Source organism: Hemicordylus capensis, chromosome 2, assembly GCF_027244095.1.
Source record: "Hemicordylus capensis ecotype Gifberg chromosome 2, rHemCap1.1.pri, whole genome shotgun sequence".
NCBI lineage: Eukaryota > Metazoa > Chordata > Lepidosauria > Squamata > Cordylidae > Hemicordylus > Hemicordylus capensis.
The window spans coordinates 154455417-155032132 of NC_069658.1; the positions used below are offsets into that span (position 1 = coordinate 154455417).

Below are 576716 nucleotides of genomic sequence, written 5' to 3' on the forward strand. Positions count from 1 at the left end.
TTTTTAGTTTAGAAAAAAGACGACTGCGGGGAGACATGATAGAGGCAGGGGCGTAACTATAATAGGGCAAGGGGAGACAGTTGTCTGGGGGCCCACTGCCTTGGGGGGCCCCCAGAGGCAAGTCACATGAACGACTCCCCCAGCCACGCACCTGCCTGGGCTTCCTTCAGTTGTATTCATCCTCCAAAATTGATGGGAGTGTTAAGACCTGGAGCTACCAGAACAGCATGTCTTTCTCTAGTACCATTAAATGACTTGCATCATCCACAATTTACAAAACCTTTAAAAAAATAATTTAAGATTTCTTTACTTCATGAGCTGAGCTTCAGTGAGTGGGGCCCCATTTTAAAATCTTGTCTCTGGGCCCACTCCAACCTTGCTACGCCCCTGGATAGAGGTCTATAAAATCATCATGCATGGTGTGGAGAAAGTGGATAGAGAGAAATTCTTCTCTCTCTCACATAACACTGGAACCAGGGGTCATCCCATGAAATTGATTGCCAGGAAATTCAGGACCAGCAAACGGAAGTACTTTTTCACACAACACATAATTAACTTGTGGAATTCTCTGCCACAAATGAGCCCCTGGTGGCGCAGTGGTAAAACTGCCGCCCTGTAACCAGAAGGTTGCAAGTTCGATCCTGACCAGGGGCTCAAGGTTGACTCAGCCTTCCATCCTTCCGAGGTCGGTAAAATGAGTACCCAGAATGTTGGGGGCAATATGCTAAATCATTGTAAACCGCTTAGAGAGCTTCCAGCTATAGAGCAGTATATAAATGTAAGTGCTATTGCTATTGCTATTGCTACAAGATGTGGTGACAGCCAACAACCTGGATGGCTTGAAGAGGGGTTTGGATAACTTCATGGAGGAGAGGTCTATCAACGGCTACTAGTTGGAGGGCTATAGGCCACCTCCAGCTTCAAAGGCAGGATGCCTCTGAGTACCAGTTGCAGGGGAATAACAGCAGGAGAGAGGGCATGCCCACAACTCCTGCCTGTGGCTTCCAGCAGCATCTGGTGAGCTACTGTGCGAAACAGGATCCTGGACTAGATGGGTCTTGGGCCTGATCCCGCCGGGCTGTTCTTATGTTCACCCCCAGACTTTGGGGACCCAATCCAGTCCTCCAAGGTCCGGGGGAGCCTCCAAATGGCCGGGGGCCTCCAGCAGCTGAGCCACCCCACACCTACCCTGCCAGTTAATGCCCTCCGCCCTGCCCTCCATTTTTGTTTTGTTTAAAAACTCTTACCACGGCCAAGGGGTGGCTGCGGGGGCGGGGGAGCGAAGCAGTCCTTCTCCCTTCTCCGCTCCTCCCCTGGTGGCGGTGGGGTGTGGAGAGGAACGCCGCTGAGCCCATCTGTTCAGGCCAGCATCTTGAAGCAAATGCGAGGCGCGCCTGCGCAGTTTAGAGATCACGGCAAGTCCATGGACTGCCCCTCCCTGGCTGCTCAGAGAGGGAGGCAGCACCTCAGGGTGCAGGGAGAGGGAAATAGCAGGGATCAGCTGCAGTTTTCAGGCAGTGCTGAATTGTGGCCTCTGTTTCCTGCGATTTCCCTGGGAACCTAACATCTCAAAGCAGACACCCGTTTACTGCTTAACTGCTGCAGAGCAGGCAGCCGCAGATGGCATTCCTTCCGTTGCAAGGAGGAAGAGAACGAGGGGTTTTTGTCAAGGTGCTGCACTCAATTGGCACAGTGTGCGGCTCCAGGCACAGTAGTAGGTCCCAGTGTCTTCAGCTCGTGAGTCAGTGATGCTCAGGATGAAGTTGCTGTCTTGAGGTCTACTTGCTGTGATGTGTTTTGGCTTCTCTTCAGAGTCCTGTATAGAGTCTTTGCTTATTGAGTAAACAAGCATCTCAAGATGCCTCCCAGGAATTTGCCTGTACCAGTAGAAATTGGGGTTGGAATGTCCTTCTAAGGAGCAAGCCAGAGAGGCGCTTTCACCTGGCAACTTTACCACTGACTGGGGGCTCTGGAAAATGGTTGGAGAACGATCACCTATGAACCACAAAGAAAGCAGAAACTGTTGCTGTTAGGAATATTTTATTTATTACATGTACATGTCAAATGCAAAAAACCAAAAACCAACCATCTGAGAAATATCACTAATCTTAGTGGTTTTTGTTTTTTTAAAAAAATATCTTGGCTTTCCTGAACATTCCTTCGATGTTTTCCTGAGAAGGAAGCCCCCAAGTGAGCTTTGAATTTCACTTCCAACAAAATTTCAGCTGTAACTCTCTAGCACAGGAGCATATCCACAAAAATACATTCCTCCCACGCCCTCTGTCTTTCGTGCTTGAGAAACTAATTAACATTTTCACATGGCAATATATTGCTAACAATTAATTGCTTGCAGACCCTCCATTTCTGCTTTGTTTAACAATTAATTGTTTGCCATTCTGTCTGCTGCTCATGTTTTATAACCCCAAAATAATTAAAATGCTTGCAGAGCTATAAAGTTTGCTATAGAACGTGTCATAAGACTTTAGCTTGCACCTAGAGGGACCAATCCACTACCCAAAAAATATCAGTTGGAACTTTTCCATTGACTTTAGTGGGAGAGGGATTGTTACCATCCTTCATTATAACTTGGTTTTGAAATTCTTATATACATAACTAACATCTTTAAAGTCAGCTGTGATTATGGGCTTTCAGCCAATTAGCAAATAAGAAAGAAAAGAATGTATTTGTAGCCTACAAGACCATCTAGAATGTCTCCCACTATATATTAGTAGGATGATATACAGAGAAAGATTCCCAGCAGAGGTGGCTCCATAGGGGTGGCAGGGGGGCATGCGTCCCCTGACAAGTAGCTTTCCTCCCACCTGCCCCCCATTTCTGTTTCATAACTCTAATATGTGGGGCACAGCTTGCCCACACATACATGCACTTTGTGCCTTCTGTGCTCCCCACCTAGGGTGGCGGTGCTTCTTTCCCCCCAACTCCTGGAGCTCCCCGACGGAGCAGCAGCTGGGCATGGGAGCACCCGACCGGAGCAACCGCTTGTCTGGGCGGCTGATCTGGCCGCCCAGCAACAAGCAACTGCTCGTGTGCTGAGCGGGCTTAACCCGCACTCCCCACCAAACCCCATCTGGCACTTCACACGGGTCGTGTGAAGTGCCTCAGAGTGTTTTTGCACCAGCCACAGCTGCCTCCGAAGTTATGCAGTGCTGGCCTGCAAACTCTGACACCTGTGGTGGAAGAATTTAAACATTACACCCTGCCATGGGGAAGAGCTTCTGGGTAGCCACCACAGGCGAGCAGCAATACTGTATATGAATTGGCCCTCGTGCTGTGACCTTATACATGTCTGCATGATTACAGAGCATTTCAAACATGTGCCACCCATATTTTATCTCAGCAATCTTTACAACTACCTGTAAGGCAGATCACTATTATTACCCCCATATTGCAGATTAAGGACCAAGGCTGAGAGAGTAGTGACTTGCCTCAGATGACCTAGTGAGTTTGTGGTGGAGGTGAAGTTTGAATCACTCGTAGCTGTTACATTACAACATCTCAAGCTGATACACACAACAGCTCTCTATGAAGATTATGGTATTATGTATTTGTACTACTTATACTATGAGGCTACTCCCACAACCAGGGGGAACCGGGCTAAAGGAGCCTAGCCCAGTTTCTCCTGGTCGTTTGTTGCCATGGGAGCCGTGTGGCTCCTGGCAGCAAACCCCACTAAGTGCGCCTGCCCTTAAATGAGGTTAGCGGAGCACGTGCTAACCCTGTTTTCAGGATTGTGTGCCACTGTGGCACGGCTCTGCACCGTGGTGACTCACAAGGAGACCCCCCGACTGGAGGGGCTCCAACAAGCCTCGTGGCCTCGGTGGTCCACCCAAAATGCCTTGTGCACTTGTGTGGGGCATGCTAGGACTTCCGGGGGCCAGCCAGCTCCCAATCCCTGCCGCCCCAACCAGCTCCGTGACGGAACTGGTAATCATGTGAACGGCCAGTCCGGCCACCCAGGGCTCACCGACAGACCACCTGCAGGGAGAGATGGTCAGCCTGCTCTCCCCGCAGAAGCCCTGCAGGCTCTCCACACTGCTCGTGTGGAGAACCTCTGAATTATGTGTGGTCTCTGTGTTGTTGGGTCAAAGACCATAATAAAGTATTCATTCATATTCACAACAGCCACTCCATGGCCCTTTCACTTGGAGCTTCCCCAGACAGCAGGCTTTACTGTGAGTTTTATGTGAGGCTTTACTGTGAGTTCAAAGTTGCCCCCCAAAACCGATGCAAAAATTGGATTTTTTAACCCCAAATCTAAAGTGGGCTACACTCTAATGCGCAATGAAAAACCTGAATTGTGTGTGAAGTGTTCCCTGATAGCTTGCAGGGATTTTGGGGTAAATTTGGCCAAGATGTAAAAATACCGCTCCATTCTGGAGGTGATGCGAACTAAAAGCTGGGTATGAAAAACATCTTGGTCATTACGTAAACTGAATGTTTTGCTACCCAAATTGGTTTGCATTCCTCTGTCCCACCAATCTCTTTTTCTTTTTGCATCATGGCTATTAGACTGTAAAGGACAGAGTCTGTGCCAGTTTTAACCTATCTACAGCATCCAGAAAATGTCATATGCTCCATTAATTAATAAACTCTCCCATCTTGCAATATGCTCAAAGCCCCACATTGCTAACCATCCCAAATTTAAATAAGAAGCACAGAGTTTATTTACTTACATGAAACAGCTACTGCAAACCAAAGCAAGGCAGAAACCAACCACATGTTTGCCATGAAACCTTCTCTTTGCCCCACTGCTAACTTTGGAAGCCTCCTTTCTTGATCTTCTTGCCTGCTGCTTTATGGACACCTCTCGAGCATTGTTGCATTCACATCCCTCTCCTACAGTGACCCCTAGTGAAAATGTCTGGGGTAGCATAAAATGTTGAGCTCTCATGCAAAACACAGTATTTGAGCATTTTAGCAGCTGTGGCTCAGACTATACATAGAAGAAATACTTCACTCATAGTTAGGGTTGCCATAAGGTAACCATAAGCCATGAAGTTCAAAACTGTTGACGCTACATCTGAAATGCCAGGCTCTAGCATTTACACCAGGCTTTGCCAATTCAGAAATTCCATAAGTCCTATTCAGAAATAGTATTGCATGTGCATGCATGCTGTAGATGCATTCATTTTAAATATGAACCTGGGTAGGAAAAAAGGAAAGGTTGTGTCGTCGAGTCAGTATTGACCGCTGGCAACCACAGAGCCATGTGGTTTTCTTGGTAGAATACAGGAAGGGGTTACCATTGCCATCTCCTGTGTAGTATGCGATGATGCCTTTCAGCACCGTCCTATATTGCTGCTGCCCGATATAGGAGTTTCCCATATTCAGGGAAACACACCAGCGGGGATTTGAACCAACAGCCTCCTGCTATCTAGGCAGGTTGCTTCCCCACTGCACCATTAGGTGGCTGAACATGGATGCAGGCCCTCTTAAAAATAGGGCATGCATAGAAAGTGAGGTGCTTCACATGATTGCTGTGAAGCGCCTCAATGAGGTCTGTGGGTAAAGCAGCGCTCACTCCATTAACCTCATTTAAGGGGAGGGTGTTTCTTACCTTGCTTCCACAGAACTGAAAATTAGGAGCACACACAGCTCCCAAACCCAGGTAGAACACGATTGTGTGAATGACCTCACTATCTGTTATACTGGTTCTCAAAACCCCCAAACTAGTTTTGGAGTCCAGGTTTTCTTAGGGTACCATGAAAGTGGCAATTTACTTACTACTACTTCAGGACATGCCTGTAACCTAATGGCGCAGTGGGGAAATGACTTGATTATCAAGCCAGAGGTTGCCAGTTCGAAACCCCGCTGGTATGTTTCCCAGACTATGGGAAACACCTATATTGGGAAGCAGCGATATAAGAAAATGATGCAAGGCTTCTTCTCATACTGCATGGGAGGAGGCAATGGCAAACCCCTCCTGTATTCTACCAAAGACAACCACAGGGCTCTGTGGTTGCCAGGAGTCGACACCAACCCAACGGCACAACTTTACCTTTACTTCAGGGCATGGCAATGATTCTAGCATGGGTGTCATTATGATCAGGCTAGGGGAGACAGTTATCTGGGGGAAGGGCCCCCCAGAGACATGCCACATGACTCCCCATTGCCTACCCACCCAGCCCCTAGGCCCCTCACTCAGCCAGTCCCCTTGCCCTGTTTGCCCTCTCTCCTGCTCGCCCTTCTGGCCCCACAACCTAAGCAGGCTGCAAGCTGCTAGAGCCTCCGCCTCTCAGCTGATCGGTGGGTGGGCGGGGCTTCCAGAGAAGCCTCCTTGCAGGCCTCCCTGAAGCCTGAACTCCAGTGCCAAAGGAAGGAAGGAAGGAAGGAAGGAGGCATGCAAAGTGGCCAGCGCTGGCTGCCCTTACCCACCACAGTTCTCTTCAGACCCTCTGCCCAGCCCAGCCTTTGCCAGTAATGGAGGTAGAATGTGAATTCCTTTTTGTGGTTACCACCCCATATATAGGGATCTGCTTGCTTGCTGTAGGGCTTTGATATGGGTGGGGGCGGGGGAGAGACTGAGAAGTCTCTAAATATTTAATTTGAAACAGATTGGAAAATTTGCTGGCTTAAAAAAAAAAAACTATCTAAAAAGTCCTATAAGTGGCTTGTTTCATGGCAGAAAATTACAAAAACTTCTGGAACAAACAATAGTATATGTATTTTATTTATTTATTTATTTATTTATTTATTTATCCATTCATAAATGCACTTATGTTCAAGTTGTTTTGCAACCCAGAAGGTCTGAGTGAGAACTGTGAAGCATGTCTTGTGCTTTTCTTTTCTTTTCTTTTTCTTTAGAAATACCAAGCTGGTTGGACATGTCCAAAAACCTCACTCACACTATTTACACTGTATGTCATCAGTCAGCATGATTCTGTAATGATATGAAATGTTAAGGAGGCCCTGCACATACTGATTTGCCCCCCAGCCCCACACCCCACTAGGGGTGACCCTGCTTCTGAGCACCTGCAGAGAGTGGTTTTATATCAGTACAGTGAGAGACCACAACCAGCCCTACTTCCACATTGGGGAGCAGGGAGAATGACTTTTAGGACAGAGGGCGTAACTTCAGGAGCTCCTTGAGCCCCGGTATGTCTCATCTAAACATTTTACCAAGAAGAGGCAGATTCCTCATTCTCCGCCCCCCACCCCCCGCTCTTTTTCTCCTGAGGAATGATGAGATTTCTTGGTCTTTTTTCCCTGTTTCTCCCCACCTATCTTCCTTGCTTCAGTGGGAATTACTGGTCTCATATAGGGAGCAAAATACACTGGGAGCACAAATTAGTTTGGTTTGGTTTACATCCCTGAGCATGTGCAATCCTATATACAATTACCAGGGAAAGATCTCAGACAGTTGAATGCAATGGAGTTTATTTGTAAGTAGATATGCTTTTCTTGCTAGTAAGTCCTTTAGGTTTCAATGAAATGTACTTCCAGCTAAATGTGGTTAGATTTGGTGCCTGAGGCTGCAATTCTCTACACACTTACCTGGGACTTTTACATACAGCAGGCTTTATTGGAAGTTTACTGGGAGGCTTTACTGCGAAATTGAAGTTGTCCCAAAGAACCAACACAAAATAGTGTGGGTTTTTTTACTCCAGATATAAATCAGGCTACACTCTAACAAGCAGTGAAAAACCTGAATTGCGTGTGAACTGCTCCCCAATAACTTGCAGGGACTTCAGGGTAAATCTGGCCAACATGTGAATGCAACACCTCCATTCCAGAGGAGATGTGTGTTAAAGGGCTTTAAAAGCCCCGTGTGAAAAACCTCCTGGAATCAAACTTTACTGAATTAGTTCAGAATTTTGAAAAAACATACATAGACTCACAATGCATGGTTAAAAGTCTCCTTTGCTAATCTACAGCGAGGAGCCCATTTAAAAAATTAGTGTTTCTAGTGTGTTCTAGGCATGGTGTAGTGGTTAGAGTGGTTAGAGTGCTGGACTGGGACCGGGGAGACCCGAGTTCAAGTCCCCACTCAGCCATGATACTAGCTGGGTGACTCTGGGCCAGTCACTTCTCTCTCAGCCAAACCTACTTCACAGGGTTGTTGTGAGGAGAAACTCAAATATGTAGTACACCGCTCTGGGCTCCTTGGAGGAAGAGCAGGATATAAATGTAATAAATAAATAAATAAAATAAAATAAAAGTAACACAAATATATAGTACTCAATGTATATCACTGTATATTGTGAAGTGTGCGTGTGTGTATTCAGTGAAATGTATTTCCAGGCAGCATACTTATTTTGAAATATCAGACTTAAATCCTTGGGGGCCTGGGGTGTGCGGAGGCCCTGGACTTTGAGGGGCTGGGGGCCCATTTTAAAATCTCAACTCTGGGCCCAATCCAACCTTGCTACGCCCCTGGATTCTAGATCAACATGTATTAATGGATAACCCAATCCTCTTCTTGTTTGTTTTATTTTAGTATGTCAAACATAGCTCATCCATTGAGCAATTAATGCAAACTTCTTGAAGACAAGGCAATAGTTGCTGCTGGCACATGTCATATGAGGTGACATAAAACTATTATTTACAGCAAGTTAAACACTGCTAAATGTGTAGTGGTGGCATTTGGTAAGATTTTACACAGCAGAGAACACACACACATAAGATGGATAGCACCACCTGTCCCTGCTTTCTCTAGAGCATTTTAGCAAGGACAAAGATACATATGATCCAATTTGCGGAATAGTTCAGCTCACTCTTACAGCTGTGCCTTTTACAGCAGCTTGATATGCAAACATTTATTAACATTATCCTCATGCTGTGAAAAGTTTTACTTAATGATTTCTGCATAGCAACCAGCCATTAAAGGCACAAGAGCAAGACAAACGTCGTTTCTAGGCATTTGGCAACCCTAGATCTAATTGTCCCGTTTACCTGGAGCAGTCCTGATTTTTGGTGCTTGTCCTTGATAAATCACTGGCCCTATTGTGTCTCTGTTCTACCATTTGGGGAAATTTGGGGGATGCTTCAAAATATTTTTTTTCTATACACAGTTAAAGATTAACGAATGTTACATCCAATAATATGCAGTATTTCTAATGTTGGCTAATCCATTAGAGGTAGAGAGATGAGAAGCCCAAGAAAAAAACTGGAAAATTGGAGAGGGTTTTTTCCTCCCTGTTCCCACCCCCTCAAAAAACGTTCTTTTTTTCCTCACCCTCCAAACATTCCAGTTTTTCTGTGTTTGGGATTTTTTTTTAAACCCTTTTAGAATGTTACATAAATGCTATACAAAGCATGGTTTTAAAATATTGTCGCTTCCTGCCTATTAATCTTTCAAAATGCTGTCTAATAACACAAAATGCTAGATAATTACAATCCTAATCCTGTCTAATATAGGGCCCTTTCTCACGAGCCGTGAGAAAGGGCAAGAGGGTTAGTGGGGAGGAAGCCTCAAAATTTAAAAGCTTACCTCCCTACAGACGAGCAGCTCCTTCCCTGGCTCCAAGGGTCAGGGTGCCGGACGCTTCGCTCCATGTTGCCCCCCCTGCCAGGAGCTCCCATAATGCAATGCACAAGTGGTATGGTTGGATGGGAACACTGGTTGGGTAGCTTGGAATCTGCTTCTTCCTGGTTCCATCCCCCATTCACACCGAAATCCACAGAAGGGAGTACATAAATCGCCTCTTTCAACTTCCCCTCCCTAATTTTCAACTGGCAAAATCTCCCAACCTGTTCAGATGCCTCAAGCTGCAGTAGCTTTCAGGTCAATGTCTAGCACTACAAATTACACAGACATGAGAGTGCCTGTGCATTATGGGTGGAGACAGAAAACAGCATTCTATCATGTTATCTCTCCCAATGTTCTGCACTTTCTCAAAGCTTTCCATATGCAGTATTCATTCTAGGACAGGCATTTTAAAGCTCAGCATTGCCTACTGAACAAGTGTGTCTGGTTTTTAACAAATCTGTGAGAAAATGGCTAAATTATAAGGAGCGGTAGTTGAAAAGCACATATGAAACCTCAACATGAAGGTCGGGTTTGTTCCCGACTATGCTTACAAAGGGAGGTTTTACTCATTAATAGTGAAGCCCAGACCGATACAGAGCCCTTTCTCACAATCGGTGAGAAAGGGCTACAGGGTCAGAGGGGAGGAAGCCTTAAAAAGCTTATCTCCCCACAGATGCTCTGTTCGTGTTTGTTGGGTAGACGGATTGCCTGCCCAGAAAAATGCTGGCTGTTGCCAATAGCTCAGAGGGTCGGGGTGCCAAGACGCATCACCCTGCATCATGTCACCCTCCCCAGGAACCCCCATAATGCACCATGCAAGTGTGCGGTGCATTATGGGGATCCCCCCTCCCCTCCCCAAAGCCGACTGGGAGCCCTGCAGTCTACCGGCCCTGGCTGACAGATGAGCAGAAAACCGGGGTTGAGAGAGTGCTCGCTCTCTTAACCCTGTTTTAGAGGGTGGCTTTGGCAGCGTTGTTTGCTGCTGAGGTGCCACCAGGATTGGGCACAATCCCGGCAGTTCTCATGTGCAGGCAAAACCAGCCTTGGCTTTGTTAGCCCAGATTTGCCTGCACGTGAGAACAGCCTCTCAGTTTCTTCGGTAAAGGTCTCTTTCAAGAGTCTGTTTTCTGTATGAGGGCCTTTCATGGGTTTGTCGAAATAAATATGTTTTGAATTTCTACACATTAAGAAAATGGTTCTCATTAGGTTTTGTTGTAATGACAAAAATGTTCCCAGTAAAAACTAGTCAAGAGTATTCTATAGCATGTTTGTGAGGAGAGAGAAAGGAGGAGGAGAAACTTCACAGCTTAGCTGACTGGAGGCAGAGACATGTACTGAGGCACATGTGTGTGTGTGTCTTTGTGTGTGTGTTTAGTACGAGGAAAGTGGAAATACTGCTTAGCACAGCAATAAAGCAGACGTGAGTGCTTGAGTTTTGAGTTTAAAACAAGTTACAATACAACTCTGTTTGACAAACATGGCAAAAATCTCAAGCTGCTAGACCAGTGTAGAGGGGAACACAAATAATTATTAAACGAGATATTCCAGATGGGCTGGGTGAAATGCCTAGGAGACATAATGGATGAGATCCTCTGTTTTAAAAAGCAAGCAAATCTAATTAAGGCAAAAACAAAACAACCCCCCCAACCCCCATCCTTTTAATCTACAGGGATAATTATATATGAGATGCTCCAATTGAATTCCTAAAAATGAGGAAATTTGGTGGCCCATGATGTTCATGCCATGGGGGCATGAGACCCGATGTCCAGTCCGAGATCTTGTACTGGCCTTGTATAACAAAATAATAACCATGGAAACACAATTTGGCTAGTTCCTCCATGCTCCACTGCACTACCTGTGTAGGTCTGGTGGCAACAACAAAATCTGGGGATTAGTGTTACAGCAATGCTTTAAAAGAATTTGGTGACGTGCCTCTGAGCATGTGGTGAATGCTGTTACTTTAGTAGGCAACAATTACAGTCAGCTCCATTAGTAAAAGAGAACCTTTTATGATTTTGTAGACCAGTACAATATCTCAGACTGGACTCATGCCCTCGTGGTGTGGGCCATCAAATTTGCTCATTTTTTTGGCACTGAGTTGGAACTGCCACACCCATAACTATCCCTGTAAAGCAAATTGTGTTTTTTGTTTTTGCTTTAATTCAATATTTGTAATGCTTGTTTAGTATATGTATGGTATTTAAAAGTGTAACCGGGTTTTTTTTAAAGCAACACTTGATGTGCCATATAAGCTTTACACAGATTGTTTTCTGCCTTTAAAACAGTAAAATGAGGTTTAAATATGAATCAGAAGTAAGTATTGTATACATTTCAATGTCCCCTCAAATTTCCATTTCCCCCGTCGAAAAAATCCTGTTTTCTTTCCATGGCTTAAAAATTGCTGGGAATTTTACATCTCTGGTTAGCAGTTGTACTGCATTACTTTATGCAAAACACTTGACCCAGATTTCCCTCCCAGCTAGCCTTTTAAACATGACAGAAAAGTAGCTGTTAATTAATTCATGTGCAGGTTTAATTTTTTAATCTTTTCCTCAGAAATGTTTATGCTGTATTAGGGGGATGTCAAAGCCTGCAGTTCTATCAGACACTTTTAACTAAACCCTTACACACATTCAAGTGCATAGAGACTTCTCAGATTTTGAGAGTCTGCTTGTGAGAAGCTCCAGGTTTATGAGGGCTCTTGGGGGCAAGATGCCCTCTGTGGGGGCCCTTAAGACAGGAGCATCCCACCCCTCTCATGGCCTGGTGCAAACAGGAGGAGGAAGAGTGAATATGCACAGTGCAGTAGCAGTGCTGTTGCTGCTGCACCACCTTCACTTCTCTACCACTTGTTCTCCCGCCGTGTGTGTGTGTGTGTGTGTGAGAGAGAGAGAGAGATGGGGTGTGTGTAAATGAGGAATAGTGTGAACTACAACAAATACTGATATACCGCTTTTCAACAAAAGTTTCCAAAGCGATTTACACAGAGAAATAATAAATAGATAGATAGATAGATAGATAAAATGGTTCCCTGTCCCCAAAGGGCTCACAATCTAAAAACAAACATAAGGTAGACACCGGCAACATCCCCTGGAGGGATGCTGTGCTGGGGCTGGGATAGGGCCAGTTACCCTCCCCATGCTAAATAAATAGAATCACTACTTTTAAAAGGTGCCTCTTTGCCCAGTTAGCAGTCCAACTTAGACTAGGTTTCTTCCAAGTTCTTTGATTAGAGAAATTGAAGGATCTTCGTAAATTCAGAATCCTTTTACTTTCAGGTTAATACAGGTATCTTCTGTATTTACCTCACAATCTTCTGTTTGGGGAAATATGGTATCAACTATTCTACAGGCTTTATTTCTATGCTAGGAGGGTTTTCAGACAGCAGGCTTTACCGTAGGCGTTCTGTGAGGTTTTACAGCGAGTTTGAAGTTGCCCTGCAAAACCACATGCAATAAAAAACCCGAATCATGTGTGAAGTGCTCCCCAACAGCTTGCAGGGACTTCGGGCAAATCTGGCTGATATGTGAACCCACACCTTCCATTCTGGAGGAGATTTGAGCTGAAAGCTCTGTGTGGAAAACGCCCTGGAGAAGTTTTACCTAGGTTACCCAGACTAAAAAAACCCCTACTTTTGTGGAATCTTATGTTGATATGACAGGCTGCACCTGCTAAAATGTCTTCTTCTATGCAGCTGTTAAAGGCACTGGAGCCCTGTTGCCTTGGCATATGGCAGTCACCCTAGTTTCACTGGATAAATTTCAGATTGGATTATTGTAATTACCCAAGAATACTATGTAGGATTTGGAAGAACTTGTAATGGTAGTAAATCATAACCAAAATTCTCTACAAGTGGACATAGGGAGGGAAGCAATCTGAGGAACATCAAGCAAGGAATTTTAACCTAGTAGGGCATTGATCCGAGTTGTCACTGTAAACATTGTACTTAAGCAGAATTCCAGTTTGTTGCTTGTTTTGTATCATTATAAAGTTCATAGTTGCAAATACTGCAGAAGTGGAAAGAGAGCTGCGACCCCCCCCAGTCCTTCTGTGCATTTATTAATGCACAGGATGTATTAATAGGGTTCCTTTCCTGTCAGTTATTCTCATATGAGGAAATGTTTCAATTGCTCTGTTGATGGACTGCAGGAGCAGGGGTGGAAAAGACAACCCAAACTTTCTTAAGAGGTCATTTAAAAGTGGGCCATGAAGAAATGGGTTTGGTTTGCACCATCTATCTTCTTCTATATATATAATTTGCTAAGACGTACCCTTGGCTAATCCCATGCGTGGCAGTTCTCGTGAGAGTTTGCGAGCGAGCTACTGGAAGTGGGAGAGGAAAGTTACAGCGGTGGTGGCGAAGATAAGGCCAATGGGCAGGGAGGAATGGGAGAGTGGGTGGGGGCAAGAACAGGTAACTGGGAAGCGAGGGGCAGGAACAGATGATCAGCAAATGGGTGGGAAGGAGGAATGGGTGACTGGTGAGTGGGGGGGAAGGGAAGAATGGGCAACTGGAGAGCAGAGCGAAGGAAGAACAGGCGATGGGGTGGGGGTAGGAATGGGCAAGCGGGCGCGGGGGGGGAGGAACATATGAACATAGGAAGCTGCCATATACTGAGTCAGGCCATTGGTCCATGTAGCTCAGTAAACAGACTGGCAGCGGCTTCTCCAAGGTTTCAGGCAGGAATCTCTCTCAGCCCTATCTTGGAGATGCCAGGGAGGGAACTTGGAACCTTCTGCTCATCCCAGAACAGCTCCATCCCCTGAAGGGACTCTCTTACAGTGCTGACACTTCTAGTCTCACAGTCATATGCAACCAGGGCAGGCCCTGCTTAACTAAGGGGACGTCATGCTTGCTACCACAAGACCAGCTCTCCTCTCATAAAGATACACGGTTCCCATACCAGGAGTTGAACCTGAGCCGCCTGGGTGAAAACCAGGTATCCTAATTGCTAGACTATGAGGCGGGTCTCACGATCGGTGAGACCCGCCTCTAGAGGGTTTACCCAGAGGGTTTGCTAAGTCCGCTCTCCCCGCAGACGATCATTAGTCCTCCCCGGGCGGCCAGATCGGCCGCCCACATGATTGCTGGCTCCATCATGGAGCTGGCGGGGGGTGGGAGTTCGGGGGCCACACGGCCCCCAGGAGTTCCAGAATGCTCTGCGCAAGTGCCAATCGTGAGAATAGCCTCCATATGGGAGCCATTTTCTTTTACAAAAACAATGACCATGATTTTATACTATGTCGTATTCCCACCCTTATCGATGGAATAAAAGAAGAAATAGGGTGAGGAAGGTGAGTTGTTCAGTGGGTGCAAAGAAACCATGGCCATGTGAGCAGGAGAGAAACTGTTCGTGTCTGGTGAGTATTCGGGACATTGTAAGCACAATGTCTGGAAGTAGCACCATCAGATGGAATAAAGGAGTATCAGTGGGGAGGGAACCCAGAAGGAGTGAAAGTTTTGCCTGTGGGCCCATAAGTAGCTATTACTGGGATGTGGATTAGTTAAGAAGAGGGAGGAAAGGAATGGGAGACAAGGGCACTTGTGGATTAATCTTTTCCTCTCCGAGTTTCTAAGGGTTTAGCAAACCTCACAGACACACATTCATGCCTCTCCATCTCTGAACTGCAGGTTTCTGTTCCTGAGCCAGGACTGCAGCGTTTAAAGGGGTTTTTTTCCTCGTCTGCAGCTGCAGCAACCCCGCAGCGTCTTCTGATTCTGGGAGCTTTGAATTAATCTGCCGCGACTGGGCATTCAGGTATGTACAGAGCCAGCAGCTGTTAATGAACACACCCAGCTGGCCTGCAGATCTTTGCACAGAATTGACTGAATACTCTCAGAGTTTCCCACTGACCCAGCAAGAATGCAAGCCTAGGGTAAAAGCTGGCATGGGTTCCATAGGCAACAGAGTCTCTCTCCCCCCCCCCCATTCCCCCGCCGATCCCACTTGCTTAGTAAGTAAATTGTTATCAACGTATGTCACAAGTCTAGATAAAAAGTTTAAGTTGCACAAAGGAAGAGATATATACTGCACACTCGCTGTAAAAAATGAACTGAGCAATGAAACAGGATGCTCTGGAAAGTCTTGTTATAAAGTTGTAGTCTTTGTCTTAATTGAGGGTTTTGAGGATAACCATCAGTCAATAGTGGTTGGTGCTAGAGGTCTAATACTTTAATGCAAGCAATGGAAACTGAGGAACCTCATACTTTGCAAAATTTATATGTATTTTTTAAAAATCACATATATATTACCTTTCTCAGCCAGTGGCTGGCTCAAAGTGAATTTTTCGCATTTCACAGATGAAAATAGGAATATTTGCGAGTACATGTAATAAATAAATAAGTAAGTAAGAGGCGGGGGGTGATAGATGTTAACTTCACACCTGCATTTCATGTCCATATTTGTACACTTGTATACATGAGCCCTAGCGTTAGAGTAACTCCCTGCCGTCAGGGGTGGCCCGCTAATGAGATGTGGTGAGGATGCCATTGTCACTGAGGCAGCCACCCGAGGCAGCAGATTGGCAGATGTGGAGGCAGATGTGTGCTGCATCCACCTCCACGGGTTGCCTACCTTGCCACTTCCTCTATTTGTGGCTGCTGGGCTTTCCTCTGTATTACCCCCCAGTGGCAGTCATGTCCTCACCTGCTTCATTTCTGTGTGATAGGCTGTTTTTAGAGGCACAGGACCAGAACGGGGTGGGGTGTGGGAAATGGTAATTTCTACGCATGGTGTTCCTGGGAATTACCATTCCCAGGAACACCAGAACACCAGGAACAGAACACCAGGAACAGTATAATGCCAGCTGATTACTGCAGTATAAGAGGATTTTTTAGCAAAAAGACCTCTCAGTGCCTCTGGCAGAGACTGGGCAAGCCTAGCTTCTATGGTTCTCTGGACACAATAAAGCAGGAACCTAACTTTTGCTGGGGCTGCCCTCTGTACTATAGTATGTTAGTCTAAGGATGTATCCAACCCCTGCTGATTGGCTTAGAGGGACATCTGCTGTCACGTTAGGGGACTAGGCAATATGCACTTGACTGATCTCTCTCTGAATCAGCAGGAAGTTTTTCAGACGGGGCTTTTGAAGCCCTTTAACTCGCATCTCCTCCGGAATGGAGGGGGTGTCTTCACATATCCTCTAGATTTACCCTGTAGCCCCTGTGAGCAGAGGCGTAACTAGGGAAAACGGCGCCCGGGGCAAGCACTGAAATTGCGCCCCCCCGTCGCCCTCCCCCCGCCGCGCCCCCAACATACATCTGACTGACACACATGTTTCAGAAAACTTTTATTTACAAAATTTAAAAAATTGCAAAAATTACCAAAAATTTCAAAATGCACTACATACTTAGGTTTTTCCTCACAACAACCCTGTGAAGTTGGCTTGTATCTCAAACATCAGAATTATGATGCAATGATGATGATTATGATTATGATGCCCCTCCCTCACACCCTGCTTCTGTTCCTGACTTTCCCTTGTAAGTGACTGTATTTTAACAAAACGAAAACCAAGGACTCCAAAGTAATTCGAGGGACTAGGGTGATAGTGCTAAAGACTCCTTATTCTCCCGCTGTTAAAGAAAGACTCCCCGTTTCCAAAACCGCGCGCTATTTACACCAGAAAAGGTTTCAAATGGAGGGGAAAGCATTTATGCATTTATGCTTTGTTTTATGTTTTGATTTCAAAGTTAGAAAAACTATAAAAGGGCCATTTTAGAGAAGATATGCACTGCCTTAGTTGCAAATCCTGCTTTTTTGAGATTCCCTGCAATTGAATAAAGCGATAATATACACCTTTGCTATTTAAATTGGTTGGAGAGTATTTATGACAATAAAAAATGAAATGGCATTTCAGATGCAACATTGGTTGCCTAAGACCACTCAGATTTAACTAATCTTCATCACATTGACAAAAAGAACAATTAAAATTAAAATCCATGACTAAAACCAAACCACTTTGGGGTTGTTTTTAATGAAAGGTGGTATATAAATTTAACAATAAATGTTTAGAAGTATATACTTTCACCCCCTGCCCAACCTACAATTAATTCCAGCTTATTTTCAAAGGGCTTCTAGTTTTATTTACAAATTGCTTGGCAGCACCAATGTTTAAGTAATAGCTAATTGCTCTAATGATAGTTTTACTTATTGTTAAATTTATATACCACCTTTCATTAAAACATTCTCTGTTCATCTGATTTTCAGTCTGGTTAATTAAATCGGTGGAGGTTTAGACTTTCCTGATGGGCTGAAACAGCTAATCCATTTTGATGATGACATACAATTAAATTAGCTTGCATTACCTAGTGAAAAAGTCCAGGAAGGGAGAGATGGGGGGATGTGGAACCCAAGGTTCCACATCCCCCCATCTCCCCCTCCCTGAACCTTTTCAGTTAAAATGCGCCGGGGAGTGAGAGTCAGAGACTTAGACTATGAAGACGCTGCGGTGCCCAGTGCTGTATGAGCAATGCCAATGGGGGGGGGTGCGCCGGGACTGGGGGAGGGGGGCTGCTCTGCAAAAAAAATCAAACAAATTTTTTTTCCGGCAAATCGGCATGGGCACTTTTTGGCACCCCCTGCCAAGTGGCGCCCAGGGCACGTGCCCCCCCTTCCCCCCCATAGTTACGCCTATGCCTGTGAGTTATCAGGGAGCAGTTCACACACAATTTGGGTTTTTACCTGTGCAGTAGAGTGTAACCCGATTTATTTCTGGAGTTAAAAAATAATCCATGACTTGTGTCATTTTTCGGGGACAACTTCAAGTTTGAAGTAAAGACTCCTCGTAAACTCATGGTAAAACCTGCTGTGCATAAAAGCCACAGGCCTGGTGTTTCTGGAAGAGCCCCGCTCTGCTCATCAGCAGAGCTTCTACCACATTCACAACAATAAACGATAGGGTTGTCAACTAGGGATGTGCACAAAATGTGATTCGGACACCGAATCGCAGCACATCCCCTACCCCTTTAACACGGAGGAGAGCAGGTCCTTACTTGCTCCTCCGCTGCTTGCTGCCATTTCCTTAATCGCGGTGCTTTATCTTGGCACGCTGGCAGAGCTCTCCACATAAGGCCAATACATTGAACAAATACAAAGGGAACTAGAACTGCCCCCGCCCCAAAACCCTAAGAATAAAAGCCATGGTGACACTAGGCTGACAGTTCCCACACGCCAGAGGGCATTTACTATGGCAAGGTTTGATGTTCTCTACAGTGTACATCACTGGGAGGGGTCGTCTCTACAGAGGGCAGGTTTTGGAAAATCCTATTTATAGAACATACTTGCCTCTGTAGGTCAGGAGCAGTTGAGACAGTGGGGCATGTCCTTCTCTACTGTGTTTTGTATTGTGATCTTTGTAACTATCATCACTCATTTTTAGTGAATTTGTTGGGGCGAGCTGATGAATTTTATGTCTCCTTCCTGATCAGAATACAGCTATTACTTTCAGAGTTGCTAAATTTTGCGCTCCAGCACATGGAATCCGGCATCAGTTAGTGTCACATTCTAATTAGCTTAGAGTGTATAATTTTAGTAATTTAGTTTTTCAACTCTGGTAATTTAAGAGGGTTTTGCCGGGTTCTGGTTTAGTGTACTTTTCAATTCTATTGTACTGTGTTTTCAACTAGTGAGAAAACCCAAAAATGTATTACTTACATATGTGAATACATGCATTGACATTGTATGTTAATAATGGTGCCTACAGATCCGTATATGTATGCACTGTACATGAGGTGTATGTGTGTTGAACGTAGTGTGTGAATAGGGCTAGAATCACCTACTAATATCTGAACATAAGAACAGCCCTGCTGGATCAGGCCCAAGGCCTATCTAGTCCAGCAGCCTGTTTCACACAGTGGCCTACTAGATGCCTCTGGGAAGCCCAAAGGCAAGAGGTGAGGGCATCCTCTCTCTCCTGGTGTTGCTCCCTTACACCTGTATTCAGAGGCATCTTGCCTCTTAGGCTGGAGGTGGCCTAGAATCCTTAGAGGTCATTGCCACAATCGATGGAAAGAGGGCTAAGGTTGCTTAGCCCGCTTTCCATCAGTCGTGGGAACCACTGGGCTCATGGCGAACCCGGTGCTCCCAAGGCGGCTAGCCCACCTAGAACATCCTCCCCTTAAATGAAGTTAATGGAGCAAGCACTCCATTAACCTCATTTCTTTGCTCGTGTGCTTACGTGGGGCATCCTGGAACTTCTGGGGGCCGTGTGGTCCCTGATCCCTGCAGCCCCTGCCAGCAACCTGATGGAGCTAGCAGCTGTGTGGGTGGCCTATCTGGCCACCCAGCTACGAGCAGCTGCTCGTCTGTGGGGAGAGCTGTTGGAGATGAACTTCCAGTGCATCGACCTTTTGCACCAACTGTCCTAATGACCACTTGGGGCATTGGGAGTAGAGACAGTGAGTCAGGGTCTCCGTATCTGCCCCTACTCTATGACCCCTGAATGGACTCTGCAGCACTTCCTGTGCTGAGTCACAATCCTTCCTTTCCTCCTAGAGAGCAGATGGAAACATCTCTCTCTCACCTATCCATTATGTAGTCCTTTAGATTAGATATAGGTCTTTCCAATCTAAGTGTATTTAACCAATAAATATTTAGTGTTTAGTCACACAAGGATCTCCATGTGTTTTCTCTAAATAGCTGCAATATCCAAACCATCCTCTGCTACCTACTCTGTAACTGGAGTGTGTACTCATTCCTTAGTGTTCTGCTGTTTTACCTATTGTGGGTAAGAATCAACAACCTCTAACAAGAGCGTGCTCAGCCCACTCTCCCCGCAGAACCCCTTCAGGCGCTTTGCGTCTGTGTCGTGTGAAGCGCCTCTTAGACTAGTAGCCATTGATAGTCCTGTTCGCCGTAAATTTATCTAAACTCTTCTTAAAGCCACCCTGCTGGCTATCATCACATCTTGTGGCAGAGAATTCCATAGGTTAATTATGCATGGTGTGGAAAAGTACTTCTTTTTTTTGATCCTAAATTTCTTGGCAGTCAGTTTCATGGCATGACCCTGGTTCTGGTGTTATGAGAGAGGGAGGAAAATTTCTCTCGGTCAACTTTCTCCACACCATGCATGATTTTACAGACCTCTATCATTACTCCCCTCAGTCATCTTTTCTCTAAACTAAAAAGCACCAGGTGTTGTAGTCTTGCCTCATAAGGAAGGTGCTCTAGGCCCCCGTTCATCTTGGTTGCCCTCTCCTGCACCTTCTCCAGTTCTATAATGTCCTTTCTGGGATATGGCAAACCCAAGCTGCTGTTAAAAGCACAGCTACAAGCACATGCTGAAAAGTGGGCAGCCTCTGCTTATAGGGAGATTGTAAAGTATCAGGGCAAGTGCTAGGTTTTTGTCTTCATTTTTGGTCTAGTGCCTTGGCAAGTTGTGAGCTTAGTGGCAAATTGCACTGCAGGAACCACAGCACTCTGGTGTACCACCATTTCATACTTGTCTTAGGGCAACCACCTTTTCCCCGGCCCTGCTCTTATGCTTTATGACACACACAGTTTATTTATTTTAAAAAAAACTACCCTCCTCTCCTCTGGAAATTCAGGGTGGCTTACGCCTATCAAGAAAACAATAATGTCATGCCAAAAAAAGCTTTACCTGCTAACTGTCAGTATTACTATGTATCAAGTTCCTGGAGCAAGGCATAGTAAAAAGGCACAGGAGCGAGCAAGGCCACTAAAAGTAGTGGCAACCCTTACTAGCTCCAGTGTGTTAATGCTAGCCAGCTATAAAACGTGCTTCTTACAGCAGGACTATACTTGGCTTAATCCAAGACTAGGTTTCCCCCCAGGTTTTTTGATATTAGAAATCAGGAGGTCGAATTAAATTCAGAGTGTTCCTTTTCAAGCAAATGCAGGTATAACCTCTATTTAACCTCCACTATTTAAGAGAGTTTCTTAAATTCGGAGTTGTCTTTGATTCGGGTAAACATGGTAGTAGTAGTGATGGGGAATGGAGGAGATTAAGGTACTGAATGCTGGGTGTTTTTCACACAGGGCTTTTAGCTCGCATCTCCTCCGGAATGGAGGTTGTGTTTTCACATATCGGCCAGATTTACCCTGAAGTCCCTGCGAGCTATCGAGGAGAACTTCACACACGATTTGATTTTTCATTGTGCATTAGAGTGTAGCCTGAATGATATCCAGGGTAAAAAAAATCCACTTTTTGCATCAGTTTTGGGGGGCAAATTTGAAGTTGCAGTAAAGGCTCACAGCAAATTCTCGGAAAAGCCTGCTGTGTGAAAAAAGCCCTGGTGTAGTGACTAGGAGACTGAGTTGTATGGAACTTCTTTGGTTTAAATCTTGCCTCTGCCATGAACTCACTGGGTAACCACAGGCAAGCCACTCCCTCTCAGCCCTCCCCCCCCACCCCCATCCCTGCAAAATGGGGACAATACTTAGTTTTTAGGGCTGCCATAAGCTTACATCAAGATAATACACGTGAAGTGTTTTGCACACTAACAAAAAAAAGATATGCAAATGATAAGTAGTGTTTTTACTGAAGGCCACTAGTATGGTGTATGCTGTAAAGGATGACTCTCAGATATACAGAATAATGCTGAGAACTTTTATCCAAACTACTTTGAGTGATTAGTTTACGCTAGAGATAACAGGCAGGTGTACATTCAGACCTTGGGAACTGCAGTGGTGTTCTAGAAAGACAAGTATGTACGTGTCAAAGTTCCATTGTCTGGAGGCCAAACATACCTGGCACCAGGCACATGAAAAGTTCATGATGGTTGCAGGATAGGAAGGGGGTGGCAGGGAGGCCAGCCCAGATCAGCAGTGGGGACAGAAGCATTTTCCCATTGCTGTTTCTTAACGGTATGGATTAAGAGCAGAATGACAGTTGAAAATCTTGTGTTCTTTAATATCATTGAAAAAAGATAAACAAAATGTGAGTAATTGAAAACTAGAGATGAACTGAGATGGTGCTTGCTGTTTTATCTTCAAGGTTATTTGATGAGTAGTCGTTTATTCTGCTGTCTCTGGAAAACAGTGTTGTTGTTTTGATTGATTGATTGATTAAGTGCCATCAAGTTGGTGTCGACTCTTAGTGACCACATAGATAGATTTTCTCCGGGATGATCTGTCTTCAACTGGCCTTTAAGGTCTCAAAGTGGTGCCTTCATTGCTGTCGTAATCGAGACCATCCACCTTGCTGCTGGGTCACCCACTTCTTCTCTTTCCTTCAACTTTCCCCAGCATTATGGACTTCTCACAGGAGCCGGATCTTCGCATAATGCGTCTGAAGTATGATAGTTTGAACCTGGTCATTTATGCCTGGAGTGAAAATTTTGGATTGATTTGGTCTATGATCTATTTGTTTGTTTTCCTGGCTGTCCATGGTATCCTTAAAAGTCTGTTGTTTTAATTGTCTGTAATTCTATATGGAGGGCTTGGAAAGACTTTTCTGACAGTCTTGACAGTCAGGTAATAGGTGAAGGTTTTATTTTATTTTATTTTATTATTTTAAACCCACAATACCCATTAGTTAGCCTATGAATACACAGTGTCAGAAGGCAGGTGCTTTAACAACAAAGTGGGGAGGCTTTTGTTGGGGGTTGTAATTTTTATCCCCCAGTTAATTAGCAGAGCACTAAAGAAGCTACCCACTCCAGTTACAGAGTAATTTGCAGAGTTTAGTTGTTGCAGTTACTTAGAGACGATACATGGAGATTCTTGTAGAACTAAATACTAAGTATTTATTGGTGAAGTACACTTTGGATAGGAAAGACCTAATCCTAATATATGGAACTACATAATGAATAGGTAGGGAGAAAGAGAGATGTTTCCATCTGCTCTCTAAAAAGAAAGGAATGGAATCTGACTCTCGCAGGAAATACCTAAAGAGTCCTATCAGTCATAGGGTAGAGATAGGTAGAACAGCTAGGGAGACCCTTACTTACTGTCTCTATTCCCAATGCCCCTAGTGGTCATTAGGATAGTTGGTGCAAAAGGTCGATGCACTGGAACTCCAACAGCTTTTTAACTCTCTCCTTCTGTTGGCCAATGACAAGTGTGGTATGTTTGATTTAAATATTTTGGATTTTGTGTGTGTGTTGTAAGTTGTCTTGAGGACCTGCTGTGTAAATAAATAATAAATAAATAAACAGGTGGGTTAGAAATTTAAAAATACCTTAAAAACAACAACCCATATTTGTTCTCCAAGAGCTTTCCCAGACAGTAGGCTTCTCCATGGGTTTTCTGCGAGGTTTTACTGCGAGTTCAAAGTCCCCCCCCCATAAACTGACACAAAAATTGGATTTTTTTCCCCCTGGATATAAATTGGGCTACGATGAAAAACCCATTGTGTGTGAAGTGCTCACTAATAGCCTGCAGGGACTTTGGGGTGAATTTGGCCAATATGTGAATGCACACCCTCTATTCCAGAGGAGATGCAAACTAAAAGTCGCCAGGTGTGAAAAACTTCTAGCTCTTTAAAGCTGTAGGGGACTTTAAAAGTATTAATAATAATAATAATAATAATAATAATAATAATAATTTGATTTGTATACCGCCCTCCCAAAATGGCTCAGGGAGGTTTACAATTAAAACAGACCACTAAAACGGTAAAGAGCTAAAACAAATTAAAAAACAACAATTAACAATTTTAAAACATTTTAAAACAACAATTAAACAATTACAGTGATTAAAAACCCCAAAATCAGGTTTTGAATTTTAAAATAAACCAGAAATTAAAACCCCCAAAATTTAGGAAACTGAGAAAGCTTGGGTGAAAATATGGGTTTTCAGGTGTTTTTTGAAAATTGCCAGAGATGGGGAGGATTGTATCTCAGCAGGGAGCACATTCCACAATCTTGGGGCAGCGACCGAGAAGGCCCGTCTCTGTGTAGCCACCAAACGAGTTGGCGGTAACTGGAGACAGACCTCCTGAGATTACCTCAATGGGCGGTGGGGCTCATAATGGAGAAGATGCTCTCTTAGATACCCAGGGCCTAAGCCGTTTAGGGCTTTGTAAGTTATAATTAGCACTTTGTATTTTGTCCGGGAACCTATTGGCAGCCAGTGTAACTCCATCAGTAAAGGAGTAACATGGTCTCTCCGAGATGACCCAGAGATCAACCTGGCTGCCGCGTTCTGAACCAACTGAAGTTTCCGGACTACGTACAAAGGCAGCCTCACGTAGAGCGCATTACAAAAGTCAAAAAGTATGATAAATACGCTTTAAATGGAGATGATTTGGTGACCATTTTTATTGCCAAAACCCAGTTTGGCAAGAAAACAAAATCTGAAACCTCATACAGGTGGACCTCCATACTCGCAGATACGTTATCCACTGTTTTGCATATCCACAATCGGGGAAATGACACCAGACCTTGGTATATGTGGGGGGAAACCATACACGTTGACCTTACATACCCATGGGTCGGGAGTGACAGGAAATGACCATGGGGATCATTTCCGGATGCCATTTTAGGACTAGGAGCCACAAAATGGCTTCTGTAAAAAAAAAGGGGGGGAAGTGGGATTTTCAGTCAATTTTTGGCTGTTTGGGGGCACAACACGACTCGGGGGAAGCAGCAGACACAGCCCCCCCCCACTTGAAAAGAGAGCTCCTCCCCTGTGAAAATCGGCTGGTTTTCAGCTGATTTCTGGCCATTTCTGGCCAATTTGGGGGCATTTTTGGCCAAAAATGGCTGACTGGGAATGGAACCCCTGCAATCCTATAGGGATCAAGGCTTCCTTATTCATGGTTTCCATATCCATGGTACAGCCGCGGAACGGAACCCCTGTGAATAAGGGAGTCCACCTGTATTAGCCTTATCAACTAGTGTTGATTATACTCTTTACAAAGGTAGCTTTGGCAACTTGTATTAGTTTAGCATTCGCCATAATAATATGGGTTGAGGAACCAGTTTTTGGCCTTCTCTTGTCCATAGGACCAAAGCCAATCCAAATGTAACGTTAATCAGATTTTTTTGGCACTGTATGTATGTTTTTTCTTAATTAAAATAAAAAGAAGTGGGGAGTTGTCCCAGAGGGGATTAGAACTCTCTTACTCTTTCTCTTCCCTGAAGTCTTGATCTGGATCAGGGCCTCTATTGCCCTAGAAGAGGGCATCGTTGGCACCAGTTCATATGGCATGTCAAGCCTAAGTTGGCTAGAGAGTATGTACAAACTGAAATTGGCGCTCACCAGTTTCTGTCCCACATTAACTACTTTCACAAGCGGTTAGGTCAGAGAACTTGCAAGAAAAAACAACAATCCTATTTTCTTCTCCTGCCTTTGGGAACAGTTTGCACAAAAATCAGCTAGTGAAGTTTTTCATGGCATAAGGATAAATATTATCACCAGTGAATGTCTGCACATCATGCTGCTCTTAAAGGCACAGCTACAGTGACCAAATGAGAAGCCAGAATCCCCATAAATGATGTATTCCAGTCTTAAACATTACTTTTGAAGATTCTGTAAGAATAATGAAATCACAATGCATTTTCAAGTGCTTCAATGATTGCTGATCCTACTTCACTTATGAATACGAATACAACAGATATTTATATACAGCTTTTCAACCAAAGTTCCCAAAGCGGTTTACATACAGAAATAAATACATTAATTAAATGGTGCGCATTGCCATCATCCAGAAGTTAACGTTACCATGCTTCTTCCAGTGAGAGGGGGAAATTATTTTATAAATTTGTGCCTCACCTTTCCACTTCCAAGTAGAACTTACGGCAGTTTACAAAATTAAAACAAAGTAAAAGAATAATACAAACATCTGCCCTCCCACTAATACAAAATACACTTGCATAACCCAGATGGTGGCTCGTGCTTAGCAGTTGCTAGATGCAGATGACAGTGTAGTAGTTCCACTTTCTTAATTATCTGGCTACACTTCTGTCTCTTTCCGTGTCCACCCCCACCCCCCTCTAGTGAGATTAGCAAACCTTTATCACTTTCATCAATGCTTGACTGGTCTCCTGTGATAAATTGCTAGGAAGTGTGTCAGTGAAATCTATGCCTAAAAAGGTGGATTCTTCTATGCCACATATAAATTATACAAATTATACATTTTGCTTATGCTGCAAAATTTATTCTTCCTCGTGGTGCATCACATGTTTGGGATTTGCGCCTGTGCAGAGAGCAGCTCCGGAGCCTTCAAAAGCCTGAGGAGAAAGGTTTTTGGCAATAACCCCACCCTTTTTGTATCCACATTGAAGCTGTCCTGCTTAATTCCTTCAGTTTTTCGCCAACCTCAGTAGAGTTAACACTACCTCAAGCCCTTGAAAGAAAGAAAGAAAGTTCTTTAGTCTCTATTCCTAAAAAGCCTGGTTCAGGTACAGGTATATGCTCAGTATCCTCTGCTGTGAAGACAGAGGATACTGAGCATATGCCTGTTCCTGAACCAGGCTTTTTAGGGATGAGACTAAAGAACTTAGTCAGATAGAAGTGACAAGAGATGATGTTCTAAACTGTCTGGAAAAACTGAAAACTAACAAATCACCAGGGCCAGATGGCATCCATCCAAGAGTCCTCAAAGAACTCAAATGTGAAATTGCCAACCTCCTTGCTAAAATATATAACTTATCCCTGCAATTAGGCTCTGTACTAGAGTACTGGAAATTAGCCAATGTAACAGCGATTTTCAAAAAGGGATCCAGGGGCGATCCAGGAAATTACAGGCCGGTTAGCTTAACTTCGGTTCCAGGCAAATTGATGGAAAGCATCCTCAAGGATAAAATTGTAAAGCACATAGAAGAACAGGCCCTGCTGGGAGGGAACCAGCATAGCTTCCGCAAAGGTAAATCTTGCCTCACAAACCTTTTGGAGTTCTTTGAGAGTGTCAACAAGTGTGTGGATCAGTGTGATCTAGTTGACATAGTCTACCTGGTCTTCCAAAAAGCTTTCAACAAAGTTCTTCATCAAAGACTCCTGAGGAAACTTAGCAGTCATGGGATAAGGGGACAAATACATGTGTGGATTGCTAACTGGTTGAAAGACAAGAAACAGAGGGTAGATATAAATGGAGAGTTTTCACAATGGAGGGAAGTAAGAAGCGGGGTCCCCCAGGGATCTGTACTGGGACCAGTGCTTTTTAATTTATTCATAAATGATCTAGAAACAGGCGTAAGCAGCGAGGTGGCCAAATCTGCAGATGATACCAAACTCTTTTGGGTAGTGAAATCCAAAACGGATTGTGAGGAGCTCCAAAAGGATCTCTCCAAACTGGGGGAGTGGGCGACAAAGTGGCATATGCGGTTCAGTGTTGCCAAGTGTAAAGTGATGCACATTGGGACGAAAAACCCCAACTTCAAGTATACGTTGCTGGGATCTGAGCTGTTGGTGACTGACCAGGAGAGGGATCTTGGGGTCGTGGTGGACAGCTTGTTGAAAGTGTCGACTCAATGTGTGGCAGCTGTGAAAAAGTCCAATTCCATGCTAGGGATCATTAGGAAGGGGCTTGAAAATAAAACTGCTAATATTATAATGCCTTTATACAAAACTATGGTGCGGCCACACCTGGAGTACTGTGTACAATTCTGGTCACCACATCTAAAAAAGGACATTGTAGAACTGGAAAAGGTGCAGAAGAAGGCAACCAAGATTATCAGGGGCCTACAGCACCTTTCTTATGAGGCAAGGCTACAACACCTGAGGCTATTTCATTTAGAAAAAAGATGACTGCGGGGAGACATTATAGAGGTCTATAAAACCATGCATGGTGTGGAGAAAGTGGATAGAGAGAAATTCTTTTCCTTCTCACATCACACTAGAACCAGGGGTCATCCCATTAAATTGATTTCCAGGAAATCTAGGACCAACAAACAGAAGTACTATTTCACACAACACATAATCAACTTGTGGAATTCTCTGCCACAAGATGTGGTGACAGCCAACAACCTTGATGGCTTTAAGAAGGGTTTGGATAGCTTCATGGAGGAGAGGTCTATCAACGGCTACTAGTCGGAGGGCTGTGAGCCACCTCCAGCTTCAAAGGCAGGATGCCTCTGAGTACCAGTTGCAGGGGAGTAACAGCAGGTGAGAAGGCATGCCCTCAACTCCTGCCTGTAGGCTTTCAGCGGCATCTAGTGGGCCACTGTGCAAAACAAGATGCTGGACTAGATGGGCCTTGAGCCTGATCCAGCAGGGCTGTTCTTATGTTCTTATCTTGAAGCAAGAGCATCACTCAAGGTCGGTGTCGGACACCCCTGCCCCCTTCACCAGTTTCCTAATCTTATCCGACACAGGAGATAGGGCCAATTTGCATCTCAGGCTTGTTGTAGCCTCCCGGTCGGGGGTATACGTGTGTGTTGCCGTGCTGCGGTGGCACACGATCAGTAAAGCGTGGTTCGCGGAATGTTTGCTCCGCTAACCTTGTTTTAGGGGAGGGGTTCCTAGGCAGTATAGCCGCTTTGGAACCACTGGGCTCGCATGGGCTCGGCTTCCTTCGTCCGGTTTCTCTCTATTGTTAGAATCGCCACTGTACCAAAACGGAACAGCGGCTTGAGGCCCATATTATATCTTAGAGGCCTGAACCATTTTATCTGGTATTGCCATTTTTGTATGGTGACCATCCAGATGATTCTCTCACTTCTGCTCATGAGTTTTTCTGCTCGTGAGTTGCCGCGGCACGGCTTCTCCAGGGTAGTTGCGAGAGAAACGTGTACAGTCATACCTCATCACTCGCGGGGATTTCGTTTCTCACCTACTACCATGAGTAATGAAACTGCAAGTAATGAGGCATTATGCCTACGAGAAATGGGGGGTCAGGTTTCAGAATGGACAAAAAAGGTTTAAAAATTGTGAAAAAGCAACAGAAAAGTTGGAAATAATTGAAATTCTTTACTATACTGCGCTCCATAGGGGTCTACACCAAGGAATGCCTCCCCAAACTGTGAAAAAACATGACAATTTTTTTAAAAAGAAATGAGCACAAAATGGCTCCTCCTTACAAAATGGTGGCCAGACGTGACCTCTGCAATCACTTCAGGCCCTTTATGAATTGTGGATACATGGGTTTTAACTCTTTCATATCGGATAATGAAAAGGGGTGTCAATTAGACACCCGCAAATATGCGAAACCGCGGATATAGAATCCACGTATAATAAGGTTTGCCTGTATAGAACATATGAAACTGCCTCCTATTGAGTCAGGCCTGGTCCATCTAGATCATAATTGTTTACATTGATTGGCGGTGGCTGTCGAAGAGATGCTAGGGATTGAACCTGGGACCTTTCAAAGCAGGTGCTCTACCAATGATGTAGAGTCCCTCCCCAGTATATATATTTGGACTGTCATACTGCCGATTACTGCAATGTGTTGAATTGGACTCGGGGGGGGGGGGGAAAGGAGCTATTTTCCATTTCGGTGTAGGGAGAATAGCTTAATTTGCCAAATTCAATTTGGAATCCCGCTGAAGGGAGGTTGCCCACCACTACCTTCAAGGCCTGTCTTTACCACCATCAGAGATAGGAAGTTGTGCTCCCTCTTGCCCCGAGGCTTATTAAAGATAGCTCTGCTTCCAAGGCTGCTAGATTCTATGTCTGTTACCAAATGATGTTTTTTGTGCTTCTGTGACATTGTGGAATATACAGAGCTCTGGTTAATTTTAGCAATATGAAGCAGGGAAGCCTGTACATTTAGACCTCAGGAATTGCAGGATTCATTCCAGTAATGTGTGTGTCTGCTGCCGAACTCCCATTTTAAGCCAAAACTGTTGGAAAACTTCGACTCCTCGTTTGTAATGTTTGGCATCCTGTTCTCTCCTCCTGCCCACCCCCACTCCCTGCCACTGACCTGCTACCTGTTTCTGCCTCCCATTCTATAGCAACACCCACCTTCTCCCTGCCTTGTCTTTTCTCACTGTGAACCCTCTTTGCCTCTCTCTTTGTGCCCATCTTGTTCATTCTTGCTTTTTGAGCTCCATTCCTCTTGTCTGGCTCACCCCCTCCTTTCCTTCACCCTCATGGGTGGTTTTGTCTCCTTGGTTTGTGTGGTCTGCCCTGCACATTCCAGGCCTTTTTCTCCTCAGGACCTGACATGTTCCCCACAGAAAAGGGGATTTATCACATGGATTATGCTTTTCATTCTGGCTTTTGTTTTCAAAAATCTCACACACACCCTCCCCCCCTTGTACTTTGTGCATTGTAAAGTTTATGTATACATATTTGAGAGGGGGTGTATGTGTGTTGATTCTGTGCATACTAGTTAGCATTTTCCAACTTGTGTTTCTTTCATTGTGTGTCTCACGTGCAGTCCTGTCTTGGCTGTCTCAAAGGTATTTCCCCCCCATTGCTTTGCTCCAGAGTAAGAGTAAGCCCATGCACTCTCATATCCTCCAACATTACACAGATGAAAGGAGAGAGAGAGAGAGAGAGAGAGAGAGAGACCCTTGTGTTTGAACACCCCTTTTCTCACGCTGCCTGAAACCCATCATCCCACTGTGCCAGGGGCATAGCAAGGTTGGAGTGGGCCCAGAGACAAGATTTTAAAATGCGCCCTCCTCACTGAACATCATCCTAAATTATTTTTTTAAAGGTTTTGTAAATTGTGGACGATGCAAGTCATTTCATGGTACTAGAGAATGCTGTTCTGGTAGCTTAAGGTCTTAACACTCACATCAATTTTGGAGGATGAAGGAAGCCCGGGCAGGTGTGTGGCTGGGGGAGTCAGTCATGTGACTTGCCTCTGGGGGGCCCCCCAAGGCACTGGGCCCCCAGACATCTGTCTCCCCTTGCCCTATTATAGTTACGCCCCTGCACTGTGCATGTTCTTCTCAATCAGTTGTATACTTTAGTCATTTGCTCTGCAATAGCCTGTTTATCACACTTTCCCCCTGAGGGTACTTTCAGACAGGGGGTCCAGTCCAGGATTGTCACACCACATATGTTCATTCTTCATGGAGGATTATCACAATGTAAATTGTTTATTTATTAATGGAGAAAAAATCTGGGTCTTTAAAAAAAAAAAAAAGCAGCACAGCAGTGCAATGAGTACATGTGTGTGATGTGTGATCAGCAGTACTGTTCTGCCTTTTCTTGTGGGGTTTTGTTGTTGTTGTTATGTTTGAGAAGTGTATGCCCAGATACAGCAGACCACAAAAGAAAAGAAGGGCCTGTATCCTGTGTCCTCCGCAAAATGCAACTTCTACTACAGTGTGGAAGTAGCAACAGAGGCGCTGTTACCCCTGGACTTCCAGGTGGAAGTCCAGGGCCTCCACACCCCCTGGGGGCCCCCAAACCTTCTTTAAGTTTAGTCTGTCCCGGGTGATGTAGTCACTGCACTGCACTGCCGGCCTGTGCTGTGCCTGGTGGTGCCCGCTGAGGTGGGGAAAGGAATATGTGGGATGCGAATATGTTAAGCTGTGTGTTGAGATGTTTCTGCTAATGCCTATTTGCGTAAATATACCTGTTGTATATTCTTACATTCTTGTGAGTTCAGTTGCTGTTTGTGCCCTCAAGAACCCACATGTCAAAAATACTGCGTGGGTCACAGTGTGTGCGTATAGGGGGAACAGTGCTTAACTTGCAGTGGGGTGAGGTGGGGTGGGGCAGGGCAGGGCAAAGGCCTTTAGGTCCAGGCTCCAAAATTATCTAGGTGCACCTCTGAGTAGCAGTGGCATTCTGCTTGCAACTCGTTGCAGAAAAGCAACAACAAGGCAGCTGGAAGTATGTCTGGAAGTGCCCTTAGTAAACTGACTGACCATAATAGTTTCTTCCTCATTCTTCAACTTTAATGCATTCAGTAACATTGGCAATCTGGATAAAGAGGTATGGGAGGGTGGGAGGACTGAAAGGTGGCAGTGTGCATCATTAGCATTTTGTGTCCATGTGCATACACTTACATCCCTGTGTGTTAGAATCAAGATGCATTTCTCGACTTCCCTTAATTCACAGAGGCCAAAGGAAGACAGCTGAAAAATGTTCAAAAACCTAGTGTATGTTTTAAAACAAAAAATTAAAGCATCTCGACCACTCCCCCAAAGGCAAAAAAGGGACATGAATCAGAAAACCAGGATTGTCCCTGGTAAATAGGGGTAATTATTAGAGCACTATGATTTAGGAAGGAACGCAATTAATCTGTGGCGGGTGGGAGGCAAGGTGGGGTGCAGAACGGAAGTTTTTGCAAGTTTTGCAGTAATTGTGAGAAAACCCTCCTTAAAAAATGCATACACAGCAAAAATGCATACTCGAGAGGCGGAATAAATGGAGACATTCAGCATTGCCTTGAAATAATCTCCAAATGAGAGAGCCCCCGCCAAATGTCTCTTGCCCTGATACAGCACAGGGATTTGTGGGAGCAGGTCTGGCTATTGGTGCTGCCTATGTGTACATCTGTGGCTACAGGAACTTTGCCCAAACTTCATTCAAAGCAGTAGGTCTTTCAGCCTTTGCTTTCACTCAGCGACGGCAGAGGAGGGGGATAAGGGGCCCGCGGGCCATTCCATTAGCACCGAAGGGGGGAAGCTTGGCTCTAGCCATTTGAGAGAACCAGCTTCATCTCCTTTCCTTACCTCTTGGCGCAGTGGTGGAGCCCATTGCTTCTCCTATGTATGGGTCAGCTGTTCCTCTTTGTAGTAAAAAGAAGGGGGGAAAGGAGCAGAAAGAGGGGGAAAGGGACGTGAAGAAATTTACTACACCAACTTGAACCAAAGGACTGATCCTGAGAAGAGCTGCCTGCCTATTTTAATCACAAAGAGCGGGTGGAATTCCCTTTCAGGATCAGACCCTATTTAATATGTGTCAGGCCATCCAGCCGTGAAGCGGAGGTGGTGGTGAAGCGGGTGTGGGGATTGGAGAGGCTTTGTAGTAAATGATTGTGACTGTGAGTCAGAATCCCACTGAGGGGGAGATTAAGAATCTGTGGCTGTGTTAAAGAAGGCCTTGGAATCTGTACAGTGCTTACATTACGGAAGCCAAGTTCAGTTGTGATTTGAAAAAGGTTTGGTCATTGGGTGGAGTTCAGGGTGTTCCATTGGGCAGTGCCAGGAGGGTACTGACTGATCATGGATGGAGCCTTGTAGTCTGAGTGGGTCAGGGAGTGCAGCCTTGTAGATTAACGTGTGAGATGAACTGGGTGTGGGGGGGAGCCCCCTCCCTGGTTCAAAATACTTGGCTGATTCAAAAAAGAAAAAGCCAAATGGACAAGTAAACATAACTGGTAGTTGACAACCTCAGATTACATTAAAGTCTGTGGAGCCGATAGGCCCACCTTCTGGGAAAGTCTATAATATGTTGTTCATTTAAAACCATATTTACACGTGACACTTTATAGCATAAGCCCCCTTCCCCTCAAAGAGTTTACAGCCTAAAGTTCTGATAGCGAAGGGGAGAGCAGAGGGAGGGTAAAGCAGAGATGATGGTGAGGAAATGCAGTTGCATATAGACAGACTTTGTTTCTGTTAGGAATGAAGGTTGGGGAGATTGTGGGTGATTATTCAGGGCTTCAAGAGAGTGAAATGTGGAGGGGGGGGCATTGCACAAGAGCCTCATGTAAAAGGTAGGCTATGTTACCAGAGTCCCCTGTGACTCAAGTTAAAACTTCTATCTGGAAGAAGAAAAATTCCATACTCAGTAAATCACCAATACTGCATGCCTTCTGTTGCCTGTTTGTCCCAGTGTCAGCATTAGCTGACATGAGACATTTCCATCAAGCAATAGATTCCAGAGGGGGTGCTGTTTTCCAGCCTCCATCTTAAATTTTAGAAATGTATATGTATGGAAGGAACTGTTGGGATCTCTTTCTGCTTTCTTGCTGCAGGTGTAAAAGGCTGTAAAGGCTGCTTTATAGGTTTGAGCAAAGACAGGCCCCTGTCCTTCTACCATGGGGGTCGGCCATCTATTTTCTATAATATTTGAAGGGCATTCACACTTCAGTTCCCAAGCACATTTTTCCTGCATTGTTTTCAGACATGCAAAATCCTCTTTTTAAAGCACTGGTTGGCCCGCAGTGGAAATATTTATTTATTTGTTTGTTTATTTGTTTATTTATTTATTTTAAATGCATAGATCCCATTCTTTTCTATAATATGGGAAGAGCTGTAAAGGCCAGCACCAGTCTGTCCACCCATCAAAACAATTCCTCACATGACATTCTAAGTTGCACACCAATAATATGGAAGGGAAATCCTGTACAGTGAAGGGAGTGGTACAACTATCTCTGGTATCTAAACTACACATTCAGAAATATGGTACACTCCAAGAGACCTGTACCATCAGAATGCATATTGGGGATTCTGTAGTGGAACACTTACCCACTGATAAAAGAAAAACATCCCAACACGCAGAAAGCTAGCATACTGGAGAGAAAGTTAGGCTAGAACCTCTTTTTCAGATATGCTGAATTTTCGTAGGAAGAGAGTTTGGTGTGTAGAATCATTCAAATATACATTCTCCACTTAAAATCTGATGTGGCCCAATCCAGGAAGGGCTGTACCATGTGATGTTTCTGAACATGCAGACTGACTCTCGGCTCTATCCTTGTGATCCCAAGAATGAGTTCATCAGTTGTGTGAATGCAGGACTCAACTGTACACCTGTTGTGCAAGCCAAATATGGCATGTGTAACAAACTAATAGTGTGCCTCTGAACATATGGGGAGTGTATTTCTCCAAGTGTGTTTACCCTTCTACATAGACAAATTCTGGCAGCTTTCTTTGTAAATTGGATGAATTGGGTTTTTATCCTGGGAAACAACTTTGTTGTAGACAGATGCCAAGCAGCCAGATACCAGGTTCACCCGTTATTTCAGTCCTCTCTGCCAGTTTTTCTACTGTTTGCCGATACCACAAAGTGCTCTTGCATTCATTTCTATGAAACTTGTGCAGGAGAAGGACCTGGTAGATTGTGCCCCATGCCAATTAAGGGCAGCTGAGGAGTGAGGATGCGCTTTAATTTTTTCCTACCTCAGGCCCTCCAAATCTTGAGCTGATTCTGCTGAAATGGAATCCTCTAAGCAAACAGATTTTGAATTTGGCCTCAGGTTCTCACAGTGACATCTCACATCCTGGTTATTCTGAAGGAGTTTCAGATGCCAGGACTGAAGGGAGCTGCTGACATATTCCTCTTTATCATCCTGCCTCACCATTTTATGTTTAGATAGTCCCACCTTCTGCCATGCTGTACGTCTTTTGCCTCTGTTATGTAAATATCAAAATATCCAATGGTAAAAGTCAGAAATTAATTCAAGCTGAAGCATGACATGGTTCTCCCAGAAGGACAGAAGCTAGCAAACCTCAGTTTGAGGGCTTATCAAAGGAATACTTTATTGGGATTTGACAGCCATTTATTTTAATAAACTTCCACCAGATACACAAACCAGTTGCCCTTGGAGACAATGGATTTTAAAATGGCCTTTGACCAGTTGAAATCTGTAGGATCCAAAACAGCCATAATCCAGGTATCCTGGCCTCAGTGAGTTGTGGATTCAGCTGCTAGTTCCTTGTTATACAGGCCTTTCTGGCATGGTGCACTTTGATCCCTTTAAATTCTGTTTCTGGCACTGCAATCCAGATGAACTGTTAGGGCACTTCCAGATGTGCTCCTCATAGCACTACCTTGTCAGTTTGTCCCCACTAGGAGTAACATCATGGGAGTACTTCTGGATCCACACTTCTCCCTGGTTTCTCAAGTTAAGGTGGTGGCCAGGGGTGCTTTCTATCAGCTTCAGCTGATACGTCAGCTGCATCCATTTCTCGAGATCAATGACCTCAAAACAGTGGTAGATCTGTTGGTAACCTCCAGACTGGACTTCTGTAATGCGCTGTACGTGGGGCTGCCTTTGTACGTAGTCCGGGAACTTCAGTTGGTTCACAATGCGGCAGCCAGGTTGGTCTCCGGGTCATCTTGGAGAGACCACATTACTCCCTTGCTGAGGGAGCTACACTGGCTGCCAATTGGTTTCTGGGCAGAATACAAAGTGCTAGTTATAACTTAATAAAGCCCTAAATGGCTTAGGCTCTGGGTATTTAAAAGAACGCCTTCTTCATTATGTGCCCCACCGCCCATTGAGGTCACTTGAGGAGGTCCGTCTCCAGTTACCGCCAGCTTGTCTGGTGGCCACACGGAGATGGGCCTTCTCGATTGCTGCCCCGAGATTGTGGAATGTGCTCCCTGCTGAGATGCGATCCTACCCATCCCTGACTATTAAAAAAAACAACATCTGAAGACCCACCTCTTCAACCAAGCTTTTTTAGCTTTTTAAATTTGTAGTTTTTAATTTTATACTGTTTTAAAATTGTTTAAACTTTTTATGTTTGTTTTAATTGTTTTAATGTTGTTGTTAACTGCCCAGAGACGAAAGTTTGGGTGGTATACAAGTTAAATAAATAAATGAATGAATAAATAAATAAATACTTCTACACTGAAGTAGATAGGATGTGTTTTGCGGACACAGTAAACTGATTCCTTTTTACCTGTCCTGCTTCTGTTGTATTTGGGTCTGTACCTCTTAAAAATAAACAAAACAGAACTACAGTCCAGATGTGCAGTCAGTGCACAGCTGTACTGCTGTTCTAATGATAAATAAAGCAGAAGTTATTTGTTTAATAAATGTGATGATTAAGCACCAGGAAAGTACAGGTTGGCAAAGGATGGAGGAAACATCATGTAAGCCCTCTGTAAAGAGTAAGCAAACAAGGTGTAAGAATCCCAGACTAAGCATCCTATTTGGAAGGATCCATAACTTGCTAGGGGCATTGTGTTTGAAGGATGCAGCTGCCTTCACAGAGAGATGAACCTCGAGCTCCTTTAGGTTATCTGCTTCTGTTCACAGAATTGTGGAAGAAGGCTTCCTTCTTCTTAGCAAGTGGTTGAATTTTGTTTGAATTCTTTGTCAGGGAACCTCTGTATGTCCCATTGTGTGGCAAAGGATTCTGGGGCATGTTCTAGGGAGGATTGTGTGTAATTCATGGCCACTGGCAAGTTGCTTCACCTTAACGGAGCATGACTTAGAACTCATGGGATCCTACAACATCCTCTTCTTGAAGGCTTTCGAAGGACACTCTGAAACAGCATGGGCCTGCCTGCCTTTCTGGGCAAGTGTGCCACAAGCCAAATCCACAGTATGAGTGCTGCCCGGTGTCTTGAGGAGAGAGTGCCTTTGAGTGAGTCTAGTTGGCTGAGCTGGGGGGCAGTCAGGAGGGCTTCACTGGAGGGGCAAGTGTGGGTCTGACTCTCTCCCATAGTCAGGCTCCTGGATCCTCCCCCTTCTGTCCAGGCTTGCTATACTCACCTCCTGTCTGTAGCTTGCCCACTACTGTTGCCCACTACTGCCTGTCTGGTGTTTTTATTCCATTGTTGAACGTGTTTTATGGAGGAACCCCGAGCCCCAGCCCACACCGCAATGCTTATTTAATGAGTTCATTGCCTGTTTTCTCACTATGTGTAACTCCTTGCTGCAGTGCAATGAATTTGCACCTAGTTCTGAAGTGCATTCTTTAAAGACCAAACTGTACATTACATGCAAACGGCCACATGTAACCAAATCCAGATGGCTGCTTTTGTTAGAGAAAAGCCACTTCAGGAGGGATGACTTTGAGCCGAGAAGGTGTAGCGTACATGTGTGTGTAGTTCTTTCTCTATCCTCCATTTCCCCCCTACCGACTCTATCCCTCACGGGCCACATTTTCCCCTGCAGAATTCCAGATGTGTATTTACCTTTTAGTACACCTTTTAAACCTGCAGAATATCAACTTTCTTGGTTTTGAATAGGAGGAAGCAATGTTTCCAGTATATGCTGTGTTTTGAAAGTCTGGGAAAAGTTAAGCAATGTGGGGGTTATATGTATATGACACAATGGACAGATGTGTGAGTAAATGGAAAACCCTGCATCTTCTAAGTAGTATTGCATATTATCTTTTTAGGAAGTTAAGGTTTCAAGAATGCATGAATGAGGCATACCAGCCGCAGGGTAGTCCTACAGCCAGACAAGGGGGCTATTCTGATGATCGGCTAAAAGCGGGCTAGGAGAGCCTAGCTCGATTTTTGCCAATCGTCAGAACCACCGGGCTTGGCTGCAAGCCCGGTGGTTCTAGAGTGGGTAACCCGCTCAAGAACCCCTGCCCCAAAACCAGGTTTGCGGAGCAAGTGCTCCGCAAACCTGGTTTTCTAAGTAGCCGCGCTGCAGCTTCACGCTGCGGCTACTCGCGAGTAGACCCCCAGAGGGGAGGCGAAAAGTAGACCCTCTCCCGGCTCCGGGGGTCTCCCCAGTATGCCCTGTGCACTCGCGCAGGGCATACTGGAGCTTCCGGGGGCTGCACGGCCCCCGCTCCCTCCAGCCCCCGCCGGCTCCGTCACGGAGCCGGCAATCGTGTAGACGGCCGATCCGGCCTCCCAGGGCTCCCTCCCCACTCACCGCCCCAAACCGGATCTCACAGATCGTGAGACCCGGCTCAAGGTGTAGTGGTGGCACCTAAGGCAATACCTTTGGTGCTTCAACAGAATGTGAACAGCAATCCCTCCTCCCCATACAGCCTCTAATCAACTAAAGCTTTCCTTAAGTCATTAGTGGGAGCCCACTGGACTTGGTGAGGGCAATAGTTAATCAGTGAGGCTGCAAGTTGAGGCCACTCTTTTTCTTTTGAGGCTGTTTTGCTGCTGGTGTGTAGTGTGGTTAAATAGGAAATGAGAAAGGCAATAGTAATGACGGCCATTAAGAAAATATTAATGATGGGTCAAAGCCACTACCTGAAGAAAGAGTGGTTATGTTTCAATGTTTGTTATTTTTATGTACTTATTACCTTTGTATACTGCCCCCTCCTAGTGGCTCTGGCCAGTTCAAAATTAAATTTTAAGCTACCTTGCACTTTTACCAATATTTCAAAGTTGAATTCTACATCGAGGCTTTGGAAATATGCCAGCCCACTCCCTGATGCTTGTCCATTATTTGGTTAAAAAGCAAACGATTAATTGCCCCAAAACTCTCTTATCGGTTGGCAGCCTTAATAATAGGAGCCAGCTGCCCCAGGGCGCAGGCAGAATTGTTTTGATTCTCCAGTAACATTGGAGTAACGTTTTACATACAGCAGGCTTTACTGTGAGTTTACTGGGAGGCTTTACTACGAACTTGGAGTTGTCCCAAAAAACCGAGGCAAATAGTGGACTTTTCTTAACCCCGATATAAATCAGTCTATAATCTAACACATAGTGAAAAATCTGAATTATGCTCCCTGATAACTCGCAGGGACTTCAGGGTAAATCTGGCCAATATGTGGGGCTGATACAACCTATCTCTGCAGGGGTGAAGGACCTATTAGATTGGTCTGCCCAAGGAGGTTATTGGATCCACTAGGATTCCAAGAAGCCTTGGAAGTATTTAGGGTTGGCTCTGCTAATAATTATGTTGATGCTCTGGTACAAAGATGGAATAATGACCTCACTAGAGCAGTAGATACAATAGCTCCTAAGTATCCTCTCCAACTTGCTGTAAAGACAGCCCCATGGTATTCAGATGAATTGCGGGAGCTGAAGCAGCAAGGTAGACGATTAGAGCGCAAGTGGAGGAAGACTCAGCATGAGCTTGATCGGGCACAACACAGAGCACATTTGAAAACCTATGCTCTGGCAGTGTGGGTGGCAAAGAGGCAGTTCCTTTCTGCCCACATTGCTTCTGCAAATTCATGTCCAACTGAGTTGTCTAGGGTTATGAGGGGGCTAGTATGTACCCCCTCCCCCTTGAATTTTACTTGGAACCATCGGTCACTTGCTGTGACATTTTTAATGACTTTTTAAATGGACAAAATATCTCATATTCAGGCTGAGCTGGATTCCACAGTTACTGCAGAGCCTACTGTGGAGGTGTCCAGCAACTCCTCTTGTGGGATTAGATTGGATCATTTTCAGTTTGACACTCTTTAGAAAGTAGAAAGACTTCTTTGTACTGTGCATCCTACAACCAGTTCTCTTGTCCCTTGGCCAACTTGGCTTATCTCATCTGATAATTATATTATCAGAGAGGGTCTGGTAAATATTATAAATGCTTCTCTGAGGGAGAACAGGAGGCCTCCTTTTCTTAAGGAGGCTATTATTAGACACGTCTGAAGAAAGCTACACTGGGTCCCTCAGAGTTAGCTATTTACAGACCTGTTTCTAATCTTTCATGTTTGGACAAGTTTAGTTTAGTTTAGTTTATGAGCCGGGCCTCACGATACGTGAGACCCGGTTCTGCAGGGTGAGCGGGGATCGCTAAGCCCGCTCTCCCCGCTCATGAGCGGAGAGGGAGCCCTGGGTGGCCGGATCGGCCACCTACACAATTGCTGGCTCCGTGATGGAGCCGGCAGGGGCTGGGGAGCTCGGGGGCCGCGTGGCCCCCGCAAGCCCCAGTATGCCCTGCGCGAGCGCACAGGGCATACTGGGGAGACCCCTGAGCCGGGAGGCTGCTTCTAAGCCTCCCGGCCGGGGGTCTACTCATGAGTAGGCGCAAAGCCGCACTGCAGCTACTCACGATTCTAAAAACCAGGTTTGTGGAGCACTCGCTCCGTAAACCTGGTTTTTTACCAGGGGTTCCCGAGCGAGTTACCCGCTCTGGAACCACCGGGCTTGTAGCCGAGCCCGGTGGTTCTCACGTATAGCAAAAATCGGGCTAGGCTCTCCTAGCCCGATTTTTGCTAATCTTGTGAATGGCCCCTATTACTATCAACGATGGTTGGGCAAGGTGATTGAACAGAGGTGAGCTGGTTTTGTGGTAGCAAGCATGAATTGTCCCCTTAGCTAAGCAGGGTCTTTCCTGGTTGCATATGAATGGGAGACTTGATGTGTGAGCACTGTAAGATAATCCCCTCAGGGAATGGAGCCGCTCTGGGAATAGGAGAAGGTTTCAAGTTCCCTCCCTGGCTTCTCCAAGATAGGGCTGAGATAGATTCCTGCCTGCAACCTTGGAGAAGCCGCTGCCAGTCTGTGAAGACAATACTGAGCTAGATGGACCAATGGTCTGACTCAGTATATGGCAGCTTCCTATGTTTCTGTGTTCCAGATGGTGGTCTCTCAGCTCCAGGCAGTTTTGGATGATGCAGATTATCTAGACCCATTTCAAACTGGCTTTCGTGTAGGCTATGGGGTTGAGACTGCCTTGGTTGGCCTGATGGATGATCTCCAATTGGCTATCGACAGAGGGAGTGTGACTCTGCTGATCCTTTTGGATCTCTCTGCGGCTTTTGATACCATTGACCATGGTATCCTTCTGGACTGCCTGAGGGAGGTGGGATTGGGTGGCACTTTTTTACACTCCTACCTCTCCACTCCTACCTCTCTGGCAGATTCCAGATAGTGTTGTTTGTAGACTGTTGTTCAGCTAAGCGAGAACTGAAGTGTGGAGTTCTACAAGGCTCCATACTGTCTCCAATGCTCTTTAACAGCTACATGAAACCGCTGGGAGAGATCATCTGGAGATATGGTGCAGGGTGTTATCAATATACTGATGACACCCAGATCTACTTCTCCATGCAGATATCATCAGGAAATGGCATATCTTCCCTAAACGCCTGCCTGGAGGCAGTAATGGGCTGGATGAGGGATAACCCTGAAGTTATTTATTTGTTTGTTTGTTTGTTTGTTTGTTCGATTTTTAGACCGCCCTTACAGAATAGCTCAGGGCGGTTCACAAATATTATAAATCAGCCAGGCTGAACAGGTAGGTCTTTAGGGCTCTCCTAAATGCCAATAAAGAATTCAAATTACAGATTTCTGCAGGGAGCTCATTCCACAATCTAGGAGTGGCTACAGAGAAGCCCGCCTCTGGGTTGTCACCAGATGAGCTGGTGGCAACTGGAGCCGGACCTCCTCAGATGATCTTAGCGTGCGGTGGGGATCAGACCGAAGAAGGCGCTCTCTATGGTAACCTGGACCTAAGCCGTTCAGGGCTTTAAAGGTAATAACCAGCACTTTGTATTTTGCCCAGAAACATATCGGCAGCCAGTGCAACTGTTTCAAAACAGGCATAATATGGTCTCTTTGGGTTGCCCCGGAGACCAGCCTGGCTGCCGCATTTTGAACTAACTGAAGTTTCTGAACTATGTATAAAGGCAGCCCCACGTAGAGCGCATTACAGTAGTCAATCCTGGAGGTTACCAGCTGATGCACCACTGTTCTGAGGTCATCCTTCTCAAGGAATGGACGCAGCTGTCGAATCAGCCTAAGCTGTTAAAAAGCACTCCTGGCCACAGCCTCCACCTGAGATACCAAGGTGAGGTCCGGATCCAGGAGTACCACCAAGCTGCGTACCTGCTCCTTCCGGGAGAGTGTAACCCCATCCAGCACAGGGAGATCTAACTTATCCTTCAGATTCTGAGCCCCTACAATGAGCACCTCCGTCTTGCTTGGATTCAGCTTCAATTTGTTATCCCTCATCCAGCCCATAACTGCCTGCAGGCAGGCATTTAGGGAATGAACACCATTTCCTGATGAAGCAGATGAAAGAGAGAAGTAGATTTGGGTGTTATCAGCATACTTATAACACCCAGCACCAAATCTCCTGATGCTCTCATTTAGAAGAGCAACTGTCACCAAGCTCCACCATCTGGATTCTGCCCAAGAGATAGGAGCGGAACCACTGCAGAGCAATGCTTCCTATCCCCAACTCCTCCAGGCGACCCAGAAGGACACCATGGTCGATGGTATCGAACGCCGCCGAGAGATCCAAGAGAACCAACAGAGTCACACTCCCTCTGTCGATTCCCCGGTATAGGTCATCCATCAGGACGATCAAGGCTGACTCAACCCCATAGCCCGCTCTAAAGCCAGTTTGAAATGGCTTTATCTTTGAAAGATAATCAGATTCCTCCAAAACTGCCTGGAGCTGGTCAGCCACCACCCTCTCTATCACCTTGCCCAACCAAGAGAGATTAGAGATTATCCTATAACGATCCATCGCCGAGGGATCCAGGGAAGGCTTCTTAAGAAAAAGTCTAATTATTGCCTCCTTCAAGCATGGAGGCACCTTACCCTCCCTCAGCGATGCATTTATGATATTCACCAGGCCTCCTCAAATAATCTCCCTGCTAGATCTAAGCAGCGAAGTCAGGCAAGGGTCCAGAAAACAAGTGGTGGACCGCACTGTTCCAAGCAGCTTGTCCACATCCTCAGGAATCACAGATTGAAACTGATCCAACCTAACACTGCAAGAAGGATTGCTGGACACTTCCTCTGTAGACCCTGCAGAAAAAGTGGAATCCAAGTTGGCCCGAATACAGGAGATTTTATCTGCAAATAACCCACTGAGGGCATCACAGCAGAGCGCCTCAGGGAGCTGATTAGAAACAGAAGGCGTAGAAATTAGACTCCTCACTACCCGGGATAACTCTGCTGAACATGAACCCGCGGAAGCAATGCGAGCCAACCAAAACTTCTTTTTTGCTGTATGCACTGCCTCCGCATAAGTCCTCAAGTGGGTCACATGCTACATTCTGTCAAATTCGAGCTGAGTTCTCCTCCACCTGTGCTCCAGTTGCCTCACAACAAGGGTTTCACAACCCTCACAACTCCTCGGTATACCAGGGAGCCAATTTTGAAGCGGGTCTGGAGGGATGCTTAGGAGCAATCATGTCTACTACTCTGGCAAGTTCCTTGTTCCAGGTTCCCACAAGGGTATCAACAGGATCGCCGGCAGCACCAGCTTCGAAACCCTCCAAGGCCTTTTGAAACCCAACTGGGTCCAGCAGCCTTTTTGGGTCGACCATCCTAATTGGCCCATCACCCCTGCAGGAGTGGATTGTGGCCGTGATACCAACCTTAACCTGGTAGTGGTCCGTCCATGACAATGGGGAAACCACTGGATCCCCCATCCATGGAACACCCCCCTGATCCGAACAAAAGACCAAATCGAGTGCATGGCCGGCAACATGAGTTGGTTCAGAAACTAATTGGGATAGGCCCATAGTTGTCATGGCCGCTATGAACTCTTGAGCCGCACCAGACAACCCAGCCCCCAAGTGGATATTGAAGTCCCCCAGGACCAAAAGCCTGGGACACTCCAACACCAACTCTGCGACCATCTCCGTCAGCTCAGTTAGGGAGTCAGTTGGGCAGCGGAGTGATCGGTACACCAACAGAATCCCCAATCTATCCCTAGTTGCCAGCTTCAAAATTACACACTCAGTATAAGTCAGCTGCCCCACAGGGCCCCTGGTAAGGGAAATCGTATTCTTATGGACCACAGCCACTCCACCCCACCGCCCACTTCCCCTAACCTGCTCCACCACAGAATAAGTTGGAGGGAGAAGCTGAGCCCACACAGGACCACTCGCCTCCCCCAATCAGGTCTCAGTTATACAGGCCAGGTCAGCTCCCTCATCCATGATCATGTCATGGACAATTTTGATCTTATTCTGAACTGACCTGGCATTACAGAAGAGCAAGCAAGGCCAGGCTCTCTGGGAAACTGGAGCTGCTCCCCAAGGCCTGAGAATTGACAGAGCAGCTGGAAGTGGAAACAGTCACTAAATTACTAGTTTCCTTTCCCAGCTGTTTTGCCTACACCAGTTCTTCTATTCCCCACCACTACAGCAATAGCCGCCCCAGAACTACTGGTTGAATCCAAGTTGAACTACAAGTTGAATCCAAATAAGACGGAGGTACTGAATGTGGGGGGCCAGGACCCGAGAGATGATTTAGATCGGTCTGTTCTGGAGGGAGTTACACTCCCCCTGAAAGATCAGGTACGTAGCTTGGGAATGCTCTTGGACCCCCAACTCTACCTGGTTTCTCAGGTTGAGGTAGTGGCCAGGAGCGCTTTTTATCAGCTTAGGCTGATATGTCAGCTAAGTCCATTTCTAGAGGTGAATCACCTTAAAACAGTGTAGATATTATTATTATTATTATTATTATTTACATTTCTATCCCGCTCTTCCTCCAAGGAGTCAAGAGCGGTGTTAAGTTTCTCTTTCACAACAACCCTGTGAAGTAGGTTAGGCTGAGAGAGAAGTGACTGGCCCAGAGTCACCCAGCTCATTTTATGGCTGAATGGGGATTTGAACTCGGGTCTCCCCGGTCCTAGTCCGGCACTCTAGCCACTACACCACGCTGGCTCGACTACTGTAATGCGCTCTATGTGGGGCTGCTTTTGTACATAGTCCAGAAACTACAATTGTTACACAATGTGGCAGCCAGACTGGTCTCTGGGACAACACGAAGGGACCACATAACACTGGTTTTAAAAGAACTGCACTGGCTGCCAATATGTTTCCGGGTGAAATGCAAAGTGCTGGTTATTACCTATAAAGCCCTCAATGGCTTGGGTCCAGGGTATTTAAGAGAGTGCCTCCTTTGTCATGAACACTGCTGACTGCTAAGATCTTATGGAGAGGTCTGGTTACGGTTGTCACCAGCTCGTTTGGTGGCAACTCAGGACCGGGCTTTCTCTGTGGCTCCCCCAGGGCTTTGGAATATGCTCCCTGCTGAAATAAGAGCACCTCCTTCTCTGTTTGTTTTCAGGAAGACCCTCAAGACTCTCCTGTTTCTGCAGGCTTTTAATTAGAATTAATTTTGCTAATCTTAATGGTTTGTTTTAATAACTGTATTATGCTGTTGTGTTCATTGTGTCATGTATTTCAATCGGTGACTTCTAAATATTTTAAATTTTGTACACCGCCTAGAGATGTACATATCAGGCGGTATAAAAATATGACTGACAAACAAACAAACTAACTAACTAACTGTGAAAGCGCCCCCCCCCCAATTCCGGAGGAGATGCGAGTTAAAGGGCTTTAAAAGCTCCCTGTGAAAAACTTCGCGTTCAAAGCGCTGTATTCATCAACTGTCTGTGTCTAAGCAATCTTTCCATCAGCTTCCCTGTCAGGTGGGCCGGCCAGTATGAGTGCCCTTTCCCAAACTGCAGGTTAGGGTTGGACCCCCGAGTGCATGGACGGTTGAGGAGGAGCCGGGTAGGGTGGCATGGTAGCTCCCGAGCAGCTTTGAGTCCCCGCATCTCTTGGCTGCGGAATGAGAAGGCGTTGCTGCTGCGCTTAGGCTGCGGGAGCCCTTCTCCAGGGGTGGGCTGGGCGATCTTTGGGTGCCCTTCCATGCCTGCCGCTGGCAGGGAGAGAGGGAGGGAGGGAGGGTGGAAGAAGGCAGGGCAGGGCCTCCGCCGCGTGGAGCTCCGCCTCCAGAACGCTGGGCTGCTCGGCTTGGGGCTGCTGCTGCTGCCGCCGGTGCAAAGCGGGGAGTGGGGGGGAAAGAATACAGCAGCTGCCCTCGCCGGTGTCTGCTAGGAGGGGGATCAAATACCGGAGTCCGCCGCAGCTCCCCTCCAGCAGTTCGTGGAGGAGAACGGAAACACCACCACCCCCCTGCCCCCCATCCGAGCTGAGCGGGGGCCCTTGGCAAGGGAGCGGAGCAGCGAGAGAAGTCCCAAGAAGAAGCGCAAAAGAGACCTCCACCCCCGCGCCACAGCCGGAGCTTTTGCAGAAAGCGGTCTCGCACACACAAAAGAGCTTTTGCAGGGGGAAAGATCGTAGCCGGAAGGCATCTCCCAAGCAAAAGATCCTGGGGAGGAGAAAGAGGAGGAAGATCCCAGCGAGGAAAGGCCAGCGAAGAAAGGGAGAGAACCCAGAATCCCAGGGTGGTCTATGACAAGTCTCCCCCAAGGTCCGCCTCACAACAGGCAGGCTGGCCCGCCGGTTGGCACGTTCCCGTCTGGAGCAGTCCTTGCAGAAAGGCGGCTAGCAAGATCCCGGTGAGTGGAGAGGGATCCCTAGTTCCTGGCGATCCAGCAGGAGATGAGATGAGTGAGAGAGATCTCGGCATTAAGAAGAGGAGAGCAATCGGAGGGAAGCCTTCTCGGGATCTTATCAGCCTCACAATATCGGCACGTCCTCCCCTCTTCCCCTTCTGTGAGATCCCGTGCAAGAGGCAAGGAGCGGAGAGGGCAATGTAAGAGCATCAGCCACCCAGGTTGGTACTTTCTCCCCCTTCTCTTTCCCCCAGCAGAGTTGAATTGCAAACTGCTTGATTTCCCTGCCTCTCCTCACTTGGGGAAAGAGGGCTGGGTGCACACTGGAGAAACTGGAACTGTGTCACTGGGGCTTGGGCCCATCGAGGGTTCCTGCCCCCCTTCTCTTGCTAATCCCCCCTTCTTGTGTCAGATGGTTTGTATAAAGGGGGAGGGAAGTGGGGAGGGGAGGAGAAGCATAATTGAAAAATCAGGTCATGATTTCAAACTGCTGTACAGCTGGGCTCGTGGCTGTTCCACACACAGCACAGAAGCAGTCTTTTTCCTCTGGGGTTGGTTTATTGTTGCAGGATACATTTCTGCAGCAATGCCCCTTAGTCTCATCCAAAACCTTTTTGGAAGGATTATGATGAAGAGCATCTGTTGAGCTATGCCTTGCCTTGTCCCCCTCACCCAGGGACACGGAATCTCGGGGTGGGTTTGCATCTTTTTAGCTGAAGATTGGATGATCTAGCATGCATCTCCCTTTGTGTGGAAGGCAGAAGCTTCATTCCTTCCCCTGTGGCATGGGCCCTGAGAACAGACTGGGGTGCAGTGGAGGTTTAGAGGTACAGTAAGGGGAACAGAAAAAGACTGCTCTTCCTATATTAGGGCTGCAGAAAGAGGGAGGGTTTGTGACAAGTCCGCCTCTCCTTGGCTCATGGTGGTCCTGCTTCATCTGAAAAGTCGAGTGAGCTCTGCTGTTTAAGGATTGTTTTATCTTTAACTCCCCGAGGAGATGTGTAATTTACATGTACACATGCTCCCTCTCTTTCCTATTCATGTGCATGCCAGTCAACCTATACTGTGAAGATGAAGCTCCCTTTAGCTCTCAAATAATGACCCTAGTCCAATAACATTAGTCCGATTCTTCTTTGCAGCCCAAAGTAGAGAGAAGAAAAGCAGATGGATCTAGGAAACTGGGTTACTTAAGAATGCTGCTCCGTCTGCTGGGATTTCTCCTCTTCCTTTGCCCTGGCAAGTCTGCCCTCCCCAGCCTGGAGAAAAAACTCTTTTGGAACCCTAAGTCAAAACATAAAACTTGTCAAAAGCCCTTAAATCACAGTCAATTTATTCCCCTTGCTAGATTGGTCCAGTGATGGCTCCTTGCTTGCTCTCTCTCATGTGGGTCTCTTAATGTAAATTGATTAATTCTCCTGTCATGCAGCAATGCACTGCATTTTGCCATACGGTGGACAATGGATATGGAGCTATTTGAGGGTCCGACAAGCAGTTGGTTGCTAGTGTGCTCGTGGCCAACCAGACAGAGCGGGGATGGCCACTGGACTCCTTCAAACCACTCGGTTCTGAGAGGCCCCACGAGGCAAGAAGAAATAAAGCCATTGCACGCCAATTGACTGTCTGTATACACTCTTTGTCTGGGCCCTGAGCATAGTTCTCAGTGTTGGGGCTGCATGTTGCAGACATTTATCTTCTGGATTAATTGCCCTTGCTGTGAATGGTTTGCTGTACTCCCGTTTTGCTGCATTCATTTTATTTATTAATACTTTTATATCCTGCCATACTACCATAGCAGAATTCAGGGTGGTAGACAGTGGGGTTTCCAGGCTGTCTACTGTTCAGGCACTGACCCACTTAGCTTCAGTAAGGTGGTTGTATCCTGTGCCCTCAGACCATGGCCTGGAACTAGAAGAGTTTTCATCCTCTACTGCTGAAGCTTAAAGGATCAGGATATGGCCCTGGCAGCTGCCTGGATGAGCGACCACTGGAAACCATATGTGAGCTATTCTGAGCTCTTTGAAGGAAGTGCAGGGTATAAAGCTTGGGAAAATGGATGATAGTACAAAAAAAGATAGTTGCAGGTGGTTTGACAGAGGGAATCGCTGCTTGTGATGTGTACACTTATTCCACTTTCAGTTTGTATGAGCAGGGCTTGTATGGTTTCTAAAACCTGCCAGACCTGTTTGACCAGAGGTAAGAGTGGGACAAAAGAAACTTTGTGTATTCCGTGGAAAGTAATGCATCCCTCAAACAATTTTCAGTTCTCTATTTGTATAATTTATACATCCAGGGAACAGCTTTGCCACCTTATCTGCTGATTGTGTGAGCTAGGCCTGCATGTATAAGATTCCAGCCTTAAGTGTGCTAGTGGAGAACATACAGTTCCATGCTCTGCTCTGTCCCTCATTTCTTTCTGTGGAAAAAGAACCAACTGCATTTCACCTTTTGAAGTACAATTCCATCTGCCCAGGCCAGATCTTGCCTTTGAGTCTTAATGGGATAGAATTGGGAAATTTACAGAGTTGGGATGGATTGTCAAGATTCATTTAACTTGGCTCCCTGTGATTGATGACTTTAAACCATCTCTGAGATTTTCATTTCTATTTCTTATGAAAATTCTCCACCAAAGCAAACGTACTGAAACTTTCTGCAGCAGTTTAAGTGCCCAGTTATTTATTACAGCCAGGTAGTATTTCTTGCTGTTACCCAGCTTTAATCTGACTGCAGTTTGAACAAGTTGCTTCTTGCTCTTCTGTCAGTGGGCCTTGGAGGCAATTGTTCTCCTCCTTTCTGGCACCATCTTTAGAAATTTAAAAACTGCCAGCATGTGCCCTCTTAGTTTTCTTTTTCTTTCTGTTTCTTTATTCCCAGAATATAGTGTTTTATCATATTCCCCCTGTCTTTGTTTAAATTAATTCACTTTGCTTCTATCTTAAAACTGTGGTCATCAAAGCCAAAAACACCAGGGCCAGCAGAAGACATTGTAGTGACGGAGGCAGAAAATCAAAATGGCACCCCTGCCCTCCTCCATATATGCACAAATTAACCTGGAGCGCAAGTCAACAAATTCCGTTGCATACGCCTCACTGAAATGAATGTCACTCCTCTGGCCCCACTAATTAACATGGGGCACCATTGGGTAAATGGAATGAGCCTACCCCTTGTTTATTGGGGCTTGTGCAGGAGAACTTCCCCAGTTGCTTGTACCACATGGGTCAGACCTGTCTCTTTTTAACATTCTGCCTTTAACAGCACCCAAAATCCATTGCCTGAGGTAGTTGCCAAACACATTCCACCACCTGGGACCTAACCTTGCTGCCAAGCTGGAGAGAGATTGTTGCTGCCTGTCTTGTATTTAGGCCTTCTGTTAATTCATCCTCCAATAACACAGGCTGTTTCTTTGCAACAGGATTATATTTCTGTCTAGATTGTGAGCAAGTGTAACTCCTATAGATCCTTCATCATTCGTTGGGCCTAGCCATGCCCGCCATTTTGTCTTTCTGCATGTAAGTTTTCCTTCTAATATTTTGCATTGGCTGAATGTCTTTGAGGTCATTTACGTAATCAAAAACTGTGTTCTACCCAGGTTTGGGTGCTCCCAATTTTCAGTTGTGTGGAAGTAAGGTCGGAGGAAAACCTGGGTAGCTTTTCCTCCTACCTTGCTTCCACACAATCACTTCTACCCAAGTTTCCCCCTTATCTTGCTTCCAGACAACCAGAAATTAGGAATACACACAGCTCCCAAACCAGGGTAGAACACAGTTTTTGATTGTGTGAATAACCTCATAATATTATTTAGATATGGCCAGGCTAAGACCGTAAGAAGAGCCCTTCTAGGACAGCTCAAATATCCATTTGGTCCAACACAGTGAGGCTGTTCTCACACATGGCTAAAATCAGGCTAAGGAAGCCCAGCCCAATTTTAGCCATGCGTGTGAACCAACGGAAGCTGTGCGGCTCCCGGTGGTGGCTCGGTGGCAAATCCTCCTGGGTAGCCCGCCTCTTAACCCGGGTTTTGGGCGCAAGGGTGCCCAAAAAGTGGCGTAAGTGGTCGTGTGTCATTGTAGAGTGGCTTCACGCCGCACCGACTCACGCGTAGCCACCTGATGAGGAGGCTACAACAAACCTTCCGGTGTCAGGAGGCTCCCCAGAAGGCACCACACACTTGTGCGGTGCTTTCAGAGACTTCTGGGGGCCACGAGGCCCCCAAACCCAGGCTTGCACCAGCTCCATGATGGAGCTGGTAATCGTCTGGGTGGCCGATCCAGCTGCCCAGGGATGACTGAGCTGTTGTCTGCAGGGAGAGTGAGTCAAACCTGCTCTCCCTGCAAGCCCCCTTTAGGCTCTTCACACTGCTCGTGTGGAGAGCCTCAGTGTCAATGCAGATGCTTCTAGGAAGCCCACAGAGGTTGTGTAATATTGGAGGCCTCTTTGTTCTCTAGACACCGGGCCAGAAATATATATTTTGCTACAAAATCTATCATGCTCCACACATAATCTGGATAGATTCTGGCTAGGATACTACATATGGAATCTAAAGGAAAATATAACATTGAAGAATGGAATTTCTCCCTCTCTGTCTCTTATAACATTTGAAACCCATTCTTCCTTATGAAAGTGTGGGTGGAATTTCAACCATAATTGACTCCCCTCCCCTTCAAAATGAATTGGGCATTGGGAGCCTGGGAAAGTTGCCTTGTGAACAAGATCTGGGCCAATAGTCACCTGTTGGCCATTCCTATTTAGCTATTCAGCTCAGTACTTCAGTTTCTCAAAATTGATTGCGATGTTAATCCTACTCTCCACAGCAGGTGGCCACCCTGAGACTCTGCAGCTGCTGTTGGACTACAGCTCCCATCATCCCCCCAGCTGCAATGAATTGCAGCTGGGGATGATGGGAGTTGTTGGATCATAGCAGCGGAAAAGCCTCAGGTTGGCCACCGGTACTTCACAGTATGTAGTGCCTTCTAAAAGAGAGCAACTTTCCACTCAAACCTTCAAGTTAATGAATTGTACAAAATTCAGGACAGATTTCTGTGAAGCATTGCAGGCCAGTTCTCATCGTGTCACCCCATATGCAAATTGCTATAAACACATCTTGTGGTGGCTCTACTTGGTGGCCTTGATGTGCAAAAGCCACTATTTGTTTGTTTGTTTGTTTGTTTGATTTCTATACCGCCCTTCCAAAAATGGCTCAGGGCAGTTTACACAGAGAAATAACAAATAAATAAGATGGACCCCTGTCCCCAAAGGGCTCACAGTCTAAAAAGAAACATAAGATAGACATCAGCAACAGTCACTGGAGGCACTGTGCTGGGGGTGGAGAGGGCCAGTTACTCTCCCCCTGCTAAATAAAGAGAATCACCACGTTAAAAGGTGCCTCTTTGCCAAGTTAGCCGGGGTAGCACTTGTGGTTGGATTGCCTGTGTCACATAGACAAGCTTCGTGCCACTGATGCACAGCACTGGCATGGAGACCCTTCATGTGGCAGCGGTGGTCTACTTGGAGAAGAGTTTCCATATATTACGATCAAGGCAGTGTATACACTGCTTTAAAAAGAAAATTCTGCATCCAGATTGTGTGCCAATAGAAGCTGAATTCTTTGGCCATATAAGTTATGTGAATGTACATAATTCCTCTTGGCATAATTTATTCTGCAGTCTTTGGAGGACTTCTCACGATCCATGGAGGTCTGTGGGGAGAGTGGGTTTGACTCACAGATGACTGAGCTCTCTTCCCTGGGTACGCGGATTGCCTGCCCAGACGATCAGCAGCGCTCCCAGCAGCTCTGGGGATCGAGGTGCCAGGACGCACTGCTGCGCATCACCTGCCCCCTCGGAGCTCCGATAATGCACTGCGCGAGTGTGTGGCACATTATGGGGATCCCTCCCTGAGTGTGCCAGCCGTGACTGCAAGCAGCCGTGGCTGACACACAATTAGGAAAATGAGGTTAAGGGAGCACTTGCTTTAAGAGGTGGCTGCTTAAGCCGGTTTGCTTCTGTGTAGCCGCCGGGATTGGGCCCAATCCTGGCGGTTCACACAAGCGTGCAAAACCGGTTTTGCATGCTCGTGTGAATAGCCTCTTTGTATAACATATTTTGCTTCTGCAAGTCCTGGAAAGGGGCAACTCTCACTTAAGTCCTCCGGCCACTCATTTTTGGCCACTCATATTTGTAAGCTACCTCATGAGGTCTTGGTTAGTTGAAAGGTGGAACAGAAATCTTTTAAATAAATAGTTAAGAATAAAGGCTAGAAGTGTGTTGGTGTGTGTTCGTTCCCAAAGGAAGTTGAATTCTACGCCAGTGTTCCCTCTAACAGTGTTCCCTCTAACAGTGTTCCCTCTAACATGGCCTTTGGCAGGGGATTATGGGAGTTGTATTCAGCATCATGTGGGAAATCCTGTTAGAGGGAATGCTGTTCTGCTCCCAATCCCACATTCTGCATTCCTACAATATGCACAACCTTGATTATGATCACCATATGGAGCTCCTGCCACATTGTAGCATTTTTAGCAGCTGCCACATGGGGGTGTAATGTAAGAATTGGACCTGAAATCCACTATTTCCTGATCTCTTAATGCTGCTTTCCAGCCAGCTACCAAAGGGCAAATAAATTGGTTCCTCAATGTGTGTTGACTCCTAGTAATTATGCTGTGTAAATGATCATATAATCTTCCCACTCAGTTGTTTTACCATTTGTTATAATAATGAGAAATTAAGCTACTAGTTCTTTGTGTGTGTGTGTGTGCTCTGATTTTCCTGCATCACTATTTATTTACCTTCTTTTGTTATGAACACCTAAGCAATGTAGACATTGAGCTATCCCTCTTTGTGTCTTTTGTGGGGTGGGGGTGGGGGGGGTTTGGATCCTTCTAAAACTTGACATCCTGTGCTCCTCTCTTGATCTGCGGACTGACAGGTCCCTAAGGGCTGGCTCAGACATGCATACACAAGCCTTGATTACTCAGCACCTGATAACTTGCAGCTGAGTGCCATTGCAGAGCATTGTGCGACGTGCAGATTCTGTCCGTGGCATTTGATCAGTAGTGACTCTTGTGCATGTGTGAAGATCTGCAAGAGTATGTGTGAATATGAACATACAAAGCCACCTTACTCCGGGACAGAGCATTGGTCCATCTTGCGAAGTACAGTAGTCCCTCGACCTACGAACTACTCGACAACCAACGTTTTCGACTTACGAACGACAAAAAAGACCGGAAGTAGTTGGCGGTTTAGATTTGGCTTCCTCGACTTACGAATTTTTAGATGCGGTTTCCTCGACTTACGAATGTTTCCAAACCTCCGTGGGTGCGCTTTTCGACCTACGAAAATTTCGACTTACGAACGTCCGTTCGGAACGGATTAACTACGTAAGTCGAGGGACCACTGTACTGTCTACACTAACTGGCAGTGATTCTCTAAGGTTGCAGGCAGGAGTCTTTCCCAGCCCTAGCTAGAGGTGCCCGGGATTGAACCTGGGCCCTTCTGCCTGCAAAACAGTTGTTATACCACTGAGCTTCTTCTTCTTTTGCGTTACTTGGCATAACTTATTCCAGACAAGGGAGAGCTGGTCTTGTGGTAGCAAGCATGACTTGTCCCCTTAGCTAAGCAGGGTCCACTCTGGTTGCATATGAATGGGAGGCTAGAAGTGTCAGCACTGTAAGAGATTCCCCTCAGGGGATGGAGCCACTCTGGGAATAGGAGAAGGTTTCAAGTTCCCTCCCTGGCTTCTCCAAGATAGGGCTGAGAGAGATTCCTGCCTGCAACCTTGGAGAAGCTGCTGCCAGTCTGTGAAGGCAATACTAAGCTAGACCGACCAATGGTCTGACTCAGTATATGGCCGCTTCCTATGTTCCTATGACCTACACTCAAGGTTGACTCAGCCTTCCATCCTTCCAAGGTCGGTAAAATGAGTACCCAGAATGTTGGGGGCAATATGCTAAAATCATTGTAAACCGCTTAGAGAGCTCCAGCTATAGAGCGGTATATAAATGTAAGTGCTATTGCTATTGCTATTGCTACACAACTTATGACCCAGTGCAGCCCAGCATATGGTATGGCCAGAAGGATAGGAACATAGGAAACTGCCATATACTGAGTCAGACCACTGGTCTATGTAGCTCAGTATTGCCTTCACAGACTGGCAGTGGCTTCTGCAAGGTTGCAGGCAGGAATCTCTCTCAGCCCTATCTTGGAGATGCCAGGGAGGGAACTTGGAACCTTATGTGGAAGGATCTGGATAAACCTTCTGAGGAAACTTATGAGGAAGGATCTGGATAAACCTTCTGTATTTGCTGCCTGCCTGAGGCTACAAAAAAAAGGAAGGCTGTTGAGCACGTGGCTGGCCACAATAGATGGCTTGTATGAGCTGTGTCTGTTTTAGTGGAGGCCACATGATGTGCAGGTGTACATCTACAGACCATTTGATCCCTCCTGTTCTTCTTAGGGACCTGCTCGTCTAGATATATTTGACCTACTAGGGCTGCCACAAAATGGGGTGCTCTGTCACCCTTTGGCATTCAGCAAGATTAGTTCTCACTGAGGTGGTCAGCTTGTGTCTGGGCTTCAGACTACAGGTAGGGGCCAACATGATTGAATGCTCCTTAATATAAGACTATTCCCTACATACAGAGTACTAAATGTTGGGAAAGAAAAGTTCTAGCCTAGCTTCCTCTTACATGCTAGTTTCCTATATGCAGGGCATTTGTTATTGCTTTATAGAGGAATGCTCCAGACAGAAATTCAGACCAAACTTTCCCAGAAAAGATGGACCTTGCTTATTATGTTTTGGAAATTGCATGGACTGACTTAGTGTTTCGAAACTGCAAAAGAAGATGTAGAGAGATATTCCAAATGTAATTCCAAATGTATAATTATTATGTCAAACCTTTTTTTAACAATAATTTTTTTTAAAAATGGATGTGCTAGATCTTCTCTTAGGAATGTAATAGCATGCTTTATGCAATGCCCTTAAGTGGAAAAACTGTTCATGGTTTGTTGATTTGCTTTCATACCGCCTGTAGGCAACCTCCTTCCTTCTAGCCTAGTCAAGCTGTTAGGAGGTTCCATTTCTGTGCTGCCAAAAGGCAGTTCTGGGATATTCCTTGTTGCAGGAATAGGCTGGAAGTTTGCTTTTTTGCCAATCTAATAAGGCAGGGGTGGCCAACCTCTGTAATCTTGGAACCACTGTGGCGAGTCTCACGATTGGTGAGACCTGCCTTCAGAGGATTTGTGGAGAGAGTGGGCTTCGCCACAGACGATCCCCAGACAGCCCAGGGCGGCCGGATCGGCTGCCCACACGACTGCCGGCTCTATCACGGAGCCGGCGGGGGCTTTGGGGAGAGGGGGCCACGTGCCCCCCGGAAGTTCCAGGATGCCCCGCACGAGTGCCGGGGCATCCTGGAGAGACCCCCAGGGTCGAGAGGCTTGTTTCAGTCTTCCGCCAGGGGTCTCCTCATGTGTTGCCGTGGTGCTAAGCTGCGCCGTGGCAATACACAATCAAATAGATGGGGTTAGCGGAGCACTCGCTCCGCTAACCTTGGCTAAGGGGAGGGGGAATTAGGAGAGTTTGTGGCTGGGAGCCGTGTGGCTCCCGTGGCAGCCGACGGTCCGCAAAAAGTGGACTAGGCTCTCTTAACCCGCTTTTTGTTGATCGTGAGAATCTCCTCATTCTGTTCTCCACACAGTGGCCTAGGAGGCCAAGAGCAGTCCAACTCCATGCATAAAATTAGAGCCATCTAGCAGTTATACAGCATTACATACAACTATGTTGTAAACAAAATCGAAAAGAGAGGCATGACATTGAGGTGTGGGATCTCTATGTCTTGTAATTTATATATATATATTTTGGTAAAGCTACTGTCACCTTAAGTGGCGCAGCGGGGAAATGCTTGACTAACAAGCAGAAGGTTGCCTGTTTGAATCCCCACTGGTCTTTTATCGGGCAGTAGTGACATAGGAAGATGCTGAAAGGCATCACCTTATACTGTGCGGGAGGAGGCAATGATAAACCCCTCCTGTATTCAACCAAAGAAAACCACAGGAGTCAAAATCAACTCGATGACACTATTTGCCTTTACCAGAGTACAGATTAAATTGATACGAGGATCCCATATGGCCCTTGGACAGCTGGTGCAATGATGGTTAATGATGGTAGGGGTATCTTCCATGTTGCTTCTGCTTTGACAAAAAGTAGTTTTGGGGACTCATTCGTACAGGTGTGTGTGCTATATTTTTTCCAGGGATAACATTTTCTAAATGTCCCCCCTCTGCAATTGGATCCCAGTTTTACTGTGCACGATTCCCCACTGAAAAGCACAGAGATTAGGGTTTAATGGTACAGGAGGCCCTCTTTAATAGCAGGGGATCCGTTCTTGTTTGCAATAGGGATGTGCACGGAACTGCAGCAGGGCGGTTCGAAGGCGGCGGGGGTCTCCCTTTAAGAGTGGGGGAGGGTGCACTTACTTCTCCCGCCGCTTTCCCCCCGCCGGTGTCGGTTTTTGTAGCAGCCCATTGGGGCAGCAGCATACCTCCCTGCTGCCCCGTTGCCTTCCTCTTCCAGATATGACCGGAAGTTGCTGATGCGCTTGCGCATGCAGGCACGGGCACGCACACATCACGTGCGCAGGTGCGTCAGCAACTTGCGGTCATATTTATTTGTTTGTTTGTTTGTTTGACATATTTTATACCGTCCAAAACTAAAAAGTAAAATATTAGTTAAAACAAAAAGTTTTAAACATTGCAACAATTTAAAATTGATAAAGCAATATTATAAATCAGCATTAAAACCATTAAAACAATATTAATTCAGAGCCTGGGTGAACAGATGGATCTTTAAAGACTTTTAAAAAGTTGTCAGAGATTGAGAGGCTCTTATTTCAGCAGGGAGTGGATTTCAAAGCCTCGGGGCAGCAGCAGAGAAGGCCCATCCCTGAGTAGCCACCAGACGAGCTGGTGGCAACTGCAGATAGACCTCTCCTGATGATCTCAATGGACAGTGGGGTTCATGACAAAGAAGATGTTCTCTTAAATACCCAGAGCCCGAGCTGCTTTAGGGCCTTATAGGTTATAACCAACACCTTGTATTTTGCCTGAAAACATATCGGCAGCCAATGTAGCTCCTTCAATATGGGAGTAATATGGTCTCCAAGATGACTCAGAGACCAACCTGGCTGCCATTTTCTGGACCAACTGTATTTTCTGGGCTACATACAAGGGCAGCCCCACATAGAGTACATTGCAGTAATCCAGTCTGGAGGTTACCAGCAGATGTACTACTGTTTTGAGGTCGTTCACCTCAAGAAATGGACACAGCTGGTGTATCAGCCGAAGCTGATAGAAGGCACTTCTGGCCACTGCCTCAACCTGGGACACCAGGGAGAGACTTGGATCCAGAAGCACCCCTAGACTGTGTACCTGTTCCTCCTGGGGAAGTGTGACCCCATCCAGAAGAAGCAGATCAAAATTGTCTCTCAAGTTTTGACCCCGCACAATGTCTTATCTGGATTCAGTCTCAGTTTGCTATCCCCCATCCAGGCCATTACTGACTCCAGGCAGGCATTTAGGGAGGTTATGCCTTCTCCCGATGATGTTGACATGGAGAAATAGATTTGGGTGTCATCAGCTTACTGATAGCACCCTGCACCAAATCTCCTGATGATCTCTCCCAGCAGTTTCATGTAGATGTTAAACAATATCAGAGACAATATGGAGCCCTGAGGCACACCATACAAAAGTTCAGATTTTGAAGAAGAGCAGTCTCCAAGGGACACCATCTGGAATCTGCCCAAGAGGTAGGAGTGGAACCACTGCAAAGCAGTGGCCCGCACTCCCAACTCCCTCAGGCGCTCCAGAAGGATACTATAGTCGATAGTATCAAAAGCTGCCGAGAGGTCCAAAAGGACCAACAGAGTCATACTTCTTCTGTCAATTCCCAATTGGAGATCATCCATCAGGCCGACCAAGGCAGTCTCCACCCCATAGCCAGCTCGAAAGCCAGTTTGAAATGGGTCAAGATAATCAGTTTCCTCCAAGACTGTCTGGAGGTGGGGAGCCACCACTAGGGGTGTGTCCGAACCAGTCCGGAGGCCATTGTAAGGCCTCCGAACTGTCCGGACCGGTTCGGACCTGGCCGGTCCGGGTCCGGGTGGGGGTCTTCCTTTAAGGGCGGGGAGGGCTTACTTACCCCTCCTGCTGCTTTGCCCCCTCCAGCGCCCATATTTTACTGAGTAATTGGGGCGCTGGAAACCAGCCGCCCCCCGCGAGCGGATTAGGGGCCAAAACTGCTGCCGCCCGCCCTCCCTCCCTCCCAGCCGCCCGCCCGAGTCCTCACCAGATGTTCAAAAAAAGAGAGGAGCTCGCGAACAGAGCTCCTCTCTTTGCAAAGTCTCGGCCCCAACTGGGGCCTTGGGCCTCCGGTGGAACTCCCAGGCGTCCTTTGTGGCGTGCCCAAGGCCCCACTTGGGGCCGAGACTTTGCAGCGAGAGGAGCTCTGTTCGTGAGCTCCTCTCTTTTTTTGAACAACATCTGGTGAGGACTCGGGCGGGCAGCTGGGAGGGAGGGAGGGCGGGCGGCTGGGAGGGAGGGCGGGTGGGCGGCGGCAGTAGTTTTGGCCCCTAGTCCGCTCGCGGGGGGGGGGCGGTGGGGGCGGCTGGTTTCCAGCACCCCAATTACTCAGTAAAATACGGGCGCTGGAGGGGGCAAAGCGGCGGGAGGGGTAAGTAAGCCCTCCCCGCCCTTAAAGGAAGACCCCCCTTCGGTGCCGGTCCGGACTGCTCCGGACCATGCACATCCCTAGCCACCACCCTCTCAGTTACCTTCCCCAGCCATGAAAGGTTGGAGACGGGCCTGTAGTTGCTCAACTCTGAGGGATCCAAGGTATGCTTCTTCAGAAACAGTCTAATAATTGCCTCCTTAAGACAAGGAGGCACCCTACCTTCCCTCATTTATAATCTCTAGCAGGCCTTCTACAACAACCCCCCTGCCAGTTAGTATAAGCCATGTCGAGCAAGGGTCAGGATAACAGGTGGTAGGCCGCACCATTCCAGTCAGCTTGTCCACATCCTCAGGAGTCACAAACTGGAACTGATCCAACCTAATCACACAAGAGGAGTCGCTGGACACCTCCACATCAGACACTGAAGTGATTGTGGAGATGGAGTCTAAGTCGGCCCGAATATGAGATATTTTTTCCACAAAGAATTCATTAAACACATCACAATGGGTAATCAATGGTTCCAGATTCTGATTCAAGAGAGGAGGGGCACATACTAGCCCTCTCACAACCCTGAACAACTCTGCCGGACATGAACTTGTGGTTGCATTACATGCAGAAAAGACTCGCTTCTTTGCTGCATGCGCCTGAGCACAGGTTTTCAAATGAGCTCTATGTTGCAGTCTGTTGGATTCAAGCCGAGTCTTTAGCCACTTGCGCTCCAGCCACTTGCGCTCCAGCCTCGCCGCTTCAGCCCCCATAGTTCTTCCGTATACCAAGGGGCCAGTTTTGAAGCGGGTCGGAGAGGATGCTTAGGAGCAATCATGTCTACTGCCCCAGTGAGTTTGCTGTTCCAATTCTCCACCAGGGCATCAACAGGATCACCGGCAGAGCCAACGCTAAATCCCTCCAAGGCTGCCTGAAATCCTATTGGATCCAATAACCTTCTCGGCAGACCACCCTAATAGGTCCCTCACCCCTGCGAAGGTGGGAAGTGATTGTGAGTCCAACCTTAACCAGATGGTGGTCCGTCCATGACAATGGGGAAATCACAGGAGTCCCCACCCACGGAACACCACCCTGATCAGAGTGAAAGACCAAATCAATCATGTGACCAGCAGTGTGCGTCGGTCCCGAGACCACTTGAGGCAGGCCCATTGTTGTCATGGCCACTATGAACTCCTGAGCTGCCCCAGACAAATTGGTCCCAAAGTGAACATTGAAGTCCCCCAGCACCACAAGCCTGGGGGACTCCAACACTAAACCCGAGACCAAGTCTGTCAGCTCAGTTAGGGACTCAGTTGAGCAGCAGGGCGAGCGGTACACCAACAGAAGTCCCAGTCGAGAGGTATGCTGCCACCCCGATGGGCTGCTAAAACAAACCGATGCCAGTGGGGAGAAAGCAACAGGAGGGGTAAGTGCACCCTCTCTCCCCCCGCTCTTAAAGGGAGACCCCTGCCGCTTTCAAACCTGCAGAACCGCTGGTTCCATGCACATCCCTAGGTTGCAACCATGACTATGGAAATCAAGAATTAAAAAAATCTTACCCTTATGGGAATCCAGGGATTAGGTTCCTGACCCCAAAAAAGTGAAGGGGGGGGGGGAGAAATAAAAATAAAAATTGTACCCAGCCTTCCAGCAATGCCCCTCCCCCCAACCCGAAATCCTCCAGCTTTTCGTGAAAAATCATGGATTTTTTTTTTAAAAGAGCGACAAAATGACTCTGCGCTGCTTCCAGATTGAAAATGACACTGGAAGTCACTTCCAGTGGCCCAGAGACCACGGAGAGGCAAATATTGCCTATTTTACTACCTTTGGATTAGGAAACTGGCTCTCTAAGACCTGACAGTGGATATGCGAAACTGCAATCCACAGATAACAAGGGCCTCCTGTACTTAATTTTAAAAAACACATCAATTTGCATCCTTTCCCGTGTAAGAAAGCAACAAATTGTCTGGCTTCCTATTGCACTGTTGCTCACTCTTGCTCTTGACTGTTTATCATAATTTCTTGTTGCTTTTGAACATAGTGCTGGGGCTCTTGCTCATTGTTTCCTTTTGTGTGCTTGTACGAGTCAGTTGCTTAATAGACCCTTTCCTGTTCTGTGAAGAAGGTCTAGTTGTGGATGATACATCTCACCCAAGTCATTGGTTCTTTTTTCTGGAGGCCTGCAATAACTGTTTGGAAATCTGTTGTTATATTTGAGACACTGCTCTAGCTCTGCTATTATGAATGTGCGATTTTTCATTTGGGAAACAACGCTAGCAGATATGTGTTTGCATCCCTAGGAAGAATAGGGATTGGAACTAGGTTTTAATAGGACAAGGGAATGCTGGAGCGAGATTCATTTGAGACAGGCTAGACTTTGCATGAATGACTTTCTCTAGGAACGCTGTTTTCCTCGGCAAAGATAATTTCAGCTGTAGACGTCTTGACTTGGACTACTCTTCTCGGAGTGAATTAGCATTTTGAGATGAGATTTCTCAGTTTATAGTTACTGCACAGGCCTAGGAATTGTACCCAAGCCAAAACAATAACCTTTCTTTAAAAAATGTCTGTTGCCGGGTTATGCCATATTGACGTGTGCGTTGTTTTGCGGTTTTCAGCAATTACAAATGAGTCCTCCTCAAGTCTAAGACAAGTTCTTATTTTTTTAAAAAAACTGATCTCTTAAACCAATTCCTGTTCCCAGGGCTTTGTCAGGGACTGCAGGGACAAAATTCCATGCATTTAGAAAAACACAGCCAACCAGGGAGGTGGCCCCTTCCCCGCCTGCAGCCTGACAACGTGCAACCCAGCAAAAGCTCTGCCTCTTGAACCTGCAGATTGTCTAGACTGGCCCTTGGGCAGCTGGACTCCTCTCTTGCATGGGGTCGTGAATGAAGTCCTGCTAATTGACAAGGTGTAAATAATTTTGCCCAGGGCTGATTGCGATTCCAAAGGGACACCTGCTTACTCTTTGCACACCTCAGTGCTGAGTTTTGTTCCCTCTCTTCTTGCGCACACACACTGCTGCCATGTACTGCCCCTCTTCCAGCAAGACATGCAGCTCTTTGTCTGAGGAACTCGGCTGTCTGTAGCTTGTTAACCTCCTATGGCTTCTCACATCCTCTCCCTTTTCCCCTCCTTCTCTGTATGCTCCCCATCTGGGGAGGTCACTCAGAAATTGATTCAGGAGACGATTGCGCCGACATGTTCTTTATGCAGCACCTGCTCATTACACCTTCCCCACCATCCTCCTGGCCTTCTCTTGTTCTCTCTGAATGACACTTTGCTTCTGAACATGCGCTGCCCTTGATACAATACCCCCTTCACCTCTTTCCTACCTCTCTCGGAGCCGAAATGTGTCCTGTGGCAATTCATTAATGCACAGCTAAGACTGCCTGGTTAACCCTGTGCCTTAAGACTGTTATTTAAAGGACTTCACCATCTAATTAAGTGGGCACAGTTTTACATATTCTTATTAGGACTGGCTAGCTTTAATTAGCAGCTTAATCAACTACTGCTTTGGTTGGTTAATTGCTGGGGTTGTATGAGTACATGTTTATCTTTTCAGACTACTTTGGTTCTGGTGTGTAATGGGCGAGGGCACCATTTTAATCTGTGATGGCAAATTTAATTGATGGGACTGCAGATGAGGGGCACACCTTGAGGTCATTCACACAATCAAAAGCTCTGTTCTTCCCAGGTTTGGGAGCTGTATGTGCTCCCAATTTTCAGTTGTGTGGAAGGAAGCAAGGTAAGAGGAAAATCTGGGTAGAAGTGACTGTGTGGAAGCAAGGTAGGAGGAAAAGCTACCCAGGTTTTTCTCCTGCCTTCCTTCTACACAATCACTTCTGCTCAGGTATTCCTCTTACCTTGCTTCCACACAACCGAAAATTGGGAGCTCCCAAACCGGGTAGAACAAGGCTTTTGATTGTGTTTGAATGTCCTTGTTTATCTTGTGATGTGCTATTCCATTTAGAAATGAGAGAAGTAAATATTAGTATGGACAGAGAGAACTTGCAGCCTGGGGACAGGCTGCTGGCAGTGGCCCTGCCCATGCTGGCCAGCCTCCCGGTGTCAACATCAGATGGAAGGTTCATAGCCAGCACCAGGAAGGGGACCGCCCAGCCCTTTTCCCACTGCTTCCCAGTCGGTTCTTTGTTCACCAGCTGGGTGTGGGAGGAGGACAAGAGGGTGCCCTGGTGGAGGGGCAAAGGGGTGCCATGGCGGCTCAGGAACATTTGTCTCCCCTTGCCCGGTAGTGGCTACTCCACTGAGAGGTGGTTTTCTTGGTTAAATTATTTGACATACTGTTCAAATTCCTTATGTTCTTTCTATCTTATCTGTGTGCCTCATTCTTATAGTGGCTTCAGTGACGCTCCAAGTAGTCTCTCATCCAGGCATCTATTTAAGTTTACACCTATTTGGCTGTAACAGTGCTATAGAATTGGGTACTCCCAGACCATTCAGAAAAGGCACCTATATTGAGGCTTGGAACTATTTAAGTATATCAAAATTTCACTGATCCATCAACTAAACATTCTTTAACCAGTTGATTGCCCAGTTCTTATTATCTGTATTCTTAACTTATCTAATTGAAGGTGTAGTGGGGAAAGTAGAACAGAGGCAATGGGTTAAAATGCAGTGCTTGTTTTATTTAAAAATGTAGAAGCAGAACATATTTGGAAACAAACTTTTATGCAGAGAATAAGCAGAACCCCTGACCCTGAGTTCCCACAGCAAAAATGCGAGCCTCTGCAGCCCTCCTTCCATGGCTGCTTCCTGTCCATCTAAATCTGCAGCTTTAAACTCTCACCACTGTCTGTCTCCAAACTTCAACTTCAACGAACTGTTGCTCTGGCTGTTACCTTCCCAAGATTAGAGAGATTCCAGGCCATTAAGGAGAACTTCCCCAATCATTAGTCTCCACCAAGGAAAGATCACTTTGTCTCTGACTATTATTAAGCAATTCTAAGGATGGTTCATGTAGCAGCATGGTAGTGAGACTGCATTCACATGTTTTGCTAGTGAAATGGGAGCCTCTGTCATATGGGTGCTTTCCAGACTAGCTGCTCAACAGCAGCAAGATACCTCCGTTCAGGCGAGTAGTATTTGAAATGTAAACAGCAGGTGGAGCAGTCTCGTGGAAACTAACAACTTGAAAAAACAGCAACTTTCTTACGCTGGATATACGATGTCCTAACTCTATATCACAGCGATTAAATTCAAAACAAGGCATTGGAAATGTGAACGGCACCCTGCTGTCTGTGTAGGAAATGCGGTGTCACATCACAGGAAGTGTGGAAGCACACTTCTGAGATACGACCTGACCCCGCTACAGGGTCTGATCTGGAAAGCGCCATGGTGAGATGTCACACTTGCAGAGTTGGGGTTGATGGGTACATGGGACAGGAAGGTTCTGTTGTGGTGCTCAGGCTCTGGAACTCTTTGCCACTATCCGTGGAAGATCCTATCCGTGGAAGATAGGGGAAGATGCCCCTATCCGTGGAAAATGAGAAACAGTATGGCATCTCCTAAATTTTAGTGCCTGTGATCACTAGCTGATCCCTGGGTCCAGTAGGAAGCCTACATTAACAAATACAGAACATGACTTACGATAACTTTTATAATACTTAATCCTATTCTTTTTTTTAACCATGGTTCTCTTTTACATGGAAAAACGCCTTTTAACTCAGTGTTGGATGGATGGTTGTGACTCACTTTTAAGAGATTAGAAGTGCAGGCTTTGACATGTTTGTATCAAGTTTAGATCACCTTTTGAACCAATTTACTTAATACTCTTAATAATTTAAAAAAATCTTTTAAATTCAATGTTTAACTTTTAAAAGAGTCTTTTATCCACTTTGCCCATGCAAGGGGCCAAGATAGTCTCTGTCCGCCCACCCGAGTTGGTGGGAAGAGCTGGTGTGATTGGTCATGCCCACATGGTTCTTGTCTTTAGGTACTTAATGGCTAGTGGTGTGGGCTCTTGCTCCAGGGAAGCAGCTACCATCTTGCCAGTGGTAAGTTTGAATGGAGTGGTGGTTCACTTCAGACATATCTGATGGCATCTGAATCCACCCTCCTATACCTGGATTTGTGACTGATCCATATTTCATAGCAGCACATCAAAAATTCTATTGAGAGTTCCTCACGTTGAGCTACTGCTGGCCAAGCGTTGTGCATGCTCTGGAAATGGGCATTCTGAGTGCTTGTTTGTGTTTCCAGAATCCACCTCTAAGTGAATAAAATTAGCACAGCCAAGTGAGGTTGCTTGAGGGGACGTTTCTTTCCGCCTCTTTGTGACTTTGGATACATCTGTGCCTTGTGCATTTTACTCTGAACGGTGCTGACAGGAGAGCCATATTCTGTTAAAAGATTTCTCTGAGAGAGACAAGACAAAAAAAAGGATGCTGTAAACTGAATAGCCCCTTCCAGAGGAAGGCAAAGGGGGAGGTAATTTAGGTTGTTCTCTGTTACTTGTCATTCTCTTTCCATTCCTTACCTGATTCACTGTTCCAGCCGTATTTATAGTGGCTCTGAACTGATTGCCAAACCATGGTTTGGTGACTGGGGGTACTCCTAAGGCTTGTGCATCTTCCTCGTTAGAAAGAAGCGTGTTTTACCATGACATATGAATCGGGCAAACAATGAGGCCATTCATACAATCAAAAACTGCCTTCTACCTGGCTTCGGAAGCTGTGTGTGCTCCCAATTTCCAGTAGTGTAGAAGCAAGTTAAGAGGAAAACCTGGGTAGCTTTTCCTCCTACCTTGCTTCCACACAATCACTTCAACCCAGATTTTCCTCTTATCTTGCTCCCACACAGCTGAAAATTGGGAGCACACACAGCTCCTACATCCAGGTAGAACACAGTTTTTGATGGTGTGAATGACCTCAGTGGTTTCTACTAACAATTATCTACCTCCAATCCAGGAGCAAAAACCCACTAAAAAGGCTTTAGTCATTGGAGGCAAGCCATGGTTAGCAGTAACAGTACTTTGCCTGATTTGGATGTTGCGGCAAACTCCTGTTATCTTAATTTAAGTATTCACATCAGGGTGTACTAGTACTCCTAAGGGTCCTTGAATGGAATACTCAGAGCCTTCCTGCCTCCCTGTGCTGCAGCTGTACTATTTGTCTCCCATCTGAGGATCGTCAGCTTAAAGCCGACACATCCTCAGCAATATGCCTATTGCAGAAGGGGAGGGAGGAGGACGAAGGCTCCTCCTCAGTTCCTGATTGGCTAGCTACATGATGGAGCTCAGTGTACCCCTCCCCTCAGACTGACTGAGGCTTCAGAAAATTAGCACTGAGCCATCCCATTAAAACTAATAGGATTATAATCGGAAGTAAATTAGTCCCATTGATTTCCATAAGACTGCTTATGAGTGACTTAGTGTAGATGTGAGCCGGTGACTGGAGTAGCCTGTCACCCTAATTATAACACTTATGTTTGTGTTTTATGTATATAAATACGCACACACACACACACACATCCACACACACACTTCCATGTTACAGTTATGAGACAGGCTACTCTATTCATTGGCTTACATCCAGACTCAGTTACTCATAAGCGGTTTTGTCAAAATCAATGGGACTAGTATACTGTAATGTAAGCCAGTGACTGGAGTAGCCTGTCTCATAACTGTAACATTTAAATTTGTGTGTGTTTAAATGTCACACACCCACCCACAGAGGCTCACACAGGCACACAAACAGTGTGTACACTGTGTGTCACACAGGCACACACACACACAAAGAGACTTTATGGGGTTTGCGATGGAAAGGGTACATTTATTTGAAAAGATTGGAACCCTTACTTTGGTGGCAGATCGATAACTGAACAAGCACATGTAGAACACCCGGACCACCAAAATGTGTATTGTTGAAGCTTTAAAAAGTGGGGCCAGTGGGGAGCCGTGCCACACACCTCCTGGTGTTCAGGGGCCCACCGCTTGCCTCTTCAGCCCCCTGCCGATCCACTGCTTGCCTCTGTGTCCTCTGCTGCGCTGCTCACCTACCGCCACCATTGCCACCGGTTTGCCAATCCCTGCTGGACGTCACTTCCCCAGTGCCCTGTTATTGCTGAGATGGTCTTGTGACAGGGTGATGACATCATTAGACTGCGTCACGACTGGCAAAGGAGTGGGGGCGGGCTGGTGGCAATGGCGGCAGTGGGAGCAGCTGAGGAGGCAAGCAGCAGGAAAGTGGTAGGCGGAGGCAGCAAAAGAAATCTAGCCAGGGGCTGCCACTAGTGAAGCTACACCACTGCCTTTAATTTGTAGAAGAGAGACGAAGGGTGTGCATGAACCTGGGGGAAGGAAGGGGTCTGCAAACACCATGGAATGATGGTTTCAGTCGCCAAACCATGGTTTGGTGCTGGACTCACTTTCAACATGAGAAAGTTGGTGTCTTTTTTATTTTTTATTTTTTTTTAAGTAGAAGGCATTTGTTGGGCTTTGTTGGTTTCAAAGTAGGCTGTGTGTGTGTGTGTGTGTGTGTGTATGAAAGTTTCAACAATAAATCCCGCCCCCTCATCTAACAAAGTAATGTGGTTATCATTGTTTAAAAATGGGACTGCAATTCCATGCACTCAAGTATTTATGTGCAAGTTCTATTCTTGAAGCCAGTTGGACCAAGGAAACTGTGTGCAAACAGTTGCAGAGTCCATGGAAGCATAGCTGGTTGGCACCTATATAGCTCCATGGCCTTAATATGCTCTTTGTGTGAGACTTAAGCAATTTGTGGGACCAGGGTAGGATAATGGTTAAAAGATTCAGCTGTGAGCCAGGAAATCTCTGCTTTAAATCTCATGTTAGCCATAGACTAACCAAGTTGTTTTGTGTCAGCTACTATTATTTAAGTCACCTTAGGTGAAATGCAGCGGGGAAATGCTTGACTAACAAGCAGAAGGTTGACGGTTTGAATCCTCGCTGGTACTATATCGGGCAGCAGCGATATAGGAAGATGCTGAAAGGCATCACCTCATACCTTGCGGGAGGAGGCAATGGTAAACCCCTCTTGTATTCTACCAAAGACAACCACAGGGCTCTGTGGGCTCCAGGAGTCAAAACTGACACACTTTACCTTTACATCACTATTATTTAAATTTCTGTCTGTAATATGGACATAAGCATCCTAGGCTAATTTAATAGCCAGAGAGTGTTCTGAAGGCCCATGGTGTAGCTGTACTCCTAAAACCCGGCTTGTCTGGTCCTGTGAGCTGCCAGCAAATAGCAACCAGGGAGGGCTGATCTAGAATGGGAACATAGGATTTAAAAGGGCTTAAAGGCACCTCTCGGCCTCCATGGCCGCTATTCACCACAGATAAATGTTGCCCTCGTGGGAAATATAAGCAAGTTGCTCTAAGCACCTTGGCGGAAGAGGAGGACATGTGTAAATAGTTTAATAATGATACTAAGTTCTAAAATGTTAAAAGTCCTCCAAAGTGCTTTGTATGCATTAATGTATAATCCTTACACCTGCTCTCTAAGGGAGGTCATTATTATGGCCTTGTCCCTTGTTGTCTTCTGCTTGGGTCCTCAGCCTTTAGATGCATTTGACTTGGGAATGAGATTACTTTTATTTCAGTTGGAGTTTAGTAACAGGGCCATGTAAAGTCATGTGCTTAACCCTGGAACATGAAGTGGTGATGTTAATAAGAGTGCCCTTGAGCATGGGCAGAGTAGCTTTCCATCACCATTAAGGTAACTTTGCAAATAGGTCTGCACACATTTCCAGCCCTTCAAAACTTTTCCTAGTCTGCCTGTTCATGCACACATAATTTGTGGTCCCAAAAGGATAAGACCCATTTTTTGTTATGCTTCCTTCTCTTGTTGTCTAGAAAGGTTCATTCTTGCCATGGCAACCAGGCAAGTGACTGTTTTACAGGCCTGTGCTTAGTAGTTACTATAATAATAATGCAGTAATAATAATGAAATAACTATGACTGGAGATTCAGGGTAAGAGCCCTATCCTCCCCCAGCACAGTACCTCCAGTGACTGTTGCAGGTGTGTATCTTATGTTTCTTTTTAGACTGTGAGCTCTTTGGGGACAGGGAGCCATTTTATTTATTTATTATTATTTCTCTGTGTAAACCACCTTGAGCCATTTTTGGAAGGGCGGTATAGAAATCGAATAAATAAATACATAAATAAAGAGCCTGCAGGGCAAAGAGTGTGATTGCTAGTCAGGCTTTAGTCATAAGTGCCTTCATTAAAAAAAAAAAAAAAGCACCAAGACTACAAGGTTAATTTAAAAATATAAGTAAAAACTCATTGCCCTTGCTAGGGAGTTGGCTATTCCCTGCCGCTTTCTGGGCTGTGCTGCTGTGATGTCATGCCATGTTCACCAATGCTGTATAGCTGCTGGAGAAAAGCCATTGTATAATCTATCACATCTGCTGTTGACAAACAGTGCAGCTTTAGAGGAAGACGGAGAAAAGAATTGGGTTGGGAGAAAAACCTCACGCAGACGGCTGTTTTCAGTCTTTTGAAGAAAGGAGATAGAGTGCTGAGGTGGCAAGGAAGCGGAGAAGCTGAATGGGGGAAAGGGTTCGATGGTGGAGGAGGACACAGAATGGCTGTGGAAAGGGGCAGAGTTAGCAGTGGATTGGAAAGCTGGGACTCCTGGGGAAGATGGGTGGAAAAGGCAGATTTCTGAGAGAGAGTTGGGTGGAGGAAGACCTAGAGTCGGTCTGAGTAAATGCAGGGCCCAACTGGAGAGCAGGTCTCTAGAAAAATCTCTTGGAAGGACTAGGGAATTACACCGCCTGTGTTTCTGAGAAGGAGACCAAATTAATGATTTGAAAAACAAAACCTGCAAACGTTTTGACTGCTGGTCTCTTGTATCTATGTTTAATTGTGCATGCTTCAGTCTCCAGAAATGTTGTTGATAAATTAGGAGTTTAGAGAAGAGCAACAGAAGCTATTAATGGGCTGTAGAAGATTGATGGGGCATGCTATTGAAGGAATGGCAGATACTGGCTAAATGATGACAAAAGAGATGGCTTATAAGTGTCTGGAGAGTGTAAAATGGTGAAGAAGGGGCTGTGCCCCAACCCTCTAGATGCGCAAGTCAGAGTTTTCCCAAACATTTTTGATAGCTCAGACATGCTATAAGAAAAAACAACACCTTTTTCAGAATTAAACATGGAGGCACGCACCACTCTTTTATCTGGAAAAAGGATTCTTTTAGCATTTCTAAATTACCACTCCACACCCCCTTTTGTATACATCAATGATGTGCCCAAAACAGTGACGTGTTCAGAGACCCAATGGGTAATTCTGAAGCTGGGTTATTCTGCTGCTTCTCTGCATTGAGAATGACTAGATCATTCAGTCACATCTGGCAGAATTACCTACTCCAGTGAAGGCTGCTGAGAAGGAGGCAAGTCCAGAACGTGACGACTCATGCAGAGGCACAGCAGGTGGCCTCCTCTGTGGGTGAGCACTTTGGTTTCACGGGAGCCTTTAATTTCCCACCACACGGCTTGGAAATTCCTGTCATAAGCAGTCTAGGAGTAAAAATCAACAACAAAATAATTAAGAAATGGCATTACTGAGACAAGTGACATTCTGTTATGAAGCGATTGATGAGAGTCTCCTTGCTTGGTTTCTTTCAAACTTAGCTGCACATTGTACCAAGATTTTGTCTGCATTTGGCTTGAGGGTATGTATGGAAAAGATGTCAACTAAATAAATTCTCTGTGCTCCCCCACCTATGATTCTAATAAAGAGCTCATCAGCATCTGTGGAGGGAGAGGTTTCCATCCCCGCAGATAATTTGTCTGGACTCGTCCCAGATCTTGCTGTGAATTAACGCAGACTTTTGCCTGGGGGTGGAAGGGGGGCTTAGCTATGTGCCATGCTTTCTTATTTTAGGTGCAATTTCTTGGTTTTAAATCCAATTGGGGCTGCTGACAGGACAAATGGGTCCCCAACAACTCCCATGAAATATAGATGCACTTGCAATTGTACAGGAAGCAAGATGGGGCTCTGAGATTGATGACTTATTACTTCCAACTCTCAAACTAAAAATAACCCAAACACATCAGAAAGTGAAGCTATGAGGCTTAAATATTTATTTGACATTCTTTCCACTAGCCTCAGTTGCCTTGTCTTCAAAACATTGGTTGCATATAGCATTAGCCTAGCCTGAGCATGGAGGTAACTGGCTGGGAAGAGAAGGACTGTGGTCTTTCAGTGCCCCTCTGTGACCCAAAGACTGACCTGCAGGATCCTTACTTGTTGCTCCTCAAGGGAGAAAACTCGAGTTAAGCCTTCTTGATCAGATGTTCTTTCCTTCCCAACAATCAGGGCTACATGGACTCAAGAAAGACATTGAAATTCTGTTCCAAAAAGATTCAAAATCTGTAGTCAGTACGGTGGCCTGTACAGATTATGCAAATAGAAGAACTTTGTAATTTCTCTTGTTCTGCATAGAAACTTGCTCTGTTTAAAAGAAAAGCTGTGATTCTTAAGTAGTTGCTTTTGGTATCCTATCCTGTGTGTGTTTTATGTTCTGGCAGAATAATAGCATCTGCACAGCCCTGTCAACAGTCTTTTTTCTCAGCTCCATACAGTTTCCCCTCCATATTCCTGGTCGTTATAACGATCTTTGGACAGATGGTCATAGGATGCAAACAGATTTAACATTTTGACAGTGTCACAGTGGATCCCTCACATACTATGTGATCTTGACCAGTGCATACATACCAGCAAGTTGAACAGTTCAGCAATCAGTCCTGCTCCTGTCTTCTCACTTTAGACAGGCTGTCTGCTCCTGTCTGTCCTATCTGTATCTCAAAGTTAAAGGTACATATTTATTTGTGTTTCTGTTCATATTTAAACACACACACACAATCTCCTTCTCCCTCCCTCCCCGCTCTCTTAAAAAGGAGTTATAAAGGATTGAAAACTTGAAGTTGTGTTTTCTAAAAACGGAAAATTCTAAAAGCGTTGTCTCAAGACAATAAAAGGGCTTTGTCTTGTATTTGATGAGGATGCTTTCAGACCCTCCCATTGCTCTTGAAATGTTACCTATCTTCATCCAAAGCCAATGATTATCTACTTGTTTCTTGACTTCTTCCACCTCCCCCTGCTAACTGGGCATAGGGGCACCTTTCAAAGTGGCGAATCTCTGTATATTTAATAGAGGGAGAGCAACTGTCCCTATTCACTCCCAGCCTAGTGTTCCTCCAGGAGCTATTGAGGCGCTTCACACGATTGGTGTGAAGCGCCTGAGGGGGTTCTGTGGGGAGAGTGGGCTTAGAGCGCGCAGGGCACCCTGGAGAGACCTCTGAACCTGGGAGGCTGCTTGCAGCCTCCTGGCCGGTGGTCTCTTTGCGTGTCGCCATGGCAAACCTCTTTGAGAACTTTTCCATTGAAAAGTGATATATAAGTTATTATGATTATTATTGGCCCACATGCTGCAGAGCATGTGGGGATGTAGCCATAGCTCAGTGGCAGAGAACTTGCTTTGCATGCAGAAGGTCCCCGGTTCAATCCCTGGCATCCCCAGATAGGGCTGGAAAAGACTCTTCCGCAAAACCTTGGAGAGCCTCTGACTGGCTGGGCAGACAGTACAGAGCTAGATGGACCAATGGTCTGACTTGGTATAAGGGCAGCTTCCTATGGCCGAAGAAGGGCTGTAAGGTGCGCCTTCAGCATACTTGTGGTGATGGCTTTTCCTGTAGCCAAGGGGGAGAAGGGAGTCTTGGTCACTTCTTTCCCCTCACTCCAAAAGTCCACTTTCAGGAATATGTCCCTGAGTGCTGCATGAACAGAGGTGTCCTGAAGCCTCCATGTGAATGTGCAGCCCTTCTTCTGCCCACTTACTGCTGTGCAGCATGTGGACTATTATTATAATATAATTAATCAATCTTTATCCCAGGCAACTTAAAAGTCCTTAGTGAACAAAATTATTAAAGAAGAGTGGTGTGTCCCGCTCTCTGTGAATCAAAGCACTGGGTAGCATCCACAGTTGTCCTTAGTCTGGAGCAAAGGCTCCTGCTCGAGACTGTGGATAGTAGTTCCACTGACCAGAACTAGGTCATACCCCCCATCTATAGTGGCACCACCATCATTTTATTTCTTTATGATACTTTTTTTTTTTTCAAGGAGGAGCTGGGAGGGAGATAGAGAAGGGAAATAATGAGCATACACCATTTAAAAAATATGCTAAATAAATAAATAAATATGCTAAATAAATAAATAATAAAAAACAACACTAGTTGATCTTGTGCTGCAGTGAAAGGTGGTTCTGAGTTTGTAAAAATTACTGGTCCAGACACAACTGGTTCAGTGCATCTTAGTCTGGAAGAAAAAGTTCACTAAGCAGTGTTTCTCTTTGACTTTATTTACTGGCAAGGAGTAGTGTGAATAAAGCCATCAATTCCAGCTTATTGTTTCAAGGCAGAATCATGGCTGTTTCCAGGATGTGATAATCTGTGGCATTACCATGTAAGGATGCTTTTATAAACACTATTTTACTGTGAAATTTTAAATTGAGAAACGTTTGTATTTCCTGTTGAACCACCAAAATGGACACATGAAACACATTCAATCTAAAGTGAAATCCTTTTAATAAAGACATAACCTTTAAAAAAAAATTGCAGTTGCGCATAGTCACAGTTAATTAAATACAACATCAAATAGCAGCAGAAGCTCAGATATCATAGTCAGAATGGCTGTCACCATTAAAAGCCTTCTTCAACAAATGTGTGTTTAGTGCCTGTTTAAATGTGGGAAGGGAAGGCGCCCCGTGGATCTCTCTCAGGAGAGCGATCTATAGTTTTGGTGCCATCATTAAAAATGCTCTGCCTCTCATGCTGTCCTGTTTATTCTCTAATTGTGCTAATCTTGGCATGGGCAGGTTCATATGGGAGAAAACAGTTCTAGGTATCTAATGCTAACAATACTGGTGTTAAAAGTTGGACCCGTAATGAAATTGGTAGCTAGTCGAGTAGGGATAAGATTTGAGTTGGTTTATTTTTCAGATTTCTATTCTACCGTTCTACATAGTACTCAGGGTGACTTACCTAACAAAAATAATGAAACAAAATAAAAAATAATGTAACAACAAATTACAACAGAATCTTAAACTAAAATCAACAGAAAAGGCAGTAACAATGATCAAATCCCTGTTTGTCATAGTATTCTGAAAAAGCCCACTGAAAAACATTTACCGCTTGTCTAAAGTATTATTTCTTTTACAAAGGTTATTCCAGATTTTGGACACTACAACCAAAAAGGCACTTCCTCAAGTACACACCCACTGTATGTTCAGCAGGGGTACCCAAAGCAGAGCCTTAGAAGAGAATGACATTATTAGGCAGGCTCACATGGGCAGAGGTGACTGCTAAAGTATTCTGATCCTAGGCTGTTTAGGAGTTAAAGATTAAGTAATTTCAGTAAACTGAAGATGATGAGAGTACACCTGGATCTGGCCCTTGTGAAGGATAGCCCATCTCCCACCAATGGTTATTGCTATCATTATTATAATTATTTATTCAATTTCTATACCCCACTTCCAAAATAGCTCAGGGCAGTTTATGAAGGATGCTTAGACAGAAACTGAATCTCACATTGACACCATCTGTATAATCAGTCAATCACCTCAAGTATTTTCTCTCTTTGTAGTCCTCTACTTTTACAGGAAGAATTGACATCTGAGCCCCAAGGCTCTTCACCTTCTTTCCAAAAGCTTCATAGTCAGATGCTGTATAAATGTAATTCATGTTTTGTACCTAGAATTCAGAATGAGCTACAAAAAGCCAACTGGAAAACTATCCATCCTACATTCAAACAACTTATCTGTATCTATATCTATATCTAGCCATCATAATTTTATACTGCCCTATATAAAATCCCAGGCTGTTTACAATTGAATCAAACAACTACAACCTTAAAATAATGTACAAAAACATTAACATTACCATAAAGAAAACTTTAAATCTTTAAAACATCGTAAACTAAAAGCCTGATAAAACAGGTGACTCCCTGGCCCCCACCCAAAGCCATTTTAAAACAGCCAGAGATTGGGAGATTCTGATTTCATTTGGAAGTGTGTTCAAGAGCCCCAGGGCAGAGAAGGCCCAGTTTGGGGTTACCACCAAACAAACCGTGGCAACCATGACCAGACCTCCCTCTATGATCTGAATAGGCAGTGGGGTTCATGAAGAAGAAGGCTCTTTTAAATACCCTGGGCCCAAGCTGTTCAGAGCTTTATAGGTAACAAGTATTTTTAAGCCCGTTTTAATAACGGGCTCTAGTGGGGGGGGGGTTTCTGCTCTTGCTCCGAAGCCCAATCCTCTTCTTGGGCCGCCAGCGGGCCCAGTCCCCTGTTGCGGCCACCGCCGCCAGCGGGCTCAGTCCCCACGCTGCGGCTGCCGCCAGCGGGGCCAGTCTTCTCGCCGTGGCGCCCACCGCCAGCGGGGCCAGTCCTTCCTGCCGCCGCCGCACCAAGAGTCAACATGGGCGCCATTATGTTTCCACCGCGGTGGACGGGCCGGTCTCTTCTCCCCGCTCTCATCTCCCTGCCGCTGCAGTTTAGTATTCCCGCCGTTGCCGTCTCTGCCCTCCCGGTCCCCCCACGGGCCTGTTTCCCCCCCTTCTCTTTTCTTCCCGGCTTTTTTTTCCTCCCCCGCTGCCGCCTCTGCCCTCCTGGTTCCCCCGCTGCCGCCTCTGTCCTCCCGGTCCCCCTGCTGCTGCTTTTGCCCTCTCCGTAGGCAACATGTTCTCAACATGGCCGCCCGTGTCTGGGCGGCCGTATCTTTCTTGGCTGTTCTGGGCATGCGCAGAGCGCATGCCCAGAACAGCCGAGAAGACACGGGCTGGAAAAGGACACGGGATCACGCTCAAGGCTTTTATTATAGAGGATAACCAGCACTTTGCGTTTTGCCCGGAAACTAATTGGCAACCTGTGTCATTCTTTTAGAATAGGAGTAATGTGGTCTCTATGGGTATCTCTGGAGAACAGCCTGGCTGCCACACTCTATACCATTTGCAGTTTTCAACTTTGTATATCAAATACATGTATTTGATAACCCCCTTCCCCCACTAAATTTATTCTTTTCTTTCTCCCTCTATCTGTGTTAATTAGAGTGATTGTTTGACTTTTCTATAATTATTTGTTAGAATGTGTACATACCAGAGAGGTAGGTTTTCTGGAAAATTTTGAATTTTTCTCATTTGCATAAAATTCGCATTACGGTTTTATTTTGCAAAATTTCCTGATGCCCGAAATAGGTTATGATCTGGTTTGGCATGTTATTTGACCTATATATTTAGACACACACACACACACACACACACACACACAGAGTCTCCAGGTCTCAAAGTTATGTAAGTAATCAAGTGAAAATCTATAAATACATTGAATATGGTTTAAATGTTATACTAAAACACATTCAAAGCTTTATGTGGAAAGAAATTATTTTTATTGGCAATTTCATCAAATTGATAGAACATAAATGTACAGGAAAATCTTGTTAGGTTTTCAGTTCGATTCCTTGCCTACTACCATGAGTAATGAGGCACTGTGTCTATGGGGAAAGGGGGGTTATTTCCAGGGTGGAGGGGGGAAAATTTAAAAGCTCCCTCAAATAGGCCAGAACTTACTGTGGCATGCTCTGCTGGTCCCTCATGTGCTAAGGACCCCGCCCAACTTCAAAAAATCATGGAAATCCATGGATTAGTATCCATGAATTAGGATACTGGAAATGGGTGTCAATAAGACACCCCGTGGACACGCTGAACCACAAATAACGTGGTTCTCTTGTACTTTCTCATAGTCTTCCTAGAGATAATTACCTGAAAATCAATTCATTGTTACTAGCTAATTTTGTGAAATAAGGCATTTTTAGAAATGGGGAAAATTTCATGGAAACAATGTATGGGGAAAACCTTTGTTTTGGCAAATGTTCTATATAACATTTTAAATCCCACATCTCTGGTATATGTTGCTTTCCAAAGAAGTATTCAACATGTGGGTAGAATTGGCTGAAATTCGCAACCTTGCAAAATATCAATGGCAAGTTGCCATTCACAATCAAGCATCTATTGCTGTGTTGCGTCAATCCAAGATAGTTCCCGCCTTCCCTCTTGCCATTCTTGTTCATTCTTGCGTATTTTGATTATGTTTCCGCTTTCATCTTTCCAGCTAAAGTCATCTTTCCAGCTAAAGTTGCTGTCCGGCTTTTGGGAAGAGGAATTCTCCGAAGCGACCTTTCTGCTCTCTTGCAGTGAATTATAGGTGCCTCAGAGTTGGCTCAGAGTTGGTTGAGGAAGGAAGGAAGTTTATTCACTCCCCTCCTCCCTCTATCAGTGGGAGCCAAAAACCTGAGCTCCTCTCTGGGAGACTATTAGGCTCACAAACCCCGTCCCGAATGATCTGCTCATCCTCGGCAGCATCTGCCTTAAATAAATCCCTGCATCTCAGACACTCCTCCCTGCTTTCAGCAAGCTCCATCTTCCCTGGCCAGGCACGTGCCCTGGACACCCAATCCCTGGCCTCCATAGGGGGCTCATTCCCCAACTCCACCCCCTTCCTTATCATCCCTCCAGCTGTTTGCAGCTGTGGAGCTGCTAACCTGGCTATTCCCTCTCCACCAATCTGCTGCCTCTTGGGTGACACCTGCCCATCCCCCAGCAGTTGTTGCAGGTCTCTCTGAATCCCCTCTGACTTCTGAGAGGTAATTGCCGGGGCTGTCCTGGTGTCTGGAGCCCCCAGCTTCTCTCGGCACTCTACCAGCTGGCTAGGCACACCTCCCTGTCTCAGGGAGAAGGGGAGGAAACCCAGCAGTTGCTGTTGCCTCTGTCCATGAGCCCAGATCAATATCACATGAGCTGGAAGGCTATTGGGATGTAATAGGCAGTCCTAGTATCAACCTGAAGCCAGACTGGATAAACATTTCTGCAGAAGTGGAAGGAGAGAAAACAAAAGCATGCTTTATTGTCAGTGTCACTAGCCATGGGTGAGCTTGAGCTGCGGGCCTTCTTGAAGCTGGGATTGACGAGTGTTCATCAAATATGATGGGCTGCCATATTTCTGTGAAGGGCATGGGCCTCCAGGAGTCCAAATACCTTTATAGCCCTTTCCTTTGCTGCACTGAATCCCACCATGATTGATCTTTATTCTTCCCAATTATTGGATGTAAGGATTTCCCCCCACTCCTGTCAGCAGACCACCTGGTCCACGCAGCAACATACTGTTTCTAGCCTGTGGACCTGTTGCTTCTGACAATTCCTGTTTTGTTTCCTGGCCCTGCAAACCCCTCTGCGATATCCCCACCAGCCCAACAGCTTGTTTTTCTCCCTCCATAGATTGCCTTTTTAAAGTATTAGCCCTTAGCTTGCCTTTCTGGGCTACAATTTCATCTTGCCTCACTCTGTGTCACTGGAAAAATACCCCACCCTGCAAACGTTATGATCTTAAATACCCCACCCTGCAAACATTATGAACTGTTTTTTTTTTTTTTTAATCTTCTGCATTCCCACTCCCCCCACACACCCTGCAATAGAAAAGCCCTTTTGGAAATACAATAAGAATCTATAATCCTGCATCCATAAGGGCTGGCTGATACCATCATGCCTGCAGTTCTATATACATGCCTAATCAGGTACAAGTGAGACACATGGATTTCCCCAGTAATTATCACTTTTTTTCTTTTGTCTGGGAATCACTTATTTGAAGAGGCTTGTAAAATACAAAAGACTGTCCATAGCCAAAGCATGTACCCTTCCCTTAACTTAATGCTCCATCTATCCCTTTGAAGGGATAAACACTGGCAGTCTAGACGCTTTCATATTATAAGGAGCCACAGTTAGAGAATCTTTTCAGCAAACCATCTAGCTTAAAAGGAAGCACTGTCAAGACACCTTACTGCAGGAGTTTCTTCACATTGGCATGTTAAATTAGTTCAGCCCCTTTAAAGCTGATTGGAGCAGCACAAACAAGGCTGTGAAAGTGGGGTGTGTGTGTTTTGACTCAGCCCTAGACATCTTACTCTAGCAACTCTCATATTTTAGAATGAGTCTGCATAATACTGCCAATGTAAAATTAATTTTCAAAAAAAGTCTCTCTCATCTTTCTGTTTCCTGGAGTTTCTGGTTCTCTTTGATGTTTCCTTCTCTCTGTGTGAAATTTTTTACTTTATCAATAGAAATAATTTTTCTATTGAACCCCTGCTAACTTGGCAAAGAGGCGCCTTTTAACATGGTGATTCTCTTTATTTAGCAGGAGGAGAGTGATTGGCCCTATCCACCCCCAGCACAGTATCTCCTGTGACTGTTGCTGGTGTCTATCTGATGTTTCTTTTTAGATTGTGAGCCCTCTGGGGACAGGGATCCATCTTATCTCATTTATTTATTATTTCTCTTTGTAAACCGCCCTGAGCCATTTTTGGAAGGGCAGTACAGAAATCGAATGAATGAATGAATGAATGAAATGCTTTACCCATCTCGAAACTGCACGTTCCAAAACCCCTCTTTTGCATATAGCTTTGCAAAATATTACTGATCAGATAGGAGTAAGTATAAGTGAAGATTGGAAAGTGCAGAGAGAGAGAGAGAGAGAGCGCTACTTTGCCCAATAATGCATCTTTCTGCGGGTGGTTTTGAAGTGGGAGTGGATGATTAGAGTATAAAAATTGCTGTGGCATGGCCGAAGGGGAAAACATGTATTACAGAGCCTCTTCTCACGATCCATGAGAAGGGCTCCAGAGCAGGCTGCGGGGAAGGCGGGTTAAACCGACCTTCCCCGCAGACAACCGGAGCACGCAAATGACCCTCAACACCCAGACGGTTACCCATGCACTGAGGCAGTGGTGAGGGTTAGGGGGCGGAATGTGTCGTCCCAGCCCCCAGAAGTACCATGATGCACCACACAAGTGCATGGTGCATCATGGGGATCCCCCCTCCCCAGGCTCCCTGCAGGGGCCACTACTGTCAGACGAGCAAAAAAATGAGAGTAAGGGAGCACTCACTCACTTAACCTCTTTTTACTGGGTGGCTATTTAGGTGGGTTTGCCCCCGCGTTGCCGCCCGGGTTTCACTCACATGTGCAAAACTGGGCTGGACTCTCTTAGCCCAGTTTTGCATGTGCGTGTGAATAGCCTCCACTTGGAACGTTTCATTTTCGTTTCGTTGAAACAGCCGGTTTGGCTGCTGTTTTGACAAAATGTTTCGGCCATTTGGCATTTCATTTTGAGCTTGAAACAATGCAAGCAGGGCCATGTGTCCCAACAAAACCCCACCCACTTATGGTAACAAGCTCAAACAAACCTACACTCTGGCTGTGAAATCTGTCAATAGCAAAGGTGACTTCTCCTGATTTGTTGTTTTGCTTATGAGACAAATAATGGGGGGGAAATCCTGGGAATTGCATTTCCCCCCTTTCAGTAGTTAAGGAGGTGAGTCTCACGATCAGTGAGATTCACCGTAAGAGGGTTTGCGGGGCTTAGCCTGCTCACCCTCCAGACGATCAAGCCGTCACGGAGCCGGCGGGGGCTGCGTGGCCCCCAGAAGTTCCAGGATGTGGCGTGTGAGCGTGCGGGGCATTCTGGAGAGACCCCCGAGCCCGAGAGGCCGCTTGCAGCCTCCCGATTGGGGGTCTACTCGTGTGTTGTCGTGCGCCATGGCAACACACAAGCAAAAAGAGGAGGTTAACTGAGTGCTCGCTCCGTTAACCTCGGCTTAGGGGAGGGGTATTTAGGGCAGTTAGCTGCCAGTAGGATTGTGCCCGGACCGGTTCGGAGGCCATGCTGGAGGCCTCCGAACCGGTCCGGTTCCGAGCCGGTCCGGCGGCTCGGCACGGAGGGGGGTTGTAGCTTTAAGGGCGGGGGGGTAGTACTTCCCCCCCCCACCGCTCTTCCCCCTCTGGCGCTGTAGTTTTTGTAAAAGTTTCTGGGGCGGCAGCGTTCCTCCCTGCCGCCCCTGGCCCCGTCGTTAGCCTTCCATAGCTCAAATACGCCACACGCATGCGCCCGTTCTGGCGCAAGTGTGCACTTGTTGCCGCTGCGCGCACGCGCGCTCCATACACGTCACACGTCGACGTGTGACGTGTACAGAGCGCACGGCGGCTGCGAGTGCGCACGCGTGCCAGAACAGGCGCATGTGTGTGTTGTATTTGAGCTATGGAAAACTAACGACGGGGCCAGGGGCGGCAGGGAGGAACGCTGCCGCCCCAGAAACTTTTATGAAAACTACAGCGCCGGAGGGGGAAGAGCGGCGGGGAGGGGGTAAGTACTACCCCCCCGCCCTTAAAGCTACAACCCTCCCCCCCCGTGCCCATCCGGACCGGTTCGGAGGGATGCACATCCCTAGCTGCCAGGAGCCGCATGGTAGCTCCCGTTGCAGCACATAATCGCCCCAAAGCAGGCTAGGCTCCCTTAGCCCGTTTGCGGGCCATCGTGAGAATCACCTCAAGATTTAACTGTAGATGCAGCTAGGAAGTAAAACAACAAAATTGTTGAAGATTTTTTATCATTTATTTGTATTTCAGGTCTGGATTCTGATTTGTTTTGTGCCTCTCTTAATGCAGATGGATTTGAGACCCACTAAGTTGTTTTCATGAACTTTTATATATTTTCCTTCCAGTTTAGAATAAAGATAAAGATGTTCACTTCGTTATAAAATGGCCTTTGGATGTGAGTGAGAAGGTGTAGACTACAATCATGTTCCCACTATACCAAAAGTGGGTTTTGGAGGAGGCCTTCCAAAAGAGCTTGGAGCTTAACCCTCTGCTCTTCCACCATGGCATTTCTGCTACAGTCCGGCAGCAGTTTACTTCCAGCTGAGGTCCTCCCATGCTTCACCATGCAGCAAGAGGCAGTGCAAAGAATATCCCTGGTTTTACTGAGAGTAGTCTGCGTCTTGTGGTTTTGGTGGAAGGGTGATTCGAGTGCATAAAGAATACATTTCCCAGGAGGGGAAAGAGGTTTAAAAAAAATAAAAATAAGACTTATGCAATGTGCCTCTGAACATATGCAGAATGCCTTCCTTTTGTGTAGGGGCTGCTCACAGTGGGAATTGTCACCATGTGACTTGCTCCTAGGATGCTTATTTTGGGTGGCAGTGGGGCCCAGAGATGCTGTGTTTTATGATCACTGGCCTGGGGATGAGCTGTCAGGCAGCTCTCTGCTGGGAGGGACATGCATACAATGAGACAGCAAGCACATGAATACTAAGAATGGCTCAGCTGGAATCTCAGTCTCTCTCTTTCTTCTTTCTTTCGGTTTGCATCCCTCTATTCTGGCAACAGGCCAAGCTGATAAAATTCGAGTCGGACCAGTAAAATTCTGACAACTGCAGGAACGACAGAAGCCTCAAAAAGTTCAAGCCAGGCCCACTCGTCGTCTTTGCCAGTCACCTGGGGGTATCTACATTTTTTTACAAAGACTGCAGGAAACCTCCCATAAATTAATATAGAGAAGGAGAAGCTCTTTATTGCTCAGCCATGCAATTATGTTTTGGGTTCGGCGCCTGAGAAGTATTATACAGTGAGATAGGATCTCCCCATCCCAAGTAATTAAAGAACAGTACTCCAATCGCCAAAGCACCCATCAGGTCATATCTTGCCAAATGAAAGTATCGAGGCAACACTTCTGAAAGTCCCAGGCATTTAAAATAACTCATGATGATGGGGGTGATGTAGTAATTAATGATGAGAAGATAAAGGGATATCGACTCTCTGAGCAATTTATTCAAAATAATTAAAAGCTCCTTATCAGCTGCCATGTGTCTGGAATATGTCTTCCAGTCACCATTTGTGGTGTATACACAGAATGATTGAGATGAGCCTGAATTCCAGCGTGCAGTCTGTGTGTGTGTGTGTGTGTGTGTGTGTGTGTGTGTGTGTGAAATGGGAAGCTCTGAGAAGAATGGCATTTGGAGGGCAGAGTCTGAATCCTTGGAAAGGGAGATGAAATTGCTGGATGATTTTGGGGAAATTATTCTCTGATTTGCTTCCAACTGTTTTTAAAATTAGGTTTAGCATGTTGTCAGGGTTTTTTTTCTTTTTAAAGTTGTCAGTGAACCAGTAAAACAATAATCAAATATTTAAATCCAGTGTTTGTTTAGAAGAGTAACAAAGAACAGAGATTTTTATGTTAATTAAAACAATGACATCACCGCTACCTCCCAGCAACTGTATGGGAGCATCAGGCCTGATCTCATTGAGGCCCCTTCTCCCTCCACCAAATGCCGTTTACTCTGCCAGTCCTGGCTGCAGGGCTCTTGTGACCTGTTCCACAGTGGGAACTGCCTGTGTGTGGGCTTCCTTTCCTCCTGCCCCCTGACTCCTGTTCAGAGGTGCCTGCCGGAGGAGGTGACCGGTCCTGTGGCCTAGCTGAGAAGAGGGGAACTCCGTAGGACAAATACATCACAGGACAAATGTCATCTGCTTCTGCAGATGTGGTCTGAAGAAGCAGGTTGCAGCCACTTGACTCAAGCTAAACAAGCCTGGGACTGGTTGGTGCCTGGATGGAAGAATGCCTGGCACTCCTGAGTGCAATGCTTTGGGTCTTGTCATGGAAGAAAGATAGGATGTAAATGAAACGAGTATCCTTGGGTGTGGGTGTGACCTTAATGCCTACAGGGCAAGGGGGTCCTCCAGTGCTATCAGATGACCCCGGAGGCTGCCTCTTGCACACAAGGACACGGAAGAGACTAGAGCCTCCTTTGTCAGATGCATGGAGTGCCTCTCAGCTGGCAGATATATGTATGTGAGAAAAAGAGAGATGGGTTTTTAATGAACCGCGGGACTAAAAGGCCATGAAATTTAAGAGGTACAGTAGATCTGTGAGAGAGAGCCCAAATGTATTCAAGATATGCACATAGTAATCCACTCGCAATAGCAGTCCTAGGTGATAATATGATCTTTCTAGCTGTGCTGTGCTAATTTAGCAGCTGCAACACCTAATGGCGCAGCGGGGAAATGACTTGACTAGCAAGCCAGAAGTTGCTGGTTCGAATCCCTGCTGGTATGTTCCCCAAACTATGGGAAAACTCCTATATCGGGCAGCAGCGATATAGGAAGATGCTGAAAGGCATCATTTCATACTGACTGCGCGGGAGGAGGCAATGGTAAACCCCTCCTGTCTTCTACCAAAGTCAACCACAGGGCTTTGTGGGCACCAGGAGTTGACATGACCCAATGGCACAACTTTACCTTTACTGGGAAGGACACCTGCAGTTCTGATTTAAGCCTTACTTGAATGAAATCAAATCTACTGATAAGTTCTCATTCAGCAATTTCACGCTGCAGGTAGTGGTGGTGGTAGAGGGTCCTAGGAGTCTGAAATGGTCTTCCACTTGTTTATGACTGTTGAATTTGTGTACATTTATTGAGAATGTCCTCTTGTCCTGTGTAGATTGCAGTAGGTCATCCTTGGCAAGGAGAATGCCAGCATGCACAAAGATGTTCTTGATGTCATTATTTGACTGCAGTCAAAAGACAGGGTCTTGGCTGGTCAGTTGACTGGAATCCCAACCCCACTTAAAATATTTATTTATTATTTATTTACATTTCTGTGTCACCCTATTCAAAAGCTCTGGATGGTGTACAACAACAAAAAACTAAAATGACAAGCAACCATTTAAAATGGCTTAAAACAATATAAAAACAAAATTAAAAACAATTTAAAGCCATTTAAAACTGGTTAAAAACATTTAAGAACCATTTTAAAACCTTGGAAAGCCAGACCAAACAAATAAGGCTTTAGGGCTCTCTAAAATGATATGACTACTATGAGGCTATTCCCACGATCACTGGAAAGCGGGCTAAGGGAGATTAGCCCTCTTCCCAGTGATCGTGGGAAACACCGGGCTTGCAGGTGAGCCCGCTTCTCCCAAGGCGGCTAGCCCGCTTAATTCCCCCTCCCCTTAAATGAGGTTAATGGAGCGAGTGCTCCGTTAGTCTCTCTTTTTTTTGCTTGTGTGCCGCCATGGTGTGTAGCGACACACGAGTAGACCCATGACCAGGAGGCTGCAGCCAGCCTCCTGGGCACAGGAGTCTCTCCAGGATGCCCCTTGCACTTGCGCAGGGTATCCTGGAACTTCCGAGGGCCATTCCGCAGCCCCCACCGGCTCCGTGACGGAGCTGGCAGTCGTGTGGGCGGCCAATTCGGCTGCCCAGGGGTGCACTTTGTCTGCAGGGAGAGTGGGCTAAGCCCGCTTCCCCGCAGACCTGACAGAAGCTCTTCTCACGGATCGTGTCACTTGTGTCACAACACACTTGGCATGCGTGTAGGAAAGCATAGTCAGGCCATTGGTTTGGTTTTTCTAGCTCAGGGTTGTCTCCCTTGACCAGACGTAGTCTTTGGTGTCTGAAAGCAAGGACTTTTTCTTCTACCCACCAGCACTGCATCTGGCCAGTGTTGGCTGGCAGAGCTTTACGGAGCAGTGAAGAGCCTCTTGCAATCTGGCTGAGCAGCAAGAGGGATACTCTGTAACCCACTGTGACCAAATTGCATTGCATTTTGGAGATAAAATTGTATTTAGAGCAGGGCTGCTCAACTTCAGCCCTCCTGCAGATGTTGACCTACAACTCCCATAATCCTTGGCTATTGGCCACTGTGGCTGGGAATTATGGGAGTTGTAGTCCAAAAACAGCTGGAGGGCCTAGGTTGAGCAGGCCTGATTTAGAGAGAACCTTTCCTAAGGCTTTAGCATGATCCATGTCTCTGGGAGTCTTTATACATTCTCTACAGAATTATACATTCTCTCTCCTCTCTGTAGAAACACAAGATGAATTTACCAACATATACAGCTAACACTTGCCCCAGCACAGCCAATACATAGGCACTGCCATAACCGTAACAACTGAGGAACACTTCTGGCAAACTGACTAGCTATGCAGGGTGTCCAGTCGAAGTGTCCAGGCAGCTCTTGCTAGTGCAGATCTCCACAAAGTTAATCTTCATGAAAGAGAGCGAGGCCCAAGAGGCAGGACTGAGTCATGAAAGGAAAGCAAAGGAAGACTGTGTTTCGCTCTCAAGAGAGCCCAAGAGGAGGCTCGTCGGCAACAACTTTAGCAGTCCGGGCGGCAGACTTGAGACTTGCTCTGCAACATGCAGAACAACAAATGGGTAGAAAGGAGGATTATTTCCATCAGAAAACTGGTGAACTACAACAGTTAGGCTGACTGAATGAAGATCTTATTGGCCAGATGGAGCAAATACGTGCCACTGCTGCCACAGGCCAACTGCCCGCTAGGATCCCAGTCTTCCGTTCCCTGCCAACTGCCCCTGGTTCACCCCCTCCCCTGCCACCGCCATATGCCAACTGTCTCCAGTTCCTGCCATTGCTTCCTCTCCGGCCGGGGATCCTCCAGCTCCTCCAGCTCCTCCCCCTCCCACCTCCAGCTCCAACTGCAGTTCTTGTCCGGAGGTTCGCAAGAGGGGATTTCGTATTCTCGTGAGACTTCCAATGAGATCTGCAGGGTCCAGACGGAGCTGGAGATGGGAGCATATGGAGATGGCCTGGGGAGGAGTGGGGTGGGTGGGTGGGAGACTAGGACCTTGGTGGGCAGCTCATATGCAGCAGTGGCAGGGGGAAAGGCGGCAGCAGCAGCAGCAGCATGGCGAGACTGCGCAGCTGCTAAAAATAGGTGCGCGGGGGGGGGCTGGAATTTTCTGTGTGGGCGTGTAGCCGCGCACCTTAGAGTGAACACAGGATATGGTCAGGAAAGCTTGCATCCACCTTCAGCTGAAACCAATTGCAGCTCTATCTATACAAGGATAGACCTAGTCCCAGTGACCCATGGTCTAGTTACATCCAGACTAGACTACTGTAGTGCTGTCTATGTGGGGCTGCCCTTGAAGACAGTTTGTAAATTGCAACTGCTGCAAAATGCAGCCACCAGAATGTTGACGGCAGCAAGCCAGATGATCTATCAACTGCACTGACTGCCAATTTGTTTCCAGGTTCGATTTAAAGTGCTTGCTTTTGCCTTTACAGCCCTAAACATTTAAAGTGGTGATTCATTTGTATTTAGCAGGGAGAGAGCAGCTGTCCCTCTCCAGCCCCATCAGGACATCCTTTCAGTGGTTGTTGCTGGTGTTTACCTTGAGTTTCTTTTTGGACCGTGAGCCCTTTGGGGACAAGGAACCATCTTGTTTGTTTAATTATTTGTCTATGTAAATTGCTTTGAGAACTTCTTTTTTTTTAAACGGTGTATAAATATTTGTAGTGGTAAACAGACTGATCCCGGTTTACCTTGGGGACTGCCTGCTCACATAGGAACCTCCCAGGATCTTGATTGGATTCAGGAGCAATGTTCACAGGCCTGCCTCTGGGAGAGATCTGGCCGGTGAGTACTAGGAACAGTTTTTGGTGGCCCTTCTACCACTTCAGCTCTCCCTCCACAGGGAGATTTGCCTTACTTGTTCTTTCTCTGTTTTTAAACAGGTTGACAGCCTCCCCCCCCCCCAATTTGGCCTCTTAAAAAATGTTCTATGAGCTAAACTGTGATTGATTTTTATCTGAGGATTTTGTAATTTTAGTAATTGTTAGCTATTTCTGATTTTTAAAGTAGATTGATATATTATGATGTATTTTGTATGGACTGTAAGACCTTGGGGCAACTTTGGTCAGGAAAGGGAGGGCCAGATAAATGCACTTTTCCAGCACCTGGATCCTTTAGGAGGAGATGCCAGGGATTGAACCTGGAGACCTCCTGCATGCAAAGTGTGTGCTGCTTTACCCTTCGTATTTACAGGGTGATTCAGGGACACATACTGATTCAAAGACACAGCCGGTGAGTCTAAACAGATTTAGTTTTACTGAAATAGCTGTTTTTCAGAGGGAAAGGCAGCTTAGCTGTGAAGGATTCTTGCTTGCCTCTCTGCTTTCCCAAGTCCACCCTCTGGTGTGGGTTGAATGAGAAATAACTAAGCCCTAGGCTGGAAATCCTTCAGATTCTGGCATTTTGAAGCTGTTAAAAACAGGGTATTGGGGTCCTTGGAGCATTACAATATCAAAAGATGCTGGTTTCAGGGTTCTGAGCCATAAAATGTGATGAATCCCTGTATAATACCACATGCATGATTCATTTAGGAATGCTACACCAAGTCCACTTTTTGTAGCATAGCAATTAGGGCAAACCTTCCCCCACCCTGGAAACTGCAGTTGTGTTGAGGCTGGCAACATCCAATCCAGCATTGAACGTTGGACATTGGAGGATTTCCAGGCAGCACCCTCCTTAAATTATAATTTCCAATATTCTTTGGGGGAAAGAGAGGCATATATTTTATCCCCGCCCCCCACTCACTTATATAATACTAGAACTTTGAATTAGGCTTTGAGATTTGTAGGCTTGGATCACTGGTAGATGCAGGACAAATGAAAGAAAATGCTTCATACAAATTAATGACTACAGCTCATAGAATTGGCTTCTACTAGATGCGGTGAGGTCCATTAGTTTAGTTGTGTGTTTTTAAGGCACTTTTTTAAAAAGTAAAGGTATGTGAGGCTTTTGTATTAATACCTCAGAACTGATCCATACCTTATAGGTGTCATTAGGTGCATATAGCTCTCCTGTGGATGTAGGTCTTGTGGGCCACTGATGGAAAAGGGAGTTTGGTAGGAAGGAACTCCTGTGTGTGGAAGGGCATGGGAAGAATATGATAGAAGTGTCAGATAGACACATTTAATAAATACAGTAGTCATGCAGTCCGTAGATCTAGGAATGGCCAGAGAGGTAGAAACTTCTGAATAGTTGGTGGTTTTTAAAAAAGTTCTTGTTAAAATATTTGTAATCCACGCCTCCAGTGCAATCCTGCCTGCGGCAGCTTACAAAAATGACAAAACAGTACATTTAGTCCGTCAGAGACATAGATTTCTAGGATTCATTGGAGTGGTTTGAAAGAAACCGCTCTGAGTGTAGACATGCAGGGTATGTGAATAAGATCTGCTTTGTGTTATGAAATTTGTGGGTATACCTGCTAACAGGCAAAGAGACACCTTTAAATGGTGGTTCTTCTATATTTAGCAGGTGGGATGGCAAATCAGCCCAAAATCACAGTTTTTGGTTTTTGTTTATTTTTTAAAGGAGCCATTTTGAAGCTCGAACACAAAATGGCAGCCAGAAATGACCTCCAAAGTAATTTTTGGCCACTGCTGACCCACAGATACACGAAACCTATAACCCCTTAGTTCCTAGTTTTTTCTGCATATACCAAGGTTGGGTACCAATTCCCCAACCACGGATATGCGAAACCACGGATAAGGAATCTGCGAATACAGAGTACTTCAAACTGCAATAAAAGTTGATCCAAAAACAGGACTTCCTCTGCAAAGAATCATTTTGGATAAATCTGACCAAATTTTATTTGAACCACCAGGATGCTTTGTATGCCTGACTTTATGTTTGCCTTTCATGAAGCTGTGGCTTTGCGTTGGGCCATTTGAAAGGCACTGAATAATGAGAATGTGCCACAGTGTACACACACTGGTTTTCGTAGTGCATGCACTAATACTATGCTACAACTGCAGCTGTTGCTCCTGTAGGATATCTTAGTGCGTAGGTATGTGCTATGACAGCTCATCTGTTCTCACAAACAAAAACTGCTGTGCACATGCAGGATTGAGATCAGTCAAAGCTCTCACCATAAAAACTATTTTAAATCAATTGTGTTTATTATTTGCACATTTCTGAAAGAAAAATGTTTTCTAACTATTAAACATGTTGATTTATAACTAAGTAGTGTCTTTATACTATCCTAGATGCTACACTGCAACAATGTATTAATTTTTCTAATAAATATATAAGAATGTATCATCCAGCCAAAACTGAGTGTATTTTTTTTTTAAGGTTAACTGATTTTCAGTGGGAATGTTAAGCACGTGATTCAGTCTTTCCCATTGAAATTGATGGAACTTTTCAAAGAGCTTAATTTTGGCTGGATTGTGTGCCATTATGTTCTTATGTTAGAAAATTGTACATGATGAATTACTTATTTAGTAAATAACTTGCTCTTTGTTCGTGATTTTTGTCAAGCTCCATGGGGACAGTAAGTAAAACTGACACATACACACGATGGCTGACATCCGGACGACAGCGCTCTTGTGCTCTTAACAAAGGCGTTGATGCCAGCACTCACCTCGTTGCTTCCAAAGTTCAGGCACTCTTGCGCAAGAGCATGGTGCTTTTCACCGCTCTCTCTTACTCCAGAAAGACTCTTTGACAGCTGAAACATGTCCCTGAGGGCCATGTAACCATCAGGAACATGTTTATGCTGTCAAAGAGTGCTTCTGGAATAAGGGGAAAGCAGTGAAAATCACCACACTCTTGTGCAAGAGCACTGGTGCTATGGAAGCAGGGAGGCTAGTGCTACATGTGTTTGTTTGTTTTAGAACACATGCACCATTAGCCAGGAGGTTGGCCACTGTAAACTGTCTCCTTAGTTGATTGCCCTGGTGAGGTACAGGATCATGTCGATGTGCAACAGTTGATTAAAAAAAAAATCACCTTGTTTGTGATGGACCATTTCCTGGTTTTTCGTTCTTCAATTCTGGCAGCAAGCCAAGTGAGTCAAATCCAAGAATGGAGAGATGCCACCTAATGAGTTCATGGCAGAGTTGAGATTTTAGCCAGGGACCTGTTAATTTAGTTCTCAGTCTCCTGGCTGGTTCTCCATTTCAGAGGGTCCTCGGCAAACTGCTCCCTTGAATTCCCTCCTTCCTGAGACAGCCTCTCTCCCACCACCTGTGGCTGTGGGCACTGAGGTCGTCTTGGGATCAACAGTGGACCTTTCATAGATTTCAGCAGCTGCCTGATCTTTCTAGCCCTGACAACGGTACACTTTACTTATATAGGCCAAACTATATAGCCAGTCAGCGTTTTTCTTTACCTTTAGAAGAAAAAGCTGTAAAAAATTTGCTGCTTGTCAGGTTGTCTGGTCTGGCCATTCCCACTGAAAAATCTGTCTCTTGATTCGAAGTACCCCAGTTCTAGGGCTGCTTATAGGGCCACCCGGTCTTCTGACGTTCAGACCCAGATACTCAGGGGGAGGAAACCTGGAGTGAAGAGGTGGTCAGGGGATGAAGCCTGAGGATGAGGGATGGCACATGGTGGGTCACTAGAAGAGCTGTGCCATGTTGGGTGCCTCTCAGTGGAGCCTGATGGACATGGGGGTGAAGCAAACAGTGACACCTCTGAAGCTGAGAAGGAAATAACTCCCTCCCTTTTATTCTAGCCCCTCCTCCTAAATTTCACTCCTGGAAACTCTGAGATCTGGCAACCCTGGCTGCCTAAGTCAGCTGTTAGAGATTTGGGGGCAAAGATATAAAAAAGGCTGGGAGGAACATGTCGTAGAGAAGCAAGGACTGAGATTAGTCTTCTCCCATGATTAGTGGAGATCATAAAAGGCAGTTGAGGATGCTGTGAGCCCTACTACTTCCCTGAGTCCCTGGCTTGCTTAGTTGTCCTGTAGCAAAACGAGGGAGTATCTAAGTGTGTGAATGGGGGGCTCCTGACCTCTTTGTGAGCCCGCAGAGACAGAAACACCAGTTGCTTGCCCACTTGGGATTCTTAGTGGTTCTTGATGAAACTTGTAGCTCCTAGTTCATAGATGGCAGATGATTGGGTGACCCTGTTGAACTCTCTTGCTTTGGTTTGTGGACATTTTCAGAATTATCTGATAGAGACCAGTGAAAATAAGACTGGGATTTCCAAGTTGCCCACGGGAACTCCACTTAGGGGTTGTACTTGCTTCTCTCCCTTCCTCTGTTCAGATTCTCTCTGCACAACAGAGTCATATGATACATCCCAGTTGCAAGGTACAAATTAAGTGGCTTTTTGGTTTCTGGAGGGAAATTTTTGCATTTTGGTTTCCGCTCTGCTGTTGTTTTCAAGTGACTACCCACAAGTCCAAGCTAGAGATGATATGTGGACAAAGCAATCCCCACTGTTTTGTGGGGGGTGGGTGGGCTTTGAGGGCACTCCCTTTCTCATTTTGCCAGCTTTGTTGCCTTTGAAACATTGCTTGTCACACACAGTTCCTTGGGACAAGAAGTTGCAGGTGATGGAGGGTGAGGGGCAGAGCAGTAACGTCAGATCATTATATAGAAAACATTTTACTCAGCGTCAGCACCCGCAAACAAATCCCAGGCTGGCACAGAGTTCCAGGGAATGCAAACACACCCTTCAACATTGGGAACTGCCAGAAAATATGTCTAGTTGTGGGTATGTACTGTGTGTGTGTGTGTGTGTGTGTGTGTGTGTGTGTTTTATGCCAAAAGTTGTCTTCTGCTGAAAGGAAAGCGCAAACCAAGAGCACATCAGGATGGTGGCTCTAAAGGAATCTGAAGAACATAGGGTTTGCTAATCTAATGCAGCCTATCAGTCCTGTAGTGTGGTCTTCAGGATACTTGATGGCCAACCTGTTTGTGTAGTCCCAGACAGGCAGCAAACACAGGCTGATGATCTTAGTTTTTTTATTTATTATTGGCATTTTTGGCTATCACACAATAATTCTATAGCAGTAAAACCGATAACAGTCAAATGGGCAGCAATAACAGCAGCAGTGAAATCAAAGAAACAAATATACATGGCCAGGAGCTTTTCCAGACAGCAGGCTTTACGGCGGGTTTTCTGCAAAGCTTTACTACGAGTTTGAAGTTGCCCCCCCAAAACCAATGCCAAAAGTGAATGTTTTTACCCTGGTTATAAATTGGTCTACAATCTAACGTGTGATGAAAAATCCAAAATGTGTGTGAAGTGCTCCCTGATAGCTCGCAGGGATTTCGGGGCAAATTTAGCTGATATGTGAACTACACCTCCATTCCAGAAGAATTGCGAGCTAAAAGGTGGCTGTGAAAAACTTCCAGGCTGCAGAACAATTAACTTAGGCCAGATGTGTGGTGAAATACACAGGCCTTTTGGAAAATCTGTAATGTAGGGGCCATACAAGTCTCTGGTAGGAGGGAGTACTACAGTCTGGGTGTCACTATTAAGAAGACCCTGTCAGGGGCGTAGCTATAATTGAGCGGATGGGTTCAAAGAACCCAGGCCCCCAAGCTCCAGAGGGCCTTCCAGCTCCACCCCTCCCTATTTTCTTCACTATCTCCTTCACTCTGAGGGGCCACTGGAGAGAGGGGTGAACACGGACTCCCTCTCCCCTAGCTACGCCCCTGGACCCTGTCATATGCTGCGGCCACCTGAACATGAAGCAGAGCCCACAACAATGATCTCAAAAAGTGGGCAGGTCTATCTGGAAAGAGGTGGTTCTTTAAATGTTGTGGGTCCAAGCTGTGTAGGATTCTCAAGGTAATAACCAGCACCAATTGTGCTTTAAAACAAATTGGAAGCCAGTGAGAATTAAGCAGCAGGGGAGTAATGTGATTCCTGTATTGAGCACTCAACTTCAGCCTAGCAGCAGCATTTGTTACCAGCTGCAGTTTCCAAGCACCCTTCAAAGGTAACCCCGCATAGAGCATACCGTAACAGTAATGTTTATATGGGACTGACACATGCATAACTGTGGCCAGATCTGTCCGAGAACTTAGCTTGTGTGGTTACAAGTTATGCACACCCTGATCTATATTTAAAAAGAGATTAACATGTTGAAGATATTGGTATAGGTCTGTATCTTAACATCCTTAAATTGATAGCCATCTTGGGAGGACGTTGTCTTAGAAGGTGGGATAGAAATATATAAAATAAAGTCTCCTTGATTCAGAAATGAGTAATGGTGCTCTCTGGAATGTGGAACATTAAAGGACATTGAACAAAAACACAGGGCAGGTTCAGACAATACCAGTCCAGCACACACAGAGAAAGTGCGGGCATACTTTTGTCCTCCACAGACATCCCAGTGTCCTCTTGACATGTCCCTTGGTCACATGTGGTGGTGGGGGGCTGTTCGGCCCCTAAATATACACTACAATTGCTTGTTTAAAGGTCAAGGGACATGTAGGTGGGCATGCTCTCGACGCATCCCCTCTTTCCTCATGTGTTCTGGTGCCAATGTTGCTTGAACAGGCCTAACATTTTTCTGTCCAATTGTATTTTAGAATTAATTGCAAGAGGGTGGGGGAAATGTACAAATGGGAAGCTAAGCTATTCAGTGTCCTGACCTGTTCCAATTTTTGGCAGTTCTGACCTTGAATTCTCTTTCAAGATAACTGGGGTAGAAATGTTTAAAACATTTAGTTTGGGGAATAGGGATGTGCAGAACTGGTTTGAGCTCAATTAGGGAATGTGGGTGACATCCACATATGTGTGGAGGCCCGAACTGGGCCCCGGCCGGCCCTCGTTGATTTGGGGTGAGGCGCTGGCAGGGCCTAGAGGAGCTGCTGCCAGCCCACCACTGCTGCAGTGGAGTCTTTGAACCCAACTGCTGCTGGCGGTTCCGTGCCTACCCCAGTTGGGGAAGGCAGAGGTGAAGTAGGCCTATAGCCAGCAGGAAGAGCAGAGTCCCCTGTTTGCTCGGACCCATTAGCACGTCTGTTCTGGAAGCTTGGTGATGGCGCACAGACTGAATCCCTGCCCAACACCCCTCAGTTCCAAGTTCAGGAGTTGCTGTGGCTTCAAATGCGGACATACCCTTATTTATTTATCTGAAAGTTATTTTGGGGAACCAGATTTCATATATGGAGGGAGAGCTGTCTCTTATGTCCCTTGGGAAACGAATTGCACCACTCTTACCATGGACTACTTTCCCAACCTTGAAGGGCCAGTGTGGGTAGCTGTTCCTAATATTCTGACAACTTTTCTCTGGATTAGAAAAGTGCCACTTCTTCAAACCTGAAGAAGACTCCGACAGTGGCCATGATTAGAACTGTTGCGTGTACCTCTGCTCTAAAATACGTCCTTGCTTGTCGTCATCTGTGGCTTTCGTTGTGGGAAAGCAAAGAATCTGAAATCAGCAGATACTTGCATTTCCCCCCTGCTGTCTAAATCAAAACCAGCTTTTTGGATTAGTCATAAATTATTTAAGAAAGAAGGGGTGGCGGGAAAAGTAATTTTCCAGTCTAATCCAGCCTGACAAAAGCACACATGCTGTGGAAGAAAGAACAATTCAGATCTGCCTGGGGTTGGAATTGTTATGCAAGCGGGATGGCGATAGTGATGCACACATCACTATGTGTGATAGGGGGTATAAGGCAATAAGGAGGGGGACATAAGGCAATGACTCTCTTTCCCAGGACTCTCTTGTTTCAAGCTCTACCTCATTCCTGGACAGTAGAAGATGTATGTAACAGTATGTATAAGGATAGCAAGCATTAATTGGTAGACCAAGGGGGAAACAGCAGCCGCTGGTGAAGGAGCTCTTCTGCCAGCTCCTTCTATTATTCAAACTGTGGGGAAAGCAGGCAGGGCGGGGGGGGGGGGGGAGCCCGCTGCAGCAGCAGCAGCACTCCCAAGGAAAGCCTCACCTTAACAGAAACAAATGGAATTCAGAATGAAACCTCTATCTATCTATCTATCTATCTATCTATCTATTTATTATACATTTTATATCCTACTCTCCCCCAAGGAGCCCAGAGCGGTGTACTCCATACTTAAGTTTCTCCTCACAACAACCCTGTGAAGTAGGTTCGCCTGAGAGAGAAGTGACTGGCCCAGAGTCACCCAGCTAGTCTCATGGCTGCATGGGGATTGGAACTCAGGTCTCTCCGGTCCTAGTCCAGCACTCTAACCACTACACCACGCTGGCTCACTATGAATGAACTTCATTCATTGTGGTAGGCATTTGAATGAAATAAAACACAAACCAAACAGGCTCTTCCTCGCCGCTGTGAGAAACAGGATGTTGTGCTGAATGGGTCTTTGGCATGATCCAGCAGGGCCCTTCTGAAGTATATGTCTATAGAGGTTTTTGCGTGAGTTTTGTAAAATGTTTTGGGACCTTAGTATTAAAGGCTATTCAAAATGGCAGGTATTTCATTATTTACAGCTCTCTTCATAATATCCTCTGTGACTTTGCTCAGAAGGTCTGTAAATTGTTCAAACAGTGGATCTTTTATCACTTCCCTTGGGGAGACTTCCTGACAGTCTAATGGTTCTTAAAATGTCCTCCTTTGCTCAATTTACTCCTGCAGATCCTCTTATTCAACCTTTTTTTAACCTCTGCAGTGCACACATCTGTAAAGAGCAACATACTTTAAATTTGCTTGGTGATACTTTATATATTACTTTTTTATGTTTCCTCCTGCATAGATGCTTTTAGCAGCCTTGGAATCCAAGGGCATATCCACACTATAGGGTAAAACTGGTTTAATAATAATTTTCTCTCCCCAGTTCTTCTCCCTTGGGACCAGTTATGCAGATAGATCTCTAACGTAAGAATTTCAGCACCCTTACCAAACTATATATCCCAAATTTGGGGGTGGGGGGAGTGGTGGGGAGGGGAAGACATGGCAGTTAAATTAAAACTGTCATAGACTGTAATAAACCTTGAACTGAACTGAATTAAAACTGATATATTTTATGTGTATCCATAAAATAAGAATAAATACATGGAACAAAAAGATTATTTCCCTCCTGTGTCTTGGAGGTGTACACATGTCAAGAAACTAGGATTGGCTGCGGGTCCAGTCTTTGACCACCTAGAGCTTTGGAGTCAGGCAGTATATTAATTAATTAGCAAATGCATATTTTTGATATATGTAGCAATTTTGGGCAACCCTATGCCTGGAGGTGTCATAAAGCAGCATACCAGTTACACTGCCAAATCAATAGATGTCTTATTTAGACAATCTAAAAGTCAAAACAGATTAAAATTTTAAAAATTAAAAAGCTGAAAAAGCTTGGGTGAAGAGGTGGGTTTTCAAGTGCTTTTAAAAAATTGTCAGAGATGGGGAGGATCGTATTTTAGTAGGGATTTTAGACATTCCACAGTCTCAGGGCAGCAAATGAGAAGGCCCATTCTTGTGTGGCCACTGGCTGAGCTGGCAGAAACTGGAGACGGACCTCTCCAGATGATCTCAATGGGTGGTGGGGCTCATAATGAAGAAGATGTTCTCTTAAATACCCAGGGCCTAAGCCTTTCGGGGCTTTTATTTCACAGATAAAAATCACCAGTAACTGAAATGCACTTTTGTACCTTTCCCACTAGGGAGAACAAAGCACACATTCCCAAAGTGGAGATGGTGAGTGCATCTCTCCTCCTGGGGAAGCCTTGTAAGAGGGCAAGGCCTCCAAGATGGAGATGTTTTCTAGGATTCAGCTATGTATTTCCTCCTTCAGGATACTGCCTTCTAGATTTTGCTCTGGGAGGTCACAGTCTGACAGGCATCAAATTGGCAAACACAAATTCAGTTTCCGGCTCTGGGTGAGGATCTAGGGGTCATACTCAGTGGGTGCGAAGGAGCCAGCTGATTGCCAATTTGAGAAGGTTCAGAAGGGTCAGGTTTGCAAGGTCAACAAAGTTTGTGCAAAGTGAGTCAACATGGCTGCTTGAAAGGGCTGCTTGATAAGCTTTTAACAAGATGATAGAAGGACTTCCAAGTTGTTCAGCGAGGATACCTCCTCCTCTTTTCTTAACGAGGGTAAACTATGAGCAGATTATTAATAGAACTGACAGAGCCAAAGGGAAAAACCCATGGGAAAATAACCACACACACACACACACACCTGCTTTAAAAATATATGAAGAACTGTGCTGGATCAGACCAAGGATTTCAGCCCTCTGTTTCCAACATTGGCCAGCCAGATTCTTCTGGGAAGCATAGAAGCAGGGCATGAAGTTAGCAGCCCTCCTCTATTACTTCTTCTCCAGCAACTGATATTCATTGGTCAATGGAAAAGCAATCTGTTATTATTCTGTCCTCTGTGAATGTGTCTAATCCTTTGAGAACTAGGGAAATTTTAGATTCCCTAAACTTGATCCTTGAGAAGTTATTAGAAAAAGCAGAATAGAAGTTGGGATTTATTTATTTTTTAGATAGAGCAAATAATAAAACAATAAAGTTGTTAAATTCATGAACTTAACATGATGAATTCATGATGAATTACCAGGAGATGATGCTGTTGTTTATTACTAGGAGGCAATGTTGTTTTTTGAAAGAACAAATTATCTAGCACTCTCTCTCTTGGACTATATGGCTCTTCTACACCAACAAGTTTCTAAGTGGGAGTTACTGCTACTGATGGTGCACTGGGTTGGTACCCCAGAGCAACCTGTTGAGGAGGGCTTGGTGTACTTCAAACAATGGTTTCTTTCAGTCTTTTCCTTTTGCTTCATTGCAGTTCCTCCTTTCATGTGGAATTGGCTGTGCTTTGGTGCATGTAGACCCCTGACCCTTCTTGTCTGCTGGAACACCTGCTGGGACAATTGCAACTTATGGAAGATGCTGAGAACTCTGCAGAGGTTACATGGATCCTAACACCACTGTAAGAATGAAGAGAAGAGCCATTATAATGGTTGGGCTGTGGGTGGCCTGCCTCCTTGGTCTGGCAGCTTCTCTGGAAGGTAATGCAATTCTGATTAGTTATGTAGCAAAAAATACCATTGTGTTGTGACTAGTGAAAGGATGACTATCTTTTGTCCATTTGATTGCTTGATAACGGTCACTGATGTGATGGTCAGTGTTTCCAGAGCTAGCTAAAGATGTGTGCTTAATGGTTAGAAGATGTTTCTTTAATGAGCAGTGATAGTTACTGGCTGCTATCTAGGAAGTAATAACTTTACAGCTAGTAACTAGTAACTATAAGTATAGTTATTAGAGATTAGCAAGCTTTCCAAAATCATCTCAAATAGAGTCAAAAGTGAATAGAGTTATCTCCCCTAAATTCAGAAATCCAGTTAATCCAGGCCACTAAGTCCAACAATTTGACTATGTTTGGGTGGATCATAGCAAGAGGGCTTCAGTGGGATACTGCTACGCCAGATTGTTGTGTTCCAGCTGATACCTGGGAGTCATATTTTCGATCATTGTATACAGAAGAATCCGCTCAGGGCTCCCACCCGGATCCCTGTTTGTCGGACCTTCTTGTATGGCCCCCAGTCACTACTACAGAAATTTAAAAAGCTGGTGGCCCAGATGAATCCTGGAAAAGCTCTGGGAGGCAATTATATCCCACAGGAATTGATTAAAAACAACATTGAATGGTAGGTCCCAGTGTTGGCCATGCTCTTCACCTACATGGACAAATCTATGCAGATCCCCAAAGATTGGGGCCTTGCAATTATTATCCCCATATATAAAAAGGGTATAAAATCAGATACTGCCAACTATTGGCAAACAAGGTTCATGCCAGCGTGGTGTAGTGGTTAGAGTGCTGGACTAGGACCGGGAAGACCCAAGTTTAAATCCCCATTCAGCCATGATACTAGCTGGGTGACTCTGGACCAGTCATGTCTCTCTCAGCCTAACCTACTTCACAGGGTTGTTGTGAGGAAAAAACGCAAGTATGTAGTACACTGCTCGGGGCCCCTTGAAGGAAGAGCGGGATATACATGTAATAATAACAACAACAACAAATAGCTGACCCCGCACAGAGCATCTGTGCAGTTGTGTACTGAGCCTGTGACATCCCCCGCAGCTCGCTCTCCCCCCCGCAGCTCGCTCACTCGCTCTCCCCCCTGCAGCTCGCTCGCTCGCTCTCCCCCCCGCAGCTCTCTCTCTCGCTCTCCCCCCCGCAGCTCGCTCGCTCGCTCTCCCCCCCGCAGCTCGCTCTCTCGCTCTCCCCTCCGCAGCTCGCTCGCTCGCTCTCCCCCCCGCAGCTCGCTCGCTCGCTCTCCCCCCCGCAGCTCGCTCGCTCACTCTCCCCCCGCAGCTTGCTCGCTCACTCGCTCTCCCCCTGCAGCTCGCTTTTCCACCCCGCAGCTCGCTTGCTCGCTCGCTCTCCCCCCAGCTCGCTCGCTCACTCTCCCCCCCGCAGCTCGCTCGCTTACTCGCTCTCTCCCCGCAGCTCGCTCACTCGCTCGCTCTCCCCCCCCGCAGCTCGCTCGCTCGCCCCCCCAGCTCTCCCCATTTGGCGGGCCAGGGCCAGGCCATCCCACCACCGCCTCCCACCTTCTCCTCCCAGCTGGTAGGGCTTCGCCTACCGTCCACCCACCTCTTCTGGCTGGAGGGGCTTTGCCTGCCGGCCCTCCACCTCTGCATCCTGGCCGCCAATATTTCTCTCCGCTTCAATGCTGGAACTCTTGCACGCTCTAGAGCATCTGCACGTTAGTACTTGATTGCTCCCCTCACCTCAGAGATCTTCCCACCCTCACCTGGGCTGCACTCCTGCTCCTCCTCCATCCAGTTGCTTCCATCCTCCTCACCCTTCTTGGTTGTGGCTGCAGCATTGCTACTGCCTATTGGCCAAGCTGCAGCCCCCTATCCCCAGAGACCTCCCCACCCTCACCTGAACCCCGCTCCTGCTCCTCCCTCCAGGAGCAGTAGCAGTGGTTGACCGGGCCATTCCTCGCTGCTGCCACCACCATGGCTGCTTGTTCCCCTCAGGCCACTGACAGGCCCAGGCCCATCCCTTGCCTGCCTGCCTCCCTCTCACAATGGCCTCAGTAGCCCCAAACAGCAGCAGTGGTTGCCTGGACCCTTCCTTGGTACCAGTGCCGCCATGGCCACTCATTCCCCTCAGGCTGCTGACAGGCTAAGGCCCTTCCCTTGCCCTTCCTTCTCTCTCTCTTCCCCCTCCCTTCTTTTTCTCTTTCTTTCTCTCTCCTCCACTCGCTCTTCTCCACTCTTTCTTCCCCCTCCCTTCATGTTTTTTCTTCCTCCCTCCCTGAGTTAACAGATTTTGTTCATTTACACAACGGCATCCTCCTTCTCCTGAAGCGGCTCTTTCCTCTCTCATGACCTGTCTTTTTGCAGACCCCTGCCTGCTATCCTCTTATATCAAGAACATCAGCTGCATTCCAACTGACCCTAACCATCACAGGCCCCTCCTCTTTATCTGCATAGGGAATCCCCACTGCCCAGTCACCATGGTGCTTCTGCTCTCACAGGCTCCTTCTCCCTATCTGCATATGGAATCCCCACTGCCCAATGAGGTGCTTCTGCTTACAAACTCTGCATATGGAATGCCCACTGCCCAATCAGGTGCTTCTGCTTGCAAACTCAGCCAGTCACTTCCTTCCTACCACGTTGCCGCGCATGGCCCGTCTACAAGAAATAAGTATATAGATGATGATGATGATGATGATGATGATAATAATTAATACCACCAATAGCAGCCACAGGAGGGATTCTGTGCTGGGGTTGGATAGACCAGTTGCTCTCCCCCGGCTAAATATAAGAGAATCACCACTTTTAAGATATCCAAATTAGCAAAAGTAAACCACTGTCTTTCATAGAGGCTTCCAGCTTCTCCCACCATTTGTCCCTGTGTAAGGAACCATCACTGATTTGAATACGATAAATGCAGTATATAAAGTTCCTCAGGGCTTAGAAATATATTTCTTGTCCAAGTGCTGTAATATTAGACATTGGTCTGCAGTGGACCTACCCAGGGCTATCCTTAGAGAGCACTGGTGGGGTGTGGGGCTTGGGGCAAATCAGCCAGTGTGGGGGCCCCTTCCAGTTAATTCTAATGGGGGTTAAAAGAATGGGACCCAGGGCGGTTGCCCTGCTTGCCATGCCCTAAGGACAGCCCTGGACCTACCCATCCTAAAACCTGCCTGTTCTTCGACCAAGATGTTCTCATGATCCAGCCAATCCCACACCTTCCAACAAAGGTGTCTTGCATAAAGCTTGCCAACTATACTTAACAAGCTAATTGGCCAATAGTTGATAGGATCTGGTTTTATTCCCTTTTTATATATGGGGATAATAACTGTGAGGCCCCATCTTTGGGGATCTGCATAGATTGGACAATATAGGTGAAAAGCATGGCCAACGCTTGGGTTCCTAATTCAGTGTTGTTGTTTTTATCTGTTCTAGGGGGATATACTCAACCTCCAGGAGCTTTTCCAAGCTTCTTCTGCTTTTTAGTTTCTGTAGTAGTGACTAGGGGCCATACAGGGAGGTCCGACAAACAGGGATCTGGGAGAGAGCCCTGAGCAGATTCTTCTGTATAGAATGATGAAAAATATGACTCCCAGGTATCAGCTGGAACACAACAATCTGGCGTAGCAGTATCCCACTGAAGCCCTCTTGCTGTGATCCACCCAAACATAGTCAAATCGTTGGACTTAGTGGCCTGGATTAACTGGATTTCTGAATTTAGGGGAGATAACTCTATTCACTTTGGACTCTATTCAAAATGATAAGAGAGATGATAGAGTTGCAAGAAGTCATACAGCTCCACAACTCAGGAGTTTCTCCTCTAAAACTCTCTTTCAACCTGAATGGAAGCTGACGGGGTTAAAGGGGCCAGTCTCATAGGGAAAAACGTTAGTTTGAGCCAGAAATTGATCTTATTTAACCAGGCTCATGCCTCTAATGAGACTGACCCCAACTCTGTATATACAGAGAGTAGCATTGAGGCCACAACGTGATACTTCAAGGATAGCTTTCAAAAACTTTGACTGGATCACCTCTAGTGGGCGAAAATCCTTATAAACACAGGACTGTAATCCATACAAAAGTTGAGCCACTACCCTACCCTGGAACACTAATTGAGGAAGGAATAAATGACCCTCCATTTGAAAAATAGAATCCGAGGATTGCTGCTACACTTCTTTGGGCAGTCTTTGTGACATGGGCAATCTGGGTCCTCCAGAAGCCTAAAGCCTGGAAGACAACGCCCAGATATTTTATACAGCCTAAACTGTTCTATGTCATGGCTGTTTATCTGACATCTGTGTTTAGTTAGACTCTTAGGTCATGACTTTTGTTTTAGAATAATTGATGGTCAACTTTTCCTCTGAGCAATAGGTGGCAAAAGCCCAGAGGGATCTCCTCAGCCCTTTTGGTGAAAAAGAGAGAATAGCAGTATGGTATGCATATAACATTGAAGTAGCAAAGAACTTGTGCTTTAGTTCAGCTTGATGTGCTGCCATCAGCTGTACTGGAGGGGAGATACCTCCAAATTCCTTATGCAGATCGGATTTGTCCCTGCCAGATGGGAGAGGTTAAAACTGCAGACCATGTGATAGACTGCCAGTTTTATAGAGACATTCATTTTATTTTTATAACCTGAATTATAAAGTATTTTCCAGGCAGGTCAGATAAATTTTATACCTCTCTTCTTCTTTCAGAATCTTTCAGAATGTTTTAAGAACACGGACATTACTCTTAATGTTGCAAAAGTTTGCTCCAGGGGCTGCTCCATTAGGTGTCAGATGGTTAAATCTGTAATCTGAGGAAGTGCTGGTCTCTGAGCATTGATTTATGGTATCCATAATATTGTAAATGGATGTGATGTATGCTATAAGCTGTATTGGTTTTTCTGTAACTCTGCATTTCTCCCTTGTTTCTGTTTGTTTTCTTGTCTTGGACTGTAATAAACTTAATCTGAATCTAAATTTAGAAATACCCCTGTTCCTCATCTGAGCCAATCCAAGGCTTGAAAATATAGCTTTCTGGCAAGATGAGGGAGAAACTCCTCCCTTGCTTAGCTAAAAAACCTTTCTGAAAGGGGTATGTCCTGGAAATTGGTGGTGGAGGAGGGAAGACAATCTCAAGGGGATCCACTGACTATGAATGTCTCCAGTGGGGAGGTAAGTTTTTCCTCTCCCCCAGCCGCCCCAGTTTTCCAGGGCAGAGCTCTTTCAGACAGGCAACTGTGGGGCATCTTTGTGTATGCAGCAGAGATGATAACAAAGTTCAATGTCTTATTGGCACAAGGCTTAGAGACAATCACTGCTCAAGTTTTTTGAAGTGTAGGTTATGAACTCAATAGGATAATTTGAGTTGAAGCATAAAGGGAGAGAGTATGCATGCAGTAGCCTGCAAGAGAAGTCGCTCAAGTGTGTGTACATGTGTGTCAGGTGTGCGTGTGTGTGGTAGCAGCTGAAAATATAAGAAAAGTGTATAAGCTTGGCAATTTCCCTGGTGACATTTCTGAACGAAAAATTATAGTAAGACGATAAATAATAATTAGATATATTATTATTGCTATGATAAAGGATTATGGTAGGTAGGGCTGTTTTTCTTATGAATATAGTGCCATCAGTGTACTCTATGTGTCAATTAATGAAGGAACCTAACAAACGTGGTGTGTCCCTGCCCCAAGAAATGTATAGAGCCCGTTCTCCTGACACGAAGCTACCTGGGTAATCCAAGCAGTTTGTGTTGCCTGGGAACACTGGGAGGCCTCCGGACCCAGCTGCTCCAGAACTGGGTAGCCCAGATCTGCTACCTGGGTGAAAGGTGAGGTAGGAGGAAAACCAAGTCTGTCTTACCTCACTTTCTGGTCGTCTGTGCTGCCACCACTTGCAAAGCTGTTGCTGGGCAGCCAGTGGCCATTTTGAAAACACATAGTGCTGAGGGCAGCAGCTTCGCTACTCATTCAGTGCACTGTGGGATGCCAGATGACCCAGTGCGAGTTCTGTGGAATCCCATTGAGAAGCTTGCCACCATGATGGTTGTGTGGGCACATGAGCATCAGAGCCCAAAGGAGAGCTGGTCTTGTGGTAGCAAGCATGAATTGTCCCCTTAGCTAAGCAGGGTCCACCCTGGTTGCATACAAATGGGAGACTAGAAGTGTCTCCACTGTAAGATATTCCCCTCAGGAGATGGAGCTGCTCTGGGAAGAGCAGAAGGTTTCCCTCCCTGACTTCTCCAAAATAGGGCTGAGAGAGATTCCTGCCTGCAACCTTGGAGAAGCTGCTGCCAGTCTGTGTGAAGACAATACTGAGCTAGATAGACCAATGGTCTGACTCAGTATATGGCAGCGTCCTGTGTTCCTATGTTCATCTGAGGGAAGGCAGGTAGGATCCTGCCTTCCCCCAGCCCACCCCATTTTGGTTGTGAGGACAACCTTATAGTCTCGTCTGTGTGGGAGAGGATATCCTGCCTCTGACACCGAAGATGCTATTTAGACATTGTAGCTAAATAGGAGGGGAGAAGCAACAATAACTAGATATAGATGTGGGCAAACACACCAATCTGTTGGACTTTATCTTAGTTGGGGATGACGACTAAAGGGTTTAGTGAAAAGGCTCACAGAAAAGGTGGGCTCCATGAAGGTGTCCTTGGTAGGAGTTTCAGGCATAAGAGGCAGCAAAGGAGAGAGAGCAGAGTGTTTAAAGAGAACAGGAGCCCTTTGGACCGTGGAAGGTTTAGAAACAGAGTGATTCCATTATGTTTGATAGAAGCTGGTTTCTAAAATAAAATGCTTTTGGGAGGGATTTTAAAAGTCTGTCACACTTTTGTCTGAGAAGACCAGGCTTACCTTTGGGTTGCTATTGTGGTATCTAATTCCTGATATTAGCATGAAAGGAAATTGCTGTATTACTGCTTTACAGGGGGCTTGATTATGTTGAATCACCAGGATAGGGAGTAGAATAAAGCTGATGGGGATGGAACGATGGCGGGGAAGGGGAGAAGAGGAATAAACCCAGGAAAGAGAGCTGGAGATGGAAGAGCAAAGGTGTCATGAGCAGTCCTGTTGCTGGGCCAAGCAAACTCCCTGCAGCCACATGTGCTCACTGACCTGAACTGTTCCATGATGAATGCTCATCTTTTTCTCACACATGACAGCCTCTGGAAAAGGCAGGTTGGAAACCAGGCATAAAATGGGGGGAAATAATCAAGGAAGGAGGCAAGGAGAAAATTGGAAGGAGGCAAGGAGAGAATCTATGATGAGTGAAAATGAGATCTGTGGTTGTGAGGGACAAAGGGAGAGGCAAAAGGGAGGAGGATCAACAAGGAGGATGGAAAGTGGTTGACTGGAAGAAAATGAAGAGATATTTTGTGATGGAAGAACTTCTTAACAGAGAAAAGACTAAGGACTGGCAAAGTGGTTCAGCTCAGGTACAAGAGGTATCTCAGTACCAATCCAAGAGTACACATATGGTGCCATCAGTTGTAGAAACACAACATGGTGTGTCTGGATTTAGGTTGCTACAATTCCCTGCCAATAATATGAAGCAGCATTGAGGAAAGGATCTGGCCCCTGCTTCTGCATTTATGGCAGGGAAACTCAATTTCTGCCATTTGCCACAACCCAAATGGGTGTCTTGCTATTTCAACTTTCATATTTTTATAATTTGAGTTAAATAGCAGGGGTGTAATGGAGGGGGGACGTGCAGGGATGGAGTGCCGGTACTTCTCAGCTTCTCTGGCTGTTGGGGTGGGCATGGCCTTGGGGCCTGTCGTGAAGAGCGTCCTCTGCACAACTGAATTGGCAACTACATCACTCTTAATGGTGTGAGCTGGCCCTTAGTGGGTCATCAGTTGGTCCTTTGCTATCCTTAACAGAGTGCAGTGGGGTGGACTAGAGGGCCCACTGTGACTTATAGCGTACAGCGGAGCATGAATTTTTAAAAAAGTTCTTGAACAGTAGCAACATTAGATAGAATCACTCATTTTAATCTCTGATAGTTGAAGCTGGCAAGGAAACCTCCCCTTCCCCACTTAACACTATGTATATTTATTTCTATCTCTTTCTGGCTATATAGCCATATTTCCAAATTTTAACTCCATTAAAAATGGTAAAAATGACTTTCAGTAGTTGACTGAAGAAAAAACAACAACCCCAAAACAACTGAACACTTTAAAAAATCCTAACCAGCAGCATTCCTGAAATATTAACTTTCTTGTCCTGTTCAGAATCGCACATGGCTAGAAAGAGCAGGTTTCTGCTGTCTTTCTCTGCCCTCATCACTAACGTGCTGGTGCCCTTTCGTTGAATCAATTGTAGTTCCATGCTAAACCCTTCCTAGCTTGTGCACCATGCCATCTGTTGCAGGGCACAGGGCTTGCATTTGCCCACTTCACTCCACAACCCTTAGTTCCGTCTCTGGTTTGGAACTGGCACCACAACAGGGGCCTAGGGGCTGGCAGAAGGCTGTCTGTTACATTTATATCTCACCTTTTCTTCAAGAACTTCAGGGCAGTGTACATGACAGGTATCCCATTTTATCCTCACAACAGCCCTGTGAGGTGGACTGAGAAAAAGCGAGTCGCCCAAAGATGCCCAGAAACTTCACCGCTGAGAGAGGCTTTGAAACCAGTCCAAATGTAACACTCTGCCCTCTACGTCACATTGACTCTTCTAAGACTTCTACTTTACATTGCTCAGACCATGCAGAATTCATTATTATTAGATATTGGGAACAGATGTTTGCACAGGTTTATTGTTGCAGCAGTTGAAATATGTTGGGTATATTGTAATGTACTGTGGGATTTTGTGACGGCGGCTGTAAAGCCTCTGGCAGTGATTGGCAGGGCTGCCTTAATGCCAGAGATAGGTGAGGCTCGCAGAAGAGTCTCCATCTGCCATTGGCTGACCTGACGTGACTCTAAGGGTCCCTGACTGCCATTGGATAGGAGCCATTACCCAAGGAGTCTGCCCTGGTTATTGATATTTCATCAACAATGGGAGTCTGAGCTACATAGCAGTGGTGGCAGGAACATGAGAAAGACCTTTGTCCCTACTAACTAGACAATAGAGGCACATAGTGGTTTCTGGTTTTCTTCTATTTACCAGGGAGGAGAGGAATTACCCCGGTTCATCCCAGTGGTTGTTTGCTGGTGTCATTTCCCCCCTTAGATTATGAACACCTTTGGGACAGGGAACCATTTTTGTTTCACATTCCTTTACTGTGTAAACCATTTTTGATAACTTTTGTTGTTGTTGAAAAGTAGACTATATAAGTAGTAGTAGTAGTAGTAGTAGTAGTAGTAGTAGTAGTAAATAATGTATCTCAGTAATGCCCATATATCTTCCTTTTACATGTAGTTTAAGCCTTATTCTTTAAAGAAATGACAACTTTTTCTTATTGATAGTCTTTACTCACTAAAGAATAATTTTTAAAGTTAATTGAACAGATCAGATGAAAACCATTATTCAGATCCACTTCTTGATGAAATATGTAAAATGAAATTCAGGGTGGGTGAGAGGGGAGCTAATGCCTTTTATGTATTACATTTTTCTAATGAACAATTTGTGGCAGACACATAAATCAGGTATATCAAATTTTTAGGCACCAGAACAGTGTAAAATATTGGGATCTAGAAAAAAAAAGAAACAAACAGGTGGAGGCATGAAATGCATAAATGTCTGGTATTTTTTTTTTTTTTGCAGCCTTACATTGTAACATACCAACCCTTGTGTACACATTTTAATTTTCAAGGGCAGCATCCAGACTAATTGGTCATCATGACTAAGAACTATTGCAATCAATGAGACAAGTAAACCATGGATAACTAAAGTCCCATTAATTTCAATGGAAATTAGTCATAACTAACTTAATCTGGGTGCTGCCCAAAGTTATAACTTTTAGAAAGAGAACTGTGTTTTATTTATAATTTCTATATACTCTTCTGTATCACAGCTAGGTTTTGAGGTGTCCCCCCGCCCCATTTAATTTTTATTTCATTACTTCCCCTGCCCCTTCACCACTGCTTGTCTTCTCTCTGTTTATCATTTTCCATCCATTTTTTCCAGTCTTTGATCTAGAGAGGCCAAATAGTGCATGAAAATTGGTATCCATATGCAGATTATGGATACATATTGGGGGAGAGGTGGAGGACCCCCTTTGGTGGGGTTGGGGGAGAGGAGAGATTAGGAAAGATACCCACTCATCCTCTGTTGTTTCCCACTCTCCTGGTTGGGAATAACATATTACCAGCTAAGCCAAGTACAGCCCACAACTGGGTCTTGTGATCCGTTGGGTGCCTGCCCCTCTAGTGGTCGGAGGCAGAAAGCAGAAACAAAAGCTTTGTGGAGCCACTGTTGTGCCAGATACATACCTGGCAGGCTCTAGTGATGTGCCCGGACTGTTCCGGAGGCCATTCTACAGGCCTCCGACCAGTCCAGACATGGGCGGTTCGGATTGGGGTGGATTGGGGTGGGGGTGGGTTTACTTTACCCTTTAAGGGCGGGGGTGGGTTTACTTACCCCTCCTGCCGCTTTCCCCTGTCCGGCGTCCATATTTTCTTTCGTAATTGGGGCAGCAGGATACCTCCCTGCTGCCCCTTCTCCTGGTGCTTGGCTGCACTGCAGTGCAAAAGGCTTTTAGAAGCCTTTTGTGTCTGTGCGCGCGTGCACACAATTTCTTCAGTAATCGCTTAGTGCAAAAGGCTTCCCCTGCTGCAGTCAGTGCAAAAGGCTTTTAGAAGCCTTTTGCACCCACCCATACTTTCTTCAGTAATCGGGGCGGCAGGATACCTCCCTGCTGCCCCTTCTCCTGCTTCGCTGCAAAAGGCAGGGGCTCCTCCAACACCCCCACTCCCGGCCTCCCGAAGATCAACCTTGGCCACCTGTGGCCCAGATTGGGCCTCCGCCCATGTGTAGAGGCCATTTAACTGACTTTCACATATGTATGGAGGCCATTTTCATGACCTCTGTGCATGTGTGGAAGCTATTTGTATGGCCAATTTGCCTGGTGATGCAAATGGCCTCCTGAGGGCATGAAAATGGCCTCTGGGCATGTGTGGAGGCCCAAACTGCGGCGCTGCTGGCCTGTGCTGATCTTCGGGAGGCCAGCAGGGGTTTTTGAGGAGCCCCTGCTGCTGCCATCTCTGCCACTGCTACCGCCTGGAAATATAAGGTATCATCTACCTTTTCTTTCACCCCTCCCCGCACATCCTTTGGCTAAGGATTGCCCCTTTACTTGTAAAGGGGAACCCTCACCGGTTTTCCCTTTACAAGTATATACTCGAATCGGTTCTGAGCAGTTCTTTTAGAACCGGGGCTGGTCCAAATCAAACTTGGAGTTGCTGAACAAGGACGGTTCAATTCGAACTGTGGTTAATATCAAGCCGGGATGCACATTCCTAATGGATACATGTCCATCTGCGGCCTGTATTGGTCAAACAAAGCTTAAGGAAATGCATGGCATGTGGTTATATATATATCCTGCCATATTATATCAAATGTCTACCCCACCCCCTTCTCACAAAATACAATACCATTGAGTGATCATGTCTTCTACCTTAGATGCTCTGTAAGAGACATCAGAGTGGCCATCCTCAAGAAAGGTAATACTTGTAGGCACATTGAGCAGGCAGTGGTAGAACAGGAATTTGTAAAATGTGATTGGACCAGGGCCTAATAAAGGAATGATGGAGTTCTCCCATTATAAAGACAGAGGATGAAGACAGGCAGGCAGACTTTCTAAAGTGCAGCTTAGAACACATTCTCTCCCTGGAACCAAATGTCTTGGAATGAAATGAATGTGTATTCAAGCCACTTCCATCACACTTAGAATGATTGACTGTCTTCTCCCTAAGTGAACTATTGGCCATATACATCCTCCTGAGTATATTGTTATGTTCTTGTAACATTCTACTTTTCGCACCAAGGATCATTTCCTAAGATCTCCTGCTCCACCCCAATTATGTGCATATTGCTGAAGGCTCTGTTCACCTTGTTCTCCCATGTAGTTGAACACAAAATTTCTATTTTCTGCTAACCTTTTGTGCCTGAAGACGTAGGTTGTAACATGCTCCAGTTTATGTTGTATTAAAAATTAGTTTGAAAAGTGGCTACTGGAACCATACCTTAAATACATGTAGCCTATGGTTATCCAAATGTCTTTTAAAATGCTGACATAACTACACACTTGCCTCGTATGTGTTCGCTGGCTGTGCTGATTAGGCTTCTTCGGTACATTTGTTTTCCTCTTTTAAAAATTGAAATTATGTAATCTGACCCCTCTCTTTAGCTTGATTTCATTTTGAGCCCTGATGATGGAGGACCTATACTACTTCCCAGATATATGCTGTGCAGATATTGCACCAAAATACACAGTCAGGTCATGCAGTAGTGTAAGTGCAGGGATTTCTGTAGACAGGATGATGACCTTGCCTATTCTCAGTGCGTTGGATCCACCGAATCAAGGCATTTGGCTAAGTTCCCGCTATATTTGGATGACTGAGTAACAAACACACATCATTTGATTTGAAGCAGTTGCCAGATAAGGCAGATCAATATAGCAGTGCTTAATACAGCCATGGTACGGGTTGCTGAGGTTAATGCCACTATGGTGATGTAAAGGAGAAGGGGATCCATATATAGATAAAAACCAAGTTCCTAGGGTTATATCACACCAACAAATGATACTTAGGGCATGGTCCAAGGGCACATGATACAGCCATTTTGGTGAAGCTAAACAGTCTGAGGCCTGGTCTGTGTTCAGGTAGAAAACTGTCTGGGAATCCTGTAAGAAATGCCTTGAATATCACCATGGGAAAAGGCGAAATAGGAATAGGAATGAAAATAAAAATAGAAGCTATTCACATGAGCAGAAAACAGGGTGACCCCATGCATACAACCTTAACCCTATTTCAAGCCTCACAGCAAACACACGTGCATTTGGTGAAGCCTCGGCAGTGAATACGAGAGACTGACGATCAACTTTCACAAGGTTATCTTCAAGCAGTCAGCCACAGCTTGCAATGTCGGTCTTCCAGTGCCCTGAGTGGCTAGGGGGGATCACATGACCCAAGGAGACCACTCAGAGGGCTCCAAGCTGCAGTCCTGCTTTGTAGCTCTCTGATTGGTAGCCTCAGTTAACCCTTTCTTGGCAATTGCAACACTGTCGAAGGAACTGAACTCCATCCTGATGCCCAAAAGGAGAGAGAAGTGAGCAGCTGCAGCTGCCAACCAGCCCCAAAGGAAGAGTCACACACACCCCCAATGCACTCCCCAGATCCAGGAGGGACATAGCAGATGCCCCCTGGAGCAATTGCTAGATGCCGATGAGAGCAATTGCAAGATGCCCCCATAAGTAGCCCAGGCACAAGGCACACTCCGTACACCGCAGCATGGTTTGGGAAGGCAGAAGGAGGAACCTTCCCCTCGCCCGCTCACCCTCCCCGCAGCTGTGGCTGTGGCCTCCTTGGCACCCCCCACCCCACTGTATAGTGTGTGTAGAAGGTAAAAGAGAGACACCCCCTACTGCCGCTGTAGCCAAGTGGAGACTCTGCCTCCCATCAATCCGTCACTGCCACCCCTTGCTAGCATCTCTGGGCGTAGGAGGGTGGGCATGTGGGGGAGGGTGTCCCCATCACCCACCTGCCCTGATGTTGCCACTTACCACTCTTGCAGTGCCAGCAGGGTGGGAGAGTGAGTGGCAAAGTGTCGACCACACCTGCCCACCCTCATTGGCCCTGCTACCCTCTGCATCTTGATGATGGTGCAAGGGTGGGCGGGTGGGTGCATGTCACACCCAGGCCAGGACTGCTCCCACCGTGAGGTCCTCCACCGCTGCTGTGAGCCCCCTGCTGCCACCGCGAGGCCCCCCCCCCACTGCCATTGCCGCCATGAGGCCGAACCAGTGACCCTTGCACAGACAGTCATTCCAGTGGTCGCTCCCACTGCACCCGCCGCCACCACAGGGGCCTGCCCCAACCCCACCTCTAGAAGATTTCTAACAATCAGTAATTTGGCCTCGTGAAGGCAGGCAGCAAGCAACCCCGCAGCAGCCGTTCAATGCCTCCCCCACACCTTGGGGGCCATGGGCAAGGGCCCCATTGTCCGGGGCTAAGAGCACCTCCGGGTGGGCGGGTGGTGCTGAACATCTGCCCACTCACCCCGTCCACTGGCCTTGTGCTACGGGCCCCGCATTTTCGAGGGCCCAGCACTCTCCCCGTATGGAGCACATCCTTCCATCCCCTCGCAGGGTGCGAAGGGCTCCCTCTTGTGCAGCTGTGAGGTGGGGGGGGGAGTGTGCCCAGGAAGGAGAGCCCCATCCTCCAGTGGCCAGGGGTGCCACAGAACAGCCCTGGTCAGCACCGCGGTTCTGTTGCCACCGCCGTGGTCTACCGGCCCAGCCTGGAAGTGAGCGCAACAGCGGGTCGAACCGCTGGGAGCCTCTGGAGGTGGGATGCGCAGCGGGGCCCATTGCGCTTCGGGAAGGGGCTCACCTGCCTGCAAGAAGGTCGGCCGGCTGGCCCACCCGCTCCCTGCCTGTTGGAGACCTTGTCAGACCCACCTGGAGCAGCTGCCGTCTGCTCGGGAAGGAGGAGAGCGATGGCAAAACTCCTGCTGCTCCCTGCCCTTCCTTTCCCTGGATTCTGAGCGGGGCACGGGCTTGATTCATGGGCTGCTCTTTCAGCACCTTTGCTGAGCGCATCTCTAGCCCGATTCCTTTTGAACTGGCTCTCAACAGCAGCAGCTACAGCAGCAGCACTCCCTCCCCCCACCACTGGCACCAGGAAGGGGAGAGCAGCAGCCACATCACCTGTGCCGTTTCCATCTGGAAAGGGCAAGGGTGCTGTTCCCATGAGACTTGCTGGGTGACTCTGGGCCAGTCACTTCACTCTCAGCCTGACCTACTTCACAGGGTTGTTGTGAGGAGGAACTTGAGTATGTAGTACACTGCTCTGGGCTCCTTGGAGGAAGAGCGGGATATTCTATATTATTAATTCTTCTAGATGGGCCATGAGCCTTGCGGGGTGGCTGGAAAGCAGTTTGAAAGCTGGATCGGGGGCGCTGTGAAGCAGCAGGGGGCTTGGAGGCTGGGGGCAGCTTTGGGAGCTGGACAGTTGGCTCTAAGGGCTGCGGGCAGCAGACGGTTGGCTGAGCTGCGCCATGAAGCGGCAAGGAGCAGGGAGCTCGGAGGCTGTCAGGCGAGCAGGCGACAGTCCCTGGCACTGCCAGGGGGAAGCAAGGACTGCGAGGTAGAAAGATGGAGGACAGAGAGCATGAGCATGAGCCTTGTGGGGGAGGGAGACTGTGGGGGGCGAGCGGGGGTGGTGAGAGCATTGCGGGGGTGGCAAGAGCGAGCGAGAGCATTGCAGGGGGCGGGGAAAGCAAGCGAGAGTTGCGGGGGTGGTGAGCAAGAGCGTTGCGGGGCGGCGAGAGCATTGCGGGGGCAGCGAGAGTGAGCGAGAGTGTTGCGGGGCAGCGGGAGCGTTGTAGGGTGGTGAGAGCGAGCAAGAGCATTGCAGGGGGTGGCAAGAGCGAGCGAGAGTGTTGGAGGGGGCGGCGAGAGCAAGCGAGAGCGTTGCGGTGGCGGCAAGAGCGTTGCGGGGGTGTGATGCCACAGGTGAGCTCCCTGTCTGGCATCCCCAGGTCAGGCTGAGTGGGAATCCTGCCTGAGAGCCTCAGGAAGCCACTGCTAGTCTGTGTAGAGTAGACAGTACTAAGCTGGATGGACTAATGGTCTGACTCGGTGGAAGGCAGCTTCCTATGTTCATATTTTCCCTTGGGCTCATTTGCAAGGTGCCTGCCACTTTAAGGAAGCTCAGTGCTGTTTGCTGGACAGGCTTTCCCCGAGCAAACTTCTGCTTGCTTTGCAGCCCACTCTGGTATCCAGGCTCTATGGTATCCCCGGGGAGGGAGCCTCAAGCAGTGTCCCACAGCGTCCCGTGGCTCCACACGAGCAGTGGGAGAGGGTAGGCAACCTCCCCTGCTTGCTGAACCTGGTTTTAGAGGAGGGGCTGGGAACTGGGTGACCCTCTTTTGACAGAGCCCTGTTTGAGAGCTTGCCGAGGTTTCACACGGGAGTGCTAACCCTGCCTTCAGACCTCAAGCCCTGTTTTTGCTTGTCGTGAGAATAGCTTCATAAACATATAAGTAGTTGGGCTATGCAGAGAGGGGTTGGTTCAGTCCTCAGTGGCTCCTATTGAAATTGGGTTAGTTAGTGGACTGCGGCCTGGAAGGCAGCTGAGAGGGGGCACAACATGCTTCTTATTTCAGACAGTGAGACTACCAGAGGTGCGGACATATTAATCATCCGCCCCCCCCCCCCCAGCATGGTCTCCCAGATGGATCCTTTTACTTCTTTTCCATATGGCTGCCAGCCAATTATGCCTCTGGAGAAATCTGAAGCACAGCACTTATGAGCAAAATTTCAGAGGAGTGGGGGAGCTGCACACCACCAGTTGCCGTGAATGAGATGTTCTCCATAAATAGGGACCTCACAGGAGAGACAATGAAGCTATTCCCATATCAGTAGAAAGCGGGCTAAGCTAGAATAGAAAGCTATTCTACAATCAGTAGAAAGCAGGCTAAGCTCGCTTTCTACTGATCGTGGGAACCACCGGGCTCTCATCCTGGTTCCTGGAGAGACCCCTGAGCCTGGGAGGCTGTTTGCAGCCTCCCAGTCGGGGGTCTACTCGTGTGTCGCTGCGCGCTGCGGCAACACACGAGCAAAAAGATGAGGTTAATGGAGCGCTCGCTCCGTTAACCTCATCTAAGTGGAGGGTCAATTAGGTGGGCTAGCTTCCTTGGGAGCTCCGGGCTCGCCTGCGAGCCCGGTGGTTCCCACGATCCCTGGAAAGTGGGCTAAGCAAACTTAGCCCGCTTTTCAGTGGTTGTGAGTAAGGGTGTGCATGGAACCATCTGGCCTGGTTCGGTTCGAGGCTGGAGTGGCCTCAAACGGAACCGGGCCAGTTTGGTCCAGCCCCCCATCGAACCCCCCCGGTCCGTTCCAGTCTCGGACCGGTCCACGAATTTTTTGGTTTTTTGTTTTTAAAAAAAATTTAAGTAGGTTTTAAGTACCTTTAGCCCCTTCGGGGGGCTTGCTGAAGCCGTGGGGTGTGTGTGTCCTCACAGGTTCCCTCTACCCCCGCCAGCCTTCCTCATTACCACTGCGGCCCGCCGTTTTCAGGCAGTTTTCTGCCAGTTTTTTCAATACCCCTCAGAGGGCATTGGCGCATGCACGGTGGCCACCAAAATGGTGGTCGCGCGCTTGTACAGAGGCCTGAAAGGGCCGAAAATGCTCAGTTACCTGGCCATGGCGGGCCGCAGCGGTGATGAGGAAGGCCGGCAGGGGGAGAGGGAACCCGCATGTACCCCCCACACACACACGGCTTCAGCAAGCCCCCCGAAGGGGCTAAAGGTACTTAAAACCTACTTTAATTTAAAAAAACAAAAAAACCCCAAAAAGTTTGTGGACTGGTCGGACCAGACCTGGCAGTCCGGTTCTGGTCTGACAGAACCAGGGGGTGGTTTGGTTTGACCCCAGACCGGACCGCTGGACCGGTCCGCACATCACTAGTCGTGAGAATGGCTTCATTGTTTGCCAAACCTCTGTTCTTGCTTTGCCATTGACTGAAATAAGAGCCTCCCCATCTCTGGCAACTTTTAAAAAGGCACTGAAGACACGTTTATTTACCCGGGCTTTTAATTAGATTTATAGTTTTAAAATTTTTATACTGGGTTTTAAATGTTTTAAATTGTTTTTTTTAAAAAATGTTTTAAATGGTTTTAATTGTTAATTGATTTGATGTTTTAAATGATTTTCATTGTAAACCACCCAGAGAAGCAAGTTTTTGGTGGTATAGAAATATTTTAAATAAATAAATGAATGAATGAATAAAGCATGAGGTTTCTTGGAAGACCAGCATACATGGCTGACAGGGAGGCTCTTCACACAAGCAGTGTGGAGAGCCTGCAGGGCTTGTGCAGAGGGAGTGGGCTTGTCCTGTTCTCCCTGCACATGAGCATTTTGCCCTCCCTGTATGGCCGGATCAGCCACCCACACAATTACCAGCTCCATCACAGAGCCGGTAGGGGCGGTGGGGATCAGGAGCCAGTTAGGGTTCAATCGATCAAGTGTGTGGGGCATTCTGTGGAGACCCCTGATACTAGGAGGCTTGTTGTAGCCTCGTGAGCCTCCTCGCCGGGGGGGGTGGCTCCTCGTGAGGTGCAGCAGCGTAGCACAATCGAGAAAACGAGGTTAGTGGGGCGTTCACTCTGCTAACCTCATTTTAGGGGAGGGCTACTTTGGCAGGCTAGCCGCCGTTGAACCACCGGGCTTACCCACGAGCCCAGTGGTTCTCATGATGGGGGAAAACCCAGCTGGGCTCCCTTAGCCTGGTTTTCCCTCATCATGAGAAAAGCCACAGGGTGTGCTTGCCTTAGTGCATCGTAAGTCAGTACGGTGTAGAAGTTAAAGTGTGAGACTAGGGAGGTCATTCACACAATCAAAAACTACCTGGGTTTGGGATCTGTGTTTTACCTGGGTTTGGGAGGGGAGGGGGTCTACTGGGACCCCCTCTCAGTTGGGGGTCTACTCATGTGTTGCTGCATGCTGCGGCAACACACGAGCAAAAAGATGAGGTTGACGGAGCGCTTGCTCCGTTAAGCTCGTCTAAGGGGAAGGGTAATTAGGTGGGATCACACAGCTCCGAGACCCAGGTAGAACACAGTTTTTGATTGTGTGAATGACCTCTAGGATTTGGAAGACCTGGGTTCAAATCCCCACTCAGCCATGAAACTCTCTGAGCACCTTGGTCTAGTCACTCTGTCTGAAAGAACCAGTTGCTCTCTTACAGAGTTGTGAGGATAAAATATAGGGGGAATCATAGATAAAAGAAAACAAAGAACCCTAAAAATATTAAAATGCCCAACTCAGTCTGATGGGCATAGGAGTGGAACTAATAGCAAAAAATGTCATCAAATCAAGTGCAAAATGGTCTCTCCCTTGGTTTTGGCTTCTCACCATGAGGCAGGCAATGCTGTAAGTTATTCAAGCCTGAGGTACCACACAGAGATCTTTCCTCCGCACACGTACCTCACTAATCTAAATGGTTGGGCATTTTGTTTACCTTCTGTAGCTCAGTCCTCTCTAACAGGAATAGCGTGTTTGAGGGCCATGTTCCTTTGTAGCAGCTGTGTATTCTCATCCTTTCCCCTCCTGTGATATGCTTTGGCTGTTTAAATATTCCCCATCGGAAGGAGAGCCCTGTCAGCTGCAGGCCGTGTGTATTTGCTAGTCCGTGAAATATTCATGCTCTTGGAAAAAAATTACCTGGGTCACCGGAGAGAAACCATCTGGGGAGTATCCTGCTTGCCAGCAGCACAGAGCACAGGCCGCCAAAGAGAGTTTTTCTATTTTCCTTTCCTTTTCCACTTTCCTTCTCTCCCTCTTTCTCTCAGAAATCTTGCCCCCCCCCAAAAAAAACCCAAAAAACTTTGCGTGGTTGCATTGGTTGGTTGGTCAAAAGTATCTTTCACTTTTGAAAGAGAAAACTTACTTTGTTGCCTGGATAGTAAACTTGTGGATTGTTTTGTTTAAAATAACCTGGGCACCAAAATGCCATGGTGTAGCCTTTAGGCCAGATCACGCTATTTAGCACAGAAAAGATGCATTGGTTTAGAGATGAATTGCTGCCTACTGGGTTGCCCAGGGTTCTGTTACGCTCAAAAAGACACAGCACTCTAAAAGCAGGCCTAAATAAGAGCTCCTCTTGCTCTTGGTTCAGCACTGTAGCACTAAATTGGACATGTGTTGGTAACCAGCATTGGGCCTCCATTTTGGAGCTTTGGGCCTCCACATAGCCTACACCCGTTCCCTCTCTAGACTACTTCACACACAAGAAATCATTTGCAAAGCTAACAAACTCACAGTTTCTTGATTATAATGGAGTTGTCTCCTGCCTAATTGTGGGTGCTCACCTGAAACTAAAAAGTGCGGATGCAACAAACACATCAAAAGACAATTCATATAGTGCCTTTTGAATGTTATATACAACATTCAAGATATCATATACAACAGTCTTGCAAGCAGTGTTCTTTCTAAAAGTTTTTACATGTGTGTGTTATGAATTTTGTTCTGGGAGGCAGTATCAAGGCATGCGTGTGCACATGCATTCAGAGTGGGACCTTCCTAATTCAACCTGTGTGGGATCTAAAATTCACAGAGTGGACATAAAAAACATGTGAGCACGCACATGCCTTAGAGGGAACACTGCTTGCAAGGTTGTATCACTATCCCTAAATTGTCGATGTGAATGGAGGTTGAGAGTAGCTTGTCTACGGCAGTCTATAACAGGAGCATGATTAGGGATGAGCAGAACGTTTTGAGCTCAAAAGGTTCTGACTTGAAATGGGCCACTTGGAATGTTTCGAGCTAGAAATAGAACGCCCTTCAAATGAAGGGCCTGTTTCGAGATCCGAACAGAATGACCCATGTTTGGTTTTTTTGGTGTTCCAAGCTTCATTTTGAAGGGTTGTTTTCCCCTTGCTTACTAGTTTTGGCACTGGCTTCTGATTGCTTTGCAATCTCCTTGCTTCTTGGTTGGCTTGTTAACATACAGATCAAGTTCAAATCGGCTCTCTTCAGTTACAACCTGAAGCAGAAGAAGACCAAAATAATCTAAGTAGTAATTGGCACCCTAGGTGCAATTCCAAAACACCTTGAAGAGCACCTCAACACCATAGGGGCCACAGAAATCACCATCAGCCAATTACAAAAAGCAACTTTACTGGGAACAGCCTATACTCTGCAACAATATCTATAATAATAACAGCAACAATACTGATAATAAAATTCAGCCATCCCAGTTTTTTCAGAAGGACTCGATGTCTGGATAAAACAAACCAGTCAATAACACCTATCTGTGTAAACAACATTATTATTATTATTATTTGTGCTGTCCCGAGTAGTGCGGCCTTCTGTAGCAGATGTGTTGTAATTTTATCGATGCTCAAGGTGTCAAGATGGTGTTCAAGTTCTTTTGGTACTGAAGCAAGAGCACCAACAACTATTGGCACCACTACTATTTTCTTTTTCCAGAGCAGCTCAATTTCAATCTGAAGATCCTTGTATTTGGTTATTTTCTCCAGTTGTTTTTCACCAACTCATCTATCCCCTGGGATTGCAATATCAATTATCAGAACCTGATTCTTTTTGATGACTGTTAGATCTGGCATATTGTGCGTTAAATGCCTATCAATTTGTATTCTAAAATCCCAAAGGATTTTTGCCTCTTCATTTTCTGTGACCTTCTCAATTGGATGATTCCACCAATTCTTGTTTGCTGGCAATTTGTAATTCTTACAAAGGTTCCAGTGGATCATCGCAGCAACTTTATTGTGTCTTTCCTTATAAGCAGTCTGCGTTGTTGTTGTTGTTGTTATTTACATTTATAGACCACCCCATCCAAAGGCTCTGGGTGGTGGGAATAATGTTCTGTCTGTGGGAGTGAAGTTGTAATAGCTGTGTCTCACAAGCAAACTCTTATATGGAAGTTGGAGTTAGACTTGTGATAAACACGGTACATATGACTCATCCCCAGGCTATGAGGTGTCTGTATGCATTGGGTGAAAATGCATAGTTAAGAATAATGCTTAAATGCTTTATTCTCTCTGCAAGAAATCACTTGCAGAGCCGACAGATGCATTCACAGTTTCTTGATCATAATGGAGTTCCCCCCTTCCTAGGTTTGACATTTGTAGCAAGCAAGGTTTGAGGCTAGCAGTCGTATTGGTCCCCTTTGCAAGAAATGACATACGGATGAGGAAACATGTTAGATAAGAATTACCGTTGTATGGAAAGCCATTCCAAGGTCATCACTCTTTGGTCTCATTTCTTTTTCTTTCTTATTTTTATTTCTAACAGAAATTCTTTTGGATACGACTGGAGAGACCTCTGAGATTGGCTGGACTGCCCATCCTCATGATGGGGTATGTGCTCTCCGTTATTCTCTACTGCTTGCAAAAATTCCCACACACAGAGATCTTGCCGCAAATTACACTCCTCATGTCACCTTTGCAAGACAAGCTCAGGACTGTTGAGAATTCTGATGGCTCCTTTGGAGATAGGCGGAGAAGTCTGGAGGGCATTGCAGAACTACTGGCCACCTTATCTATTATTTGTTTCTGTTTATTCTGTGTCTCTTTTAGCAGCTAATTGTCCTTAAGTTTTGAGAGAGGAGGAGCAGTGCTAATTAGCCACTAAAAAGGACTCAAGATTAACAGGAATAAGAATGAAGAGATGGAGAAAAGTTGACACTAGCTATATGATCGCTTCTAGCTTTCTCTGTCCATCTCTGGGGGAGCCTTTCTGAATTCCCAACAGTCAGAGCCTGCTTATGTGTGGTTACTTTTCTCATGATGAGTGTAACATTCAGCCAGGCTTTTAGAAATATTTCTAGAGTTTGGTAGATTTCTCCTATAACCAGAAGCTCCAGAATCCTTTGCCCATACTGATTTTCAGTGCTTTAGATCTGGACCAGGCCTTCAAATGTGGACTGGGTTGGCTACTTTTTGTTAGTTTTTCATTTTGGCACAATTTGAGTGCCAAATTTCAACTTTCTGTTGAAATGCCATTGTTTGAAGTCATTTTCCAACACATTTTGGAAGCACAATTAAGTACATCAAATAGATGTATTCCTTCCAGCCAGCTGTAATTAAAAAAGAGGGTTTTAGACTATAAAACCTCACACTACAATATATTTGCTAATTTCTATGGTTCTATGGGACCTTTGGTTGCTTTTGCCACTATACATTATAGACCACTACAGCTATACCCCTGCAACTTCCAGGCCTGAATTGTCAAGGTCTACAGGTGAAACTCGGAAAATTAGAATATTGTGAAAAATTCCATTAATTTCAGTAATGCAAATTAAAAGGTGAAACTGATATATGAGACAGACACATTACATGCAAAGCGAGATAAGTCAAGCCTTAATTTGTTATAGTTGTGATGATCATGGCGTACAGCTCATGAAAACCCCAAATCCACAATCCCAGAAAATTAGAATATTACATGGAACCAAGAAGACAAGGATTGAAGAATAGAACAATATTGGACCTCTGAAAAGTATAAGCATGCATATGTATTCAGTACTTGGTTTGGGCCCCTTTTGCAGCAATTACTGCCTCAATGCAGCGTGGCATGGATGCTATCAGCCTGTGGCACTGATGAGGTGTTATGGAAGACCAGGATGCTTCAGTAGCGGCCTTCAGCAATTCTGCATTGTTTGGTCTCATGTCTCTCATCCTTCTCTTGGCAATGCCCCATAGATTCTCTATGGGGTCAGGTCAGGCGAGTTTGCTGGCCAATCAAGCACAGTACACTGTATACTTTTCAGAGGTTTGATATTGTTCTATTCTTCCATCCTTGTCTTCTTGGTTCCATGTAATATTCTAATTTTCTGAGATTGTGGATTTGGGGTTTTCATGAGCTGTACGCCATGATCATCACAATTATAACAAATTAAGTCTTGACTTATCTCGCTTTGCATGTAATGCGTCTGTCTCATATATCAGTTTCACCTTTTAATTTGCATTACTGAAATTAATGGAATTTTGCACGATATTCTTATTTTCCGAGTTTCACCTGTAGAGTTGGTGAGTGCCTAATCAGGCCCCTATCGGCGTTGTCCCTGGATTCTGGGAATTGGTACTGATCAGTTTAGAAGCTACAAAGGGCTCCAACCATTGAGAGCCAACTCAGTGTGAGGTACCCTACCTAAGCTGACTGTAATAGCTCTAGACTCCTGATTCCAACTTCTCCAAAGTCTAGAAAACATTCAGGGCCTTGAGTTCGGCTATGGAATTCAAATACATTATCACATATTCGGATATGGACTTCAGTGAATTGTCACACATGTATCCTGCTTTTTCTCCAAGGATATCAGGATGGCATTTCTGGGGTTACCTCATTCTACTCTAACAATAAGGTAGGTTAGGCTGAGGGAGCGACTTGTCTTTGGCCACCAAGGAAACAATGTTTGAGCAAGAGTTTGAACCCAAGTCTTCCTGGTCTAAGTCCAACACACCATACTTGTTCTCAGTTTTAGCAAACTGAACGGACTTCCTCCTTTAAATCCACTCTAAGCAATATCCTTGAGAGAGATTATTGAAGATGGCATATTGTGATCAGCTTGCTTCTTCCTTTCAGAGGCTTGCCTTATTCCCCACCCCACATCAAGTTCCATCTAAGGGTACATTTGCACATGGTTGAGAATGGGACTTTGGGGCAGGGAAAAAGGGAATGGAATGAAACTTGAGGATATATATTAAGAATCACATTAAAATGCATAGAATCTAAAGTGAGCCAAATTTTTGTGATTTAATTTTTGAATTAAAATGTGTGCACTTGATGTGAGAGAACCTTTTGTCTATAAGCTAAGCAGTTTACACAAAAGTCCTTAGTCGAAAGTGTTTCCTCTGCTTTTCGTTGAGAGTCTTGGACACCAATCATAGGCCAGACAGAGCTGCGCAAGAGCCTTCAAAGACTGGTTTTTAGGTCTCCATGGGATTCTGCAGCCCCTGAGTGAGTTCAGAGATACTCCCAAGCCTTGGGAACAAGGGAGCTGTGTAATTCCTCATCTTGTCTGAACAAGCTCTAGTACAAAGTTCTCTGACCCAACTGAGCTTAGGCAGAATGCTTTTTATGCATCTGCAGTTAGTTCTCCCCCAGCCTCTGGGAGCCTAGGATGCGGCTGTTCCTAAAAGCATATTTACCACTTGTTTGTCTCTTCTCTCCCCTCACCCCCTTCAACTCCATGCAGTGGGATGAGGTGAGCGTCTTGGATGACCGGAAGCATCTGATCCGAACCTTTGAGGTGTGCAATGTTGCTGAGCCAGGCCAGAATAACTGGCTGCGTACTCATTTCATAGAGCGGCGCGGAGCTCGCCGGGTCCACATCCGCCTCCGCTTTTCCGTCCGCGACTGTGCTAGCATGAGGACTGTGGCCTCTTCCTGCAAAGAGACCTTCACCCTTTACTATCATGAAGCGGAGACAGATGTGGCCACTCCGGAGCATCCCGAGTGGCATGAAGGACCATGGACCAAGGTGGATACCATTGCAGCTGATGAGAGTTTCTCGCAGGTCGACAGCACTGGCAAGGTGGTGAAGATGAACGTGAAGGTGCGCAGCTTTGGGCCCCTCTCCAAGAGAGGCTTCTATTTGGCCTTTCAAGACTCGGGGGCCTGCATGTCCCTGGTGGCTGTCCAGGTGTTCTTTTACAAGTGCCCAGCGGTGGTGAAGGGTTTTGCCTCTTTCCCAGAGACGTTTGCTGGAGGCGAAAGGACTTCGCTTGTGGAGGCGCCAGGGACTTGTGTGGCCGATGCAGAGGAAGCAAGCACCACAGGCTCCTCTGGAGTGAGGTTGCATTGCAATGGGGAAGGCGAGTGGATGGTGGCCATCGGGAGGTGTGCCTGCCGTGCTGGTTACGAGCCTGTGGATGATGAGAGAATCTGCAAAGGTGAGAAACGTTCTTGATGCTTCCAGGTATCCTTGGCACTTTTCAGACCCAGCCTCTTTGGAGCAGTTTAATACAGAGCTGCAATTTCCAGATTTTATTTAACAGGGCACACTAATCCAGGTACAAGTGCTATAGTTTCTGGTGAGCTCAAAATAGTCACAAACAGAAAAAGGAGGCTGCCGTCTGTATGTCCACATGATTTACTTCTGACCTTTCCTTCTTCCAGTGAGCTTCTGCTGGGGGTGGATAGTTTTTGCCACATTTCTGCATCAGGTGTGTTTGTATAATTCAGTTGCTCCCAGTGTAGGGATGTGGCCATTGTCAATGTCACTAGTCCACAGAAGGTTCTTACTAGCCTGCCTGTCAACAAATGACTATGTTAGTCACTTGTGGCCCACTAGTAGCCTGAGAAGAAAAGTAATACTTTTTTCCTCATAGTCTACACAATTCTTCCGTACTGCAGGCAACTGGGTGTAGTGGCTGTTTACCAATGAATTGGTCTGAGCTAATGTGGAACACACAACTAGGCTGCTTCACCTAAGGATAGTTGCACCAGTGGTGCTACATCCACCTTTTGAAGAGAGAAGAAGAAAGATAGTGGGAGAGGAAAAGGTAGTGAACAAGACAGAAGAAAATACCTAGATAGATAAAAGCCTGGTTCACACGGTGGTTTGAATCTAGGTTTAATGTGGGTTAACAACATTAGTGTGATTGTGTGAACCCACACCAAAGTGGGAGTCTCAGATTCATCTCAAGCCATAAACCTCCTTGCCTTCGATTCACACAATCATGCTAATGTCGGTAACCCACCTTAAACCCAGGTTCATACCATTGTGTGAACTAGGCCAAGGTTTGTGTGTTGGGCGGGAGGGTATGTTTATATTCAAGGCAGGCTCTGGTCCAGGAATGGTTAAAGGCAACTGATTTAATTGCGGGTGCTTCTGTTTTGCTTTAAAATTGAATTCTTTTCACTTGCCTAGAATTCCCTCCATCTAGAGCAGTTCTCAAACTGACCTTTGGCTGCAAGTATGGTAACAGCATAAGCCATGCCAGGGAACAGCCTAATATTTCATGAGATGCATTGGAAGTCTGACGGCCAATGAGAAAACAACATATTTCAGAGCTAGCCCTCTAATTTTGTGGCAGTTGGGGGGAGGAGGAAGGTAGGTCGGATCCTGCCTTCCCTCTAGCCCTCCCCAATGTCAGGCAAATGGTCATGTGAATGACCATTGTGCATGCCAGTGGACCCTGGGGACAGAAGCTGTTTTGACAGCAACCACAAATAATGCCTGCTGTGTAGCCAAGCCAAATCTTGTGGACTTGAGTGTCCCTGGTGACCAGAACGCTTTCTAATTTGCACTTAACATTTATAGGGGCCCTTCTGGTCTTCATTACCATTGCAATACCTCCGCTTTTATCCCCCTGTGTTTCCTTTCTCCTGAACTTGCAAACAACTGCATCTGAGATGATGGTGAGAGACTATTGCATTGTGAGCCAAATTACCAGGAGAGGGGCCTTTGCTCAGCTATTTCCTCACTGTAAATCCAATAGAGATCAGCAGGTGTTGAAAAAAACTGTATTTGTAGTAACTGCATCTAGAGTGTAGGAGAAACCCATTACTGGTTCTCACTTTGTTATGGTGGAGCCAGCCACCTCTTTTCCCAGTATTGCAGCTGTAATGTTGAATTTTTAAAAAAAGCTTCTGTTCTTTCCACTTGCACTCCACAAACCTTCAAAACATCTAGATTCTTTTGTTCTTTCTTGAAGTTGCATATTTGATAAGAAATTATATAATCTTAATTGTATGTAAGTGTGTATTGATGATATTTGTAAAGTTGGTAATGTTGTGCCATCAAGTCGGTGTTGACTCCTGGCGACCACCGAGTCCTGTGGTTGTCTTTGGTAGAATACAGGAGGGGTTTACCATTGCCATCTCCCGTTTAGTATGAGATTATGCCTTTCAGCACCTTCCTATATTGCTGCTGCCTGATACAGGTGTTTCCCATAGTCTGGGAAACACCTATATAGGAGTTCCCATATTCTGGGAAACATACCAGTGGGGATTCGAACCAGCAACTTCTTGCTCCCTAGGCAAGTTACTTCCCCTCTGTGCCATTAGGTGGCCGCCCCAGACCTCCATCTCTGGGTGGTTTACAGCAACATACGCAAATTAAAACAGAAATAAAAACCTCAAAACAAATTATAACCACAAGTCCAGTTAAAAAGTTTGGATGAAAAATCCAAAATAAATATAAATAAATAAATTGAATAAATGTATATTTAAAGCCTTTTTAAAAGCTGTCAGAGATAGGGAGGCTCTTATTTCAGCAGGGAGCACATTCCAGAGTCTCGGGGCAGCAACAGAGAAGGCCCGTCCCTGTGTAGCCACCAGACGAGCTGGTGGCAACTACAGGCGAACCTCTCCAGATGATCTCAATGGGTGGTGGGGCTCATAGTGAAGAAGATGTTTTCTTAAATATCCTGGGCCTGAGCTGTTTAGGGCTTTCTAGGTTATAACCATCACCTTGTATTTTGTCCAGAAACTTCTTGGTAACCAGGGTAGTTCTTTAATATAGGAGTAATATGGTCTCTTCGAGATGACCATAATTTCAAAACTTTGTATTCTATAATGTAGTACTTACTACATTTGTATTCTGCACTTCCTTCAGGAAGCTAGAACAACTTACATAGGTCTGGCTGTCCGTATCGCACCCGTACTCACTGTTGAATGGGGAGGGGATTTATGTTCTCCAGTCTGAGGTCCTCAAGATCAGTCAATGGAAGCAGATTCATCCAATCCAGACGCAGGGCTGCATTTTAGCTCCAATTTTGTTTAATTTATATATCAACACTGTAGTCCCTCATCTAACTGTTCTTTCCACACACCCTCCTAAATTAGCGTAGAAGCATGTTTCCATTCTGCTATATGCAAATGATATGGCAATCACGTCCCAGACCAGTATTGGTTTGAAGTGTACAGGTGAAACTCGGAAAATTAGAATATCATGCAAAAGTCCATTAATTTCAGTAATGCAAATTAAAAGGTGAAACTGATATATGAGACAGACGCATTACATGCAAAGCGAGATAAGTCAAGCCTTAATTTGTTATAATTGTGATGATCATGGCATACAGCTCATAAAAACCCCAAATCCACAATCTCAGAAAATTAGAATATTACATGGAACCAAGAAGACAAGGATTGAAGAATAGAACAATATTGGACCTCTGAAAAGTATAAACATGCATATGTATTCAGTACTTGGTTTGGGCCCCTTTTGCAGCAATTACTGCCTCAATGCGGCGTGGCATGGATGCTATCAGCCTGTGGCACTGATGAGGTATTATGGAAGACCAGGATGCTTCATTAGCGGCCTTCAGCAATTCTGCATTGTTTGGTCTCATGTCTCTCATCCTTCTCTTGGCAATGCCCCATAGATTCTCTATGGGGTCAGGTCAGGCGAGTTTGCTGGCCAATCAAGCACAGTACACTGTATACTTTTTAGAGGTCCGATATTGTTCTATTCTTCAATCCTTGTCTTATTGGCTCCATGTAATATTCAAATTTTCTGAGATTGTGGATTTGGGGTTTTCATGAGCTGTACGCCATGATCATCACAATTATAACAAATTAAGGCTTGACTTATCTCGCTTTGCATGTAATGCGTCTGTCTCATATATCAGTTTCACCTTTTAATTTGCATTACTGAAATTAATGGACTTTTGCATGATATTCTAATTTTCCAAGTTTCACCTGTACACTGGGACTTCTTTCAAACTTCTGCACGCAAGAGTTTATTGAAATTAACTATCAAAAAACCAAAGTTCTTGTTTTTGCAAAATGTCCCAGGCAATATAACTGGACTATCAATGGACATAAGATTGCTCAAGTTAATTCTTTCAAATATTTAGGTGTGGTTTTTCATTCTTCAGGTTCTTGTAAGGTCCATCTGACATCTACTTTGCCGAACGCTCAGTCATCAATAAATCTTATTAAATCCCATCATTTCACGCATTGGGCTTCGTATATACCTGCTGCAATCAAGCTATTTTTAGCCAAGGATTATCCACAACTGTTTTATGGTGCCCAACTTGGGCTACACAGTCTAAATTTTTAAGATCTATTCTGCTGGTTCCACAATGTGTTCCTAATACAGTGGTGAGACGAGAGGTGGGTTTAATCAGGCTAGAAACCTGTTACTGGAGATCTTTTATTTTATTTTGGCTGAAATTGGTGTTTACTCAAGTGGGACTGGCTTCTCTCATAATGACTGACTGTTTTAATTTCAAATGGAAGATTTTGGTTAAAAACAAACTAGCCCAATATGGTTTCCCCCAAGATGAGATTATTAAGCTGGGGTTTGATCAGGCCAGGAGAGTTATTAAGAAACATATGCTAGATATGGAACTTCAAGAGGAAGTTGCAAGTTTGCCAAAAACAAAAACCCCCAACTTCTTAGGGAATCAATTGATTAACATCAAACCGGCAGAGTATTTAAGTATCATCATAACTCCTAAGTTCAGATATGCTTTGACTCTTGTACGCATGCAATATTATACTGTGACTTCTATAGGGAGGCTCGATTAAGAGTAGTTTCGCTCCTCCTGCAAAACGTTCCGGGCTATTCAGATGAATTTTATCTAAACTTTTTACTTTCAAATTCTGATTGTGAGATTATTAATAAAATGGCTAGGTTTTGTTATATTATCTGTAAAATTGGTTTAGAACTTCGGAAATGTTGTTATATGTATGCTGGTCAATGACTGTAATAATGTTTGATTTGACTTGACTTGACTGCCAGTCACGATTGCCGATGTTGCAAATGCCGATTGCCGATGTTGCAATGGTAAACCACTCCTGTATTCTACCAAGAAAACCATATGGCTCTGTGGGCACCAGGAGTCGACACCTACTCGACAGCACAACCTTTCCTTTCCCCTTCAATCCTTGCATAAGAGGGGCCTCTGGTTCACCGAACTCCCCCACCAAATAATGAAGTTTTTGGAGAGGAGGGAGGGATGATTTTTTTGTAGTCCACTTGTGATTCATGCAAATGAATGTTCAACTCGGATGCTGAGGTTAAGACTCTAAAACACTGGGGGCTGTTTAATGACTGTACAAATTTTACTTTTAATATTTTATGTATGTATGTATGTATTTCTTTATTTATTTGATTTCCATACTGCCCTTCCAAAAATGGCTCAGGGACAGAGAAATAACAAACAAATAAGATGGATAATATGTATTATGTGTATTGAGAAAGGGATGTTTGTAGTTCCTTTCTAGCAAATTTAAAGGTGAGTCAAGGCATCTCCCTCCATCCTGTTTGCTTTTGGAACTGGGAAAAGTATGGATGTTTGTTGCCAACTTCTTTTGAACTTTAATCATGTCAAGAATGCCGTATCTCATCCCTGTCTTGCATTTTAGCTGGAGGGCTTCCTGTGTGGCTGAGGTGCTTGAGAGATTTTTCAGCCTCTAAGGAGGGGTTGGGAATATTGTATCTTTATGGAAGAGGGCTCTCTGTGCCAAGTGGCTGTTAAATAGGTGCTAACAAAGAGGAACTCTTTGAGTGTTCCAGGAAAAATAAAGCCCAAAATGTATATTTCCCCTTAGCTCATATACAGGTATACAGGTATAACCCAGGGGAGTAGACAGATATAACCCCAGGGGAGTAGACAGTGTTAGATATATGTAGTATTTGCATTTGTTGGGTGTGTTGCCGTAGAAATATTACATGACACAGGTCTTCTTTTGCCTATGGCTGGCTGTAGTGACAGCTAGTCACGTATGGTTAATTGTCTATTATTTAAACACAGACACATATCCTATGAAGCCAAGTCAGTCCTTGTGTATGAGATGGCAGATCCCACTTTCCTCATTGCATCATGATGTTAGATGATGGCAAAAGCAGGAGTGAGAGCACTTGTCCTGACTCTGTGTTGAATAGAGTGGGTTGCAGGCAGTGATAGATAGCGTCTATCGGGGCTGAACTGAAACTGATCAGCATTTTAATTGATGAAAGCCACTTCCCTTCTTTGATGTTTTTTCAGCAACCTTGCAAAAAAAGCCTTCCCCTCCTCAAGATCTCTCTTATTTTCATTCTCAATTGACTGAATTTGACTCAGTGATGAAATCAAGTAGCACAGACTGCAGTTTGGGCCGCGGTCTGAATTCGGAATGGTCTAATGAACTACAGACCGGTCTGACAGTCCGAGGCAATACCAAGTGTGTGTGTGTGCCAGCAAGCGGCACCTTTAAAAGAACAGCCACAGGTCCTTACCAGCATGATTACCACCCCAGGCAGCTTCCTGCTGCCCCAGTGCTCCCCCTGGTAGCCCTTGTGTGGCAGCTGCATGGCTCCGTCATTCACCTGGCTTCCACGCATCCACAGAGGACATTTGTATGGTCAACAACACCATGCTGACCATGGTCAGCAAACTGGGCTGAGCCTTGGTCAGCAAACTGATCCAAACCGGTTCACCAGACCACAGACTGGTCTGAAATCGGATTACAGTCTGAACCACGGTCCATACGCACCCTTAGTGTGGTGGAGGGCATCATTCACATCTCATTCACTATGTCAGGCCTGCACAACTTTGGCCCTCCAGCTGTTGTTGGACCACAACTCCCAGCATCCCAAGCCTCAGTGACCAATACTCAGGGACGATGGGAATTGTAGTCCAACATCTGCAGGAGGGCTGAAGTTGTGTGGCCCTATATGATGTGATCCTTGATTAACTGGGATCATCCATGTGACTATTCCAGGAAGAAGAACGGCAGCGGCGGCGGCAAATATTTATATACCACTCTTCAACAAAATTCTCAGAGCAGTTTACATAGGAAAATACATAAATAAATAAAGAAGCAGGCAAGCAGCAACCAGGGGAGATGAGGACAACAAACAGACTTATAGAGAAGTGATTTTTTGCACAGCCTCAGTAAGTGGTTTTTTGCGGAAATGAGTCTTTCCCCCCACTTTTGACCTGGAAATTGAGAATAAGGGCCATACATCCTAGATTAGTCACATAAGTGGTCCCATTCAATCATGCATCAAACAGGGGACATCTGTACACTGCATAGCCAATCTGATCTTGTTATATGATGATGATATTGAGGGCAAATTAAGTCAATTGAGAGAGAAAGAGCAACAGAGGGCAATGAAAATGAACATTCTATGCCAAAATATTCTTGAAAAGGGGAGTCTGTTTTTGACACTGCTGCAGACTGTTTCAGGAAAATGGCGCATTGCTTCAGCTCAGCCAGAATTATAAGCTTAGAATTCAATGTCATTGTTATAAAACAACTGAGTGATTATGATTAGTCGAACTCTCTCTTTTGATACACAGAATAAGGCTATTCACATGTGCAGCCTAGCCCAGGCTAGGGCAGCACAGCCTGGGTTAGGCTATGTGTGTGTGTGAAGAGCTGGGATTTGCATGGATCCTGGTGCTGCCTGCCCACCTAACCTGACTTTTGTACCCAGCCTTTAGCCAGGGTTTAGGGTACAGTGTGTCCTTAAGCCCACGGCCAGAGTTGTGTGTTTGCTTGGGCTGCAGGCAGATGGGTGTCTAGAGTAATCACCCGTCTCATGGGGCTCATCATGTGGTGCATTGTGGGATATCCGCATTGTCCCAGCCTCCAGAGATCCGCACTGCTTGAAGTAGCGTGGATCATCTGGGACTGTGAGCCACAATTCCAGCAGACGTCTCTTGATCATCTGGGGAGAAGTTGGCTGGACCCTGCATTGCCCCCCACCTGTGTGACTGTGAGCATAGCTTCATTGATTTAGTCAATGCGTTAGATACTTGGTCAATATCTGACTCATCAATGAACTGAAGTCTTTTTTTGAATGGTCAGCTGAGCAACCTAGAAACATTTACTCTGTTGCAGAAATGTGGCATGCCCCCACCCCAGATGTCTGGTATGTTGGGGATGCCAATCAACGGTGAATTAACTGCATCCATTGTATTCTTAATAACTTGTGACCTCAGTTTATGCACTTAGTATAAAATGATACTTAGTGGTTTCATTCGGCCAAATGCTACCAGTGTTGCTCCTTTCCCCACAAGGGGTATTTAGTCTGTGTCCAAGTGCACATGGAAATAATTGAAATGCTTGCACCAGAGCAGGGACTGTTTCCCAGCCACAGCACAGAAGGAACATTGGCTGCCACTTGCTTCCGCCTTGGCTTGAGTTGGGAGTGCCTCTTCTTCAATCATCCTTCCTGCCCTTTAAGGGAATCTCTGGTCCAAGTGACAAAGCCCATGAAGTAATGCCAGGGAGGTGAAAAGCAGTATCAAATTTTTGGCATCAATATTTTCTGTGAATATGGCATATTTCCTGTTGCAGATAAATATCCTGACCAGGTAGTTAGCTAGATAATATTACTGTTAGATTTATTTACACACACCAGCAGGGGCAGCAGCAGCAACCCGAAGCAGAAAGTGAATGTGCAATTGGTTGAACAATTAACAAACTGTAGATAATCTGCATACGATGCCAAGTAATGATTCAGATCTGCATTATATTATTTAAAGCCATATCTGTGCTTCTGAATGGGGAGTATGATAGGCAGTTAGTAGATGACAATATGCATGAGATGCATAACAGTGATTTGAATCTGCATTGCAAAAATTCTGTTTATGGATTAATATCCCAAGAAGCAATGTAGCAGGCAGGAAGGTGGGCATATTCCTATGGGACAAGATTCATTCGCACAATTGCTGCTGGTGAATCTTGTTCTGGGAATTCCCTTACCAGAAAGTTCCTCATTGCGCGCCCTTGCTTGTTTTTTTTGGAGACAACCCAAAACATGTTTGTTTTAGCAAGCTTTTAATCTCCCCGTAGGAGTTGAACATGATCTGGCATTGATTTCATAAACTGTATCTTTTATTCTCATTTTTATTGCATTATTTTAATTTATTCATTTATATTAAAATGTATAGTCTGCCTTTTAAAAAAATGTTCCTATTCAAGGAAATGCACAAACATAAATCAGATCTTGGTAAAAGGACACATGCTACCATTGTAAGAACTTGAAAAGATCTTGGTTTGATGTAACAATGGAATTTGCATTTAATAATGTTTTAATTGTTGGGAGTGTCCCTGATTTTATGGAGAATTCTGGGATACAACTGTTTTAAAATAAAAGCATGCAATGTTGAACAAGGAGGTTTGTTGCCACTAGCAAGGCTGGGGAGGAGGCAAGTTGAAAAATAAATAATGAATAAAGATGGATCCCTGTCCCAAAAGGGGACAGTTCAAAAGGGGACAGTTCAATCTCAAAAGAAACATAAGGCAGACATCAACAGCAACCCCTGGAGGGATGCTGTGCTGGGGTTGGATAGGGACAGGGGCTCTCCCCCTGCTGAATATAAGAGGATCACCACTTTAAAAGGTGCCTCTTTGCTCAGTTAGCAGCAGGGTCCTCCAGTCATCTTGGGTGGCATCCTTTGGACCTTTTTAGTCCTTGTCAATTGGTGAGGATTGAGCAGGGCAGGGGGAGATTTGCCTAGGGAAGTAGGGCAGGAACTGAAAGAATGTTGCTTTTTACACTGCTCTGTTTGCATTGCTGAATCTAAAGTGAATTAATAGGATTGAGTTGCATGCAATTTGCAGCACAAATGATTGCAGAGCCAGTTTTGCAATAGTGAGCATGAATTCTCCCTTTTGCTAAGAAGGGTTTGCCTTCCTTTTAGATGGGTGACTACACATGTAATGTCATGTGAGCACTCTGCTGTAAGCTATTCTCTCATCAGGGTGGGGTTGAAGCTCAGTGGTAGAGCATCTGTTTTGCATGCAGAAGGTCCTGGGTTCAATCGCTGGCCTCTCCAGGTAGGGCTGGGAAAGACCTCTACCAGAAATCTTGGAGAGTTGCTGCCAGTCTGTGTAGACAATACTGAGCTAGATGGACCAATGGTCTGACTCAATAAAGCAGCTTCTTGTGTTCCTATGTTTGAGCAAGCTGTCAGAAAACCAATTTGCAGGTTTAAAAAAAATTCCTTTTATTCCTTTCCACCTCTTTGCTTTTCCATTTCAGACCATGTCATGCCCATACCCTTGCAATTCCATTTGGGACATCATTTGACTTTGGGCAAAGCAATGTCGGATGTCTCTACCACTGCTTTTGTCTCTTCCCCCCCCCCCCCCCGCCCCCTCCAAGATCTGTCTTGGATCCTTGAAGTTGATTTCTTTTCCCCTTGGTATGCTCAGCTGTATTATTTTTTGACAGCAGTTTCTGCTCATTTGATATATGGCAGTCTCGGCTTGAAAGTGAATCCACGTTTCCCTCCTTTCATATAAATAAAAGAATAGTCTCTGTCATCTTGGCAGCTGCCCCTGAAAAGGCTAACAATTTGTTTCCCTCTTTTCTCCTTTATTAAAAAATGTTCAATCTCTTAGTGAGATTTTCAAGGGCAACGAGAACAATGTGAAATCTTGAGTTGTGTTGTTTTCTGAATTCTTTTTTCTTTCTTTTAATCAAGCAAACTAGAAAGACTCTGTAGTTAAAGACTTGCCGAAATGGGCTAAAAGCCCTTGCTTTCCCTCTGTGTGCTGTGAAATCTTTTTTTCACCCACAAGCCTGTTGCTTAGCTTGGTGATTCCTTGTAGTTACAGATGAACCAGTTAGCGCTCACATTATCAGACGCTTGGTGCTATTTCATCATTGCATTCTAAACATGATTTTTAACTCCAGATCAGAAAGAAAGCATATGTTCAAAGTGGTTATTTATCCTTGGCCATGATCCTTGGAAACAGTCTGGAGCTGGTGCCAAATTGTACATGGGTATTCCTTGGGTATTCCATGGGTACATGGAGGTACTCCTCAAATGGCAGTTCTGTTTGGGTCTTCTCTTTCTTCCCCTCCTCCTTAGCATTTAGGCCAACCTACCAGTGTTCCCTTTAACAAGGATTCCCAGATGTTGTTGACTGCAGCTCCCATAATCCCCAAGCAAAAGCCATTGCAGCTGGGGATTCTGGGAGTGGTAGTCAACAACATCTGGGAATCCCTGTTAGAGGGAACACTGCAACCTCCTATTTCATGACGCTATTACACTGTGTATGTTTCTACTCCCATTCTGTGTCATTGGTTGTCACTGACACGTAAAAATGGACACCATAATGACATCAGTGTTGGATGAGATTACGTTTAAGAGTCCATTTAGGCTGTTTGACCTAGCCCTAGAATTCCCTCCTTATGAAAGGCAGAAACACAGAGGTGCATACAGACAAAACTTCAGATGGTGCAAAGAAACCTCCAACCCGATCCTATGTATGTTTACTTGGCAATAAGTACCATTTTACTCAAGCCTGCTTATTCTTAAGCAGTTGGGCATATGTTCAAAGTCTGATTTTATCTGCTTTCCAGAGAAAGCCTACACATTCCTATGTTTCTGACACCAGCTTATTCCTGGAATATATCAATCAACTGATTAAAAGGCAAAGTGTGCCATCGAGTCGATGTCTACTCCTGGTGACCACAGAGCCCTATGGTTGTTTTTGGTAGAATACAGGAGGGGTTTACCATTGCCATCTTCTGTGCAGTTTGAGATGATGCTTTTCAGCATCTTCCTATATTGCTGCTGCCCGATATAGGTATTTCCCATAGTCTGGGAAACATAACAGCGGGGATTCGAACCAGCAACCTCTGGCTTGCTATTCAAGTCATTTCCCTGCTGTGCCATTTGGTGGCTGTCAGCCAAACTGATTAAACCATCTTTAAAACACAGTTCAAAAGTTGAGAAGCATCTTTTTAAAAACAGTTCTGATCAATTTTATCAGAAGCAACTTTTAAGTTGCTTTATTGGTTTTCTAGGAAATGACCCATAAGAAAACAAGAAGAGTCCTGTTGGATCAGATGAAAGTTCTTGTCTAGCATCCAGAGGTGCACCTAGGTAATTTTGGAGCCCGGGACCTAAAGGTCTATGGGCCCCTCCCACTTGCTGGAGCCCCACTGCACCCCGCCCTGCAAGTTAAGCATCATCTCCCTCCACACACACAAACACTGTATCACACACAGTATTTTAAACATGTGGTTTCTTGAGGGCACAACTGAATTCACAGCAACTGAATTCACAAGACTATGAGAATATTAAACAGGTATACTTATGCAAATATGGATTAGCAGAAACATTTCAACACATAACCTAACATATTCCCATCCCACATATTTCTTTCCCCGCTCCCCACCCCCTCCGTTTCTAAAGCACCTGGCTCAGGTCACAATCACACTCTGCTGCCTGGCGCAGTGTGGGCCAGCAGCGACCACACCACCCAGGACTGACTAAAGAGGATTTGGGGGCCCCTAGGGGGTGTGGAGGCCCTGGATTTGGGCCCCCAAGTCCAGGGGTAGAAGAGCCACTGCTAGCATCCAGTTTCCCACTGTGGCCAACTATATGCCTATAAGAAGCCTGGGAGCAGAACATGCAGGAAAATAGCCTTCTTCAACTGCTATCTCTAGCCGACTGGTATTCACCACCATGACTAGTAGCCATAGATAGACATGCCCTCTGTTAATTTGGCTAGTCCCCTTTTAAAGCCTCCTCCGCTAATGGCCATCACCAGGTCTTTCCAGTCTGTCAACCAATAATTCCACCAGGGTGGCCAGGACAATAATGTTCCTGAAAGCGGTAGGGAATTTGCTGAACCTCTTGTTCAGCAAACTGTGTCAAGGGAAATTTTGATTATTATGCACAATGGCCTTTGGGAGCTTGACAGAAACTTCCAGCATCCTGTAAGCCTTTTTAGCAGGCAACACTAAAAACTTCTGGCTTTAGTTCAGACTAAGTTCAGTGACATATATACAGATTCACACTTCTATTGCCAGGAAACAGAGTAAGTACTGTATACTGGAGGGGAGGAGGAACTGACTGTCATTTTTTATGGCCTTTCCCCTAGGATTTCTTGTAACCTGACTGGGAATTAAGAAATATGTTTGGCTCAAAACCTTGAATAAGCAACGGCACTAGGAAACTGCACTAGAAATATTTGTTGTTGTTATTTTATTAGGCCCATTGCATGATGAGTAGATATACTTCTTACGAGGAACTGATAAAGCAGCCTACTTTTTTTTTAAGTGCACCTTTGCAGCTTCCTTTGCTGCTGTTTCTGCATTGGTGTCCTCCCTCTTTTTCTTTCAAAACTTTGGATGTCATTAAATCGATCCCTCCTAAGCACGCATGGGCATAGCGTTCATTGGATAAGCAGGGACAAATGTCCCTGGGCCCCCAAGCAGACCACCCTGCACCCCTGCCCTGCTGCTGCTTCTTATCTTGGCCTCCAGGGGGTGGGGGTGAGATGTGGGGCAGGCCACTCCCCATGGCAGCAGTGGGCGCTTTGGCTGTCGGGCCTCTCCAGCCGGACTGCACGTCTGCGCAGTTCAACTATGGACAGGGCATGCCTGTGACGTCACAGGCATGCAATGTCCATAGTCAAACCTCGCAGGTGTGCAGGCCAGCCACAAAGACCCAACAGCCACAGTGTGTGCCGTTGCCACCACGGGGGCCAAGCTAAGAAGCGGTGGTGGGGCAGAGGCAGCAGTGGCATCGGGGGCGGTCAACAGGAGATAGGAACAGCAGCTTCCTTCCTCTTGAGAGACAGAAATTGTGCTGCAGCAGTGGTGGTGCTGCAGAGGCCTCCTTCAGTTTGTTACTGTGAAGTGCCTTTTTTTGACTGCTTAAGGCAAGACAGGCAATTATTCCAGGAGAGCATCAGGAGCAATTGTCAGCCATGTGGGGGTTGTAGGTGACCAAACCCAAATCTAAAGCACCTTGCTCGGGAACTCTGAGGCCAATGATTCATGCCGAAGAGACTGGGGCTTAAAGTGCAGGAAACAGAAGATGCTGCTCCTTTGACCAAAGGTGCAAAGCCTTTATTTATTCAAGGTCTGGGGAATTCAGAAGCTTCATGCTGAGGCTGTTCTTACGATCAGCCACAACTGGGCTAGAAAAGCCAAGCCCAGTCATTGCTGATCATAATCCACCCACCCAGCAAATACAGAGGGATTGTCTGTGGGGAGGTAAGTGCTAGAAGCCTTCCTCCTCGCTCTCCCTCGAGCCCTCTCTGTATGATCATGAGAAAGGGCTTGGTGACTGCCAATTGCAATCCCTTGTTCTCTTCCTTGCCTGAAAACAGCTTGGAGGCATGGGTGTACATGGTCGATCTCTAGCCTGGGCTGTAACTTCAGGCCCAGAAGTTTCTGCTTCAAGCCCTGATAGTGATTTCCCCCTTACCACCATCATGGCATTTAGTCCCCATTTCCATCCAGTAGATTGGTAACTGTACAAGTGCAATAAATAAGAGCAAGGAGTCCTGCTGCAACTGGACTGAGGAAAAGCCTGATTGCAGAGCGGGGCGGGGGGAGCCTTTACTCATCGCAGCTAAAAAGGTGGACTCACTACACAAATGTGGGCCTCTGTATGAACACACTAAGGCTCTCCACACGAGCAGTGTAGAGAGCCTAAATGGGATTTGTGGGGAGAGCGGGCTTGTACCCAGGGTCAAGTACGCAGGGGTCAAGTTAATGAGTACTTAACGAGCTGCGTTAAGTACGTAGCTTGTCCTGGCGGCCAGATCAGCCACCCACACAATTACCGGCTCCGTCACAGAGCTGGTAGGGGCGGCGGGGATCAGGGGCACGACGCCAGAAGGCTTGTTGTAGCCTCCCGGTTGGCGATCTCCTTGTGAGTCACCATGGTGCGGAGCCACATTGCGACGTCACACAGCCAGGTAAATGGGGTTAGTGGAGCATTCGCTCTGCTAACCTCGTTTAAGGTGGGGGGAATTAAGAGGGCTTGCCACCGGGAGCTGCACAGCTCCCGGCGGTTCACATGTGCGGTGGAAACCGGGCTCCCTTAGCCCGGTTTCCATCGTGTGTGAGAATAGCCTCAATAGTTCATATAACAATTATTTAGGACATCATGTCAGTGCAGGGACCAGGGCTGCCCTGCAAATGAAGCAAGGTGGTTGCCTCCAGTGTCGGGTTGGTAGATGTGGCTGATTGGCTGCTTCTAGCAGCCTTGCCTCTCTTGCCCCTGTCGCTGCCTTCCAAAACCTTTTTTTTTGGCAATAAACCAGCTATGCTGCTGTCCATCACTCCTCCTCCCTTCCTGCTGCATCCCATCCTCTGCCTATTCCAAAGGGAGAAAATGTGGAAGCTGGAGCACCAGGAAGTGATTAAATACACTTCCTGCAGCTTCTCTTTTCCTGCCCTCTGCTTTTGGAACAAGTTTTTGGGGGCATTCACAAGACCTACCAGGCTGGCGGGTGGAAGGTTTCCCAAAGCTCGCCTTCCCCAAAGACGATAGTTGGTTACTTGGTGGGAGCGTGGAGTGTGCTCCCACATGGTCAGTCCTGCTCTGCGCAGCGCAGAGCAGAGCAGATTGATTGGAGGCTGGGACTTGTTTTCCTGGCCACTGTGAATCCCACAATGCACCACACGGCACACGCCATGCATTGGGGGATTCCCCCAGGAGACAGGCACTCTAGGAGCCTGTTTGGGTGTCTGCTGGGGCTAAACATAGCCCCAGCGAACACATGAGCAGTTAGCTTGGGGTAAGGGAGTGCTTGCTCACCTTAACCTCGGCTAACAGCTGGGTTTGAAAGTGAGTCTAGGCAGCGTTGCCCCGCCAGGATTGGGCCCGATCCCGGCGGTTCTCATGCACAGCCCAACCAGGTTGAGTATCACTAGCCTGGGTTAGGCTGCACGTGAGAAGAGCCTCAATGAGAAGCAGTAAGGAGGAAGAGAAGCAGCTGGGCTGGTTGCCAGTGCAACCACCCGGTAAGAAGGGCTCATTTTTGCATCCAAGGGCTTGCAAGTGGTGAATGGGAAGCTCCTGATCTGGCCATTATGAGCCTTTGCATGGGCACTGCCCTCTATCCCCGCTCCCTCCCTGCACTTCTGGTGCGCTGCAAATGGTGGCTTTCCACCCTGGTTCTGGCTCCAGTGGCAGGCCCCAGGAGGTGTTCAGTGCAGTCAGCAGCATGCAAGGTAAGGGAGAGAGGGGGAAGGACAGAAGAATGGAGAGACAGCTCTGGAATGCAGTTGAAGGAGAAGAAGCTTCTTCTTGTCACTTCAGCCCCCTTGTCAGCTTTGAAAGGTGACAAGAAGAGACTGCCAGCATGCAGCTTCTCCCCAGCCCTGCCCCCTTTAAATGTTTCGCGGGGCAGGGCTGGGGGAGTGCAAGGAAAGGCAGCATTTTGCACATGGCCCAAATAACCTTGGAGGACTCCAGGCTGAGATGTATCATGGAATAATATTCACCTAGCCAAGAAAGAGCACTTTTATGTTCTGGAGGCACAGTTGCTGCCTCCTATTTCTCAGTGCTAAGAGAAGGCTCTACATACTCAAGTTTGGGTGAGTTTTATGACTCACTTTGGTTTGAGTAAATTCAGAAAATAAAGGCTGGTTTTTTTTCTTCCTGTGAGAACTTGTCAGATACCATATTGCCTGAAACCATTGCTTTATTTCCATTTGACAGAGACAGGGAAATCTGCTAATGTACTTCCATGCCCAACTGATGCCTGCGTTCCCTGTTCTCTTAAGATAATATATCCTCCCTTGGGAGTAGAAGCTATATTTGACAGGGTGCACATCAGGTCAACAGCAATCTGTGAGTTTGCTTATGTTCTCAAAGGCCACGACCAAGAACCAACACAAAGACTGGTGATGATGGCAGTGTGGAGATGTCGTGGAGGTGCTTATCACCTTTGTAGTGTATGGACAATACTATTCACCTAGCCTTCTCTTTAATGGAAGGGTTGCATCAACCGCCGTAGCCCTCTTTTGGATTCATTCATTCACATTCTCTCTCTCACTCTCAGAAGCGATTCCCACGATTGGCAAAAATCAGGCTAGGGAAGGCTAGCCCGATTTCTTCTGATCGTGGGAAGCAATGGGAGCTGTGTGGCTCCCAGCAGCAAGCCCGCTTAAATGCCCCCCCCATGAGTTTAGCGGAGTGCACGCTTCTCTAAACCAATTTTTCAAGTTGTGTGTTGCTGCGGCGCGTCTTTGTGCCACGGTGACTCGTGAGTAGCCTCCCGAGTGGGAGGCTACATCAACAACAACAACAAATATTTATATACTGCTTTTCAACAAATGTTTCCAAAGTGGTTTACATAGAGAAACAACAAATAAATAAATAAGATGACTCCCTGTCCCCAAAGGGCTCACAATCTAAAAAGAAACATAAGATAGACATCAGCGACAGTCACTGGAGATCCTGTGCTGGGGGTGGATAGGGCCAGTTACTCTCCCCCTGCTAAATAAAGGGAATCACCACATTAAAAAGGTGCCTTTTTAGAGAATAGAAAGGAACACAAACTCAGAAAGAGAACAGAAAGGAACACAAACTCTGGCAAAAGAAATGCAAGGTGACAATAAGGGAGGCAAAAAGAGAGTTTGAGGAACATAGCCAAAAGTATCAAGGGGAATAACAAAAACTTCTTTAAGTACATCAGAAGCAGGAAACCTGCCAGGGAGGCAGTTGGACCATTAGACAATGAGGGAGTGAAAGGGATTATTAAGGAGGATATGGAGGTTGCAGAGAAGCTGAATAAGTTCTTTGCATCTGTCTTCACGGCAGAGGATACTGAGCATATACCTGTTCCTGAACCAGGCTTTTTAGTGATGGAGGCTAGAGAGCTGAGTCAGATAGAAGTGACAAGGGATGATGTTCTAAACTGTCTGGAAAAACTGAAAGCTAACGAATCACCAGGGCCGGATGGCATCCATCCAAGAGTCCTCAAAGAACTCAAATGTGAAATTGCCGACCTCCTTGCTAAAATATTTAACTTATCCCTGAAATCGGGCTCTGTACAGGAGGACTGGAGAGTAGCAAATGTAACACCGATTTTCAAGAAGGGATCCAGGGGCGATCCGGGAAATTACAGGCCGGTTAGCCTAACGTCCGTTCCAGGCAAATTGATGGAAAGCATCCTCAAGGATAAAATTGTAAAGCACCCTAGAAGAACAGGCCCTGCTGGGAGTGAGCCAGCATGGCTTCTGCAAAAGTAAATCTTGCCTCACCAACCTTTTGGGCTTCTTTGAGAGTGTCAACGAGTGTGTGGATCAAGGTGATCCAGTTGACATAGTCTACCTGGACTTCCAAAAAGCTTTTGACAAAGTTCCTCATCAAAGACTCCTGAGGAAACTTAGTGGTCATGGGATAAGGGGACAAATACATGTGTGGATTGCTAACTGGTTGAAAGACAGGAAACAGAGGGTAGGTATAAATGGAGAGTTTTCACAATGGAGGGAAGTAAGAAGTGGGGTCCCTCAGGGATCTGTAGTGGGACCGGTGCTTTTTAATTTATTCATAAATGATCTAGAAGCAGGGGTGAGCAGCGATGTGGCCAAATTTGCAGATGATACCAAACTCTTCCGGGTAGTGAAATCCAAAACGAATTGTGAGGAGCTCCAAAAGGATCTCTCCAAACTGGGGGAGTGGGCGACAAAGTGGCAAATGCGGTTCAGTGTTAGCAAGTGTAAAGTGATGCACATTGGGGCGAAAAATCCCAACTTCAAGTATATGCTGATGGGATCCGAGCTGTTGGTGACAGACCAGGAGAGGGATCTTGGGGTCGTGGTGGACAGCTCGTCGAAAGTGTTGACTCAATGTGTGGCAGCTGTTAAAAAGGACAATTCCATGCTAGAGATCATTAGGAAGGGGATTGAAAATAAAACGGCTAACATTATCATGCCCTTATACAAAACTATGGTGTGACCACACTTGGAGTACTACGTATAGTTTTGGTCACCACATCTTAAAAAGGACATTGTTGAACTGGAGAAGGTACAGAAGAGAGCAACCAAGATGATCAGGGGCCTAGAGCACCTTTCTTATGAGGCAAGACTACAACACCTGGGGCTTTTTAGTTTAGAAAAAAGATGACTGCGGGGAGAAATGATAGAGGTCTATAAAATCATGCATGGTGTGGAGAAAGTGGAGAGAGAGAGATTCTTTTCCCTCTCACACAACACTAGAACCAGGGGTCACTCCATGAAATTGATTGCCAGGAGGTCTAGGACCAACAAACGGAAGTACTTTTTCACACAACACATGATCCAATTGTGGAACTCTCTGCCACAGGATGTGGTGACAGCCAACAACCTGGATGGCTTTAAGAGGGGTTTGGATGACTTCATGGAGGAGAGGTCTATCAATGGCTACTAGTCGGAGGGCTGTGGGCCACCTCCAGCACGCCCTCAACTCCTGTTTGTGGCTTCCAGCGGCATCTGGTGGGCCACTGTGTGAAACAGGATACTGGACTAGATGGGCCTTGGGCCTGATCCAGCAGGGCTGTTCTTATGTTCTTATGTGCCTCTTTGCCCAGTTAGCAGGGGCAAAGACTTCTGGGGGCCAGGAGGCACCTGAACTCTGCCGCCCCAACCGGCACCGTCACGGAGCCAGTAATCGTCTGGGCGGCCAATCTGGCCACCCAGGGAGGGCTAGGCGATTGTCTGCGGGGAGAGTGGGTCAAGCCTGCTCTCCCCGCAAACCCCGTTTTGGCACTTCACACTGCTTGTGTGAAGTGCCTCTCACTCTCACTCTCTCATTCACACTCACACCCCTCTCTTTTCAAACAGTGTTCCATCTTTAGATTCACTGGGTGGGCAATGGGGGGGAAAGACATCCCAGGAGTGGTTTCTTACACACTGAGCAGCCAAGGTCAAACTTGGCTGCCTGTGAGAATCGGCAGGAGCCAAGTAGCTCCACCTAGGGAGCCTCGGTAGCAAACCCACCTAGGGAGCCTGCCTCTTGGTTAAGGGAATGAGTGCTCCCTTAACCCCGTTTACCAGGTTGTGTGCCAGAACAGCCGGCATTGAAGTGCTGAGGGGATCTGTACAATGAATGTGCAGTGCATTGTGGGATCTCCGGAGGCTGGAACAAAATGTCCCGGCCCTGGATCCCTCTGCCCTGCTCTGTGCTTCACCACCAATCCTCCAATCGTTTGTGGGGAAGGTCAGCTCTTTGGAGCCTCCACCCACCCACCTGCTCTTGGCAATATGGAAATCACCCCACGGAGTTGCAGGAAAATCATGGCTTTTAAAGCACAAACACCTAGACCGTTGTGGAGAACGTTAGCTGGAGAGAACAGCATGCCGGCTTTAAACCATAGTTGACAGGCAGGCTAAATGTGGGCGCTCTTCAGTTCCCACCCTCCCACAATCAGATCCAGGTAAATGAAATGCATATTCAGAGATGCATTTTAGTGCAAATACAGTTTTCCATGTTCTGATTCCATTTAAACAAAGGCTGTGAAGTTACAGGTGAAACTCGGAAAATTAGAATATCGTGCAAAAGTCCATTAATTTCAGTAATGCAAATTAAAAGGTGAAACTGATATATGAGACAGACGCATTACATGCAAAGCGAGATAAGTCAAGCCTTAATTTGTTATAATTGTGATGATCATGGCGTACAGCTCATGAAAACCCCCAAATCCACAATCTCAGAAAATTAGAATATTACATGGAACCAAGAAGACAAGGATTGTAGAATAGAACAATATCGGACCTCTGAAAAGTATAAGCATGCATACGTATTCAGTACTTGGTTTGGGCCCCTTTTGCAGCAATTACTGCCTCAATGCGGCGTGGCATGGATGCTATCAGCCTGTGGCACTGATGAGGTGTTATGGAAGACCAGGATGCTTCATTAGCGGCCTTCAGCAATTCTGCATTGTTTGGTCTCATGTCTCTCATCCTTCTCTTGGCAATGCCCCATAGATTCTCTATGGGGTCAGGTCGGGCGAGTTTGCTGGCCAATCAAGCACAGTACACTGTATACTTTTCAGAGGTCCGATATTGTTCTATTCTGCAATCCTTGTCTTCTTGGTTCCATGTAATATTCTAATTTTCTGGGATTGTGGATTTGGGGTTTTCATGAGCTGTACGCCATGATCATCACAATTATAACGAATTAAGGCTTGACTTATCTTGCTTTGCATGTAATGCGTCTGTCTCATATATCAGTTTCACCTTTTAATTTGCATTACTGAAATTAATGGACTTTTGCACAATATTCTAATTTTCCGAGTTTCACCTGTAGTCTGTTTCTTACTTAGATGCACATTTCAATGTGTACTCCTCTGCATTTTTCTTTCTTTCTTTCTTTTTCTTTTTCTTTTTTGAAGTACTCTTGTATTGCTCTCTACTTCAATTAGAAATAACTGGAAATATTTCAGGATACAGAAAAAATATCTTATGGTTGAAGGAATGGATAAACTAAGTAGCCAGTTTCCAGTATTCCAGCACCGGTGCACATGGTTGCTCTAAGGGCAAAACCTGCTCCTCCACTTTGATGCGGAGTGTCCCTTATGAACAGGAACCCCACCTTGGGGACTTCTGACTGCCAGACTCCTGTGCCACTTGAGCCAACACGTGCTGGAGAAGTTGCAGGCTGAGCTGTTTGACTCCAAGGTGTCACCTTGACGGCATTACAAGTTCTACCAGCCATGTCAGCACTTGGCCAGGTGAGCCCTGGAGCCATTACAACTCCCCCAGCCCTTTTAAACCTTAGCCTTGAGGTCTGCCCTTCAGTTGGAGCAACTTTTCTTCTGGTCTTGTCAGACCGAAACCCTGCTCTCCACCATTCTTGGTACCAGCTGCCACTTTTGAGACCTGCTTTGTGCTTCTTTCTGGCCATTCTACTTTCTTCTGGCCAGAGGTGCACCTTGGTAATTTTGGAACCTGGACCTAAAGGCCTTTGGAGCACCCCCCCCCCCATTGCAAATTCAGCATCATTTTTTAACATGTAGGTTCTTGAAGGCGCAAACCACACCACCCAGGACAGACTAAAGAGGATTTGGGGGCGGGGGCGGGATGTGTGGAGGCCCTGGACTTTGGCCCTGAAGTCCTGTGGTAAGAGCGCCTCTGCTCTTGGCCCGCTTGCCTATTAGTTGGTACTTCAGGAAGCCATCCTTTTGTCTGTCTTCGATCTTTCCATCTGCTTCTAGTCCCCCATCAGAATAATGGTTTGCTCCCTTCTGACTGTGGGGCACTGATCCGGCTATCACTTGGGATGCTGACACCCAATGCACCTGACAATGCACAGATGGAGTGCCAACAAGATTTTCTGGACTGGACCCCATCCATAGTTTACTAGCTAGAACTTCTGCATGGCACAAATTCCTTGCTATTACTTCCGTTCACAGATCTTACGTATTCCCTTGCTGCCTGAGACAAAAGGAACAAACGAGAAGAAAAGCCACTGACCTCAGAGGCAGTTCATATGTGGGTGGAATACCAACAGACATGGACCATGCATGGAACCGATGCATGCTAATTTTTTAATAGACACTATAGATTTACAAAAATGGGTTTAAGACAGAGCCTGGAGGGCTTCCGTGTTGTTAATCCTTCCATGTTTTTGCCTGCATGCCTACTTCTAAACAGTGTGGGAGATGCAGGGGCGGTTCGCTAATGAGCACAGGGAGCGAAGGGAGGTTGCCAGCAGCCCTCCCTCTTCTCCCCATGCTCTAGCAAGGGCCAGATTTGGGCCTTGCAGCACTCTGCAAGGAGCACGGGAAGGGGAAAGTGCCTGCAGCCTCCCATCCTGGCCTCACACCCCTTACAAAGCTTTGCAAGGAGTGGAGAGGAGCCATCCTTTGAGCCCTGGAGATCTCCAGGAGAGCAGGGCCAGGATGGGCAGTTGCCAGGCAGCCTTGCCTTCCTAGATCCTGCACTCCAGCTCTTGCAAGCCTGTGAAAAGGTGCGCAGGACAAGGAGAGGAGGGTGTGGCAAGCAGGCCCCTCTCTTCAAACTCTGCCCCCTTTAAATGCTACAGGATGGGGCAAGGGAGATTCCCAATATCTCAGACCTCCTATGGGGAGATATCTATCTATCTATCTATCTATCTATCTATCTATCTATCTATCTATTGTTAAATTTATATACCGCCTTTCATAAAAGCAATCCAGAGGCGGTTTACAGCAAAAAATTTAAACACAAGATGGTAAAAAAGACACAATTAAAAGATGGAAGCAAGGTAGGAGGAAAAGCTATTGGCCACTGTGGCTGGGGATTATGGTAGTCCAAAAACAGGTGGGGGGCCAACATTGAGCAGGCCTCATCTATAGGCATGTAAGAGACTGCTGCTGAGTCTGCCATTCATTCAAGGGGTCCATGGTTTTCTGCACCTGGCTGCTTCGCTCTTTCCCCTCCCCTCCGGTCACACATGCACACACAAATGGTGTGAGAGGCATCCCAACCTTGTGCATGTTTACACAAGAGGTGCTGGTTTTGACCTTTAAACGGTTGGGGCCCGGGCTACCTGAGGGACCACCTACTTCCAAGGGTTTCTGGCCACTTGGTGAGATCATCCGGGGGCGGGGCTCAGTGTGCCGACAATGAGGGAGGCTCGCCTGTCGTGCACATCAGTCATTGTCCCAGACTTTGGAATCCTCTTCCGGTGGGCATCCGCTCCTCAGTCTCCATCACAGTATTTAGGAAGCAAATAAAATCTTGGCTTTTTACCTAGGCTTTTAAATGAGTGTTTTGTTTGCTGCTTCTTTGTATCTTATGGTTATTGTACTTAAATATATATATATTTTAATTAGATTTGTATTTTTAAATTCGATTTTGATCCTTATTGTATAATTTTTAGGGTTTCATATTTTAAATATTTTGTGAACCACCTTGAGATTATTTTAATGAAAGGCAGCATAGAAATTTAAAAATGAATAAATAAAATAAAGAGTAAGTGCTATTAATTTCAATGGGATTGTTCCTTTGTAAGTCTGCATAGGGTTGCAGCCTTTCCCACTCTCTGCTCCTGCTGGCCCTGGGGGCTGGCACAAAAGCTTCTCTTATACATCTCTGTACACAGAGAAGCGCAGTCTGTTTCTACGTAAGCGGCCATAAAGATGGATCACATGCCCCAGGGATCCTGGCAGTATCCTCTGTAGGGATGAAGATTTTACAAGTCAAGCCAGTTCTCAACTTCTCCTTTTTTGGTATGTTTTGGTCACACTTGACATGCAGCATTTAGAGCCCAGCTGTGACAGGGCAGGCTATGGTAGCAGATAGAGCAGGGGAGTGAGCAGGGGAGGTGCCAGCCAGCTTACCTCTGCTCTGGACTAATCACAGGGAGGGGCAACAGAGGAAAGAAGGATGCCTGAGCTCAGGGCACTGGGCCACCACCTGCCATGAACCATCATCTTTCCCCTCTAAGTGTTGAACTGATGCGGTGGAAGTGGCCAAACCACTGCTTCCCCAGCCATAGAAGCTAAACCTAGGGGGCAAGTGGAGGAGTGAGAACTCACATGTCAAGTGAAAGAAGAGCTGGTACGCAAAGCCTGTGCCATCAAACTGGACGGGGACTAAGTCAGTATTTCCACATGCTCAACATTGGTTCCAAAGGTGTTGGGGAAGTTGGGAACCAGGCGGAAGCTGGGCATTACAGTCCGATGGAGCCATTGTGGTTGCCCTGCCCAAAGACAGTTGTGATTCCAGATGGACTCTAGGCCAGGCATCCCCAAACTGCGGCCCTCCAGATGTTGTTGAACTACAACTTCCAGCATACCCAGCCACAAAAAATGTGTCTAGGGATGCTGGGAGTTGTAGTTCAGCAACATCTGGAGGGCCGCAGTTTGGGGATGCCTGCTCTAGGCATCCAGTGACCGTGTACAGTGTGCATGTTTACAGCCCCAACTGGCAAGCCCCATGCCGATGCACTCTGAAGAGCTCCCCGCTGCTGACCCTGAGTACAGCATTTGTCTTCAGAAACAAATGATGTACTCGAGGAGACACAACCCACCCCCCACCCATGGAGAGACTGGGATGCCCAGCATTTTTAATCATGGGGAGGATTGTTGCAGACAAGCACCATACATGTGGTTGGCGGTTGGGGGAAAAGAGCTATGGCAAGTATTGGCTTGTGGGGGCAGGATTTGCCCATTGGCATTGTAACCACAGTCACTGTACACAGTTACTGAACGCCTGAATAGGGCTAGACTTGAATGTAACATCCCGTCCCTCCCCACCCAAACCAGGCTTGAAACATGCCTCCTCAGATTTTTCTCCCCAGCCTTCCTTTGAGCCATAGAAGATTGCACTCCTCTCTTTTGATCGTCCTACCTTTCCTTAGTAAACAAAGCAGATGTTGTGCCTAGAAGCTTCAACAGCATTACCACTGCATTCATAGTTTATACGCTTGGCATGTTTGTAGGGAAGAGGAGAGAAGGATGAAGCTGCAGGGGGAGGGCAGAGATACATTTTGCAGGTGAAATCAGATGTACATTCTGTGAGATGAAAGTAGTTTGAACCAAACCTGAACACAGACACAGACACACACACACAGAAGTTCAGAGAGCCCCCCCCCACCAGTGAACTGGAACTGAACCTGAACCTAAAATCTCTTGATTGCCTTGAACATGAATTGAAACTCAACTTGAGGGACGTGAAAATGACCGGGGGAAGGCCAGCAGGGGAAGGGGGACACCAGGAGACCGTCCCTTGTGGCTGCGGCAACACCCCCATGAAGCCCCGCAATGGCAGTAAGTCTGCCATTTTGTTGTTGTTGTTAACCAAAACCCCGAACTGGCCCCAGACCAGCCTGGTGGGTTTGGCTTGACCTTGAGCCAAACCTGGCCTGGTCCAGCTCGAGGCCCGTTCAAGTGCAAGCCAGCTCGACCTTGAGCCGGCTCGCACATCCCTATTGGGGAAAAGTGACCATAGTGTGATCCAATTCAGCCTATATGTGAGTGGAGAATTGTCGAGGAAGTCCAAAACAGATGCACTGGACTTCAGACGAAGAAACTTCTCAAAAATGAGGGGACTGGTTAAAAGGAAGCTGAAAGGGAAAGTCAGGAGGGTCAAATCACTCCAGAAAGCATGGAACTTATTTAAAACCACAGTACTAGAAGCTCAGTTGGAAAGTATACCAAGAAGGAGGAAAGATACACCAAGTTTAGGAGGATGCCAGCATGGCTAACAAGCAGAATCAGCTAAGCTATAAAAGGGAAGTTCCTTTAGAGCATGGCAATCCTGCAGAAATGAAGAAAACAGGAAGGAACATAACCTCTGGCAAAAGAAATGCAAGGAAACAATAAGGGATGCAAAAAGAGAGTTTGAGGAGCATATAGCTAGAATTGTCAAGGGGAATAACAAAAGCAGAAGCAGAAAACCTGCAAGGAAGTGGTTTGCCCCTTAGATGATGAGAGCATGAAAGGAAATATTAAGGATGTCACAGGGGCATAGCTAGGCAAGAGGAGGCCTATGTTCATCCCTCTCTCTGGCGGCCCCCCCAAAGTGAGGGAGATAATGAAGAAAATAGAGAGGGAGGGAGCTGGAGGGCCCTCAGGAGCTGGGGGCCCATGTTCTTTGAACCCTTTCACTCAATTATAGCTGTGCCCTTAAAGGAGGATAAGGAGATTGCAGAGAAGCTGAATGAGTTCTTTGCATCTGTCTTCATGGCAGAGGATACTGACCATATACCCTTTCCAGAATTGAGCTTTTCAGGTTTAGCGGCTGAAAAATTGGGCCAATTTGAGGTGACAAGGGAAGATTTTTCTAAACTGTCTTGAAAAACTAAAAGTGAACAAATTGCCAGGGCCAGATGGCATCCACCCAAGAGTTCTGAAGGAACTCAAATGTGAAATTGCTGATCGCCTAGCAAAAATATGTAACTTGTCCCTACAATCAGGCTCTGTATCAGAGGACTGGAAAGTAGCCAATGTAACTCTGATTTTCAAAAAGTGATTGAGGGGGGATCTGGGAAATTACAGGCCAGCTAGCTTAACTTTGATGCCGGGTAAATTGATGGAAAGCATACTTAAGGACAAAATTGTTAAACATATAGAAGAAGAGGCCTTGCTGAAGGATAACCAGCATAGCTTCTTCTATGGCCATGGATGTGGTGATGCCATGGCATTCTTTGCCATGGATATGGTGATAGCCACCAGCTTGGATGGCTTTCAAAGGGGCTTAAGACAAATTCATGGAGGACCGATCTATCAATGGCTACCAGTCTGGTGGCTGTGAGCCAACTCCAGCCTCAGAGACATGATGCCTCTCAATACCAGTTGCAGGAAAGTAACAGCCGGAAAGAGGGCATACCCTCACCTCTTGCCTGTGGGCTTCCCAGAGGCATCTGGTGGACCACGGTGTGAAGCAGGATGCTGGACTAGATAGGCCTCAGGCCTGATCTAGCAGAGCTGTTCTTATGACTTGGGAGCAAGAGGAAGGGAAATTTCCTCAGAAAATAACTGCAATTTCAACTTTTAATCTGATTATGAAAAAAAATGGGAGGTGGGGGCAAAGAATAGACACCAGAGATAGGACTGGGCTTAACCTTTCCCCCTGATGAGCATTCAACAATATCCATCCCTGCCTGCTTTCTGAGGTGGCACAATGCAGAAATCTACCTTTTTGTTAGACCTGTTACAGGGGAGCAACAGCAAGAGAGAGGTCATGCCCTCACCTCTTGCTGTGGGCTTTTTTGAGGTATCTGGTGGGCCACTGTGTGAAACAGGATGCTGGATTGGATAGACCTTGGGCTTGATCCAGCAGGGCTGTTCTTTTGGTCTACAACCTCACTGTATTGATTGAAACAGATATTTCTGTTTTGAACTACGATATGTTGAACTACGATATGTTGAATATCAGGAGGCCTCTGAGTACCAGATGCAGGGGAGTAACAGCAGGAGAGGGGGCATGCCCTCAACTCCTGCCGTAGGCTTCCAGTGGCATCTGGTGGGCCACTGTGCGAAACAGGATGCTGGACTAGATGGGCCTTGGGCCTGATCCAGCAGGGCTGCTCTTATGAATGAAAAGTCAACTGTACATGGATTAATATACTAAGCTTTTTGGGTTTATTAGGCTAGTTTAGTTTGTTTACAGTTGCAGCCTCCCCTGCCCCCGGGCTTTAAGGGAACTGGGAGCTGCAGCCAAGGAGCATGTTTAAAATGTCCAGTCAGGTTTCAGCATGCATAGATCCTTTTATCTATGGAAGCCTCTGTTATGAAGCAGTTGCTAATGTGCAACTTTGGGCTGCATGTATAAATGGCCCAGGCATTCCATGTTACAATGGTGGAAGTTTTATAATGCTAAATCACCATAGCATTAGTAATTTCAAACCAGTATGTGAGGAAAATCACTCTCTGTAAGTAATGACTATGAGCATCTCTTCTGTCTTAGTTCTCTTTCCCCATCTTGCTTCCCTTTCACATGTGTGAACAACTCCCCTTGTGGCGGGGGTGGGTGGGACAAATCTGCAGATGGAAAACTAACATCTCAGGAAGAAGGTAAACTTAATCCCCCTCTCCTTGGCACCCTGATTTTCAATTTCTTGAGATAAATTACTTCAGAACAGGCGTGCATATGTTGGCAATCTCCAGACGACTACTGCAAAACATTCGATGTGGGGCTGCCTTTTTACATAGTCTGGAAACTGCAGTTGGTGAAAATGTGGCAGCTAGGTTGGTCTCCAGGTCACCTTGAAGACACCATATTACTTGTATTTCAAAAGAACTACAATGGCTGCCAAGTTATTTCTGGACAAACTACAAAGTGCTGGCTATAACCTATACCGCCCTAAACAGCTTAGGCCTATGGTATTTAAGGGAATGCCTTTTTCGTTATGAGCCCACTGCCTATCTTGATCATCTGGAGAGGCCCTTCTGCAGTTGCCACCAGCTCTTCTACTGGCTACGCACTTCTCTGTTGCCACCCCAAGGTTTGGAATGCACTCCTTGCAGAAATAAGAGCCTCTCCATCTCTGACAGCTTCAGCTTTCCAAAGGGCTCTCAAGACACATTTATTCACCCAGGCTGAGTTTTGGGCAGTATATAAATCAGATAGATAGATAGATAGATAGATAGATAGATAGATAGATAGATAGATAGATTCAAGCATCGCTAGGGGCTCTAATCAGCTAAAGGCGCTGCTTGTTGAGAGCCAGTGCTGCCATCTTGCTTCTCACGTGACATAGAGCCTGCCCTGGCCAGAAGCAGGCATACTGTCTTTCACCTTGCAGAGCCCCATGTCCCAGCACCCCATGTGATAGTGTAAAGGCCCCTGAGGTATTCTTTTGGATCACATGCACATCCACTCCCCTCTTCCCTGCCATGCCTCCATCACTCCCAGACAATTAGCGGCCCTCTTAGGTGAGGTTGTGTGAAAACGCCACAAGACGGGAGCTGCCCCTGGATGCAAGACCAAAAATGACAGCCACAGAGGCTGCTTTAACAGACACCCTAAATCATGCTAGGGAAGCCCAGCTTCAGTTAAGCTGCATGTGAGAACTGCCAGGATCGGGCCCAGTCCTGGTGGGACAGTTCCACCTAGCCCAGCTTTGAAACCCAAATCTTAGCTGGGATCAAGGGCTTGAGGGAGCCCTTAACCCAGGCTCCGGGATCATGTGACCCTAGCAGACAAGAGACAGGCACTTAGAGGAATCTCCCAATGCATTGCACATGTCACATGGTGCATTGTGGGATATCCAGAGGCTGGGATGCTCTGTCCGGATCTCTGGAGCTCCACACTGCGCCACGCAGCGCAGATCGTCTGGGAGCATGGTCCGCACTCCTGGGAGCATGATCCGCAGCAACAGTTAGGCGCTTGTCTGGGGGGGGGAGGTGAGTTGCACCAGACAGCCCTCCCATCTACCGCCCTGCCCACCCTCTAGCCTGCCCGCCTAGTTGTGTGAATGGCCCCAGGGTGTTTTAAAGCTTCTATGAGTTATAAAATAACTCATTGGGGCTATTCCCATGATCAGCCAAAATCGGGCTAGGGGAGCCTAGCCCGATTTTGGCTGATCGTGGGAACCACCGGGCTCGCAAGTGAGCCCAGTGGATCCCAGGCAGTTAACCCGCCTAAATACCCCTCCCCTAAAACCAGGTTTGGGTTTTTTGATCGTGAGTAACTGTGGCGCGGCTCCACGCCATGGCTACTCACGAGGAGACCCCGGGGGGAGGTGAAAAGCCACCTCCCGGCTCTAGGGGTCTCACCAGCATGCCCTGCGCACTCGCACAGGGCATGCTGGAGCTTCCGGCAGCCCCTGCCAGCTCCGTCACGGAGCCGGCAATCGTGTGGGCGGCCGAATTGGCCGCCCAGGGTTCCCTCCCTGATCGTGAGTGAGGATAGCCCGCTCTCCCCGTTCAGCTCACCAAACCGGATCTCACCGATCGTGAGACCCGGCTTATTGTATTCTTATCATCATTATTAACACAATGGTGGATAATTTGCCTCTACACGAGTAATGTCATACCCAGTGACCCGAATCCGATGCAGGCTAATTTTTCAAAACTACCAAAGGCAATTCAACACCTCAAATTGACTTTTAAAATTCAACTGCTGTGCAGAAATGCCATGCTATCTCTTTTCTTCATTATTTAGTGCTCCTTTTACTAAAGTAATAGTAGTCAACATGTTTTGCCCTTGCCTCAGCCTCTGAGTAGCTTGAGCCACTGATGTCCTATCCTTGCACTATGCTCCCCGGCTCCCACAAATTTGCACATGCGGAACAGAGCAGAGCTGGAGACCACATTCCCACCACCAAAAAAAAGTTGTATTTCCTAATACATTCTCCTACCTTCAGCCCCTACTGGGTGTCCTTCCTGCTACAGATAGCAAAGAAGGGGAATCTCCACATCTGCAAGTTCATGTTGTATGATCCTCTCTGAGAAATTTGGTGAATCCTCTTGAAGTCTTTTTATCTTCCCTTTAAATCCCTACTGATGTTTTGCAGAACCCTCCACATAAACCTTGGAGTTTGCTTTAGGTGACAATTGAATGGTAAACTGTGCTTGTAAGAAATGAATGGCTGTTGCTTAGATGCATGAAAGCCATAGAAGGTTGCCTTGTTAATTTTGTGCATTCAGTAGAAAGTGCTATTCATGCTGCCAGATATTCCTCATCCTGCAAAACTGCTCATCAGGGCTTGCAGATCCAGGGCTAATTGATACTTGCAGGATTGTGGCAGGGGCGTATCTAGGGTAGGGCAGGCAGGGCACGTGCCCTGGGTGCCACTTGAAGGGGGGCGCCATTTGTTTAAATTATTATTATTTTTTTAAAAAAAATGGCCACAGAAAACAAAATGGCCACTGTGCATGCTCAAGTGGCCTCTGTGAGGCCCTAGGCCATGCCAGGCCTCACAGAGGCCATTTGAGCTTGCATGGCAGCCATTTGGTTTTCAGCAGCCATTTTAAAATAAATAAATATATATTTAAAAATGGCCACCGCACATGCTCAAATGGTCCCTGCAAAGCCCTAGAGGCCAGTGAGGGGAGGGGGAACATTGCAGACCCACCCTACAGCCTTTAGGAAGCCCCCGAAGGGGCTATAGGTATTTTTTTAAATTTAATATAATATGAGTCATTGTACACATATTCAGTTTGGCACTATGTACAGAGAATTAGGGCTTGTGAATAATAAGCTGAAGCTTATGAGCTAGGATTGTATTCATTTGCTCTTACTTTGCTTCTTGTGACAAGTGAGTTAAATGTGATGTCTTAATAATATGGCTATTAATGGTGAGTTTGTCTTTGAATCAGTATGAAATCCTTAGTATTAAGGCCCACTGGGAGTTTCTTGCTCTCTTTCTCTCATTTTAACTGTCTTTCTGAAATACTAGAATATATTCCAAGCAGTGACACAGTTTACTCTGCATATCCTTTAATTATTTTCAGAGTATCTGGGAAAAGCCAAATTCTCCATTTATTTTTAAAACTTATGTAATAGTGATGCTACAATGCATAGTAGAGAATTAGACAGGCATTTCTGTTTAGTTTTCCAAGTATACCTCCACATAGTATTTGGGTATTTCATGAGCCCCCACATACTGAAATTCGTAGTTTTCCAGCACTTTTTGGTCTGGCTACAACCACAGCGAAATAGTTTTTGAAATATTAAAAGATTAACAAGCTTGACTTGTATTTTTGAGCTGATATTATGGTAAAGTTATCTGAAAGATGGGTGTCGGATGTTTGGACAGGGGGCGCAATTCCAGTGCTTGCCCTAGGCGCTATTGTCCCTAGATACACCTCTGGATTGTGGCCAAGCAGAATGGAGGTTTTTCAAGTCCAGAAGATGAAGCAGAACACAATACTGGGTGTTGAGTGTAAATTGGAATAACCTAGTAAGGAATAACAACATGAAACCAACTGACTGGTAGGGATGTGCAGAATGTTTCAAAGCTGAAATGTTTCAACTAGAAATGAGATGTTTCGAGTGTTTCAATCTTTAAAAAAAACACTCTCTAAATAAAAGGCCTGTTTCAAACTCGAAACAGAACAACCCCGTTTTGACTGAAACATTTTGATGTTTTGACACCATTTTGGACCCCGTTTCCTCTTGATGATTAGTTTTCTGGCACTGGCTTCCGACTGGCTTGCAATCTCCTTGCTTCTTGTTTAGCTTGTCATACAAATCAAGTATTGTCATGGGCAACTGTGTCCCCATTGGCTGGGGGTTGGGAGGAGGGAGGGGGAACACAAAAGGAGGGAATTTCAAAATATATTCAAAGGGACTGGGAGATAAAGAGAACCCTTATGCCTCTCATAGAGGATACATCAGTTGTGTAAGTTTGATTTTGTAGTTTTCTTTTCTCAGCACTGAATATAATATGCTGTAATATTGCTGCTATAACTATCTGGCTTTGCTGGATCTCAGAATGACAAAGGCAGAACCTGGGTGCCTGCCTTCCTTGAGTTGTAGTTTGATTGGTTTGTGAGATAGTGTTGGTCAAGAAATGGACAGTGGCAGCTCTCTCTCTCTTTCTCCCTCCCTCTCTCTCTCTCCCTCTCTAATATTTCTTGGTGATTGTTTTGATGAGTTCCATGTCTGACCTTGAGACTTGCTTATGCTTCACTCACTGCTCTGCTCTGCTCTGCAATCTGCATTGCAAGGTGTACTGTAAAGTTTGCCGTCAAGTTGGTGTTGACTCCTGGCGACCACAGAGCCCTGTCGTTGTCTTTGGTACTGTACTCAGTCAAAATGTGGCTGAAGAGCTTATGGCTATGCTTGCTGTTAAGGGTGCTGCTGTGACAGCTGTTGCGATGCCAGGAAGTAAGGAATCATAATTGTGTGTGAGAGAGCAACTTGTGCCAATGATGCTACTGCAGCAAAGGCACTCTGGTTGCCAGTGGATTCTGGGTCAGTTATTCTTTTTTGGCCATTTGGACGATGTTTGAAATGTCTGTTCTGTGTTGGGAGGGACAGATTCCCTTTTACTGTATGCTTCTGCTGTGTTTTTTCAAGGCAGGGTTGCAAAATGAATTGCAAATTGCAATGCAAAACTTGTGTGCATTCTGTGAGTGCAGCTTGTTCCAGTAACAATGGGGGAACTCACAACACCCCATTTTTCCCCATGGGTAACTCCTATGGACACTAAGCGGGTTGTGTTGTAGAGCATGATGGGAGTTACCTATCACCCAACCCACAAAAGAATGGGCAAGCAGGCAATTTTAAACAAATGTTTAACCTTTCCCTAGTCAGCAAGGGAATCCTAGGATCTTATGGGGGTTTGGGGAAGAGGTTAGAAATTTGTTAAAAATCACCCGCTTGCCCATTTCTTTTGTGGGTTGGCTGGTAGATAGCACCCATCATGGCTTACCAACGAACCTGCTTTGGTGTCCTTAGGAGCTACCCATGGGGAACAATGGGGTGTTTAGAGTTTCCTTATTGTTTCCTATGGCTGGAACACTCAAAACGTTTCGAGTTGTTTCATCAAAGCAGCCGGTTCAACCATTGTTTTGATGAAATGTTTTGGCCATTTTGTGTTTTGTTTCGCGCTCCAAACAATATGCAAAATCCGATTCGTGGACATCCCTGCTGACTGAGGAGCAAAAGGAAGAAACAAGGAGGAAGGGATGGTTGATTTAGAAGAAGGCTGGGTCTTCTACCAGTAGGCAAAAGGCAAGTTCAGAGAGTCTAGTTCAGTAATTTCCAAAGTGTGTGGTGTGGCACACTAGTATGTCACAAGTGAACTGCTAATAGGTGATGAGAAATAATTAAAGGCTCCTGAGCACTAAGGCGCTTTCCAGATTGCACGCTATCACAGTGTTGCAACGGGTCCCTTAAGTATGCTTCTCTATTGCCTATGTTTTGACATTGCAGCCACTGCATTGTAAGGAAGGTGCCGTTCATATTTCTGACGCCTTCTTTCAGTTTTTATTGCTCCACCACAGTCATATAACATCGCTTCTGCATTGCAAAAAAATAGCTGTATTTACTGGTTGTAGGAGGCTTGCCCCCTTAAAATGGATCTCTAATGCGGTTTGAATTCAGCACCACTAAACTTTGCAGTTTACATCACTTTTTGAGGTGTAAGGCTTGCAATCTGGAAAGTGCCCAGCGAGTGCTCACCTACAGAGGACGCTGTCTGCAGCATCTCTATGTGTTTTATTGTTTGGGTCTTGCCACCAGTCTGCTTCTGTTGTGGGCAAGGATAATTCTGCCCTATCTTTCTACTGGGTATGTTTGGATCATTCAATCCCTCCCCTGTGTAGTGACACAGCAGAATCACCTGCTCTGGGCTTGGCTCCATCCAATCAGGAGGCTTGCCGGGATCAATGGCTCCTGGGCGCTTTCCATTTTACCCCCTATGACAGTGTCACATTTTATCTGCTAAGTGTGCTTCCCTACTTCCTGTGTTGTGACACCGCAGTCCCTATGCTGTCAGCAGGGTGTCGTTCACATTTTGGATGACTTGTTTCAGATTTTATCGCTGCAATTTAGTACTGCAACATTCTATGTCCTTTGCAAAAAAAAGTAGCTGTGTTTTCCTGTTGTAGGGAAATTTTCCCATTGTAGATTCTGGGGATCATTTTTAATTCAATCCTGCCAAGCCGAAGCAGTTTACCACAGTTGTAGCGGATAATCTGGAAAGTGCCCTGCAGAAACACAGAGGATTGGCTCCTGATGAGCAAATAATTCCTACCCTTGCACACTATAAACACAAATCCATTTTGGCGTAGAGTGAAGTGTGCCTCCAACTGTAATTCAGGGGAAATAAAGGTACTTCTGTTCTGATAGTGCCTCAGCTATCAGAAGTCAGGGGAACAAGGGGCTATGTACAATAGCGCACAGCAAAACGAAGCTGTCAGAGTTGCAAATCCTTTGTTCAGCTGCTATTTTTTGTTTGTTTGTTTCAAATGGAACACAGACCAGATGCAAGGCACAGAATTACTGGTTAGAGTTCCAGGCTCTGGATTTGTTGCAATCATGCCGACATTGTAGTGGCAGATTGGACGTGGGTACTTCAACCAACACAGGCTTTATGTCAGTTGGTAAAAATTGATCGATGGGGGGAAAAGCCCCAGATTAATGGGGAATTCATGAGTCCCAGATCCTGGGGTCAAATGGCAAGGAATGGCCATCATCTTGAAGCCTGGTTGCTGGCTGTTGGAAACAACATGCTGGAAGTGATGGGTTTTGTTTTGATTCAGCAAGACAGTTCTTATATTCCTGTTATACTTCTGAAAAGGTGGACTGCAGGAGGGTGATTTGTCCCCAACTATTCTATGTGAGCAGAATAGTGCTGCTGGATCAGAACTTGCAAGTTTACCTTTACAGTAGGTAAACTATCATTAGGACACAGTTTGTCTGAAGAACTCTCCATTTTTAGGTACCACAGAGCTCAAACTGGGAACCAAATAGGTTAGATGCCTATTCTCTGTTGCCTGAGCCACCAGGGCTGCTGATTGGAGGAGGGAACTGCAGAAGAATTCAAACTGAGACCAAGACATCACAGATCAGAATTTTTTTGAGCTTGGGAGTTAAGTAATCCGAGGGAGGCCATCTTGTGTCACTGGCTCCTGTGTAGTAGGGACGTGCACAAAAACGGTTTTGCCAGTTTGGTTCTAACCTGAACTGGATTAGAACTGCCGTTGCCTGGTTCCAGTCAAACCGGACCTGGTCCAGTTCAACTGCTGCACCAGTTCAAACTGGTAAAGGGGAATCCAGTGAGGATTCCCCTTTACCAGTAAAAGGGCAGGGGGGCTTCTCTAAGCCTAGAGGGGGTGGGACGTAATGTAAAAGTGTGCCATCAAGTTGATTTCGACTCCTGGCACCCACAGAGCCCTGTGGTTTTCTTTGGTAGAATACAGGAAGGGATTACCATTGCCTCCTCCCGCACAGTGTCAGAAGATGCCTTTCAGCATCTTCCTATATTGCTGCTGCCTGATATAGTACCAGTGGGGATTCAAACCGGCCACTTTCTGCTTGTTAGCCAAGCATTTCCCTGCTGCGCCATTAGGTGGCTAGAGGGGGTGGGAGGGGAGTCATTTAGTACTTGGAAGTATTAGCAGCAGTGGCAGCCGGAGTGGGGGCAGCGGCCCAGGTCAGGCCTCCGCACATGCATGTGTGAAGGCCCAAACTGGGCCAGAGAAAGTCCGGATACTCTGGGGGAGGCCTCAGGGTTGGGGGGAGAGTTTCCGCAGCCACCACCACACTCCGTGGCTGCCCCACAAAGTAGCCAAGGCTGGCAACTCAGTAGTTCGGCCTTCTCTGGAGTAGTTTGGACCTCCACGCATGCACAGAGCTCACTAAAATGGCTTCTGCATGTGGACGGAGACCCAAGCTAGGCCAGAGAAGTCCCTGCTACTCTAGGAGAGGCTGGCAGGGGTGGGGGGAGCCTCTACAGCCACCCCACCAGCGACCACCACAGCTAGTGCTTGTAAATACTACATGACTCCCCTCCCACCCCCTCTAAGCTTAGGGAAGCCTCCCTCCCCCTTTACTGGCAAAGGGGAATTCTCACTGGATTCTCCTTTACCAGTTGAGCTCTGAAACAGTTTGGTTTGAACTTGGACCACCAAGGCCAGTCCAGTTTGACCCCGAAGTTGCCGAGCCAGGCCAGTTTGATGTCGAGCCTAGCTTGAATCGAGCCGGCTTGCACATCTCTACTATGTAGTTCCCAGATCTGCTGCACTACTTTAGTATGGGATGTTTGCGAGCCAGTGAGGTGTAGTGATTAAAGTGTTAGACTAGAACCAAGGAGATCTGGGTCCAAATCCACACTGAGCCAGAAGCTTATTGGGTGACCCTGGACCAGTTACCGTCTTTCAGCCTAATCTACCTCTGGGTTGTTGTAGGGGTAAAAGGGGAAGGGAGAAGAGTCACTCTGAACACCTTGAAGGAAGGAAGAGCTAAAAATGTAATGAATACTATCTCTCCCTGTTGGCCTCTCTGCTCCAGGTAGAACTGGAGTTGTCTGACAGACTCCTAAGTAAGTTCCAGCTTCCACCATTCTCTCATGAGCTGGGAATATCCTCGATACGGAAGCTTGATAAGGAGTTCCTCAGTGATCTGACCGAAAGCACTTACTGGCATCTTCAGCCAGACAGTTTCTGCTTTGCCATTTGAAAGCTAAACTCTCCAAAGCCTTTGAGATCTTAATGGGTTTCTACCGCCTTCACCTGTTTCTTGAATGTTCCAAAGGATCTGTCTGGGCAGATGTAGAACATGCCCTCGAGGCAACCATATGCTCTTTAACGACACTATTGCAAAACACAGCTGTTAGCATAATAACTTATTAAGTTCCCAAACATGTGTAACGCAATGTTCATGGGAGTGAGTAAAGCACTTGCAAACGGCACAGCTGGTGTGGATTACCTGGCTGATCTCCTCCTGCAGCGTCTGTAGGCTGCCAGACAGAGCGAGAAGGTGGATCATTCAGCCCCACTCAGCATGCTTGTGGCAGAAGTTGGATCAGGTGCCATTCAGAACTCCTTTGAAAGCTCTGTGCAGATGTGGCTTTAGTGGGAAACAAAAGCAATCCTGTGCTGTATTGAAGTGCCATCATCTCAAGCCTCTCATCCCAAGATGAAGACCTTTCATCTTGGGGCTGATTGCATTTCAGTAGTGGCCAAAGGCTGCAGTCCCATAGGGCAATAGGATTTGGCAGGGCTATATGCACTATATGGGACCAGGTTGTCTGAAGCGGCTCAGGGATTCATAGTGACCATGACAACTATGGGCCTATCCCAAGTGGTCTCTGAACCAACACATGATGCTGGTCATATGCTCAATTTGGTCTTGTTTGATTTGATCAGGGTAGTGTTCCGTGGGTAGAGACTGCTGTTATTTCCCCATTGTCATAGACGGATCACCATCTGGTTAAGGTAGGATTTGCAGCCGCAACCCATCTCTGCAGGGCTGAAAGACCTACTAGGCTCTTCCACCCGAGGAGGTTATTGTATCCAATAAGATTCCAAGAAGGCTTGGAAGGGTTTTGAGTTGGCTCTGCCAGTTATTCTGTTGATGATCAAGTATAAGAACTGCATTTAAAATATGCAAAATACACATCAGTATGCAAGTGTGCTAAATCTGCATAATTTATAAACATCACAGCTTTTATTGACATAGAATGTGGATTGCCTGGGTGTGGAATTGCATTTCATTAATATTTATTTATTTATTTGTATTTCTATGCCACCTGGTATGTGCATCCCTAGGTGGTATGCATAAGGTTAAAATAAAACAAATATAAAAACAGGATAAAATGAATAAAACAATTATGATAGAAAACCCATTAAAATTAATTAATTAAAAGCTCGAGAAAACAGGTGTGTGTTAAGGGTCTTTTTAAAAGCAGCCAGAGATGGAGAAACTCTTATTTTAACAGGGAGTGCATTCCAGAGCCCTAGGGCAGCCACAGAGAAGGCCCAATCCTGAGTAGCCACCAAATATGCTGGTGGTAGCTGTAATCGGACCTCCTCTGATGGTCTTAATAGGCAGGATGGTTCATGACAAAGGAGGTGCTCTCTCAAATTCCTTGGACCCAAGCCGTTCAGGGCTTTATAGGTAATAACCAACATTTTGTATTTCGCTCGGAAACATGTCGGCAGCCAGTGCAGTTCTTTTAAGATTGGTGTTATAGGGTCTCTTCGCATTATCCCGGAGACCAGTCTGGCTGGTGCATTCTGTACCAATTGTAGTTTCCAGACTGTGTACAAAAGCAGCCCCACATAGAGTGCATTGTGGTACTCAAGCTTGGAGGTTACCAGCATATGTACCACTGTTTTAAGGTCATTTATTTATCTATCCAACAACACATTTATATACCGCCCGAAATGCAAAGACCCCAGAGTAGGTTGGTGTACCCCATAAATACTCTCCCATATATTCTTAGTTGCTCTGTTTTCCCACTGTCCCCTTTGAACCCTTGAGACACCCTTAATTCAATCTCTTCTCATTACCTCTTCTCTTGAGTGGCTTTTCTTCTTTCATCAACCATCCCCCTGTCTCTCTCCTCTCAGCTTTATGTTCTCTGTAAATCCACTCAGCTTTCTCCCCAAATCCTGTTTTGTGTTCATTTTAACGGCTCTTCCCTTCATTTGCTCAGTGCTCTATACCCTTTCCTCAGGACACCAAACCAATTTTGAGGTGGGGATATTGCAGAATGGAACAGAAAACACACATTGCCTCACAGAGGCTTATTCCTCTGCAGTTTTTTAAGCTTTGCCCAAAATCGAACTTTTATAACTCACCCCCCCTACCGCCAATAGTCAGCAACAGAGGGCTTGTTTGGACAATAATGTATGATAAGCCCCATTCCCACGCCATTAGGGATGTGACGCATATGTCCTGCCTGCCCCCCTGATGTGCTCGGATACCATTGTCTAATCACGTGAAGGGGTGTTTGTCTAAAGATTTAAATGTAAAAGTCATATTTAAATTACTTGTGGAGGAGGGATTAGGCAACAGCATGATGGAAGGGGGGTGCGACACACGCTCTCACAGGATGCTCTTCTCCCTAATCAGATGGAAATGGGGCTGGCCATGTAGTATTTTCAGAACTAGCCCAGAGAGAGACAATGAGGCTATTCACACGATTGAAGAAAATTGGGGTAGCCTCCGCTAGCCCGATTTTCTTCAATCATGAGAACCACCGGGCTTGGCTGCAAGCCCGGTGGTTCTTGAGCGCCTAACCTGCTCAAGTAGCCCGCCCCTTAGCCCGGGTTTGTGGAGCAAGCGCTCCGCAAACCTGGGCTATCAGATCGTGAGTAGCCGTGGCTCCGCACCGCGGCTACTCATGAGGAAACCCCCGGAGGGGAGGTGAAAAGCCGCCTCCCGGCTCCGGGGGTCTTGCGAACATGCCCTGAGTGCTCGCGCAGGGCATGCTGGAGCTTACAGGGGCCACTCAGCCCCCGCTCCCCCCAGCCCCCACCGGCTCCGTCACAGAGCCGGCAATCATGTGGGTGGCCGATCCGGCCACCCAGGGCTCCCTCTCCGCTCATGTGCAGGGAGAGCGGGCTTAGCCCACTTTCCCCACTCACCACCCCAAACCGGGTCTCATGGATCGTGAGACCCGGCTCTTTGCCTGCTTCAGACATAATGCTAAACCATGGCTTAGTGTCCGGGTGGCCAAGCTGAGGTTCTCCAACTGTTGCTGGATTGCAACTCCTTTCATCCCCAGCTGCAGTTCATTGTGGCTAAGGCTGATGGGAGTTGTAGTTCAGCAACCACTGGAGAAGCACAGGCTGGCCATTCCCGGCTTAATGCTGCAAGAACAAGCTGTGACAACCCTCAGGGTCACACACTCTTTTCCCTCTTTTCCATGTGCAAGAGGAAGAGTGTAAAAGCTTCCGCTAATACTCCCGACTAAGCCACAGTTTCCCATTGTGTATAAATTTGGTCTGATTCTTATTTGTTTGAACTAGCTAAAGTTAGAATAACCCACGTTTCCCCAAGGTGGTACATAACAGAGAACTGGCTTAATCCAAAGTGGGCATGGAAACTCTCGCTCTTCTCTCACATGTGAAAGTGGAGGACAAGGAAGGGGAGGTGTGGCAGAACTGAAGCTCACTGAGACTCATTCATTGCAATCTCATCTGAATCAGGCTTTCCTTTCAAAGGCTACTGTCCTTATATGCCCATTCAAGGCAATGGTTGATGCTGATTGCATATCCTACTGAAGAAATCTATTTAGAAATATCCAGATGGATATATATTGAATGAAAGATAGAGACCCTGAAATATATGCAGTGAAGCAGAACAGGATTTGTGCTACCTGCACAGACTCCAGGTTTCAAGGCACAAGTGCTGGTGTTTTCAGGAAATAATGCCAAAAGCCCTTGGTGACGCCTGAGGTGTGGAAACAGGAACAAGATTTGCTTCAATCAATGCCTCACGTTGGGCTCTGCGGCCTTTCCCCAGAAGCCGCCATTCACCCGTACAACTTTGCAGCTGTGATGGGAAAGTTCCTCCTGCTCAGTTTGCTTGCTGATGCACAGCTGTCAGTGTTTGCAAGCCTCAGCATTTGCTTTGGAAAGCATCTTATGAGCCATGAATTACAGCAGCATGAATAGCCACCAGCGTGCGTCTGGCTGGTGTGAGGATGACAAGAGCAGGGCGGTTGTTCAGTTACGGGGAGGCCAACTGGGCGGGTTACAACTGGGGCTGAGCAGCAATGCCTGTGTGCCAAGGAGCAGCACTTGGACCTCCGTATCGGAGCCCCCATCATTGTCCTGGAAACGTTTATGCTTTCTGTACATCCATTCTGGATTGAATCTGTTTAGATTTAGCTAGAAGCGATGGCTGGTAAATATAAATTTTTGTAGACTCATGCTCCACTTAGGGTAATTGTCCTTCGCCTAGTCTTTCTCTTTCTCCTCCAAGTGAGAAAAAGAAAGCCCCACTCTGAGTTCGTGATCGTTTCTCCTTCTTTTCAAAAGCTACTGTCACTTGTGTGCCCATTTAAGGAGTAGTTTATACTTCTCAAATACCCAGTTGGAGAAATACATTTAGGGCTGGTTTAGATGGTAATTTGACTACTTTAGAATACACAATAAGGAGGTGTGCACTTCATAAGCATTCCTCCTCCTCCCCTCCCCCCTCCATTATACATTCTGCTTTTGCTGCTGCTGCTGCTGCTACTACTACTACTACTTCTCAGGGGCATAGCTACGGGAGAGAGGGCCCGTGTTCACCCCTCTCCCTCAGAGTGAGGGAGATCATGAAGAAAATAAGGAGGGGTGGAGCTGGGCCCCCCGGGTTCTTTGGACCCATCCATTCAATAACAGCGACACCCCTGCTACTTCTATAACAAATATTTATATACTGCTTTTCCACAGCAACAACAAATCACAAAGTGGTTTACATAGAAAAAGACATAAAAATAAGGCGATTCCCTGTCCCAGTGTTCTTCCCCTCTACCAGGGTGCAGGTCATTAATCAAGTTTGGCGGTGGGGCATGCGTGTCCAAACGGCTCTCTACACACACGATACGTACTAGTTTAAGCTAGTACTTTAGCACATGTAGAGAAGTTTCTCAGACAAGGCATCTTCCCAAATGTTTAAGGAAAGGGATGTCAGGAAGGAGTAAGGACGGGAGTGCCCACAGTGCACACTCTTCTTTTTTATGTGTGGTCAAGCCAGTGGATGAAGAATCATCCAAATCGCCCCTTGGAACTAGAGAAACCAATATAATCAATATAAATGGAATAAATGAAAACTTTTTGGGGTGGGCAATTCCCTTTATATTCATCTCATCTTCAGAGTGAGAACTGCATGTTACGATAAGCATGGAAACTGCAGCTCCGTCTCGGGTTCTGCCTCCCCATCCTTTGTGTGTAGTTCAGCCTACCTTGTCTGCTGACATTATGGCTGAGCGTTTCCCTGGCCTTGTCCGTATTGTTGGCTGATTCAGAGATGATTATGCACCATAATCATACCAGTAGAGTATAAGGCAAATTGAACTCTGTAATGGACGTGGGGAATTGAACTCTGTTATGGACGTGGGTAATTTGACATGAGGCTGTCATCTTTGATGATTGCCTCATGGTTATTGTAACATGTAGTTCTGCCGTGAGAGTTCTCACTCCTTACAGTGGATCTTGTTGTTGTATTTTACTGGTGTGTATGTGTGATTTATTTTTAAGTCAAGTAGTTACTGGGAGGAAGCAGTGTGTATCCTCTCAACTTCACTCTGCACACATATACAACAGACATTAATCTTCGGTGAATTTGCCCCATCACCTGTATTAGAATGTGCCTAAAGAGAGAGCACAAGTCAACAGAGTGCACCCCACCAGAACAGCCTTTAAACATAGAAGAGTTTACTTAAGTTAAGGCAGGGTTTCTTAACCTTGGGCCCCCAGATGTTGTTGGACTACAACTTCCAGAATCCCCAGCCACAAAGCCCATGTCTGGGGATTCTTGGAGTTGTAATCCAGCAACATCAGGGGGCCCAAGGTTAAGAAACCCTGAGTTAAGGGATGTTTCACCATGTGCTGCATTTTGCGTCCATTGTCTTCTGTGTGTAGGAACATAAGAACAAGCTTGCTAGATCAGTCCAAAAGTCCATCAGATCCAATACTCTGTCTCCAGCCAGATACCACGGGAAGCTCACTCCAGGCTGTGAAGGAGATGACTTGTTGTTACAGCATCTTGCAATTAGAAATAAACAGTTTCTGAATATGGAGATGCCATTTTGAACTATCATGGCTATTTGTGATTGATAGGCTTTTGTTCTATGAATTGAAACTAGTGGCCATCACCACATCTGATGCCATAAAAACTTCTTAACCTTATCCCCATATTCCCTTATTCCCATATAACCCTTGTTCAACACACACACACACACACACACACACACACACACACACACACACACACAGACAGTATACTATGTGCACATGGTTGTTGAACTGCACATGCATACAGTTATTTACACATGATGTTCAACATGCATACAACAGTATGTCTGCACTCTACACTTTCAAGTAGACCATTCTGGTATGTCAAACTTAAAGGGAACTAGCACATTGTATTATGTTGAACATTTTTCCTTGGAAATGGTTATGGGATTCAAGAAGTGGTATTTCAGACCCCAAATGTTGCCCTTAAAGTGCTTACTGTATGGAGCACCTTTTCATAGAGCTGAGATTTGGACTAAGACAAACCTCCAAGCAAATTCCTCTGGGATTGAATACACTGTGGTTTACTGGTGCTCATATGTGTGTACTTGATTTGCAGCATCTTCATACTTGACTTTTAAGTGCTACTGACTGATAAACCAACCCAGCATTTATACAGCAGAGAACTATCTTGTGACAAAAAGGCTGTCTGTCCCCAGGCATGGTACAGATTGTTCCCTTCCCCACTTCATTGGTTGGGTTTTGGCTTGTCTGCGAGGTTCATGAATTGTGCTTATAACATTATTTGTTATTTTAACTTTCACAGACAATTGCACATGCCCCGTGTTACAGACAGCATGTCTGTCTCTCAAACAACAAAACGTGCACACCATCTTATCTCAGTCCCCAGCGGTGTGGCAGCACGGAATGCCTGCAACCTCATTTGGGCTGCCGGCAGCCTGGCCTACCATAGAGTCCGGGGGGAGGGAAGGAGTGTAATGGCCTCCAGCATATCCCTAATGTAGCATGATGCTTGTGCAGTGCACTATGGGATACCCAGAGGCCAAGCATCCTTCCCCTGGGCTGGGAATTGGTGTGCTGCTCACTAAAGTGCCTATCATGTGGTAGCGTGAGCAGCGGCACCTGTGGACGACCAGCAGTCATGTGGGGGAAAGTTAGGTAGGTAGGATTCCTGGGGGAGGTAGGATCCTGCCTTCCCTCCAGCCCCCACCCTGGTATTATGGCTGTCGTTTCTTTTCTACATAAACTTGTGAGTATTATTAGTACTTCTTGACATCCAGGAGCTTTCCCAGACTTCAGCTTTACCGTGACTTTACTTTGGGAGGGTGCTGTGCGTTTACATATTGGCTAGATTTACCCCAAAGTCAGTGCAATATTTCAGAGAGCACTTCACACACAATTTGGGTTTTTCCTTCCATTTTGGAACCTAGCCCGATTTATGTCCAGGGTTTTTAAAAAATCCTCTTTTTGTGTGGGAGTATCTGTTATGCCCCAAACCTGCAGTAAAGCCTCGCGGTAAACCTGCTGTCTGAAAAAGCTCCTGATGAATGCTCCATTGACGTGCCAGGGTTTTCTGTTGCATGAAGAGGGAAAGGTGACTTTGGCTGTTCTCCCTGTCTCTCTGTGTAGCTGCCTGTGCCTCTGAAAACAGTGCCCCTGAGGGTTAGGGGACCCCCAGGAAGATATTTTTGGGAGGCATACAGGCAGCGACAGAGGAAAGGGCAGATCACTAAAAACTGAACCTTGTGCAAGGGCACCTCTTCCTTGAGGCATACTTAGGTCATGGCTTCAGGTATGAATGCACCGTGGGTGGCAAGTGGAGGGCACCCCACCCTGCTCTCCTGCTGCAGCCATCGCTTTGCCTGCCTGCTCCTGGCCTGCTGCTCCTTTTCCTTTCTCTTTCCCCTTCCCTCCTCCTCCCACCAGCCTCACCACAGCCCTGCCTCCTGCTGGCTGGACCCTGCTGCCACTGCCCCCATTTCCTCTTACCTTCCCCTCCCAGATGTGTCCTGCCAGCCTGTCTGCCCCTCCCTTGCTATTGCTCGAGCATCACGTCTCTTTGCCCGCCTATCCACTATTCTCTGGTTGCCGCTCACTACCCATCAGCTCTGTCCTGGTCCACTTTGTGCCTGTGCTGTGGAGCCAGCAGCAGCCAGAGAACAATGAACGTGGGCAGGCGGGCCAGCCAGCCGCACTCTGGCTAAAGCCGGCAAGTGTGAGGCTTCTGGGAAGAAAGCTAGAGAGCTGCCGGTGAGCGAGCAAGGTTGGAGCAGCCGCATGAGAGCAGTGAGAGAGCCCAGGGACAAAGCAGGGTGCCTGATGCTGCTACAGCGGCCGCAAGCGACAAAGAGGCAGGTCGACAGAGCGTGCCCAGCCAGGAGGGGGTGGAAAGAGGGGAGGGGGGCAGCCCAGGGGCCCAAGCGGTGGCCAGGGGAAGGGCGGGGCTGCCGAGCGGAAGTGTGGGAGCAAGTTGCTCCTTGCCTCAGGCCGAGGCTTTCTTGGAGCAACAGAAAACCCTGGCCCGGAGGTGGAGGATTAGTCTGGATGTCAGCCACTGTTTTCTATACAGCACACCAGCCGTGTGTATTAGCAAAATTAGGATGAGTGGCAGGTAAGCTCCACTATTAAATACAAATTCAGTACCATATGAGCGGTGAGCACTCACACAGAAATAGGTGATGTGGTTAGATACAGTTAGAGACTACGCTAACCCCTTGTATTTTCAAGGCGGTTCTTCGTTTTTTAAAAACGCTCTTTTGCAGTCTCTTAGAGATTTGTAGGTCATGTTTATGAGGTGTTTATCTTACATTCCAGTTTTCCTTCAGTGTCGGCTGTCGTAGCATCTGCTGTGAAGGCTACTGTAACTACATTCAGTAGTCTACTTAATCAGGCAAAATTTTGCATTCCTGCTTTTCCATTGTGCATAGTTCAAGCAATGTGCAGATATCTTCAGTTTTTGGCTTGCCAAATGGCATTGTAAGCAAAGCCTCACAATTTCTCGATTTTAAAATATTTATATCCCACTTCTTAAGCCCAAAGGGCTCCCAGAACGGCTTACAATAATAACACATTAAAAACGACATGGTTTTAATGTAAAAACACAGCAGAGCAGCAGTTAACAGTTATGTTAGATATAGAAATGTTATAAATCTTTAAAAGCCTGGACAACTAAGGAAATATTTATCTGGAGCCAAAGAGACATTAAACTGCACTTGACAAGCGTGTGTGTGTATGTTCCAAAGCTGGAGTGCCACCACCTTGGTATCTCCGGTCCCAACCTGTCTCCTCTCCCAAGTTAGGGGGACCTAAGGAAGGGCCTCTGAAGGTGGTTCTAATATTCAGGCAGGTTGATGTGACAGCAGGTTGTCTTTTAAGATATTTTTATCTCAAACTGCTTAGGCCATTAGTTTTTGCCCATCCCAAGCGAGTTTCACAGGCTGTAAATCCAGTACCAAAACATCATTGGGGAGGGAGAAGTAAAATACATGCAAGCAATAGCGGCTGGTGGGCATTGGAGTAAGGTGGGGCAGGGGAGGACCTGGTCACAGAGGCAAAAGCCTACCACCCGCCACTTCCTCCTTGCCAGCAGGCTTAGGTTTTTACTCAAGCCTGCCAGCACTGAGGGAAACAGAAAGAGGGGGCAAAGCAGAAAAGCAGGGGCAAAAGTAGAAAATAGAAACATTTGGTGGGGTGGGGAGAAGGGGGAAGAAGGCAGAAAGCAAAAAAAAAAAAAAAAAAACCAGGGCAAAAAGGAGGGAGAAAGGCATAAGGAGGGACAGAAGGGAGGAAGCAGGGATTGCATCCCACCTCCCACCAAACAAACAAGCTACTAAAAGATCAGACTGACCAGCAGCCAGGGATGGAATCCTCCAGCGCAGGGACCTTCCTCCAGCCCCGCCTTCCCTGCCTTCAACTTCCTCTTTGGTCTTACTGTCTGGAATAGCTGCTACTCAAGCTGCTCCAGCCAATCTGATTCCTAAGGGGCTCCTCCTGGCACTGCCCTCTGGAACAAGGAAAAAAAATATTAAAAATACACTCCCTAAAGCAACCAGGAAGTACATTTTAACCCATTATTTAAGTTCTTCCTGGGGGCAGTGCCATGCTGTATCAAAACCTGCTTCTGAAACCCCCTTGTTTTCAAGAGCAGTTTGCCCTTATAGCGTGGAGCGGGTGGAGCTAGTATTTGAGAAACGTAAACCAGAATCCCTTGGTTTGCTGTATGGATCTCATATGTGGTTTCTTTGGATTCTGGCTCGAGTACATTTGTCCTGGCTGTTGCCTGTGCTAATCAACCACAACCCAAAAATTGTGGGTTTATTTTTAAGCGGCTTGTTATTATTACAATTATGACTTACTATTTACAAACACAAACCTTGCCTGCAGGCTTGCAGTCTTACACTTGTGTAAGTGCTTGATGCTAGCACAGTGACACGGAGTCTTGTAGAAATTGCTGTCATGTTCTAGATCCTGGAGCTGAGTGTTCTTTAGTGACTACAGGATTTTGCATTCCTGTCTCCAGCGCTGGCTTGATGCCTGGAGGTGAATGGAATGTGCCGTCCTGCACCCTCCCTGGCCCTGACACCACCCCTCTTCCCCATTGCCAGCCTCACTTTCTGGAGTGCACTCTGCCCTCTGGTCCATGCCACTGCTTGCCGTTGCAGGTCTCTCCTCATCGCAGTCATTCCAGCACCGACTTCCTCACTCCCCCCGCCCCACTGCTGCCTCTTGAGCAGCAAACCTGCCTGCAGCATCCTCCTGTTGAAATGGTGCTGGTGCAGTGGCAATGAGGCGAGGCCAGTGGCTGAAGCTGCCTCTGGATGCCAGTTGCCTGCCCTGAAAGATTAGGCTGGCGAGGGGGAAGAGAGGCAGCATCAAGGCGGGAAGCCAGAGCCGGTGAAGGGGGCGGGGAGGGGCTAGTGAGGAGGGGGGAAGCCCAGAGATGGGGAGTGGTGCTAGTAGTAGGCAAGTGGAGTGACACCTGCGGTAGGGGGCTCACACACTTTGCCCGTTGGCACACTTGCTGCCTGAGGCCATCACCTTACTTTGCCTCATGGGAGAGCTGCCTTTGCCTGTCTCTTTTATGCCAGTCTTTGGGTTTCTCTTACTTTTAGTCTGCTTCATTTAACATTGATTTTAGTCCTTTCCGTGGCCTATACTTATCTGGTCTCAATTCCATCTTCTGTTATTCCTACCTCAACCTCCTGCCTCCCTTATCACTGCCTCTCTCTGTTGCCTTGTCGGTACGATAAAGACTAAATTAGAGCCCTGTTCATATGTTATTGCTCGTGTGTTCAATGAATGTGTGCAGGGGGCCAGTATCCTGGTGGCTTACTCCATTCACAGTCCTTGCACATTCATTGAATGCCTGATCAGAACACTCCACAGGTACCCTTGCTCACTGAATGCGTAGATAGCATCTGCACTGGGCTTAGGTGATGCTGGGTGCATGTGTGTGTGTGTGTGTGTGTGTGTGTGTCTGTGCACCCAGGAAATTGGGATGAATGAGGTTTGGCCCTGCCCTTTACCCTTGGCTCCCTACCATATTCCCATTTCTAAAGTTAGTATTTTTATTTAAATCTCTTGCATGGTGAATTGAGGGTTTTCTGCTGAAGGGTGTGAGGAGGAACATTAAAAACCTCACACATTGGTGGTAAAGAAGTTCCGCCCAATAGTTCATCTGGAGACGTTAGGTTGAGTTCAAAAAAACAAAGATTTATTAAGAAACTAAAAAATCACATACTGAGAGAGAGAGAGAGAGAGAGAGAGAGAGAGCGCTGTTGAACAACATACTCAAACAGGGAGCCTTTTCTCAGTGTCAGGGAGAAAGGGCTCCACATGGCAGGGGAGAAAGCCTAAAAACACTTCCCTCTCCTGCAGACGATCCTTGTCTTTTGTCTGGGCAGAGGGATTGTTCGCCCAGATGTTCGCTGGCTGCTACTGGCAGCTGGGAGGTTTGGGTGCCAGGAGGCCCCCATAACTCCCATAACGAACCATGCGAGTGCACTGTGCATTATGGGGAGCTTCCTAACCTAGGTGCCGGGCGACACAAAGCAGTTAGCCAGGCGTAAGAGTGCATTCTCACCCTTAACCATGGCTAACAGCAGGGGCTCCCCACAGGGTTTGCCTCTGTGCCGCTGCTGGGAGCCATGTGGCTCCCAATGATTCTCACGTGCAGACAAAACCAGGTTGGGCTTCCTTAGCCTGGTTTTGCTTGAGTGTGTGAATAGCCCCAGGCACTAGCCTTCAACAACAGAACAATTCTAACTGACCAAGGCAGACCTATCAACATCTTATCATGCCTCTAGTGGCCAGAAGAGGTTACTGCGGAGCTAAGAACAATGCTTTAGAATTCTCACGGTTTCTGCTCATATGTGCTAGAATATCCTCCTAGTCACTTTCTTTTCTTTGCATTTGGCCTTCATATTATCACAACAGCAGGAAGTGGACTGAAGAATGGGAAGAAAGTGTCTGATTAAGAGCACCTAATCTTATTCAAGGGTCCTCTGCTCCTTTCCCCCTTGTCCTTTCACTCAAGCCTTCTAAGGTTTTTTGGATGGTGAGGGGATGGGAGGGAAATCTTTGCAGGAAAGCAAAGAACAGGCAGATAGTTGTGGGGTGGACAGAGAAACAGAAAGTACATGAGAAAATAAGAGCAGTGCATCTGTATTTACATATGGCATCCCAGTGAGGCACAGATCATCCAGATGCTCCACCCCCTTACCCTGCCTCAGCAATCTTCTCACATCGATTAGACGCCGTCTGTAACCTCATCTGTCACTCGTACTGACAGTTCAGTTGCTACTAATTTATTCCCATCAGGACTACTAGGGATGTGTAAACCCCCACCAAAATTCAACTGGTCTTATCAACCTGTATTTGGCTCTGCTTAGAATTACGTCCTTAAATGTTAAGACCAGGGAAGAACTTCTCTATTCACTTTGAATGTCACTTCAGGCAAATTCCTGGTGACAGTCTAAAGATGTGCTGAGAGACTTCCACCCCACTCCTGAAATCTCCCTAGACTCATCCAAATGTTTTGTTTTTACCTGAAATTCCTCCAGAGTTTTGACCCAGAAAAAAGGTCTGAATTTACCTCAGATTTTACTTTAGGTGAAATCTGGTGACAACCTAGGGATGTGTGAAATCCTTTTCATCTCCCCCACCAATCTACACATATTTCCCCTGAGGAGGAATCTCCAAAGACATATTTCAATGGCAACTCTTAACTACCTCTCTGAATTGTACCTCTTGTGATTGCTCTGGCTGCCAACTCTTATAACACGTTATTAGAAGAGAATCACTCAAGCTTAGATCTCTTTTTAGGTACGCAAGAAAAACCCATCCCATCAATCAAGGTCATTTTTCCCCATAACCCACATCAGCAAATACCAACCATAGGCCACAGAAGATGCCACTTGGCTGACAAACAGGGAGAACTGATCTTCAAACCTGATTTTTCCATCTTTTCTTTTGCTGTCTTATTTACTGAGGCGATTCTCACGATCAGTGAGACCCGCCTTAAGAGGGTTTGCAGAGAGAGTGGACTTAGCCCGCTCTCCTCACAGACAATCCCCAGACAGTCCTGGGCAGCCGGATGGCCGCCCACATGACTGCCGGCTCCATCATGGAGCCGGCGGGGGCTGCGGGGCTCGGGGGTCGTGCAGCCCTCGGAAGTTCCAGGATGCCCCGCGCCAGGGTGGCTGCTTGAAGCCTCCCGGTCGGGGGTCTCCTCGTGTGTTGCCACGGTGTGGACCCGTGCCACGGCAATACATGATCAAAACACTGTGGTTAACCGAGCGCTCACTCTGTTAACCTCGGCTAAGGGGAGGGGGAATTAGGAGGGTTTGCTGCTAGGAGCCGCGCAGCCCCCGTGGCAGCACACAATCTTCCAAAAGCAGGCTAGGCTCCCTTAGCCCGCTTTTGCTGGACCGTGAGAATCTCCTCAGTATCTTTCTCTCAGCTTTGCTTTCTCCTTCCTTTAGCTATATATCTCATTCTGCAGTTCTCCTTCCCGCTGTTTGTTCCCCTTCTGTTCACATTTCTCTCTTCTACTTGCCGCCGCCTCCCTCCCCATCTTGGTGCCCCCTTTTGTTTTGGTCCCCTCCTTTCCCCCATCCACCCCATTTTGCTCCTCCCCTTGTAATGCACTCTGGGAGCTGGCAGAGATTTCCGCTTGATGGACACAACAAGCTGAGTGGAGGAGGAGGAGGAGGAGGCCTAGGAGAAAGTGGGTCACTGCTTCCGAGCATGAGCCGTGCCCAGCTGAATGGTAGTGGCAGTCTGACACTGTGCCAAGCAGTGGGAGAAAAAAGACCCAGACGGGCCAGAAGGGATGAACTACTGGCCTTGACTTAATGGGAAGAGGCAGTCCTTTGTGCCCCTGGAGGTAACACAGCTTCAGTCTCAGTTTTGCAAGGGCTCAGCTTCTACTTACGTCTAGCCTTGTGATACACATGGTCAAACTGTCTATGCTTCTTCAGTGGTCAGTGCTACCAGCTGACATCTGTTCAGAATACCAAGGAATGCCTTGCTGGGTCAGTCCATCTAGTTCACCCTTCGGTTCCCAACAACAGCCTGTCAGATGCCTTTGGAAGCTCATAGGCTGAGCATGAAAGAGCAAGCATCCCCTGAAGTCCTACCCTTTGACTACTGGGTATGTTAGTTTGCTGCTTCTCTGGCCTCTGAGACTTCACCAGGCATTGCTTGCAGACTTCCAAGCATATCCTTGTGGAAACTTGTTTTTTAAAAGAAATGAGAGAGCTCACATCCATCTTCTGCAGAATCACAGTCTATATGCAGCTCTGACTGAAGCCTCTTTCTCCTCTTTGCTTAAGTGTGGACTCCAAGACTTAACTGCGGGGAGATCCAGGAGACACCTTCACCTTGACGAGACCCCCAGACAGAAGAGTAGGATCTCTGTCTGTAGGGAGGAAAATGAAGGTGAAGGGCTGGGCAGAGACATTGGGAAGCAGCAACCCTGGTGGTGGGTAGCGATTTCTCCTTGTCAGACAGCCCTGAAGCGGAAAGAAAGTCACATCTGAGCCAAAACTATTCCCTTGATCCAGAGTGATACCACCTCGTGAGTAATGGTTGTTCATGAGGAAAGACCTGCTTGTAATTAAGGGCCTGCTTGTGCAAAAGAACCAGGAACTGGGTGTGGCTGGAAAGCAATATATAGGAGGCAAAGGAGAGGAAGAAGTTTTGTGATCAGAGAGGGAGCCAGATGAACTGGGTGGCAGTCACTTTCTTCATTCTGGATGAGGTCAAAGAGAGTGGCCCTGCTCCATCCTGCCCTCTGGCACCAGTCTAAATGAAGGTTGCTCACAGCCACTCTGAGAGATACAAAGACCAGAGGGCTTTGTCATGTTGTGGGCTTGGAGAAGGGGAATCCACAGTTATGGGGGAGCCAACAGAAATTTGAGCATGAACTTGGCCCAGTGAGGGGATAATTGAGGATAATCTCTTAAACTTCAAGTTGAAATGTAGGGCGAGAAACTGCCTTTACAGTACACAGGGCACAGACAGTTTAGCACTTTAAATTCACAACTAGCATCTTGAGCTCTACCCAGAAATGTAAAGGAAGCTAGTGTGACGCAGCACTACATAAAGATGGGTTTGTTTGTTTTTAAAGCCGTGTTTATATGTTCCTGTAGCAGAAATTATCAGCAAGGATGAGATTTTTAGAGGACATCTTCCTCTTCGTTGTTCTGTCACATTGGTCCTTAAATGTGTAGGCCAAAAGAGGTGAGATATCATTATGTGCGGTGATGGAGATTTCAGGGTGGTTGCATTTCTCATGCTTCTTGGTCCACACTGGGCACACACAGGCCACTTGCCTCTAGTGCTGCCAATCCGGTTCCTTTTGACCGAGGTGGGAAATGAAAAATGCAAGTTGTTTGAAATTTTAGGTCACGGTGATTTTTCTCCAATTATCTTTTCATTAGGAAGGTGGGGGAAGCAAACATCTGTGGAACACATTTAATCTCTGCAAATCGGCTTTGCATGCACTATGATTTCATTTTGCTATTTTCCTTCTTGCCATGCTAGCAGGAATTGAAGCCTGGAGGAATAGAAATAGAGATTTCTACCCAGTAAGATCTGTTCTTCAATACTATATCTGGGGCTGTTGTATCCCCTTGAAATCCCTACAGAAAGCACTGATTGATTGTTTTTTGCATCATTGACAAGAGGTCAGCATCCTCATTTGACCAGGTCTTCCTAATTTAATTAGGAGGAACATCTGGATAAAAGCAGTTGGGTATGCAAAGGTACTGCTCCTAGAAATCAGTAAACAGGTCGCTGCTCTAAGGTTCACACAAAACAGAAGGGAAGGGGGAAGACACAACATTGCACTTTCTCAGTGGAATAAAAGGTGCTGCTAACTGGGCAAAGAGGCACTTCTTAATGTGGTGATTCTCTTTATTTAGTAGGGGAAGAGTAACTGGCCCTATCCACCCCCAGCACAGTATCTCCAGTAACTGTTGCTGGTGTCTATCTTATGTTTCTTTTTAGGTTATGAGCCCGTTGAGGAGAGGGATCCTTTCCTTCCTTCCTTCCTTCCTTCCTTCCTTCCTTCCTTCCTTCCTTCCTTCCTTCCTTTCTTTCTTATTCATTCTCTCTCTCTCTCTTTCTCTCTCTCGTTCCCCCCACCCCCCACCACTTTGAAAACATTTATTGAAAAGTGGTATATAAATATTTGTTGGTGCTAAATTCTGCCTCAGACATCTGGGCAAAAGTCCTGGGATGGAAGCATTTTTAAAATGGAACCAGGACCCATTCCAAAAATAACCAGAGGTGTCCAGTGTGCATACAGTTCAGTATTTTTGTGGACTACTCGCTGTGTCTGAGGCTTGGAGTGTGTGAAGTAGGGACCTAGTGTGACCTCGCCTGCCCACTGCCATCCAGTGAAGCTGGGGGTTGGTGCTTTTACCCAATTAGCAGACTCACCAAATGCCATGAGTACTCAAGGCAGCATCCTAGCTTGTCCTGGGAACATATGTAGGAGTGCTGTGTGTCACCTTACATGCTCTAAGGCAGGGATTCTCAACGTTGGGTTCCCAGATGTTATTGGACTTCAACTCCCATAATCCCCAGGCTTAGTGGCCTTTGGCTGGGGATTATGGGAGTTGAAATCCAATAACATTTGGGGACCCAACCTTGAGAATCCCTGCTCTAAGGCTTCCATGCAGCTGGAGATTGGTGGCAACATTGACACCTACCATTGGCAAATGCAACAGGCATACAATGCACTACTGAATTTGGTTTAGGTGCTTGCTAAATACAACATATTATTATTGTTTCCATTAGGGAAAAATAATTCCTGTTCTGGTTTTTAAAATAGTTTTATACAAGTTTATGCTGATGTATATGTTGGCTTCAGATAAGAAACAATTGTGCCTCGTTTCAAATGATAGATAATTTCTATGGTTGTCACTAAAACATCTCAAATTCATCTGAAAGATCACAAAAGAAATTTCAGATGATTTATTGTATGCTTTAACTGATTTAATCTGTATAAAGGTGTACAGTAAGAAAAGCCGTCATTTTGAATCAAAAGGCACATTGGCTCAAACTTTAGATGATGCTTGCATGTGGATCATAGCAGGTTCCATCTTAGGACAAGCATGCTCTCCGGTGACAGAGAATGGGATGCCTACTCTAAGATGGCACCAGCTGTCTTTGTTTTTGCATCAAGACGTCTATTAGGAATAACATACATCTTTTAAAAGGCCTGTCTAGTGCATTGGTGGCACCCTGTAATTAAAAGGTTACTCATCATGTAATCTAAACAGTTAATCAATAAAAGATTTCAGCCCTAATAATGGTTAAAGCAGCTGCAGTCTCCAAATACTCTCAGGACATGCACTTTTTTGCTCTGTCTATCAGGGCAGAACGAAATATTATAGGTAACATGGAGCTACCTGTGAAAATGGTAGCCCTGTGTTGAACTCCCTCCACTCCCTCTTTGTAATGTGCATAGAACTCACTTTGTATCCCAACATCGTAATGCTATGTGTGTGTGTCCCCGTCCCACTCATCATCATTGGCCACTACTAGTGAGATGGAGGGACCCGTAGTGTAGTAATGCCATCAGTGCTCAAGGTGACTTGTACTACACATTGCAGAGTGAGAGAGGGAGTTTGGCATGGGAATGTGACATTTTGGGTGGCGAGCCTGAACTACTTGTAACAACATCTAGTTCTTCCCTCGTTGTTAGCAATAGCTGTTCTCTTTCTTTCTCCCTCCGTATTGCGCTCTTTCATCTTTCTCCTCGCTTCTGTGCTAGATTTCCCCCCTTCCAAGCACAACCACAGAGCCACCAGCGCACAGATTTGCCCTACTTTGTTTCCATTCCTACTGACGTCTGGTAGACTCTGAGTACTGTGTCTGAATATTAGAAGAGGGAGACGGAGCTGGGGGCAGGGCAGAGGGATTTCCATCAGCCAAGCATGTCAACTCTGGCCTCAGCTTCAGCCACCTTGAGGCAGGTCTCCTCATGCATAGCGGCTGTTCAGAGCAGAAATGATCAGGAGACCGGCAGCTTGAAGACAGGGCTGTGTCTGCTCTGAGTGAAGACAAATTGAAATTTTATTTCAGTTTATTGTCAGGTAAAACATTTGTTAGCCACTTCCCACTAATGTTCTCCATGCCATGCACGATAAAGACAAACACTGCAATCTAAGTAGAAACTTTGGACAGATTTTACAAAAACAGTGCAAAACAGCAGGAAACGGGTCAATAAAAGCTGAAGCTGCTCCAAGGCCAGAGGGGCCTAGACCAAGAAGGTTTCGAAAAACTCAGAAAATCTTACAATACAGTATACGTTAGCCCACATTATGTGACAAGAGAAGCTACATTCTGAGACTTGTATATCTTATGCAAATTAAGCACGCCTCCATATTTAAATATTAAATTAGCACAATTTATTTTGCTAATTGTGGGGAGGGGCAAGGAGCTGTGGGGGCACTGAAGGCCACTCACCTCCAGAAATTCTAGTCAGTCGGGCCCTTGTTATTTCTGGAGATTTCAGCAGTCATTGCCCACAGAAATGTCCTTTGATATCCGATCTACACGTGACATATAAACTATTATTAGTTGTGAGGGGCTTCATTTTAGCAAATAGCAGTTGGATTAGGACTATGGGAGAGAGTCTTTAACCTTATTCTGCCAAGGTCCCAGTCTGGAGGGGATCCAATCTGGCTGCAGTTTTACCCCAGCAAAAAGCTACCATTGGCATCAATGGGAATTTATTTCCAGGGAAAAGAGCCAGATCAGGACCTCAGCAGGGGGAAAGGGTTAAAGCCGCCCTCCCCACCCCCCGCCATGGTTCTGAACTGCAAGGGCCGCAATCCAGCTGCTATTTACTAACAAAAAAGTAGGCCCACCAGAGCTAATAACGCAGTAAAGCATCATGGATAATTTGGCTCTGAGGAGAATGTAGGAGTAACTATGCCCATCTACTCCTAAGAGCGTTTCTAAGCTCATATAAACCGCACACCAAGTGCTTACCTTTAAATTCTCGGACATGCATGAGACAAGGCAGCCAAAACTCCTCTGGCCTGAGAGGGATCAGGTAGGAAAAGCCACCTGTGCCTCATCTTCTGTAGCATCAGGAAGTTTTTCACAAGGGGCTTTTAACTCGCATCTCCTCCGGAATTGAGGGGGTGTGTTCACATATCGGCCAAATTTACCCCCAAGTCCCTGCTAGTTATCGGGGAGCACGTCACACACAATTTGGGTTTTTCACTACGCATTAGAGTGTAGCCTGATTTATACTCGGGGTGGGGGGAAAATCCACTATTTGTTTTGGTTTTTTGGAACAACTTCAAGTTTGCAGTGGAGCCTCCCCGTAAACTTGTGGTAAAGCATGCTGTGTGTAAAGGTCCCTGGAGATTTAAACGTATGCATATGATTTCCAGGTTGCAAGGTAACAACCCTACATGTGTGTTTTCTCTTTGTGGGAGAAGCGAGGAGGAGAGTCCCTCTTCCCTAGGAGATGTCAAACCGGCAGCATTATATGAGTATACTGCCTGAGAAATGTTGAGAGACAGAAGGGGTGGGCAGTCCTCGGAGGCCAGACACTCCTCCAGGCAAGAGAGCGTTTCTTGCATGATGCAGGAAGGCAGGCAAGGGGAAACCACAGACGACCAATTCAAGAGGAAAGATTATCTGCTCACCTATTTGTCTGCAAGGCTACAGGAAAACTCCTGAGAGTGGAAAGTGGATTGCTACACAGCAATCCGTTGTGTATGGTGGCTGCTGTGTCATGAACTGGGTGGGAATTCCACTCAGCCCACTTGTAAGTCTGTGAAGTAGAAGCACAGTTACAATTAATATAGGACCAGGCATGCACATAAAGTTCTGGTGGCAAAAACATGAAGTTTTTGCAGGGGGAGTTTCGTCCACAGAGATGATTACTCTTCTGGAAATGTCATACGCAGCGGCGTATGGACAACAGGGCTTTGCTTTCATCTCATGCATAATTCTTCATCTGCTAGTGAGCGCCTAGAGGTAAAGACAGCTGCTCTCTCCTCATCGTTCCCCATCACATGTAACATTGCCACTGTCTCTCTCTACCTCACTTTCATACATCATTGTTTTCTCAGCAACAGTACACACCAGCACAGCCCTACTTAAAACCTTCTGGGTTATTTTTTGTTTCCAGATATAAAACGCCTCCTGTACTCTGATCAGTCCAGGGGCTTACAACTACATATACACTCATCAAAAAGTACTGGCATCGTTCCAAAGAGTTTCTCCTGTATGGTTGTCAGATCCATGTAGAAACAGGCCTAAACATGGTTGAAACCAGAGATTACCAGCTGGCGACCTGTAGGCAATTTTATCTGGCCCTTAATGTCACTATCAAACATATTTGCAGATTTTAAAAGATGTAAATCCCAGACTTTAACATGTATGGATAATATAGAAAGGTATGTTAGGCATTGCCTAACTTGTCCTTTTAATTTCAAATTTCCCCCATCATGTCAGCTACCATATCCAGATTTCCTTTTTGCAAAATACAACTAAGACATGCGTATTTTTAAATTTCACTAGTATTCCAAATAATAATCACAAATATATCTAGTGCTAAAGAGGGACCTGCAAGCTCTGCAACCTGAGATATCTGAAGCTATCTGAGACTTTGCAGTTGAAAATTAGGGAGAGGAAATTGAGAATAAGACACATTAACATTGCAGTAAATAAAGGGTAACTCATATTATCTGGATTTAGGAACAGTGGTCCTACAGTCAGCATTACCTCAGCTGGAAACAAAAGAAACTTGTTATCTTCATCTGATAACAATAATATCCCTATAAGGTGAAGTAAAGTTTAAGTAAAGGAAGGATGGAGACCAGTATTTCTTGTAAGAAGGATTCGCAGATGTTGTTGACTACAACTCCCAAAATCCCCTGCCAAGGACCATTGCTGGGGATTCTGGGAGCTGTAGTCAACAACATCTGAGAATCCCTCTTACAGGGAACACTGATGGAGACCCTCATGTTTAAGTTGAAAGCCATTTCAGGCATTGCATTGCTTCTTATCGTACACACATTTTAGCCCTTTTCAGGTATTCAGGCAATAATGAACACTGTGTCCTAATACAGCATCCATGAGAGTGCACTTGTAAGCCCAGTCCCTATGCTGACGTGCTGTGAGTCTCTGCAGTCATATCCTCCCTGCTACTCACTGTATGAACCGTGTTTGTCTGAGGAGACAGATGCTGCCCTTAGGGAGATGTTATCTCCATGACTGCAAATGCGGGAGCACCAGCATTTGTAATCAGAGGGAATTCCTCCTCCCCCCCCCCCAAGCCCAGCATTGGTCTCTTCAGACAAATGCTGTCCTTGTCATGGGGTAGAGGCATGCACCATGGTTTCAAAGCACATCAGCAGACATGTGGTGGTTACAGATGTGCTCGCATGGATGCCTAAATGCCTGAACATGGCTTTAGTATCAATTGCTTCTGATCAAATAGATTTAGAAGCCTTTTGAAACAATACAAAAACGTGTACAGCTTATCAAAGGCAAAAGTGTGTGGGTGGGTGGGGGGATGTACCATAGCAGCAACCTTTATTTCAAACTGCCTTGAGTTCTCCGGAAAAAACTGCCAGCCTAACAAATCATAGTGTTAACTGGTAGTAAGTGTGGATATTGAATTATGTTTTAAAAAGTGGGCTGAGGTATCTCTGAGATGAACAGGGCCCATCTCAGGAGGACTGTATCTCCACCATCAAAGATGAAGGCAAGCATCAGCTCACATGCAAAGAAGGGCCCTGGCCTGTGTGTTCCTCTCGTAAAGATAAATATGTGCCCTCTGAGGGCAGGTGAGGGCAGAAATATAGCTAGGGTTTAAGCGTTATCTAGGGAATATAGTATTGGAATTGTAAATATCAACTATTGTTCAGTGTCTAACATAAAACATATTACTGTATCACATAGTTAATAAAAGATTTCGAGAGAATAATAGGCGAGTAGTTATAACAGTATTTCAAAGCCTTGTCTTGCAAAGTATTGAGGCTATTCTCATGCACAGTGGAAACTGGACTAAGGGAGCCCAGCCTGGTTTCCACTGCACGTGTGAGCTGCACGGCTCCCGGCAGCAAGCCCACTTAATTGCCCCACCCCCCAACTCCCCAGAATGCCCCACACACTCGTGCGGGGCATGCTGGGACTTCTGGGAGCCAAGACGCCCCTGATCCCCACCGCCCCAACCGGCTCCGTGATAGAGCCAGTAATTGTGTGGGCGGCCGATTCGGCCACCGAGGGCGAGCTGCCTGGTCATCTGTGGTGAGTGCGGGCCAAGCTCTCTCGTGTGGAGAGCCTTAGTTTGTGCATCATTCTAACAGGGAAAATATTTCACAAGAGAGTGTCCCATTTCCCCTGCCCCACCGCAGTGTTTCAAGGATTCCCAGTTTCCCCATTTCTGGGGGTTTTTTTGGGGGGGGGGATTCCTGATTTTCCCCGGTGTTCTTTCTAGGCCTTCATATCTCTAGGGTCTGGAACCTTTGTGTTACAGGCATGTATTTATGAAAGAGAAACAACTAGCTTGCAGCTGAAATTGAGATAGAATGAGACAAAAAGAGTGAGAGGTGGAAACTTCTGAGCTGAGTTAGCTGAACCTAGGGTGCGTTCTTGGGGGTCTGCAGTAGTGGCTCTCTGGCAGTGTTGGCACTTGGCAGGTTTTCTCCTTGTTGTAGGAGTGCATAATTTGCCTTCACTGTGATCTGATTGTATATTTATAAATAAAACAAAATATAAGAGAATTAAAGGTTGCATGATGGAAGAATTATTTCCTGTGTATACACACTGAATTATTTGATTCCACAGCTCAAAAAGAACTCTGATTTTGGAAAAACCTCAAAATCCTCCAGAACATACTGTATGCACACTGCACACCCATGAAGTACCGTAATGTTGGAAACTCTGCATTGATGTAAAAGCCTCAGTAAAGAAAAAAGGTTGGAAAATGGTAGAAACCCAGCAGAAATGCCGCATCGGCATAAACGCTACCGTTAGAGGGGGACATCATTATTTTTTCAATTGTAGAACACTTAAACATTTACTACAGCTTGATCCTGAATTCTAGTGTAAATGCCGCAGGTGGCAATAAACAACTTTTAATGACGTACCCGCCACAGCCTTTCCACCCAAAATTACCACACAATATTTCTGCCAAACTACCTTTAAAAAAAATTGCAAGTCTGCAACCTAAAGCCCCATTTATATTGAGGCAACCCGACAAAGAGGTCGTTCACATGACTGGGCGGGCCTTCCACCCGGGTGATTGACAGAATGTTTCTGGGAGCGCTGTCTGCGCTCCTACATGAAGCATCTCCGGAGAGCCGGGATGATGCATGCTGGCCTCCGGGTATCCCCCAGTGCACCAAGCACAGTTCATTGGGGGATTCCTCTGGGGACGGGCACTCTTGGTGCTCGTGTCTGGGTCTCTTCGAGCTGAATGCAGTCCGAGGAGACACATGATCAGAAAGCCTAGGTTAAGGGACTGCTTCCTCCCTTAACCCCAACTAGGAGCCAAGCCAAAAAGCTGGTCTAGACAGCGCTGGCCTGATCCTGGTGGTCCTCACACACAGCCTAACCCAAGCTGGGCTTCCTTAGCCTGTGTTAGGCTGCGTGTGACAATAGCCTCAATGAAGATTTGCAAAAGTTGGCTCTTTTGCAAAAATCTTTTGCAAAAAGTCACAAATGGCTAAAATAGGTATGCTTTGCCAAGTAGAGTAGTAAAACTTGTTGTGGGCTACTAACCTGTGTGGACTTATACACAAGGCTGTGAGCAGCATGAGAAGGAACTACAAAATGACAACAAGCCTGTATGAGTGTTTCTAAAAATAAAATTCAAGGCACCCAGCTTGTTCCCATCTCAAGAGAGTAAAAAACACTATGAGCTGGGTCTCACAATCAGTGAAACCCGGTTTTGGAGGGTGCGCGAGGAGAGCGGGCTAAGCCCGCTCTCCCCGCACACGAGCAGGGAGGGAGCCCTGGGCAGCCAGATCGGCCACCCACATGATTGCCGGCTCCGTGAAAGAGCTGGTGGGGGCTGGGAGGATCGGGGGCCACGTAGCCCCCGGAAGCTGCAGTATGCCCTGCGCAAGTGCGCAGGGCATACTGGGGAGACCCCTGGAGCCGGGAGGCGGCTTTTTGCCTCCCCTCTGGGGGTCTACTCATGAGTAACCACGTTGTGGAGCCGCACCGCTCTACTCACGATCTGTGAAACCAGGTTTGCGGAGCGCTCTCTCCACAAATCTAGTTTTAAGGGAGGGGTACTTAGGTGGGTTACCCGCCTAGGAACCACCGAGCTCGCAGCTGAGCCTAGTGGTTCACACGATGGGGCAAAATCGGGCTAGCCTCTGCTAGCCCAATTTCGCCCCATCCTGTGAATAGCCTCAATGTCTTTCTTCAAAAGAAGAAGTCTCTTACTTTGAAATACATTGAGAATACATTGAGATTTAAGAACACCCAGAAATGTATGATATCATTTTGCATATCAAGTTATTGCCCTCTTGTTGTGTGAAAGATTCACATCATTTGACCAACATCACTCAAAACCGGGACTTAAGCAAGAGTTGCCCATTGTTTCTGCTTATCACTCCTGCTTGGATCAGTTTCAGTTATTCTTGGCTATGGATGTAAATAGGATTCTTGGAAAGGTAGGGCCTATTCCATGCCACTTGATCCTTGCCCTTCTTGGTTGATTGCATCCTGTTAGGGGAGTTGGAGACTAACCTTCTGTGTACAGCTCACTGTAAATTCTTTACATGTGAGTGTTGCCAGCTTGTCTGAAAGTAGCAAGAGTTTGTTTGTTTATTTACCATATTTATATCCTGCCCCTTCAGTGCACTACTGTTCGGGGTGGCTTACAACATTAATAAAATAGATACAGATGGGATTTCCAAGTTGCAACTTGTCAGCACTACTGTCAAGTAGCAAAAGACCAGCGCATTTCTGACCAACAAATTGACCTGTCTCTAGCTGATGATCAAATTCTTGACTCTTTCCCTGGCATTCAAAAGAAGCATGATATTTGAAATGAAGCGTTCTTGATCTGGAAACAGTGCAGGTGAATAGTGCTTACTGAGTACTATTTATAGGATCAACTTTCCCAGTAGAGCTGCTCTTTAATACCCTTCATGGACCTAAAACAGTCCATGAATTGAAGTCTAGAGACTGAGGAGTTTCATTCCTGGCCTGAAAAAATGTAGATAGCCATATTTGTCTCGGCGGGGCGGGGTGTGTGTGTCCATCCCAAGCAGCAACAGCACAATATATTTTATTGATTGATTGATTAAGTGCCATCAAGTTGGTGTCGACTCTTAGCGACCACATAGATAGATTCTCTCCAGAATGATCTGTCTTCAATTTGGCCTTAAAGGTCTTTCAGTGGTGCATTCATTGCTGTTGTAATCGAGTCCATCCACCTTGCTGCTGGTCATCCTCTTGTCTTTCCTTTGAATTCTACTAAATATTACTAAATATTGGGATATTTTATTAGGATCTACTAAAAGTCACAAGGTAGAGAGATAACTAGCTTCTATGAAACTTGAAAGCTAATCTGTGACTTGTAGTTTGATGCTGTTGCTATCGTTTGGATTATCCTTGACCCTTCCTGTTATATGCTCCTAGAAAATAATTTTAATTTAGATTAATTTTAACACGTATCCTCGAACCAGTTGAGAAGGCTTTTCATCTCAGCTGTCCTGTGTATAGACCAGCAACATACACCATGTTTGGGTCAATTGGCTTTGAGGAGACACACACTGCACGTGGTTCATACCAGATGGGATTGTGGTTTCCTTACAACTTCCTTGATGCTGGAGAGACATCCGGTTTTATCATAGTTGAAGATGACATGACAGAATCATCATTTCCCATTGTCTACCATTCATCTAATCACCTTTAGTGCTGCAGCAGGGAAAAGCATGACTAACAAGCCGGAGGTTACCGATTCCAATCCCCGCTGGTATGTTTCCCAGACTATGGGAAACATGACCTATATCGGGCAGCAGCGATATAGGAAGATGCTGAAAGGCATCATCTCATACTGCGTGGGAGGAGACAATGGTCAACCCCTCCTGTATTCTATCAAAGAAAACCACAGGGCTCTGAGGGTGCTAGGATTCGAAATCGACTTGACGGCACACTTTACTTTACCATTCATCTAAGCCACCTAATGGTGCATCAGGGAAATGTTGACTAACAAGCAATCTTCTGCTCTGTGAAAAACTTATTTTTCTCCAGTCTCAAGAAAGTTTTAGATGATCCATGATCACATCTGATTTGAAATGTGTGTGGGGGGGGCGTATTTTAATGTAGTGGCTATTCATTGCCACTTGACCCAGAGAAGGTGCTTGTTGCTGAATCTGGCACAGCCATTTATATGTGATTTCCTACATTCCTGTCTGCTTAGTGGAGTGACACCAGTGTAAATGACTTCCCTTTGGGAAGATTTCTCAGTGACTCTAATGACTGGTTTTGACCTATTAAGTGCCAAGTATGTGGAGGAGCTCTTGTTCCCTCATGTCTGGATCTGAAGATGAAGCCCTTCACAAATGAAGGCCTGGATAGTGGTGCTTCTTTTCTATTGTAGCTCTCCATGTTTGGAAATTGAATGTATGGACTATTGAAGCTGCCTTATTTCTAATCAGACAGTGGGTTCTTTGGTCCCAGTATTGTCTGCTCTGCCTAGAAGCAGCTCTGCAAGGACCTCTATAAAGGTCTTTCCTGACCCTGCTACCTCAGACCCTTTCAAATAAATGTCAAATATTGAAATGAGGAGCGTCTGCCTTCAAAATATGTGTTCAGCTACTAATGATAGATGCTTCCTAAGGAAGCCGGGCTGGCTGATGCTTTCTCAACTTTTAGAAAATGGGTTGACCTTCCTGTTTAGCATGGGTCTCTAGAACATGGCCTCTAGAGTTTTTCATCTCATGACCCAGGAACCAGTGGTGTCTCCCATCAACCCTAAGTGTGACAAATTACCTATTAGGTCGATACAGAGTTTTCTTATATACCACCCCCTCCAAAGACTCTAGGTGGTGGACAACAACAGTACCGTGTGTGTGTGTGTGTGTGTGTGTGTGTGTGTGTGTGTGTGTGTGTGTAAAAAATAAATTAAAGGGCAAACACCTGGTGAAACAGGTAAGTCTTAAGAAGGGCCTTAACAGCAGCTAGGGATGGAGCTGAACAAATCTGGGGGGGGGGGCTGGGGAAGAGTGTTCCAAAGAAGAGGGGAGGCCACAGAGAAGGCCCTCCTGCTGGCCCAGGCACCACGCACGACACCAGGGCCCAGGACACTAAGGAGGGCCAGCTGAGAAGACCTCACAGGACGAGATACAACTGGCCAAGTTGGGATACAACCAGTCACACTCCCCCCCCCGCACACACTCACCACACTATGCTGAGGTGACTGTTCCCACCATGCACAGTGCTGTGCTTTTCCTCGTGCTGGGGTCAGGGTTGGTTCTTTAAGCGAAACAGAGCCTTGTCAAGCCCCAGTGACATCTTGAAGGTGCACACAGCGCACTGTGAAGCGTAGTAGTCCTTTCCGACACTTCCCCTAGAGCTGTCTGGCTGGGGCTCGACAGGGCTCTGTTTCTCTTCAAGGCCCCTCATCCCAGCACTGGGGGAAGCACAGCATTGCGCAGAGGGCCGCGGGAAATGGCTTTCACATTAAAGTTTGTTGTTGTTTTGTTTTGCCAAAGTAGCTCTCGCTTGAAAAATAATGAAGATCGCAGCTCTAGAGAGAGAAATAAGAATGGCTTTAGAGTACTGTTTGTTTGGTCTTGTTCTGCTGGTTCCAAACTATTCAAGTGCTTTCCAGATGGTTTTTAAACTTCTGTTTGTACTAAGGCTGCAACATTTCATTGATAAATTCTGTAGATTAATCAATGAAAACTATTTTTGTCTAAAAAGGTGCCCTTGAGCAATCAGTCAGAGACTCTGAATTTTAATACTGCTTTTAATATGAGTGCTTACAAAAACTGCAGATGGCAAGGGCCAACTTTAAAGAGGCATTCTTGTGTTGAGAAAAGGGGGGTGCCTCTTCTAAGATGATGCTTGCTGCAATACATGAGCACATCATCTGAAAGCAAAATATGCCTCTTTTCTAGTTAGAACAGTTTTTTCTCATATACAGATGTAATCAGTTAATTGACTTTTATATGACTAATCCACTAAGGTTTCTTTGATCATATGAGGGTTTTTATTGTACTGACGGCTAGTTGTTGAAAGCTGCCTTGAGAGCTTGAATGGGCTAGTTACATATAAATTGTCAAACAAATGGTCGAGCACCCCAACAAATCCTTCCCTTCCTCTTCCATGTCCCCCCCCCACACTACATGCTGAATTATCTCCTGATTTCCTTAGGATTGCCAGGTCTCCAGAAGTTTGAGCCCTGGGAACTAAAGAGCAGTACTTGGTATATTAGTCTGGTGAAGGCAAGACATAACATAGAACCTAAGAACAGCCCTGCTGGATCAGGCCCAAGGCCCATCTGCATCCTGTTCCACACAGTGGCCCACCAGAAGCCGCTGGAAGCCTACAGGAAGGAGTTGAGGGCATACCCTCAATTCCCTGCAACTGGTACTCAGAGTCATCCTGCCTTTGAGGCTGGAGGTGGCCCTCCGACTAGTAGCTGTTGATAGTTCTCTCCTCCATGAAGTTATCCAAACCCTTCTTAAAGCCATCCAGGTTGTTGGCTGTCACCACATCTTTTGGCAGAGAATTCCACAAGTGGATTATGCGTTGTATTAAAAAAATACTTCGGTTTGTTGGTCCTAGATTTCCCAGCAATCAATTTCATGGGATGACCCCTGGTTCTAGTGTTATGTGAGAGGGAGAAGAATTTCTCCCAATCCACTTTCTCCACACCATACATGATTTTATAGACCTCTATCATGTCTCCCTGCAGTCGTCTTTTTTCTAAACTAAATAGCCCCAGGTGTTGTAGCCTTGCCTCATAAGAAAGGTGCTCCAGGCCCCTGATCATCTTGGTTGCCTTCTTCTGCACCTTCCAGGTCAGAGAGCAGAGGCCGAAAGTGGCTGATGTGCCAATTGTGGAGCCCTCATGGACATCAGCCATGTCCATTAGGGCTCCATTTCATATATCAGCCAATAACAAAAGCAGCCATGAAGTCAAGCAGAAAGTAGCCTGTCCCCTTGGTTCTGGCCCCTCATCAGAGATCCTGAGAAGGAGGTTCAAACCCTGAAGCTTCAGGTCACATTCGGAGACCAGGCAATGCAATCCAACACCCCTTCACTCATCAGCCATCTACACCAGAAGCACAGAGAGGATCATGCCCTTAGTAAAGGGGCACACCATTGGGTGGTGCTGTTTTGTCACTTCCCATCCCCTGCAGCCTAGATCTTGGAGATCTTTCAGTCCGCACTGATCCCAATTCCAAAACAGCTGAATGGAATGGTGCACCACTCAGCTCCAGTGATTCCAGCAGAGAAAGCCTCTCCCTGCCCCAACTGCCACCACAGGGCTGCTTCAGAACTCTCTTGCCCTGTGAGAAGGAGGAAGAAGATAGAACAGCCTGCCAGATGATGTGATTGCAAAGAGCAGCATGGAAAAGAGCATTAGAGAGGAGCACAGACTAATCTTTCAGCAACCAGTTAGCCTGTGGCAAGCATGGTAGAATGTCTTGCAAAGTTTTGAAACTTCAGCATTCTTACTGCACATTGCCTGGGGCACTTTTTTAGTGGAGCAATGATTCATAAATTCAATAAATAATAACAACTCTCTGTGTGTATGAGGGGAGGCATATCTGGAGAAAATGATACCTGACTCGTCCTGGGACTCTTTCTTCATTTGCGTTTGGTTGCCATCTGGAAGTAAGGGAGGTTACTGTTTGGTTGCACCCTAAATTGCCAACTTTATAGGGCACCTAATTACTCCACAGCCTGTGTGAAACATTGCTAGCTGCTTAGTCTAGAAAAATGTTTTCCTTTTTCTGTTTCAATCTTGTTTTTCCGGTCTCTCTCTGTACACACACACACACACACACACACGCACCATGCCTCAGCTATGATTTTTTTTAAAATGTATGCAGCATTTGAGGAGAAAACCCCCCAAAATGAAGGTTTGAGTCTTTGCCAGAAGCAACGTCTGCAAAAGTTGTTGTTAAAATATCACATGAGCATTCAGGCCCCATACTGAAAGTGTAGGATGTGAAGAATCATGTTTACAGATTTGATTCTTGCCCAACATAAAACGTTTTCTTTCTTTTATAAATCCTTCTGAGCTTCTGAACTCCAGTGCATGATCTTGCCTCTTTACAATCAATGTTGTTTTCTGGCAGCATAATGAATATTTCTTACTAGAGCTTGCTAATGCTGGATGCTGAAAACCCTTTTTGGAATTTCAGACTGTTGGTGACATAACCATATTCAGGAATGGCTAGGTTTGGTTTTCTTATTTCACCCCCAAATATTGGCTGGCATGTTGTGCCATGGCAACACGGCTGGTTCTGAACAGCCCGTGCCACGCGATGTTATCCAAGAGGGCTCGCCCACTACTATTGGAAATTGCACAATAGCACTTCCATGGCACTACATCCATTGGCAATAATTGACATAGTGCCACAGAAGAGGGATTGCACAATTTTAAGTAATAGTGGATGAGCCCTGTTGCACAATCCTGTAAAGCGTTCCTGCCTGCAGCAACATGGGAGGTTCCAAACTGCCTTGCCTTGCCTTGCACGACATGTCAGCCATTGAGTTTAGTAAAACAAAGTGTACAAAATAAAATACAAACTAAAAAAAAAATGCACAAAGAAAATCCTCTGTTTGCAAAGGAAATAAAATCTAAGATTTTTAGTCCCCTAAAAATCTAAGATTACATTTTGTTCCCAGTACGCAGAGGGTTAGATCCAGAAGCAAGAATGATAGATGTAGCTGGGGGATATAACTACGGGATGGAGAATGTGTTGCATGTCTAGACACAGCACGGTACATTATTAAGCCCTGGTCTAAGTCTTATTTTAGATGTATGTGGCAATGTACATGGCAGTCTCGTGCATGTGTGGCATATGCAGATGTGAACAGCGGATGGGCACACAGTTCCCAAGGATAGATGGAAAGCAGGAGTAGGTTTATTTTTACAGTCTAGTGTTCTTTAGGCTGCCTGTCTCAAAATCGCCAGACTTGCGTCTTATGGGAGGACATATAGACACACACATATACAGGAAGAGATTATTGGTGGCCTAGTTAAAGCTCAATTGGCTTTATGCAAGGCATTAAATTTACAAATAATACAATGTACTGTTTCCCATGTTTCTGGCAGGGATTCATATCCTGATTTGGAAGGCGCGAGTCAGGTTTCATCAAACAAAATTACCTATGAGTGCTTGTAGGAAACAAACAAGAGGCTTAAAGGACAAGACAGTAATTCACCGATGATGAAGAAGGATGTTCTTGAGCAAGAAGCCTTAATGATGTTTTACATATTAAATTAATCTGAACCCTCAATTATTTCACTAACAAGAGTCCTCAACTATTTAGCTAACTGAAAGACTAGTTTTATAGGAGGAGCCCAGTTTCACAATGAGGTCGTGCACACCACTTCTTTTCTTGGAGCGGGGGAGGGACGCTCCTGCCTCCCCCCACATGATCCAGGCTGAAGCCCTGCTCACCATGCTACACTTGCAGATGAGCGCTGCTGTGGCGAGCAGCACAGTGGCAGGGAGGCTGGGGGAAGGATGCCCGGCCTCTGGATATCTCACAGTGCACTGCACAATGAGCGTGGTGCATTGGGGGACTCCTCTCTGAGTCGGGGGCTCTAGGTACCCGACTCTGTGTGTGCGCAGGCTACATGCAGCCTGAGCGCACACATGGCCCCCTACCTGGGGTGAAGGGTGTACTCATGCCTTTTAATCCAGGGTAAAGCCTGAAGTAGTCACCTGATGGCGCAGTGGGGAAATAACTTGCCTAGTGAGTAAGAGGTTGCCAGTTCGAATCCCCGCTGATATGTTTCCCAGACTATAGGAAACACCTATATCGGGCAGCAGCAATATAGGAAGATGCTGAAAGGCATCATCTCATACTGTGCAGGTGATGGCAATGGTCAACCCCTCCTGTATTTTACCAAAGAAAACCACAGGGCTCTGTGGGTGCCAGGAGTCGACACCGACTAGGTATGTGCGGATTGGTTCGGAGGTTCGGGTTGCAATTTGCACCCGAACCGAACTGGGCCAGCCGGTTCCGTGCACACCCCTAACACCGACTTGACAGCACAAATTTAAAGCCTGAAGATCCGGTAAATTCCAAGGCTTATCGGGCAGGCAGTGCTGGGATTGGTGTCGATCCTGGTGCTTCACACAGGCAGCCAAACCTAGGCAGGGCTGCCCAAGCCTGGGTTTGGCTGCTTGTCTATACAGCCTCATAGTATCTCCCCAAATCTACTCTTGATTGGTGCATGACCTAAGCAAAGAAACCTTTTTCATTTCTTCAGAAGAGGAGCCTTGCTGGACCAGACCCAAAGCCTTTCTAGTCCAGTATCCTGTTTCCCACAGTGATCCACTAGATGTCTCTGGGAAGCCCACAAGCAGGAGATGAAGGCAGGCCCCCTCTCCTGCCACTGCTCCCCTGCAACTGTCTCGGATCCTGGTTACTGAGCCCAGTCGTAAGCTGGTTAACCGCAGTGAATTAAACAGGATTGCCCAGAAATTCCAGGTTCTCACAACATGCTCCGTGGGCTCACTGATCATGGTTAACTCTTTAACCGCAATTGTTCTGGTTGTGAGAATGCGGCCATAGTAAATCTAGGTAATGTTGCCTTCTAAATTTGAATGTCACACATTTTACATAGTTGCCCTTTTTTGGCCACTGCCCACAAGACCAAGAGCCAGCGTGGTGTAGTGGCTAGAGTGCCGGACTGGGGCTGGGGAGACCCGAGTTCAAATCCGCATTCAGCCATGAAACTAGCTGGGTGACTCTGGGCCAGTCACTCTCTCTCAGCCTAACCTACTTCACAGGGTTGTTGTTGTGAGGAGAAACATAAGTATGTAGTACACCACTCTGGGCTCCTTGGAGGAAGAGCGGGATATAAAATGTTTAAAAAAAAAAAATTAAGGCAGACCTTTGCCCTGTCTAGGCCACCCTTCACTCTCCCCTTTCTCTCTGTGCCAGTCTTTCTGATTTCCTTTTTGCCTACCTTATATCAGGTCGTGATTTGAAGTTTGATCACAACCCACCAGCTGAAGATGGAATGGACTAGAGATTTTGTTGGTCTTTTCCAGCCAATGGGGTCATTTTGTTTGCTAGTAGGCCAATAAACAGAACTTACACATAAAATGATATAATGAGTGTCTTTCTTTGTCTCCCTCCTTTTTTATCTGTAGCTTGCACAATTGGCACCTTCAAGGCTTCGGTGGGAGATGCCCCCTGCAGTCTTTGCCCTGCCCACAGCTATTCTTCTACGCCAGGCTCCAGCGAATGTGCCTGCTTGAGTCGATACTACCGTTCATCGTCTGATACCTCTGATGCTCCTTGTACCAGTAAGTTCTTGGGAGCGAGTGGGGTTGAATCAGCCATCTACAACTGGAGAAGCACAGACTGGATTATGACCTTAGTAAAGGGACACTTTACTAAGTTGTGTGGTGCTGTTTTGGCACTTTCCATCCCCTGCAGAAAAGAAGGATTGCCCTCCCTTCCTTTCCCTTGACCCTGCTGCCTACAGTCCATGCGTAAGGCCCTCTGCATGCGCCTGCCCTGGCCTAGTTTAGCTTCCTTTCCCTCCGTGGCCACTTCTTCTGTAACTACTTCACTTGGCCCCCTTGCCCCTGTTTATGGCCTCTGGTTCTTCCCTCCTCTTGCCTACTCCCACTCAGCTGTAGCCTGTCCTTGAGGGTGTTTCCATACACATTGCTTAAGGAACTTACCTCTTTGCAGACATGTGGGACACTGTTAGAGAAATGCAATTGTGTGACAAAGGGGAATGTATGATTCATCCTCTAAAAGCTGCTGTTTTTTCCACGGCTGGTTGTTCAAAATTCCCTCCTCTATTAGAACGATATCTGGGGAGCAAACAATGTTTGGTACGTAGAATGCTTTTATAGAATTTTACCCTTTTGATGCCTTTATGTTTATTGGTGGCAGACAGTATTGTGGGCGGTGCCTGATGTTCAGATTGTACTTCAAAAAGCAAATCAGCTAGAATAGCAGAGTGAAACACGAATGCTCTAACAGAAATGAGTATGGCTGGATGGTGCATGTAAGCATTGCCTGGCTGGGTCAGACCAATTTCCATCTAGCCCAAGTATTTTGTTTCCAGCAGTGCCTGCCAGATGCCTCTAGAAAGTTCACACACAGGGCATGAAGATGACACCTTTCCCCAGGTGTTTGTTCTCAACATCTGTCAGTCAGAAGCATATAATATTTCTGTCCTTGGGGTTTTCATTTGAGTATCATGGCCAATAGCCCTTGAATGATCTCTTCGTGAAGTTTTCTAAGCTCTTTCTTAAAGTCACCTAGGTGGGTAAGCTGCACATCGTTTGGCAGTGAATTCCATTATTATGTACTGTATGAGAAAGTACTTCCACTTGTCTATCCTGAATCTGTTGTCAGGAGCTTTCTCAGATGGCGACATTAGCATGACTTTACTTTGGGAGGTTGGGTGTCCGTTCACATATCATCTAGATTTACTCCGAAGTCCTTGCGATATTTCAGAGAGCACTTCACACACGATTCGGGTTTTCCTCTCGGTAATGGAACCTAGCCCAATTTAAGTTTGGGGTAAAAAAATCCTCTTTTTGCGTCAGAGTATCATTATGCCCTGAACTCGCAGGAAAGCCTGCTGTCTGAAAAGCCTCCAGTCAGTTTCACTGGGTGATCTCAAATTCTGGTAAAATGAGAGGGGGAGGAGAAAAGTCCTCCTCTTTACATTGCTCATGAACTATTATTGTTATTACTCCATTACCTCTTTCTGCTGTATTCAGGGTGATTTTCAACACTCTCTTTCTTTCTTTCTTTCTTTCTTTCTTTCTTTCTTTCTTTCTTTCTTTCTTTCTTTCTTTCTTTGCTATTGCAAAAAGACACGAACAGAATAAAAAGCAGGACAATATTCCAAAAGGGTGGAATTATGCATTACTACAGACACAGGGTTGCTGCTGACAAATAATCTCTGTGTCTCCTTTTCACCTGCTTCCCCCACACGTAACAGCGAAATATGCTCACCATGATGCACCATAATCACTGTGAGCTTCCATGTCCCCACACCACATCATTAGCTGTTAACTGGCAAGGAAATTCAGATGGTCTCATGTCACCTGATGAGTACGATTCCTAGACTTTTCAGGAGAGAGGAGAATAACTGGATGCTGTTTCTAGCAACAGCCACAATCTCTAGACCATTCCTAGAATGAGTTCAGATGCAAAACAAGGAAGAAAGAAAACAGCAAATCCGAACCAGAACAGTAACGGTAATGCAAATTCAAGTCAACCAGCTTGCTGGAAAAGATGGTTCTTTTCTATTGATGAGAATAAATCAAATATCTTGCTGTAGCTTTCTGGCAGGGCATTCCACAAGGTGAGTGCCATCAGAAACAAAGGCTCTGGACCACCCTCTCTTAAATCCTCTGCCAAGTTTTCTTCTAAACTAAAATGCTCTTTGTGCTTAAGACATAAAGAAGGCCAGACAGTGACACAGTGTAGCATATTCTCCACCATTTTCTCCTATCTACCTATTTCCCTCCCTCCCCATCCCCTCTGCTCTCAATTTTTCACCTTCTGCTTTTTTATAGGCACCCCATCAGCCCCCCGTGACCTCAGCTATGAAATTATTGGTTCCAATGTGCTCCTGACCTGGCGCCTCCCAAAGGATCTGGGAGGCCGAAAAGATGTTTTCTTCAATGTCATCTGCAAGGTGTGCCCAACAGGATCGCCAGGGCCTTGTGTGCGTTGTGGGGACAGCGTCCAGTTTGAGCCGCGTCAGGTGGGGTTGACGGAGAGCCGGGTGCAAGTCTCCAACCTCCTGGCCCGTGTGCAGTATACCTTCGAGATCCAGGCAGTCAACCTTGTGACTGAGCTGAGCCCAGATGCCCCACAATATGCTGCCATCAATGTTAGCACTAGCCAATCAGGTAAGGAGTGCTTCCAGTTGATTCCTGATCTTACTTTTGCCTTCTCTTCTTTTTCTGTTTCTCTTCCCAGACTAATTCCTCTTCTTCTTTATAACCCCTTCCCCTTTTCCGCTGACATTCAGATGCGAAGTTGTGCCTCAGGTGGTGGATCTGGAGTATCATTAAGTAGGGCTGCAGAAATCCACTAGTCTACTAGTCTGTGATGAGTGAAAAATGATGCCTGACGAGTAAAAAAAGGCCTGATGAGCGATGTACCAACATAGCTTTATAAGTAAAAGATTTTATCTGGCTGATAAACTGAGCCAACATTTCTTCACCCCTGCCATTAAGAGTGACAGTGGGGGAGACAGACTGATTTGATCCATGGAGCACAACCCACTGGGAAGTTCTTCCGCACAGGCCCCACTGAAAAGAATGAGAGCTGCACAAGAGCATCATTCTGCACTTGCACAGTTGCTGTTCGTTTTAGTGCAGCTTGTGCAGGAGAACTTCCCAGTGGATTGTGCCCAGTGTTAATGAGAGTGAAGGGAGGGTTGGTGTAACTGACGAAGAGACTGAACTATGAATTGGGAAGCCCCCGTTTTGAATCGCATCACTCACGAGGTTTTAATAGGTTGCATTGGACAAATCTCTCTCTCAGCCACAGCCTTACATTTGTAATATGGGGATAACATCTCTTGGCTACCTTACAAGGCTTTTGTAAAAATGGCAGCAAAATAATGCATTTGAAACACTTTGAACATTCTGAAACATCCTATCAATACTAAGAGTTGATTCAGACATTACAGAGAACCTCAGTTTATTCCATGCCACCTACGTTGCTTTTATCATCTGGATCCATGCCAAGGCACTAACCCCTTGGTTTATTTCCCAGAATGTGAATCCTAGGTTTGAAGTTGGCTTGTGTACCTAAGTGAAGCATGGCCTTAGTTCCACATCCAAATGCACTTGCAGCATAAACTGACTCCTCCCTCCTAGGGCTGCTGCTCACAGACACTAGCCCAGAGCAGCAGCCATGATACACAACCGCTCGAAGCTGCAAGCATCTCTCACTCTGGCTGGCTTGAAACGTCCCCTTGTCTGCTTAGTAACTTCTTACACCATCTCTAATTTTTCCCTAGAAACAAGTCACTTACAGGATTCACCTTTCCTTTTAAATCTGGAGGTTTTTCGTGGAGAGAATTAAGGACCACTCTGCCCTCCCACTACTCACCTCCCTGCCAGAGCTGAAATCCAGCTCCTGCCCGCTCTCATCGCAGCAGTCTGGACACTACAGACTGCGCCGAAATCTCTTTCCCCACACAGTTGTCCTCTCCATTCTAACTGGTATTCTCTTCTTTACAAACTTCAGCAGAGCTAAAAAGTTCCTCTTGTTTTTGCTGCCCAAAGACCCTTTGTACATCTCTGCAGCATCACTGTTGACAAAGGAACATGAAGAATGAGCGTTCTTGAATGAGTGTTCTTCAGGTTCATGGGCTACCATGTAGAACTGCTCTCCACATGTGCTTCTCCTTTCCCTCCTGTAGTTCTCACACTCCATGGTAGTCTTTCCCTAACCATCACCACCCCCAACCCAAGCAACACTGCACCTACAGGACACTTTCCTGTTTCCCCTTCCACCCCTGCAAGTTCCCCTTCTCCGTGTGCCCTGCCAGTCTGCCTTCCCTTTGCTCAGGTATGCCGTTACCTTCAGTTGCCTTTCTTCCACATTCTTCCAGCGCTCCCTTTTGCCATTTAAACCCAGATCACTGATGCGTAGCTAATTCTGTCCTCCCGTTAATTCACTCCCCCTTTGGGCTCCTTTCACTGTCTCTCAGCTTCCTTAATTGCCATTAGCGTTGCTTTCTGCTCGTGCTGGAGTGGGTAGGAACTGTTTCACAGTGCTTGCTGCGAGACGACAGCTGGGAGTTAGGAAGATTCATGCTTTAGCAGCTCGTTTTACCTTCTGCGAGGAGCTGAGAGCATCCAGAGAACTTTGAAAATGGGAGAAAGAGCCAGGGAGCTCATTCAAGGCGAGCCTGTTCTCTTTCTAACCAATGGTTGAAAAGTGGGTGATAAATAAGGCGAGAGTTTGCCAGGAGCAGGGCAGATCAGGTCAGCCTGGGATTGCATATGGCCCCTTCATTGGAAGCTAAGACAGGGCAGGCCACAAACAAACCCAGGTTAAGGGAAACAAGCAGTTTGGTGATAGTCCTCAGTGCTGTGCTTGGTGTAGCTCATAAACCTTAGTTAAATTTTACCGAGCGTCACTGTGACGTCTGAAACAACCCCGAGTATAATTAAAGAAGTGCCTGAGCCACCAGAATCTCTTGGGACAACCTTGTTGGCATTCTCCTTTTAAGTTCTCGTGTCACTATTTGATCTCACTGTGGCTTTTTCTATTGTATTCTTGTTCTCTTCAGTTGAGGAAGCCCTTCAAGTCACGGCTGTCCCCTCCCTCCCTCCCTCCCATTCCAACACCATCTGCCAGTCAGGTGGGCCTTTCCCCCGTGTTTTCCTTTTATCAAAGATGTTGCTCTGTGTAGGCAAGGAGGAAATGTTATCAAGCACAGGGGTTGGTCTGGCAGGAAGGAAGAAATAGCCAGCAGTGTGGGTCAGAGAAGCAAGTGCTTCACTGTGAGAGACAGAATTCCTTGTTGGGCTTGGAGAAAGGGCTTCTGAGCATCAGGCTTGATGTCATCTGTGCACCTTAGTGGATTCTATGGCTGCATCCCGGCATCAGCATTTGCACACCTGATATAATAGTGCATTGCTAAGGCATGTGTGCGGGGGGCAGGGGAGGAAATAGGGGTGCCACAAATATCCACGATTCCCATTCCTAAGGCAAAAATGTCAAAACTTGCTTTTGTGGATAACGCAAATACTTTTGTAGGAACTGCAAAAAATCCACACGGTGGCTTAACTATGTGAACTGTTGTATAATTAAGCCACTTGTACATGCAATGTTCAACAGTGATTTCGATCTACATTATACTGCTGTCTGTGCTTTTTAAATGGGGAACATGATGCAAAATTTAGCCATGTGTGCCAGAAGTGAAAGCACCCCCTTATTTTAGCTCCCACGCAGCACCTATATTTCTGACCAGCTCAATATTTCTATAGACTGACTGTTGTTGGTTTGTTTGTTTATCAAATTTGTATACCGCCACAAATTTACATCTCTAGGCCGTTTACAACAACATAGAACAAGTTAAAACACAAAAAGAAAAACCTTAAAACAATTTAAAACATGGTCAAATTAAGAAGCTTGGGTGAAAGGATAAGTCTTTAGGGACTCTTTAAAAGTTGTCAGAGATGGGGAGGCTTTTATCTCAACAGGGAGTGCAGATGAGCTGGTGGCAACTGCAGACAAACCTTTGCAGATGATCTCAATGGGCGATGGGGATCATGGCGAAGAAGAGGTTCTTTTAAATACCTGGGGCCTACACTGTTTAGGCCTTTATAGTTTATCACGAGCACCTTGTATTTTGCCCGGAAACATATCGGCAGCCAGTGTAGTTCTTTCAACACAGGAGTAATATGGTCTCTCCGAGATGTCCCAGAGACCAACCTGGCTGCCGCATTCTGAACCAACTACAGTTTCTGGACTACATATAAAGGCAGCCCCACATAGAGCACATTGCAGTAGTCCATTCTGGAGGTTACCAGCACTGTTCTGAGGTTGTTCACCTCAAGAAACGGGCACAGCTGGCATTTCAACCGAAGCTGATAGAAAGCACCTCTGGCCACTCCCTCAACCTGGGACACCAGAGAGAGGTGTGGCTCCAGATGCACTCCCAGACTGCGTACCTGTTCCTTCTGGGAAAGTGTGACCCTGTCCAGAACAGGCAGATCAAAATAGTCTCCTGAGTACTGACCCCACACAATATATATTTTTTAATCTGTTAAAAAAAACACCAGTGTATGTGTGTGTGTGTGGAGAGAGAGAGAGATCTGTGTTTATAACACTGCCACAATTATGAGATATTGGGAGTGGGGGACAGCTTTTTTGGCTATTTATTTTTAACTATATTGAATAGTGGGCTTTCAACCCTAATCCAAGAATCTGTAGGTGATGCCTCTGAAATTGCACATACAGTGTGCAATAATGATTTGGATTGGTGCTATATTTCTCTCTGTGCTTTTAAATGGGGAATAAAATGCATAGTTGTGTCTATTTCAGATACTGTTGCTCATGCAATCTACAGCAGTTGTTTAGATCTATGTCACAAAAATCACACATCTGCTTCCTTGGATAAGTGTTCCAAACATAAATATCTGCAAAAAAATTAAAGTAGCACAAGAAAAAGGTATCCTCTGAAAGTGGTTATGTCTGGAAGTGCCCTCCGTCTCTGCTTCTGGCTGTTGTTTCTTCTCATCCTATGCTACCTTTCAGTTCCTCTCCTTTCTCAACTTTCTCATTTACATTTTTTGTTGTCACACGTCCTCTCCTTCTACTCCCCGCTGCCTTTTGTCTTGTCTCTTCCTTTCCCTGCATCTTTTCAGTTCCCATCAACTTCTATCCTTGGCAACCCGTATTTCGCAGCATTTTAAAACAAATGTTACAGCGATGCACCCGCCTGTCTGTCTCCAAAGTGGAAGCCTATGAGAAGTTGACAAAATGTAAACTATGTGAATAACTAGTCTGAAATGCAAAAAACCAGGCAACTTCTAGGGCTGGACAAAGCCAGAAACCTTTCTCAAATGTCAGAAAGCAAAACACAGTTTCAGGTACAGCGGGCACTTGCAGATGCTGTGCTCAGCCTGGGATTGTCACTTTTTGTTCACTCACTCTTTATGGGGTTCATGCAATGTCACCATCCATCCTCTGTCCACCTCCATTGTTCCTGCACTTAAATAGTCACTCTTATTAAAAAAGAAAATCTGATTTCTTTTCGAACAGTGCTACAGCCATTCAGTGACTATAGGTGCAGACTGTTGTTAGTGCTACTCTTCTGTCTGTTTTTGCTAGGCACATGCCCAGATACAACAGTCCACAGCAGAAACAAGGTAAAAGGGGGAGAGATCAGGCTGCTGTGTCCCCAAGACACACAATATCTACTGCTGTGGAATGAATGTTGCAGTTCCTCATAGAGGCAAAGGGGTGTGGTTCTTGGCAAAGTTTAAAGATCCTCTCTTGGATATAGACAAGATCTATTTCTTACGAACGACAATATATTTTATGAGCAGTTGTTTTGATTACTCTTTTAATATCTGCTGTTATCAACATGGGTCAAACAGCTACCCTTGCCTTTAGGTCTATTCAGACATTGCATTGTGCAGACATACAGTCTTTTGGCGGTGTACACAGGTCGTCAGTCTATGAGTATAGTTGTTCATGTGTTGAATGTGCGTATAGTGGTATATACAAGTTGTACTTTGCATTTTTGAGTGGTTTATCCTTGGATTTACATCTAAAATGGACATGTACAATCATTCACACAAAAACATATACATCATGTGTACAGATACCTAACATATCATGTGGATTGTCCCTTTCCAGGCAAGGGATTTGTGCCTTTGACATGCATACTTTGTATGTAGGCCCATTTAATATTGTATAAAAATAGTCATGCAGTGAGTAGAACCAGTGAATGATATCCTAGTCAAAGTAGGGTTGAACTCCTGATTGAAGTCCTCAAACTCCTGTCAAGCTCCTGATTGTCAAACTCCTGATTGAAGTCCTCAAGAGAACAATTGGAATCCCCATTGCCTGAACTGTGCAGAATCTGGTTTGGATAGAGACTGACATGCCACTAGGACCAATTCTGCCCTTGGTGCATCAATAGCTGGGGACAGGGGTGGAGTCACCACTGATTGGTAGGGTTCAAAGAACCCAGGCCACCAATGAAAAGGGCCGCCAGAGGAACCCTCTTTGTGCATGCTGTCATGCACAAAGGGGGTGTGGCCCAATCACCAGAGGGCCCGCTCCAGCCCCCCAGTCACATTTCCAATTTACCAGCCAGCTAGCAAGCGCTGGCAGGAAATGAGTTTTGAAGAGCGCACTTGGGTGCTCCGGAGCCCAGGCCATGCCCACGTACGTGTGACATCACATGCAAAGGGAGCATGTCCCAGGCTCAGAGAGCCAGAACCTGCTCTTTGCTGGCTGGCTGCATTTATTTCCCTCTCCAGGGAGGGAGAGGAAGATAAATAAATGTAAATTGGAAATGTCTCCGTAGGGCTTGGGCGGGCCCTCCGACAATTGGGCCCCTTTGTGTGAGATGGCTGGTGGGTCTGCCAGTGGGGTGGAACACAGGCTGCCATTCTGCTGGCTATGCCACTGCTGGGGCATCTAGAATTTCACAGTATCCACATTCTGCATTTGGGAGAAATATTGGTTTTGGAAAGTGGCATTAAGTCACTGAATTTGCTTTGCATATAATAATGCTGCAGATGCCTAAAAGTATGCATGTGTGTATAAGGGTCTGCCCACTTTATCATCCTGAATGGCTTCAAATATGTGGACAGGAAAGGTGATAAGAAAGCACGTTCTCCTCTCCTTTCCCCTGCCACCTGAACATTAGAATTCAGACACAGACCATTGCTATTTTCACCAGCCGCTGTCAAACTCATGTTCCGATATTTTTTTTCTGCAGCCATGAGAGGTATTTAAAAAAGAAAACCAGGGAGGGAAGGAGGGAGGGAGAGAGAGAGAGAGAAAGGGAGGGAGGAGGAGGAGAGAGAATTTTCAGCAAGCTTTAGAGGCCACGCTATGTACTCTGTACATAGCTGCTACTAATATTTCATTCCACCGTTTGGTATTCCATGAAGCACAAGTCTCTGAGAAGGGCAAGAAGTTGAAAGTTGCTCGTGACTTGTGTGATTGCAACATCAGCGACACCCTCTCTGTTTGTGAGAAGCGGGGGAAGAAGAAACCAGCTAAAAGCTTGTCTCCAGTTTCCATTGTTTCATTTTCCCAAAGCCATTCTGTCACAACCATGATGACAATAGCGTACTCGCATTCATGTACATTTATGCATATTTAAGATACCCTTACTCTTGGGCTGGAGAAAGTCATGTTTGAAAAGCAAACCAGAAAATGAAAGAAATGTAATTGGCCAAGTGAAGTGAGGCCTTTGGTTTAACTCTTGCATTTGACATTCCATTTGTGTGTAAGGTTACTTGTAACACAGTGATACCATTGAACTAGAACTGTGCCAGATGTTTGCTTGTTTTGATTTCCAGGTTGAAAGTAGTGCTTTCAAGGGGCAAACATATTTCCTAAAAACCCGTTAAATGTATGCATGTTTGCTTTCTAAAGAAAGCTTTTAGTTGCCATTGCTTTCTCAGCTGTTGCTGCTTTGATACTATTTCCACCTCTAGTTAGGGCTTCTTTCTCCTCTTTAGAATGATCCCAGCCAATAAGGGATCATATAACTAATGTGGTTACATCATAATGCTCATAGCCAAGCATATTTGTTTACATGCTGATGTCACTGAGAGCAAACGAAACCAAACTGGAGCAAACGAAACCAAACCCCTGCTAACTGGGCAAAGAGGCACCTTTTAATATGGTGATTCTCTTTATTTAGCAGGGGGAGAGTAACTGGCCCTATCCACCCCCAGCACAGTACCTCCAGTGACTGTTGTTGGTGTCTGACTTGTGTTTCTTTTTAGATTTTGAGCCCTTCGGGGACAGGGAACCATCTCATTTATTTATTTTTTATTTCTCTATGTAAACTGCCCTGAGCCATTTTTGGAAGGGCAGTATAGAAATTGAATTATTAATAATTAATATTAATTAATTAATTAATTAATTAATTAATTAATAATGTTCTCCAACCCAATGTCCCTGCAGTCAGGAGCTGGAAATAAAGGTGGATCTGGAGTTCAAGTTGAGGACTGGCTTTAAGAACTGAGCCTGAAGTGCAGCATGTGTGAGGTGCTGCCAATAGCAGGCCCATAACTCTGTTCCTTGTATCTGTTCTAAAATGTGGGAAATAACACAGTTCCTCAAGGGGGCATCCTAGGCTGTATGAGAGAGTCAAATCGCTCATGTCACTGTGGAGTCTCGAGAGACCAGGAGCACTGACAATCTTCTCTCCAGATCAACAGTGCCTATTGGGCGGTTGTTGTGGTCCGGTTCTTCTTTGTGTGCTGTTTTCCTCCCCGCCCCTCCATTCTCTTCCCCGAGATCATTAAGAGTGAGCTTGAGATGAGCTGTCCTCGATTCATAGTGACAGCTCACGCTAACAAGGCCTCTGTTCCTCCATCACGTGGCCCTAACTCACCCCCGCCTCCATCTATTCGTCCCCCTTGGCAGCTTTTCATTTTAGCTTAGCTTTTTTTCCCCCTGATTACACACACATTTGGGAGGACTTGCCTGGGCTCAAAGAAAGACAAGATAAAGAGAGCAGGCGGGGCGAATGTGGGGAGACAGGAAGAGGAGAATCTTTCTGAATGAATGCCTGTGTCAGTCATAAGCACATAGGAAGAGCCCTGCTGGATCAGACCAAAAGATCCACCTCATCCCACATTCTCTTTCCAGCAGTTGCCTTCCAGATGCTTCTGGGAAGCTTGCAAGCAAAGCACAAAGGACGCAGCCCTCTCCTTTGGTTTGTCTCCAGTATCTGGAATTTAGAGGAATATTACCTCTGAACACAGAGGTTTAATATAGCTATGGTGGATACATTACTACAGGTAGACCTGTCCTCTGTAAGTTTATCTTGTTTTTAAAGTCATCTAAACTAGTGGACATTATAGCATATTGTAGCTGTGCATTCCATAAAGTCAATTATGAATTCGTTGTGTGAAGAATTACTCTTGTTTATCTGTTTTGAAGTCGGTTACCAGTCAGCTTTCTGGTGTGACCCCCCAAGCTCTGGTATTATTAGAGATGAGGAAATAGCCCTCTCTCTTTTTCCTCTTTCTGCACCATTAATGATTGTATACGCCTCTATTTTCTGTACCGCCACCCTCTCTTTTTTCCTGAAATAATCTTCAGAAATGCTTGTAGGGAAGGTGTTCCTTAATTATTCTGGTTTCTCTCTTCTGTATCTTTCCTATATTCTTTTTGGGAAAGGATGTGGCCATATCATACATTAGGGCAGTTCATACAATCATAATTAAGGTAGAAGAAGCCGCTCCTACCCTAATTTGGGAACTGTGCGTGTTCCTGTTTTCCAGTTGCCTGCCAATTTAATAGGGATGTGCACGAAGTGATTTGGCGCGGCCCCCCGAATCGTTTTGGCGGGGAGTGGTACCTTTTGGCATGAGTAAGGCCGGTCCTTACCTGCTCCTCTGCAGCCCCACCACATTTCCTGCTGCATTGCTGCACTCCTCAGAAGTCTGTGCACTACTGCAGCACTTCACTCAGCAGCCTGCACGCAGCCGCCATGTGCATGGCCTACCACACCATGCTGACCACGCATATGGCTGCTGTGCATGCGCGGTGGCCTTGTGCATCCCGCCGCATTCTCACACGGGGCACATATGGATGCAGCCGCACACGAACACCTGAGTGGCGCAGAGGATATGCATTGGGGAGGCAGAGGAACTGGTAAGGAGCAGCTTTACTTGTGCTTAAAGATAGTGTTCCCCGCCCCGGCAAAACGATCAGTGCACATCCCTACCAGTTAAACGTCAGAAGGTTGTTTTCCTGCCACAGTCAGTAGCTGGGTACAGCTGCTGGGTTGGAGGGAGCCCTCTGACCCAGCTGCTGCTTAGCACGTGAGTACGGACAATACCTCTGACTTTGGTTTTACTGACAGATGTTTGCCAAAGGGGAGCGAAAATAGCTCCCAGATTAAGGAAGGAGGCTTCTCCTGTCCTGATTATAATCATGTGCCCTATTTTTTATCAGTGTGTGGTGATCTGATCCTTTGGAAGATCAAGGGAAGACTCTTCAGCCATCCCTGAGGCTCCTTTTACTGTGTCACTTTCAGTTGTATCCTTCAGCACTCACTACTTTGTGTTGATTCCAGTTAAGTTAAAGGTTAAAGTAGCTTCTTTTGGTAGATTGCTAACATTCGGGATAGAAGGAAGGCATCAAGGCCTGAGCCCGAATAATGTCAAATGTGTAGATTAAAGTTAAAAAACCTTTTACCAAATTTCAATAAAATAAAATCCAGTCTGGTAAAATCTGTCGTCATCCAGTGCCTTTGCCCATTTGCCAGAATACACAGCATGAGCAAGGATGCTGCTTCTGAGCAACTGGCCACCAGAAGTTTCTCTTATATTTCTGTAAGTCAGACGCTGGACACCCAGAGCATATTCCAGCCCCCCCACACACACACACCTGTAGTCCAAAATGGCACACCCAAACATCACACGATTGCTCGGACTGTATACTTGGCTTCTAAAGGCCAGAACTCAATATTGTTAAAAACAGGAGGAGGAGGAGGCGGGCAACCCTGTGGCCTGGCATCATGACGCTGTGTTTTTCTCTGCCCCCACCAATGGCAGCTAGTGATGTGGAGCAGAGGTAGCAAAACTTACAGCACAGTGACATCGGGACACGGATGAAGCTAAACAAAATGATGCTGAAATGGATGGGTATGTTTGCAGGTAGGGCGACTCTACCTGGGCTTGCCCTTTTTTCCATTAGGCCTTGTAACATCTAGTTCATCCCTTAGGCTAGACACAATAAATAATATATTACATATTATTAAGAAAACATTAGGGAAAGCACCCTTGTTGTAGAAGTAGTTCAGCACAGAAACCACCTGCCTGGGAAATGTGGAATCTGATGATTTCTTTAAAAGCTGCACTCAACTCTAGAGGCACAGGGGCCCTCTTAATTTAAATCTACTAGGTTGTATTACCTTTTCCATATATTTGCGTGAATATGCATTTGGAACTCGCTTGTGCACTAAGTCTGTGTATTTCCCATTCCCTGCACTGTATTTACCTTGCTGGGCTGCAGGAGAGACGAGATGCTCCTGGCCACAAGGAACCAGCTGCTATGATGCATAGCTTTTATTTCAGAGCAGACCTGGAGGCTCTTCTCACGATCGCAGAGAAGATTTCAGAGCAGACCTGGAGGCTCTTCTCACGATCGCAAAGAAGACCCTCTATGGGGTTTGTGAGGTGAGTGGGCTAAGCCTGCTCTCCTCGCAGACAACCAGCCAGTCTGCTCTGGGCGGCCACCCAAAAAACTGCCGGCTCCGTGATGGAGCCAGCGGGGGCTGGGAGGATCGAGGGCCGCGCGGCCCCTGGAAGCTCCAGTATGCCCCACGCAAGCATGCAGGGCATACTGGAGAGACCCCCGGAGCCGGGAGGCAGCTTTTCGCCTCCCCTCCGGGGGTCTACTCGTGAGTAGCTGTGCCACGGAGCCGCGCCGTGGCTACTCGCAATTTTAAAAAACTGGGTTTGTGGAGCACTCGCTCCGCAAACCCAGTTTAGAGGGAGGGGTTGCTTGGTGGGTTAACCGCCGGGAGGCAACCAGGCTCGCCTGCGAGCTCAGTGGCTCCTGCGATCAGCCAAAATCGGGCTAGGCTCCCCTAGCCCAATTTCGGCTGATCATGGGAATAGCCTCCTGGTCTAAGGGATGAGAGCTGGTCTTGTGGTAGCAAGCATGAATTGTCCCCTTTGCTAAGCAGGGTCCACCCTGGTTTGTATTTGGATGGGAGACTACATGTGTGAGCACTGGAAGAGATTCCCCTCGGGGTGGGGCTGCTCTGGGAAGAGCACCTGCCTGCTTGCATGCAGAAAGTTCCAAGTTCCCTTCCTGGCATCTCCAAGATAGGGCTGAGAGAGACTTCTGCCTGCAGCCTTGGAGAAGCTGCTGCCTGTCTGTGTAGACAATACTGAACTAGACGGATCAATGGTCTGACTCAGTATAAAGGAGCTTCCTATGTTCTTATGTATGTTCCTAGGGCTGTGTGACATTTTGGAGGCCAAACCAGTTCCAGATCAAATCAACCTTATTCATCTCAAACCAACTTGTCCACCAGTTTGGGTCAAATCAGGGCTGAATTGAGGCTGGATGCAGCTAAATTAATTTTGAACCAGTTCCACCTCTGTAGCTTCCTTCCCATCTCCTTCACTGTATTTACCTTACTGGGCTACAGGAGAGACAAGATGCTGCTAGCGACAAGGAACCAGCAGCTGTGATGTACAGTTTGTATTTCAAAAACCCAGAAAGGGTTTTTTGTTTTTAAGCCTTGCCGTTCTGGGAAAGGTATAGGGGTTCTTGGGAATTGTAGTCTTTTCAGAGGCTTCGGCCATTACAAAAAACTGCTCCGTTTTTGCTGGCAGCATCTTGTCTCTCCTGTAGCCCAGTAAGGTAAGTATTAGAGTCAGGGAGGAGGGTATGAAATCGTATAGTACAAAGTGACTTCTTTGAACTGGGTTAAGTTGAAGCGGCCTGTTCCTCTGATGCACCTATTCAGATCTGACCCACAAAGAGCCCCAAGACAGGCTTCAAACTTAATCCTATCAACGTCGTGCACCCTTATTTGCACAGAGGTTCCGATATCACAGGGCAGCAAACATAGTATTGTCTCTTTGAAGCCTCTCCTGGTGAGTGTACCTGTATGATGCATATGTTTACGTATGTGCAAGAATTGAGCATAGAAAAGCTGGTAACATTTATCCTGTCCATTTTCTTAAAATTTTCATACTAGTTGAGGGAGTAATGTGGTGTGGGAGGAAAAAGCATCCTGTAAGGTTGCTAGAGAATGCGGAGAGATTTGAGCAAGCAGAGAGTCTCTTTCAGACAGAAAACAGCGATCACAGGTGTCAATACATGTGCGTGTATGGCCAAGCTGCCTCATACCTGCCAGGATTTAGAAAGCAATCCCTGCACATGCTTGAGTTGGAGCAGTGGGATTTGAAGAGGCCAGAAGTACAAGAATTGCTAAGGTGTGATGAGGATTTCAGCTGGAGGCAGTGACATTCACAGGCAATCGTGCAGAAGGGTCACTAGGCAGACTTTTCAAGGCTGAGGAGATACAATCAGAGGGGAGATTTTTAGGACCAAGCGTGACTCTGAAATTATTGACTGTGAACGCAAATGGAAGCTTTGGCTCAGGAGGGAAATTGATTTAGGCTGTTCCTCTTGCCATAGGAAGTGTGTTGGTTATGTCTGACTGAAAGAAGCAACCGAGTGTGTGCCAGGAAAGGGCATAAAGTCTTCATAAGATCATGCTCAGTCGAAAACCCTGAATATATAACTTCTAGAACAAACCTGACATAATGTGTGAGCCATCAAGCCAAATGTAGGCCACCCACCATGTATTGGGGCCTGGCACCTGCTGGACCAGCATCAGCCTTCCCTCTGACTGCCTCAGTGCCATGGCTGATCTGGATTCCACTCTATCCCCATGGCTGCCATTTCCTGAGTAAAACAAACAAACAAAAAACTAGGCTTGATATAATGTGCCGTTTAGTCCCGAACTACAGGTCAGGAAGCCCCCAGGTTGCATCGGACTCTGTCATGACCTCATTAGGTGACCTCAGCCAAGTCACTCTCCCTCAGCCTCAACCTCCATCTATAACAGAGTGATAATAATACAGGCCTACCTTACAGGGTTGTTGTAAGGATTATAAGAAGGTAATGTATGTGAAGCACTTTGAACTTTCAAAAATGCTGTATAAATATTAAAATTATATTATGATAAACATTAGAGTACAGCTAATGCTATATATTTTCCCTCAAGATACAAATGCATTGAGGGCAGAATTTCATGTTATGTTGAAAATGGGATCCTTGTCCAAAGTTCTCTCCCATAATGAATAGGAACACTAATCATAGGAACATAGGAAGCTTCCATATATACTGAGTCAGACCATTGCTTTATCTTTTTCACGTTTTCCATTTTTATTGGCTTTTGCAATAGCTTTACAAGACCATTGGTTTATCTAGCTCAGTTTTGTCTTCACAGACTGGCAGTGGCTTCTCCAAGGTTGCAGGCAGGAATCTCTCTCAGCCCTATCTTGGAGATGCTGCCATGGAGGGAACTTCGGATCTAGATGCTCTTCCCAGAGCGGCTCCATCCCCTGAGGGGAATATCTTACAGTGCTCACATGTGGCCTCCCATTCAAATGCAATCAGGGCAGACCCTGCTTAGCTAAGGGGACAAGTCATGCTTTCTACCACAAAACCTGCTCTCCTCTCCACATCTTGCAATGTGACATCATCATGTGCATTTCCTCAGACTGCCAACAACAGCTAATAAAAAAGATCAGGGGTGGGGAAATGCAATGGCGTCATGAGAAGTGTTCCTGCATGTGACAGGTGAGAGAAGAGAATTCAGACAGGAATCCCATTGTCAGCAACAGTCCCATGCACTTTGTTTTGATAGCCTAAAAACAAAAATAAGCAAGTAAGACATACACAGTTTACATTTAAAAACCAGCAACCAAGTGTAGACCCCTACTGTGAGCCAAGAAAGGATCGGGCAGCAATGAAAGGCAGACTAAGTTCATAGTAATAAACAATAATCATATGCTCTTAATTGTTTTGAGTTGCTGCCATCTGGCTCCCTTGGCTGTCACACAGGGTACATGTGTACGAGTGCTCCATATCCCTAATGCGACAACCAGCAGACTGAAGGCAAGCGCTGAACTCTTAATGAAGAGCCTGCTCTCTCTGCTATCTTTGAGGACACGCAGATCCTCGTAGATAGTTTGTGGCAGCAAATTATCTGTGTTATTAGACGCAGAGCTAGTGTGTCTTCACATATCAACCTCATTAGGAGAGAGCAAAAGTTAGAGCAATGACAAATTGTCATGCTTGGTATTTAAAAAGAAGTGTGGTGTGCAGAAAATAAATATTGCAGCCAGGGCCCTGGAGTGCACAGAGCTGATCCCGAGGTTGTGAAACGAGGGAAGCTGATGGGGGTGCAGGCTGAGGGTGTGTCTGCCCGTCTGAGTCTCTAGACTGCTTGCATGGCAAGTGTGAACTCAAGTGCAACTGGCCTGCAGATCTCCATTCATACATCAGATGTTCGAGTGATCCACACATTCGTACAAAATCCGTACATATTCGTTTTGCTTTTGCTGCATCAGGAGTTGCGTTAGTGCTGCATTATTATAAGCCACATTATATACTTCTTTAAACATGCATTGCTCGAGGAATGCTCATTCAGTCCAAGACCAGACATGAATGTTTCCCCTAAACTGCTTACATTGTACTAACATGAATATTTAAAAGAAATCCTGTGCGGTACAGTTGTTTTTCCTGGCTTCTGTTGCTTGATCATTATTTTTTCCTTTGGCTGCTGGTTCTTCCTCCTTCCTAAATTAGTCAAATGAATGATCCCACCCATTCAGGAATCATGCAGCAAATGGGATTGTTACCTGTGGCTTCATTGTCACCTATACAACCATTTCTGCTAAATGCAGCATGACGGAAACATTCTGCAGAGAAATGCTAACTGACTTCTTTCCCCCTCCCTGCCCCAATACAACTGTTTTCCTTGACATCATAGACTAGGAATGCTGTGTGAAAGAGTTTGGGTTTCAGTGTCTGGAAGACCTAGACAGGTAGTGCTATAGGTTCTGAGCAATTGTCTAGTGAATGCCATCAGTATAGATCACAGTTTACAGGCCATAGCAGAAGGATGAAGATTTTGATCTCTGACACAGCAGTGTTTGGATCAGGATATGGCTTGATCCCTTCCAAGTTTCACCTCCAGAGTTATACCTCTCTATCATGTATATGTTTTTTGGAGACAAGGAATATGCGCATTTAGTTTGCACATATTGGCTGACATCCTGACTAAATTTCATCAAGGAAATTAAATTGAAATTAAAAGGACATGTTAAGTATGCCCAACTTGTCCTTTTAATTCAGTGGGACTTCCTTGATGAAATTTAGTCAGGATGTCAACCATTTTCTTCAGAAGCTGAAAGTAAGTAATTACCTGGAATTCAAAATGTAGATATGTTGAGGTAATCTTTCTGAGACATAAATGTACACCCCAAAGAGGGTTCATCATTTCACTTATCTGCTGGTGATGAATCTTTCTCAGTCTTCCCAGTTCTGTGTGGATGAAATTTTCTCTCATTCTCTATCTTTTCTTTTTAAAGAATTAAGATGTATGTAGACTTGCATTTGGTCTTGTAGGGAGCTATTTCAAACTTATATCTATATTTTTAGTTATTCTGACTTGTATCTGTTTCTTCTTTTCAGTATAACAACTGTAATCTTATGTCTAATATATAATCATATAATTTTTCTATAGTTCCATTTTCTGCTTTTATTCATAAATGGTTAAATTTCTTGGGTTTGTGTCTTTTGTAACAAGAGAGCACAGTATTGGCAACATAATATTAGCTGTCCTGAGCATGAGATATTACCATTGTTTCTTTGCTGCCTACAGCATGTCATTTCAACACAGCGTAGCCAATTCGATTTAGCTTCATGATGACATCGTGGAGATGTCATCATGAAAGTGAAGGTAGTGTAAATGAATAAGCAAAGGTTTTCTAAGGAGTCACACAAAAGAGGAAGCATTTTTCAGTGTTGCCAAAAAGAAAGTTATTTAAATAAGTAGTTTTTCCTTCTTTAGCCAAAACTGCTAATGATGCAGATGTACAAAACACTGATATTCTCTGGTACTGAACCAGCCTCTGTGAATGGTGGACAAAAGGAGAGAAGCACAAAAAATTGAGCAGATATGGAGGCTCTACACACGATCCATGTGTAGAGCCTAACCGGGCTCTCCTTGCAGACAAGCAGGGAGCTCGCCCTGAGCGGCTGGATCGGCTGCCCACACGATTACTGGCTGTGTCACAGAGCCAGTAGGGGTGGCAGGGATCGAAGGCTACCCAGCCACTGGAAGTCCCAGGATGCCCCGCACAAGTGCACTGAAGGGGTGCTGTGCTGGGGATGGATAGGGCCAGTTGCTCTCCCACTGCTAAAAAGGTGCCTCTTTGCTCAGTTAGCAAAGATATATAGTTTATTAATTTATGCCCTGCCTTTCTGCACAGAAGTGCACACAAAGTGGCTTACATTATAATGTAAACGGGCAGTATTATGTGGGCATTGTATTTCCTATATAGTTAAGGTGAGGAATTAAAAAAAAAAATCTACCACAGGGCTCTCAAACTTGAGTCCCCAGATGTTGGGCTGCAACTCCTATCATCTCCAGCCACAATGGTCTTGTAGCAAGGAATGTTGTCATCCAACAACATCTGGAAACCCAGGTTTGAGAACCCCTGTACCATGTTAAGCTCTGAACATTATTTTGGTCATAGAATCAAACCATCCATCCTCTTCGCCTGAAATTTGGCACAAAATAACCAGGTGACAAGTACCATCACCTGACCAAATTTGGTTCAAATCAGTTGAAAAATGACTAACATACAGCCATTTCAACATTTACCCCTAAGAAGCTGGTTTTCACATGTTAGCTACCATTTGTGGGGTGGGGCAAAGGAAATATGTCTTTCCTTCATCTTCTTACCATCTAAAATGTGTTCAAAAATTCAAGCATGGCTTCTTCTCACACAAGTTCCTCTCCTTCCAAGATGGTAGACAACACTGGTGTGGGAAGGAGCCACATTGTAGACTTTTCTTGTCTGGTCCCAGATGTTATGGGAATATTGCAATAAGAACATGCTGCAGAATTTCACTCAATACTGAGGCACCATCATAAGGGGCACTTAAAGGAGATTTGAATGCAGTGACCTGTAGTTGGTTGGGAATGGTTGGGTAATTGATACATTGGGTCTTGAAACCCAGTTCTCATGCTGAGCCACTTTTGGAGTTGCCCCCATATTCTGGGATGAGCTTCTAGGGGAGACTATCCCTCCTTGTTGAAATTCACAACGCTCTGCACAACACGTGATTAAACTAGGTAAAGTAAAGTGTGCCGTCAAGTCAATTTCAACTCCTGGCCCCCACAGAGCCCTGTGGTTTTCTTTGGTAATATACAGGAGGGATGTACCATTGCCTCCTCAGCCTTTCAGCATCTTCCTATATCACTGCTGCCCAATATAATACCAGCAGGGATTTGAACCGGCAACCTTCTGCTTGCTAGTCAAGCATTTCCCCGCTGCGCCACTTAAAGTGGTGATTAAACTAGAACTGATCTGAAAATTCTCCTAGATGCAATTTCAACAAGATGCAAGGGTTCAAGGCAGGGGTGGGGAGAAATGAAACAGGAGAAATTTCAGGAGTGAACACGAAATCCTATAAAGTTTCAAGGAGGCAGCTTAATGGCAGCAACAGGGGGTGGAGTGTTGTTGTAGTAGTTGTCCTGTTTATGCTATGTTTTATGCAGGTGGTAGCAGAAGCAGTGCTGGGAGTGCTGTGCCTCTTCCTAGCGGCTGGCTCCACCTGGCTGGCCTTTTTGTTTCCAGAATGCTCCTGGAATGATACTACAACATAATATAGCATCATTCTGAGTGGACTTCTGCGTGGGAAGGCAGTGGCTGGACGGAGCCAATCACCAAGAAGTGGTCTAATGCTTCTAGTACCACTTCAGCTGCTGCCAGCAAAGGCACAGCAAAAATTAAAATTAAAAAAGAGACATGGATGCAACATAAAAATAGTTTTTGTGCTGCCATCACTAATCAGTAATAAACTGCCTATCAGAAGACATTGAAATTGTTGCATGCCTACGCCCTGAAAATGCCAAGTGAATACTGCCCGTTTTTGCCACCTCAGAATGTGGTCTCTTCAGATCAGCACTAGTCATGACAGCTTCAGACAATGTGGACAGTGCGAGAATGGGCCTATTTGGACATTCTAGCCTCACAAACCTATGCAAGGCCAGAGACAACACACTGGGGAGTGGGGCCAGAGGCACCTGCTCTCACCTCTCCACATGCGATGACAACGGCATGGACAGTTCATCTGAACCAATCCATAGAGTAATTCCTAGGGGCCTTCTGCGGGGGTGTGTATGTGTGTGTGTGTGTGGTTCCCAGTAGTTGAGAAATTTCCAATGAATCCTCCCCACCACAATTTCTCCACCTGAGAATTTGGTGGAGAATACAGGAGGGGCTTCTTGAGTCAGCTCTAGATTAAGCAGTTGTTTAGTAAATAGAAGCTGTGCTGGCACATTTTAAAAAACGCTTTCCTGTCATCTGTTGCTTTACTGCTGAAACAAATCCAGTTTGGTCTGAAGGGTTGCGATTTTAACTTGTTTTTAATGAATTATTTGTTCATTTGGAATATGACATAAGCCACCTTGTGCTTTTGTGCAAAGCTGGGTAGCAATGCTTTTAAAGAAGGTTAGTGAATAAACTATCGGATGTGGGCAAAATCAGCAGAATGTTTCTGGAACAAGGCAAGGAGAAGACAGACGAGTTGGCATGATAATCCGCAGGAAACTTTTGTGCTCATACCAAATTAATCATCAAGAAGCAGAGGAGTGTATGCATTTCTTGAGGGCATTGTTTGGTGATAGAGCTCAAGCACATTCATTTGGCAGGCCCCATTTCTCATCTGCCTATGTCACTTGTGTGCCAATTGCTGATCCTTTTCACAACTACTTCCATTTTATGCCCAATAGGTTTCTCTGCACAACTAGAAGGCCTTCAGGTGGGCACTCAATTGAGGCATTTTGCCCCCCCCCCCCATGTTGTTAAGGGAGGAAAACTGGTCTTGTGGTAGTGAGCATGAATTGTCCCCTTTCCTAAGCAGGGCCTGCCCTGGTTTGCATTTGAATGGGAAACATGTGTGAGCACTGTAAGATATCACCCTCAGGGGCTGGGGCTGCTCTGGGAAGAGCACCTGCCTGCTTGCATGCAGAAGATTCTGAGGTCTGTCCCTGGCTTCTCCAAGATGGGGCTGAGAGAGACTCCTGCTTGGAACATTGGAGAAGCTGCTGCCAGTCTGGGTAGACAATACTGAGCAAGATGGACCTATGGTCTGACTCAGTATATGGCAGCTTCCTATGTCCCTATGTTACATTGCACTAACTGAGGGATGCACTCCTAAGGATGGTGAAAGCAAGCAGGGATATGCTCGGGCACCGGCATACAATGTAAAGGTGGTACCATTCTAAGCTATACATTTTAAAAGTTGGCTATGGGGAGTGGATTATGGAGGTGCTGGCTGACGTGGTGTGATGATAATTACTCAAAGTAGTCCCATTGAAATTAAAAGGAAAAGTTAAGCATGTCATTTCAATGGGACGACTCTAAGTGATTTTCTTCCTCATGCCAGCCACCATTTTTCAATCTGCTCTTTGCAGGAATTGCTTGCTCTGCTTCCCTTCCTTTGGACTCCCTGCCCCCTCCATTCCTGCCATCACTGCTCCTCCACTGTTCCCTGCAGCTTGTCTGCCACTACCGTCACTTGCATACCAGTCTCTCAAACAAAGTGCCGTGAGACCCTTTAAAAAAACTTGCTTATAATAAAATAAATAATATGAGAATCGTTCTATAATTATACAGAATGAGGGAGCAGAATTCTGGATTGCAGCATTTCAGAATCCATGTCTGCTGCCCTAAACCTTCTCTTGATATGTTCCTTTCTGAATCCGATAAGCTTTTTAGATGGGGTTGCATTCAAAACTATGAACCTCCCCTGGCACACTGTACACATAGCTAAATTTGTAATGGAAATGAGTATTCCAGCCAATGTAGGTTTTACATTTGCATTGCAGTTGATTGGAGGAAGAGAGGTTTTCAGCCTTGTATGTGAAAATGCCTTCAGCATGCTCACATCCAACCATAACAAAGGCATCGTTCAGACATACGTTGTATGAATGAACCTGAAACTCTCCCAGACAGCAGACTTTACTACAGGTTTTCTGCGAGGCTTTATTGCGGGTTCGAAGGAGAGGCATTCCGGAGGAGATGCAAACTAAAAAGCTGGGTGTGAAAAACTTCCTGGGCTCACCTGCTCTTTATTATTTTATTTATTTATCATTATTTTATTTATTTGATTTCTTTCTTATTTGATTCTCTTTCTTGCTTCTCCTTCCCTCATCCCCTCAAATCCTTTGACGCATTCTCTTTTACAGCAAACCATATTTTGCCCATATATTTTAATCGTACAGATAGTAGTTTTTCTGCAACTGTCTGCAACAGTTCATTTATGGCTTTTAGTATTAGAAAGGGAGTCTGCAAGCCCAGGATTCATTCATGTATTGCCTTATCTGAACAGAGTCAGTCTAAGGTGTATTTGTGCAGATGCATCCTATTGTGTGCATCCACCCTGTACATTTTGGACTGCAAGTTGCTTGGGCCGGGGACCTCAGTTTTTGTTGGTTTGTGCAGTAAAATCCATGCACACAGGGTGGAAAATCATAGTAATAGATGCAGTAGTTTCTGTCTCAGCCAAGGTGAGTTTCCTCTGGGGTTGTGAGGAATAGAGGGAACAAGGAGCACAGTATATAAACCATCATTCTCTCATATTTGTGTTGGATTTACATTTTGAAACTGGTTCCTGCTTGCCTAATCTGGTTAAAGCCTCTTTGATTTGCCTCTCCCTGAATAATTTCCTCTTGTTTGATATGAAAAGGTGGGGGGGAAGCCCAATCCTTTGATGTTTCTCGGTGCTGAGAAGAAAGCTGGAGCCATTTGCTGATGTTACGGCATTGCCAGGTGTTTGCCAACTGGTCCAGGTGTTCACATGGGTTGACTGGCCCTAGTTTACTAGTTAGTCCAGCCTTCATTTGAATCATACAAGCTGTGCCATTGATTGCAGTCTGCAGATTGTAGTTGCAGATGCAGTAAAAGCATGGGGAGATGATATAATTTCATTTTCCCTCATTTATTCCATCTCGGATGTCCTCATTCCCCATCAATATGAGTTTGGTTGTGCAACATGCTTAATCAGCTGTTTAAAAAACTATATTCCTTGAAACCCTGGGGATCCACAGAAATTTATCTGATTTTGTGCTGCTTCCCACTACATGGCAGCCAGATTCCACCCAATTCCTCCACAGGTGATTCTGATGGCAATCCCATGGTATATGGGCATGCTCCAGAGAGCTGTGGTCCAGTGTTCCCTCTAACTGGGATTCTGAGATATTGTTGACTACAATTCCCAGAATCCCCAAGCAAAAGCCATTGCAACTGGGGGTTCTGGGAGTTGTAGTCAACAACATCTGGGAATCCCCGTTAGAGGGAACACTGCTGTGATCAGTTGGAGCCCTCCAGCAAGACTCCAAGAGTCTAGGGAGAGGCATATCTCCTTCATCCTATTTATGTTTACCACAAGAAACACTAAGTTGAACAGTACTAATAGAAGTTGGCTGCCATGTAAGTTGTGACGCAGCCTGTTCCTGAACCATCGCCAGTAACCTGGGCCCTTGAGTGGTCTATCCCAGTCTGCACGAGCCCTTCCCCACCTGAAATGCCTCCAAATGAAGTGGGCTTAATTGTCATTCTGCTCCTCCTTTGTCAGGTTCACACAGCACGCTCATCAGGAGTGCACACTTCCTGGGAATCAGACTCCACACCGATCATGTGAACACCCTTACTGAACCCAGGAAGTATTTCTTGAGAATTGGACTGATTTTTCTAGTGTTTGTGTATTCAGCACAGCCACCACTGTGCCTCTGCTTGCGCTGACATGATGGGGGCATTAAAATGCCGCCACCCCCTCATGCTCGCCGCTTTGAAACAGCCAGAAGCCCCTCTCCTCTCAGGCTACTACCAGCCTTGCCTCAGTTTATTTCTGAGCTATCAGACACATGCACGTTTTGTGGACTCCCTGGGGAAATAAAAACCCCTGTGGAGTGTGAAAATCAGCTAGGCAACACATAGCAGGAAACAGTAAATATAGCATGAGGAAACGATACATGGAAATATTGGAAGACAGCCTAAATATTGTGTGTTTATTCCATGAACATTGCACCTGTTCCACTGATAGAATGCTAGGTGTGGCCTAGGAAGACTAGGTTCAGTCGGACATAGAAGTCCCGGAATAGCTCTGGGCCAGTCGCTACCTCAGCCTAAAATCTACCTCACAAGTTTGTGGTGACTATAAATTTGGAGTGGGGACCCTATAGGTTGCCCAGAGCCCCTCAGAGGGATGGTGAGATTTAAATGTGATTGTGTAAACTAGTCTGCTAACAGTAAAATATTAATTAAATCAATTAAAGGTATTACACACACACACACACACACACACACACACACACACACACATGTTAAATAGGTTCAAATTATAGATAATGGGGCTCTTCACACAGGTGGGGGTGGGGAGAAGGCAGGGTTCAAGCTGTCTTCCCCCAGATGACCGCTCTTAGTCCTGCTACATGCAAGCCGCATATCCACACAACCTGAGCTTACAGGAGCAGCACAAATTCCTCTCCGCGTTCTTCCCAGCAGCACAGAGCAAGAGAACACAGGCACATAGGAAGCTGCCATATACTGAGACAGACCATTGGTCTATCTAGCTCAGTTTTGTCTACACAGACTGGCAGCGGCTTCTGCAAGGTTGCAGGCAGGAATCTCTCTCAGCCCTATCTTGGAGATGCTGCCAGGGAGGGAACTTGGAACCTAGGTGCTCTTCCCAGAGTGGCTCCATCCCCTGAGGGGAATATCTTAAAGTGTTCACACAGAAGCTGGGCCTCATTATCCCGGCCTCCAAGTATCCCACAATACACTGTGCCCCGAGCAGCTTGCGCTGACACACGATCCTGGCTGCTGTGTTCAGTGCACGTTTGCGCCTTAACCTGGACTAAGAGCCGGGCTTCAGCTTTGGGTGTGGTGCTTCGGGGCCACCGGGATCTGCATGGATCTTGGCGTTTCTCACGGGCAGCCAATTCCAGGCTTGGCTGACTAAGTCTGGGCTTGCCTGCTCGCGAGAACAGCCTCAATTAGTCATCTCACCCCAACTGAGCCATTGATAATATAACGTGTGTTTCTTGTATTTTCAATGTACAAAGTCTTTCACATACATTCAGTTATTTCAGTCATCTTTTCAATCGCCCATTAGGAGCGGCCTACATTATTATCCCTGTTTTTCAGAGGGGGCTGAGGCTGAAAGCATAGTGGTTTGTGTGTGACTGAGATAAGATTTGAATTGGAGGTATTTCAACTCATACCTCAGCCTCTTGGTCATCATGCTCCACCAGCCCTCAAAACCAAATGTAAAAAATATACAGTAATGTGAGGAAAGAGAACAATTCATATCAACCACCTTAATCTCACAAAGCCTCTTGAAGTTAAACAAAGGATGTATTTGTACATGAGGCTTAAAGCGTTGTGGTTTTTTTAATATAGCGTCCATGTGAAGCCTTTATCAGGCAGAATGTATATCTGGATTACAAATGCCCATTTTCTGGTTTAAATATTCTACAAAAACAGATAGTCACATAAATAGCAGGAATAAGGATGAAAGGATAAAAAGCATTGTGAGTGTCATGTGTGAAGATTCCTGAAGTCTTGCATTTTCCCCAGAAACCTTGCAAGTTTGGACTGATTCATACTTAAAGAGCCCTGCAAAAAGTAAGTGCAACACCTGAGAGCAGCGTCGGACATCACAGGAAGAGTCAAGAAGCAAATGCATGAGGGAGGAGAGCTGGTCTTGTGGTAGCAAGCATGATTTGTCCCCTTAGCTAAGCAGGGTCTGTTCTGGTTGCATATGAATGGGAGACTAGAAGTGTCAGCACTGTAAGATATTCCCCTCAGGGGATGGAGCCACTCTGGGAAGAGCAGAAGGTTCCAAGTTCCCTCCCTGGCATCTTCAAGATAGGGCTGAGAGAGATTCCTGCCTGCAACCTTGGGGAAGCTGCTGCCAGTCTGTGAAGACAATACTGAGCTAGATAGACCAATGGTCTGACTCAGCATATGGCAGCTTCCTATGTTCTTGTGTTCCTAAGTTGTGCACCTACTTTCCATGCTTGCAGTATAGCATCCTGAGGGGAGCTTGTACATCTTCCCCTGAGGAGCAAATCATGAGTTGTCGCCACACCTGGAGATTACACATCTCTCCAATATGAGATGTGAAAACATGAGAATTTGGTCTGTCCCAAAATAGAAAATATGAGAGTTCCTAATTTCAGCGTACACTGGAAGTGCAAGAAACAGCTCTTGTCCCAACTGCCTTCACTTCTTGTTGTTTCCTGTAACATACAAACCAGTCACTGTGTCTCTAAAACCAAGAACAATGTGGGGCAAAACATTGGGCCAGTATATCATATACTGATCTGTGGCATGGCACAAATCCCATGGGCCAGCTGTATAAGTGCACAGCTAGTGCTGAATTCACCTGCAGATCTTCACCTTTGTGGCTATGTTCCAATGTGCTGTCAGATATCTATGAGATTCTCTGTGGGCTTGCCTGCTCTGAAGGTTTGATGACCTGAAGCTTCTGAAGTTTAGCCGTCTTTCAAGGGTCTCCAAGGGAAAGGGTAAATTTGGAGGAGCCAGAATCAAGGTGATCAAGGCTATTTTGTGCTTAGTTTGAGAACTTCTGTTCTTTGCTCCTCATAGGAAGCTGCCATATACTGAATCAGACCATTGGTCCATCTAGCTCAGTATTGTCTACACAGACTGGCAGTGACTTCTCCAAGGTTGCAGGCAGGAATCTCTCTCAGCCCTATCTTGGAGAAGCCAGGGAGGGAACTTGGAACCTTCTGCTCTTCCCAGAGCAGCTCCACCCCATGAGGGGAATATCTTACAGTGCTGACACTTCTAGTCTCCCATTCATATGCAACCAGAACAGACCCTGCTTAGCTAAGGGGACAAGTCATGCTTGCTACCAGAAGACCAGCTCTCCTCCTCCTCCCATGCCCATCAGCTCAACTGTGAGACATCAGGCATAGGCCAGGCTGCCCCTGACCTAGCTCCACTAGGCTCCAGCCCAATCCTTCCAGGGTCCACCACACTCTGCCAGAAAACATCCCATGCCCCATCCCTTGTCTGAGGATCCCTAGTGGAGCACAACTCTGAGCAGTTACTGGGTGCTGTTAAATAGTTACTGCCTACCAACCCAGGCATGGCAGCATTTGTTTTGGAAATTGCATTATCATTCTTTCTGACCGGACTGTTAACAAAAAGGTTTAAAAATACAAATTGGCACATTACTCTATATTTTCCTTCTCTAATAATTGTTCTCTTGTCTTTCCTTGCTCCCTCTTTCATTGCAGTCCCTTCTGCTGTCCCCATGATGCACCAGGTGAGTCGCACAACTGGCAGCATCACCTTGTCCTGGCCACAGCCAGACCAACCTAATGGGATCATCTTGGACTATCAACTGCGCTATTTTGACAAGGTAAATTGTGGGAAGTGGAAGAAGATCTATTTTGGGAATGTTGTGTGAGAGGCTCAGATCAAGCATGTTGGGGTGAGGACAAACTGGTGGACAAGCGAGGCCATTGGAGTGATTAATTTGTGAGACGAGGCCAGAGTTAGAAAACTCTGGATCTAAAATTTGTGTTTTACTTGGCATTTTTCTGGACAAGTCTACACCAAATGTTTAGAACAAATTAACTGCCATCTTCCCATCAAGAAACCTCATGGAACTGCTGTTACATATTTCTGGAGGAGAATGCTCAACACCAGGCCTGATCAAATTAGCCTTCCCCCCAGCTGTTTTTGAACTACAACTCCCATAATCCCCAGCCATAGTGGCCAATAGCCAGGGGTTATGGGAACTGTAGGCCAACATTTGCAGAAGGGCTGAAGTAGAGCAGTCCTGCTCAACACCCTCAGCAAACTACAATTCCCAGGGTTCCTAGGAGAAAGGATGAGGATTTGAAACTGCTTCAGGTTTGGTGTGTAAACTGGCCACACCTTTCTTATTCTGCTTGAAACAGATAGCACAGCTTGCCACTCAAGCAATAGCAATAGCACTTACATTTATATACCGCTCTATAGCTGGAAGCTCTCTAAGCGGTTTACAATGATTTTAGCATATTGCCCCCCAACATTCTGGGTACTCATTTTACCGACCTCGGAAGGATGGAAGGCTGAGTCAACCTTGAGCCCCTGGTCAGGATCGAACTTGTAACCTTTTGGTTACAGGGCGGCAGTTTTACCACTGCGCCACCAGGGGCTCTGGGTTTAGGTTTGGTTTGTTCCTATGCTATGGAAACCTGCTTTCCTCCCCCCACACACGACTGTATCTCTTTGACCACCCATCTTCTTTAGGTTAGGATAGAAAGGCATTGGTGGAGGCATTTGACGGATGCAGAGATTAGAACTGAAGGCTGATGGGTGCAAGCCTGCTTATCTGGACTGTATAGGGAAACCATTGGTGGGTCTGGGAGGGGAGCAATCCTGAGAAGAAGGAAGTGGAACTTTGTCAGCTTATCTTGGTTGTTGATTCTTAGTCAGAAGACGAGGACAACTCATTCACTGTCACCAGTGAGACTAACATGGCTACTATCTCCAGTCTGAGTCCAGGGAAGATATATGCCTTCCAGGTACGAGCCCGAACAGCAGTCGGTTATGGGCCATACAGTGGGAAGATGTATTTCCAGACCCTGGTGGGAGGTAAGTGACTTATCTTCATGAGACCTGGACTTGCCCACCAACTTCTCTCTTGCTCATACTCACCAGCACAATCTGATTGCGTTCTTTCTTTATCATCCTCTTGCTTATGCACCATAAACTTTTACGACCCTCACATACCTCACAGGTGAACACATACTTTGACCCCATGGTTGTTTATAACCACATATTGCATACATGCATACATCGTTTTAGTATGTGTAGCTCCTTGTTCTCCTAAGCCCCATTCATTTCATTGGGGCTTGCACAGGAGAATGCTCTGTTGGATTGTGCCCTATACTCAATAGTGGGGGACTAGATTTTCCACGTCCGGCACCAAAATATCTTCAGTCTGTGTGGGGAGGAATGGGCTGGAGGAAGGGAGGGAGGAAGGATTGATCTCTGAGAAGGAGGAAGACCAGAATAAACCTGATAAGGAAACAGGATTCTGTGGGCAGCCTTAGGGGTCAAGGCATAGTGCTAGTTGTGTGTATGAGTCAGGGCCAGTTAACACAGAGCCAGGTAAGTACAGCCTGACCTGCAAGCTTTCATAACCTTACTAGGTATGGAGAAGCCAGGTATGGAGAAACCATTCCAGAGTCCTTCCAGAGCCTGAGAGCACAGCATAACCAGGAAACCTTCTGCCCCATAGTCCCACCACATGGGGCAGATCCAGCGATTCCTGATTCTAGCCTTGGTTGTCTCCTGACAAGTTGGAAGTGGGTAGAGATGCAAATGTTCCTTTGGGAGGCATGGTGGTGTCAAAAGGAGGAGATCTGTGGATGAGAAAATAATGTACACTGTCCCTTTTGACAGGAGAGCGCTCCGAGATGGTACAAGACCGGCTGCCACTCATTGTTGGTTCGGCGCTTGGTGGTCTCGCCTTCCTGGTCATTGCTGCCATTGCCATCCTTGCCATCGTCTTCAAGAGGTGAATCCCCATCCTTGCCCCACACCTCAGCTGAGAAAGAAAGGTTGCCATCTATGAACATGGCACAAGGGAGACCTAACGCTGCCTTTAACTGGATAAACACAGCAGGGAGAAATGGGGAAGCCCTGGCTCCTCAGATTTTGGGGTCCTCTGCCACCAAAGGGAGAGGATTTAGTGGGATCCAACTGATCGACATAAAAGCATCCCAAAGTATAGCAACATTGCTAAATAGCACAAGCAAGTTAGGCAAGTTTGGAGGGCAGAGCCAGAGCCTTGATATCTCATTTCTGACTAAAGTGGTAACATATTATTTTTCTTCTAGTCCAAATTCCCTAAATCTACAAGTTCAGGGGCTTTCTAAGTACTAAGGAGCTCCAAGCAGATGCTTTGGAGCTTTGGGTTTTGGAATGCATGATACTTTGCCCAGTACATACAAAGCCATGTCCAGAAGGCAACTTTCAGAAACATAATGAGATCGTTCACACAACTAGCCCAACAGGGGTAGAACAGGGCTCCCACAGGTAGGGCTGGTCGTGTGCAGCACTGGGATCACTCCCGAGCCCGGGGCTGCACCCTGGGGTAGCCTTGGTTTTAAACCCGAGCTAAAAGAGAGGGAGGAGGACACTGTGCACCTCCAACTCATTGCCTGGTCATGTGGTTGCTTGGGCTGCCAGCAGCTCCTCCCAGGTTGTCGGCAGCCATCTTGGCCATAGAGGTTGGGGGAAGGAGGGGCCCAGCAGCAGATTGATATGCCAATGCATGGTGCTGCTCATGTGGTGCATTGTGGGATATCTGGAGGCTCGGCTGTCTTTCCCCTGCCTCCTGCTCACTGCACCAGTCAAAGCTGCACCGCTTGTCTGGGCATGCAAGTGGTGGAGCCCTCTTCGGCCTTGGATTGTGTGGAAGATGGCAGGTTTGCTCCTGCCTTCCCCTCAGCTCCAGCCAGTTTGGTCATGAGAACGACCTTAATGTGTCAATGAAAAGGGAACCATGGGCTAGTCTATGAGGCTATTCTGACAATCAGCCGAAATCGGGCTAGGGGAGCCTAGCCCAATTTCGGCTGACCGTGTGAGCCACTGGGCTCGCAGGCAGGCAGGCAGTGGCTCACAGGCGGTTAACCCACCTAAATACCCCTCCCCTTAAACCGGTTTTGTGGAGTGAGTGCTCCGCAAACCCGGTTTTCGAAATTATGAGTAGCCGCGGCGCAGCTCCACGCTGTGGCTACTCATGAGGAGACCCCCCGGAGGAGAGGCAAAAAGCCACCTCCCAGCTCCGGGGGTCTCTCCAGTATGCCCTGCGCACTCGTGCAGGGCATACTGGAGCTTCTGGGGGCCGCACGGCCCTCGAACTCCCGAGCCCCTGCCAGCTCTGTCATGGAGCCGGCAGTTGTGTGGGCAGCTGATCCGGCCGCCCAGGGCTCCCGTTCTGCTCGTCCACTGGGTGAGCGGGCTTAGCTGATTGTGAGACCCAGCTCTATGTGTGGCATGTTTTCATGAGCACTGCTAGAAATTGCCTTCCAGAAACTCCATGAGGTATATGATGCTGAGCTTCGTGCGCATATTACAAGCCTAAATCTTTGGCAGTGCAACCACATACAGGTTAAACTCGGAAAATTAGAATATCGTGCAAAAGTCCATTAATTTCAGTAATGCAAATTAAAAGGTGAAACTGATTTATGAGACAGACGCATTACATGCAAAGCGAGATAAGTCAAGCCTTAATTGGTTATAATTGTGATGATCATGGCGTACAGCTCATGAAAACCCCAAATCCACAATCCCAGAAAATTAGAATATTACATGGAACCAAGAAGACAAGGATTGTAGAATAGAACAATATCGGACCTCTAAAAAGTATACAGTGTACTGTGCTTGACTGGCCAGCAAACTCGCCTGACCTGACCCCATAGAGAATCTATGGGGCATTGCCAAGAGAAGGATGAGAGACATGAGACCAAACAATGCAGAATTGCTGAAGGCCGCTAATGAAGCATCCTGGTCTTCCATAACACCTCATCAGTGCCACAAGCTGATAGCATCCATGCCACGCCACATTGAGGCAGTAATTGCTGCAAAAGGGGCCCAAACCAAGTACTGAATACATATGCATGCTTATACTTTTCAGAGGTCCGATATTGTTCTATTCTACAATCCTTGTCTTCTTGGTTCCATGTAATATTCTAATTTTCTGGGATTGTGGATTTGGGGTTTTCATGAGCTGTACGCCATGATCATCACAATTATAACAAATTAAGACTTGACTTATCTTGCTTTGCATGTAATGCGTCTGTCTCATATATCAGTTTCACCTTTTAATTTGCATTACTGAAATTAATGGACTTTTGCACGATATTCTAATTTTCCGAGTTTCACCTGTATCAGAGCAGCCCTAAGTTAATGTCACTGTGGAATAAACTCTCAATGGACTTGGCAACTGTTGTTCTGCTTTCCACAAATCTATTTATCCAGTTCTGTGGAACAGCAGGAGAACAACCCTCATGCTTGTTTTCAGGTGGTGCAGTGGGCTTCTTGTGGAAGTGGAAGGCATCCAAGATTGCTACTTCTCCACTGTCCTGGCACAGTTAGTTGGGAAGTTCTGTTCAGCTGCTCTCTCTCTGCATTGGCACACCCTTGCTTTGTATGTCAGCCATCATGTCCTCCCTTAGTCATCTGTTTCTAAAGCAAAAAGCCCCCTATACTTTTCCGTGTAGTTACTTGATAATTTTGGTTACATTTTTCTGTACCATCTTTTTTTTAAAAAAGTGGTTATGAGGACATTGTCCTGTTTGGACGTTCATCCCCCCCACCCTTTGCTTCCTCCACAGCAAGAGGCGGGAGACTCCCTACACAGACCGCCTGCAACAGTACATCAGCACCCGGGGTAAGTGACAGAGTAGCTCCACTCTCTTTGATTCCCTTTCCCTTAAAGGCCAGCTATATGACTGACTGGGCAGCCTTTTCCCTCACAGGTCTCGGGGTCAAGTATTACATTGACCCCTCCACCTATGAAGACCCCAATGAAGCCATCCGGGAATTTGCCAAGGAAATTGATGTGTCTTTTGTCAAGATTGAAGAGGTCATTGGATCAGGTAACGAAGGAAGGGGCTGCTTCCCATTTCATCTGCCTCATCATGTTGCAGTCCCATGGCGCACTGTGCCTGGTCTGCTATAGAGTGTCAAGCACCATTGAGACTTCCACTGTGGCTCTCAAGCTTCAACCTGCTTTTTGGATCACATTACAATTTGCTCACTTTGACAAGAGTCCACTTAAGTGTTCTGTGGCCCTCCTGTGGAGCTGCATCTTGACCCAAAGCTTTCTTTGTATCAGCACATCACTAACGCTTCCTTTCAACGTCTTCTTCATTGTGTAGACTTGGATGTTGGAGGGATTAGAGAAGAGCGCATGCTGGGGAGGGGGTTACAAAGCCCCTAACTCTTCAAGTGCTTTGAAACAACAAAGAGGATACACCTGGTGTCTGTCCCTCCCACCTTGTTTCAACAACAAACAACAAATATTTATATACCACTTTTCAACAAGGTTTCCAAGCATTTGCCACCCCCACCAGCCCCAGAGAGGGGCGACCAGATTTGGGGAGTGGCAAAATTTCCCACTCCCCAAATGTTGTCGCTGTAGGTAAGTGCCTGCTTGGCCTCTCCTTAAATCCACCACTGGTTACTCCCGAAGAGAAACCGAAATTCAAAGAGAATATCAGGATTCCTCTTGAGGAGAAACTTCCCAGAGAATTCTCTCAGACAGTTTCTCCACATCTCTACAAGCACCAAATTTACATGGGACTGAAACTCAGAGCTGGGCCCAGCTCCCCACTCTCTAGCTCTCCTCGGGGCTAGCAGCAGTCCTGCCATCTGCAGCTTTGCTTCCTCTCAGATGGCATCAGCAGGCTCTCTAGCTATTACAGGCTCAACTTCCTCCCGTCCCCACCGCCTTGTAAATCTGTTGCCTGAGGCCTTCAGATAGAGCTTCCTGGTTCGGCCCGTGACATAGTGATTAGAGAAGTGACCAGGGTGACCCAGGTTCAAATCCTGCTCTTGTGCCAGGCGCCATCTCTTAGCCTGACCCACTTTGCAGGGTAGTTGGGCGGGGGGCGGGGGGAAGCAGGAGGGATTCATGCATGCTGTCCTGAGATCCTTAGAGGAAAACTAGAGGAAAACTAATAATCTTTATAAGCAAAATGATTTCCAGCACTAAAGAGAACAAAGCCCTGGGTCCCAAGACGTGAGGGGCAGCAATGCCCTTGTCCGGGTTCTGCCTCATCATGATTTAAACTGGAGCAAGTCGTCGCTCCTGCTCCATCTGACGTGGTGTCTTCTCCATCCCTTACCCCTGGCAGGAGAGTTTGGCGAGGTATGCTTTGGGCGCCTGAAGCCTCCAGGGAAGCGAGAATACACAGTGGCTATTAAGACTCTGAAGGCAGGCTACACAGACGAGCAGCGTCGGGAATTCCTGAGCGAGGCCAGCATCATGGGACAGTTTGAGCACCCGAATGTCATCCGCCTGGAGGGCGTGGTCACCAAGAGCCGCCCCGTCATGATTGTCACAGAGTTCATGGAGAATGGCTCTCTGGATTCCTTCCTCCGGGTACAGCAAAGCTCAGCTCTCCAAACTGCCTCCACCTCTGTTGTCTTCATCAGCCCCTGTCATTTTGCATGTCCATCTACCTCTTCTCTGCCCTCCCTATCTCAAGGTCAGGTCTCTGGAGATGTGGTAAAGAGCATGGAAAGGGTGGCTGCACTGCAGCCCAACATGGGCTAGTCCACATAAGAGAAAATCACAGGGATGAAATTGCTTGTAGACTGTGCTACTTCATATTGGGGCTGGGGATTATTAGTATTATTCATTATGTACTGTATAAGCACCATGTCCGTAACATAAATGTGAAGTAAAATACAGGTCCTTGCCCAAAAGAGTTTACAACTTAACTTTTTACAATAGAGGAGAAGGGAGGGAGGGAGCGAGAGAGAGAGAGGGTGGGAAGAGGCAAGGATTAAGGGTGTGAGAAATTCATTTACACAAATGTAGGATTCATTTAAGTTGAGGGCAAGGACTAAGGGGCCAAGCCATATTAAAAATAGGTTTTGAGAAGGAATTTGAAGGGAACGAGACGGAGAGAGAGAGACCAGATGGGAGTTCTGTGAGAGAGTTCCAAGCCTAGGGAACAGCGGATGAGAATGAGTGGGGTTGTGTAAGGAAGCAGAAGACTTTGGGGTGGCGGGGATGGAGCTGGAAGAGCAAAGGTCACATTCGTGGATGTAATGGGAAATAATGGCAGAAAGGAAGGGTGGGGCAATGCCATGGAGAACCTTGAAGGTAAGGGCAAGGCTTTTTTTGCTGTGGAAAGAGGATGGGAAGTGAGGGTAGGGATTTGAGCATGTGAGCGATGGGAGAGGGGGTGGTTTTGACAGTGCAAGGGGACCGAGAAAGGCCAGAAAGAAGAACTGGTCATGACGGTGGGCGTGAACCAGGGTTTTAGCTGAGGCCACAGAGAGAAAAGGATGGATTTCAAAATTCTATATGGGGAGAAGTGACATGATTTGTCGACGGAGTAAACATGGGGAGCAAAGTGAGGGGAGAGGAGTTAAGGACTGCATGATTGAATGCACCCCCCATTTAAAAAAAATCCTTGCACTTAGAAAACTAGGGCTCTAGTTTAGCCTTTTCCCTGTCATGCTAGTTCTCTTTCTCATGAGAGAACATTCAATCATGTCTCCCTGCCCTAGTCTGAAGTGTTTCAGTCCAGGAACAGTTTTGCGATTTGCTAATTCTATAAACCAGCCCTTATTTCTGGGCAGTCGTGTGAGGTTTTGTGCATGAAGACACTGGCTCCATTTCCCAGAATCCCTTCATCAGTTGGGATGTACCAAAAAAAAAAAGATTCTTCTGGAATCATCCCAAACAAATCAGGGGAATTTTTCTTCAGGGCTTCCCTATTGATCAGCTAACCGCAGCATTTTGTCTTTGGTCTCAAAAATCCCTGTGCAGAGGATGCTGATTAAGCAACTCAGTAGGAAGGTTGATCAGTGGCGCTGATGGGAGGTGACACAAAGGATGCTGTGGGAGTGATTAGAGAGGGGATGCAAAGAGCTGAGGCTGAGATGCGAGCTCGGGGGTGTGGGGTGGGGTGGAGAGTCAGATCTGCAGAAGCTAGTGTGCATCAAAAACAGGACCACAGATGTGAAATTGTTTTTAAAGCATTGCCTCATGACCATATGATCATATAGCCATATGCTTTCTTCTCTGGCTGTTAGTACATTGCTTGGGATTTAGGTAAGGGGTCTTTTACCAGCCCCTCTACTCAGTGTCCTTTAACTGGAGAGTGATCTTATGCATATTAAGCCTGTGTTCTGCTACTGACCAGTTCTCCGCTCCAGCTTGCCATTTTCCATCTCCTGTAAGGGCTAAAAGGTCCCTGCTGCCTCTTTCCTTGAGAGGGGGTGGGGCACAGGGGAACACAGTGAGCAAAGGGGGTGCAGTTTGCTGTTGTGGGTAAGTTCACCAGGGTGCTTTCCAGATTGCACCCTACAAACAGTGTCAATACATGTCTGCTAAATGTGCTTCCGTACTGCCTGTGTTTCAACATTGCAGTCCCTGCGCTATCAGCAAGGTGCCGTTCACATTTCCGATGTCACCTTTCGGACTTTATCTTTGTGTTATAATGCTACAACATTGCATGTGCATCGCAGAAAAGTAGCTGTATTTTCCCGTGTGAGATTCTGGGGGTCATTTTCAATATGATCCTGCCAAGCCAGAGCATTTTACCCCGTTGCAGGTGTAATCTGGAAAGCACCCTGGAGCCAAGAGGAGCGACTTCCCTTTGGAGCCTTTGTGCTGTCCTTGACAAAGGTTATGCCCCTTGCCTGTCTGACTGCATTCAGCTATCAGAAGTGGGAGCCTTGAATTCTTCTTTTTTTTTTCTTCTGCATAATTAACAGAAGCAATATAAATTTTACCAAAACGAGTGAAGTGTTTGAGCTGCAATTTCACGTTTTATTACCTTTAAAAAAGAAAGGCTTTCCTGTGGATTATACAAAACAAAACTAACTTGCCAGTCAAATTCATAGTAAGTAATAACAACATGATTGGTGTTACGTCAGTAATTCCAAAACCAAATAAAAGAAGATCATTCTTAGCAGTAGGGGCATGATATAAGATCTCCCTTCCCCTTTGGGGTGGTAGGGATGTGCTTGACACAGATTTTTGCATTCTGTTTCGAACTCAAAATGAAACGCAAATGAACAAAACATTCCATCGTAACAACCGGTTGTTTCGACGGAACAAATTTTAAACGTTTCAAGCCATAGTGAACAATGGGGAAACTAAAAACACCCCATTGTTCCCCATGGGTAACGCCTAGGAACACCAAAGTGCATTGTGTGGTAGGGCATGATGGGCGCTACCTACTACCCAACCCACAAAATAAATAGCTAGGCAGGTGGTTTTACATGCATTTTTAACCTTTCCCCATAGGAGCTTTCCTTTGATGTATCCTCTTCAAGAGGGACACACTATAAGGGCTCGCTCTGCCTCTCAGTCCCCATAAATACATTTTGAAACTCCCTCCTTTGGTGACCCCGCCTCCCTACTCCCAACCAATGTGGGCACAATTACACTTGATTTGGAGGATGATGATGATGATGATGATGATGATGATGATAAGTAATAATAATAATAATTAGTAGTAGTAGTAGTAGTAGTAGTTGTTGTTCTTGTAGTAGTAGTCAACCAAAAAGCAAGGAGATTGCAAGCCAATCAGAAGCCAGTGCCAGAAAACTAATCAGCAAGGGGAAAAAAGGCATCCAAAATGGTGCTCAGAACATCAAAATGTTTTGATTGAAATGGGGTTGTTCTGCTCCAAGCTCAAAATAGGCCCTTTATTAGATGGGTGTTCTGTTTCAAGCTTGATACACTCGAAATGCCCTGTTTAGAGTTGGAACCTTTCACCGATGAAACGTTGTGCACATCCCTATGGGATGGTATAGTAAGACCCCTCTCCCTCCACTGTACTCTATAAAAGGACGAACAGACATATCGGTCTCCAGTAGTATTTATATTATCCTCCCAACATGAATAAATAATGTAAATCACGATACATTCCCAAACCATGTGCATGATAATTATGATTTCAGTTCACATCACAACAGAAATGAGAAAATTGTTCACTGGGGCTCACAATACAAAACACCTGCAGAAGCTACTGGAAAGCAAGGATGTGCAAGCTGGCTCAAGGTCGAGCCGGCTCACATTCAAACTGGCCAGGTTTGAGGACCCACTCTTGAGCCAGACCTGGCCGGGTTTGGTTTGAGATCGAGCTGAGCCTGCCGGGCCAGGGCCAGTCCAAGCCTTTTGTTTTTACCCCCCAAAAAAGGTGAACTTACTGCCATTGCAGGGCTTGGGGGGGGGTGCTGCTGCTGCTGCCATGTGAGGGTGTCTCCTGAAGTTCCCCCTCCCCTCCTGGCTTCCCCCTGGTTTCAGATGGCCCATTCCAGACCTCTCTGTGTTGGCGGTGGCCATTTTGGAGGCCTCCGGTCATGCGCACTGGCCACCTGCATGGCCAGGTGACCCAGCCGTGCAAATGGCCAGTGCATGTGCGTGGCGACTTCCGACATGGCTGCTGCCCACGCAGAGAGGCCCAGAATGGCACAAAATGGACCATTTGAGACCGGGGGAGACCAGGGAGGGACCTCAAGAGACCCCACACACACACACACAGCCGCAGCAGCACCCCCCAAAGCCCTGCAATGGTGGTCAGTCTGCCATTTTTTCATTTAAAAAAACAAACGAACCGGCCCTGCACCAGCCCGGCGGGTTTGGATCAACCTTGAGCTGAACTGGGCCAGGTCTGGCTCAAGGGTGAGCCCTTGAGTGCGAGCCCGCTCAACCTCGAGCAGGCTCACACACCCCTACTTACCAGTGGCTGCTGCAGGTGTTCCTTTTTTATTGCGAGTCCCTTTGGGACAGTGAACCATCTTCTCCTCTCCGTTGCTATGTAAACTGCAATCATCATTAGCATGCACATGGTTTGGGAAAGTACAGTGATTTACATTATTTATTCATGTTGGAAGGATAATATAAATCATACCTGCGACTGATACGTCTGTCTTTTCACTGAGCACAGTGGAGGGAGAGGGTTTTCTATACCATCCCATAGGGCAGTGCAGAATGTTTTGTTGGCAAAACTTTCTAACTCTAAATGGGCCATTTCGAGTGGCCACCATTTTTTTTGTTTAAATTTTTTTCATTCCCCACCCCCTAAGCCGGGCCCAAACCGGTTCAGACTTGAGCCGGACCTGGTCCAGCTCTACTGTGCATAGAACCAGACTGGACCCAGCTCAGTTCAGGTCTGGTTCTACTCGAACCAAACCAGGTTTCCCAATTTTGTGCACACCCCTACTGGGAAGAATGGTATGCTGTGTTAAATAGGGACAGTTGCTTTCCCCTGCTAAACAGGACCGGACTGGGGGCACTGAGAGGGTGGTGGAATGTATGTGGGGAGGGTGCCGGGTTTTGAGCAGAATGGGTGCTTAAGGGTGGGAGTATTCACTGCTGTTGAGTGCGGCGGGGCAAAGGGGCGTCCCGCGGATGGGGCACAGGGGCACCCTGCAGGTGGGGCACACCGGGAATATGCCCTGTTGCCCTGTGAGCCAGTCCGCGCCTGCTGCTAAATGTAAGAGAGCCACCACTTTTAAAAGTACCTCTCTTCCCAGTTAGCAGGGACAGAGGAATTCTTCTTTGCACTTTGTCTGATCCCCACCACCACTGCTGCACAGCACAGATTTCTGTCTTCTCTGTGAGGCGGGGAGCTGTCCAGACCATGGTTTCCAAAACAGCATAGAAGGTCTCCCGCTGAGGAGCTGTGCAGGATGCTATGTTGCATGAGCAACTGATAGGCACCAGCCAAGCTGGTTTAAAGCCCCTTCCTAGAGCACCAGCAGAGCCCTGAACCAGGGCACACCTTGTTTTTCGCTTCTGTGTGGGGCTCAGGGCTAGGTAGCATTGTGTCCATTGGCTACCGTGAGACAGATCCCAACTTACCAACCTGTGTGGTACCTGCATCTGCATGGATGCATTGAGCACTCCTGCATTGCTCTGTGGTGTCCAGCTCTCTGGTTGTTTTGAAAACATTTAATTCCTGAGGTAATTGTTGCATTGAACTGTCATCATGTAGTATATTATTATTCAGTCACCACAGTGAGATCTTCTCACTGTAATCTCTTCCTTCTGCTCTGCTTTTCTACTTTTATCTGTGAGTGACTGGGGAATTGGATTCTTGTGATGGTTTCACTGAGGCCCATCTCTCTTGTGTGTGCCACCCACAGCAAAAAGAAGGGCAGTTCAGCGTCCTGCAGCTCGTGGGCATGCTGCGGGGCATAGCGGCCGGCATGCGCTACCTCTCAGACATGAATTACGTTCACCGGGATTTGGCTGCCCGCAACATCCTGGTCAACAGTAACCTGGTTTGCAAAGTGTCGGACTTTGGCTTGTCGCGGTTCTTGGAAGACGATGCTTCGAATCCAACTTACACGGGAGCCTTGGTGAGTCCTTGCTCAGGAAACAATCTTTTTCAAAGCCCTGCAAAATTCAGGCAGGGAGCTCTCATAGTGTCAGTATGTGCTCTGCCATGCCTAAATGTTACCAAACCATTCTACCGTTGCCACAAACATTTCACCTAAAGCAGGGCTGCTCAGCTTTGGCCCTACTGCAGATGTTGGCCTACAATTCCCATAATCCCTGGCTATTGGCCACTGTGGCTGGGGATTATGGGAGCTGTGGTCCAAAAACAGCTGGGGTGGCGGGGGGAGTTGAGCAGGCCTGAACTAAAGCAAAGTTGAAAGCTGATTTTGGAATTCCTCCTTAGGTGAAACTTCTGAAGAATTTTGACAGAAGCCAGAGGTCATCCAGTATCACAAAGTTTAGAGAGAGAGAGAGAGAGAGAGAGAGAGAGAGTGTGGGTGTGTGTGTGTGTGTGTGTATTAGTATGTCCCTAAGTTGTCATCAGAGTTTGCAAAATCACAAGTCAAACACTGGATTGATGAGTGAGTTAAGCTCTATTCAGATATTATGCTGTATTGACATTCAGATGTCTGTACACATGTACATGTTTTTGTCTGAGTGATTGTACCTGCATTCATTTTAAAAGAGGACTTGAATACAGGTGCAGTTAGGAATTGTACTGCTGTACATATGTTGAATCTGTACACGCATACAGATTTGGACACAGGTTGAACATAACACATGAATAGCCAGCAGGTGCCCATCTCTATCAGAACACAGTCAGTGTCCGAGGAAGACTTCGTGATCCTCGGTTCACCTGCAAACAAGCAACACCATCTTTTTCAGCCTAGATCTTTCTTAAAAAATGAGGATGGATTTTGAGGTCAGGGAGATCACTATTAAGCTGCTTCTGCCACTCTGAAAATGTTACCTGTCTTTATCTAGCAATGGCGAGGCCTTAATGTGACTTCAGCACACTAGTTTTGAGTTAGTCAATAGTCAATCTCTTTATTACAGTCACTGACCAGAACACTAGTTTTGAGTTTGTTCTGTGTGTCCTGGATTCTGGTCCCAGCTATTCACTGATGCCCCCTGCTCACTACTTTTCTGTCTCTTTATTCTCTAGGGTGGCAAGATCCCTATTCGCTGGACTGCCCCAGAGGCCATCCAGTATCGCAAATTCACATCCTCAAGTGATGTCTGGAGCTATGGCATTGTGATGTGGGAGGTCATGTCCTATGGCGAGAGGCCCTATTGGGACATGTCCAATCAAGATGTAAGTTCTAACATGGGACAAAGCTCATACATCCATACATAGGAGACATTCATACTGCAGAGTATGTGTATGATAGAGCAGGACTCTAGCCAGACCCATTTTTAATTCATTGCAGGTCATCAATGCTATCGACCAGGACTATCGCCTGCCACCTCCCCCAGACTGCCCCACTGCCTTGCACCTACTAATGCTGGACTGCTGGCTGAAAGAACGAGTCCAAAGGCCCAAATTTGAGCAGATTGTCAATAGCCTGGACAAGATGATCCGCAAGCCTTCCGCCCTCAAAGCCACTGGCACAGGGAACAGCAGGTGGGTTGGGGCTCTGGGGAAGCATGTGGGAAGGGAGTGGAGTCTGGGGTTAGTTTCAGAAAGAGAAAGGCATGAGGGAAGAGCTGCGATCTAGAGGAACTGAGGCACAACTCATTCCTGCCTCGTGGATTGACCTGCAGTCTGTTGCCCATTCGAGACAGCAACATTTTTTCGTGAGAAACTCAGAATATGTATGCCTGCCCCAATCCGACAAGTTCACCTTGCATCACAATTTGTGCTTGCTGGAGCCCATTTTCAAATGCTTTGAGATGTCCTGGATTAAATTAAGGAGGAAAGAAGAGAATAAAGTGCACTACCTGGAGGTCGGAGGACAAGTAACAAGCAGAAAGTTGCCAGTTCAAATCCCCGCTGGTACTATATTGGGCAGCAGTGATATAGGAAGATGCTGAAAGGCATCATCTCACAGTGCGCAGGAGATGACAATGGTGACTCCTCCTCCTGTATTCTACCAAAGAAAACCACAGGGCTCTGTGGGTGCCAGGAGTCGAGATCGACTTGACGGCACACTTTACCTTTACCTTTAGAACATAAGGCTAAGAGGCTGAGCTATGAATCAGGACTTCCGTGCTTCGAATCTGCCATGAATTCTAGGTGGCCTTAGGCAAATCTCAGCGTTTCATCTGTCTTTTATGGAACATAATGCTCACTACCCTTGCAGCCTTGTTGTAAGGATTGCAGCAAAATAATTGATCTGAAGCACTTGGACTGCTCAAAAACACTATTAAAATGCTCATTATTGTTATGTCAGGTTCTGTGCTTGTTCAGTGAGCCAGTTGTGCTCAGATGTGGGGTGGGTGTTAAGCAAGCCGATTCTCTGAGGGTATCAATTCTAGAATGAGCAAGGTTTGGCTGTTGGGCCAGATGCCAGCATGTAAAGAATGGAACTCAAGGGCGAAATGAACAGAGAAGGGCCTGTCTCCGGCGGTGGTGGTGGAAAGAGACTCCTAGTAAAAGCTGGCAAGGCTATATTTGGAAACTCCTGTGTTTCCATCTGCCTTTCCCAGATTCACAGAGCCAGATGTTTGGTGTCAGCAAAGAGGAGGTCCCTTGAGGAGAGATTCGGCCAGGATTAGAAGGCTCTAGAGCCGGGGACAGAAATGCATCCTGTTAACATGGAGGGGATTTCCCATGGGGTATAGCAAGCCTTCCTCTTGAGACTGAGGATCGGAAAAGAGCACACAGTCATGTATTGGTTGTTAAACATTGATCCAGTGTAGGAAGAAGCATTTTTCAACAGTCTAAAGGAGGAAAATCAGGAAATGTTGGCTGTCGGGAACAGTGTGGAAACCAGCAAGGCTTCTGTGAACATGTGGCATGAGTTCCTTTTAAGGCAGATTCACCGTAATTGTTGCAGGCACACAAACATGCAAACAGAAGGCATGCAGAATGCTCTGGAACACTTGGAAAACATGCACTGCAGAGCTGCAATAGTTTGCAGCTCCCTGCTGCACCTTTGAAGATGAATCTCCTCCTCCTCCCCTCCCCTCCACCCCCATATTCTGAGGGGCTGGCATTGATCAGGGGACTAAAAAGGTACTCACATGCTCAACTTGCATGTGCTTTTTCCTTAACAGACTGTCCCAGCACCTGCTGAGCAACTCACCCCCAGATTTCCCTTCACTCACCAATGCTCACGAGTGGCTGGATGCCATTAAAATGGGCCGCTACAAGGAGAACTTTGACCAGGCCGGGCTGACTACCTTTGACGTTATCTCACGTATGACTCTAGAGTAAGTTCTATTCCACACATTATGCAGCAGTCAACCTGGGTTTGCAACCAATACATGTGCTTACAAACATGTTGTCTCACACATTGGCCTTGTAGCTGTACAGCTAGAAAATGTAATGTGTGAAGAGGTTGTATGCGTAGGGAGGGCTTGGGGCAGAACATGTGAGCCCCAAGTGGCATGTGAGCACAGTGGCAAAAGACCCCCACACGCAAAGTCTTGTTACAACCGCACATTAGGGATGTGCGCGAATGGCTTGTTCAGCTGTGGGTGGGGCGAAGGTCGATTCCTTGAAAAAGCAGGTGCTCCTCCACCACCCCACCACTTTTCCGGGTGCAGTGCTCGCTGTTCAAAAATCCATGCACGGCTGCAGCACTGCTCCCAGCAGTCTGCGCACGGTGTCGGCACATACATGGATGCCGTGCGCAGGCTATGTGGCCTTTTGAACAGTGAGTGCCGCACCCGGAAAAGCGGCGGGGGAGCCAGTAAGGTCCTGCATACCTGCTTTTTAAAGGAACTGACCCTCACCCTGCCGAACCACTTTGAATGCCGGCGCCCAAACTGGTTCGGCACTTTCCTAAGGATGCTCCGAACCACTTTGGGCACATCCTTACCATACATACATGGAGGTTACTTTCTTGTAGTGTTTTATCAGTACACACCAGTGCATCTGACTTGAAGGAACTGAAAGCTTCCTAATATTTAAAAAACAATAAAAATGGAACTGTTGAGAACTCCAAATGCAACAGTTCCATTTCGGAATTAAGACTCAGTAATTTGAAACACCAAAAATCCAGGACAAATGTGGATGAATGTTGGAAGCATGCCTGTCCTTGGCATCATTTGTTCCCTAGCCCAGGGCACAAGAGTACTCCTTTGGCTCCAAAGCCACGTGGCTTCTTCTTCTTCTTCTTCTTCCATTAAAGGAACCTTCTAGTTTTCAGCACTGATTTTCAATATTAGACAATAGGCGCTTCTAGCTTCAGCACTTAGTGTGCCCTTATGTATAAAGTGAACAGGTAGAGCAGGGATTCTCAACGTGTGGGTCCCCAGATGTTCTTGGACTTCAACTCCCATAATCCCCACCCCCAGTGGCCTTTGGTTGGGAATTATGGGAGTTGAAGTCCAATTACATCTGGGGACCCACACGTTCAGAATCTCTGAGTTAGAGAATATAGATGTAGGCTAGAGATGTGCACAAAACCACGGAGGTGAGGCTCAGAGGCGGCGGGGGTGCTGCTTTAAGAGCTGGGGAGGGTGCACCTACCCCCTACCCCCCACTTTCCCCCAGCTGGATATGACTGGAAGTCTCCGATGTGCCTAAAGTCTCCGGGCAACGGGGCTGGACTATCTGGGCTAGACTCTCTGGGCAATGGGGTGGCAGGGAGGTACGCTGCCACCCCAATGGGCTTGGGGGGAAGTGTACGCCGGCAGGGGGGGAGTAGTGGAGGGGAGTAAGTGCACCCTCCCCAACTCTTAAAGTTAGACACCCCCCCACCATCGAACTGGCGGAACTGTTCATAAAGGGCCTCTGAACTGGTTCCATGCACATCCCTACATTAGGCAGGACACAGAGGTGAGCAACAAGTACCCCATTTAAGCGCTCTCGCTCTCTCTCTCTCTCTCTCTCTCTCTCTCTCTCTCTCTCTCTCTCTCACTTGCAGAGACATCCAGCGCATTGGCATCAGCCTGGTGGGTCATCAGAAGAAGATTCTCAACAGCATCCAACTCATGCGGGTTCACCTCAATCAGCTTGAACCTGTTGAGGTCTGACACAGAGAGCACACCTCCAACCCCCTTTAAAGGACCTGGAGATTTAAATGAACCTTTTGTTGTAAAAGGGAAAACAGAGCAGTAATTGCCAGAAATTTCAGGCGTCAATGGAGGGTGCATGGAATGTTGCACTCTGCTTCACAGACCAGAGCCCTCGAGGGTTTGTGGGGCTTTTTGTTTGTTTGTTTCATAACTTGAGACGTTACAAGACCTTGGCATTTAGAAATGGGTGAAATTGTACATTGGGGTGGGGAATTATTACATGGAGTAGAACTGGAAAGATAGCTTTGGAGTTGGAAACGGACCCACAGCCCTCTCAGTGGCAATGTGTGGGCTTTAACCCATTGCTGACATGTCAGTGGATTGGTAGCTAGAGCTGGGAACCTCTCAGAGCCATCAAAATAGGATTAAATGGAGGGCTGAAAGACTGCTTTGTTCGGCCAGGAGAGTGTGGTTCTTAGAAGAGCAACAAGTGCCAGACAGCTATATGATAAAGCAAGATGATGTGGATGCTGCCTCAGGCCATGAATTTCAGGCAGTGTTAAGAGGGGCAAAGTAGGCAGCAGAGAGATCTGGGAACTGGGTCCCCTTTATTTCAGTGGGACTTGCTTTGGACAACTTCATGATGGATTGGACCCAATGCTAATTAGGGAGAGATGACTGAAGAGTGTTGTTTGGCTTTTTCACTTCAGGACCAAAACATCTTGGACCATCCATGGGTTCTGGTGTATATTCTAACTTGGTCTCCCTGAGAGGGAACAGAGGTGGTGGTAGACAAGAGACACAGAAAGCCTCAATTTTTGTCACAGAGAATGGCCACCACATTTGTTTAGACAGCAGAGGGTTCTTTCTTTGCAGTTTCCAACTGGCTATTCAGACCACAGGAAATGAAATAAAACATTTGACTGAGAAACGTCTGTGCACAAGGCTTTATTAGGAAGACATGTGGATCTCTGGGGCGGCATGGACCTTCTCAAGGCTAAAAAAGAACAACAGGCTGTTTAATCAAGACAGGTTTACAGAGTTGAGCTGCCCTTCAAATCTGATCTACACAGAACATAGTCACTGTTGATGTAGAAACTCATTAAAAAAAATGGCTAAACAGATCTTATTCAGAGGGGAAGGGGTGGGGTGGGGTCCACTATGAGAGTGAGCCCCTTATGTGTATCACCATAAAGTGCATATCTGTGGCAGTAAATGTCACTCCTTCAGGAAAGTGCCTTGAGACTGTCCTTTTTCATGGCATACTGAATGTCCAAAGTGTAGTGAAATTCAACATCTACATGCTGAAAACTAGGTATCTATTTCCCCCACCTTTCAGATATGCACTAGGCTAGGGAATATTGACAATCATGTTTAGTGGCTGTCAACATTTGTGATGCAGGTTAAGTTTTTGCACATTCACAAAAGATTGTCAATATTCACCAAGTTTTGGATGTTCACTGTGCATATAGCTAAACCAAGGTGATCTCATCAGCACATCTCTTGATTGCTGATTGACTTAATTACTTTTGTTAACTGCACTGCTCCATGCTAACCTCCATGCAAGGTGGGTGAATCACCTTGCATGCTATACCTGGTATATATGAGCAACGACTGAGCTATTATGGCTATTTTTGGAATTGCCTTCGTGTCAGTTATTTTTGAAACTGCATCAGATCTGTACCCAGCCATACATGCAAGCTCTTTATATTATATAAAGAGTGTGTGTGTGTGTGTGTGTGTGTGTGTACACACCCACCGGGGGCAGGAAATGATTGAAAAGAGATCGATCTGATACGGTGTAGTTGGCTGGATGCGCATAAACGTGTCTGGTCAGACTTGTTAAAATACAATTTTAAAAATGCTTGTCAACTTTCAAAATGCAGCAGAGAGCCAGGATGCAGAGGAGTTCACTATTGTTGGTCATAGAACCTTTGCTACCACTGAGGTTATTTCTTCACAGTTTAAGCTTCCCTGTTTTTCTGAGGTGCCAATTTGTATTCCAATTAGGCCACAACCCAACACAGCAAAGGGACGTGTACGTCCACTGAAACCAGTGGGGTCCCAGCACTAGAATATGTGCACACTTAAGAGTAGGGATGTGCATGAACCTATTCGGAGGCCATTTTACAGGCCTCCAAACAGGTTCGACCATTGGCCGGTTCGAACGTTTGATGTGGGCGGTGTCGGACTTTAAAGGTGGGGGAGATGTTCCATGGACATCCCTACTTAAGAGCACCAGTCACAACAGAACATGGACACTGCAGTGTAAGGTGTGGATTCAGGAAACCACTAGCAATGTAGAATGAATGGATACTCGAAAACAGACTCGTGCTGACATAGCTTGTGAGTCCATCTCCCTATCCCCTTTTCAAGCTCCGTTCTGCCATCACCCGATAAAGAGAGCTTGGGGTGGGCATGCAGAAGCGGCTGTTAGATGACCCTTTCAACAGTTTGTTCTCCAGAGCAGTATTGGACTGCCCATTCTGTATACACAGCCTAGAGACAGAGTCCTTTCCACCTCCACTTCCGGCCCTAAATTAACCTGGACAACCCCACCCAGATGAATTAAGAGGCTATCTGTTGCGAGTCATCCGAGGAGCCAAGGTCAGCAGGGAAGACTTGACCTTGCCCCTCCACTCTCGGCCTCTTTGCGTCCTGATATCAAGCATGTGAAGTGACCGAGTGGCCCCAGGGAAGGCCTGAGCTATTGGACCCATTTCAAAGCAGGGGGCGTTTGGTCTGAGCACTGATAAAATTGCTCCCCTCTCCAGTACAATAGCTAGACCAAACCAGTAGCAAAGGTTCATGACCCGTGGTCAGGCCACAGCAGGGAAAGGATTGCCATGGTGCACACGGCAAGACCAGGCCAAGCAGACGGGTAGGGGGAAGCTGCTGAAGGTTGGAACGCTTTGTCCCAAGGACCGTTTTGGATTCAGTTTTGAAATGGTGGGAAAGATCTAGCTCAAGTTTTAGAAAAAGAATACGAGGCAGCATCTTGGGAAATAAATAATTCTAAAATAGGATTCACATTTGTTCCAGCTCAGACCCTTCAAGCCACCAAAAATATATTACACATTATCTTTGTTGAAGAGGGAAGGACGGAATAAAAGGAATGGCTTGTGCACACATTTAAATACAAAAATAATTAAGACCATCTCAAATAGGTCAGAACAGGAAATGATAGGTATGGAGGAAGTGCACAGGATGCTCATGGCAACATTAAGGAGCAGGTGGAAAAAATCCATTGGAGCACAGCTCACTAACTAAATAGATAAATTCTAGAGTCCCATTTTTGGGGGGAAGTCAGAATGGCATTAAGCTTCTAGCATAGATCCAATGAATGCTCTTGGAAGTGAGCTCTTTCAGGAATATTGGGATACAGGTATTGCTCAGAATGAAGTATTCTAGCTGAGTTCACAAGTGCTACATAGTCATTGTCATGTTTTCAAATGGAGTTCATCCAAATCATATGGTTTGCTTCCAGCTCTAGCAACCCAAATATCCTGTTGGTGAGATCTTTCGTGCATTTCCACTGCACTGCGGATACGGACTGTGGCTGACATACCACACAAGGGAATGCGGGCCACTTAAGCATTGCATGTAAATACCACTGATGGGGCTCCACTGTAAGCACTCCATGCAGTTACGCAATGCCCATTATGTCCAGTAGGCATCGCATCGCACAACTGTGTGCACAGAGCACTTGTTGGTGATACCTGCATGCACACAGGAGCATAAGAGGTGCTCAAGCTGCCCACGTTCCCTTGTGCAGTATGTTAGCCAGTAGCATTTGTCCTACAGAGAGTAATTCCCAAATCGGGTGTTCGAATACTTTTGCAGGACTTAGCTGCAGAGTTTTGATTTGAATGTACAAATGTGATTAATGTGGCTTGCGATGCAAGAAATAGCTTTTCGCAAATTTGAGTGGCAACCCTTAGGAATGCAGCTGCTTATTGCAAATAACCTAGTGAATGCACATTTTTGTTTTCTTGTCAGCACACATGCTCCCGCTTCCAGAGATAATCACATGCAACAATGCCTTTCATATAACTAATAGCCCGCTGGTAATAATTACACACTGGGTGAATACAGACAATCATTTACTACATGGTCACTTACCACAGTGTACGTCTGTATGGTCCTGCCCGAAGGCAAGGAGAATTTTACCATCCCTCCCATTGCTTTCCTGCATTGCCCATCAAGGGTAGAAGGTAAAATGTTCCTCAACAGTTTAGGTGGTTCACAAAGATAGTTGGCAGGACAACACAGATGACCTTACCAAGTGTTGTCTTGCACACGAAGGTGAATTCCCACTTGTCCAAAGGTCATCTGTATTTATTCACCCACTGTGCTGCCAGACAAGAGATGGGGATGTACATTCACAGCAGCATCACATGGGACGCTACACAACACTGTGAAGGGCGTGGTAGGGATTACAAGTGTTAGAAGTGCATCCAAGGAGAGCGATGCATTGCGTGTGTAATTTATAATCCAGGGTCAGATGCTGCTGCTGGATTTGTGCATCCACACAGAAATTCTGTGGATTCACACTTCATCTTCCATGAGCAATTGTACACTGCTGGCTCATGATGACATGCTACAATGCAATTTTGGAAATTGATTTCAGTGCATAGATCACCCTGCTATATAGTCATTGACTCCCAGGAGCACTTCTGCTAAATGATGGGCATAAAGGTGTATATCACCAGTTGCCATTTTTACCATAGGAAAACCTGGCATCTGGGCTTTGGTGCATTAGCAAATGGTAGCTATAGTATTCCCAAAACAATCAAATGTCATTTGAATAAGCCCTAGTGCTTATGGAGACCTAGCATTTAAGAAAGATCAAATGAACAAAAGTGGCCAACATGATCCACAGCCCCTTGGCAATAGGAAGAGGGCTATGGGTGTACAAGAAACCTTCCGCATCCCTGCACAGCCCTCCTCACGCCACTACCGGATTGCAGGTCATGTCAGCCTGTGTCTTGTAGAGCAGCCTTAGAGAAAGTGTTCAGTAATGGAGCCATGTGAATTTAGGGCCAATATTCCCCTGGGTTCCATACTTGACCCAATGTTGGCTTAACATAATAATTACTTGAAGGAGGAGAGTACAAACGCCACATTTGCCCACAACACAACAGAAATGGACTTCAAACTCTTCCAAAGTTACCCTATAAAACTAAAATCACACTGAAGGTATTCAAGGACCGGGCAGAAAAAAAAAGTTGAATTCAACCACGGCCAAGGGAGGCAAAGCCAAATGCACAAGCACAGCAGGACAGGACAACGGGGGCCCCACCGCCTCCACCTGAACACAGCTGAGAAGGATCGCCCCAGTGCAGAAGTGTCAGGGCTGGGTTTTAATCTCTCCAAGTTCCTTTTGTCACCCAGCCTTTTTCATAAGCCATAGTCTCCATGACAGGCAATAGTGGGTTTTTTTTTAATGCATATATTTAATTAAATTAGTATATGTAAACGAGCAATGACCCATTTTCTTCCCCCAGAGTGGTAGCAATGCCAGCTCCAGAGCTGCATTTTATGAAAAACTAGAACATGAATTAAGCAAGCAGTTGCGATTGGAGTGGGGGAAATAGGAAACAACATTTTGGGAAAACATAAGACAAGCAGCACATTTTAGAACGGGAGAATGGAACATAACAACTGTCACAGGGACCAGTTAAGGACAAGAAGCATCTGGTTTTAAGTATCATGCAGTGAAACAAGCTGGTACAAAGATTGCATGCGGTGCCACCCAAAGCAACAGTCCTGCATAATATCCGTTCTTGCCCCTGCTAATGTCTAGTACACGAAAACGTGTGACACGTTACAGGTTTCCCCACCTTCAGAGCATTTCACAGGCTGCTATTTGCTGCCAAATCACAATGAATGCTACAATCCTGTATGCTCTGGTTTAGCTTACTGGACATTTCTAGGAGAAGATGGATTGAGACGGAGCTATAGTTCTGGGCAGCAGCCATGCAACCTCTTGTCATGTCAAGTTTCAGCCACAGTCAAAACAAGAAATATGGGCATGGGAGGAAATATTGAAGAGGGCAGTAGAGGTGACAAATAGATTCAAAAGAGGGTTGCATGAGGAACAGTCTGAAGGAAGTAGGTTTTTGACCTTAAGAAAACAACACTTTTCTTGTAAAAATGCCTCTCACATTAGAAAGTGGCCATAAAACTTTATGGCAAACAAACAAACAAACAAACTCCACACAATCACACACACGCAAACACACACACAGCCATCCAGGCGTAGGGCAGGAAGGATGAGATTTAATTTGAATTGAATGCATGTAGATTCGAATTATGTATTAGGAAACAATTCCTTACTGTTTAGCTTAATTGGGGCAGTGGAATATATTTTCCAAGATTGTCCTTCACTGAAGGGTTTTAAGAGATTGGGAGACAGAAGTCGATGCCACAGGAAACAGCGCGGTTCTGTGGGGCTGTTTTGTGTTTCTTTTACCCTCTCCCATTAACAGGCTGTAGAGCACAACACGTGATGTGACATCATTGGAGGGCAAAGCAATGCACAGCATCATGTCTCAATGCCACATGTTGTGTTCTACTACAGACTGCCCGGAAGAGCGGAGAAAGGAACCCGGGGCGGGAGCAGCAGCTCCAGGTTCCTTATACACGGCGGTTCCGCCATGACGTATCCCAGTGTGTGTGGTAGGATGAGACAATTCGTCTGAATCTCTGCCTGCTTTTTACAGGGATATATACAGTGTTATGAGTGTTGACAGCTCTTGCCTTCTGTTAAGCAAACAGGAGCCTTTGGTGGCTAAACTGGAACCCTGTTACCTAGCACCACCAGCAGAAGCAGACTGGTCTTCTCTAGGCCCCTAGCCAAAGACTAAGATGTGCAAACACTTACGAAGGCTCTGGATAAGAGTCTTTGTCCCTTAAGCCTTCCACAGTCCTGGTCATTTCCCAAAAAGTTCTCCTAGACTTGTGGCAGCACATTGACACTGCTGTACCTGCTGATGCATCCACGGCAGAAGAAGACTTTTCTGAGGAGCAGTCCTTCACAGCAACCTGGGACCCACACTATCAACTCCGTTAGCCATCATCAGTGCCAGATAACTTAAGTTAGTGTGGTCAGTATAAAAGCACTGGAGGATCTACCCAATCATTTGGAGTGATGCCTTTACCAGGGAGGCTCTTCCATGGGCCTCCATGGGGCAATAGTTCTGGTGGTTCACACATGATAGACTTCCTCCTCTTCCATGGCATGGTTGGTGTATCCCTGCAGCTGGCCCAGTGTGTTGCGCCTTAAGATGTCCCAGCCGCACCTGGAGCTCCTTCGCGATGAGTTTGGTGTTTCATTAGGGGTGCTCAAGGGCGTCTGCTTCTTTGAGTAAACCTGTCCACCCCCATCCAGCGCCGGCGTCAGTTTGCCCTTCAAGTACTTCTCAAAGCCATCCCTTCGGTGCGGCTCGTACATTTTAGCACAGAGCTGTTTTTGCTGCCAGTTCTCAGATCGATCTTCAACCCTGCAGCAAGAAGTTAACAAAAGCAGTCAAGAGCGCTGTCGCTGCCCAGGTTGATGCTTTCCAACTTGAAGGAAGAGCAGCAACTTCATGGCTCACAATGTTACAACTTCTTAGAAATCTGAGTTAAGGTGTTTGGGAGAAAATTGGGTGCAATGTTACATTTATGCTGCCAGGCTCATAGCAAGAAATATGTGGGGGGTGGCGGGGTGGGGGGAGGATGAGCTTTATACATCAACATGACATAGAGAACAATATCAGTAGTCTAATATAGGGGTTCTGAACCCTCTTGCAATTATGGATCCCCTTACCCAGGAACTCCACTCCACTTATATTTTCAATAGGCTCCAGTAAAAGTTAGAGGAAAAATAAGTACTCGCAATAGTTATTTTCAATAATTCTGTTCTGGTTCACCAGGAAGCAAATTCAATTGAGAGCAGGTTTTTACAGCTGAAGACTCCAGCTGAAGAACCCTTGCTCTAGTATGTCTGCAGTTTTATAAAATGTATGTTGTACATTACATACAATTTATAAATATTTCATTTATTAAATTTATATATGAAATACTTTATACAATGAGCAATTTAGTTCCCTGTGTCCGTGAGCACCTTGGGACCGCACCAAAACCCTCACCCTTGCTTCATGTTCATTTTAATAAGTATCAAAGGCATCTTCCATTTTCGGTGATTTGTGAGCACATGTTGAAATCAGATTGTTTCGGTGCTATTCATCATGGTGCCATTTCCCTCCTCCATCGCCCTCACAACCTTCAGCCTCGTTTGCCCACAGGGCTCCTTAATCTTATTGGCTGTGACAACCCACATGAATTGCTGCAGACCTCCTTGATGGACAACTTTGCAGAACAACACAGATACAGAACTGACAATATCCAGGATCTTCCTGTGTTGAGAGTCGACCACTCTCCCCCGCTCCTCTCCTCACCCTCCCTCCACCGTTTCCGCCATACTCGGGGGAGACCCAATGCTTCCAGAGCAAAGCTGTTCTGCTTCAATGCAGTTTTAATTGCCACATAAAGATGATGTGCAGTTTTTACACCCAGTTGCACAAACCGCCTCTGTGGTGGGTGTACAGAATGAAATACTTCCCCCTTGTGTTCTGCTAGGGAAAGTGCAGAGAATAAAGGGAGGTGGGGCGGGGGTATTTTCCAGGCAAGAAAACCCGGACAAAATAACATTGGCTGTGTCAAATCCTTCGCTGTAGCCAACAGTGGATGCCAAGAAGGTAGGGATACCCTCCCCCCCGCCCAATGCAACTAATTGAATTACATGGCACCGTTGGAGCAACAGCCTCCTGACTTCACCAGCTGTTGGCACGCTTATGCCTTGAACAATTGCAGATGGTTAGTGAATGGGAACACTTCCCTAACTCAGCCTAGCAGCCGACAGGGATGCTGTGCTGGGAGCTACTGTGTGTATGGGCAGAGGAGGAAGGGCACCAGAAGCCAATCAGCACAGAGATCTCCTGCTTTGCAGCACAGTTCTAGAATGCAGAGAGACCTGGTGAGCACCGCAAGCAATGCGGTGCCTCGGAGCAGCGCCAGCCGGTCTCCCTTGCTCGGTTCCTAAACAGAAAGTTGGGGTTCCCTCTCCTGCCCTGCAATATCCAGCACTTGTCAGCGTTCCGTTCTTGGGCGGTGAAACGTCACAACTTGCAGGAGAAACAATATCCTCCACAAACATGTTGTACGAAAACGTGGCATTCAATGGGGACACCTGAGGCTCCGGCAATGAAGTTAGCCTGTCTGCACCTGCCTTTGGGGGGGGGGGTCAGACACCGTTGGGTCCATCTAGCCCAATATCATCAATGGGCAGCAGCCTTGCAATGCCTCAGCTGGAGTCTTTGCCAGCCTTGCTACCTGGAATCCCTTTAACTGCAGCTGTCCGAGATTAAGCCTGAACACTGATGCATGCAAAGCATGTACTCTACTACTGAGCATTGGACCCGAACATATTATACCATATTTACCTGAATCCAAGACTAGTTCCCCCCCCCCACACTCAAGTTTTTTAAAGTTAGAAATTGGGGAGTTGTCTTAAATTCAGACTCCTGTTCCTTTCAGGTAAATATGAGTATTACCTGTTTGACAAAATTCAGAGTCATCTTCTATTTGGGTTAATATGGTAATAGCAATTATAATTGATCAAAGTGGTCAAGTGCTTGTCAGTTTGGAAGCAAAACAAGACCATCCAAAAATAAGGTAGTGGTTTTTACATACTGGGGTGTGAAAACCAGGGCGCTTTCCAGATTGCATGCTATCACAGTGCAACGTGGAAAGCAACGGGTCCCTTAAGCGGGCTTCTGTATTGACTGTGTTTTGATATCGCAACCCCTGGATTGTAAGAAAGGTGCTATTCATATTTCCAATGCCTTCTTTCAGTTTTCATTGCTCCACCACATCCCTATAACGTTGCATCTGTGTTGCAACCCCGCCCCCCCCCAAAACCCTCTCTGTATTTGCCCATTGTAGGAGGCTTGCCTCCTTACAACAGATCTCTAATGCAGTTTGAATTCAGCACCACAAAACACTGAAGTTTACACCACTTTTTGCGGTATAAGGCTCACAATCTGGAAAGCGCCCAGCTGTGCAATAGTAAATGGGATAAAGCTAAAGTTAACAGGAAAAGGTTTAAAATACAAAACCAAACCAAAACGGCCCTGAGAGCTTCCAAGACCTTACAGAATGTTGAGAGCACAGAGATAAAAAAAAATACTATAACTCGTCTCATTGGCTGACATACTGCACAACAGTTCAGTCTAGTTGCACTTGTGCCATGTATTACACAAGAGTAAGTCGATTATTTCCAAAGGGTTTACTCTTGTGCAACAAACACCAATTTTGTGTTTGTGTTACTTAAACAAATGGCACAGACACAACATTAACTAGGCCGACATGCTGTTGTGTAGTATATCAGCCATCGTATGGAGAGGAGAAACTCCTGCCATTACTGCTACCTTTTCTCTGGTGGGAGAGGAGGAGGGGTCATACTGCTGATGCCCAAGTACAGCTATACTAAAATCCTGGATTTCTCCATTGTTATATATGGGCAGTTGTCAATTCTGACCTGGGGAGCGGGGCAGAGGCACGAGAAGGGAATCTGCAGGACCAAGACATGGGGCAGGTTGCGTGAGGCTTTCAATTAAGTCTATGGTGGACAACTGTTAAGATACATGTTGATTTGTCAGCTACAAAGAAATGGAGGGGGAAGCAGAAAGATGGAATTGGCCTGCTCAAGCCCCTAAAAGCTTATAGTAAGAGAGGGGGTTATAGCTGAGAGGATACATGCTATGAGGTTAAAAAAAACTCCCCTCTCTATCACAATTTCCCGTACCCACTCTCTAGAACCACCACACCTCTTCAGCTGTAAAACAATTGTTTTTTTAAAAACTGTGGTTCAGATTGGCACCAAACTGCAAGCCAGATCTTCTCCCACTGTACACTAGAGCAGGGAAAGGTCTAAAGGCAGTCCTTTCCCTGCCTTACCCTTTCTTGAAATTCCTCCACCACACTGCTATTGATGCCTGAACAGCACTACAAGGCTTCTGTTCCAGGCTGGTTGAAACCCCGTACCCGAAGGGATGCTTCTGTATGGGGTAAGGATACACAAGTACATTTTGTTGCAGGCCCCACTTCTAGATGTATCTAGAATCAAATAAATATACTAAGTTGCCATATACTGAGTAAGGCAGCCATTCTTGCTGGCTTATAGTGACTGACCCAGAGAAGGCTTTGAGACTCTCCAAGGTCTTTACGTAGAGGACTTTCTCAGCCTTCGTGTCCAAGACCCTCTAACTAGAAATGTATGCAGGCAAACTAGGGATATTCACACAGTTCACAAAATGAAGGTAGGAGGCAAGCAGCCCAGGTTTGGAGGCTTGTGAGAACCCACACAATTCCTTCCAACCCAGCCCACTCAAATCTGGGTAGCCCAACTTTTGAACCTTGGTCATTACCAAGGCAGGATGAAAATAGCAGCTGTCCTACTTAGGGGCTCTAGTCATGTGGGTGCATTCACTGTTCCTAGCAGTCCGCAGGAGCTAGTAGGGGCCATATTTGTAAGAGAGTACTGTGCCTAGAAGGGCTGCCATCTGTGAATGTGCCACTCTAAGTACACTCTATGGTCCTTTTTTAAGCAATGGTTTAATAGGGAAGGGCCCGCCTCCAGTCCCTTCATGACCAGAGAACAAGTGATGCTGTAATGGGGATTTTCAGTCTCTTTCAGTGCAATGCATGCTGGGATAGCTCTTTTGATCCTTGGTGGATCCAGCTCCTGAATTCAAAAATGGAGACTGTGGCTGTGTTACTTGTGTCTGGCTGCACTGTGTGTGTGCACATTGGGTTTGGAGAGCCAAATGGAGGTTCTGCTTGTCTGTGGAGAAATAGGGTAGGAATTCTGATTGATTGATTGACTGATTGATTGATTAAGTGCCATCAGATAGGTATCGAATCTTAGCGACTACATAGATAGATTCTCTCCAGGATGATCTGTCTTCAACTTGGCCTTTAAGGGCTCTCAGTGGTGCATTCATTGCTGTCGCAATCAAGTCCATCCACCTTGCTACTGGTCACCCACTTCTCTTTCCTTCAACTTTCTCCAGCATTATGGACTTCTCAAGGGAGCTGGACTTTGCATAATGTGTCCGAAGTATGATAGTTTGAGCTGGGTCATTTGTGCTTCAAGTGAAAATTCTGGATTGATTTGTTCTGGTGACAGGACAGTTGCGTCCTGGTCAACTGCGTCTCAGTCAATTGCGTCCCGGTCACTGGCGTCCCTGGATGTCTGCATCTGGGTTTTTTTTGCATCCCAGACATTTGCGTCCTTAACCCACAGTATAACTAATATTTCCATATTAGATTTCATAACCCCTTGTAAGAAACTTATTTTGTCCTGAGGATTGAAACGTGCAAGTAATGATTGAAGGCACTTATTTATATTCTTATTTCTGGGTTGGACAATAATCCCTCTTTGGTAGTCAACTTTCTTCTTTTTGGCCATAGCTTCCTCTTTCTTCAACGCATCAATTAATTTACGAACAGAGGGATGTTGACAAGTAATTGAATTTTGGATAGCGTTATGCCACCCCTCTAAACTATTGTTAGATCTAGGCAAGTCGTTCAATGCAGAGAAACATCTAATTTTTATACTGAATTCTTGATCTTTGTTATACCGTCTTAAACAGAGGTTGCATATTTTCTTAAAGATGTATTTTGACAAATGGAAAATACATGAGCTTATTGCTGTATTAGGAAATGTTCCGCTATACACTTTCTTGCTCCTAGTTCAAAATCTGTCAGCACTGATTTGGGATTAATCTGCAACAAAAGAGTGAATAGGCGGTCATATGTTTCTTTAGTCTTATTGGGTAGAAGAGCAAACACACGAGGACTACTGAATACACCATCTTGGACATGGATGCAATACACTTGATAGTAGATTCATGAGCAAATTTTGAAAGTGCCATCTGCTGCCCAATTCTGAAATCGTGACAAGTCATCCAAACCCCCTTCTGAAGCAAAGATGAGCATTCTATTTTCATCATTTATGCCAGTATCAATTGCAAGAACCCTTTATCCTTTGGGGAGAATACAATATTTTTCTGGTATTTCATAATTACATCTTTGGTTTGGTATAGGCAGAGCATTTTGTGCTTTCTGTCGCCAACAACCAACATTTCTCCCCGTTGCTGAGACAGAGGGCATTTCTGCCATTGAAAATTCATCATGTTTTGACAAAGTTGTTCCAATAAGATGTCTGGTTGGTTCTCGTGAGGATATCGCAGTTTCTTTCAACTCTGAAATCGATTCTTTTGCTCTAATTGTAGCAGCAGAAGAACCATGGTTATGCTCATTAATTCGTTTTGTTACTACATCACTCTCGGTATGAACTCTTGCTTTGCAGGATCATACCACACATCTCCAGTAAGTTTTGGTGCCCGCAGCATTTTTTTATTATACTGATAGCTATAATTTCCGTTATCAACAAGTATGTTTGATTTCACCTATGCTTGATTTCACAAGCTGTGACACAGCTTAGTTTCTTTAAAAAAAATTACACAATAGGGAATGTTTAACATATATAAATCTTGACTGATCAGAACAGTGCTGAACTCACAAGGATAATGAATTTGGTCAGTCAAGACAGCCCCCACCTTTTGTTTTCTAATCATACCAAACACTTGTGGGGATTTGTTTATAAGTAGCTCAGTCACAAACGAGACGCCCATCATGTGACTACAATTACGCTAATCGATTAGACGGGATAAGAGGCTTAACATATATAACAAGGGGTTTACTTATAGTTGGGTTAAGGACGCAAATGTACAGGGCACAAAAAGAAAAAAGAAAAAGGACGCAAACGTCCAGGGATGCCAATGACCGGGACACAATTTACAGGGATGCAACTGACCAGGATGCAAATGCCCTAGTACCATTTGTTCTATGATCCATTTGTTTGTTTTCTTGGCTGCCCATGGTATCCTCAAATGTCTTCTCTAGCACCAAAGTTCAAAAGCATCAATACTTATTCTTTCTTGCTTCTTCAAAGTCCAACTTTTGCATCCATAGAGTGTTATGGGGAAAACCATTGTCTGATTCTAATCTCTGTAGGTATAGACAGGTCACAACACCTAAATGTCCTTTCCAAGGCCTTCATTGCAACCCACCAAGAGCTAGTCTGCAGCATATTTCTTGACTGCTGGATCCTTTACTGTTGATGGTCAATCCTAAAAAGGCAGAAGCTATCCACCACTTCAGTGTCTTCATTATCAATCCTGAGGCTGGTTGCTGTACCCATTGCCATTACTTTAGTCTTCTTGACATTTAGTCATAGTCCCATTTTATCACTGTGCTCCTTGACTTTCATTACTAGAGCTTGCAGATCATCCACATTCTCAGCTATCAGAGTGCTGTCATCAGTGTAGCACAGGTTATTGATGTTTCTTCCTCCAACTTTAAAATCACGCTCATCTTCTTCCAATCCAGCTTCTCTCAGCTATATGCTAAAGTATATGTTCGGCATATAAGTTGAATAAATACAGAGAAAGTATACAGCCTTTTCTTACTCATTTGCTGATCTGGAACCAGTCTGTTTCACCATGTTCTGTCTGGACTGTGGCTTCCTGTACTGTGTATAAGTTTCTCATGAGAACAATGAGATGTTCTGGGACCCCCATTTTCCTTAGGATATTCCACAGCTTCACACGGACAACGCAATTGAAGGCTTTTCTGTAGTTAATAATGCAAATATTGAAATCTTTTGGGTATTCTTTGGCTTTCTCAATTATCCAGTGTGCATCGGCAATGATGTCTCTTGTTCCTCTGCCTTTTCTGAAACCAACTTGAACATCCGGCATTTCCCTTTCCACATAAGGCTCTAATCTGCGTTGGATGATCCTGAGCATTATTTTGTTATAATGTGAAATTAAAGATATTGTGTGATGATTTGCACAGTAAGTTAAGTCTCCTTTCTTTGGTATGGCTATGTAAGCTGAACTCTTCCAATCTGTTGGCCACTGTGTCATTCTCTAAATTTACTGGCATAATTTGGTTAGAGCCTTGACTGATTCTTCTTCTGTTGCTTGCCATATTTCTGTAGCTATTCCATCAACTCCTGTAGCCTTCTGACTTGGTATTGACCGGAGTGCTGATCTAACTTCATCTTCCTGTACTAGAGGTTCTTGCAAGTAGGGAATATCATCTAGAGTATCTTGGATGTTGACGTCCCTGCTGTTCAGATTTTCAGTGTACTCCTTCCATCTCTGTTTGATCTTCTCTGAATCAGTTACTACCTGGCATCCCTTAACATACCAATTCGAGGTTGGAACCTCCTTCTGAGTTCAGAGATTTTTTTGGAAAACTTTCCTTGTTTTTCCATATCTATTTCCATCCTCAAGATCTTTACAGACGTCATTGTAGTACTGTTCTTTGTCTCTTCTAACAGCTTTCTGAAATTCCCTATTAAGTTCCTTCCTGAGGTCTTTATCCTTCTTGACTTTGGCTTCGCTCCTCTTCACCGTCTGTTCTGACATCCATTTTGCTTTCTTCTGTTTCTTGGTCTTTGGCAGTCTCTTTTCACATTGGTCCTTAACAACTTCTTTGATTTCATTTCACAGTTCCTCTGGTTCCCTATCAATGAGGTTCAGAACTTCAAAGCGGTTCCTGATGTTCTCCTTGAAGATGGTGGGTACATTCTCAAGATTATATCGTGGAAGCTGGATAGCCTTGTTTTTCCCACTTTAGCTTGACTTGGAACTTGTACTTGAGCAGTTCGTGATTGGTTCCACAACTGGCTCGTGGCCATGTCTTTGCTGTTATAACTGAGCTCTTCCACCTTCTTGCACCAAAAATGTAATCAATTTGATTTCTGTGTACTCCATCTGATGATGTTCATGTGTATAGGTGCCGCTTTGGTTGTTTGAAGAATGTGTTAGCAATGAATAGGTCATTGGCTTGGCAGAAACTAATAAGTCATTCTCCTGCTTCATTTGTTTTCCAGGCCATACAGTCCAACTGGGTTTTCCTCCTTACCATTTCCAGCTCTGGCATTCCAGTCTCCAACCATCACCAGCACATCTTGCTTGCATGTTCTGTCAATTTCAGACTGAACTGGAGCATACAGCTCATCAGCTTCCTCTTCTTCTGCATCAGTCATTGGGGCATAGACTTGAAAAACTGTCATGTTAAATGGTTGCCCATGAAATCTAATTGATATTAGTTGGTCACTGACCATATTGTAAACAAGTACTGTCATTGCTATATCCTTCCTGACTATGAAAGCAACACATTGTTCCTTCTTTGTTTTCCATGTCCTGAGTAGTAAACGGTATGATTTTCTGACTGAAAGTGTCCAATTCCAGTTCATTTTAATTTACTGATGCCCAAAATGTCAATCTGTAGTCAATTCATTTCATTTTTCACTGTGTCGAGCTTTCCCATATTCATGTTTCTTACGTTCCACGTTCCCACTGTAATTCTGTCTTTGCAGCTTTGGATTTCCTTTTCCTGCATGGCAACATCAGCCACTAGATGTCCAAAAGGCTTTAATCTGTGTCATAAACACCATTGGGATTTGAGAGACCCTCAGTTCTTCCTCAGTAGCATGTTGAGTACCATCTGACCTGAGGGGCCCATCATCTGGCACTACATCAACAGTCATTCTATCTTGTCTATCCATGTGGTTTTTAAGGTAAAATACAGGAGTGGTTTACCATTGCCTTCTCCCGTGCAGTGTGAAATAATGCCTTTGTCATTGTCCCGGAAGTGATCATCCGCCTCCAGCACCTTCCTATATTGCTACTGCCCAATATAGGGGCCTGCTTGCTTTAGCTGGGCAGCTGGGATGACCTTTGCGCTTTGGGTGACCCTACTGGGAGTATACCTCCCAACATACTTTGCTCATTCTTCCCAGGAACACCTCATTGTAGGAACCTGGAATTTTTTGCAGGTGTCATATTGGCATTACACCATCCCAACATTTAACTAAGATCATGTAATGACACGGTAGGGAAGGATCCCCTTTGTAGAAGACCACTGTGTCATGAGGAGGGAAAGTTTAGTGTCTGTGTCAGGATCTCAGCCAAGAAATGTAGTGTAATGCATGTGCCAGTCCCTGTCTAGAAGACACAGGACAGCCATCTTGCTTGAGATCTAGTGGCTTCTATAAAGCATTCTGTCTCCTCTCTGCTGGGCCTTGTTTTAGTTAGTTATAGAATTCGCTGCATCATCTTATCAGTGTTCTGTTGGAGAATCTTGCTCATTATACTGTCTCTCTGTACACCCATGTTGGCCATGCTTGGCTCATGTGTGTCTATTCACCAGCAAGTCAAGCCTGTTTGTATTCAACTATAAAAGGCAACCCATTTAGTGTGTCAATTGGATCCCAACAATGGATTAGCATGCAAGTGCCTTGGACCAATGCCAGAGCCCATCCCCTACTGAAATGAGATCCCCAGTGGTGTGTGTTTTGAGGGATGTAAGCATTTTACCCCTTTATCTTTCTCCGATTAAAAAGACATCTATTCACCTTCTATCGTGTGTGTATTACTCTGTGTCTCCGACCCAAGAAAAGAACTGTGCCTGCCTGACACAACAGATCATCAACTATAGATCAAACCCAGATTACTGATCCTGGCTAAATGTCAGTTCTGTGCAGTGCCAACCCAATGTCAGTGAAAATTTCTGGGTTCTTACTATTGCAAATTGGGAACACACACAGCCCGCTCATCTGAGCAAAAGGGTGCTCTGCTGCCAAAGATACCAAGCACACTTGGTGCATGAAGGGCAGAGCTATAGAGCACCTCGGGGAGCTTGAAAACCCTTCTGCAGGGGCTACTGCACAGGTGCATAACCTACATTGTAAATGATTCCAGATCAACAGATCGCCTGTTTCCGGCAAGCAACCTGTTTTTACATGAACCACCAGATGACTGATGCTTGCATGTAGATGTTAAAGTCAGTTTGGTAGTTCCTTTGTCCAACTTCCCTATTTGTCACTTCCCTATTCCCCCCCCCCCGCCAGAAAAGACTCCCTCAGAACAACTTTATGTTTTCCCAAATGCTGTGTAAATAGTCACTAGGGAATCTTCACAGCTTTTTCTTTTTCTTTACATTGCCATAAGTAACACATATAACAGCATTAAAATATGAAAATTTTTACATGGTTCAGCATGTTTAATTTTGCCTGCTGTGAGATGGTTGCCATGATCCCTACAATGGCATGGAATTGAGAGATGCGCATACTGTGTGCATTCCCAACTTGCAATAGTAAGAACCAGTAGGAATTCTACCCCCCCCCCCAAAAAAAACCCACCCCAAGATTTGTTATTTATTCGATTTCTATACCGCCCTTCCAAAAGTGGCTCAGGGCGGTTTACACAGAGATGCTCGTGTGAAAGACCTTTCTATGTTATATCAAATGCGCAATGGTGATTGCTACATCTATATGTAGTATACAGTAAACGTTGTGTGGTTCAACCCAAATTGTGCAGCAACATCCCACACCAGCATCATCCACATTGATGATGGAGGATGCCAGTGTGGAAGGTCCCCATGTGATCTGATGTCTCATATAATCTAGAAGTGTGAATGATGAATATGTCATACAGAAACTCTTGTCAGGGAGCCAGGATTGGCTGTGGCTCCCTGTTGAGTGCCAGTGGCAAAACCAACAAAAATGGCTGTGTGATGTGTGAAATGGACCTTGGAGAGAAAATAAATTGATGCTTATCAAGTCCAACAGCTTCTACAACTAAAAAGGTATAAAAAGCAATGAAGACCCAATGAAAATAATTAAGCAGTTTGCTGCATGGGAATTTCCATTTCTCCAGAGCCAATTTTGGAGAGAAGCACTTTAATATTGCTCTAAGCAGGAAGGGTGTTCAGTAGCTAATGCTCTAATTCAGGATTGCAAAATTACAGCCATTATATCTTAGTGTTTACATGAATTATTAACCTTTGTTGCTCATGGAATTTTCCAAGCTACTGAAGGGGATTCTTCTTGATTTGGAAAGTTTGAACAAAACATATAGAAGCATGTACAGAACTGAAGTCTGAGGATAAAAAGCCCTGCATTTCCCACCTGCCATGGTAGTAAAGTTTTACCATTAATTTACTTTGGAAAGAGCTGCGGGGATTACGATGGCCTGAAACTTGACATTGATAGTCACATGCTGCCTCTGAAACTAGTATTGGCAAAGCTATCCAGTTTAAGGACACACAAAGGTTAAGACTGTATCAGATGTGCACAACCCATACAATAGCGAACTCAGTGCCAGCACAAGGCGTCTGGGAAGAATTCAACTGCATATGTCCCTAGATGTGCGGAAATATGGCAACCCCACCCCATTTCTGGTCCTGAGGCTTGGCTGAACCTGGTTCTGAACCTTAGCACGAAAAGAGGAAATCCCTACCTGGTCCTTTCCCATCCCTGGAAATTCCTTGGGTGTTTTGGCCTCCAAACTCTACCTTAAGCAACATTTGTTGACAACTACAGTACTGTCCTGGCATTGCAGGGACTTTGCCGTTGTGTTGTGGGACTAAGAGGTTGCAAGTGCTTTAAGGTATGGGTGCCAATGTGCTTTTTTGCCTGATGCACTGAGGATCCACAGGATCTAAAAAAAGTCTTCTTTGTAGATAATTGGAGTGAAAGTTAATCCTCTTGCCTCCCTAATCTTACCTAGAGTGGAGACAACCATTCTAGAACCATTCCATTATGTCAGATGGAGACAACCTAGAATGGAGATGCTCTAGCCAAGCACTCTAATGTTCATTTCCACACCTCATTCCACTCCTTTCCCCTCTTTGGCTTTGAAAATGCTGGAGGCAGGAGGAGAGCGGCAGCAGTGGCTCCTCGATTGTCACCACCAGAATGAAGGCCGTGATCTTAGGTTTGGAGACCAAAGCGTGGTCTTAAAGAAAAGATCCTGGAGAAAAACATGGAACTTGGACGCTGAAGGATGCAACCTCTTAGCACAGCATACAAAGTTTCCAAATGATAGTGTGTCTGTGTGGCAGAGTGGGGTTCATACGCAGAAGAGCTCTTTTCTCTCCTATCACCCCGCCTCCCATCCAATCTAGCAAGGCAAAATAAACACATACTGTAGAAATCATTTTTCACAGGTGGACTTTCCTCATGGGTAATTTACTGATGGCAAAAACTGTAAGTGGAGCAGGGGCGTAACTACCGTTAGGCAAGGGGAGGCAGTCATCTTGGGGCCCCACTGCCTCGAGGGGCCCCCCAGAGGCACATCACATGACTCCCCACCTGCCCATGTTGCACCCCCCATGAATTATGTTGAGTCTCTTGGAGATTGGCAGAAGCAGAGAGTAAAAAAACTAGATTCAATGTGAACTAGATATTCACCGTATTCATAATGGGGATGTGAGTGTGAGTGCACGATATATTGTGAACTGTGTTTGTGTGTGTATATCAGCGAGGGGCCCATTTTAAAATCTTGTCTCTGGGTCCCCTCCAACCTTGCTACGCCCCTGAAGTGGAGGAAGGAAATGTCACAACAGTACTGGAATGGGGGGCAGACGGCGGAGAGTGCTCCTGTATCGTCACCACCCCAACACGTATCAGAGTGAACAGTGCTCATGGTTTGCTTGGCAGAGGAAGAACCTGCTAAGTGAGCAAAAGAAGCACCTTTCAAAGTGGCGCTTCCCTTATATTTAGCAAGGGGAGAGCAACTGGCCCTATCCAACCCTTACACAGCATCCCTCCAGTAGGGATGAGCACAAAGCCAATTTTTCCGGTTCAGGCTCAAATCCGAACTGGATTCAAGCCATCCCAACCCAGCCTGGTTTTGTGCACTGTCAAACTGGACTCGGGTTGAGTTTGAACCAAGCCGGCTTGAAAAGACGCAGAGCTCTACTGGTAAAGGGGAGTGTGGCGAGGAATCCTGCAAGGTAGGCACAGGGGTCCCTAAAGAACAGGTTACACAGAGGCCCACTGGGCATGCTCAGCAGCCTCCAAAATGGCCGCCGCCACGGGAGGTAAGGCCTGAACCAGGCCATAGACCACCCGAACCAGGCTATTTGTGAATAAATGGAGGCTGGAGGGGGAAGGGGAACCTCTGCAGACACCCACCCCCACGGCCTCAGAGAATCCCCCAGCGCTGGAGACAGTGAGTTTTGGGGGGTGTTTGGGGGGCAACCTGGTTTTGTGCACATCCCTAGTTCCCACCAGAATACTCCAAATGTTACAGTCAGAAATACATTAAATAAATATGTGCTGATGTCATATAGCACCAACATCTCACATGCCATTGCCTTTGACAAAGGAGGTCTGCAGCAAAGACTATGTTAACAAACTAACTTACCGGAGATACCACCGGTCACCCAGCCCATACTCCTGCCCACAGATCCCAGAGCGAGGCCAGAGGCATCGTGGGAGTTTACGTTCCAGCATGACGGTAGTGGCAACAACCTGGAACATACAATTTGAGAAGAATGAGTGGTCAAAACACAAAGCAGTGAAAAATAGGTGGTGGCTGCAGGCTATGACATTCTGCCTCTATATGATGGAAAGGAGTCCTAGTCAATTTAAAAATTGGTTAAATAAAGATGAACAGGACAGCAAGATTGCAACAGAAAACTGTGTGTTATCTCTTCATGACACAGAACTGTTTTGAAAATGCTATTCATCCAATCTTGCTGCTTAAACAACCTGTGGCTGAAAAATATATACTAGTTACACATTCCTTCATGGTTAAATTCACCTCTTCCAACATGTGTCTATCAGTCTGCTCCAGTATAGGGGATTCCCTAACAACCCCCAGCCTTAAATGTAACCATAAAACACACTTAAAATCCGTATGAATTTAGGAATCTTGATTCTGTGGCAAACATATGGAAGTTTCAAAACAGTTGGGGATCCAATCCATGGTGGGTTCTGGGAGATACAGAATCCTTGCATCCTCCCAACAGGAGGCTAATCCAAGAACCCAGTTATTTTGTAAACTAATCTCTAGTGATTATCCTATCTAATAAAAGGCTTGGTGTCCGTCCGTGGACGGACACCAAGCATGTGTCCATGCCTCCCTGGCCTCTTCTGGGCATGCGCGAAGCGCATGGCCAGAAGGAGCCAGGGAGGCAGGACCGCCAGCACCCGGCGGCCATCTTGGGCGGCCAGAAGCGGCCGCCCCGAAGAAGCCGGGTAAGCGGCGGCGGGGGACACTGGCCGAGGCGGCGGCAAAGCCGCGGCCTCGGCCAGAGGAGGCGGCGCGGCCGAGGAGGCGGCAGAGCCATGGCCGAGGCCTGGCCGTGCCGCCGCTTACCCGGCTTCTTCGGGGCGGCCGCTTCTGGCCGCCCAGGATGGCCGCTGGACGAGGCGGCAAACAAAATAATGCGGCGGTGGGCCCGGGCAGCGGTGGGCCAGGCCGGAGCCGCGGGCGGTGGTGAGTGGCGGGCCCGGCCGGAGCCCCGGGCACCGGGGGGTGGCGGGAGAGGGAATGGCGGCGAACGTCTGGAGCGCAGAGCTCCACTAGCGCCCGTTAACCAACGGGCTACAAAACCACTAGTTAGTATATAATTTTGTTAAGTAGCTGTCAACACTCAGTTTATCAAGATTTTCTTCAGCTCACAATCAAGAGGTAGCTGTCTATTTGAAAGGAGTTCACATAAACAGAATCACCTCTACTCCGAAAAATCTCTCCCTCCATAGACATTGTCACTAACAGGACAAAGCTTCGCTCACTCACCTGTGCTCTCCAAAGCTCATCCCGTTCATGGGCCACACGCCAGTGTGTATCACCCATCATGGCAATAAGCAGGTTGAGCATGAGGAGGGTGGCAATGACAGCAAAGGCAGAGTAGGTGATTCCATACATGAAGGGCAAATCCACTTCATAATTGGCAGGTCCATCGATGATGGTGAGGAAGAGCTCAAAAGTGCTGAAGAGTGCCATGGGGTAGTTGTAAAAATGGCCTAGTTCATCAGGATTTTCAGTTTGGAAGATGACATAAAAAGCTAGCAAAAAGCAAGGAGGGGGAGAGAGATCGAGATCAGTTTATTGTATCAAGATTTACCAGTGTAGAAAATGTGCAGAGGGGGCCTCCACATATTTAGGACCATTTTGGACTCCCTCTTCCTTAAAGTCTGCTCCTGTTCTCTTAGTGGTAGCTGTCCATTCTGCCTTGCTCCCCATTTATATATGGAACTCCCTTCCAGAACACAGCTCTTTTTCCTTCAAACTCTCCTCAAAACTCACCTTTTCTGTGAAGCTTTTTACCTAACCCTTCCATCCCAATGCACTTTCACCAAGAAGTAGGTTCCAATGACTTCAATGGATCTCTCTTCTCAGCAACTAGTTTTCCCTAGGAACTGTGGGGGAGAGGAGTAGGGAAGACTAGCTGCTAAGACAGGTCTTAGCCTGTCTTAGGCCCCGCCAGCTGTTTTTGGACTATAACTCCCCCAATCCCTAGCTACAGTGGCCAATAGCCAGGGATTATGGGAGTTGTAGGCCAACATTTGCAGGAGGGCCAAAGTTGAGCAGCCCTGTGCTAAGAGATGAGGGGAAATAATAAAGGACAGACAGAGAGGGGCAGCCAAGGTTCTTCAGGGTATGTGCAATTTCTGTTTCTTCCAGGTTTCTCTAGCTGAAGGTGGATGACACTGGGTAGTGGCTTAACAATTCCCAATAGGCAAAGCTCTCACATTCTGAGTGTATTTATTTTAATAAAATAAATAAATAAATAAATGTGCTCAAATTCACCCTTGTTACCCTTTCCTCTCGTCTCCCTCACTGCTGAAATTTTAGCTTCTCAGGACAAAGACTGACCTTTTTTTTAATGTACTCCTGTAAAATGCCATCTACACTGACAATAGTGTATACATAATAGTGATCTTGGAGAGGTTTCAAAAGCATGGTAGATTACATTGCGGTGTGTCATGCGAGGATGACAGGCAAGATGGCCAAAACATCACAGCCAGATGCCAAGAAAAATTAAGAGGCTAGCCTTGGTAGTCTGCAGCACTGCAAACAACAAAGCATCTCATAGAAGCTTAAACACTAACATGCTTAATGTGGCATGAGCTTTTATGGATCAGACACACACAGCATTTCATTAGGTACATGAAATGGTCACTGAGTGGGTGGATAACGTACAAAGAGAAGAAGCAAACATTCTTTTAAACCCCCATAGATCTGGCAGTACAAGAGATAGCACTAGGTATGTCACAGTACTATGCAGAGAATACATGAATACAGAACCTGATCAAAACCAAATCAAAACGTTGCTGCAACTAAGATCACCTTATGCCCCGACAGGATGAATTTGCATTCACATGGGAATGAAAAAGCAAGAAAGATCACTTTCCCGTCTCGCTTGCATTGAAGTGATGGTGGGTTTCTTCCCTCTGTGGGCTTGCGTGATCATCCTTCACTCCTTCAGAACTAGATTAATTTCCCAACACCCCATCATACCCTCCTCCGTGCTTTGTATCCCTTTTTGGCAATACTTCCAAATACAAAGTTAATTAAAATACCACAGTAAAATGTATTTCTCAGCATCCAATATTTTATGGGAAATGGAAGGGAAACATCATGAGACGTGGAACCAGAAAGAGAAAGAAAGAGAAGGGTCATAGCTGAATGGCAGAAGACACACTTTGCAGGCAGAAGGGTTCACCTTCAGTGTCTGGCAACTCCAAATAAAAGAAGCTCAAGTAGGAGGGCTCAGAAAGACAAGAGAGCCCCATCTAGTCAGTGTTGGGCTAGATACACCAGTGGTCTGACTCCACATAAGGGAGCTAATGGATTCAACATAGGTAGAGACAGGAAGAGATGGAAAGTTTCTGCTTAGAACTGTCAAGGGAAGCATGCAAAAAACAAAACAAAAAACTTCATTTATGCGGGGATTGGAAAGAACTGGGCACTCATATTCATTTCTATACTGCCTTTCATTGCACGACATCGTGTGCACTTCAATTACCAAAAGCTCTATGTAAGCCACATCATATGCAATAGGTCTGGGATTGAGAAACACACAAGTCCACACCATCACCCCTCCTGCTAAGCAGCTCCTCTAGATCTGACCATCCATCTTGGCCTTTTCTGGCTTTGACCCAGATGATATCGTGCATCATTCAGCTGTTTCCCATGAATACAAACAGATGTCAGTGATTGGAGCAAAAGTTTTCACAGAAGCCAGAAATGTGTGTCACCTACCAGATGCAAAGCCAAGTATCACCACTGCCATTAGCCAGCAGAACCGCATGAGGTCTCCAAAGATCATCTGCACATCCACACACAAACAAAAAAATAAAAAAACATAGTACGGATAAGTAGCTTCTGTCATCCACAATCCTTAATTCAGATTGCTGAATCTGACTAATGGTCTACCTTGTCCAGCATCCTGTTTGCAGATGACAATCAATCAATCAATCAATCAATCAATCAATCAATCAATAATAGGCTGATGGTGCTTTCTGTGGCCCCTATGGTGTTGAGGTGTTCTTCAAGGTGTTTTGGGACTGCACCTAGGGCGTCAATTACTACTGGGATTATTTTGGTCTTCTTCTGCCACAGCCTCTCAATTTCAATTTGTAGATCTTTGTATTTTGTTATTTTTTTTTCCTATTTCTTTTTCTTCTATTCTGCTATCCCCTGGTATTGCTATGTTTATTATTTTCACTTGTTTTTCTTTCTTCTCAACTATAGTTATATCTGGTGTATTGTGTGGTAGATGTTTGTCTGTTTGTAGTTGGAAGTCCCATAATATTTTTGCATCTTCATTTTCTACAGCTTTTTCAATTGTATGGTCCCACCAATCTTTGGCTACAGGTAGCTTGTATTTTTTGCAGATGTTCCAGTGTTTCATCCCTGCTACCTTGTCATGCCTTTGTTTGTAGTCAGTCTGTGCAATCTTTTTACAACAGCTGATTAGGTGGTCCACTGTTTCATCTGTTTCTTTACAAAGGCAGCACTTGCTGTTTGTTGTTGATTTTTTGACTTTTGCTCTTATTGCATTTGTTCTTAGTGCCTGTTCTTGTATAGCCAGTATTAAACCCTCTGTTTCTTTCTTCAAGTTGCCATAGGGGCCACAGAAATCACCATCAGCCAATTACAAAAAGCAGCTTTACTGGGAACAGCCTATATTTTGCGATGATATCTATAATAATAACAACAATATTGATAATAAAATTCAGCCATCCCAGGTCTTTGGGAAGGACTCGATGTCTGGATAAAACAAACCAGTTAATAACACCTGTCTGACTGTGTAAACAAGAAATAATAATAATAATAAATTTTATTTTATTTTATTTATTGTTAAATTTGTATACCGCCTTTCATTAAAACAATCCCAAGGCGTTTCATACAAAAATTAAAAACAAGATTATAAAAATAATAAAAAATAATAAAAACAATTAGGATTGGGATTATGAAAACCATGTACATCCATGGAAATAAAGGGGCAGGCTTCAAACACCCTTGGGCAGAGCTGCCTGGAAGGCCTGAAATAGGATCCAGGCAATTGTTGATGACAAAGACACCTCTATTACTATGGTTTGTTTCCCAGTAAACCCCTTATTACTTACTTTTTGGATCATAATGGTGAAGGGTCCTAGCATCTGAAATCCTCGGGCGAAGTACATGACATTGCACCAGCCAAGCACCAAGGCAAAAGACATGGGGACCACCTCTCCATTGGTGCTGGTGAGACGCATCACCATGGTGACCAGGATCATAAAGGCGTATGTGATGCTGTGCAGGCAGAAAGAACAATGAGGAAGAGAACTGCACATCAGTCCCGTGTCCTTCCAGGTTCACAGTTCTCTATGGTTTGGTTCATGCCCTCACAACCACAAATCCACCAGAAATAAATCTTACATGATGACATGGAAAGGTCCTCCGAGGATGGTCTGCCCAAAGTACTTGGTGACACCCACTCTCAAGATATCTGGAATCTGAGAAAGATCAATTGATCAGATTTGTACTGTTTAAAAATAATTGTTTTATATAGCTATCTATTAAAAAACAAACAAAACCCAAACCCACTCACCCAACTTCAGAGCTTTTACCAATACTAGAGCTAATCTCTGGAAGATATAAAGTAATTATAATAAGCAAACAGGCTGTAAGGCAAAATGTGCTGTCGAGTTGGTGTCAACTCCTGGCGCCCACAGAGCCCTGTGGTTGTCTTTGGTAGAATACAGGAGAGGTTTACCATTGCCATCTCCCACACAGTGTAAGATGATGCCTTTCAACATCTTCCTATATCGCTGTTGCCTGATATAGGTGTTTCTGGGAAACATACCAGAAGGGATTCGAACTGGCAACCTCTGGCTTGCTAGTTAAGTCATTTCCTCGCTGTGCCATTAGGTGTACATTAGTGTACACATATGCAAAATGAGTCTCTCTCTCTCTCTCTCATCACAGACAACCAGCAATCACCCACTGGAGAAAGGGTGCCCAGGTCAAAAGGGATGCATTTTAGATATTAAATTGTTCCTTCAAAGTTCATACATCACTTTACAAAATGGGGTTGGTGGGTGGAGCTCATTATTCATTTCAAAAGATGAGGGTCCTGATCCAAATAAAGCTCATCAGACTTGTTTGACTTGTCCTTTTTACATTAATGGGGTTTAGATTAGTGGCAACCAACTTGTCCCATTGATTTCAATAGGACTTAAAGCACTTGTACAGTCCAAGCACTACTAACCTTCTCTGCACTGGAGTAAGTATGTCAGTTAACATTCTGGTTAAATCTAACATTCCATTACCAAACAATAAGGGTTCTAAGGAGAGTATTAACTCCTTTCCTTGGTTTTGTGAACCTTGTAAAATGAACAAGTTTGATCATTCTCAGCATACTCCATTTGTTTCAACCAGCTATCAATCAGAAACCCTTTCTTCCTTTTAAATTTGCAAGCTTATTCAGCTCTATGGGTAATCGTTGTTACAATTAACTCCTGGTGTTTCTTCCGTCTACTTATTTTATAATTCCCAATAAGAATATCAGTGAGTTTAGAGACAGTTTGTATGAAGCAATAAATCAAAAAGCTTATGAATAATATATTTCCAATACTCTGCAGTATTGACAAGGTGTTCTCTGAATTAACACATTGGATTAGAGAGTAGTTCCTCCTACCTCTAGAATCAATATTACGATGGCTCCAATCACAGTGATAAGCTCACCCACCAGTCGGAGTTTATCTTCAGAAGCGAGATACGATTCCTGAAAAGAACGCATGAAATATATTGTTAGAAATATCGTGCAGCCAAGAGGTAAACCTTCAATGAAGCAACCCTTGGGCCTTCTAGGTTCAATTCAGGGTGCTGGTTGTTGGGATTTGCTACAGACATTGAGGTTGTGCACACACACGCTCGCCAGGGCGCTTTCCAGATTACACACTGTTCAGCAGTCGTTTACTTCGGCTTGGCAAAATCCCCTTGAAACTGTAAATTAAGGGATGTTGCGCAAAGCCACCAGCAGGGGGGAGCAGTCTTTTCTAGCTACAATGGGAATGTCGAAACACAGTACAATGTTGAAACACAGTACAGAGGCACACTTAACAGACACGTAGTGGCACCGTTGTAGGGTGTAATCTGGAAAGCGCCCAGGGAGGGCAGGCGGGCTGCGGGGGAGGCAGGAGCTTGCCTGCCTTCCCCAGCCAATGAGCGGCTGCCATCCTTCCCTCCGCTGCGCCACGCACCTATACAAGCGGTGGCGCAGTGAAGGGAAATGCTGGCAGTGGGAGGACTTCCCCCTCCTGCATCCTGCGACGGCTGCTCTTGTTAGAGCAGCCGCCACTTTCGGTGTGGCCGGCCCTTCCCTTCCCTTCCCGGCTTGCTGCCAGAAACAGAAAATTTGACAGACAGCAAACAAATATTCTAGAGTTGACTGAAAGCTTTGTGGTAGCAGAGGGTGATAGGTACGTTATGCACTTTGGACGAGGAACCGGAACATTCACCTGTTAGTGGACTCCTCAAATTCCATAAGGAAATAAAAACAAAAAAACCAAAACTGAAACACTCACACTAGGAAGGAATACAGAACAGGGGCATCTTGTGAGGGAGTTAGTAGAATCTCAAGGAAATCTCATGACGGAGCCCTTCACACGATGGGGTGAGGGGGTCAGGACGGGGGGACTTCCCCCAGATGATCCTTTGCTGGAAGTGTGCCCCCACACTCCCACACAATCAGCCCTGCTCCACGCAACATGGAGTGTGGCAGATTGCTCTGAGACCGGGGCTTGTTGTCCCGCAGTGCACCATGCACTGAGTGCAGTGCATTGGGAGATTCCCCCAGGGGGTGGGGGGATTCCCCCAGGGGACACACGATCCTGTAGCCAAGGTTAAGGCATGTGTGCCCTTAACCTTGGCTACAAGCTGGGCTGCAGTGCTGAGTTTAGTGCCACAGCACCACCAGGATGCACCTGGATCTCAGCAGTTCTCATGGGCTTGGCTGCTTGTGAGAACAGCCTCAACATCTGGCATAAGATGACAGCAGAGACCCTGTACCATTACCGGCTCTGTCAAAGAGGAAAATTTCAGTGCTCACACTTCTAGTCTCCCTTTCATATGCAACCAGGGCAGACCCTGCTTAGCTAAGGGGACAAGTCATGCTTGCTACCACCAGACCAGCTCCCCTCTCCTGAGACCAGCTCTCCTCTCCTGTCATAGAGGTACAAGAGACTTGCTGCCATCATTTACATCTGGTCTCTCTAATCTAGGGTGGAGGAAGAGGCGGTCTGTGAAGGCAAACAGCACGTGAAGTTCCCAAGTCTAAGAGTTGCTTCACAAGTAATGCAGCAGGGGCATTACTGGCTTGTCCCCCATGCGGCTTATACGGTGAATATACCACCACACATTTGAAGGGGAGATGCGTCTCTGGAAACAAGCGCCGGATAAACACCAGAGAGCCATCGCCAACCACAGCAACCAGAAGAGGGTCCACAATGTCCATTTGCTTCAAATGGCCACAAACAGTGGACACATGGAGGATACATATTGATTCTAACATGTATTTATATCCATGAGAAGATTTCACAGTGGTTTACACAAGATCACATCATGTGTAGGGATGAGAGAAACCTTTATTCTTATTTTCATGGATATTTCCACTTTGCCAAAAAGTTACACCTTATATTTGGGACCCCACAATATCTGACAAGTGGTTTTCACAAGGGCAGGATTTTCGATACTGCTGTTTCCCATGTCTGAATGACATTATTGCAATAGCATTAATTATGAATTGCTCCCACTTAAGGTGCACAAACCTGGCTCTATTGAACAGCACAGAAGTAAGATAACTATTAGGTATCCACCTTGTTTATAATTAGTGCTGATCATAGTTCCCCACTTAAACTACTTATAGACTACCCAGTATACTCAATATCTAGCCGGACAAGTGTTCAACATGTTCCTCATTCAAACCAATGGCTAGTTAACTATTATGAATCTATCTGGTCTAACTAATGCTCATGATGAGCACTAGCTCTTCACATAACTGCTTTGCTATTGTACATCCTTCCATACAATGAGTTCAACAGTGCAACCAGCCACCCGTGATAACTATTCAGAAGCCTTTTGCTATATTTGGAGAGATCTACCTGCAACTGCATGTGATCTCCCCCTTCCCCTAGAAATGGAAGCCGCGTGTACTTGCTGTCTCTCGGGGGACTGAACAAAAATCAGGATTTAGAGAGAGCTTACCTGCACCAGTTTCTGAATGTAGATTGTGTTGTCCCTTTCATTCGTTTTGTTACAGCTTCGTGCTTTAAGAGGACGGTAGACGCAACACATTGTGAAGCAAATCATATACAGGACATAGAATAAGGCCAACACAGAGAAATATGGCCTGCCATACTTATTCCACTTCAGGCTTACTAGTTCGTTAATGGGGGTGAGGTCTAAGATTCGCCGAGCCTGGAGGATGTAAAATCATCATTGTTTTACTTCCACCTACAATCAAATAACTCCCAAGAACAAGAAGAGGCGAAGGATTGGAAATTATGGGGGTACTTGGATCAAATTTATGAAGTGAATTCATATTCGAGATGTTGAGGCTGTTTTCAGAGGCGTATCTAGGGAAAATAGCACCTAGGGCAAACACTGAAATTGCGCCCCCTGTCCAAGCATCTGACACCCATCTTTCAGATAACTTTACCATAATAACAGCTGAAAAATACAAGTCAGGCTCGTTAATATTTTAATATTTCAAAAACTATTTTAGCAGTGGACTTAGCCAGATCAAAAAATGCTGGAAAACTACAAATTTCAGTCAGTATGCTGGGGCTCATGAAATACCCAAATACTATGTGGAGGTATACTTGGAAAACTAAACAGAAGTGCCTGTCTAATTCTCTACTATGTATTGTAGCATCACCATTACATAAGTTTTTTAAATCAATGGAGAATTTGACTTTTCCCAGATACTCTGTAAATAATTAAAGGATATGCAAAGTAAACTGTGTCACTGCTTGGAATATATTCTAGTCTTTCCGAAAGACAGTGAAAATGAGAGAAAGAGAGCAAGAAACTCCCAGTGGGCCTTAATATTAAGGATTTCACACTGATTCAAAGACAAATTCACCATTAATAGCCATATTAGCAAGACATCACATTTAACTCACTTATCACAAGAAGCAAAGTAAGAGCAAATGAATACAATCCTAGCTCATAAGCATCAGCTCAGTATTCACAATCCCTGATTCTCTGTACATAGTGTGTACAGTGACTTATATTATATATTATTATTTTTTTACCTGTAGCCCCTTCGGGGGGCTTCCTAAAGGCTGGGGGGTTTGCAAAGGTTCCTCCTCCCCCCACTGGCCTCTAGGGCCTCGCAGGGACCATTTGAGCATGTGCAGTGGCCATTTTTAAAAATCTTTTTTTAAAAAATGGCCACTGAAAACAAAATGGCCACCGTGCATGCTCAAATGGCCTCTGCAAGGCCTGGCATGACCTAGGGCCTCACAGAGATCATTTCAGCATGCACGGTAGCCATTTTGTTTTTGGCAGCCATTTTTTTTTAAAAAAAATTACAAAATGGCGCCCCCCTTCAAGTGGCGCCCAGGGCACGTGCCCTGCCTGCCCTACCCCTAGATACGCCCCTGGCTGTTCTCACGAGCAGCCAAGAGACCGGCTAGGGCAGCTAAGCCTGGGCTTGGCTGCCTGTGGGGACTGCCGGGAGATGTGGGACTCCCAGCAGGGCTCCTGGTGGTGATTCAGATGCAAACCTGATCAGAAGCCAGGCAGTTACATGAGGTTAAGGGAACGAGCATTCCCTGAACCCCATTTACTTGACTGTGTGTCAGCACCGGGTGCTTTCAGCAGGTGCTGAAACATTGACAGGAGCCTGCCCATCACTGGGGGGATCCCCACAATGCACTGCATACTTACACAATGCACTGTGGGATTTCCAGGGGCCGGGACAACACATTCCAGTCCCTGCAGCTCCATGCTGCCTGGGGTAACAGTGGATCATCTGGCCGCACAATTTGCGTGCCCAGCAACAACGTAAGGATTGGCTGCAGGGAAGGCAAGCTTCTGCTGCCTTACCCACTGCCCGCCCTCAAGCCCTCTCATGCAATCATGAGAAAGGGCTCATGAACAAACTCACTGCTGCTCATCATTCTCAGGTTTGCTGCTTTTGATTATGTAAAAAGGGAATATTTGATCATCATGATGATGGTCATAGTGGTGGTGGTGGTGATATTAACAGTAGTACCATAACTTGAGATCTTGGAGCAGGCTCCATGCAGTGAGATTGTTGGGTGAAACTGGGTAAAATAAATTTGACATTTCAAGACCAATTCACATGTTACGTCAGCAGCATTTGTGTTTCAACTCCCTCCCCTGTGACCCAACCAATAGTTTTCGATTTTGCTCTGGTCTTGGACAATGTGGTCTGGCCTACCATAATATTTCAGTACACATTGAAATACATACAATACATATTGAAATAACACGTTTTGTGCTTTGAAGACTCATATATCCCTGAGCAGCTTTGCATTGTACAATAATATAGTGTTACAGAACAATTCTGTCTTCTATAACAATGGCCATGTTCACACACTCATTCAAATCTAGGTTTAAAACTGGTAACCAACATTAGCATGATTATGTGAATCCATGCCAAGATTACAATGGGCAGTTTGTGTCCCCAGAAGGATCTGAGATTCTCTCATTGGTGTAGTTTTACATGACCACACTAATGTTGGTTATCAAATTTAATCCTAGATTTGAACAATTATGTGAACCAGGCCAGTAATTTTCAAGCTTTTAGGTATTGGGGAGCACTGTGTAGAATAAATCATTAGCTGCAGAATCTCCACATGTCAGTCATGGAACTTCAAACCATGCTGAAGATTTTTGACATCTTCTAGAATGCACACTCAGGTTTCTGTGGCTGTAGGAGAAGTAATGGAAGATAATCTGCCTGTAGGAAAGCTTGTCTATCTTAAAGAATCTAGATATGCTTCCAAGAAAACCCAGATCCACCAGAAGACAACCGCTGCAGAAGAATGTAGTATAAATGCTCCAAAATACCTCTCTTTTTTTTGAAGTTACGATGAGTTCTAGGAGAGATTGATCATCACCCCATGAGTCAATTTCTGTGAGGTCATACAAAGTGGATGTTAAAGGCCCAAAGGTCCATTGTATGTGCTTTCTTCTTTGCATTAGGTGCTGGAACACCTGATTATTGGAAAGCAAAATCTCAGTTAGACTACTCCCATGAGCAGGCAGTTGCTATGGATGGGTGCAGTCACCTCCATGACCAAGAGTATTATAAATAATACTATATTATTTATATAATAATTTGTTTCAACAATAAATTACTATATAAATTGTTCACAATACAAAATGCGTCTGGATGGGTATCCAGATGCAATTTGTATTGTGACCAGTTCATATAGTAATTTATTGTTGAAATTGCTCAGATTTGCTCCAACCTGGGTAACCTGCCCTGTGTCTCCTACTGCCTCCTCCTAAGCACTGTATGGTAGGTTACACATCTATTGCTGGATGAGGTTGCACTCTCACTGAAGATGGAGGTTCACAGCTTGGGGGTGATTGACATTGGTGGCTGGGAGCACCTTTAACAGCTCCTGCTGATTTACTAACTCCTACCCTATCTAGAGAGACCTAGCTATGATAATCTATGTATTGGTCATGTCCAGATTCAACAACTGCAATGGGCTCTATGTGAAGCTGCCTTTCAAAATGGTCGGGAAACTTTAGCTAGTACAAAACGTGGTTGCTAGAGAACACTGATATAATAAGCAAGAGTCATTGTGATCATGTGTCTTGAGCCAATCTCCTGTCTTGAGCCAATTATGTTGGCCCAATTCAAAGTGCTGGTTATCGCCTCTAAAGCCCCATGTGGTCTGGAACCATGTTATCTCAAGGGCTGTCTTCCCCCATATATGACGGATATTTATATATTGCTTTTCAACAAAAAGTTCCCAAAGCAGTATGCAGTATAAATATTTGTAGCAATAGTGGTAGCAATGGTAGCCCTGGCAGGAGCCAAATCATGGTGGGGGGTGGGGTGTCCACCACACTGGCAGAATAGGATTTGCTACTCAGTGAGCAGAGCAGAGCAGCTTAGCTCTCAGGGGTTGTGCCAGCCATACTAAAGAGAGAGCAACCAGCATTTTTCACCTTTGTGCCACCCATGGCCAGGCCTACAACATATTCACCTGCAGCTTCGCGAGATATTTTATAGCTCCTACTGAGGAGGTATGCACTGGGTTATCCACCCGGGAGGCAGGGAGGGGAGTGCTAAAGCCAGTCATGTAGACTGGAGGAAGCTATATAAAGAGACTGTGTGAGCCCTTTCTCGCGTGCAATGAGAAAGGGCTACCCGTTTTTGTGGGGAGAGAGCCTGAAAGTGCTCACCTCCCTAAAGACGATCCTCATGACGTCCTTGGGTGTGCGGATCACCCACCCAGACGAACACCAGCTCCTGCCAGCAGCTCCAAGGGTCAGGGTACCGGGATGTGCCACCCCACTTTGCCCCACCCATTGGAGCTCCAATAATGCATCGCACGAGTGCACAGTGCATTATGGCGATCTCCCCTCCCTGAGTCTGCCAGCTGCAGCTGCTCAATCGCTCAAACAGGGTTAGGAGAGCACTCACTCTCCTAACCCCATTTCGAGGGGAGGCTCTGTAAAACCAGGCTGGGCTCCCTTAGCCCGGTTTTCCACACCCGTGTGAATAATCTCTGTGCCTATGCTGTAGCTCTCTCAGACTGGGGAGCTTCCCAGAGCTTAGGGTAGGCAAGTTCAGGGGATGTACAGGCTCCTTTGCAGATAGGGCCAAAAGTTGGGACTAGGAGGACGACAAGGTGTGCAAGGATGGCGCATAGCTGGTATACACACATTTACAAATGTGAGGATAAAACCCTCAGGTGTCTAAGACATCTCTGAGTTGTAGAATACCATTCATTAGTGGTTCATTTTGCTTCCTTATATTTTAATGCTCATTGTAGTTTTCCTTTAATGTATAAACACAGTTCATTTCCCCCCCTGTTTTGGTTTGGTTTTGATTAATCTCTGTATGTGATTTTGTTTCCCCACCCCCACCCCCCAACTATAATTTCAAATGCATCATGTCAACTAAAATAAAGTTAGCAACAAGTGTAGCAAAACGTGACCATGTAGGCATGGACCCATTTACTCACCACCGTGTTGCCCTCAACACCAGCCATCTTAAAGGGAGTAAGTCCCTGTTTGTTGGGGATTAGATCCAGGGCCCCGAGCTCTTTGTCTTCCTGGTTGTAACAGAGAATGAGATTGTACATTTGACATGCAGATGCCTTGTTAGGCTGGAGAACCAAGACATGGAGTACAGAGTTGCCTGCAAAAGCAGAAAGGGAAATCCAGAAACATTTCTTACATCCTGAGAAGGGCCTGACAGACAAGAGATGGTCTCTACTCAGTCTCATTAAAACTCTTTCTAGGTTTTATGAAATATTAGCTCAGCATGGGAAAAAAAAAGAATGCAGTTTTCCTAAATGAACTATATTCATCAATAAGATGAATCAGTTTGTTGCTGGCCTAGGTTTTGCTTAGTCTTTTTATTTTAAATTTTAATCAAGGAGGCTGAGGGCCAAGCTGCATGAACAAGAGAATCAAGCAGTTCTAACTGGGCTACATTCTCTGCATATTGAAAACCGGCATATCATGGAGTAGGATTCTAACTTATTTCTTTCCTTGACATTAGTTTTCTTATCTGCAGAGAGGTGGGTTTTTAAAAAAAAATGTAATATGGTGAAGCATTCAAATACATACTCCCCATCATGCAATCACAGAATATTAGCCTGTGGTGCTCAGGATCCCAACTTTGACATCCTGCCGCCTCCTCCTCCTGTCTCAGGAATGCCTGTCTACTCCAGTAGCCTGACCGTGACAGCAGGAAGCAGGCCTAGAATCCCAAGGCTAGGAGTGCGTGAGACCACGTTATCCTCCTCAAAAGAGCCCCCAAAGTGTAACTCCTTTGAAAATGCCCTACCCAAGGAGTCTTGTACTCGGATGTTGGCGCCATTTTCAATGAGCAGCTGCACAATTGCTTCACTCCCCGCACAGGCTGCGAAAGATAAAACATGTTCCCCTGAGGAGGCAGGGAAAAGAAAAGGAAGGTTGAAAAGTGTGAACAGCATCCAGGACACTATTTCCTATGGATAAAATTCACAAGCATGTTTCAAAGGTCCCTTCTTGGATAGGTTGTTGTTGGTTATGCCGTCGAGTCGGTCTCGACTCCTAGCGACCACAGAGCCCTGTGGTTTTCTTGGCAGAATACAGGAGGGGTTTACCATTGCCTTCTCCTGCACAGTATGAGATGATGCCTTTCAGCACCTTCCTATATCACTGCTGCCCGATATAGGAGTTCCCATATTCTGGGAAACATACCAGCGGGAAAGCAACCTGCCTAGAGAGCAGGAGAGCATTTATTGCGGTTTTATTTTTATTAGCATCAACTCAGGCCAATGGCCACCATTGTACATCCCTCCTTTTATAAGCAAAAATAGCTGTGCACTTGGTGTGATATAAACAATTAAATGGACAGAAGTCAATTTAATTGTTTATTTTACTAACCATTTACCCATTTTGGGACACCATCCTCCCCCCACCCTCATTCTGGGAATTTTAAGTTTGGTGAAGGTCCCAAGAATTCTCTGTGTGAGGTCCCCAGCCTATTCTTCCCCAGAATTACAGCTCCCAGGAATCTCTGGGGTGCAGATATACTCTATTGACTGTTGCTAAATGGAAGAGACAGTCTGATGACATCACTACACAGTTATCGGTGCCTAAATGCTTTGAAGGGAACTCCACACAGGCTGCGGTTTTCAGTGTTCTGTGTAACATGCATTTCCAACCCGTGTATCTACAATTTCAGCAAACCTGAAATGTGAACCATCTTTATCTTGTTCCAATATGTCAAAATTCACTCATTCTTCCCAGAGATTACAAAATCAATTGCAGTGAGATAAATGCCCTTTACTCTTCACTCTAATCAAACCATGACCTACAAGATTTAAAACAAAGTCTGAATACCCTTGGAGGTTACACATTTTCAACCAATAACGCTAGAACTCAATTTGAGCAAGAGAAGTTAGACGAGGGAGGCAAGATTCAGAGACATTCACCTCTTCACGCGCTCTCTCTGGAGTGTTACAATTTATTCTGAGTGAAAATTAATGAAGGTTCATTACCAAAATGCTTGAAAATTGATCTACTAAGCATGGTTTAATTACAGCTTGAAACAAGGAACGGGGGAATCTATCTACACACAGCATGTGAAATTCTCAGCTCCAGTGAAATCAGCTGGGAAATTCCAATCTACACTGGCTGCAGATTTGGCTCTTGAAGGAAACACAACCCTTTGAATGAAAATGCTGCAGCAGTAGGCTAGGGAATCTGAAAAATGAAAGAGCTGGAGAAAAGCCTGGAACAGCAACCTCTGAGCTGAAACTGCAGATGAAATCTGAAGAAAAGAATGGCATTCTGGTGGAGTATAAGAACAGAACAAAAAAAGCTGGGGGTGGGGGGAAGAGAAAAATGACTCAGCACCAGCAAACAGAAAATAGAAAAAGGAGGGAAAGACTCCCAAAGGTGCTGACAGATTACAACATATCTTGTTGCTAATTCAATGTCTTGTTGAGAAACATAAGTCACAAACATAAGTCATTGTGAACAGCTTTTATTTATTTAAGAATTGCCTGAAGAACATTTTTGCATAAGGCAATATTGAATGCATAAGGCAATACTGAATGAACCTATTGAAACTTATTAGCAACAAGACATATTGAATAAACCAATTGTAATTTATCAGCACTTTGGGAATCCTTCTCTCCTTTTTTCTATTTCAGAGGAGTATAGAAACCGAGGCGTTATCGATACTGGAAATCCATATCAGTTTTATACCAGCTTAACTGCTATGGTTTCCCCCAAATCCAAATTTATTCTAACATGCAGCTGCACACATTTTATGCAGTACTAAAAAAAAAATGTGCAGTGGAAACTAAGTTTTTGTCCCATGGGGGCTATGGAGTTTAATGTTAGGTTTTACCTAACTTATTAAATAGAATAAGATATAGAAGAGAAAAAGAAACAGAAAATAAGGATGAATGCTATTTCATTTCCATCTTTATAACTGTTGTATTTTGTTCAGTAATTGTTTATGTTTTGTTGTCCCAGCAGAGATCCTGTGTGTGTGGCGGGGGGCGGGAGCTGGTGGGATGGGGGTGGAATCAGAAAGGAAAGGGGAGGAAAAGGAGAAGGAGAAAATGGTGTTGTTCCTGAATACACTTTTAGTTAAGTCTATATGAGATTACTTTGTCTAATCTATATGAGATTACTGTGTCTTTGAGAGAGAAGTAGCTATAAAACACAACCTTATACAAAAAGTATATTAGAGCCTTCCCTTAATTCTTTGCAAGCCATGCCTTTTTATTGCTTCCTCTATGAGAGTGTGTCTCATTTCCTTCCTTCTACGGCTACTAGTCGGAGGGCTATAGGCCACCTCTAGCCTCAAAGGCAGGATGCCTCTGAGTACCAGTCGCAGGGAAGTAACAGCAGGAGAGAGGGCATGCCCTCAACTCCTGCCTGTATGCTTCCAGCAGCATCTGGTGGGCCACTGTGTGAAACAGGATGCTGGACTGGATGGGCCTTGGGCCTGATCCAGCAGGGCGGTTCTCATGTTTCTTCCTTCCTTCTATTGTTATTTCCCCTTGTCTCTTGTTTCTTTCTTTTTCTATTCATTTTCTCTCTCTCTTTCTTAATGGGATTCTTGTGGATGGGGTGGACTGCACCCACCACTTTGTGCAATAGGAAACAAAGCTTAGAATAAACCTTGTCCTGAATAATCCTCGAGATTGTTTGGTGAGGGTACAGAGAATTCTTTGCTAAGAGACTCCTAGTCCATTCTTCTCCTGACAACTACGGTTCCCACCGGAGCCAAGGAACAAAAGAAATACCAATTTAAGTCTGCAGTGTAGGTAGTGGTGTTGGAGCCCAAGAGTGAGCTTGAAATTCTCTCGCTCATATCTGCCTCAACCATGAGATCATCAAGTGGCAAACTGCTATGTTCTCAAACTCCCACCCAACTGCAATTTTGGTATTATAATGCTGACCTAGCCACCTATTGGCGCAGCGGGGGAAAGAGTTGACTAGCAAGCCAGAGGTTGCCGGTTTGAATCCCTGCTGGTATGTTTCCCAGACTATGGGGAGCAGCTATATCGAGCAGCTGAGATTTAGGAAGGTGCTGAAAGGCATCATCTCATACTGTACGGGAAATGGCAATGGTAAACCCCTCCTGTATTCTACCAAAGACAACCACATGGCTCTGTGGTCACCAGGAGTCGACACCGATTCGATAGCACAACTTTACCTTTACCTTAGTAACATTAGGATTAATGAGATAATATTTGTGAAGCATTTGGAAGCCTTCAGATATACTATATAAATGCTCATCATTCTGATCCAGCAGCTCTAGCTGCATTGTAAAGAAGTACTTATGTGATGCAATTAGTTGTGCCCAAATCTGGAAGCACACTCATTCACACACCCGTTCAAATGTGACCCCTCTGAAAGCAATTTATTTATTTATTTATTTATTTATTATTTACATTTATATCCTGCTCTTCCTCCATGGCGCCCAGAGCGGTGTACTACATACTTGAGTTTCTCCTCACAACAACCCTGTGAAGTAGGTTAGGCTGAGAGAGAAGTGACTGGCCCAGAGTCACCCAGCTAGTATCATGGCTGAATGGGGATTTGGACTCGGGTCTCCCCGGTCCTAGTCCAGCACTCTAACCACTACACCTCACTGGCTCTCAGTACAATGCATTGAATGCAACTGCACTTGGATATGTGGCCCAATGTGAATTTGGATGTGCCTCTGTTTTGCACCTGTAGTTCTTGATCCAGCACCAATTATAAACATGGACTTCCCTTTCTAGATTGTTTAAAAAAAATGTTGGGGGTAGTGGTGGAACCTTCTGCATGCAAGCTGCTCTTCCCAGAATGGCTCCATCTCCTGAGGGAAATATCTTACAGTACTCACACATCAAATCTCCCATTCATATGTAACCAGGGCAGACCCTGCTTAGCTAAGGGGACAGTTCATGCTTGCTACCACAAGACCAGCTCTCCTGCAATGTCTTGAAATTCCCTGATGAAGCAAGAGGCATAGCAGCCACAGTTTCTCCTGCATCTCACTCCCCTGGTCATGTTATCCCAACTCCTCTTCCCTCCTTCAGTAATGAGAGTTCCTATATTTTCAGAATGGGACTCCTATATTTCAATAGCTGTGAAGAAAAGAGGTGGCAGCCACTTGTTACGCAGGAGTGAGAAACGCGACACCTGCTGAAATTCCATTTCTGTGTGATATTTAGAAAAGTAAATAAGAATTCTGAACTCCTTTGCCTCTGCTTACCCTAGAAGTGGTTTTGGTCTTCATGAGCATCACTTGGTGATGACTGCACAGCATCAAGTGAAGACTTGCACATGTGAATCATCCACCAGAGACAGGACATTCATGCTTTTCATATAAGATTTTTCAAAGAGGCCCCCCTGCAAAGCTATTTGCTAGCGAGGAACATGGGCTAACAGCAGAGGCATAAGAACAAAGGACTGCAGCCTAATTTATATATTTAATTATCCTGGGTGTGCCTTTAGAATGCGCATCCCAGCGCCCAGCTGATTGGCTGGGCGGTGGAGGCGCCTGATAGGCTGAGGCGCACCCAGGAGGATTGGTCGCCATGGCAGTGGTGGCAGGCCTGGCCGCGGAGGCCAAGCCCAGGAGTGGGGAAAGATGGGGGGGGCAGAAGTGACGGTATGGAGGAGAGGCAGCTGGGCCCGGCATGGGCTGGCCATGGTCAGGAAGTGGAGACTGGGGCAGAAGGTGGGGGGAAGAGGTAACCGCCGGCCCCAAAGAGCACACAGATGCTCTGTGCAGGGTCAGCTAGTTGTTACTAATTTCTGTCTGGAAAGCACTGCTTCCGACTGCAGGGCGCTTTCTGCATTACACGCTGCAACAGTTTCCACAAAGTGTGCTTCTGTACTGCACTGAACAACCCTTTACTCATGGTTTGAAACCTTTGCACCATTCCATTGCACCTTGCAACACTTCTACCAGCACAAAGCTCGTAATCTGGAAGATGCCCAAGTGGAGGCTCTCATAGTGGAATGTCTCTCCATACAAAACATCCTCTGCAGAGAGAAAAGTAGACTGTGAAGGAAAGACCTTCTAGAAAGCAGATCATATCCAGGACTGCAGACATACCAAAATAGATGAGGTTGTCACTTCTGCACCTGAAGACATACCCAGTGGCCCGTGGGCTGTTAATATCTGCTCCCTTCTCAAGCAAAGCTTTCACCAGGTTTAGGTTTCTGCTCACCACAGCTATATGAAGAGCTGTCTGTCCTGGAAAACACATACAAACAACCCTTACCTGAGGCTCTTAGGAAGACAGCATTAACAAACACTCTCACACTCACTGCATTATTAGCACGTGAACGACTAACAAACAGTACTGAGATCTACTCTTAAATCAGTTGTCAGCCTCATGTACAATATTCTCAAGGAAACTCATCTGGGTTAAGAGCAGAAAAAAGGGATGTGGCACTTGGTGCAGCATCGACACGGATGCCGATTTTAATTACCAATACAATTGCGAAATTAATTGCCATTCAAATGAAAAGCTCCTGTTCTCTCTCTGACTTTCAGGTTTTAGTGTTTTGTTGACTCTGATCTGAGAAACTGAAGATGGAATATTAGGCAGCAGAAACAGAAGCCTCGGTGACCTGGTATAATGCAGGGACTATGAGTTTGAGCAGGGACATCCTTAATTTAAAATTTGCCATGGACTCGGTGGGTGGCTCTCAGCTTCATCCCCTGACAATATTGCCATAATAATACTGACCTGCTCTGATTACATAGCCCTGCAGAATGTTCAAAGCCGGACTTCATATATTATTATTGCACCATCTGTGCACACAACACTTTACACTGAGTGCGAAGCTCTCAGTAAGCATTGCAACAGGTTGTTGAAAGGATTATAAAGATTATAGTACATGTGAAGCACTTTCAGCACAGTAGATAAATACAAATGATTATACATGTGATTAGATACATGCCAGTGAAGTGCATGGACAGAGAACTTGGACCTGGGAATCCAGATTCAGATCCCTACTCAGTCGTGGAATTCACCAGGTGACTCTCGCAGCCTAGCCCACCCCACAGGGTTATTGTTCAGGTAAAATCAGACAACCCCACAACACCACCCAGAGCTCTTTGGAGGAAGGGTGGGAGTCAAATGTAAGCAAAAACTGGGATGGTTTTATTGAAAGGCAGTATATAAATCTAACAATAAATAAAATATAAAATAAAATCAATCTGGGCATTTTGAAATATATCACAAACATTATGTAGTACAAGCTCTTGATGGGGGAAAGGAATGGAGGGCAGCATCTCCAGACAATTATCCCCCTCTTCTAGAAATATGATATTTTCTGACCGCTCCCTTTCGGTTTTATTCTAAACTTTTCTAAAAGCGGGGAGGGGTGGATTTCAGCAGTTTTCAAATCTTCTTCTTTGCACTTGATCTATCTGCAGAGGAACCACGCTTCAGTGCAGTTGATTCTAGGGTGCACTCTCCGTTCATACAGGCCACCCCCATTGGGCCCCACCACTGGCCTCAGTGTGCACTGGAGGGCAACATTAGATGTTACCAACATCTCAGAATGCTCTTCCAATCTCTTATTTAGCTGATCCATCGAGCTGTTGCACTCCGTAAAGTCTGACTCACCTGTGAGCACCTTTGCATCCTTACCTCTGTACAGCTCTGATGTCATCACCTCGTCCACCAGATCTGGAGCTGTGTCCATCAGGAGCTGGGCGGCTTCCAAGCTACTGTACAAGGCAGCTACATGCAGTGCTGTCTCCCCCGCAGCACCTAGAGAGAGCATCAGAGGCATAGAACATGCCACGTGTCATTCCAGGGGTCTGGGGATGGTCCCACAGCAATTAGGAAATGTAGCAATGTGGCATCTCCTCTCAGCATACAGAATTTTGCCTCTCTTGTTCATGCGCATATTATTATTATTTACTTATTATTTATTCGATTTCTATACTGCCCCTCCAGAAATGGCTCAGGGTGGTTTACACAGAGAAATAACAAATAAATAAGATGGATCCCTGTCCCCAAAGGGCTCACAATCATTTTATCAATGCACAGCAGCTTATGCACCTTCCAGGTAAAGGTAAAGCTGTGCTGGTGAGTCGGTGTCGACTAGGGGTGTGCGTTTCGTTTCGGATACAAAACGTTTTATGCACAAAACAGGCCATATCGGCTATTTTGTAGCCATAACAAAACACCCAATGCTCAAAACAGAAAATTTTGTAGCCAAAACAGAACTTCCCTGTTTCGGATACAAAATGTTTTGTTGTTTCGGCTGTTTTGGAATTCTATTTTGCAATCGCAGAAAGTCTTTCTCCTTTAGTATCTATTTTGAGTTTTGACATCTGTTTGAATTTCCAGCCCTTCCAGCCCACAGATTGGCCAGCGAAAGCATGGGCTGATCTGCTGGCAATTGCCTCCTTATTCCTTTTAAGCAAATTTAAGGGTAAATTTTACCCTCATTGGCTAGTGGGGCAGTGCGCATTTCACTGTTGTTGTTTCACACTGTTGTGTGTAGATCAATTGCATTTCGGGCGGGGGGGATGTGGATATGCATGACCTTTGGAAATCTGCCTGATTTTTTCCAAAGCTCTGCTGTTGTTGATGTGTGATGTTGATGTTATTTGGGGTGGATTGGGGGCCGAAAGGGGTCTTTAGGGGAAGAAGAGTGATTCAGGTGGTAGTGCCCCAATGGGTGCCTGCTGCCACACAGATTCCAAAGGAATTGGGAAAAGGGCTGATTTTTAAAGAATTTCTGAAGTTCACATGTCTTTGGGGCAGATTCGGGGCAGAAAGGGGGCCTGAGGGGCAAAACAGTGGGTTGGGTGGCAGTGCCCCAAGGGGTGCCTGCCACAACCCAGATTCCAAAGGAATAGGCCAAAGGGCTGATTTCTTAGGAATTGTTGGACGTTTACGCTTCTTTAAGGTTCCCCCCCCCGGAATAATGGAGGTTTCAGCAGACCCATAACTCCACCTGGGGGGCACTGGGGTGGCTGGGAGTGAGTGGTGGTGTAGTGCACATAGGGTGCCAACCGCCCCCATGGGTTGCTGACCCATGAGGTGCTGGGTTCTGTTGTTTCTGAGGTGTTCTGAGTGTAGATTATCTGGTAGGATATGAGATTTTCAACGACAAACCATGAATCCACTCTCATATGCTACCAGAGAATCTGAATCTACACTCAAAACATCTCAGAAACAACAGAACCCAGTACCCCATGGGTTAGCAACCCATGGGGGTGGTTGGCACCCTATGTGCTCTACACCACCACTCACTCTGGGCCACCCTGGTGCCCCCCAAGTGAAGTTATGGGGCAGGAATTATGGAGGTCCATCATTCCCTATGGGGAAGAACTTTACAGACACGCAAATTCCATTACATCTTTAAAAATCAGCCTTCTGCCCAATTCCTTTGAATTAATTCTGGCAGCTTCCTTTCCCCCACTGGGCACTACCACCCACCCTACTCTGCTCTGGGCCACCCCTTTCCCCCCAACATGAAGCTATACTTTTGCTAAAACCTCAATTCTTCCCTAAGAGAAAAATCCTATACTTCAAAAATTCACCAAAACCCAGCCCTTCGCCCAATTCCTCTGAAATTTGGGTGGTAGTTTCCACCCATTGGGCACTACCACACACACACACACACACACACACACACACACACACACACACACACCAGTTTTTCCCTGGGGCCATTTTTTAAAATCCAAAACATTTCGGATTTGGATTTTGCAATTTCGAACAAAGAACAAAATTGGGGTGTTTTGGATTGTCTGGTTTCGAACAAAGAACAAAACAGGGCTATTTCGGATTCGGGCCAAAAACAAAACAGAAAAAGAAAAAAGACGTACAACCCTAGTGTCGACTCCTAGCAACCACAGAGCCCTGTGGTTGTCTTTGGTAGAATACAGGAGGGGTTTACCATTGCCTCCTCCCACACAGTATGAGATGATGCCTTTCATCATCTTCCTATATTGCTTCTGCCCAATATAGGCGTTTCCCATAGTCTGGGAAACATACCAGCGGGGATTCGAACCAGCAACCTCTGGCTTGCTAGTCAAGTCATTTTCGCACTGCCAGGTACAAAAGATGAAACTGTTCTGTTTGGGATTAGGAGGGCCAAGAAGCATAGGACACTTATACTGTCTGGTCCATCTGCCACATCTGAAGCTGCTCTTAAGAGACCTCCAGTTTAAAAAATCCACTCTGCACACATTTCTAGTATTGTCACTTCTTCTTCCTCTCCTCAGAATGTTTGTGCCTTCTCATGCCAAGCACCATGGGGTCAGAATGAGCAGGATGGAGCAGGACAGAGCCAAGGATCAGTACCTCTCTCATGAATGTCACAGTTGTTGCTGGCAAGCAGCTTCTGGATGGCTGGGACATCGTTTTCCTTTGCAGCCAAGAGGAGAGGAGAGTCCCAGATCCTGAAACAAGCAGAAACCAAGCAAAACAACACTTCAGAATACTGTAAACTACAATCAACATAATGTTCATTGGAAGATATTTCTTCCCACATCAGCAACATGGTCTTTCATAACTAGGACAAGTGCTTTTATCAGTATGACAACCCAAAAATGCCCAAGAGACAGACAGAGTTTCCTACTTCCATCACCCTTGACTGGAGGCCTGCAGGCTTTCATTAAAATACATTACTTCAAAAGAAAAACGGCAGTTCTTTTGTATGGGTAAACATTGCACAGAGAGAGGACAGAAAATGCTAACTCAGCTAATACGCAAGGATGTCTTTATTCCTGCAGTATCTCCTAGTAGCAAGAACTACAAGCAGTACAAGCATAATTTCAGCGATATTATTCAGTGACAAACGTTTCAGTTATGTTTTGTTGTACTTGGTTTTTTAAAAAAAGTTAAACTTTATCAGTATGATCTTTTTCAAACTATGACTAAGGCAATATAATAAAAATAATATGAGACCTATCATTTACAACTACTACTATAATATTTATATTCCACTTGTCAACCAAAGTTCTCAAAGCGGTTTACATAGAAAAATGAATAATACATACCTAAGATGGTCCCCTGTCCCCAAAGGGCTCACAATCTAAAAAGAAACACAAGGCAACACACCAGCAACAGCCACTGGAGGGGTGCTATGCTGGGGAGGGATAGGGCCAGTTGCTCTCCCCCTGCTAAATAGAAGAGAACCACCACTTTGAAAGATGCCTCTTTGCTTCGTTAGAGCCAAGCTACACAGTTATTTCACCACATGAAAAACATAAGCCTAGACTTTGACAGCTGAGAATTCTAGTGGCTTCCCTGGAGACTAGAGAGGACCGGGCACTTCATTCAACCTTATCTGTGATTTACTGTCTTTGTCCTTTAGCGGCTGTGGGCCAAACTAGATGCAACTTCAAACACACACTTAGGCCCTGCACACTTGGGTTTTATTTTTTTGTAAAGAGCTGCAGGGGCAAAAGCTCAAGATCAGGAGTGTGGTACAATAGTTAACGAATTTAACCTTTGGCCTCAACATGGTCCCAATCCAGATTGCTCGCCCATGGCTGCTGAGTGTGCTGCAGGGGAAGCTGCCATTGGTGCCAAAGGTAGCTTCCATCCTAATGCAAATAGCAGACACGTGGCCCCAATTCAGAGCAGGACTGCAGCAGAGGCAAAGGATTAAATACCTCCACTGTCATGCCATGATCCAAATCTGGATTCCTCCACCCAACTGCAGGTGCTATTGACAAAAGGGGTGGGTGAGATTCAGGGCCAAAGAATGTAATGCATAAAGGTAGAGTGTGCTGTCGGGTTGGTGTCAGCTCCTGGCGCCCACAGAGCCCTGAGCTTGTCTTTGGTAGAATACGGGAGGGGTTCACCATTGTCTCTTCCCGCGCAGTCAGTATGAGATGATGCCTTTCAGCTTCTTCCTGTATTGCTGCTGCCCGATATAGGTGTTTCCCATAGTCTGGGAAACATACCGGCAGGGATTCGAACTGGCAACCTCTGGCTTGCTAGTCAAGTCATCTCCCCGCTGCGCCATTAGGTGGCTGATAATGTAATGCATAGTCACCCCTTTACTTGTCCCTAGCCACTGAGAGAAGTGAGGAGCAGGGGAAACTGGCCACTCAAAACAGAGGGAAGAAGAGATCATCAGTAAAAGGGAGATCATCATCATTATCAGGGAGAAAGATGGGTAATTCTACAACTGCATTCTACAACTGCATTCTACAATCTCCTCCAACTTTCTCTCTTCAGAATTCCCACAGGCAGAGTTTGGCTTAACACGGCTCCTTTCCACGTGATGTGTTTAACCGGCAATTAGGCTCCAAATATGATTTCTGATGTCAAGATCTTTAGAGGGGTATCAATTATATTCAAGCATTTGGGAACACACTATGATAGTTTCGTGGGGTCATTATAGAGGCCTTCCTTCCACCTCCAAGTCCGGTATCCCTGCATTGACAGGATGCCTAAAGCAAACAAAAGCATGGCTGTTTTGTACTTCATTAAAGCTGGTATTCATATACATTCTCCCTCTGAAACAAGGTGCAGAAAGTTACTAGCAATATCTAAGAGAGTCATCTTTGGTAGTCATCCCAACAATGCACTTGGGAAAGGATGCTGTGCTAACACAAGGTTCCAAGTTCCCTCCCTGGCAGCATCTCCAAGACAGGGCTAAGAGAGACTCCTGCCTGCAACCATGGAGAAGCTGCTGCCAGTCTGTGTAGACAATGCTGAGCTAGATGGACCAAGGGTCTGACTCCGTATAAGGCAATTACCTATATTAAGGCTATTGCGCAAGCTAGTGGCACTAAGCCTGGAGCTTGCATCTCAGATTCGCGTTGTGCTCGCACAAACATATTGGCCCTTGCGCAGCAGAGTGCACAACCTGGGCCACATAAAGTTTTCAGGGAGCTTTTGTGCCATAGCACAGTTGCAGCATCCTTATGTGGCTGTGCAGCTATGCAGTCTCCTTGCACTAGTGCAGCTTTGTTCACTGAGCATGCACTTTATCAGTCTGGATGCCAGCCACTCAGTACTGAGCTGTTTTAAACGTCTATCCACCTTTTTGAAGGAATAACTACTGCTCAGCCTAACCCGCCTCACAGGGTCGTTGAGAAGATAAGTTCCCTGCACACAGAAAAGCTAAGCTAGAACCCTTCCCCATGACATCTAGTTGTCAATGTGCAGGGGCTATTTTTTCATGGAAGAGGCTTCAGTCCCATGAGCCTCCACCTGCATTCTAAAGTGGTGCAATTCAGACACAGGTTGACCCCCTCATCGGATGTTTGTTAGAACCAGGCCTTAGGGATGGCTCACACAAGCATGTTACATGCTTAATGAATGCACTAGCAAGCTATGAGTTGCATATCATAACATACACATGCTGCGTCCACCAGCTGCACCCATTTCTTGAAATGAACAACAACCTCATAACGGTGGTACATATGCTGGTAACCTCCAGACTGGACTTCTGCAATGCGCTCTTTGTGGAGCTGCCTTTGTATGTAGTCCAGAAATTGCAGTTTGTACAGAATGTGGCGGCCAGGTTGGTCTTTGGGTCATCTTGGAGAGACTATATTACTCCTCTGTTGAAAGAGATACACTGACTGCCGATAAATTTCCAGGCAAAATACAAGGTGCTGGTTATTACCTATAAAGCCCTAAACAGCTTAGGTCCTGGGTTTTTAAGAGAACGTCTTCTTCACCATGAGCTCCATCGCCCATTGAGAACTTCTAGAGAAGTACGTCTACGGTTGCCACTGGCTTGTCTGGTGGCTACTCGGGGATAGGCCTCCTCCATTGCTGCCCCTGGGCTTTGGAAGGTGCTCCCTGTTGAGATAAGAGCCTCCCCATCTCTGGCAACTTTTTAAAAGGCACTGAAGACACTTTTGTTCACCCAGGCTTTTAAATAGATTTATAGTTTTAATAATGGTTGCTTTTAAATGATTGTAATGTTTATATGATTTTAATTGGAAATTGCCCAGGGATGCAAGTTCTGGGCAAGATAGAAATCTGTTACACAAATAAAAATAAATAAATAAAAATATGCAAAACGAACCATTCTAGACAAACCCCTCAAAACAGAAAAGAGACATGTCACATATTCAGTTGCCAGTGACCAAGTGTTAAGAAACTGGATCTGGTTTGAGCACACAGCTGGGCTAAAGATCCCATTTCCGTGGTGAAGGAGTGAGCAAACACATACAGCAACCACCTTTCTTTTGGCTCAGTGCACACTTAGTGCTGACAAGAACCTCCTCCCACCTCGGCTTCCTAGCAGCGTGCATTGTCCAGTGGGAAGTCAGAGGGGAAGAACTTCCAGCGCCCAGTCTGCAGATCCAGGTCGTTTAGTCATCGGCTTCCCCACAGTAATAAGTTACATTGATTCTCAATCATCTTATTTTTTTTAATCAAAATATGCGCATGATGCCAATTAATATATGCAAATTTTATGCAAAGTGCCATCTTGGGGGAAACTATTTGGCAAAAAGTGCCCTCTATTTCCACTTCTTTGGCAACGGATGTCCTCTTTTTGGGCCATGGGGACCTACACGTAGACCACCCTATGTGTCTCTCCCACCCTATGCCTGTGCATGGGGGTGGTAGGGGGCAGTTTGCCAAAGTGCAGAATTTTGCATTTATCACTGTTGAATTTCATTTTGTTAGAATAGAATAGAAAACTGAACTGAAACTATCAGGGTGATTCTGAATTTCATGTTCATCTTCTCAGATGTTAGCTGTCCCTTCCAGTTATAGCATCCTTTCATCTAAAAAACTGATCAAAATCTAGCACCAAAACATCCCAAGTTATCTGATTCCAGGAAATGAAGAAGAAAATCAGTGTCTTCCCACATCATAGCCTAAATTCAGACCATTCTTTTATTGTGGTGCTTTTATAGGACTGCTAGCTACAGAGACCACTAACTCTAGATGCCTCTTTTATTTATTTCCATCATTTATATCCCACTTATCTGCCAAAGCGTTTGCTACAGCATATGCTTTTAAAACAATATAAACATCAGATTCACTTAGCAATGGCAGCTGCGGGGTGTGTGGGCAAAATACTTTATGCTAAAGCACTTCTATGGAAATATCTCCATTATGTTATCTGTTGCAGCAATGTTTCGGAATAAGGGTATTTTAAAGTAGGGGGAAACCCTCAACTCAAGGGACATCTGGCAAATTTAAACTAGGTGCCAATCAAACCTTCCAGGAAGAATTAAAAGTGGGAGAGTGATTTAATTTCACCCTTTTCAATAAGGCATGGAAATATTATCTCATCTTGGCTCATTCCCACAGAGTTTTCCGCTGGCAAAATGCCAACACACAATCTCTTGGAGTGTGGGAACAGCAGAAGAAATGTCAAGACCCAGAACCGAGCTGGAATCGGCTCCTATGTTCACCCTCAGTCAGGGATTACCACAATTAAGGGAAACAGAACCAAGCAGAGGGGAGCAAGTCTGCCAGGAGAAAGAGGACATTGCCTCCAGGGCCACACCCAGGCCCTTTTTAATTAAAAAGGCTGGGCTGGGCTCCAGCAAGTGCCCCCAAACAAGGAAGTGAGGTTGGCATCAGCCTCAAGGCAGGACCATTGGACTAACCAGAGACAGCCTGGCACAGATCCTTGGCATCCCTCTTGCTCCTTTTTGGAACTACCAGGGCGTTTAACCCTTGTTGTGCCCACTGAATTTTTATTTTTGATGTTTTAGTGGGGCAAGCAGAGAAAAGTAGTGAAAAGGAAGTATTGAAGAGGAGAAATGGTGAGCATGGGAAGTGTTAAGGGCCAATATTGTCTCACCCTTGCCCTCAGATCACTTTGCATGTTGGCAGTAAACCAAAGTGTAGCTATAAATTGAGCAGATGGCTTCAAAGGACCCAGGGGCCCCAGCTCCTGAGGGCCCCTAAGCTCCAACCCTCCCTTTCTTCTTCATTATCTCTCTCACTCTGAGGGGCCGCCAGGGAGGGGGGCAAACACAGGCCCCCCTCCCCTAGCTACACCCCTGCAGTAAACACAGAGTTGGGAATGCCATGTTTGCTGGCCAAGAAGTCATCTCCAGCCCAGTGCCAATGAGGTGAGGCCCACAGGCTGCTCACCACACCACCTACATCGATGGCATCCTTGGAAGGGCCAGCGCTAGTTCCCCTGTGCATACCCACCCTTTCCCATCCAAATGGGGCTGCACTTTAAGCTTCAGTTTGGGCAGGGAGCTTTCTTTTTGCCACCCAACCTGAGGCTTAAAATGCACCCTCCCAGGATGGGGAAGAATGGGGAATGCGTGAGAAGGCAGCACTACCCTTTGCCCTTCCCCACCACTTCTGGGATGCACTTTATGTTTCCATTTGGGTGGCAAAAGGAGAGCTTGCTGCCCGACCTGAAGCGTAAAGTGCATCCCAACACAATGGGGAGGGGGTGTGTGCAAGGGGGGTGGCACCACTCACTCACACAACCTTCCCCTTCCCCATCACAGCACGGATGCATCTTAGGCTTCAGGTTGGACCGTGAGCTCTCTTTTCGCCACCCAGCCTAAAACTTAAAACACAACTCGCCAGGATAGAGAAGGGCGGGGCTGCATGAGAGAGTGGTGCCCCTCCCTTACATAGCCGCCTGCCCTACCCTCTACATCTGAGCAGCTCTTTGCTGAGTGGTGGCACAGTCACTTTTCTCCACCTGACCTCCTCCACCTTTTTGCTGCTGCGGCCTCCTCCCTCACCAAGAGACTGGGGATAAGAAAGGGAGGAAGCAAAAGAGGATTTGAGGAAAGGGCATCTCCAGAGCATCTCCAGTACTCTAGTCCTCTTTCCTTACTTCCTCTTCTGCTTCTTCCCCTTCTCATTATCAGCTCAGCAGCAAGGAAGGAGGTGGAGGAGGACACATGTCGCATAGTGAGAGCTAGTGGGACTGCCAAGGGAAAAAATGACAACAATCAGCAGAGATGAGTATGTGCCTGCAAGCACACACAGAAAGCCAGTGGGTAGCAGCTATTGCCATTGCCCCTTGAAAAAAATGGAGAGGCTGGCATTTGGTGTATTGTCTCAGGCACAAAGAAGTCTTGGGCACCTTCCCAATTATTATTAAAGAAAACAAGCTCCCAAAATATGACCAGGGCAACCCCATTTGATAGGCAGGGAAGTGGTTGCAGCAGCAGCAGCAGCAGCCCTGTATTTTTTGACATGCAATCTAAAAGCACACCCACGTGGTTACACATGTTGTTTAAAATGAAGTTAAATGAATAAAACTAGGGAGCAAGTCTTTTTAATGTGGATATTGTTACATAGCAGCTAAGGGGATGTCCACTGCTGTGTGTGTGTGTGTGTGTGTGTGTGTGTGTGTGTGTGTGTGTGTGTGTACACACACACCCAGACTCCTGCATGTCTGCAGAGCAAAGAATCCCTCATTCCTGCCTTTGCAGACAGATGACACCATGATACAATTCAATAAGTAGGTTGTTACCGATAGAAGAGCATCTTTGACTTCCTGAACTACTTGGCCAGGGTCAAATGGATGACCAGTTGGCAATATTACGTTTGTATGCTCCTTCAAGAGCTGTTTATAAAGTTATACCCTAGAAATCAACTATCACAAAACTAAAATCATGGCCTTCGCCAGGAGGCCCAAGATCCACTCTTGGCGGATTGAGGGGCATAAGATCGAGCAAGTTTCATGCTTCAAATACTTGGGGGTAGTTTTTCTACCCTCTAGGTAAAGCGGCTCTAGGGAAGCTCATGGGGAACACGTGGCTCTAAATGATCAGAGAAGCTCCTCTGCCATTCTCAAATTCCTGCATTCGAGAGGTGGCCATTATGTACCAGCGGGTCTTGAACTGTTCACAGCCAAGCCACTAGCTTAGCTCCTCTATGGTGCCAAACTGGGCCCCTTCCCCAATTTTGTGACTCTGGAACTTGTACAATCTAAATTCCTGCGGGCAGTGCTCCAAGTACCAAGATGTGTCTCCAATGCCACTCTGCGCTTGGAGACAGGCCCGATCAAGCTGGAGGCTAGGGTGTGGATGGCCATCCTCTGCTAATGGCTCAGGCGATCCTTTTGCCCAGTTGATCTTGCCCCCTTAACCCTACACAATGATTACAAATCTAGCTGGATTCGGACATTTGAGATAAAAATAGCCACCCTGGGTCTGTCCCCCTTGACCTTGTTTAGTATGGGTTACGACCAGGAGAAAGCCACCACCAAGCAGCACATTTTAGACACTGAACGCCAAATCTCAGCAGGGATTTTCATATCAAGGATGGGCTTAGATATTCAACCTCTCCAGCAGCAGACCTCACCCAACTGGAGGTTCCAAAGCACAGAAGGGTATTCACTCTGGCTCACTGTCATGACCTTCCTTCAGTAGTGCTAGAAAGCTGCTATAGAGGGACTCTATTTGCAGAGTGACTATGCCGCTTTGGCTCAGAGCAGATCAAAATTACCAAGCATGTCCTCCTGCACTGTTTGTTCTATAGAGACCTTCGCGCCTCCCTCATCCTTCCAGTGCTATGCAAGTATCCAGTACATTCGAGACAATTCTACAGCTCCTTGCTGCTTTCTGACTTTAAACCGGCCATCACATATAGCATTGCCAGGTCCTGTGCAGCAGCAGCCTGCATTCGCCGGTGGATGGTAGGCATGGAGTCTTGGCCATTTCAGCTTTCGTCTCTCTTGTAGGCAGTCATTTAAAGAAGACACTTTCCTAAAAGACTACCTTTGGACAGGGATTATTATGTTTGTAAAATGATGTCTTGCAATCGATTTTTCCAAACAGCTGTGGGGGAGCTTCACAAGCTTTCTTTACAAGTAGATAGGCTGAGTGCAAAGATATTTTTAGATCAGGAGGTGTCTCCGACTGATTTAGGGACTTAAACCCAGACGGTGTTGGACAAGGAAATACAATCTGAACAATGTAACGCCTCTCCGCAAGTTAACTGTATTGATATTCAAGTTTGTGTACCCGATTTTGGAAAAGAGCACATGGTTGGATTACAGGTGGCAAAGACTATGCGTTCAATACTGCTTACAGCTGAATTTTTTCCTCTAACAGAACCAAACATAGTTGGGCATTGACCATCTTTTGTCACCCACCCTTTCGTGTAATTAGAAGAAGGTGGTTATTCTTGTTTTCAGAATCAAAATAGGTTTGGGTTGTATGGTTTTTCTTTTCTTGAATTTCTAGAAGGCGCTGATTATTGGACTGGATGACTGACAAAGTTTCTTTTTTATTTTTTTGGTCTACATTGCAGTTGATCTTTGAGTGTTTCTGGCAGTTTCTTGGTTATATACCTTTTTATGATGTACAGTTTTATCTTTTTATGTTAATCTTTCCTAAGATTTTAATGAGGTTTTTTTCCTTCTTTTTCTTTCTTTTCTCCACCCCCCCCACCTTTTTTAGAATGTACTAATTAGAGAAAAGCTGCATTGAAGCAATTATTTAATGTTTGTTGGTTGAAAACCAGTTTGATATTTGAAAGAACACAAACCAGTCCTAAATCTGATTGTTATTACAGGATAAATTCTTATGCGATCTTCTTGTTCTATTTTTTCTTCTTTTCTTTTTTTCCCTAATAAGACAGTTAATTTGTATGTCATCAATTGTATTTTACCTTAGTATACAGAAGTTTAGAGATGCCGTTTATCTTCTTGATTCAATTTTTGATTTTTTTTCTTGCCTTTTGTATTCTTTGTATTAGAAATTAATAAAATCTTAATCAATAACAACAACAACAACAACATGAGGTAAGCATGGAGTCTTAACAGCCCATCTGACCCTCGGTGATTCAGGATGGGCTCTACATTTAGCTCATTCAATAATGATTCAATAGAAAGACTTACACTCCCTCCGCCACCTTTTTTACTGCTCCTTAAAGCCTTATATTCTGGCCTTTATCCAGTTTTATTACTGAGGCCTTTATATATTTCTGTCTTCTCATGTCTTTTAATCTTTTTACATCCATTTTTATGCCCCCCTTTTTATGCCTTGTATGCACTTTTATGATTTTTCAGGCTTGTATGCCCTCATGCTTCTGGTGTACTTTCTACTGTTTTTAGTATTATTATGTACCTTAAGGACCGTTCCATTGGTAATCACTTTTATCTACTCTCACTTTTAACATGTAATCTCCCTTATATTGTAAAGTATAAATATACTTTACTTCAAGACTGAGTGATTGATAGATATAGTTATACTTCAGAACTGCTAAAATAAACAACTAAATGGAAGGGTCAAAGGACCAGCATCCCAGCTTTATGCATACTATAGCCAGATGTAAGCTTTACCTACAGATTCCTGCCCCCCCCCCACCCCAGGTTTTCACAAAAATAACCCCAAGGGTAATTTAGAGCAGTTGTGAGAAAGCTGGCCTAGCAGCACTGTCTGGACAAACCTGCAATCTATTTTTCCTACTAAGCGACCAGAGCAGTGGCTGAGTTGTCGTGGGTCAGCTACGGCTGCATCACTTTTTGTTTGTTGCAGTGAGAAGTGCCATTTCAGGGAGCCCAAAGTATCCTTTGAAAGAGAAGTGATTCTCTAGAGAAAATAAAACCTGCCTTTTGCTTAAAAAGTGTAATTCAAATTCACCTGTTTCCACAACCCTACAGGCATTTGGGGTTGCCAAGAAGTTCGTATTTGACTCGACTCAGGTGCATAGCTATAACTGAATAGGGGTGTGGGTGGGAACAAATGTCCCAGGGTCCATGTTGTATTCTATCTTTTGTATTTAGTGGTTTGGACATTTGGCCCAGTTTGGATCCTTTAGAGAGTACGGGGGAGGAGTCAGACAGGGAAAGGAAGGGAAAGGAGAAGGAGAAAGTGGGGTTGTGCAGAATAAACCTTTAGTTAAATCCACATAAGATTTCTTTGTGTGCATGAGGGAAGCAGCTATAAAAAAGATTCGGTGACGGGATTTCGAATCTGCTAAGCATGTGAGCCTGCAAAGCTAGTTAATGTTCCTGTCACCTCATTTAACTGCATTAGTGGGCCTACATTCTTGAGCTGCTTTCTACTATTGCTGCAGCTGATTGTTTATCCGTCTTCCTGACCTGCACAACCCCTGAAGGTACTTTTTCCTTCTCAATCCTGAAGCTATATTGCTTCACTGCCTGGGCCCTGAAAGCCAGAGGATATATCATCATTTGCCCTTTCCTGTCAACTTGGAAGGGGATGCCAATTTGTAGGGTCCCCAGATATTACTGGACTTCAACTCCCATAATCCCCAGCCCCAGTGGCCTTTGGTTGGGGATTATGGGAGTTGAAGTCCAATAACTTCTGGGGACCTAATGTTGAGAATCCCTGCACTAGAGTGCTCTGGCTCCTCCTCTTACCCTCCAGATTCCATCTTGTCCCTGACCTGCCAAACTCTGCTCCCCCTCCCCCCGCCCCCAATGTTTGCCATAATTCAGCCTGGCAATCCTAGAAGTATTATCCCCCCAAAACCTTCCAAAAAAGCTGCTTACCTCTTACCTGTTTCTTTTAGAATCTGCTTAATGTCTTGAGGGTTAAAACAACAAACCAACCAAGTGCATTCAACGTCTATTTTATATAGTTTTAATTAATATTTAATAAAGACAGGGAAATGCATGGTGCTTGCTTTTAATTAGAGGATTGGATTAGCATCCTGGCAGCAGGAGGATCACTACATTTTATGTTGCAGCAATGATTTAAAAAAAACAAAAAAACGGGCGGGGGAGACTTACAATTGGCCCCCAAGGAGAGTGGTAGGAGGAGGGAGGCTGCATTAAAGCTATAATGATGATGATGATTCTCGTGGTTAATATTGCTCTGTTATCTACTGCCAAAGATTCTCTCCCAAATTCCTGGCGCATAATGCAAGATTGGAACAAGTAAATCTAGGCCTTTAAAAAAAGATTACGCATTTCATTTCCAGCCTGCCTCATTACCAATTCCCCTGCATTTTAAAATATTCTTTCTATATAAAATAACACAGAGAAAGACTCAGCCGTATCACTCTAACAGCTCAAGACTATGCATTTGGAACTGGACGCAAATGCTGTTGACTTCAGTGGCTTACACCCCAGTAAGAGTGCATAGCATTGCAGTCTTACTGTATACTGTGTTGTGAATCATTTATCTTTCCTGTTGGGACTGAAATTAAGCTCCCATATCAGCCAGATAGATTTCCCCAACAGTTTTGTGGGGGAGGGTGGGGATTGCCTAGTTTTAACTTGTACTTCTGGTTTTTAATGGCCTCTGGCTAGAATAAGTCAACATATAATGGGTTATATTAAATATGTAAATATCAAATCAAAAGCAAACTAAAACAGATTAAAACAAATGCCATAACTCCAGTTCTTATTGTCTTTAGTCCTGGGCATTAAAAACCAGCACACCCAGAAAGGATGTGCAATACTTCTGGTCACAATTTCCTGAGATATTCATATGAGTTTGTTTTCCCCTTTTTAAATAGGAGGCAGCGGGGAAATGACTTGATGAGCAAGCCAGATGTTGCCAGTTCGAATCCCCACTGGTATGTTTCCCAGACTATGGGAAACACCTATATTGGGCAGCAGCAATAATAGGAAGATGCTGAAAGGCATCCTCTCATACTGTGCAGGAGGAGGCAATGGTAAACCCTTCCTGTATTCTACTAAAGACAACCACAGAGCTGTGGTCGCCAGGAGTCAACACCGACTCGATGGCACACTCTACCTTTTATAGTCTAAAACTGTCAAGAACCAGCCCTGAGCAGTAGCACAGAACTTGACCCTGGGAAGAGGGGGTGGGGGGAAAGCAGTCAGACTCCTTCGGTCTGAAGGAGCCAGGCCCAGTGCCAAATCCTGACCCCAGTCTGAAGCCTGAGCCTGCCAGTTGGGAGACCCCAGAACCAGCACTCCCTGAGCCTGATCCCTGCCCAAGCCCCGCAATCAACTGGCCTTTCCGCACCATGTAACTTGTGCTTCCTCAAGCCCACAGACCAATACCACAAGTAGACCAGGTAGGACTTAATGAAGTGGAGGAGAAATGAGATTTCTATATCAGGTTGTATATAAATATGATAGATTAGATTAGACTGATACATGCTAAGCTCCAGGCCAGAGGGCTGTCTCTTTAAATATCTCTACTTTCCATGCAGGGAAGTGAAATCTGGGAGGAATGCTCTGAACCTGGAAGAAATTAAGAGCTTTTCAGGGTTCTGAAACTCTGATTGCATTTTGGGGTGTGTGTGTGTGTGTGTGTGTGTGGGTGTGGGTGTGGGTGTGTGTGTGTGTGTTGCAGGCAGGACAAAAACCCAGAGCTTATGAATCCATCTTGCAAATAAGTCCACTTAAGTTACTATCCTGCCAAAGCTTTAACTTGCTTGTTCACTAATATAAATCTGTGTCAGTCCCTTGAAATAAAAAGAAGCAACTTTTAAAACACTTATCTACCTGGTCACCTGGAGACGATTCTTGCCATAAGTGACCAGGCAAGTGACAAGTCTAGCTTAAGCTGCCATTTATTTGGTTAAAAGTTGTTGAAACAGTTTGCATAGCAAAAGGAACGAGAAGAGAGCTCCCTGTCCCAAATCTAGAAACACACACACAAAAGGGAGACACAGCAGCAGCCAGCATGGTGTAGTGGTTAGAGTGCTGGACTAGGACTGGGGAGAGCCGAGTTCAAATCCCCATTCAGACATGAAACTAGCTGGGTGACTCTGGGCCAGTCACTTCTCTCTCAGCCTAACCTACTTTACAGGGTTGTTGTGAAAGAGAAACCTAAGTATGTAGTACACCGCTCTGGGCTCTGAGGAAGAGCAGGATATAAAAGTAACAACAACAACAACAATAATAATAATAATTGGGAGAGATGCTATGAATAAGGAAGGACAGTGGTTCTCATGCTGCTAAACTTTAAAAGGTCCTTCTTTGCCTAGCTAAGAGGGATATGCCCAGAAATGTGATTTATTTATTTTTTTGGTAAAAGCAAGAATTTATGTGATTGCTGTCACAAATAAGATCTCTGCCCAACCTCAAACATTTTCAAAAATTTAATGGTCCCCCCCAAAAAAAAATTTGGCAGGGCTCCCTGATAAAAGCCAAAGATATACTGAGTTAACTTTTTTAGGTCGGTCCTAGTTGAGAAACCCAGGCAGCCAAAACCTTCATGTCAAAGTGGTCTCAAAACAGTCTTTAGTGAGAAGGATATCACTGCCTTCATTAGAGCCACAATGGATGGTATAAGCTCCCTGGTTTGGAACTCTTCCCTTCTTGATTTTCCATTCAGACAGACAGTTGCAGAAGCACTGATTAGTGCCACTGTAGCTGAAATGCAATCCTATGCATGGGTGGAAGGACAGAGCCAGCCCCTCTCAAAGAAACATTTAAAAACACACACTCACACACACTCAGAAAAGAAATCTTTCTGGTAGGGAGAAGTTTGTACATTTCATTTTATGCAAACCATTTATTGTTCCCTGAGTGCACTATAAAATTCAGCTGTAATAAAACATCTTGACAAACCAGAAGATAACCAGCATGTATGGCGTGTAGAAAAGTAACTCATAGAGCTAGAAGAGTCTATGCAATATCTTTGTGTGTCAGTGTGATGTTTAATTTTGAAGATGGATTCTGACAAGATGCTTATGCTGGATTTAAAATATAGAACTTAAAAATGTATTTGCAAAATCTTTTCCTCCCAGAGTCTTTCAACGGAGCAATACGAATAATACAAAACAGCAAGAAACTTGCTTGGGGGAGGCATATTGTGTTTCCAGAAAACATGTATCCATGAAAGGATGGGAAAGGATTCACCGAGACTAATACCAAGGACAATAAGTGAAGCCACGGTGGAGATCTCAAATGCATACAGAGCAACGTGACTTAAGGAAGGAAGTAAAGCTACAGATCCTGGTCCCTTCTTGAGAATTGCAACACAGACGATGAGGCTGTTCTCACGACCAGCCTAACCAAGGCTGGAGCAGCCAAGCCTGGAGGAGCAGTGGAGGGGGAACACGCAGAGATGGCGTGCCGGTACTTCTTGGCTTCTCTGGCTGGTGGGGTGGGCATGGCCATGGGGGCTGTCATGGAGAGCTTCTGCACTTCTGAACTGGCAACTACATTACTCATGGATCCCTCCGCTCCCCGCCCGTCTAACCCTCCTAGACAACCCAGCTGTTAGCTAATGTCTATTTATTTATGTATTATTAATCATATCTTTATACCACCTGATATGTACATTCCTCACACCCTTAACCCACTGCCGGGTATCATGTGTCCCCTCGGGCTGAGTTCAGCCTGAGGAGACACAGAGACTGGCACACAGAGTGACCGTCTGATGGAGGAATCCCCCAATGCAACACGTGTGCTGCACATTGCATTGTGGGATACCTGGAGGCCAGAACAAGTTCTGACCCCGGATCCCTACACCCCGCTGTCCAGAGCTTCATGGAGCAGGGCTGCCAGCTCTAGGGCCGAAGACAAAAATGGCCTAAACTGGGCTGAATGGGGACCGGGGGGGCGGCCGGCCAGCAGGGGGAGAGGGAACTGCCGAAGACTCCCCTCGGTTAGGTAACATTTACAAAGCACTTTGCATACTTAAAATCTATTCTAGATGCAGATCTTCTGGGCCAGTGAGCCAAAAACTGCCCCACCCGCCATAAACGGGAGCCCACCAGGAGCGCTATAGGCCTGGTATGTTAGCTACCTGTCAAGGACTTCAAACTGAGGGCTGCGGCATGGCTAGTGGGGTGTGTCTAATTTGGATTTCAGGTTGTGCATGCCTCACATAAATACTAAGCATTAAGGATGACTATAGCTTCGTTAGTAAGGAGTAAGATCCACTGAAGTCAGAGGGACAGGGCACACATGCATGGAATCAGGCCCCCAATTCTTAGACACCATTTGAGACACATGGTCTTTTTCTACTCCAATGTGTTATTACTTTTATATTATTGTACTTTATTTTAAGGTGTTTTTATTTCCTCTTATTTACTTCCCGTTAAAGCTGTTTTGTTTAGGTTCCACTTCAAAATAATCTCAGACACGGATAAACACAGGCCAGGCATGGCTAGGATTCTTGGCGGCAATTGATGCATTTTCATGCAGTGGCACTATTAGGCCTAATGGTGGCAGCAGAGACCTGAAGTAACTGTAGAATTTCAGAACTGAAGCCAAGAAATCTCAAGTGAGTTCTTCAAAAACTTCTTCAGAGCGACTCCACACTTCTCAGTAGCAAACATGTTTATATGGGTGTTATACCTGTTTTTCCCACAGGAATCACATAAAATGTGAAAGCCAGACACAAACTTTGAGATATATATTTCTATATATAAAATTGATGGATGGTTCTAGTGCTATGCTGAAACTGTGTGCCCCATTTTGAAAAACCTTTCACTCTTCATGTTGGTGACCATGTGTGAACAGAGATTAAAATGCCCACCTTCTTTAAAGTGACAATTGCTCCATGGGAAGTAATCCACGGTGGGATCCACACCATTCCCCGCACTTGACAAGTACTTTTCCACAAGAAGGGGAAGGATACAGAAAATCCCTGAAAAATGAACTCCATGAAAATCCAGCATACCAGGGCACCTGACCTGTGACCTACTGGATTGACTCAAGGAATTAAGATGTCCCTGAGTAACACTCCATCAATGGACCCCTTTAATCAGTGAGGGGCGAAGGAATGTGAACATCTCCACCCTATGGTCCTTTGATCAGCTAGCTCAGGCAAGTAAGCCAAATCACATGCCTTTTTCTTGTTATGTCACCACCCAGTTATTCATGATGGAAATGAAGACTGGTAGCTTCATTATTTTTCATACCACTACTGGCTGCTGGGAATATTATTATATTAATTATAATTATTATTATTATTGCATTTATATCCCGCTCTTCCTCCAAGGAGCCCAGAGCAGTGTACTACATACTTGAGTTTCTCTTTCACAACAACCCTGTGAAGTAGGTTAGGCTGAGAGAGAAGTGACTGGCCCAGAGTCACCCAGCAAGTCTCATGGCTAAACGGGGATTTGAACTCGGGTCTCCCTGGTCCTAGTCCAGCACTCTGACCACTATACCACGCAATCACGAATGAAATTAGGGCCCCCAAACCACTCACAGGAGTGCCTTAAAAGTAAATTTAAAAAAACACCATTTTGCCCCCCTAAGCACAAGATGACTAATAAGAAAGCCTAGGTATTTAAGAGAATGCCTTCTTTGCTATGAACCACACCGTCCATTGAGATAGGAAACATAGGAAGCTGCCATAAGTACTGAGTCAGACCATTGGTCTATCTAGCTCAGTTTTGACTTCACAGACTGGCAGCGGCTTCTCCAAGGTTGCAGGCAAGAATCTCTCTCAGCCCTATCTTGGAGATGCCAGGGAGAGAACTTGAAACCTTCTGCTCTTCCCAGAGCGGCTTCATCCCCTAAGGGGAATATCTTACAGTGCTCACACATCAAGTCTCCCATTCAGATGCAAGCAGGGAAGACCCTGCTTAGCTATGGGGACAAGTCATGCTTGCTACCACAAGAGCAGCTCTCCTCTCCAAAAAAGTGTGCCTTCAAGTCGATTTCGACCCCTGGCACCCATAGAGCCCTGTGGTTTTCTTTGGTAGTATACAGGAGGGGTTTTACCATTGCCTCCTCCAGCACAGTATGAGATGATGCCTTTCAGCATCTTCCTATATTGCTGCTGCCCAATATAGTACCAGCGGGGATTTGAACTGGCAACCTTCTGCTTGTTAGCAATAGCAATAGCAATAGCACTTACATTTATATACCGCTCTATAGCCGAAGCTCTCTAAGCGGTTTACAATGATTTAGCATATTGCCCCCAACATTCTGGGTACTCATTTTACCGACCTCGGAAGGATGGAAGGCTGAGTCAACCTTGAGCCCCTGGTCAGGATCGAACTTGTAACCTTCTGGTGACAGGGCGGCAGTTTTACCACTGCGCCATCAGGGACTAACAGGGGCTGTTAGTCACGCATTTCCCCACTGCGCCACTAGGAACTTGAGTCATCTGGAGAGGTTCATCTGCAGTAGCCACCGGCTCGTCTGGTGGCTACTCAGGAACAGGCCTTCTCTATTGCTGCCCCAAGGCTTTGAAACACACTTCCTACTGAAATAAGAGCCTCCCCATCTCTTAAAAGGGCAGTCAAGACGCACCCAGGCTTTTAATTAGATATGTTTTAATTGTGTTTTAATAGTTTTAACTTTTAAAATTTTTAATTGTTGTTAATCTTTTTATTGGTTGTTTTATTGTTTTGTAAACCGCCCAGAGAACTTGTGTTTTGGGCGGTATAAAAATATGCTAAATAGATAGATAGATAGATAGATAGATAGATAGATAGATAGATAGATAGAATAGTTAAGGCTAAGAAGAAGGCAAGGGCTACATGGTACCTTTGGCCTTGTTCTCAAAGTGGTGGTAAACCTGGGTCTGAATTGAGCTGGGCCAAGCCCCCCCTCCCCAAAGATGGTTTGAAGATGTCCTCCCCACAGAAAAATCCACCACCGTAACTTTTTTCACATCTCTTTTGTGACTGCTTAAGTGAACATAAACCATTTTGCTTCCACTACAGGATGTTTGTCAAACTTTCCACAGTATCACAGCCTCACAGCACATCACTAAAACGAAAGCCAGGTAAGTGTCCTCGCACTGCCCAGATCTCTGGGCAAGTCTCAATCTTGCTGGAAAGGTATCAGCCTATGCAACATGGGGACATCATTTTCTTTGTGCAGGGTGGTGTGGTGTTTTTAGGTGGCTTTTTTGTGGGGGGGGGTTAAATGGAGGGACACTCAGTCACAGGCGCGTAACAATGATAGGGCAAGGGGAGACAGTTGTCTGGGGGCCCCACTGCCTGGAGGGGCACCCCAGGGGCACCTCATGTGACTCCCCATTGCCCCCTGCCCAGCCCCATAGCCCCTCAGCCACTTGCCCTCTTCGCCCTCTCTCCTGCTTGTTCTGCTGGCCCGGAATCCAAGCAGCAGACAAGCTGCAAGGAGCTCCTTTTCTCCCGCCTCTCAGCTGATCGGCGGGTGGGCGGGGCTTCCACGGAGGCCTCCGTGTAGGCCGCAGTGAAGCCTGAACTCCAGTAGGGCCCAAGCCAGCCGGGAAGGAGGAGGCAGCCAGAGTGTTCTCTGCAGCAGAAGACCCCTTGCTGCCCTGCTGAACCCAGACCAGCATTTGCCAGGTAGAGTGTGAACTCCTTTTTGTGGTTACCTTTCCCACCCCCCCCCCATATATAGGGATCTGCTTGCCATAGGGCTTGGATGGTGGGGGGAGGGACTGAGAAGTCTCTGAATATTTATTTTGAAACATCTTGGAAAATTTGCTGACTTAAAAAAAACTATCTAAAAAGTCCTATAAGTGGCTTGTTTCATGGCAGAAAATTGCAAAAACTTCTGGAACAGTATTTTATTAATTTTATTTATTCATTCATTCATTTATAAATGCACTTATGTTCAAGTTGTTTTGCAACCCAGGTCTGAGTGAGAACTGTGAAGCATGTGTGGTGCTTTTATTTTATTTTTCTTGTGTGTAAACTGCTCCCCAATAACTTGCAGGGACTTCAGGGTAAATCTGGCCAACATGTGAATGCTGCACCTCCATTCCAGAGGAGATGTGTCTTAAAGGGCTTTAAAAGCCTCCTGTGAAAAACCTCCTGCAATCAAACTTGACTGAATTTGTTCAGAATTCTGAGAAAACAAACCTAGGCTCACCCTGCATGGTTGAAAGTCTCCTTTGCTAATCTGCAGCGAGGGGCCCATTTTAATAATTCATCTTTCTAGTGTGTTCTAGGCATTAAAAGTAATACAAATGTATAGTACTCAATGTATATCACTATATATTGTGACGTGTGTGTGTGTGTTCAGTGAAATGTATTTGCAGGCAGCATACTTATTTTGGAATATCAGACTTAAATCCTTGGGGGCCTGGGGTGTGCGGAGGCCCTGGACTTTGGGGGGGGGCCCCATTTTAAAATCCTGTCTCTGGGCCCACTCCAACCTTGCTACGCCCCTGCTCAGTCATAAGCTTGTACAGATACAGATTTTCAACAACAGTGACAACAAACGCTGCTTAGAAGCTTCGTCCAACTTCTCCAATCCATTCAATGGCCTTCTGTCAGCTTTCAGTCCCTGTCATTCTTCTTGCTTTGCCACCCTCTGAAGCCATGAGCCAGCCAGGGCTCCTAGGTGTGTACAGATGTGTGTTTAAGAACACACATCTGGATTTAGATTTTTGCTGTGAGAAACAATGATCTAATATCCATGTACCTGTGGCAAATACAATCATAATGTAGTATTCCTCTTAATCTCTAAGTAAAATACATGCCTTTAAACGATTACATACCACCCATATGTAGGAAATTGTACTTAAACTCAGATTTGGTGAACAAGAAATCTTTAGAAATTTGGATAGAAGTTAATATTTCAGCGATAACACCCTCCATGAGACAATTTCGTCAAAATGAGCACAATCTGTCTGGAAAGGTTTCATTTCTCTCTAATTGTACCAACACTGACTCAGATTCCTGGCCAAATGTATACATCACAGCATGCCCATATCCAACAAGTTATGCAAGAGCAAAGTCCTTATGGGAAGATGCAAGTGATGGCTTCTGTAGCTGGAACACTACCTAAAATGCTTCTGTAAAAAGGATTGGCATTTACTTTCAAATGGCCACCAGCCATTTTAATGTGTCCCATCATCTGGTAATTCACCTTAAAATTACTGCAGCAAGAAACTCGGCAGTTGCGCAAAGACTTGACAAGAAAAGATGCCTTTGTTCACCATGAAGAAGCAGAGATGATCCAGCCCAAACTCCCATGGATTTAATTATACCCTGCAGAGCACACACTCCCAAGAGTAGCTTCTGCTGCTGAAGGTGTCTCTTCAACTCCTGACCTTCTGTTCCTTTTCAGTGCATGCCAAGATCCAAATTCCCATGCACTACATTTTTTTTCGCTGCCGTTCCTTTTCTTTGGCTGCTTCCTACATATACCCCTTGTCAAGACAAAAGGCTAAGAGTATTTTTACCTTTCAGGTAGAGATTTGCAAAACCTTCCTTCTTATTTCCACTGATAGTTCTGTTTCACTGAAATATGACGCCAGATGTTTGGAGCCTCAAAAATGGATTTTCACAAGGCTAGGACTTTACAGATGGTTAGTTTGTGTCTTAGCACGTGTGCTTCATTCCCCTTCTAAAGAGGATTTCCAGATGAAGGTGGTTTCTTTTGAGGGAGCGTCAGTTCAAAAAGTGCCCCCCACAGTCATTCTTGGGCAGTTCTTGCAATAGTTCTTCCACATTGAAATGGATGTTGCGGCTGTGGTCCTCCCCCCCCGCCCGCCCCCCACGCTGCAGGTGGCAGTTCCTTCCACAGTCACTGCCTCCTAAAGTGCTTTCTGTGCACATGTGTAGGAAACCTATTGTTCATTCAGGACACTTATCCATAATGACAAATCTGTAATTTTCATTTTGAGAATTAAAATCCAAGAAAGGATGTTCACTGCAATCCTGGGCTGCCTTCAGATGAAATACAAAACCAGAGGTTCCTTGACCTCTGGTCTTGCTAATCAAACGTCCGAACCCAGGGAACTACAGTTAAAGGGTGGAAATGGACCCACAGTTTCACTCCCCAAAATCCATTTTTCACCTTCAGTTATATTTAGGTTTCGTTCTCCCAACCTCTGGTTTGCCTGTGGCAGCAGTACGTTCAGCACCCTGTACTCCCAAGCCAGAGTTGAGACAGGAAGCTCCTCCCTTGCTCCAGCTGCTATTGGCTCTGCAGGTTATCCTGCAGAGAGCCAGCGTGGTGTAGTGGTTAGAGTGCTGGACTAGGACCGGGGAGACCCGGGTTCAAATCCCCATTCAGCCATAAAACTAGCTGGGTGATTCTGGGCCAGTCACTCCTCTCTCAGCCTAACCCACTTCACAGGGTTGTTGTGAGGAGAAACTTAAGTATGTAGTACACCGCTCTGGGCTCCTTGGAGGAAGAGCGGGATATAAAATGTTAATTAATTAATTAATTAATTAATTATTAATTATCCTTCCAGGAAAAAGGAAGCCTGCACAGCCAGCTCCCCCGCCTCTCTGCAGTCTCGCTGACTGCAGAGAAGCCCCTCTCCCCAATGTCCAAACATGGACAGGAGATCAGGGGGAGGGGAGCGCAGAACCGCAGGACCATTGAACCCGCAATTCCATATTGCATCTGAACTGGGCCCTATTTTGAAGCATAATTAACGAGCCCACTTCTATGTTCGTATTCAAGGGAGCAAAGCACTAAAGGGTAGTCAGTTTACTTGGCAGGATGATACTTCCATTGTGTACCTGAACAAAAACGTCTCAGTAATGTATTTCATACACAATTGACCCTATACTGAATATAATTGTTCTTGGCACTGGCTGGTAGCCTAGCCACTGTTTCTGGATAGTTACCACAGGTCTACCAAAAAGCAGAAGCAGAAGACTTGTTGCCTGACTTAACGTCATTGCACAGAATGAGGAGGAAGTGAAATAGCCAGATCTTCTGAGCAACTGCCTTTTACTAATGTCATACCAAGCTGACCATTCCTTTGGCAGTGTCCAGATCTTGATTTATTTTGAGGCAAGTCTCACAATCAGTGAGACTCGCCATAAGGGGACGCAGAACCTCTCCGCAGACAATCACCAGGCACCCCTGGGTGGTTGGATCAGCTGCCTACAACTGCTGGCTCTGTCACGGAGCCAGTGGGGGCTGCAGGGATCGGGGCCGCCTTCCCGTGTGCAGCCTTCCGGTCGGGGGTCTACTTGTGTGTCGCCGCACTCCACGGCAACACATGAGCAAAATGCCAAGGTTAACGGAGCGGCTAAGCGGTGGGGGAATTAGTGAGGTTTGCTGCTGGGAGCCGTTGCAGCACACGATCACCAAAAAGCGGGCTAGGCTCCCTTAGCCCGCTTTTTGGAGACCGTGAGAATCGCCTCTTCATCTTCCTCATGGATTCCTACAAACTATGTTGTTGGGTGGCCAGGCAATGAATAGCCCTTTCTGGATTTTTTTGTCCACAGATAGCCTCCAACCCAAGACTACTTTTTTTAAAAAAAAACCAACCTGAATGCCTAGGGCAAAATATTGCATATATTGCAATATTGCACAAGGGGAAACAGTGTATGGACTATTCTAGCACTATATTGCTCTTCCTTGTCCCCCATTCTCCCACGCCCATTGATGCTGTTTCCTTGCTTGCTTGCTTTTTTTAAGCACTGGCAGCAGAGATGATGATGAAGATCACGATGATTTATCTCTGGGGTGTAGGTTCCCACATAAGCTCCTCATTTGCAATGTGTTTCTTTGCTCTTCTGGGAGACTGGGAGAACGACACAGGGAGATTTCAATGGCCCAAGTCAAGTCTCAAAAACAAGGAAGAAATTGTGCTCTCAACAGGAGAATAGGTGCATGTTTACTCAGAAGTACGTCTCACTACCTCCAGTGGGATTTACTTCCAGGAAACTGTGCACTTTTTACTTATTTATTTATTTATTTATTTGATTTCTATACCGCCCTTCCAAAAATGGCTCAGGGTGGCTTACACAGAGAAATAATAAATAAATGAATGGTTTACTTATGAGCAGTAAATGTGTTGAGTGTCTACCATATTAAAGAAATACTGGAGAGGGTCTCCAGAATTTGAGTGCAGTGCAAGAGTGAACAGAAATGCATGAGGGGAGGGTGGATCTCAGGAAGTTCAGTGTACTGGAAGAGCGCTATTGGGTAGCAGTCAGAGCAGCAACAAAATAATGTCCTGGTTCATTCCCTGAAATTCTGGGTATACCAATTTATTTTGAGTAAATGTACTAACTCCATGTCCAGCAGCCCTATTCCGAAACTGGGCTCCTCTATAATTGTGTTTTTTAGGTATTCTACCTTCAGGGAACCCTTTCCACATTCTTCACCTCTCTGATGAGGGAAATTGACATGTCTGCCATGGAACCCCTGCACATTGCTTAGGATTCTGGGGCACAAGATCAAGAGACACCAGCCACTGCCTAAACCTTTTGGGCCCGGGTAGTGCATTGCATTGACTACGTGCGCTCTAGAAATTACCGAACACTCCTGTGCATTGCAGGGCAGAAGTGGCCACGGTGGGCAAACTGACCCGCAAGGAGGTCAAGTGAAATTCTTCTCTTTGTAAGCCCCCAATAAGCTTCTAGCTTCCCCAACTGGAACACGATTTGAAAACAGTTGCCCTACTTATTTGTTGAGCATATATCTTTCTTACGTACATTAATAAACCACCCTTCATCCTGAAACCCCAGGGTGGTGAACAGCAAATTAAAAACAAAGAAAATAGTTGTAAGTTTCCATGGAAAATACACTCACAAACGCAGCTACAAGTAACTAAAAGAAAACCAGAGGAGAACTACTAATTGGTCAAAGGCCTGAATACAAAGGACAGTCTTCAGTCACCTCTGAAAGACTGGGAGTGAGGGAGTCATGAAGCTCTTATCCGAGAGCAGGTTCCTCAGCCTGGGGTCAATCACCAAGAAGGCCCTATGCCACGTGTTTGACAAATTAACCTCAGCAGGTTCTGGCACACAGAGAGGCTATTCACACGACGGCAGAAAATCGGGCTAGCCTCCACTAGCCCGATTTCCTACCATTGTGAGAACCACCAGGCTCGGCTGCGAGCCCGGTGGCTCTTAAGCGGGTCACCCACTTAAGTAGCCCAGTGCTTAAACCGGGTTTGCGGAGCAAGCGATTTATGCACCACTTAAATAGACCCCTGACAAGGAGGCTCAAAAGCAGCCTCTCGGCTCGGGGTCTCTCCAGCATGCCCTGTGCACTCGCACAGGGCATGCTGGAGCTTCTGGGGCCCACGCGGCCCCCCCAACTCTCCAGCCCCAAGCTGTTTAGGGCGATGAAAAGGTAATAACCATGTATATTCTTTAAAGGTAATAATATACATGTTAAAGCATAGTGTACTATACTCAACTAGTGGTCAATGCTTCCATATTCTCAAACCCATCTTACTCAAGGGAATAAAAGACAAAAGAAATGAAGTGTGGTGGTGGTTCAACAGCTTCTGCGGCCTGGAGCTTTCTTCTCACTTTCTAGGAAGGAAGAAGAAGAAATGTCCCACACACGCAGTCCGGTTCCCTCCCCCGGCTGACCTGGAGGAATTCCATCTGCATAATCAGGCATTCCTCCAGCCAGGTTATAAAAACTGGGTTGGTGGGCAGGAAAGGCCTGCTTTCCCCTCTATATCTTATTTATTTGAAAATCTGGCCAGAATTCACACCACTTTCTCCACCCCGCAAATCAGAATAATGCAACAGCAGGCTGCTCTGCACCAGTCACATTGGCCACATTCAGACACCACACAAAACCAGAGTTTCATGTAACTGCATGTCTGGATGCATGAAACTACAGTTTGGACCCTAACTCAAACTGAGGTTTCAGTCACCAAACACCAATTTGAGCCCTCAGTGTGAAGTGAGGTTCACTGCTTGGACCTCTGGTTTGTGGCTGCCTCCATAATGTCTGACTGCAGAGATGGAGGCAGCCTTCCCTGGAACCGGAGTTGAGGAAAGGAAGCTCCTCCCTCTTTATGTCCTGATTAGCTGCCATGGCTGTCCATCAAAGGAGGAAGCCCAGCAGACAGCTACCCCTCCTCTCTGCAGTCTCTCAGACTGCAGAGAGGAGGCCAGCACTTATGTCTGAGTTCAGACAAGTAAGCACGTGCGTCCGTTCTGTGTTATGTCTGAATGCAAGCATTGTTACAATCACATTCCTTGCAGAAGCCTGTGGTTTCCACTCTCAAGCATCCAGTGAGCTGTGCCAATTTTACCCTTTACAAGTTGACAAGGAATAGCACGCACCACTGCTTGCTTTTGCAATATGTTCATAAATTGTATTGCTGATGTGAATCTGTGTTGACTGTATATTTCTCTAGATTTCAAGTGCCAGAAATTCGGCTTGACTGGAGAAACAAAACCACATACTTCACAGGTCAAGCCAAATCAACCCACCGGCCATGTATGGCATCACACCAGACATTTAGTAAACCAACTGTGCTTTGCTGAGATTGCCAAAGATCTGGCAGACACCATAGTGGTCTGCATTCCGTTTTGAGGGCTGAAAGCTGTATAGGCCTGGGCTAGTGACTGAACGCACTCTCACACCTGCTTGGTATATGACGGAGCTGACCCTCAGGGAAGCAAAGAACCATTTGGCATTGATCCCATCTCAGCTCTGGGTCAAGTTAACCAAGATCACATCCATGAGACTTATGGAATGTGACTTCCTCATACCACAGAGCAGCTGTGTGGGATGGGTGGTACAGGCAGCAAGCATGAACACGCTGCAGATCATTCTCTTCCCCCGGCCACATACATTGATTTTGACCATTGGATTGTGCTTATCTTGGATCAAAGGAAGTGATGTTCATTTTATGCTGTATGGAGAAAGATATACATATGTCCAACACAAGTGAACTGTATTCTTATTTACTTCAACATACAAACTGTGTAACATCAAAGGGGGGTGATGGGGAAGTAAAGTGGTGGGGGTGGGGTGGGCAGGGAGAATCAGCTTTTTTCCTTGGAATCCTACCAAGTTTTGAAAGACAAAATCCTGGCATCTGCACTGGGCTGGGGACAGAGCCTGCCTATGTCCAGGGATGGAGCCCACACAAAATGTCCTGTTCATCTAGAGTGCACAGTGACTGCTGGTGCTTACAAGTCCCTTGCCACCAAGCAATACCATTCACACCAAATATCAAGCTCCCGCCCCTGCTACAGATCACAACACCACCCCAAATGCACCTGTCCAAGCAGGCAGTAACTCCTGCCAACTGGGCAAAGAGGCACCTTCTGAAGTGCCTTGTACCTTCTGAGGTAGAGGCACCTTCTGAAGTGCCTCTTATACTCAGCAGGGTGGAGCAACTGGGTAGCAGCCTACGCAACCTAGCATAACATTCCTTCCTCCCAGTGGCTGCTGCTGATGGATGCCTCGTTCCTATTAAGATCATGAGTCTCTCTGGGGCAGGGAACCAGCTTCTTATTTCTTCTGCTATGCAAACGGCTTTGAGGACTATTTTGTTGAAAAGTGGTAGGCAAATATTCTTAATAATAATGCGTGCAGAGCAGATAACTCAAAAAGATTCAGCTCTCAGTCTGTTATCACACAATGGGGCCATGCACGCGACCCACCGTATGGCAGCCGTTTGAATATCAGGTCAGTGGATTGGCACCATATGCACATACCCACTTCCAGAACTCCTGACTCCCCATCTCTACTATATATGTATATGCAATACACAGATTCATATTGTATTTGGATAACGCCATCCATGCGCATGGAGAATGAGAGGACAAGTCCCTACAATCTAGATACTGACGCAGAAGGGAAGAGACAGAGGGAAATGGGGGCAGGGGAAGAATATGCAAATGTTTCAGTCACATGTACTATAGGAACATAGGAAGCTGCCTTGTACCAAGTCAGACCATTTGGTCCATCTAGTTCAGCACTGTGCACACAGACTGGCAGCGGCTTCTCCAAGGCTGCAGGCAGGAGTCTCTCTCAGCCCTATCTTGGAGATGCCAGGGAGGGAAGCTGGAACCTTCTGCATGCAAGCAGGCAGGTGCTCTTCCCAGAACAGCCCCATCCCATAAGGGAAACATCTTACGGTGCTCGCCACATGTAGTCTCCCATTCAAATGCAAAGCAGGGCATACCTTGCTTAGCAAAGGGGACAATTCATGCTTGCTACCACAAGACCAGCTCAGTACAGCAGGGGAGGAAGTAATACAAGAGGCGTCACTCAAATGTCCCAGGACTAGAGGCAACTCGGAGCATAAGGGGCAGCAAGGGAGAAGGGGGCAGCAGAGACATTTGAGGGATCAAGATCGAGGGCGCTGAAGCTAAAGAAGACATAGTGTTTATTCTAAGCTTTTTTCCTACTGCACAAGCAGCCAGAGGCGGATTAACGTAGTAGCAAGTGTAGCATTTGCTACAGGCCCCGCATTTGTTAGGGCCCCACATGCCCAGCTTCCAACTGGGAATTAAAGTTAAAACTTTACCTGTTTTGTTTGGTCCATGTTAGATAAAATATCCCTTTCCTGCTAAATGTGCCTTGTAAGAGAAGGCCCAGCACAGCATCTGTGCAGTGGCTGTTGCTGGTACCTACCACATTTTTCTTTTTAGAGTGTGAGCCCTTTGGAGACAGAGAATCATCTCTCCACTCTTTATTTTTCTATGTAAACCACTTTGAGAATTTTGATTGGAAAATGGTATATAAATGTTCACTGTTGTTGTAGCAAGTGTGAGTTTGTGGCTTGGTCTCCCATACTCCAAAATATAGCGAAGGAAAAAATTAAATCACTTTACTATGCAAGTAAATAGTTTATGTTTTAATATTTATGTGCATTTTTTAAAATGTAGGGCCCCTTTATAACATATGCTACAGGCCCCGCACTAGCTTAAACCGGCCCTGCAAGCAGCTGCCAACACACCACCCACTCTCTCTGTCCCATCCTTTTTGGGAGAGAGAAGAGAAAGAGAACAGGAAAAGAGGAAGGGAAAACGAAGAATTTCTCTTTTCTGTGTTTGTTTTAAAAACTATGTAATGGTTGTATAACCATATAGACTAAGTCGATTTCAAGATGAGCCAATAAATGCCTTTGACTAATCTAGTCATTAGTCCCATAATATACTATTCATTTGAAGGGAAACAAGTTCATCTTCACTTGCTATTTCTTTTTATCTCTCCCCCTTTCCTCACCTATTTCTTTTTCAGAAACAACCTAGTTCCTCTTAAACCCCATATACCAACCTGCACAAAAAGTTACTTCACACTGCAAAACAGTAGCTGGAGGACTTGGGAGGAAAGATTGGAAGACGGGCCTGGGACGTCAGGAGACTGAGGTGATGATGAAAGCATCCAAGCTGAAATGTAATTGAGAGGGATAACTGGGCCAGAAAATTGGCTTTGCCTTCGCTTTCCTGACAATTGGAGGGGGTGGGTGACACATGCCCCCAAAGCAGCTGTGTCCTGTTTTTTTTCTGGCACTTGGCAATCCTAGGACCTATGCTCCAATAAGTATTATGAATAATTTCTATACCACTTCCAGTACGCAAAGCCTTAGAGTTCTTATCTTCAAAGCAAGTCATTCAGGGGTATTAGCGGGAGAGAGAATGATTATTCCAGGGCCATCTATCAGCTACACAGTTAAGCAGACATGTTTCCTGTGCTTCTCTGTTGCATTTCACTGGATCCTCCCCAGAGAAATTCATTAATCTGATACAGGTTTCTTCTGAAAAACATTCAAATGCTAAATCAACAAAACGTCCAAATAATTTGCTTAACACACGACTTCACAAGCTACTTCCATACGGGAATTTAAGCAACAAGTGCAACAGCAGCACACACCCATATGGTAATGAAATACCATTTACATACAGGTCAAATGGTGAACAACAAGCCATGACAAATTCACACCTGCTCAACACAGCAAGTTATCGCCATCATAGAAAGTTTCAACATATTGTCACATTCACAGTTTTGAGCCGATCAAGAAAGTTTCAAGTCACACTTCGTAACTTGTGAAATTAATCCCGATTTCAAGATTGCCTGTTTCAGATATTAGCCTCAGATCTGGCTGGGTAAAAGTCTTAACATCTCCAGACTGGGAGACTCACATGAAGACCTGCATATTAAGACAGATCATTAAGCTGTGCAATATATGTTAGGAAAGTATCAGCTCTTGCTTGAACCTAAAAGCTCTGACAGCTTTTAAAATGTCTTCAAAAACACATTTCTTCACCCAGGCTTTTAATTAATGTTTTAATGGTTTTAATGCTATTTTAAAAATTTTAAATTGTTGTAATGTGCATGCCCCCCCCCCCATTTTGTCTTAACGAATGTTTTATTTTGTTTTTATTCTGTTGTAAACCGCCCAGAGACGTACGTTTTGGGCGGTATAAAAATGTTTTAATAAATAAATAAATAAATAAATAAATAAAATACAAATAAAATGTTTTACAATGATTCCAAGCTTTTGCTTCCAGAGCATACAAAACTGATGCAGACATATTTTGTTTATTTATTTATTACATTTATATACCACCCAATACAAAAGGTCCCTGGGTAGTTCACAATATAAAACCATTAAAAGGAAAAAGAAAGGAAAGGTTGTGCCGTCGAGTCAATGTCAATTCCTGGTGACCACAGAGCCATGTGGTTTTCTTTGGTAGAAGACAGGAAAGGTTTCCCATTGCCATCTCCCTCACAGTACGAGATGATGCCTTTTAGCACCTTCCTATATCACTCTGCCCGATACAGGTGTTTCCCATAGTCTGGAAAACACACCAGCAGGGATTTGAACTAACAGCCTCTTGTTCCCTAGGCAAGTTGCTTCCCCACTGTGCCATTAGGTGGCAAAACCATTAAAACATTAAAACAATTAAAACAATTTAAAACACAATAAAAACTCTAAAACTGAAGCTTTAAAACTATACACTAGAAGTCTGACTACACAGGTATGTTTTTAGGTCCTTCTTAAAAACATTCAGAGAAGGAGAAACTGTAATTTCATTAGGAAACACATTCCAGAGTCCCAGGGCAACTCTAGAAAAGATCCAGTTTCGAATTGTTACCAACCGAGCTGGTGACAACCTCAACCGGACCTCCCCAGATTATCTTAACAGGTGGTGGGGTTGATGAATAAGAAGGCGTTCTCTTCAATACCTCTGACTCTAGCTATTTAGTTCTTTATAGGTAACTAGTGTTTTCAAGCCCGTTTTAAAAACGGGCGCTAGTAGGGGAGAGTTCCACCGCTCGCCTTCCTTTTCCGCACACCCGGCGGGCTCCCCCCTCCGTCTTTTTCCTCTCTGTGGCCCCCCTGCCGCCATTCCCCCTCCCGCCGACGCCAGCCTCCATGCCGCGGCCGGTCTCCCCGGCCGGGCATGGGCCCCAAGGTCTCCCAGCCGCCCGGCTTTTGTGGCGCCGCCAGGCCTCGGCGGCAGCTCCGCCACCACCTCAGCCGGCTTCCCCCGCCGCCTCCTTCCCCCGCCCGGCTTCCTTCTCTCTCCTATCCCATCCTTCCTCCTGCCTCCCTCCCTTCTGCCCCACACTCTTTTCTCCCTTCCCCCTCCTCCCTTCCCCACTCCATCTCACCCTTCCCCCTGCCCGACTCCCTCTTGCCTTTCCCCCTCCCCCCTGATGGAATCCCTCTTGCCCTTCCACCTCCCCCTCCCCCCACTCTCTCTTGCCCCTCCCCCTCCTCCTCTTGCTCGGTTGTTCCCTATCCCATCCTTCCTCCTGCCCCACACTCTTGCCTCTCTTCCTCTCCCTCCCACCCCATTCTCTTGCCCTCCCTCCCCCTCTCTCACCCTCCCGTTCCTGGCAGCCTCCTGCCCCAGCCCCTCCTGCCCTCCCCACTCCTTCTTGCCCTTCCCTTCCCCCTCCCCCTGCCCACTCCCTCTTGCCCTGGCCCCTCCCCCTGCTCTCCTCCCTCTTGCCCTCCTCCCTCTTCCCCTCCCCCCTCCTCCACTCCCTCTTGCCCTTCCCCCTCCCCCCTGCCCAGAAGAGTCGTGCGCTCCACCAACCACCGCCCCTAGGCAACTTCACTTACTGGATGTAAATTCTGCTGCACGAACGCTCATGCTGGCGGTGGCTGAGAGGGGAGCGACTGAGAGGCGAGTGCTGAGTGCCGAGAGGCGAGAACATGGGGGCCAGTTGACCCGGATCCACCCGGGGCCCAGCGCTCGTTTTGCTTTTTCCCGACGCCGCCTCCTCCAGATCGGCGCTGGGTGAGTTGTTTGGGCCAGCCTTCCCCCGCCTCTGCCACGCTGCCGGGCCGCTCCTGCCCCTGCCAGCGGGCTCAGTCTGCCTGCCGCAGCCGCCAGCGGGGCCAGTTGTCCCACTGTGGCCGCTGCCGCCAGCAGGGCCACCTCGATGGCCACGCTGCCGGTCCGGGCCGCTCCCGCCCCCGCCTCACATCTGCGGCCGGGCTGCCTTGGTTGGCCAGGCCCGGCCGCCGCCTCACAGCCTGGCACGCCGCTGGCACGCCTCCGCCTCACATTTGCGGCCCAGTCTCTCTTCTCGGCCGGGCCGGACCCACCACCGCCGTCTCTGGCCTTCACGGGCCAGCTATCCAGGCTATCTCTCTTCCTTGCAGCCAGTCCCTTTGTCGCCGCCTCTGCTGTCTTTGGCGGGCGGGCCAGACCCGGCCCGCCTCTCAGTTGTCCGTGGCTGGCCTGGAGCCGCCACCTCTGCCTCCCTGCGGCCGTCTCTGCCCTTTCCGCGGCCTGGCAAGGAACCAACATGGCCGCCTGTTCCCTTTGACGGTTTCTGACTCAGCTGTTCTGCGCATGCGCTCTGCACATGCGCAGAACGGCCGAGGGAGGCACGGACACACGCTTGGTTGTCCACGGACGGACACCAAGCCTTTTATTAGAGAGGATAACCGGCACTTTGTATTTCACCCAGAAACTTATTGGCAGGCAGTGTAGTTCTTTTAAAATGGGTGTGATATGATCTCTTTGGGCAACGCCACAAACCAACCTGGCTGCTGCATTCTGTACTAACTGCAGTTTCCAAAATACATACAAAGGCAGCCCAACGTAGTGCACATTGCACTAGTCAAGCCTGGATGTAACTAGCATATGCACGACTGTTTTAAGGTTGTTTGTCTCCAGAAATGGATGTAGGTGGTGAATCAGCTGAAGCTGATAGAAAGCACTCCTGGCAAGTGCCTCAAGCTGAGAAACCAGGAAGCGGTTTGGGTCCAGAAGTACCCTCAGACTATGTACCTGCTCTTTCTGGGGGAGTGCAACCCCATCCAGAACAGGCGGATCTAGACTACTTCCCGAGTCTCAATCTCCCAAAATGAATACCTCTGTCTTGCTTGGATTCAACCACAGTTTGTTCTCCCTCATCCAGCCCATTACCGCACCCAGGCGGGCATTTAGGGAAGTTAGGCCATTTCCTGATGAAGTTGACATGGAGAAATAGATTTGGGCATCATCAGCATACTGATAACACCCTGCACCAAATCCTGATTATCTCTCCCAGCGGTTTCATGTAGATGTTTAAAAGCATTGGAGATAGTATGGCACCTTGTTGGACTCTTCACTGGAGCTCTTGTTTTGAAGAGCAACAGTCTTCAAGTGACACCATCTGGAACCTACCAGAGAGGTAGGAGCAGAAGCACTGCAAAGCCATGCCTCCCACTCGCAACCCATTCAGTCACCCCTGAAGGATATTATGATTGATGATATCAAAAGCCGCCAAAAGGATTAACAGAATCACATTCCGCACATCAAATCCTAATTGGAGATCATGCAAGAGGTCAACGATGGCCATCTCAACCTCATAGCCTGTCTGAAAGCCAGTTTGAAATAATTCCAGATAATCTGCTTCCTCCAAGACACCCTGGAACTGTGATGCCACCACCCTATCAATCACCTTGCTCAACTATGGGATGTTGGAGACAGGCCTATTCAGGCCCAATTCTGAGGCATCCAATGTAGACCTCTTCAAGAGTGGTCTAATAATTGCCTCCTTGAGACAAGGAGGCATCCTGCCTTCCCATCCATGTGACTGGAACCTCTCACATCCATCCATGTGAATGGAGTTTGCTGGCTCTATGTCCCATCTCCACGGCCTCATGGTCCCACCAGCACATTTTATACCTGCTGCAAAAATATTTATTCAAAAGGGTTTCAATAATATATCTTTTTCAAGGAATATTTTCACTGGATTGCCTGGGAGAGATGTGTTCTTGCTAAAACCCTAAACAGTCCACTTTAATTAATTAATGTAGAAACCAGCAGTGTAGGGAGGCTGACGGTAGCCTGTGTGTGGCCACCACAGCAACCCCTAGCCCCGTCCCCACATCTGACATCAGATGAAGGGGCCTGGCTAGCCACGCCCCCGCATCTGATGTCAGACGCGGGGGACGTGGTCTCCCTCCCAAAACGGGGCCACGTGGCCCCTTTTGGAAGGGAGATCGGCCCGCACTGTGTTGGGCAGTGTGGGCCGGAGCAATTCTCCCTGCCACGCTGCCAATGTAACACAGGCCGATCTCTCTCCTAAACAGGGCCGTGTGGCCCCATCTGGGAGGGAGATCAATTGGTCCGGCTGCATTAGCAGCGAGACCAGGAGCAGCTCTCCCTGCCTTTAAGGCAGGGAGAGTCATTCTGGCTATGCTGCCCATGCAGTGCGGGCCGGTTTCAGCTCCAGTCGGGGCCACACAGCCCCGTTTGGAACCGATATAATGCCCCCCATGTCTGATATCAGACATGGTATGTGTCTGGGGCTGCGCTCATAGCCCCAGATTGGTGGCGGCCCTGGTTCTTTGAACCCGTTTGCCCAATGGTGGCTCCGCCCCTGGTAGAAACATCTTGTAAACTGGTCACAGCTGGCAACCAAGGGATCTTTCATTACACCGCAAAGGTCAGAATGTAAAAGGCTCCTCATAACTCAGAGCAGCTCCACTGCTTGACACCACACAGATGCAATGGTGATAGAAAAACAAAATTTCTAGCCTCCCATTGCTGCCAAAGTCCGGACTCTGAAATGAGCTCTAGCTCATGTTCATCTGGAAGCGTAACACTGAGAAACAATCAATCCTCCATTGTCACTTGACTTTAGCCATTACTCCTAGGGCTTCTTGCCCCTAGTTCCTCAAAAAACAATGCTGGACGAACTCTTACATGTGGAAGAGGACATTTAGGAGCAATTCTGTCAACCACCTGGACCATCTCCCCATTCCAGAGGTCAACTGGGACGTCAACAGAATTGCCAGACATGGCAACAGGAACTGTCTTCATAATGGACAGGAATCCAGAGTGGCCACACTTCCCTAGTTATACAGAAGAGGAAATTGTGGCAGGTGCAACTCCTTATGTATGGAGGAACATCCCTACACCTGTTGAAATGCTAAACAGCTATTAGAAGACACAGTAGCTCTTTCCTCCTTGGCATCTGGTCACCCAAGCCACCTCTCTTCATTAGGGTGGGGACCACCTTTGGACCCCAGTACTTCAAAATGGTTTTGAACACTCCAACTCTTCATTAAATCAGCCCCAACAGCACAATCATTCAAGAGTATTTCACACTGTTCCACTATCTCTGTGAATAAGTTGTCACTAGGATTGCCAATTTTTAATTCAGAAAGTTCTCCTACACATTTAACAAGTATTTGAGAGGCAACAATTTAGGTTGCTTTTTCCCAGCATGAAGATGAAGTAATGGGCAAAGCTCAACCTGCTGGATTTTTCCCCCAAGAGGCAACTGTTAAAAGCACATGACCACGGTGGGATGAGTAGAAAAGAGTTGGCAACTGTAGCTGTAACCGGGAGATGTATTAAGATGTGTGGAGCACTTCATGTGAACACGTTGTCCTTTCTGTCCCTCTTGTCAGATCTGGTACAAAGCATCTACAATTAAATTAGAGCTCTTTGCCTTGGTCAAGGGCACTTCAGACACTCCTACAAATGCCTTCAAAAAATCTGGAAAATACATGGTGAGAAGTAAAAAAAATTCAGCCATCTCAGAGTCACCTCTTGAACAGCTTTTTCACATCAACTTGCTTACCTAGAAAAAGTTTTATCCAAAGGCGAATCTAACAAGTTTACTCAGAAGAGAAGAAAGCACTTCTAGTGAATTCGTTCAATGGGACTTTTTCACAAGTGAATGTGCATAAGATTATAACGCCAATTAATTTTAACCAGACCCTGCTTCTAATCATATTCTACCAACTCCTCAGCTTTTAGGGACTACAATTTATCTTCCCAACAATGAAATAATAAAAAATAGCAATAGGTTTTATATAAGCAGCTCTGTAAACATGGCTTAAAATTGGAGATTAGGTGAATAAATGGTGGGGGCCAATTTTCATTGGCAAAGGTTAGTTTTCATTGGTGTGGCTGATATTTAAGAACACTTAGAAGCTCTTCTCATGAGCAGCCAAAACTGGGCTAGGGCATCTAAGCCTGGGCTTGGCTGCCCGTGGGAACTGCTGGGAGCCGACTGGCTGCTGGCGGTGCCTTGGTGGCAAACTGCCTAGGGAGCCTACCTCTTAAACGAGGTCAAGAGAGAGAGCACCTCCTTAACCTCATTGAGCTGATCGTCTGTCAGTGCCATCTGCTTTTAGCCGGTGCTGAAAAACTGACAGGTGCCCTCCTGCCGCACAGGGGAGGGGATGCCCACAATGCCCCACTCACTCACACAGTGCATTGTGGGATTTCCAGGGGCTGGAACAACGTGTCTGGGCCCACCACATCTCCGCACTGCCCATGGCAGCTACAGACTGCCTGGGTGTGCAATCAGCACACCCAGCAACTCCCCGCTGCTCATCTGCGGGGAAGGCAAGCTTCAGTTGTGAGAATGGGTTCATATTTTATGGCTGTTTTGGTCGTCATGTGTGACTGTAAATGATAATGAAAAAGAAATTACAATATAAGCCTTTCCTTCTAAAACGAATGGTAGCTTTTGCTTTTTAACTTAAATCCTCTCACACTAGCTTCAAGAACTCAAATATACAAATTTAAATTGAATCAAATAATTGAATAATTGGTGTCCATACATGATGTCCATACACGAACTTTATGAATCTATACCCTGCCTTTTTACCCTTCCTCCTAACTTCTCCAGCTCTCATTTCTCCCTTTAAATATTTGAATAAATAATTTGACTAATCCCCAATTTTGGTTGATTACTCAGCTGACAGTCCTATAAATTATTTCTGATTTTTTTTTTTTTTTTGCAAATATTTCATAAAAAGAAGAAATTGCTGTGGCCTTTGGTAAAATGTTACTTTGGTAGCACAGAGCTCCTTTTTCCTTCCTGTGGCTAAGAAAAGCTTGTGGAATTCAGCATTTCATGATCCGGCAAACACTTTTCACATGGGAACTTACTAAGTCATGAGCAGGATTTACACAGTGGGAATGCCAATTCCAGTGCTCGGCATAACTTCAAGACCAGTTCTCAGACACTGAGCCCTTTCTCAAAATCTGTGAGAAAGAGCTTGGGACACGCAGGGAGGAAGGCTGTCAAACCTTACCTCCTCCGCAGATGATTGCCCCATCCATGCTGGGTGGCAGGTTTGCCGCTGGGCCGCACATATCACATATCCAAGCAAAAGTCACCAAATGCCAAGAAATCAAGTTATTGATGTCCATACATGAACTCTGTGAACCTATACTCTGTTTTTTTACCCTTCATCCTAACTTCTCCAGTTCTCATTTCTCCCTCTTCCCAGTATCCTACATTGTTATCTGTGCCAGCACAACTCATGGACTCCCATGTTTTAAACAAGATCTTGGTTCCTCTTGCTGAAAGCCTCTGCATCGTAAATATTTATTTTTATTTATTAGTTTTTTATCTTACCTTTTGGAGAGGAGAGCCGGTCTTATGGTAGCAAGCATGACTTGTCCCCTTAGCTAAGCAGGGTCCACCCTGGTTGCATATGAAAGGGAGACTTGATGTGTGAGCACTGTAAGATATTCCCCTCAGGGGATGGAGCCGCTCTGGGAAGAGCATCTAGGTTCCAAGTTCCCTCCCTGGCTTCTCCAAAGATAGGCCTGAGAGAGATTCCTGCCTGCAACCTTGGAGAAGTCACTGACAGTCTGTGTAGACAATATTGAGCTAGATAGACCAATGGGCTGACTCAGTATACGGCAGCTTCCTATGTTCACTGAGTCATCACAAATGCCCTCTAGGCAGCTTATGAAGTACATAGATAATAATTACAGGTGAAAGTCAGAAAATTAGAATATCGTGCAAAAGTCCATTAATATCAGTAATGCAAATTAAAAGGTGAAACTGATATATGAGACAGACGCATTACATGCAAAGCGAGATAAGTCAAGCCTTAATTTGTTATAATTGTGATGATCATGGCGTACAGCTCATGAAAACCCCAAATCCACAATCCCAGAAAATTAGAATATTACATGGAACCAAGAAGACAAGGATTGTAGAATAGAACAATATCGGACCTCTGAAAAGTATAAGCATGCATATGTATTCAGTACTTGGTTTGGGCCCCTTTTGCAGCAATTACTGCCTCAATGCGGCGTGGCATGGATGCTATCAGCCTGTGGCACTGATGAGGTATTATGGAAGACCAGGATGCTTCATTAGCGGCCTTCAGCAATTCTGCATTGTTTGGTCTCATGTCTCTCATCCTTCTCTTGGAAATGCCCCACAGATTCTCTGTGGGGTCAGGTCAGGCGAGTTTGCTGGCCAATCAAGCACAGTACACTGTATACTTTTCAGAGGTCCGATATTGTTCTATTCTTCAATCTTTGTCTTATTGGTTCCATGTAATATTCTAATTTTCTGGGATTGTGGATTTGGGGTTTTCATGAGCTGTACGCCATGATCATCACAATTATAACAAATTAAGGCTTGACTTATCTCGCTTTGCATGTAATGCGTCTGTCTCATATATCAGTTTCACCTTTAATTTGCATTACTGAAATTAATGGACTTTTGCACGATATTCTAATTTTCCGAGTTTCACCTGTATATCAGTCCCACAGTCACTTGCTAAAATATAAAAATAGGATTGAAACAGTATTCAGCTAACACCTCCAAATGCCTTCCAAAAATAACAATAGCAACAACATTTTTAGCTAGCCATTTGAATATGTGGTGGGCCTCTTTGGGCAGGGAGTTCCACAACTTGGCCACTGTCACTAAAATACCCTACTTCTTGTCACCATCTTTCTAGCTATGGCACCCAAAGCAAGGCCTCAGTAACTGGCTTCAGTGTACAAGTGAGGGGAACTCATATGGGGAAAAGCACTCAGAACAACACCATCCAAGCAAATATTTCAAAATACACACTAGGCAGCTTTATATTTACAGTTCGTCAAACTTTAAAATTTGCATTATAAATGAGAAATTTTATGTCAAAATATGACATTTCAATGCTTTCAATTGTTGGCATCTATTAATAGTTTTGATTATACCTGGCATGAAGTATCAGATACCATAAGCTGCCAGTGGACAACTGCTAAATATCATTGCATCTTATCTCTCCATATTAAATGCCATTGTATGCTGAGCTGACTATCAGTCAAATGTGAAAAGTCATTACATGTCAGCTGTCAAATTCTGAAATCAAATATCAAAGCCAAATATCAGACAACATTGGATGTCAACTGCAAGTAATAAATATTCAACAAATGTTCAAATTATTCAGAGAGTAACCAGTGAATGTTCAGCATCTATTTGCAGAGGAGCATATTGAGGATCAAGTTCATTTTAGCTCTAGTTTCGGATGTTCTGTCAGTTTGTGCCATAATTCACATGTGCAATAGTGCATCTGCACCAACGAGACACCAAACACTGTATGGATCCTTATCCTAAAGACAAAAGCTAATCTCAGCAGTGATCTAATCTCAGTCTATCCAGCAGCAATCTAATACCTCTTGCAACAATCAGGTTACAAGCTTTCCGCTTCTTCCATTAGGAGCACTGCCACAGACATTTCACAGCCCCGTCTCCATTGTGAGAGCCAAACTGATACTGACCTTCTCTCTGTGTCAGTTAGTCTGAGATGCTGCTCTGCTTACCTAAAGCAGGATGTAGTTTGCATGTAATATTGCAATCACATCTCAGATGAGCTGTGTTTGGAGGAAATCTGATCTTCTTGGTGCATCAACCTTGCCGAGTTCAGCTTTACCCTGGTGGTAGAAGTTTTCCATCAGGCTATGCAGAAGAGCTGTTTACAGAAAGTGTATTGTGATATACTAGATGTCATTGTAAACCCACAGAGAAAGCAAACAGAGAGGTCCATGTTTGTTTCACATGCCCCTGGAGGAGCAGGAAGTTTGGGAGGGGCAGCTTTTAATAGGATTAGTTCGGGAGTCTTATGGAATCTTTGTGATATTTCTTTATTTATAAGTGTACGAAATAAGCAGGGGTGGGGGCAGTGCTTATAACAGCAAGACTTCCTCCAGAAGCAAATAATACAGCTTTGGATGTCCCAAGCCAGCTGCAAGAACTCAAACTTCCGTCTGCTTCACCAGCTACGTACCTAGGCATAGAGGTCATTGACACAATCAAAAACTGTGTTCTACCCGGATATGGGAGCTGTGTATGCTCTCAATTTTCGGTTGTGTGGAAGCAAGGTAAGAGGAAAACCTGGCTAGACGGGATTGAGTGGAAGCAAGGTTGGAGGAAAAGCTACCCAGATTTTCTTTCAACCTTGCTCCCACACAATCACTTCTACCCAGGTTTTCCTCATACCTTGCTCCCACACAACCAAAAATTAAGAGCACACGCAGCTTCCAGACCCGGGTAGAACACAGTTCTTGATTGTGTGAATGAGCACATAAATTGATTCTTTCAAGCTCCTCACTCAAGCAGGCAGGCACACAGTCCTGTAGCTTGTGCATTTACAGAGTACTGACAGGGCTGCCAATACCTCCGCATCACCTCACAGTGTTGCTGGTAAGAACTCGAGCTCCCCTTTCCCCTCACTGATTTTCCCATAATGGAAGCCAAAGAGTCCCACTACTGAACCATGCCACTCGCTGCAACACTGCTAACCGTGAATGAAACCGAGCCCCACCCCCAGCAAGGGACGGCGCTGTATTGACCTTAGGGTAAGTTTCCCAAGAACTGACTTCAATGTTAAGCACTTTTAAACTGAGCTCTTCTGCAAGATAATTGAAATAAGCCTTGAAGAAGCTGCAAGTGGAACTGTATTGCCTGAATGCTAGAAGGACATTTCAAATACAACATATTTATAGACTAATATTTATAGGAATATTTTACTAACACACACACACACACACACACACACACACACACACACACACACAGAGTTCTTTTCAAAGCTGGTGAAGCCCTGATACAGATTGCTCAAAGCAAACCTGGTAGTGAAAATTGCAGTCTGAATTTCATCTTTCTTTACAACTGTCCTTTCTCTATCCCAGTTTTCTTCCCCTCACTTCTCTTTCTAGAATTCATCTGGAGTACTCCCTCTGGGCCACCTAATGGTGCAGCAGGAAAGTAACTTGCCTAAGGAAAAAGAGGTTGCTGGTTTGAATCCCCGCTGGAAACACCTATATCGGGTAGCAGCAATATAGGAAGATGTTGAAAGGCATCATCTCATACTGTGCAGGAGAAGGCAATGATAAACCCCTCCTGTATTCTACCAAAAGAAAACCACCACAACAACTCCCTCTTCCAGTCCTTATATCCACCACCCCCAGGCCCAGCTTAAGGAGCACTCAGTTGATGCATTCACATGGACCCTGCATTTGCATTTACACCCTAGGTGCTGCTAATCGTTTACTTGTCAAATGTAAATAGAAAAACAAAAGACCCTCCATCTTTCCGAACAGCAATCTCTCAGCAAGAAGAGCCATGGCTGGAAACAGTTACTATCTAAGTTTCTTGTAAGGAGTCCTTCCCCCGCATAACTGTATCTTGCCAATGCCATATCAGATTTAAGAGCATCTATCTATCTGTCTATCTATCTGTCTGTCTGTCTATAAAATCTCTCTCTATATATAATGCTTAGATCATATATGGCAAGCCCCGCCCACGCAGTGTTACACACATGCGTGGTGAGAGAGCTGGGGCAGCATGATGCTGATCATTTACAGATGCTTTTCGGTTTTATTATATTTTTAGTTAGTGTTTTTTGATGCTTTGAAATAAATGTGGGAATTAGTTGAGCCACTTGCTCTGCCCCAGAGGAGAGAGAGTACGGGTGAGGGGAGGCGACTGGGTTACTGGGCAGCGGCACGAATGCCCGGTGCACCCTGTCGCCATTGGAGTGTGATGGGACGCACCAGGAATTCCCGCCGCTGCCCAGTAACCCAGTCCGAGATTTTACCAGATGATATAAAGGTCACTGTTCCTCCTACATGGCAGCAGCACTTCGTTGTTGTTTAACTTCAAACAGAGAAGCCTCTTCTTGCATATAATATTTCTCAGTGTCTCTGCAGGACTGAAATCTCACTAAGGTGCTGTGGTAAAAGACAAGCAATTGTATTCTAGAGAGAGCATTAAACTACATCTAGCGTCCATTACATGCTAATGTAGCTGCTGCTTCACCAGCTCATCTCACATTCTGCCACGTTTGTCCTTGAATTATGATTTTAATATCTTTGTCTCTGGCCTGATTTGGAACTAGGGTTGTGTATGGGTTTTGTTTTGGGGGGTTTGGGGGAGGAGAAGTTGGAGAAAAAGTAGTGTCTTTGCCCATCAGGGATTATTTCTCAGTCGATACTTAAAGTGAGTTTGCCATGGTGCAGAGTTGGAAGTCAGGGTTTGGTTATCAAGAGAAACAGAGTTGGTGTGAGAGACTCAGGGATTTGACTCCTGGGATGTGGTTATTTTGACCATATTGTGGTGTTAGATTTACACAGCTTTTAGGTGGAACAGCTTTGTCTCTTTAACCCACTGTATGCAATGTTGTATGTTCTGGGTACTGAGTCTATCTGTCCACAAAATATATATCTACATAGTAATGATTTGCAGGCTAGAGTCTAATTTGGAAAGTTTGGGGGAAATGGTAAAAGACAAGTTTTCTGAAGATGCGTGTCAGATGTTTGGATGGGGGGCGCAATTTCAGTGCTTGCCCTAGGCGCCATTTTCCCTAGTTACGCCCCTGTTTGGACTACAATGTCTATCATTCCCAGCCACAGTGGCCAACAGTAAGGGATGATGGGAGCAGTAGTTCTCCTGCAGATGTTGGATTACAAGTTAAGAACCTAAGAACAGCCCTGCTGGATCAGGCCCAAGGCCCATCTAGTCCAGCATCCTGTTTCACACAGTGGCCCACCAGATGCCTCTGGAAGCCTACAGGCAAGAGTTGCAGGCATGCTCTCTCTCCTGCTGTTACTCCCCTGCAACTGGTACTCAGAGGCATCCTGCCTTTGAGGCTGGAGGTGGCCTATAGCCCTCCAACAAGTAGCCGTTGATAGACCTCTCCTCCATGAAGTTATCCAAACTCCTCTTAAAACTATCCAGGTTGTTGGCTGTCACCACATCTCATGGCAGAGAATTCCACAAGTTGATTATGCGTTGTGTGAAAAAAGTACTTCTGTTTGTTGGTCCTAAATTTCCTGGCAATCAATTTCGTGGGATGACCCCTCGTTCTAGTGTTATATGAGAGGAAGAAGAACTTCTCTCTCTCCACTTTCTCCACACCATGCATGATTTTTTAGACCTCTATGTCTCCCCGCAGTCGTCTTTTTCTAAAGTAAATAGCCCCAGGTGTTGTAGCCTTGCTTCGTAATAAAGGTGTTCTAGGCTCCTGATAATCTTGGTTGCCCTCTTCTGCACCTTTTCCAGTTCTACAATGTCCTTTTTTAGATGTGGTGACCAGAATTGTAGCTAGCACTCCAGGTGTGGCTGCACCATAGTTCTGGGCATAACATTGTTCTGGGCAGGGAGGAGTTGAGACTTTTATAAACTTGCAGTGGAATAAAACACCTACCAAATTTCACTCTTTGCAAAGGCCACCTCTAGCCTAAGAGACAAGATGCCTCTAAATACCAGTTGCAGGGGAGAGGGAATTGTGTGGAAATTTTATTGTAATATGTCCAGCCAGTAGGTGGCTCTAGCATTTGTTAGTAGTGATCCTAACTGGAGGCAGAGTCTTTTCCTGCTCCCTGCCTGTACTTGTTGAACTTGTTTCTTCCTGTAACACCATAAAGAAGTCTTACCCTCTAATGGCTGCCTTCCTGTGAACTCCCATGCCAGGCATGCCCTTAGCTCTTGCCTGTGGGCTTGCCAGAGGCATCTGGTGGGCCTAGTCCGGGATGATGGACTAGGTAGGACTTGGGCCCGATCCAGCAGGGCTGTCCTTAGGTTCTTATGTAAAGAGTTGCAGACTGAAAAGCTGAAAATTAAACATTTCCCCCCTGTGGCACCTAAAAGACATGGAAACTTTTCTCATGATTGGCGAGAAAAGCTTCTTCTGGGTCTGCGGGGAGAGCGGGCTTAGCCTGCTCTCCCCACGGACAATCAAAAGGCAGGGTGGCCAGATCGGCTGCCCACACGATTGCCGGCTCCGTCACGGAGCCGGTGGGGGCTACAAGTATCGGGGGCAGTGCAGCCCCCAGATGTTCCAGGATGACCTGCGTGAGTGCATGGGGCATCCTGGAGAGACCCCCGAGCCCGGTCAGGGGTCTACTCATGTGTCGCTACACACGATGACGGCACACAAACAAAAAAATGAGACTAACGGAGCACTCCTTCCATTAACCTCATTTAAGGGGAGGGGGAATTAGGTGGGCTAGCTGCCTTGGAAGCACTGGGCTCACCTGTGAGTCCGGTGGTTCCCACGATCCCTGGAAAGCGGGCTAAGCTCCCTTAGCCCGCTTTCCAGTGATCGTGGGAATAGCCTCATGATTTTGTGGTTTGATCTTATACTTGCAACAAAACAAGATTTTACAAAATGGATCCCAGGGAATTGTTTTAAAACCTGCCCCCTCCTCAGTGGGAGAACATTTTCATGCAGACGGTCCCAGGTTCACTCCCTGGCAGCATTTGCAGGGTAGGGTAGGGTAGGGAACATTTGTTTGAAAAACCCTAGAGAGTTGCTGCCGGTCAGAGCAGACACTACTGAGCTAGAGGGACCAATGATCTGACTCAGTATAAGGCAGCTTATCCAAACCTCACTTTGCAGTAGGCCCCAAAATGTGTTTGTCCGTGCCCCCCCCCACTTCCCCCCCACTCAGCTTGCTGCGTTCTCAGGCCCCAAACTGTTCTTTTCTAGGCCCTTCTCTCTGCCTTCCCTTTAGAACTGAATCAGAAGCAGTGGGGTGGGGTGGTACCACAGGCATTCAGAGGTTTCACCACCACAGGTCAGCAGTTAAGACTAGTTAAATCAGCATTATAATCTTCACAGGGTGTATCTATACTTGCACCATGGGTAAAATAACGGGATGGAGACTAGGGCCGAATTCAGATGTAGCACGAAACCAGAGTTAAACAGGGCAGAGGCTGGAATGCCATTACATCTTAATTTGAGCAACCGTGGTTTCGAGTCATAAACGACCTGCAGTTTGCCTCACCAAACTTCAATTTGAATCTTTGGTTTGCACAAAGGTTCACCACCAAGACCTCAAGTTTGATCACCAATGCGCTACATCTGATCCCGGACGCCACCATAACTGAAGTTTCATGCCAGTTTTCAAGAGGCAGTCATAGAGATGGCAGTGTAGACCCACCTGGGAATGCAGCCACTCCATGGCTGCAGCACTCCTCTCTGGTGGCCCCTCCGAGCAGAAGCCCTGCCCCTTCTGTCACCTATCGAACTATGGAGTTGCCCGGTAACAGGGACACCGCCGCGTCCCATCCCAAGCTTGTCAGCCTGTTGAGCGGTACAGCCACACAGGGGCATGCCCTCTTCCCACTCTATCCCTTGCTCCTCTCACCTGGAAAGCAGGAGGGAAAGGGGATGGGATGACAGGATGGGCATTAAGTGCTTTGCTCCCCAAGAATGATGTATGTTCACACGCACAAACACTCCAGGTGGCAACAAGCAGGGCACCCCGTCACAGTGCCCAGAGAGGGAAAAACTGCTGGGTGGGGGGGTACCCAAGTTTAAAAGACAGCCCCAAACAGGTATTCTTGAACAGTCAAGTTCTATTTTTTATTTCCATAGAAAGGTTGAGGGTTTGCGGTCCCTAGGCTTACTCATGAGCAGGGCCGGTCACCAGGATCAGCACTGCTCCAGTCAGAGGAGTGATCTGACACATGCAATGACGAAGGATGATGACCCGAGGCGGACCACACTCACTCAAAGCAGTGCCAGGCCATGGGGACACCACCTCGCAACTCATGAGAAGAACTGTCAGAGAGGAGGGGAGGGAATTGCCAAGCAAAATCACTAATAATGCGAGATGATAAAACAACCCCTTCTCCCTTGGAGCACTCTCTCACAAGAGTGTCAGTACATTGGGGCTCTATATCGAGCCAGGTTGCTGTATGGAGGAAAGCCATGGGGATGGGTACCCAAGTGACTGCTCTCCCTGTCTTGGTGATTGGCACCAAGTATCTGTTAAAACTTGCACCCTGCCAGCCTGTCTGACCCATGTGGGCAGGTGTACCCTTGCTTGTGCGCTGAAATGGTGACCCTGCACTCCTGGGGCTGCTAAAAAATGGGGCTCCCTTGCCCCATAATTCCCCACACCGGCAGATCGCAGACGGCACAACACCAGACCGAACCCAGGAATTTTGAACGGGTTTAAAAATCCCACTCTTTAGGGATTGTGTTCCCCCTGTCTGCGCACAAGGCAAGGCTATGACACACAGAGCATCAAATCTCTTTTGGGTGCATGCAAGGCTTCACAGGTAAGGGGGGACGGGTTGCAGCACTTCTGTTCTACAGACTGGCCCTCTCATGAGAGGGATAGCCCACTGGCATCAAGCTGCCAGTGGAGCAGGAATGTAGTTTGGTCTGCATGGGATGCTTTGACAGGGTGATCCCTCCCAACAGCATCCTAGGTCATGGCAGGACAGACCCCCCCATTCTAGGATCCTTTGCCCTTCCTCATATACATATCCCCTCCTAGAAAGTCTTCATGTTCCCTTCCCTTTCCTGAGTAACAGGGAAATAGTGCCCACCGATATCCCCACCCACCCTAAAACTGTGCTTGTGGGGGACTATTTACATTCAAGGCTCTTAGGAGGGTGGCGATGCCATTGTTGTCTGAAGAATGCTGGCATGGCATTTAAAGGGATTTAAACGCCCTTTCCATGCCAAGGGCGGACAGACAGCTGTGAAAATGCACAGTTGCGCTTGGCACCCCCCTTCCAGATCGTGGCTGCTCTGTTGGCATGCTGGCACTTTGCCATAGTCTGGTCATGGAGCTTGCTGGGATCAGCCTCGGTGGCTGAGCAAGAGGGAGGGGCTCCCCTCTCCCGGAACTGGAGGTTGGTGGACTGCAGATGGGCAAACATTTGCCATGTGTTTCAAATTGAAACCACGGGTTTGCCACCCTCCGGTTTCATGCTACGTCCGATTGTAGCCTAGGGGTGTGCACGGACCAAAAATTGCGGTTCGGCTCAGAATTTGAGCTGAAATGTATGCTGCTGAACTGGTTCAGTCCATCCAACTGAGCAGGCTGGTCCGTTTGACCAAACCAGTTTGGTGGTTCAGACAGTTAATACTTGTAAAGGGGAATCCAGTGAGGATTCCCCTTTACAAGTAAAGGGCAGGGGATCCTGCTGGAAACGCTAAGGGGCGGCTGGATGGGGATGGCGAGAGAAGTAGTCAAGTTCTTATCCTGCCAGCACGGCTGCCGGCACCACCGCAACTCACCCCCGTCACCCCAGGCACGTGTGATGCCTTGTTTATGAAGCTGCTCGTGTGGTGGCAGCAGCATGGTTCTGGCCTCCGTGCATCCACAGAAGGCAGAACTGCACCACCATGCAGGCAGCTTCTTAAACAAGGAATCACACGCACTTGGGGCCACACCAGTGTGGGGGGGGGAGTGGCAGCACCGGCAGCTATTCTGGCCAGGTACCTCTCTTACCACCCCCGCCCAACCACCTGTTTGCTGCAAAATTGGTTTGCTCAAACCGGGCTTAGTTCAGTTCAATCGCAGACCAAACTGCCACTGGTTCAGTTCAAGATCAACCCACTGAACCGGACTGGTTCGAGGTGAACAGATTCAGAAGTGAACAGTTCGTGCACACAGTTCGTGCACACCCCCAATGGAGTTCGTGCACACCCCCAATGGAGGCTTCAAGGTCAGGGAAGAGAGGCCAGATGGTTCGTGCACACCTAGCGGTGCACACCTAGCAGCCAGATGGTTCGTGCACACCCCCAATGGAGTTCGTGCACACCCCCAATGGAGGCTTCAAGGTCAGGGAAGAGAGGCCAAATCTCCCTCTTCTAGGGTTGTTTTTTAAATGATCTATGTGTTGACTTAAGGTTGCCTAACCACCAATTTTACTCGTACATAGAAATCTTAGCCATTTCTCTAAGTACATGAAAAGTGTCATTAAAGTCATCCAGTATTTTTCCTGTGAAAGTCAAAGACTACAGGAGGCATGTCAGGGTGGATTTGATTTAAATCAAACTGATTTAAATCATGATTTAAATCACTAGCAGGGTGGATAAAAATCAAAAAAATCTGATTTAAATCAAAAAAATCCTATTTAAATCAAAAAAATCGGATTTTTTTAATTTAAATCAGTTTTTTGATTTAAATCGGATTTTTTTGATTTTTATCCACCCTGCTAGTGATTTAAATCGTGATTTAAATCATGATTTAAATCGTGATTTAAATCGTGATTTAAATCAGTTTGATTTAAATAAAATCCACCGTGAGGCATGTGCATCAGAAACAGTCACCTGCACATGTACACTTCTGTACTGCTTCGCCTTCTGTTCTGCTGAATCATGCTGATAAGGGTTGTTAATGCTTTGCCAAGAAGCTTGGCCACACCTAGAGCCCTGTTTCCTCTCTTTTGTTTGTTAATTAACAAATGATTTGTATCAAATTTTATTACTATTTCTCAGCTGACGCAAAATTTAGTACAGTGTTTCAAGAAGGGGGGTGGCGGCATGGGGAGGGGTGAGAAGATCCATCCACTGCAACACCATGGCAGAGAAGCAGCCATTTTCAGCACTTGCCATGAAATGTCTCAGTGGCGTATGTAAGATTATTTTTAAAGGCCATTTTAAACCCCATTTAAAAGATGGAGAAAGTGAGCTAGGACTGAAAGAAGAGCTGCATGGCTGCCACCAAGAGCATCAGCAGCTCCCCAATCTCCTCCCATCCCCAGTTACTTCTAGCAATACAAATACATGATGCATCATCTTTGACTGAGCTTCTCCACCTATTCAAACTGCAGCCAATTAAATGGAGTAGAGGCAAGAGTCTCTGAGTAGGTGTGTGCACGATTTGTGGTTCGAACCTCAGTCTGAACCACGGCTCAGACACACATGGTGTCCGTGCATGTGCGGGTGCCATTTGCATAAGGACCTGCTCTCCTTTTTCTTAAAATTTGTGGTCCCCCAGCCCAAAAAGTGCTAGAACTGCAGTTTGAACTGCGGTTCATGCACATCCCTATCTCTGACGGTGAAGATTTTATTTAATATGGCTCACCACAGAAAACAAGATGTGGGGCTGCTTGCTTTTCGTGTCACCATGCATACCACCAGGAACTTTCTGCCCTAAGACCATAGCATATGAAAGGTGACAGTAGCATATGACAACAGTATTCAGGTGCTCCTTTTCACTGTCCCTGGTCAGTGGGCAGGGTGGATTTGATTTAAATCACTAGCAGGGTGAATAAAAATAAAAAAAATCCGATCTTTTTTATTTAAATCGGATTTTTTTGATTTAAATCGGATTTTTTTTATTTTTATCCACCCTGCTAGTGATTTAAATCGTGATTTAAATCGTGATTTAAATCAGTTTGATTTAAATCAAATCCACCCTGTCAGTGGGTCAAAAAAATGTTCCATTTTAATTTGAACATAAGGCCATATTTTTAAAAAGAAGTTCAGTTTTGAATGTAAAACAGCTCACCCATTAATATAAACAATGAAAAATAACTGCCATTTTGGTATCAGCAAGCTTCAAATACTAACACAGAGTTTTGTTGCTGTCAAAGCAGCTGAGTTTCTTTCCCATGTTTAGTGCTTATAAACTTGAGTTCTGCAGTCTCAAAACATGGGCCTTGCAGTTATTCAGGACTGAGTGCAGCAACTGTAAATAATGGAGATTAAATTTCAAATGTTTATAATTTATTTCAGTAGTAGTATACAATAGAATGTGGCAATTGCAAGGGGTGTTGAGAGGCAAATGACTACTTTTATTATTTTTTCCCCCAACAAGTTGATCATTACAAAGGAGACCTGGGATCACAGGTGGTTTTCTGCAGCCCTACTGCCAGTATTCCCTCGAAGACGTGCACATCTTTTTTGATGTCTGCTCAGTTAATTTTAGATCCCACTCAGGTGCCCCACTCTGAACGCACATGCGCACACATTGCCTTGAGACTTTACATAACTGGTTCCCTTCACAGCTAGAACTGCGATGTGAGTCATTTATAAAAACTATCCATGTGGTGAGAGGTTTCACACTTAAGTTTCAAAGCATGAAAATGTTTCTCATTCCCCTTTCAGAGGAAAATCTCATTTTCTATATTAAGACAACATGTTAGGAAGTTGCTCTGCTTACCGTTTTTGCACCCAAGGGAGCCTGGCTTATGGCAAGAGAAACAGAGCAAAACATCCAGAACAAAACACATTCCACAAATTAATCGAAAAAATTAGAGCAAACAATGCCTAGCACTCTCCTGCTCTGGTTTGGCACATGCCCCTCACTCAGTCCAGCATGTGCCTTGATCCAGCTCCGGTAAGCCGGCATATCCTATCAGTTGTTCCACTCCTAGTGCTTAGATGGCCTCCACGAATGCATGGACTTAGATGCCACCCGCGCATGTGGAGGTGATCTAAGCCCTAGGGGCAGAGTAGCCAGCAGGGAATGCCAGCTGGCCAGGTGCCAGGGTGAGGCAGGGGTATATGTGTGTGTGTGTGTGTCTGTGTCTGTGTGTGTGTGAGAGAGAGAGGGAAATGGAAGGCCAAATACACAAAGGTTAGGAAATTACAAAGTAGGACTGCCAGTTTTTGTACTGTTAAAGGGATCATGCTTATCTTCATGTGCTTAAAAATTTCACCGGCTAATTTCTGCAGATCAAATTGCTGTTAAAGACAAGAGCAGGCCAGTGGAGGAGAACTGGTCTTGATGTAGCAAGGATGAATTGTCCCCTTTGCTAAGCAGGGTCCAACCTGGTATGCATTTGAATGGGAGACTACATGTGAGCACTGTAAGATACCTTTTAAAAATACTTGGAAATTCAGTCCTGAAAAAACCTTCAGTTTAAGATGAGACTTAAGATGCTTTAGATTTTCACTCATGCTCTAAAAAGAATGGAAATTGCAAGTTAAGGTGCCCATCATGACTTCCGGCGGCGGGGCGGGGGAGCCATCATTGGGCGAGCGGGTTCAAAGAACCTGTCACCCCCAGGGGCCGGCCCAGGATAAACACCCCATATCTGATGTCTGATGCAAAGGGGGTTATTTCGCTCCCAGATTGAGCCATGAGGACCCATTTGGGACTCAAATGGGCCCACACTGCATTGGCAGTGCAGCCGGAGTTACTCTCCCTGCCTTTTAAAGGCAGAGAGAGCCGCTCCTGGCCTCGCTGCCAACGCAGCAGGGCCAGTCTCCCTCCAAAATGCGGCCCCGCAGCCCCGTATGGAAGGGAGACCACACCACCGTCCATGGCATCAGATGTGGGGGCTTGGCTAGCCACCCCCATGTGGCTCATGTCAGATGCAGGGGCAGGGTCCAGGGGCCAAGGTGGCAGCCAAACATGGGCCACCCTCAGCCTCCCTCCGCTCCTGGTAACTTCCATGCCATATAAGCTGTAAAGACTTCGAACAATCTAGTATATAATGGCTTTAGAAATGAGGCACCATGTACCCACACTTTGCCTTGATCTTTCAGTTGGACATTGGGCTAAGGAGGGATTCATCTTGGCAGAAATTTAGCAAGCACAGTTTCCCTAATCACTTCCTAGAAATGCCTTTGACGAATTTCTGCCCGATGCATCTCCGATCAAGGCAAAGTGTGAGTGCATGGAGCTTCATTGCACCTTAACTTGCAATTTCCATTCGTTTTAGAGCACAAGTGAAAATATATAACATTTTAACTCCTCATAAACTGAAGGTTTTTGAACAAGGTATATGCACAAGTGGTTTAAGTAGCAAAATAAATAGATAATTTGTAAAGATGAAGGCCCATTCTTTTATTAAGGGACTTGTATCACACTGGCCCACTGAAAAGAGTGGTGGCACCACACACAAGAACTGCCATGCTGCAGCAAGCAAAGGTTCCATTAGGGATGTGCAGAACATTTTGACAGCGAAATGTTTCACTTTGAAACAGGCTGTTTTGAATGTTTTGAGCTAGGAACAGAATACCCTTTAAATAAAGGGCCTGTTTTGAGCTCGGAGCAGAAAACCCCATGTTGATCGAAACATTTTGATGTCACAAGCACTATTTTGGATGCCTGTTTTCCCCCTTGCTGATTGGCTTGCAATCTCATCTCCTCTCTTGTTGATTGGCCCATAATCATACAAAGCAAGTGTTGTCATGGGCAACTGTGCCTCCATTGGCTGGGGGGAAGGGAGAGGGGAACACTTTTTGAGAGAATTTCAAAATGTATTCAAAGGGACTGGGGGCAGAGAGCGCCCTTATAGTGTGCCTCTCTTGAAGAGGATACATCAGGAGAGAAGGAAAGTAGGTTTGATTTTGTGGTTTACTTTTCTCAGCACTTAGTATAAATATGCTGTGCTATTGCTGCTATAACTATCTGGTTTTGCTAGATCTCTGTCAATCTGAAGGCAGAACTTGGGTGCCTGCCTGCCTTCCTTGAGTTGTGGTTTGTTTTGTTTGTGAGATAGTGTTGTGGTGAGAAATTGACAGTGGCAGAGGTGTGTGAGAGAGAGAGAGGAAGAGATTTCTTGACGATTGCTGTAATGAGTTCCATGTCTGGCCTTGAGACTAATTTGTGTGTCTGCTCTGCAATCTGCATCAAAAGGCTTACTCAGTCAAAATGTGGCTGAAGTTGGAACTAGTTACTCTAGTTGAGCTTATGGCTATGCTTACTGCTAAGTAAGGGTGCTGTTGTGGCAGCTGTTGCAATGCTAGGAAGTAACGTAAGGAGTCATAATTGTGTGAGAGATAACAACTTGTGCCAGTGATGTTACTGCAGCGCAGGCATTGTGGCTGGCAGTGGATTCTGGATCAGTGATTCTTTTTTGGTCATTTTTGGACTGTGTTTGCAATGTGTGTTCTGTGTTGGAGGGACAGATTCCCTTTTACTGTGTGCTTCTGCAGTGTTTTCTTCAAGGCAGGGTTGCAAGATGCATTTCAAACTGCAATGCAAGACTTGTGTGTAGTGCACTCTGTGAGTACAGCTTGTTTCAGCCATAGGGAACAATGGGGAACTTTAAACACCCCATTGTTTCCTATGGGTAGTTCCTAGGGACACCAATGTGGGTTGTGTGGTAGGGCATGATGGGTGCTACCTTACACCCAACCCACAAAAGAAAGGATGTGGGCGATTTTAAAATAATTTTTTAACCTTTTCCCCATAGGACCCATGGAAAACAATGGGGTGTTTCAACTTCCCCATTATTCCCTATCACCAAAACACAAAATGTTGTGCCCAAACGCTAAAGCAGCTACGATATTTCTTCCAGAAAGCTGTCCCCCTGACCTTGTATAAATCAATCTGTATCAAATCCATTTTCCATACCAGTGTTGTATTTTCTACTGCCTGTAATATTAACTACTTCAGGGCATTACTAGACATGACTGTTTAAGTTGAAGAGAGATTTGACCAGAACTGAGCTGCTGGGATGCTTTCTTAAGTCTTTGCTCCCCAATGCTGTTTCACAATGAACCCTCAGCACTAGGCATGTGCATGTGCAGCAGCCATGTGCATGCTAACACCATGCGCAGGCTGCTGGGAGTAGCATTTGCAGCTGTACATGGCATTTTGGAAAGCAGGTGCCATGCCTGAAAAAGTGGTGGGGCAGAAGGAGGGGTGGTGGGGTGGTGGAGGTAGTAAGTGGTAAGGACCTACTTTTCAAAGGAACCAATCCCTGCCCTGCTGAACCGGTTTGGATGTAGGCACCCAAACCGATTTGACACTTTCCTAAGGAGGTGCTGAACTGGTTCGGGCACACCCCTAGTCCCCACCCAAGCTATTTGTGCTATGAGGAAAAGCATACAGGTACCATATAGTTCCAGTCTCCATTGTATTGACAGCATAGTCTTAACTATCCATGTCTGATTAGGGCAGGATTATGCAATGGGCCAGGCTGAATTCCACTAAGGACCAAACGAGGTGAATCTACATGTGCAACTGCGCTTCTGCCTTGGTACCGATTGCTTGTTGCCAATAGCAGGGAATTGGAGAGACATTGCTGGAGGACAATAAAAGATAAAGGAATTGAAAAGGGAGCTATTGTATATGAATCAAAGCAATGGATGTAAGCTGCTGGGTATAACCAATGGATGGTAAAGAGATTCAGTGGATGCTGATAGGCTCAGGCACACCCAACCTTTGCAGGTCAGTGCTGAATCACAAAATACCACATGTGGGATAATCACTGTTTGTGCATTAGCCACTTATTAACTCAGTCCTGGATACGGTCTGAAGACACAGTATCAAATCTCTCAATGAACTCCATCTCAGCAGTTTCATGCTCTATCTGCTGCCAAAAGTGGGGCTTTCCCAGAAGGCAGCATAACACACTATGAAGAGAGCTTGCAAAGAAGTTTAGGGCGAGAGCTTGCAGATAATCCGGAGGTCACATGGGAAGAGGTCTCCTGGTGTGATTTCTGCTCCATGATTAACCTCCAACTTTTCAAACTAGTTTTCTGGTGAACAGGAATTAACCACAGAAAGCAAGAGCTGTCCAGCTGGTGGTACAGCAGAAATTGTACCAGGAACCTTCCTCCCATGTGAGCTCCCCAGAATAAAAGACTACAAGAATCTGTACGAGTGTCTGAATTATCTGTAAACTCTCACTTTAAAGTTATTCAAGCTCTTTTCAGGTGCAATTTCAAGGAAGGGGGTTGATGATGAGAGGGAACCTGTGGAGCTGAGTGGCTAGGAAGGAGGCTGAACCTTTTCAACTGCTTTGCCTGCCTCTGAAGCCCAATGCAGAGGCCACAGGGATGACAGGGTCATAGATGCAGGAACCTGCCCCACTCCACCTATTCGGAGTCCATTCAAGGAGTAGCACAAGGCCTTCCCAGTGGGATCAAGAGCTCAGCTCTACACAAGCCATAATCCAGGATCAACATTTCATACCTGAATCCCTTCCTTTCTGCACTCCAGCCTTTGTTCCAACTTCCTATATACACTGCACACTTTTCTGTCTAGTATGTTTCACCAATGAGCAGTGAGCACTGATATTAGGGTACAATGTCATAACGAATATAACCTTCTTTATTGTATATACAAACTATCATCATAATGCAAAGGATATTCAAATTATCCTCATGTGAAATGGAATCAAACCAAAACATAACAGCTTGAATCATCAAGCCGGTATCAAACTGGAATCAAATCAAAACATGTTAAAGGGTTGGCTCCCTGTGTATAAAGCCAGATATATTGTAGAGTAACAAGCAATTTCCAAATGGCAAAGATACTTAAAAACAAACATACACTCCTCAATGAAAATATTTTATCCACAAATTTCCTCCTTCAATAAAGACTGTTAAATCCTAGATGCATATCCTTGTTTGTAAATTATAGTTAAAGCACAGTTTATTTATTTGATTTATATACCGCCTTTCCGAAAGTGGCTCAAGGCAGTTCCCATGGTTGGATGACATGCAGAGCTTTGATTCCATTAACCAGGATTCCTCCTTTGCAGTCAGGTTCACAAAGGGTAGGAGGAAAGGGGAGCAGGAGGAGAAAGTGCACAGGCTGCTATGACAACATCCTGGTTTGCAAACCATTATTAAGCCACAATCTGAAACGGTGGTGCTGTTCCTTAAGTGTGCAAGCTGAGGTGCTAAGGGGGGTGAGAGGAGGGAATGTGTGGGCTCAGGAGGGTTAATGATGCCATCCATGGCCATATATACCATGGTTTGTTCAGTCTTCTGAACTGACCTGCTATGTCTGACCCACACAAAAATTACTCAATAATTCATCAACTTAATTCAAACTTAATCAACAATTCTTCGACATTAAAAGCTCCTTGCAATTAGTATTGGTTGTGTCACATTCATGAGGAAAATACTGTTCTATTTTCTAGCTTTATTTGTGATACTTGTTCTCCAAAACAAACCATTTTCTCCTCTGGGGTGTTCAGACTTGGGCCATCTTTTCTGAAGTCCTTTTTCTTATTTGAAAGTCAGCCAAAGGGAAAGTCATAAAGAATTTTAATTCTTTATTTCCTGATTGTGTGCAATGCTCTGTACCCTTAGGCATGCACCCTTCCCTTCACTACAAGAGGAGAATGAGTCTACTTCTTATGCTGGCTTAGAACAAGCCAGGATCTATCATAATATTTGAACCAGGTGATCCTAACATATATACTAGCCAGAGGCATTATATTCACATGTAATGCGGAACTGTGGGTCCAATGGACCTGCAGATCCTCTCCTGCTCCCGCTGCTCTCCCATCCAAATGTGGAAGTAACGGAGAGCGATCTCTCTGCAGTCAGCGAGACTGCAGAGATAAGAGAGAATTGGCTGTGTGTGCTTCCTTCTTGGCCAAAAACACAAACAATTATTTTCATTGGTATAAACACACAAGAGAGACAATGTTCTCATTGTCTGTTGATATACCAGTTCATCCAATTAAACTGTAAGGATCCATAAAAAGAGTTGCCATGTTTTGACTGAAAACTAAGAAAGGCTGTCTAGCGTGGGGGTAGGCATAAAAGTAGATTGGGATCTACTGGTAAATCTGAGTGATTTGCAAAAGCTCAGCAATGTTCCCAGTGATTTAACAAATAAGTGTAGGGGTACCAACAGTTTTTTTGGGTAGTCAGTACAGGCAGTCTATGCTTAGCAGGTATGAAAATGAAAACTCGGGACATAATCCACTGTGTCCCCATGCAAGCACAGCTATCTGAATATGATAGGAGGGTCAAGGGGTAGGTGAACAGTAGGGGAATCCTGCATGCTGACAGAACACCACAAGTAACAAAGGACACCATAATCTCCCATGGTCTAAAGACCTCTTAGTTTCTAGGCCAACTACACAGAAGAGTCATTTATTTATTTATTTATTTATAAACCACCCCATCCAAAGGCTCTGGGCAGTGTACAACAAGTTTAAAAAGACACAAAAACGCACACCATTTAAAGCAGTGCTCAAAACCATTCAAAACCATTTAAAACCAATTAAAATACTTTTTTAAAAAAACAATTTAAAAACCTTGGGAGGCCAGGCCAAATAAGTACGTTTCTAGGGCTCTCTTAAAGGCCAACAGTGAACCTCAACTGTGGTTATCTGCCAGAAGTGTGTTCCATAGGCCAGGAGCAGCTACAGAAGTTCCAGGTCACACCAGAGATACTGGTGGTAACTGGAGACGGACCTCTCCAGATGGTGCGACACACTATGAATTAGGAACATAGGAAGCTGCCATATACTGAGTCAGACCATTGGTCTATCTAGCTCAGTATTGTCTTCACAGACTGGCAGAGGTGTCTCTAAGGTTGCAGGCAGGAATCTCTCTCAGCTCTATCTTGGAGAAGCCAGAGAGGGAACTTGGAACCTTCTGCTCTCCCCAGAGCGGCTCCATCCCCTGAGGGGAATATCTTGCAGTGCTCACACATCAAGTCTCCCATTCATATGCAACCAGGGTGGACCCTGCTTAGCTAAGGGGACAAGTCATGCTTGCTACCACAAGACTAGCTCTCATCTCACTGGCATCTGGTGGGCTACTGTATGAAACAGGATGCTGGACTAGATGGGCCTTGGGCCATAGGAGGAGCCAACAAAATTCTGTATCTGAATGGCAGAAAAAAGAAGAGCAGCCACCAAAATAAGTACACAAGAACAGCCCTGCTGGATCAGGCCCATGGCTGTTCCTATGTACTCACCCCGGTGGCTGCGCCTCTCCCTTCGCCACTCAACAAAATTTTGTTGGCTCCTCCAACCCATGCCAGCAAAATGCCACTCTATTCTAAAGAAGGGCCTAGGCCAGCCAAATCTTACTAGAGTGGGTCCAGCAAGGACCGTTGCCGGGGACGTATCTTTTGATATGGTCCCTGGGCCTACTGAGCCTGCTTTAGGCCCACAGCTGCCCCCTCCCTTTCATAATTAAATTTTTCAAGCTCTCTAAAGTAGCATGGTGATGTTGTATAGTGTGCATGGCAAGGGACTGCTTAGAGTAACTGTGCAACCAGCTTCTCAGGTAGTGTGTAGGACATTTGGGGAACTAAAGAAATGATCCAGGGCACCAGGTGGCCATTGCCAACACACGCCTGGATCCAGCAAATCTCACAGATTCTTAAAAGATCTGGACTGCATATTATAGATACAGAGATATACATTCTCAAGTATGTTCTACAATTTCCCCATGGTAATGGGCTTAAAGTCAGGACCCCATGGACCTCCAGGCCCAGGTGAAGTACTCTTTTTCCCTACCCTTCCATCCTTGGGCCCTGCTCTGGAATGAACTTAATCCTCACTTACCTTCATACTTCTATCTTGCGGCATGTTTACAGAATAAACATGATTTAAACACACACACACACAGGTTTGGACTTGATTTCAGGTGTGTGAATTAACTTGGGCACCCTGTTTCAAAGTTCAATGGAACTGCGATGGTTCAGATGGCTGGAACCAAAAAACTTCAGCAGCACCCAACAGGAGCAGGGCTCTTCTGATTGCTAATTTGCCAAGGATGGCATGAAATACTTCTTACTGGACAGCATCCAGGTTAGGTTAGCCATAACCAAGTCCCACTGAAATTAATAAGACTCCGGTTAATCATAACTAACTTGTATCATTGACTTCAATGGTGTTTAGTCATAGTATTGTGGTTGGAGTGTTGGACTAGGACCAGTGAGACCCAATGTTCACATTCCCATTCAGCCATGAAACCCGCTGGGTGACTCTGGGTCAGTCACGTATCTCTCAGCCTAACCTACCACACATAGTTGTTGTGAGAATAAAAATAACCATGTACACTGCTCTGGGCTCCTTGGAGGAAGAGCAGGATAGAAATGTAAAAATAAATAAATCACTAACTAATCTGGATGTTGCTCATTGCTTGCAGATGGGACAACATGTAATTGCTGGGACAACATCCCAGTGAAGCTTCTTACAGCACAGCAGTCCTTACTTCCTTCTACCTACCCTCTTCTCTGCCAGGACAACAGCTAAAGCAACCAAACTATATGTCAACATGCATTTCAATTACTGCAACATATTTCACTGGAAGACTTTACAGAAAGTTCCAAGAACCTTAGGCGATGACTCTTGATTTACTTTCTCCTGAGAACTATAAAATATTTTAAAGAACCATACATTGCCTCTGCCTGTATTAAAATGCCTGGGGTTTGAAGCAGACCTGTTCTCACTCTTCATACACATAAAGCTTAAATCAAAGCAAATGTACTTCTGGGCCTTGTCTCCATGCACCCAAAGCAGGAGGTCAATAGAGGCAATAGGTCTCTTACTATCTGACCTTCTTGACACACTAAGGAGTAAATATACTCTTTCTCCCTTTACACACAGGGGAATAAATCTATCCGATCTCCCTTTTCATCCAATCTCTCTTTTCATCCACTCAACATTCAAAATAGTGCCAGGTCACTGAGTTTGAGCCGTTTCACCAAAGGCAATGAAGGACCCTAAAATACACTGGCTTTGGGCACTGGAGCTCTATAATTAAGCCTTAGATTTTTATCAAAGGTTTAAAAAAAAAAAAAAAGACGACAGAGAGAGATAACAGCAATTCATAAGACCATGTCTGAGCCATTCACAGCTGTATAACTGTTGTGTCAATACCCTAAAAACATTGCTGAGAAGCAGACAGTATTGCATTGCACAATCAGCAATTCAGTCTAAGACAGCAACAGCCACATGAAATACAGCTAAGCCCCGAGACGGGTCCTGCCACTTTTCAAGTTTCCAGTTAGTACAGCCACACTTAATCAGGCCTCAAACAGAAGATGGCATCAAAGGTCTGGAGACTATAACAAGAAGAGTATACAGACAAACGGTATCCGAGCTCACAGGATATATAGAGCCTCTTCCCATGATCATTTAGCAGGGCCAGATGGTGGTCTGCGGGGAAGGCTGGTTAGACTTACCTTTCCTGCAGACGATTGAGCCGACCTTGCAAGGCAGCGGGGAGGGGGCCGGGATGTGTCATTCCAGCCCCAAAATAGAATGATGCACTGTTTACTCACGCGGTAGGATCCCCTCTCCCCTCCCAGGGCTCCCTGCAGTGTGGCAGACACGGCTGCAAGCAGCTGCAGCTGCCACATGATCAAGAAAAAGGGGATAAGGGAACGCTCGCTCCCTTAACCTCATTTTCAATGGTGGCTACATAGGCGAGTTTGCCACCGTGTTGCCACCGGGATTGGGCCAAATCCCGGTGGTTCACACGGACGTGCAAAACCGGGCTGGGCTCCCTCCACCTGGTTTTACACACGTGTGTTAATAACCTCATCCTGAGTTAAACAGCAAAGATGATCAGAGGTAATATGGCTAGTGTTAAGGGGTTGGTGAAGTAACAACGCCCTAATACACAGAGACAAAGAGGCTATTCTCATGCATAGCCTAACCCAGGTGAAGAACGCCCAGTTTGGGTTAGGTTGCACATGAGAACCGCTGGGATCGAGCACCACCTAGTCCAGCTTTTAGCTTGGAGGCTAGCTGAGGTTAAGGGAACAGGCACTCGCTTAAGCTGGGCTACTTGCTCAGCGAGCTGGGCTGCTTCCAGCCTGGCTGCAGACAGAGATGGGAGACTAGAGCACCTGTCTGTTGGGGGAATCCCCCGATGCATCACACGTGCCACATGAGGCATTGTGGGATCTCTGGAGGCTGGGAGAAGAAGTCCCAGCCTCCATTTACCCATGCTCCCAGGAGCAGCTCAGAGATTTGGGGCTGTGAGCATCTGGGTAGGCTGAAGCCTGCCTCCCCCCCCCCACACACACACATTGCATACATGTGTGGTCATGTGAATAACCCCAGTATATAAATGCTAAATATAATTATTGCCCACCCCACTTATGCCAACTTTTGTCTGGTGTTGGCTCCAAAACAAAAGGTTCATTCTCCTACCAGGTACTACTCCACCTCTGCAGTCCTTTTTCATATAGGGTAAAGGTAAAGTGTGCCTTCAAGTTGGCGTCGACTCCTGGCAACTACAGAACCCTGTGGTTGTCTTTGGTAGGATACAGGAGGGGTTTACCATTGCCATCTCCCACACAGTACTAGATTATGTCTTTCAGCATCTTCCTATATCCCTGCCGCTCTATATAATTGTTTCCCATAATAGTCTGGGAAACAAACCAGTGGGGTTTCGAACTGGGAACCTCTAGCTTGCTAGTCAAGTCATTTCCCCACCAATAGATTCTGCAACTCCACACTGGACTGCTGCTCTCCTGCAAATCTCGGTTTTGAAGGGGCTAATTCACACGATGCTACTGAAGAGCAGTTTAAGGTATGGGCATCGCAGCAGGCTGAGATTGGAGCTTAAGTTAAAATGCAAACAGTAAGAGTTGCATAATACCTATATGAGAACCACTTTACTCACAAACTCTGCAGAACCTGAATGGGATGTTAACCAAACCAAAAGGTGGTGCTGGAAGACGGGAGAGGGAAGATAACCCAGGGCACAATGAAAAGCCCAAGTCTACCCTTTGTAAGAGTCTCAAAGCAGAAAGCGGGAGGTGTTCTTTATATAAGACAATTGTTATGGAGACAGTTATGCTGCTGTGCCTGCTGCAAAATGATCTGGGGCTGCAGCAAGACATGATGGGAGGCAGTTAGGAACAATGGTTGCTTTCCCTTTGAAAATATGGAAGCCAGCAGTTATTTGGGCCTTAAGTTACACACAGTTTTGCCCTTTTTATTTCAGAATGCTCACCTGCATTGACACAGTTCGTACATCACCTGGAGCTAGGAATAAATCCCCTAGTCTTGGATGCACACACTCTTCCCAGCACATGTGAGGGGAAGAAGAATTCTACTTGCTGTCCTGACTAGGATCTATCATGAGTTCTCACCTGGGCAATACTGGCTTATTCTAGCCAAAGTTTGCAAATGTCAGGATCGGAACCTGGAATAGTTGGAAATTATGGCCACATTCGCACATAACGCGGAACCAGAGTTGAATGAGCCAGAGGTTCCCAGAGCATTACATGCAAATGCAGATTGGCGCAGCGATGTACCCGAGGTTTCAGGTTTCCGACTCCAATCAGAACTCTTGGGTTGTAGTGAGTTTTGTCACTGCAACTCAAGGTTGGATGCAGCCTGTGCTGCATCTGAATGAGGAGCTGCAGGTTGTGTACCCCTCAACAGGAATTGAGGGTGTAAGCTCTTCCCTCACTCTGGCTGTGATTGGCTGTGCGGGCTGTCCCTCAAGCAAGAAGGAAGCCCGCACAGCCAGTTCCCCCTCCTTTCTGCAGTCTTGCTGACTGCAGAGAGATCATACTCCATTATGTCCAAATTCGGATGGGAGAGCAAGGGGAGCGGGGGAGTGGAACAAAAGGTCAATTGGACCCATTACATGCATTACGTGCGAATGTGGCTTCTGGCTAGTATATAAGTTAGGAACACCTGGTTCAAATATCATGACAGATCCTAGCTTGTTCTAAGCCAGCATAAGAAGTAGACTCATTCTCCTCGTGTGTGAAGGGAAGGGTATATGCCCAAGGGTACGGGTTATTGCACAAAATCAGGATTCAATCCTGGTTCTTCATGATGTCTGAATCAGCCCACTGTCTTATAGCTGACAAGACTTGATAACATTCCCAAGATAAATGGTGTTAGGATATAACCTTATTTGGGAGTAAGTCCAACGTAGGCCCATTTCTGAAAAAAGACACATACAAATGGACTGCAAGGGATGAATCCAGTTTAAAAGGGCCTTTAAGGTACATTCCTCTGTTAGCATTCTAAGATAAGCTACATTCATTCTTGCAAAGGCATTTGTTGTTATTTTTACACCTGGAATGTGCAAACTATGTTTTAAAGAAATATAATACAAAGAATCTTAGGATGCCCCATAACCAATGATAAATTACCTCTAGAAAATTGAGCAACTCATCTATAAATGTCTCAGATTTTTAGAAGGTGAATCATACTCAGTACTACCTTTTGCAAAATTCTCCTCATCTGGTTTGATAATTACAAATGGAAGAAGCAAGGGTGTCTTTCCACTGTGCAGAAGAAGAAAGCTAAGCAAATGACACACACAAAAGCAATGTTTATTTTATTGATTATATATTTTAAAAGTCTAGGCCACTTTTTGTGGCTTACAAATAATCAAAACAATTGGAATATGTTCCATAAAACATAAAAACAAACAGTAAGTATGAAGTGCACTCATGAATTTGTGAAGTGTTTAGTTTCAGGAAGGAAACCTAGCCCCATAAATGCTACACATACATACACATGGGGCATGATCCTTCCTAACCAAAATTAAGTATTTCCATTTAAGTACTTCCAAAACTAAATTTCCTCCAGTGAAATCAATAGGACTCTGATTGTTGCTTGTCCAAAAAGAAATGAAAATTAAGGCAAGTATTGCAATTAAGATCCTTATGTTACTATTGTAGCGTCCCAGACCCAGCCTCTGATAATTGCTCAGGCCAAAATATGCCATTAGAGTTCCCATTATGTTTTATGAAGTTATATAATAATGTGGAACTGGAGTGAGCTGACTACAGTCTCGCATGGTCTATCTTTAAATGAAAAGCAAAAAATAAAATATCTCTCACACACACACCCCCAATAGTCCACTATGGTGTTTCAAATTTATAAAGCAAGAGTGCATAATCAGGATTCCCGATAGAAGAAATGCCTTAAGAAATGTCTTTCTGGATCAGACCAAAGTCCACATAGACCATACTTTGCAAGAATCTCGGCAACCAACAAATGCTAAGTGAACCACTGGAAACTGCCGAGTCTGTCAGTGAACTTCAGTTTACAGTCTATCCATTTCTGATGTAGGACACCTCTTTTTGTCCTTAGATGATTCTAAAATGCCCCATTTTGATGTAAAGATATTCTATTTTCTCTCAGTAAAACTGAGATTCATAGGGGGATTCATAGTAGACAATGCAGAAAGGCACCAGTTTTCTTACTTGTGCACCATATATGCATTTGCAGAGAGAAGGAAATCTCTGCAGTGCACACAACCTCTACTATTCTCCAATTTCTGTCTTTGGAAGGCACTAGGGCACTCTAAGGTTCTGATGACTTTTACAAGCAATGACTGTAGATTTATAGTACGACCATGATTAGGGTCAATTCACAACATACAAACTGATTTCTTGAGACTGTGGGTTAAGCATATCTGTCCAGAACTCAATTTCCTCAGTAGTTCTTAAAGAGCTATTACAATAAATGCTGATGTAGTGGCTGGAATGATGGACTTGGATCAGGTAGACCTTGGTTCAATCTCTGCTCAGCTATGAAGGTCACTTGGTGACCTTGGGACCGCCACTCCCAGCCTCACCTACCCAAAAGGGCTACTGTGAGGACAGAATAGGGGAAAAATTAGGAACCGTCTACCAGCTGCCCTGAGCAGCTTGGAAGAAAACTGGAGTCCAATTGTCTTAAGTGTGTATTTTAAAATCAACACTAGAAATGACAAACAAACTTGTATCCATTTTATACCACTCATTGTGGCTTCCCCTAAAGAATCCTTGCATTTTAGTCAGGGTGTTGAAAAAATTGAGTCAGATTTCCCTTGCTCTCCTCACAGAAGTACAATTCCCAGGATTCCCTGGGGAAAGGGAATGATAACTAAAGCAGTTTAAGTATTCAGTGTAAATAATGCCCTAAGAATGGGAAAGGGTTGTAGAAGACTTCTCTAATTATTCTTGGATTATTTATTTATTTGATTTGTATACCGCCCTTCCAAAATGGCTCAGGGCGGTTTACAATTAAAACAGAAACCATTAAACCCCAATAACAAACAGAAATATAAATATAAACACCAATTAACAATTAAAACACCTTAAAAAACAATTAAACTATCAGAACAATTAAAACCCTGAAAACCAGGTTAGCATTAAAACAATTAAAACCCTGAAAGGCCAGGCCAAACAGATGGGTTTTAAGGGCTCTCCTGAAGGTCAGTAAGGAATTAAGATTGCAAATTTCTGCTGGGATTTGGCATTTTTGTAAAGACAAGAGGTCTAAATCATTACCCCAGTTTTTGCTCTGATTCAAGACTAAACTAAAATGTGATGGCAAATGTGTTCATTACTGAAACTGCACGTCTCGTTCCCTCCAGCTCCACCTACATAGTGATGTCTATCAGACCTTACCAGCTGTCAATATGCCTTGATGTTGTCCGCCCTCCACTACCACCAACCACCACCATCAGTGGATAGTTCTGTGGACTGGAGGCAGGGAAATGCAGAACATCATAACTTCACAAGATACGAATTTATACTGGGATGTAATGGTGATGGGCAGGCAGGTGGGCAGAAGGGAACTAGATGCTCCATTTCAGTAGCAGCTGCATATTTAACAGAGGCAGGATGTGTGGCTGGAGCTGGGTACAATTTCTTGGCTCGCCACTGCTGCCTGCCTTCCTACCCATCTGACAGATTATCATTTCCCCCTCCTCCTACCTTGCTTGCAGAAGTCTCGCTATGGCCAATCAGGAGCTGGTGTGGCTCCCGAATTAGGGTAGAAGGCTTCTCCTATCCTAATGCCAATCGTGAAGACAAACCTAATATGTTAGATTATAGCAAACACTGGACATAAAGCATCTTTTGGGGCAATATTATTTCCTTTGCTGCCTAATATCTAATTGAGTGGACCAAGCATTCAGGGGCCAGACTCAGTGTGATGACTGTGAAACAGGCAAATGTATGATGTGGGTATGTCACATGGAAGCTCATGCACATGATGGCCTGATTCACAAGATGCTGTTCCCTCCAAAAACGTGTGTGTGTGTGTGTGTGTGTGTGTGTGTGTGATATTCACAGGTCGTTTCAAGTCTATAATGCTTCTGTTTTTCCTTATTCAGGCATTTATTAGCTTGCACTTGCAGATCTTTGAACACAAGCAACTCTTCTGCCTTGAATGCAAGCACATACTCATCATATCTCATTCGTTTGTCTCCCTTCCTAGATGAAATAATTGCAATCATTTCTTATCTTGTGGATGCCAATCTTGTATTGCACTCTTTCCACCTGCTACATTACTCAATTTTTTTAAAAAATGCCTCAAATACACAAAATCTGGCCAAAACCCCCCCCCACCCCAAACCCATCTTATTCTATACTGCGAATGAAACGTTAATAAGTACAATAGGATGTGTGTGTAGGAAAGGCCTGCATGCTGTGAAAATGGGACATTTGTAGACCTCTCTCTCAGAATATGGGATAAAAATGAACACACACACTGCAATAAACCAGATATATCTAGGCTACTGAGAAGGCTGAAATTTGGCGCACACACACACACAAAAACACACACACTTTCTCTTTGCAAGCTCTGAAGGAGGTAGGTTTAAAAAAAAATCACTGTAGAAAGGACTACAATAAATGTACACTACAAATGGTCAAGATACTTTCAGGCCACCCGGAAGGCAGATTTGGTACAACCACAGTTCCAAGAAACCGTGGCCACTAAGAAAGTCAGAACACTAAACACGCGGCGTGTCCATCCCTGGACACTGGAGCACTGGACAGTGTGATGGCCATGTGCGTCCTGTGGCCGCACATAGGCTGCTGGGTGAAGCCCCGCGGCCACATGTGGACTTCTGAGTGGCACGGCACAGCGCCACGCCAGAAAGTGGTGGGGCAGCGGAGAGGCAGGTAAGGACCTGCTTTACTCAAATTAAAGGCACCACTCCCTGGGCCTTTAATTTCAAATAATGTAAAGGCACCACTCCTCGTGCCAAATTGATTCATGCACATCCCTACTACATATGGATGGAATGCTGGAGGGGTGAGGATTCTACTGACTCTTAGTTAGTTACCCCTGCTCACTGGGCAAAGAGGCACCTTTTAACGTGGTAATTCTCTTTACTGAGCAGAGGGAGAGTAACTGGCCCTGTCCAAGCACAGCACAGGACCTCCAGTGACTGCTGCTGGTGTCTCTCTTATGTCTCTTTTTAGATTGTGAGCCCTTCGAGAATAGAGTGCACTCTTATTTATTTATTTGTTTTCTCTCTATGTAAACCACTTTGAAAACTTTTTTTCAAAAGCGGTATATAAATATTTGTTGTTGTTCAGGCTTGAATTTGGCAGAGGCACCTCCGGTAGCAACCAGAAATGTAGGTCTGTATTTGCAGAACGCAGGCTTCATTTCCCCCCGCTACCATTAGGCTATTTCATGTGTACTGGAACTGTTTTCCTATTTTTCATAGACATCCAGTGTTTTTCAACCAGTTTTTATTTAATTCAAAATCTGATTTATATCCCCTTAATTCTGCATCAAAAGTCAGCAGCAAAACACACCGTTTTATTGTATTTTTTTATTTATTTGATTTCTATACTGCGCTTCAACAAATGGCTTAGGGCAGTTTATATCAAAATAAACACAAAACAATTAAAATCAAAACTAAACCAATTAAACAATTAAAATAATGTAAACATTAAAAATTATTTAAAACCAACATTAAAAATTTAAAACCATAAATCGCATTAAAAGCCCAGGTGGATAAATGGGTCTCCAGTGCCTTTTAAAAAGTTGCCAGAGATGGAGAGGCTCTTATTTCAACAGGGAACACATTCCAAAGTCCAGGGGCAGCAACAGAGGAGACCCTTTCCCAAGTAGCTGCCAAAGAGCCCCTGGAGGCGCAGTGGTAAAACTGCCGCCCTGTAACCAGAAGGTTACACGTTCGATCCTGACCAGGGGCTCAAGGTTGACTCAGCCTTCCATCCTTCCAAGGTCAGTAAAATGAGTACCCAGAATGATGGGGAGCAATATGCTAAATCATTGTAAACCGCTTAGAGAGCTTCCAGCTATAGAGCGGTATATAAATGTAAGTGCTATTGCTATTGCTATTGCTAAATGAGTTGGCAGCAACCACAGAGGAACCTCTCCTGATTATCTCAGTAGGTGGTGGGGTTCATAACAAAGAAGACGTTCTCTTAAATACCCAGGGTCTAAGCTATTTAGGGCTTTATAGGTAATAACCAGCACCTTGTATTTTGCCTGGAAACTGATCGGCAGCCAATGTAGTTCTTTCAACACAGGAGTAATATGGTCTCTCCTAGATGACCCAGAGAACAATCTGGCTCAAAATCGTCTCCTAAGTTCTGACCCAGCACAATAAGTACCTCTGTCTTATCTAGATTCAGCCTCAGTTTGTTATCCCTCATCCAGCCCATTAGTAAGCCAGCATGGTATAGTGGTTAGAGTGCTGGTCTAGGATTGGGAAGACCCGAATTCAAATCTCCATTCAGCCACGAAACTAGCTAGGTGACTCTGGGCCAGTCACTTCTCTCTCAGCCTAACCTACTTCACAGGGTTTGTTGTGAAGAGAAACTTAAGTATGTAGTACACCACTCTGGGCTCCTTGGAGGAAGAGCAGGATATAAATGTAAAAAATAAAATAAAATAAATAATAATAATAATAATAATAATAATAAAATAAATAAATAAATAAATAAATAAAAATAAAATATAAAATATAAAATATAAAAAAATAAAAATAATAAATAAAATAATAAAATAAATAAAATAAAAAATAAAATCTGCCTCCAGGCAGGCACTGAGAGAGGTTATGCCTTCTCCTGATGATGCTGACATGGAGAAACCTGTGCCAGATCTCCTGATCTCTCCCAGTGGTTTCACGTAGATGTTAAACATCAGAGACAATTTGGAACCCTGAGGGACACCATAGGGAAGTTCAGATTTGGAAGAACAACAGTCTCCAAGGAACACCATCTGGAATCTGCCTATGAAGTAGGAGCAGAATCACTGCAAAGTGGTGCCTCCCACCCCCAATCCTCTCCGATGTTCCAGAAGGATACTATGGTCAATAGTATCAAAAGGAGCCAAGAGATCCAAAAGGACCAACCGAGTTACACTCCCTCTGTCAGTTCCCAATAGGAGACTATCCATCAGGCTGACCAAGGCAGTCTCCACCCCATAGCCCATCCGAAAACCAGTTTGAAATGGGTCTAGATAATCTAGATTAGCAATAGTCTAGATTAGCAAAAGGAAAAAAAGACACAAAGACCCAGGACATGTGAGGAATGTTCACAATTCTCCTTTCAACTTTCTTAATATGCAATAAGGAGATAATGACAGATACTCCTAGGGTGTCAATGAAACTTTTCATTATTCCTGAGTAGGAGTATTATTATTGCTATTGTTATTAAAGCTGCCAAACAAGACAACAGAAATAACCTCTCTAATCCAACATCTCGGCTACAAGGCCAACAACAGAAGACAACACCCTGTCAGTGTGAAATACACTCATCTCTTTGCCTGTATACTTTACCCCATTATCCCTGATGAAATGAAGTGCTTCACAGAGGAACTCAGGGATGAAGGAAAGCAGTTGCACCCAAATCACCACTTTAAAAGCTGTCTTTGGAGGATCAAGTACTAGTGACATATAGTACAGTACAGTCCTTTCAGTACTGTAGGCCAGTCTGTTGCAGTGGATGAACTTGGACTGAGGAAACTAGCTTCAGATCCCTGCTCAACAATGATGTCGTGCACGCATCCATAAATGCCAGCGGGGTTGGGGGGGGGGAGAGAAGGCTGGCAGAGAGACAGACTCCTGTTTGCTTCTTCGCACATGATCTCCCTCCACGTTTCACTCTGCCGCTCACCACAGCACACAAGCGAGCGGCAGAGCAGGGAGCCAGAGGAGGAGGTCCTCAGGCATCCCTCAGTGCACTGATTGGGGGAATCCTCCCTCAGCCGGGCATTCTTGCCACCCAGCTCGGTGTATGTTTGGGCTGCATGCATACACACGATCCTGGCACCAGGGTTAAGGGCACACTTATACACCCGATACATTATATTAATGTATTATATTAATATTATATTAATACAATACATTAATATAATGTATCGGGTGAACAGATTGACAAGAGATTTAGGACAGACAAAAAGTACTTTTTATAAAACTTTACTTTTTATTTTTATGGACTTTTTCATAGTCCATAATTAATCTCTGAAATTCACTGTCCCACGATGTGATGAAAGCCTCTAGTTTAGTTGGGCTTTGAAAGGGGATCCAACAAATTAATGGAGAACAAGACTACCAATGGCTACTAATCACAATAGTAGGAGAGCTGGTCTTGTAGTAGCAAGCATGACTTGTCCCCTTTGCTAAGCAGGGTCCACCCTGGTTGCATATGAATGGGAGATTATATGCCTTAGCACTGTAAGGCATTCCCCTTAGGGGATGGAGCTGCTCTGGAGAGGGAAGACAGGGCTGAGAGAGATTCCTGCCTGCAACCTTGGAGAAGCTGCTGCCAGTCTATGTAGACAATACTGAGCTGGATGGACCAATGGTCTGACTCAGTAAATGGCAGCTTCCTATGTTCCTAATACTACAATATCACAGCAGGGTTTTTCTTATAACTTTGTGCTAATCACTCTCAGCCAAATCTATTCCACACAGTTAGGATGATAAAATAAAATTGGATAGCCACTTTAAACTCTTTGGAAGAAGGGTAGGATATAAATGTGTTGTACGAGTTTCAAATAACTGGAAATCTCAAGTTGACTGAAGAAGATTCAAGGTGAAAATGAGTACTCCATGGTCTCCCAAGTGAAGGGGAGGTACATAACATAAACATGAGAATACAGGAACTGCCTCCTAAAGGGGGTTCAGTGCTATTCCAGAAGTATTGTTCTCTAATACCACCAAGGCACTCATGTAGCACGAGATTTTGCATAACATTTTTCCTTGATGTTTCCCCTTTTTTCCCTGAACAGCTGATGCAGAAGATCTCCCTGGATGCCAGGGTGAGGTTCAGACAAGCTGAACGAGTATATCTGATCCTCAACTAAACCTGTGTGTGCTCATGATTCTAGAGTTCCTTGGACCTTAGAGTCAAATGTATGTGTGTCAGTTGTTTATGGGAACCTGGAAAGAATTTGAACTATATCATGTGTGCACAGCAAGCATATATTTCTGGACATCACATATGTCTTGTTTAGGGAGGTAGGACTGTCTCTGGCTCCTTGCATGTAGCAAACATATTTGCCACTGCAAAATTCACTACGCAGTCCTCAGAATGAATGCAAACAAGGTGATCTGCTGTAACTGCTTCTGAACACAAACTCTGCAACAATACCAATATCACCAAGACACCCATTTTCAGCTTTGCACACTGTGCTCCCCCCACAAGAGGAGGCACGGAGGCAAGTTTTGCTATAAAACTGCTCTCAGGATCACCTTAAGTCATTTCACTGAATAATCCAAGAAACATGCTCAATGATCCAGAGGAACATCATATCACAGCAGATACTGGGAGTTCAGCTCTTGGATTGTGCACAGATGTCTCAGATGGCTTGCTGCTTCACTGCTGCTACCCCTTCCTCATGTCACCCCAAATGTTCATTCAAGCTGGCCCTGACTGCAGTGTGTAACTACTCCTCAGCAGGCTTGAAACCATATCAGAATGACTTGAGACATCACAAGCTATTGTAGATTCGTGATCAATTATTGAAGGATGTTCCTATTATTATTTAATGAAAGGTATTTTGTGTCCAGATGTAGTGGTATGGACACTTAACGTGAGGCCACAATTCAAAGGATATTTCGACTGCAAATCCGTGAATATGAGATAAGCAGTGTCTAGACAGATATCGCACAAGATAAAGAGAGATGAATAAGCAGGAGGTAATCAGAAACATCTAACTTGTGTCCATTTTTGCTACACCTGCATATTTTCTAGAAGCAAGCAACAAGAATCCTCTTCTAATTCTTTTATCCTTGTTATTTTGTGTGCCTCACCTCATCAATAAGGTATCCATAAGTCTTACACTGAACCTCTTGAACAAGTCCTCCTGTCCTGACTTCTCCATATGTCTCCCATCACAACTGCTCACAGATCTCTACCTATTGCTTACAGAAACACAACAGCAGGAATTAAGGTGCTGACCATCACTGTGAGCAACAGATGAGTGGGACATGTCACAGTCATGAGGATGGCAGGTTAAACGAGTGTCCTGGTTTGCCCATAATTTCATGCCATGGTGTTACTAAAAAACAGGGCAAGGCCTAACGTACTATATGCAATCACAAAAAAATATGTCCACCTCTATCAGTGCTGTGGATTCTTGAAATCTTTGCCATGCATTTGTGTTTATTGAGCTGTTTATTGACATTATGCAGGCCGCAGGGGCATAGCTAGGGGAAAGGGGGCCCACGTTCATCCCTCTCTCTGGCAGCCCCCCAGAGTGAAGAAGATAATGAAGAAAATAGGGAGGGGTGGAGTTGGAGGGCCCTCAGGAGCCGGAGGCCCGTGTTCTTTGAACCCTTTCGCTCAATTATAGCTACGCCCTGGCTGGGACCAGTGTGCAAGTGGATGTGTGGAATATGGAGCTCCTAAAGTTTTCTGATTTATTTATAAATAATGTTGGCCACAGTCTTTGCCACCACCCAAAGCAATTTAAAACATAAAATCATGCAAATAATACAACCCCCTCTCCCCAAATGCTAACAACATTAACACAGCTCAAACCCCAGGAACCCTCTTATTACAGAATGAGGTCATTCACACGACAAGACCTACAGGGGTATGACAGGTTTACCCCAGATAGGGATGGTTGTGTGCAGCAGCGGGATAACTCCCGATCCTACCACTCCTCCCGCAGGTAGTCCTGTTTCGAAATCCAGGACATCCCGGCAGTAGGCAGATTTCCCAATGCACAGCACTGCTCATGCAGTGCATTGTGGGCTAACTGGCAGCACAACTTTCTTCCCCTGCCTCCTGCTCACTGTGCCTTCATCGGGGTGTGCAGGCAGCATTGCCCTATTGGGGACTGCCCTATTTGGATTGTGGGGGGGAAGGCAAGTCGGTTCCGGTTCGGTTCAAACCTGGATCACTCAGACTGCCCCGGTTCGAGTTGAACTAGGATTAAACCAAACCAGTTTGCACACCCCTAATTACATAGGAGTGGGCATAAGGGAAGTGAAGACCACAAGGTTAGTATTAGAGCAGGTTTTATTAACCTAAATATCCTCACTTCCCCCACCCCCAAAATTGCCTTCTTCTATGGCATGCCAGTAGAGGGGGAAATATTTTTATTTTATCTCCCCACCCTTTTTTTTTTTTTAAGGAGAGACTGTGTGAAGGGAGGGGGAATGAAGAGTGGCTGCTCAGCGTCCCCTGGGCCTGTTGTCTTCAGTTGGCTTCAGTCAAGGCTAGTAAAATCTGCCCCCGCCACCAGGGAAGGATTGATGGCTTGAAAATAAAGGGCATCTGAATGGTCTGATCCATGTCTAGGGTAGATTGGACTATATCACATATCCTATATCGCATGCCCCTTGGCTCTTTAGATGTGACTGCTTCTATCTGACAGTGGTCCCCTCCATTTTGATTGATTTTACCTCAGAACTTATATAGCTCTTGTTTGTCTCTGCCCACCCTCCAACCTTGTACCCTCATAAGCAGAAGGGGCTGCTGAGTTTCTTGTAATGGCCAGAGAGCCCAGGACGTTGAACAGTTGCATGGCAGGCAGACATTCAACAGGTGCAACCTTGTCTACCAGATACTGCAAGGATGGAAGCGGCACCTGTTGCTATTCTGTGTGCACTTCAGTTCCCCGTCATTTTGCCTGGCTTCAGCTGGAACTTAATAAGAAGCCGCAGCACTGAGTGGGGGAGGGGAGACTTTCTGGATCCATTTTGGACGCCCTACAGAATTCAGTAAGTTCTTCTGCTCCCTAGATTCAAGAGAGCAGACTAAAAAAAGAAAAAGAAAAAGTGACCACTAAAACCCTATTCAGACATCATAAAATACAAGCATCCCACATAGGCTCAGGACAGAAGTCCCACCCAAGTGTGTCACTCACCCCTGTGATGCCAGCCCTGTGATGGCTGGCACAGCCGTAACTGTGCCAGCCGTAACGGTGATGGCTGGCACTTTTGTAATTGGCAGCCTCGGGCAATCCAGGTTGCCAGTCAGGAAAGCCCTGGCCATTTCCCTCTTCACACAAAAGCTGATTTCACACAAATGTTGATATTTGAGTGGGCAAGCTGGAGAGGGTGAGTGGCACACCAGGGTAGGACTCCCAACCTGCTAAAACCGTGTGGGACACATAGTTTATCATGTCTGAATGGGGTTTAGAGATCTCTGCAGCAACTCTTCTAAAAATATAAATATGACATGCTAAAGCAATACCTAATACATTAGAGTGCACACAAGCAAAATCAATACAAGTTGTGCAGTGGGGAAATGACTTGAATAGCAAGCTAGAGGTTGCCGGTTTGAATCCCTGCTTGTATGTTTCCCAGACTATGGGAAACACCTATATCCGGCAGCAGCAATATAGGAAGATGCTGAACAGCATCATCTCATACTGACTGTGTGGGAGGAGGCAATGGTAAACCCCTCCTGTATTCTACCAAAGACAACCATAGGGCTGTAGACGCCAGGAGTCAAAACCGACTCGACAGTACACTTTACCTTTACAGCTACAGTGCATTGCACTCATCTACAAGTCACTCTACACTTGCTTTTCCCTAATTAACTTTCTTGCTTCCACAAGGAGCGCAGTAGCATAATATCCAACACCACAAGCCATAATCTGCACCACCATCAGCTACTGCCAGTCAGTAGACCAAGGGTTCCCAATAAATTGTAGCTGATGATGATGGGAGTTGTATTGCATCTCTGAAATCTGGAGTACCACAGGTTGGGAACCCCTGGTGTAGACAATACTGAACTAGATGGACCAATGGCCTGACTCAGTATAAGGCAGTGTCCTATGCTCCTATATCTTCCTTGAGACTTGGAGTTGCACAACCTAGCAGTAATGGATCTAAACCATTCCTGACCCAATAGAAGTATTTAGAAGGCAACAGTACATAGCCCAAGATAAAGAATTTGCAAAATGTCAGAATGCTACAGTTGTCAGAGAACCAGCCATTTCAAAAGGTGTCAGAGTTCATCCCTGCCTAGGTCATGCCTTCTAAGCTAAATACATTTCTCTCCTTCATCTCTCATGTGTAGAAGCTGCTGTTGATTAGGGACATGCACCCTGCACATGCTCAGAAATACTATTTTGATTATTAATTCATATGTGCCAGCTTTGAACACTTGGCAGCTAAACCAGGTTCAAAGACTTAATCACTTCAGGGAACTCTGACTAAATCTATAGAAGCCAAATGCTGCCAAGGTGTTTTTTAATCAAAGTTAAGTAAACTGGTTGTCAAGATTTCTAATAACACACCATGCATATTAGAAAATCCAAACACAATTCAGTTCTTACACAGTGTGGATTTCTAGACAAAAAGACCAAGGAATACCCCATATCTTTAAGGTTCTTGGGGTCTAGTTGCCTTGTGCCTTGAGTGGTAGAGAATACAGTATTGCCTACATATAGTGCACATAGGCAAGCTGCATTTCCCCTGGAGATAGTTGCAGCTGCCAGCTACTGATCAGTGGAGGCATTCACTCTGCTAAAGAGAAAAAAGTTGTAGAACTTGCATCTCTAGGCCAACACAGATGAATAACAGAGTCCCTTCCAATCCCCACTAAACTGAAGAGGGCTAGGAGGAAGCAGCTAGAATATATAATTTGCAAACTGAGAACATGTAAATTGCTCTAGTGGATTATACCAGAGACCAGCCTCTTCCCCAGCATTTTATCTTCAATAGAGTTGGGCAAGCAATGATGCTTGTCCTCAGCATCTATAGTATGGATGTAACAGAAAGACACTTTGTGCATGCTCAGAGGCACCCACATACATGTTCAATATCACAGCACGGCTTTCAAAAAGTGCTTCCCCTGGCTGCCTTGCCCAGTCCATACCTCTTCTGTTGCAACAGGCTGATTTCGTCAAGCTTCCTGGCCCAGGACTTCTCACCATGCAGCGTGTTCAAGAGAGCAGTCCAGAAGCCCAGAAGGAAGCTGTGATCTCCGGGCAACAACATCCCCATCGCTTCGCCCTGGTCTCAACAGCACATTACTGAAGGGGTCCTTCGGCTTCTCCACCACCTCCTCTCCTCCCCTGGCTTCGGGAGGCCAGCTCCGGTCTGGGCTGGAGACGGATGAGCCCGCGGACAGCGCCAGGAATGGGGGGTGGCAGTTGCAACATCTGGCCGCTGAGCAAAGCCGGTGCCTGGAAGTCCCAGAAACCAGATCGGACAACCTGCCAGGGAGTAACTGAGGAGAGAAGGAGGAGGAGGAAGGGACAAGAAGATCCGCCCCAGCCACTCCAAGTTACCTTGTTATTTAAAGAGACACCGCCGGGATGCGAAAGCCTCCCACGTGGCTTTGTTTAGAGGCGGAAGGAAGAAAGTGTTGGAATAACCAAATGCCGCACAGGGATGCCGACAGGAAGCGGGCGGGAAGGAGGCGGGGTCTTTCTTCCCAGGCTCTCCGTAGCAACTTCTGCCTCCTCCTTTAAAAGGAAAGCACAGGGCAGAATACGAGGGAAACATAGTGATGATGAGGGAGAAACAAAAACCAACAGCACGCTGCTGCAGGTGGCGGGGGAGCGGCCGCTTGGGGGACAGAGAGGGAGAAAGCGCCCCAGGTGGCTGTGGGAAGGAGTCTCCGTCCCAGGGCCGGCCCAAGGGTCGGAGTGCCCCAGGCAAAGCCCATCTGCGTGTGCTCCCCGCCACGCACGCCTCTGCCGCCTGCTCCTCGCACCCTCCTGGCCCCACAGCAGGTGGCAGGCAGAGGGTTCGGTGCGGGCGACAGGTACTACTGTGCGCCTCTGCCCTCCTCCCCACCTCCCCTATCTGCCACTTTGTGGCAGAGCTGGTGGTGAGGGGAGGAGGGCGAGTGGATGAGGGGGAACACTGACTCCCTACTTCCCCTCTTGCCCTCCTGGCTACAGCAGGTGGCAGGCTGGGGAACAGTGCCGGGGGTCACCACTGCCTCTACCTGCCACTTTGCAGCAAGTGGTGGTGAGGAAGGTGGGTGGGTGATGGGGAAATACTTGCCAAATTGCTCACCCTCCTTGTCACTGTCTCCTCCACTCACTGTGTGGAAGCAACAGGTAGAGGTTGTGGCGAGGAGGGTGAGCGAGCAGGCAACCCCTACGCACACACCGCTACTGCCTGGAGGAAGTGGCAAGGAGACCATAAGAACCGCCCTGCTGGATCAGGCCCATCTAGTCCAGCATCCTGTTTCACACAGTGGCCCACCAGATGCCTCTGGAAGCCTACAGGCAAGAGTTGCAGGCATGCCCTCTCTCCTGCTGTTACTCCCCTGCAACTGGTACTCAGAGGCATCCTGCCTTTGAGACTGGAGGTGGCTTCTAGCCCTCTGACTAGTAGCCATTGATGGTCCTTTCCTCCATGAAGTTATCCAAACCCCGCTTAAAGCAATCCAGGTTGTTGGCTGTCACCACATCTTGTGGCAGAGAATTCCATAAGTGGATTATGCGTTGTGTGAAAAAAATACTTGTTTGCTGGTCCTAAATTTCCTGGCAATCAATTTCATGGGATGACCCCTGGTTCTAGTGTTATGTGAGAGGGACAAGTATTTCTCTCTATCCACTTTCTCCACATCATGCATGATTTTATAGACCTCTATCATATCTTCCCGCAGTCATCTTTTTTCTAAACTAAATAGCCCCAGGTGTTGTAGCCTTGCCTCATAAGAAAGGTGCTCTAGGCTCCTGATCATCTTGGTTGCCCCCTTTTGCACGTTTTCCAGTTCTACAATGTCCTTTTGGAGGAGGGCAGGTACATGGGCCCTACTACCTACTGAGGCGCTTTCCAGGTTACACACTGCAACAAGGGGGAAATGCTTCAGCTTGGGCAGGATCATATTGAAAATGATTCCCAGAATCTCAAACTCCTACAGCGGGAAAATACAGCTATTTTTCTGCAACAGACTTGCAATGTTGTTGCACTATAACGCAAAGATAAAATCCAAAATAAGGCATCAGAAATGTGAACAGTACATTGCTGTCAGTGCAGGGACTACGGTGTCACAACACAGGAAGTATGGAAGCACACTTAGCAGATCCATAGTGACACTGTTGTTGAGTTTAATCTGGGCACTTTCCAGATTACCCGCTCAACAGTGACAAAATGCTTCGGTTGGGGTAAATCACATTCAAATGTGATTCAAATGTAAATAGCAAAGTGCCCAGCAGGGGGAGCAGCCTCACGAAAACTAACAACCAGAAAATACAGCAACCTTTTTACACTGGACATACAACTTTATATCAATACATCGCAGCGATTAAATCCTAAACAAGGCATCAGAAATGAGAACGGCACTCTGCTGTCAGCATAGGGACTGTGGTGTCACAACACAGGAAGTGCAGAAGCTAACTTAGCAGATACATTGTGACCCCATTGCAGAGTCTAATCTGGAAAGTGCCCTGAAAAGCACCCCAGTGCCCACCCTCCTGCTCACCACCTGCTGTGGCCAGGAAGGCAGACAGGCATGCAGAGGGCCATGGGGAAGGAGCAGAGGGTAGCTACTCTGGGTCCCATGTGACCCAGGCTGTTGCCACCCAGGCAAGCTTTGCATCGTAAGCAGAGGCTTAGCTGTTTAATGGGCAGGCTGGCCCTGAAAATACTGGATATGTCTTCAGAGTACAGCAGCTGGATACCATCGTGCAAAGCTGTCTCTATGGGGGCAATGGGCTAAGGGTGAATCAGCATGTGTGGGGCCTCAGGGGAGGTGGTTGGAGATTCATGAACTGTCTCCTTGGCTAAGCAGGGTCTGCCCTGGTTGCATTTGAATGTGAGACTACATGTGATCACTGTAAGATATTCCTCTTAGGGGATGGAGCCACTCTTGGAAGAGCACCTGTCTGCTTGCATACAGAATGTTCCGAGTTCCCTCAGCCTTGGCATCTCCATGACAGGGCTGAGAGAGACTCCTGTCTGCAACCTTGGAGAAGCCACTGCCAGTCTGTGAATTAGATGGACCTATGGTCTGACCAGTGGTGGAGCCACCATTGGGCGAATGGGTTCAAAGGACCCAGGCCGCCACCAATCAGGGGCGTGAGTGGGGCCCCAGATGTGGGGGGCATTATTTCAGTCCCAAATGGGGTCGCTAACCCTAACCCTTTAAGGCAGGGAGAGTCGCTCTGGCTTGTGCTGCTCAATACAACATGGGCCAATCTCCCTTCCAAAAGAGGCCACATGGCCCCGTTTGGGAGGGAGATCATGCCCCCAATTCTGATATCAGATGCAGGGCGTGGCTAGCCGGGCCCCTGCATCTGATGTCAGACTGGGCGTGGGGCCGTGGTGGCCACACACAGGACCCCGCCAGCCTCCCTACGCTCCTGGGTCTGACTCAGTATATGGCAGCTTCCTATGTTCCTATGCTTGCATACTATGCGAAAAGAGAGAAGGGAGTCTCGTCTCCAGGGAGGAACTGGAGAGGACTTTGATCTTGCTTCCAGACTCCAGTTTTGACCGCATAGAGGAGGCTGATGAAAGTGATGGACAGTCCTCTTTACCAGAAAGAACATCACTAGCAGTTCCTATACCAGGGAACCCAAGATTTAGGAGACATGTGTGTGACAGGAGACCACCTAAAAGACTTCAAGACTTTGTCACTAATTTTAAAATAATTTCAATTCTGGTTGTTATCAAAGGAAGGGATGTGTGGTATTCTGTGCAGTATCTTTTATGTGTTCATATTCGTAGTCTATTCATATTTGTTTTGTTGTTTATAAGTTTGTCCCAGTGGGGATCCTGTAGAGAGGGGTGGGTGGGAGTGGAGTCAGAAAGGAAAAGAGAGGGAAAGGAGGAGTAAATGGAGATTACTTTGTGCTTGTAAAGGGAAGCAGCTATAAAATGTGGTTGTGGGGGAGAGTGCGCATCCAACCTCAGAAGGTTGGGGGAAGTCTCCCCCAGGGTTCCTCCCCACGGTCAGTCCAAGGGTCAGGGGTGTCCCAGGTGAAGCCCACCTGGGTACCTCCCACCCACCCCTTTGCCTGCCTGTTGCCCTCCCCTGGGAACCCTCCAGTCCTCAGCAGGTGGCAGGTAGGAGGGTAGTTTCAGGGCGGGTGCCACAGAGTGTGTGCGCCTGTCCTTGCCTTTGCTGCCTCTATGGGCAGCCTCTTGGCCTGGTGCCGAGAATTCCTCCAGGTTCTGAACAGAGACTCAGAGAAACATTTAGAACCCTTCTCCAGGAGGAAAAGTTGCCCAGAGAACCCCTGAGTCCTGGGCCCAATCCCCACACACGTTCTCCAAGCAGCAGCTGCTCAGGGAACAGAGTCAAGGGAGAAAGCGTGTGCAGCTGCAGATGGGAGGAGATAATTCATGTGCAGTCCACACGAGGCCTGCTGGCTGCATACCTCCTCCAAACAGCAGATGCACTGCTAGGCTGCAGGAAGGGGGGGGGTTGGGGCAGGTGAGAGAGTGTTCATGTGACCAGTGTTCCCGCTAACAGAAAATCCCAGATGTTGTTGACTACAATTGCCAGCATCCTCAGTCAAATCCCTGCAGCTAGGGATTCTGGGAGCTGTCATCAACAACATCTGGTATTCCCTCTTACAGGGAGCACTGCATGTGACTGAGAGCAACCCACCCAATGGACAGTCCTGATTGCATCCAAGAATGCATTGCACTCATAGATGAAACTGCATCCATCATACTATCCAATGCTGCACATTAAAATGAACAACTGAATCCAAATAAGACAGAGGTACTTATTGTGTGGGGTCGGAACCCAGGACAAAATTTTGATCTGCCAGTACTGGATGGGGTCACACTTCCCCAGAAGGAACAGGTACGCAGTCCGGGAGTGCTTTTGGACCCAAACCTCTCCCTGGTGTCTCAGGTTGAGTAAGTGGCCGGAGGTGCTTTCTATCAACTTCAGCTGGTACACCAGCTGCATGTGTTTCTTGACATAAATGACCTCAGAACCGTAGCACATATGCTGATAATTTCCAGACTTGACTACTGCAATGCACTCTATATGCTACCTTTGTATGTAGTCTGGAAACTACATTTCGTACAGAATGCAACAGCCAGGTTGGTCTCTGGGTCATCTCGAAGAGACCATATTACTCTGAAGAGCTACACCGGCTACCCATACATTTCCGGGCAAAATAAAGGATGCTGGTTATAACCTATAAAGCCCTAAGCAGCCTAGGCCCCGGGTATTTAAGAGAACGTTTTCTTTGCCATGAGTCACACCGTCCATTGAGACCATCCGGAGAGGTTTGTCTGCTCATTTGGTGGTATACACAGGGACGGCCCTTCTCTGTTGCCGCCCCGAGACTCTGGAATGCGCACCCTGTTGAAATAAGAGCCTCTCCATCTCTGACAACTTTTAAAAGGCTTTAAAGACACATTGATTCACCCAAGCATTTTAACTAGACTTCTGGTTTTAATTCCTTTTAAGTTTTTAATTTCTCTTTTATTTTGTTTTATTTTGCTGTAATACCGCTGAGAGACAGAAGTTAAAATACTGGATTAGGACTAGAGAGGTCTGGATTCAAATCTACTGTCAGCCATGAAGCTCACTGGGTAACCTTGGGTTGTGTTGCGTCCAAATCCCTGCTGCTGCTTGCACTTTCTAACAACGTATATGCAAAGATGTGTGATTTTCATCAGTGCCTCTCCTGCACCCGCCTGAAAATCTGCTCCTGAGGGTCCCCCAGCCCTCAAGAACAGGGGTTTTGGGGGGTGCAGGGGCCTAGAGGAAGAATCTAGTCATCAAAAAGCATGCCTTTTGCTTGCACAAGCACCAGATAGCCTGAGCAGAAGGAGGGCTAGCAGTTATACAAGGCAGGATTGGGGCACAATCTCTCAGCCTAAACTATCACACAAAGATATATTTATTTATTTTTATTATTTATTTATTTATTTATTTATTTATTACATTTTATATCCTGCTTTTCCTCCAAGGAGCCCAGAGCGGTGTACTACATACTTAAGTTTCTCTTCACAACAACCCTGTGAAGTAGGTTAGGCTGAGAGAGGAGTGACTGGCCCAGCAAGTCTCATGGCTGAATGGGGATTTGAAAGCAAGTCTCCCCAGTCCTAGTCCAGCACTCTAACCACCACACCAAGCTGGCAAGGCATGAGGCAAGAGCCATGTACACTGCTCTGAGCTGCTTGGAGGAAGAGTAGTATATAAATACATCCCAGCTAACTGAACAAAGAGGCACTTGTTAAAGTGGTAGCTCTTATAATTAGCAAGGGGCGAACAACAGGCTGAATCCAGCTCCAGTTCAGCATCCTCCCAGTGGTTGTTGCTGGTGTCTACTGTATGTTTCTTTTGAGATCGTGAGCCCTTTGGGGATAGGGGTCCATCTTTGTTTATATATTATTATTTTTCTATCTAAACTACTTGGAGAACTTTTGCTGAAAAGCAGTATATAAATAATTGTAATAATAGTAACTAGCCGACCGCACACAGAGCATCTGTGCGCAATTTGGGGCCAGCGGTTACCTCTTCCCCCCCACCTTCTGCCCCAGTCTCCGCTTCCTAACCACAGCCGGCCCGTGGCAGGCCCAGCCGCCTCTCCTCCCCACTGCCACTTATGCCCCCCTTTCTTCCCCCCCTCCTGGGCCTTGCCTCCATGGCCGGGCTGGGCCTTCTGCCGCCTCTGGCCTCCGTGGCTGGCCCGCCGCTGTCACGGCGACCAATCGTCCTGGGTGCGCCTCAGCCAATCAGGTGCCTCCACCGCCCAGCCAATCAGCTGGGCACTGGGACGCACATTCCAAGGCACACCCAGGATAATTAAATATATAGATAATACATGTAAATAATGATACCATTATACATTATCTGTCAGGCACTGAGGCTGTTCACATGCACAGCCAAGACCAGGCTAAGGCAGCAAAGCCCGCTCTTGGCTGCATGTGTGCACCTGTGGGAGCTGACCAGCTGCCAGTGCCACTGCTGTGGCAAACTCACCTGTGGAGCCAGCCTCTTAAATGGGCTTAAGCGAGTGAGCGCTCCCTTGACCCTGTTTTCCCCCCACTGTGTGCAGCACCGGCTGCTTTTAGCCTGTCGCTGCCGGGATCCCCACAAGGCACTGCACACTTGCGTTGTGCATAATGAGATTTCCAGGGGCCGGGACAACACATCCCGGGCCCCAACTCTCCAAGCTGCCTGGGCCAGCAGAGGATCATCTAGGTGTGAGGGAAGCCACAGGTAAGCAACAGAGGAGCAGTCGTCTGCAGGGAAGGTAAGTTCAAGGAGCCTTCCCCTCTGCCTGCCCTCAAGCCCTTATGTACCATTGCATGTCAACTATCAAATTCTGTCAAAAATCAAATATAATTGTATCAAACACTGATATTTAATACTGGCAAATAATCAAGTATTCAGAGAATATTTGGACAAAATTCAGTATCAAAGAGCAGGGTCCAGACTAAGTTCGTCACAACTAAGTCCCATATAAATTAATGAGTCTTAAGCAAGTCATGACTGGTTTGTCTTATTGATTTCACTGACATTTACTCGTGACTAACTTAGTCACCCTGCCCAAAGTATGCAGAGGATAATCTGGGGGAGCAAAATTAGCTTTAGCTCCACTTACCTTTTTACTGGATGGAAGTCTTTTGGTGAAAAAGCATTCATGCTTTCAAGGTAAAAACTACAAATTGTGTGTAAATGGAGGCGGCTCTTCCATGAGGCGAAATGAGGGGATGGCCTCAGTCAGCAAACAGGCTGCAGTGTGGCAAGGATCAGGCCCTTGCTTTGTCCTCCACTCCACCCTACTCTGCTAGTGTCTCCCCACCTGCCTTGTGCTGGCCCCTCCCCTGTCACTACCCCTCCTCTTCTCTGCTTCCACCCCTCTTCCAGGCTCTTTTGCTTTGCTGGCCCCACCTCCCAATCCTCACTCCCTGGGCTAAACCCCACTGATGCTGCCCTCTTCTCTTATTCCCTTGCTTTCCCTCTCTGCCTACCTGCCACATACAGCTTTGCTGCATGGACAGTTCTTCTGTCCATGATGCCACCGTCCGTGCTCCAGGAACAGGGATGTGCTCGCTCACTCACTCACCTGTCCATTGCTCACTGTCTCCCCAACACTGCATTTGTCCACTGCTGACAGTGAGCAATGCCTGGGCAAACAAGCGAGTCTACCTCTCTTGCTAGAGCAGCCGTGGCAGTGCCATTGGCAGGTAGAGTAGCAGGCAAAGCTGGATGTGATGAGCTGGCAGACTGCATCTTGGCAGGGAGACACCAGTGAGGGGAAACGGAGCTGTGAAGGGGCTGGTGGAGAGAGGCAAGCCGACTGCTCTGGGAGGGGGAAGCGAGTGAGATGAAGGGTGGCCTCAGTGGGTTCCAGCCCAGGGAAGTGACTCTCCACGTAAGCCTCCAACTCCTCTCCTGTCACAAAGAAACAAACCCTATGAAAAATGGTCTTCGAATTTCCAGACATGCCTCTCCCCTTCAATGATTTTACTTCATTTTACATTTTGCTTCACTCTTTGGACTGCCTAACTCTTACAGGCCATCACCTGCTGGACTGGCTTGGCTTTTTGTCAATACTGCAGAGAGGAGGGAGGTTTTCAGATTTGCATCCAAATTGACAAAGTAAGGAAAACTCAAAATACATACCAAATATTCTCCTTCAGCTTTTATGATCTCATTAGGCTTGGACAAGTCAGTTTGGGGGTGGATGTGGAGATTTAAAGATGTGGAAATAGTGGAGACACACAAAGCAGAAGAGAAATTGTGTCAAAGATACTAATTGTAAACTTCCTGAAAAGGTTCCATGCACTTGATTGTGATGAAAGAATAAGGTTCTTTGATTTATCGTTTTCCTATTACTTGTAAGCTGCTCCAAGGGTCCAAATTAGGTGAAGGGGTTTGTGTTCAAACAAACAAACAAACAAACAAATTTCTATATACCTTGGGAAGCACACAGTGCTAAAACCAAGTTGCTCCAAGCTGCTATCTTCTCACCTGAAGCCAATTCTGAAAGATAGATCAGATATCACCTTAGACACTTTTCTTCTGTCTTCTTTGTACAGCAGAACTTGGCTCATCAGTGTAATGAAGTTGATGGCGGCTACTTCTAAAAAGAAACAAGTTATTCTAGTAACAACTAATCTGCCTACTTTCCTTTCACTGTCCCTACCACTGGACTAAATTTAGTGAAAATAGGTTAGGCAGTTCACAAGTCAGCCCACTTGTGCCTCAAATGTTCATGCATCCGCCATCTTGAACTGGGGTGGATAGCATCATCACAAACTATGCATTTGATGTGTCCATATGTGTCCCTACAATTGTATCAAATTTGGTCCAAATTGGTTTCCATCCAATTGCACCTCCACATGTCTGCCATTTATATCGTGAATCAGGGTGAATGACATCATTACAAACGATGCCCTTGAGCTATCTTTATGTGTCCCTTCAGCGGTAGCAAATTTGGTTCAAATCAGTTAAGCGGTTCACAAGTTAACCCAATTGCGTCTCAAATGTTCACATGTCCGCCATCTTGAAGTAGGATGGATGGCATCATCACAAACCATGCCATTGAGGTGTCCCTGTGTGTCACTCACTACAACTGTACCAAATGTGGTTCTAATAGGTTAGGCTGTCCACAGGTTAGCCCACTTGTGCCTTAAACATTTACACTTCCGCCATTGTGAATCAGGGTGGATGACATCATCACAATCCATGCCCTTGAGTCACTCACTACAACTGTACCAGATCAGTTACCAGATTTGTACCAGATCAGTTTGTCACTCACTACAACAGTACTGAATGGGGGTGGATGACATCATCACAAACTATGCCGTTGAGGTGTCCCTGTGTGTCCCTACAACTGTTCCCAATTTGGTTCACATTGGTCCCGACACTGAAAGGTCGACAGGAGGGGACACACACACGGACAGACAGAATGCTGGGCAATCTCATAAGCCTACTGGAAAGTAGGCTAAAAAGGAATATGTGCTTGTGCAATGCATAATTAATCTTTGGAATTCATTGCCACAGGATGTTGTGAAATGGCTGCACACTATACTTTGTAGCCTGGGTAACCACAGAGGTTGCCACAATTAGGGTGCATGGACTCCCAAGCTCTTTAAATGGCAGTGGCTTGCTTGTTCTTCTGGAACTCCCATAGCATTATAATGTAAGTCAAACCTCAGAGATGAATGCAGATGGACTGGTTTTTAGAAACTTCATCATATTCTCCCTGCTTATCTGTTTTTCACTACTTTTATAATTGTCATTGCTAGGATTGCTATCTTTTCTACTGGAACTGCTCCTGTTTCCAAGAACAATCTGACATGCAGACATTTAGCAGCGTCCCTAGTGTCTGACTCATACATGGCACACGTGAGTAGGCAGTGAAGGAAAAAGAACAGAGTGAAGTGGGTTAGAGATGTGGGTATATAACTGGATAGGCCTCTTTATAGAAAGTTAGGGCCTTGGGGAAGATAATCTTTCTAGACTGGTCTCCCTGCTTGGAGAGTTCCAGACCCCCATCTGTTACTTCATCCTAGTGTAAAACCCCTCCTGTTTTCAGTATTCTTAATAAGAAACTCTGCTAATTGGACAAGAAGTACCTTTTACAGTGATGGCTCTCCTATCTTTAGCAGGGGGAGATCCATTGTCTTACTCATCTCACACTGTGCTCTTCCCAGTGGCTGCTGGCTGCTGCTAGTGTTGTCGTCTCCGTCTCCTCCTCCTCCTCCTCCTCTATAGATAGATAGATAGATAGATAGATAGATAGATAGATAGATAGATAGATAGATAGATAGATAAATTCTCTAAGACATACCCGTCACTAATCCCATGTGTGGCAGCTCTCGCAAGAGTTCGTGAGTGAGCTGCCAGGAGGGGAAGAGGAAAGCGGAAGCGGACAGAGAAAACAGCGGTGGCAGGGGGAGAAAGAAAACGGCAGTGGGGGGTGGAGAAAATGGCAGAGGTGAATGGTGGCAATAGCAGGGGGAGAGCGCAGCAATTGAGGAGAAAATGGCAGGTGGAGAAAATGGCACGAGGGGATGCTGAGAACAGGGGGAGAGTTGAGAAGGAGGCGGGAGAACTAGAGGCACAGATGCTCTGTGCCTGGGCCAGCTAGTTGTTATTTCATTAAATATTGTGAGCCATTTTGTGAGCCGCAAGGAACTATTTTCTCATATCTTTTGCTATGTAAACACTTTGAGAAATTTTTTGTTGTTGAAAAGTGATATATAAATATTTTCAATGACTAGTATTGATGCTACTACTAATATTTCTTCCCGCTTTCTTGAATATTCACTGAGCAAAACCATCCAAATTTCACTTTGGGCAGCTTTCAATGGAAACATAGCCCTATTCAGACATCATGTTGTATGAGCATTCAGATGTGTTATATTCTATCCAGTATCTTTCACCGTTTAGAAGTTTGATCCTGTAGAGAGTGTGGGGGATGGAGTCGGAAAGGAAAGGAGAGGGAAAGGAGAAGGAGAAAATGGAGTTTCTGAATAAACTATTAGTTACATCTGTATAAAATTACTTTGTGTTTGTGTGGGAAGCAGCTATAAAACAAGATGTCTGAACACATATCTGTTTTTGTCTATGACTGTACATGTAACATTTGTCTATGACTGTAAATCTTGAAAGGTCCCCTCAAATGCAGGGTACAAACAGGAAGTGTACTGCTGTATGTGCATTTGATATAACATGTGTATAACCATACGTGTGTACAGATCTGTATGGCTGTACACTGTATATAGACTGTACAAGCATTGACCATAACATGTGAATAAGTCTATAGATATGTGGGGAAACGGCCTGAAAAATTCTTACTTAAATATTTGTAGCTTCTCAACCCATCTAACAGAATATTCCAATTCTCCTTCAGTGGGGACGTGTGTTGATTGATCCTCCCACCTCCTCAGAGACTGCGCCAATCAGAATCAAATTTGATGAGTCGTGGGAGGAGCCACCCCCTTTTTGACTCCAGTCTTTCTTGCTCGGAGCAGGAGCCTTTTTTCTCATGCAGCTCAGTGCAAGTTTTGTCAGTTGAAAAAATCTAAATCGCTCCCTTTGACTACCCTAACATAGCCCAGCTGTGAGTCAGGGGGATACAAGGAGATAGTTTCTTGGAGGCGGATTGAGGCTCCAATTGAGGCCAGTTCGACCCGCTCAGTCAGGCAGCACTGAGAGAGAAGTGTCTCCCTCTCTCTCTAGGGATCAGCCTGCAGATGTGAGTGGGACCAGGCAGTAGCAGCTGCCTCTAATCTCCCTAATGAGTGCCTGGCGGGGCCTGCTCCCTCCACAAGGCATTGGCCAAAGAAAAACTACCCAAGAAGTGGCCGCGACTAAGTATATACCCCACTAGCGCAGGCCCAGTCGGCTCTCTTCCCACTTGGCCTGCATGGCCCTTGCTGCCCTCCATGTCCAGAGCTTCCAGCAGCCCACAGTCAGCTGCATCAGGGATGAGTTTAGGTGGCATCAGTTCCCGTGGCCAGACCAGTGCAGGAAGGGGCAGCAGGAGGGGGACTTGGAGGAGGAGATTCCCAAGCACATGCAAGTGCTTTTGAGGTGCATGGTGGCTGAGGAGCTTGGCAAATGACGGGCCCCAAAGGTTCCTGCTAATTCTGTAGGTGGGCTGCAGAATCCACAGGGCCCATGCCCATAAGGCAGATAAGAGTAAGAGCACTCCTGGTGCGGGGGGGGGGGCGCTCAAAAGGTAAAACTAAAAGATCACAAATGCAGCCCAACCGTTCCTCTAGCAGGTCAGACCATGGGCCCCACTCAACCAATGCTGGAGCTAAATGGCCTATCCTGAGGCAACAGTCACCGGGGTTCCCTGCCCCATTAGTCAGTCCGATGAATCCAGCAGGGGGCCAGATACAGAGGACTTTGTCTCTTACAGAGAAGAGGGAGAACTATCTGAGGAGGAGGCACATTTTCCTCAATCCGTGTCATACTGATTATTTTGAGGCAGGGCTTCCCAGTTCTTATGCACAAGGCCCAACAAGTCCTGAAGTTGGAGGGCACACTCTCTACAGCCCCTAATGAAGCTGAAGGGGATGCTGTGGACTTTCCCCTAACCCACATGCAGGAGGTGGTGATCCCATATCAAAAAATAATTTGAGGAGGAGTTGTAGCACTATTGAGGCTGACTGGGATAAGCTCGTGGAGGGCAAAGTTCCTTCCCCAACCCCTCACCCCCATCCGGAGCTGCCACACGGCTCCCAGGGGGATTATAGATAAATGAAAAGTTCCTCTGGTTGACACAGAGGTAACCATCTTGTCACTGGCACCATCCTACCTAAAGATGGGGAAAATACTCTGAAAAACCAGGAGGACAAGAAATGTGATGCGGCCCTCTAAAGATCGCATGAAGCGATTGCCCTCTCCATGAGTGGATCTATGGCAAACTCAATTTTCATGCATGCCTTCATGCTATGGTTCAAGGAGCTCCTTCCCCAGTTCCCCAGGATTTGCCCAAGTTAAGGCAAGGTCTTAAGAAGCTGGGAAAGGCTGCAGCCTTCATGGCTGGTTCATCTCTGGACACTACCCAGTTGTTTACCTGAGCCTCAGCGTCTGACATTTCAGTAAGCCGGATGCTATGGTAGAAAAATTGGAGGGTAGATCAAAAGTCCTTCCTCAACTTAGCCAACTTGGCCTTTAAAGGAGGAAAGCTATGTGAAGGTATTGGAGCCTGTTCTCTTGGACACGAAGGACAAAAAGAAAGCGATGCCTTTATCTTTTTTCAAAGGAGGATCGCAGACCCATCAGGCCTACTACTTCTCAGTTCAAGGGCCCTAAGGCTTCCTTTTGCTTTCAGCAATTCAGGCAAGTTTGCATGGCCCAAACCTCAACCTACCTTTGTCCCTCAGCAAGGATGTCATCTCCTCCTTCACGTGGTGGACATCTCCCGCCACTCCCAATGGGGTCTATTTCCTTCTGGTAACACAGATTCAGGTTCCCACAGATTGCCAGCCTGATGGGGTGGGGGGTGCTCATTGCCAGCTTCTCCGGGCTCAGGGAACCTGGTCAGAAGCTGAAGGGGAACATAGCGTAAACTGGCTAGGGCTCAGGGTGATTTAACTCATCCTGCAGAAGTTTCTCCCCCAGATAAAGCATCAACACATCCTGGTCAGAACAGACAACGTGACAGCAAAAGCCAACCTAAACCGACCAGGGTGGTGGTGAAGTCTTAATGCAAGAGGTCTCCCTTCTCCAAAACTGGGCAGAGACCAACCTGGCCTCTCTGTCAGTGGATCACATAAAATGGAAGTTGAACATAGTGGTGGATTGGCAAAGTCGGTCCCTGATCAAATGGTGGAGTGGTCTTTGAGTCCCCAAGCATTTCATCAGATTGTAATGAGGTTCAGAAATCCACTCATAGATCTCTTTGCCTCTCTGACAAATGCCAGACTTCCACGCTTCATATCCAGCCCATATCCAGATACCACGCTTCATATCCAGATACCATGCTCAAGGTGTGGAGAACATAGACGCCCTCACAGCATCCTGGCTGGTTGGGCAGCTGTATGCCTTTCCCCACAATGGCCATAATTCCTCAGACAATTTGCAAGTTAGTTAGTTAGTTAGTTATTCGACTTCTATACCGCCCTTCCAAAAATGGCTCAGGGCGGTTCACACAGAGAAATAATAAATAAAAATAAGATGGAACCCTGTCCCCAAGGGGCTCACAATCTAAAAGAAACATAAGACAGACACCAGCAACAGTCACTGGAAGTACTGTGCTGGGGGTCAATAGGGCCAGTTACTCTCCCCCTGCTAAATAAAGAGAATCACCATGGTAAAAGGTGCCTCTTAGCCAAGTTAGCAGGGGTTAGCAAGGTTTGTGCCCTTTTGGCAGACATCATCGTAGTAGCTCCTCACTGGCCCCGCCAACCCTGCTTTTTGGACATGGTAGAATTTTCACTAGAAGCCCCTATGAACCTGGGAGCAGACCCTCATCTCCTCAGCCAGGGCCAAGGGTTTCATCCAGATTCGGGGTGGATGAACCTCTATGCCTGGAGGTTGAGTGGAGCGCCTTAACATCCCGTGGCTACTCCCAGGGTGCCCTAGACACCATTATGGCCTCCCACAAACCTTCCACTAAAGAGATCAGGCCACCTGGAAAGCCTTTGTAATGTGGTACAAGACACAGGGGGTCCTTCTGTTAGCCGCTTCTGTGCCTGACATGTTATCCTTTTTGCAGTCTGGATTAGATAAGGGGCTCCACCCCAATACCTTGAAGTGGCAGGTGGCAGCAATCACATCTGCCCTACATACGGGGGTTACTTCGGGGCTCTCCACTCATCTCCATGTCAAGAGCTTTCTAAGCAGCACCTCTAATTTTAATCCTTCTACAGTACACAGATTCGGGATCTCAATATTGTCCTCACAGCACCAACTAAAGTTCATTTCGGACCAATCAGGTCAATTTCCCTAAGATTTCTTTCCTACAAGATACTGTTTTCAATTGCCATCAACTCTGCTCACAGTGTGTCTGAGCTGGGGGCTCTTTCAGTGTGTAAGGAGCTCTGTCTAATCTTTCCAAACTATGTTCTTTTGAGGACAGACCCCACTTTTGTCCCCAAAGTGAATTAGCTTTTTCACAGAGCACAGGAGCTCATGTTGCCCTCCTTCTGCCCTCACCCTTTATCACTCAAGGAAAAGGCATGGCATTCCTTGGACGTGTGTAGAGCAGTTACTGTTTATTCAAAATGCACAGGGGCCTTCAGATGATCTCAGTCCTTTTTTGTGTCATTCTACGATTGTTTCTTGGGACCGAAAGCAGAGATGCACCCAGGTATTTTGGAGCCTGGGTGCCTGGACTTAATTTTGGAGCCTGGACTTAAAAGCCTTTGGAGGTCCCCCTCCACTGCAAATTAAGCATCATCATGCTCCACTGGGTGACCACACCACCCAGGACAGACTAAAGAGGATGTGGGGGCCCTGGACTTCAGTCCCGAAGTCCAGGGGTAATAGCGCTTCTGACAGAAAGTATCCAACCCCACCTTATTCAGGTGGATCTGCCAATGTATCAATCTGGCTTATTCTTCCCAGGTCCCAGGTCATGGCCCATTCCACCAGGAGTGCAGCAGCCTTGGCAGCCTTTTCTACTCTGGCCCCTCTGGTCGATCTATGTAGGGTGGGTGACTACCTAGTCATCTGTGTCCCCTTTTATAAAGCACCACAAGATCCAGATGTTGGCATCTGTGGGTGCCTCTTTGGTCAATGAGTGCTGCAGTAGGTAGTGCTTATCTGAGGACCAGCCTCCTCTCCCACCCAATGAGGGTCAGGGGCTTTGGCAGGTCCCAACACAGGATACACTCCCCCACTGAGGGAGAATGATATATTGGCACTTACCTGAAAAGGTCATTCTCCTCAGTGGTAGGGTGCGTATCCTCCCCTCTCTTGTGTTGTCTGGTCCCTTTTCCTTGCTATTCTTTCCTGTCGGGCAGTTTCCTTTCTGGGTGGTCCTTCTCTCTGGGGCAATGTGATAGTGATAAGGCAGATCCCTTGGGGTTTTCCCCTCCCTTCAGGTTGTTTTTGTTGTTTGAAGTTCATGTGTAATGTTAACCTGTTGAGCTTGTTCTACCTTTTTTGCACCAGAGCACAATTTGTTCAGGGCGTTGAAACCTAGAGGCCAAGGTTCCTCCCACTGGGGCTCAAGTTTGCTTCTGATTGGCCCTGTCTCTGAGCAGGTGAAAGGATCAACCAACACAGGATACACTTCCTACCAATGAAGAGAATGGCCTTTCAAGTAAGTGCCACTGTATCAATTTCCCTCAAATTTCACATAAGGTAACATTTGACGGCAGGTCTATTCATCACAGATGGCCTGGTTCTTATGAGGAAGTAAACCTGTGGGTGGGCTATACGGCTTCGCACTGCAGGTGGGAGTCAGTCTAAGCAAACAAGGCTGGAACCCTTCTCCCTGGCCATCTTGTTTTCTGACTGGCAGGGATTTTTCTTGTAATGGAAATTGTACCAACTAAAAATCTCATCACATTCCAACCTAATGCTATTGCCCAATAGCTGCTGAGCATGCCCAGTAGCAGCAACTGAAGCCTTGTGCCCCCCTTGTAACCAAACAAATTCTGACAAGCTGGCATTTTCAATAGCTTGGCCATTGGGAAACAATCCCTTGTGTTGGGAAATGTAGGCAAATTTATATTTTGGATAGCTTGGAAGTTAGAAATCCGACTAGCTGAGAAAACACATTGCAGCCCCGGGGTGCAATGGACACCCTTACAAAAGAAAATCCCCAGCATTTTCTGCCAGCTTTTCTGCCTTCTCCTCAGCGCTTTTACTCAGGATAAACCCTGTGAACTTCCAGGGACAATTAAATGTTTGTTTTACTGTTCAACGTTTGGGAGCAGCTTCTTGTTTTCATTACACAGAAACAATTTTGGCCCTTGTTAACTAAAGTAGGCGCAAGAGTGAGGGGTGAAGGGGGTGGGAGGGGTCATAAACCATGTTTTCTCCCAAACAAAGCCAATAAGACAGCAAGAGCTGCACTTGTGTAAACATATAAAGTGGGGTTATGATTGGAAAAGTACCTCCTTCTGTGTGCCTGTCGGGTGTTAGTGCCACTCATATCTGCTTATATGACAGGGTGAACGGGTGCAGGTTAGATGGGAAGCCACCCATGCTGACGAATGAGTTCTTTGTTATGTTTCCTTATGCACAGTATCTATTTTTTCCAGAGATATCAGGTGGGGGGGGGGAACAGCAGCTATTCTGTGGGTGCCAGGATATTTTAAAAAAATCTTACTTAAGATAAGAGATGGAAAATATTTCTCAGTTTTACATGGATGTATATAAACAGTGTTTATCACTGAAAGTCTATGTCCATAATATCATGAAACTAACATTAAAATAACTAGTAAATCATGATGTTTGAGAAGCCATGATTTAGGTAGCACATTACAGTATATCACCTATTTTCCTTCCCTCCACACCCACTTCAAAACAAGTACAGGGACTGAGCTGGTTTTCAAACTTCACTTACTTAATAAATATGCAGACTTTGATTTCTCAGCGCTCAGGACAGGACACAGAAGAATGTGTTTCACATTATACCTGGCCTGATTCAAAATGGATGGAGGAGCTGAACTGGGGTGGAGGGGAGGTTTCAAATATGAAAAGTATAATAGTGTCCTGAATGTGCATGCCAATTTGCATTCTGGCATCTTACCCTAAAAGAAAAATATACCCTACAACATAATGCCATCTTTCCTCTGCCATCCCCCTAGCAGTTGGAGTCAAGCCATTGTTGAAATACAGAATTGTGTCATGAACATGCCTATTTTGATATCTCAGTGCTCAAGGAAGAGCACAGAGTCTGGAGACATGGCAGTTATTCACATAGGATACATATATATAAAATACCTTGGCCACATGGTGTAGTGGTTAGAGTGCTGGACTAGGACCGGGGAGACCCAAGTTCAAATCCCCATTCAGCCATGAGACTTGCTGGGTGACTCTGGGCCAGTCGCTTCTCTCTCAGCCTAACCTACTTCACAGGGTTGTTGTGAGGAGAAACCTAAGTAAGTAGTACACGGCTCTGGGCTCCTTGGAGGAAGAGCGGGATATAAAATGTAAAAAATAAATAAAATAAATAATAGTCAACCAGATTTTGCAGGTTTATGCTTACCGGTGGTAAATGTGCTGAGCATAAACCTTTTAACTGTGTTTTTAAAGTGGTATATATGCATCATGAGCAGCAATCCCTCTTTCAAACAATGTTTAGTTCTTGGGGGGGGGGTGCTTAGGGTCTCCTGACAGACCACAAAATTAAACCAAAGGCTTCATGTAGCTTGGCCAATACGGTTAAAACCACAGAGATACAACCCATACACACTGGCATGGACAATCACAAAAATATATCTGGTAAATCTAGCCCCTTTGTCTGTACAGCACTCAAAAAAGGGTGGGGGCTGCAATAAAGTTCATGCAGCCTTAAATCAATTTCATAACCCTCCCCCCAACACACACACAGTCTTTTCTTCATAGGAACATAGGAAGCTGCCATATACTGAGTCAGACCATTGGTCCATCTAGCTCAGTTTTGTCTTCACAGACTGGCAGCGGCTTCTCCAAGGTTGCAGGCAGGAATCTCTCTCAGCCCTATCTTGGAGAAGCCAGGGAGGGAACTTGAAACCTTCTGCTCTTCCCAGAGCGGCTCCATCTCCTGAGTGGAATATCTTACAATGCTCACACTTCTAGTCTCCCATTCATATGCAACCAGGGCGGACCCTGCTTAGCTAAGGGGACAAGTCATGCTTGCTACCACAAGACCAGCTCTCCACTCCTCCATGTTAATTACCTGTTTAAGGCTGCAGTTCTAAGTACTGTGAGAAGCAAGAGGCATTGTGAAACCTACAGGCCAGGGCTTGCTTCTAAGTAAATATTATTAGGATCAGGCAGTAAAACTCAAACTCTCTCAAAATGAACTTCTTCTGAGGACATATTGTCATGACTTCTGCACCTTTTTAAGTGATTCTCTTTATTGAGCAGGGGGAGAGTAACTGGCCCTATCCACCCCCAGCACAGTACCTCCAGTGACTGTTACTGGTGTCTATCTGATGTTTCTTTTTAGATTGTGAGCCCTTTGGGGAGAGGGATCAATCTTATTTCTTTGTAATTCCTCTGTGTAAACCGCCCTGAGCCATTTTTGGAAGGGCGGTATAGAAATCAAATTATTGATGATGATGATGATGATGATGATGATGATGATGATGTATCATAACTGGCATTGATTCACAAAATACAAAGATCTACAAATTGAAATTGAAAGGCTGTGGCAGAAGAAGACCAAAATAATCCCAGTAGTAATTGGCGCCCTGGGTGCAGTTCCAAAACACCTTGAAGAGCACCTCAACACCACAGGGGCCAGGGGCGTAGCTAGGGGAGAAGGGGCCCGTGTTCATCCCTCTCTCTGGCGGCCCCCCAGAGTGAGGGAGATAATGAAGAAAATAGGGAGGGAGGGAGCAGGAGGGCCCGCAGGAGCTGGGGGCCCATGATCTTTGAACCCTTTCACTCAATTATAGCTATGCCCCTGATAGGGGCCACAGAAATCACCATCAGCCAGTTACAAACAGTAGCTTTACTGGGAACAGCTTATATTCTGGGACGATATCTATAATAACAGCAACAACACTGACAATAAAATTCTGGCATCCCAGGTCCTTGGGAAGGACTCGATGTCTGGATAAAACAAACCAGTCAATAACACCTGTCTGACTGTGTAAACAAAAATAATGTGTCATAATTGACATTGATTCATAGTAGGTTCAGACTGGGGAGAGAAACGTTCAATGTGTTCCATACTTAACATGTTGAATTCATCACCACAGAAAGGGATGATGGTCTTTAGCTTAGTAGATTGTAACAGACAGACCTGAAAGATTCATCTTTCAATGACTATTAATTATGGCCATCTTCGGACTTAATGGCATTGGGGTCCAATGGAACCGCAGTTTGCCTAAATTCCCCCGGTGCATTCCCAGACAATCGTCCTTTGCAGCCTGGGAGACTCCAACTGCAGAGTAACTGGCTGCCCAGGCTTCCTTCAATGCAAGAAGGACAGCCACGCCAGCCAACTGCACTTGAGACGGGGAGGAGCTTACTTACCTTAACTCTGGTTTGTGCAAGCTGCAGAAAATGGATGGCAGGCTGAAGGCAACAGACCTTCACTTGGGCGAGTGTAACTCACTACAATCCAAGGGTTCCTTCCTAGGTTTGGGGGCAAAATCGGAACTGCGGTTGGGTCCAGGAACCGCGATTCCAGTCATTCAGACGTCACGGGGGGCGTACCTGAGGTGACTTTGCCTCAGATTCCCAGTGACATCTGAAGGCGGTGTATGACTGCTAAATGGAACTTTCATTATCAGAGGCACTAGACCTCTGGTGCTGGGGGCAAGCAACAGGTGACTGCGTATCTCTCTGGCCCTACTCGTGAGCTTCCAAGAGGTAGACCTAACTGATCACTCTTGGAGATGGAGAGGATGGATCCTTGACCTGATGGCTGATGAACAGGCTGTTCTTATGTAGTCAAATGCATTCCAGCACATTCCAGTAGGAGGCCCCAAAGCTACAGGAAGCAGATGCTGCCGCCAGAGCTTGGAAGGGTCTTTTCGCAATGGACAAAACACTAGAATGCCAAGTACTGTGACTTTATCAGGTCACAGAGGACACTGTGTAATTAAGGGCCATACTTGTAATCTAGTCTCCCCACCCCCAACACACACTGCCACCCCACCATAGAACAGCAGCCTCTGCACACGGCTATAGTGTCAGAACCCAAATAGCCATCTGATTCAGAAATGTTCAACAAATCAGCAGCACTTGCACTACAGCTCAGAGAACACTCTGGCACCCCCAGTACTACTAATAAATCATGCTTGGCATTCATGCGGTGTGCTTTCAAGTGTTGCAAAAGCTGTGCATTTATTATCTCAGAGATTAGTTACATGTTAAGCATGTGAAACAGTCTGAATGCTAGCATCTCCCTACTGTCCCCAGTGATTATTTCTGGTGACAGCTTTGGGTGTGTGTGTTAAATTTTGAACCCTTTTGGGACAGAAAAAAACATCTTGTTAAAGCCATTGCTGTGTAAACAGTTTGAGAACTTTTTTGTTGTTGTTGAAAAGCAGTATATAATAATAAAGCTCTTTCTCTCTCTCTTAAAGAAAAAACAACTTCCAAAGGAGAAAGGCTGCATGAGATGATGCTTATTAGCCCTTTCCTCACCCACTTTTTGAACCTTGTGGGGGAGACCCATTTAGGGAGCAATTTGGGCAGAGAAACTGTGGGCAGGGGAAAACCTAAACACCCCTGTCTCTTTCTGTTGCTTCTCTGCTCAAAATAACCCCCAAAAGCTTCCCCCTCTTCACAAAGAAAAGAAGACACATATTTGTGTGTAACATATAGTAGCCCCTCTGTAACCTTTACAACAACCCTATGAAGTAGGTCTATTATTATCATGTTGTAGATACAATGGGGAGCTGAAAGAATAGTGAATTGCCTAAGGCAACCTTAGGAGTTCATGATTGAGACACTGCTTGGAACTGGCACACAGCTTACACTTTCAGACTGTACCAGCATTCATGTTTGCTTGCTTGCATGGTTTATTCTAACATGTAACTAGGTACATTTTGTGCAGTGTCAAAGAAAATATTGGGCAGTGTGAGGGAGGTTTTTGAGTAGCTGGGTGTATGGGGTTTGATAGAACTAGGTTGTTCTTTAAAAAGAAATAGATGATTAAAAGGGGGAAGAGATAAAAAGAAAATGAAGATGAACACTGTTTACTTTCAATCTCCATAACCTTCTACAAACAGTATATTACAAGACTAATTGCTTTACTGTTCATTCAAAAGCATTTATTCGACTCATATTAAACAGTATATAAGAACAAAAGAACATTAGAACAGCCCTACTGGATCAAGCACAAGGCCCATCTAGTCAGGCATCCTGTTTCACACAGTGACCCACCAGATGCCTCTGGGGAGTCCACAGGAAAGAGCTATATGCATGCCCTCTCTCCTGCTGTTGCTCCTCTGCAACTGGTATTGAGAGGCATCGTGCCTCTGAGGCTGGAGATGGCCCACAGCCATCAGACTAGTAGCTGTTGATAGACCTGTCCACCATGAATATGTCTAAGCCCCTTTTAAAGCCATCCAAGCTGGTGGCCATCACTACATCCCATGGCAAGGAATTCCATAGATTAATTATGTGCTGTGTGAAAAAGTACTTCCGCTTGTCGGCCCTGAATTTCCCAACCTTCAGTTTCATGGGGCGACCCCTGGTTCTAGTGTTGTGAGAGAGGAAGAAAAATTTCTCTCTGTCTACTCTCCCCACTCCATGCATAATTTTATACACTTCAATCATGTCTCCCCTTAGTCGCCTCTTTTCCAAGGTAAAGAGCCCCAGATGCTGTAGCCTAGCCTCATAAGGAAGGTGCTCCAGGCCCCTGATCATTTTGGTTGCCCTCTTCTGCACCTTTTCCATTTCTACACTGTCCAAATATACGGTGACCAAAGCTGTACGCAGTACTCCAGATGTGGCCACACCATAGATTTGTATAAGGGTATTATAATATTAGCATTTTTATTTCTAATCCCCCTCCTAATGATTCCTTGCATGGAATTAGCTTTTTTCACAGCTGCCACACACTGAGATGACACTTTCAGTGAGCTGTCCACCATGACCCCAAGATCTCTCTCCTGGTCAGACACCGACAGCTCAGATCCCATCAGCGTACAGTATATGTGAAGTTGGTGTTTTTTGCCCCAATGTGTATCACTTTACACTTGCTTACATTGAACCACATTTGCCATTTTGTCACCCAGTCCCCCAGTCCCCCAGTTTGGAGATCTTTTTGGAGTTCCTCACAATTCATTGTGGATTTCACTACCCTAAATAGTTTAGTGTCATCTGCAAATATGGCCACTTCACTGGTCACCCCAACTTCTAGATTGTTTATGAACAAGTAAAAGAGCACTGGTCCCAGTACCAATCCCTGGGGGACCCCACTTCCTACCTGCCTCCATTGTGAAAACTGTCCATTTATTCCTACTCTCTGTTTCCTATCCTTCAACCAGTTACTGATCCACATATGAACCTGTCCCCTTATTCCATGACTGCTAAGTTTACTCAAGAGCCTTTGGTGGGGAACTTTATCAAAAGCTTTTTGGAAGTCCAAGTATACTGTGTCAACTGGATCACCTTTATCCACATGCCTGTTGACACTCTCAAAGAACTCCGAGTCCAAAAGGTTTGTGAGGCAAGACTTTCACTTGCAGAAGCCATGCTGGTTCTCCTTCAACAAGACCTGTTCTTCTATATGCTTAACAATTTTGTCCTTAAATATGCTTTCCATCAATTTACCTGGCACTGAAGTTAAGCTGACCGGCTTGTAATTTCCTGGATCCCCCCTGGATCCCTTCTTGAAAATTGGAGTCATATTGGCTACTTTCCAGTCCTCTGGTACAGAACCTGATTGTAGGGACCAGGGGCGTAACTATAATAGGGCAAGGGGAGACAGTTATCTGGCCCCCCCCCAGAGGCAAGTCACATGACTGACTCCCCCAGCCGCGCACCCACCTGGGCTTCCTTCAGTTGTATTCATCCTCCGAAATTGATGTGAGTGTTAAGACCTGGAGCTACCAGAACAGCATGTCTTTCTCTAGTACCATTAAATGACTTGCATCGTCCACAATTTACAAAACCTTAAAAAAACTAATTTAGGATGATATTTTACTTGTCTCTGGGCCCACTACAACTTTGCTATGCCCCTGATAGGGACACGTTATATATATTTTGCTAGGAGATTGGCAATTTCACATTTTAGTTCCTTCAGAACTCTTGGGTGGATGCCATCTGGCCCTGGCGATTTGTTAATTTTTAGCTTTTCAAGACAGTCAAGAACATATTCCCTTGTCACCTCAAATTCACCCAGTTACTCAGCTGCTAAACCTGAAAAACTCAATTCTGGAGAGGGTATATGGTCAGTGTTCTCCACTGTAAAGACAGATGCAAAGAACTCATTCAGCTTCTCTGCACTCTCCTTATCCTCCTTAATAATCTCTTTCACACCTCATCCTCTAAGGGTCCAACTGCCTCCCTGGAAGGTTTTCCACTTCTGATATATTTAAAGAAGTTTTTGTTATTCCCCTTGACACTTCTAGCTATATGCTCCTCATACTCTCTCTTTGCATCCCTTACTGTGTCCTTACATTTCTTTTGCCAGAGTTTATGTCCCTTCCTGTTCTATTCATTTGGGCAGGACTTCTGTTTTCTGAAGGAAGTCTTCTTCCCTTTTATATCTTCCCTGACTCTACTTGTTAGCCACGCTGGCATCCTCCTGAACTTGGTGGTACTTTTCCTCCTTCTTGGTATATATTCCATCTGTGTTTCTAGTACTGTGGTTTTAAATAAGTTCCATACTTTCTGGAGTGATTTGACCTTCCTGACTTTCCCTTTCAACTTCCTTCTTACCAGTCCTCACATTTTTGAGAAGTTTCCTCTTCTGAAGTCCATCGCATCTCTGTTGGACTTCCTTGACAATTCTCCACTTGCATATATGCTGAATTGGATCACACTATGGTCACTGCTACCCAGTGTTTCTGCAACTCTAACATCTCACACCAGGTCCTGGGCACCTCACAGGATTAAATCCAAAGTCGCCATCTCTGATTGGTCCCGTGACTAACTGTTCTAAGGCACAGTCATTTAGCACATCTAGAAATGTCGACTCTCTCTCATTACCTGAATGTTAATGTACCCAGTCTATATGTGGGTGGTTGAAGTCACCCATTATTACTGCCCTGTCTCTCTCTGATGCATCTCTTATTTGTTTCTCCAACTCCAGGTCACTCTCAGCACTTTGATCTGGAGGGCGATAGCACGTCCCTAGTAACACATTTCCTTTCAGTCCTCGTAATGTTACCCATAATGATTCTGTGGAGGACTCTGGTCCACCTAGGTTTTCTAGCTTATTGGAATCTACCCCTTCTTTGATATACAGCACCACTCCTCCCCCAACCCTACCCTCTCTGTCCCTTCTATAGAATTTATATCCTGGAATAATCGTGTCCCACTGGTTCTCACTATTCCACCAGGTTTCTGTTACACCCACTATATCTATGTTCTCACTAGTAACCAAGTACTCTAGCTCACCCATCTTGGCTCTGAGGCTTCTGGCATTGGTATATAGAGACCTATACTCTGGGTCCCTGTCGGGGTGTTGGTGTGTGCTATCCCCCTTACCATCATTTGACCTATTTGGCAAGTTGTCCTGTGTTTCCTTCTGCTCAACTCCTGGCTCTACTCTGTCCCTTTCTGGTTTATCCAAAACATGTTCACCCTCACACCTTAGGGGATTTTGCCGGCCAAAGGAGATACTACCCTGCTCCTGCCGGCAATCCCCCAGGCGTCATTTTAAAAGCTGCTCTACAACCTTCTGGATTTTTAGCGCCAGCAGTCTGGTTCCATTTTGGTTCAAATGGAGCCCATCCCTTTTGTACAGGCTTTGCTTCCCCCAAAATGTATCCCAGTGCCTAATTAATCTAAACCCCTCCTCCCAGTACCACCATCTCATCCATGCATTGAGACCCCTCAGCTGTCCCTGTCTTGCTGTCCCTCCATGTGGAACAGGTAGCACTTCAGAGAAAACTACCCTGGGGGTCCTGGACTTCAGTATGCTACCTAGCAGCCTGAATTTGGCTTTCAGGACCTCCCGACTGCATTTCCCAACATCGCTGGTGCCAACGTGCACCACGACAGCTGACTCCTCCCCAGCACTGACCAAAAGCCTACCTAGACACAGCGTGATGTTCACAACCTTCGCAGCAGGCAGGCAAGTAACCATGCGGTCTACACGTGGGTCACAGTTCCATCTCTCTATGCCCCTAATGATCCAATCACCCACTACTAAGAGGCCCCCACCCCCTGGAGGAGTATCCTCCGTGCGAGAGGATATGGGCACATCACCCATGGAAGAGGTCCCTGCTAAGTTAGTGTTTCCTTCTTCCTCATACTGATGCCCTTCTTCCCTGAGACCCTAATTCTCCATGACAGCAGAAGTGCCATCAGCCTAGGAGTAGGATGTCTCTACCACATCCCTGAGGGTCTCATCCACACACTTCTCTGCCTCCCTGAGCTTCCCCAGGTCAGCCATCTTGGCTTCAAGGGAACAAACTTGTTCCCTGAGAGCCAAGAGCTCTTTGCACCGAGTGCACACCCACGACCTCTGGCCCTCCAGCAGATAGTCATACATGCAACATTCTGTGCAATACACTGGGAAGCAGCACCTCCCCTGCTGGCATTATACCTCGTAACCAGTTTTATTGGCTATTTAGAGTATATGGGGTTTGAAGCTAGGTACTGGGTACAGTTGTAGCTAATTAATGGTTTTTAGTTTTGTCCTCCAAGAAAATTACTTAGGTTGGGTAGTATTCACCTTAGTGATGTGCACAGACTGGTCCGGAGGCCATTCTACAGGCCTCCGGACCAGTCCGAGCATGGGCGGTTTGCGGTTCAAGCGGACTGGGGTGGGGGTTCCTTTAAGGGTGGGGGGAGGGTGTACTTACCCCTCCCGCCCCTTTTCCCCCTCTAGCGTGCCTTTTTTGTTCGCAATTGGGGCGGCAGGATACCTCCCTGCCGCCCTTTCCCCTCTCGGCTGCAAAAGGCTTCAGGAACCCTTTTGTGAGTGCGCACGTTGGACAGTAATTGGGTAGGACTGGGCAGTAGGATTGGGCAATAAGACTTCCTGAATCTGAGTCATGAGGGTAAGTTCATGTGTGCACTGAAAACATCTCCTACTCTACATTTTTCTGCCCATTGATGGTGACACACTGCATTCTCTCCGGTAGGGGTGTGCACGGATCGGTTTGGAGGCCATTCTACTGGCCTCCGAACCGGTCTGGAGAAGGGGTGGTTTTGGTTCGGGAGGGTTAGGATGGGGGGTTCCATTAAGGGCGGGGGGGGCTTTACTTACCCCTCCCGCCCTTTGCTGCTTTGGCGCCGTAAATATTGCAAGAAATCCGGGCGGCAGGATCTCTCGCCGCCCGCTTCTATTACTAATTATGGCTCTGCTCCTCCTCATTTTAAAAATCGGGGGAGCGGCAGGGTGCTTCCCTGCCACCCCCTCGAAGCCCCCTGCTGCCGCTGAAGCCCACTTAAATCTCGCCCAGACCGGAGGAGAAACCGCGCTCGGGCGGGCGGCAGCGAGACATCCATCCACCCGCCCGCTCCCTGCCTTGCCGAGTGCGAAGTGCAGGGAGCCTTCTGCGTACGCGCGAAGAAGGAACTAGGAAGCCTTCTTCGCGCGTGCGCAGAAGGCTCCCTGCACTTCGCACTCGGCAAGGCAGGGAGCAGGCGGGCGGACAGACGGACGTCTCGCTGCCGCCCGCCCGAGCACGGTTTCTCCTCCGGTCCGGGAGAGATTTAAGTGGGCTTCAGCGGCAGCAGGGGGCTTCGAGGTGTGTCTGGTGCACACCACTACTCTCCGGTGAAAGTGATTGACTGGCACCTTTCCTGGGTAAAACCCTACACAGTATAGGTGCTGCCTTTCAGAAGCAGATGGGCTGAGCCTGCACACCACCACACAAGCCCAAAAGTACGGCCCCAGGATTTTCTGCAATATACCGAGGCATCAACAGAAACAGTGGTTAATACACAGATTCTCTTGTAAGCTATAGAACTGGTTCAGATGTAACCTGGAGACTCAGTTAAAGCCAGGCTCTGTGAAATATTTCCGAGCCTCAAGCACATAGTTTCCCCTGCCATCCCTGCACAAGAGTCAATTTCCCATCTAGGTAAAAAAATAAGCTGAGCTTGGTCATGACTTCTGGACTGGCCACTCTCAGTTTATTCTAGCCTACTTGCATCAAATATGCTGAGATCTGAACCCAAGGTTTGAAGAAAGTTACAGATCTTGGCATATTTGAAGCAAGTAGGCTAGAATAAACCAAGATTGATTGTGACATCCGAACTTGTCTTGTTTTAACAGAGACAAGAAGTGGATACTATTATGGGGATGAGAGGGGCAAGTGCATGAGGCTCAGATGTGTCACACGGAGCCTGACTTTAACCAAGGTTCTGTGTGATGTTTGAACCAGTCCATTGTTGGCAAACCATTGAGGGAACCATGGTTTACATTAAGGGCTGGTTCACATAATCAAAAGTAATGTCAGGTTACTGGGAATCTGAGATTACTGGCAGGCACATGCTCCCATGGAACGTGTCGTGTGGGAAGCAAAAAACCTCCTAATCTTGGATTGGCAGCATGCCAACCCAACCTTTAACCGACCTTGGTAATGTAGGATTTGAATTTTGGCTGTCGGTGTTAAATGTCATTTGGCACGCTGCCAGTCCAAGGTGGGGAAATCTTTTGCTTCCCATATGACACACTCCATGGAAACATGTGATATACCGAAAATCCGGTTCTTTGTCTGGGTGGTATTGACGCCAATAATAAATACCACACAGGGAAACGTGTATAGGATTTTTTACTGCTGCAGATTCAGTAAGGCAATAGGAGCTACAGCGCTCAGCTCAAATTGCAAAGGATACAAAGTTTCAAACAACTATTTATACATTTCTAAGTTCTTTGTTCTACATATCTATGACATAGCAATACATTGAAAGAGGACACTTTAGCAATTACATACGTAGATCAATCTTCAGTTGACTTCAAACAACAAACTATTGACATGTTAATTGGCATTTGGTGGTCTCAGATGTTGATCAACCCTTTTGGTCACAGTTTGTTTTCACTCTTATTGCCTTTGGTTATGCTTTTGTAACAATTGTTTTACTGTATGGCTAGCACTTCCTTATCTTCAAGGCTAAGATATGCGCAGAGGAGGGGGAGTGTGAAGTGGGCAGTTAAGGAATGTTCTCTACCCTAAAGGCTAGGGAACTGTCATGGGAAAGGAACTGGCTAAGGTTTCTAAGAACTGCTGAGGATTTTCTAAGATGGCTACACTTTGGTTTCTTAGCTAGTTTGGGAGAGGTATATCACAAGCTTCTGCTGATAATCTCAAATTACCAAGTACTGGGCATTATTTTTGTGAACTACCTGTAAGGATGGTTTCGACATGTGATACAAAATCAGGTTTAATGCTGGGCCTGGAAAGGACAGCAAATGTTCTAGAGCAGGGAGGAGGAGGAAGGGGAAAGAGTGCATGCTTCTGAGGCTAACTCCTAATTTGCAAACCATGGTTTTCAGGGAGTCAGAGTTATGCCTGCACTGAGCTGACATTCAGATGCACACTGATATGGCTTTCACAGTTGCCTCTCTCCACCAATTCTCCTTGGTCTGATGGGAACCTAAGAGAGGAAAGATGAGGAAGAAGGGCTGTATTGGTAGTACCTGAAGATTGCTGTTAAACTTTCTAACCTGGTTTACTAATGTTATTCTGGGAAATGTTGACAGCTAGGTATGACACCATACTTTTAATTCGGCAATCTGATCCTTTGGTATGGTGGGTGTCAAATCGATTGTTCATGCTTCACAGCAAGTGATTAAGTTACATGGCGTCTTGGCCTCTTCCAGCTTTTTGGGACAGGGACTGTTAATGTATTTGCTAAATGAAATTCCTCTATACAGAAAATCACAACTATTAAATACAGCTCTATCTCCAGATCATTGCCTTCCTGCCATTACAAAGCACATAGTCAGAAAGTGACTCACCTTTTCACCTAGCAGACACTGAAAAAGAAAATGCCTCCTGTTGAGTTACAACTTAACAGTCATCACAATTGTGAAAAATAGTTTTGCAACACTAAGTAACTAATTATCAATGCTTCCTTCTTAGTACAGTGATTATCTTTTTAGTGATAATGATTGTATTGCCATTGTTTGCTTTGGGATGGCAGCCAATTAACAGTTGTCAAGTTTCTCGAGGATATAACTTGTTTGTGTTAAAATATGAAGCAAGCCAAACAGTGTTTCCGATATTCCATATTGCCTTTGCAGTTCTGAACGCAAATGATACCAATTTGCTTTAGAAGACAGATGGCTGCCTGCTTGAGTCATGTGGGGTGTGGGCAGGAAGCAATTCTTCTCAGCCAAACTGCTTGAGGGCTGGAACACCTTGTCAGTGGCATAATCAGAAACCGGGCTTTCCAGGCTGAAGATCTGGCAGACACCTCTCCCAGCACACACACAAAAGACCCTGCAGAGCCCACCTAGCCCCTCATATTTTGCACGAGGAGAGACAAAGTTGACAGATAATCGGATTAGGGGAGTTTACAAAACTCTCCCCATTTGAATTCATTCTAAATGGTGTCATAATGTCAAAATTCCAGATTACTTGGTCTTGTTTGCAAACTGGAACCCATGCGTTCCATCATTTTGTTTTTCATTTCTGAATGTTTTACAGTACACACACGTTGCGGCAACTTTCAATTTCTTCATGTCTTTCCTCCCATTCTGCAGCACCAATGTGCGTGCATGCATTGATAAAACACTGCAAAAAAGCAACGTGAGTTCATGCACACACTCTTGTATCAATTTTATTTATGTATGATGTTTTATCAATGCACAGGAGTGGATGTGTCTATCATTAGTAAAACACCACACAAAAAGGAATCTCAGTGGAATCATATGTGCAAGCATGTCAAGGTTGCTTGTTTGGAGGCGGGGGCGGGGAGCATGTGTGCATTTGTAATACAGAGGGTAAAATAGAGAGAGAGTACTGAAAACTGTGACAAACCAGACATGCTCCAGTTCTAGACTTAATGTTTTTTTGACATTCTCCAGGCTAAACTACAGCTCAGGAGAAGTGGAGGACACTGTACAGGGCAGATCAAACTCAAGGAACAATGATGGACATTCAGAGCAAAGAAGCACCAGTGTAGCAAGATTGCAGCCTGGAGGAACTTTCCAACTAACTGCACTGGTGGAGTAGGAAAGTGTCCATTTTTGACACCCTTCTCTTCCCCAGGAAGCCTTCTGTGCTGCCCAAAACATGTCCCAGAGAGTTGTGCAGCATCAAAAACTGCTGCTTCCAGTTCCTCGCTGCACCAGTGTATTTGGGAAATCCTGCCAGGCAGCTCTCTTGCTACACCGGTGCTTCCTTCCTCTGAATATCAGCCAATAAAGGAACAACATCCAGGACATTTATTCAATCCTATACAGTGGGAAATGACTTGATTAGCAAGCCAGAGGTTGCCAGGATCAAATCCCTGCTGGTATGTTTCCCAGACTATGGGAAACACCTATATTGGGCAGCAGTAATATAGGGAGATGCTGAAAGACATCATCTCATACTGTGTGGGAGGAGGCAATGGTAAACCCCTCCTGTATTCTACCAAAGAAAAACCACAGGGCTCTGTGGTTGCCAGGAGTCAACACCAATGCGATGGCACACTTTACCTTTACCTTTAAGAAAGGCATGGAGGAGTTCTTCTACTTCTACTTCTACTTCTACGGATATTTCTATACCGCTCTTCAACCAAAGTTCTCAAAGCGGTTTACAGAGAAAAATAGTTCTGCACTGAAGGAGCTCCAGCTTGGGCATAACTGATGTCTGATGTTTTGTGATTACTTTTAGATGGCTATCCTCAAATGCTGCTTTTAGAGGGAAGCGGTGGATTGCTGAAAACAGAGGATAAGTGGTGGATTGCTAGGTTTTCTGACATTTGCCTGCATATGATTTTAGAACAATGACCAAGCAGGAAGAGCCAAATCCACACATTGCAAAACTGAACTGGCAGAATTTGCTGCCACAAGCTTGGAGATGGCTTTGAAGGCGGATTAGGCCAGCTCACGTTCACTTGCAGAGGCAGAGAGAGTACCCTGCCCTGAGGGCCAGTTGCCAGGGGGACAAACAATTAGTGAGAGGTGTTGCTTTCATGGCCTTCCTGGAAGCATCTGGCTATGACTTGGGAAAGGATGTGAGACTAGGTGGGAGCTTGGTCTGATCCAGCAAAGCTTTTAGCAATAGCAATAGCAATAGCACTTACATTTATATACCGCTCTATAGCCGAAGCTCTCTAAGCGGTTTACAATGATTTTAGCATATTGCCCCCAACATTCTGGGTACTCATTTTACCGACCTCGGAAGGATGGAAGGCTGAGTCAACCTTGAGCCCCTGGTCAGGATCGAACTTGTAACCTTCTGGTTACAGGGCGGCAGTTTTACCACTGCGCCTCCAGGGTCATGTTCTTAACGTAGCCAGAGTTCAATCTGTATTGCTTTGCATCAATAAAAAGTGTGGAAAATTCAGTACGATTACAGTTTCCCCTCATATTAACTTTGTGCGTAAGTTAGCTTGATTATCAGTTTCTCACTGAAGGCTATCCAGTGAACTTCATGACCCAGCAGAGAGCTGAACCTGAGTCTCTCTCTCTCTCTCTCTCCCACCTCCAAGCCCAGCCCCAGTATATGTGGTATACCACTCTGTCCCAAATACATTTTACACATGAGAAACAAATGGCGTTTCTTCCATCAAGTATGCACACCCAGTAATAAAAAATTTGCAGGCCACTGTTATGCCACCTCAGTTTGCTCAAACCATTTATAGGCCAGTTCCTATGCTTGTAGCTCACGACAAATAGATTAAAAGTGTTCCTATGCATGTGATGTTTGCAATTCACTTATCAAGCCAGAATGAAAAAGAAAACCAAAAGTCATTTCAGACCACATATGATTTTATTTGAAGTCAGTGGTCAGAATTAGGGATCCCACAAATGTCCTGATGTGGAAATGGCATATTCACGCTTGCAAACAGGCAGTAGGTTTGAGATTATATTGTTGGATCTACAGGGAAGAACAGCTGGTTGCTGGGCTGTTGCACTATTAAGCCAATTTCACTTGCAACGCCCAATAATGATTCAGATCTGCATTGTAGCATTGTATGTGTTTTTGGACACAATGCACAATTGAGCCTATTGTGAAAAAACAAACAAGACTTATGCAATGAAACAACAATCATTTGGATCTGCTATGCAACAATTGCAATTCAGCCTTATATGCTGAACATGCGCCTAGGTGTCCTGACCATAAGACCAGCTCCTGGGGAAGCAGAAATAAAGGGTTTCCCCAGCATTTGTACATGCCCCATGGGAGTTATCATTTTCTTCAAATAATAGACTTCCCACTCACACCGTGCTTCTCTTGAAACTCCATTCCAAAAGCAGCTTGCCATTCAGTTTGGAAAGCGGTTGCCTGAGAAAGCTTCATCATCAAGCACCTAGAGCTAATGGGGAGCTAATGGTGTGATGTTTCGGACTCAATGAAAACTTATGCCCCTATGTGCCAGCTCTACCACTTCCTCATTCAGTAAACCTATGAGAAATGGGAGATTCAGCCAGCCAGTAAGGTTGATCTATATGATCACCGTTCTAGATCAAATTAATCTGCCCAGGAACTGAGAGACTGATCAGATAAGACTGGCTCTCTGGTATCAACTGGTTCTCAACAAGCCCAGGGCGCTTTCCAGATTGCTGCTCAACAGCAGCAAAATGCCTCCTTTCAGGCAAGTGACATTCAAAACGTAAACAGCAGGGGGAGCAGTCTCACGGAAACTAACAACCCCCCAAAACAGCAACCTTTTTACGCCAGATATATGATGTCCTAGCTCTATATTACAGTGATTAAATCTGAAATAAGGCATTGGATGTGAACAGCACCCTGCTATCAGAACCAAGAGAGCCAGTATGGTGTAGTGGTTAGAGTGCTGGACTAGGACCAGGGAGACCCAAGTTCAAATCCCCATTCAGCCATGATACTTGCTGGGTGACTCTGGGCCAGTCACTTCTCGCTCAGCCTAACCTACTTCACAGGGTTGTTGTGAAAGAGAAACTTAAGTATGTAATACACCACTCTGGGCTCGTTGGAGGAAGAGCAGGATATAAAATGTAATAATAGTAGTAATAATAGTAATATCGGAACACCAGAATTCGGGGGAATTTTTACAGCAGGGAAACTTTAGCCCCTTCCTTCATGCACACTATGGTCTCAATAAACTGCTGTCTTTTCTGAAAACACTAGGTAGAACTAGTGGAGTCTGCTTTTAACTTCTTTCAGCACTCTAGTCACATTAAAGGTTTAGAATGAAATCCATTCAATTGTATCAGATTACTGTTCTTGGAAATCAGGCTTGCCTCCCCCGCCCCTTCTAGTACCATTTTAAAGGGGAGGTGATTATAATGTGCATGTCCATCACCTCTTTTCAAGATGGCAGGTTGTAACAAGAAGACCTGCCAGGATACCCTAGGACCCTCTCCCATCTGCTGTGCATTTGGTTTGTATCAGAAAGGAAACATCAGTTCTAAAGGAATAGTGACTATCCTTTGAGTGGCCACCATCTTGAACCAAGATGGTGGGTGGGGGGAAATACCCCATCAAAGTTACTTAGGACCTCACCCATGAGCTGTAAATTTGGTTTGTATCATACTATAAACACAAAGGTTATTAGAAAGACATACACATAGAGAGAGATGGTGATCTCATAAGCCTTCTTTTCTTCAGAAATTAGGCTAAAAAGAGATACTCCCAGTTTCAAGCCTATCTCTTAATGACAGGCTAAAGATAACATATAGTTAACATGTAGTGCCTGTTGGGAATTCTCTCTGGTAAGAGAAACCCTTTTCATTAGAGCAGAGTGCACAGAGAGGCACAACACCGCAGAATTTAGTTAGGCATGTGTGTATGCTGAGAGTAAAGTAACTTGGAGCCAGTTCATAGTTCCAAATCAATATAAGTAGTATTTATTAGAGAACTCCATTCTAGATAAGAAAGTGAGAAGGTAGAATCTCTAATCTATCTATCTAGCTGGATGCAGATGGATTCTGCATCTCTGCACACATGGTTCAGAGGAAAGGAGCTTGCATGTTGCAAGGTAGAAGGAAGAGAAGAAGAAGGGAAGAGGAAGTGGCAGGAAGGAAGGAAGTCCCTGAGATTAGCAATCTACATATCAAAGGGATAGTGTCAGAGTAGTAGAGTGTCAGAGTAGTAGAGAAGGGATGACCAATATCTTGACGCTCTAGCCCTCTGACTCACTAGTCTGTCCTCCTATGTCACTGAGACAAGAGACAGTGCATAGTCCTTCACTTCCAACAGTGCCCACCCAGACTATTACCAGCTGCAACAGGTAGCTTGGGGGCTTGGGGTGGCAGAACGTGTTGCCCCACATTGCCCCACCCCCAGAGCACCCATAATGCACCCCACGGGGGCGCGGTGCATTATGGGGATTCCCCCCTCCCCTCCCTGGAGCTGGCCGGAATCTCTCCTGTCTGCCAGCCATGGCAGCAAGCAGCCATAGCTGGCAGACAATCACAGAAATGTGGTTAGGAGATTGTTTTAGAGGGTGGCTGCATAGGCGGGTTTGCTGCCGAGGCCCCTCCAGGGTCGGGCCCGATCCCACACACACACAGGCAGAACCAAGCTGGGCTTCCTCAGCCTGGTTATGCCTGAGCGTGTGACTAGCGTCACGCTGTTGTAAGTATTACAGGATAGCAGGCTGGTTCACGCGACTCTTAAAATCAGGGTAGGAGGTGAGCTACCCAGATTTCCATGATTGTGAGAATCCATGCATTTCCCTCCAGCCCAGGTTGCTCCTGGTAGGCTTACTCCAATTTTGTACCCAGCTTTTAACCAAGGATGGAGGAGAGAAGAACCCTCCTGCCTTGACTGTCTATTTTTTATTTGTTTGTTTGTTTGAGTTATATCCCGCCCTACCAAAAATGGCTCAGGGTGGTTTACAACAAAATAAAAACAATTAAAACCAGTTAACAATTAAAATCAAAACTATAAAAACAGAATAAAACCAATCAAACACTGAAACAGTTAAAAACTCTGGAAAACCAGGGCAAACATTTAAAACAGTTTACAACAATTTAAAAACCCTGGAAGGCCAGGCCAAACAGGTAGGTTTTAAGGGCTCTCCAGAAAGACTTTATGATCCTGAGGCTGTAGAACTTTGGCAGGGTTCCACCTTCTGCTCTTTCATGGCCAATGAGAGGACAACTGCAGATTTCATGAAGCTTTTCCAGTCTGCTGGCAGTGCAAAGCATGCTGGGAAGACATAAGTGCCCTTGGAGGACTATCTGTGGCGGAGTGAGGCTCGCTGCTGCCAGGTTCAGTATCGGGGCACTCGGCAGCTGTGCTTGTGTGTTTGCTGGGTTTGCAGAGCCAAGCTGAGGTGATGCCCCATGTGTTGCATACAGGGTAACATCTCACCTGGGCTCCTACCCACCTCAAAATGGCCACGTGGATGAGCCTAAAGTGTGTAAAGTGTTCTTTGCTCTGAACACTTTAAAGCACTGTAAAAACGCTTAGCATTCTATTTATTAGTGGGCAGCATTCTGCACAGTAGGGGTGTGCACGGAACCGCAGAGCTGCGGTCCAGCACTGTGGGGTGGGTTCCTTTAAGGGTGGGGAGGGTTTACTTACCCCTCCCGCCGCTTTCCCCCCTCCAGAGCTCGTATTTACTGTAGTAATTGGGGCGGCAGGATACCTTTTAAAAGGTAACTGCTGGTGTCAATGGTAAACCCGAAGGAGAAGCCGGCACAGCACCGAGCCGGCCTCCGGCACCTCTCCGCCCGGCATCTCCCCCATCCTGAGCCGCCGCCAGCAGCCACTGAGAGGAGCTCCGCCAGGGAGGGCGCGCCGACGCGCCCAGCCCACCCTCACTTCCGGCTCCCAGGCGACGTCCCCCCACATACAGCGTGGCTGCCTTCCTTCTCCTCCTCCCATCGGGCCACGCTGTATGTGGGGGGAAGTCGCCTGGGAGCCGGAAGTGAGGGTGGGCTGGGCGCGTCGGCGCGCCCTCCCTGGCGGAGCTCCTCTCAGTGGCTGCTGGCAGCGGCTCAGGATGGGGGAGATGCCGGGCGGAGAGGCGCCGGAGGCCGGCTCGGTGCTGTGCCGGCTTCTCCTTCGGGTTTACCATTGCCACCAGCAGTTACCTTTTAAAATGTGAGTTGAGTCCCTCGGCAACAGGATCTTCCCTTCGCAGAGCCACGGGCACGCCCACCCCATCCTGGAGGCGGCTGTGTACATATATGCACATTTTCTATATTCCAAATGTTTTTTTAGAGATCTTAAATCTTGGGGAAATGTACAAAAGTAAGTTTGATTAGATTAGTGTTGCTCTGGGGAGTGGAAAGGGGCAGAATGAAATGAAATTGCAGAGGGACAAGGGGCGGCAGGGAGGTATCCTGCCACCCCAATTACTACAGTAAATACGAGCTCTGGAGGGGGGAAAGCGGCGGGAGGGGTAAGTAACCCCCCCCGCCCATAAAGAAACCCCCTCCACCCGAACCGAACCGGCCAGGTCCGGACCGGTCTGGACGCCTTTACAATGGCCTCCGGACCGGTCCGGACCCATCCCTACTGCACAGTCTCCTGTTGATGCTAAGGATCTGCCCAGGGCTGCTGTGCTGTTTCAAAGGCAGCCCCTATGGCAGGGGTAGGGAAACCTGGCCCTCCAGCTGCCGTGGAACTACAACTCCCATCCCAATAAATTGTGGCTAGGAATGATGGGAGTTGTAGTTCACCAACAGCTGGAGGGCCAGGTTTGCCCACCCCTGCCCTATGGTGTAGCAACAGGGCTGCTGCAGAATGCCTTTGCTGCCGAAGAAGCGCTTCTGGGTAGCAGCAGAGTGCTCCTCCGCATTGTTTTCCGTCGAAACAATTACAGCAACTTTCACTTATCTCCTCTGTCTCCGTAAGTGCTCTTTGCCTTTAAAATAATAATAATAATAATAATAATAATAATAATAATCACCAGATTTGGCTTTTTTAAAGCCAAATTTTGGTTTACGGCCCATTTGACTCATGAGTATACCCCTTAGGTTCTGGCAACACTCATAGTGTGACCCTCAGGGACACGTTTTTTGGAAGAAAGGGTTTTTTTGAAAAACATGTTTTTGGGGGGACAGTTATGGAGTCAGGGAAGAGCACCAAGAATCACCCCCCTCCCCCTGCACACTTTGCTGCTGCTCAGGAAGATGCTGGCTGAGTTCAGAGCAGTCTCCCTGGGCAGGGATGCAGCTGTGCAGTGTCTGCAGATTCCTGCTCTGGATATCAGCCAGTGCTATTAGCAAGGATAAATAAATTTAGATTGTCTTTGATGGCAAAGTTCCTCCTCATTGACTTGAGCATCGATGCTTGTCAAATCTGATATTTTGAGCAGAGCAAACACAGTCGATTAAGGCAATGGTAACTTGTCTGCTTCTTCTTGACTCCCTGCTGAGAATAATGTTTCTGCCTCCACAGTGAGTGCTAGGGATGTGCAAACAGGTTCGAATTTGAACCCATTTGGTCAAAGGTTCACACTCGGACCAAACAGGGCATTGAATTGGTAATGCCGGTCCGAGTTCGAAACCAAACAGAGCCTGGTTCTATTTGAACCCGTTTGAAGAGGCTCTAAGGCTCGAGCCTCCATTTTAGATTCTGGTGGCCATTTGTGACACTTGAGTCATTGGCCAGATGTGTCTGGCTCTCTGATAGGCTTTTAAGTGCTGCCAGTCCTGGAGGCTTTACAGTTAGGGCTTCTTCCCCAAATCTCCTTCTGAAGAGAGTGTGTGCGTCTACACACCAGCCAAACTTACCCCAAAGTCCCTTTGAGATCCTTGGACTCACTCCACATACAAATCAGGCTTCGTCTTGCAAATTCTAGCTTATCTCAATGTATTTCCGGGTTTTTAAAATGCTGATGTTAAGCTACTTTTTCTGAAAGCACTGGAGCAAATAGGGAGAGGCACTGACATAGAATCATTAGCATGATAAGAGGGATATTCTCTGTAGAAATGCAGATATAGCTCTTTAGTAATCTCTCCCCCGCCGCATTGGCTAGAAGGAAAACATGGATGCATGTCATGTGAACTTGCAAAAACAAAAACCAAGAGCGGGGCGGGGCTGCTTCCCTCAATGCTGTGAGTATGATTCGAAGTGGCTTCGCTCAACATTTACCCCACAGCATGAAGCCATGTGCGAATAACTCCCTGGAAAACTGGCACCCTTTTGGCTGTGGGGGAGGGCAAGGGTGGTGGGGGGCTCCAAAGAGGGAGATTCAACTTCAATTTAAAGGCAAGCTCATGGACTTGTAAAATCATTCTCTGCTGAGGTGTGAGAGAGAGCTGCCTGGCTGCTGCTGCTTTTTTGGCTGTGGAGATTTATTTATTTACTTACTTACGAAATTTCTGCACTGCCCCAAACTTTCGTCTCTGGGCGGTTAACAATAGCATAAAACAAGTTAAAAACATATACAAAAACTAAAAACAATTTAACAATTTAAAAATAAACCAGAAATTAAAACCTAAAAATTTTGGAAGCTGAGAAAGCTTGGGCGAAAAGATGGGTTTTCAAGTGTTTTTTGAAAATTGCCAGAGATGGGGAGGATCGTATCTCAGCAGGGAGCGCATTCCACAATCTTGGGGCAGCAACCGAGAAGGCTCTGTGTAGCCACCAAATGAGTTGGTGGTATCTGGAGACGGATCTCCTCCGATGATCTCAATGGGCGGTGAGGCTTGTAATGAAAAAGACGCTCTCTTAAATACCCAGGGCCTAAGCCGTTTAAGGCTTGGTAAGTTGTAACTAGCACTTTGTATTTTGTCCGGTAACCTATTGGCAGCCAGTGTAGCTCCATCAGTAAAGGAGTAACGTGGTCTCTCCAAGATGACCCAGAGACCAACCTGGCTGCCGCATTCAGAACCAGCTGAAGTTTCCGGACTACGTACAAAGGCAGCCCCACGTAGAGCACATTGCAGAAGTCAAGTCTGGAGGTTACCAACAGAGGTACCACTGTTTTGAGGTCATTGATCTCGAGAAATGGGCACAGCTGGCATATCAGCTGGAGCTGATAGAAAGCACCCCTGGCCACCGCCTCAACCTGAGAAACCAGGGAGAAGTGTGAATCCAGAAGTACTCCCAGACTGCGAACCTGTTCCTTTTGGGGAAGTGTGACCCCATCTAGAACAGGTAGATTGAAATCACATCTATAGTTCTGACCCCACACAATGAGTACCTCCATCTTATCTGGATTCAGCTTCAGTTTATTCTCCCTCATCCAGCCCATTACTGCTTCCAGGCAGGCATTTAGGGAGGATATGCCAGCTGCTGAAGAAGTTGACATGGAGAAGTAGATCTGGGAATCATCAGCGTACTGGTAACACCCAGCTCCAAATCCCCTGATGATCTCTCCCAGCAGTTTCATGTAGATGTTACAAAGCACTGGAGAAAATACGGAGCCTTGAGGGACACCATACTTAAGCTCAGATTTTGAAGAGCAACAATCTCCAATTGACACCATCTGGAATCTATCCAAGACGTAGGAGCGGAACCACTGTAAAACAGTGCCTCCCAACCCCAACACCCACAGACGTTCCAGAAGGATACTAGGGTAGATAGTATCGAAAGTCGCCGAGAGATCCAAAAGGACCAACAGAGTCACACTTCCTCTGTCAATTCCCAATTGTAGATCATCCATCAGGCTGACCAAGGCAATCTCCACCCCATAGCCCGCCTGAAAACCAGTTTGGTCCGATACCCTAACAGGGACCCTGGGAAGGGAGATGTTATCCTTATAGACCACAGCCACTCCACCTCCCTGCCCACGTCCCCTCTGCCTTTCTGTCTCTCTGGTCTCATCTTACTACTGCTGTGTTGGTGAGGTCTTTCCTGCCTGCCCTGCTTGGTTTTTTTTGGTGTTTGTTTGTTTGTTTGCTTGCTTCGCTCCCTCACCTCCCCTTCTTTTTAAAAGTAATTTTTCCTGGCTGTGTGCGGCTGCTGTGCTTTCCCTTTTGGATTTTTGAGTGTGTGAGTATCTCCTCCTGCTTTGCCCAGCTAGCCCCTTCCAGGGGGAAAACAGGACTCTGGCCCATTTATTATCATCCCCACCCCACCCCACCCCAACCCCACCCTTCCTTTTTGCTGACTGACTGGCTGGTTTTGTTTTTCTGGGCTGGGTTGGCTCTCTGTCCCCAGGCTCTGTCCCACTCCCTTCCCTTCATTCTAATTTGGAGTTGGGGTGGGCGGGCTTGATGTTTCTCTCTGGAGGAGGCACTCTCCGCCCCTGCACTAACCCTATTGCTTGCTCCAGCAGCAGCCAGTGACCGCCTCTGCCTGTCTCGCAGGCCTAGCCCCAAGCCCACCCCCCATTTCTCACCTTTCCCCCAGCAATTCTCCTAATTTGGGAAATAAAATCAGCACTTTGTTTTATTTCACTCAGTGTTTTATTTTAATTTGTTTGGCCTGTGTTTGTGTGCTGCATCTGGGGCAGAAGACTTCTGGACAACGAGGGGGTAAGTGATCGCTTTTTGGTGCCCCCTTTGACCTTAGTTTTTATTAAATAGGGCCTCCTTGGTTGAGTTTGGGGGGGAGGTATTTTTTTTCTGTGCTTTTAAAACATATTTCTTGTTTTTGCAGGTTCCCCTTACAGTAGTCCCCCCCCCCCAATTTTATTAAGGTGTTGTTGTTGTAGGTAGAGTGGGTGAGTAGGTGTTTTGGTTATGGGGTTTTTTTTGCTTAGGGTTTTTTAGGTCCCCACCCCAATAAAAAAAAAATCTACAAGCCCTTGGGGATTTGGGAAGATGTGAGAGCCGTGTTGGGAGCAAGGCTCACAGCAAGATGGCAGTCAGAGGAAGGAGGGGTGTCCCAGCTGGTGTGGGAGTGCAGAGAAGATGGCATAGGGTCCCACAAGTCACCACTGGCAAATTCTTTGCCCTTGGCGAGGTGGTGGCACGAAGGCTCTGGAGGAGCCTGCTGCCGCTGTGCCAGATCCGGGTCCAGGTGCACCTCCAGTGCTGCCGCCCCATGCAGAGCCTGGCAGAGCGGAGGGCTCTCCTGCCAGGGAAACGGCTTCCATGGCGGGGGGGGGGGGAGGGCAGAAGTGTGACAGCCGGGATTGCAGCCAGACTGTCCCTCTCTCTTGTGTCTCCCCCCCACCCCCCGCACGGTTCCTCTCACCACTCTGTGCCCCCCCCCATGATGCAAGTTGTGGCACCTTTGGGGCTGCCTCTAGCTCCAGCACATTTCACACTGTATTTCAGCTCAGGTGGGCCAACTTGCACGTGGAGACCTTGGATGTCAAGCACACCAAGGAGGAGGTGGCAGCCTAAATTTTTTAGCCTGTTTGACACAGCTCTCTCTTCTATGAATGAATGTCCCATTGAGATAAAATCTACATATGGTGAACCTGCTGGGATCTCTGAACTGTGTGTGGATGCTTGCTTTCTCTCAATGGGACGTTCTTTCATAGAAGAGAGAACTGGCTAATAACTTTTAAAAATTCTATTAAAAATCCATGAACCCCACTGGTCTGGGGCTTCCGGAGGGAGTTGTGGCCCAACGTGCCTTGTCCCCAAACCCACTTTAGACTGCCCAGGCATCCCCCAAGGGGGCAGATGGAGCCACTTCAAATCCCCATTATTCTCTATGGGGAAAATGCAAATCTTCCAAAAATTATTAAAAACTGCAGGAGTGTCCAATTGCTTTGGGGTTTGAGTAGGAATCTGCCCATTCATTAAGTTCCATCAGAGGGAGTCCCTGGCACATCTCTCCACTTTGGAAGGTTCAGTTGGTAGTGATGTGGAGAAGGTGGCCTTCTCTAAGGTGGCCTCCAAGATGTGGAACTCCCTACCCCAAGAGATTCTTTTGGCACCTAGTCTGTTTCTCTTCCAATGTTTATTGAAGACCTATTTTTTCAAGTAGGCCCTTAATCAACATTGGAACATAGGAAGCTGCCTTATACTGAGTCAGACCATTGGTCCATCTAGCTCAGTATTGTCTACACCATCAGCGGCTTCTCCAAGGTTGCAGGCAGGAGTCTCTCTCAGCCCTATCTGGAGATAACAGTGAGAGATCTTGGAACCTTCTGCATGCAAGCATGCAGATGCTCTTCCTAGAGTGGCCCCATCCCCTAAGGGGAATATCTTGGTGTTCTCATCAGTCATTTGAGGGCTCTTTTTAATTTATTTGCTGCTTTTTATTTTTGTTTCCATCTGTTGTTGAATTTATTTATAATGGTTTTTAATTCTGTTTGTAGCTGTCTTGAACTTTTGTATCATTGGGAAAGTGGGATATGCATTTTCTTAAATAAACAAATAATTTTTGAAAAATAGATGGGGTGAAGACACACAACTCATCAAAAACCAGTAAGAGGTCTAGGGGAGAAACCAGAGGTTTCCATGGCATGTGCACTCTCATGCAGTGTGTGGTCCAAATCCACCAGTCATCCAAACTGGTTGGCAACTAGTCAATCTGATGTTACCAACCTTGTCAAGCCAAGCTCAGACCTTGGTTGCGAACCTTAAGTTGGAGCTAGTAACAATTTGGGTTTGTTCGAACAACACACTACATGGGTGCATGCACGCTGTGGGAACCTCTCATTCCCTCTCACAGACTTCTTACTGATTTTTGGCGGGGCTGGGTGGGTTATGCAAACCCACCCGTAAAGTTAGGGCAGAGCACCAAAGCATAAGATATCAAAACTGAGAGAACAGGACTGATTACTGTAAAACTATAGCTAACTGAAAAAAGGGAAGCCAACAAAACAATGAAAGGAGGAAAACAGGAAAGGAAATGGGAAGGACAGTGAGAAAGTGACCTTGGGTGATAGTCTATGGACTCACTACCCTGAACGCGCCCAATCTCGTCTGATCTCGGAAGCTAAGTAGGGTGGTACGCTAAGTAACTTGTCATTTGTATTTTATAGGTGGCATGTTTATACAATATTTTGAACCTATGACTTGGTGATATCTTCATGGTTTTTAGTAAACATCATGACACACAATGTGGATATTGCTTCGTTTTAGAAGAGTCTGTGCACATGCCCTCTGCAAACCTGCTCCTGCTCCTATAGATCCACAATCAGTTTCTTTTTAGCAAAGTTAGTATGCACAACACTCTACACCAACTCATTTTAAACATTACCATTGCAGAGACCATTAAGACCCATCTTTTTAGCCTCATTTTTAATGCTATCCAGTTTTAACGTTATCTAGTTTTAATTGTAATTCTAATCTGCTTTTAATTGGTTTTTTATTTTAATTGTTATGTATTTTTTATTTTAATGTAAACTGCCCTGAGTCACGTTTGGAAGGGCGGTATGTAAATCAAATAAATGAATAAGACCACAGAAGTCAGTCCTTCATCTGAGAAATGTGGCCACATTAAAGGGTGAGCATTCCTTGGTGATTAATTGCCTCATAAAATTTAAATATTAAAAAATAGAAATAAATGTACACACAGATATATGTAGTATAAATGCAAAATGATATCAGAGCAAGCCAGGGTATCCTTGAATTGAACAAACAATGTATGACTTGATTATCAAGCCAGAGGTTGCTGGTTCGAATCCCCACTGGTATGTTTCCCAGACTATGGGGGTAATGCCTATATCAGGCAGCAGCGATATAGGAAGATGCTGAAAAGCATCATCTCATACTGCATGGGAGGAGGCAATGGTAAACCCCTCCTGTATTCTACCAAAGACAACCACAGGGCTCTATGGGTGTCAAGAGTCAACACTGACTCAACAGCACACTTTACCATTGCATTAAATAATTTGGGCTACAATCCTATTGGGAATAAACCCCACTGAATGGAGTGGAACAAACCTCTTAGTAGACGTGGAAAAGATCAGGCTGGTGGCACTTTAAGTGGAACATCTTGAACATGTTAGTCAGCTCATTTTCCCCCACAGCTGAAGGGCCAGCAGCACCATGGCTCTGCCCATTGATTCACTCCCACACAAGCTGTGCAAAGAGCTCCTTAATCTTCTCCTCCCAAGTGTGAACAGCAGTAAAGGTGTTCCCCTTATTACGCACCTTGGCTGTTTACTCCCATTAGTCTTCTCTTGGCTTGTGCATGGCATGGGAGTGAGCAGCCGAAGGAACCTAATCAGAGGGGAGTTTTGCTAAAGACTTTTTCACTAGTCACATTGCAGGAGAGAGGGTTAAAGAGCCCTTTGTGCCCCAGCTTGAGAAAAAGGGGCATCATAATGCATGTGTGAGGAGGGTGTCCCTTGGGATTAGGGGCTACAATGGGGACCAGCCTTCAAGGACTGGATTTGGCCCCAGACCCTTAGTTGTTTATTCCTATGAGGGAAGAATACATGAATTCTGAATTCTTCTCTACCTATTGTTTTAATCTGACCCTGAGAAAAATTCCCAACCCCGCCTCCCTCCCTCCCTCCCTCCCACCTAGTCACTCACCTAGACTGCCTCCAAGCCCCCTTCCTTTCACCATCCTCTGATCCACCAACCCCCTTTAGAGGGTGCAGTGGCTGCAGTGTTCTGGCAGCAAGCCACAGCAGAAAAGGGAGAAAGAGATTGAGATCCCCACCCCACCCCCTTCAAACATGTGCTGCACTATGTAGCAGCATGCCAGGCTGGAGAAAAATTCCCAGGAAACTACATTTCTCAGAGCAGAGGCTTTGCTAAGTAGTCAGAAGATTTGAGCCCTGGATCCACAACCCCTTCCCTGGAAGCGGTGATGGGCTGGATGAGGGATAACAAACTGAGACTGAATCCTGGTAAGATGGAGGTATTTATTGTTTGGGGTTGGAACTTGGGAGATAGTTTTGATCTGCCACTTCTGGATAGAGGTCACACTTCCCCAGAAGGAACACATACACAATCTGGAGATGCTTCTGGATCCAAACCTCTCCCTAGTGTCCCAGGTTGAGGCAGTGGCCATAGGTACTTTCAATCAGCTTTGACTGATATGCCAGCTGTTTCTGTTACTTGAGATAAATTACCTCAGAACAGTGTGCTGGTATCCTCCAGACCTGACTACTACAATGTGCTCTATGTGGGGCTGCCTTTGTACGTAGTCTGGAAACTGCAGTTGATACAGAATGTGGCAACCAGGTTGGTCTCTGGATTATCTTGGAAAGACCATATTACTCCTATACTAAAAGAGTTACACTAGCTCCCAATAAGTTTCCAGGCAAAATACAAGGTGTTGGTTAAACTTTTAAAACTCTAAACAGCTTAGGTCCTGAGTATTTAAGAGAACATCTTCTTCACCATGAGCCCCAGTACCCATTGAAATCATCTGGAGAAGTGTATCTACAGTTGCCACTGGCTCATCTGGTGGCTACGTAGGGACTGGCCTTCTCTGTTGCTGCTCTGAGATTCTGGAATGCACTCCCTGAAATAAGAGCCTCCCCATCTCTGTCTTGACAACTTTTTAAAAGTCTCCAAAGAAAGACTTTTTTTCACCAAAGCTTTTTAACTGGTTTTAAATTGTTTTAACATTTTCATTTTTAGTTTGTTTTACATTGTTGTAAACTGCCCATAAACTGAAATTTAAGGCAGTCTACAGATTTGGAAAATTAAATACATACATACATGCACTTGAGTCACAGCACACAGTGATGAAACTGATGGGAGTAGTTTCAGCACAGGCAAAAGAAAGTACTTCTTCACGTAACACATAATTGGTTTATGGAATTCACTGTCACAGGATGTGGTGCTGGCTAGTAGCTTAGATGGCTTTTGAAAGGATTAAATAAATGGAGGATAGGTCCACCAACAGCTATTAGATATGACAGCTAAATGAAAGCTCCATGGTCACTCCTGTGGTTTTATACATCAGCAAGCAGGGGGGATGTAGTTTCACTTCAGGACAATGCTGGAGATGCAATATTCCACAATCAGGATTAATACATATTTGGAGAGGACATAGGTTTATATAGGGGATGGCCCGATAATCAGGGGATAATTAGAAGGGGGGAAATATAATAACAAGAAGGAGGAGGAGGAGGAGGAGGAGGAGGAGGAGGCACTACCTTGGCGTGGTTGTGGGGCCTGCGTGTTCTGAGGAAGGTGAGAGCTATGCCAGAGGTCCAACCATACTGGACAGGTCTCATCAGAGAAGCCAGACAAAGAGTGCCTTTCCCATTAACAATATGGTGAGACGTAACTTTAATACATCTATACTGTATCGGTTGTTGCCTGGGTCAACAAAGACCGTGCCAGGTGTTGGAGTCCCTGGACATCTGGTGGCAAGTGGGCTACAGGACTCAGGATCTTCAGTTGAGCAACCAGGGCTGGAGACTGCAGGGTTACTGTAAGAAACATCGCTTAACCGGAAAAAATATACCAAAAATGCCAACAAGGAAATAATGATCTGCTATTACAAGTCTGGTCCAACTAGAAGAGGTTATTTAAAAAGAATGTACCAGATTTGGAAAGAGAAGCATCCAGATACAGAAATAACAGAACAAAGGCTAGCAGACCAGAGAAGATTCATAATAAGAAATAAAGTATTCACAGGAGTTGAGCTGGAAGAACTGCAAAGAGCAACACAGGCTCAAGAGATGGAAGAAGAATTACCACCAACTGAAGAAGTTGCTCAGGCGCAGGTAGAGGAGGTGTTGGAAAAAGAGGATGCCACTGTTGCTGTACTGCTTCAAAATCAAAACCAGGCAACCTCCCTTTTGCCTTCACCTCAAAAACCCAAATGCCGTTTAACAGAAAAGCAACAAGAACTAAAGCAAAAAATAACTGTGCACATGAACCAAACAACCACCAGGGTTCGACTTCCAGCTCTAAAAAACAGTTGCCAAAAAACAATTTGCTCAGGCATTAAAAGATATAAATGCTGCACTTGCAGAAATAACAACCAATAAGTTGCAAGAAACAAACCAACTAATGTACTGTGCAGCAACAATAACAACACAAGCGCTCAGATATAAGATCAGTGGACCTGTAAAAAAAGAAAGTAGTACATCACCTAAATGGAAGATCAGATTAGAAAATAAAATCACCAGGCTTAGATCAGATGCTAGTAAATTGAAAGATATGAAAGACAAGAAGCTGAAGAATGAAAACACCAAACAGTATCTGATCCAAAAATACCACCTAGATTCAAGGAAAATTAGAGAAGTCCTGGAAATAATAAAGCAGCAAATAACAGCAGTGTCAAAGAAGATTAGCAGATAAGAAGCCAGAATTACACAACACAGGCAGAACCTCCAATTCCAGTCGAATCAGAGACGTTTCTACCAAAGCATAGAAGGAGAAATTGCAAGAAACATAGAAACACCAAATAAAGAAGAAACAGTGCAATTCTGGGGGAAATTATGGGACAATCCAATAGATTATAATACAAAAGCAGGCTGGGTGAAAGAGGTTGAAAAATGTAACCAACAAATGTAAGCTCTAATAATAACACCAGAATTAATAAGTGAAAGAGCAAAGAAAATTAAAACTTGGACTGCACTGGCGATGATGAACTGCATGGCTTTTAGCTTAAACACCTAACAAGCCTTCATAAACAACTATCAAAACAGTTCAATTACATTTTGCAAGGAGGTGATATTGAACAATGATTAACAACTGGGAAAACTCATCTCATCATGAAAGACCCAGCAAAAGGCGCAGTTCCAAGTAATTATAGACCGATAACCTGCCTGCCAACCATGTTCAAATTATTAACTGGAATAAGAGCAGATGAAGTGATGCAACACTTATTAACTAACAAACAGCTTCCAGCTGAACAGAAAGGAAATTGCCCGAACACCAGAGTCACAAAAGACCAGCTGCTGATTGACAAAATGATTTTAGAAAATTCCAAGAGAAGAAAAACAAATCTAAGTGTTGCATGGATTGACTACAAGAAAGCCTTCGATTCATTGCCTCATACATAAATACCAAAATGTTTAGAAACAACTGGTGTCAGTGAAAGCATTCAGATATTTATTTTAAAAAGCAGTGAGTACACAGTTAACAATCAATGGCGAGACACTTGGACAGGTTAGCATCAGAAGAGGAATTTCCAAGGGGACTCACTATCTCCTCTGTTGTTTGTAATCGCCATGACTCCACTTTCACAAATACTAAGCAAAACAGGCCTCGGATACCAAACATCTAAAACATCAAGTCAAATCAACCATCTGCTGTACATGGATGATCTGAAGTTGTATGGAAAGTCCCAGTCAGAAATTGAATCACTGCTAAACACTGTCCGTATATTCAGTAGCGATATAGCAATGGAGTTTGGACTAGACAAGTGTGCTGCATTAATAATGAACAGAGGGAAAATAAGAAAAACAGAAGGAATAGAACTGCCCAATGGAAGCAAGATCAAGAACCTGGAAGAGAAAGAACATTACAAATACCTGGGCATTCTCCAGGCTGATAACATCGCACACACTGAAGTTAAAAGAAAAATTGGAAGTGAATACATCAGGAGAGTTAGAAAAATCCTCAAGTCCAAACTCAATGGCGGGAACACCATACAAGCCATAAACACCTGGGCTATACCTGTTATCAGATACACTGCAGGAATAATCGACTGGACCCACGCAGAGCTAGAGACGCTAGATCGTAAGACCAGGAAAATCATGACCATCAATCATGCTCTGCACCCCCGCAGTGATGTAGATAGGCTCTACCTCCCTCGCAGCTCAGATGGAAGAGGAATTCTGCAAGTCCATCAAACAGTAGAGGAAGAGAAAAGAGGCCTTGAAGAATATATAAAGGACAATGAAGAAGATGCACTTAAAATGGTCAATAACGAGAAACTATTTGACACCAATGAAACAAACCAGGCCTACAAGAAAGAACAAGTAATGAACAATCGAGCAGAAAAATGGAGAAATGAGTCAGTGCATGGTCAATATTTGCACAATATAAGTGGAAAATCAAACATCACCAAGACCTGGCAATCACCAAGACCTGGCTTAAGAATGGCAACTTGAAGAAAGAACCAAGGGGTTAATACTGTCTGCACAAGAACAGTCACTAAGAACAAATGCAATAAGAGCAAAAGTCAAAAAATCAACAAACAGCAAGTGCCGCCTTTGTAAAGAATCAGATGAAACAGCGGACGAACTGTTGGAAGTGAAGGACTGTGCACTGTCTCTTGTCTCAATGACAGTGGAGGGCTAGTGAGTCAGAGGGCTAGAGGGTCAAGACATTGGTCATCCCTTTTCTTCTGCTCTGACACTATCCCTTTGGAATGTAGATTGCTAATCTTAAGGAGTTCCTTCCTTCCAGCCACTTCCTTCCTCTCTTCCCTTCTCTTCCTGTTCCTCTCCCTTGCAACATGCAAGCTCCTCTCCCTGCACCATGTGTGCAGAGATGCAGAATCCATCTGCATCCAGCTAGCTAGGTAGATCAGAGATCCTAACTCCTCACTTTCCTATCTAGAATGGAGTTCTTTAATAAATGCCATATATATTGATTTGAAACTGTGAACTGGCTCCAAGTTACTTTACTCTCAGCATACACGCATGCCTAACTAAATTCCACTGTGTTGTGCCTCTGTGCACTCTGCTATAATGAAAAATGGTCTCTCCTACCAGAGAGAATTCCCAACACCAACTAATCAGCTGTTGTAAAAAGATCACACAGACTGACTACAAACAAAGGCATGACAAGGTAGCAGGGATGATACACTGGAATATCTGCAAAAAATACAAGCTACCTCAGGCCAAATATTGGTAGGACCATACAATTGAAAAAGTTGTAGAAAATGAAGATGCAAAAATATTATGGGACTTCCGACTACAAACAAATAAACATTTGCCACACAATACACCAGATATAACTGTAGTCGAGAAGAAAGAAAAACAAGTTAAAATAATCGACATAGCAATACCAGGGGATAGCAGAATAGAAGAAAAAGAAATAGAAAAAATCACCAAATACAAAGATCTACAAGTTGAAATGTAGTTGCTGCTCCTACTTCCTTCTGCTTTCAGCTTCTCCTCTTTCTCTAAGCCAGACCCCTAGCTGAGTCCTCATGCAATCCTCCTCCTCAAGTCTAGCCATGGTTGATTTTTCTCATCCATACTGGAGGTTCTGAAATGGCCTTGAGGGCAGTCCCTCCATATTGGTGAGCAATATGACAAACTAAGGGTTGGGTTAAAGGGGGAAAATTAAAAACTGTCCTTGGACATTTTTAAGCTACTTCTTTGCATGCATCTAAAGAATGTGTACACGTAATTTGAGAATTGGCCCTTCTTGTGCATTCCTTCTAGGGGGTGGGGGCCGGAATTAGGCAATAGCAGAAAATACCAAGTTGCAAGAGAAAGACGGTGCCTACAAAATAAAGGCATCCTTTACCTCCCCTTGTGTATCTTTCTCAGGCAGAAGCTGGGAGCCCACTTACTGGGTCAATTTGGGAAATGGCATTCTGTTTACAACAGTTGCCAGAAACAGGGCATGAAGGCGTTGGCTAATGCTTGTTGGCTTCCAGCATCTGGTGTCCAGAGGTATCTGGTGTCCACAGGTCATAGGGTTTTTAAAATATACATATACACAAAACCAAACACAATTATTTAAAAGAGTTATGCAAAACAAAAAACAAAATAGGTACAAATATCAAGCCCCAGAACTGGAGTAACAAGGTGTACACACCCATTAAAGTTCATTGGTTGGGTCAGACTAAGGCTGGGTTCATACAGAACGTGAAACCGGAGGTTGGCGAAGCCGCAGTTTCAATTTATAACTCCAAATTGTGCTGCAGACGTTTGGCAAGCCATGGACTGCCAAACTCCAGTTCCAGAAGAGGAGAGCCCACCCTGCTGCTTGGCTTCCGAGGCAGATCCCAGCAAGCTACATAGCCAGAGTGTGGCCTTACCAGCCACAATTGGTCACGATCTCGAAAGGGGTGTGCAGAGCACAGTCATGCATTTTCGGAGAGCTCCGCCCACACTTGGCTTGGAAAGGGCATTTAAATCCATTTAAATGGCCTGCAATGCCCTTCCGTGCCATGCCACAGCAGCACTTATTTTGCAAGCGATGACACACACACACACCCGGAGCCCCACACTCTTAATACTCCTGCACAAGCACAAATTCTGGGGATTTGGGGGGGGATATGGGGTTGGCATTCTGCTTTTACTGAGGGAGGGAAACATGGAGACATCCTAGGAGGAGATATGTAGATGAAGGAGGGCAAAGGATGCTGGGGAGGGGTCTGTCCCACTGTAAGCTGGGAAGATGTCTCAGGGGGTGACCCCAGCAAAGCAGTCCATGCAGACTGAACCAAAATTCTTCTGTCTGGCAGCTTGCTGCCGAGCGGGCTTGCCCTTCCATCAGAGGGCCGGTCTTTTGGGGAAGGCTATGCCCAAGTAAGGGCGCTGCCCCACCCACAGACTGCGAGCTCACAGATTAGGTCAGCCCACCCACACACACACCCAAGAGGGCCCCGCTTGTGTGGGGTCCCCAACTCTCACTGGTAAAAGATAAAACAGATTCCCCTAAACCTCCCCACCCTCATTCCTCATGGAGACGTTCATGAACCCAAAGGACATCGAGATGCTCCATGTGCCATGGGCAAGGGTGCACATGTTCACATGGGCGAATGGGCTGGCAGCGGGCATCTTCCGACAGCTACTTGGTGGAAGCTGCCAATACAGGGAAAGGAGTCTCCGGTGTATCCCTCCCCACGGTTTTCCTCCACATAGCAACTTTGCTTGATATAGAGCAGGCATCCCCAAACTGCGGCCCTCCAGATCTTGCTGAACTACAACTTCCAGCATACCTAGCAACAAAAAATTGTGTCTAGGGATGCTGGGAGTTGTAGTTCAGCAACATCTGGAGGGCCACAGTTTGGGGATGCCTGATATAGAGCCCCAGTGGCCTGTCACGCCTGTGAGGGAGTGATTGATGAGAGAAGGGGATGTTTTGCCATCAGGCATCATGACTGAATTTGCTCAGCAATTCTCTCTCCTCCTTTCTGGTGGTTCTTCTCATGAGCTTGTAGGGGGTGTCTCCATGGCCTTTCACTCTCATTAATGAGCAGTGTGCCCCTTGTCGGTTGCAGCAGGAGTCCACTTGCCATGTACTGGGGCACTACTAACCTTGGTGACCAGCCCTGCTCATCGGAGGCGTATCTAGGGAAAATAGCGCCTAGGGCAAACACTGAAATTGCACCCCTTGTCCAAGCATCTGACACCCATCTTTCAGATAACTTTACCATAATATCAGATGAAAAATACAAGTCAAGCTTGTTAATCTTTTAATATTTCAAAAACTATTTAGCAGTGGACTTAACCAGACCAAAAAATGCTGGAAAACTACAAATTTCAGTATGCGGAGGCTCATGAAATACCCAAATACTATGTGGAGGTGTACTTGGAAAACTAAACAGAAGTGCCTGTCTAATTCTCTACTATGCATTGTAGCATCACCATTACATAAGTTTTAAAAATCAATGGAGAATTTGACTTTTCCCAGATACTCTGTAAATAATTAAAGGATATACAGAGTAAACTGTGTCACTGCTTGGAATATATTCTAGTCTTTCCGAAAGACAGTTAAAATGAGAGAAAGAGAGCAAGAAACTCCCAGTGGGCCTTAATATTAAGGATTTCACACTGATTCAAAGACAAACTCACCATTAATAGCCATATTAGCAAGACATCACATTTAACTCACTTATCACAAGAAGCAAAGTAAGAGCAAATGAATACAATCCTAGCTCATAAGCGTCAGCTCAGTATTCACAATCCCTGATTCTCTGTACATAGTGCCAATCTGAATATGTGTACAGTGTCTTATATTATATTTTTATTATTATTATTTTTACCCGTAGCCCCTTTGTGGGGCTTCTTAAAGGCTGGGGGGGTCACAAAGATTCCCCCTCACCCCGCTGGCCTCTAGGGCCTCGCAGGGACCATTTGAGCATGTGTAGTGGCTGTTTTTAAAAATAATCTTTTTTTAAAAAAGGCCACTGAAAACAAAATGGCCACCGCGCATGCTCAAATGGCCTCTGCAAAGCCTGGCATGGCCTAGGGCCTCACAGAGGCCATTTGAGCATGCACGGTGGCCATTTTGTTTTTGGCAGCCATTTTTTTTAAAATTAATTTTACAAAATGGTGCCCCCCTTCAAGTGGTGCCCGGGGCACATGCCCTGCCTGCCCTACCCTAGATACGCCCCGGCTGCTCATGAGTTAGCTTAGGGAGCACAAACCTTCAAAGGGGAAGGAGCTGGGGCCCACTTCCCCAACCTTCCAGTATGAAAAATAGAACTTGGCAGCTCCACAATCTCTGCATGTGGCTGCCCTTTACACCTGGCCATGAGCATCCATCCCACAAAGTAGTTGTGCTGGCTGGGGAGGCAATGGGTTCAGGGACAGACCTTTAAACCCGTTCAGATTTCCTGGGCTCCGTCTGCCGTGCCCCCATATTCAGATCTGTGGGTGCATGAATTTCCAGGAGAGGGGATTCCTGGTTTCCTGCTGCCCCAGGACAGCAGTATGCCCTTTGGGAGCAGAGGCAAGGGTGCACATGTCCACATTGGCATATGGGCTTATATGGGACTTGTTCTGACAGCTACTTGGTTGCAGTCACAAAGACTTGGAAATCAGTCTCTGGGGTACCCCTCCCCATGGCTTCCCTCCACACAGCAACCTGGCTCTATTTAGAGCCCCAATGGCCTGACACTCTCATGAGGGAACTCTCAATGTGAGAAGGGAATGTCTTGCCATCACAGATGATTAGAGATTGTGCCCGACAATTCTTTCTCCTCCCCTCTGATGGTTCTTCTCATGAGCTCTCTGTGTGTGGAGGGGGGGTGTCCCCATGGCCTAGTACTCTCATGAGCAAGCGGTCTGTCCAGGGTTAGTCAGTCAGTCTTTAGTATGGTCTTTGACCAATATCAAAACATTTAAAACAAATGTAAAATTTAAACATAACCATATTAATAACATATCTGTACACTGGATCTAACTATTAGCAAGCAGAGTGCATCAAACTTGTATTGCAGAACAACAGAATTTTGCAATTGTGTGTATGATAGACTGATTTTCATCTGTTAACAAATATTTGACATAGAATTCATCAAATCGCACTGGCAGGTTATGTAAATCAGGGTCAATTAACCTTCACCTAAGACCTAGATATAAGACACATTGCAGGAGCACATGTTCAACTGACACAATCTCAGAGTTACAGGGGCAATATCTCTGCTCAATTAGAATTCTGCTATATCTGCCAGCCAGTAGTTCCGAAAGGAGGGCATTCACAGAGGCCCTCGAGAAGGCCCATCTGTGTTTAGGGAAGTTGGGGAGGTATAGATAATCTGCTGGGTGAGTTCTCATCCCACCACTGAGCAGCTGGAATGGCGTAGATGTCTTCGACAGGTCTTTTTGAAACTCAATATCCCAGATCCTTCATTTAATAAGTTCTTTGGCCTTGACCAATCCCACAGAGAGAATTGCCTCAGGCGAAAGACTGTAGGTACAGAATTTCCTAACACAGTTTTCCTACCAGCTTGAGCAGTGCCTATCCAATAATAACAAGGGAAGGAGACCAGAGGGCAATAAGTTGATTCTTGCACAGTTTACTAGTATTAGATACCAAGCTCTTGCCTATATCGAGATAACACCCGCTTCCAGTCTCAGAGTGGCATTAGAAATACATTTGGGGGTCAGAAATAATGTTCTTAAGAGCCTGGCTTGGACCCGCTTCAGGAGGGAATAGTTAAAATAGGGTCTCAACTGTGCCCCATATAACATTTGAGCCATCGACTTTGCCTTGTATAAGTTAATGGCAGCTGGAATGAACATCCTTCCTTGCCACCTGTGGAAGTTGAGAGTTGTTGATGCACTTCTCTGTGCCTGAGCAGCAGCATATCTAATTTGGGCAGTCTTCCTCCCAGAATCCTGAAATACGACTCCCAAATACTAAAAAAATTAACCTGCTCTATATCATGATTGTCAATCCTCCATTTTTTTTAATTGGAGAAGGACAAGATTTTAGCTTTCTGATAATTAATGTCCAATTGCTCTTCCTTGCAATAGAGGGCTAAGGCCTTAAGAGCTCTTCTCATCTCCACTGGTGACTGGGACAAAATGACCACACCATCTGCATATAAAAGAACAGGAAGCCATCTGTCTGCCAACTTCGGGGCATGTATATCTAAGTCCTGCAGGCATTTGATTAAAGAGTTAACATAGATATTGAACAATGAAGGGGCCAGAATGCACCCCTCTTTGACCCAGCTGGATGTCCTAATAGGCCTAGATAACTGGCACTCCTGGTTGCATCTCACTCTAAGACTCGTATTGTCATACAGTTTTGATCTGCAGCAACAAGAGCCTCTTATCAATCAAGGTGCTATGGAGCCTGTACTACAGGCGTACTCTAGAAATTGAACTGAATGCAGCTTTAAAGTCTATGAATGAAGCAAATAAGGTAGATTTGGAAGATCTTGTGTATTTCTTAACTAAATGTTGTATGACCAGACAATGGTCAATTGTAGAATGCCCTGGTTTGAAACCTGCCTGCTCATCTTCAAGGAATTGCTCCTGTTCCAACCAGTTCATAAGTTTCTGCTTTAATAGCCTAACATACAATTTACTAATATTAATTAGGCTTACGGGTCTGTAAATAGATGGAACATTTCTATTACCCTTTTTGAAGATAGGTACCACAGTTGCCAGACCCCAGTCTTCTGGTATGCGGGCTGAGTCATTTATATGGGTAAATAAGGCTGTTGGCAGTTTTTGTTTTTCATTAGAGACAGACTGCTGTTGCTCCAATGCCGCAAATCTATTACTAATAAGAAATACATCCATAATTCTCTCAAGACCTTTTACCCTTAAAAATTCGTCCAGATGTAACTACTTACCAGCTTTGCTCCCTGAGGCTACAGAGGCTCGCAGTGATGTACGCAGGCATTTCTTTGAGCCCGTCCTCCTCAGAAGATAAACTCTTTATATCCACTGATTTGTTAATTATCATTAGAACAGCCAGATAGCAGAGAGCGAGCTAGAAACAAAATACTTAAGATGTCTAAAATCTAGTGGTCCTTCTTGCGATAAATGAGCAAAAACAAAACAAAACAAAAACCAGCTGAGAGCACTGTAAGAGGGATGTTACCTCACCACCATCTTATCATAAATCCCGTTGAAAACAGAACTGGCAATAAACATGGATGAGGGCCATGTTCACCCTGTCCAGGGTCGGACAAATCTGTCTTCACAGTAGTAATGCTCTCTCCTAATACTGGTGCACTACTGACCCTGGTGACTGACGTTGCTCATGAGCTAGCCTAGGATGCAAACCCCTCCTCCTGGGGAGCAAACATCCCTCCTAGGGAAGGGGCTGGTCACCCTTTCCCCAAACTTTTTTTTGGGGGGGGGACTTGTCAGATCCACAACCCCTGCTATTTGCTCCCCACCCAGAAAGGGGATGCCCTGCTCATGTTGGCTATCCCTGTCACGGGGTGGGGTGGGGGGGCAGGTGTCAGGGCATGCCCGCATGCACAGACAGTGGAGAGACCAGGTTCCTTGATGTTCCTTTATACCCATTCAAAATTCCCAGGTCTGGCCCAGCGCTGTGCTTTATGCGGATCTGTCAGTGCAATGATTCACAGGAGAGGGGATCCCTAGTTCCCTGCTGCCCCTGAACAGTGGGGTCACCCTTGAGGGGCATGGGCAAAGGTGCACATTTCCACATGAGTGGACAGGCTGGCAGGGGATACGCTCAGACAACTAGTTTGCAGCAGTTGCCAAGACAAGGAAAGCAGTCTGCGGAGTACCCATTCTGTGGCTTTCCTCCATGGAACATGCTTGCTCTGTCTCGAGCACCTGGTGGCCTAGCACTCTGGTGAGAGAGCACTCCATGGGATAACGGGAGGCAAGCACTGGAATGCCATCTTGTAAATTTGAAATTAGTCCTCAACAAGAGCACTTCAGAGTGCCCCCACATATTCGTCACTGATGGTTCTTCTTCTGAGTAAGCCTAGGGACTGATAGCCCCCAAGGGAAAGGGGCTAGGCCCCCTGTCCCTAACTCTTCTGTTATAAAGATAGAACTCAGCTGCTCAAGAATCCCTTCCTGCTGCTGCCTTTTGGAGCTGTCACTGGGCATCCCCCCTGCCCTATGCTCCCCTCCCGGCGTTGTGATGGGGTGCCCTGCTTATTTTGCCACCTGGAGTGTTTGTGCTTGTGAACATACATCACTGTCACTTGCTTCTCAGTGAGCAAAGCACTTAGTGCTCATCCTGTCATCCCGTGCCCTTTCCCTACTGCTTGCCGGGGGGGGGGGGGAAGCAAGGGAAGGAGTTGGCACAAGGCACTCCCATTGAGAGGATGGCAAGGCTACAATGGGGGCATTGCAGCGTCCCTGCTGCCTGGCAACTCCATAGCTGGATAGCTGACAGGAGAGGTGGGGATGGTTCTCTGAAAGGCAGCCAGCGAGAAGTGCCAATGGCAGGGAGCAGCCACGTGCTTGGGTGGGTCTGCAATGCTGCCTCTGTGATTGCGGTTTGGAAACCTGCACGGAACTGTGGTTATGGCACCGCCCAGAGTTGGACCTAATGTGTCAGCAGCCAAACCTCAGGTCTCAATGGTGAATCTTTGTGCAAACTAAAGGTTCAAATTGTAGTTTGCCAAGGCAAATCAGAGGTCACATTTGGCCCGGAACCATGGTTTCACACATTCAAACATACTGCAATTACAACCTCTGTCACTTTTAACTCAGCTTTGGCGTTACATGTGAACCTGGCCTATGGGTCAGTTTGGGAAATGGCATTCTGTTTACAACAGTTGCCAGAAACAGGGCGTGAAGGTGATGGCTAACCATTGTTGGCTTCCAGCATCTGGTGTCCATAAGTCACTGAGTTTTAATATATACATATCCACGTACACATACACAAAAACAATTATTTAAAAGTGTTATGCAAAACAAAAAACAAAGTAGATACAAATATCAAACCATATCATTTAAAAAAAAATCAAATTACCACAAACAACCACAAACTGGCATAACAAGCAATAAAGTAAAATTAATTGGACACAACCATTAAAGTTCATTGGTTGGTGCTGTGACTAAATTATTCAGGAGTTACTGTGAAGGACTACTAAATTTGAATAGGACTTCTTTTTCGCAAATTTAGTCAGGATGTCGGCCATTATTAATTTTCCATTTGAATTACTGCTAGAACCTGTGAATGCAGGTTTCCTTCAGCATGTTTCTGGTTACAATAGTATGATTTTTTACCCAATATTGTAAAATAAATGAAAAAGCACACAATTTATACCATATTGCCTTAATTATTGCAGTGATCTTGGTTATCTACCAAGTTTTCCTCAGCCATTATTCTACTGAAAGGGTATTAATACTACCAGTTTTTAGCGAAGAACATTTTGGCAGGTGCCAATAAGTTACTGGCTACCAACCTATTTTCCTTCTTAACAGATTGCTGCCCTCAAATCATTAAGCAAACAGCCTTATGTACTCAAAATTAAACCACCATTCGTTACTTCTGCTTTTTTTATTATTTATGATTATGATGATGATGCTATTTACACACAGTCTACTAGATGTTATTGACTGCATTTGGTACTTTAATTATCAGGCCATCCCCTTCCATTATTGTTGTTGTTGTTGTTTACACAGTCAGACAGGTGTTATTGACTGGTTTGTTTTATCCAGACATTGAGTCCTTCCCAAGGACCTGGGACGGCTGCATTTTATTATCAATATTGTTGCTGTTATTATTATAGATATCGTTGCAGAATATAGGCTGTTCCCAGTAAAGTTGCTTTTTGAAATTGGCTGGTGGTGATTTCTGTGGCCCCTATGGTGTTGAGGTGCTCTTCAAGGTCTTTTGGAATTGCACCCAGGGCGCCAGTTACTACTGGTGCCACACGGCCCCATTTAGGAGAAAGATTAGCCCGTACTGCATTGGCAGCATGGCCAGAATGGCTCCCTCTGTCTTTAAGACAGGGCGAGTCGTTCCGGCCCGCGCTGCTCAAAGCAGTGCGGACCGATCTCCTTTCCAAATGGGGCTGCATGACCCCATTTGAAAGAGAGACCAACCCCCCTTGACTGACGTCAGACGCGGAGGTATGGCTAGCTGGGCACGTCTGACATCAAACACGAATGGTGGGCCAGGGGGCTGTGGCAGTGGCTGCACAGGGGCCGCCGCCAGCCTGGCTCCGCTCCTGCCCGATTCTCTACTGAATCTCATAATTTATCCTTTCCAAGGAGCTGCTGGCCAGTGTTCCCTCTAACAGGGATCCCCAGTTCTTGTTGACTACAACTCTCATAACTCCCAGCCAAAGGCTACTGCAGCTGGGGATGCTGGGAGTTGTAGTGAACAACATCTGCAGCCAGCATGTTGTAGTGATTAGAGTGCTGGGCTAGGACCGAGGAGACCCGAGTTCAAATCCCCATTCAGCCATGAGACTTGCTGGGTGACTCTGGGCCAGTCACTTCTCTCTCAGCCTAACCTACTTCACAGGGTTGTTGTGAAAGAGAAACTTAAGTATGTAGTACACTGCTCTGAATTCCTTGGAGAAAGAGCAGGATATAAATATAATCATCATCATCATCATCATCATCATCATCATCATCATCCCCCAATGAGGCACTACCTTGGCGTGGTTGTGGGGCTTGCGTGCTCTGAGGAAGGTGAGAGCTATGCCAGAGGTCCAACCATACTGGACAGGTCTCACCAGAGGAGCCGGACAAAGAGTGCCTTTCCCATCAACAAAATGGTGAGACGTAACTTTAATAAATCTATACCGGATCGGTCGTCACCCGGGTCAACAAGGACGGCACCAGGTGCTGGAGTCCCTGGACAGCTGGTGGCAAGTGGGCTACAGGATCTTCAGTTCAGCAACCAGGGCTGAAGACAGCAAAGTTACTGGAAGAAACGACGCTTAACCGAAAAAAATATACGAAAAATGCCAACAAGGAAATAATGATCTGCTATTACAAGTCTGGTCCAACTAGTAGAGGTTATTTAAAAAGAATGTACCAGATTTGGAAAGAGAAGCATCCAGATACAGAAATAACAGAACAAAGGCTAGCAGACCAGAGAAGATTCATAATAAGAAATAAAGTATTCACAGGAGTTGAGCTGGAAGAACTGCAAAGAGCAACACAGGCTCAAGAGATGGAAGAAGAATTACCACCAACTGAAGAAGTTGCTCAGGCGCAGGTGGAGGAGGTGTTGGAAAAAGAGGATGCCACTGTTGCTGAACTGTTTCAAAATCAAAACCAGGCAACCTCCCTTTTGCCTTCACCTCAAAAACCCAAATGCCGTTTAACAGAAAAGCAACAAGAACTAAAGTAAAAAATAACTGAGCACATGAACCAAACAACCACCAGGGTTCGACTTCCAGTTCTAAAAACAGTTTCCAAAAAACAACTTGCTCAGGCATTAAAAGATGTCAATGCTGCACTTGCAGAAATAACAACCAATAATTTGCAAGAAACAAACCAACTAATGTACAGTGCAGCAACAATAACAACACAAGAGCTCAGATATAAGATCAGTGGACCTGTAAAAAAAGAAAATAGTACATCACCTAAATGGAAGATCAGATTAGAAAATAAAATCTCCAGGCTTAGATCAGATGCTAGTAAATTGAAAGATATGAAAGACAAGAAGCTGAAGAATGAAAACACCAAACAGTATCTGATCCAAAAATACCACCTAGATTCAAGGAAAATTAGAGAAGTCCTGGAAATAATACAGCAGCAAATAACAGCAGTGTCAAAGAAGATTAGCAGATATGAAGCCAGAACTACACAACACAGGCAGAATCTCCAATTCCAGTCGAATCAGAGACGTTTCTACCAAAGCATAGAAGGAGAAACGGCAAGAAATGTAGAAACACCAAATAAAGAAGAAACAGTGCAATTCTGGGGGAAATTATGGGACAATCCAATAGATTATAATAAAAAAGCAGGCTGGATGAAAGAGGTCAAAAAATGTAACCAACAAATGCAAGATCTAATAATAACACCAGAATTAATAAGTGAAAGAGCAAAGAAAATGAAAAATTGGACTGCTCCAGGCGACGATGAACTGCATGGCTTTTGGCTTAAACACCTAACAAGCCTTCATAAACAACTATCAAAACAGTTCAATTACATTTTGCAAGGAGGTGATATTGAACAATGGCTAACAACTGGGAAAACTCATCTCATCATGAAAGACCCAGCAAAAGGTGCAGTTCCAAGTAATTATAGACCTATAACCTGCCTGCCAACCATGTTCAAATTATTAACTGGAATAATAGCAGATGAAGTGATGCAACACTTATTAACTAACAAACAGCTTCCAGTTGAACAGAAAGGAAATTGCCCAAACACCAGGGGCACAGAAGACCAGCTGCTGATTGACAAAATGATTTTAGAAAATTGCAAGAGAAGAAAAACCAATCTAAGTGTTGCATGGATTGACAACAAGAAAGCCTTCAACTCATTCCCTCACACATGGATACTAAAATGTTTAGAAACAACTGGTGTCAGCAAAAACATTCAGATATTTATTTAAAAAGCAATGAGCATGTGGAGTACACAGTTAACAATCAATGGCGAGACACTTGGACAGGTTAGAATTAGAAGAAGTATTTTCCAAGGGGACTCACTACCCCTCTGTTGTTAGTAATAGCCATGACCCCACTTTCACAAATACTAAACAAAACAGGCCTCGGATACCAAACATCTAAAACATCAAGTCAAATCAACCATCTGCTGTACATGGACGATCTGAAGTTGTATGGAAAGTCCCAGTCAGAAATTGAATCACTGCTAAACACTGTCTATATATTCAGTAGCAATATAGCAATGGAGTTTGGACTAGACAAGTGTCCTGCATTAATAATGAACAGAGGAAAAATAAGAAAAACAGAAGGAATAGAACTGCCCAATGGAAGCAAGATCAAGAACCTGGAAGAGAAAGAACATTACAAATACCTGGGCATTCTCCAGGCTGATAACATCGCACACACTGAAGTTAAAAGAAGAATTGGAAGTGAATACATCAGAAGAGTTAGAAAAATCCTCAAGTCCAAACTCAATGGCGGGAACACCATACAAGCCATAAACACCTGGGCTATACCTGTTATCAGATACCTGTTATCAGACTGGACCCAGGCAGAGCTAGAGATGCTGGATCGTAAGACCAGGAAAATAATGACCATCCATCATGCTCTGCACCCCCGCAGTGATGTAGATAGGCTATACCTCCCTCACAGCTCAGGCGGAAGAGGAATGTTGCAAGTCCATCAAACAGTAGAGGAGGAGAAAAGAGGCCTTGAAGAATATATCAAGGACAGTGAAGAAGATGCACTTCAAATGGTCAATAACGCGAAACTATTCGACACCAATGAAACAAACCAGGCCTACAAGAAAGAACAAGTAAAGAACAACCGAGCAGAAAAATGGAAAAATAAGCCCCTGCATGGTCAATATTTGCACAATATAAGTGGAAAATCAAACATCACCAAGACCTGTCAATGGCTTAAGAATGGTTGCTTGAAGAAAGAAACAGAGGGTTTAATACTGGCTGCACAAGAACAGGCACTAAGAATAAATGCAATAAGAGCAAAAGTCGAAAAATCCACCACAAACAGCAAGTGCCGCCTTTGTAAAGAAGCAGATGAAACAGTGGACCACCTAATCAGCTGTTGTAAAAAGATCGCACAGACTGACTACAAACAAAGGCATGACAAGGTAGCAGGGATGATACACTGGAACATCTGCAAAAAATACAAGCTACCTGTAGGCAAAAATTGGTGGGACCATCAAATTGAAAAAGTGGTAGAAAATGAAGATGTAAAAATATTATGGTACTTCTGACTACAAACAGACAAACATCTGCCACACAATACACCAGATACAACTGTAGTCGAGAAGAAAGAAAAACAAGTGAAAATAATCAACATAGCAATACCAGGGGATAGCAGAATAGAAGAAAAAGAAATAGAAAAAACCACAAAATACAAAGTTCTACAAACTGAAATTGAAAGGCTGTGGCAGAAAAAGACCAAAATAATCCCAGTGGTCATTGGCGCCCTGGGTGCAATTCCAAAACACCTTGAAGAGCACCTCAACACCATAGGGGCCACAGAAATCACCACCAGCCAATTACAAAAAGCAGCTTTACTGGGAACAGCCTATATTCTGCGACAATATCTATAACAATTGACAATAAAATTCTGGCATCCCAGGTCCTTGGGAAGGACTCGATGTCTGGATAAAACAAACCAGTCAATAACACCTGTCTGACTGTGTAAACAAGAAATAATAATTAATCTGGGAATCCCTATTAGAGGGTACAGTGCTGCTGGCTCACTTGCACCGCAGAGTTGTCACAGGATAATCTAAACCCAGCAGAGCCAGTTCCAGTCCTGCATAGCTCTACATGTAGACACTTGAGAACAGAATGTTTCCAAAGTGTGAGAAAACCTGTGATGTGTTTGAGGAGGAATGAGAGCATGATTTGCAAAAGAAGAAGGTCTCCCACAATGGACAGTCAGCAAACACTCCCCAAGGCTGCAAGAGAACATTCACAAGCTGCAGGTGCAATTAAAGAACAGCAGGTGAGGAGAAGGCAAAGCATGGCTGATGCCAGCATCTCTCAAGGCTGGGCAGCTGCCCAGGAACCACTAATACAGTAGCCAAGGCCTCCAAGTTTGACCCTGGATTCAGGATTCAAGCTTCCTTCTCAAGGTCTTATGCCCCATAATTAAAAGTTCCACACAGAACAGCTTAAAACACAATTGGACACGATTTTAAGAACAATTTACTTGGCAACAGCACCAAACTGACAAGATTTTAAGAGGCTTTTAGCTCATTTGTGAGCACAATATTACTATATATACTTTGGGACACTTTTACAATATTTTATTGGTATACGTATGAGGATGTTTAATATTTTATTATTTTTAATATAATGGTCTTAATTGTGTTTTAAGCTGTTCTATGTTGAACTTTTAATTTTTATTATTAAAATACGCATTCTTATCCATATTCAGTTTTTAGAGACATATATTACAACCTAGTATTATATTAGTCTTTTTTCCTGATCTTTTGAATTGTTCTAGTTTATCTTTTGGATCAGGGACATACCCTGTTTTGTGTTGTGATTGAGCTGGAGTGCATGGCCAGTTTCACACTATGTATTCTGGATTTGCTATCCTTTGTTCATTCACTTTTTACAAGGAGGCCACAAAATGTTGTTGCTGACCTGTTGTACTCCAGGGCTTCTGTGCTCCGCTCCCATCTTTCCCCATAGACTTGATTTGTGGCAACATGTGGAGAGTTCTGAGGAACAAGGGGCAAATGCCCACCATGGCTGAAACTCTGTTGGGCAAACAAAGAAATACAGATAGGTTAGAAACAAGGATATGCAGACCTCTTCACCCTCACAATCACCTCACTCAACCAGAACGCTTTTTATTTCCTGCATTTTTCTTTGGAAGTTCCTTCCAAGCTGGAGACTCCAGCCCTGCCACTGAAATGATCCCAGGCCACTTTCCAGATTCACCCTGACCACAGTGTCACTACGGATCTCCTAAGTGTGCTTCCGTTCTTCCTGTGTTGTCCCTGTCCCTGTGCTGACAGCAAGGTGCTGTTCACATTTCTGATGCCTTCTTTTGGATTTTATCTTTGTGTTTTAGCGCTACAATATTGCAAGTCAGTCGCAAAAAAATAGCTGTATTTTCCCATTTGAGATTCTGGGGATTGTTTTCAATACGATCCTGCCAAGTCAAATCATTTCACCCCTGTTTAGCGTGTTATCTGGATAGTGCCCAGGAGCTTTCTCAGACAGCAGGCTTTACAGCTTTACTACGAGGCTTTACTGCGAGTTTGAAGCTGTCCCCCAAAACCGATCCAAGAAGTGGGGGGGGTTACCCCCGATATAACACACTCTTAATGCACAATGACAACCTTGAGTTCCAGAGGAGATGCAAAGTAAAAGGTGGGTGTGAAAAAATTGCTGGTAATGGAAAGAGCTCTACAGACAACATTGGAGAACCACTGCCAGCCAGCCAGGCAGTACTGGGCTGGATGGCCCAGTGGTTGGAGACAGTTTCACGTGTTCAGCAGACGGCATTGTTATTTCTTGTGGGTACCATATGAGGATGTGCAGAATGCGACCCCTGAGACTATTCTTTTTGCATTTTTGAAAAACCTTAGATGTTTGGAACCTCCCAATTCACCTCAATATTCCCATTCTGATTTAATGCAGCGGCAATTCCTGGCCAAGAAATGAGAAATGTAGACAAGGAATGATAACTGTTCCTGTCCCTCAGACTTCAAGGAGGTGAAAATGAACTGTTAACTTTCAACTGTCTTCTACAAGCATCTTTCTGACTGGCAAAGCACCATCACCCCATGTGAACACTGAGGAATCCGAAAGGTCTGGAACGGTCTGACTTTCTTATTGTTTGTTGGCTTCTCTATACACATGTATTACTTTTCATGTATGTGAAATGTGTTAAATAGATTTGTTTGACACGGTTATTCTATCATTCAGCTTATAGTCTTGCCTTTTTGATCCGTGTTTCCTCAGCTTCTGTACAGTTTATCCTCATTCGATTTACCTAGATGGCTTCTAAGGCGGATACTTTTATGTTTTCGGATGAGGAGAGGAGTAGCATTCTAAATAAGTCTTTTGGGACCATGGTACATACAGCACGTAATTCTGTGCATAATGAATGGAACCAATTAGGTTATCTTAAACGTAAGCAAGTTAAGTTACAACATCATGCCACGACACTAAAAGAGTATTGTGAAGCCTTTAGGATTCCTAGAGGCTTAAGGATGAATAAGGCTCCTGCTATGTTTTCCTCGGATGTACGTTTTTTGACCACTTGGACCTCTATACTAAATAAATGTTCTTTTGACCTCATGCTCCTTATAATTAAGAAATCTTTTCAGGAACATGAGGAAACTCATAATACCATTACTGAATTAGAGACAAAGTTGCAGGATTCTGTTCCAAGGAGTGATTTTGACTTAAGGATACAGGACATTGAACGTTCCCTGCATAGATATCAGGAAAAATTGACTGATTTTAAAGAACGTAAATGGGAAAGAGACCGTAAGGATTATGAATCTAATCAAGTTTATGCTTGGGCAGATCGAAAAACTCCCATTAGAAAATCTGTGAAATGGAGTGAACCCATAAGTTTTTCAGAATCAGATTTTTCAGAATTGGAAGGTTCATCAGGTGTTCCTTTTGAGAATGAAGTTCTTGTTGGCAGTAGACCACGTTTGGAACGGGCTTCCAAACGCTCATTTAGAGGGGAAAATTTTTTTCAACCGCAACCATGCCCGCAAACCAGACGGAAAGCATAGTGGTGAACATTAGCAGTCGGGTACTTTCTCCAATAGAAAACAAGGTCCTAAATTTGGGACTATCTTTTGTCCCATTGTCCTCTCATGATGAATTCAGATTAGAAGTAGACCTTTTTAAACTGGAGACACTTATTAAATTACGGATTATGTTCGGAGATACCAATGAACTGATTGATAAATTTAGACCCAAATCCTATTTTGTTCCGTATCTTGAATATCCAGCTGTTACGGTTTTCATGAATGAAATTAAAAAAGATTTACATAAATTGGAAAAACAACATAAAAGAAAAAAATTTAAATATGGTAATCTAACCAAGGCAGAATGGGAGTCTATTAAGGACTTGTCGAATGATGACAGTATAGTTATAAAACCTGCAGATAAAGGTGGGGCTCTGGTTATTCAAGATCGAGATAAATATGACTTAGAAATTCATACCCAGTTAGCGGATTGTAATACATATGTTCCCATTGACCATGATCCTACTTTAAAAGTACAAAAACTTATTAACATTGTGGTTCAGGAAGCTTTAATGATGGGGGTGATTTCTGAGAAATTAGCAGACTTTTTGGTTAATAAACATCCCAGAGTCCCGATTTTTTATACCCTCCCTAAGATTCACAAAAATTTATATCATCCACCAGGCCGACCTATAGTTTCTGGCTCTAACTCTGTTTTTGAACCTATATCATCATATATTGAACATTTTTTAAAACCTGCGGTCCTTCAAATACAAACCTATATCAAGGACACTCGAGATTTCATTATTAAGACAGAAGACATGCTGATTCCTAAGAACTCTGTACTAGTCACTTTGGATGTGAATTCGTTATATACCAATATTCCTTTGGAAGAGGCTCATTTGGTTATTCAAGAAGTTTTGGAAAATAGATTAGATCGGGATCCCCCCGCTTATTTCCTTATGGAATTTGTGGATATTATTTTTGAACACAGTTATTTTCGTTTTAAATCTCAATTTTTTTCACAAATAAAGGGTATAGCCATGGGTAATAAAATTGCCCCGAACTTGGCTAACTTATTTATGTCCAAATTGGAGGATAACATTATATTAAATCCCCTTCTTAATCTATTTTTTGAAGAAATTTTCTCTTTTAAGAGATATTTGGATGATTTTTTTTAATTTTCAGAAATGTGGATAAATTTCAAAAGTTTGATGAATGGTTAAATACCATACACCCTACAATAAAATTTACTAGTTTAGTACATGACAAAACTATTCCCTTTCTTGACACCAGGGTGAATATTAGTGACGATAATAAAATCTTTTTCACATTATACACTAAACCTACAGATAGAAATGTTTTTCTACATTATTCTTCTTTTCATCCTTTTCAATTAAAGAACTCTTTACCATATAGCCAATTTTTACGCCTTAAAAGAAATTCTTCACATTCCAAAGATTTTGAATCAGCGGCTGAGAAATTGAGCTCTCAATTAACAGTAAGGGGTTACCCTATCCAAGTTATTCATAAAGCCAGACGTAGGACACAATCCTGCGATACGTCTTCCTTATTATGGACTGCTTCACACATTGATAGAAAACAATCCCGTATCACATGGTCTATGCAGTACTCCTCCTTAAGCTATAAAATTAAGAACATCATTCGACGCCATTGGAGATTGTTATCAGACTTGCCAGGCTGTGCTAATTTTCCATTAATAGCATTTCGAAAAAGATCTAGCTTTAAAGATCTTCTGGTCAGAGCAGATTGCCTGACTCGGAGGAAGACCATTGAATCTAAGGGTTTCTTTAAGTGTGGTCACTGTGTGGCATGCCCCATGGCATTGCAAACTACTGAATACAGGGATGACAATGGTAAGAAATATAGATTAAATTTTTTTGCCAATTGCTCCACTAAAAATATCATATACATAATACAGTGCCCATGTTCTTTGAGATATGTTGGCATGTCAACTAGAACAGTTCGTTCTCGGATCTTAGAACATTGTTCCCGTATCAGGAACCATAACTTGGAATGCCCTATGGTGGAACATTTTTTGCAGGCAGGACATTCGCCTAATGATCTTCAATTTTTTGTGATTTACAAATATATACAGAAAGAGTTTTCTTATGATAACATTAAAAACCATTCTCTTACAGAAGGAGGCATTTTTCATACACCAGCTCCGGACTCTGGAGCCCCTGGTCCTTAACCAGATGAATGATTTCTCTTGTTATCTATAGTTACCCATATGTCATTTCATAGCAGATCCCTCCCCTTTTGAGAGACTGTATACTTTAAAACTGGAGGTCATGGCTCTTGACTCTTTATATATTTCATTGGTGCATTTCTCCTTTAAATAAGTGAGGTCTCTCCCTGCCAATGTGATATAGTTTACTACATTGTTATAATCTTGAAACATTTTATTTGTACCTGTACCTTGGTCCTATACTACATCCACAGCATAGAGCACTTATTGTGACTATACTGTTTAATGCCACATTCTGAGAAGCGTTTTAGTAGTGTCTCCCTTCCACACGTATAATTGGCCATTAAGATACAATTAGATAATGGAGCACTACACCCTTTTTGATTAGAGGGTGAAAACATCTGTTGGATGTTGTAAGATATATAAAGACTCTGTCAGCACCACAGTGTTTGTACTAATTGGTATCCGGTAGGATATCTGAATTCAGAAGCCACCAGGTAGTGCAGGGGCACTATTGGAAGAGTATAAATGTGAGTAAATATTGGTGTTATTGAACTTCAACTCCCATAATCCCCAGCCTCAGTGGCCTTTGCTTGAGGATTATGGGAGTTGAAGTCCAATAACACCTGAGGACCCAAGTTTGAGAATCACTGCTATAAAATGATCCAAAATAACCTGGCAGACATTAAACAAAGATTGGCAGAGACAAACTACTCTGAGGCCACATCTTCCTCCACTGGGATCATGTCAGCTGCTGTTACTACCAAAATCCACAATCACTGAACTTGCTTTAAAGGTGTAAACAAGTCTCTGTTGTGGAATCTAGTAATTCATAGGACGAGGCCTGCTGCTGCATCTTGTCATTATACAAATTGCTCAGGTGTCTGGTTCTTCTTGATGCAGGAGTGAGACACAATGGCCTCTTTACCTTTCCAGGACCTGTCTCCTCACATGCCCACAGCCAGACTAATGCAGCGCCTGCGCCACAAGCGGAGCTGTGATAGAGCAAGACAACTGTGCAGAAAGATAGTGTACAAAGCCCCGGGGACGCTACCAGTGGCGCTCTTGCTCCCTTGCGCCCTGCAAAACATATGAGGAAGCGGTTTGACGGCCAGAAGTGCCCCACTTTGATATGCAAGATCAAACAGGTTTGCACGATTGTGACACTAATCGGGAACACAACAGCTAATCTCACCAGCAGCTACAGCAAGATTAGGAGCATAGGAAGCTGCCATATACTGAGTCAGGCCATTGGTCTATCTAGCTCAGTATTGTCTTCACAGACTGGCAGAGGCTTCTCCAAGGTTGCAGGCAGGAGTCTCTCTCAGCCCTATCTTGGAGATGCGAGGGAGGGAACTTGGAATCTAGATGCTCTTCCTGGAAGGGATCCATCCCCTTAAGGGAATATCTTACAGTTCTCACACATCAAGTCTCCTATTCATATGCAACCAGGGCAGACCCTGCTTAGTTATGGGGATAAGTCATGCTTGCTACCACAAAACCAGCTCTCCTCTCCTTCTACCTTCACCCCAGACTCCTGCTTCCCCTGTTCCACCACTGCCTGCCTGCTCACCCGGTCGTCTGGTCATGAAAATAGCCTTATAGTCTCCATGCTTAGTGCATCTGGCTAGCACAACATCCTTGCACTGGTGCAACATGCTTGTGCAGGCGCTGCATAAGGCTGGATGTCAGCCAGCGTGTTGTTCACACATCTAAAATGAAACAAGAGCTAAGAAGAGTCCTGCTGGACCAGACCAAAGTGCTTTACTCTAGTGTCCTGCTTTCCACAGGGGTTGACCAGATGGAAACCCAGAAAAAAGAAATGAAGATGGCAATCTTTCCCCACTAATTATTGCTCTCCTTCACCCTAATTCCACACAGGCAGCACTTAAGGGAGGAGAGCTGGTCTTGGGAATTGCATTGTCCCCTTTGCTAAGCAGGGTCCACCCTGGTTTGCCTTTGAATGGGAGACTACCTGTGTGAGCCCTGTTAGAAATTTCCCACAGGGGCTTGGGCCACTCTGGGAAGGGCACCTGCATGCATTCTTGCATGCAGAAGGTTCCAAGCTCCCTCCCTGGCACCTCCAAGATAGGGCTGAGAGAGACTCATGACTGCAACCTTGGAGAAGCCGCTGCCAGTCTGTGTAGACAATCCTGAGCTAGACGGACCAAGGGTCTGACTCAGTATATGGCAGCTTCCTATGTTCCTACCTTCCATTGTTCTCCCCTTCCTTCTCTGTCCTTTGATGATGAAGCAGAGATAATGTACCTGCCAGAAATCATAGAGATGACTAGTTCTAATTGAGCCTGTACTATTTCCATATTCAACATTGCAATATGTAAAGAATGCTTTTCATAATTGCAGGGCTAGCATATGGCATCCTTACAGTAAAGATGAAGTTAACACCCCTTACTGTAACATTACGCTGTAGATGTTTAGATCCTTATTTTGCTGCCCTGGAATTTCCTTATGGATCCATGTGTCCTAGCAATGACAGAATGCTTCCAGCTATGGTTGCGCAGCTTTCACATTTGCATGCTCACATTCCTGGATTGCATGAAATCTGCATCTTGTGGTGTTCTTTGACAATCCATTCCTTGATCCAGACCAGCTTTTGAATGGGGCTTTAGTTACATGCATTCCAGTCCTGGAATAGAGGCGGGGCTAACAAGCAGCAGCAGCAAGAGCACTGAAAAGCAGTCTGCGCTTGCCTCTCTGTATATATCTATTTCATTAAAGTATTACTACTCCTGATTCCAGTCCACTGCCTTGTCCTTGCATACCACAACTCTTTCCCTTGAATTCTACACATCTCTTGTGGAATTTCCCCATCCATGTAGCCGGAAAGATAAACAACCTCCCCCTCTTCCTTGGTTCACATGTGCATGTTCACCCTTCATAAGAACATAAGAACTGCCCTGCTGGATCAGGCCCAAGGCCCATCTAGTCCAGCATCCTGTTTCACGCAGTGGCCCACCAGATGCCTCCAAAAAGCCCACAGGCAAGAGGTGAGGCTATGCCCTCTCTCCTGCTGTTGCTCCCCTGCAACTGTTATTGAGAGGTATGGGGGAGGGGACCCTCATTTCATTTGGAAGGCTTGCAATGTCCTCTTTTTTGTTTTTAAAAAATGAAATGATGAGATTTGTAATCAGATGGGAATGGGATGATACACAATAGGGTGGTTCACACAGTGAAGCTATTCTCACTAGCCGCAAGACTGGGCTCAGGCAGCTAAGTGATCATAAGAAAGGGCTCAGTGATTACTAAGGTAAGAGATACCTCCTAGTCTAGTCTGGGAGCTGTGTGCGCTCCTGATAATTGATAGTCTGCAAGGAGGTTCCTTCCTTCCGTGACCATGTGCTAACAGCGGCAGCATGCAGAAGTCCTGTGGATCCCCCTTTTTTTTTTTTTGGCACAACTACTCTAACTTCTTGTGCTAGTGCAAATTTGCTCGCTCCACCAGCAGTTTGTTGCTCAGCCATTATTTTAAGAGCTCATTACTTCAATGTTCAAGACTTTGTTAAATAGTCATGCTTGCAAATTCTTGAAAAAAATATTAAAAAGACAAAAGCTGATATCCATCAGAGACGGTAGATTTAATCCTGATAACATGAACAGGTAAGCTATGAGGAAGAAACTCAACGAACTCCAGTGCTAGAAGTGTTGCAATGAAGGACGGGAAAGGCGATACTGGTATAATGCAAAACAATGAACTTACTGAGGCTTCTCCCACGACCAGGAGAGATTGGGCTAAGGGAGCCTAGCCCGATCTCTCCTGGTCGTTGGCTGCCATGGGAGCAACATGGCTCCCAGAAGCAAACTACCCAAACCACCCTTCACCTTAAACGAGGTCAGCAGAGCGAGCGCTCCGCTAATCCCATTTACTCAACTGTGTGCTGCCGCACCGTGGCTCCGTGCCACAGCAACACACGAGGAGACCCCCACCAGGAGGCTAAAACAGGCCTCCCAGCCCCGAGGGTCCCTCCAGAATGCCCCGCGCACTCACGTGGGGCATCCTGGAACTTCTGGGGGCTGGGCAGCCCCCGATCCCTGCAGCCCCGGCTGGCTCCGTGACGGAGCCAGTAGTCATGTGGGCGGCTGGCATGATCATCTGCAGTGGCAGTGGGCTAAGCCCATTCTTCCCGCACAGCCCAGTAGGGCGCTTCACATGGGTTGTGTGAAGTGCCTCACTGTATACCACATAGAGCAGGGATTCTCAACGTGTGGGTCCCCAGATGTAATTGGACTTCAACTCCCATAATTCCCAGCCAAAGGCCACTGGGGCTGGGGATTATGGGAGTTGAAGTCCAATAACATCTGGGGACCCACACGTTGAGAATCCCTGACATAGAGGTTCCCTAGTGGGTTTAAATGAATATTATTTAAAATAGCATTACCTACCATACAAACCAAGCCTAACGTCCTTTTAATTTCCATGGGGCATCCTCCAGTAAATTTAGTCAGGACGTCGTCCATTATATTGTCATTTCAAGACAGTGCTTCCTGGTCATCCTGGTGCCTTCACACAAATCGGCCAGGAGCAGGAAGACTTCTCAGTGAGCACGGCTTCCTTATATATCTGTAAGGAAAGGAGCTAAGAGACTTCACGTTTTAAGATGAAAGCTGCACATTGAGGGAAGAGGTCCAGATTATCCTGAGGGGGTGGGCAGGGCTGCAAATCCCCAGCCTCACCCTGTGCCTACGTCTCTGAAACGCGATGGAGATCAATCCACTGCCATGAAATCAAATTCCATTTGCATTCTCCCACGTTTATATTACATCACTAAGCTGTTGTAATATCCACTTTGTGAGACATTTCCAAGGATGGAGCCTATGTGTGGAGAAGTACAAGTGGATATTCCCAAGATACACTTGAGCTTCTCCCATTTTACCAGCAATAAGATATATTTGGAATGAACTAGTGATCCAGCAGCAAGGTGGATGGACTCGATTATGACAGCAATTAATGCACCACTGAGAGACCTCAAAGGCCAAGATGAAGACAGATCATCCTGGAGAGACTCTATCTATGTGGTCACTAAGAGTCGACACCGACTTGATGGCACTTAATTAATATATAAATCAATTGGATCCAATCTTTTCAGTTGGACATAGAGACTATTTGAATGATTATTTTGTATAAATTTTATTGAAATACACAGATCTATTTTTATTGATCCAGCATTATTTCAACTTATGCAATTGCATAGTCTTTTAATCACATGGCTTTATTGTGATTATATTAAAATATCACTATATGATATTTGGATTCTCTTTTAATGTTCACTCCTCTAAGACGATGACCTTATGCAACGGTTGGTCTCAAATGCTTCTTTATACACTCTTTATACAATCATCTCTGGCAAAATTGGTAAAGATCTAAGGAGAGGTTTGTTATCAAGTCTTTCATGTTCAAACTCCCTCTGCTGGTTCATAATTGTACTAATGACCTTAGTATTGCTGCCACCACCTCACTGAGAAATTAGTAAATGTGAAATACTTTTATTCAAGGATGCCAACATGCCAACCAATCCAGTTGGCAAGGATATCAATATGCCAGCTTCAGACAGCAGCTTAAAGCCATGAGGATTCTATACCAGCTCAACCCAAGAAAGGAAAAGAGCTGCTAAGCAAAACACCAGAGGCACAACCCCAGTGGTCCCTCCACCAGCAGCCATGACAACATCACCAGCAAGCATGCACCAACATAGAATGCTGACAGCACCCTCCTGTGGGCCAGGCATGGAAGGAACCAATCACCTGGCATCAACACTCCAGACCACACACAACCACCAGACACAAGGATGACACAGCACCTTCTGCTGCATGAGTCACTGTCATGCAGGCAGTGCCTGTTGCCTTACTGGTCAGCAATATCCATGTCAGAAGCAAAAGAGAAGCAGGCAGGCCCCAAATTCATACTCCTCAGTCCACAGAGCAGCTTGCAAACCACCCGCCACAGCACATGAACTAGAAAAAAGACATTTAATGGGTCCTCATTCCTCTGCAAGCCCCTTTTTCCTTCGGTCATGGATACAGTTGTTAGCTGTGGATGTGATCCCCATTGGGAGGGGTCCCCACAAACAGGCTTCCCTGTCTCTCTCTGCACTGTTACCTAAAAGTCAGTTTGAGAAGAAATGCTGTAATACTGTAAGACTGTATGCCACACAGTCATCTTTTTGTACCCAGGTCCAGCCTAACAGCAGCCTCCTTCTCACTGAAGTGGAAAGCTACTGTGTGGGCTGGTGAGGGCTCACATGGTGAGCCCTCACCACAAAATATCATTTCTACACATTAAACAGCTAGCAAATCAGGGAGAAAAGTACATCATTCTTTCTGACATGATAGATATTGCAGGGACTATGAAGAATTGACTCCCAAAAATAAACGTTTAGTTAAAAATTGTTTACATTTCTATATGTTGCTTGGTCTAGGACAGGCCTGCTCAATTTAGGCCCTCCAGCTGGTTTTGGACCACAACTCCCATAATCCCTAGCCCCAGTGGCCAATATCCAGGGATTATGGGAGTTGTAGGCCAACATCTGCAGGAGGGCCAGAGTTGAGCAGCCCTGGTCGAGGAGTTTAGTGAGTTAAGCAGGGCAACTGCTGCTAGGTACTTGGATTGACAGGAGAAGTTCTATAGATGTATGCAGCAGAGTCAGTTGGAAGTTATCTGCCAAGGAAGAAGCTGAGAGAATGAGACTCATACTGATACAATACATCCTCTTGATTTTTAAAAAATATTTGGACTTTATCTATTGATGTAACACACCATGCCTATAGCATTTCCCTGCTATCAAGGGTGTGATATTAGGGGTGTGCAATTTGGATTTTTGGTGTTTCGATTTGGATCCAACTGAGCCCCTGGTGGCGCAGTGGTAAAAAACTGCCGCACTGTAACCAGAAGGTTACAAGTTCGATCCTGACCAAGGGGCTCAAGGTTGACTCAGCCTTCCATCCTTCCGAGGTCGGTAAAATGAGTACCCAGAATGTTGGGGGGCAATATGCTAAAATCATTGTAAACCGCTTAGAGAGCTTCCAGCTATAGAGCAGTATATAAATGTAAGTGCTATTGCTATTGCTATCCAGATCGAAACACCCCCAGGTCGTTTTTGGATCCAAATCTGACCCATCTGAATCAACCCTGATTCGATTCGGATCTGAATTAATCTGAATCTGAGTCGATTCGGATCAAGAAAACAGGTCCAAGGGCAAAAAGAGTGGGATGGGGTGGTAGTGCCTAATGGGTGGAGGCTACCACCCAAATTGCAGAGTGATTAGGCAAAGGGCTGATTTTTGGTGAATTGTTGAAGTTTTAGTGACTTTGGGGCAGATTTGGGGCATAAAGTGGGATCTGGGGCAGAAAAGTGGGGTGGGGTGGTAGTGCCTAATGGGTGGAGGCTACCACCCAAATTGCAGAGGGATTGGGCAAAGGGCTGTTTTTTTTTTTGTGAATCGTTGACGTTTACGCGTCTTTAAGGTTTTCCCCCATAAGGTTTCTGAGGTGCTCTGAGTGTGGATTCTATGATAGCAAATGAGAGTGGATTCATGGTATCTCATTTAAAATCTCATTTGCTATCATAGAATCCACACTCAGAACACCTCAGAAAAAAACAGAACCCTGTACCCCCATGGGTTAGAAACCCATGGGGGTGGTTGGCACCCTGTGTACACTACACTACCACTCACTCTGGGCCACACCAGAACCCCCCAAGTGCAGTTATGGGGCTGCTGAAACCTCCATTATACCTTATGAGGAAAAACCTTAAAGATGCGTAAACTTCAATAATTCACCAAAAATCAGCCCTTTGCCCAATCCCTCTGTAATTTGGGTGGTAGCCTCCACCCATTATGCACTACCACCCCATCCCACTCTTCCTCCCCAGATCCCACTTTATGCCCCAAATCTGCCCCAAAGACACTAAAAATTCAACAATTCACCAAAAACCAGCCCTTTGCCCAATCCCTCTGCAATTTGGGTGGTAGCCTCCACCCATAAGGCACTACCACACCACACCACTCTTTTGTCCCTGGGACCCAAAATTCAAGTAGAAGTCAGATTGGACCTTTTTGCATTGAAGTCAATGGGAGGCAAAAAGGCGGGAAATGCAAATAGACGTCAGAACACAAAATGGAGGAGGAAGAAGAAGCACTTTATTGGCCACAAAATGGAGGGCCGAAACTCCATATAATTTGGAGCTGAAACAGGGGTGATTCATTTCGGCTCCAAAACATTTCGGGAGGGCAAAAGGGTGATTCGTTTCGGCAACAAATCACCCAAAACGGGCAGTTTCGGGTACAGATCATTCTGTACCCGAAACGTTTTGCACATCCCTAATAGATATTATAGGAGAGGACTATTGAAGATAAATTGTGGCAACAGATACAGAAACTATCACAGGGACTTGTTTCCCTTCAAATTCATAACCATCATAATTCTCCCAGATACAACTAGCCTTGCAACTTTAGGAGTGGAATCACTTTACACAAACTTCTCACATGAACATGGATTAATGGCTATCACTGATATCATTCCAGACACACTGACAACAAAAACAGATGTAACCTTGTCCCACTTTCTGTCACTCACAACTGTTTTACTTTCTTGGACAAATTTTACCTTCAGATCCATGGTACTGCAATGGGCACACACATGGCCCCACATGCTAATCTGTTTATGCCTGATTTGGAACAATGGTTTCTAGCTTCATGTCCAACATTTCTCATGACAGAGCCAGTGGTTGTGTGGGTGCCCGATCCGGCCGCCCAGGGCAAGCTCCCTGCTCGTCTGTGGGGAGACCGGGCTAAGCCCGTTCTCCCCACAGAGCCTGGTTAGGCTCTCCACACTGCTCATGTGGAGAGCCTCTCTGTGCTACCTATTCTTTACAAGTATTTCATAACATCTGACAATGGCTAATAAAATATAAGCGCAATTTTTATCACAGAGACTGGTTTTAGCCTATTTTCTTTAAGGAAAGTATTTATTTTATTTATTTATTTCACACATTTTTATACCACCCAAAACTTACATCTCTGGGCAGTTCACAAGTAAGCATATGAGATCACCCAGCAGTGTGTGTGTGTGTGTGTGTGTGTGTGTGTGTGTGTGTGCACATGCATGTCCATGTGTCTGTGTCTGTGTGTCCCCCACCCCCACCAACTTCGCAATGCCTGGACCAATATGAACCAAATCGGGTACAGTTGTAGGGACACATAGGGACACCTCAATGGCGCCATTTGTGATTATGTCATCCACTCCAGTTCAAGATGTCGGATGTGTAAATGTTTGAGGTGCACGTGGGCTAATAGTGAGCCGCCTAACCGATTTGAACCAAATTTGCTACAGCTGGAGGGACACATAGGGACACCTCAATGGCGTAGTTTCTGATAATGTCATCCACCCCAGTTCAAAGCGCGTGAACATTTGAGGCACAAGTGAGCTAACTTGTGAACTGCCTAAGGGATTTGGACCAAATTTAGTCCAGTTGTAGGGACAGTGAAAGGCAAGTAGGCAGATTAGTTCTTACTAGAACAACTTGTGCGAAGGAATCAGGGCCAGCCCTAGGATAAATAAGGCCCTAAGTGAAGAGTGCCTTCACTGCCCTCACCCCCCTGGTTATTTAACTGTGTTGCCAAATTGTGGGACTTGTAAAACCTAGTCATGTAGCAAACCCTGCTGTTCTCAGGCTTTCCCAACAATGCCCATGAAAATTGGTCAGAGCTACCCCTCAGTAATTTGCTGCTTTGTTGCCAGTGCTCTCCTGCTCCAGTCCAGGGATCCTACTGAAGTCTTACAGAACTCCTGCAGCTTCTTTTTCTGTCTTTCTCCTTCGCTCCAGGTGTTTCCTTCTAACCTTTTTCCAACTTAGCTTCTCCCTTCCCAGAGAAAGAGCACTTAACTTTTCAGGTCAGGCTGAGGAAGCAGGGACTGTTGAGAGATGTAGGACCAAGTCTAATGACAGCAGAAAATCAGCAGCACTTCGCTGTGAGATATGTAGGCCTTGAAGATCCCTCCATTTAGGAGCTGGGTTTGGTGGATTTTCTCTTCCCAGGCCCCAAACCTATATTTACTCTCTCTTTCACAACCTCTTCACTTACAGCTCATTCCAGCTCTCCCTCCAGTTTTCACTTTGCCTTAACCGTAGCCTGCTCACCCACCCCTAAGACCGGCTCCAGAAGGAACATTCAGTCACGCAACTCCAGCCTGTAGTCTGAGGGCCAAACTGCATTTCACATTAAGCCTGTTATCAGGGCTGACATGCTTATTTTTCCCTCAGATGAGGACAAGATTTGGATTGGGACCATGTCATTGGGGGAGGGAGGGCTTTAACCTTCTGCCTATGCCATCATCTTGATACAGGTCACATCCACATGCACACACAGATCTCCTATTTGTCCTAGAAGGAAAGCTACCATTGGTGCCAATGGTAGTTTCTTTCCTAGAGCAGCTGCAGAGGGGCTTGAACCACACTGGGACCATGGTGGGAGGAGCTGAAACCCACTGTCCCTACATCAAGACTCCAATCAGGACTGGGCCCCTATACCTGCTGTTAGTGAGGAAAAACCTAGCACATCAGTCCTCCAGTTTTGCACTAAAATGGTGTGGTCCAGAAACAGATGTACCACCCCAGTATGAACTTGGCCCGAGACTAGGGTTGCCAACATTCCATTATTAATATCTATATATTTAATCCTCGTAGATGTGCCTGATGTGTGGAGAGTGCATTCCGGCACTCAGCTGATTGGCTGAGCCACGGTGGTGCTGGATTGGCTGGGCACCAGGAGTCGGCACCACTTGCGAAGTTGGCGGCAAGGTGGCTGGCTGCTTAGGCAAGCGTGCAGCTGGCGGTGGCCCACTTGGGGAAGCGGGCGGGCGGCTGGAGGTAGAGACCTTGTTGGGAGTGGAAGGGGTGAAGCCCCGGAGCCTGTTGAAGAAGGCCAGGTCGGGAGGGGAACAAGGAGGGAGGGCAAGAAGTGAGACTGGGGTAGGAGGTGAAGGGAGGGAGGGCAGGAAGAGAATGGGGAAGGAGGCAGGAGGAGTGTAGAAGAAACAACCAACCAATTGAATTCTCCCAAATAAACCACTAAAAATAAGTAAACTACCGCACAGATGCTCTGTGCGGGTTCAGCTAGTTGTTGGTGTTGTTGTTGTTGTTAATAATAATAATAATAATAATAATAATAATAATAATAATTGGAAAGGACTCGATGTCTGGATAAAACAAACCAGTCAATAACAGCTGCCTGACTGTGTAAACAAGAAAATAATAATAATAATAATAATAATAATAATAATAATAATAATACAGATGAAACAGTGGACAACCTAATCAGCTGCTGTAAAAAGATTGCACAGACTGACTACAAACAAAGGCATGACAAGGTAGCAGGGATGATACACTGGAACATCTGCAAAAAATACAAGCTACCTGTAGCCAAACATTGGTGGGACCATCAAATTGAAAAAGTTGAAGGAAATGAAGATGTAAAAATATTATGGGACTTCCGACTACAAACAGACAAACATCTGCCACACAATACACCAGATATAACTAGTAGAGAAGAAAGAAAAACAAGTTAAAATAATCAACATAGCAATACCAGGGGATAGCAGAATAGAAGAAAAAGAAATAGGGAAAAAAAACACCCAATACAAAGATCTACAAATTGAAATTGAAAGGCTGTGGCAGAAAAAGACCAAAATAATCCCAGTGGTAATTGGCGCCCTGGGTGCAGTTCCAAAAGACCTTGAAGAGCACCTCAGCACCATAGGGGCCACAGAAATAACCATCAGCCAATTACAAAAAGCAGCTTTACTGGGAACAGCCTATATTCTGCGACGATATCTATAACAATTGACAATAAAATTCTGGCATCCCAGGTCCTTGGGAAGGACTCGATGTCTTGATAAAACAAACCAGTCAATAACACCTGTCTGACTTTGTAAACAAATAATAATAATAAATAATAATAATTCAATTTCTATACCACCCTTCCAAAAATGGCTCAGGGTGGTTATAATAAATAAATAAGATATTTGAATAAGGGGCACAAGTCGGTGGTGGGGTCATCCCATGGGTAATCAAAAGCCTGAGTAGCAATGGCTTTGTAACACAACAAAACAGCACAAGCCCCATGATTTCACAAAGCTTTTTCACACAGACCATCCCACTTAGACATGGAACAAGTGTCAGGTGAAAAATTAAGAGAATCCCCCCAGTTTTCCACACACTACATCTCCCCACCCCACCTTGCCATGGCTGTCACTTAAAGCCACACTGAAAGGCTGCTTTTCTACCAGAAGTGGTGAGTCAGCGGGAGTCTGTAGGTCTATTTACATTTGACAAGTGAACGATTAGCAAGATGTAAATAAACCCAGTCAATGTTTGCAGAGCAATTGGGGCTTCTTTTGTGAACGGTTGTTGTTTCTGTCGCATTATAATATAGACGTCACCCAGACCTCAAAGGGCTCAATGCATTGAGGGATGAAGGAGAGCCCCAGGCTCTGCCAATAAAATGGGGAAAACAGCCTCCAGAAAGGGACAAGAAATTTTTGATTCAGATACAGTACTTCCCGTTTAATACAGGACTGTTGGCAATGCTAACTGAGTCCCATTTAAACCAACAAGACTTCAAGTCACAAACGTGTGGTGTAGTGGTTAGAGTGTTGGACTGGGACCAGGGAGACCTGAGTTCAAATGCCCATTCAGCCATGAAACTCACTAGGTGGCTCTGGGCCAGTCACATATTGAGCTGCACAGGGGCGTATCTGGGGTAGGGCAGGCAGGGCACGTGCCCCGGGCGCCACTTGAAGGGGGCGCCATTTTGTTAAAAAAAAAAAAAATTAAAATGGCTGCCAAAAACAAAATGGCCACTGTGCATGCTCAAATGCCTTCTGTGAGGCCCTAGGTCATGCCAGGCATTGCAGAGGCCATTTGAGCATGCACGGTGGACATTTTGTTTTCAGTGGCCTTTTAAAAAAAATATTTTTAAAAATGGCCACCGCACATGCTCAAATGGTACCTGCGAGGCCCTAGAGGCCAGTGGTGGGAGGGGGAACCTTTGCAACTGCCCCCCACAGCCTTTAGGAAGCCCCCCAAAGGGAATACAGTTAAAAAGATTAAAAAATTAATATAATATAAGACACTGTACACATATTCAGATTGGCACTATGTACAGAGAATCAGGGCTTGTGAATACTGAGCTGACACTTATGACCTAGGATTGTATTCATTTGCTCTTACTTTGCTTCTTGTGATAAGTGAGTTAAATGTGATGTCTTGCTAATATGGCTATTAATGGTGAGTTTGTCTTTGAATCAGTGTGAAATCCTTAATATTAAGGCCCACTGGGAGTTTCTTGCTCTCTTTCTCTCATTTTAACTGTCTTTCTGAAAGACTAGAATATATTCCAAGCAGTGACACAGTTTACTCTGCATATCCTTTAATTATTTACAGAGTATCTGGGAAAAGTCAAATTCTCCAGTGATTTTTAAAACTTATGTAATGGTGATGCTACAATGCATAGCAGAGCATTAGACAGACACTTCTGTTTAGTTTTCCAAGTACACCTCCACATAGTATTTGGGTATTTCATGAGCCCCCGCATACTGAAATTTGTAGTTTCCCAGCATTTTTTGGTCTGGCTAAGTCCATTGCTAAATAGTTTTTGAAATATTAAAAGATTAACGAGCCTGACTTGTATTTTTCAGCTGATATTATGATAAAGTTATCTGAAAGATGGGTGTCAGATGCTTGGACAGGGGCGCAATTTCAGTGTTTGCGCTAGGCGCTATTTTCCCTAGATACACCTCTGGAGCTGCAGTTAGTACAGACAATATTGAACTAGATGGACCAAGGGGCTGACTCAGTATACGGCTGCTGTACATATTCATAAATTGTATGTTCAGAATCCTGCTCTGTTATTAATCTGGTCTTAAATCTGTGTTTGGTTGCTGCTTTTAATCATGTTAACATTTTAATGGGATGTTGTTGTTTGTTGTTTTGATTTGTTGTAAGTTTTGTGGGGGTGGGGGAGACAAGACTTTCCCCTGTGCTGTTTTCCCATCAAAGATGCAAATAGCAAATAGCAGTTTTTGGAACTGATTTTGCACTGATTAAGATCAGACCTCCATCATGGCTACTTTTTGTGAAAGAAGAGGCACCTCTGGTTTTAAGCATGCCTCTTAAAAATTCATTTGGACAAACATGTAGTTGTACGGATTTATCAATTTTGTTTCATATACTCTCCTTATGACACTTTTTAAAAAAAATGCTAGCTGCAGCAAATGTTATAGCTACAGCACTAGACCAGGAACCTGCCCCTTCTTTGCCCCTTCTAGCACATTCTCCCAGTCAGTGCTTGCTCAACTAACCAGGCTCTCTGTCCTCCCCAGATCAGAAGAGCACCTGCTGGATCAGACCCAATGTCCATCTAGTAGTCCACCATCCTGTTTCCCACAATGGCCAACTAGATGCCTGCAGGAAGCTCCGTAGTAGCTGTTCTGAACAGAGCAAGCCTTCCTTCTCATATATTTGCATGAAAGTGTGTGTCTTCTATAATGAGCCTTCTTTCTCATGCATATCAGAATGATCTCACGTGCAGCAACACTTTCACCAGCCCTGTAGCAGGATAGGGCTCTTTAACCAAGGATTCTCATCACCAAACTGGCTTGCTTGGAGGTCTGCTCAAAGCCATGCCTGAAACTGCTCTAAAATGAATGCAAGCATATAGTCTCAATAGACTCATAAGCATAACAAGGCAGAGTAAAAGACCTAAAAATTAGTCGGGATCAGGGGCATAGCCACTATTGGGTTACCAGGATCAAAGAACCTGGGCCACCACCACTCAGGGGCCGTGCCTCGTGGCCCCGACATGCCCCCCGTATCTGACGTCAGACGCGGGGGGTGCTGGTTTAGCTCCCGAGTGGGGCCACGCAGCCCCATTCGGGAGTTAGATGGCCAGCACTGCGTTCACAGCGCAGCCAGAAGCAGTTCTCCCTGCCTTTAAGGAAACGAAGCACCTGCAAATGAAGCGCCAGCCTCCCGGCCATGCTGCAAACAAAGTGCCAGCCGTGCGGCCCCATTTGGGAGCCAGACCACACCCCCTGCATCTGATGTCAGATGCAGGGGCATGGCTAATTCCTGCATCTGACATCAGACGTAGGGAGCGGGGTGAGCAGGGTCTGGCTCCACTAGTGGTCGGGATGGAAGCCTCTAGCAGGTGTGTTCCTCCAGATCATAGCAAACAGTTGCTTCCTGATTATTATTTTTTTAAGTGTTTTGAATAATATGAAATGGCATTTCCTATGTATGTGTATATGTATACACACACACACGTGTCTCCTACTGGGGTAGGGCTGCTTGTGTGAAGTGCCGGAATCGATGTCGACCCTGGTGCTTCCCCTCCAGGTAGCTTGGGAGGTTTCCCCAGGATTTTTTTACCCAGGTAAATGGGCATGAGTGCACCCTTCTCCCTGGGTTCCCAGTTGTGTGTCCGCACTGCAGGCAGCCTGAGCAGACACAGAGCGCTGGACGCCTACAGCCCGGCTTGCAGGGGAATCCCCCCATGCACTACACCCCATCCGGCCCCCAATGCTCCGTGTTCACCCGGCCTCCAGAACGCCAGAAGCAGTGCAGCTCATGTGGGTGTGCGATCCGCCCATGCCACCAAAGACCAAAGACCGTCCGGCGTGAAGGTAGGGCTGATCGTGCCTTCCCCGCAATGCCCTCACAGGTCATGAGAACGACCTTCACGTTTCATTGTTACATACCTGATTTTTTACGACTGCAAACTGGATTGACATAACAGTATTGTAAAGGTCTGTCTACAACTGGGAAATGTGGCATCTGCCTCTTAACGCGTAATGGGACACATTAGAAGGTTTGGATCTTTTGTTTACTCTTTAACGCACATGGTGAAGTCAAGCAATAAAGTTAATCACTTTGTGTGTGTTTGTGCTACAGTTTCCATGCTGATTCTAGAGAATGACACAAAGAAATATGCTTTATTGGTAACATGCATAATTTACCTCTATAAAAAAATGCATCACTGTTCTTAGAACACTTAAGTGTTTTAAAACTGGCCCTGCTTGATTTCAGGATCAGAAATTGAAGACGATGTCTGTCCTAGTGCACCTCCATTATACTTAGGGTTGCCTCCTTTTAATTTTAAAATATAACAGCCCTCCCTGGGTGGAGAGCTGGTCTTGTGGTAGCAAGCATAGATTTTCCCTTTGCTAAGCAGGGTCCACTCTGGTTATATTTGAATGGGAGGCTACATACATGTGAGCATTGTAAGATATACCCCTTAGGGGATGGGGCTGCTCTGGGAAGAGCATCTGCATGCTTACACTTGGGAAGGCTCTAAGTTCCCTCCCTGGCATCTCCAAGATACGGCTGAAAGAGACTCCTGCCTGTAACCTTGGAGAAGCCGCTGCCAATTTGTGTGGACATAGGAAGCTGCCATATACTGAGTATTGGTCTATCTAGCTCAGTATTGTCTACACCAGAGTTTCTCAACCTTTTTGGAATCAAGGACTGGTAAATTCTTTGTGTGGACTTTCAAGGACCACTGCATTCTTCCTGCACAGTTTCCCAGACCAGCAGTTAGTAAAGGAGTTTCAGGTTTATCTATTAGTACTATACTACAGACGTGCACAACTCAAATGACCTGGTGGGCCAAAACTGACTGCGTTGGCTGATGGGGGCCGAGGTCAATTTTTAGGACGCTGATTATTAAAGTAACACTGAATAGCAATCAATTAATTAAATCAAATTAAAGTGAAATTAATTAAAATGAATTTAATCAAAATGTAACTTTTGAAGTTCTGGCAGGCCAAGATTAATAAACTAAAATAAAATAAATTGAACTAAAAATTCTAATAAAATAAAATACAATCTGTACAAAATGCATCATAATAAAATGCTTCGTTCTTCTTTCCCACCTCTGCCAAATCATCACATTTAACACGGAGCACTTCCAAGGAAAAATATTAGAGAAGTTTTTCTCTTCATTTTTGATAAGATTATACTTTGATCCTTCACCACACAGGCTTTTATAAGAAGGAAAGAGAGAAGTGAGATGGGGAAAGAAAGAGGGAAAGGCTTGGCTTGAGAAAGAGAGACAGAGGCATAGAAAAAGGAAAAAGGCATGGGGCAGGCTTGAAGGGAGAGAAAGAAAGAGAAAAGGCAAGAAAAGAAAGGTGGAAAAAGAATAGATAGGTTTGGCTTGAGGGAGAGAGAGAAAGCTGAAAACCAAACTGATGGAAAGAACCACCCCACTGCGCAGCACCTCGCTCTGCTTGTTGCTTGCCTTCCCATGCCGAAAACCTCATGTATTTAAAAATTCCAGTGCATGGCTGGGGATGGCTGCTGGGAGTGGGGTGAGCCAGTAGTCCTTTTACCTCCTCCCCCCGCCGCGCACGCTGCAAACCTTCGTGTTTTTAATATATATCTATATCGATATTGATATCGATATTGATATCGATATCGATATATATATATAGATATAGATATATATCCGTTCCAACTGCCGTGCGGCTGAGGAGATGGCTGTGGGGAGGTGTGAGCCAGTAGTCCTCCTTCTACCCCCCTAGCCCCCAGTCCGGCGGCAGCAGCAGATACTGATAACAGAGCGACGCCGAGGCCTGCCGTCTGGCCCAGCGTCACTTCCCAACTGCGAGGTGCGCCTACGTAGTTAGGAAGCGACGCTGGGCCAGACGGCAGGCCTCGGCATCGCTCTGTTATCAGTATCTGCTGCTGCCGCCGGACTGGGGGCTGGGGGGTAGAAGGAGGACTACTGGCTCACACCTCCCCCACAGCCATCCCCTCAGCCACGCAGCAGTTGGAACGGAAATATATATATATTTAAAACACGAAGGTTTGCAGCACGGGGGGGGGGGGAGGGAGGCGTAATTGCCCAAGGCGTGGACCAGCACTCAACTTATCACAGACCGGCACCGGTCTGCGGACCAGCGGTTGAGAAACCGTGGTCTACACAGACTGGCAACAGCTTCTCCAAGGTTGCAGGCAGGAATCTCTCTCAGCCCTATCTTGGAGATAGAAGCCAGGGAGGGAACTTGGAACCTTCTGCTCTTCCCAGAGCGGCTTCATCCCCTGAGGGGAATATCTTGCAGTGCTCACACTTCTAGGAGTCCTTTCATATGCCACCAGGGCAGACCCTGCTTAGCTAAGGGGATGAGTCATGCTTGCTACCACAAGACCAGCTCTCCTCTCCTGGGCTAGATGGACCAATGGTCTGACTCGGTATATGAGAGCTTCCTATGTTCCTGTGAGACAAGGGTTAGAAATAGAGATGTGAAGGCCTGGGGAGAAACCAGAAAAATAGGCAGCGGGGTGGGGGAAGAGATTTCCCCCATGTTTTCCAAAGGAGTTTTTGTCCCCCCACACACACAAAATGGAAAAATTGGTGGGGGGGGTATGAAAAAATTTCTTTTGGAATTATAAATGAATAATATTTAAGAAGGAGTGTTCAAATTTATTCATATATAGAAAGGTGTTCTGACCTTTACTCTCCCAAGCTTCTTGCTTGCTTTAGATTCCTCCCAAACATCAAAAGTTGATGTTGAAAATAGAAAAAAACTGGCTTACAGAGATGCTGGATTCCTTGGAGTTCAGCAGATTGTAGTCCATTTGTAACACTTAAGAGTAAATTATTGCATTTGAAATTATTGTCTGAATAAACTATACTTCTAAATGTAATATACCAAACATGATCAATGTTATGAGCAAAGCAGATAATACATAATAAATGCTCCTAAAGAAACAATGTGACTTTAGAGTTATAAAGGGTGCTATAAAAATGTATTTCCTATATTTCAATCTCCCCCAAAATATTGGTTTCCCCCTCAAAAGGGGGGGAAGCTTTTTTTCATGACACCAACATTTCCAGAAATTTTAAATCCCTAGGTAGAAACAAGGGCCGGAAACCATTTGAGTCAGGCAGAATCTGTCAGGGCATGGATGGAGCCTAGGTGGGAGCCATTTAATTCAGGGAAGATCCATGGCGGAATCTGATGGAATGGGGCAAATCCTGGTAGAATCTTGTGAGTCATAAATGGCTTGCTTTGGGGGTGGGACCAAGAGCAAAATATCTTCCTTTAGCTGCCTCTTCAATATAGTGGTTTATCAGACCCCAATATTTGCCAGAGACTGTCATGATGTGAAGCTGCAGCCCTCCACCCATCCTAGAGGACTCGTCAGATGAGGAGGAAGTTGGGTTGCAGGAACCCAAAATTCACAGCCAGGAACCTGCTGCAGAGGACTCCTTGGAAGACAGGGCACAGGAACCCGCACCCCAGCCCTCTGTGCCTGAGGACACTGCACAGCCCTCTAACTCTGACTTGGAAGAATCTGCCAGACAGTGACACTGAAGGCCCTTAAGTCTTGGTAGGATCAGAGACATAACTGAGATCCCTTTAAGCAGGGGCGATCTCTCTTTTTTCTCTTTTTGCAGAATAAGAAGACTGGCTGAAAATCAGAGCTGTCTTGTAAAAGCATTTTTAGAACTGTAGAAAGGTTCAATACAGGGAGCAAGAGAAGCAATAATATTGAGTCTGCTTTGCATGCATATTCAGTCTCCAGCATCTCTAATGAAAAGCATCTCAGGCATTTGGCAGCAGGGATGGGAAAGACCACTATTTGAGAGCCAGGAAAGTTTGGCAGCCAGAGTAGACCTACTGCACCAGCTACAGCTACTACATCAAGAAGGAAAGATTTACACTGTGGAAACGCATGTCAGAAACAGTCAGAAACCACCAGGCTGGTATCTTGGAAACTCCACCCACATGAATACCAAACAAATGATACAGTAATTATTAGTTCCATTTCTAGCCCATACTTCCTTTAAGGAGCTCAGGGTAGTGTACAAGGTTGTTCCTCCTTGCCCCCTTTACCTTCACAACCCTGTGAAGTAGCTTAGGCTGAGAGATAGTGACCAGCATTAGGTCACCTAGTGAGCTTCAGGGAGGGAGATTTGAACGCGGCATTCCTGCTTCTGCTAGAAGAGGGTGTGTGTGAGCAGGATCGGGCTGTTCCTGAAGCACATTCTCTCTCACACATGCAAATGCTTATAACTGCCAAAAGAATGCACCAATAGACACAATCATGCACTTAGGATGCAAAGCACAATTTGTCAGGCTTTGTGTGTGAGGAGCCAGTGGTGTCCTTTAGGGGTGTGCATGGAAGCAGGTATGTTCAGTCCCCGCCCCCAAACAGGCCCCTCCCAGTTCAAGCCGGTCCAGGGGTTCTAATGAGGGGGGGAGTGGTTTTTTTTTAAAAAAAAGAAACTCCCTGCTTCCAGGGTGCAAGGCCACGAGAGGGTCTCCAGTGGTTCCCTCCCCCACCCCGCTGGTCTCCCCCCAGTCTCAGTTCGGGCCATTTTGAAGGCTGCCACATATGTGTACTCACCTTCATGCAGATGGCCAGTCTCCAAAATGGCCACCACTAGTGCAAAAAGGCCCAGAATGGACTGAAGCACTTGCACTGTGCACCTTTTCTGCTGCTACTGCCCTTTTCCCCACCCTGGGTAGCTGTGGTGAGGTGGAAGGATGGTCCAGAGATGGAAGCCATCTGGGGAAGTGTAGTGCTGGAGGTGGTGACTGGCAGGCTGGGGAGTAGGCGTGTGCACGAGTCAAATTCTGTGATTCAATTCAAGGTCAAATCAAATAGCAGAACCATTGAATTGATTCATCAAGAGCAGCCACCTTGGCCAGCTGTCCCAATGAATCATGCAAATCAAATTTGGTGATTCAAGCACCATTTTGAGGCCTGTTTTGCTGGGGAAACGGGCTTCAAAATGTTGCTTTTCCCCAGGGAAAGGTGGTCTACTAATTGGGGTCAGTGGGTAGACCAGTCCTCTGAGGCAGGCAGATGTTCCATCCAGAGCAGTGGGCTGGTCTACCTGCAAATTCCAATTGGTAGACCAACTCTCCCTAGAAAAACAGGAGAGCTGGTTTACCGATTGGGATCGGTGGGTAGATCAGCCTTCCACTCCAGACAGCACTCCAGCCCGTCTTGGAGAACTGGTCTACCTGGGTAGACACATCCTCCGAGGTGGGCAAGCACACTAAGTCCAGAAGGGCAGGCTGGTCTACCCGCTGACCCCAAATCGGTAAACCCCAATTGGTAGGTAGGTTTTATTCCTTCACAGGAGGTGTCGGACCATCCTGGTACAGTCTACTGGATCTGTCCCTACTATGACTGACCCTGCCCAGTGAGGTTTTCTTTTTCTTTGCCCCCACCCCCACCCCGTACTCTAGCCGCCGTTTTTCCATTCTGCTCAGTGGTATTTTTGTTTGTTTGTTTGTTTGTTTGTTTGTTTCCCCCCTTTCTGTTACCCAGTGGGGTTTTCTTCTTCTTTCATCTCCCCCCACCCTTTCCCTTCTTTTGCCCAATGAGGTTTTCATGCTTTCATGCATTCCCTGCACCTCACCCCTTTTCCTTCTCTTACCTGGCTGCTAGTATTTCTGTGTGGAGATTTTATTTCTCTCACTACTGCTGAGGCCAGAGCCAAGAAAGGAAGTGAAGAATAAAGGAGTCCACAGTTTGATTTGGGAAGCCTTCTGTTGTTGAAAATGGCTGCACTTTTAAAGATTAAGCATTTGTTATTAGTGAAGATGGTTAATATGCTCAGTTAGTCATTCAAGACCGTAATCCAAAATTGGGATGTGCAAATGGATTCAACCACAAATCGATTGGGTCAATTTTGAATCACCCTGGAAAAAAGGGCCAGATTGGGGGTAGAACAGAATCATCCCCAATTCAACCCCGATCGCTTTGGGCACCATTTTGAGGCCTATTTTGCTGGGGAAAAACAAGCCTCAAAATGGTGCTTCTTTCCAGGGAGAGCTGGATTAGCGGGCAGACCAGCTCTCTGAGGTGGGCTGATGTGCCGAGACTGGAGTGGATGGCTGGTCTACCTATCAACCCCAATTGGTAGACCAGCTCTCCCTAGAAAAATTGGCCTAAAGGGCAGGCAGTCCATATTCCAATCTATTCACGGGGGTGCCAGACCACCCTGGAACCCTCTACTGGATCTGCCCCATGACTGACCCTGCCCAGTGAGATTTTCTGTTCTTTTTTCCTTTGAACACCGCTCCTAGTCACACTCTAGCCATCTCTTTCCATTTCCATTTCATTTAGTGGTGTTTTCTGTCCTCCACCCACTTGCGTCCCCTGCCCCACTCCAGACTAGTTCTTGCACTTGCTGTCTCAAATAGAAGTGTGCAGAATTGCATGAAGGTCCAGAGGGCAATGGTTGCTGAGAAGATCATGGCATGTTTCCAGTGTTTATTGATGGTTGCACCCCCCAGGAGCAGGGGAAAGGGTAAGTTGGCCACACCTTATCCCCAATGCCCTTTAGGATCTAGATGCTGAAGCAGGTGGAGTTTGCACTCACTCACCTTGGAGGGACTGGAGTCTCATTCAGTTTAATATAGAGCTAAACTGGCTTGGGCAGGTTTGTGTTAATTTATTGCATTTACTATGTTTATTGGTTGTCTTGTAAAGGACAAAGCATTCCAGGAAAACAAGGCCATTTAAGTGGGAACAGAAGTGGAGGAAGACCCAATCCAGTTCCACTTTGTCCTTCCTGAATGGTTAGTGAACCTCAGATGCCATCCAATGTTAGTATCACATTGCATTTACTGATGTAAATCTTCTTATCTCAAAGACAGAGATGCTGTTGGGCATGGACCTGGGGGTCCAGGTCTGTATGTCTGAGTGGACACACAGACCACTAGAGGCCCCAATGATGTTTCCCAAAGGGAAAGAGGGCCACTTCTTTATTTCTGGCATGGATTGGCCTATAGTTCTGAACTTTGGCACAGATGTAGAGCAGGTTATCAAGACTCTGTGTGTTGATTTTGAAGAAGATAGGGCAATTGCTTGATTTTTAATGGTTTTTTGAATTTTAAAAGAAATTTAAAAAGTCATGTAAGTTGCTTGTTTAATGGTAGAAAATTTCAAAAACTTCTGGAACTTAACCCCCCCCCCTTTGTATTTTTAAAAATTTATTTCAAGAAAATTGGTAATTCTGTAATTTTAATGAATTTTTTCTCTACAGCAGTAAAGCAACCAGAAAGAGTTATCTTTATCCATAGAGTACTTCATACCTAGTGAAAGTGGAACTGACATCGGAATAAATGAACAATAATTTTTTTTTTTTTTAACAAATGCACTATGCCCAAGTTGGTTTGTGATCCAAAAGGTCAGCATGAGAACTGTGAAGCAAGGGGCATGTGCTGTGGTTTTAACTTTCCTTACGAATGCACTATAAGTCCAAGTTGGTTTTGTGATTTGAACTGTGGAGCAAGGGACACATGTTGTGACCCAGTTACTTTGTGAATAGTCCATTGGTGCTTGCATAGTCTTTCCCCCCCCTTTTGCGGGTGTGTGTGTGTGTGTGTGTGTGCAAATCTGTGAGTTTGTGGTGAATAGTCAAAAAGATATATGGATCCTTTGCGGTTTGGTTAATCCCACCCACAAATGCACTCTGGCCCAGGCCTGTCGGTTTTTGGTGAAATGTGTATATATACAGAGAGGATGCTTATTTTGCAGGGCCTACCCCACTGTAAGCTCATTAGATCCAAGGTCCAACATTACCTAGCTGCACCTCTGTAAGTAGAATGTAATCCCTCTGGGCAGAAACTGAGTTGGCTTTCTTTTCTGCAGTGTTTAACAAACTGTTGATACTAAATAAATGTTGTTCAATAGTATTATACAACAGTGAGTTGTATAACAGGAGTGCAGTGAGCCTGGCCTACTTGATGTAATAACTGTTATTTTAAGGAGGATAAAACTCGATTTTTGGAGTCAGCAAAATGAGCCCATCTAACTTTTCACATGCATGTTTTTGTCACCTAAATGAAATGTACGATAGAAAGTCTGTCTTTCCTGGATGAATTAGTGGTTGAAGAATGCTCGGTTCCAAATAACCTTCATTGCATGACATTTCTATCTTTCTCTGAATGCGCTTTCTCAGGCTTCACACAAGCCCTGCCTCTTGGTAGGATGTATAAAATCACTTTACAAAGAGTTGGTGGTCCTGATGCTTTTTAACTTAAGGTGTGGACTCTAGTTTCCTGAGAGATTTAGACCTAGTTTTCAGTGAGGTGGTAAACCTCTCTCTGGCTCACTTTATCACTTCAGACTGCAGGTGGAGGTTCACATATCTGAACACTCCTATACACACACACACACACACACACACACACACACACACACACACACCTCTTACCAGTGATGTAGTAAAAAATTCAGAAGTGCAAGCACTCTCCATGAAAGCCCCCATGGCCATGCCCACCCCAACAGCCAGAGAGGCCGAGAAGTACTGGTTCTCTGACCCTACGCATCCCACCTCCACTACACCCCTGTCTCTTGCCTATAGAAAAGTAGCATGTTAGGGGAAAGGCTAGGCTACAACCATTTTCCCTCGCAGTTGGTTATCTATATAAGGAAATATATTCCTGATTTAATTCCTGTCATTTCTGACACAGACAACTCTTTTAACTTAATGACTTATAGAAAAAATATATTAACTTCCTCCAGTGCAGTCATCAGGGATATGCATGTGTAAACTGCTTTGTAGCTGCCTTGTAGCCAACTTGAGATTTTCTTCATGAAAGGCGGGGTAGAATTTTAGCAATAAATAAATAATAAATAAACAAGTAGTCAAGTAATTAAGTGATGCGTTTATGTGCAGGCGTCTGTGAACTGACTGTGAAATCCAAGCACAACCATAGAATCATGAAGCTGAAAAGGACCCCAATGACTGTCAAATCCCACATAATTCAAATTGTGTTATGTCAAAAGCAAATTATCCAGAGCAACATGGAGGATGACCTTAGTGGTGCCAAGATGCCTACAGAATAAAGGGTTTCAAATCAGATAAATCAGTCAAGCCCTCAATTATAGAAATTCTCCAAATGTTATACATGGGTGACTGCCAGCTAAGCCATCTTTTTCAGGATGGAGGATAACAAAATATGTAGGTTGGACCAATCCTAGGTGGAGGTTAGGTTGGTACTACAACAATTAGGTGTTGAAAAACAGTGCAGCAATCTTGATCGCAGCACCAGCCAGGTAAACCCAAAGCAGCTCTGCAGGGGCATGGCTAGGGGAGAGGGGGCCCATGTTCAGCCATCTCCTAGGCAAACTCTAGGGGAGCCCTCAGGAACTAGATGGTTTGGGTTCTTTGAACCCATCCATTCAATTATAGCTACATCCCTGCAGCTCTGGAAGAATGACTACCCCCTCCTTTGTCCATCACCTGCTTCCTCCTGAGCTCAAGCAAACTACAATGTCAATGTACAACATCCATTTATTTTCAAGTAGTGGCAAATGTTTGTGGGATCCAGTTTGAGATTTTCAGTAGAACTAGCAGATATACTTCACCTTACCCGGCCTGTCCTCAAAGGAGGAAGGTGTCAAGGCCAGGCTGTTGGGACCACTTTTGCCAGTGCAGTCCCAAAGTCAATGGTACAGGCCTGAAGTATGATGGGCCAGGGCAGGTTAAGAGTGGCCCACATATCCAATAGCAAAACATGGATGCTGTGTATCCACCTGCAGTGCTAGTGGTGTTGCAGAACAGAGTGATTCTGCTCGGACTTAAAGCTGTGCAAATGCAGTTGTGTGACATGATGCCTATTATGCACTTGCGCAACTCTAAGTTGGACCCGAACTGCCCTGTTCCACAAAACTGCTGGCAGAGTTTACACACATATGGCAGCATGGGCAGGTGCTCAAATGCCCGTGCTTCACTGCATGGCCAACCTAGAGGCTTCACATTGCCTACTAACTGGAGCAGCTGATACTGCAGACTGCTCCTCGCTTCATGAACCTCCTGGATATGGTTCTGAAGCTGAACAAATCTACAGTGGCCTACCAGGTGAGGTCGCTCAATTCCTGAATTGAGCTGGTCTGGAGCCCTGCAGCTAAGAGCAGGCACTGGGCATTCAAAGCACTTCACATATCTCCACAGTCCTTTAAATGGTCCAGTAGGGTAGACCAATATGATCTCCATACTGCAGATTGAGGGAGGTGAGGTTGAGAGCCACCTCCCAATGAGCATGGCTGAGGTGAAGTTTCATTCATGGATTTTTGGGTTCAAATGTTTGATCACTATGTTGATCCAGCTCTCACAGGTACACCTGTGACATCAGAGACTATTTGGAAAGTAGTGTTATTGCCATGGCCCAGAGACCTGCTCATTTTTATCCTTGCTAAAATAATGAATCAGATCAGTCTCTAAGATTATAAACTTCATCTGTTAATTCATAAGACTTAACCATGTTAAAATGCTTATGGTGTGTGTACTAGATTTACAGGTGAAACTCGGAAAATTAGAATATCGTGCAAAAGTCCATTAATTTCAGTAATGCAAATTAAAAGGTGAAACTGATATATGAGACAGACGCATTACATGCAAAGCGAGATAAGTCAAGCCTTAATTTGTTATAATTGTGATGATCATGGCGTACAGCTCATGAAAACCCCAAATCCACAATCCCAGAAAATTAGAATATTACATGGAACCAAGAAGACAAGGATTGTAGAATAGAACAATATCGGACCTCTGAAAAGTATAAGCATGCATATGTATTCAGTACTTGGTTTGGGCCCCTTTTGCAGCAATTACTGCCTCAATGCGGCATGGCATGGATGCTATCAGCCTGTGGCACTGATGAGGTATTATGGAAGACCAGGATGCTTCAATAGCGGCCTTCAGCTCTTCTGCATTGTTTGGTCTCATGTCTCTCATCCTTCTCTTGGCAATGCCACATAGATTCTCTATAGGGTCAGGTCAGGCGAGTTTGCTGGCCAATCAAGCACAGTACACTGTATACTTTTCAGAGGTCCGATATTGTTCTATTCTACAATCCTTGTCTTCTTGGTTCCATGTAATATTCTAATTTTCTGGGATTGTGGATTTGGGGTTTTCATGAGCTGTACGCCATGATCATCACAATTATAACAAATTAAGGCTTGACTTATCTCGCTTTGCATGTAATGCGTCTGTTTCATATATCAGTTTCACCTTTTAATTTGCATTACTGAAATTAATGGACGTTTGCACGATATTCTAATTTTCCAAGTTTCACCTGTAAACTGTAAATCTAAATTGCCCTTAAAAGGATACCTGTGTTGTTGGCAGTAGGTGTGCAAACAGGAGCGTAGCTAGGGGAGAGGGGGTCTGTGTTCGCTCCTCTCCCCAGCAGCCCCTCAGAGTGAGGGAGATAATGAAGAAAATAGGGAGGGTGGAGCCAGGGGGCTCGGGTTCTTTGAATCCATCCGCTCAATTATAGCTACGCCCCTGTGTGCAAAAGATATGTGCATTCCTTGACTTGGGTAATATATTTAAGAGGATTTGTCAAATGAATATTATTCATAAAGATTGCAAGAACTTCACCAGAGATGCTGTTATATTCCTTATCAGAGATCTTCCACTGGAGGTTTTCCAATGGAGGGTGTGCATTCACATGTTGGCCAAATTTACCCCGAAATCCCTGTGAGTTATCTGGGAGCACTTCACACACAATTCAGGTTTTTTGTCGCACGTTAGCATGTAGCCTGATTTATATCTGGGGTAAATAAAATCCACTGTTTGCGTCTGTCTTTTGTGGCAACTTTGAACTCACAGTAAAGCTTCACAATAAACCCGTGGTAAAGCCTGGTACTTGGGAAACCTCCTGGTAGTGGCTGGTGCTTCTTGGTGGCTGCCCCTCCCCACCCCATGAAATTCTTCTTTGCATTATACACACACTGCATCTTGATGGACTTTCCAAGAGGTTTGGTTTCTCCAGGGCACTGCTTCCCCAACCGTGTTCTTCCAGAGGCACACTTAAAATGTACTGGGGCACAAGAAAGGATGTGTCCCTCCTGGTGCATAAAGGAATGAGCTGACTAAAACAGTGGTGCATTTAAACACCTCACTTTTGGAGGCAGCTTGCTTTCTTATGCACTAAGAGGAACATGTCATCCTTCTCAGTGTATTATGGGGCAAGTCGACTCCAAAAGCAGGGAATTGAAACTCGCTGCTTTTGAAGCTGACTTGAAGCGAGTCAGAGCAGCACACCAGGCAGTATCTCTCTTGTTGTTGTTGTTGTTGTTGTTATTATTATTATTATTATTTCGATTTCTATACTGCCCTTCCAAAAATGGCTCAGGGTGGTTTACACAGAGAAATAACAAACAAATAAGATGGCTCCCTGTCCCCAAAGGGCTCACATTCTAAAAAGAAACATAAGACACACACCAACAACAGTCACTGGAGGTACTGTGCTGGGGGTGGATGGGGCCAGTTACTCTCCCCCTGCTAAATAAAGAGAGTAACCACGGTAAAAGGTGCCTCTTTGCCAAGTTAGCAGGGGTAGTTGGGAAACACTAGTTGGGAAACACTGACGTAGGAAACTCAGCAAGAGCTGTGCAGATAGAGATTTGCATAAAATAAGCATTAGAGGCTATTATGCCGAGAGACGTAAGTTATGGGCAGTATAAAAATATGTTAAATAAATAAATAAAATAAAAATAAAATAAAAGGAATTTGTGTTGATTTACTATGGGAGATTTGTATCTCTGTTCAGCTTTAGTGGAGCCAACTGAAATAGAATCACAGCCCCACAGCCTCTGTTGCTTTCCTCATGAAGTTGCAAAGTGTCAATCTCGGATCCTGCCTATTACTTTCAAAGTTCTGAAGCAACACAAGTGGGTGGAGCGATGATGTATCCCATCTAATAATCTGTTACGTTCTGTTGTTTAGAAGTTTGTCCCAGTGGGGATCCTGTAGAGTGGGCGGTGGTGGGGTGGGGGAGTCAGAAAGGAAAGGAGAAGGAGGGGAAGGAGTTGGTTCTGAACAAACACAAAGTAATCTTATGTAGATTTAACTAGTCTATATAAGATTACTTTGTGTTTATGAGAGAAGCAGCTATAAAAGAAGTGGCCATTGTGCTCCGCTGTTCCATTTCTTCAACCTCAGAGGGGCTTACATCTGGTTCTGAGGTGATTGTTCACCCAGCTGATAGAGCCAGATCTGCTTAGCATCAGGACTGCGTGTGGGTTTCCCTCAGAGCCCTCTCCCAATTGATGTCCAGGGTTAAAAACGCCCTATATTTCAGCCACCTTTTCTGGATGAAGTGGGAGCTGCCTGCTGCCAGTCAACCTTTTGAGATGCAAATAGCGCCCCTAGATGTGCCCTAAGCAGAAAGCACTGTTTGAAAAAGATCCAGACCAGATATACGTAGCAGGACTGTGGCTGTCTGTCCTTGCCTCATCAACAGAGCTCAGTCACCCTGCCTGCTAAACCTTAGGAATCCGCGGCTGGAGCCCCAGAGCCAAGTCCAACAGCAGACTGACTCAGGGGCGTAGCTATAATTGAACGAAAGGGTTCAAAGAACACGGGCCCCCAGCTCCTGAGGGCCCTCCAGTTCCATCCCTCCCTATTTTCTTCATTGTCTCCCTCATTCTGGGGGGCCGCCCTAGAGAGGGATGAACACGGGCCCCCTCTCCCCTAGCTATGCCCCTGGCTGGCTTTTTATGTCAGCAGCCTTGTGAGCCTTTGTACCTAAGAAAATGGAGTAAAATGAGTTAAAATTAACAGACTGTATTCTGCAGAATCGATCTATATATTTATTTCTCCTAGGCGTACCCACTGCTAATCCTGCTAACTTGGCATACCCCTGCTAACTTGGCAAAGAGGCACCTTTTAATGTGGTGATTCTCTTTATTTAATGGGGAGAGTAACTGGCCCTCTCCACCCCTAGCACAGGACCTCCAGTGACTGTTCTTGGTGTCTATCTTATGTTTCCTTTTAGATTGTGAGCCCTTTGGGGAGAGGGATCAATCTTATTTCTTTGTAATTCCTCTGTGTAAACCACCCTGAGCCATTTTTCGAAGGGTGGTATAGAAATTGAATAGATAAATAAATAAATAAATAAAATAATAGTTTCATGCATGGCAGCTCTCACGAGAGTTCGCAAGCAGCTGCTGGACTAGTGATGGGGATAGGGAGAAAATGGCCGCTGGGATGAGGAGGCAGTGGCAGGCCACCCCAGCCCAGCTGCCGGGATAAGGAGATGGTGGCAGGCCACCCTGGCCCAGCTGCCAGGATGAGGAGGAGGCAGGCCGGCCCGGCTGCTGGGAGCAGGCAGCAGGCAGGCAGAGGGGATGGGCCGGCTTGAAAGCTGGCCAGAAACTGCAGCCAGGCAGTGTGGGGGGGAGAAGTGGGCCCGGCCAGCCCACAGAGGCGCAGATGCTTTGCGCCCGGCCCAGCTTCTACATATATATTACACTAAGGTTGTATGTGGCAAGCCCCGCCCTTGCTGCAGCTGCGACCAATGAAAATGTGGGGGCAGAGCTTTCACATACAACCGGGTGGGACCATGAAAGGAGCTTTTGCTACTATCACAGCCACCAGTGCCCCATTGTCGCCTGTCCCCTCTGCCGCCATGGGGTGGCTTAAGTGAGGGGAGGCAGGGCGGGGAGCCTCATTGGCCGGGAGGGAGGAAGAAGGTTTTGACACCTCCACTGCCATCTCAAATGGCAGGGGATGGCTGGGGCAGGGGAAGGTGGTGCAAGAAGCTGAATGGTGGGTAGAGAGATAGGGAAAATGAGGAGAAGGGAGGGCCAAGGAGGTGGTGGTGCTGCGGCAACAAGTAAGAAAGGAGAAGAGACATTGAGCAGCGGCCTCTGTCATGCTGCCAAGTCTCCTCATGAGGAGGTTGGCCGGGGCAGAAGAGCACACCGATGGCCATCTGTGTAGGCCAGAAAGGAAGCCCTGGCTTGACTATTCTCCTCATGGGGAAACTCGGCAGGGAGACAGAGGCCAGTCCTGGGCGCACTTTCCCACCCAAATCAGCCATCCTCCTTGCAATGAGACTTGGCAGGACGACACAACGGAGGCCGGTGGTAGGAGCTGACCTAGACTGCCACGATGCCGCTCTTGCTAAGTAAATGAAGGGGAGGGGGAGGCTGAGTGAGAGGGGGAGTGGAGACTGAGTGGGGAGAGAGTAGGAGACTGAATGAGGGGGAGAGGGAGGCTGTGTAGGGGAGGTTTTGCCACCTCCACTGCCATCCAGGATGGCAGGGGCGCCTTAAGGTGAGGGGGGGGTCAGGCAGGGCAGGGAGCCAGGTTGTCTGGGGAGGGGTGAGAGACCTAGAACTAGGGTGCAGATGTTCTGCGCCTGGCCAGCTAGTATATATTAATATATAGGCTCTCCACTGGGGTCTTTTAACATTCTGCAGAGTTTGGCATGTGTAACTGTTCCCTTGTAATCCTCCGGCACCAGAGCGCTTTCCAGATTGCACACTATGACAGTGTCACGACGTATCTCTTAAGTGTCCTTCTGTAATTTCGGTGTCTTGACATCGCAGTCCCTGTGCTGTAAGCAAGGTGCTGTTCTCATTTCTGATGCCTTCTTTCGTGTTTTATTGCTATACAAGTATTTTTCAGCCCGTTAATTTAACGGGCGCTAGTCTGCGCCCTCAACCGCCGCCTCCTCCCACCCGGGCCCACCACCTCCTTCGGCCGGGGCCATCCGGGGCCGCCGCTGGCCTCCCCGGCCAGGCCAGGCCCCCCACCACCTCAGGCCTCCCACCTCAGGCCCACCACCACCTCAGGGCTTCCTTACCCTCCCCACGGCAGGTCTGGTTCCGCGGCCGCCGCCTCTGGGCTTCCCGCGGCGGCCGCCACTGCCAGAAGACCCAGTCCTCCCGCCGCGGCCAACGCCGCCAGCGGGCCCAGTCTCCCGCCGTGGCGGCTGCTGCCAGTGGGCCCAGTCTCCTTGCGACCACTGCCGCCACCATCGGGGCCAGTCGCCCCGCCGCAGCGGCTGCCGCCAGTGGGGCCAGCCGGCCCACCGCAGCCACCACCGCCTTGCCCGCACTCCCGCCGCGGCCGCGGCCGCCATCAGGGCCAGTCACCCCGGCGCGGCCACCGCCGCCTCACCCGCACTGCCGCCACCATCGGGGTCAGTCGCCCCGCCGCGGCCACCGCCTCCGGCCTTCCTTCCAACATGGCCGCCCGTGTCCCTGCGGCTGTATCTTTCTTGGATGTTCTGGGCAAGCGCTCTGCGCATGCCCAGAACGGCCAAGAAAGACAGGGGCAGGGACACGGGATTACACTCTAGGGCTTTATTATAGAGGATTATACAGGCCTATAATGTCTATGTGTATTTGCCCATTGTAGAAGGCTTCAGGTTTCAACCGTGGTTTCAAATCGGCACCTCAAAACATCGCAGTTTATACCACTTTTTACGATGTAAAACTCACTGTCTAAGAAACCCACCAAGAGCAGGTGTGGCAAAATGATTGATGACCTGGCTTTCTATATCATGATGACCTGGCTTTCTATATCAGCACAAAAACTGAGTTGTGGGAGAGTGGGAAACTGGTTTTCTGACAATTTAATTATTTTAGCCTACTTTCCATTAGGCTTATGAGATCACACAGCATATTGTGTGTGTGTATGTGTCCACCCCTATCAACTTTGCCATTCCTGGACCAATATGAACGAAATCGAGTATAGTTGTAGGGACTTACAGGGACACCTCAATAGCATAGTTTGATGTTGTTCACCCCAATTCAATACAGTTGTAGTGAGTGACAAACTGTACTGATTTGGTACAGTTGTAGCGAGTGACTCAATGGCGGGTTTTGTGATTATGTCTCCACCCTGATTCAAAATGGCCGACACGTGAACATTTGAGGCACAAGAGATCTAACTTGTGGACCACCTAACCGATTTGAGCCAAATTTAGTCCAGTTGTAGGGATAGGGAAAGGAAAGTAGTCAGATTAGTTCTTACTAGAACAATTTGTTCTGATTTAATTTGTGCAAAAGAAGGGCTGGAAGTGTGGTGCATGTACCCCACTGAAGCACACAGAACAAAATCAGCTTAAGTTAAGTGCAGATTTAGCTGAAAAATGTTACTCTTTTCTCCCTTCTGCCCTGTTCCCAACTATTAAAATTTAGGCTGTAATACTTTGCTGCATGGACCTGTCTTTCTTTCTTTCCTGACATTTATCCTTAAAGCATAAGAGCTATAGAGCTTGATATAAAGAGAGCTATATATAGCTTGACAGAGCTATAACACCAGTACCACATTCGTAAAACTGTACAGACACTGTTACAAATCCAGGAGGGAATAAAGATTTATTTTGAATAAAATACTTCTGCTTTCATTTTGTGCAATACAAACAACACAACACGTTTATGTCCTATAGATTTTCAAAAACAAATTCACAAATTTTCAAAGATACTTCCAACATGATTTGAGGTCACTCGTTGATGAGATGAGTTTTTGATACAAAATACAAAAGAGTGCAGTAAATGATGGCCTTCTCATTCAGTCATCACCAGCTCTCAGGTTCCTCATGCCAAACACACAATGAGGTCTTTCACACGACCTCGCTGGGGCGGGGGGAGGGAGGGAGGGCTGCAGGGAAGGCAGGAGGTCATCTGCCTTCCCCGGCAGATGAACAGCCACTGTCCTCCCCTCTGCTGCACCACACAGCCACTGCCACACGAACAGTGGTGCTGTGGAGGGAGTAGCTGGGAGAGGGAGGACTGCCCCACACACCATGTTCCAGGGTGCCCTAGGGCAGAAGCGTGGGGGCTTCTCTAATTAAAGCAGCTACCACACTCAGCACAGCTGCTTCCCCACCCCCCACCCTGGTGGGCTGGGGGAAAGCCGTTTAACCTGGTGGCAATTGCCCAGACAATCACTGGCCGAGATTCGCTTAACCTCAGCTCAACGCCGGATTAAAAAGTGGGGCTTGGCACAGGGGCAGCACTGGGAGCTACCTCGCTCTCGGCGGTTCACAAGCGCAGCCTAACCCAGGCTGGGCTGCCCTAGCCTGGGTTAGGCTGCCTGTATGAATACCCTTTATAGTTACTGCAATGGGATACTTCTGAAATAATTTAACTGGAACAGTTTCACAACACTCATGAGTGGTGAGGAATAGAAATGCTGTTCTTAGAACAAATTTCATTATCAAAAAGATACCGCATCACCCACTGTGGATCGCCCGAGCAGATTGCTACAGCACAGCTACTGATTCTCCTAAGGAGAGCTCTTTACATTCTTATACCTCGTCAACAAAGACATGAGAGAGTCATGTCTGTGGCATTTTTATTAAAGAGAAACAAAGCTGGCTTTTCAGATTCCACAGGTGGTGAGAGCAAGCTTGCTCTGCAAGTTATAGCACAGAAGTTTGTGTAGTTGCCATAAAAATGCACCATAAAGCACTGAATGAAGAACAGATTTACATGTAAAATTCATGTAAATTCCCTGCTTAAGATTCATGCTGGTTTCAAAAAGTGGCGTAACGCGCATCGATAGCTAAATATCTGTGAGATTGCTTCGGAGGAGCTCAGAATCACTGGGGATTTTCCATCTCCATCAGTGGCATTCAGAGCATGCCCTTACTTAATTGCAGAGCACAATTAATTGAAGGTTCTGAAACAGTTCAGTGTTTTTGGCAACAGAGCAAAGACTGAAAAATAGCTAGTACATTTTGAGTCATATTCTAAATATATCTAGCCACTGATTGGAATCTGACATGTTCATTGATTTCCCAGTAGGATAAATTTTAACTCCTAACTTGCTAATTCAGACAGCAAAGTATTTTTCATGTCATTAAAAAAATTGGCATTTGATTTTTATGTGTCACTTACCATTACCACAATGAAAACAAACAGTTACATTAACATGATACAAGATAATTGGAAAGTGCAAAACAAACAAAATCCAAACCTGCAAGTGAAAACAAGTTCAGACTCACATTAGCTGAATACACTTGAATATATGCCTGCATGGCAACCTGCACATGAAATAGATCAAGTGATGTGAACTGTGTAAGGAGTGTCTGCACCACAGTCTTAAACAGGTAGTCAATACTTCTTGCCAGGGAATCCTGGAAATTATTGTTCTGAAAGCAAGCCCAGCATTGCTGGGCAAGTATGGAGGACCCTCTGAAGGGAACACCTCTATGCTCATAGCCTTCATGTGGTAGTGATGGAGTGATTCTCATGGGCCCAGGGTAGTTTGCCAAGGGTCCTCTGAAACCTAGAGCCAGCCCTGCCTGTAAGGAAGGGTAGCTATCACTAACATACAATTTTCAGCTCCTCATCAAACTACAGTTCCCAAAATCTCTAGGGAAAGCCATGACACTTAAATTGATATAAAACTAATAGATGTTTGCATTGTAGAGATACCCTTACATTTTTCCCCATCCTTCAATGATATATTATTGCCCCTTCCCTGTTTAAAAAAACATGGAAATATGGATAATATGGAACATAGAATGAAGGGAAATGTGATAGGAATGCTGGTCTAGACTGTGCTGGTGAATTTTATCCTGATTTCTAGCCCAGTGACTCCCAATGGCTAGTCAAAGGTGGTGGTAAATGCCCTGGGCCTCTATAATCATTCAGGCCAGTCATTTTGGTGATCTGAAAGCAGAGTTGAGCCAACAGGAGAAGTTGCTACATTCAATTGGTCTCAATGACATTTCTTATAAAATAAAGAGGAACATAAATAAATAAATGGAAGTGAACGCACAGCCTCCTCCTGCCACTTATTGAGAACTGAAATGAAATTACCATTGACAATCTGAAACCCAGTTTTTATGTGTGTGCAAATCACATTTCTTATTTCTACAAGACTTACAGTGCAAATCCCCCCAGCGTAACAAGGGAATCTGGAAACCGACTTTTGATCAGGATGAACCAAAGCTAACTCCATTCATCAACTTGAATGAATGGAGGGGTGGTTTTGAAACCAGTTTTCCTTCAGCAATTGTTTCTGTATCTTTGAGCTACAGCCCAATCCAACATATAACAGAAATAGACATAGAGGCTGTTCTTACACACAGCCAAGACTGGGCTAAGCCAGCCAAGACCAGGTTTGCCTGCACATGAGAACATCCGGGATTGCACCCAATCCTGAAGGAGCTTTGATGGCAAACCTGCCTGCGGAGCCAGCCTCTAAAATGAGGTTGAGGGAGCACTCCACCCCACTTTTTTGATCACGTGCAGCATCGGCTGCTTTCAGCCAATGCACTGGTGTGTGGTGCATTGTGAGAGTTCTGGGAGTCAGGACAACGAGTCCTGACCCTCGCACATCCATGCTGCCAGGAGAGCAGTGGAGCGTCTGGGCGGGTGGGACTGCACACCCTGACCCTCCCAGAGCCGGAAGCCAGATTGTCTGTGGGGAAAGCAAGCTTCTGCTGCCTTCCCAGCCGCTCACCCTGAAGCCCTCTCATGCGACTGTGAGAAAGGGCTCATAGTATAAAACAGGAATAACTCTGTTAACCCTTTCCATCTCATCACTACCTGATTCTGGGTGTGGTATAAATCTATATTTACAATACAAATGCAAGTATGTTTCCTTTCACCAGCTGAGACTTCCTTTCATTGTCCTTACTACAGAGGAATACATAAGTAACTTTCCACTGAGTTCTGTTGTTGGAGTGGCATCTTAAGTCATTGCTTTTTCTTTAGTAATGACCTGGGTTCCCCCCCCCTTATGTAACCAAGTTTAAAGTGATAATAAAGCTAGAGGGAGACTGCAGAAGCATCAGACTCACTCTGCTTGTTATTGTTGAAAGACAAGTCTTCCTTTCAAGTTGCACCTTCAGAAAAAAACCACCCTAGGACCACGGAAAGGAGAGGTGAGCAACCCCTCCACAAGTCCCCTAGTCTTAACTGCCCATGAAACCCCACAGATCTTTTTGCTGAGCAAGAACCTCCAACTTCACCTTGGATTTTGCTTTAAGCAAAGCTTAGTGGCCTTTTAGGTCCTTCTGAAGATTTTTGCTAGTCTTAGTGGAATTCTTTAAACCTTTCCTCAATATTCATTGGCTGTTCTACTCCACATTTGCTTTCAGTGAAATTATGTGACCATCTTAATTAGAAGAGACCAAGAGGTGATCCACTGAAGATGGGGACATCCAGCCTCAGCTACCCAATCTGGATTTTCAAACCAGACCTTGGCATCTTGCCTCATAGTTGCTCTTCCACAGCAACAGGGCAGTTTCCAGTCCTATTGTGGATTAGCATGAAGATGATGGGAAGCTGCAGAGCCTCCCCGCAGCAAATCTGCACAGGAACTGGCAATAGAGGATGAGATGGGCAAGACAGGCCACAATCCAGCAAAGCAAGGAGAAATCGTGGCACTTGAACATTAACCCCAGTAAGTGTCTAGACCCCTTTCTCCTCATAGCAAAACTTTACCAGAGTTCAGTTCAGCCGAGTAAAACCAGCCTCGGTCCTTCCATTTCAAGAAGAAATGAGTCATATGACAGAGCCCTAGAAAACGTCTAGCTGGGATAAAACCCACAGACCCATACGTGACTTAGTGCACTGGCTTTCAGGACTCCAGCAGCATCACCCACTCTGTTGCTCCCAGGGAAGCCAAGTGTCGAAAATACACTCAGTGATACCTGCAGTCTTACAGAGCCTCTGGAATGCTAGCTGTCTGCTGATAGGCTGCTTCATTGCCATGTCAGCTTTAGCTAGGTTTTAAAGAATGTTTTTGTTCATATTCAATCTAAGATTTCCATAGAGTCGGCTCTTCAGAGAGCAGGGAGGTTCTTGTGGAATGTTGCCTGAGAACAGGTTGAGATAGGAACTATTGATCAGGTCGTAACTGAACTCCTACGAGAATCCCTTTGATGTTGATAAACTCCAGTGCTCTCCTTAGTATAGTTTGTCCAAGAAGGAGATGCATGTCTCAGTAAAAACCCGACAACGGTGCATGTTCCCATTCTGTTGCCCTGAAGTGCAGGGGCAAGCACATTTGCCAGGGAGCATCCACGCAGGAGTGAGATGAACCTAGAATGAGTGTAGCTAGCACAGAACCCGATCACACTGCCCCAACTTCTTGCCAGCTTCAGGAGGAATTAGTGCCACAGTGCAAAGCACTTTTGGTTGTACACAATCAGAAGCAGCATCTCAGACATTGTAGACCTCTTCTTCCAAGGCGCGGTTGACTTCCCCACGGAGATGGCTGAAGGTGTTGTTCCGCAGGATCTGCCAACCACGGTGGGAACTACACTGGGATGTGTTCCGTGAGACTGAGGGAGACGGTCCCTTCTTGAATGAGACATTCTCATCCACTGAAAACTTATCAAGATCCTCCTTGTCCTGATTCTTAAAAGCCTCTGCATAGCGACGCATCTTCTGTTTGTTGGCGTCCAGACGTTCTTCCACCCTGTGTGGATTAGAAACAACAAAGTTAATGCCTTTTCTAAGCTTATACTGCCAATATGGCTATAATGTGCAGGGCCTTTGATTGTGGCCTGGCACAACAAGGCTATTAGAACAAGGCTCAAGTCCCAGTGCTGGAGTCAGTAGTCTTTTCAGCTGGTGCTGGGACTGTAGTGTCGTGCTCCATGCTCTGCTACTAGGATTAAAGGACTTATACAGTCAGGAGCTCCAGGGGCTCCTTGAACCAAGGACCTTATGGTGCCAGGCTTGCTTACTGAGCTACCTGGGACTGAGCTGGCTCAGGCCTCAGGGAACAAGGGTATGCAAATTTGGCCCCATGGCTGACAGGCAGTATGGAGCCTCTGGACTTGACAGGCCTGCATAAATTCTAGGAACCTGTCTTTCTTTTCCTGGCCACCACAGCAGTTTCTACTGTATACCACAACTCCTATAGTATCTACTGTATACTATAGCTAGAGAATGCATCCATTTATGCATGGCTCAAGCCTGAAAAACACACACACACACACACGCACACGCACGCACACACACACACACACGCACGCACGCACGCACACACACGCATGCACGCACACAGCTCCTGAACTGGTTGCAGTTGCTGCACACCACACTCATACATGCCAACATAGATCTAAGTGAAAGGGACTCACCTGAGATACCACTTGTCCCCCAGCCCATACTCTCGTCCACATATACCAGAGCGAGGCCAGAGGCATCGTGGGAGTTTCCGCTCAAGCATTATTGTAGTGGCAACAACCTAAATGAAAAGGCCAGACAATATTAGCCATAATCTACTTGATGTAATCATATTCATAAAACCAAATTGAAAGGTTTGTTTCCCTTTTACTTTTTATATTTGTTTTATCCAAATGTATACATTGAATGTACTGAGCCATAGATAGAAATCAAATCTGCCTGTCTGCCTATCTGTGCCATATTACGTAGCATCCCACCCTTCCTCCAAAGAGCTCAAAGCAGTGTTGGTAGCAGTTATCCCTTTTTATCTGATCTGCTGGTGAGGTCCGTCTGCAGTTGCCACCAGCTCATCTGGTGGCCACTCAGGGACAGGCCTTCTCCGCTACTGCCCCGAGGCTTTGGAATGCGCTCCCTAGTGAAAGAAGAGCCTCCCCATCTCTGACAGCTTTTAAAAAGTATTTAAAGAAGTATCTGTTCACCCAGGCTTTTAACTAATATTGTTTTAATGGTTTTAATGCTGTTTTAAAATATTTTTAAAAAATTTAAATTGTTGTAATGTGTTAAATTTTTTATTTTTGTCTTAACTAATGTTTTATTTTATTTTCAATCTGTTGTAAACCGCCCAGAGATGTAAGTTTTGGTCGGTATAAAAATGTTTAAATAAATAAATAAATAAATAAATAAATAAATAAATAAATAAATAAATAAATCCTCCTAACAATCCTGTGAGCTAGGTTAAACTGAGAGATAGTGACTTGGCCCAAGATCCATTGATGAGCTTCATGGCCAAACATGGGATTAGAGTTCCACACTCACTCCACGGCACCAATCTTAAAACATTATACTAATTTATCTCAACTTCCAAAATGTTATGATCAGTTTTGTTTGAAACTTATTTGAAATCTGAACTAGATGAAGTTTTCTTATGTAGTCAGTCATCATGCTCTACATTGTGCATATAGCCACAATTAACCAATCTGAACTGGAGTTCATAAATGTTCATTCAAAAACCAACAGCTAATGAGCCAATGTAATGGGTTGCCCAATGTGTTAATAATGGTCTGGGGGATCTGTGTTAAAATCCCTGTCCAGTCATGAAACTCACTGGACAACTTTGTACTAGGCACTATCCTGCTGTCCAGCCTACCTCACAGGGTTGTTGTGAGGATAATGTGAAACACCCACCCATACAGGTCACACTGAGCTCCTTGGAGGAAGGACAGAATAAAGAACAAACGGGTGCAATGCAACAGTTTCGTATTACATTGATTTCAATGGGAAAGTAAGCACATAAGCTGTCTGGATGAGTCCCACTTCTTAAGACCCAGAGGATGGTTTGGTGAAGGGACATGGCACAATTCTATTTCTAAAACTCAGCTAAGCTGGCCTGGCCCTATAAGCTGCTCCTGGGAGCCACATGGAAGCTGTTCTCAGCAGTGTTCTCACTAATTGTTTCCATCTGTGTGCAGAATGAGTTTTGTTCTGGGCGGCAGTATCATAGAAGTGTGCATGCACATGCAGTCAGAGTGGGGCCTTCCTGATTCAGCCTGAGCGGGATCTAAAATTAACTGAGCTGACATCAAAAAAATTATGAGTGCACGGACATGCACACGCCTTAGAGGGAACACTGGTTCTGAGCTACACTGAGGAAGAGCAGTATACAATTTAAAGAAGGCAACGCCTATTTACCCATGACTAAATTATGTGAGAAGCTCCAAGAGCAGTCCGGAATGCATGAGATGGCAGGGCAGAGAGAGAGAGAGAGAGAGAGAGAGAGAGAGAGAGAGAGAGAGAGAGAGAAACTGAGTCTGAAGCATATATTTTAGAGGAAATAAAATATTTTACACAAGTACAACAAAACTTTGAATTGTCACACTGGGAATGTTATTACCAAGCACTAACATACAAGTTCCCACTTTGCATCAACTGCCATGGGATACAGAAGTTCCTGGGATGATTCTAATGCTACCTCACTGGTATAGTTGTGAGAAATCAGAACTGCGGGTGGCATGCTGGCAGACTTGAGAGCCAACACCTTTCGTTTCTATCTACAAGGCTGCACATGCAAGGGCGTGTGTATTCACGGAATGAGCTGGGACTAATCAGAAGGGCAGCCTGTATGTGTTCCTGCCCCTAATTGATGATGGTGGGGTAGCCTACAGCAAACCTGCAGAACATCACTCCTATAAGAAGAGGTAGCATTAAGCTAATGGAGCCTTGGGAGATATGAGCAACGCTTGCAGTTCTTGCAATATAAGAACACATCTGCATAGCACAATTAACATCATTACACATTTAACATTGTTTAAATGTGTAATGTGGGGTCATGGTTTCCTGCAAATAATTCTGGAAACTGTAATATGTGACGCTGCTGAGGACTCTTGCTTACAAAGCCTTAGTCCCTTTACAGAACTACCGTTCCCAGAGTTCTTTGACCAGGCACCATGAAGTACACCTGAAGTAAACAACAGGCTTGAAACTGTGTAGACATGTAGAGTAGAGTAGACATGTTCTAAGCAAGCACAGATGACTGCAATAACCCCTTTCTCCATGAAACTCCTTATTCGCTTGCCACAGGAATCTCTGCACTGCAGAGTTATGTTCTCACCTGTGCCCGCCAAAGTTCATCCCGTTCGTTGGCCACACGCCAGTGGGTGTCACCCATCATAGCAATGAGCAGGTTGAGCATGAGCAAAGCGGCAATGATGGCAAAAGCAAAGTACACCACACTGTACATGAACGGCAGGTCCACATCATAGTTGGCAGGTCCATCAATGATCGTGAGGAACAGCTCAAAGGTACTGAAGAGAGACATGGGGTAGCTGTAGAAATGGCCCAGATTTTGGGGGTCCTCTGTTTGGAAGATGATATAAAAGGCTGGAGGTGGAAGAAGAGAAATGAGAACTGGTCAGCTAGAGTCTCTACCGTCTCAGAAACCATATTGGGACTTGAAGACACTTCAGTACCATCATTTTGCTTTCCTCCTTGTTTGCTGATTGATTGATCAATAGCATACAGAAACTGATATTCAAAGGGCTCTTGCCACTGAAGATGTAGTAGGATGCACCCTCAGTTCATACAAGGCGTCACCAGATCTGTTCAGCTTAGCTTTCACCCCATGTGAACTGAAAGTGTGTCCAGCACATCCCTACGGCTATATGTGGCAGGGGGAAGACAATAATTAATGTGGATAGTGTCTTTTTCAAGTCGCATTGTCAGCAATGATTGATCCTCTGGTTGTTGTAGAACCGGGTTCACCAGAACACTGAAAGCCACTGCCAGAAAGTAAATTCAGAAATAGTAAAAGGATGGAGATACATGCTTTGGTTTCACACAAAATAGAGACATGTGGATAGAGGTCATACATCTCATTCTATAGGATGAAACACAAGAAGAATGAATATACATAAGAGAGTATGATGGAGGCTGGAGAAAAATATCTGATGTTTTACCCTAGAGAAGGAAAACTTCTATGTGAACATAATATGAGCAATTACTCCATGCCATAATGTTTAGATTGCATTGCGCCATGTCCAAAGAATGATGGATAACCAAAATTATTCTAGAAATGAACATTTGTTTCTGTCTCACCTGATGCAAAGCCAAGTATCACAACAGCCATTAGCCCACAGAAGCGAATAAGATCTCCAAATAACATCTGTAGGGGAAAAAGAAAGGAGGTCATGACCTCTAGCTTTTCCATACTAGATTATTTCCCATCCAATAATTTATGGACATGTGCAGTCAGCAAAAAGGTAGACCAATCAGTATAACAGGGCTGCAAATATCCTCAGAACAGCCAATTCCAAAACAGTTTTATTGTCTTCCATAGGCCTACTCTGGTGTAGGCAATTTATGATTAAGGCTTAAATGAAATTTGCAGAAGTGCTTTCAGCTCCTTGAGCTGAGGGTACAATGCTGTTATCCCTTGCTCTTGTGGCCCTTAAGCCAATATTCCATGAAATTGATCAAGCTGTAAATGTCATCAACATTTCATGGGACTTCTAGTATGTTTTAATCCTAGGTCGTTTTAAAAAATCAGGTCATGAGCACTGTACTCCTTTGGGAGCTTCATGTTATGGGGACAGTAAATTGAGAGGAATTTTTCTCCTCCTTTAATTTTACTAGAACTTGGAGTCCCCAAGTGAAGTTGATTGGATGTAGGTTGGTTAGAAAAATTGGTTGGCTGGCAGGAGGTCCAGGATGGGGTTGGGGGGTGGGGAGGCTACAGACAATAAACCAATAACTAATAGCATTCTTATAGTGGGCTTTACTGTGTAAAGCAGGATGCTGGACTAGATGGGCCTTGGGCCTGATCCAGCAGGGCTGTTCTTATGTCTACACACTTCAACAAGATGGTAGCAAAGAGATGGCCTTAAAAGAGGATTAGACCAATGTATAGAAGATGGGTCCATCAATTTCTGTTTGCCCTTAGGTTTGCAGTCTAGGAGTAACCCTTGGCCCATTTTTGCTCCAGGAAGGCCCAGATTGCAGCTTTGACCAGAAGTACTTTTGCAGTTTTGAGCCAGCTGTGGCCCTTCCTAGAGAAGATGGATCTGGTTACAGTCACATGTGCATTGGTCACATCTAAGTTGGACTGTTGCCACATGCTCTACATGGGACCGCCCTTGACAAATGTTCAGAAACTAGAGCTGGTGCAGAATGCTGCTACCAGGTGCCCATTGAGTGCTTGCTATTTGGAGCATATTACTCCAGGTTTGTTTGATCTACACTGGCTCTGTGTACATTTCCAAGCCCAGTTCAAGGTGCTGGTTATTATCTTCCAGGGCCCTAAATGGTTTTGGGTCCAGGGTACATGAAGGATTGCCTCCCCCAACATGAGCTTACCTACTGAGGTGAGGCTCTGCACCATCTGAGGTGAGGTTGATGGGTACTCAGGGGGAGGATGCACTTATCCACCCATCCTGCCCCGTTTCTCCCGCCGGCACTGGATTTCCAAAAGGTCCATCGGGGTGGCAGTGTACCTTCCTGCTGCCCAATTGCCCCCTTTACCAGATATGACTGGAAGTACTAGACACACTTGCGTGCAACAGGCATGCACGTGCACATGTTGCGCACGTCACTCGCACGCACCTGATGTGTGCGAGCACGACGTGCGCGTGAGCACGGCACACGCAGGCACATCTAGTACTTCTGGTCATATCTGGTAAAGGGGGCAATGGGGCAGCAGGGAGGTACGCTGCTGCCCCGACGGACTTTTAGGAAATTCACTGTTGGTGGGGGAAATGTGGCAGAGGGGAGTGCATCCTCCCCTGCCCTTAAAGTCATCCCCCCGCCGCCTTCGAACCGGCCCCTGCTGGTTACATGCACATCCCTACTGCCAACCCAAGATTCAAACTCTCCAGGTTCAGAGTCAGTAAGCTAAAGCCAAACAGATAGTGGCCAGAATCATAATGAAGGGCGAATTGTGAGCTAAAGGAGGCATCTGTCTGGCTACTGTTAGACAGAATGCTGGGATAGGTGGACGATGGTCTGATTTAGCAAGACAAATATGATGACATTTTCCGAAATGGTGCTAGCCAGCCATGTGCGTGCTGATATCATGCACAGGCTGCTGGGAGCAGTGCCATAGCTATGTGCAGCCTTTTGGAAAGTGAGGCTGTGCCTGGAAAAGCCGTGGGGTGATGGAGGAGCAGGTAAGGACCAGCTTACCCTGTTTTTAAAGGAACCAATCCCAGCCCCGTCCTCATCTGCCCGAGCCAGTTCAGGCACATCCCTACTCAAGGTGTTTGTCACATACGGCCTTTTCTGAGTCCCTCCTGCCATGGTCAGGAGCTTAACCCTTCTTACACCAATAAGGACAGAGCCATCTGGGAGGATGTTTAGAAAGGATTCTCCCTCTCCATTTGCCTTCTGAGTTCATGTGCCTCTATTTTGCAAACCAAGTCAAAGCGTACTCCTTACCTTCTGTATCATTATGGTGAAGGGTCCCAGCATCTGAAACCCTCGTGCAAAATACATTATGTTGCACCAGCCCAGCACCAGGGCGAAGGACATGGGGACCACCTCTCCATCTGTGCTCGTGAGACGCATCACCATAGTCACTAGGATCATACAGGCATATGTGATGCTGCAAAGGAAATAGTATGATCAAGCAGGGTACATTGATTTCCACTCTATTATTTATGTTTGTTCTGCTCTCCACACTACTCTGTATATACATGAGCAATTGCTAGTGACATTTACATGTGCTCAGGTATCTGTAAATTTTATTGTGTTAGCTTTTGTAAACCGCCTTGGGCTGAGTTTTATAAAAGGCAGTATATCAAAACAATCAATCAATAAGTAAATAAGGAGCTCTGTGGTTCCTCTTGGTGCAGAGAGGGAAAGGAGCCTTGGAGGAGAAGTAACTGGGAACAGGTTGAGTATCCCTTATCCGGACATCTGAAATCTGGAATGCTCCAAAATCCGGACACCACGCCATAACAGAAACAAAAAGCAAAACACCTCGGCTGAGTCGCTCACAGATTCCCAATTTTGCTGCTTTTAAACATGAGGCCAAAACTTACTTATTTCAGAAGGCTGTCAGTGACAGGGGTTTTGTCTGTAATTCTCTGTGGCTCTGTTTTTATTGTGAAGCTTTTTAATGTTTTTGATGTTCTCGCTTTGGAGCTAGAGAGAAGAGGGAAAGCCCCCTCCTCCACTCCCTGCTCCGTTTGGCACCTGCTCTGTTGCCGTGTGTTTTGGTGCTCTGGATGCCATGCCCAAGATATCTCATTATGCAAATATTCCAAAATCTGGAAAAATCCAAAATCCAGGACACTTCTGGTCCCAAGCAGTCTGGATAAGGGATACTCAACCTGTAGCAACATTTCCCTTTCCTCTAATCGAGGCTAAAGGGGCTTATTCCATTCCCTTCTCCACAAGGAGTTATACACCCACAAGTCGGGTGGCTCATTTCAGAAAACTGTTTCCTAGCTCCTTTTCAGGTCCCCTCTACTCTGGTTGTTTTCTGATGCTTTCCAATTTTCATCTTTTAGCTACTCTTTTGAGTAACTGTCTCTTGATTTTCTTTGAAATTTCTCAGGTGTTTCAAATAACCTGTTAATTTGCTTCATGTTTCACTTTAGTGAAACTGAAAACCTAGTGACAATCAAAGGCTGTGCTGGAATCTCCTGCAAAATTCTGCTAGTTTCCCTCAAAAAACCCAAACTTCAGATATTTCACATGAGGAAGAAACCCCACACTTGCTGCAGATCTGATTTTAGGCAAATGTCTCAGTTGCAACTCTACAACAGAGACTGGCAAAGAAAGAAATGAAGAGTAGAAGCAACTATAACAAAAGGATTTAAAATGGACTGTGAAAAGAAACAGGGAAATCAGTGAGAAAGGAAGGATTTTGGAGAGCTATGGAGTTGTCGAGGCTCACATGATGATGTGGAAGGGTCCTCCCAGGATAGTTTGTCCAAAATACTTAGTGAATCCAACTCTCAGAATATCTGGAATCTAAGAAAATTATATCCTTCAGAATGCATGATGTGCTAAGGAGTTTTAAAGCCATCAAAGCTGCCATCAAGAATTGGAACTGCCCCCTTCCCATTTCCACCCTACTCTTCCCTTGGAAGTCCACCTGTCAAGGCTGGAAGAGCAGGAGATACAAATATTTTGTGCCCATTAGAGGAGAGCCATGGTATTACTGAATGGGAATGACGGAGGGAAGACATCACTGGTATGTAGCCAAACAAGCAATGAGGCAAGGGATAATTGGGTCAGGTGGCATTAGGACAGAACGGTGGAGTCAGAGGAGAAATTTTGGGCTGGGTTATTTTCAAAAATAAATTAGGGGTTTAAGGAAAACTGGGAATGGATGGCACAAAACAGAAATGTTTGGGTGAGATATGCACTAGAAGGGGAGGAATTGCTGAAGTACAAGCTGCCCTAAGCTTATGGCATATAGGTGGGTGTAGATTTTTAATAAATAAATATACATGATGATTATTCACATTAATTAAGTGTACTGTATTCATATGTCACTAACTGCTACTGAGGCTATTCCCACGATCGCTGGAAAGTGGGCTAAGGGAGCTTAGCCTGCTTCCTGTCGATCGTGGGAACCACCAGGCTCGCCCGCAAGCCTGGTGCTCCCAAGGCAGCTAGCCCGTCTAGAATACCCTCCCCTTAAATGAGGTTAATGGAGCAAGCACTCCGTTAACCTCATTTCTTTGCTCGTGTGTCACCGCGGCAGCCTGCCTCCTGGGCTCAGGGGTCTCTCCAGGATGCCCTGCGCATTTGCTCGCTCTCCCCGCAAGCCCAACAGAAGCTCTTCTCCCGGATAGTGAGAAGAGCTTCAGTGTCTACATCCCATGCTATGGATCCATCTATATGGCACAATTTCCCAAACTGCTTTACTTTACAATGCTCGTCAGCCAGGGAGTTGTAGTTCTGTTGGGGAGCTGGGCATCTGTAATACAGAAATCTCTGCCACCACCCCATAACTACCATTCTTATTCATCACTGGGGAAAGCATTGACAGTCAAACCAGTTTCTGTTTGGTTTAAAATGTCATAGTGTAGGCATGCCCTATTAAAGCAAATTGGTTCAGTGCCATCTCAAATTACAGAGGAGCTTCTGAGCTGGTTGATTTAGTTTATCTCATGCAGCTTTATTGGCCTTCCTTACCTCTAGGAGCAATATTGCCATGGCTCCTATCACTGTGATTATCTCCCCTACTAGCCTGAGCCGATCGTCATACGTCAGATATGATTCCTAAAAAGACAGGAAAGGGACAAATTAGTTAGTGAGCAAACATGAAAAGAAAGGTTCAGTTCAGTCAAAGGTGCACATATTAAGGCTGTTCTCATGAGCAGCCTAACCCAGGCCAGGGCAGACCAGCCTCGGTTAAGCTACTCGTGGGGAGTGCCAGGATCACTCCCGATCCCAGTGCTCCCACCCAGCCTAACTCTACTTTGTAGCCCAGCATTTAGCTGAGGTTCAGGGCACAAGCGCGCCCTGAACCTGGCTGCCGGGATTGTGTATGTGCTCAGGCTTCTTGCAGCCTGAGCACACACAGAGACGGGTGCCTAGAGCACCCGTCTCCTGTGGGATTTTTCCAATGCACTGCACTCGTTGCATGGTGCATTGTGGGATATCTGGAGGCCAGGACACATCGTCCCGGTCTCCGGACATCTGCACTGTGGTCCACGCTCCAGACATTTGTTTTATCATCTGGGAGGAAGGTAGGTGAAATCACGCCTCCCTGCCCGCCCACTAAATTGTGTGAATACCCTATTAAGTGGTGAAATTAGACTGTATCACTTGGACTGTATCACTTCAGACTGCAGGTGGGGGTTCACATGATGGAACATCCCTGAATTTGTTTTTTTTTAAGGTTCTCTATATGTAGAAAACTAGCATTTCAAGGATAAGTCTGGATCAGAACACTTCTCCCTGACATCTGTCTTTCAACATGCAACAAGCTTTTGTTTTTGTTTCATACATTTAATCATGTGATTTATCACTTGGAGGGTGCCATTCAAGAACAGTATTACCATGTTTTCTGTATATTGAATGAGGCAGCATCTCCCTGCAAGTAAAAATCTAGCATACCAGGTAAAAATGTTTTAAATTTTTAATTGCTGTGGTCTTTGAATGTTTTAAATTTTTAATTTAATAGTTGGTTTTGTTTTTATTGTGTTTGTTTTTGTGAACCGCCTAGAGACTTTGGAGTCAGGAGGTATATAAATTAAAATAAAATAAAATAAAATAAAATAAAATAAAATAAAATAAAATAAAATAAATAAATAAAGTAAGTTCCAGCCTAACTCCCTACTGCTGTGCTAGTTTTATAATTACAGAGAAATCATAATGTATGGGGAGCATTCCAAAATGTGATGCCCGCTACTTGCAGTCCAAAGTAGTACAGTGCATTCTGTCACCTTAGGAGTCTACCACCATATTCCCACCTCACTATGCTGCATGTATGTTGCATTTGTTGTGCACCGCCCAGAGCCGATGGTATATAAATGAAATGAATGAATAAATATATATAGATTCACTGACAGATGCACAGCTATCTATTAGGCCTATAACTCAACATACTTCCAGTGTTTTCTGGATAAAGAGGGTGTTGTCCCGCGGATTTGTTTGGTTGTCTGGGCGGATTTTCAGAGGTCTATAAGCGCAGCATATGGTAAAGCAAATCATGTAGAGGAGGTAAAATAAAGTCAGGAAGCAGAAATAAGGACGCCCATATGTGTTCCACTTCAGGCTCACCAGTTCCTTCAGTGGGGTCATGTCCAGGATTTGACGGGCCTGCAAGAAAGAGAGAAATTGAGAATTAGATCCCAAAGACACATATTTCTGGGAAACAAACAGTGCTCACTGCTCTAGAAAGGAGGACATAAGAAACACATAGTGACAAACGAGACATCTACAATGCTTCTTTTATCTCAAATCAGGAGATAATGCTGAGAGGAGAACTAGCAAATTGACAGATTGCTTTCCAAAGCATGAATCCATGGGCTAGATTGCATCTCCACCATAAATGGTGGTTTGTATGTGTTCACAGGCAAGGGTTATGTAGAGTATGTCACCCTTTGGCATAACCCTCTTAGCCTCCATTCCCTGCTGAAATGAAGCCTAAGAGGCTGTTCTCAAGAGCAGCCAAGCCCGGACTGGCTCCTGGCAGTGCCTTGGAGGCAAACCCACCTAGGGAGCCCTCCTCTTAAATGCACCGTGTACTCACAAGGTGCTTTGTGGGATTTCCAGGGGCTGGAACAATGAGTCCTATCCTCAGATCAGTCAGCCCTACTCTGCGCTGCAAGGAGCAGGGCTGATCGTGTGGGAGCGCGGAGCACACTCCCACCAACCAAACAACAATTGTCCCGGGGCAGGGGGGAGGGAGGCAAGGTTTGTGGAGCCTTCTCCCTGCCTGCCCGGTAGGCCGTGTTAATGGCCCCTAAGTATGCATCACTGCATTTCCTCACATACACCTTTGGTTCCCTTTGCTGCTCCCTTCACTCCCCTCTGATGTCTTTCACAACCCTAGTGTAAAAGTTTAGAATAGATCCTTGAGGCAGAAGCCTCTCATTTGCTTCTGTTATATGGGTGATATTATATAGAATCAATCAATCAATTAATCTTCTTCATCAACATCAAGCACAACAGATCAAGGGTGCAATCCACCAGGAAGTTCTCCCCAAATGAATTGGAGCTGTGCAAAAAGCACTAGCCTAGATCATGCCTTAAGACTACTTGAAAACTTGACATTTTCCTTCCAGAGAGGCAGAACTGCACTTCCTTTCCACCCAGTCCTGGCCATATTCCTGTAACATGCAAACGATCCTGTCTATACACCCCACAGACCACTTTGAGAAAGAAGAGTCTACAGGCCAACAAGCCTCTGCACTTGGGGGCTCTGCACAGAGCAATCATGCGCTCAGTGGCCTCTCTTGCTGCACACACCTCCTGCTACACCTGTGAAGGCACTTGGGAAGAGGAAAGCGGCAAAAGGGACTCACAGCATATGGAAGAGAAAATGGGGGTGAGGACCAGGTGGAAAAGAGTTCCGGGAAGTCTAATTTAGAACATATTGTGGTGTGGAAAAGATGTACTGAACAGGAAGCACAAAATGTTAGCAGTAAAGAGATAATATTTAAAGAGAGAGGGAGGGAGAGAGAGAGAGAGAGAGAGGGGAGCAGAGGGAGAAAGACAAAGCCATAGTTTGTTTGCTCAACAGGTAAAGAGATTGTAACTGAAATCTTTTAATTGATGTTTTAACAGCAAGTGTAAATACAACTTTGCTCATCTGAGATTTTCATATGAGATAAACAGTAATAAAGTACAGGTTTCATGTATCTGCAATTGGGTCTTAGAGACCCAGTTTCATTATCCGCAGGTAGAAACATAGGTGAAATTCTCCTATCAGTGGTTTTGAGTGGCCGGAAATGACTGAGAAATGACTTCCAATGTCATTTCCAGACACAATTTCCCAGCACCTGCCCAGACGAGCACCGGCTGCTGCCGTCCGCTCTGAAAATCGGGGTGCAAGCAACCGCAGCTGACACACGAGCAGAAAAAATGGGCGAGGAGAGCACCCTTAGCCCAGTTTCACACGCGTGTGTGAACAGCATCGTCATCTGCAAACTGTTAGGAAGTAGGCAGCTGTGTGCTGAGGAAAGCCAGTGTGCTGTGAGTCAACTGCTGGGGTGAAGGTCTATTCATTTCATAATGAAAGACTCCTGTGAGTTTAAAGTACCCAGTCACAGAAGAAGTTGCCGGCTGCCCATCTGCACAATTCACTGCTCTAGCCTTGTCCCCTTCCGATCAGGATGCATGCTTCTTTGAACTGAGATTCACACATAAATCAAGGGGTCTGACTGTTCTGAGGGGGAGCAATTCTTGCTACTACATACTCTAAAAGTAAACTGCTTTTCAGCTACTAAGTGTGCCTCCAATTTTAATTTAGAAAGAAAGTGTACTTCAGCATGGGCGGAACTACCATTAGGCAAGGGGAGACAGTTGTCTAGGGGGCCCCCAGAGACACCTCACATGACTCCCCATTGCCCCCTGCCCAGCCCCAAGGCCCCTCAGCCACTTGCCTTGTTTGCCCTCTCTCTGCTTGTTCTCCTGGCCAGCAGTGGAAGCAGCAGGCAAGCTGCTATGAGCTCCTTCTCCACGCTGATCAGGTGATCAGTGGGTGGGCGGGGCTTCCAGGGAGGACTCCGTGTAGGCCTCAGTGAAGCCTCAACTGGAGTAGGCCTGCAGGCCCCAAGCAAGGAAGCAGGCAGGCAGGCAGGCAGGGTGGCCCCTACAGTTCTTTGCAGCAGACCCCCAGCCCAGCCCAGCCCAGCCCAGCCCAGCATTTGCCAGGTAGAATTTGAACTCCTTTTTGTGGTCCCCCCCACCCTGGGTATATAGGGAACTGATCTGCTTGCCATAGGGCTTTGATGGGGGGGGGAGACTGAGAAGTCTGTGAATATTTAATTTAAAACAGCTTGGAAAATTTGCTGGCTTTAAAAAAAACCTATCTAAAAAGTTCTGTAAGTGACTTGTTTCATGGCAGAAAATTATAAAAACTTCTGGAACAAACAATATAATATTTATTTCATGCATTCATTCATTTATAAATGTACTTATGTTCAAGTTGTTTTGCAGCCCAGAAGGTCTGAGTGAGAACTGTGAAGCATGTGTGGTGCTTTTATTTTATTTTATTTTATTTTTTCTTGTGTGTGAACTGCTCCCCAATAACTCGCAGGGACTTCAGAGTAAATCTGGCCGACATGTGAATGCAGCACCTCCATTCCAGAGGAGATGTGTGCTAAAGGGCTTTAAAAGCCTCGTGTGAAAAACCTCCTGGAATCGAACGTTCCTGAATTTGTTCAGAATTCTGAGAAAACAAACATAGGCTCACACTGCATAGTTGCAAGTCTCCCCTGCTAATCTGCAGCGAGGGGGCTATTTTAATAATTAGTGTTTCTAGTGTGTTCTAGGCATTAAAAGTAGCACACATATATATTACTCAATGTCTATCACTATATATTGTGAAGTGTGCGTGTGTGTATTCAGTGAAATGTATTTCCAGGCAGCATACTTATTTTGGAATATCTTGGGGGCCTGGGGTGTGCGGAGGCCCTGGACTTTGAGGGGGGGGGGCATTTTAAAATCTCATCTCTGGGCCCATTCCAACCTTGCTACGCCCCTGTACTTCAGCAGTTAGATGTTTCCTAAACACTGGAATAAGCCCTTCTTTCCATAGGGATTGAACTCTTATCAGAAATAGAACACTATGCATAATCTCAACATATACGCCATAGGAGCTCCACCCTTGCTTTTGACCAAGCTGAGGCAATTCACTACAGAACTAGACAATGGTTGTTTAATTAGGGCAAATTCAAACATTTTTAGTTGCCACTTTATGACTGCAGGTAATTTTGGAATTACCTGGCATTTTTACATAGTTATCACTGATCAGTTACCATGCACCATTGCCTGTTATTATCACAATAGGCCACCACCTAACAATGCAAAGCAAGTTAGGCGGTAATAAAGTTGGATTATATGGTTCAATCCTGACATCACGCCAAAGCATGGCAAAGGGAGGAGCCCAGTACATGTTCTGAGGGCAGATGATACAATTACTTCGCTGAAGCTAAACAGGTATAGATCTGATCATTGCCTGGATGGGTGACCACCCAAGAATCCAATATATGCTACCTTGAGCCTCATGATGGAAGAAAGGTCAGATATAACTGTAATAAATAAATACGTGAATCTGATGTGATATGACACATCATCTACAATAGACCTGGAAACTAGAATCAGAAACCATGTCTTAAAGTGAATTGTAAGCTATTATAGTTCATGCTAATCATAGTTTGGTATGATGTCTGAACATTAATTATGGCCTCTGCTAAAAGCCCATGTACTATACGAATGAGGGCACTGAGCAGATGGAAATAGAAGCAGAGCAGCAGCTTAAAATCATGGGCTGTTTGTTGTATATTTGGAAGCTCAAACTAGGATTAGGCTTCTAAGCCAGGAAATATGGTTTGGTGTGTTGTCTGAATGTGATATGTGATAATTCACCTGTAGTACAATTATAGCACTCCAGTTCTAGGGTGCACTGATCTCATGAACACCTAAATCAAATCCAATAAAACAGATTGCATTCCCTTCAGCGACCCACATCTGGTACACTTTAAAGCCAATGAAATCAATCAGACTTTAACTATGAGACAACTATCGCAGCAGTAAGAGCTTCCCCCACATGAATGCAACTACAGTTGGGTTTTATGCCCAATCAACCTTAAAAAAATAATAATAATAACATGAGTGAAATTGCTACTACTGCATAATAACTGTGCAGCAGTACAGAGCCTGGTGGCTTTTAAAAAATGGTTCCTTGCTTTGAATTGTTTGTATTTTATTGGATATTTCTAACTATCTTTGGAATATTTTATGTGAACATCCTTGAGAGTGCCAAGGGGAGGGTATAAATTTTAAAACAAAACAAATCACTAATAAATACTATCTAGCATAGCTTTCCTACAAGGTGAATTAGGAAGAGTGGACACAGGGTGGTTGCTAAGGGGGAAAGCCAGGAAGCTCTTGGGTCCTTCCACTTCAGCCATGAACTCACACAGCGGCCACCATCCCTCAATCTCTGAAATGATAATTGCTGAAACAATATATGGGAAGTGAAATGTATAATATTACTAATATGGAAGGCTGTGGGCTCACCTTTGGACTCTTTATGGCTCTGCTAAATTGGGCTAAAGGTCCATCTAATCCTTTAGCATCCTGTTTCACACAGTGGCCAGCCAGACTCCTCCAGGGAGCCTCATAAATAAGCAGGGTATAAAGACAATAGCCATCCCTCATCCTTCTGTCCACACCCCCACAAACTGGCATCCAATGGTATACTGCCTCTGAACATGAGGGTTCCATTTAGCTATCATGGCTAAGAGTGGTTGACAAAGGTATCCTCCATATCTTTGTCTAATCTCCTTCTAAAGACACCAAGCCTGTGGTCACCACCATATCTTGTGACAGGAGATTCTGTGTGTTAATTATGTGTTGTGTGATGAAATACCTTATTTGGCCTGTTCAGAATTCACGGCCTATCAATTTCACAGTGAGCCCAATGTACTCTGTGTCAGCAGTCTTCAAGCTTCTCAGATCTGGGACACAACATTAATCCTAAACTGCAACATGGGGTCCACATTTACTTCATCAGTCCATCTTTCCTCCCCTTCTCCTTATACTTTTGTTCCCTGGACATTGGACAGTCATTCCGTTCCTTCAATGAGACCTAACTTAGCCTAATGCCCTTTAAAATTAAACCCTCATATTTTTTTTTTAATGCAGCAATTCTCTGTGTGTGCATTTTACAACAGAACAGAATACAGGTGGACCTCATTATCTGCAGGGGTTCTTTTCCCACCAATTTCTGCAGATAATGAGATCTTAAGTCAATGGCAACTGGGGGATTATGTCCCTGGTGGGCAAAACATACAATAAAAAGCAGAAATAAGTGAAATAAAGTACCGTGTTATGCTCTCCAGGTGTCTAGCAATGCCCCCCCCCCAATTCCGAATTCCACCAATATCCCGCAAAACATCACAGGGCTTTTTTAAAAAAAACAAAAAAACCTAAGAGCCACAAAATGGCTTCTTTGAGCAAAATGGTGGCTGGAAATTATCTCAGAGATCATTTCTGGCCACCAAGGAAGTATGGATAGGCAGATTTTAACACTTTTTCTACCCGTGTATAACAAGAGCAGGCCTCCATAGCCCGACCCCACAGATATGTGAAATTGCGGGTGCTGGGACCACGGATAATGAAGTCCACCAGTAATCTTAGAGGGAAAGGTTTTTAATATTTTTAATTCTCCTCTTTTAGGGTCAGGTAAGTGCAAAAGAGGGTTCAAAGAAACCTAACCCCTACAAAAAGGAACAATAAGAAGAGGGAGGTTGTGCAAGCTGGTGCAACACACCTTAGGTTCAAGTGTGACTTGCCAGTTGAAGATCAACACCATAAATTAATGCAACTTCAAACACATTCAGTGGAAAGGGCAGTGAGCCCTTTCTCACATCAGTGAGGAAGAGGTTGAAGGGGTGAGGGGAAGAAGTCTTGAAACATTTACATCCCCCGTAGATGATCCCCTGGTCTTTGCTGGGCAGACGGATCGCTCGCCCAGACAATTGCCGGCTGCCACTGGCAGTGCAGAGGGTCAGGGCCCAGGGTGTGTCCCCAGAACTCCCATAATGCACCATGTGAGTGTGCGGTGCATTATGAGAATTCCCCCAGTGATGGACAGTTGCCCATCCGTGTCGCAGCATCGGCTGCCACACGATTAACAAAATGGGGCCAAGGGAGCTCTTACTCTCTTAACCTAATTTAAGCGGGTGGCTGCCTAGGCCAAGGCACCGCTGGGATCGGGCGTGATCCCTGCGGTCCTTGCGTGCGTGCAAGACTGGGTTTGGTCTGTGCGTGAGAACAGCCTCAGTAATTTAAAGGCAAATCTGGAACACTTTCTGATATATTTATGGTGGTTCAAAGAGGTCAAGAGAAATAGGCTATGATGATGTCAGACATCATATGTAAAAGCCATAAAGGAAAGCTGGCTGATGGCAGTTGCTGCTGCAGAGCCATTGCATGGGCCTATTTTGTGTGAAGCATTTCCCACAGAAAAAACAAGCTATAGAATGTAATGTGATGAGTGTCAATGAGTGTATGCAAACATCACAGCAGGGTTAACAAGGTCTCAACAGGCAAACAATTTGTCTTTCCAAGACACCAGCATTGCTTTGCCATTTATTACCTGAAAGCTGAAAGAGGTTCTTTCTCTCCAAGAAAAATGAGAAAATTATGAGCTCATATAAATCCAATGACGAAGATTACAGGGCTCCTTTTGCAATGGCGTCAATTTGCAAAGGCCATAGTTTGGGAGCGTTTGCAGTGGGAGAATAGTGGCAACAACCACCCCCCAAGGCAATTCTGGTGTTTTTTTTAGAATTGAGTCTTCAGGCGACTTAAAAAACAACAACAACCCAACATTTATGTATTTTCAAATGGGAATCTTAAGCAGGTCAGTGGCCAGTTCTCATTTGGAATAAAACTGGCCATTCTCATTGGCTTTGCAATTGGTTAGTCTTCCTATGATACTTTCCTAGGCTTCCAGACCTAATCTAAGATGCTGCTTTGGGCCAGCCCTGCCTTCTTCCAAGCTTGAGCATCTTCCGCCTACTCTTACTCAGCGGGCAGCTTCATATAGGAACACAGGAAGTTGCCATATACTGATTCAGGCCATTGGTCCAGACTGGCAGTGGCTTCTCCAAGGTTACAAGCAGGAGTCTCAGCCCTATTTTGGAGATGTCAGGGATGGAACCTGGAATCTTCTGCAAGCAAGCAAGCAAGCAAGCAAGCAAGCAGATGATGCTCTTCCCAGAGCAGCCCCATCCCCTAAGGGGAATATCTTACAGTGCTCACATGTAGTCTCCCATTCAAATGCAGCCAGGGTGGACCCTGCTTAGCAAAGGAGACAAATCATGCTTGCTGCCCCAAGACCAGCTCACATGACTGCCAACATGCCAGTAAGTAGAAAACAGTTAGGTAAACGTGCGAAAACGGAGAGCATGTGCTCCAGACAGGTGTGCCATCTGAACCCACCCAAATCTAATTCTTGGGCTGATTACTGAGTTCCACCTGATTTTTGCCCAAGGCCTTCAGCCTCACTTCAACCCTTGGTGACAAGTGGGTAGAGGATATCAGGTGAAAGATGGGCGGAACTCAGCAAACCGGTATGGGAGCCAGATTTGGGCGGGTTCAGATGTCACGCCCATCAGGAGCACACGTTTCTAGTTCCTAGGCTTTTACCTAATGTCCCCTACTTACTGGCTTGCCTGCAGTTGTGCGAAAAAACCCATAGAACGGTTGCTGGCTCAGATCAAAAGTGCTGGTATCCTGCCCCCCATCCTGCGGTTCTAGCTGCTTCTGCCTCTTCCCTACAGCATCAACAGAGTCACGTGAATCTGAAGGCAGGGCAGTGCAGGTTGCAGTACCATGTGGGTACTGCATCTTGCCTCCTATGTACCTGCCTTGGCACCTTACCCCATACGTCCCTGTCCGAACCTTAAGATCTTCTTCAGAGCCCCTACTCCAGGTGCCTCTGCCAAACAAGGTGAGGTGGGTGGCTACTAGGGAGAGGGCCTTTTTAGTGTTTGCACCCCATTCATGGAATAGCCTCCCAAATGAGGCTTGCCTGGCTTCATCACTTTGTTCTTTTAAGTGCCAGGTAAAGACCTTTTTGTTCACTCAGGCCTTAATTTGGGTTTTCAGATTTGATCTGATTTTTAACTAATTTTAAGATGAGTTTTTAAGCTGCTTTTTATTGTATTTTGTATTTTCTTTTCACCTTTTTTGGGTCTGTTAGGGTTTAATATGTTATGTGTTTTTATTGTATGTTTTAATCCTCTGTTGTGAGCTACCCAGAGGACAATTTGTTATGTGGTGGCTAACAAATAAAGTTGTTTATTATTATTTCTTGTTTACACAGTCAGACAGGTGTTATTGACTGGTTTGTTTTATCTAGACATCGAGTACTTCCCAAGGACCTGGGATGGCTGAATTTTATTATCAATGTTGTTGTTATTATTATAGATATCGTCGCAAATATTATTCCTATTATTATTATTATTACTTTTATTACTACTTTTATTATTACTATTATTCCAGGTCGGAGGGGTAAGCAGTAGTTTGCAATAGGAGGTTAGTGGTGACAGAGAAACAAAGGATAAATGCAATCAAACTGCCCAACATCATGAAGATTAGCTATCAGCATTAAGCTTTTATTATCCTACTGAATTAATTACAACTGCCAATAGTTTTAAAATTCAAATGTTATAGGTAGCTTCCATGCCTGGGTTCTTCAAGAAGGCACTTCTGCATGGAATCATGTCAGTTATATGAGGTCCCATCCAACAATTAATAATGGCCATAGGAGTTAAATACAACCTCCATGTTCCAATACAATATGCCTCTCAGTACTGGATTATGCTTTCAGAAATTTTGTGATCCCAGAATACAGCTCTGTTCCCTTCTAAATGTATGCTGAAAGCCAGTGGGTGTCCATGACTAGCTTGCCACAGGCTGAGCAACACCCTGCAGAGAATCTCTTCCCATGGCAACCAAATACCCAAATGGACATATTTGGAGTTTTGAAGGTACTGAAAATATTTTGTAAGGGACGTTTTCAGTGAAGGAAACTTTGAACTTTGCTATGTCTTCTCTGGAAGTATACTTAGTGACCAAAGCAAAATAAAACAATTATATACACCCATTTATATATGCAACTTTGCATGCAAATCAAATAAAAATAGCTTGAACTTTCAAAAATGTTATTTTCAGGTTCTGAAAAACATCTTATGTGAAAAACACGTAAATACAAACTGATCCAACCTTGGTGAGTCAAGTCAGGAATATCACAACTATACAGCCTCAGTCTTGTTTATTTCACTGAGAAAACAGAGACGCAGGCAGCCCATTTAGGTGAATCGGCCATATTGCCATCTGTAGCATGAGCAGTCTTCCAACGGAATGTCTGCATGGTTGTGGTCTAAAGCTATGTACCAAGATGAAGTCCATGATGTAAATTCTGTTATGGAATCTCAACAGTTTTTTGTTTCTTCCTTTCATCAGCTGGCCAAAGAAACTCCTAGACCTTGCAGATCATGTGCACAGCTAGGAAGGACAATCAAATTGCTCCTCCAAAATACCAGCAGTCATCTTTCCACAAAGACAAAAAAAAAAAAAGTATCTGAGCTCCACAGTACCTCTCTTCTCTTGGTTGAGACAACAAGCTCTAGAAAAGGTTGGTTGTCACCCCAGGAGTCAATTTCTGTGAGGTCATAGACGATGGTGTCAATGGGCCCAAAGGACCATAGTACATGCTTTCGCTTCTGTATGAGGTGCTGGAACATCTAAAGAGGAAAGATAAAGAGAGGGTGGTCATTTCAAATTTCCTAAAAGATTCTGTGCTAGAGTTAGCATTGAATTCCAGAAAGTTCAATCCTGGATGCTAGATTCTATTCTTCTCTCTCTCCCTCTCCAGATCTGTTTTGTTTGGCCCTTTGTTAAAATGTGAGTGCAAGTTCCTGGACTCTGAAATGGGGCTGGAATGATTCTAAAGGCAGTAGTCCCCAGCCAGTATTCTCCCAATTTTTTCCCCTCCCCCATCTGTGTGTGGAATGAGTTTTTTCCTGGGGAGCAGAATCAAGGCAATGTGTGTGTGCACATGCATTCAGAGTGGAGCCTTCCTGATTCAACCTGACAGGATCTAGAATTGACTGAGCGGACATAAAAAAAACCTGTGAGTGTGCACCTGCACACCTTAGAAGGAACACTGGCCCTAGCATTCCCCAGCAATGTCATCAGGAATATACTGGGGTCTAGAGGTATCCCTACACTCAGTGTCCCTTCTGACATGATGACACCAGAGGTGGGGAACAGCAGTTGCTAAGCAAAATGAAGTGAATGGGGCAGTGCAGAGGGGCCAGAAGAGGTGCTGGGTACAGGGGAATGTTTTAAGTTCCCTTTTCGCACTTTGCAGACTATGAGGTTGTTCACACAACCAGCCCTACAGGGGTAGTTCAGGTCTACCCCAGGTAGGGCTGGTCATGCACAGCACCAGAACTGCTCTTGATCCCAGCACTCCACCCCTGGGGAGCTCTGCTTTTCTACCTGGGCTAAAAGGGAGATAGAAGGATGCATGTGCACCTTCTACCTCACCCCTGGGTCATGTGGGCATTCAGCCTGCAGGCAGTTCCTTTGGGGCTGCCAGCAACTATCCTTTCCATAGGGCCGGTGGCGGGGGGGGGGGGGGACGGCCTGGCAGCAGGAATTTCCCCATGCACTGCTTGCATGGGGTTTCCTTCCGCACTGCTCCTGCTTACCATGCCACCACTCAAGTGGTTGTGCGGGTGGCAGAGCCCTGTTTGTGCTCTGATCGCGTAGCAGGAATGACCTTTATGGGTCTCCAGATGTTGTCGGACTACTACCCCCATAATCCCTAGCCACATGGGAGTTGTAGTCTAACAACATCTGGGGATCCAAGGTTGTGATCCCCTGAACTAGCTAATTATCTGGTTTTAAGAACCGGACTGGGAGGGGTCCACCAACCACTAGAATTAATTGGTTTCTACAAACATTTCAATATTCTGTATTGAAGACCAGTCTGAAGACTTTTGTACTTTACAAGATGCTCCTGTGACCAACAAAATAGACTCACATTTTTTTGGCAGGGGGGATGTCTTCAGGTAATCCTCCACCTTCTCTGTCTAACCTAGACTATACATCTTCTGACCTTCTCAAATGTACAGTGGATATTGACCATGTCTTTCAGATTTCCCCCCTCTTTTTTTCTGGGCAATGTGCTATGTTAAAAGTCCATGCATTAAAACAGGATGCCCTAATTTCCAGTTTTTGAACTTTTGATTTCTCAACAATGGTAGGGCTGCCATGGAAAAGAGGATAGGTATTATGCGTCTTTAATAGATGTACAGAAGAGGGAATTTCAGCAGGTGCAGCTTTTCTTCCTCCTTCATGACAAGCTGCACCTGCTGAAATTCCCTCTTCTGTATTAAAGGTGCAGGAGACCTGTCCTCTCTTCTATTTGGCAGTCCTAAACAAAGGTGACTGGAGCCATGTGTTTTGCTTACTTGTAACTGTCTTCTCATTTAAAGCAAAAAAATCACAACTAAATCTGAAATGGATCCACGTCATTTTCAGCACCTACTATGCACCTGACCTGGATGCTATCCTGCAGCAATTATGGGGAAAGACTTTGCTTAAAGCCTTTGGTTTGAGGGTGGTTTATAAATGTATTAAATAAATAAATAAATCTCTTCGGGAGTTTTGATCGTGTGTGTTATTTAGTCCAATTAAGACAAAGAACTCTTTGTTTTGAAAATAATATATTTGAACCGCCCTTTAAATGTCATGCCAGAGGAAGTTCTGAAAGAACAGGACACAATGAGATTGTTATAGCGAAGCCAGTCTTAGTCTGGTCAGTGCTTAGAAGGAAGACTGACAAGGCCCCATGTAAGCAACTTGGAGCTTCCCAAAGAAAAAGCAGAATAGACGTATAATAAATTATGGATGTCATATCCCCAAAGACTCTCCCATAGAGCTCACCACAGTGTTGCCCTCAACTCCAGCCAGTTTGAATGGAGTGAGGCCCTCGTGGTTGGAAATCAAGTCCAGAGGTCCCAGGCCCTCCTCTTCTTTATCATAGGAGAGGAGTAGATTGTACATCTGGCATGCAAAAGTCTTGTTGGGCTGAAGAACCAGGATATGAAGAACAGTGTTACCTGTGGGGTGGGGGGGAACGCAAGGCAAAAATTACACTCCTGCAGAACTGAAAGGCAACAGCTGATTAATGCTTGCTGAGCAAATATCAAATGATTAGTAAAGTGCAAGTGAGTGAGGAGATTTTAATTAGCTCAAGCTTCAGTCCATTAAATCAGCGGACTTCAGTTTTAATCCATGGGGAAACATGGGCTGAGGGTTATGCTAGAGTGGATTCTTGTGGGGAGCTGTTTTGGCCATGGTGTGTTATAGGAGATGAAACAAAACGTATTTAAAATGGTCTGTGAATGAATGGAAGCTTTTGTTTATCAAACTGTAAGAAACACTTGGTTGTTTAAAAAAAAAGGAGTGAAATTGAAGAGCTGGTAAGACACAATTGTCTATGGAGTGACACCATAACTAAGGAAGTAGAAGCATGCCAGGATGATGCACCTGTATGGCAAAAGGTTTCTAGAGTTGGGTGATTTTCCACAATCTCTACTTTCTCTGAAAATGCCCTGTGCAACAAGAACACATGTCCCGGAGGGTTGAGCAACCCTCAAGAACATATTTTCAGGTGGCATAGGGCATTTCTGAGGGAGGCAGAGATCGCCAAAAACGGTTCCCTCACTCTTCATGCTCTGCACTGCGCAGCTAAGAAAGCTCTCCGCAGTGCAGGTGCATCTTCCTAGTATGCACCTGCTTCCTTCATTAGGAACATAAGAACAGCCCTGCTGGATCAGGCCCATGACCCATCCAGTCCAGCATCCTGTTTCTCACAGTGGCCCACCAGATGCCCCTGAGAAGCCCACAACAAGAGGTGAGGGCATGCTGAACTGGTATTGAGAGGAATCTTGCCTCTGAGGCTGGAGCTGGCCTACAGCCCTCAGACTAGTGGCCACAGACAGACCTGTCCTCCATGAATTTGTTTAAGCCCCTTGTAATGCCATCTGAGCTAGTGGCCATCACCACATCCTGTGGCGGAGAATTCCAAAGATTAATTATGTGCTGTGTAAAAAAGTACTTCCTTTTGTTGGTCCTCAATTTCCCAGCCTTCAGGAACAACAAAAGGAAGTACTTCTTCACACAGCACATAATTTATATGCAAGTCATTATTTTTACAGGATGTCAGCCTGTAAATTTAATTCATTGATCCACTGATGAGACAAAAGGCAAGTGATTAATCTATGAAAATCCCTTTATCAGCTGACAGCCTATGCTATTAGACAAGAGATGGCATCTGTCCAGTATGTCCAGTTTATGGCTAAGATTGAAGACAAGGTTGTTTCTGAATATATGCCAGTAACCTTAAAGGTTCTGCTATCATTATAGCTCTGCATTGCCTTCTCCCCTGGACAGTTAATAAGAAGAACAGCCCTGAATGAATCACTCCATCATACATCTGGCTGCAGATCTCTTACCTAGAGAATCTTGTGCCCTGATGTCAGCCCCATTTTCAATCAGCAACTGAACAATCTCTTCATTCCCTACGCAGGCTGCAAAGGATAAAACATGCTCCCCTGAGGAAGAACACCAAGGAGGAAGTAGGATTAAAACAGGTCCCAATGCACTTAAAAACAGTGAGGAGTAATGCTGCTTAGTAAATGGGCAAACTCAGGAATGGGTGTTCCAGGGGAGAAAAAAAGGAAAGGAAAGGTTGTGCCATCAAGTCGGTGTCGACTCCTGGCAACCACAGAGCCCTGTGGTTGTCTTGGTAGAATACAGGAGGGGTTTAACATTGCCATCTCCTGCGCAGTATGAGATGATGCCTTTCAGCACCTTCCTATATCACTGCTGCCCGATACAGGAGTTTCCCATATTCTGAGAAACATACCAGCGGAGATTTGAACCAACAGCCTCCTGCTCTCTAGGCAGGTTGCTTCCCCACTGGTAAGGGGTAGACTATATCGGTTACAGTCCACAAGTTAACCTACTCGCACCTCAAACATTCATGTGTCCGCTGTCTTGAATCAGGGTAGATAACGTCATTACAAACTATGTCAATGAGGCGTCCCTATGGCCTCTACAGCTGTAGCAAATTTGCTTGACACACACAGACACACACACACCCTGTTCATATGACCATCAGGCAGTCGGGTGGGCAAGCAGGGAGGGTTCAACTCACCCTCCCCACCCCCAGATGATCCACAACATGCTGCTGGGAGTGCGGCTCACACTTCCAGACGATCCGCACTGCTCTAAGCAAAGCAGATCTCCAGAGGCAGAGACAATGCTTCCCAGCCCCTGGATATCCCACAATGCACTGTGTGATTAGCAGAACTTATAATTAGGGATGTGCAAATCAATTCGGGTACAAATAGCTGATCTGGGTGATTTGGAGACAGAACAAATTGCCCCGGGGTCCATTGGCTAGATTCATGTCCAAATCAAATTGCACCAGATTTGATTCGAATTGATTCAAGATTCTGATTCCTCCTATCATTTTCCTCAGTTCCAGCTTTAATTTAAAAAACAAAAAAACTAAGCTCTAGGCCTTGTAAAAGTGGAGTTATGGAGCAAAATGTGTGGTCACTATTTTTTAAGTGTTTGGATTCTTTTGTGTATAATAACTTTTCCTGAATGAATCCCTATGAGCATTCATTACACACCTTCATTTCTTCTATTCATTTTGACTGTCATTGGACAGTGTCAATTGTCAACTGCCATGTGCCAACTATAACCCCCTTCCACCCACAAGAGAGTGGGGTACTAGTCAGTTAATGTTCTAGGAATTTTTTTCAATTGTTTAGACTCTTTGGTGTCTAATAACCTTTCCTCATAAGAACTCTCATTTTGGGCAGTATAAAAATGTGATAAATAAATAATGAATCCCTATAAGGATTCATTACACACCAAAGAGTCTAAACACTTCAAAAATTCCTAAAATATAAACTGAGTACCCAGTGGCTTATGGGTTGGAGGGTATTTGGCACATAGGATGCCACTAATTTCCCACCCCCACCCGCAAAGCAGTGGGTCAAAATGAAAGAAGAAATGAAGGTGTGTAATGAAGACACCAAAGAATCTAAACACTTCAAAAATTCCTCAAAAATAAACTGAGTAACCCAGTGTGTGTGTGTGTGTGTGTGTGTGTGTGTGTGTGTGGCGGGGGGAACTGACACATGGCAGTGGACCGTTTGCACTGACCAGTGACAGTCAAAATGAACAGAAGAAATGAATGCATATAATGAATCCTCATAGGGATTTATTATGAGGAAGATTTATTATATACCAAAGAATCTAAACACTTCAGTATTCCTAAAAAATAAACTGAGTACCTCACTGTCTTGCAGGCTGGGTGTGTGAGTAGTTGGCACATGGCACTGTCCAATGACAGTAAAAATGAACAGAAGAAATGAAGGTGTGCAATGAATCCTCATAGGGATTCATTATGAGGAAAAGTTATTATACACCAAAGAATCCACACTTTAAAAACAGTGACCACACATTTTGCTCCATAACTCTACTTGTACAAGGGCTGGAGCTTAGCTTTTTAAAAAAATTAAACCTGGAGATCCATGTTAGGGTTAGGATAGAGTGGCTTTGAATCCACATTATTTCCTATGGCGGAAATATAAAAAATAAACTAAAATAAATCATTAAAAATCAATGAAGTGCCCCACTGCCTTGAAATTTGGTTGGCAGGTGGCACCCATGGGGAACTACCCACCACCCAAATTTGGTGCCCCTAAGACCTTTATAAGTGGTCTGAATCAATCTGAAACTGAATCAAATTGAATCAAATCCAAATCAAATCTACAGTGATTCGGGCGGACAGATTTGGACACAAAATAAATCAGGGGTTATTCAATCTGGGCACAAATCAAATTTTTAAAAATGATTCGTGCACCCTAACCCTACTTATAATGTCCATTACTAAATAACAAATCTAGGAGCTCTTTCTCACGATCAATGAGAAGGGCTTGGTGGAAAGAGGTGGGGAAGGCTGCTCAAACTTACCTTCTCTCTCGTTGTTCCCCGGGCAGGTGGATCACCCGCCCAGATGATTGCCAGCAGCCCCAGCAGCACAGAGGGTCGTGGGACAGAATGCGTCCTCCCAGCCTTTGGAACTCCCATAATGAACCACGCGAGTGTGTGGCACTCGTGGGATAACCATAAGGTTATCCCAGCAGCACCGGCTAAATTCAGTGAGCACTGCACATGAGCAGGGAGATGGGGTGCTCCCTTAACCTCATTTAAGAGGGTTAAGAGTGGCAGCAGCCACTCAGATGATGTGGCTCCGCACACTCAGGCAAGAGCGGGCTTGGCTGTCTTAGCCCGTTCTTGGCTGTGCATGTGAACAGCCTCTAGAGATGAACAGAGGCACAAATGTGCTAGGAATATTTGTTTAGAATAAAGGTCCCGGATTTGTGGAGCGATATAGAAATTCGCCTGTTCTGATAGAAGACACTGGAATCAACAACAAAGACTCCAGTGTCTTATTCTGGAGTATGTATGCCATGCGTAGCACTCCCTAAACCTTTTGCTGCACTAAATTGCTCCTCCCACTAGAAGCCACCCTGTTCCCTGGAGTAGCAGATGGAATCATACCAAAGTAGAAGAGACTTTTGGAATGGCGCCTGAAGAAGAGTCCTGTAGCTCGGGGAGTGCAGGTGTGAGCCCCGTTCTTGAGCAGACATTTCACGAGGTTCACATTTTGTTTGGCTGCTGCAATGTGGAGAGCGGTTTGTCCTGCAATTCACATTAAAACAAAATCACATCACCATCACCACATCTCCATTAGGACCCACAACAAGACATTTACCATTTTATTCTGCATACCCAACTTTTGTGTGTGCTGCACTGTGAAATGTTAGCAGGCATTTACCTGTAGATGACCACTGGAGAACAAATTACTTGGCTATGCTATTAGGTCTAAATAAAAGTCCATAAGACAAAAATAAGGGAAACACAAAAGGGTTGTTTGAAATTGGGCACTTTTTATCAAGTATTGGAAGAAGAGGAGGACAACAAACATATATGGGTTGGGTGACTCTGGGCCAGTCACTTCTCTCTCAGCCTAACCTACTTCACAAGGTTGTTGTGAAAGAGAAACTCAAGTATGTAGTACACCGCTCTGGGCTCCTTGGAGGAAGAGCGGGATATAAATGTAAAAATAAATAAATAATACCATTGACAAAAAAAAAATTCAGCCATCCCAGGTCCTTGGGAAGGACTCGATGTCTGGATAAAACAAACCAGTCAATGACACCTGTCTGACTGTGTAAACAAGAAATAATAATAATATGATCTATTTTGTAATATCATATATGGTTCCAAATACTATAACAGTAAACCTCTGATATATAAGTCCCACAATGTACACTGTAAACACTGAAAATAAAAGAGTCCACTTCAGCCTCTTATTTTAGGAGCCATTACCTTCATAGAGTTCTGATGTCATCCTCGCGTTGATGAGTTCTGGAGCCACCTCCATAAGGATCTCAGCCGCTTCTGTGCTATCATAGAGGGCAGCTATGTGAAGGGCTGTCTCCCCCACAGCTCCTGCACAGGAGAAGGAAAACATAATGGATCATTTAGCAGCGTTGCTGCATTTCGAGTCAAAATAGCCATGACAGGGAAAATTCATTTATTCATGTGTCTACTCTGTTCACGCCCTGTTCATGAGGGTGGAGAGAAGCTCTAATTCTGACATCAGAGAGAGGTATCCCTTGAGTTATCTCCCCATGCTCCACCACTTTCCCCCCAAACTGGTTCACTTCTAGTATTAGAGCAGGCTAGAAGGGCATGTCTGGAGTGATGGATGGATGAGGGGAGGTAAAGCAGGGAAGTGGAGATTTGACTCCCCTCACCTGCACACCCTCTTTGGTTGTACAAATTAGACCTCCCTGTCCTCCCTTTGTATGTGAATGGAGCAGTCAAGTGAAAAAGCAAGGACAGTTGCCTCTGTCACATACAGTTTGGCCCTTAGTTACAGAGTGTGATAAAGAATGGCACTAGGAATCACAAATGCATGAGAGACCTTTGAGAAGGGCCTAGGACACCACTCGAGATGGTTATAACCTGGTACCAACTTGGCTGAGGAGAATCAAAAGCAGAGAGGATGGAGGGCAATTAAGTTTTAATACTGCCCTTGCTAGCCCAAGAAAAATTACACACATAAGAAAATTATTGCATAGATGAAGCATGGGCTCCTCTCACTTATAGGGAGAAGAAAGGGTAAGTACCTCTTTGACTGATGTCACAAGAACCATCTTTGGCCAGTTTCTGAATAGCCTGGACGTTATTTTCCTTGGCAGCCAGAAGAAGTGGGGACTCCCAGATCCTGTAAGAAAGCAAGAAGAAGAAAAAAACCAGATTCATATTTTGTTCCAGTGAGAAATTTGCTCTTGTGAGTAAAAATGATTTGTGTGTACACCAAGAGCAAACACCGACTTAATGGGAACAGAAGGAAACGTATGATACAGAGAAGTACTATTCTGTGCTATTTGTTCAAATCTAGGAAAGAGAAAAGAGAAACAAAAAATAACAGCAATCCAATTGGGGAAGAAGAGAAGAGATACTATCAATCTTTGAATTGTTTACATGAGACCGCATGGGGGCAGCATAGGGACAGCACAGGGACAGATAAGACAAATGCAGATTCAACAAAGTGTGTGCATTAGTTTGTGTCAAGAGCCCCATGACACATCAAAGGCTAACAAATTGGGGCATGAGTTTTAATGGGCTACAGCTCACTTTGTCAAATGCACAAGACAAATGGTCACTAGATACTAAAATCCATCCAGCCTTATTCCATTCTAAGAGTCCTTTTCATTGTCTGTAGGGTCAGTCATAATGATGTATTATGATTTAGCAGCTGCTCAGATATGAATTGCAGCAAAGTGTCCTTTAATTCTGAACAAAGCATTATTTAATATGGGATTAAAACAGACCTGCTACAGCACATACTTCTTCTAGCTCAGCTTTCTGGTTTGGGTTGAGTGGGACTAAAGACAATACAATTACTCCTTGCAATGTGGTGGAGGCATTCCAGCAGCCCCCGCCCCTTGAAATCTCATTCTGTCCAGTTCTGAGGGGAAGGATAGCAGGCAACCAGCTCTAACCAGCCTTGAGAGCCTTCACAGAACAGGGTGAAGGATAGTCAACAAGACTGAGACCTTTAACCCTGCTCAGTGTGGAAGTGGGGAGGGGGAAGACCACATCTTGTGACTGAGATGAACCAGAGCCTCATCCCTCTGGGAGAAACAGAGGTCCAACTTCCATAGAATTTTGGGGGCATGCCATGAGAGTTAATTGTTAATGGCCATTTTGCTTTCTGGATAATGAATAAATGAAGCACATACACCAAAGCCGGATGTCATGGTCCCCAAATGCCCAAACAGGGCTGCTCTCTTCTCTCTCAGACCTTTCCCCAAACTACCATGTATTGCGTTAAAAAATGCAGCACTGCATGAAGTCAGGGTCTAAATTATAATTCTTAGCATTTATATAGCACTTTAGGTGTTCAAAATGCTTCACACAAATGACCCGGCAGCAGTCCTTACAGAAATCTTGCAAGGCAGCTCAGTATCACTCTCATCTCCTTATTAATGAAACAATAGCAGCAAGTCATGGGTTGCAACACATTTATTTCGGAGGAAGCCCCACTACAATGAACGGGTGGAGATTTCTTGGCCCACAGCTAACAAGTCTTACCCAGTACAGATGGATGCCATTTCACTATACTCTTGTTCCTAATGTTTACCCTGCTAGTAAACCAAGTGCTCTCTGGGCTTACCTGACTGCCATGTCAATGCTCTGTCTTCATATACGTTTTTCATTGCAGTATCTTCCCTCCCCCACAACATAAGAATAGCCCTGCTAGATCCGCTCTCTCCACACCATGCATTATTTTAAAGACCTCTAACATGTCACCCCTCAGTTGTCTTTTGTCTAAACTAAAAAGCCCCAGGTGTTGTAGCCTTGCCTCGTAAGGAAGGTGTTCTAGGCCCCTAATCATCTCCACTGCCTGCTTCTGCCCCTTCTCCAGTTCTATAATGTCCTTTCTGAGGTATGGTGACCAGACCCGTACAGTACTCCAAATGTAGCCACACCATGGATTTGGATAAGGGCATTATAACATTAGCAGTTTTATTTTCAGCCCCCTCCTAATGATTCCAAGCATGGAACTGGCCTTTTTCACAACTGCCGCATATTGGGTTGATGAGTGAGCTGTCCACCAGGGCCCCAAGATCTCTCTCCTGGGTCAGTCACTGACAGCTCAGTGTATAAATGAAGTTGGAGTTTTTTGCCCCAATATGCATCACTTTACACTTGCTTTCATTGAACTGCATCTGCCATTTTGTTGCTCACTCCCTCAGTTTGGAGAGATCCTTTTGTCCTTGGTGCTCTTGAAGGCATCAGTTAATACAACTATTGTGCTCAAAAGCAAAGAAAGCCACAAGAGCAAAATTCTTTTACAAAGCAAAAGAACAAATGATTAAACATGCATTCCCAAAATGTCTTGAAGAATGTCCCTGGAAAATGACAGAATGCCGCAACAGAATGCTACATCGTCACAGATGATAAAGCCAGCAGGACAGTGTTTGCTTTTCAGTAATAGCTTTCTCAATGACAGTGATTGGTCTGGGCTCAGGAAATTCTCTCAATAAAAAGAAAGCTAGGGGAGTCTTATCAGCTTAAGCCTTTTCTTTATGGCTTAAAACTCAATCACCACTTCTGCCTCATTTTGCCAAGCCACTTGTGCCCATATTTTTAACCCTAAAATGTTGCAAATCTCCAGATGCCTAGAATAACGACTTCTCAAATTATTTTAGAAATAAACTGAGGCTAAATAAATAAACTGACTAAGTCAGTAGCACACAATGACAGAAGCAGATGCTTCCAGAACTCTTAACCATGGTTAAAAGACTGGAAGTAGGTCATGAACTTGGGCATTCCCTTCACCTTCCACCTCTCCCTCATACAAAGTATTATCTCCTGAGTCACTCACCATAATTAGCTTCAAAACAGAGCTTGCAACCAAAGACTGAAGAAGGTTGCCAAACCCTACTTAACGCTAACTACAGTTAGCTTTAACATCAGTGCAGATGTAATGCTGCACCATGGATATCTTCACAAAGGGAAGAGAGGGGGATTTTGCACAAGGGAGAAGCATCTAGCAAGCCCATCACTTGCTCCTGATCTTTCTTAAACACAGTCATCAGGCATGTTATATCTGCATGTGGAACAATTCAAAACATTTCCTTTTCTTACGTTTCCATCCTCTTCTGCAATTAGGGTCAAAACCTTTGTGAAGACCATGTCACAACTTGCACTCATGTACAGCAGCTTGTGTGGGTGAGTACTATTTTAGTAGAGTCATACATACTGCTAGCAAAGGATTCAGAAACAGTTTATACATTCTCCACATGGAGAAGCTCAGGAGGAACTACTTCCCTGAGGCATCCCTGCAGTTCCCAGCCACCATGCGCGAGTACCCAGCTTCCCCTTTGTCACTCCCTGCCTGCCTTCAGGATGCTCCGCAGTAGTGCCACAGCTGCCCAGCTTTCCTTGCACCAGTGCTGGGTGGCTTTTAAAGGGCCCCCACCACTATCCTCCTACCTGGGGCAGTTGCACATGAGACTGCCTCCTTGTGGTGTGGGCTGGGAATTCCAAAGCAGAATTCCGACTTTTACCGATGTGCACAGTCCTGGTATATAAATACATAAAATACATTGTTTTGGAGCAATCCTGATTAGTTCTAAACTTAGGTTGCCCTGGTGCAAATGTAGTGCTAAGTTATAGTGCAGTGAACCATGGAACAGGGAATTCTCAAGCAAGAGGGGAAGCAAGAATGGGGGGGATTCTCTGAGCCCATGGTGAAGTCTCAATTTCCAGACCATTTTTTTGAGATCAAGAACATTATGGGCTGGTTCACACAATCAATCTCATGTTGGTTTGGTTAAAAACTTGGATCTCAGTGGTGAGTGTGCTCCTGTGGAGCTTGTCGTCTGAACTCAGGATTTTTCAGCTATCTCAGACTGGCACTACACCAAACTGACATTTAGCCAAGATTCACAAGATTTGAACCCAGCTTGTTAATGTCGGCTAAATTTGACATGGTTTATTTGGCCAATTGGAGATCAACAAAAATTCCTGACTTCACCGAATACATTCCACAGGAGTGGGCACACCACTAAGATCTCATATTTTCATTGAATCGACATGAGTTCCATTGTGAACCAGCACTATGTTTGAACTAAGCATATCTGGAAACTGAAAGTTTAAGTGTCAAGAAGGGAGAGGAAGGAAATAATCAAATGAAAGTAAATAAAGAGGGATGTTTAAAATATATTTATAATAAATTTTCTACATTATCCTCCCATGTCTTTGAATTAGTCTGGCTTGCCAACCCTCATATTTTGCTTATTTATGTATGGAACTCTTTCTGAGAAAACGGAGTACTCATTCAGCTAGCGAATGTCTAATTGTTTTTGGCTTCCTTCTCCTCCTGGTTTTTAGTGTGTGTGTGTGTGTGTGTGTTGTTCTTTATTGTCTAATAGATTGGGCAGGGCCTGCCTTTTTACATGTCTTGTACAGCACCTAGTATTTTAGGTTCTTCACTAATAAATATTGTTGCTGTAGCACTGCTTACATTACTAAAAAAATAGACAAAACAAAATCCTGAGGGATTGACCCAGAATAAAGGTAAAATCTCTAAACGAACTAGAAATAAGTCTTAAATGTTTCTCATACCTAGATCTTTTTCAGCTGTTTATATTCTTAGACTGGGGGTCCTTTATTGGATATTGTGAAATTGTAGGTGGGTATGATCACTCTTCAGCTCAAGCACAGCAGAAAGAATATGGAATTAAATGACATTCATTAAAGGGCCATGCAATTTGCCAGAGAATTATACTTTACAATCTAGGAAAATTTAATCTACTTTCTTGGAGTAGGAAAATGTGCCTAAAGAGAGAATTAGGTAATATCAAAGGTAATTAAAAGATATACTCAGTGGCTTATTTGTGAAAAATTCTCCTTTCCTAATTCTTATCAAAGCAAAGTATTCTAATTAAGTATTTCACTTCCCACAGGATACTCTAGAAACCACAGTTGTACAAGCGGAGGCAGAGATCCCTAAGAGAGTCCTCAACACCCTCACCAAACTACAATTTTCAAGATTCTAGGATGGTGAAAGGGGGACCATGACAGTTAAAATGGGGGAAAAACTGATATAGGCTTGATGTGTGCTTATGCCTTCAAGAACAATACAAACATGGGAAAAGATGAAGCCAGAATGATCATAAGACATTGCACAAATAAACACATACAAGAACTCTCCTCATTTACAAATAAGAAATGGGTTAAATATTTACAAATAATAAATAAGGTATGCAACAGGGGCAGGAGGAGTGTCTACATTTCAAAAAGCAAGGCTCCAAACTGGCAGCAGAGCAAGCTGCTTCCTCACAGCCACAACAAACACTTTAGTTTTCATGTCTTCCAGGTGTAAAGTCTCTGCATATATAAAAGCACCAGCTGATTCGTCTCCTCATTTAAGTTCCTTGTTACTGATCAGAGAAGCCCTGTAGCTGTGCTATATAAATATAAATAACTATAAACCAGGATTTTATTGTATAATGTAACACGCTTCCCAGAACAATTAAAATCACTTGTTTCCAAACGCCAGGTGAAGCAGTTCAGAAAAGCAAAAACAAAACTTTGACCTCATGCACATCTACAGTATGGTCTACCACCTGAGGACTGATTCAGATGGACCAGATTAGGGATGTGGTTTGCACTGGTTTCGTTCCAAACCGGTTCTGCGCCATGGGGAGGGGAGCAGCCAGCGGGATCTTTAAAAAACAGGAGAGCAGGTCCTTACCTGGTCACTATGGTGTTGCTTATCATGCAAATGGCACCAGCACATGTGCTGGCACCATGTGCATGCTGGCACCGCACGTGGGTTCTTGGGGGCAGTACCATTGCAGCAGGCAGTGGAGAACCTGCTCTCCTCTTTTTTAAAGATCCCGCTTGCTGCTCCCCTCCCCACGGTGCTGAACCAATGCATGGTTTGTGCACATCCCTAGACCAGATAAAGATGATTCAGGAAACATATGGCAGTCAGAGCCTGTTGGAAAAGGAGGTTGAGCCGGGTGATGTTTGGTGATTTAAAAAAATAAACAAACCACCCTCAAACTTCTAACTGATCTTCAGTGCAAGAATACTGAATGCATTCCCATGTGTTTGCAAAACATGGGCAGATTCACATGATCCACTGCAAGTCAGTAAGCTGGGAACATGCTGGTAAAACATCAGGACATGAGTGTGCATGCTTCCAGTGGGCATGACATCTAAACCTGCCCCAGTCCAGTTCTCATGCCACGTTCCTGACATTTACCCAACAAACTCCATCCAACTTCAAATGTGCATTCAAAGTTGCCAGAGAATGTTGGGTGAATCTCAGTTACATGGCACAGGAATAGAATTGGGCAAGTTCAGGGGACCCATGGTGCCTAGAAATTTAACTGTTTCATTAAAACTCTGCTTATCGCAGGCAGCCCTGTTCTAAGTATGTTACTTGTAAAAGGGATAAAGAGAAGTTCATTTACACCCCCACCTCCACAATGTTCATCACTACATCTGGTAATTTTGTCGTGCCCATTGTCTGGCTCCTAAATTATTGGGCTGACTCCTAGATCCAAAGAACATTTGTTAAGGTCTGCCATAACACCCACTTGATGCTCTACCAGGCAGTGAGCAGAGATCTCCTACAAGGAATAAGGATTACCAATGCCACCTTGTTCAGCACATTATCTGGACTCATTTCAAACTGGTTTTCAAGCGGGCTATGGAGTCAAGACTGCCTTAGTCAGCCTGATGTGTGATCTTCACTTGGGAAGCGACAGAAGGAGTGTAACTCATGACTTTTGATACCATCAACCAATATATTCTTCTGAATTGCCTAAAGGGGTTAGGAATGGGAGGTACTGCTTTCTGATAGTTCTGCTCCTATCTCTCAGGTAGTTTCCAGATGGTGTTGCTTGGAAATTGCTGTTCCTCAAAGCAGAAGCTACTGTATGGAGTCCCTCAGGGCTCCAATTTTATCTCCAATGCTATTTAACATTTACATAAAACCACTGGGAGAGATCATCAGGAGATTTAGTGTGTGATGCTATCAGTATGAGGATGAAATCTAAACCCTTTTCTCAATTATTTTTTGATTTGATTTGATTTGATTTGATTTGATTTGATTTGTATACCGCCCTTCGAAAATGGCTCAGGGTGGTTAAATGGCTCAAATTCTCAGGAAATGGTATAACTTCCCTAAATGCTTGCCTGCAGGCAGTAATGAGCTGGATGAGGGATAAAAAATTGACGCTAACAAGATGGAGATGCTTATTGTGAGAGGTCATAACTCTGGAGATGTGGTAGATCTTCTTGTTCTGAATGGAGATAAAGTTTGCATTTTCAGAGTACTTCTGATACGCCTTGCCTCTCTCTGGTTTCTCAGATTGTTGCTTTGGCCTGGAGTTGTTTTATCAGCTTTGGCTGTTACCTCAAAACAGTAGTAGTCCACATGTTGGTAACCTTTAGGCTTGACTATTGCAATGTGCTCTATGAAGAGCTGTCTTTGTACATAGCTCAAAAACGTCAATTAGTACAAAATTCGGCAGCCAGGATGGTCTCTGGAACAACTCAAAGAGACTATATTATGCCAGTTTAAAAACTGTTGCACTGGCTGCCAGTAAGTTCCCAGGCAAAATACAAAGTGCTGGTAATTACCTATAAACCCCTAAGTGGCTTAGTATTTAAGAGAGCACTTCCTTCTGTATAGACCTCATCAATTATCAAGATCATATCAAGAGGTTCATCTACAGATGCTGCTGGCTAGGCTGGCAGCTACTCAGAGTCGAGCCTTTTTGGCAGCTGTTCCTAAGCTTTGGAACATGCTCCACATTGACATGCTCCACACTGAAGGGGTTGACTTCTTCATCTGCCTTCAGGGGAGCCTGCTTATCTAGGCATTTACTTGTTTAATTTTAATTTTTTTTTAAGCTGTGAATTTTAAAAACTATTTTTAAAAAAACTTTTACTGTATTTGTTGACTTGTATAGAGATTAAATGTTCAGGTGGTATAAAGGCAAAGATGTGCCATCGAGTCAGTGTCAGCTCCCCTGCTAACTGGGCAAAGAGACACCTTTTACCGTGGTGATTCTCTTTATTTAGCAGGGGGAGAGTAACTGGCCCTATCCACCCCCAACTGTGTGTCTTATGTTTCTTTTTAGAATGTGAGCCCTTTGGGGACAGGGAGCCATCTTATTTGTTTGTTATTTCTCTTTGTAAACCGCCCTGAGCCATTTTTGGAAGGGCGGTATAGAAATCGAATTAACAACAACAACACAGAACCATAGACATGTAATAATTTAAATAACTGAATGGATGAATAAATAAAATGTCCTATAATGCTGACACAAGGCTTTGGTTTAGTGTTGGGAGCAAGTTATTGGCACAAAATTCTTCTCCCAGTACTTGTTTTGGGAACCAAGCTATGTGATTAAGTAAACCAAATGGCACAGCTCTTGCTGGAATATATCACTTCAGGCTGCTAGTAGGAAGTTGCATGTCTGAGGGGTTTTTTTTTAAAGGAAAAAACCCTCCATGCACATAGAAAACTAAAATATCCAGCAGAAAGCTATACTTTAGTCCTTCTCCCTGACATGCTAGTATTTTATGGGAAATTAATATTTAATATGGGGATATATTCATAGTTCCTTACCAACAATTGGTGCTGCTACATTCATATCAAGAGATGCACCGTGTTATTATCTTGATCATAGTGACAAGATCGAAGGCAGGTGGTGGTCAACATACTTTTATTTTTCTGGGGGATCTACCTAATGCTTAGAGTCTTGTTCTATTAATTTCAACCCAGAAAGGAACCATCTCTAGCTCCCTATGTCACATAATCTGCCCTCTGGTCACTCACAAGGATCCAGTGACACATACACCAGTTCTAAAGAGCCATTGCTTGCAGCTTTGAGACAATTCTAATATCTCAGGTGGCCTGGCAGACCATTATCTTGCTGGCATTTGAAAAACACCTGTGAAAGTGAATAGGTCAAGGATTAACGTAGCCATAAAACCTGAAATAAATAAAAGTCAATGTACTGATCAGTTACTAATTACAGAAACTGACAAGGGTTCCTGTTTGATGGCCAAGGTAATTCCCTTACTTGCATGCAGAAATTCTTCCTCACTTCTGTTCCCTAAGGACAGTCTCCAATCAGAATCAGATTGCTACAATTTGTGAGAAGAACCATTTCTAGAAATACAGCTAAAGGGTGCATAGTATCGTTTCTCCACAGCTCAGAAGATGTAGTGGCAAAGTCATAACAAGGAATGAGAGGAATGAGTGGCGTTTCACATAACAGCTAGTGTGAAGTAGTGCAGGGTGGGCAGAAGGTCCACCAAAAGACTGTGGTATTTCATCAGCCAATTTCTGGTGGCCCACCTAATGTTTGCACATTGCTAAAATTCTTTCAAAGACTGCTGGACTAAGTGGACTTTGATCTGATCCAGTGGGGCAATTCCTATACTCTTAGGCAAATGTGCATCCTCAGGATCACTTAAGGAGAGCTGGTCTTGTGGTAGCAAACATGACTTGTCCCCTTAGCTAAGCAGAGTCCACCCTGGTTGCATATGAATGGGAGACTAGAAATATGAGCACTGCAAGATATTCCCCTCAGGGGATGGAGCCCCTCTGGGAAGAGCAGAAGGTTTCAAGTTCCCTCCCTGGCTTTTCCAAGATAGGGCTGAGAGAGATTCCTGCCTGCAACCTTGGAGAAGCCGCTGCCAGTCTGTGTGAAGACAATACTGAACTAGATAGACCAATGGTCTAACTCAGTATATTTGGCAGCTTATTATGTTCATAACTGTTGAGGCACAGCAATGCACAGTGTGATTCTCTCATGACACGCACCAGATTAAACTAGATGTTATGAAGAAACAACAAGATCTCTTATAGCATCAGGTTTCACCTTCAGGCTGACAAACTGTGGTCTGGATCACACAATCTAGGTTTAATGTGGGTTACCAATATTACTGTGATTGTGTGCATCCATGCTAAGGTGGTTTATGGCATGAATGTGAGACCCCACCTCCCATTGTGGGTTCACACAATCACTCTGATGTTGGTAACCCACATTAAACCTAGGTTTGAACAATTGTGTGAACAAGGCCAGTGAGTTGCTAAGTGCTGTACCATGAGTTCACAGCTAGAATAGCTTTTCTACCTAGACGACTATGTTCCAAGTCCACAACTTGTCCACTGGGCCACACACCTCTCCTACAGTTTCTGCATATAGAGGCTACTATAAGATAAATGCCTACCATGTCTGACAATCTTAACCCTTGAGCAGTCATCAGTTCCTAATCGCTACTGGTAATTACCAATGAAAATACAAGTTGAATTACCAGTTAAATACAAGTTGAACTCATTGGCTTACAGATAAAAGGTTTTTTCTGTTTCTTTGCATAACCCCCAGACTAATTCAATACTAAAGAACAACAATTGATTCTGCACTTACAAATATAATAGGGCTCTTTACTTTAATTACTTGGTAAACACTTCAAATGGAAAAAGAAAGGATATGGGTAAGACTAAAGAAGCAGACCCTCCCTCAAATCCTTGTAAACTAACACAAGCACATAACATTGTTGAGATATGCAATTGAGCATGAAACTTTAAAAGTGTGATGATTTCATTGCCATAAGTATGGAATTAACTGCATAGCTTTGAATTAGGCAGGCTATCCCAAACTTGAAACCATATAGCCCATATTCCACCCAGCACTGCATATATTTCATTTAATAAGTTTGTTTATTTTATGTATTTATTTAACACATTTATATACTGCCCACTACCAAAGTCTCTGGGCGGAAAGCAAAGACAAAGTTGCATGTCTTTGGTCTGTTCTATACATGCAGAATGAGGTGGCGGAATCCTGAGGTAGTAGAAAGGTGACAATGGAGAGCCAGTTTTGTGGTAGCGAGTATAAATTGCCCCCTTTGCTAAGCAGGGTTTGCTTAGTTTGCATTTGGATGGTTGACTATATGTGAAAACTCTGCCGTAAGTCATAGCTCAGTGATGGAGAATATTTGCTTGTGTGCAGAATGTTCCAGGTTCCATCCCTGGCATCTCCAGGTATGGCTGGGAAAGACTCCTGCCTGAAACCTTGGAGAGGCACTGCCAGTCAGTAGGGCTGTGCAAATCGATTTGGGTACAAAATGATTTGTACCTGAATCTGGCTGATTTGGGTGATTTACAGACAAAACAAATCACCCCTGTGCTCAATTGCCCAGATTTGGGTACAAAACAAATCATCCCAGATTTGGACCCGAAAAATTTGGAGATTCAGACCTCCATTTTGTGGTCAAAGTGGGTTGGGTGATAGTGCCCAATGGGTGGAAGCTACCACCCAAATTTCAAAGAAATTGGGCAAAGGTGTCATTTTTAAAGAAATTGTGGAGTTGGCGCATCTTTAAGCTTTTTCCCCATAGGGAATAATGGGGATTTCATCAGCCTTAGTTATAATTGGGGGGGGCACCAGGGTGACCCAGAGTGGATTGTGGTGGGTGGTAGTGCCCAATGGGTGCAAGGAAGCTACCACCTATATTTTAAAGAAATTGGGCAAAGGGGTGTTGTTTTTTAAAAAATTGAAGTTGGCATGTCTTTGTGGCAGAAAAGGGGTTTCGGGGGCAGAAGAGTGGGTCAGGTGGTAGTGCCTCAATGGGTGCCTGCTACACCCAGATTTCAAATAAATTAGTGAAAGGGGTGATTTTTAATTGTTTTCTGAAGTTTGTGCGTCTTTAAGCTTTCCCCCGCATAGGGAATAATGAGGAATTTCAGCAGCCCCATAACTTCACTTGGGGGGCACCAGGGTGGCCCAGAGTGGGTTGTGGTGTAGTGCACATAGGGTGCCAACCACCCCCTGAATGACAAGCCCATGGGACACTGGGTTTTCAACATCTGAGGTGTTCTGAGAGTTGATTGCAACTGAAGTGAAGTCAGAATGAAGTCTTGGGATGGCCACAAAGGACCCAAAACAAGAGGTTAACATGGATGCATTCATAGGCATTATTTGAAAATCCAACCTCTAGATGGAATATGTCTTTGGTCTGTTCTGTGTCACACCAAATGGCCTAACTCTAAATGCTTCATAATTTTCAAGCATCTATGACTATTTTCTCTCTTGCTCCCCACTCCATAGATTTTACACTCACGGAGGTTTTTCACTGAGGTTTTTGGCCAGCACCAAAATGATATTTAGGATAAAGTCTGCATCATCCCATTCCCACTATCCAAATATTTATAAGGCAGGTCTAAGTTTTTAGGACACTCTGATGATTTTTATTTGAAGTTTTTTATTACTTAACCCAGATGAAAAAATTATTAATATAGTGGCCAGGTTTTGTTTTATAATCTGCAAAACTCGAACTGATCTTTAGCAATGCATTTCATAAGTAGTTTATATAAAGTTATGTTCTGTTCTATAAGGCAGGAGTTCCCAAAGGTGGGGCCCCCAGATGGACTACAACTCCCATGGGGATTGTAGTCCAACCACATCTGGGGGCCCAAGGTAGGGAATCTCTGGGTTAGGGTGACATCAAGCTGTGAATAGACATTTCCTGAGAAACCAGCAATGCTGATTGTCTCCAGTCAACTCCAGACATTGTAGCAATGTTACAGGTCTGTTTTAGGAATTCCTCAGCAAAGACTTGCTGAGCAGAAACAGTAATACTAAGAACATAACAGCCCTGATGGATCAGGCCCAAGGCCTATTTAGTCCAGCATCCTGTTACACACGTAGCCCACCAGATGCCTCAGAGAAGCCCACAGGCAAGAGGTGAGGCCATGCCCTCTCTCATAGTGTTGCTCCCCTGCTCTACTCTGAAGTAAAAGTGGCCACTTGAGACACCAGACCTGGAATGCTATTAATGCAGAGACAGATCTGGCTCATGGCTCAGAACCTAAGGGGTATACTCGTGAGTCAAATGGGCTGTAAGGCAGAATTTGGCTTTTAAAAAGCCAAATCTGGCCACCTAGGCATAATCTACCAGGATGACTCCACTAGCCCCACTGAAATGAGGAGCTGCATAAGAGTGTGATTATGCTCTTGAGTAGCTCCTGCTCATTAGAACTTCTGCAGGAGAACTTCCCAGTAGTTAATCCCCATGTTAATTAATAGGAAAGGGACATCATTTGAATTTTCCACCCAGGCACCACAATGTCATCATGGGGCAGATCTTAACTGTCGATTGCTCTGAAAACACACTGAACTTCAGTGCTTAACTTTGGGTTCATCAAGCTTAAGTGCTGCTGAGGCAACAGGTCCTCTGCCTGAAGGTAGGCGCATGGCAGTCGACAGATAGGAAATGTTTTTTAAGTACCAATTCACTTCATTTAACTGCCATAGCAATGATAGTTTTATATCAGAATTATTTATATCAGAATTGCTGTTGGAGGTGTGGTAGTAGGATATTTTTTTTACATATTTTTTGGAAATGTTTACAAATAGAATACTTTGGAGACATATTATTGACAGCACTGAGGAAATAACTGGTTACCATTGAATATCAGATTGCTTGATTTTTATTTTCTAATATTAAAACTGTATTAAGGGAAGATCAGGAATTATTCATTTATTAACTGCTGTTAAATTCTTAGTTAGCAGGGACTGGAGAAGGACTAACTATCAAACCTGGCAAATGTGATTCATGAAAGTGTGGGATTTGGCCAGTTAACCAACTGTATTAGGACAAGAAAGGAAAAGCAACAGGAAGACAGATTTGTTCAGAAATGGTCCTTTTTTTTATTCATTATTGGAATTATAAAAGCTAATATAATACACAACTATTCATGTTATTAGGGATAATTTTAACAAAGTGAGTGGCAATGTAAAAGTATTAGCTCCATTTTTAAAAACCATGTACAGGTGAAACTCGGAAAATTAGAATATCGTGCAAAAGTCCATTAATTTCAGTAATGCAAATTAAAAGGTGAAACTGATATATGAGACAGACGCATTACATGCAAAGCAAGATAAGTCAAGCCTTAATTTGTTATAATTGTGATGATCATGGCGTACAGCTCATGAAAACCCCAAATCCACAATCTCAGAAAATTAGAATATTACATGGAACCAAGAAGACAAGGATTGAAGAATAGAACAATATCGGACCTCTGAAAAGTATAAGCATGCATATGTATTCAGTACTTGGTTTGGGCCCCTTTTACAGCAATTACTGCCTCAATGCGGCGTGGCATGGATGCTATCAGCCTGTGGCACTGATGAGGTATTATGGAAGACCAGGATGCTTCAATAGCGGCCTTCAGCTCTTCTGCATTGTTTGGTCTCATGTTTCTCATCCTTCTCTTGGCAATGCCCCATAGATTCTCTATGGGGTCAGGTCAGGCGAGTTTGCTGGCCAATCAAGCACAGTACACTGTAAACTTTTCAGAGGTCTGATATTGTTCTATTCTTCAATCCTTGTCTTATTGGTTCCATGTAATATTCTAATTTTCTGAGATTGTGGATTTGGGGTTTTCATGAGCTGTACGCCATGATCATCACAATTATAACAAATTAAGGCTTGACTTATCTTGCTTTGCATGTAATGCGTCTGTCTCATATATCAGTTTCACCTTTTAATTTGCATTACTGAAATTTATGGACTTTTGCATGATAGTCTAATTTTCCGAGTTTCACCTGTATGTTATGGGGTTTTTCCCTTCTCTATTTAAGATAAAGCTAAAGAAGCAATTTAAATTGGTTGTTCTCTCATTTTACATTGGCTGACATGACATCCAGACTAAATTACTCATTAGCAGTCCCATTAAAATTAACCGGACAACCTAGTCATGACATTTAGTTTGGATGTCAGCTATTTTCTTTTGTTTTGTTTTCTCTTCTTTTCCTTTATTATGCATTGTTTAAACATTATGTTTTGCTTAAATTTTATGTAACTGTGAAGCTAGATTGTTATGAGGTATTGCTATTAGACATCACATTTGTAATAGTTGGGGAGAGCAATGAACCCCACAAATATCACCCTAGCCAGTCCACAGTGACAAAGTTTTGGAAACACATCCCCCAAATAATTCCAAAAGCCAATATAGGGATGATAATTTCCAGGGAACTGTATTAGACAATAGAGGCTGTCTCTGGTAATTAGGACAGGTAGAACATGGGAGCCTGTCCATTTTTTAAAAAGAGGAGAGAAAGCAACCCTTTAAAACCCTGCCTCCCTTTATATGCTGTTCCAAGTGATTATATGCTGTTCCAAGTGATTATTTTTACCAGGGATAACCCAAAACAATGAGAAACTTGAGAAAGAATATCCAAATGCATTCCTCCACACCCCAGAAATATCCACCCAGTCAAAACTTATGGTATGCACCCAGATGTGCATGTTGCTGTGATTTGTACTTATAAATAATAATAATTTGCACAATTGTTGGTCATTGAACATCACTCATCATTAGTTTGGTAAACTAAAATCATTATATTTTACAGAATAGAGTGTAAGGAGATGGGTGACTTTTTAAAAAAACACCTTATTTGTAAAAGGAAATGCTATAGTGAATAGATGATAAATTGCTGCCTATGAGTGGAGTTCAAATTCTATTGCCCAAGGTGGCTGTTTTCCTCTGCCTGATGGTAAGGCACCTCAGGGTGAAATAGCAACAACTGCAGGTGGTTTCTCCATCTTCCAAAGCCTTTTTCTTGAGTTTAGTTGACCAGATTAGACCTAAGGTACTGGGGGCTTTACAGTGATGGCAGAGATTGTCTGTAAAAGAAAAAACCCCATGGACAGCCTCCGTTTTCATTTGAGGACAGTTTTAGATATGCACATTCAAGTTATGATTATGCTGTGCAGCCTGATCTTATTCTTGGAAGTAAGTCTCACTGAGTCCTTTTTGTTTGCTTGCTTCAAAATATTTTCTTTATAGTTTATAAATTCAAAAGAAGAACTATTACAAATGTCTAATAGCAATACCTCATAACAATCTAACTTCACAATTATATAAATTTTAAGCAAAACATAATGTTTAAAAATGGATTATTAAGGAAAAGAAGGGGGGGAACCCCAAAAGAAAATAGCTGACATCCAAACTAAATGCCACGACTAGGTTGTCCGGTTAGTTTTAATGGGACTGCTCATGAGTAATTTAATCTGGATGTCAGCCAATATAACTTTCTGGAATTTAAGATGTGAATGGGGACAAATGCATCTTGCCTCTGGTGCAGGTGCTACACAAAGTGAATGAATACAACCTCCCAAAAGCAAAGAACCACAGGCCATTAACTTTAGCAGAAGGACAGGTTGCGTTCCAAGTACACAAGAGCTGACCCTAAGTCCATCCAAGACATGTCGGAAGACATAACCTGCAAACACTGATGGCGGAGCTGTCCCTTGAGAGACCCTCCTGAAGTGAGAGTAAAGGCGATATTTAAAAATGACTTGCTCTGTATACTGACCGCACAGAACCTGTAGGGCGGAGGCCACGAGGAAGCAAAGCCTAAAGTAGGCGCTCTCCCAAGCACAAGCGCCCGCTCAGAAAATTATTTATTCCACACACACACACCTCCCTGCCCATTTCTGTTTCGGAAATCTAACCTGCGGGGCACAGCCTGCGCACCCAGAAATGCACTTTGACCCTTCTGTGCTCCCCTCGGTTTCCACCCCCCTGCCACTACTGCTCCCCACAGCAACTCTGGCGGCTGCGGCGGCGGTGAAAACGTCTGCTAGAAAGAAACTGAGCCTCCCCAAGGTGCAGGAGAAAACCTCTAAAAACGGGCTTTCGCGCGGAGGGAAGCGCGCCGCTAATTCAAAAGGGCCGGGCAAGTGGGAAGGGGGGCGAGTTCGACTGTCAGGCTTGGGCCACCCACACAGCACAATGAGGCGGCAGACCTGAGGGGGCAGAATCCAGACAGCCGTGAGGGGCTGGGGCGGGAGAGAGCGGCCACTTCGGAATTCTCCCCGTGTCAGAAAAAGATGTCCTGCGAGGGGAGGAAAACGCGCGCCGGAAAGGTCGTCCAGACCAATCCCCGCTGTGCGGGCTCGTTTCCTAGTTGCAAGGCGTTTAAAACGTCAAGGCGCCTTCAGAGGCGGCGGTCTCCTCTCCTCCCCACCCCACCCGCAGTCCCCGTTCTGCCGCCTCAGTCCTCGGCCTGAGCAGAGTTCCCAGTCCCATTCAACCCGCTCGCCGAAGCGCAGCCGCGCCAGAGATGACCAAACAGCCGGTACCTTTTCTGCTGCAGCAGGTGCATCTCGTCGACGCTCCGCCGGCTGCCGCCGAGCCGGTTGTGGAGCATTCGCCAGTGGCGGCTCAGCCTCTTCCAGAGCGCGCCCAAGGGGCCGTTCTCCCCAGGCACCGGCACCCCCATGGCTCCGCTGCCTGCCTGCCTGCTCTTTGGCAGCGCACCAGAAGGAGGAGAAGCAGCCGCCGTGCAGGAATCCGGCGCCGAGGCGTCTTGCGTGGCCCACTCACTTGATGATCTGATGATGACCCTGCCCTGAACCCACCGTCCCTTCGCAGGCGATTAAAAAAAGACCAAAAGACAAAAAGGAAGCGGAGTGAAATCGGGGGCCGCCTGCCCGCCGCCGGCCTCAGCTAAAGGAGAGAGAACAGCAGGGCGCCCGCGACAGGCTCCTCTGTGTCCCAGAAGGGCGTCTAACGAGGCAGTGCTCAGTGACTTGCGCGAGCAGGCAGCAGCAGCAGCAGCGCCAAGGCGCGTCCCGAGCGGGCGGGCTTCCTGCTCGGTCTTCTTCCTCGTGAAATGAACCGCCCTTTCCAGCCTCGCAGCATCCACCCCTCTGTCCTCTTCCTTGGCACTTGTGAGGTGTCTGCACAGAACCGAGCCGCCACACGACGCGAGTCTCATCGCCGACGGTGAACGTGGCCAAGGAACGAAGATATAGGAGCAGGCGCTGGGGAAGGCGGGTCAGAGGAGGACGCGCCCCGCCCCGCTCCCCCCGCGCGGGTGGCCCTGGGGGTCAAATTGTTCCTGGCTGTCCACTGTCTGGGGGTCACACCGCCGCTGCTGTGTCTGGGCTAGCTCCGTGCCTCCAAGCAGCAGCCACCCAGAGGCCAGATCTGCTGTTGGTGGTCGCCCTCAAAGGCTTTCTTAAATACCAGATGCTGCCGACGAAACAACAGGACTACTACGGTCATCACCTTCCTCAGGGCCAGTTCCAACTTAGGGAGGGCTCTCCGCAATGGGCCTTTAGTGCCCCCCCCCACCGCCTCCTCCTCATTCTTCACTCCTCTCCCCAGAGAGAGAGACTATATGGAAAAGGAGGCAAAAGGATTCCCTCCTCTCTCCCTCCACCAGCAGCCCAGTGCTGGGGTCAATCCATGCACCACCCAAAGAGTGGGCAAAGGTAGGAACAAGAAGCCATCTTCTCCCTTGCTCACCCTCTCCCTCTGGATGGCCTGGTAGGGGGGACCCATTCTAGCTCCAGTTCTTTGTCTTTTCCCCTACCATGTCATCAAGAGTGCTGGCAGAGCCCGCAGACGCCTCCTCCTCTTGCTCACTTCCTTGCCAGCACTACTTCTTTGGGGAGCTGCATATGCTCTAGGGATGCATCCAGTGTTCCCTCTAATTTTTCCCATGCTCTGTGCGGAATGAGCTTTGTTCTGGGCAGCAGTATCATGTGCAATCAGAATGGGGGCTTCCTGATTCAACCTGAGCGGGGTCTAAAATTAACTCAGCAGACATAAAAAGCGCACAGGCACACGCCTTAGAGGGAACACTGCTTGCATCCTCTACAACACGTCGCAGGGGATCTTGGGGTGTATCTCAGATCACTGGGCAGATAAAGGTAAAGTGTGCCGTCAAGTCAATTTCGACTCCTGGTGCCCACAGAGCCCTGTGGTTTTCTTTGATAGAATACAGGAAGGGTTTACCATTGCCATCTCCCACGCCGTGTGAGAGGATGCCTTTCAGCATCTTCCTATATCGCTGCTGCCCGATATAGTAGCAGGTGGTGAGTATAAAACCGGATGCAACACAGGAGATCTTTTCTTCAGGTTCCATCTGCTTCCTGCAGTTTCAGTGTTGTGCTGAAGCAATGAACGGAGGGCTCAGGAAACTCCTAAGGTTGTGGTAGCTAGACACCACAGGATGGCTGCCATTGCCAAGTGGATTGGGAATGGATTTCCGCTCTCGGATCCATCATCCAGCAGCATTGGGAGAAGCACCTAGATCAACAGCCCCAAATATTACAATCTAGACATTCAGTATGGGGGCCGGGCCGGATCGCCATGATAAAAATACAGAGCCAGCATGGTGCAGTGGTTAGAGTGCTGGACTAGGACCGGGGAGACCCGAGTTCAAATCCCCATTCAGCCATGATACTTGCTGGGTGATTCTGGGCCAGTCACTTCTCTCTCAGCCCAACCTACTTCATAGGGTTGTTGTGAGGAGAAACTTAAGTAGGTAGTACACCGCTCTGGTCTCCTTGGAGGAAGAGCGGGATATAAATGCAAGTAAATAAAAATAAATAAATCTGTCATCAAGAGATGTGCCCCAAACTGGAAGTGTTGCACTTTGTTAAAAAGCTGCTTTGGGGGAGTTCACCAGCCCCCAGGTGACTGTTTGCTCTCCCAAAGCAGCTACTGTATTTGCAGAGTGCTGTGCTTGTTGTTTTTATTGCTCGTCTGGTTTTTTAATAATGAAATTGTATTTTTGTTTTAATTATGTTTGCATTTTCTTATTTATTCTACTCCACTTATTCTACTCCACTTATTATTGTACTCCATTTATTGTACTTTTTTTGGCAGGAAGGCAGTGTAAATTTTAAAAATAAATGAATATGAATACGACAAATATTTATATATCGCTTTTCAACAAAGGTTTGGCCCTGAGTCTTGAAGGGTGCAACCAGCCACCCTTCTCAAAGCATTACAGTTTTCCTCCTTCATATAGGATCCCCCAGTTCTTCTAGGAAGCTCTCCACTGGTGTAGACACCTCCATCTCAAACATGCCAGCTTCTTGGGAAATGTTCTTTATTTCTGACAAAATGGGCTCTTGCCCACAAAGGTTCAGGGCACAATAAATGTATTAGTCCTTAAGGCGCCACCAGACTATTTTGTACCTGGCTACAGTTGGTGGACCTTGGAGTTCTAATAAAAACCAAAGTAAATCTCAGGCTTGAGGGATCTTTTCAGTTTTTATTCGAACTCCAGATGCACCAGCCAGAACCAGGTGCCAGATTGTGGCTCAAGGGGGGCAGACATACACCTGGAGTAAAGAAACAGAGTGCCCCCGCCCCGAGCATACCCAGCCCAGGACTTCATTTTCAGTGCCAGATTCGAGCATGCCGTCCTCCTTTCCCACAAAGATGCACTCCTTTCTCTCACAAAGCCATCTCTGCTTCAGCAGCAGCCTTATTGGGGGTGGGGGTGGTGCGGGGCTCTTTGTTGTTGCTTTGGTTGAACAAGTGGGAACCAGAAGCCCTTGCTGATCTATACTACGCCGCTCAGAACGCTACTGGTAGATCTCAGTTTGCCTTCTGCCCTCCCGTGCCTATTTAATTGGCACTTCTAAATGCTGCCAATTCTTCCACAATCTCCTATAAAGATATGAGAAATAAAGAAGGCATGCATGTAATTGTGTGTAAAGACTTCCATAGCGCTGGCCCATGAAATTTTGCTGCTTGGAAGAGAACAGGAGCACTAAATGTCACTTTTCTCCATCCTCTTTATCTCCCTCCACCTCCCCCCCCCACTATTAAAATCATACCCCAAATTCCTTTGCTCTTTCAACTCTCTACCCATTTTTTCCCCTTTTCTGTTGGGAAGGGAAGAAGAGAAGCACTGCGCTGCCATTTCACTGTCCTTCCTCTGCGAGCCCACAGTATGTGTGGGGTGTGTGCGCTGCTGGGAGTGCTGCTTTTGTGCTGTCCCTGAAAGTCTGCAGTCTGAAGCAGCCCGCTTTGCCCTGCTTCATAGTAGGGTCACCCCTGGGCTCACAGAGTCTGTGTGTGACTCTTTCAAGGCTTTTGCTGCTTAGAGCTCATCTACAGGGCGGGGTCTGTCCCGGCGGTGCTGCAGTACTAAACCCAGCATTGATTTGCAGCCTGGCTGTTAGCTAAAGTTAAAGGCACAAAAGCACTTTTAACCCAGCTCCCAGGATCGTGTGTCAGCACAGGTTGCTTGCAGCTCGCACTGACACAGAGACGGGTGCCTAGAGTGCCCTGTGGGGTGGGCACTGCACTCATTGCGCAGTGCACGATGGGATTCACAGAGGCCAGAACAAGAAGTCATGGCCTTTGTTTACTAGCACTGCCGGGATGCAGCACGGAGAGTCATCGGCATTGCTCCTGGCAGTGCTGATCAGGTGGGCACACGGTTTGCAGGGGCTGCAAAGGATAGTCTAGGGGGAAGGTAGGTTGAACCCTGCATCCCCACCCACCCCACACGCAAGCACGGTCATGTGAATAGCCTCACTGTGGTTTTGGAAAGGGCAGTGCGTGGCTAAGGTGAAAGGATGCTAACAACCCCCAAAGCCTAAGTTACCATATATATTTGGAAGAAAGTTCTGTTGATTTAAATGGGGCTTGCTTCCAAGTAGACATGCAAAGGATATAAGCCTAAGGTTGCACCTGAGAATCAGCCCCATTGATCACACTGGTACTGGAGAGGAGAGCTGGTCTTGTGGTAGCAAGCATGACTTGTCCCCTTAGCTAAGCAGGGTCTGCCCTGGTTGCATATGAAAGGGAGACTAGAAGTATGAGCACTGCAAGATCTTCCCCCTCAGGGGATGAAGCCACTTTGGGAAGAGCAGAAGGTTCCAAGTTCCCTCCCTGTCTCCTCCAAGATAGGGCTGAGAGAGATTCCTGCCTGCAACCTTGGAGAAGCCACTGCCAGTCTGTGAAGACAATACTGAGCTAGATAGACCAATGGTCTGACTCAGTATATGGCAGTTTCCTATGTTCCTACTTACTTTTGGGTCATGCCATAGGGTTCATGCTATATGATCATATTATGTGCCATTTGAAAGCCACATACACAGGCATGTTTCCTTCTAATCCTACACTTAGATCAGTCCTGCCATTATGTGGATTGGTTACTTCATTCCACCTAGCGTCAATTAATTGTAGAATGTGATGGAGTGAAACTCAGAGCTCTCAGTTAGTAGTGGCTTAAGTTTAAAAGAAAAGAAAGGTTTGCTGCATTAGTAACAATGGCAAGAAACAAGTGAATAAAGTGCTGATCTTGTTTCTGCTGGCAAACCTCAAACTGAAACATTTCTACATTCCCCCCTGTAAATATCCATAGCAAGAGAACTGTGGTATGGGACACTCTACAATCCATTAAGATGAGTAGCAGGACCAGTTTTAACACTTGATGATTGCACTGCCTAGGACAGCCGTGCTGCAAATGTCAGCATCTCCCCATCCCTCTCCCCATCCAAAATGGCAGGCAGCACATTTCTGCAGCATGTTGGTAATCTATGCTGCCAGGGTAGAACCATTTTGTGTAAAGACTAAGAGTGGCCATATGAAATGCCAGAATGTCAACTGAACATTTGCCTAAGGGCCACAATAATTTGCCTAAGGGCCACAATAACTCCAGACCTGTTTCAGACCTCTATTTGTAGCATCATGTCCTTATATTGTAAATATGTGCTTTATTGACTACAGAAAAGCCTTCGATTGCATCAACCATGTCAAGTTGTGGAATAGCCTTAAGAAAATGGGTGTCCGAGAAAATCTCATTGTTCTCACGAAAAACCTATACACAGGACAGGAAGCCACAGTCCAGACGGAACATGATGAAACAGACTGGTTCCAGATCAACAAAAGAGTAAGACAAGGCTGTATACTTTATCCTTCTTTATTCAACTTATATGCTGAACATATACTGAGAGAAGTGGATTGGAAGAAGATTAGCATGGTTTTAATGCTGGAGGAAGAAACTTCAATAACCTCCGCTACGCTGATGACACCACTCTGATACCTGAGAATGCGGATGATCTGTGAGCTCTAGAAATGAAAGTCAAGGAGCACAGAGAAAAAAATGGGACTTTGACTAAATGTAAACACTAAATTAATGACAACAAGCACAGCAACCAGCCTCAGAATTGATATTTCAAGGTACATTCTTGCTCCCTGAAAATAATCTGCTTGTGCTTGCACCTTACACTGAGATATTACATGCAAGAGCCTAATTTGCACCTGCACAATCTCCTCATCGGGGTATAACTACCATTAGGCAAGGGGAGGCGGCTGCCTGGCCCCCCCCCCCCCGCCTCGAGGGCCCCCCCCAGAGGCGTCACATGTGAAATGAGTGTGTGTGTATCAGCAAGGGGCCCATTTTAAAATTTTGTCTCTGGGCCCACTCACCACCACTCTTGCTCTGCTGGAAAGTCACACTAGCACTTAACAGGATCAGGTGCTGCATGAATCTGAGGAGGATTGGGCAGGAATTGTACTTCCTGTTGTGTGATGCATTGCTGTTGAGATCCTTGTCAATGCCCCACAGTTGTCTAGAGTCATAGAGTTTAGAACTGGTAGGGATGTGCATCAAACAGATTTTGCATTCTGTTTCGAGCTTGAAACGAAATGCAAAATGTCCTAAACATTCTTTCAAAACAGGGCCATAGGGAACAATGGGGAATATGAAACACCCCATTGTTCCCCATGGGTAGCTCCTAGGGACACCAAAGTGGAATGTGTGGTAGGGCATGATGGTTACTGCCTACCACCCAACCCACAAAAGAAATGAGTAAACAAGTGATTTTAAAAAAACCTTTCAAACAAACAAACAAACAAACCCTAAGATCATATAGGGGTTTGGGGAAAAGGTTAAAAACTAGAGCTACATCAGCCACATTTTGACTGAGTACACCTTGCAATGCAGATTGCAGAGCAGAACAGTGAGTGAAGCACAAGTTAGTCTCAAGCCCAGACATGGAGCTCATCATAGCAATCACCAAGAAATATTACACACACACACACACACACACACACGCACGCACGCACGCACATACATACATACATACATACACACACATACACACACTTGCTACTGTCCACTTCTCAGCACAACTCTATCTCACAAACAAAACAAACCACAACTCAAGGAAGGCAGGCACCCGAGTTCTGCCTTTGTCAATCTGAGATACAGCAAAACCAGATAGTTATAGCAGCAATAGCACAGCATATTATACTCAGTGCCGAGAAAAGAAAAACACAAAATCAAACAGATTTTGCTGAAATCCCCTTTTCTAGGAAGGGGACTGAAAATAAAACTGCTAATGCTCTAATGCCATTATACAAGTCTATGATGCAACCACATTTGGAGAAGTTCTGGTTGCCATATCTCAAAAAAGGATATTATAGAGATGGAAAAGGTGCAGAAGAGAGCAATCAAGACGATCAGGGGCCTGGAGCACCTTTCTTACAAGGTAAGGCTCCAACATCTAGGGCTTTTTAGCTTAGAAAAAAGGCAATTAAGGGGAGACATGATAGAAGTTTATAAAAATATGCATGGAGGCGATTCTCACGAGCAGCACAAACAGGTCTAAAAGAGCCCAGCCTGGTTTTTGCTGCTCATGTGCTGCGATGGGAATCGTGTGGCTCCCGGTGGCAAGTCCACTTACAGAGCCTGCCACAAAACCCAGGTTTCTCGTGCCCAAAAAGCAGGTTCCTTGATCGTGTGTCATTGTGGCATGGTCCACACCACAACAACTCACAAGTAGCTTCTGACCGGGAGGTTACAACAAGCCTGCCAGTGTCGGGAGGCTCCCCAAAAGGCACAGCGCACTTGCCAGAATTCCACCGGCAACTGGAATCCATGAAGGAGCCGCTAATTGTCTGGGCGGCTAATCTAGTTGCCCAGAGAGGGCTCCCTGATTGTCTGTGGGGAGAGCGGGTCAGGCCCGCTCTCCTTGCAAACCCTCTTTCAGCTCTACACACAGAACATGTGTAGAGCCTCATGGTGTGGACAGGTGGACAGAGAGAAATCTTTCTCCCTTTCTCACCACAATAGAACCAGGGGTCCTCCCATGAAACTGAAGGTTGGGAAATTTAGGACCAACAAAAAGAAGTACGGTACTTTTTCACACAGCTCATAATTAATCTATGGAATTCTCTGCCATGGGATGTGGCTATGGGCCACCTGCTCAGATGGCTGTAGAAGGGGCTTAAACAATTCATGCAGGACAGGTCTATCAATGACTACAAATCTTGATGGCACTGGGCTACCAGCCAGCCCAGAGGCAGGATGCCTCTGAATACTGATTGCAAGGGAGCAACATCTGAAGAGAAGGCATGCTTTCATTTCTTGCCTGCGGGCTCCCCAGAGGTAGGGCCACTGTGTGAAACAGGATACTGGACTAGAGAGGCCTCAGGCCTGATCCAGCAGGGCTGCTCTTATGTTCTTAGGTACCCTCCCAATGAAACCATGTCTTTCATTAAGGGTATCTCTTGAGAAAGGGCATGGTCAGGGAAACCCTAGTTATTGGACAACCACTAAAACCCATCATCAGTCATTACAACGTTGAGGCTATTCCCACGATCAACAGAAAGAGGGCTATGGGAGCTTAGCCCGCTTTCCGTGGATCATGGGAACCACTGGGCTTGCAAGAGAGCCCAGTGCTCCCAAGGCAGCTAGCCTGCCTAAAGCACCCTCCCCTTAAATGAGGCTAACGGAGCAAGTGCTCCATTAACCTCATTTCATTGCTCATGTGTCACCGCAGCGTGCAATGACACATGAGTAAACCCCCGGCCAGGAGGATGCAAGCAGCCTCCCAGGTTCAGGGGTCTCTCCAGGATGCCCCTTGTGCTTGCCCAGGGCATCCTGGGACTTTTGCGATCCCTGCAGCCCCTGCCGGCTCCGTGACAGAGCTGGCAGTCGTGTGGACAACCGGTCCGGCAGCCCAGGGCTCCACCACCAATCATCTGCGGGCTAAGAACAGGCTAAGCCCGCTCTCCCCGCAGACCACATTGAGGTGCTTCACAGCAATCGTGTGAAATGCCTCGTTGTCTAGGATGACATCCTCATCTCTCTGTTTTTTCTGCTTTTAGAATAATATGAGGACAAGAGAAGGGCTGGATTACACAGGAAGAGGACAAAGGCAACTTTTTAAAAAAAATAGTTGAAGAAGTCCAAGTTCAGCAGGGAAGTTCTTCTGTCCTTCTCTTCCTGCTGCCTGCTTGAGAGGGCTCATGTAATTTGAAAGACCAAGGAAATTCTGAGATTTAAAACAACAGCTTTGATTTAAGAGAAGAGTTAAGGTGCTTACAAATTCACTCATATTAAAAAAACCATTGATATTTTAAGTGACATTTAAGTATGTGAACAGACACTCTCACATATTGTGCTCCCTTACAACGTATCCTCCATGCACTGGCCCACATTCTGTCTTGGCTTTTTGCCATCAATACAGGCTGGGGCAACACTGATGCTCAGAAAACTATAGTGGCAGTGACTGCCTAGCTGCACACTGACCCCTTGCTTTCCCTAAATGCTGGCATTTATGTTAGAGGGAAATAGCATGCATCAGAAGTGACTGGCAATATATGGGGCCAGGGTGGGGGGATAACAAAGTTGTGGTATGTTGATCTTTAAGAAGATCTATACTCAAACTTTTAATTCTGACAACCAACTTTAAGCTTTAATGCAAAGTTTAATACAAAGCTTTCATACTTAAACTGTAAGCTTTAATACAAGGACAATCAATCATTCAATGTAAGTATGATTATTAATGGTTTCATATCTTTGACAGATACATTGTCTACTCCTAACTGAATAGGCTTCCCACAAAATGACCGCATTGCACTGGAGATACATTTTCAAACTTCTATGTCTCATGAAGTATGGCACACACTGGATACAGCATGGAATCCATATTTTCAAGGTCAAGGAAAACAATTACTACATGATAGTATTACATGATAGTAATCATCATTACTACATGATAGATTGCGATTGACCAGCAGATATAGTTATGGTTTTATAGGCTTTATTTCCACTTGTCATATATAAATGGAGAATGCACACCCATAAACATTAAAAACAACAAACAAAACCACACACAGAGAGAGACACTCACACAGAGAGAAGAAAAATGTTTAGTTCCTGCAAAGATTTTAGGGCTATAGTGGAGAACATTTTACAAAGGTAATTCAATTTAGAGAAATCAGTCTCTGAGTGGAAATTTTTCAAATGAAGGCATTTTAATTTCTGTAAAATATATATATGAACGTTTGTGGATTTCAGAACATCGTAACTAGTGATGGAGGAAAGATCAGATATTTGGTCTATTGCAATGATACAGTATTCGGGGGAAATTCCTACAAGTAGCTTCTATTTTTGCTGAATGCATTTCATAATAAAGTGATTAATAACAAAAACATTACATGCATAGAAAGGACAAGAGGTGGACCCTCTACCACCTTGGTATGCAACAAGCTCCCTGCAAAGTATCAGACCCAGACCTGACATAGTGTACATATTTCCTCCCAGGTATCTTCTTTTCTATTGTCATTAAGCTAACTGAGCAAAGGAGCACCTTTTAAAGTGCTGTTTCAGCTTGCCTAGGGAGCAAGAGGTTCCTGGTTTGAATCCCCACTGGTATGTTTCCCAGACTATGGGAAACATCTGTATCAGGCAGCAGCAAAATAGGAGGATGTTGAAAGGCATCATTCATCTCATGCTGTGTGGGAGATGGCCATGGTAAACCCCTCCTGTATTCTACCAAGAAAACCACAGGGCTCTGTGGTAGCCAGGAGTCAACACCGACTCGACAGCACAACTTTACTTTTCTGTTATATTTAGCTGGGGGTGAACAACTTCCCCTATCCATCCACAGCACAGCATTCCTCCAGTGGTTGTTGCTGGTGTCTACCTTATATTTCCTTTTAGACTGTGAGCCCTTTGAGGACAGGGGATCATATAGATATTTCCATATCAGTATCCATCCATGTATCCTCTAAGATATTTTTGAAAGGCATTTAAGGGATATTCAGAGGTCTGACACCTTGTGAATTGTCCGGCACAGAATAGAACAGACCACCAGAAAGGTTTAAACTTCTTGAATGCCTAAAACATAGCCTGTGATGGCCTATTAGGAATGGGAGGGGCATTCAGAAATGTCATTCCCCACAATGGTGGTGCCAGGTTGCAGGGAGCCCTGGGACAAAGCCTTGCACTGGGTCCCCCACACCGCAATGGCACATTGAATCCCTACCCCCCAACTGACTGTAGAATGAGACGGGAAGCAATATTGGCAGCTCCTCCTCCTCCCACCTTGGGAGAGTAGGAAGAAGAGGAGCCTCTGCCACATCCATTCCTTCCATGGGCTGATGAGGACTAGGGAGGGCTCGGCCACAGGCTCATGCAGCAACTCCTCCCTTTCCCATCCTCTTCAGTCCCATCAGCCAACAGGTTTTCTCCCCAAGGCCCCTGCTATGATGCAGGGGTATTTGGGTGATAGCCATTGGACAATGGTGGGGAGAGTGGGGGGAGGAAGAGGAGGGGCTGCTGCATGAGATCCCCCCCCAGGAGACGTGTGGCAGCTTCTCCTTTTCCTGCTGTCCTTTTGGCCCTGGGAGCATCCCCTACAGGCCCCACAATGATGCAGGGGCCTCCAGAGGATGCTTCTACTGGCCAGTGGGAGGGTTGTTAGAGGTTGTTGATTTTTACCCACAATAGGTAAAACAGCAGAGCACTAAGGAATGAGCACACACTCCAGTTACAGAGCAGGTAGCAGAGGATGGTTTGGATATTGCAGCTATTTAGAGAAAACACATGGAGATCCTTGTGTGACTAAACACTAAACATTTATTGGTTAAATACACTTCGACAGGAAAGACCTGTTTCTAATCTAAAAGACTATATAGTGGATAGGTAAGGAGAGAGAGAGATGTTTCCATCTGCTCTCTAGGAGGAAAGGAAGGATTGTGACTCAGCACAGGAAGTGCTGCAGAGTCAGTTCAGGGGTCATAGAGTAGGGACAGATAGGGAGACCCTGACTCACTGTCTCGACTCCCAATGCCCCTAGTGGTCATTAGGACACAGGGGCGTAACGATGGGAGGGCAGGCAGGGCACGTGCCCTGGGCGCCACTCTGGTGGGCTACGTGGGGGGGGGCGCCAAAAAGTGGCATGCCCCCCCCCGGATCGCGCATCACGGTGGTAGGTGGCGGCAGATCGCCGAGTGCGGTGGTGGTGGGCGGCGACGGATCGCCCAGTGCAGCGGTGGCAGGCGGCGGCAGATCGCCCAGTGCGGCAGTGGCGGGCGACGGCGGATTGCCCAGTGCAGCAGAGCGACGCCGAGGCCTGCTGCCTGGCCCGGCGTCGCTTCCCAACTGCACAGGCGCGCCTGCGCAGTTCAACTGCACAGGTGTGCCTCGCAGTTGGGAAGCAACGCCGGGCCAGGCAGCTGCTGCACTGGGCGATCCACTGCCGCCCGCCACCATCGCACTTGGCAATCCGCCGCCGCCCGCCACGCTCACTCCCGCCGCCACCCACTGCCACCATGCTCACTCCCGCCGCTGCCCACCACTGCTGCGCGATCTGCCGCCGCCCACCACCGCCGCGCTCACTCCAGCCAGCCCAGGGGGGGCCACAGGTATGGGGGGGGGCGGGGGGCAATTTCAGGGGCAGAGCTTGCCCTGGGCGCCGTTTCCCCTCGTTACGCCTCTGTTAGGACAGTTGGTGCAAAAGGTCGATGCACTGGAAGTTCATCTCCAACACCCCTTCTCATCGCCTGTCGCACCTGGTCATGACTCCCTTCTTTTCACGAAGCATCTGGAATCTGTCTCTGGATAATGGCTTAGTTAATCCATCTGCCAGCATCTCTTCTGTGGGGCAGTACCTCAGCTGGACCACCCCTTTTTCTTGCAAGTCCCGAACATAGTGGTACTTTATGGGAATATGCTTAGTTCGAGATTTCATCTTCTCCATTTGGGAGATCTGGATACAACTTTGGTTGTCCTCAAACATCACTGTGGGTTTTGGTTCCTCAATGCCAAAGTCCGATAGTAGTTGCTGTATCCATACTGCTTCCCTGCATGCTTCACTTGCTGAAACGTACTCCGCTTCTGTGGATGATTGCACAACAAGTGACTGCTTGCGGCTACTCCAAGTTATGGCTCCACCTCCATACAGGAACAGGTGTCCACTTGTGGACTTGCGGTCCGTTCTGTCCTCGCCCCAGTCTGCATCCACATATCCCACAAGCTTGGGATTGCTGTTTGCTGGGATCTCCAATACATAATGTGCAGTACCTTTCAGGTACCTTCCCAGACTTTTGACCGCTACCCAGTCCTTGTTCGTTGGCACACTCAGTTTTCTGCTCAGGATTCCCACTGCTGAGGCAATGTCTGGCCTTGTCAATGTGGCTATGTACAAGAGTTTTCCAATTGCCTTTCTGTACTGGTTGTTGGCTGGTAAAGGCTGGCTGTCCTCACCTGGCTTGCAGAAATCAGCATCCATAGGCGTGCTGACTTCATTGGCATCTATCAGTCCCAGCCATTCTAGAAGATCTTTTATCTTCTGTTTTTGGTTGAGAAGGAATGTTCCGTTCTCTTCTCTTTCTATTTGGATGCCAAGGTAATATGAGATGCTTCCGAGTTCCTTCACCTCTATTTCCTTGTTCAGGTGTTCTACAATTTCATGACTGTCTTGCATTTCCTCATGTGCAAGAATCAAATCATCAACGTAAGTCAGAATGTCAGTCCACCTATTGTCTCTGAGTCTAGAATATAGGCAGGGGTCAGCTTTTCCTTGCGTGAACCCCTCCTTAAGTAGTAATTGATTCAGTTTCTCATTCCATGCTCTGGCTGCCTGCTTTAAGCCATAGATGCTCTTTTGCAGTTTGCACACTAGCCCCTTCTTTCCAGGTTCCTCAAAGCCTGGTGGTTGTTGCATGTAGATGTCTTCCTCGATTTCCCCATGTAGGAAGGCAGTCTTTATATCCAAGTGTTCAACTTGCATCCCTTTGGCTGGTGCCACGCTGAGCAATGTTCTAATTGACATGTGTTTCACAACTGGTGCAAAAGTCTCATCATAGTCCTGACCATAGACTTGGGAGTATCCTTTGGCTACTAGTCTGGCTTTGTAGCACTGTACATCCCCTTCTGCATCCTGCTTGACTTTGAAGACCCATTTGCATCCCACAGTCTTTCTTCCAGCAGGTAGTTCCACAAGTCTCCAAGTCTCATTTTTGTGCAAGGAGTCAATTTCTTCCATTGCTGCTTTTCTCCACTTCTCAGCTTCATCAGCTGGCAACCTTTCTATATCTTGCCACGTAGTGGGTTCTTGCATCTCTCCTCCTTTAGCCATGAGTGAGAGTCTGTTAGGAGGAACCCCTTTGTTACGCCTCAGTTCTGGTTCTGGTTGTGCAGCCCCTTCTGAATCTGGCACTGATTCCTCGGGATCGCTGCTTGACTCCAGATCCATTTGAGTCCAATCATATGGCTCTTTATTCATCTGGATTTCTGGGGAAATCTTTGATGCTTCACCTTTATTTGGTCTTTGTCTTTCATCAAAATACACTGCATTGCAGACTTTGACCTTTCCATTTTTTGGATCAAGGATTCTGTATCCTCTAGATTCATAGCCAACAAAAATTCCCAGTTCACATCTGCAATTGAGTTTGGTCCTCTTTGCTTTGGGAATATATGCATAGGCCATTGAACCAAACACTTTGATGTGTCTTAGGGAAGGTTTTCTGTCGTGCCAAAGTTCAAATGGTGTCTTATTTGTTGCCTTGGTTGGCAATCTGTTTTGCACGTAGTTAGCAGTCATCACTGCTTCACCCCAGAACCTGTCTGCTAGACTGGCATCATGCAGTAGACATGTGGTCATTTCCACTAGAGATCTGTTCTTTCCCTCAGCTACCCCGTTGAGCTGTCCAGTAAATGGAGGGGTAGTCTGGTGAGAGATACCATTTGATTTCATAAATTCTTTCATCTGGTTTGACATATATTCCCCTCCATTGTTTGACCTCAAACACTGGGGCTTCCTTCCAAATTTGTTGTTCACCAGTGCAATATATTCTTTAAGTTTCTCAAACACCTGGCATTACTCCTGCCACTAGGTATTACTGAGAGTTCAGAGGTGGGCCTGATGGGTGGTGCGGTCCTTCAGTCAGTGCCTAGCCCGGGCAACCCCTGAAATCACCCTGATTTCTCACTTGCAATCTGAAGTGTTGCAGTCCTCTCCAGATGTCGTCACCTCTTTCTGCTGCACATCTGGACCAGGCTTCAGATTTCCCTTCTTTGACAGACAACTACAGAGATGACTGGGTTATTAACTGCTGAGATGGTCTTTTGCAGCTCAGCCTCTCTGTGCCTAACAGCATTTGCACACATCCTTTCCGCTGCCCTTGCCTCAGCCTTTCCTGCCGCCCTCATGCTGAAATGTGGATTGGGAGCTCCTTAGTGGGTGTCCCTGTACTGTTTGCTCCTAGGAATATAGGACACTAAGTCAGACGAACTGGGCTGCCTCACTCAGCATTGTCATCGTCACTGAGTGGCAGCAGTGGCTCTGCAGAGTTTCAAACAGGGGTCTTCTCCAACTTTAGCACTTAGCAATAGCAATAGCACTTACATTTATATACCGCTCTATAGCCGGAGCTCTCTAAGCGGTTTACAATGATTTAGCATATTGCCCCCAACATTCTGGGTACTCATTTTACCGACCTCGGAAGGATGGAAGGCTGAGTCAACCTTGAGCCCCTAGTCAGGATCGAACTTGTAACCTTCTGGTTACAGGGCGGCAGTTTTACCACTGCGCCGCCACCACTTTACCTGGAGATACTAGAGTTTGAACTTGGTACCTTTTGCGTGCTGAGCCGATTCTCGAGGACTGAGCTACAGCTCCTCCCTGTTTGCTACGTTGTAGAGCCAAATATGTACATTGACTCTGTCATCTAAATAAATCCCTTAATTCCATAACCTGGCTGAGTGTCCAATGGGCCCCTTTCACCACATGCTTCTGGGCTTTCAGATGTGACTGCAGTGCTGTAGGAGGAGTTTTTGGAAAAGCTGCTCCGATGGTGCCTAACATAATGCTTACTTTACAGGGTATCTCCTTTATGGTTTTTTTAAAAGGGCACCTCCTTGAGTTTCCTGGATGTCTGCAACTATAAAAGGTGGCATCGGAGATGGGTTTCATCATAGGTTATACCGTGAAGGACTCCAGCAGGCAGTATTGCTGGTCAAAGAGGATGCTGCTGCTTTTGAACCAGAAAGCTCATCCTGCTGTCCATGGAGAGGAGGATGGGTCAGAGGGCAACACTGGTTCAAAGCTAGATAAGGCTGTGAGAGACCCATTGTAATAGGTGCCTCATAAATACCAAAGGCAGATAGGAATGCAGATAAGTCCCTACAATGTAAGCATCTTGGCCTCACCTTCCCGGTTCAACTCTCTGGCTCCAGGAACATAAGCCTATGTTCTCTCTATCTTCTGGGGGCATTGTCATCTCTCCTGGCCAAACAATTGCAAGGGTCTCTAGTGTGCAAATGCTACACCTGCTGTTTAAACAGTGAAACCATCAAACAGTAGAGCTATGCTGGCTATTTGTTTATTCTGAAACAGCTAATGGCCAATGGATCTCTGCTGTCTCATTTGGCTTCTCCACCACCCTTATGCATCAGGAAGAGCAGGAGAAAGTGATCCTATATAGAAAGTGAAGTTCCCTCCAGTAAATGTCACAGCCACACTCCACAAATCTGAGGCATTGTGCCAGCGACTTGAAACTGATGTAATACTCATGTGCAGAGCAGGAAATTCAAGGGGGAGGAAGTGTTGCCACATGTCCAGCATTAGCTTGGACAGTCCAAGAACAGAACATCATTTCTAGGATGTAGGGAAAGTGTTTTTGGGGACATGAAAAGTCCAGGCATTTCAGTGGAAAGATTGCTTTAATGAATTTTACTCATTTTCCAGTGTGTGTCTCCAGATATTGTAGCTGCATAGTTGCTTAGATAATGCACAGTACCCCACTGGTCCAAGATGCATGCTGGTTCCATACATCTTCAAACCCCGTCCATGCTGGTACCAAATATGGAGAGGCTCAATTGCAATGGAGAATTGCATTAGCACTCTAGCGACTATTTAACCCCTGCTAACTTGGCAAAGCAGCACCTTGTAATGTGGTGATTCTCTTTATTTAGCAGGGGGAGAGTAACTGGCCCTATCCACCCCCAGCACAGGACCTCCAGTGACTGTTGCTGGTGTCTATCTTATGTTTCTTTTTAGATTGTGAGCCCTTTGGGGACAGGGATCCATCTTATTTATTTATTGAGCTGGGTCTCACAATCCGTGAGACCCGGATTTGCAGAGTGAGTGGGGAGGGAGCCCTGGGTGGCCGGATCAGCCACCCACATGATTGCCGGCTCCATGACGGAGCCGGTGGGGGCTGGGGGGAGCAGTGGCCAATCGGCCCCCGCAAGCTCCAGCATGCCTTGCGCGAGCGCACAGGGCATGCTGGCGAGACCCCTGGAGCCAGGAGGCAGCTTTTTGCCTCCCCTCCGGGGGTTTCCTTGTGAGTAGGCATGGCACAGAGCTGCGCTGCGGCTACTCATGATTATTAAAACCAGGTTTGCAGGGCGCTCGCTCCACAAACCTGGTTTTAGGGCAGGGGCACTTCAGAAGGTGACCTGCTTGTGAACCACCAGGCTCGCAACCAAGCCCGGTGGTTCTTATGATCGGGAAAAATCGGGCTAGGCTTTCCAAGCCCGATTTTTCCCAATCGTGAGAATAGCCCCATTATTTCTCTGTGTAAACCGCCCTGAGCCATTTTTGGAAGAAATCGAATGAATAGATAGATAGATAGATAGATAATATTTCCCCATCATTCATGGAAGAAGCATCACTAAGAATGCTGATGTAATTCTAAGTTGCCACTGAACATCTGTGCTCTTTATAGCAGCACGGATGGTGTTCGGAGACACAAGGAACCAGAGAGCATACCCTGCTCTTGCATCAACTGGGGACTGCACAATACGAAAGCCAGTATCAATATTTAAAAGTCTCATATTCTTACCCTTTCTTTGGCACCAGTGTTGTTGATTGTCTAGGTTGACTCTCTATATGGCTTAGCTCAATAAACCCCTTCCCCTCCTTTCTGGATCATCTCTAGAGCTAGCAAGGGTGGAAGTGGGCCTCTAGGTTTCGTTTATGGACAGAGCAGGAGGGGTGTGGGGACAATGGAGCAATGAGGCACCAAGGCACCTCCTCACCCTCAGACAGGGCACCCCCTTGCTCCCTCCTGCACCCAGTTGGTTAATGAAGTGCTTACCAGCTGGGAGCATGAGGCATGCCCCTCTCCTCCCAACTAGTGTTTCATTGAAATGCTGGCTGGGCGGGGAGGGGGGAAGTGTTTCAATGAAATGCTGACTGGGGAGGGTGGGAGAGGGTCTGAATGGACCCTTTCCTAGGCAGTAGCCACGCCCCCTGCATATGACATCACATGCAAGTGTGTGGCCAATACCAGGAGCTGGGCCAGTAGCCCCTGCAGAGTTTTCCTCAGTCAGCAGTTCGTTGAATCACTGACTGGAAGCTGCTTTCCCTGCCTCTGCATGGAGGCAGGGAGAGGAGCTCTCAGCAATTCAATGAACATCTGACTGAGGAAAACGTTGCAGGGGCTACAGACCCTGTCCCAGATATCGGCTGTGCCCCCGGCATCTGACCTCAGATGCAGTGGGTGTGGCTTGGTGCATGAATGAAAGGGGATAGGACTTTGTCCTCCAGCCACAGGTAAGCTCCCTACACCCCTGAAACAGAGAGCCGTCTTTTCTCTAGTGACATTGTTGGGGTCCTACTTACAGGTATTTCTAGAACATTCATTGCCTGATGCAGCATCTGCAGTCTTGTGAGAGTGCCTCTTAGCCAAAGGAAGTAATCTCCTGCATATTTATTTATTTATTTATTTATTTATTTATTTTTATTATACATATTTTTATACTGCTCAAAACTTACGTAGAGTAGCGGGGGAGGGGGAATGCAAGGAGCAACAGACCTTAAAACACAACTGTCCCTTATTGTTGTAACAGGAAAGATGAGGCTGACTATGTAGAAAAGAATGCTCTTATCTCACCTGCCTTGCATTATCCAACAAAGCTATGACCACAAAGCTAATCCTGTTGGTTAGCCCTAACCCAATGCCAACCTCTTCTATCAATCACATGGACAGTCTATCAGTGCTGAGATGAGAAATGCTCTGTCACACTGACATCCAGTTTCATCAGCAGGTTCCAGCTTCTTCTATTGCTTCTTCACATCAGCTCTTTCTCCTGCAACATCCTGACTCTCCATCTGCATCCAGAAATCCATGTAGAAGGGAAAAAAGGGACCTTGGGGCTATTTGGGGGGATGGGGATTATAACTGGGCTAAATACTGTGTCATTGAAACTTAATGTAAACAATTGGTCATTTGTTGTATGCATCATGTGTGAAAAAGAGAGGCATGTTAGCTTAGTTCTACTATTTCTTCAGTGGGCTGACATAGGACAAAACATAACATAAGAAACTCTAAAATATATATAATTAACTATGTATGGTTTCTCTGTTACAGCTTGCCTGGAGATTATTTGGAAAACCATTTTATCCCCTCCCCTCCCCACCCCCACCATAGTTCTAAGGAAACAGAATACAGCCAGCTGGACCAGACGAATCACCAATATTTCAGTCTGCAAATACTATTCCACCTGTTGTATGTTGTACCATAATGATGGACAAGAAAGGAAGCAACCTTTTTGTGTGCTCTCTAGGCTTGGTTGGTAGAACACCTGACTCTGGTTTAAAACATCAATAACAATTTGAAAATACTTATTGGATGCAGAGATCATATAACCTAATGGGCTTTCATCTTGAGGATGATAAAAAGGTATTCGATTGGATGACTGAATTTCGGCACCCAGCAGCTCAAATTATTCAAAATGTATTGCAATTCAGTAATGCCACCCAGGTTTTGGATCATGTATCCAATGAAGAAAAAATGGAGAGGAAGCAAATGAAAGATATATCATAGCATTCGTTTTTTGAAATTTTGTTCGGGTGGTTGTTTGATGGTGAAGGAGTCTTGAATCTCATTCACCATCCTGTGGTTCTTTTAGTTGGAGTAGAAATCTTAATGATGCCGATTTTAGTTGGGATGTGTATTGTGAGGATGGGGGAGGACTATGCATAAATTGGGAAGATGATGTTATGCTCAGGGAATTTTATTGATTGTTTGACTAAGTGTTGTCAAGTCAGTGTCAACTCTTAGAGACCACATAGATAGATGCTCTCCAGGATGATCTGTCTTCAACTTGGCCTTTAAGGTCTCTCAGTGGTGCATTCATTGCTGTCGTAATCGAGTCCATTCACCTTGCTGCTGGTCGTCTGTCCTCTTCTTCTCTTTCCTTCAACTTTCCCCAGCATTATGGACTTCTCGAGGGAGGTGGCTTTTCGCATAATATGTCCTAAGTATGATAGTTTGAGCCTGGTTAATTGTGCCTCGAGTGAAAATTCTGGATTGATTTGTTCTATGATCCATTTGTTTGTTTTCCTGGCTGTCCATGGTATCCTCAAAAGTCTGGGAATGTTATACTCAAGGGGATTTTATGCACAGGGGGCAATAGATCAATGACTGTTAAGTCTGTGGGGAACTTATTTTGCACCACACATTCAATATAAGAGAATTTTGTACATATAAGAGAATGAGTGAGGCTTCTAAGTAGACAATATATACACGCCTAGCAAAAATCTTAGATCAACCTATAGTTTTATTTTAAGCCATGAATAACAATTTGATGCTTTGGAGTAGTGAGGGTCTTAGAAGTTCCTCTCCCTCCTAAGCATCAAGGGAGGAAGATGTTAGAATGTGAGTTGTGTGTGTTTGTTTATCATTATCAGAAGTGCTCTTACCCCTGGACTTCAGGGCCGAGGTCTAGGGCCTCAACAGCCCCTGGAGGCCCCCAAATCCTCTTTAGTCTGTCCTGGATAGTGTGGTCAGCCAGCGGATCATGATGATGCTTAATTGGCAGGGGAGGGCCCTTTAGATCCAGGTTCTAAAATTACCTAGGTGCACTGATGATGATGACGACGACGATGAAAAGGTTGATTAGAGAAGGTAGAAGCTTTAACTTAGACAAACTATCAGGCTTCAAACAGAAATCTAGAACTCAGTTATCCTTAAGGCTAACCTTACCAGAAATTGTAAGTCAGAGCTGGCTGTGATGGGAAATTTCATAAGTTGAGACAAACATAGTGAAATTAAGAAACCCAAGGAGCTTACAACATTGCTCCTTACAGCTGAAGCCAGGGGAATTTCGACATGGATATAAAAAACCAAAAAAAACCCTGCAGGCATCCTAAAAATTGGTGTAGTGGAACAAGACAAATCTGGGGAAAGCCTTCAAGGGCTGGTCACATACCAAGCTTGTCACCACGTATAGATACCATATGTGAGGTGAAAAAATAAAGGGAACCTGGGGAGTGACCAATTAAAACACCTAAAATTAGAAGTAAACAGCACCAGAGGTGCAGGAAGCTGATGGGTGGATGTAATGTCAAACATGCACAAGAGGAGCCTATCCGCCCAGCAGCTTCCTGCACCCTCTAGAGCCTAATTGTACAACCTGGAATCCAGGAAGCTCTGCAAGAAGTGACAGGATTTTGCATTCCTGTCAGGCCTGGGATGCCAGGAGAATTGCAGGGACCTCAAACTGGGCCAGCCTGAAACTGGGGGAAAGAGGAGTGGATGGAGCCCTCTTCATTTGCTGGGTTTGCAGCTGACCACAGCTGTCTATGAACCTGTGCGCCTTTCTCCATAGCTGCATGACCTGTGGTTTTGAAAGAGCCCTGCCAAGACAACCTTCATAAGGGAATCTCCTTGGTCTCTTTCCCAGCAGCAGAGAGTTCGGGAACACATGTAAGAGACTGCCTGAATTCAGACTGCCTAAATTCATGGCACCAGACTGCCTGGAGTTCAGAGCAGGAAGCAGCTATTAACCAGGAGGGAGGGGGAAACCTCTCAAATGGTAACTGCACATAATGCAATGCTAACTATCCTGAATTTCAAGCAGCTGGTGTTCAGGACCAAATGTTCCCAAACCTGTAGGGTCAAAGCAACTTAATATTCAACATCCACCCTGGTATGCATGGAGACCGGTTCTGAGATTGGACACTGTAATGTTAACAGCTGTGACGTGGTAATGTTAATACCTGTGGCCCCCCAAAGGCGAATACAGATTAGGCTTGGTTCACACAACTGTTAAAATTTGGGGTAGAAGGTGAACTGCCCTGATCTGCATGATTGTAAGAACCCACAGAATTCCCTCCAGCCCAGGTTGCTCCCGACACAGGGCTACCCAGCTTTTGTACCCAGTTTTTTTACTGAGGGTGGAGGAAAGAAAAGGGCTCCTATCCTGTGAGAAATCTCACAACTTTTCTACCCAGTTATCGGCACTCAGCATGCGCCCCCTCCCACGCCTCCAGATGGAAGCCATAGAGAACTGTGCATACAGTGGCTGCCATCAATGGGTGGGCTGGCCTGCAAAGCACGCTCTATGATCCTGAAGCTGAGGCAGCTTTGGCAGGGCTGTGTCTACCTGCTGCTCCTTTGTGGCCAATGGGAGGGCAGCCACTGACGTCATGAAGCTTTTCTAGTCTGCTGACAGCTCAAAGCATGCTGGGAAGGCTTAAGGGGCCTTGGGGGACTTGGAAGGGCAGGGCTTGTAGCCAGAGGCATAACTAGGAAAAACGGCGCCCGGGGCAAGCACTGAAATGGCGCCCCCCCACCACGCCCCCCAAACCGCCCCCCAACATACTACATTATACTTAGGTTTTTCCTCACAAGCGCCCGCTGCTGCCGCCAAGCCAGGCCACTGACTGGCCGCCAGGCGCCAGCAAAGCAATGGGGGGGTGCAGGCAGCGCGGAAGGGACCGCTCGTGGGGAAGGGGGCACCGACGCGCTCCCTTGACTGCTGCAGCGCTGCTGCACTGAGCAGGAAACATTTGTATTAACAATTTTTTTAAAAAAAAAAAAAAATTGGTCATGGCGGCGCCCCCCCACGTGACCAGAAAAGATGGCGCCCGGGGCACGTGCCCCCCCTGCCCCCCCTATAGTTACGCCTCTGCTTGTAGCTGCCAATTTCAATGCCCGAGTGCTTGGCAACTGTGTGTTTGCTGGGTTTGCAGACCCAATCTGTGGTGTTGCTCATGTGCTACTGACAGGGTAACAGCTCACCTTCAAATAGTTGTGTGAATGCGCCTATTCTGTGGCTAGTGGTTTGTTTGTTTTTTACCGTCTCCATAAATACGTGACTTTAATGTTGGTATTTAACTGTTGTCACAAATATGTTGAATACGGAACAGATTAGTTGCTCTGATGCCCTGATAGGATCAATAAGGCAGGTTGGTTGTGACTAACTGCGTGCTGCAATTAACCAGCCTTTCAGCCATGCATTTTTTGAACATTTTACATCCCACCATTTCCACCAAACTCAGATTAGTTTCCAACCCATAACTAAACAATAGAATATTCAAATATTAAAACACATAAAACCAGCAATAATATATATCAAATATATTATTGATCTATATCAATAATATATCAATGATGACTAAACAGCTGATTCTTGAATACTCTCACAAAACTGAGTTGGGAGCAAGATCTGGGGTTACAGCTCATGAATGGAAGTATAGATATTTTTTCTTAACTATTCTGTTTTGTGAGTTTGAAGAAAATCTATATGATGATATATAAATAAGCCAATATGCCCCATAGATTTCAGAAGACATACTCAAAAGTACTGGATATATGTTGACAGTGTGGTGAGAACTCAGAAGATCTGGAGCACATAGAGTGAGAATGTTCCATCAGATGATTGCTTGGGCAGGTTATAATGTTAATGTTGTCTTATTGAGTTTATGGCCAATTTAATTATAACTACCAGATTAACCACAAGAAAGACATGGAAATACAATTGAATATTTGTTAAATGAATCCTGAGAAAGCATTACACCAACGTAAAAGCCATATTAAAATTATTGTGTGCGACAGGATTTTGTCTCAAGACAACCTTTGAATATATGTTGAAATCAATTTATTCAGTTCCAGAAAGCGACATTCAAAGGGCTGCAAAGTAACTGATTATTTGATTCAATTATTTGAGTAAAACCTTTTTGGTGGGTTAAAAGATTTCTCACTTCATGAAGAAACAATTTTTACTTTAAATAAATAAATGTACGAATACTGTAGATAACAGGCATCATCTTAGAACAGGCACCCACCTTCAGTCATGCACAGGAGGGAATGCTTCGTCTAATAGGGTGTCTGCTCAGTGGCATAGTCAGGTTGCAGGTGGCCCAGGGGCAAAATCCAGAGCACGCCCCCCCCACACAATCTCCTTTGCTCACCCCCATCCCTTCGCTACCCCCCACCCTTTGCTCACTTCCGCACCCCTTCACTCGCTTCCTACTGCTCACCCCACCCACCCTGACCCTTTCACTTACCCCCTGCCACCCCTTTGCTCACTGCTCCTCTTGCTGCTCATTCTCCAGTGCTTGCTGTAGCAGCGGGGTGGTGAAGAGGCAGATCTCCTGCCATTGCCCAACATCCTATCTGGCTGCCATGCCACTCAGCTGACCAATGCGGACACGCACAGCAGCCACTTGAGGGGTCAGCAGGCAAAAACTTATGGACCCCTTCAAATGGGGTCTTGCCTGCTGACCCCTCAACTGACTGCTGCATGAGAGAGCATTGGCCAGCTGGCGAGGAGTTGGGACAAGCGAGGCTAGGCAGCGGTGGTGGGGAACTGCAAAATGAGCAAGTGAAGCAGCAAGCAGTAAAAAGATTGCACAGACTGACTACAAACAAAGGCATGACAAGGTAGCAGGGATGATACACTGGAACATCTACAAAAAATACAAGCTACCTGTAGCCAAATATTGGTGGGACCATAACATTGAAAATGTTGAAGAAAATGAAGATGTAAAAATATTATGGGACTTCCGACTACAAACAGACAAACATCTGCCACACAATACACCAGATATAAGTGTAGTCGAGAAGAAAGGAAAACAAGTCAAAATAATTGACATAGCAATACCAGGGGATAGCAGAATAGAAGAAAAAGAAATAGAAAAAAATCACAAAATACAAAGATCTACAAATTGAAATTGAAAGGCTGTGGCAGAAAAAGACCAAAATAATCCCAGTGGTAAATGGTGCCCTGGGTGCAGTTCCAAAAGACCTTGAAGAGCACCTCAACACCATAGGGGCCACAGAAATCACCATCATCCAATTACAAAAAGCAGCTTTACTGGGAACAGCCTATATTCTGCGACAATATCTATAACAATTGACAATAAAATTCAGCCATCCCAGGTCCTTGGGAAGGACTCGATGTCTGGATAAAACAAACCAGTCAATAACACCTGTCTGACTGTGTAAACAAGATAATAATAATAAATATTAATAATAAACTTTGTTTGTTAGTCACCCCATAACAAATTCTTCTCTCCTGGATTTACCACACACCATCCCATAATGAAAACTATGCCCTGCAACACACCCATTATGCTCCCCCAGATTCTGCAGATGTAAATAAACTAGTTTGAACTGGTTGCAGAAGGACAGCTACATGTTGTTGTAGCACTGTGTTGTAGTGAATATTGTGTGGTAATAATTAGGCCCTGATTGTGCAAATTCGAATCAGCAGTGTTGGAACTGCAATCGGCCAGATTCTGCTGCTGTAATGGGTCCCCAATATTGGACTGGAATTGCCAGAATTCATGTTGGAATTCATATGGGAATTCATGTCAGACTGTCAGAAGCACAAAATGGCCATTTTGAAACCCAAAGAAAATTGGATTGTTCCCCATAGAGGTCAATGGGGAAATGGAAGGGAAAAAATCAGGAAAAATAAAGGGATGGGCCTTGGACTTCAAAATTCAGCACAGATGAAGTACAGGTTGGTAGGACTCTGTGGTGAATTTGAAGTGAATCAAACAATCCTGCAATTTTTAATAATTTTTAGTTTACTTTCCAGTAGGCTTATGAAATCACATGGCTTTCTGTGTGTGTGTGTGTCCGTGTGTCTCCCCACGCCCATCAACTTCATAATACCTGGACCAATATGAACCAAATCAGGTACATTTGCAGGGACACTTAGGGACACCTCAATGGCATAATTTGTGATGATGTCATCCACCCCGAGCCAAGATGGCTAGCCCGCCGAAAAGCCCTAGCCCTAAACCAGGTGCTCCGTTAACCTCGTCCTTTTGATTGTGTGTCAGCTGTGGCTGACACACTTGGGTTGGGTGGAGGGGAACCCCACTTGTGCTGTTCCTTTGGGGGGTTTGGGGCGGTGCACGCAGCCCTTCCCCCAACCCCCGGAGCTCCCTTACAAAGCTGCGGCCGGGCCGCCCAGCAACTGCTCGTGTGCGGAGAGAGCGAGCTAAGCCTTCTCTCCCCACCAAACCCTATCTGGTGCTTCACACGGGTCATGTGAAGCGCCTCAACGAAAGGAAAGGCACCAGTGTGCACTTCATTGCGTATCTCTGGATGAGCCGCAGTGGACTGCACAGACTGCCTTCATGTCCCTGACAGCCCACTGGTGGAGGCATGAGGGTAAGGAGACATCCGACTCCACTGGAGCTGTCTCCATCTCCTCCCACGCAGGCAAGCCTTCTTGGGCAGTGTTACATGTGGAGGCAATAGACACAGACCACAAGTCGAATGAGTTGTCGTTGATCATGGATCAACAGGTGGGGACTTGGCTAGCTGGGGAGCCAAACCTCTGCCGAGGCTTCACGGTTACCGACAACACAGCCAACATTAGTAAGGCTTGGGCTTAAGGAGGTGAAGTCCAGGCACCAGCAGAGGTTAGGTTGAGTTCCCGCCCCAGAACCTGCTGCTTCCATGGCTGCTCTTGTGGACCAGTGCTGCAAGATTGCTGACCACTTCCACTGGAGCAAAAGGGCAAGTCACCTGCTCAAGGCCAGACAGATTGAGCTGGGCCTGCCTGAACACCTGATCCCTCAGGAAGTTCCTACCCGGTGGAACCCCACCTTTCTCTTGCTCCAGGGCCAGCAGGAGCAAGAGGGAGCCATCCACAGCCTGGCAAGGCGTAGTGGCTTGGAAGTGTGTGACCTGTCCACGGAGGACTGGAAGCTCATTTCCGAGCTGGTCTTAGTACTTGAGCCGTTCCATGGTGCCACAAAAAGCTTGTGTACTGAGGCAGCTATGCTGAGCCGGGCTTTTCTCACCACTCTTCGTCTTGAGAAGACCATGGGTGATCTCCAGGCCACGCTGACCACTGGGGACGCAGTCGCCCTGGCAGAGGACTGGGGTAGTGGAATGGCTCGCTTGGGTGCATCTGCATGGCATGTCCTGGCATGCATCTGTGACCCAAGGATGAAGGGCAGAGCGGTCACCCCTGACACCAGGTGGAGGGATCTCCTGGTCAAGCACGTCAGGCATGCAGAGGAGAAAAGACTAGGTGCAGACGATGACCAGGAGGAGGGGGCTGGTGCGCAGCCTAGCAGTGTGCATTCCACCCCCCAGCAGCACTGCCGCCGCCACCACTTCTTCCCAGTGCAGCAGCATGGTTTCTCTGGCACCAGTGGAGCGGCCAGTGCTACCTCCTCGTTCTGCCACCTGGTGGTTCACAGGGGACTTCTTCGGTGCCTTGCCAGGGAGACAGGGGGAGCCTGCCGCTCCCTGATGAGCAGTCTGTTCTGCTCCGTCTGCAGGAGCAGGCGGAAGGCTGGGAGACGGAGCCATGCCAGTTTTGGGCAACACATCGCCATGTCATCTGGACTTGGCAACTTCTGCTGGCTGGTTTCTTTCATGCCCGCCAACCAGTGTCTCAAGCGAGAGGTTGTTCTCCATGGCCAGGGATGTTGTGACTCCTCTACTCTCACATCTGGATGCTGAGTTGGTTGAGCAGCTGATCTTCTTGAAGGCCAACCTCCCCCTGCTGGGCTACCCCGAGCTGGCTGTGGAGGGTGAGTGACTTGCATCACCCACCTATGCAGCACCTGCCACGCCACGGCAGCTCATCCCAACCAAGATGTGTCACAGCCTCTGCCCCTTACTGCTGCTGACACATCCAGACACACACACAGGCACCGCCGCACTGCCAGCCCGAGAATGGTGAGACAGGGCACCGCTGCTGTGCTGGCATTCAGGGCTAGGACCAGTGAGTGCTCCCTGCATCAGGGAGGAATTCTCCCAGATGTTGCTGAGAGAGACTACAACTCCCATTTCTCACTGTTGTGATGCCTGGCCACCATCGAGACTAGGGACAATGGGAGTTGTAGTCGCTCTCAGCAGCAGACCTCTGTGGATCCCTCCCTCTTGCAGGAGCACCCGCTTGCCCAGGACCAGTCCTGAGAGCCAGAAGGCAGAAGCGGCACACCATTCATCACAGAGGCAGGCTACTGCATTTGTGCAGGCACAGGAACGTTTCTAGGAGGCTATGTCTCACCCATGCTTATGTCGAACTACACACACATATACAGGGAGCAGCACACGGTCACAGAGGGTTTGCTTTGTTTCCCTTTAATGTTGAATAGGGTTTGTTTGATTTGTTTCAACCATGCCTGACACCACGAGGCCCATGACGGAGGTGGGCGGTGCAACCTGGCCTGGCGCCACTGTGGCCCACCACCACCACCCACCCACAGAGGCTATGGCTGTTGGGGGCGGGGGAGGCCAGAGAGAGGGTTTTGGAAGATGCATGCTGATATGAAAGAATTGCTTTCATTGGCTGTTTTGAATTGATGCCGGAATGAAAATGATGACTGTCAATGTGATGATATATGATGCTGATGGTGCTGATGAGTTGTTGTTTGTGCATTTCTGTTTTTTAATGTGGCTTGCTTTCACACTTGTCTCTTTAATATTTGTTGTCTGAGACTTTGCTTTGCTTTTTTCCACCCATGGAAGGACTGTGACTGAAGCAGCAGCACATACACACCATGTACCCCGTTACCCCCACCTCACACCCCCAGCTGTGGCCAAGGATGAGCTTGCTGCTGGCGCCCTCTCAAATGCCTGTCATGCAGATTAGAGAGCACACAGCATTCTGAGGCCATGGCCAAAATTTTAACCCTAAACTTACTAACTCTTTCATAGAACGTGCACATGCGCGCGCGCGCGCGCACACACACACACGCACACACACACACACAATATATATATATATACCATTATTTAGTTTCCCCCCTAAATAATGTCAAGTCTAGCAGTATATATATTATGCAATTCAAATGCCTTGGTTGGGCTTGTTGTTGTGCCTGTGTTTTGGGGACCTCATGGATGGGCACAAGACAGGTTATGTCTCTCTCTCTGTGTGGACTTCTTTGCAATGCAGATTGGGTCAGATTGTGACTTGCTGCAGCAGCGTTTTTATTCAAACTAGATTGCTTGCATCTACAACAGGTTGTGCTGCTGGTGCCACAGGCTCCAATCCATTGCAGAAATGTCAAAGAAATGCACCCCACCCCAAAAAAGTGTGCCATTGTTGTCATCATCACTCTTCTACTTGTGTAGGTGGGAGGGGGGCCCAACCTTGCTGTTCCACTGGCAGAATGTTGTTTTGCATCCTTACTTAACCCGCTTTTATGGCCAGGTGCCACAGATGTAGTTGTGTGTTGCTTGTAGATGAAATGCTTGGGGGGAGGGAGGGCAGGGCATATTTGATGCTGTTGTTGGCCCTAGTCTGCTGCCCTAGTCTGCTGCATCTGTGATATCACACTTGCTTGCTTGCTTGCTTGCTTGCTTGCTTGCTTGCTTGCTTGCTGCTGCTGTTACCCTGCATTGGGAGGGCGTGCATGGGGTAGTGCATTTCATTGTTGTTGCTTCACACTGTTATGTGTAGATCAATTGCATTTCTGAGGAGGGGGATGGTGGGACACAGTGGATGTGGTGAGTGACACAGTGGATGTGTGTGACCTTTGGAAACTTTGTTCTTTGCAAAGCTCTGCTGTTGTTGATGATGTGTGCTGCATCCACCCTATAGGACAATGGGGACAGACAGTGCTCATTTCTGCCTGCGGGTGCCTCTTAGGAGTGCCACAGTGGGTTGGGTGGTAGTGCCCCAATGGGTGCCTGCAACCACCCAGATTCCAAAGGAATTGGACAAAGGGGTGATTTCTAAAGCATTTCTGAAGTTTGTATGTCTTTGGGGCAGATTCAGGGCAGAAAAGGTGCTTGGGGGGCAGAAGAGTGGGTCAGGTGGTAGTGCCCCAACCGGTGCCTGCTACCACCCAGGTTTCGGAGTGATTGGGCAAAAGGTTTATTTTTAAAGAATTTCTGAAGTTGGCATGTCTTTGGGGCAGAAAAGGGGCAGAAAAGGGGCTTCGGGGGCAGAAGAGTGGGTCAGAAAGTAGCACCCCAAGGGATGCCTGCTATCAACCATATTTCAAAGGATTTGGGCAAAGGGGTGATTTTTAAATAATTTTTGAAGTTTGAGCATCTTTAAGCTTCCCCCCCTTAGGGAATAATGGGGATTTCAGCAGGCCAGTAACTCCACTTGGGGGGCACCAGGGTGGCCCAGAACGAGTGGTAGTGTAGTGCACATAGGGTGCCAACCACCCCCAGACCCACAAGCCATGGGGGTACTGGGTTTTGTTGTTTCTGAGGTGTTCTGCATGTAGACTCTCTGGTAGCAAATGAGAGTGGATTCATTGTTTGTCACTGAAGCTAGAGATCTCTCTATGACAGAAGCTAGAGATCTCTCTCCGCATTTTCACTAAACGACGATTCCCATTATTCCCATGGGGAAGCCGCAATGGCCAAAACTATATAAAGCCCACTTGCGTCTGTAATCTGTAATTCTAGTTTCTGTCTAGCAAAGAGTTCTAGAAAAAAATGTTATAGCATGCAACAGGCAGCAGCCATTGCTTTCAACAGGAATTAGTCATTATAAATTTTAGTTGGATGAAGGCCAATACATCCTTTTAAAAGTATTTTAAAGAAAGATTGCTGGAATGTGATCATAAATAAGGACATTGCATATGAATTGCTCAAATGCGCCAAGAAGTGTGTGTGTGCGCGTGCGCGTGTGCTGTGTGTGTATGTGTGTGCATATAGAGAGAGGGAGGGAGGATAGTGCCTGGGAAGTTTTTCCAGCCCAATGCAGTGGCAGGTTCCTCTACACAATCCCTCTGTTTCCCATTTTAGTTTTTGTATGATGCAGACCTTGATCCAGCAACAATAGTAGCTTTGCTTAGGGGTGTGCATTTTGGAATTTTCTTGTTTCGATTTGTATCCAAATTGAAACACCCCGTTTTGTTTTGTACCCAAATTTTCTGAATCCGAATCAGCCCTGTTTTGTTTTGTAGCCGAATTTTCCGAATCCAAATCTATTTGGATTTTTAAAAAGGGTCCCAGGGCAAAAAGAGTGGGTGGTTGTGGTAGCGTCCAATGGGTGGAAGCTAGCAGCCAAACCTCAAAGGAATTAGGCAAAGGGCTGATTTTTTTGGTGAATTTTTAAAGTTTATACATCTTTAAGAATTTTCCCATAGGGAATAATGGAGATTCCAGCAAATGTATCACTTCAAATCAAAGGGAAAGGGATGACCCAGAGTGGAGTGTGGTGCGTGGTAGTGCCCAATGGGGCAAGGAAACTTCCAGAATTATTTCAAAGAAATTGGGCAAAGGGCTGATATTTTGTGATTTGATGAAGTTTACGTGTTTTGTGATTTGGTGAAGTTTACGTGTCTAAGATTTCTCCCATAGGGAATAATGGAGGTTTAGGTTTCAGCAGCCCCATAATTCCACTTGGGGGGCACTGGGGTTGCCCAGAGTGAGGGGTTGTATAGTGCACATAGGGTGCCAACCACCCCGATACCCACAAGCCCGTGGGGTACTGGGTTTTGTTGTTTCTGAGGTGTTCATTGTTGATTCTTTGGTAGCATATGAGATTTTCAGTGAAAAACAAGAATCCACTCTCATATGCTACCAGAAAATCTACACTCAGAACACCACAGAAACAGCAGAACCCAGCACCCCATGGGTTAGCAACCCTTTCCCTGGCCAATGTGGGGTCAGTAAAGAGTGGCAAGAAGCAAAAGAGCCAATGGGGAACAAGGAGGGAATTTTCAGCAGGTCAGCCCATGATTTAGGTCACTGATCAGAAGGCTGGAAGGGTGGGAAATTCAAAGAGATGTCAAAAACAAAATGGAGACTGACTCAGAGATCACCACAAAATGGAGGTCCAAAACAACAAAACATTTTGTAGCCGAAACAGGGGCGTTTTGTTTTGTATACAAAACTTTTGGATCTGGAAAATGGGTGTTTTGTTTTGTCTACAAAACACCCGAAACAGGCTGTTTGGGCTACAAAACGTTTTGTATCCGAAACGTTTCGCACACCCCTAGTTTGCAGGCATGAATACGTAAAAATAAATAAATCATGTCTGCCATGTATAGTCTACCTATACGGCAGGTGTTGGGGAGATGAGAGCACTCTGATCCAACATGCTCCCTAGTCATGCACCCGGGATGTTCCTGCATTCAAAGCAAAGGAACATCTGGGTAATTTTTGGAGCCTGAACATATTCCCACCTCACTGATTTCTTTCCCCACTCCCCGCTCTGTCTCTAAAGCAGAGGTTACGCTTGGCCATCTGGTGTAGATCATAGTCGTGCTTGGCCGCCCGGCACAGCATGGGCCAACAACACAGCGACCACACCACAGGGGGCAGACTAAAAGGGATTGGTGGGGGCAGGCAGTGTAGAGGCCCCAGACTTTGGCCTGGAAGTCCAGTGGTAAGAGCACCTCTCATTCAGTGCTTGTCTGACAAAGCAAGAAAAGGATAATAATAAGCTGTCTTATACTGAGTCAGATTGTTGGTCCACCTAGCTCAGCATTAAGGACGTGCAAAATGTTTTGAATCGAACTGGGTTGGATTCGAACTGACCTGTTTTGACCGGTTTGAGCTCAAACTGGCCCGGCTCTCCAAAAATGGGGCCAGTCCAAGCCAAACTAGTTTGTCCAAGTTCAGATCAAACCGGTTTGGCCTGGTTCAACCAGTTCTGCATGCTTGCAAAGGAGAATACGGTAAAGTAACTCGAACTGAACCGCCCAGAGCAATTCCATAGACACCCCAGTATTGCTGACTGGCAGTGGTTCTTCAAGGTTCAGTCAGGAGTCTTACCCAGTCCTACCTGGATATGCCCAGGATTGAACCAGGGACCTTCTGCATGCAAAGCAGATACTCTACCACTGAGCTACAGCCCCCATCCCCCTGAACTTGAAATAATTTCTCCATGCAATTTAGAATCCTGGGTAACTTGCCTTCTAAATTGGGGGGAGAAACTCCCCTTGCATTCAGTGTCTGCCTCTGCAGATATGCACTGAACATAGGAATGTTTGGGGATGTGCCCAGGGAATGCATTTGCACAGAGATGTGGCTAGCTTGTGAGCTCCCAATCCCTCCCACCCGCCATCATGGGTACATTTTCCACAATAGTCACAAGAGCTGCATAGGTCAAAGATGATATCTGCAAATGTATTATATTGGGGATATCATGGCTGGAAGGAGATATCCATCATGCTCTTTGGTGGTGAGACGAATAGCAAAATGGTCAAGTGCGTGGATTGCACTCAATTATACATACTGATGAGATTAGGGATGTGCAAATTGATTCGGGTACAAATCAATTTGTACCCAAATCTAGCTGATTCGGGTGATCTGGAGACAAAACAAATCACCCCTGTGGTCCATGGGCTTGATTTGGGTACAAATCGAATTACACCTGATTCGATTTGAATCAATTCAAGGTTTGGATCTCTCCTATTAATTCCCCCAGATTCCAAGCTTTCATTAAGCGGGGGGGGGGGGGGGAGCTAAGCTCTAGCCTTTGTAGAAGTGGAGTTATGGAGCAAAATGTGTGGTCACTATTTTTCAAGTGTTTGGATTATTTGGTGTATAATAACTTTCCCTCAATGAATTCCTATGAGGATTCATTACACACCTTCATTTCTTCTATTCATTTTGACTGTCTTTTCGACAGTGCCAACTGTCAATGGCCATGTGCCAACTATACCCCACTTCCACCCACAAGGCAGTGGGGTACTACTCAGTTTATGTTCTAGGATTTTTTTCAAGTGTTTAGGCTCTTTGGTGTCTAATAACCTTTCCTCATAATGAATCCCTATGAGGATTGATTACACAGCAAAGAGTCCAAACACCTCAAAAATTCCTAAAATATAAACTGAGGACCCAGTGGCTTGTGGGGTAGTTGGAACATGGAATGCCACTAATTTCCCACCCCCAGCTGCAAAGCAGTGGGGTCAAAATGAACAGAAGAAATGAAGGTGTGTAATGAAGACACACAAAAAATCTAAACACTTAAAAAATACAAAAAAATAAATAAACTGAGTACCCCAGTGAATGTGTGTGGGGAGGGTGTAGTTGACACATGGCAGTTGACAGCTAGCACTGTCCAACTGATAGTCAAAATAAACAGAAGAAACAAAGGCCTCATAGGGATTCATTATGAGGAAAAGTTACTAGACACCAAAGAATCTAAACATTTCAATATTCCTAAAAATTAAAATGAGTACCCCACTGCCTTGCAGGTGTCTGTATGGGAGGTGTAGTTGGCATATGGCAATTGACAGTTGGCACTGTCCAGTAACAGTCAAAATGAACATAAGAAATGAAGGTGTGCAATGAATCCTCATAGGGATTCATTATGAGGAAAAGTTATTAGACACCAAAGAATCCAAACACTTGAAAAATAATGGCTGCACATTTTGCTCCATAACACCACTTCTACAAGTGCTAGATCTTAGCTTTTAAAAAGAACGAAAGGAAGGAAGGAAGGAAGGAAGCAAGCAAGCAAGCAAGCAAGCAAGCAAGCTGGGGATCCGTTTTAGGGTTATGATATGCCAACTTCAGATCCCCATTGTTTCCTATGGTGGATATGTTCCAAATCAGTAAAAAGAAAAATAATCATTAAAAATCAACCAAGTGTCCCACTGCTTGAAATTTGGTTGGTGGGTGGCACCCATGGGCACCTAGACACCACCCACATTTGGTGCCCCTAAGACCTTGTTAAGTGGTCCGAATCAGTCCAAATCAGAATTGAATTAAAGCAAATACAAATCGAAACCGGGATGATTTGGAGGGGGTAGATTTGGATACAAAACAAATCAAGGGCGATTTGTTTTGGGCACAAATTGAATCAAAAAAATTTATTTGTGCACATCCCTAGATGAGATCACAGATTGTTAACTGCTCTACAAAGGTCTCTCCAAACTAGGTGAAATGGACAACAAAATGGCAGAGGAGATTTAATGCAAGTGATGAAATGCTAAGACTCAATCAATAAATAAAATCATTCTTTCTCATAGATGTCAATAAGGTCTGAACGGGTGGTGGCCATTCGGATTGTGATGGAAACTCACCCAAAATGTCAGCTTAGTGTACTGGAGTGCCAACATGCACTTTGTTTGTTTTTACTTCAGGTGTACTTTTATTTAAGCCTCTGTTTTCATTTACTTGTACTGATGAGGATGTAGTTGTCATAACCTAGTTGGCCATAATCCCTGTCTAGGCATTGTGTAACTGTGCACATGGCTACGACAACATTCACAAGAGCCTGCCAGTAAGCCCTGCCCCTACAATGACATACTTGGTAACTTTGCAGCCCTTTATCCATGAGTAGGTACAGTGCTTGTCTCTGCATACAAATGCTGTACTTGTGGGCAGTGGGGTGAGGTGGGGGGCTATAGAATGCATCCGCGTGGGCTATGTCACCCTGCCCCTGGGGTGACATACCCCATTCTGCTGCATTCTGTCAACACACTTTATTAACTTGTTAATATCTATCTATCTATCTATCTATCTATCTATCTATCTATCTATCTATCGTATTTTTATACCGCCTGATATGTAAATCTCTAATAATTGATTGGTTAAATAATTGATTGATTGATTGATTATAATATTAAATTAATATAATATTAAAATGATTATTATATTAAATATTAAAATGATTAATATAATATTAAATGATTATAATATTAAACACTAATAGGAAAGGGACTGATTGTATCATAATAACCCTACCCTAATAGTTGATGTGCTCACCTTTATCAGTGTATAACTCTGGTAACCCCTCCTCAAAAAAGCTAAGCTAGTATAGAGTTAGCAAAGGTACAGAAAAGGGGCAACTGAAATAATGAAGGTGTATTCGGAAGAGAATTAAACCCTACCTTCTCCCATCTACTCAGGCCTCAAGTCAAGCCCCTTCCCTCTCCCCAACGCATGATCCTCTACTTACTTCCTTGCCTGCCTCTCCTGCTCACATGGCAGCAGGTGGGAAGGCAAAAAGAAGGGAAGGGACCCTGAAACTAAATGTGGAAGCGAACCTGGGAAACCCAGTTCTCTCAAAGATGCCCCCTGATTTCCACAGTCACGGCTGAGAAAACTGTAAGGCTATTCGCACAAGCAGCCCGACCTGGGCTTGCGCAGCCCTATGGGGTGAGGGTGACTCGTGTGACGTGCCAGGATCGAGGCTGATTCTGGTGCTGCCCTGCCAGGGAAAACCTCGGGCTATTACCCTAGGTAGAAGGGCATGAGCGTGCTGTTTGACCCGGGGAGCCCCAGCACATACAGAGCCGGGTGGCAAGAGCCCCTAGCTGAGGAGGAATCCCTCAATGCACTCTGCTCCTGGTGCAATGCATTGTGGGATGCCAGAGGACTTCCCCTTCTGGCTCCCTACTCTGCTGCTCACTGCGGTGTGGCCCATGTGCTGTGCGAGCAGCAGAGCCTTAGGATGTAATTTGATGGTGCAGGGAAGCACCAGGCCTCCCCGCTCCCAAACCATCTCTTTTGGTCCTGTGAACCACCTTTGTAATTCCCAGGTGTGCTTGCACCTAGTGTGCTGCATAGCAGCTCAGCTGGTACCAGAGTCTGGGGCAGGGGTGGGGGACCTCTCAGTACTGCCACCAGAGCCGCTTTTACCCCTGGACTTCCAGGCCAAAGTCCGTGGCCGAAGTCCAGGGCCTACACTTCCCCTGGGGGCCTCCAAATCCTCCTTAGTCTGTCCCAGGTACTAGCGCTGGCCCACCACTCTGCCAGGTGGCTGCCCATGGCCTCTGCTTGAGAGACAGAGGGGGAGTAGAGAAAGAAATCTGTGGGGTGGGGATATGTTAAGTTGTGTCTTGAAATGTTTCTGTTAGTGCAAAAAAGCAAACCCAAAAGTACCTGTTTGATACTCTTGCAGTCTTGTGAGTTCAGCTGCTGTTTGTACCCTCAAGAACCTGCATATTAAAAATACTGTGTGTACCATGGGGTGTTGGGGTGGGGTGGGTGGGCCCCAAAGGCCTTTAGGTCCAGGATCCAAAATTACCTAGGTGCACCTCTGACTGCCACCGCCCCCAGAGTCACCAGCAAGGTCAGTGGAGAGGGGGATTAGAGGCTTGTGGTGGATAGGGGTGCGGAAGGGGGGAGGGGCTTACGGAGATATGGGGCAGGAAGAGCCTTGGCTTGGGGGAGTGTGTGGAGAGAGGGAGTCAGCCTCTGGAATGCTCTGAATGACTTCCACAAGGTCAACGACAGTGTTCTGATACAGCTCCGAATGGGTTTGGAATACGTCAAGCTGTTTGAGCAATTTTCTGAGTTTGGAGGAAACTGTTCAGTTGCCTAAGCCCAAATACCACTCCAGCCTAACCTGGGTCCACCTCATCACTACCCAATAGTTGACTATAGCTCTCCAGCCATCTATTACCAGCCATCGATTACTTTTCTGTGGAGGACAGAGAGAGAGCCAAGTCAAAAATGCACAGAGCTGCACAAAGCAAGCAAGAGGTCAGGGACCGGGCACGCTCCTCAGACAATTACTACCCAAACAATTATGACTAGATACTTAGGAAAGGAGGAAGCTGCCTTATACCGAGTCAGACCCTTGGTCCACCTAGCTCAGTATTATCTACACAGACTGGTGGCGGCTTCTCCAAGGTTGCAGCATGCAGGAGTCTCTCTCAGCCCCATCTAGAGATGACAGGGAGGAAACATGGAACTTTCTGCATGCAAATGCTCTTCCCAGAGCAACCCCATCCCCTGAGGGGAATATCTTACAGTGCCCAAACACATCTCCCATTCAAATGCAAACCAGGACAGACCCTGCTTAGCCAAGAGGACAATTCATGCCTGCTACCACAAGACCAGCTCTGTGGGTAACTCTTTTCTTTTGCCATCTTAAACTTACCTACATCCTTTCCCACACCCAAGACTCAACTGCAGTTGTACCTCAGCCTTGTGTACGAGCCTACAAAGTTGCCACATATCAAGCCAGACGCACCTGAAGTCCCCTTGATGGGTGCATCTGCTACTTGGTGCCTATCAGAACAGGGCAGGGGGTGCAACATTGATTTCCCTCCCTTGACCAACATCTGGACAGTTACATTAACTTTAGGGAGGGAGACTTGGTTGGCAGGGGCGTAACTATAATAGGGCAAGGGGAGACATTTGTCTGGGGGCCTACTGCTTTGGGGGGGCCCCAGAGGCAAGTCACATGACTGACTCCCCCAGCTGCGCACCCTCCCAGGCTTCCTTCAGTTGTATTCATCCTCCAAAACTGATGGGAGTGTTAAGACCTGGAGCTACCAGAACAGCCTGTCTTTCTCTAGTACGATGAAATGGCTTGCATTGTCCACAATTTACAAAACCTTTATAAAAATAATTTAGGATGACGGTGGCATTTTAAAATCTTGTCTCTGGGCCCACTCCAACCTTGCTACGTCCCTGGGAGAGAGGGAAGATATACCAAGACTCCCTGACACAGTCTATATTTTAGCTCACAGGCATGAGGGAATCCCAGAAGGAAAGCATCACCACTCCCCAGAAAGGCTGGCCCCATCCCTGCTGCACTGTCCTTGCACAAATGACTGTGCAAATGGGAGGGTGGGTTGCTGGGAGGCAATATTAACTAGCCATTCCTGCAGTGGCAAAGAAGAGGCCCATTCATTGTTCCCAGAGCCAGCTAAGAAGATGGGTGTTTCCAGTGGGAGAAATACTCTGTTTTAAAATGGAAATCCTTACTGCTTCTCTGCTTGCTGTCCGGGGTGGTTTCCGGATAGCGCTCCTTACAATGCAAAAAGTGCAACATTTTGTGGGCCGAATTCAACCTGCAGTTGAAATCCATTGTAAGCGACAACAGGGAAATACTTGTACAGTTCTGCGACGCATATGTGACGTTATAGGGCCGCAACGCAGCAACAAAATCCGAAAGAAGGGATAATAAATGTGAACGGCATCTTGCTGACAGTGCAGGGACAGCACAGGCAGTGCAGAAGCACAATTAAAGGGTACATTGTGACACTGTGATGGCGTGCAATCTGGAAAGCACCGATATGACATCTTTGCCTGCGGCGACATTTTGCAGTGCCATCTGCTGGCCATTTGCTGCCAATCTGTGATGAGAAGTGTGTGTGTGTGTGTGTGTGTGTGTGTGTGTGTGAGAGAGAGAGAGAGAGAGAGAGAGAGAGAGAAGCTGAGCCACCAATTTTAATCCGGGGGGGAGGGCACTATACAGATACGAATATGATGAATATTTATATACCACTTTTCAACAAATGTTCCCAAAGCCATTACATAGATATAAATAATTAAATAAGATGGCTCCCTGACCCCAAAGGGCTCATAGCCCCCCAAAGAAACATAAGATAGACACCAGCAGCAGCCATTGGAGGGGTGCTGTGCTGGGGATGGAGAGGGCCAGTTGCTCTCCCCCAGTTTAATATAATAAACCCACCACTTTACAAGTTGCCTCTCTGCTCAGTTAGCAGGGGAGAGGGAGCACTGTGACTCAGATACCAAACGTTCCAGTGGTACTGCCCTAGTCCATGCATGAAACTTCCCTTTCCTCCATCTCTGCAGTTTGCCAAGGAGCCCACATACGTACCACACCATGTCCCAATGCTGTGTCATGGCTGAGGCATTGTGACCATTTCCGTCTTGCACTTGTGCTGGATGCCTGTAACACAAGTTAGGGGTGTGTCCGAACCGGTCCGGAGGCCATTGTAAAGGCTCGGACATGGCTGGTCCGGGTCCGGGTGGGGGGGTTCCTTTAAGGGTGGGGAGGGTTTACTTACCCCCCCCGCCACTTGCCCCCCTCCAGCGCACGTATTTACTGTAATAATTGGGGCGGCAGGATACTTCCCTGCCGCCCCTTGTCCCTCTGCAATGCCGCCCGCGCGAAAATCCTGTTGCTTTGACTCACAGTTTTCAAAGTAATTACTGCTGCCCAGTGTTGCATCACTTCCGGCTTCCATGCGACTCCCCCCCCCCGCATACAGAGTGGCAGAATGCAGCCACTCTGTATGTGGGGGGAAGTCGCATGGAAGCCAGAAGTGAGTGTTGCCTGGGCACGTCGGCGCGTCCTCCCTGGCGGAGCCATTCACTCACTCAGTGGATGCTGGGCGGCGCGCAGGAGTGGAGGCTGGCTAGGTGCTGTGCCGGCTTCTTCTCCTTTGGCTTTATTATTCACACTGGACAGCAGTAATTACTTTGAAAACTGTGAGTCAAAGCAACAGGATTTTCGCGCGGGCGGCATTGCAGAGGGACAAGGGGCGGCAGGGAAGTATCCTGCCGCCCCAATTATTACAGTAAATACGCCCGCTGGAGGGGGGCAAGTGGCGGGGGGGTAAGTAAACCCTCCCCGCCCTTAAAGGAACCCACCCCACGGTGCCGGACCGCAGCTCTGCGGTTCCGTGCACACCCCTAACACATGTGTCCCTGTTTGACCCTCTTTAGAATGAGAGCTGATAAGATCACAGCTCCAGGGTGGTTTGGTTTCTGGGGAAAGCAGCAGTGCCACAAAATAGAGTGTGGTGTATGCTGCGCCTCTCTTTCAGAGCATCAAGTGGGGAACTGCTGCCCTCTGCTGGGTGGACGGAGGTATTCATCCCCCCCCGCCCCATCTACTGACTGAATTCATTGACGGTATTCATGTTTCCCCACTGGTCTGCTGACTGAATGCTCAATATAAGAAAATGTCAAGGCTTTTAAAGGGACGAGGGTGTTATTCAACACATTATCACTTAAGAATATTTGACTCATGTCTGCATATCTCCCTGACACAAATACATATTTGGCTTTTCTGGGTACACAGCAACCAACAAAGCTATGTCACCATAAATAAGAACATAAGAACAGCCCTGTTGGATCAGGCCCAAGGCCTCTGTACTCCAGCATCCTGTTTCACACAGTGGCCCACCAGATGTTTCTGGGGAGCCCTCAGGCAAGAGGTGAGGCCGTGCCCTCTCTCTTGCTGTTACTCCCCTGCAACTGGTATTGAGAGGCATTGTGCTGGTATTTAGATTTCAATATTAGGCAGTATATAGATTGAATAAATGAATGAATGAATGAATGAATGAATGAATGAATGAATGAATGAATTTAGAGGCATTGTGCTGCAACTGGTATTTAGAGGCATCTGAGGCTGGAGGTGGCCTATAGCCACCAGACTAGAAGCCATTGGTAGGCCTGTCCTCCATGAATTTGTCTAAGCCACTTTTAATACACTACTTTGCCAAGTTACTTTGCCAAGTTAGTCCCCTGCTAACTTGGCAAACTTTTTAACGTGGTGATTCTCTTCTATTTTGCTTGGGGAGAGTAACTGGCCCTATCCACCCCCAGCACAGTACCCCTCCAGTGACTATTGCTGGTGTCTACCTTATGTTTCTTTTTAGATTGTGAGCCCTTTGGGGACAGGGATCCACCTTATTTATTTATTATTTCTCTTTGCAAACCACTTTGGAAACTTGTGTTGAAAAGTGGTATATAAATATTTGTTGTAGTTGTAGTTGTAGTTGTGAATAAGAATATAAGATAACTGCCATCCAAGTGATCTGCTGATCTTGAAAGAATTACCCAGAGCATATGGGGAGTTCAGAATGGAAATTAAGGATTTGGGCTCACCAGGATGCACATTAGGGATGTGCACAAAACCGGTTCACCTGGTTCGGTTTGAATTCGAACTGGGTTCGAACCAGGAGGGGATGGTTCGGTTTTGGTTTTGTCCAAACCACCCCCTGGTTCAGTTTGAATTCGAACCGGTTTGAATTCGAACCAAACTGGTTCGAACCTCAAAAGGTAGGTAGGATTCAAGGCAACCTTGGGTGCTACCTACCACCCAAACCTCAAATCGATTGGACCTCCCTATGAGTTTTTTACAAATTTGTAAAATATTTTCAAATTTTGCCCATAACTCCCTATGTGGAGCACTTAGGGGCAAAAAGCTGGGGTGGATGGTAGGCACCCATGGGTGTCCTCCACCCCAAAAATCCCAAGGCAATTGGTTGCTCCTAGTATTATTGGTGAATTTTTGAAAAAAAAACCCTTTGGATAGAATGGGGATTTGGGGCAGCCCCAGACCTGCCTCTGTGGGGTGGCAGCACCCCCAAAGTGGGCCTGGGGCCATGGCAAAAATGGCCTCAGTCCCTCCCAAGCATCCCCGGATTGATATGAGTGATGGGTTTTTTAATTAGGATTTTCCAAGGCATTAAATAATATCTAATTGGAAAGAATAGAATGTGTGTCAGTGGGTGAAAGGTAAAGCCAGCAAGCTCTGAGAGAGATAGTTATTTAATGCCTTAGGAAATCCTAATAAAAAAACCCATCACTCCTATCAATCCGGGGATGTTTGGGAGGGACTGAGGCCATTTTTGCCATGGCCCCAGACCCACTTTGGGGGTGTTGTCACCCCACAGAGGCAGGTTTGGGGCTGCCCCAAATCCCCATTCTATCCAATGGGAATTTTTCTTTTCTTTTCCAAAAATTCACCAACAATACTAGGGGCACCCATCAATTGCCACCCCAGCTTTTTTGCCCCTATCTGGGCGCCCTAACACGTAACACCCAGTCAGTCCACCTTATCTTACCACCGACCCAAGCAACTAAGATGACACACAGACAGACACCAACTATTGACTCACTGATCTAACAAAAGGCCACTGCTGCTGCTGCCTGCCAGCAGTACAGCACACACAGAGAGAAGAAGCAGGAGGCGGAGCAGAGCAGCAGACCTGCTGCTCTGCATGATGGATGATGTGATGCCCAAAGAAACCACCGACTCACTCAGTGCCTGCCACTGAGGCCACCGCAGACAGACAGAAGCCAACCTGCTCTGCTCTGCTGCTCCTCCCCTCCATGGATGATGCACACACACCATACATCTGAGTTCTGATCTGAGACTGAAAAGGCCAAGAAGGCGTCCAGATAGGCCAGGGGACCGATCCAAACCAGACCAAGCGCAGAATCAGCACAGGCCAGCAGCCAGCCCAGCAACAACAACAACTACTACTACCACTACCAGTGCTACACCAACATTGCCAGTCACACGCACCACAGCCTGAGCATAGCACACAGCCAACAGCTGCTGCCAGCCAGTGCCTAGCAAGCCAAGCCAACAAGAGGAGAGCTAAGTAGATGGCGCACACATGCCAACCCGTGATGATGCAACTGCAAGGGGAGAGGGCACAATTACAGACAGGAGGAGGTGAGGCAATTCTAGCACAGATTTGAAAGTTAAAATTAAGAACTACCACCAGTGTGTGTCTGTAGTGTCTGTCTACATAGTGCAGTGAGTGCAGCTCAGCTGAGCTGCGTGTGAGGATGATAGTTAGTTAGAGCAGACTCAGAGCATTGAGCATGGGCAATGGCAGTGGCAAGCAACACAACACAACACTCACCTGCTGGTTCAGTACTACTAGTAGTTGTCTCTTGTCCACACTAGTGTTTTCATCTCTTCTTCATGTGTGCAGTGAGTGCATGCCTTTTGCCTTACTTGGGGAAAGAAATGCTTCTCTGGTCCTCCACCACATATTTGCTCAAGGACACAGAGAGGCACAAGGCAGGTGGTGGCACCAGTGTGAGTGCCTGTGTTTTGGTGTTTGCCAGGTGGTGTGTGTGTGTGTGTGTGTGTGTGCTGCTAGCTAGGAGGGGGGAGGGAGGGAAGGAGGGAGGGAGGGAGGAAAGGGGAGGGGGAGGGGAGGGGGAGGGGGAGGGGGATGTAGCAGAGGGGATTGAAGGGGGAGGAGGGTCTGGCTCAGAGTTGGCCAGCCACATATATGCACACACGTGATGTGTGTGCTTCGGTGGGAGAGACCAGATTCTCATCAGCTTGCCAGACCAGGGGCAGGTGAGGTGGGTGTGAAAGGGAGGATGGAGGGTGATGAAGAGGAAGGAGGGAGGATGAGGGGAAGGATGGAGGGAGGGATTGGGGGGAGGGAGGGTTGGAGGGGGGAGGGTTGGAGGGGGGGAGGGGGAAAAACATGTAGACACACAGCACAGACAGAAGACAGCACACTACAGCAAGCATCCACACACAGAGACAGTGCTAGGCATCCATTCACACGGACAGACAGACACAACAGAAAGAAACAGCCTGCAATACAGTCCACACACGCACACAGACACAGACACCTTTATTTACATACAAGCAGCACACAGCACAAACGCACAGACACACACAGACCCAATTCCCTCTCCTCCCCCCAAATAACCCAGACAGACAATCAAAGCAATAATCATCAATCAATATGTTGTGTTGACAGCCAGTTCATTGCTATTATGATGGTTTGTGTTTTTTTGCCATCAGAGTCAACATCAACAGTGACCATAATCAACAACATAAGATAAAAATTCATCCGTGAAGCAAGGAAGTGGGGGAGCATTAAAAAGACATTAAACTCATTTTGCATGTAAACCAACCCTGCACACATGATTTCTTTGGTAACATTTTTCAGAAAATCAATTCATTCTGCAGTCATATATTATTCCTTTGTTACCAGTATGCTTTTTAAAAAAATTTGAGGGTTGATTTTAACATGACATTTAAAAAAAAAAATTTACATATTTATTTACATATTTATGTACATATTTACAGAACGTGTACCCGCCGCTGCCACTGAAAGTCTAGTACTATTAGGGCTGTGCTACTTTAGGTGTGTGTGCCGTGCCCACGCCAGGTCCCCAAATGCTGACAGGTGGAGATAAGGGCCTGTGGTGGTCAGCATTGGGTTTCTTTTTAGGTGGGCGTGGGCGTTGTAAACGCTTGGCCAGTCGCAGCACTACTACTACTTGAACGTGTGGTGTGTGGGCACTGCACGCTGCGACTTGGCTGGCACGGCTCAGCATCCGTCACGTCAGCTCAACTAGAGGTGGAAGGAGGGAGGGTAGGGATGAGTGCAGAGGATGAGCCAGGCAGGTGACCAACCATGGGGCAACCACGGTAATCACTCACCCAGCTCCACTTCCAGCTCGGGATAGCCAAGCAGGGGGAGGTTGATCTTGAGGAAGACCAGCTGCTCCACCAGACCAGCATCCAAGTGGGAGCGAGAGGTTGTCACCACGTCCCCGGCACGTGAGAACACCCGCTTGCTCTGGACACTGGTTGGGGGGCAGGAGAGGAGGTGCACAGCAACCGCCACCAGGTCCGGCCAGACTTGGCGGTGGGTCGCCCAGAACTGTATGCAGTCCAAGCTGTCTTCCTCCACAGGCGGGTCCTCCAAGTACTGCACAACTCATTGCTCAGCACTGGAGGGGGGCCTGGCAGGTCGAGCCTCCCGCACACCAGGCAAGGTGCCAAAGCATACCCGCTGAAACCACTGGGCAGATTTCATGGTGGGAGTAAGTGGCTGCTGCGTTGGCGCTGCCTGGGATGCCACACTGCTTGACTGGGAAGAGGAAGGGGAAAGGGAAGCTGACGCCGGCTGGCCACCCACACTGCTGCTGGGTGCAGGTTGGGCGGTGGGGGGTGCCCCTGCACCACTACCAACCTCCTGGTCTCTGCAGGCCCTAGCGGCCTCCTCCTGCCTCACCTTCTGTACCAGGAGGTCCCTCCACCTGGGCAAGTCGCCGGCACTAACAACATTGCCCTTGATGGCTGGGTTGCAGAGACAAGCGAGGACATACTCCTCCCTGCTTCCCAACTCACCAACGAGCCGCTTGGCCACCCCATACTTCAGCCTCCCAGCCAGAGCACGACCCTCTGGAGTGGTCAGAGAAGTCTGGAGTTGGCCCATCAGCTTCTCCAGACCAGAGCTGTGGGCAGCACTGTCAAGGTCTGGCCAGCTGCTAGGGAAGTTCACAAAGCAAGCGGAGCCGCTGAAATCAGATATGGCTTGGCTGAACGCTGTCGACAAGGAATGTTTGACGAACGTTGATTCTCAGCAATGAGTAGGAGGCTGGAGATGTGATTTATAGAGCAAGCCGAGAGCTCCCAGCTGGTAGGAATTCAAGGCTTGTCAGCCCTCAGCAACAGGCACCTGCTTCTCCTAACAGCCTCCAATTGTGTTCTACGTCTCGTGATCCTGTGCTGCTGTGGAGTCAGTGGTGTTCTACTGCATAGCTCTTCTTCGGATTGGTCCCCCATGCTTTCGGCTGACTCAGGCTGCTGTGCCTGCTCTAAATCATTAGTTGGATCCACCACAGCCGTTTCCTGAATGCTGACAGCCGGGCTCTGCCCCTCAGACGCTCCTGAATCGGCAGGAAAGTTGACAGCTTCCCCTTCCTCCTCACTGTCAGAGATTGAGGGTGTGACAAGCGCCTGGCTCAAGGGAGTGGTGTCGGCACACAAGCCCTTCGTGGCAAGCTGGAAGGGCTCGAGTGCCAACACCGCCTCGGACATCTGCTTCCACTCTGCGTTCGAGAGGTCGCAGACGGCCAAGGACTCGTTCCTCTCCAGGTTGCCAAGGGCTCTCTCCTGCTCCAACAGGCGCTGGAACAGGAGGAAGGTGGAGTTCCACCGCGTCTCCACATCCGTAGGGATGAGATGGCGAGGAAGCCCAAGGTCATTCTGCTTCTTGCTGAGGGCGTCCCCAACGGTCAGATGGAGCGTGTGTGCCATACATCGTATGTTCACACAGCCCATGACAGCCTCAACAGCGGCGGTAACATTGGATCCATTGTCAGTGACAATGAATCCCCTGGAGAGGTGTGGACACCCACCAATCCACTCCTTTATCTGGCGGTCGAGTACGGCCACCACCTCCTCCATGGTGTGCCTCGTGTCCTTCGTCTCCATGTGCAGAACGGCCCACATGTGCCATAGTGCATCAGGAGCCACACCGGACCCGGAAGCATCGCCCAAGGAGGTCCACTCATTCTCCGGTCCCCACCAGTGGGCAGTGAGGGCCAGGAAAGCAGTGTGCATCCCACTGACACTGGTCCAGAGGTCAGTCGTGAAATGCACACTGGTGCCAGCTGGAGCCGCACGCAGCCCGGCTGACATGAGCTCCCTGCACCGGCGGTACAAGGAGGGGACCACGTTCCAGCTGAACGTTGTCCTTGAGGGGATGATGTATTTGGGCACAAGGTACTGTAGTATGCGGCGGAAGCCGGAGTTCTCGACCACCTGAAACAGCTGGTCATCGGTGGAAATCATCTCCCCTATGAAGCGGGTGAGGTGATGATGATCCACACGAATAGTACGCTTGCTGCCCGACACCTGTGTCCACTGCTGGACTGGCAGTGTAGCCTGCTTTTTGGCTGGTGCAGGCACACTGCCCTTGTCCACCCTAGTGGCAGGTGCACAAGGCGCACTAGCGCTGCCAGCCTGGCCAAGGAGACATGGGTGGTGACGTGCCATGTGCCTCCACATGGGTGTCGTACCCAGGTGCCTTGCATCCTTGCCACGGCTGACCTGCACCCTGCAGTGGACACAGCGGGCATGGTTTGGGGCAGTTTCAGGGATCTCGAAATGCTCCCAGACACCGCTGCCCTTGGCCTCCTGCGCCCTGGGTGCTTTCTTAGGCCTCTTTTGGCTGGGTGGCTGCAGTCCTGGGGGGCGGCCGGCCGCCGCTGCCTGCCCACTGCTGCCACCCAACCCGCCCCTTCCACCCTCCACACGAGAGGAAGGGCCCGGCTCCACTTGCAGAGGAGAGGCAGGCCTCTCCTCCACCACCTCGGCAGACTGTTCCTCAGAGTGGTGGGCTTCATGAGGGGGGGACCCACTGAGTGGCGAAAGGATACAGAGAAGGGGCCCGAGAGGAAGGGAGAACCTGGCTGCATCACTGCCAGCCGTAAGATCCTCACCACCCTCTACCTGCTCTCCCACACCAACAGTCTCCTCCACCACCACTGGCAGTGTGCCAGCAGCAACCGGTGCTGCCGAGGAGGGACCCGCCACAGCCCTAGTGCCTCTGCATCTGCCGCGATTGCCGGCAGCAGGCTGGGGAAAATAGAGCCTACGGACAAACCCCTCAGCTGGGGCAAAGAATTGTGCAATGGGGAGGACCGGGGTATCCTCAGGCCCCCCGTGTCCTCTCCCTCCTCTCTGCACCACAGCCGCCACAGGCACAGCCCGCACCTGGCCTCCCCCACCTCTGCCTGCCAAACTTCTGCGAGCCCTGCCCACAACATGGCGCTCACATTGGTTAGACGTGTTAGACTTTTTCTAAAGGTGGGAGACTTTACAAGGAAGGCCAGAAAGGGGCAAAAAAATAATTTGGAAGGGGGGGAGGTGCAAAAAAAGTCAATTAATTGGGAGGCGGCGGGAGGGAAATTGGATGGGGGAAAGCCATTTGGGGGGATGGGAAGACTTTTTGCTGTGTGGGGGGGAAGCCAATTGAGGTGAGGGGGAGGGGAACCTTTTGAACTTGGGATGGGTCAGGTGTGAAGCCAATTGGGGATGGGGAAGGGTGGGGTTTTTTTTATTTGGGAAAAGGGTGGACCCCTGGGTGGGGGGTGGGTGGCACAGGCAGTTAGGCGGAGTAGTTGTGGGGGGGCAAGTCTTTTGATTATGGGGAAAATGGAAGATGGGGGGATGGCACAGCACCTACCGGGGGGGGGGGATGCAGTCAAAGCTTGGGAACCTGAAAATCAAAGGAAACCCTTCTTTAGTGAACTGAACAGTGTGTGGATGGATTGGGTTGGGGGGGTGGATTTCAAGTAATACTGGGGTACCAAGCAACCTTGCCTATTTAAAAAATTGCACTTTAACAAAACCCACCCACTCCACCCAAGCAAGCAAGCAAAACACATGCTAGAACATCATATATCTTCAAAACATAACAACAATGACCTGGGGTGGGGTGGGGTGGGGAACCTGTTAAAAGAAGAAACAACCTGCAAGAAAAGCATGCAACACAACAACAATTTCTTCAGCAACACACAACAACAGTACATCTCCAAGTGTCCCTCCCCACACCCAAATGCATTTCAAAATACAGGTGTCCCTATTTAAAACCGCCAACTAGGGAAAGGGGACAACAAAAGGTGCACACAATTGCGCACGCACACTAACCCCTCTTCTTCCGGTCATTCTCCTGACGCACACTGCTGGTCACAGACGCGCCAGCCATCCACCCCTGGGCTGGGACACAGACAGGGCGGCCACACATCTGCTTTTGTTGTTTTTAATGTGACTTGTGGGGAGGGTGCCCATTCAAACAGAGGATTTGCTGGCTCATTCGGCAGATCGAGGGTCTGTTGACAAGCAAACCTGCTTTTAATAGAGATGTGGCCGATAGACAGGGATTATGAGAGTTGGTTGTGAGTAAAGAGATAACAAAAATATGGGACTTCTGGACATATGCGGAACATATTTCTCATACCACCGAGTACATGCCCGTATCTCTGTCATTGTGAGTCAGAGCTTCTGGCTGCAGGCTGCCATTCTGACTAATGGTGTGTGTGTGCTTCTAACAAACACACACTCACAATGCTAGTCTCCCCACTTCCAAAGTAAGGGTGCTCTTGTGCAAGAGCAGGATGATTTTTGCCAATCTCCCTTTGCTCCAGAAGCATTCTTTGACCCACAGAAATATGTCCCTGAGAGTCACACAGCCCTCAGGGACATGTTTCCACACTAAGAAATAAATAAATAAATGCTTCCGTGCAAGGGAAGAGTGACAACAATTATTGTGCTCTTGCAGAAGAGCATCCACACTTGGGAAGCGAGGAGGCTAGCACTGTGCTCATGCGTCTGTTAAAAGCATGCATGCCTCTTTAGTCATGATGAGGGCCATATACTCTAATGTTTAAAATGGAGCATTGGATAAAGATGACTTCTTTAACCTTCATCTGGAGTCATGGTTTTTTATCCACAAGAACATAATTAAGAAGAGCTCTGCAGGATGGATCAGGCCCAAGGAAGCCCATCTAGTGCAGCATCCTGTTTCACACAGTGGCCCACCAGATGCCGCTGGGAGCCTACAAGCAGGAGCTGAGGGCATGCTGAGTCGAGTAGGAAGTAGGACGGAGGACTTCCTCCTCCCAAGTAATCCCATTGGTTACATTGGATGCTTCCTCATGTTTTCAGGCCACAGAACCCCCACTAATTTAACATTTCACCTGAGGGGAGCACAGTGGTGACCCCACATCTTAAGCATGGTGCCCTGTGTTCTAATGGAATATCTATGTAAAGGAATCTTTCTCTAAACAAAGCAAAACAAGATATTCATTAAACGAGGCTGTTCTCACGCGCAGCCTAACCCAGGCTCGAGAAGCTCAGCCTGGGTTAGGCGGTGTGTGAGAACTACTGGAGTGGGACCCGATCCTGGAGAGGCAGCACAGGACCTTCAGCCAGGCTCCTAGCCAAGTGGAAGGGAGGGAGTGACTCCTTAACCCGGGCTATCTGCTCATGTGCAAGCATGGGGAGGGTGAATGGAGCCTGGCTGCCCACAGAGATGGGTGTCAAACGTACCCATCTCTTGGGGAACCCTCCTTCCCCAATGCATAGTGCCTGTCATGCAATGCATGGTGGGATTCCCAGAGGCCGGGACATGTGGTTCCAGAGCTGGGTGCTGCGCCACGCAGTGCTGCTCGTCTGTGAGCGTGGCCTGTGCTAGTCTGGAAGCACAGCCCCTACCCAACCCCACCCATTCCTGTGAAGAACCGCACTAGGTTTTTTGTCTTTTTTAACCAAACTAGGCTTGGAACAGGCACTGGGAAATGTGTGCTGTGTCAGAATAGGTCCTCTTAATGACTTGCAGGGGCATAACTACAATTAGGTAAGGGGAGGCGGCTGCCTGGGGGCTGTTACAGACTAGGCCTGATTTATATACTAAATATGCTCATTAGCTAGTATACAAAATAGGTCTGGACCAAGTTCTTTTATATTAGTGACCATGTGTGATCTGGGTGCATGGAAGAACGGAGATCAAACTAATCCTCAAAGAGTCAATGGGCTTTATCCTATATAATAAAAGGCTAGGGTACCTGTGTCCGTGTCTCCTGCGTCCATGTCTCCGGCAGGTGTTCTGCGCATGCGTGGCGCGCGCGGAGGAAAATAAGCCAATCAGGAGAGGTGCCTGCAGTAGCGAGGCGCACGAAACTCGAATAAGCACAGGCCGCGGAGAAGAGGATACGAGGTGTGCACCACCGAGATGCAATGGGGAGGCCTTAGGTACAACTGACGGGTTTTTGGAGCAGCCTGAAGAAAAGTGGGTGGCAGCATCAACGCCGAGGAGGACAAGCAGCCAGTCCAGAGAGGGAGGTGAGAGTGCAGCAGCAACCAAACACGCGAAGCTCGAATAATGGAAGCTTGGGAGGGCGGGGGACGCAAGGCGCGTGCCGCGCGGAAAATGCGGCGGTCGGTTGGAGTGCCGCTCAACGAAGCGCCGTGCGGGGAAGCGAGCGTAGCGGACTCAGTCTTGGCATGGGCAGAGGCGGCCCACTGGCATAGTGGGGCTGCCTGGGGCATGGCCTGACTGCTGGGTAACGGGAGGTCCGGCTGGAGCAGGCACGGCAAAGCGAGCAAGACTGGTCGGGGGAGCTGCGTATTGGGGTGGGGGCGGGTGATCATGCCACCCGCCTGAGCACTTGCCGACGGGGTCCGGGAAAGGGAAGGAAGGAAAGGAGAGAGAGGGAGAAAGAGAGAGAGAAAGAAGGAAGGAAAGAGGGAAAGAGAGAAAGAAAAAAGAAAGAAGGGAGGGAGAAGAGGGAGAAGGAAGGAAAGGAGAGAGAGGGAGAGAGAAGGAAGGAAGGAAAGAGGGAGGGAGAGAAAGAAAGAAGGAAGGAAAGGAGGGTGAGAGGGAGGGAGAAGGAAGGATCCTGTGTTCTTTTCCGGCCCGTGTCTTTCTCGGCCGTTCTGGGCATGCGTGGAGCACCAAAAAGACCGGCCTTTGACTCCCCTTCCTTGACTCCCCTCCTTCCCCCACCCCCTCCCTCCCTTCCCCTGCAGCAGCAGGCCCAGCAGAGCCCCACGCAGGGATCGGCGGCAGGCGGCAGCGCTGGGGGGCACCTGCCCTGACCGTCCCTTCGCGCCCTGTCTGGGCCCTGCCGCCGCCGCCTCCCTCGCCTCCCTCGGTTGCCACCTCAGACTCTAACCATCGCCTCGCATGATGGCCCAGCAGCAGGTGAGCAGCTTGCAGAAGGCGCTGATGCTGGAGCTGAAGGGGATGCAGGAGGAACCCCTTGAGGGCTTCCGCATCACCCAGCAGCCCCGTACTGGATGGATGGCCGGCTGGCCGGGGGTGGGTGGGAGGAGGGGAGGCCGAGGCTCGCCTGCTGCTGCGAAACTCCAAGTCCCAGCCTCCTCCACTGCAGTGGTTGGCGGACAGGCAGATGGGAGTTGTCTTTAGGCAATAGCGGCTGGGTGGGATACCCTGCCGCCTCCCCTCTAACAGAGGTCCCCAGGTGGTGACTACAACTCTGCCAGGAGGAGGAGCGGAGGGCCGGTAAGAGAAATATTTAAAAATGCAGGGGGAGGGGCAAGAGGGAGTGGGGCGGGGGAGGGGCAAGGGCAAGATAGAGTGGGGCAGGGGGAGGGGCAAGGGCAAGGGCAAGAGGGAGTGGGGCAGGGGGGAGGAACTCTCCCCTACTAGCGCCCACTGTGGGGCGGGGGGAGGGGGAAGGGCAAGAGGGAGTGGGGCACTCTTGGCGGTGGCGGCGGAACTCTCCCCTACTAGCGCCCGTTATTTTAACAGGCTTGAAAACACTAGTTGAGTATAAAAGAATAACAACATAATCTAGCAAAGCAGAGAGCAGAACACTCTATCAATATCAGCAACAGTATTTCCTAGCCAGCACCAATATTCAACCCATGTGCCTAACTAACATATGTGTGTGCAATTAAATCTTCCTAGAGCCTAATACAATTCAGATACAGGCAGAAAAGAGGGGGGGGGTTGAGAGAGGCTGAGGGCTGGCGTGGTTTTTGGAATCAGTAGGGGAAAAGAAGGGGGGGAGGAGAAGGAGGGGGGAAGGATGGAGGGACCCAAGACTTGCAGCATATTTACCCAGGACCAGAGATTTGAGAGCGGTGAATCTCGTCAGCTGAAGGAGTGAGGTGCTTGGCTGGAGACAGGAGTTGTTGCAGTTGCTTCAGATCATGGCTGAGAGCCGGAGCACCATGGCTGGGGAGTCTTGACTTCTCACTGTGCAGTAGAAGTCACAGACAGCCTCTGTGCATGGGCAGAGTTCCTGCTTGTTGCCTTGCAGTTTAGCAGCAAACTCTGGGATATTTGTGTGAGCAAGATTGCCCGAAGGCAAAAGTCTGCTTGTAGGAGACAGTTCCTGTCCATGGGCAGAGTTCCTGCTTAGCCCCGCGGCTTGGCAGCAAACTCTGGCATTGCTGTGAGCAAGATTGCCCGTAGGCATAAGTCTGCTAAACTGCCATGTCCAGAGACTCCTTCTTATAGTGGTTCCATCCTTTGATGTCCATTTGAGTCTTCTGGATCACAAAAGGCGTTTATTCCTGCTATCCTCTGAATATTGTCTTTTAATTACCAAAAATCTCTCAAGATATTTGGTCAGTTCAGAGAGATCTCAATCTCATCTCCTGTAAACTGTGCGCTTAGAAGGGAGGGGGAACATTGCCCATAAGGAAAATCTGCATCTCAGAGCTGCAAATTGCATCTTCCCCCAAAAGGTGTTAAAGTCAGGACTTAGTGTGAGACAGCAATTACATTATTTCTTGTGTACCTCTATCTAGTGTGTATTTAAACTAACATCAAAAGGTGTACATGTGTGAGGCAGGTTAATCAACACATTTGACTTAAGGCAGAAGCATCCTGTTACTGGACAACAGGTTAATTTCAGCAGTGTGAGACTGGTAATTAAGCCTGACCCATTGTCTCAGTGAGTTTCCACAGACGCTGATAACCAATGCTAGATTACCCCTGCCTCTACAAATCATTTACCAGGCAGTACCCAGGCAGATCTAATTGAACTCTAATATAAAATGAAATCAGACAGAGGCCTATATTTCACATACTTCTGAGTTGGTACCTCTGGTTCTGATCAATAAATATATGGACCACAACAGGGCCCCACGCCTCGAGGGGCCCCCCAGAGGCAAGTCACATGTGAAGTGTGTGTGTGTGTGTGTGTGTGTGTGTGTGTGTGTGTGTGCGTGTATCAGCGAGGGGCCCATTTTAAAATTTTGTCTCTAGGTCCACTCCAGCCTTGTTACGCCCCTGATGACTTGCATCATCTTTCATGCTCTTGGCTTTGCCTCACAGCACCGAAACCAGGAGCTAACACTTTCCCAGCCACATCTGACCCTAAGAGGTCGATAAGGTCACACCAAAAGCACCCTGGGAGTCTGGAGGTGGAATGGTGTTTACTCCGATATAATAACATTTTTTCCACCTGAGCATCCTCAGTTGCCCCAAAGGCATTTTCCACACTGAACACTTGGGTGTCGTTGGGTTTATCCAGAGGCATGTGGCCGTGGTGAGCAACTTCGCTCTGGCCCACCTTGCTCCTCCTCTCTGTGTGACCAATCAGGGACATGCAGAGCTCCTGCTGAATTTTGCCCACAGGAGGGCTTCTCGGACTTGCTGAACTCAAAACATCCCCCACTGCAAAACTTACTCTGGGGCTCCAACCTGGAACCAGGGATCTGTACCCCAGGCAAGCGTGCTGAGATCCTTGGCACACAGCAGGTACACACAGAGCCTGCTCCTGCATGCAAGTCTCTGTGGTTCAGGAGTAACCGTTGGACAAAGACATGAAAAGAAGACTAGAACAGGATCCCTCTGGATCCCTCCCAAAGTCACACCCTTAAAGGCGCTGCTTCACACGATTACTAGGAAGCGCCTCAATGAGGTCTGCGGGGAGAGCGGGCTTAGCCCCCTCTCTCCTCACAGACAATCATGCCTGGAGCCCTGGGCAGCCAGATCGGCTGCCCACACGACGACTGGCTCCATCGTGGAGCCAGTGGGGGATGCGGGGGTTGGGGGCCACCCGGCCCTCGCAAGACCCAGGATGCCCTGCACGAGTGTGCGGGGCATTCGGGGGGGACCCCGAGCCTGGGAGGCACATGAGCAATAAAACGGGGTGAACGGAACACTCGCTGTATTGGCCTCATTGAAGGGGAGGGTGAATTATGCGGGCTAGCCTCCCTGGAACCACCAGCCTTGCCCGCGATCGGTAGAAAGCTGGCTTGGCACCCTTAGCCCACTTCCTCCCTTTCGTGGGAATAGCTTGATTGAGTCAAACACATTAAGAGAAAGCATCTAAGTCCATGTCGTGTGGTGGTTAGTGTCAGACTAGGACTTGGGAGACCCAGGTTCAAATTCCCACAAGACCACTGCCATTCGCAAGGCCCATTCTCACAATCAGAACTTAGGTAGGAGAGGCCTCCTACCCAAGTTCGGGAGCTGTGCATGCTCCTGTTTTCTGATCATGTGTGAGCTAAAAACAAGGTTGGGAGCTTGACCATTTGCTAAGCCTCAACTGGGTAGGACGGCATTTTCCTCCAACCTTGTTCCGAAGCTGGGGACATAATCGGAGTCGAGTCTGTGCTCATCCTACCCAGCTGGGACTTAGCAAACCTCAAGCTCCCTGCCTTCTACCTTTAAAAAAACCTCATACATGAGTAGACTATGGGAGAGTGTGCATATGGGAAGCTTCCTCTACCCAAGTTCTGGTTGTGAGGACCAGTTGTCTGGGTGGCCTTGGGCCGGTCAATCTCTCTCTACCCTACCTTACACCTTGTATAAATTATACACTGTTGATATGAAATGAGAGGGGGACCACATATACTACACGGGGTTCTTTGGGAGAAGGGTGGAATAAAATGTAACAAAATAAAAGGTTTGTCTGAACTCCCCTATAACAATGGGATGGTGGAGCCAACCACACTCCCATTCACCTTCACAATTCCAGTGTGGCTCTGTGAGGGTTGGTTCTCTGGATCCATCCAGATCGTGGCTGGTGGGAATGAGGGATTGTCTGGCTACACGCCCTTGTCCCCATTACCAAACCTGGCTAGGCTCACTGGGTTCGGCCTCAGAGCAGAGACAGGGAGGGGGTTGATCATCACCCTGTGCCTCCTCCATCCCAGGCTGCTTGCTCCTTGTGTCTGCCCCTCTCCGGACGGCCCTGACACTCACCAACAGCCAGCCTCTCATCCCCAGCCAGCTCCTTATATGCCTCCTCAACCGCTATGCATCACCCACCCCCAATTATGGGCCCAATGCCCCTTTTTATTCCCTGTCATTGTCTACCCTTTACAGGTGCTGCCCATGTCTCTCTCCATCCTCCCTCTTTCTGCTCAGACCCCCTCCCTTCAGGAGGCGTGCTGCTGATGTCATCCGCGCGTGCCTCCCCTTCAGCCCTTTCAGGGCTCTGCCCCTCCTCCGCTGGGGGCCGAGTCCCTGCCGTTGGCAATCTTTCTTCCGCTTCTCCCTGGCTGCCACCCGTCCCTATCTCCTCGGGCCACCTCACCACCCTGTCCTCGGAGGTAAGGACAGCCGGCCTCACCGATCAGGGACCCACCTGCCTCAGAATCCTATCCCTCCATAGAACTTCATGCCCTGTCTCCTCCAGATGCTCCTTTCCAAGAGGGGAAAACTCACATCTTGAGAATCACTGGCCTAAGGTCACATCTGAGTCCAACCTGAGGGTTCTTATGCACTCAGCAACTTATGTGAGGAATTTCAATGGAAATCAACATGTTTTGACAGCAGCACTATTCCTCAGAGGAGTTTTGCATGCCCTTAAGATGCCACCAAAATCCATTATTAAGTGAATTTAGGATGTCTTGCTTAGACAAAACACCTGAGAAAGTTTAATGGAAGGCCAAAATACGTTCAGTGAGATTAATGATAATTCTCAGGGCAGGCAGATCATACAGCTCTACTGATATGATGGAATCCCATCAGCAACCAGGCAGCCATACCTAAATCTAGACCTGGAGGGACTGCTCTTCAGCTCAGGGCCCCTGAGCCTCAACAGGTAGGAAGTACTGCTCTTTTGACCAAGCAAGGGAAGAAGGTTAGATTCATAGTATTTACACCGGGCCTGCCTCTCTCTGTGGCTGATGTTGCACACCTCTCTTCCCTTCTGCTCCTGATAAGGATTCCGAGGCCTGAGTACTGTATGGGAAACTCACTAGGCCACATCCCAGCCTCAGGCCACACACACACACACACACACACACACACACACACGGTTCCTGGTTCAAGTTCTCATTCCTTGGTATGCACCTTGTTGGGAAATAAAGTGTGCTAATTCAACAGATGACAATACTCATGTTGGAAACACACCAGAGAAGTGTGCCAAAACACATGCGACAAGAGAAAAATGGAGAGGCCAGTTTGACTTTGGCTCAACCATACGACTACAAAACTCAGACACTGTCAGGTTCAAATCCTGGGGAGGGCGGTAGGAACGTAGGAAGCTGCCATATACTGGATCAGACCATTGGTCCATCTAGCTCTGTATTGTCTACACAGACTGGCAGTGGCTTCTGCAAGGTTGCAGGCAGGAATCTCTCTCAGCCCTATCTTGGAGAAGCCAGGGAGGGAACTTGGAACCTAGATACTCTTCCCAGAGCAGCCCCCATCCACATCTCACAGTGCTCACACTTCTAGTCTCTCATTCATACGCAACCAGGGCGGACACTGCTTAGCTAAGGGGACAAGCCAAAGTGAAGGAGGAGCTTCCTCCCTCAACACTGGTTGCAGAACGGTCAGACTGAGGTGCTTGGTTCAGATGTAATGCTGGCATTGCTAAACCGGAGGTCCAGGTGGCGAAACTACTCACTTCAGACCAAAATTACCCATTGGAGTCTGGGGAGGGAAACCACAGGTCCATTTTCAGTTGGAACTGTACTTGCCCATATTCGGATGTACACAAATTGTAACCAGAGGCCCTTTCACCTCTGGTCTTGTGCTATGTGTGAATGAGGCCACTATCTGCCATGGGCACTCTGGAAGGTGCAGGGTGGAGGCAAGATATTATCAGAGTTTCAGATTGCACTTAATACAGACTTTGCACTGCATTGCTTAGAGGAGTGGTGGCCAGAAGGCAGATTGGGGTCTAGTGGTGACTGTAGCTCTTGTGCACTCTGCTACCTCGGTCCCCAGCTGCCACTGAGCACCAGTTCCATTCGGATATTGCTCCAATGACCCCTGCTTCATCTCAGGGGCTTTCCATTTCCTAATGAGAGGGCTCATTGGTGGCTGAGTGATAAGGAGTGATTTGCATGCTGTTTCTGAACCAGGTAGAAAGCCTGTTGTATTTCATTTTATTTGCTATGCAAACTAGGGATGTGCGAAACGTTTCGGATACAAAATGTTTTGTACCCAAAACAGCCTGTTTCGGGTGTTTTGTAGACAAAACAAAACACCCATTTTCCAGATCCAAAAGTTTTATATACAAA

The 576716-nt window shown here is 45.9% G+C and overlaps 3 protein-coding genes and 2 long non-coding RNA genes across 7 annotated transcripts; 3 read left to right on the top strand and 2 right to left on the bottom strand.

Annotated features, from left to right (window-relative positions):
* Positions 1-99097: 99097 nt before the first annotated feature.
* LOC128343208 (ephrin type-B receptor 5) lies at positions 99098-243369 on the top strand. Of its 3 annotated transcripts, none has more exons than XM_053291857.1 (16): positions 99098-99236; positions 121122-121186; positions 124021-124717; positions 195902-196057; positions 198302-198640; positions 224569-224693; positions 225754-225916; positions 226730-226844; positions 229669-229724; positions 229798-229932; positions 231193-231440; positions 237176-237391; positions 238477-238626; positions 238742-238935; positions 240531-240686; positions 242348-243369. In XM_053291857.1, exons 1-16 carry the CDS (start codon positions 99140-99142, stop codon positions 242454-242456), a joined length of 3021 nt encoding a protein of 1006 aa, XP_053147832.1. In that variant the 5' UTR covers positions 99098-99139; the 3' UTR covers positions 242457-243369. The 3 variants fall into 3 exon arrangements, with proteins under 3 accessions (XP_053147832.1, XP_053147833.1, XP_053147834.1); XM_053291858.1 differs by having other exon boundaries at positions 229813-229932; XM_053291859.1 differs by lacking the exon at positions 240531-240686.
* A 2-nt stretch (positions 243370-243371) lies between these two features.
* Positions 243372-364148, bottom strand: LOC128343209 (transient receptor potential cation channel subfamily V member 6-like). Its single transcript, XM_053291860.1, has 15 exons — positions 363676-364148; positions 288421-288518; positions 285745-285867; positions 284196-284336; positions 278922-279020; positions 278092-278267; positions 275954-276100; positions 273116-273328; positions 270549-270635; positions 269288-269364; positions 268996-269161; positions 267626-267692; positions 265157-265425; positions 263777-263883; positions 243372-249943 (listed from the first exon to the last, which is right to left on the bottom strand). The coding sequence occupies exons 1-15, from the start codon at positions 363801-363803 to the stop codon at positions 249649-249651; spliced, it is 2193 nt and encodes a 730-aa protein (XP_053147835.1). The 5' UTR covers positions 363804-364148; the 3' UTR covers positions 243372-249648.
* LOC128343210 (uncharacterized) lies at positions 303402-318019 on the top strand. The gene is made up of 4 exons (XR_008315385.1): positions 303402-303550; positions 303987-304166; positions 306568-306629; positions 316763-318019. It is a non-coding gene; the product is annotated as an uncharacterized LOC128343210 (long non-coding RNA).
* LOC128343211 (uncharacterized) lies at positions 331651-347046 on the top strand. Its single transcript, XR_008315386.1, has 2 exons — positions 331651-331776; positions 346797-347046. It is a non-coding gene; the product is annotated as an uncharacterized LOC128343211 (long non-coding RNA).
* Positions 364149-466576: 102428 nt separating the features above from the next.
* LOC128347654 (transient receptor potential cation channel subfamily V member 6-like) lies at positions 466577-519053 on the bottom strand. The gene is made up of 15 exons (XM_053302586.1): positions 518428-519053; positions 501354-501451; positions 500548-500670; positions 499717-499857; positions 496587-496685; positions 495013-495188; positions 492654-492800; positions 482419-482631; positions 481000-481086; positions 479750-479826; positions 478285-478450; positions 475951-476017; positions 474968-475236; positions 472314-472420; positions 466577-471646 (listed from the first exon to the last, which is right to left on the bottom strand). The coding sequence occupies exons 1-15, from the start codon at positions 518565-518567 to the stop codon at positions 471388-471390; spliced, it is 2169 nt and encodes a 722-aa protein (XP_053158561.1). The 5' UTR covers positions 518568-519053; the 3' UTR covers positions 466577-471387.
* Positions 519054-576716: the final 57663 nt, after the last annotated feature.

What these genes read in the sequence shown, in the direction of transcription:
- LOC128343208 (XM_053291857.1), top strand. Translation starts at nt 99,140, where the DNA reads ATGGATCCTAACACCACTGTAAGAATGAAGAGAAGAGCCATTATAATG. An exon ending in AACTGCGCTATTTTGACAAG is followed by an intron (nt 224,694 to 225,753) that starts GTAAATTGTGGG and finishes GTTGATTCTTAG; the next exon opens with TCAGAAGACGAGGACAACTC. An exon ending in TGAAGAGGTCATTGGATCAG is followed by an intron (nt 229,933 to 231,192) that starts GTAACGAAGGAA and finishes TACCCCTGGCAG; the next exon opens with GAGAGTTTGGCGAGGTATGC.
- LOC128343209 (XM_053291860.1), bottom strand. Translation starts at nt 363,803, where the DNA reads ATGGGGATGTTGTTGCCCGGAGATCACAGCTTCCTTCTGGGCTTCTGG. An exon ending in CTGTGACATTCATGAGAGAG is followed by an intron (nt 285,868 to 288,420) that starts GTACTGATCCTT and finishes TGCTCTCTCTAG; the next exon opens with GTGCTGCGGGGGAGACAGCA. An exon ending in TCGTAATATTGATTCTAGAG is followed by an intron (nt 269,365 to 270,548) that starts GTAGGAGGAACT and finishes GATCTTTCTCAG; the next exon opens with ATTCCAGATATCTTGAGAGT.
- LOC128347654 (XM_053302586.1), bottom strand. Translation starts at nt 518,567, where the DNA reads ATGGGGGTGCCGGTGCCTGGGGAGAACGGCCCCTTGGGCGCGCTCTGG. An exon ending in TTGTGACATCAGTCAAAGAG is followed by an intron (nt 500,671 to 501,353) that starts GTACTTACCCTT and finishes TCTCCTGTGCAG; the next exon opens with GAGCTGTGGGGGAGACAGCC. An exon ending in TCTCAACCAAGAGAAGAGAG is followed by an intron (nt 482,632 to 492,653) that starts GTACTGTGGAGC and finishes TCTTTCTTGCAG; the next exon opens with GCCCGTCAAATCCTGGACAT.